The 516,210-nt window shown below is 39.8% G+C and overlaps 13 protein-coding genes and 2 long non-coding RNA genes across 31 annotated transcripts; 6 read left to right on the top strand and 9 right to left on the bottom strand.

Annotated features, from left to right (window-relative positions):
* Nucleotides 1–18,222: 18,222 nt before the first annotated feature.
* On the bottom strand, nucleotides 18,223–47,888 carry LOC108900308 (uncharacterized). Of its 2 annotated transcripts, XR_001963700.2 has the most exons (3): nucleotides 47,679–47,888; nucleotides 18,461–19,435; nucleotides 18,223–18,382 (listed from the first exon to the last, which is right to left on the bottom strand). It is a non-coding gene; the product is annotated as an uncharacterized LOC108900308 (long non-coding RNA). The 2 variants fall into 2 exon arrangements; XR_007815353.1 differs by having other exon boundaries at nucleotides 18,223–19,435.
* LOC127143745 (uncharacterized) lies at nucleotides 38,823–44,807 on the bottom strand. The gene is made up of 2 exons (XR_007815355.1): nucleotides 44,648–44,807; nucleotides 38,823–39,303 (listed from the first exon to the last, which is right to left on the bottom strand). It is a non-coding gene; the product is annotated as an uncharacterized LOC127143745 (long non-coding RNA).
* A 10,074-nt stretch (nucleotides 47,889–57,962) lies between the features above and the next one.
* LOC108900293 (cbp/p300-interacting transactivator 3) lies at nucleotides 57,963–63,205 on the top strand. Of its 2 annotated transcripts, none has more exons than XM_018701282.2 (2): nucleotides 57,963–58,142; nucleotides 60,046–63,205. In XM_018701282.2, the coding sequence occupies exons 1-2, from the start codon at nucleotides 57,978–57,980 to the stop codon at nucleotides 60,757–60,759; spliced, it is 879 nt and encodes a 292-aa protein (XP_018556798.1). In that variant the 5' UTR covers nucleotides 57,963–57,977; the 3' UTR covers nucleotides 60,760–63,205. The 2 variants fall into 2 exon arrangements, with proteins under 2 accessions (XP_018556798.1, XP_018556799.1); XM_018701283.2 differs by having other exon boundaries at nucleotides 58,025–58,174.
* Nucleotides 63,206–147,714: 84,509 nt separating this feature from the next.
* On the top strand, nucleotides 147,715–372,351 carry rpl15 (ribosomal protein L15). Of its 2 annotated transcripts, none has more exons than XM_051078872.1 (4): nucleotides 147,715–147,725; nucleotides 369,977–370,158; nucleotides 370,248–370,384; nucleotides 371,997–372,351. In XM_051078872.1, the coding sequence occupies exons 2-4, from the start codon at nucleotides 369,987–369,989 to the stop codon at nucleotides 372,300–372,302; spliced, it is 615 nt and encodes a 204-aa protein (XP_050934829.1). In that variant the 5' UTR covers nucleotides 147,715–147,725; nucleotides 369,977–369,986; the 3' UTR covers nucleotides 372,303–372,351. The 2 variants fall into 2 exon arrangements, with proteins under 2 accessions (XP_050934829.1, XP_018556764.1); XM_018701248.2 differs by lacking the exon at nucleotides 147,715–147,725 and adding an exon at nucleotides 368,964–369,069.
* On the bottom strand, nucleotides 153,273–195,429 carry foxo6b (forkhead box O6 b). The gene is given in 4 exon segments (XM_018701284.2): nucleotides 153,273–155,956; nucleotides 155,958–157,475; nucleotides 193,384–193,923; nucleotides 194,030–195,429. Coding segments are annotated over 3 exon segments (2,217 nt in total). The 5' UTR covers nucleotides 193,882–193,923; nucleotides 194,030–195,429; the 3' UTR covers nucleotides 153,273–155,755.
* On the bottom strand, nucleotides 211,801–215,453 carry LOC108900292 (replication protein A 32 kDa subunit). 2 transcript variants are annotated; one of them, XM_018701281.2, is made up of 10 exons: nucleotides 215,260–215,453; nucleotides 215,118–215,170; nucleotides 214,918–215,019; nucleotides 213,727–213,840; nucleotides 213,563–213,634; nucleotides 213,350–213,444; nucleotides 213,042–213,057; nucleotides 212,721–212,828; nucleotides 212,462–212,559; nucleotides 211,801–212,170 (listed from the first exon to the last, which is right to left on the bottom strand). In XM_018701281.2, the coding sequence occupies exons 1-10, from the start codon at nucleotides 215,270–215,272 to the stop codon at nucleotides 212,095–212,097; spliced, it is 747 nt and encodes a 248-aa protein (XP_018556797.1). In that variant the 5' UTR covers nucleotides 215,273–215,453; the 3' UTR covers nucleotides 211,801–212,094. The 2 variants fall into 2 exon arrangements, 1 of the variants encoding a protein (XP_018556797.1); XR_001963696.2 differs by lacking the exons at nucleotides 211,801–212,170; nucleotides 213,042–213,057 and having other exon boundaries at nucleotides 213,336–213,444.
* Nucleotides 215,541–233,839, bottom strand: LOC108900291 (serine/threonine-protein kinase pdik1l-like). The gene is given in 5 exon segments (XM_018701280.2): nucleotides 215,541–221,025; nucleotides 221,028–221,472; nucleotides 229,296–229,591; nucleotides 231,951–232,017; nucleotides 233,692–233,839. Coding segments are annotated over 4 exon segments (1,044 nt in total). The 5' UTR covers nucleotides 231,961–232,017; nucleotides 233,692–233,839; the 3' UTR covers nucleotides 215,541–220,732.
* LOC108900260 (protein lin-28 homolog A-like) lies at nucleotides 239,039–250,317 on the bottom strand. Its single transcript, XM_051078875.1, has 4 exons — nucleotides 250,308–250,317; nucleotides 249,003–249,157; nucleotides 244,872–245,050; nucleotides 239,039–239,365 (listed from the first exon to the last, which is right to left on the bottom strand). The coding sequence occupies exons 1-4, from the start codon at nucleotides 250,315–250,317 to the stop codon at nucleotides 239,137–239,139; spliced, it is 573 nt and encodes a 190-aa protein (XP_050934832.1). The 3' UTR covers nucleotides 239,039–239,136.
* On the top strand, nucleotides 256,152–267,094 carry maneal (mannosidase endo-alpha like). Its single transcript, XM_018701295.2, has 5 exons — nucleotides 256,152–256,497; nucleotides 256,930–257,451; nucleotides 257,924–258,033; nucleotides 264,184–264,260; nucleotides 266,053–267,094. The coding sequence occupies exons 1-5, from the start codon at nucleotides 256,440–256,442 to the stop codon at nucleotides 266,687–266,689; spliced, it is 1,404 nt and encodes a 467-aa protein (XP_018556811.1). The 5' UTR covers nucleotides 256,152–256,439; the 3' UTR covers nucleotides 266,690–267,094.
* Nucleotides 275,433–282,197, bottom strand: sf3a3 (splicing factor 3a, subunit 3). The gene is given in 18 exon segments (XM_018701264.2): nucleotides 275,433–275,705; nucleotides 275,802–275,857; nucleotides 275,946–276,036; nucleotides 276,220–276,330; nucleotides 277,397–277,561; nucleotides 277,702–277,771; nucleotides 277,867–277,974; nucleotides 278,620–278,630; nucleotides 278,632–278,688; nucleotides 278,788–278,856; nucleotides 278,973–279,111; nucleotides 279,322–279,404; nucleotides 279,508–279,599; nucleotides 280,571–280,643; nucleotides 280,732–280,837; nucleotides 281,198–281,250; nucleotides 281,804–281,851; nucleotides 281,968–282,197. Coding segments are annotated over 18 exon segments (1,506 nt in total). The 5' UTR covers nucleotides 282,064–282,197; the 3' UTR covers nucleotides 275,433–275,627.
* LOC108900280 (ubiquitin-conjugating enzyme E2 E2) lies at nucleotides 283,834–339,516 on the top strand. The gene is made up of 6 exons (XM_018701263.2): nucleotides 283,834–283,999; nucleotides 286,626–286,823; nucleotides 292,202–292,252; nucleotides 326,901–327,033; nucleotides 333,552–333,699; nucleotides 338,728–339,516. The coding sequence occupies exons 2-6, from the start codon at nucleotides 286,633–286,635 to the stop codon at nucleotides 338,823–338,825; spliced, it is 621 nt and encodes a 206-aa protein (XP_018556779.1). The 5' UTR covers nucleotides 283,834–283,999; nucleotides 286,626–286,632; the 3' UTR covers nucleotides 338,826–339,516.
* ube2e1 (ubiquitin-conjugating enzyme E2E 1) lies at nucleotides 345,498–363,921 on the top strand. Of its 2 annotated transcripts, none has more exons than XM_018701247.2 (6): nucleotides 345,498–345,590; nucleotides 346,779–346,940; nucleotides 347,531–347,581; nucleotides 361,314–361,446; nucleotides 361,977–362,124; nucleotides 363,371–363,921. In XM_018701247.2, exons 2-6 carry the CDS (start codon nucleotides 346,786–346,788, stop codon nucleotides 363,466–363,468), a joined length of 585 nt encoding a protein of 194 aa, XP_018556763.1. In that variant the 5' UTR covers nucleotides 345,498–345,590; nucleotides 346,779–346,785; the 3' UTR covers nucleotides 363,469–363,921. The 2 variants fall into 2 exon arrangements, with proteins under 2 accessions (XP_018556763.1, XP_050934830.1); XM_051078873.1 differs by lacking the exon at nucleotides 345,498–345,590 and adding an exon at nucleotides 345,728–345,892.
* Nucleotides 363,996–384,282, bottom strand: nkiras1 (NFKB inhibitor interacting Ras-like 1). Of its 2 annotated transcripts, XM_018701250.2 has the most exons (5): nucleotides 382,674–384,282; nucleotides 380,174–380,269; nucleotides 368,129–368,229; nucleotides 367,674–367,915; nucleotides 363,996–366,481 (listed from the first exon to the last, which is right to left on the bottom strand). In XM_018701250.2, exons 3-5 carry the CDS (start codon nucleotides 368,220–368,222, stop codon nucleotides 366,239–366,241), a joined length of 579 nt encoding a protein of 192 aa, XP_018556766.1. In that variant the 5' UTR covers nucleotides 368,223–368,229; nucleotides 380,174–380,269; nucleotides 382,674–384,282; the 3' UTR covers nucleotides 363,996–366,238. The 2 variants fall into 2 exon arrangements, with proteins under 2 accessions (XP_018556766.1, XP_018556765.1); XM_018701249.2 differs by lacking the exons at nucleotides 380,174–380,269; nucleotides 382,674–384,282 and adding an exon at nucleotides 368,495–368,632.
* On the top strand, nucleotides 381,868–391,295 carry nr1d2b (nuclear receptor subfamily 1, group D, member 2b). Its single transcript, XM_018701235.2, has 8 exons — nucleotides 381,868–382,419; nucleotides 384,664–384,891; nucleotides 385,818–385,906; nucleotides 386,490–386,634; nucleotides 387,607–388,316; nucleotides 388,845–389,030; nucleotides 389,141–389,351; nucleotides 389,582–391,295. Exons 1-8 carry the CDS (start codon nucleotides 382,401–382,403, stop codon nucleotides 389,776–389,778), a joined length of 1,785 nt encoding a protein of 594 aa, XP_018556751.1. The 5' UTR covers nucleotides 381,868–382,400; the 3' UTR covers nucleotides 389,779–391,295.
* Nucleotides 391,296–396,005: 4,710 nt separating this feature from the next.
* thrb (thyroid hormone receptor beta) lies at nucleotides 396,006–500,966 on the bottom strand. 11 transcript variants are annotated; one of them, XM_018701238.2, is made up of 12 exons: nucleotides 500,569–500,966; nucleotides 482,311–482,385; nucleotides 438,237–438,303; nucleotides 422,704–422,776; nucleotides 419,356–419,406; nucleotides 407,530–407,630; nucleotides 407,285–407,432; nucleotides 406,664–406,869; nucleotides 405,500–405,586; nucleotides 404,898–405,044; nucleotides 404,351–404,609; nucleotides 396,006–403,218 (listed from the first exon to the last, which is right to left on the bottom strand). In XM_018701238.2, the coding sequence occupies exons 4-12, from the start codon at nucleotides 422,708–422,710 to the stop codon at nucleotides 402,977–402,979; spliced, it is 1,248 nt and encodes a 415-aa protein (XP_018556754.1). In that variant the 5' UTR covers nucleotides 422,711–422,776; nucleotides 438,237–438,303; nucleotides 482,311–482,385; nucleotides 500,569–500,966; the 3' UTR covers nucleotides 396,006–402,976. The 11 variants fall into 11 exon arrangements, with proteins under 11 accessions (XP_018556754.1, XP_050934817.1, XP_018556752.1 ...); XM_051078860.1 differs by having other exon boundaries at nucleotides 422,704–422,772; XM_018701236.2 differs by lacking the exon at nucleotides 482,311–482,385.
* Between the last annotated feature and the right edge of the window lie 15,244 nt (nucleotides 500,967–516,210).

Raw genomic sequence — 516,210 nt, 5'->3', positions numbered from 1 at the left:
CAGGTTACTGATTTATGAGTAGTGTCTGCTGGTTTTTCATTTTACTTTTGTTACAGCTGTCATGAGGACCCATTAGGAAATCAATAATGCATTTTTACTGCTATGCATTAATATCAAGTGAGCATGTCAGTACTGAATTGTGTTTTCCACTGGCTCATATGCTGTGAGAAAATGCCACAATAAAGACTAATATGATCCCCATGAATTACAGAATTTGTCATGACTGCCATTCATCTCCTCTGTCACCCTGGCTGAGTCAACACTGAATGACACATACTGTATTTGTACCTGCTGCTTTAGGCTGCTGCACTCTTACCATTGTGAAACTTCAAAGATGTTCTGTCCTCACAACTTACATTCAACCAGTGCAGTAAATTACAAGTAGAGGTTTTCAGTACATGAATGTACTGAATCATCACTGTCGCTAACCAGATTTTTTACTTTGAACCTCCATTCACTAGCAACTGAAAGCACCCTTGTCAGCTCAGCCATAATATACTGCACTGTATGTACACTGTGTTATTCTTAAAAGCTTGCTGAAGGCACTGAAAAGTACAGTACACATAAACAATGCAATAGTCGCAAAGTTACTACTTTCTAAAGAGTGATAATATAGACCATCTATTAATACATGTGGAAACAAAAAATGAGACAAGCAGCCAGACTACAGTCTGATCTACTGATCATCAGCTGGCTTAATGCTAGCCTGGGTCATCACACACAACTTTCAATACTCTCATTACACATCAGACAAAATAAATAAATACATTAATTAAGTGAGAAAAAAAATCAGGGATCACCAAAGTCATTAGCCTACATCATCAGGAAACCATGAATGTTTGTACCAAATTTTGTACCAATACCTCAATGATGTGGAGGTACAGTGTACAACAAAACTGATTAATGTTACTAAAATGTTGAATATGATTACAAATCCTGTCCATTTAATACAGTTCTATTTTTCAATTTTTTTCAATTGTGATCAAGAAGAATAAAGATTAATTTGCAGAAATAGATATGTTTCACAAAAGGCTTATATTAAAGAGATCTGTAACAAAAGATAGTACACCTTTCATTAGTGAGAATCTATGTCCATCTTTATTACAGAAGCCAGATTTGATCCTCCTGAGCTTGGATGATACCAGTCTTGCAAAAATCTGTGGAGAGATGTTCCTCTGTTCTTCACAGATGATTCTTTTCAGCTGCTCTTTGCTGGAGGGGTTTTTGTTGCTCTGCCTTCTGCTTTAAAATACTAAAGAAGGTGTTTTATTGGATTCAAGTCAGGGGTCACTTGGACAGGTCATAGTTTTCACTTTTACTTTTTTTCTTCTTTACAAACTCCTGTGTGATTTTTGCAGTGTGTTTGGTATCATTATCATGCTGGAAAATTCCATTCCTGCCAAGCTTCTTCAGACCTTGAGTCATCTTTTCATTCATTCAAACTCGCATTGATAGTGCCCCCTCAAACCAGCCCCATGTTAGCGCACCCGCCCCCATCCAAATGTTTAATGGTGCAGTCACTGTGGTAGTCCTGGCCAGGCCCAGGCCAAACATGCGGGACCCCATCTGATCCAAACAAATTTATTTTGGTTTCATTCGACCAAAGAATGTGATGCCAACACTCACCAGGCTTCTTTAGATGTTGTTTGGCAAAGTTTAATCCTGCAGTTTTGTGGGGTTGATGTCATAAAAATGAACTCTATTAAAATGTTGATCACTCACAAGTTACAGTTACAGTGAAAGACAATACACGACAGTAAAATATTAGTATTGTGAATAACCTCTCCTAACCACCATACCTGATTACTGGGCTTCTCTGTTCTTGCCTGCTGTAACCACCACTCCCCTCTCTCATCCTAATCTTCCCATCATGCTGCAGGCAACTAAACAGATCCTTTGTTTTGGGTCTTAGAGATACCATAAAAAAGCAGACTTTGTTCTACGCTCTCTCTCTCTCTCTCTCTCTCTCTCTCTTCTCTCTGTCTCTTTCTCTTTCTCTCTGTCATCCACCCCTCCTACCACTCCCTCCCTCATTCCACCCAACAAGCAGATGGTTAATGATTCATGGACTGGGTGCACACGTGCTATTGTGAGTGTAGCATTACTCTACGGACGTGCAGAGAGCAGGGTAACACGCTGTGTGTTGTTTAGAACTCAACTGATAAGGCTCTGTTGAAGACTGACATCACTTGTGGGTTGACAGTAGTTGATCATTTTGTGCCAGTGTTCAGCATCGACTGTGTTTACATTTCCATGACATAAAATGATTATAATCACACAAAACCTGGACACAAGGCTGCCTTAGAATTGGGTACAATATACTGAGTGGGATCAGTTTTTGGACAAATTATGGTCAACAACAACATGATGTGTCAGTGGTGTGTTGTTTCATGCAAGATTTGCATGAGTAAGCATGACATGTGAGTGTGTCTGTGCATGTGTATAAGTATATGTGTGTGTGTGTGTGTGAGAGAGAGAGAGAGTTAAAGCAGTAATCTTTGACTTAGGCCCAACCTTCACAGTCTGACCTCAGTTCTGCTGAGCAGCCCTTCTGTTTTTCTTGTTTCTTGTTGTCATTAGAACTCAATCAGATAATTTCCCCTCACTCTTCCTCAGCTCCGCTATCTCTGCTCACATCTCGCCCTCTCTTTTCACGCTCCGCCTCTCCAGCCCTTGTCCTTCTTTCTAAACTTAACACCCTGGGGATGCGCCTCTCCTCGGGTTACAAATCCCTCCTGCCATCCCTCCATCTACAACCACCACCTCCACAACTACAACCATTCATTCCACACAAAAAAAGAGAGAGAGAAGACACCAGCAGCTGCCTATTAGCCTCTTGAAAGCACCTCTACTCAACAGAAACCCACAAGGTGACAGTTTGTTGAAAGGAAATGCAATCTTTCTCCATCCACTCCTTCCTGCAGCCGGGGACAGACAATGAAGGGAGGTGATTAAACTGGGGTCTGTAGCAGTGGCAAGCTCCATAGCCCCTTTACAACAGTATGATGGATTCTGACAAGAGTAGACGCACACAGTCACATACACTCTCTTTCACATACACACACACACACACACTTCACCCTGCTGTCTTAATCTAAAAACAGTGTAATGTAAAGCACAGGCATTCCGGGGCTCTCATGTGCATTAAGGAACAACAGTAAAACCGGGAAAGGAGGTCACATCCAACAGTCTTTCAGCACTTTCCCTCCTCCCCAGGAGCAGACTACCTACCACCATACACAGCAACTTTTTATCCACAGGCAGCTGACATTACTCTCATTCCATGCATTTGTGAGTAGAACACTCAGTGGGAAGGAAATTCAAAGAATTCACTTTCAACTTGAATGTGGCACCATTTCAGTGTCAGAAATAGTATTTAGAATGTGGTAGAGGAGGAAGGCTGTAATCTTGTAATTCAACCAATGGACCAGTTTATGTTAGCTCAACCAGAGTCAGAATGTACTGTACCAGTATTCTGCTCGACTCAAACATCTGTGATAGAATTTGTTCTGTGTCTCTATCTTTATTTTTTTGACACACTGACAAGACACTAAGCTGAAAGCTTTAAAAGAAGAGTTCATTATTTTGGAAAGTATCTTGGTTTCCTTTCTTTTCCACAGTTAGATGAGAAGAAACTTACATGTCAGAGCTTGATCAGGAGGTGATTAGCCTTACTTAGTGAAAATACAGTAAGCAGAGGGAAACAGGTCGCCCGGATCTCTGCAAAGTTCAAAAACATACCAAAAGCCTAGCCTCATTCGTAATGCACAGACATGAAAGTGACATAGATCTATTCATTTAACTCATGAGAAGGAAGTGAAGAGGGGATTTCCCCAAGTTATTCTTTTAAGTAAAATGCTTCAAATTGTTTGTGGTATGGAACAGTCATGATAGTGCTAAAAAAAACACTGCCAAGCATCAGGCTGAAGATCCTAGTCAACTCATATCATTGACCTGAGGTTAGGCTACATACAGTATATATGACTCAAATGATCATCGTTATACTGCTCAGTGCTGAGATCACATTTATCTCCAATTATTTGTCCATCTTTGGTAAAACAATTTACAGCCCACGCCTTCACTGTTTTGGTTCACTGTCACCAGCTACTTGGTGAACATGGTGGAGCATTTAGCAGCTAAAGAAACAGATATTTTTCTCAGTGGTAGAGACCAACATAGAGCTAAAAGGACAGTGAATATTGCAGAATTATGCTGTTCCATGTCTGCTGGCTGACAAATGTCATAAAGTTGAATTTTTAGCTTGTTTAATAAGTTGCTAAACAAACTCATAAACCAAACACCAAAAAATTAATGCAGCTTTAAATTGACATGAAACAACATTAATTTCACAAACTTGTCTTTTTAATGTTAATACTAATGCTAATATTAACATTATAATGCCACAAAATCATGGAGCCAATCACGTGACACTTGTGTCATGAAATGGTTCTTACATGTAGCTTTAGCTGGGAAGTTTATCATCATCTTTTAAATCATAATTTTATAAAACTGTAACCTATGATTTATCTGATAGACTGGCTGCTGATTGGGAGCATTTGACCTGATGCACAAGGGCAGGCACTGAAAAATGCAAGTGTAAGGGAGTCAGGACCAAGACAACCTCAAAATGAAAAGGTTTGTGCTGATGTGGACAATCTTTATGTGTTTCCAAGTGGCATGAACACAAGAGAGGGTAAATTAAAGGTGCAAACAAGTTTTTATCTAAACACACAGAGCCTGGAATCAGTTTTGTTTTGACTGCACTCTTTGACTTTTTGACCCTGTGGGATGACAGAATGCAAAACTGTATGTAATTGTTGCTCAAAAAGGCCTGGTTCATTTGTAATTTGGCAGTTTAACCCTATGTGAAAATGTATCAAATTAAACAGAAGACCAAAGAGAGGCAACTCTGGTAGAGCTGCCTTGGTTTGTTTTTTATAAAATATACAAAAAATGTTTGGAGGAACGTTACTCGATGTTTGTTCTACTTCACAGTCCACACCAAATACATTTTGGAACCACTTAAGCCAGGGTGTGGCAAATACCGAACCATCCCAGACTGCCATAAACCACAGATGTTTTCTCATTGTAATTTGAGCCCTGCCCAAGAGCTGCTCCCTGCTTACACTACACATCTTGTCTAACAAAGAGTCTGGCATGACTTGGTTTTGCCTATTCAGACTGAATGTGTCATAGTACAGTTATTACTCCTGTAGATTGAAATATAGAATATATCAGCCTGAGCTGTGATCTCAAGTCAGACTTGAATAAAAAAGAAGACCTGAGACTTAACTTAGACGTGTTTTAGATTAGGCTTACTTCAGATTTGACTACCTAAGAGTAACAACCTGATGAGCTCTGACCTGAGAGCAGGCAAGTACTGCTGCACTGTGTAATCTCCTGTGTGTGATGTGTGTGTGAATTCAGAAAACAACTGAACAGGAGGAGCTTTTTTTTTTTTTTTTTTACTGTTAATCATGTTTTGAAGAATGTTTCCTCAGCACTTGCATCACCACAGCAAACTGACTCATTACAGCACATTTACTGTATGTGCTAGTTCACTTTGCAAAACACATACTCCTTCTATGGTGTACCAACAATAATGAAAAATTTAATACTCATAGCCCAGTTCTCAGTGTGAGACAGTTTATATCATAGACCAAGCAGCACTAGTCCATCAGCTCCCTTTCTGTGTTTAATAATTATATCCTACTAGAACTTGAACTCATGACCTACAACATTATCCTGTTGGCTGTGCTTAACCAATGCTGCTGACCTTACAGCTTTATTTTCTCTGGTCAAGATACTATTTATACTAAAACACATGAGTTTACATGTGTTTACTTACTATGATTATAGCTAAGAGTTGGGTTTCCATCCAAATGTAGCATGTGTATTTTGACCAAATTTCCAAAAACGCAACAAAAGAACATACAAATTAATGTGAGTTTCCATTTAATACTATCATATGAATAGTATTAGTTTATATAAACCATTATATCTCCTGTGTGGTGCCATTAAAGCATTGCAGAAGAAGGGAATATACCAAGCTCTAGTCAAGCTTCAAATCAACTAAAACCATGTAGAGAACATGTTCTGTTTCATTTATTAATGTGAGGGAGAGTTACACAGATGTGATATTTTGGTCTATGATTTGTCCCTTCAGTGGAACAGAAGCTGACATTTAAATCACAAGGTCAATGTGTATCATGATTTATTTGCCAAGTCTGTTTTTATTGGCCTTTGTTGTATTAATGACAGCCCTGGCACTTGTTATTAGTAATTTTCTTATAAAGAATTGTAATTGCATCAGTCTTAATGTTCATAATTTCATATAATTCACAGAAAGCCCCTTGTTTGTTCTGACTGTTCACCTACAACTGTTGTCAGAGTTGTATTAAAGGGGTACTTCAGAAGATTAGCGTTAAGTTACTGCTAATGCAAACTGAAAAATCCCCAATGCTGCTGCTTCACATTAAATGTGTTAAGCTGGTGAAACATGGAGTGGTTTTTATTATGAAGCAGCCACAGGAAATGCACTATATTTATGACCACTGTTAGTTACATGTTATTGTTCATTAACTTACAGAGCAAGGAATGAGTACTTTCTGTGCTTTTTGTGGTGATCAGTTTCACATGGTCGTATGTGCACATAATGTATTTTGTCATGACACATCCATGGTCTTTTTACAGTGTCACTAAATCAACCATGAAGGAAAGGATAAATCATTTTGAGAAGATCTGTGGAAACCACAGATACTGTAGAGACTATACAGCACCTATTTGACCATTCAGTATTCTTCACTGGTAAACATTATATTTGGTTGCCCTTGAAAAATGTACTTACTTCGAGCACGGCAGCCAGGATGGCCTTATAAAAACAGAAAATCAACCTCCATAGCAGCCAAGTATGTCTAAATCAATAGTCATTGAGTTATGGAGAGAAAGACTAATGCTCTGCCTGTGCAGTCACAGTTACATTGTCTGAGTTGGCACTGCCAGATAATAGCTCTTGAGTCATGGTTATAAAAATGTAAAAAAAAACGTTGAAGAGATTTTTTGTACACCTTTCTAGCAGTTGATGTTACGCTATCTTAAGTGTCTAATTTATATAACAAATTCTGCCTGAACCTCTACAGCCAGAATTGTTTTTTCTGCTGTCAGAGCATGACTCAGAGGGAAACCTTGAATTTGACTTTTTTTGGTTTTATGCTTGATTGAACTGTGGGAACTAAAAAAACACAGCTTGTGAGTACTGAAACTCAATACCAAATGCAACTTCTCAACTGTAGCTCCCAGTAACTTTGCACCATGTCTGTTAGGTTAGCAGAAGACAAGGGACTTTCTACTGTCAAATTAGATCAACAGCTGTTGACTTTGCAGTGCTGGTACAGGTACAGGCTCCCTGCAATGCACAATTCACTTCATAGAGTTGAGCTGAGAGTCTTGCAAGTCGGGCAGATTCAGAGTTCAGCCAGTCAGAAGTGGATGACTGTCACTATAGACCACCTGCCGCCTCTTTGAGCTGACCTGACGTCTGCCACCGACAGATGATGAGGAAGAGCCTGCGTGGCTGGAGGGCTCTCAGAAAGCATAGAATGACTCCAGAAGAAAGGAAAGACTGTCTGAGGCCACTGGTTTTGACAGGGCTTTCATTCAGCAGCATCTGCTCCGTCACTGCTATTTGTGTCGAGCCAGACTCAATAGGCTGACAGATTCAAGAGACACTCACAGGGAAACAAGCCTTTGCTTTATGATTTAGTCAATGAACTGTTCAAACGGTGCCGACTTGATGTGAGTACATTCAGTTAATAGAGAATGACATGATTACAAGGTTATGGTTTGGGAATAAATGGTGTGTCACGATGTTGGGAAGCCCGGAGAGCATTAAAATGAAGACTTGTGACCAAAGAGTCACCAGTTTGAATCCCTGAATGAAGTGTGCAGGGTGTGTGTCTATACAACTACTCCTGAGGAAGGTGTTTTAAGCCATAAATGCTGTATTTTCAGTATACAGTAAAAGGTTCAGTATGCTTCAAAGTGCTTGTTGACAATTACACCCACAGCAATCGAGTTGTATAGTGGGAGCAACTTTTGGGCACCCGTGTTCTGGAAGTAAAAGTCCCATTAATTTTCCCCATAGATAATGTTATGTGACTCATAGTTGGAGCACTTCTGTGGCTAGGACTTGCACAAAACTCTCTGTTAAATCATCAGTCCGAAATACTGCATTAGAAAATAAATGGTTTTTTTTAAAGTACTTGCAGACCACTTTTATTTTGAGGTTAACCTTGGTAGAATTCAGCACCTCTGTTTTGTGAACAATGACGTGTGTTGTGTGCAATGACGGAGCGTTTTGAATTCTTTCTCACTCTCATACATGACTTGTACAGGTACTGATGACTTTTATCTCTGACTGACTTTTTCTATGGCAATAGCAGCTGAGGTTCATAAGTATTGTCATGTTTGCAGCCAGGCCTTCACGCCTAAATGATGGATAGGACATGATTTCTCAGAAACAGAACTGAAATAAGTGAAACTGATTGTCCTAACGTGAATCTATGATCATTACATTATTCATATGTTTATGTTGTTATTCATGTATTTATCATTTATCACGTTAAGACTACAAAGACAAACAAATGACACAGTGCACTGTGAGGGAGCTCAGGAAGGCAGAGGGTTGCAGTTCGTTTGAAGCATACTGCAGCCTTAACATACTGTGAACGCCCAGTGAGAATATCTAGAGGCTGTAAAGACAAGTGTGTATCTTCAAGCCAGCCTTGCCCAGATCATGAAAAATGCATGTCCTTAACATGATTTTCCTTCTATTTTTTTTACAATATTTTGCCTATTTGCCATAGTAATAGTAATAATATATATATAATAATATTTGTATGACAATGCTGCAAATGTCCAAGTAGTCATTTGTAGCAGAACATATCTACAAATAAACAGCTCCAAAGTTCAAAAATACACCCGCTAGCACTTTTAAATCTCACAAGTTTGCCTGTATATTTGTTTAATCAGTACACAAACAATACTGCAAAAATAACAATTTATGGTTTTAGGGGGTTATTTGCTGATACTTTTTACCCCTTTTAGCTGTTTCCCCCTGCATCCAGTTTTTAGCTAAGCTAAGCTAATTGCTCTAGCTCCATATTTCACACATAAACATGAGAGTGATATGTATCCTCTGATCTAATGGAAATAAAGGAAATGAAATCATAGACTTTTGAAGTGTAAGTTTACATTTTTGATGCTAAATGCTATACTGCTGATGGAGGAGCTTCAAGCCATCAGGGCAGCGCAGAGCACAAAGCAGTGAATGTGTTCTACAGCTGATGGGTGTAGAGGAGATTATGCACCATCCTGGATTTTACATGGGTTGTATTGAGTTTATTAGAGTGCATTATGCAATCTGCTGTGTTCTCATTTTCAAAATTCATCCAACCAGTAACATTATCAACACCAACTGTCTGAAAAGGATGCTTCTCTGAGATCCTTGACCATGACAGGTAGTGTGGCAGTACTTCATCAAGGCTGGACGCAACTTAAAAATCAGACCAACATAAGGATAATTTTGATTCAGTGAGTTCTTCTATTGATATATTTTATTTCTGTGCACATACAGGATCTACTGGCAACAGCTGCTGTGCAGGTGGTGTAGTGTGCTTACCTAACAACAATTTGCTTTTCATGAGCTATATTATTATTGAAGCTGTTATAATCCATTGTACCTTGTCTGGGGCAATTATTGTCTTTGCTGCCAGCTGTAATAAGGCCATGAACCTCGAGCAGGAAAAAGAATGTACTAACAAGTAGGCAAGAATCCCTGCACATTGATTATTTTCAAGCACAGACCTTTTATTGCAGGGGCAGTGGGAAACTGCTTGGCCACAGTCCCTAGAAAATCAATGAGCACAGTCGCTCCACCCCTCTGACCACCTCCCAAGTACCCTCCTCCACTCCCTGTTCACCCCCCACTCTCCACATAGCAGTTACAGACCTGCATCTTCACTCACACATCTATCCACCAGTGGGTTTTACTCCTGCATCCTTAAAATGGACAGAGAAGATGGACATTCAGGACTCTTTGGTGACCTGTGTCTATTTATCAGACTTATTGAATAATATTTTACATCATTTATTTTTGAAAACAGTACATAGTCAATAAATTTGAACTCATCACTCTTGCATTGCAGGGTGGAAGGGAAAAACTGCTTTGCACAAATTAGGATTAAAATTAAGGCCTCAAGTTTATGAAAAGGTGGTCCCTAGTGTTTTCAAACAGCATATGGCCTGGAAGAGTTTTCACAACCAGCAAGTAATTTTGGTTAGTAGCAAAGAAAACATTTCCTTTGACTTTATCTGGATATACTTCAGTATGAAATATAAAATAATATATAAGCCTGGTTTGCAGGTGACATTTCTAACCTCTTTATTTCTGTCTAATCACCAATTTTCTGACAGAACCATAAAGTTCTTTATTCACAGATGGGTGACAAATTAAAAGAAAAACAACATTAAGTGTCTGGTAAGGTGTTGGGACAACACGTGCTGCCAGTACATCTCCAGTGGACCTTGGCATCGATTCTACAATTCTCTGCAACTCTACTGGGGGGATGGAACCACTCTTCCATTCCATTTGGCTCTGATTTGGTGTTTTGATGAAAGTGGTGGGGAGCACTGCCTAACATGTCAGTCCAAAATTCTTTCATAGGTTTTCAATTAGGTTGAGATCTGGGGACTGCAAAGGCCATAACATGATTCACATCAGTTTCATACTCATGAAACCATTCAAGTCCTCATGCCCTATGGATGGAGGCAGTTGGTTGGGTTAAATTTAAATCAACAAGTTGTGTCTAAAGTCACTCTGAACGTATGTATTAAACAAGACAATGATTTTTCACTAACCTTAACTGAGTGCTGTATATGCTTGTTGCCTGATATAATCATTAGTGTCATATTGCTGTAGTCACTACAAGTCAATATTTTACTGTCATGAAAAAAATGGACAATTTCTGTCCATGTAGGCTAAATAAATCAATTCAATACATTAAATGTCATGACTATGTGATGAACTACAAGTTGTGCTAACCCTAACTTTATCAGCAAAGTTGGTGAAAACCTTTCACAGACAGCACTGACATATGTTGTGCATACATAAATCTAACACTCCTGACATAGAGTGTAGGACATCTGCATTTCCAAAAAGCTGTGTGTTTAGGCACACAGGGATGTTTACCACCTTGGATCTTTCATAATGAATATCACAGGATCCTCCACCTTTGCTTATTCTCCCCTCCATCCCTCAGTGTCTCCTTTTGTCCTCTATCTCTCTACCCCAGTCCACCCCCGCCTTCTCCCCCCTTCTTCCATTCCAGGCTATATTTTGACATGTGACCATGGGGAAGGTGACCACACTCAAGGACTATGCGTAGGAGAATTGTTCACATCAGCAGATGTGGAAAAACAGAAGTTTCAACATTAATCTAGACACAGTTAAGACCACACAGGCTGGACACAATGAATTCTCTTCAAGTGAAAATGAAGAATATGAAGTTTATTTTGAGGTCAGGCTTCAAAGTTGCAGAGATGCGGTGCATGCTTTTATGAGCAGGAAGAACATTTTTTATGGTTAACTTTTCAGCATGATGTGCTCAGATCATGGCTGCCCTTTTAAATCAGATCAGAGCAGGGCCTTCATCACTGTGACCTCCAAAAACCCTACAATATTGAGCGGTAGGAGTGTGCATAGAGAGATGGGATGAAGCGGAGATAGAGAGGGAGAGAACAGGGACTGAAAGCCAATGAGCTCCGAGTTATGCCAGCCTGAAATCTTCTTATTGAATTTGATGTCAAGCCCTTTAAGAGTAGAGATCCTGTAAGACAAACAGAGGATTAGATTGGAAACATGGCCTCAAGTCATATGCCTGTCTTACCTCTCCCCCTCCTATCTCTACCCATTTTCTCTTTCTTTCTTTTTTTTTCTATCCATGAATGTGTGTGTGCCAAATGGAGCCTGGTTCATGTATCCAGAGGCTACAAAGAAGAAGGAAATAGTTGGTGCAACGAAACAATGAGGCTGGCTACATGCTTCCATACGTCTGCCTGGGGAGGCTGAAATTGACAAGGCAGACAAATGAGAGGAGAAATGAAGGGAGAAATCAAAGGGAGATAGGAGCAGTCATATCTGCCCCTATCATGTTTGTGGAGCCAAAATAGAGTCCCCAAAGGCTGTTTAGTGGCTGGTGCCCAGAGACAGTGGTTTATGTTTATCTGGATATGGATTGTTTGGACATTTTTTATTGTTTTCATTTGGGAATGATGAGAAATCCACTAATGCTTGCATGAAGTCATGCGTACAGAAGCAACGTGGTAACTGTAAAAATCAAACCTAATGTTGAAGACACTGGTTAGTTTTAAAGATGTCCTGAGGTGATCCTAAGAATTGGTATAAATGGATCAGGCCCAATCTGAGAATATTTGAATGGATTGGGATAAACTAAAATAAAGCCAACAAAATCTAATCCTTTCTTTACTGTATTCTGCTATGTTATATTCACCTCAGCCTGCTGGCTCTCTTTACGCTCTCTAGTTCACTGCATATGAAGGTGAAAATTGAACATTTTAGAGTTACTCTGAATTTAGACACAGCGGTCGGCAAGGTGCATGTACTGACTGAGCGACAGCACTAATTATCATTAGCAAAACTCAGTGTACAAAACATTCAGGTAGCAGCTCCTTTTGTAGGCAGTGCTGACTGTCACGTTCACTGGTTAAAATGACATACATCACCAGTTGCAGGTCATAATCAGCTGCTGCTTACTGACTGCAGTTTCTCTAAATTTCCATTACGGTAATGTCTGTTGTCTGGTGACAGTACTTTCAGTAGCTGGTCTCAGTACTCAGCCATGAATAGCTGGAGAGAAACGACCCTCTTCTCTGTCACATTATACAATTGTGAATGGATGGCGTGTTTCTGTAGGTCCAAAAACTCACACAGTGATTCCTCTTCTCACTTCATGGTCAGTTTCAGGTGGAGCATTCTCTAGTAAATGTTTAGTAATATCATCTTTTTATTCATGTAATATCAATAACTTAAGCTTACAAGCTTAATTTTAGCTCTTGAAAAATAAAGTGCTACAGCTGTCGTGTCAGATACACATTTAATCAAAGTGAATTTGCTGAATTCCTAATAAAATGAAATGTGAGTCAGTGTGTTTATATCAAAAACCTTTATGAAATTAAAAGAGCACGAATACAGTCAATCTTCTGATACAACCCCAAACACACACCAAATGCTGCTTCTCACAAAAGATGGCACTTTTGACACAATGTTATCACCCAATGTCATCATAGATGGGATGGTAATATTATGGTGCACCCTCATTCATTTCACTCTTTATTCTTTAACCTTTTTGGTGTAGTCAGCGCAGCATGACACAAATGCTTTGTCTACAGCAGCAGACACAGAATTATACAGCAATGAATGTGTCTTCTTGACCTGAAGAAAACCACAGTTGAAAAGATCCAAGATGTGGTTATCCTAGTGCTCCTTAACAACCCTGGATGTGTTGCTGAGCATTCACTGCTCTCTGTTAGCATCAGGAAAAAAGGACCACAGTGACAGCATCCAGACTGATTGTCTGCACACCAAATAATAACTGTTGATTTTTCACTGTTGTGTGGAGTTAAGCATTGACTGGGAGGTTGGTTGTTGACTCAAATCTGATATGGCTCTAAACCTGATGTTATGCCTCACAAAGGATAGAAGGATTTAAATTACTCATACACAACAGTCACTGAGAGCTAAATTACTGCTAACAATTTGTTATATGTATTATAAACAGTTATTAGCTATATGCATTATTAAATTTACACAATTAAATTGTGGAAAGTCTGATTTTCCCTTTTTATATTATGCAATAATGAGGTCTTCCACTGAGAAACATTATACTGTGCCACAATATTCCAGAGCAGATTAGAGCATCATCCCGTTTGTCCTTGTACCTGAAGTGGATAAGGGAGCAACAGTCTCCAGGCAACTCAGGGGGAGGAAGGCAGCGACAGCAGCCTCCAGTCACAAGATACGGAGCTGATAAATGGCTGATCAGTCACAGAGACAGGGGCAAAGTCTCTGGGTCAACAGTGGCTGAGTGAAATGCAAAGAGCAGCCGCTCACTGTTTTAAACCACATTCTGAGCATAGTACCAGTCTGTTCTGCAGAGATACTGGCACTACACTATACTATACTACATTGTGCTTTATTATACCTAACAATATTATACTACCCATCCTATGCATACTGGGTATACTACGCTTAACTACACACTATATGTTATACTGTAATATACACATACTATACAATAATTAAGCTACACTATACACTGTGTCTTACTATATATTCTAAATACTATATTACAATATTATTCAGCACATACTAGGTATAGGTATAGGGTATAAGGTATACTACAGCATTCTACATTATGGTATGCTACATTATGGTAAAATACAATATGTCATTCTGTCATATTTTGTATAACACATAATGAATACTATGATATACTACAGTAAACTACATTAAAGTGTACTATGGAATACTATATACTATGGTATATACTGATATGGTGCACTGTGGTATACTAAAGTATTCTACACTATGGTGTAGAAACAGCAGCATGTTAAATTGGAGTATACTAATGATATAGTATACAGAATACTGTACCAGGATATTATATTATGGTATACTTCTGTCTTCAAATGGAAATTGTCAAAATAATGTAAAATTAGCTAAAATGTAAGTTTTTGTTTTCAATTTAACATTTCAACTTTAACTTTGAAATTGCATGATTCAGATATTATTGCAGATACCTGCTGTTAACATAGCCTTTTGCCTATTATTAGCCTGTCAAAAATAATAATCGTTCATCACTTTTTTGTGTCCACTGGAATCACTTCCATTGTCACTTGCAATGTGTGTCAGAAAAGACACCCAACCTATCTACATGAAGATCATATTAAAGAGGAAATAAAGCCAAAGAGAAGTTAAATGTAAGGAACACAGTCCTGAGAAAATCAGGGTTTGTGAATAACAAATAGTGCAACATCTACCAGGGTCATTCAAGATAGCAACAACATTCACACATGTATTGACTATGGTGGCACCATTGGAGTTAGTCACCAAATTATTGTGAAGCACGTAGTGCCTGTCTTCAACCTTCCACCCAGCCTCACAAGCAAGGGCAATCTGTAGAATACGGCTGAACGAAGTGGTTACACCATCATACATCTTACAGGCAGTAGAATTTGACTATAGTGAGAAAGCCTCAAAGGATGATCAGATCTCTCAAAAACATTCTGAGGTTCATGATTGAGATAAAAGTGGGAATTAGACTCAACGGTGATGGACATTATGAGATGCCACTGCCGTTTAAGATAGAAAGGCCCAGCTTGCTAGACAACAAAGTATGTGCAGTTCGTCGTCTCAAGTGCCTGGAGAGGAGACAGTATTGCAAGGACTACACACACTTCATGGCGAACACTATAACCTGTGGAGATGGGAGAGTCCCAGAAGACAGTCCAGTATAGTACACCCCACTCCATGGGGTATGTTACCTCCAAAAGCCTGGCAGAATATGTGTCATTTTTAACAGTTTTGGAAGGTTTCAAGAGACATCCTTCAGCAATCATCTGCTGTCTGTGCCACCAGATAAACTGCAGCCACAGTGAGAATTCTGGCTCTGAGAACTGCAAAGCTTTGCTGCAATAAAAATCTAACAATGCTCCCCACCAATTTGGGAAGTATGAGCTCCATCATCTCTCTGACACTAGTGTTTTAGGCTATGGCGAGTGCTCATGCTCTCAGAAGAATCAGTATGTCTGGAGAATTTCATTGCTCTTTAGATATGGAGAAATCACAGTCACGCCTCCCAAGGTTACAACCACACCAAGACTGGAAGAAGTGGCATACTCAGTAAGGAGCTGGAAATAGAAGGTCTGCAGGGATATCCCTTGACAGACTCAAAAGGTTGTTTCTAGATGGGTTAGGTGTCCTTAGGGTGGGAGGTAATTCAACAAATGCAACTTTGCATCCTCTTGTGAAGTTTCTGTCAATCCTCCCCCACCTGGCCACCTGTCAATGCTATTTATGAAACACTACCATGGGAAAGCGCAGCACCAAGGATGAGGAATGGCTATGAATGTGCCACAATCTAAAGGAATATGGATCCTTGGATGCAGCGAGGTACTCTCTTCCCACATCTACAGGAGCACAAAATGCAGGATATTTAGACAATGTATAAGGGATGGCAGACATCCTGCAGGAACAGTTGCAATCTCTTCCCTTCACATACTGCTGGATGGAATGCTTCAGACTTATTCATGTCTAAGAGTGCTCTCGAGTGCTACTCACATGAATATAATCCAGAACAGTACACATAAACAACCTTACTCTCGGAGGCCATGGTGATAGTGAATAGCAGGCTGCTAACTACAGAACATCAAAACAATCTCTCAGGTTAAGTACATCTCACACAAAATCACATTCACACAGTCAACAATCATCTCACCACCTCCTGAATGGTTTGTCAGCAATCTTTACCTCCAAAGGAGATGGATGATACTGCACCAGGAAACCAGTGGAAATTGGCAGAAGTGACAGAAGTGTATCCTGGAAAAAATGGTCAAGTGAGAGGCCTCAAGTTATTGACCAGTGACTCAGCCCTGAATAAGAGAGGCAAACACATCACCAAGCCCACCCACCTGGACATTCCCTTCCAAAAGATCACTTCACTGAAAGCTAATTGATTAGTTGTTGTTTTTTGACAGATGAACACATGCATTTAAACAGTGAATGACAGTACATGTGCACAGATACTGAATTTATATTTTAGTGTATATTTGTAAGATATATAAGGATATAGATAAAAACTATAACAAAAAGTTACATTTATTTCCTTGGTGTTTATCCATTTTATAGTTTATCATGATTATTGGGCAATCCTGGTGTGGTGAACTTAGGAATAAACTAGTCAAATCAAAGAGCAGTTGTGCTTGTGGTTACTGGAGGGAGCTGCAGGTAACACTGATAAAACACTGGATGTGGAAGATGTTAACTTCTACAGTGACCTGTTAAGAATATTCAGTAATAAGACAATAATCTGTTAATATGCCTTAGTTATGTTTAATTTGTTGATTTGAATGCTGGCAGTATAGTAGTGGGTCAGGTTTCATTCAGAGGGAATATTTTGCTGTTACACAACCTGAATTCTATGCAGCACTGTCTTTAAGTAGGTCTCATTTGTCTTATTTCACTTAGGTTTTTGGATTGAAAGTAGCTACATGTAACATTTCTCTGTTTCACTTACACATGCCCTGTTTGTGTTCAAGTCTACGTCATGAACACTGAAGTTCAGTTTCCTCTCCTGACAGAGTCAGCTGGGAGGCCAGGTGTTGTGTTTGCCGACCTGTGTTCTTGCTGGGCTGACAGGTGACACTGTGGAGGCTGCCTCATTGTAGTGCAGACCAAAAGGTCCAGGAAGGAACATCTTTATAAGTAACTACTTTCTCCTCTCTAGGCGCTTTTCCTCTTCATACACACCTCCTGGGTGTTGCTGCATTTGTATTTGGAAGGACACTTCCTGTCAGACACCCTCTGCCAACAGGAGGGCGTCAGGAGACCAGGACTTACAATAAATTCAGAGACTACTACCTCATAGCCACAGTGCTATCCCCTTGTTAACTCTATGTTTTTGTACCTCTTCCTCTTGTACTGTCACTCAAGTGGTGTCTGCTGTCTTGTCTTGAGGGGGCACACTTTTTTCACAGCTAACAGAGCTGGGATCTCCACACTGGTGTACTGGTTGCAAAATGCATGTTGAAAGATTGTTGTCCAGCAGGCACTGGGATGCATGACCTGAGGCAGGAGACAAACAAGTAAATATCCAATGGCAAAATATGTAATAAATAAGAACAGGCATATAATATTAAATATTTGGTATACCCTTTCTTTTATACATGAGGTCACCATAACATCAGAAGTAGAAGTAGAAGAAGATCATTGACATTACACATCAATAATAATAAACCAAAAATGAATAAATAATCATGGGATTCAATTAAATTAATGTAAATGAATCCAACAATGATCCTGGCCATAATACTTCACACTTAAACGTGTTGTAATTCACAGACAGAAAAGGAGCCAAGATGCAGAACTTGAAATGACAAAGAAGGGTTTATTAAGGACAAAACAGAACTCAGGACAAAAGAGCAGGCAGGCAGGCTTCAAACAAAAGGTGGACTCGGTTGTGAGTCAAAAACTTCAGGAAAAGATCTTCCAAGGCATGGCAGGCGAGCAAAGGTGAGGAACTGGGATCTAGGTGAGGAGGAGAGACAAAGTTAGCCAGTTCAGGGAGAGAGTTTCAAAAAGGCTTGGAGTCATGCACAGGAATACCATGCAGGCAAATGGACGATCTGACGAAGACTGAGTGAAGAGCCCGGGTATAAATACAGCAGTAGGCAGGTGAGGTAATCAGCCAGATTGAAGACAGGAGTGCTTGAGTGAGTGGAGGGAAACTCGGGTAGGAAGGAACAACCGGATGGCCACGCCCTGGAGAACAAACACAGACAGGGGGAGACAAACAGGAAACACAAGGAAGGGAAACACACTGACACAAGAGGGAAGAGAGGCATACTCCCGAATCCTAACAAAATGTTTAGCTATGAGTTTATACCACATGTGCTCAGTGCATGTATGAACAAATATTTACAAACACATCTCTGAACTAAAATGTCTACTGATTCACCATGGTTACAGTCCAATTGTAGCACTAGAGCTCTTTGCTGAATGCTATTGTTAGCTTTGCTGCATAACTTCAATTGGCAGGCTGCTGACCTTTTAACCTTGTGTGCTGTGCTTATATATGCTTATATGGCTGGTTTTGACGTGACTGAAGCAAAACAAACAGGAACAAAGGAAAAGTGAACGGGATGATGATGATAATTGTATATGTATACAGTTGAATATGCACCTGCTGCCATATGGCAGTCAGCTTTGACAGATGAGGACAACAACAATCTTGACTGGCTGGTTTACTTCAGTCGCTCTGATGTTGATGTTGAGATGTTGGCAGCATGTGGGATGGATGAACAAGCACCAGAGCAGAAGTGGAGAATGCCAGAGGAAAATGCGGATGAGTGCTCTCCAGTCATGCTTTCTGGCTTCAGCTGACATTGCAAGTTCTTGAAATTGAGACCAGGATCTGGGTCTGTTGTTAGAAGTGATTTGCTGATGAGATGTCAAGGACAAGACCCTCTATTCTAGATTTGCTGTCAATGTGTAAATAAGCAGGATCTTCCTCAGTCATCACTGCCACATCCACAAAAACACGAATCAGAAGCAACTGAAAAGCTGAGTAGCAGTCGTAGTCTGAAAGACAAATGGGAAGAATTGCAATGAAATTTAAAGAACAACATTAATATTGACTGACTTGAGGAACAAGGGCAGATTAATCATTAGTCAGGTATGGTGATGTCAGAATTGTGAACAGAGGCATTTGACAGTGTGGGAAAGTGGAAGTGACAGACAGAAATGGATCAGGAGTATATATATATATATTTAGTATATATAGAGGAACGAGGCAGAATGTGAGGGAAGAGATCTTCCTTGCTGAAGCTTCATAAAAATGAAACTGTACTTGCAGACATATATAAAACATATACAGTGAATGTTTGTTTTTGTGACCAGCAAGTGACGTTAATGCTCCATTAACTAAGCTTTTAAATGTGTTCTATGTGTTTTATATCATTTCACCAAAAGTGCATTACAGTGTTACAGCCTAAAAGTGTGACTGGTCTTGTAGGTTTAGAGCTTATGTGCTTATATTCTCTACAAGCTGACAAAATCACACGAACCTACTGTATTTCATCTTTGTACTCTAAGAAAAAGGATGATACGTCTCTGACATGTTTTCCTTCCTCTATGAATATACTATGTAATTCTATGGCAAATGAGTTGTGCTCAGATATCATCAGTCATCCTCTGAATGTTTGGTTTATAAAAATTACCCATGAATGTTCCCTGAGCTGAACTTGTATTAGACAGAACTGCTGTCATGGAAGCAAGTGGTTCCTTGGCAGGCCATTTGAGAGCCTATTCCACCAATGCTGACACATACATACATGATTGCTTTTTCAATTTCTGTGAGTTGACTTCCAAATATATATTCTGAATACACACATACACACACAAACAATAAGAGCGGTGGCAGGGCGCCACTCAGCCTTGCATCCCGTTGTGTCACTGCACGCCTCTAAATTATTCAGTGTCACTCAAATATTGATATGGAAATCACAGCTGACTGAACTGACAGAGACCAGAGAGAAAGGCAGCAAAGATCCACTGTCCTCATTCCACTGTCCTTTTATTTTTGTCTCTCTGCTCCATTTGACTGATACCTTTTGATGCCAGCAGCTGCTCATTCTTATTTTATGTCCATTTCACACAGGATACAGTGAATGCTAAAGATGATTGCTGACCATTGAAGCCATTTTAACAGAAGAATGAAAACATCTCCTGTGATTTGAACACTTGATTATGAAGCATGGCCCTGGCAAATAGTCTTAGTGTTAGCAGAGCCATATTCTACTGCAACACGTGTCTCGAACCATATTGATCCGGCATTGTGCGACTCCGAGTCAGCTGTTCCCTTTCCCCACTTTATGACTTAATAAATACAGACACACTCCAGTCATCAACCAATCAGAACATATTCTTTTGAAGATACACCAGTAGAATAAATACTACAGTGAGTAGGATTTGCCTGTTTTCCATTGCCAATAGCGACTATAGAGGCAGGACTGCATTCTCATTCCTATCTGTGCAAACCATGCTTGGTGAGTAGGAGTACAAAGGTTAGAAATGGGAGTGATCCCTTTGTAAGGGCTGGCTGGGAGGAAAAACCTCACATCCTGCTTCTCACTATCTAGGGTTAATGTTCTTCACACAGAGCTTGAGTCAGTCCTAACGCAGCGAAACAATCACTGTGCAGAGTGGGCATGATTGTCAAATTGTCGTTTTCAGAGAGTTCACAGAAAGACATGAGAAAGGTTTTGTACATGCTAATCCTGTTCACTCTGGGCCGTAGGTCCTGCCCCCAAAATAATAAGTGCTCTGGAGCTAGCATTTTCTGATGGCTCTAAGGGACTATGTTTTTAGCTCTGAATGTCTTGAAGATCATTTCCACCATAGGAACCTTTCAAGGAGCCATGGGATTGTAGAATGTTTAGTTCCTTAGTTTAGTTCCTATGGCTTCTTAGCACCTGGACTTATTTGTCCAGTCTGGCCAAAAAGGCGAATACTTTGAAAAAAACACAGTTGCACAAATATGAGCGATAGCACACATTTTGAACCATTGGCAGTAAGTAAAAAACAGCACATGGACTCTGTATTGTCATCTTGTTGAAAAAAAAAAAGTGCATCAAATAAGCCATCCACTGATCTATTCTAGGTTGCTCAGTTCCTGGGGCTCTTTGGAGGCAGAAAAATGCCATATGCGTATACTTACTTGCAAGAAGGCATTCAACATTTCAAGTGTGACTGAGCATTCCCTCCCGCTCATCTAAAGGTGGACATTATGATCTCTGAGTGGGAACCTGCCATTCACTTTCTGCCCACTGCTTGGCTTTCATCCCAGTTTGATCATCTCTGCAAGTGCAGGACTCAGGCTCTCATGAGAAACAGAGCAGCGGGTGGTTTTCTGAATAAAACTTGGTCGATAACACCCACATGGATCATTTGTATACCCATACTGTCACATCTGTGATTATACTGTGAGTTGTCTCTCACCTTACATCAGTGCCAAGTGTATTTGCAGTCAGTGCATGCAGGTATTGTGATGGTACACTGTGTGGCTTTTAGTTACATAAAACTCTTTCAAATATCCAGGTTTCTTTGTGCTGCTTTCAGCTATATACTATGCAAACAAACAGGCACACAGAGGACTGTGCGATCCAGACAGGCTTCGATTGGATAACAGCTTACATAATCAGGCTGCCTGGGAAGAGCACAGCAGAGGGCATGAGGCAAAGACAGCCTGTGTCATCCCAATGAGCTGGTTAGGGAACTAGTATTTCAGGGAGATTCAGCAGGCTACCTGGCTCCTGATATGGTGACAGCTCGTGTTACATCTTGTGTACCAAACACTGTTGTTGCAGGCTATTGTCTCTCTCAAGAACCTGCATCCAATTTCCAGAAATTCACCTTATCAGAGACACTACCCATCAAACATGTGGATTAGATGCTGATATGGCTTGCACCACTGTTGACAACTGGGGTAAATATGCTGTCAACATAAAAGCTGAGAGCTGTACATATTGAAGCTGCTATTGGCTTTGGCTTTGAAATCATGACTTCTGCTGTGAGCTTGGGTTTTAAAGCTGCAGCCACTTCAAACCAACATGTCCCAACATGCAAACTTCCATTTCACACTGAAATTTAAAAAATCAACAAACTGTACTGATTTATCAGTGTGCTTCTATAACACCGTTGGAGTTGATATGGACAGATCAAAGCTGATGCAGCAGCACTGTGGGTTTTATCCCATGCATCCAGAACCTGGTGCCTACATCAAGCACAATGCAACTCAGCTACTTTAGTAGGAGATTTGGGTGTGCTATGCTAGTGGTGACTACTGTAGTGTAGTGGTGTAGTGTCTAGCCTCCAGCAGAGATGATGAGCAGTCTCCGGAGGTTTAGTAATCTCACCTGTCTCTAACTCTAAATTGTTCTAGTTCCTCTTTAAGAGTAGATTAATGCCTCTGACTTGGGGGATATTGTTGACATAATCTGTAGCCCTATTTGGAAGGGATTAATATAAGGAGGTGATGGTTTGTAATAAACAAGGAAATTCTGCAAGGAATCTACATGACCTTCATAACCACTGGGCTTATCAACTTGTTTACTTATAGTTTAGTTTTAAATATATACTTGTACTTTATTATTTACACAGACACCTAGGACTGCACAGTAAGAGAGGACTGGTGTCTGCAGGGTGACATTGTCAAAAGCCTTGAAAACCTGTTTTTTCAATCAGCTTCTTACAATGTGTGAGAGGTTTCTACACACATATGCTATTTTCTGCCAACAGTTTGAACAGTTGTATTATTGTGTTATTTCACATGAAAGATTCCTGTATTTGGCTTTTATCTGGACTTATGCTGGTTTAAAGTGAACAGGTTTGAAAATGGTACTACTCCATGCAGCAATCAGGATTTAGCAACAGTTGATTCAAAACAGTTGTCTGATTGTTACCAGGCCAATGAAACCACATTAAACGCAGTCCTGATGAAACAGATTAGCTGAGTTTTTAACTCTTGATAAGGAGCTATAGATGCCCCGAACACACACACACGCATACAACCAACCCCCCAAACTTTGATTGTTGCTTATTTAGTTAGTGGTATTAAACCTTATAGAGAATTATTTAACACCTAAAAACAAGCTCAGACTTTAAAGTTTTGCTCCTTAAGATCAGTTCTGTTTAATTTGCCCACACCCATAGTTACTATGGTAACAGCAAGTGCAGTTTACAGCAAACACTAATTCAGAAGCTACTTGTCAGAAAAACAACAGAAGAGCAGCTGGTGTATGTGTTTACAGTGCAGCCAAATAAACCCACATTATTTGAAGAAAAAAATGGCTGCTCTTGTGTTTTATAGATGCATTTATGACAAATACTCTGTGTTTCCTCTGATTTCACAACAAAAGCCACTCCACATTTGCCAGTTGAGCGGTTTTAATGTGAAATAGCAGCAGCAGGAAATGTTCTGTTTGCATTGGCAGTAAAGTAATACATGACATGTGTGAGGAGAGTGAACAGTAAACAGTGAAGCTGACATAAAATATTAAAAGCAGCAACACTGGATTAGAGGCAGTCCCCTCTCTGTATGGCAATTTCAATCCAGTGCAGGACTGGTAGACTCTACCATTAACAATAACTTGTAAATACATGTAATATGTATACTGTATATATGTTATTACAGAATGCAAACACGTTAAATGGCTACTGTGGAGAAAATGCCGACCATAAACAGTATTAAAATAGGGTTTGATTTCATAACAAGCTTAAGAATCATAACTTTAAATACATGTAGCTCATAATAAAGGCAAACTATAAAGGACAGAATGACTTATTTGATGAGCTTGCAAAATCTGGCTCTTGTTATGTCTTTTTTTCTTACATTGTACAAGTTGACTGAGTGCTGGTGTTAACTGATGTTTGTTACATTTAGTTACCGAAATCCGCTGCTATTTCAAATGTCATACAAAAAACTAAGCTGATGCACTTAATGAAACATGGCTTTATGTGCAAAAACTCAGAGATACACTTTCAAAATCCAATACTCTCTCTGGATGGGGCGTAAAAGAGGACCAATAAATGTGTGCCAAAACCAGTGGGTAATCAGGGCTGTGATTTTGGGGTAGGGGGTGAGAAATCACACAAAAATGATAAATATTGAAAAGAAAAAAGAAAAAAGTGTTATGTAACAAAATACAATGCTGTCAGAGTGACTCCTGTTAAAGCAGTGTGGTAAAAGATGACAAAGAGATGACAGAGTAACAATAGATTCACAACTTGTTTTAAATGTCTCTTCACTCCACAAAATTCTTTGTGTCAGTGCAGTGAGCCTCTGAAACTGAGGCTGACAGCAATGCTCAGTAATCACATACAGTGTTTGAATGATTCCTTGTCAGTGAATGTGACATGTGTTTGAAGGATTTTATTATATTGGTAGAGCCCTTCTTTCTGGATATGGAAATCTATACTAAGGTGTCACTGATTTATGCAACCTTTCTTTTTATAATATAAATAGATAATAATAAATAAAAAGTATAATAAATCATGTATAATAATAATAATAATCCACATGAATATTTCTTTGAGTTTTGGAAAGGTTTTTAGGATCTTCATGTTTTTCAATTTATTTATCTGTCCAGCACTTTGATTCAGAGCAAGAAAGATATCCCGACAGCTCCTGACACTCACTGAACACTTCTTTTTTTAGAAACACATGCACACCTGCTTATTCATGCAATTATCCAATCAGCCAATCATGTGGCAAGAGTGAAAAGCAAAAAAAATCCTGCAGATACAAGTGAAGAGCTTCAGTTAATGTTCACATCAAACATGAGAATGGGGGAAAAATGTGATCTCGGTGACTTTGCCCATGGCATGATTTTTGATGCCAGATGGGCTGGTTTTGAGGATCTCTGAAAGTGCTGATCCCCTGGGATTTTCACTCACAACATTCTCTGGAGTTTCCTCAGATTGGTACCAAAACCAGCAAACATCCAGTGAGCAGTTAGTGAGGAAAGTCTAATAAAAATGACCAGACAGGTTTGAGTTGGCAGAAAGGCTACAGTAACTAAGATAACCAGTCACACTGATACTTGAGGTGGCCGGACTAGAACAGCAGAAGACCATATTGGTTTCCACTCCTGTCAGCCAAAGAACCAGAATCTGAGGCTGCAGTAGGACACAGACTCGCCAAAACTGGTCAATTAAAGACTTGAAAAATACAGCCTTGATCTGATAAATCTTGATTTCTGTTGAGGCAGCAAATGGTAGCGTCAGTATGGCCCCCTTAATACCAGTCAGTCATTGTTTAAATGTCACAGCCTATTTGAGCACTGTTGCTGACCATGTGTCTTCCTTTATGGCCACAACTTACCATCTTCTGGCTACTTCTAGCATTTAAATGTTTCATGTCGCAAAATAAAAGTAATCTCAGAAGGGGTTTCATGAATATGACAATGAGTTTGGGATGTGGTAGAACAGGAGATTTGTAGCATGAATGTGCAGATGACAAATTAGCAGAAATTATGTGATGCTATCAAGCCAACATATACCAGGACCATTATGTCATGAAGAACTCAAGCTATTTTGAAGGCAAAGGGAGGCCCTACACAGGATTATTATTACCCAGTATTATAGCTTAAGTGGTTCCCAGAACCAGGAAGTGTGATGGGCTCAGCTTCAGCTTGTTTGATGGTCTAAACTGCTATCTTAGTTTTACAACTGATGATCTCTAGACTTTTACTCTGGAACCACCAGCAGGTTGAGATTTACACTTACTCAGTGAAATATCTCAACCTCCTCTTGATGGATTGGCACAAGATTTTGCACAGACCTTCGTGGTTCCCAGAGTGTGTCTTCTACTGGCTTAACTGATCTGACTTTTCCTGTAGCACCATGAGGTTGACATTTTGGGTTTTTACAAACTATCTTAACAACTATTGCATGGATTGACCTCAAATTTGGTATTTCCAGGCTGCCCAATGGATAAATTGTAAAAACTTTGATCCCCTCAGTGTTTATCTGGTGCCGTCATCAGGTCATAATTTAAGACAAACCTCCAAGATAATGTAAAAATAGTAGCAACACATAAAAGCACTGAACACAGGAGTAATTAATGCTGCATAAGGTCAGTCTGCTTTTGGATGAAGATTTGGTCTGTGGTGATTTTTGTAGCAGTTTACTGCTGTCAAACTATAGGCCTTAGTCTATCTTTCAGTATTTTGTAACAAGTATTTTTTTAAACTCTTGTATATATACAGTATATATATATTTTAAGGAATATACGGTCATCAAGGAGAAGTGGAAGTAGTCATTTAGCTCTGGTTCAATACCATTTACTCAATAAAGGCTTTGCCTATTTCAGCAGAGAAAAGCCCTGCTGAGATGTCTGCGAAGGCCCAAACCCATGCTAATGACTGAAACAATCATCTGCAGTCAGATGGTGTTGTCTTTGTCCCCTCACTGACACTTCTCCCTCTGTCCTCCTCCACTCAGCCGCACCCATCATCTCAATTCCTCTTTGTGTTCCTTAACCACTTGGAGTTAGGACTGTGTGTACTGAAGAGACCCTCTGTCTGCTTGATAAAAGAGGGGGCAGAAGGATGCATCAATACAGTGTGACAAATTACAAGGAAATGCAGAAATATGAGGAACACTAACTATAACCAGCTACACTGTCACTGTACACTTGAGCCATGTCTAGTTATGTGACTGCCATAACACATAACACAGGTCCATGCTTCACTCCCATGAAGTGTGTCAGTCTGTCTCCTAAAATAAATAAAAAAGCTCTATCCAAAAATAGTTGGTTAGGTCAGGGATTGCGATTTTGGTTGAGTGATGATGCAGTCTCAGATGATCTCCCCTTAACTTTAACCAAGTGCTTTGAGCAGCCACAATGTGCTTTTGAGAGGATCACAGCTCTTATGAATAAGTTCAAAAGGGCCAAAAACAATACATATGGAGCAGGCAAGGCTCTAAACACAAGTGTTTGAGAAAAAGGAGGAAAGATGTCTGAGCCTATAATGGCCTTTTAAAATGCAATTACTCTTGAGTAATGCAGTTCACAACAGCAGTTTCAAAGAACCACATACCACAGGACGGATATCAGAGATATCATTTCAACATCAACACTGATGCCTTAAAAGATATACTGAAAGAAACCAGGAAATCAAAACAGTGGAAATATGTGTCAGACATCAAAAAGAGAAGTTCCACAGAATGACCAAAAGCTTGGATTAAATAGGAAGTAACTGTGCTGAGCCTCCCTTTCTCCATAGCTCCCAAACATAACCATAAAAGGTTTCATGCTTTAGTTGTCAAGACAGACAAGGAAAACTAGTGTAATATGTAAATAGTACACATTTAGCAGTTACCTTCAGTATGACAGTTTTGCTTTGGCAGTGAACACTTTGTAGATACATTCACTGTAGACATTAAAGACATGTCCCCTGGCTTTGGTGTTAATGCCAACTATGAACAACATGGTCCCAGTTCAAATACAGCTGTGGACCTTTTTCTCTCTCTCACTCTCATTTTCTGTCATGTCTTCACTGTCAATATGTAATAAGGAATGTCCACATTTTTTTTAAATACCTAGATGTTTCCTACTGAGGTTGATGATAAAGAGTATAATCCCTCTGTCTTCTTATTTCCAACAAAATCTATCTCCTAATGCTAATTAGCTGTACATTGGTGAGGTTTTTAGGAGATAGGGCCGGTGTGGCTCTAATAACAAGAGTACATAGCCATGCTAGCAGCTCTGTGAGGCTCTTTTTACAGAGAAAGTCTACTAGAAGTAAACAAATCATGCAGCATTGCCTCTGCCCGCCTCTGCCACTTCGTGCTTGTTGTGGTGGATGTGTCAACACTTGCAAGCTAATGAGTAGGCTGCTCATTAGAAAACATTGTGTAAATAAGCAATTTGCACTTTCTCCCACAATTTATGTCACATAGTACCAAATAGCATTTGCTTTTTGTTTTTGATTAATTTCATCCTCATTTGCAAAAAGCTGAAAATTTCCTCTCCCTTTTTTCACACCACGCTGGTCAGTTTCACGTCACTGGAAATCCCATGATGCCTTAGTGATTTACTAATGTCCCATAGAAAATGAATGGGTAGATTTTACCTCCCATTTGTACTGTTTTCAGTGGGTCTTTACCTTTAGGTGTTCTAAGCTAAAAGCTACTTCTTGCTTGCAAAATGTGTCATGCTGATGTTTAGCAGGTCATTCTTACAATGCTCACCATCTTAGTTTAACTTGTTAGCATGCTAACATTTGCTAATTAGCACTACAAATAAAGTAAAGCTGAGGCTGATGGGAATATTATCTTTGCTAGTAGTTGGTAACAGACATATTGGACAAATGTAAGTTTTGATCTGGTAATGGTGAAATGAAAAGTCGGGGGACACCCAGACTTGTTAGCATAGCAACATGCTATTGAGGTATTTCAGTCTGGGGGTGGAGCAACCACTTGAATGACAGATATTTCCATCCTTAAAAGAGAAATCAATTTCCATTACAAAACCATTCCTCTATTTACTTCTTAATAGGTGAGATAAGCATTTCTTTCAGTCACCCTTTTCCATGTGACATGAGCACAGCATGGTAAGATTGACACAGCCTCTCAAAGTAATCAAGAGTTAACATTGAATTAAGTGAATGTATCAAGTATAGTATTGCTCCTGTGCCCAACCGAGGTAAAGATTTATTAATAGATCGTTTTTTGATCTGACTTTTGACATCAGAATTTGACTCTCAGGCCAAAAACCAACACGTATGATGTCTTCTTTACTGCAGTGAAAAAAACATTGCTGCATATTGTCACCCAAAGCCCCAAATGAGGACACTGAAGCTTATTCTGCCTGAGGCTTACAAGACAGCAGGCAGATAATCACAGAGGTACAGTACACAATGTCCAAAAAGGGGCATAACACCACTACCACCACTACTTTCTTTCTCTGCTCATGCAAGCTGTGAGGATGGGCCAGTGAGTTCAAGTACCAGGGTTTTTGTGTCTGAATGGAGATTCAAATTGTACTTGTGACTACCACATTTGATTCTTCCACATGAATCCACAATTTGTCCCTGTACTCCCCTTGTCCTGCTCTCCATCCCTGTTATCAAATACCCTGGGTCACTTGAGAGACAAGCTGCTTGCTATTTTCCACAGCAAAGTGGGAGCCAGTGGCCACTCATGTCCTGTTATCCGTGACACAGGCCCGTCACAGCGCCCTGACACTGCTTTAGACATGGCCGGTCCTGCTGGTCATGGGAAGACAGCTTGGCTCCTGTCTACACAACAGCGGGCTTTGTACAAAAAACATGGATCAGCTACGAGGAACCTATTGCTGTGAATCAGCTCCTGTGTCCACTACATAAGGGATTGATTCAGTGTGGCTATTCTTTCAACAAAGCCTTTGACAGTGTGGAAGACCCCTGGCTGTGTTGCGGCGGTGGAACACAGCCATACAGATTGAGAGGGGAATACCGCTCCGTTTGTACAGCACAGAGCAGCAGGTCTAAATATATCTGTTTGATTCAGGGCAACTAAAGAGAAGGACTTGTGTTTACTCCCATCTAGCACTGGCTTGAGAGTGATAGGCCCTCTGTCTTTATCATGGCTGACTACTGAGTGTATATTCTACTCCAAAATACGGTGACTGGAAAAAATAATAGATATACCACATTAAAAAGGGCTTTAACTTTGAAGCACGTAAATAAATTACAACTACAAAGGTGCAGCTGCACAAGCCAGTCATATGAAGATAATTAACAGTATGTGTCAGCTTGAAGAGATCTGTCAGTAATTGTTTTCATATGTTCTCAGTATGCTGATTTTAGATTTGGAGGATATAAGTGTGTATACAGCACTGATTTAAATTTCTAAGCATGAAGCAAATTGTCCAATCTAACCAATCCCATACTTCTTTGTGTCATGTCATTCCCAGAAACAGAAAACAGAAACAACATAATGGACATGCCTGGTGACACAACAACAGCTTGTGTCAGTAAATGCAAATTTCTATGTTTCCTTTTAATAATGTCTTGTTATAATGGCAACTACATCATGTAGGACTGAGGAAAACAATACAAAGGATTCATGACACCAGTTACCAGTGTATTAGTGGATGTTAGCTGTAATTAGCTGCATTGCAGTCTTATTGTTGTAGTATTGTCGTATTGTCTGTAGTTTTGATCCCAAAACAGATCCAAAGTAAGACAGAAGAAGTAGAATATACTGACATGACCTAAAGAAGTCATTATGATGAACGATGGTGTGAGCAAACAATTGCCTATTCATACAGCCAGCCAACATGGAGCAACATTGGTATTCCTTTGGTTCAAGTGTTTCTAGTCCTAATTCCTTGGAGCTCTGTTTTTAATCTTTAGATGCTAAATGTACTACTACATTCACCAGCTAGTTGCTAACTTGGTTTGCCAGCTGTTTGATGCAAGGTTCACTGGAGCTTTTTCACTGTAAAAAGCAGAGAGATGAAGTCACATCAGTAATGTTGTGAGCTGTAAAAGAAAGAAAAGAACAAAGCTACCAGAGGCTAAAAAGTTGAAGGAAACTGCTGAGTCAGGTGGTAACTTCTGTGGATCATGTTTGTTTGACTTCTCAGGTACTTCTTATTTGGGTCTATCAAAGCTTTCAGAAACTTTAGGTCTCCCAGATAACTAACAAGTGAATGCAGAGCAAAATAACTGGTTAACCTCAGAAAAATTGTCAATTTCTACATACCGAGCTGTTTGCTGTAGTAATTAAGTGAGATTCGATAATCAAAGTGCATGCAACATACTGAGAATTCACACAGCTGACATTTCTAACTCTGTTTAGAGCTACAATAGTAAGATTCTTGAATATCACCTTTGAAATCATCCAATAAGCACTGCAGCTTGTAAGTCAACATCTTGAAACTCCACTTTATAATATGTGTAACTTGAAGAAAGTCCAACACAAAGTAAAAGCAACTCCTCTTTTCAGGTTTAAAGCACAGTTCAAATGTAACATGCACACCATGCAAAAGTACCATACAACCTCACTTATTTATGGTGATTACACAAACGCTTTAAAATGAACATGGTAATAATGTTTCGGTGTAAATATGCTACATATACTGTAGCACATGAAATGTGTGCGAGCTGAACAGCATGGAGAGTGACAACATATGCCAAACACAATCTGCACACACACTTATCAGCACAGTTGATTAGCTTCTGGATAGTCACATAGTGCCAGATGTTTACATATAGAGCTCACTGTTTCATATTTTTGTCCACCCCCTGAATGTTCACAGTGACAGATCTGGCAGAAATGGTAATATGGCTCCTCTCATGCATCTGTGGTAATGAGATGAGCTGGGATTTGCTACAGTCTGTGGCTTCTGCTGCTGCCATGATCATTTGTGTCACCAGCTAAGCCTCCCATTGATTAAGGCCTTGAACAAGCCCAGCCAAGCTGCTTCACTCGCTCCGGCTGGCATATGTCAATCCTTGTGTGACTATGCATGTAACTGTGTGTTTTTGTTGTTGTCAGCGCTCGATATAGAGACTAATTTTGTAGCAGACATTAACGGCACAGTCCAAATCAAAGCATGTTTTTTAATTAGACAGAGAGACTGTCAGATATAACTTTGTTGCCAAAATACGCTCAACTCAATTCTATGACTGTGTTTTTGTGGTCAGGGTCCTCATTTAAAAAGATATCTTGATTTCAGTTAAACTACCTGATTAAAGGGAGCATGAATAAAACATGAGAGCTGGAGAATGAATGAGTTAAAGAGCTGTCATTCAGTGTTGTCTGTAATCCCTGTGAATCCAACTTTTTTGTTCTCCTGCCCTTCACAGCCCACATTCCTCAGCCAGTCCCAATTTGAAACACAAAAGTCTGACCCCTCCTCCACTTGACACACTCACACACACACACACACACACACACACACACACATTTGCTCATAAACTTGCTCTGACAAATCCACTCATCATGCTCTTTTGCAGGGTTGTGTAAGGATGTTAATGAATATTGATTTCTTCTTTGTCTCTATGTTTAAGCCCATTTTTATGTTCATTTTACTCACTTGGTGACTGTTTTTTTCCTCAAGAAAAGTCCCATGGATGCAAAGCTGTGGCCACATTTAGAGATGCCATGAATGGACTGGTTCATCAAAGTATAAAATAACATTTTTCTTTAGTTAGCTCTGGTGGTATAGATAATTTTAATCAGTGGTGGGCAGTGTTGTAGTACTCATTATGAAGAGCTGCTCCTGTCAATGACATATTATTATATTATTGGATCATTATAAATAGAATTTTAATGTTGTATTCGGTCAACTACTTGCCCAGCATTAAGCAGCATAGATACAGCATAAATACAGTGTTAGTGACGAGCTGGTGAACACAGCAGAGCATTTGGCAACCTAGAAAGAGAAGGTAGAGGCTTCATATCTGAAAATATGGCCATTATTATTAACACTCATGTCAACAGATTATTCTCATGGCTGCCTGACACAGCCAGTCTATTCATGTGGAAACTAATCATATGTGTTATCCAAACATAGTAACTACATGTTAGTGTGTGTCTGATGACCTAAGTGCTCATAATGCCCTCAGTGGGTACATTAAGTGTTTGTCCAATTCATTGAATTAGTTCTCATCTATTGACCTGGCCTGTGAAATTTATACTTCCTTACACATCAGCATTAGACTGATGGCCAAATGCATGAACTGACATTGAGCTGTAAACTGGCTTTTACTTTTCACAGCTGCACAGCTGCCTGGTGTAAAAGGACCATTTAGATTGGAAAAAGATATCCTACACATTGACTAAATCACTAAATCACTCAATTTAATAGATGATGTTTTGGCTAATAGACCCGTTTACCTCCATTTACCCAAATATTATCTAATAACCTCTTGAACCATCAGTTTCCATTGAAATATCACTTAAAGTAGCCTTCCATAATGTATATTGTAAACATACATACTGTATGTCTGATTTGCTTTTTGAAACACTTAACTGAAGCTACAGTATATGATGAACACACTATGAAGTAGTAGTCAGCAGTAAAACACAATTAGCACAATACACAGATACCATTCATGTGTGACAAGCAAATTGTCCCATGAGCCACTGTGAACATGTTGATCACAGCTTTGAAGAATAACCATCATTTAGCATCTAAACTGACCAATGTTGATATTGGCAGCAACGATTTTAAGCTGTTTAATGAGCACACATACACTAGTTGACTAGCAAATTAGCTTAGCCCAACTAGCCTGCAAAATGACATTAAGAGTGCACATTACCCCTAAGGATATTTGTTTGGTAGCTTGTTCAACAAGCCAAGGTAGGACATTAGCTAGACAGCTGACATGGGTCATCATTCAAAGTGTGGCTCTGTTTGTTTATGTAGCAGGCTGCTGTCTGCCTGTGTCACTGTAAGTTAACAACAACCAACTGGACACTGCACACTAAAATACTGCTATGAATGTCTTTGGCTATGTAGATGGAAAACAATATTCTAACTCATTAATGCACAGACAGAGGCTCTGTCATAAAACCAAAAAAATATAAAATATACATTTCACTTACTGATTTTTCTCAAAGGAGGGCATAACGTGTAGTGCAATTAAATTCAAGTTGAATTGAATATATATAACATGATTCTGATACATGACATCGAAACACGACTTGGAAGCAGCCATTTCTCCACAACAACTCCAAATCATATTTTTGTTCACCTACTAGACAGTTTAATTTTTTGATTCTGATCTTTCTCACCCTCACTCTGCCAAACAGTATTCTGTTAACTCCACAGCAACTGTCGCCTCTCTCTGAATCTCCATCTGTTTTAGTCCCTGCAGGCTCAGTACCTGCTGGAACAAATCATTCTGCTTTGATAAAATACTGCCCAACTACACAATGTTACTGTGTGTCATTGTTTGGCTGGCTGAACGGTTTGGAGCAGCATAACTGCTGCCCTACATTGCCTAAGTGTTTTGAAATTGGAGGTAGAAGTGGGTCATAACACAAACAGTGAGCAGGGATGTTGCCTGTGGATAATCAAGACAGTTCATTGCTGTGGAAAGCAATTAATCAAACAGTGTGCATCATCTTAATAATTTGCTACTTAACCCTTGTGGAAGCATGTTCTACCTAACATGCCCCCCCCCCCCCAAACTGTCTGTGTGCATGCATGTGTATCGGAAAACCCAATAACTAGCCTGCTATAAAATGCTATAAATCTTTCCCGTGACGTGTATGCCAGTGAGGGATAGGGTGAGTCACCAGCAGATACAAAGGTTAATCTCCACTGGGGCCAGAGCATGGAACATGTCCTTCTATTTTTCAAAATTAATTTGATATTGTCACATTCTGGTTTTTCATGATTAAGCTCAAGGGTGAGCTGATAAGACTGAACATGCTCAAAACAGAGTTCTTTAAATGGCATGATGTCTGACCAGGCAAAAGTGTTTATAGCTGCTCTGACTGGCCATACATGTTTCATTCCAACAGCCATTTTAGTTGGAGTGTATTGATGCTCTACAGCCATAGTAGCTCTGTGAGGCTGCTGAGGGCTAATGTCAGATTGCTAACATAGGAGGGGGGTCCACCTTTTCAAAGTGAGGTGAAGGCTGTTGGAGCTTTATGCAGCCTGAAAGAAATACCTGCAAAAAGGTAGTGCCAACGTTTTTTGAGTATTGTTTTTTATCCACCATTAAAACTTTTTTAATAATACTCTAAAAAGACACTAGATTTGAACATCTGGCAAAGATACTGTATGGCAGTAAAGCACAGTGCTGATTGTAATCAAGATGAATATTATAGAATTTCCTTTTGATGAGATAACAACAATGCATAATAACATTTTTTCAGGTATTTGGTCATAAATGATATGGTGATTTTGATCTGATGATTGTGCAAGATACCAAAATACTGCAATTCATCCTGACCAACTGACAGACTGGTCATGTGGCTAAAAACTGTCACAGCTGTATCTTTCAGTGACTGAAGTGTTGTGGCTATCTTGGGAAACAATTAATGTAAGAGAAAAGTATTAACTGTCCATCTACAATAGGTTATGCAACAGCCAATCAAAATGCTGATAAAATGTCACCTGACCCTCACTTGGTTACTTCTCCAACCAGCTGGTAAGATCAACTGATACAAAACCAAAGCATTACAAACAGGTTGTGACATGGATCCAGGATGAACGCCTGACAGTATATACCACGTAAAAACATTTTTTAAAGCAAACTTCCAATGAAGACTGTCAAAAGCTCCATAAGCAGTGAGTAAGAGGACCTCGAGTTGAGATTGTTTTGTCAACTGCTGTTCTCAAAATGAAGATGAACTCCAGGTTAATTACCTATACAAAAGAATTCTCTGTTATTTTGATGGTATTTGGAATTTCATGAGTGTAATTTGCATGAATTTCATGCTGCTTTCAGCTTACCAAAACAACCAACTCAGATGTATAGCTTTAGCTTGTAATGTGGGACTTAGAAATGTACACATTCAACTAATCTACCTCGCTGAAATCAGTATGAAACCCTGAGTGTTAACTCCATGCTGCGATGTATGTATTTTGGTTATGTGATACCTGCATGTCTAATGAGAGGTGACTGGTCTGCCTCTGTTGGATGACAACAGTGAGCAGAGTATATTTAGAAGTCAAGTTGATTTTCTCGGGTTTGATTATGTGCAACCAGACCTAGTGTCGGCATCGCTTATGTGAATCTAACATTTTTATGTCCTGCTGCCATGGTACACAGGACGTGGTATTTGTGGAGGTGAATCTTTTAAACATCTGTTGAATGGGCTGTGCCATATAAACTTATTCAAGCGCCCAGTCACACTGGTCAGAGAGTGGGGAATGGGACTGACAGTGTAGAAGTTGTGCATGAATGGCAGTGTCCCTGGTTTGTGCCACTGCTAGCCAGCCACAACAGCCCACCAAAGGCACCAGTTACCTCAGTTATTCCTCTTATGTGAAGCAGGTTATACAAGGGCCTTTATCAGTGGATAACTGATTATCCATTAATATCCATTAATATCCAAGAATTCTGGCCATATAGAAACATCTCCTGGACATGTGTCTGGCTCTTCAAGACTTTGCTTACATTTTTCTAAAACAGAGTCATTTCAGAGCAACTGTGATGCTCAGAAAAACGTATTTACTGTTTTACAGCCATTACCTCTGTAATGGCTTTGTATGGGAAATGTCAGGACAGTGGATGTCATGTGACCTACAATTCCAATTGTGGCCACTATGTTAAAATTGCCTTACAGCCAGTGCTGTTCCTGAGAGCTTGGCTGGCTACAGTTGGATGGGCACTCAAAGGTCATCACTTTGAAGATGGTATGCTAAGGCTTAATTTCATCATAGTCATAAATGCTGGTGTGACTGGGTCACAATCTTGTGAGCATGAACTGTGGAAACTTGAACATGTACAGACCTGGCATCTCGCTGCATACCTTTACATTTCAATGAGGGAAGAAGGTTCTGTCACTCCTTAATGTTTTTAAACTTACAATGCCATGCAATTATTACTATTATTATATATTTATGACTTTCACCCACTAACATTTGCTAAACTGCCTTGTGTTATTATTTCAACTGAATGTGTGAAAATCTGAAATTAAGGTTTTTCACAGATTACCTTCATAGATAAAAGTGAAATGTGCACTCTATACAGAAATAAATGAGCATGTGCTAAATGGGTAGATGCAGAGGGTAGATACCTAAACACTTTTGGGTAATGCTTTTTACTGTATTTAAATGGACTACAAGTGCGCTTCACTGACTGGTTTGAAACTGAAATTGCACATGAGGAGTATGAGGAGCAGTTAACTCACCTAATAGAATGTTATGAGTATGAGTTCAGTAGAGAGTTTCAATTTTCCTAATTTTTTATATTAACATGTCAAATTAAATTAATTAATACAAAATGTCAGCTAGTAGCAGCTTTGTTCCAAAAACATCACTAGCAGCCTTCACAGACACTTCAGTCAAAGCTGTATTGTGTACAGCATCAACCAGGGAGCTGAGGAGCTTTTTGGAAATGATTCTCTGAAAGAGCAAAGTTTGACAATGAGCCAATTGAAGGATGACCACTATGTGCCGGCGAGTCTTGTGTCATCAGCCTCAATAGCTAGTCTGCAGACCTTCAAACATCGCAGCAGGGCAGCTCATGACCTTTCCCTAGGGATCGCCATGGTGACAGTGTGCTGAAGCAGCAGGACAGACTCCCACTACACTGGGATTGCAAAGTTTGTGTGATTATCTCAATAATAAGAAGGTAACAACATAACTGACTCTGAAAATGGAATTTGATAAAATCAGTTGTATAAAATCAGTTATATGTGTAGGTTTGTCAATTTAAATATGCCATATGTTTTTATGATGTTAAAGCATTGCTGTTTACATATATGTGTGTGTTAGTGTTAAGTTATATTGCATATCTATTTGCATTTGTTTCATTTACATGTGAATTTTCATTACTTATCTATAGAGATTGCAGCCAGTCCAGGCGTATCAACATGAATCAAATAACAATTATTGCATGGACCTGCAATGAACCTTTGATCCAACATTCCTGGTTACCACGAAATGAGCCATAATGGTGGCAGTGATTTCCTGTAGTACCCCCATGAGGTTGACATTTTTTGTTATAAGTGAAATATCTTAACAGCTATTAGTTGGATTACTATAAACTTTGGTGCATAAAACAAATTTATCCCACATATCCCAACACAGACAGCAGAGAGATGATAATAACAGGAGATAAGGGAGAGGCAGATGCCAGTTGGACTGGCATTGGTGACTCTGAGTTTCACGACTGGTGTCTAAACCCCTAAACTAAAGTGGTGCCCAGACATTTGTGGTTTTGAGTGAGAGATCTTAACAGCTATTGAGTGTGCTGCCATCAAAACTGGTACAAACATTTATGTTCCATGCTGGATAAACATGAGTGATCCTCTGACTTTTTGTCTAGTGCCATTATCAGGTCACACTTGATTCTTCCTATATTTACGTTTAGGACAAAAATACCTGCAAAACGAATGACATTCCTGCCACCTTCAGCTGTACTTCATATTTAGTGCTACAGTATTTAGCAAATGTTTGCACACTAACAGACTAAATTAAGATAGTTAGCATAATAAACATGACCACTGCTTAAATTAGCATTGTCAGTTTGCAGCACCACTGTATGTAAGTACAGCTTCACACAGCCATTAGCATGGCTGTGGTTACAGAGTCTTGTTGTGATATTTTCTCTTGCCTTTATCTTATACTGCACATTTCAGATTATTTTGCATGCTTTTCTTTCATATTTTTGTTTTTCAAATGTATATTGTATCAGACTTATAGTTATTTTTAATATTACATACATTTATATATCAGCTTCAGATCCTACATTAGATTTTTGGTGACTGATTAGAATCACTTAAATTCAGGTATTTGTATATATGTACTTATACTAAGTATACATATACACATGTCCATATTTATTATCTTATTTCTTATTCAACATATTCTTTTGTATGTATTTTCTTCATATGCCAGGGAAATAACAGTATCATATTGTCTTTAAGTGTATACACTGTATGGATTTATTATACCGTACATTGCCTGGACACACAGATGTGTTCAGAATGACATGTAGTCCTTTTGAGTGTGCAGGCTGATTCACAGTCCGAGTGACTCAGCTCTGGTGCTTCAGCTGGCTTTGAGAAACACTCCACCACGAATCCCTGGTGTGGAGGCTGAATATTGGACTCCTCCTCCGCCTAGACTTGTTTATTTGTCATCCCACAATGCAATGGGAAATAGAAAAAGGGAGGGGGGAGGTGGAGTTGTTTAGAAGAACAACAGCAGGGATCCTTCAGCCAAATGGACATGCGTTTACTTTGGAATGTTTCCTCATCAGTCACTGTAATGAGAACAACATCAAAAAATAGATAGCTTTTTTCACGGGCCTCTGTATATCAAACAATCAAATTCTGTCAGTATAATTTAACAAATATCCAAACTTGTTTATGAACTCAAATGTCTGGGGACACAGTGGTGTGGTGGATGTTGACTGACAAGATATCTATCTAGAAATTATTCAATTTCAGCCACTAGCCACTTTATAAGCAATGGTTCTGACTCCTCCTTGATACGAATGTTAGCTATAACATCTGATTAGATTTCAGCACTATAGATTCTATATGGACTCTACTACAATATATATCTATCTGATACAATTCAAATGACCAATCTTTCAAAATGTCAGATTCTTATAATACCTGGTGATCCCCAACATTATTTACGCTCAGTTGTAACTGACAAACACCAAAGCAACAAAAGTAATTGTGGGCAGCTTGCAAAAACCTCCCAGAGCACTGTCAAGTTCCGTTTTGACTGTGTGAGACTGAGCCCCCAAAGGAAATATGTGTATTAATAACTCCTGTTCCTCATCATTATCACCACGGTGAAAACAAGAGCAGCAATGGCGTCATGAAAATAAACCCTTCAGGATGATTCATTCACACACTAATTGTGGAACAAAGCCAGCAAACAAAGAGGGTGAGGGGTATTTTCTCTGTACTGTTGTTGTGTTTTAGGCAAGGTGCAAAAACAGAGATGTCCAGGAGGACTGTATATAAGCAATGTAGCACCAAAGGCCATGCTCCTTTGGTAAACCCCTTGGTTTTCTAGTGAAACACACTAAAATATTAACAAATATAATATATAACACCTAAAATATTAGCGGTACTAATAAATATTTTTATATTAACAGTCAGTGTAATGTCTTGTAATATGAAATTGGTCACTATACTAGCAATGAATCCATGGACAATTAGCTCCAATGTTTTTACAGCTAACAACTTTACTGTTTTGGTTCACCACTCTCATCTAACTCACATCCAGCTGTACCAGGCAACTTTTTCAGAAAAAGCTCTGATGAACTAAAATAAAATGAGTAATAATGTTATACCATGTCTTCTAGACGTCCTAATAAGCAGCTATTTGCTAACACGCTCATCAACTATATGGTAACAATTTTGACATTGAGTACCACACACAGAAAATCCCGAGGATGAACCAGGGTCCAAACCCAGAACCTTCTTGTTGTGAGGTGACAGTGCTAACCACTGTACCACCGTGCCACCCAAATGAATCAGCTCTTTTATTTATGTGTTTTGTTCTCTAGCATTCCGAATTCCTAAGAATCTACAGTGATCAATATGCTAGCATGCGCTCAACAATAATGCTAGCATATATATATTTTATATATTTAATGGGTAGAATTTTTACCATCGTAGTTTAGTTTATCTTAGCAAAATTCCATGATAATCCAATCCAGTCTAAAATAGCTGTCCAGATATTTCACAACCTGTTGTTGGCAGAGGACTACCACAGTCACTACAATGAATCCTCTAGGGACCTTAAACATCTGTATCAGCTGTAAGTTATTAGGATTCGTACTCTGGGGACCATGAATATCTATACAAAATTTTATGACAATCCATCAGATCAGTGAGATATTTCAGTCTGGACCAATCCCACATAAACAAGCAAATAAACAAATATGTTGACAACTTTTGTATGGGTTCTCATTATCCAATATGGTTGCGATGGCTTATTTCTTTAGGCCATCTTTTGAAATTATGTATATTCCAGATCTCATTATGTATCTGCTCTCTTTTGTGTTCAAACCCCTGGAGGTTGATTGTGCTCCTCAATGAATCTTTAACATGCTGCCTCTTTTTTTTTTTTACAGGAGCCAGTATAATAATTCATAAAATATGAATTTATCTTAATTAATATTCAAATCTGTGTCTGTTTTTTTCTCCATCACTGTAAATGTCTTTTACCACTTTATATTTGCTAATGCTTGTGTGTATTGTCAAGTAATATACTAACTTCTTGATTGGTGATGATACGTGTTGACTGATAAAACACCATAATAATCCTAGTGTTTCCTGTGAACCTCCATGGTAGCATTTTAGTTTACACTATGCTTAGTGATTGTTGGATAATAGCATCATCTTAAAGGAAGTTATTGCACCTGGTCACATAACACACCATAACACCATATTACTTGTTTTTGCACTCCATTTTTTGTAGAGATTAAACAAATAAGATACAACAAGTTAATCAGTGAGCTTTAGTGAACTGCTGGTTGGCTAATTTTGTTACATTTCCCTGCCTGTGGTTTAAAGCTAAGCCAGCCTAACTGTCTGTAGCTGTAGCCTCAGATTTAATAGATACAAGAGGCGCTGATCCTCTTGTCTAACTCTTGGCCAGCAATCAAATTCAAACATTGTAAACTACTATCGTCTGGCTGTTGTTTCACATGGTATGCCTGTAAATGTTCCACAACAAAGGCCCTGTTATGAAATGAAGGATTTCTGTCCACTGAAATGCTAGGTTTTTAATCTGAAACACCTACAGGAAGTGTTGAGTTTGTATTAAGGGCATATGGAGTAGCATGGCAAATGGGAGTGGACCAAAATGAGGCTTCATAGTACAACATAGCCACTTATACTCATCTCTCTCTAATGCAAACCTGTACTTGCACATAACCATACATAAAGATACATACTCTAAAGTGAGGAATGTTTCAGCATACAGGAGCAGCTGGAGGACTCCAGCTTTGCTCCTTTAACCACAATATGTAATCCAATTGTCATATGTAATAGTATATATTTGCCAGTAAGACGCAGATCACACCATTGTGTCCAACTTCGCGTTTGTCGAGGGATCACCTGTGCAGGTGGCTCTCTGCTATAGTTTGCATTTTCCTCTGTGTTTATGTAGGTCTCCTCTAAATGCTCAGATTTCCTCTTACAATCCAAACACATACAGGTCAAGTCAAGTGGAGACTGTAAATTTCCCACAGCCGTGAACAGATAAGGTATTTCCCTGCCTGTCACCCAATGCATGCTGGGATAGGCTCCATGAAATAAAATCCCTGTCCATTTGTTTAAGGAGGAAAGGAAAAAAAAAACATTAAAAGGTAAAATGATTTTTGTTTTGTTCAATTGTACACATCAATACTTGGCACAAAAACCTCACAAAAAGTAGAAAGCACAGCACCATCTGATAGAACAACAAGAATTTAAAAGCCTAGAAAATCCAACCAGGAAGACAGAGTTTAAAGAATGTCACTGCTGGCAGTTGCTGCTGTAATCTTTGGCAAACATACAGACACTTTGCGATATAAAAGTTGGAGCTGTTTCTCATTATTATAAATATTGATTATTATGTACTACTGTATAATCCATGTTTTCAAAGCTAAAATTGTTAGCAATGATATAAATGGTGATGTGTTTTGAATCTGTGAGGATAATGATTGATTTGTCAATCAAACTGAACAACTCACCACCTCATCATGGCTGGAATGAGTAAACTGCCATGCTACGTGCTTTGGCTACGGTGTTTGTCATAAACAGTCGTGCCAATAAAAGTCAGCAGATTGAACTGCGAGTCAGGGAGCGTCTCAGGTCGCTTGGCATGTAGCACCATGCTGAGGCGTGGATACTGGGTGTGGGGGGAGGGGAGAGCTGCTCCAACTATCTCTGCTCTGCTGAAGCACTCAGTGAAAAGAGGAAGCCGGGGGAACACAAACAAAGACGCAGCCCAACGGCTCTCTCACCACACTGCCAGGAAACTGAGTTGGGTATAGATTGGGGGGCGGGAGGAGGAGGAGGAGGAGGAAAGGGAGAAGGAGACCAAAACCCAGCAGGTGTTCTCCGGCAGCATGTAATGTGTCAGCATGGCTCTGTGCCGAACACACTGGAGACTCTGCAGCATGGAAACAGTGCATTTTCAACTAAGTTACAGTGATGTTGATTTATCTTTCACCTTGCTGAGCAGGGCTGTTAATTCACTCACCCTTAAGCTTTGGCAGAGTCCCTGCATCTCATATCATTCACTTCCAAAATTTCTCCACCCACCCATATCAATGATCTAAATTTGTCAGTGTGAGAAATTATTAAACAAAGGTCACACAATATAAGCTTACAGGGGAAATTTGTCCTGAATGCTCCTCTAATATGATTTCTCAGTTCAGGTTTCACTTCATCTTTGTTCTCAGTTGCTCTTGTTAACATGGCTGCAATTTGTAACATTAGTCAGTCAAGATGTCAGTTCTACCCAGAGGACTGAGTATATTTGAGGACTTATGTTAATGTTGAGCTAATGTTGGGACCATGTACAAATGCTAGGTTAGAGAATAAAGTTAAAATTTAAAATAAAATCAACAATATCTCCCACTTGTGAAAAAGAGCTAAAGTCATGCCATAAACTGTTGGCAAAATGGCTGCAAATAAAATTCAATAACACTAACGCAATCATCATACCTACATTTGCTTTTGTGTATTTGATTTCACCTGCTAACAAACTGCTACAAATACACAACACAACAAAAGGAGCTGAGAGATTAGACCATTTATCTGATGTAACTATAAGGTACCTTGGAATGATGCGTGAGCACTCGCATGAGTAAAGCATTAGGCTAACAGTTAGCCCAGTATTACTTGAATATCAGAGCTTTCACACTTTTAAGCTGTGAACAAAACTTGTTGCGATTATCCTGGACAACAAATGTTAGATTGCTACTGCTGAAACCTGAATTCACATCGGTAATCTTAACCCTACGTTGTAGGATAAGCCTAAAAAGCCTGGGGTAATTCTGTTTTTGAGAGAGGTTAAGTTCGGCCCAGGCAGATATCCCACATTCCAAGTTTTGCAAGGGTAAAACAACTATTAATATAAAATAAACCCTCCCACTAGCTAACTGCATCATGCCTCTGCTCTTCCATCTGGCCTGAGGTGTTGTTTTCAATTAAAAAAAAGAACATGAAGCCAATCTAGCAAAAAAAAGCTACAAGATAATTGATGAGGTGTAAAATGTTTGGTGGTGTTTGCAACTGAGATGGAGTTGAATTCTTTAAAATAAAGAATTTATGGGCACATTCCAGTGTTTTTAGTCTGGATATGTTTAAGTTGGACTATGTTACTTTGGACAGAAAGTATTTTACTCCTGTGGAGAAGGCTTTGAAATAACATTTTTAAGCGACTCAGTTTTTTTATGTCCAGGGGGATGCTCTGCAGGTCTTAGACTTAGACCTCAGTATTTCTAAAATCCTGGCTGCAGCTCAGCAGCAGATCAGAGCTGAACCAACCAATCAGTTCATAAACTCTGATGGATGCTCACAACAGAGACTTTGGATAATAATTCTACTGTTCACCTTTATTTTCACGCCCAAATAAGTTTGACTAACCTTTAGGTTTGTTTACAGCCTGTATGCTTGTCTGACTGCTTGGGTCCAGTGCTGTTGTTGCAGAGGTGCCTGTTTTCCCCTTGGACAGCTTCCCTCCCCTCCCCTCTCCCCTCCCTCCCCGTCACTCCACTCCCTCCTCCCCTGTCCACGTGCTCTGGTTCATCTGGATGGGTATGAGCAGGGCTACTTCAAACACGTGCTCTATGCCACCCTGCCCCCTCCTAACACCACCTCTCCTCTCTCTCTCTCTCTCTCTCTCTCTCGCTATCAGCCTATTTTCCTTTGTCCAGCCCATCTTGCTCTGTGCTGTGTGATTTACTCAAGCCTGGGAGACATGTGATCACTCTGCTGGATACCAAGAACTCCAAGCAGCCAGTGTTTTTGGAGGAGGAGGAAGAGAAGGAACAAGGAAAACAATCTGACACAACCAACTATCAGGACATTCTGTACGACCTGAGAACTTGTAGATTCTGCCAGAAGACACTGATTATGCTTAACAGGAATGAGTTTCACATTAGATATTCAAGTACAGTATGTGATTTGCTGGGCCTTGGAAAGGTTCCACTGTTAAGCTGAAGATGCAGCTTGCTTGACAACACACAGTTTAGTCAGCATTTCAATCATGCAGCTGTTATGTGATAAAAGATGAACAATTATAGATGAGTGAAAAATCTGGAAGGTTGTAATTCACACAGGAGCCACAGACTATTATTTTATTTTATGACTTAACTGAAAGTTTTTAGCCATGTGAGTTTAAGGTCAATGTTGTTTGGCTACTGATTCATGATTGTGACTGACTTTTCCTCTACAGTAATGTGGCTCATGGATATTTTTAGTATTTAGAGCCATTTGTCATCCCACGCTGTCTTAAAAACAAAAAAAAAAAGGCATGATTTTCTCAGATACAAAGTTGAACTGGTTATTATGACATCAGCCTATATGAGCATTACATTATCCAGGAGACGACTGTGTACCTATGTCAAGAACTTTACTGACTTAGGTGATCCCTGATTTTTTCTTTGCTGTACCAGCAGGTTTACATTCTGAGTAAAATGTCTCAACAAACTGGATAGGTTGCTGTGAAATTCACGACATTCATGATCATAGGATGAATAATCATTTTGGGGATCTTCTGACTTTCTATTTTGTACCATTAACAAGGCAAAACTTTAATTTCCCTTAAAAACTAATGACATTCCCATCATCCTCAGCTGTACTTGTGTGTAGTGCTAATAAGCATGTTAGCAAGATACATGCTACACAAACAATATTGTCATTCCAGCACAGACTCCTAATATGCATTTTTATGTAGATGACACAGTCTAGTATGTATGTGACCCCCTCTTCAGCTGTAGCTCTTTGAAGATTACAGTCTGCCTGTAATGTTCTTCAGACGTCTCTGAATAGCCCCATGCTTGCACTGAATCTCAAGCTTTCACTGAAAATGTGTTTCATTTTCAAGAGCCTATAATTCCACCTCACATCTCCCTGCTATCCATACACCCAACGCTGCTGAAATTGAAATCCATATTTATAAACACCTGAGAATTTGGTTAGATAGCAGTCTTACTTTCAAACAGCATGTGGAACAACTGGCACAGAAACTAAGACTAAAACTGAGATCTTATATCAGAATAAAACATGTTTGTGTTCTGCAGAGATGAAAAATGACTGTACAGTCACCCATCATATCTGTGCTTGACAATGAAACTATCCTTTATTTTCATGCTGCTCGGTCTGCCTTAAAACAACTTGATGTAGTTTATCATTGTGCTTTATGTTTAAATCACAGGGGATTACTATCATACATATGACTGGGTACTCATCCTTACCAACAAAGAGGAGAATGTTATGCTATTTAAAGGCCAGATCTCAGGCCTGTTTAACTCTATTTTCCCATCAGATATATACCAAACTAGGAAAGGCTGCCTTCTGCTACTTTGCACCTTGTACATGAATGAATTATGGAAGTTTTCAAATTTGAATGTCTCATCACAATGGCCACTTCTAAACTTTTTACTTGATTTTATTTAATGATATATGTGCCTCTGATGTGCTTTTGTTATACGTTGCTATGTTCTCTGTATGTATATGTGCTTCCATTATGTCTGGCTATGATTTGTTTTTCTTTTTTATCTGCTGTACTCAGGTTCCTCTTACAAAAGGGATTGCAATCTCACTGAGATTATCTGATTAAGAAATTATACCATTTTTCCCCTCTTAGGAAATACGTGATTTCACTTACTGCAAACATCATTTTAACAAAGTTTCACAATTTTCCAAAGCCAATCTATCTAAATTCAGTGATTTGAGTGACTTTAGATTCTCAAGAGGGCAACAATAGATAACATGATAATGTTGACATGTAGCTGTTTTAAATAAATTATGTAAGTTTAACTGAAACAGTCTCACATGTCCTTGAAACTGAACTGATCCGAAAAAGGTTGTTGATGAGTATATTTGAATAACACAGAATAAAGAATTTCTCCTCCATCATAAAGAGCTTTAAATGTGAGAGACAACACGTGTCGATTCATACAAAACACAAGTATTTTCTTTTAACCTTTAGCTATCGAGTGAAAGTGAACCTCTCTTCCATAAACATTCTGCTTCATTCATTCAGCTCCACATATTCACACTTCACAGCTGCCCTACATAAACACAGCCTTCTATTGAAGCACAGTGAGGCTAAGTGCCTTGCTTAAGGCCATGTCAAGAGCTCACTCACTGTTTTTCCCACGCACCTTTTCCCAAATTGTGTGTTGGAACACGTAATAACCTGCTCACACGTACTGCTTCACTACTTCTTAAACAAAAGAACAAGTGATTGAGTACACTTGCATTTCCATTTATAATATGCTTCTTCAAAAACCTTCAAAAAACAAACATACATTTTTACAATTTGAGGACTAAATGAGTTCTCTCCTCAACAACAGGACTTATTTGTGAGTTGATGTTTAAAGATAACACAATGCAACACGTGGTTTCCACAATGTCCAGGGAAGTAAGCACTAGGCCACTTGTTATTCACCTTATCATGACTCTTCTTCTCCAGAACAGTCCAACAGCACGTCACAGGCCTCGGGGGCTGGTTGTTATCCTGGCAAAGAGCAGCCAAGCCAAACACAAGTTTCCTAACATGACCAAAGAGAAGAGAGAGCAAACAAAATAACAGGGCGGAGAAACAGCATTCCAAGAGTGCTAAGAATAGCAAACTGGACCCTGTGCTCCCTGCACTAAGTTCACAACTAGTCTTAGGCAACAAACAGCGTGAGGCTGAGCACGTTGCCAAAACTTTGCCAGGTCGATGTGACGTTCCAGACCAAGCTTATTTAAAGATACAAATAAAGTTAGAGCTAGGTCTGAATGACAACTCAAAATTACAGGCCATATCTTCACAGTAATGGCTCATTAATGACCAGAATTGGCTCATTATTAACAATTTCAATAAATGTAATTGCCTATGACATGGAATCCATTTTGCAAAAATTGGACAACTTTTATCAGCAGATTTATCCTCTTCACAGGAAGAGACATTCATCACAGAAAGTGACTACAATGAGCCTGTAAAGAGTACTTCTGGCTTAAGTTGCTGCAGAGATGTATGTGTGTGTGTGAGAGAGAGAGAGAGAGAGATAGAGAGAGTTTCACTGACTTACTACCTGGATCAAAACTGGGCTGAAACAGACATGTTGTGTCACCGTGTTTGTGTTTTATTCATGTAGTCTCATTATAGTCTGAACTCTTCTGAACTCTTCACATTACCAAAATACAACTCACACCAAACCTGTTTGCTTTTGTTAAAGCAAACTGGGCTGGTGTGAAAGGTCAAACTGTGGTACAGATCAACCAGACCAAGGTCACTTGAAAAGGAGGGTCTCGGCCTGCGTCTATAGGCAGATTCTGGTGTGGCTTGTTTTGTAGTGTGAAAGCAAACTGACCTGTCTGTCTGAATAACTTCATGTCCACTCTCCTGGATTCATTGTAAAAAGCTAGTGTGAACAGGAACTGGACCAGAACTGAAATACAACAATGTTTTTTTTTTTTCCCCTTGGTCCAGACCAAAAGAATCAAACTACAGGTTTGGTTTGGCTGATGAGAAATCTGTCCATCCAGCTCTGGTACAGACCAAACAACCAGACCGAGACCAAAAAAGAAAAAATGGTCTCAGTCCACTTCCAAGATGACTCTGGTGCAGATCATTTGTGGTCTGAAAACAAATGGATAGTAGATGGTAGATGTGTAGATGTGATATTATATGTGAAATTTAAAATCTAAATTACTAATAAATCCATCTGTTGTATGTGAACTGCTCAGGAAGCAATCTTAGCAACCTATAATCGATTTCTGTATGTTCTACAGGAAACCTAATAACAGTGCCGATTCCTCCTGTATCTAATGTAGCCGATGGAAAACTATGAAATTTTGTATCACTTTTAACATCTATATAACAGAAGTTTTCATACTTTAAGATAAAACAACGGTTAAAACAACTGAATCCCTATTAAAATGACAACTTTTTTTCTTTTTTTGTAGGAATCACTGATTTATGCAGCATACATTCGTATTTATATAATGTACATGGTCAAACATAATGAACTGGTGAACATAACAGGTTCAGTTCATACAATTAAAATATTATCTAATTTGTGCTGAACATAAACTTCATATGAACATCTCATTCAGACCAACACATGGACAAGGGTTTAACCTGTTGAGTGGTTTCATGTCTGTCTGTGTGAGTCAAACCTCCACTGACCTCAGCCTTTCCATTATCTAAATATTTTTACCAGGTGTGGGAATTTTGATTTAATGTAATCAGTCCTACTATCCATCTTTAAAAGAACAAAAAAAATAGGAAGAGAGCACACAGCAGTGGGCGGCGAGAGAAACAATTTGTGTGGAGAAGACTGAAACTGTTGAAACTGAGTTTGGTATCTATGTAATGTAATTCTGTATAATTCCATGGTTTTGCAGTAGCAGTATGAAACTGCAGTTGTAGACTGGAGTGTCAGTGAACACTGACAACAGCCTATGACAGCGGTGTCACATGAACTGGTCAGACACGAGCTAAGGCATGTGTCATACTTTACGTGTGTCTCCTATACGACGACTACGTCACCTCCCTGTCTTTAAGTTTGTGTTAGTTCTACATTATTTGTGAGTCTCTATTGGAAACAAGTATTTCCACAGCGAGACCATACAGCAGTGACTCATAGGGCATTAACACAACTCGGGATGAACAGACAGTCTCGATGGCTGTGTACAAACAGGCACATTATGCTGCTATTACTCATTACACTGTAAAAAAAAATCATCTGAGCAAGTCATTCATGCTGTTTTCACACAGAAACTGCAAATTCCCCCTTACTGTGTTCCATTTTGTGTTAAGGCCTGGTCACACCAGCATTTAAAATGGCAGATTCTATCATTCCAGTGGAATCACTGTGATTACTGGATTTGCTCGCAGGGCAGAGGTAAATCTGTTTTCAAACTTTGACCTGTAAATCCGTTAGAATTTATTGTCATTCACATATAGAATATTCAGTATACAAGGAGACAATATTGTGTTTCTTCAGTACAGTTTACACAATAAGAAAAAAATTCAATAAAAAAATTACATAACAAATACAAAGACACCAAAATGCAAGTAGTATTAAGATGAGGAAAGTATTGCAGATGTGACTTGTGCATAAGAACTGCAATATGTAAATTAGGTAGGTTAGCAGCATACAAGTAGGTGTGTGTCTGTGTCTTGGCAGTGCTGACAATTAAGAGAACAGAACTGGAAGAGTCCAACATGGAGGAAGGTATTAGCACCAGTCACTTATACTCCACCTCTTGTTATAGCATCAACTGTTCTGCAAAACAGCAGTGGTTTGTAGATATTTATAGGACAGGAGTCAATGGTACAAATAGACGTCTTTTAAATAAATCGTGTGAACATATTAACCATAGCTATTATCTGATCACATGTCAGCTGGTTGAAAAACGTAAAATAAAAGTGTAACATGAATAAATGCATGATTTTAGGGAGGTTTATATGGGTGTGATTTCGCTGAATAAAATGAACAAAATACCATGTGTCAGACCACACAGAATGCATTAATTGTTGGCACCAATATTGCCGTGCGCTGCTAGATTTGTGTCACCACACCGGTCTCTCCTTCCACAGGGATGCACGGTGAGTCACCAAGATACCAAACCAGTGCAGGAAATAACCACAGTGTGCCGCAGGTAAACACCAGTTCACTGATGCGCCACTGAGTTTCACAAAAATGCAGACCAAACCTTCTGACATAACAGATCAACAGACCTGCAGACAACAGTACCAATAATGATAATAAACCTCAGCACCTGGGGGTGGAGGTTGCTGTGGCACCCTCTGCAACTATACTTTTTGGCTCTGGCTGAGTCTCAAGTCTCAGTGTGGAATCTCTCTGGACCAGCTGCTTACATGCAAAGGCGCACCAATCATCAATGGTCATTGAAACTTTCCTCAGTACTCACAATGACTTTTGACACGTGTTGACATCCACCTTGCAGTGGGCACACTAAATGTTAATCAGTCTCTTTTTTTAACTTGAAAATTGATTTTCAGAGGTGGATGATCTCTCCATGGTGATGGGCCTTGGATGCTACCTGCAGTGATCTTTCTAAGGTTTCTCTTACGGCCATTCTGTTCCAATTACTGAAACCACTCCTCTGGTATACATGACGTTTCATCAGGTTTACAACATGTAACATGAGGTCATCTCCTGTTGCTAATTTGACATATTTCATGCACATTTGTCAGACTCATGCATCAGCATACAATAGCCCTCTAGGTTTATTTATCTGCAATTTGTGACATCACCAGTGGTGCATGTAAGGGTGCAAATCACATTTCTAACTGGCTGTAGTGAAAGATAACAGTTACCAACTTGGTTAATTAAGTGCAGGTAAGTATATGAAATGTCTCAGTTTCTCTTGATAGTCCAACTTGCTGTGGACAGTTTTCAGTAGAAATGCTTTCTACAAAAGAAATAGTTCCTATGAAACAGAGACAGAGATATCTCATAATCTGCACAAATTTGTGAAAGTGAAAAAAAGTTTTTGAAATTTGGATGAACCTACCCTTTAAACCATGACAGAATATGGCAGATGGACTCCAAGTATAAGCTAATAAGAGCTCAGGGTGGTTTAGGAAAATCAAAGTTTATTTGTTTTAAGTACCATAAAGTATTATGTAACGGTTTCATCCTCAGTATGTGATGAAATAACTTGAGATGGAGATTTCTCAGCATGTCTCTTACTCTGAAAAGGGAAGTCATTTGAGAGAGTAACCACTATTACACCAGTTTCCTGTTGCAGCTTTGTGATCAGTTGCATTGTGTCATTGCTGGTCACATTTATCAGCTACAAACTCTTCATGTTTATCTGAAGCTTCAGAATGTGAGGAGATAATAAGCAAAGAGCTAACTGGATCTGACCTGATCTTGATTTTCAGAGGTGGATGGACTTGTAAAGGTTTTCTAATGTGGGTTAGAGAGGTTGGGGAGTGAGGGGTGCTGCTGGCCAAATGGAACCGCTGGAGCACAACACAGCTCACACCAAGAGTCCCAGGAATCTGAGAGCTGGACACCCTCCCCCTCCCATGCAAATACTGCCATTAGTGGAGAAACAGCACCTTAAGCACACATGCATGAACGGATGTGCACACACATAAACACAGACTAATAAAACAACATATGCTCCTGTTTCTACTACCTGGAGCAGCAGGTGGGACGCCCCTCCCTTCTGAGAAGTGTATGGGGAGGGAAAGGAAAGAGGAGAGGAGGCCCCTACTATTGTTGGACACACAGCAAGGGTGTATGGTTAACACTGCTGTTAGACAGATATATAAGGCTTATATTGTCATTTTAATCCAGTGCTTATATTTACTTGTATGAAGCAATTCAATCCATCATACAATACACTGACTGTTTAATCAGTTGGAAATACAAGAAGCTCAAGGCCTGACTCATTTCAATACATTTTAATCAGGTAAAATGTATACATTTATTGTAATATTATGGCAGTGGAATCATGTTTTGAGTAGTTTTACTTTTCAGTGATATTCTCAATGTTTCCAGAGCCTTTCTCCAAAAAGAAAATTCAGGGCAATGTATCTTTTTTTTTTAACAGCAATTATTAACAAAAAGAGGACATTTAAAATGCTTTCAAGTGACTTCAGTTAAAATATGTGGGTTGGTTGAGTCACCACTTTGGTCTAAACTGGAGCACAACTATTGGATGGCTTGACATGAAAATCTTGTTGACATTCACAGCACCCTGACTAGCATCTAGCATCACCATGAGGTTGATATTTCTGCTTCACAGTTAAATGTCTCAACACATGCTGGATGGCTTGACAGGTGATTTGTGGTATGTTGTGTTTACTGCTATTAAACACATTAAACGCAGGCTGTGGTTAACATTAAATCTGCTAAACATAAACATGTTAGCAGGTACAGTCTCACAGAGCCACTAACTTGACAACTCTCATGCTGCATTCACACATACAAAGTAGTAAGCAGTCTCTCACCTCTCGTGGATCTGTGTTGCTTTCTTCACAACAACACAGAGAGCGGTTGGTTATCAGAAACAGACCTTTATTGCACGGTCAACTCTTTTTTCTCAGATGCAATTTACACCTTGGTCACACTGCGAGAACTATTTGTGTATGGACATAGTACAAAAATACATCAACAAATTATACAGTACATAGCATCAAAACAAATCCACCCATGATTTATACCACTTATCCTTTAAGGTTCGTGGGGGGTGGGGTGGGGGCTGGAGCCAATCTCCAACTGGCATTGGGCGTGAGGCAGAGTACACCCTGGACACATTGCCAGTCTGTCACAGAGCTGACATATGGAGACAAACAACCATTCTTGCTCACAATGACACCTACGGGCAATTTAGAGTCACCAGTTCATCTGCATGTCTTTGGACTGTTGGAGGAAGCCAGAGTACACACAGGAAACCCATGCAAACATGCTAACAAATGAACATACAAAATGGCACATATTGTGAACCTTGAACAAAGGCATTCTACAAGAAGGCCACTCATGAAAAGAGGTTCTTGAATCTTTGAATTGTCTTTCAGAAGTCTCCTAGCTGTCTGCTTTGGTCTGAGAGGTCAATAATTATGACTTTGAAAGCAATATAGCAGAGCCTTGAGAGAGACATCTGCTCCCCTGGAGAAACCTCACTTCTGATTAGTTCCACTAAATGTGCTACATTCTCAAAAAACACATTATTTCATGACTCATTGTATTTCAGTTGTAACACATGAATTTACTGACATCAACTCACATCAGATTTGAATTATTTATTTAATTATAGCATGAAATTATACAATCAATTATGTCTGTCGTCTTATTTTTTAACGTAGAAAATATTGTTGGGTGTCAATTTTTTCCACATTATTAAAAAAATATACCTTTTCAAAGAGCACCCAAATCTGCAATTCATACTAGGAACTCTAACCTTCAGTTTCCCATTTTCAGTATATTAGCTGAATATCATACACTGTTAGACATTTCAGCTGAACTCAAGTCAACACACCAGCTAATTAGCAGCGAGTGGTTAGTGTCTCACTTTCACGGCTGTGCAGCCTATAGAATAAAATTATAAAATATGTCCTTATAGATGTATTTAAGCAGTAACTGTGGTATAAGCAAATAGGAAAACACCTATAAGCTTTTTATTTACAATACATGTCATAGAGTAGACATAGAGGACACACAGGCACAGGCCACATTTTACAGTACCTAAGAGGCAATTTCTTCCAATGACCTTTTTACAAATCTATTTTGCCGTGTTCTGTCTCTGGATGAGGGCAAGTAGCAGAGCGGGAGCTGCACCTCAAGCAGTGGTCTGTTGTGATTACCACATGTGTGGTTTCTGCCCTTCTGCTGGCAATAATTGCCTTTTGCAAAAACTGCATTAATCATGTTGTGACAATACATAAAGCCTTTACAGGAAAAAGCATACAAAGGAGAGACAGTCAGTGTGAATGGACAGGGATGGGGGATGGGGGAGTGGGGGAGTGGGGGTGCCGTGGGGGCAGAAACAACAGGGAACAAGAAGCAGTGAGTAATATGAAACCTGGACGTATACAGCGCATGGGTGGGGGGGGGGAGAAAACGAGCAGGCTTGAGAGAAAGACAGAGACAAACAGACAGAGAGAAAGTGAATGAGCTCTGTTGTCTTTGTTCCAGCAGTTGCACATAAACAAATGACATCAATCCGTCCTCTTACCTTTGCACAGAAGCTGTGGTCATTATATAATGCAGTGAACAGTCTAAGGCACAATAATATGCACTTGATAGCATTTTTTGGACCAAGGCTGAGACAGATAAGTAAGTTGGACCACTGAGTCATGATATAGATGGAGCGCAGCCTACATGAGCAGTGATCGATAACCGAGAGTAACTGTTTCATTGGTTAACTGTCAGAACACATTTTCTGTCTCACTCGGAGCAGCAAGTAATTCTCAGATAAGCAGATGAGGTCAAATAAGCAGAGTAGTCTGATGGGTTGTCACATGATAACATGCAGTCATGTCTAACAGCAGCTGACAGCATTCAACAAAGTGGTGCAGAAATGAGTGATGTGTTGTCCTATGGTGTCTAGGAAAAGACATTTTATCCTCATATCAAACTCTCACAGACAGGATACAATGGTGTGTCTCCCTTCTATAAAACACTAATTTGCTGTTTTTACATTTCAGTTAACACAGAAATGATACATGCTACTTATGCCATTTTCTCATATGAATTGAAATTGCCCTTTCACGCATTTTTACAATAAAGTATAAAACATTCTTAACTGGATGGTTAACTTACTGCCTGGCAACGTCACAGTTACAACAAGACGCAGAGAAGTCCCTCCACTTGGCAATGAAATAGTATTAACCACTGACCTTAACAGATGCTGGTGAGTGGATTTTTTACCTTTAGACAGAGCAATGCTAACTGTTCACCCCTGTTTCCAGTCTTTACGTTGAGCAAGACTAATCCCCAAAGTTGAGAAATCCACCTTCCAACACCTCTACAGCTCACTAATACACAGTGTATCTTGTCTGTTTAATTTGCACATACAAAGGATATGGACAATTTGTGGTTAGCTAAGTTAACAAGCTGCGGGATGTAGGGTCATGTGAGTGATATCAATCTGCTCATCTAACGCTGTCAATTAGGCAATTATACATATTTCCCAAATGCAGTGAATCAAATTGTATAAACTGACATTACTGAAAACCTGAGCCCTGAAAAATCAAGTCCAACTGTGTTTGGCAGAATACACAGCCTAAGCCTGACTCAAGCAATGCTCTCATCACTGCTGAGAACAACAGTTCCTTATAAATAAATAGAGATTGTGGCTGCAGATCAAAACACACAGCATCCTCCCAAATAAGAGGGAAAAAAACACAATGGTCAAGTGAATCGAGCATTAGAAAGAGGCTGGAAGTCTGGCTGACTTTAGGGGCCCAAAAATAGGACACATTCCTCTGCAGCAGAGGGTGTGTGTGTATGTCAACAGGAATACATACCAAGCTCCTGCTGAGAGGCCTGACTTTCTCCTCACAGGGAGGGAGGGCAAAAACAAAAGGACTGGCTTGCGTGTGTTCACTCTGGAGCTGGATGGAGGTGGTTAGATTTCCATCACGCTGCAAAGAGCAAGGTGTTGTGTATTTAACACATGCTTCAGTGGAGTGCATCACAGCTTCTGCACTTAAAGATAAGCCAAATGTTTTCTTGTAGTTTTGACAAATGCAAATGAGGTCAAAGATAATAAATACATTACTTAATTGCAGGTGGACGCTGAATTGACACCTCTGACGTCAAGTTAGACCAAAAGCCACCTACAGTGCAGTCCTATTGTTCAAGCTGATCTCATGGGTTTTGTGTGAAACTACAGGTGAGAATGTAGCTGAAAATATAGCCATATGAAGCTATGTGTGAAAGGACAACTATTGGCAATGTCCAGAGAATCAGGTCTAGACACTGTTTGGAGTTGCCCCTACACACACATAGCACACAACAGGATTGTCCATGTCAGAGACATACATGGCAACAAGTGTACAAATATCCCCCTCACTTTAGTTGAAGCCTGCACAGGTTTTGGGGTGTGTGTTTCAGCTCCCTCAAGAGTCTTTGTGATCCTATGGTTAGGCATCATACTGTAGACCTGTGGAGAAATTCACAATCTTCCGAGAACTGTAATGAGGCTACAAAAACCCTGCAGAGCTTCAGTCCTTAATATTTTTATATTAACCATGGATCAAATAAAAGATACTAGTCAACTACAGTAGGCTCTTTCTCATGATCCTGGGGCCATTTGTGACCAGTTTTTGCAGTGTGGTTGAAGCATTGTCCTGCTGGGGAGGCCCCTGCCATTGGGGAGTGCTTTTGCCATGGGGGGTGGGGGTACGTGTCAAAGTAACATCGAGATAAATACCAGAACCCAATGTTTCTTAGGAGAACATTGTATTGTAACCTAATAATCAATGATATTCTCTTCACCTGTCAATGGTCATAATGTTATGGCTGATCAGTATACTTACAGATGCATTTGTTTAACACCATGTCCTTTGTACTGACTCTTTAAAATGTCTTTGTAAGTGCTGCTGTTCTACCACTGTTTCTGTCTCCTCACTTTTTTACAGTACCAATAAAATATGTATTTGCTGTTTCAAATTCAATGTGTTTTTTGGAAAGTGTTGACAAAGTAACAGTTCTTTAATACAGAGGCACATAATGTTTTATAATCAGCTATTACTGAATTAATGACAAAATGATCATTTCTAATCTTCAAGATACGTTACATATTACTTATGTACTTCATAAATCTAATATTACACAGACCCATACAGCACCATATGTTCTACACAGATCCATTCCAGAGTAATGCTGTAAAACACCTAGTTCATTTTTTTTTCCTTAGCAGCAGAATTGGTTCTGCTGTGCCTGCAGTCTGAAAGATCCTTCCCCGCTGCTCTTTAAACAGAGAGCTTTCAGTTAAGAGAGTAAGGATCATTACGGATAATAGTGTAAGGGTAATGAAGGCAAGCGGCAGTGAAATCTCTCTCCAGGATACACAGTGCGGCTCGGCTGAGCGGGGCTTTGCTGCTCCGGTGGATCAGTGGAGGTAGTTAGTGAACGTTTCTTTGCACAGTGATTAAGAGGGAGGACCAATGGCAACAAAGGAGACGGAGAGGACGGTAGCTCCTCCTCTCCCTCTCTCTCTCTCTCTCTCTCTCTCTCTCTCTCTCTCTCTCTCTCTCTCTGCTTTATAGATGTATATAATCCCTGAGTTGACCCAGAAAACAAACTCCTCTGAGTGCCGAGACGCCGCAGAGTTTGAATCCACCGCAGAGCTGCATGTAGCCGGAGCATCAGCTGGAGAAACAACCCCGGCACTGATCCAACTTCTCCGCACGGATTCTACATTAACACATCGAGTAGGTGTCGTCTTCTGTTACTCCCAAGTCAGGTAGAGAGGCAGCACTTTCCCTTTGTATACTGTCGCTGACTATTTTCTAATATTCTTTACACGAGAAAATCATGCAGCGAAACCTGTTTTATTTCACCTTGTCACTTTGTTTACTCGCAGCGTTATTGCCTGTGATATTTGTAGAGGTTTTATGGTATCGGAATAATGTCATAGCCCACACGCACAGCCCCCTAAGGTTAAATAATGCTTTCATTGCTTGTGTAATAATGCCAGCAATTATTCTACCCCCTCAGACTATCTATTTACAAAGTGACATTTGGCTGAATAATAATCCAGATCTGTGGAGAAGCTTCATAGATAGGGTATAATTAGGTAACAGAAGAGCAGAATATTGAGGATTTAGGCCATTGAGGAAAGTGTCTTGTTTTATCAGCACTAAAGGGGTTGAATTGCTGCAAGCAGCCAGGGGCACCATCAGAGTTCTTTTTTTTGGGGGGGGGGGGGTCAAAAGCCTGAAATATCTTTATTTCCCATAGACTTTCATTACATGGTTCACTCTGGATGTGTTTTTTTTATCATCCCATTTAATGGAACTTGTAATATAATGTTATCAATTTTAACAAGCCAGTAACCTTGACAGCAATTTACAGCTTGAGCATGAGCACGATCTGTTTGTCATCTGTGGGTAATCTCAATTGAAGATCTTTTGTAATGACTGTGTGAAGACAGAGGCAGTGTGATGAGATGGGGGTGGGGGGGAGGTGTGTGTGGTCTGGAGAAGCATTCCTCTGCGTCCTTTTGGCTGCAAGGGTATTGCTGCCCTCCCTTGTCTGTATGTTATTAAGTGGTAATTCACTGATGGTGTAATTTTGGAGGTTTGAGATTTTTTTTTTTTTTTTGTTTGTTTGTTTGTTTTTAAGGGGACACTTCCGATTTGACTGAAAGCTTTCAATTCAAGAAAGAGAAACTGCGGTGGAGAGAGAAAGAGTAGTTGTTCTCACAATAGTAATAATTGTGTTGTTTTAAAAGGGTACTGAAACAGTTTAGTACAACACTTCCATAAAAGTGGAAGACTCACCAGAAACAGATTAAAGAGAAAATGGTCTGAATCGAAGCAGCTCAGGCTGAGATATCCTGACTTTTAGTCTTTTGTGTGGGTCAAGCTCCAGAAATGCTGCATCCTACATTTCCCATAGTGCAATAGGATAGCATTTCTTCTGTTAAACCCTCCCTGCCACCTAAAATGCTAACATCTTTCAGCCTCAGTCCTGCAGTTTGTAATGCAGGCTTTGTGTAGATTTTTTTTTTTACCCACACATGATCTAAGTCTCAACCTGATCTAACAAATGTATAAAATGTCTAAACCGTAAAATCAAATGATTCAATTATGCACAAATAGCTTACTTTCAGTAGCTGATAGCTGGCTACATTAGCTGTCTTGAGTAACAACAGTCCTGTAGGTGGCGAGCTGATACACTGATTTGCGCTCCTGTTTTGCGTTTGTTGACGAAACCGCAGGAGTTGATGCACTTAGCTGAGGCATGTCATACCCACAGCCCACAGCTGTATGGAAGAACCTGCACTTTGTCAAATATGTGTAACAATGACAGCTGTACTGATGGTGCACGTCTTTATTATTCATGCTCAACTGTCTTGAAGTGAAAATATGTTTTCATCATGTTTTTGTCTTGCTGCACTTTGGAGGAAAAATAAATTATTAAAGCAGTGAATCATCCCCAAGCTGGAAAAAAATAAGGCTTATATATGTTGGCAGTATTGCACATCCCTACAAGGTTAGTCTTAGGGTTAGTAAAATTGGTGGACTACTTCTTTAACTTGCAGGTGTTTTAACCTTTTTTAGTATATGAATATTGGTTGTATAATTCATTGATTTTTATTAACTTTTTTAGAGTGACAGAGCAACCATGGCTGAACACATGATGATGCCTATGACCCACAACTTCAGGATGGGCATGAACGGACCTCCGCAGCACAACGGCCAGCCCGGCCTGCGCAGCCTGCCCAACAGCCAGGTGATGCATTACGGCAGGAACCCTCAGAGCAACATGGAGGCTGCCATGAGACAGAGGCCAGCCATGGTGGGACCCGGAGGGATGGGCGGGCCTGTGAATGGAGCTCCCATGGCCAACCACCACCACCAGATGATGTCTGGGAACATGATGTACAACGGCCAGGGGCCGCAGCAGCAGCAGCAGCACCACCACATGCACCCCCAGCAGCAGCAGCAGCAGGGTGGACACCCGCAGCAGTACCTCCCTGGTAACCTCACCTCCCAGCAACTCATGGCCAGCATGCACCTGCAGAAACTCAACACTCAGTATCATGGACACCCGCTCAGCTCGGCCAACGGACACCACCTGCCCAACGGTGCCCAGTACCGGGTGGGTCCGGCCCAGCTATCAGGCATGCAGCACATTGGCGGCCCTTTGGGGCTGAACGGCATGGACATGGATCTGATCGACGAGGAGGTTCTGACTTCACTGGTGCTGGAGTTTGGGTTGGATCGTGTTCAGGAGCTGCCCGAGCTCTTCCTGGGACAGAACGAGTTTGACTTCATATCAGACTTTGTGTGCAAACAGCAGCCGAGCACGGTGAGCTGTTGAGCAAAGCAGCCAGAAGCTGGTTTGGTTTGTTTGGACTGGACACCCCAAAGAATGACTGAGCTGCCACAGTAGCACAGCGAGAGGAGACAGTCTCTCTGTTCTGTTTGGGTGTATCTGTGTCTGTGTAAATGACAGTGTCTAGCGCGCCTTCACACTGACCTGCCTGCGAGTTGATGAAGAATTGTAATGAGAGAAAATAACAGCGAAAGCACCAGGTTTCTCCTCTTTGAGCTGGTGCCAGTAAGATCTGTTGTATGAGGCGTCCTGATGCAGCAGGCTCTGTCTGTACCCATCTGGCCCTCAGCACTTCTGCCTGCAGTGCAAAGGCTTTGGGATAATTGTAAACTTACCTAACACAAGGGTCGACGACAACCTGGAAAGACTGTCCATCTGGGTCCTGCTAGATTCTGTGGCATCTCTAAATGTATTTTATTTCTGATGACACCTTCAACTAGTAGCAGACGTTTTACAAGTTTATAAAAGTTTGTCCTCTGAATTTGTTTATACAAGGATGAAGGGACTTAGAATCAAGAAGGATTTTGTGCGTGTGTGTGTGCATATTGAAGGCTGGCTCTTCAAAACAAACAAAAAAAAATTATTACACATTTCCTTGAAGAGCAGGAGAGTGAGGTTGTGCGGCATTCCTAAGAGACGTGACGGGGTTTATCTCAGATCGGTTAGGTGAAATGTGCTACATCGATTACTTTAGCTTTCAGTGTCATTTACCTGACTCAGATAAAATCTGCTATCATTAAGTGTATTGCATCTGTTCCTTGCTATTTAATCATTGGCAAAGTAGCACATTGCTTTGAGCGTTAGCGTGAACGAAGCTTTTATTTGTAGAAAATGGCTCAGACATTTAGGTGCTCACTGCAAGCAAATTACTAATGAGTAGAACTGTGAGAAGAGTCAGGAATGGGGAAAAAAAAACTTCTTATTAAATGAGAAACAACAGAACTGTGGCCTGTTGCAAGATTAAAGAAAAACCAAACAAAAAAGCAGCTATCAGAAGCTGCTGGTCAGAGGTCTGAGGAGAGATTTTTTTCTAAAACAAGATTGGTTTAAAAAAAAAGAGAGAGGGAAAAAAAGAGGTGCGTGATTGCAGAATTTGCATTTGTGTGTTATTTGTGCGTGTCTGTGTGTGGTCAGTGCAGTGAGGCATTTAAAACCCATCGAATGGCGTCCCCCTCCCTAAACCATTGCCCAGGACGCTGAAGCTGATTGGAGGCCGCGCGGGGAGAGGGGAGAGATTTCGGTGTGTGGACACAATGTGTGGACACAACACTCCCCGGCAGCACTTAGTTTAATCATTATTTAAAGCTGCCGCTACCTGTGGCATTGATTTCATTAGGCAGAAAGAGCGAGTGAGGAGCACAAAGCGTGCAAAGTTGTTGTTTTTGCCATAGATTAGCTTACTCTGCTGCTTTTCTACTGATTAGATTTAAATTACATGTTCTCACACGCTTGTCTTAATTGAGGTCGACTTGCACATTCTCCAATGACTCAATAATTATAAAATGGACATGTTCTGTGGCGCCTTTTTCCTATTTTTTTTTTTTTTTTTTTAGTAGTTTGTAATTAGGTTTTTGTCAAGGTTGCTGCTTTGCCACTGCAAGCCAGTTGAGGGATAACTTCCTGCACTCATAATACTATTTGTGGAGCTGTCAGAGGGGTCAGGGCTGCGCTGGTGCACTGTGTTAATCTGTTCCAATACAACTGTGCTGCTGTCCCTGTCTCTCTGGAGATCTGCCATCTCCTAGCTCTCGAGTCAAACAATGGGCATTGAAACGCTGTTATAAAGGCAGAAAAGTGCCAGCGAGTTCCCGCTCTGTTTCATTTCCTGCCCAGCGAACTGCAGCCAGACAAACTCACAACCTCACAGTTAAAGTGGAAATATTTCTGGCCTTAGTGAGACAGTGGCCTCTGATTACTGCTATATCAATAAGCGCAGCCTTCTTGTGTATTGTATCTTTGTACTGTAGACTAGAGGTGAAGTTGATCTAGACGCATTTAAGGTACTTTCAAAAACATTGTCAGATGTAAATGTAAATCAGTGGCTGATTTTGATGTGTTGACAAGAGATTATATCCTACATTTTACAGTCGAGTGTGTAGATACAGTATACCAATGTTTTTGGGTGCAGGGGCCTGAAGCTTTAAGACCAAGTAGACTGCATGTTAAAGCAAGCGTGAGGGATGCCACCACTTTCCCACAAAGCAGCTGAGAATGTACAGTACAACGCTTAGTGGGAACTTGTCTTAAGATGGTAGATAAACGTGTGAGATTGTACTCCTTGTTCCAAATTACACATCATTTATTTGGGTAAACCCCCCTTCCCCTCCCTCCCTCCCTTCTCCTTTCCCATCTCCCCAAAGCTTTTGTAATGTTATTGATTCTATTTTAAGAAAATGTATTTATTTTCAAATAAAATATTTATTTAAAGAAATTGCTTTGTGTATCTCAGTGACCTCTATCCACTATTAGCTGTTAAAAACAGCACAATATAACGCATGGACTCTATTTATGGACGATACTGTGCTGCTGTTATATACCCAGCTGTTACTTGTGTTAGTAGTCTAAACCACAGAGACTTTGTCATGCTGTGGATTTGTCCTATTTGGCTGAGTTTTATTCCGTTGTTAGTTTTAGACACTTCTCCGCCCACAAAACATGATCAGCAAACACAAGAGCAAAGTACAAACAACATATCCTGAATAGTAGTGAGTCAGCACTCTGTATAGCTCACTATGTTTTACATAATTGGAAAATTTGAACTTAAATGGCCAAAAACCATAGTAACAAAAGTGTAATGTACATAAAAGTGGCTGTATTCTATTTTAAATTATTTAATGTGATGAAACACACATGAATCTATCGATTGTCTTGCTTTAGGAAACCTGTTTTCAAAACTTGCACATAGATCACAGATGGTGACTGATGCAATTAATCATTTAAAATTACATGTTGGTTTTACTTATATGACCTTATATTGCCACTGTCAGTTCTCCCCCACTTTTAATCCTCCCCTCCGAAGAGCTGAGTGAAGAAGGTTGCAGAGAGGAAAGTAAAAGTCATGTTTTACCATCTTGCTGCCATTACAGGAACATTTCTGGGGAGATTTATGAAAAAAATATAAACTAGTCTCACTAAAATTCTAATTAGCTGTAAAGTCATAGTAGGAGATCTGAAATACATGTGCTGCTCCACATGATGTTACTCATCAAGGGAACATTTTGTCCTTGAACTTTTTAATGGATTTTTCAAAAGAGCAAACCAGCAATAGAACCGGCAGAGCTAGTATCTAATTGTGGCAAATATTGGTCAGAGCAGTCACAGCTTTCAGGTGGTCATTTAGAGGGGTGAGTAACCCTAAAAAAAAAATGCTGTTCACCCTCTACAAAGCTTACAAGAGCTTTCATCTGTGTCCACAGGAAAGCAAAATGCACAAACAGAAAAAAGAAAACGAAAAGAAAAATTGGACACACTGCTTTGTGAAAGTACAGAGGTTATAAAAGTCTTGATTACTGTGGCTGAATAATTAAAAACAAGACTCAGATCAGTCTTCCTTAGGGTCAAACAATCACACTCAAGTCCCACAGGTTTACTTGTTAGATCTGTAACCACTTCATGAATAAGCCTATAAATCAGCCAGGTCAGTATATCAGTCGAATATGAGCCAAATGCCACTCAGTACACAGAATGTGTTGTCATAATTTAAACACACAGGTTTAAGAGTTCTGTATCAAAAATGTGTTTATGTTATGTGTTTATTTCAAACTAAAACATTACTATTGGCAATGATTGATATATCACTATGACATTTTTTAAAACATCCAGGTATTAATATCAGTATCAGCTTTAAAAATCCAACATCACAATGAGCACTGGAAAAGAAAAGAGGAAAATTAACACATTCAAAATACACTGAATCACTTATCAGTAAAGAAAATATGAGTGTATAAGTATTTTTGGTTAATTTATTTACATACTTTTACATTGGTTCCTATACTAACTGTAATTCATTCATATTATATCACACATACAGACAAACAACCATGCACATTCACATTCACACCTATGGGCAATTTACACCAATCAGCCACAACATTAAAACCACTTGCATAATATTGCATAGGGCCCCCTTCTGTAGCTTAAACAGCTCTGACCCATCAGGGCATGGAAACAGGACTCCTGAGGGTGTCCTGTGGTGTCTGGCATTGGGATATTGGCAATCCTTTTGGTCCTGTGGGTTGCAGGGTGGGGCCGTCCAACATCTGGTTTGTTCTGGATCATCCCACAGATGTTCAATCAGATTTGGATCTGGAGGATTTGGACGCCAGGTCAACACCTTGGGCTCTTTGTCATGTTCCTTGAGCTATTCCTGAGCAGTTTTTGTGGTGTGGTGGGAGCACCGTCCTGCTGGGGGAGGCCCCTGCCACTGGGGAGTGTATTTGCCATGGAGAGGTCTACAACAATGTTTTGTAGGCCCCATGGTTTCCCTGCAGAGCATTCGTATTGTAAAGAGATGATTAATGTTATTCACTTCACCTGTCAGTGGTTTTAATGTTGTGGCTGATCAGTGTATAGTCACCAGTTAACCTAACCTGCATGTCTTTGTACTGTGGGACAAATCCAGAGTACCCAGAGAGAACCCACACAGGCACAGGGAGAACATGCAAACTCCACATTGAAAAGCCCTGGGGTTGAGCCTTCTTGCTGTGAGGCAGCAGTGCTAACCACTGCACCACTGTGCTGCCACTAACTGTAATTAAAATCATGATATGTTTAACTGTGTACTGTATCTCACACCTGTTTCCTGCTGTGAATGAAACGCACCATTTTCTGTGTCAACACTTGCAAGTTTAGTGCACCTTGCAATAATGCAACCAACTGGGGTGCAAGATATTGTAGACATAAGCACAACAGCACCTTTCACAAAGGTTAAGGAGAGGGAACAGTAGTAAGGGACTTAGAAAAAAAAGTATAAACAGATAACAGCCAACAGCATGTCACAGCCATCACAGCAAACCAGCTTTCTTCCACTGTGATGTCTCTACCTGGGACATTTCAAGTCTGTGCAGCCCATGTTGAGGATTATCCATACCTGTTTGTTTATGGGACAGAAATTCTGCTTTGTAAACCTATGGTACAACTGCTGCTATATTTTGCTTCACATGCCTAAAGCTTGGATATTTGACTCCATCTTCACTATAATGGGGTTCTCTCACTGAAAATATGAATTTTAAGAGACACATGTTGAGAATATGACAAAATGTTCAGAGGAGACAGACTGTGTGAAAATCAGAGTAGAGGTATCAACAATGGTTAATACAGAACAGCGAGCAAGAAATCATTATCTCTGTGCTGTCAGTGACATGATCAAGTATCTTGCATTAAATCACTTACCTTTCCCTGGGAACAAAGATGTATTTGGAGCAGAAGAATAAGATAAGACAGTTGTGGACTGTTTCTGTCTTTTTTGAAATATACCCTTAGGAAGCATGCAGGGGGAAAAAAAACAGACAAAATGAGAAAAAAGATCACAGTGTTAAGGTAGTTGGGACCCCACTGGATCTAGAGACAACTTGTTGTTGTGCAAGTTGTTGCAGATGACTGTGACTGATAGCAGGTTGATGTACAGACACTTGCCGACGCATTGTTGTCTGCTACAAAGAGTTGGACTTGAACCATCCAAGATAGTCAGGCATGTCAGTAAGATATGAGTGTTCAGGCAGTTCCACAAGACAATGTACAATGTACAATAACATACATCTACTGTTACAGCCATCAGGTGCATCTAGTTGCAGGATAAGCTCACGGTGACATAAGAGAATTATATTCAAGTGTAATTTAAAGCTGAATATCTATATTTTTGTATCAGTACGGCCATATGTATTATGTGAAAGAGCACATCTGCACTTCTCATCAGCTCTATGGAACATTTTAGTGTCTCTCAGATGACAACATTTTGGGTGTATTAAACTTGGCAATGGTACGTTTTACTGAATTACAAACTTTTTGTTTGTTCATTGAAGAATTCTGTAAAATGTATATAGTCCTGCTCTAAATATATAATAAAGTAGACATAGCAAGGCACAGATACCTTACACCAGTATAATCTTGTTCCTGCTCTGGTCTATCAAAGCTGCACAAATCTGTACAAACTTGAGTTTGAGCACTAGCTGAAGAGAAGCTTATCTCCTCTAAATATAAACAGGAAACTGTATCATTGAGCCACTTCCTAAAGCAAGGCGGGAGGTTGATATCCACTCTTTGAATAACCCTTTTAACTGTAAGCATACCAAACACGAGAGCCGGCAGAGTCTCATTTGGTAGCTCGAAGGCCTCCTCAGAGCAACCAATTACAGAAAGCACACAGTCAAGGGTGACTTCTTTTTCCAATTATTAGACTGAGCAATTGAAATATTTCTTTCTAGAACTTCTTTAGAGCACTGATGGAATGGCATTTAATCCTATCCTATTCTTCATTCTAAAGCTTGTCTGATATCTTGCTGCCAGTTTCCTTCTTCTGTGCCTTTTTTTTTTACATGGCTTGAGGAAGTGGCCTATGTGAAGATCAATGAACTGTTCAGGGGTGGTCTTAAAATGTGTACTGTAATGAGTCAAACTGATTCAAACACTGCTAAAGTTCTTAGTAACAGAAAGAAAAGTGATAGTAAGGAGGACTGAAGTTGGTCTGAAACTGACTTACTGTGGGAAAGTAACATATTAGTGAGTTTCTCAGTACAAAGTCCCTGTAGAAGTGTAGATGTGTTCAGATGATAGACAGGAGCAAGGTGATGTTGCAGCATTAAGGCCTGGTCACTCCAAAGACAGGTGCAGTGAAATGTATCTGTATGTGAAAGATTTGGTTCAGGAGTCTTGGTGATGTAATGACTATTCACAAGGCTAGCCCGTGACCTGCTGTAGCTGGTGGCCTAACTGCTAACTCATCAAGAGGCTGGGCTAGTGCTAATTAATCACAATAGCTAGACTCTTCAGTGTACTCATCCTTGGCATTTTCTTCACCACTGTGCACCATTTCTTTTCATAAAAATAGGGAAGAGTGAAAATAACGCAATCTGGCTTTAGCTCAGCTTAGCTTAGCTTGTCCTAAATGGGACATTAAGTTCACATAGTTTTTTCAAAAGATTTATTGGTAGCACGACCCCTGTCTCTTAACTCAGAAGCTGTTACTCTTTTGTGGAGCACTTAATAGTCTGACAGAGGAGATTAAATAAAAGTGAGGGGTGTAACACAGCTGATAAGCTGTGATAGCTTCCTCTATTTTTGACTTTTGGGCTCCCCGTTATCACAGGTCACCATTGTCAAAACAACTTGCTATCAGTCAGTGGCGCAAATTTGTGGATCAAACGTCACCAGAGTCGATGCAAAAAATATTAGTATGACATGACATTTGGGGCAGCTGTGGAGGTCGAGTGGGTCGCCTGCTAACTGGTGGGTGAGTGGTTCAATCCCTGGCTCCTCTGTGTGCATATATGTGTTAGAATAATGAATATATAGATAGATGTGTAAATGAGTGAATGTGCCCTTTACTGTCAAGCAGCAGGTCAAATGATGAGAAAAGTGCTTTATGAACACAGTTCACTCACTATATGACCAGGTTTTTACACTGCAGTTCAAAAGTGTAAAAGCTAATGTTTTTGCTACCTAGTATTCTTGTCGTCTCGGATTTGTTCTGCCTTGTCAGAAATCCAGTAAGATTGGAGTTATATAACTCCAGGAATGCAGAGAAACACGAAATTAGCTTTCCACCATTTTCTCTTCAGTAAAATCTCTGCTGCCATAACTCTCGCATCCCTTTAATATCAGAATCCCATATTACAGGTGTTGTGGAGGTCGGTGCATATGGGGTCAAAATCCTGGTGGAAAATCAGCATTGTACTCACTGCTACAGGTCATTATTTCCAGTGGAGAGAGCCTTACCTAGCTTAAGGCTCTGCACAATGTTGAACTTATGCTTGGGGTGTGAAAACTGTTCGACCAGGCCATTGCACTATGGGAGTACTATAACCTTGTTGTGTTAGTCAAAACCTCCAAACTTCCTCCACAAATCCTAATGTTAGATTGCATGGCACAAAAAATGTGTCTCAGTCAGTTTTAGACATAAGACATTACACAGTGTAATGTGTAGTAAAACCTGAGATATTCATCATCTTACTCCACACATTCTTCTTAATTGTCTTAACCTGGTGCCTACTTTATACACAATGCAACTTAAAAGGCAAAAGTTCAGTTTTCAGAAGTGAAGGAAATTTGGAAGGTTATGCTTGTAGCAGATCATGTAGCTTGGAAGCAGAGATGAGGAGCAGCTACAGAGGTCTGGTAAGATCATTCTTTACAACTCCACACACCCAGATTTGTTTCATTTTCAAACTTGTTGTCCTCAGACCTCCACACAGCTCCCTCTGGAGTGACAGCTTTGTGACAGCGTTTGAATACAATACTATATACAGCCATTCCAGGTCTCTCTCTCTTTACTCTCTCTCTCCCCCTTTCCCTCTTTTCAACCCAACAAGCCCTCTGTTGGAGGTTTCTTTCTGTTAAAAACACGTGCCACCTGAACACATCACATCCACAACCGAGTGAACATGAGGAGCTGAACCTTGGTAATGAGTGACAAAGTGTTCATAGGTTGTGGTGGGATATAACACTGGCAAACATAATGAAGAGCACCAATGTTATTATGGCTCACTACTCAAATCACAACCACTCATCCATGCAGTTACTGCAGCAGCTCCATTAATGGCAATAGGAAAATAAATTGGACCATGATATCGTATAAGGCACATAGTGTCTGTTGTGACAAAAAATAAATACATTTAAATTAATAGGATGAATATAACTGCCATGTGCTGTCTCAGTGAGAATAAATCACTCTGCTGGTTTGTTGCCCTACATAATACAGCAGGTGTACATTTATATATAAAAATACTGCCTCCTGTAGCTGTATTCAAAATCTATAATTGCATTTGCGTGTATTTTAAAATCTATGATTGAATCTTGAGTTTACAATAGCAGTAATTGCATGAATCACTAATACAGTTTGAATAATTTGGCATGATTTACTGTACGATCTTTACTCAGTCAGCCACTGCTCTGGTAAAACTGCTCTGTGGTTGTAGGCTACTAGCCAGCCGTATGGGACTGTTGCTACATAGGCCAGATCCCTGTGAAAAAGAGGCATGGAATCAATTCATTACAGTGGGAAACTCAGCAACCAACTCAACTCAAATCAACCCTTCCACAATGTGAAATAAATACCAAATGCAAAAGAATATGTACATGTTCTCACAAGTGGTACTCCCCCACAGAATACGACAGAGTGAAACAGCAATTCACAAGCTGAGCAGTCGCACCTCACTGTGTACAGTATACACATGAATGTGTCTTATGTTTTGTAATATATCATTCTGTTCCTTCGTCTGCTGACCAAACTGGTTCACTTCAAACAGGCGACAGACTCAACTGCTTTGTACGGGCAACCATCTCTTAGTCTCAATCTCTTTGTTATGTCTGCCAGACAAGTCTAATCTAGGACACAGAGCGGGTCTGGCACTACCAAGTCCACCTGGTGGGACAGCAGGGTGGCTGTGTGTGCCACATGTGCTCTGACATGGTAATACTTTAAAGCACTGCTGACACCAGGGCTTTCAGATCCACAACACATGAAGCTGCTGTAATCACCAGGTATAGCAGAGTCTGTTTTTGTACTCCATTATATGAGAGTAGGTTTGGTGGATATGAAAAGATAGAAGTCGGACTGATCTAAAACAAAGGATAACAACACCTAAATAATTCACATCTCTGTGTCTTAGACAGAAATCAGTTAGGCCTTTTCAGCACCCACAAGCACACTGTTACAAGCCCAGACGTGCCCTGCATTACCTAGTTCTTATTTGGTTGTGTACTCATGAGGAATACACCAACATACAATTGAGTTAGTAAAGTAATAGTACGTTTATGTAATGTACACTTGACTACTTTTAGAAATGTTTAGTGTGAGACCTTTGAAAAAGTAGAACAAAACAACAAAACAAAACAAAACTAGGTCCACTTAATAGTTTTTGGGGGTATAGTTGGAAGCTCTGAAAACAAATGCTCTAAAAAAATAAGAGAAACAAACAATGATACCTGATACGTGATACTTTTGTGAGAGAAATGAGTTTTTAAGCTATGACCGCAGTTTAATTGTATTTTAATTGCAGTGTACTTATGAAGAGTACACCAACTTACAATTGAAGTATTATTGCTAAAGAACACAAGTTTATTTGGTAATAAATGATCAAATTATTTAGAACAATGTGGGGTATGAACAAAATACTTGTTGGGTACCTGCACCAAGACAAATATGTAAGTACAAGAGAAGAAGACAAAGGGTAGGGTATAACAGGTTAACAGTATGGTGTTTAAGAGAGGCACTAAATTGCTCTGTAAGTAGTATATTTACAGAAACAATGGAAAGGTAGTTATAGTGTGATATAAAAATGATGACAAAGTACTGGAGAACAGTGTTGGATCCATCAGTGTTGGGCAGAGTGTAGAGCTGGTCACCCACTAATCAGAAGATCAGTGGTTCGATCCCCAGCTCCACTAGTCCGTGTGCCCAAGTATCCTTGGGCAAGATACTGAACCCGGCATTGCCCCCTAAGGCAAACCATTAGTGAGTGAATGTATGTTCATGTGTTAGAGTGCTCTATATATAAATAGAACAAGTGCTGTATGAATGTGTGTAAATGCAGTCCATTTACTATTATCTCACAATCAAAAGTGATGTTAAAGAATGACTTAGAACGGATGAGTCTTTACGTCCTGTCAAGGCATCATCATGAAAAAACTGGAGCCATATATGATCACTAACAAGCTTTATTAAAGCTCATTAGACAACATACAGTACAAGGAAGACTGTGGCGAGCTATTCATTAAATCAACAAATGTCATGCCATTTTAAAACACTTGTCTTTTCAGCCCAGGTAATAAAAATATAATTAAGATAAAGTATTGTACAAGTGGGAACAAGAAACCTTCTGTACAACAGTGTAAAATAAACTTGTCTCTTGTTCACTTCCTGGATTCTTGTCCAGGTTTTCATAAGTGTGATGTTGATTTTTGTGTCCAGTATTCACTCCACCAGCTCTGTTCTGGGTTTACTTCACCTGTGTTTTTATCTGCTAAACGCTCTACTGTGTTCACCAGCTAGTCTCTAACTGTGTCTGTCTGAGTTTGTGAAGTTGTTGGCTGCAAAACCAAAACAACAAGCTGAAAGATGCTAAAAAGGTCTACAGAGCAGACTGCAGAGTTGAGTGATAATTCCCTATGTGAGTACCCATTTAACATCACCAGCATTACGATGAAAACAGACAACAAAAGTAATAAATAATGAACAGAAAGGAGCTAAAAAGATGGGTTTATATAACACTGTTGGTGTCAGCCCAGTGCCTGCTTTCATTACCACCAGTTAAATACCTGGTTTAGCAGGACTTTAGCTCTTAAATACAGCTTTCAGTAGATTAATGATAGTTCAGTGTAACCTTTTAAAACATCTTGTTCCCCAGTGGTACTGAATGGCTAAAAAAACAGCTAGAAATCCAAGAATTCAGTGTTTGTAAAGAGCAGTGTGATTCAAGACTGCCAGAGCATGAACCACGCCCTTTCCCAAGCCTTGATGTCATCAGCTGCAAGTTTCCCTGTAAACAGTTTTGACAGTCAGGTAAATGACATCCTCACTCCTCACCCTGAAGCAACACTGATGTGTGCAATAGTTCACTTGTAAGGTAATGTTAGCTAACGTCCGTTTTTCACTCCAGTCCTATGGCAGAGTGTCACCGTCTGAGGAAGTCAGCCTCATCATCATTCCCTTGCACTCTTGCTTAGGAGATGACTCACCTCAACAATCTAGTGAAGTGGGTGCTCTGGGGTTGGAGGCAAAAGAAAAGTGATGATGCACAAGTATCCAAGATATGTGCAACAAGGTCACTGAATGTAGTATCAAAGCACATGAGAAGGCGTTACACTTTTGATCTCTGATGTTTTATTACAGTATGCAACTCGAAATGTTGACTTAACGATTCAATACGAATGTGATCCACTGGTAAGACTGTCACTAGCATAGTTGTTCTATTGGTCCATTCAGTAATTTGGTCACAAATATTTATCTTATCTTTATCTTTATCTTATCTTTATCTCTTTAGTATTGTGGTCCATCGTAAACCACATAAGACATTTGAGACATTTCACTCTGAACCAAAATGTCAACTTGATTAATGGCAGAATTTCATGGCAATCCATCCAAAAGTTGGAGTCTAGATCAAAGTGGTAGACCAACTGAAAGACATTACCATAATTTGAAAAATGCTGTTACATAACACATAAAAATATCAAAAGATCGGACGAAAATGTAACTGAGCTGAGTTTAACAGCTCGGACTAGGTACATCTATACTCATTGTGACTGATAGAGAGACATCTGCCCTGTGCCTGAAGCCAGAGTGGTGTGAGTCAGCAGAGAAGGAAGCTTGTGTTTTGCCTGGTTTATATGAGACTACAATTATTTTTTAATAACTCAGTGTCTGTTGAGGTGCAGCCATGACTCAGACACAAACATAATTGCAGGTGTCTATGCACAGTAAAACCGTCAACCAGTCCTTCTTTCTATCCTGAAATGTGCACACGTTTTTAGTTGACTCATCAGAACCGGAAAAGCCATCAGGCCACTGTTGATGATAATCTTTTCTCCCCCATTTACCTGAATGCGTAGTTCTGTAACGTGTCTCTTCATTTTGCTGTTCATTTTGAATGTCATTCATCCATTAAGGGTTGTTTTTATATATGTATCACCAGAGGATGCATGTTTTGTAAAAAAACAGTAAAAAACCAGTGACTTATAATCCTATGTGGGATGTTTATTATATATTTATCTAACTTATTTATACATTTATTCATATATAATATTTCACCCTAAGTCAAAATGAAATTCTATTATTAACGTGTGACTCCTTGTCATATGTTGCCTACAATGTGTATCTCACGCATTCAAAAATGTCAAAGACAGATGTCTGAAAGTCCAAAAAAAAAAGGTCAAAATAAACAGAATATTAAACAAAGTTCTCCTTTGTTTAATATTTTGTGCGGAAGACACTGATGCTTGGATTTCCAGGTAAATACTAAAGCTCTACTGTCCAGTGTGATTCACCATGCAGCAAAGCTCTGATTCTCAGAGTACACCACACTGATCACAGGGTAAGGCCTATGGTATCTTATCTAATCAAGAGTCACTACTCAGACATGTGATGATTCCTCCTAACACAAGTCCTTGAGGCCAGTCTCCCTTTGATGACTTAGTGAAATTTTGGCTTAGCGCAATTTGACTTCCCATTATAGTTAACTTTTTCAGTAGTGGTTGTAGTAGTGATGTCTCCTCTTCTGTGGCCCCTCTGACGTGTGGTGTTCCCCATGGCTCCATCTTTGGCCCCCCTATTGCTCTGTGTGTTTATGCTACAGTTGGAACATGTCATACATAAATACAATATTCAGCAAACATAAAAAGTGTGAATGGGGCCTGATACATTCAGTGTGCCCACATCAGCAGGAACAACTATGCATTTTTTGAGCCACATCTGCAGTTATGATTAAGTTGGGATTAAGATTTCATAGGGTGATTTCATAGGGTATTCTCATGTTCTACACTAAAAGGGCACGTATAGTGACAGTCTACAGGGCTCTTCATCTGATTTACCTGTAACTACAACAGCCATTACAGAACTTTGGTTTATTCTTTCTTTTGTGTGGGCACAGACGGCATTCTGTCATGTTTGCAGTACTGTGAAGGCACCTTAGGGGCAATTTTGCTGTATTTTTTTTTATTGTCTGGTACCAGAGTCCCTCCAAGCTCCAAAGTGTGCCTTTCACAGTGTCAGGCCGGGACTAAAGGCAGGACTCAGACGCAGAGATGACGTAAATAAAATAGACTTTATTAACAACCAAAGTTCTCTCACTAGAGTGACAAAGAAACCGAGGCTATAAAATTTTCCTAGGGCGGATAAGAAAACAAAAACAAAAAGTCACTCTAAAAAAGGAGGGAAAAAAAAAAACAAATGAACGGTGGCTAATAAAGTTAGAACAAATCAAAAATCACTCACAGAGGAGGCAAACAAAAGGCTATGAAAGGATTTAACAAAAAACGCTCCAACAGGAGGAAAACCAGAAAAGCTCTAAATAAAACTCTCTCCTAAAAAAAGGGAGGACCTAAGATAAGCTATGAACATAAACAAGTTAAACAAAATCGCTCCAAAGGGAGGAAAACAAACAACTATGAAAGTACTCTAAGGCTAAGGCAAGAAACTGAGATATCAAAATTACAAACAAAAAAAATCACTCTTACAGAGGAACAATGGCTTACTGGAGGCAACACTGTGGCTGTGGATTCAAGGCTGGAGGTAAGTCAGGTGAATGGACAAAGACACTCTGGCACAAGACAAAGGAGACACAGACTATTTAAACACTCAGAGGTAATGGGAAACAGGTGGAGACAATGAGTAATCAGGACACACAGGTGACACATGAGGAAGGGCAAGTGCTCTGAAACGAGAGGAGAGTAAATCCTTCAAAATAAAACAGGAAATGACAAGACCAAAATCCCAAGACAAGACAAACCTCACCGCCAGTGTGACACACAGTTAGCTGCAGTGTCCACAGTTTGTTCACCCCTGTCTTTCTTCTTAGAATCCTGGGTCCCTGGAACTGAAAAAAGGAAAATCAAACAAATTCCAAACATATTTTTTTAGAGGAGTATAGACACAAACAGTACATATGATTCTGTTGTGTATGTCATGTAACAGGTAGTCCCTACCAAGAGGAATTTAAAAGCATAAAAACTGGAATGTCAAACTTTTAAAGACATTAACAAATCATATCAAATTGCAGATTCAATTTTCAAATAATTAAATTAATATAATAGCAGGACAAGATCAATATGTTTTTGTCACATATACATTCTTATTTCTCCCTTGATTCTCTTTAGTCCCTCAGTTGCTTGAACATCAACATGCAGAGTGGTATCATTTGGACAATGACTGCAGCAACAGGCTGCAATTGTCTTCAATAACAGGTCATCAAAAATAAACCAGGCTAATCTGGTTGAAACAAGACATCGCCTCAGTGTTATAAGATGCCCCACAGCTTGGAGAAATGTGATTTGTGCTTGTTGATGTGATTACATACCAACACAGATCACAGCGTGTTAGTCACACTGCCACAAACTCTGATCTCTCCTGAGGTGATTGTAGGAAGCTGCAGTGATTTAATATTGAAGTGATGTCAGTGTTAAATAAAGTAAATGTCCATTTACTGCTGTCTGTTCTCTGTTGATCTAGCATTGGCTCGACCAATAATCACTTGATGGTAGCTTTTTACATTTGCTGTTTTAAACAATTAGTAGCTGTTTTCTTTCATAAATGAATCTTGAATCACATGTACTTTGAAACTGTGTCTTCTTTGTCTGTTGTCATGTAGAAGCACATTTAAATCATTCTTGTTCAGATACTTTGGCACTGAATTTCAATCATCATCAGCATCATGACAGGTAAACCGCTATGGCTGAACAAACAAAGGACACTACAAACTTAATTAGTAGAAAAAAAGAGGATGTAGCTGTGCAAAAATATCATAGTAAATTTTGACTGGCAGGTCAAAATATCTCTCAGATTTATCATATCTATGAGCAGCTAAAAGTGGAGACTAGTGAGGATCCCTCACTCTGTGTGTGCACTTACAATGGTACTCAGTATTGTATTCAGATTATAGGACTTGCAAGAGACAGATTAATAAACTACAGAGTCCACAGCCATGCCAATCAAAATACAAACCTGATGGATGAAAACTCATGGATTGCCAATGTTATCACAGTGTGTCCTCTGGGGAACATGGATATCTGTATGAAATTTCATGGCAATTTCAGTCTAGAACACCATCTCTATAGAGCGTGGCCCACATGATCAAAACTGAAGCAGCAGAGGCCCAAATCTTCTAACCTTAAGTCCCTATATGAGTTAGGCTCCAAAAACACTGGATCCTACATTTCACGTAATGCATTTTGCTGATAGACCCTTCCCACCATACTGAGGTCTTAATAGTTTCACAACATGACCTAAATGGATAAAACCTTTCATGCTTGAAATATAATATATGCAAGTTCTCAGCTGTAATTTAAATCTATTAGAGACATTTGCAACAAATACAATCTTCATTTTATTGAATAAGTCACATAAATCAGATAAATGCTTTATTAATGAAGGATTATGAATTTATATAAGTAGTATGACACTGATATAAACATAGTGTAATGTGTATTGCAAAAAGGGAATTCAAACAGTAGAGTAACCTGGAGTATATTACGGTAAAGTGGGGGAATTGTTAATGTTTTGTGATCATTTATGGCCTTTGTCCTTTCCTACAGTGTGCAGTTAGTAGCAGTGAAGAAGCTCTGCTCTATGAGATTTGAACTTGGAAAGCATTTTCACATGCATAGTTAAACAAGTCAATATTTGACTTGGTGCAGCTTCTGCAGCCTGGGCTTTAAGGTCTGAATTATCTGAAACCACAGCTGTAACTCAGCAGATAATCTTCGATCAGTATTAAGTCTGATAGAAGTTTCTTAATTATGATCATGCACTCTGGGGTATTATAACTTAAAGACAACTATCAAACCTGCTGCATGTGAATTAGGGTGAGAGAGCCAGTATGACTGTGATTTGACTATCTAAATAATGTTTATGGACTCTTCAGGATGCTCTCTGCTTATGTATCGTTGTTCTGTATTAACCCTTACAGTAGGTGTAATGTGATGCAGTCTAAGAATGGATAGACTATAAACACCCAGCCATAAAATATCTTTGACAGTCTTATAAAGAAGCAGCTCTGACCTTTGTGTTACTACAGGCATCACACTGTATGTCAGCTGTGATATATTTTTATGGGAAAGAAACACATCCAGAGACAAGTTTAGAAACCACACATCAAAAACAAAAGGAAAGCCATGACATTAAGACATTAAGACATCTTTATTGGAAATGCTCATTGATCAGCTGGATGCTGAACTAAAATAACCGTATACTGACATGTTTCAAGCCAGTCATCTTTGTTTGTTTCTTTACTTGGTGAAGCATCTAAGACTGGAGCATTTCTGATCCATCAGTAAATACACATTATCTTGCTTTTTAATGCACCAACACACAAGTCAGCAGTGTAAGAACCTTATCTATATCACTGTTTTTATTGAGATACAGAAGCTAGTGTAACAGAGACCAGCCTGCATATGACTTCATGGCTTTGACACTTCAACATTTTTTGTGTGAAGGATGAAGTTAAAGTAAAAATATTATTAATAGAGAGGAGTCTGATTCTTTTTGTGATAAATGTTGAAAGAGAAAGATAAGTAGAGGCAATGAATTTCTATGCCATACAGATTTCATTCATTCCATGTTTACACCTTCCCATCAGTGTCTGCACTTGAAGCATTCAGCTGCAGACTGATACACAAGAAAATAGCTCATAAGGTTGTTAGGTATGTGGGTGAAACGAGAGCTATTTTGCAGATGGTGTAGGCCATTGGTCCCCAAACTTTATTAAACGATGGCACCCCTTCATAGAGATTTTTTTGTCATGGCGCTGCCAAAAGTTCTTCAGAATGCAATTCAGTCAGAGACACTTCCATCAAGGAAGTGACCGTTCATAGCAAAAATGATATACAGTTAGATTTAGTGGAAAAGACTGTGTGCTCTGAGTGAATCCAAGCAGCGATGGGGATTCTGCTGAGAGAGCGAATTCCCCACACATGAACATGAATCTTAGTTAAACCAATAAGGAGGAGGTTGGAGCGGTGGATGGACCTGCCAGTAGCATACAGTGTTGGCGTTAAATTAAATTGGAGGCATTTAATTGGACAGAGCACAACCCCTTGGCATGTCTCCACTGACAGGCTTTCACTGAACAGTCTGATTTCAGTTCTCTTGGTTGGCTCAGGATCAAATGCTTCAGGATTTTTATAAAAGGCTTTTACAGTGACAAATCTTTCCATCACTGCTCTGACAGTTGTTATTTTTGACTGCTGCACACATGGCAGGACTGAAAGGCTGCAAAGCATCTTGCGTCACTATGACAGCTGGTTGACATGAGGTTGATGTCATTAGCTCTGACATAACAGCATATTTAGCTGGGTTTTCAATACAGTGCTTCTGATATTGCTTATTTTTCCTGTTTCCTTTGATATGTAGAACAACAAAACATAAAATACCATTCATTTAAATGTTGCTTCACTCTGTATGTTTTAATGAAACCTTGAAGAAATCCCGTGGCACCTTTCGCCCACCCTCAAGGCACCCCAAGGAGCCATAGAACCCACTTTGAGAACCATTGATGTAGACAGCTGTACTGATTAGAATTGAGAACTGTTCTGTTGTGACAGGAAACTGTAAAACACTGGAGAAATATGTTCTGTGTGGACAGTCCTTTATCTTCACACAACTAATGTGCTTTTTACACCACATCATGCACACTCTTTATTCAGTCATCTCTCTTCCATATTCAAATGTAACTGAATTTGTGACTGTGAAGTAGAACTAACAGTTCTGCATCAGGTACTTCTGGGTCACTTCTGTCCATGTCTGTCTCACACTGTTTTGGAAACAAAATGCACACACTACTACCCACCTTTTCATTCTACTTTGTATTTTTGTGCTTTAGAAAAAGCCAGGCAGTCTACTGTTATGTGTGTCTAAAGCTCCCTTGTCAAGATGCTGCTCTTCACTTAAGTGGACCACTCTCTGTGAAACAGAGAGGAGCACTGCCAAACAGCAAAAGAAATGCAAACTTGTCGTTTGAGCCTCCTTAGTGCTTCATTTCATCTTTTGCCAGGGATCACCACGGTTCACCAGGCAGACTTTGGACAAGGCCATTTCCTTGGTTTCCTAGATTTGCATGGCTGTCCAGACGTCAGCAACCCCCACCCCACCCTCACCCCTCCACCAGCTCCTAAATGCGTCAGCAGTCCTTCCTCCCATCCCCCTCTCCTCTTCTTATCCATGCTGCCTCCCTGCAACACCTCAGCCAGGCTCCCACAGCACATTGTGTCCTTGAGGACTCACAAACTACAGACACCCCTTCCCCCACTCAGCGCTCTATTTCATTCCTGTTCGATATGTTTAAACCTACACTGATAATTCAGATGTAATCAGATACAACATATTCTGATTATTGTCACTAACCACCTTGATCATGGTTATCTTTGATCAAATAGGACTGAAATCAGAATGAAAATGGATGAAAACATGAGGATTACTGATCAAATTTCTCTGGTATGAACATGTCACATCTGATCTATGATTCTATACACCAACAGCAGAATGGTTAGTAATGAGTGACAATGAGTTAGTGAGTAAATTCATCTGAGTCAAAAACAGTGAACACAGACTGGACAGTGGATTTTTTTGTCTTGTTTATGACATTTAAGATGTATCATCTACGCTAGAACACAGAAATTCAGGTTATTTAGGAAACTGGGTTACTACACACTTTCACATTCTCTTCCATTTATTCAATTTTAATCAATTTATTATTTTTTACTTAAGTAAAAGTGGCAGTGCCACAGTGTAGACAAACTACATTCTGTAAAAGTACAAAAGTATCAGTGGCAAAATGTAGTCCCAATGAAGACTACTGGATTACTGGATCATAATTATTGATGTATTGCTGGGTAGCTAACACTTTAAATGAGATTTTATCTTAACCTATAATAGTAGTAGTGTTCGAGAAAGTCTGTATGAAAATAATAGTTTGATATACAGTGTTATGGCTAAATGTCACAAATCAGTCTAAGAAAACAATGTTAAAATAACTTTTAACTCAGAATCTGCAGCTGAACCTGGGTCAGGTAAGATAAGGTAAAATATACTTTATTCATCCCACTTGTGGGAAATTTACATGTTACAGCAGTAAGAAACAAGAGTGACAAAAATAGAAAAATAAAAAATATAATATAAGAAAGGCACAGAAGGGTAAAAAAAGTTAAAGTTAAAAAGTCTCTGTACTAAACAGAAATGTGCAGTTGTGAAATGTGCAGTCTATAGTATAGGAAAAAATGGTGCTAAATATTCGAGGTAGATGAAATTATGTGCAAATAAAGTGACCAGAAAGTGGAGTCCAGAGTTTCAGGTTTATTGTTTATTGTTTATTACAGATGCTCTCTCTGAGCATCCACTGCTCCAGCAGACCACTGCATACAAGATGGCAGAGGCCACCACTGAATCATGAAAGGTAAGTCCAGTAAGGATCCTGAAGACAATCCTGAAGGCGAAGTAGTCAAAAACATCTGATTTGTTGGACTGTGAAGTGTTTAATTTTGGACTGATACTGAAGCCTGCTCTAATGTGCTGCTTCCAATATGAAACATTATCAAAAATAAATTACTTTAAAAGGATGGAAGAAAAATGTCAGTGTGGTAAGGTTTTTATACACCCACTTAGTCCTGAGAGGAGGTGTAATCACACAATAGAATAACTACTACTATTACCAAAATTTTGAGCATATTTTCTGAGCCATTCATTCAAAATATGGGTCAACATAAAATTATGACCCAGTCTGACAACTAATTGTAGATTTTGCATATTTGATCCTTGACCCACCACATTTACAGTTCAGTGGGTGAATATAACAGAACCATATTAAGGTATCAATGGATATAGATGAGAGACCTTACTCATGGTGCATGTTTTGACTTGTTAAACAAATGTAATTAATAAAATAAATTATGCATTCCATCCAGTTTTTCAGCTCCAGGGGCCAGTGTCAATGTTATTGTTACACATGCTTTTCTCACCATGAAAAGTCAAATATCTGCTGTGAGGCAATCATTTGAGTTCAACTGTGAATTTGTTTAAAACTACTTGCATTACCTGCTTATGGACCTTTTCCACAACTTGTCACAGCAGAAATAACACATTACTCTGACTCCAGTGAAATTTCCCAGGTAGTTCTATCAGTGAGCCAGCATGCACACACAAGGGCCCTGGAAGTGGCTTACCTAAGCAGAATGCAGTCATTAAATATGTTGTTAATTACATCTGCACTGACTAACCATGGATAGTACTGTTCATTTGTCCACAGATCTCTGCAATAAAAAGAAGTCTAAAAAATTGAATACTGTATTAACGCTGCATTCATGCTACATCAACAGAACGGAAAGAACTGGAAAACCTCTTCTTATTCCAACTTAGGAACATTGTTCCACAATACTTACCTGAGTAGTAGCCATGTATTCATATAGCCCATCCATCCATTATCTATACCGCTTATCTGTTAAGGGTTGCGGGACGGCTGGAGCCTATCATTTAGCATGAATGCACCTATCCCAGCTGACACTGAGTGAGAGGCAGGGTACACCCTGTACAGATCACCAGTCCATCACAGGGCCAATACATATAGACAAACCATTCACACTCACAGTCACACCTACAGATAATTTAGATTTACCAATTAGCCTAAGGAGGAAGGGAGGAGTACCCAGAGAGAACCCACACAGGGACAGGGAAGAACATGCGAACTCCACACAGAAAAGCCCCAGGCTCAAACTGGGGCTCAAACACAGAACCTTCTTGCTGTGAGGTGACAGTGCTAACCACTGCACCGCCGTGCCACCCCATATAGCCCATATTATCTGTTTTTATTTTTATCATATTATTTGAGTGAGATGAAATATGAATACATTTAGTTATTAAATTGTTGTTAATTTCTGGGTAAAATAAAACAGTTGTTATTACATGTTACTGGAACACAGCAGTGCTAGCGGTCAAAAGATGTGGAGCCTGCATCTTGATAGTCTACCTGGTCTTTGTGTGGAGCTGCTCAGCAGAGTGGATCCAGATTGTTTTTCTTTGGTCCAATTTCAACAACAAAACTTGGACAAGAATGCTGGCATGTAAGTCACTCCTACAACTGACTTGAGGAAAGCCAGGTTTCTCTCTCCACCATCCCATGTGTGTAGTATGTTATCAGTACTACAAATGATAGTCTTTTATACTATAATATGGAGGAACAATCAAAGAAACAAAAACAGGTTTAACTCTCCAACAGCTCAGTGAGCAGCAGCTCCCCAAACACCTTGGGGATGTGGTTCTTGTAGTTGAGTCAGGCTCTCTTCCCCGCACCCAGTGTGCAAAGAAAGGCCTTTATTGACACTGCTCGAAAAAGACTTGTCAAAAAAGCAAGTGATGTGAAGCAGTCAATCCACCATCCATCCGTCTCTATTCCCTCAGCTGAGGCCTGGTTGTCTCATGAGCTCTGTTCTGTAAACAGGCGTCCCTATAGAGCCAGGCAGCCAGGCGCCCAGCGTTGGGTTGGAGCATAAAAATAAAATAAGATAATGAAAAAAAAACACACAGAAGACAGGAAAAAGAGCATCCCTGTGAGAACGGCCGGCTAAAAATATATCCTCTCTGTGCCTCTCCAAGGTCACTCTGTCATTTTGATTTGATTGGAACACAGCAGTCACAGCCATCTTCCTCCTGAGCCTCACTAACAAGCGTGGCATTACTCTGCCAGCAATTGCTCAAACATCTTCCATATCTGAGGCAGTTATTATCCTCTTGGATTAATTTTGCTTGCTTGCCTGAGCTGTAATGCATGTCATTTGTTGACCAGGTTGACCAGGTACTTCAGAGTTTATCCTCATTTCAGCCTAATATACTGTACATCTGTTTTTACAGTTGGAAGCAAACAACATTCTCAGTCAAGGACAACTGAACTGATGTGATGAATTATTTGCAGAGTACAGCAGACTTTATTCCCTTTTCAGTCTTATGTACATTTGTTTCCTGAGGTTTGCATGAGGACAGAATTAAGGGAACTGTCAAATACTTTTCTGTAGATATCCTTGATGTCTGTTTACACTGGTGGCTGTTTGCCTTCTGGTGATCATCAGCTGGAGGTCATAGTCTACCTAGAGTTTTATTGAACACATCACCTTGTAAATTTATGACCCGTTTGCTCGGCTGAGTCACTGTTGCCACAAGAGGATGTCTCTAATGTTTAAAAGCTATGACACTTCTGTGTAAATATTGGTACAGAACAAAAGCTGCACACACACAAAAATAAGAAAAGGTTTCTGAAACTGTTCTTCAGTCGAAGGAGACTAGTTCTGGGGACATCTGCGTTATCCATGTGATCATAATACAGTAGCGAGTGGCATGTGCTGCTGCACCATGAGTCGGCTTATGGAAGATGGGGGTTTCTCAGATATTTCTCAGAGGCGTGATACACATGTTGACTCAGGCATGTAAATTCACACTGCTGGTGTAAGGGAACAAGCCTGTAGGTTTCATGAAATTTAGGAAAAACTGCCACTTTTTAAAGGCATGTTAAGTTATCCACGTGAAAACTCACGTCAACACTACATAACACTACACACATGATACATGCAGAAATATTCCCCCTGCTTTATGCACATGTGACATGACTCTGACACGTGTACACACACAAACATGCGCGCGCACACACACACAGACAGTGTCACTGCTGTCACAAATGGACTGTGTGTCATCAAGCCTGACATTAACAAAAGCTGCATTTATAGTTTGAGAGGTGAAGTGAGGTACTCATGGAAGGTTGCATGGTTAATCTATTACTGCCAAAATACCCTTGAGCAAGATCCTGTGTATATAATCCTGAGATAAAGGCAGCTCCAAGAAAGACATTTGCTACAGTTGCTGTGAGACAAAGCAAAAGGTAGTTATGTCCCTTTTTGTTTTGTCTGTCCCTGTAAAAGCTCCATTGTAATACCTGTGAGACTATAGACTGTACATTTATGACCCCCCCCACATGACGACACTCTGTCACAAGAGCAACAAAACACAACGTGACGCTCCATGTGTGGGCAGGCTGGGAGGAGGGAAACAAAGTTTCTGCATGGTAAGAAGACTTAGTCAGCCACCCCCGTGAAGCTTAGCTGGCTGATCGACAGTAACTCACAGCTGCTGCTGCTGCTGCTGCTGCTGCGTGCATGGTTACACTTGTGCTAAGTCAACCACACAAATAAAACATGTAAGATAAGAAGAAGAAAAAAACTCTCCACAGATGTTTGTTGCAGGGGCTGACAGAAGGACAGAACCGGATATGTGACATGAAACTCAAATCAGAAAGGGGAAGCAGGCTATGAAATGTGTTAGATAGACTGAAAAAGGGAAACCAGGTTTCTATAGTTCAGTTTTACATTAAAATGTTTGCAAAACAAGCTCTGCACTAATCTGAGCCTAGAGGTTGATTTTTTATAGAACCAAGAACAAAGACCAAGCAGGTTTCAATAATCAAATTGCAAGTCATATCATCAAAAAAATACATATATAAAACCATAAAAACCAGAGCTTTTCTGCTAATTTTTGCCACAGACTACTCAGTTTTAATTTCTTATCATAATTCCTCTATTTGTAACCATATATGGAATTTATTGATTTTAAGGGATTTGGAAGATTTTGGTGGCAAATACCATTTGATGCAAGGACTTTCTTGCATTGACCTCCGCCCTGAATGGACAGTACTTGTGCATGTTCTGAATGGATGTGTGCTGTAGATAAATGGACAGGCAGGGACCCTGGCAGGAGAGCACAGAGCAGGCAGATTCATGACCAGACAGTAGAAATCTGTCAGCCTCCTGGCAACGTGAGAGGACACCTGGAGGTAATGTAAGCAGCCCTCCCCAGCCCACCCTCTCCCCCTCTCTCTGTTGCTTTCTCTCTCTCTCTACTTCTTCTTTCTCTTTATCTCTCTGTCCCATCCCTCTCCCACCCCCTCCTCGTGACTCATCACCAGAACCTTAATCACCAATGAGTGGGCACTGCCTCCCCATCCACAAGGCTAGAAGAGCTGAGCAAAAACTGTGCTGATACACTGTTTCCCCCTGCTGGATGTTGTGCTGCATTGCAATATGTCCCACATGGCCAAGAGATTTGTGCTTGTTATCACAGGAACAAAGAAGCTACAATGGACTTCCTGTTTGTATTTTTGCACTTTAAACGAGCAATCCACCAATTTTACATGTCAAATTCAATTAGCAAGTCACAGGATGTTTTACTTAGCAGTGAAAACAGTTGTATGATGTCCTCTGTGGAAGTCTGAAAAAACAACCTCGATGACGCTAACAGGCATCCAGGCAACGAGGCAAGGAGGATTTAACAAAAGACACCAATGACATGCATCACGGTCTATGTACATAACAGCCAATCAATTTTTATTTTGGAGTGGGAATACAGAAAACAGATGACAAGCCTTTTCCTGTTTTTTGTTTTGGAATAAGAAACTGGAAACAAAAAATTAGGCATTTTCTGATTTTCATTTTGGAACAATGAAATCAGAAAACAAAGAGTGACTAATATATTTTTTGTTTTATATTAACACAGGGTAAATGAGAAATCAGGTACAGGCTTAAAAACGGTCTTTTTCATCATGCATTAATTTATTTTTATTTTGCCCCAGAAGTTGCCAAACAAACAATAGCACAGGATCCCTGTAAGTTAGCACAGTCCTTTTCGGTGCTGTCCAGGTAAGGTAAATAAAACTGGCCTCAGCTAGCTATTTTTGAGCGGCACAGAAAAAGATTGACAACTGAAACACGAAGATGTGGGCTCATAGTATGGTGACTCTTGCTCATCTATTTTCACCTAAGGGGAAGACAGCTAGCTAAGGGTAGTGTCATTTGCCTTATCTGGGCAGCACAGGAACAGACTGCGCTAGCTTACTGTTACTTTAGGTACCTGGCTGGAGTGAGATTTTGATGTCATGCGACTTGACTCAGCAGGTGCTAACACATGTTGGGAGTAGGCCCTTAGGTCTAAAATTTAAGTTTATAGCCTGACTATACCACCCCAGGCAAATTCTCCCAATTTCACAATATTAGACCTACACTGACCCAATAAAGTGGCAACACTGTGGCAACACAGTGGCCATCCTGAACCCCAACCTACATGCCTTTACACTAATTTGTAGCAAATCTACTAACATGGCTGCATAAACAGCACAAAGACAGGGTGACACGATTCATGTCCCTCATTTAATCCCTGCAGTCATCACTTTTATTTAGGTTATTACATAGAAATGAACTTTTCAATGCTACACCACATTTGACCTCCATTAGTTTGGTGGCATAGGCAATATAATATCATCGAAGTGGACGTGCTTCAAAACAGCTGAGGATTATGGGTATTGTTGAGCCCAAAATAAAACTGATATAAATCACAGAAACATAAGATAGAGAACAACAATAGAATCTACAAATGTACACATACATTAAAATGAACATGTAAAAACATGTAAGAAAAAACAAAACTGTTTCCGTGCTCTGGAGTCCTGAGTGACAGAAAAAAAATATGCCATGAGACTGTGTTGGTAACACACACATAAGAGCCTTTGCCAAGGAGTTAGCTGTGGACATCTGGACATCCTGAACAAAGGAGCCTCACAGACAAAGAGTGACAAACTCCTCAGTGAGGAGTATGAATGATGTAGTCCTAAAGCTAATGATCCTTTGCATTATTTTTGGGTCTTGTTTGTTTTACTGGTGGCTGCAGGGAATATGGAAGATATCAACTATCTAACTTTGAGCTAGTTATAACAAGTGTGTTACTGCCTTACTCTAAGTAGTTTGATCCCTCATCTTCAAGCAGAAACACAGAGACACACACACTGAGTGACAGTAAGCAATGTTGGAGGGTGAAGGCCAAGGAGGAAGATGGTCGGTTCGGCCCCATTCAAAAGTGACAGTGGATTACCGGTGAATCGGTAACAAAACATTTGTAAAACTAACCAGAGTGAAACGGTCACTGCAGAGATAGGTGTTGGTGGTGTTCCTCAGTTTTCCCTCAGTGTGAATCCACAGCAATGTTGCCACCAGGCTATTGAGAAATGTAGTTAAACTTGTAGCGACGACACTGCCCAACACTGATTATTATCATTATTAACATCACTGACCACTTGGGGCAACAGTTGCAACAACAGAAGTCCAATATTCAGTCCCTTTTTTTGCTCTGTTTAATTTCCAAAAATCCAGTGCTTCAGCATGCTAAATGCTCTACTGTGTTCATGAGCTAGCTATTAAATAGGCTATTCAGTAAGTCCAATATATACTCACAAGTTATCTCGTCTGGGCTAGCCTCTGTTCCACCAGCTGCTTCATCTTTTTCTCCTGGTGCTGGTTTCCCAACTTTGTAGTTGTGATTTCTGTTGTCTTTTTTCAGTCAATCAGAAATGCTGATTGTTACAGAAGCTTTTGGAACAAAGCTATAGCCCAGCCTCTTTAGCTCCTTCTTCACCAACTTCTCAGAAAATTAAGTGTCACTTTGACTGCTTGATACTTTATCATGTTTGTGTGTTAGTTGCTGTTTGCATTTGGTGCTGGATAGATAGCACACAGTGGGTTTATGAGAGCTTTTTTTCTCTCTCTCTGAAACCAGCTGGCTGCTACAGCTGGAAGCAGGTTTCTGGGCCAGAAAAACAATGAGCTTGAAGAGACAGTTTCATAAAATTGAGGAGAACTTCTCAGATGAATGATAATTCTGTGTGGGTTTTTGGTGATTGAGGTTCTGTGATGAGTCACTAGGAGCAACGCATTTTAAATGACATGGTCATGTGATCCATTTGTCATACAAAAATGACAGTGGAGCTTGAAGTAAAGCTGAAATGAGACTGAGAGAAAAATAACTTTTAGACAGTGACTGGGTTTTGGTGTTATGAGCTGGCCTGACATCTCTAGTTCTCACAGGAGGTCGGGAAGCGCTAGCTCAGAATGTTTGTCTTGATGATGATTTCAGATTCTACTTCACCTTGTCCCTCTGTCTCCTGTGTGGAGCAGTCTTCTTCTTTTGCTCTTGTAACGCTATGGCTTGACGGAGTGGACCAACTGACTGGAGTAGCCCCTGCACCTGACCAGCCAGGAACTGCCTCTCAGACCTCACTTCATGCACACAGTGCTACAGCTCCAGCACCCTACCAATCCATCTCTGGAACACAAACATTGAAAACTGTAGTCTTATTTACATATAAATATGTAGCTGTATAATAGTGAAAGACAATTATGAACAATGATGGGTTTCCTCACCTGTTTGGACCACTCTTGGATAGTAGGGCCATCCAAAGGTCCCTGCTCACTCCCATTCCGCCTCATGTCTTGGAATCAGTACAAATGTAAGTACATCATCTCAGGAACATATTTTGTATTCACTTCATATTCATATCTTGTTTCAATGCAGAATTATAGACCTAGGAATAGTGAGTGTGAACATGTGACACATTGGGCAATCAGTGAATCTAACAGATCCACACTGCCTATGCTCTTATTGTCGACCCACTATGTTGTTACGTACCCTGACCTTTGGCCTTCATTTCCTTGTCTCCCATGAAAGCATATCCAGTAAGTCGATTCTGCCGCACAGTTCCTGCACTGTGGATTTTCAGTTTTTCCAGAATCACTTGGAGATCAATTCCACAAAACCAGTTCTCATTAAAAAAACAGCTTGTATGACGTCTGGGGAGGGATGACACAGGCCCGTTTCAGACTGCCACAGGAGCTTCTGGATGGTGTGACATCTTTGATGCCTAATACACTATTCTCATCCCCTTAGGTTTTGAACCTGTGGGACAACAGTGGGCTTTGCTGTGACTTATAATAGCACCATGACAATGCAGCAAAACTACATTGTAGAAAGTTATGAATCTTACAGGTCAATATGGCAGTTTATTATACATACAGTGAGTTGTACGGAAGCGAGGCTTATTGTGTATGATTCAGCATAAGATACACAATGTGAGATGATAATAAGGGGGCGTCAGTGCACTAAATAGATAAATGAACACGAGGAGGCTTGATAAATCATAAAGTCAAGGCTGATCAAAACAATGATCAATCAAAGCTGTGAGGCATGGCAAGGGAGCAGTGCTGCCACTACGCTGATGATGACAAAGCTTATGAGCGTGTGCAAATATCCAGCAGTGAACAGAGCATCTTACCTTTTCCTGCTGCGCTGGGGAAAGTCAACCTGTTGGGGTTTTGAAAGTGTCTCTCTAGACTGTGGATGAACCCCGAGTTTACTTCAACACTGAGAACCTCAGTATAACATCATTCAAAATGATCAGAAGTCTCCTGAAATGCATCTCAATGAGTAGTCTGAAACTTTTGATTTTAAACTCTGGTATAACGTGACATGCAGAGACATTCGCCTGGTGCTGATCGGGTCAGAACTGTGTACGTTTGTTTGGCAAGGGCTTGAATGTAACAGATGTTACAGCTTTAAAAGACCAGTGTGTAGGCTTAAGTGTGTATTGGCAGCAATGGAAAATAATTTTCATAATGAGGTTTTCATGAGTGTATAATCACCTGAAACTAGGAGTCGTTGTGTTTTCATTGGCTGAGAATGAGCCCTTCATATCTACATAGGGGGTGGCACAGTGGTGCAGTGGTTAGCCTCACAGCAAGAAGGGTCTAGATTTAAGCCCCAGTTCGCCTGGGTCTTTTCTGTGTGGAGCTTGCATGTTCTCCCTGTGCCTGTGTAGGTTCCAAAGACATGCATGTTAGGTTAATTGGTGACGCTAAATTGATCATAGGTGTAAGAGTGAGTGGTGGTTATTGTCTATTTGTGTTGGCCCTGTGATGGACTGGTGATCCATACAGGGTGTACCCCACCTCTCGCCCAATGTCAGCTGGGATAGGCTCCAGCCCCCTGCAACCCTTGACAGATAAGCAGCACAGATAATGGATGAATGAATGAATATCTACATAGGGAGCAGGTCCTCTTCCATGGAGCCCACCATGTTGCACCTCCATGTTTCTATGGTAGTCTAGAAAGGAACAACCAAATACCGGCTCTTGAGACTTTGTGAGTTACCTGAAGGCCACAGTAGGATGTGCTATACGCTTGGAAAGGGAGGGGTTAGAGGAAAGGTATTCAGTTGGTTGCAGTGTGCAACCTCACCTCTAGATGCCACTCAATCCTATACATTGCTTCTTTAATACTGGCAAGTTTTTTATGTTTTTTGAGACAAACCAGATCAGATACAATGACTCCAGCTTCATTTAGGAATTTGAGACACACTGGCTCACACTGACTTCACCTTATGACACAGGACATACAGGCAGTGGACACTTTATTTGGTATATTTTCACATTCCAATTCTCTCCAGTACAACTGTTGTACCATAAAATCTATTTTTGTTTTTTTGACAGTGTCACAGAGGTGTTGGTTCAACAATGTTTTAGCTTTGAGATGATGGTTGTTGATGGCGCTTTATTGTATCATATTGAGATATTGAGAGATATCTAATATTCTACCTCCTTATGTATGTAAAATGCACAGGGCAAAAAACATCAGTATAGTATAACACCACCTTTCACTATATGACCTCAGTAATAAAATATCACAGGTTTAATTAATACATGTATGATAATGTCACCAAAAACTGAAGGTTATATATATATATATTTAACTGAAGGCATTATATAAGTGGATTACAGTTGTAAATGGTAAATGGACTGCACTTACGTGGCACTTCTAGTCATATCAACCACTCAAAGCTCTTTACACTACACTAGATTGTACAGGTTTATTTAGTGAAGAGGCCACTCAGTGTATTTATTTAAGTAATTTAAAAAACTATGATTCTCTGATTACTCACCAAAACCTCACATAGCACTCAGGCAAAGTCCTTTTAAGTGCTTTATTATTTCAGTTGCTACTTCAAATGTGTTTGGATATGTGATTTCCAGGATAGAAGCACTGGTTGGTTTGGTGGGTTCAAGGCAGAACTTACCGTCATTACCATTCTTACTCTGCACCCAGTACATGTACTTGTGTACACAGTGCACATATAGTTAATGGAGGAAAGGTCAGGGCCTTGGTCTCATATCAGCCCCGGGTTAATCTAGCCCTGCACTAAAAGTATTATTAATGGAGAAACAGAGTTTGGCCTCATTTACTAAAGTTAATCTCTTTTTCCATGCCATTTACTGACTAAATAGTGGAATGCACACAAGCACATTTTTACTGACTGAGGAAGTGAAACAGAACACTGAGCACAAACAGTTTACTGTGCAGCTGTCACACTTCACCTGCAGTGGTGCTCATTCAGCATTGTAATGCACCATGAGGGCAGCATGAGCATGTTGTAAGTAAATGATAATTACTATAGTAATAGCATAATATCATGAAAATAATTTGTAAGAGTGTTGAAGCAGTGCTCTAGTCCATTTAATGAGACGTTGCCAAACAGCCACTTGAGGTCAGTGTTGCTCTAAGTTAAGAGCGATGTTTCCCCCCCGGTTGTGTCGATGTCCTGAATCTGAGGTCAACACATGCAAGCCCATCCAGTGACCTCAGTGAGGAGAGGCCATATGCTGCTTCAGCCTCACAGGAGCCAGAGCTGAGATGATGATATGATCCTAAGTGTCAGCAGTGAGAAGCTAATAATGCCTGAAACAAAGGCTCTCTGAGGCATGGAGCAATGTCAAATTTGTATGCAACAGAATACAATGGAAAAAATTGCTTACAGTCAACCAGTAGAAAAGGATTTGAAAAATGGTTTTATGTCTTTTTTTGTGTTCATGTAAATGAGTTTTCATTCCAAGTCTTCCTTATGCAAAATTGGTTTTGCTTGCATAACTGTCAAAAGTGTATGTGATCATGGTGAGAGTAACAGCTCTGATTACGAAATGTTTAAGTCTGTATAAAAATAAAACTATAGGTAAGTTGATCTATTTTTTGTTTGAACCTATTTAATGTAAACTCCTCTTCAGGTCGTTAACCCTCCCACACACACACACTGAGAACATGACCTCTGTGTCCTTTAAGGTAGCTATGACCCTGCCGACTGTGTCAGTTTCTTTGTAACTAAATGTAACTAAAGACAGATGTAGGTATAGGTTTCCAACTTCCTTTCAACTGCAAAAATCCTGTAAATGGGTGCTAATATTCACTTCAGTGACTGCATATTGTGCTAAAAACCTGAGGCTGAAACTGACAAGTCTTAGGGAAAAAGTCAGCAACCTGATCAGTTGATGATCCATGTAGACATGCAAATTAAGGATTTTGTTTAACATGTAACACTACAAACAGCTGTAGTCAGCTAATGATATGCTCCTTGCTTTGGAATTGACAGCAGAGGGGGTCAGGAATGGTCCGTTTATCATTTAGTCTATTAAATGTTAGAAAATAATAAAAAGTGCCCATCGCAGTTTCCCAAAAGCCAAGGTTAATTTTCTGCTGACCAAACGAATTGATTAATTGTCTCAGGGCTACATCTGCTCCAAACAAGAGGAGGTTGTAAGCACAGTATAAGCGAGATGAACGCTGGGTGCACTGATGTAAATAGCTACTTCACGAGGAGCGAGAGGAGTGAGTGTGAGGTCTCCGGACTCGGGGTGGCGAGTTAGCTGAGTTGGCGAGCCCCCGGGGGGAGGAGAGTCATTGACCCGTGGCGAGTCTTCCTACAGCAGCAGCACACCTCGCATATTATCGCCCAAGTGAGTCATCAATGACACATCAACATCACTGAGGTTCTTCGTGCCAATCTTCCTATTGCTTTTTCTAATCCCCCAGCGTGCCTCATTTGAGCGATTGCCCCCCCCACCCCCTTCTTTCTACCCCTTCTTTCTCTCTCACTCTCTTGTGCCCCCCCCACCCCACCCCAACTCCGTCTCCTTTACACACACACACAAACCATCCTCCCCTGTATGCCTCCATCACATTCTGCTGAAAAATGTGGAGGTCTGCCAACAGTGCTACATTGCTGCTGTGCATGAATGTGGCAAGTGTGTGTGTGTGTGTATTTGTAGGCCTGCGTCTGCACAAGCATACACAAGCGAGTGTGTATGTGCAGAGGCAAGATGTGGGTGTGTATGTTCACCACTTTTAAGGACACAGTGTTTTTCACGAACATGTGAATTCAATTGACGACTGAGGGGACGAATCACGAAGGAGAGTGTGTGTGTGTGTGTGTGTGTGTGTGTGCTCTTTGTGTGTGCGTGTGTGTCTGGACAAATGGATGAATGGGCAACTGGGTTCACTGCTTTTAGAGCCATGTTTGTGCATGTGTGTGTGTGTATGTGCGCGTGTATGAGTGAGAGACAATATGTTGAAAAGAGTGAGAGAATGCAAGAAAAAGAGGTATTAGATGGGTGTTGTCTTACAAGCAACAACAGCACATTGCAGAAAGAAGCATTTTCAACCAATTTATTAATCCTTTTAGGCAATGTTCCCTGTTCAGAAATGCAAATTGAATCAATCTGAGTCTGACTTTTAAGACTTTCAAGTGGGATTTAATTAGAAGCCGAGGCGCACAGTTTTAATGAGAGAGGGGGTGGAGAAGAAGGAGAGACAGAGAGGGAGAAAAAGGGGGAGAAGGAGGAAAGGGGAGGTGGTGTTTTAATGCTATTCCTACGGGATCAGGGTGAAGGACACATAAACCCAGCATTGACGGCTTTCTTAAAAGAAGAAATTCCATCGTTCCATCCGGCCATCTGTCCATCCGTCCCTGCTGCCCTTCACCTTCGACTTGGCTGTTTACACCCAGGGAGGGGTTGGTGCTCGGGGTCTGTTTTGTGACATTAAACAACACCCGATCCACTCCAAAACCACACATAGCCCTCAGCAGAAAAATCACCCCACTTCCTCTGCCAGTGGTTCTGCAATCTCCATCTCTGAATCCTTTGTCCTTTTGTGTTGTGTTATTTACTCCAATACCATTTTTCTTTCCTTCTTCTCCTTCTACTTCTATTCCTCACTGAGATTCTCTAACCTTCCTCATCATCCTCCCATCATTTTCCGAGCCCTAAGCTGACTGAGCCTCCCAAAGCCATCAGGTCTGATTGTCTGATCTCGAGGCATCGAGTCCGCCGCCTGAAATGAAAAATGAGGATTCCTCTCAGCCTCTATTTTTATTCTGTTTTCATTCTCTCTTTCATTCGTCTCTCCTCGGTCTCCCTCTTTTTCTTTTCCCACCTCTTTTTCACACTCTCTATCACGCCTCCCCTTCTCTCTCTCACACACACACGCACACCCCTCTCTGCTAGCTCTTTCACTCATGTTTCTTCACCTTTTGTGGCCTTCTGCGAGCCTGCCAATCTCAACCCATCTCTCCTCTTGTTTCCGTTCATTTCTGTCCTCCGTCCTCTGCTGCAGTTGACTGGCAGCTGAACTGGCACTGGGAATATGTGAAGGTAGTTGAGAAAGAGCAGGAGGCCAGATATCACTGAATAATGCTTTAGATTACAGCCTGCAAATTACAGTGTAAATATTTTGTGTCTACAAGGATACCAAAGAAATACACTGAAAAAGGGGTGAGCGATGGAGCACTATTTTGCAGCATGCATACTGTGTAACTGCACTGTAAGAAAAGGGGGTGGACAATAAGTTAGGCAGTATATCTGCAATACTGTGTAATTATACATACACTGTACTATGTGGCTACACTGTAATTACAGTGAGTGTGATGAAAGTGATGAAAAATGGAACACTACATTTTACAGTCTTGTATTTAATCAGCATTTTACAATCATAAACAATAACCAAACATAAACATAACCTAGAAAACTATAAAATACACTCAGCTGGCAGTTTATTAGGCACAACTATCCAAAACTAATCCAGTCTAATGAAACAGTTCTGCAATAAGTCCTATGTACGTGCCGATTGTAATGTTCAGTTTATGTAACTGTTTAAGAGAGATGTTGATTCAACTCAAGTGTTTCTATTATTTTGTCCACCCCATTTCTATCAACAACAAAGACATCTTTCTCTGTATAAGACAAATTAGCTCAACAGCACCACAAACTACATCATTACATCATGAAGGGAGGACTTATTGTAGGACTGTTCTGTTAGACTGCATTAAACTGCCAACTGAGTGTATTTTATACTTACAGCTGCTGTATAAAGGAACACCATTCTTCGTAGGCTGAGGCTAATATTTTGTTCCCAAACAGCAACAAGGAAAAAAAATTATTATTAAAATTATTACTTTTTACATTGCAGTTTGCCAAAGTCACATTTTGTAAATATCATACATTTAAAATAAGTAATAAATGGCAAAAATAAGTAATTTCATTTCAATGTCAGCTCTGTAACCCCACTGTACCTGTGTTGTTACCCACTGCTGTACCCAATAATTATTAAATATGTACTGAATAATTTTGTCACCCTTATTGCTCTACCTATTTGCCTTCTTCTCCTGTACTTGCATATAGGTACCCAAGAAGTGCTTCCTTGATAACCTGTATACACTAAATAAGTACACAACCATTTGTGACCATAATCTAAAGTACTACTAATCCCTATTCTTTATGTACCATTTTATCACAGTGGTCAACGGAGTTCCTTAAAAAGAATATTCTCTAATACCACTACCACCATTAAGCTTATTTTTGTTGATAAGATACTCTGTCTTTCAGTTGACTATGACCTTGCAACTGATAATTACAGCCCCAGGATCGTTATATTGCCCTATGAAATCAGTAATGCTTTATGGTAATGTTATTATTTTCTCAGTAGCAAGTAGTGTGACAAATTTTTTCTTATCTCTTCTAAATATCAATTGAATTATCCCCAAACTAAAACCCAACCTGCTCCTTCAACCTGTTTTCTATTTGTCCTCTCAGATCAAGCTAAATTCCATGAGAAATGGCAGTAAATACAATTCGCTGTGTGTGCTTCTTTTTTTTTTTTTACTGAACAAACAACTGGTGAAGAACAGTGATCAATCAGAGGAGAGACAACTGGCTCATAACTAATTTTGTGAAGGGAACAGAGGATGTGGTGATTAACTGAAAGGCGTCATGGAAAAATATGTGGTGTTATGAGTTACTTGTTCCAAGGAAAAGATGAGTAATGACTTATTAGGACCTTTTTGAGTTTAGAGACTTACTCTAATTGCATTACAAAGGAATTTAAGACAGGATTTCATATCTCAGTTCTTTGAGAACCCCATGGACCAAAACACTGACAAATACCTACCAATATCAGTTTCAACATTTAAAACATATCTGAAAATATTCAAATAAATATCTGTTTGTCTCTATGACTTCTGATATGATTTACATGAAACAGTCTTAAGTCAATTTATTAATTAGTTAAAGGAAAAACAACTTTGATAAAGGATTAATAATTTCATTCCATTTATCAGGCAATCATTCTCTGTCAGCTTCTCAAATGTTAGGATCTGCTGCTCTTTTAACATTATTGTTAACATCTGTAACATCTATTGTTGTATTGGTTCAACAAGCATTTTGAAGACTTGAAAAAGGTTGATTTGCATTTCACCATTTTCAGGCATTTAATAGACTGTAATGTCAATTGATTACATGCAAAATATCTGACTGATTAAACAAAGGGGAAAACAATTGTTATTGTAGCTGTAATTTATTGTTGACTGGATCAATACTAAATGGTTGGCTATGAGAAGCCTTGACCTGACCTTATCATCACAAATAATTTTGATGATATTCCACACAAAAATGCATGAATATCTTATAATTAGGTTTTTTAGATCTAAGGCAGCATAATAATTTTTCAGCCACTTGTGCAGTGCAACAAACTGTGAACACAAGGCAAGGCGAGTTTATTTGTATGGCACATTTCATTTTCAAAGTGCTTTACAAAAAATAATAAAAGGCATCAAGACAAAATGTAAAAATAGTGTAAGTCAATAAAAGTAAGAAATACAAGCTAAACTAGAATAGAAAAAAAAGAAATACAAGAGCAAAGGTTACAGTGTAGTGTAAGAAATGGGTGATTATTTATTATTATTAATTAAAGGCAGTGGCCAACAGAGATGTCCTCAGCCATGATTTAAAGGAACTGAGAGTTTCAGCAGACCTACAGTTCTCTGGGAGTTTGTTCCAGACGTGTGGAGCATAAAAACTGAATACTGCTTCTCCATGTTTAGTTTAGACTATGGGGACAGAAAGCAGACCTGTCCTGAATGACCTGAGGGGTCTAGATGGTTTATGATGTAGCAGCAGATCAGAAAATGTATTTTGCCCAAAACCATTCAGTGCTTTATAAACCAGCAACTGTGGTTAGAAATCAGTTCTTTGGCAGACAGGAAGCCAGTGTAAAGATTTGAGAACTGGAGTGGTCTGAATCAGCTGCAGCTGTCTAATGTTGAGACAGAAGTCCTTTAATCCTTGATATGTTTCAAAGTGATAGTAGGCTGACTTTGTAATTGTCTTAATGTGGGTGTTAAAATTCAGGGAACTGACTACACCAAAATTTCTAGCTTGGTTTATGTTTTTTTTACTTTTTCAACTGAAGCTGAGCACTGACTTTTAATCCCTCTTCCCAGTCTACAAAAACAATCACTTCAGTTTTATTTTTATTTAACTGAAGAAAATTCAGGCACATCCAATAGTTGACTTGCACTTACTTAGAGTTTGTATGGGATTATAGTCCCCTGGTGATATGGTTATGTAAATGTATGTGTTCATTTTCATAATTTTGGTGAGTCATTTTGTTGTTTTTCATAATCTGAGCTAGTGCAAGCATATAGATGCTGAAAAGAAGAGGCCCCAGAATGGAGCCTTGGGGAACTCCAAATACTTATAGCCACAAAGTCATTCCTGACCTTTAAGTAGGACTCACACCAGTTTAATACAACATTAGCACACTTTCTGTTTGATAACATATTAGCACATATTAACACCTTTTTTTTGTATACTTCCAGCTGATATCTGAAATAACTGGCTTTTTGGCTACATACTCCACTATGTTCACCAGCTTGTTGCCAAGTGCAGTGGGTTTATCACTTTTCCAGTGAAATGAGGTTGGTGAGAGAAGAGGCTAAAACGCTAACCAGAGCTGAGGGGAACTGCAGAGGTTGTTGATAATTCCCTGTTGGTTTGTCACTACAAGTAACACCTTTCACATTAAACTTAGTGATTTGATCCATGTTTGTTTTAAAAAGTATTAACTGTCTCATGGTGATCTAAATGCTGATTCAGAGGGCTGTACACTTCAGTAAGAGTATAAGAATCAAAAAGATTATGCACTGATAAAACAAAGTGTCTAATTATCACCTTCTGGTAATTGATCAAGTCTTTGTTACTATGTCTACTACTGATGTCATGAAAGAGACAAAATAGGAGAAACTTCAGGCTGAGAGGTGGCTGACAGCTAAGCCAAAATGTTGTCTAGGGTTCCCAGAAAGCATTGCTCCTGTCCTGGGATGATGGTAAGGTGAGGCAGGGTGAGGCAGGGGTGAGGCTGCCTGGTGTCACTGTGGTAGATGAGCTGGTGGTGTGTAAGGCACAAGGTGATGGAGTGTGTGAGGTCCAGTCTATCGTTGTCATTAATAACCCAGACAGGCTTGGCAGCACCTTGGAGCCCTTCTCCCATACATAAAACTCAGAGCAGCCGCCAGGGACCCTACGCTGGCCCCTGAGGAGGCGCACACACACACACATCCGCAAACTAGTCTGACTACTGATGTTAACCCGATAGAGAAGAGTCATGCATGGTGTGAGGAATAGTGCTACACCTGGAGTGAAAAAGTGTCTCAGCAGAAATACAGGAGGTTATGGTCTCAGATATTTGACGTTCTTACATATTTTTCCTTCCCATCACTGGGCCCATTCACCCGAGACAGACAAAAGAATAAAATACGTGAAGGAACCTGGCAGAAGTGTCTGCTCTTGTCTTTGTCACAGAGCAACTTTCTTTACCCCTGGTGCATTCACAGTGAGAGTAGATCTTTAAAATCAAGATGCACTACGTGCACAACGTCCTATACGTCAATTTGGCATTTGTCTCGCTTCGGTCTCTTGACAGTTAAATCTTATTTCACGCATCTGGTCTTAGCGTCAGAATGTTTGAACACTACTCAGGTCTTGTTGAACTCAAATGACTCAGCCTTTGGAGTTGTAAAACCACTTGTTTATGGGGGAAGTAAAGATATGGCAGAGAATAAGATGGATATCCAGAGGGAAGATGGGATGAAGAGCTTCTTCATGGTTCCGCAGCTCTTATTGATCAGTGAATCTGCCCAGATACACTTACTTTTGCCAGATATTAGCTTTGACCAATGGGCAGCTCCTTTTTCACCTTCTCTGCCTTTGAACATAGTGGAGCGTCCTGTCCGTCAATGTATCAATATGCAGGAGGGAGACAGAAAAAGTGAATGAAAGTGGTGCAGGGATTGGTTGATGGAAAATGCATAGGGGAAAAAAAAGAAAGGACAGTGTAAAAGTGTAGCAAAATAGACAGAAGGGCAACAGAGGAATGGCAATAAGTCCATGTGCTTGTGTGGGAGAAAAGGGTCTGTTCCGATGGAGATGGGGAGATAAAGATAAAGATGGTATAGGAGAGGAGAGAGGAGGAAAGAGGGAGAGGCTGTAATGAATTAATGACTGTTCTCACAACTAGATGCCTCCTCTCTCCAGCTCAGACGCAGCCGATGAAATAATAAATAAACACATGAATAAGTGAAAAGGCCTGGATGAGACGGCACTCCGGAGGGGGAGAAGATGGGATTGGGGTGTGGGGGGGTGTGTGTGTGGAAGGGTAAGGCAGGGGGGTGGGGGTGGGGGGGTTGATGGGTGGTTGAGAGGGGGAGAGAGGGGTGGTAAGGCGGATAGGCACACGGTGAGCCTCTCTGGTGATTTGCTCCAACATCAAGCAGCTGGAGGTTACTGAAAAATTTAGCGATGCGCAGGGAGCCAGTGAATGCTAATAGTACAGACTGACATCTCCCAACCACCTCCCCTTACCCTCCTCCCCCCACCCCTCCTGCACCAACTCACTCTGTTGCACTCCGACCACCTTCAGTCTCCGGTGACCTTGCTCGACGGCGAGATCGAGCGGCCACCAGCATGCTAACGAGATGCTGGCTTTGGGTTTGCCGGGTTGCCAGACGCTGCAGGGCGCTAAAAGGGCAACTAGGGGCACCCAAATGACATGTTAGCATGGCCGGGGCCCGGACAGAGATGGGCAGGGTGCCACTCATCCAGGCCAACAAGGTCTATCAGACAGAGAGAGAAAGAGATCACAGTTCAACAAGAAGGCTGTTAATGAGGAGGAGTTGGACTTGAATACAACTTACAAAAGCATGCAGAACACATGGAGCTGCATGGAGTGACAGGTTAAAATAATCATCTTGTTCTGTTTATTTATTTAAAATGAGGCAAAACAGACAAAACAACAAAAGAAATGATAATTCCTGTTTCAACCAGTGTGGGCCATCATTCCTTTCTCTAATAATAACGGTGTAAAACTGATATGCTCCAAAAATACCAATAAAAGAGACAGAGATTTGGCTACATTTGTAAACAACTACAGATTTGACCTAAATTCCATATGAAACTTAGAGAAAAGTCAGTATGGCTGACTAAAGTGCTGTTGCTTCATTGCAGAATCACATATTTTTTCAAGCCTTCCACAACATTCCAACACAGAGGGAAATGTCAGACTACCACAGGATCTTTACATTGCATCAGCACTCTCCAGAATGATCTGTTGTAAATAACACAACAATACCCATTAGCACTTTTAGCAACATTTAGTGAAAAATTCAACCAGCTAAAAAGTAATTCTGTGAAATACTGTCTGTGTTTACTGCTGTTGGTGTTGCAGAGGATACATTTTCTCAGGGCTTTAGTTATTTTGGTGATTTTTGTCACTAATTAAAAAAGACCTCCTAATCACGACTGACTTTAATCAAATCAGCTTTGAACCTTGGTGTATTATATTATTACAAGTTTACCTGTATCATTTTTGTATCCGGTCATGGATTATTCTTCTACCATCAAATCATCTGACATGAAGACATACATGCCATATGTTATATATCAGAATTTGTTAGGTTGTCTTCCCAAGATATAGCAATTGCTATGGTGAGTCCAAGGTTAAAACAATAAAGATAAATAATGAAATGCTCTTTTTTTGTTGCTTGTTCTTTTGGATTTGACCACATATACAAAGAGACTCTTCGATACCCGATACCAGCACTGAAAACTTTATATTGTTTTATAAAATCAAGCTTTCTCTCATCAGTCCAGAAAACTTTCCACAGCTGTTTTAATATCAATGTCTCTTTGGTAATATTATATTGTGAAAATTTAAGTTAATGTTGAACTTGGCCACCTCCTGCTATTTGACATCCATCAAATGCTTGCTGGGTAATGACTTGTGGCAAATCAGAATCTAAAGCACAGTGGTTCTTAAAAGGGTCTCAGCTAATACTGCATATGAGAATAAGAAGAAAACAGGTCACATTTTTCTTTCTCCCAATCACTGAACTGATCTGCAGTGCTGTGGTGTATTCATTACATAGTTTAGTTTTAACAGCACCAGTATCACCACTTCAGTGTTGAAGTTAAACCTCACAATTACTGTATATTCATATGTAAGATGAAACAGGATTGTTGTTGATTCTGGTTAGAGTATTTGACTGTAGTGACCCAAAGAAATCTTGGGGTTTTTTCCTATAGAGAACATTTCTTAACGCTTCCCAAAGACAGTTATGCAATAGCGGAAACCTGAAGGACCATTTTTTTGGACAAACCCTTTTTGTTACTAGTGTAGGATTATTGAGGGGTAAGCAACCGTTACAAAGCTCTAATGTGTTTGGGCCAGTAAGCCCTCATCAGAGTGAGCAAAATGCTGCTGACCCTTTGTAACAGTTGTGTCCCCTTCAATGAACCCTCTGTGGTGTAAGTAATCTGTCATTTTCACTTTTATTTGTGGGATATGATGCCGTTTACTCCTTTTGATGAAATGAAGGATTGAATTTGAGCAAATGTAGTCTTTTATGACCTGAATAGAGGAGAGAGAGAGGATGGCCAAGGGATTTATTTATTTATTTTTTTGCTTTCATTTGGGATTTCTCTTCATTTGACCCTAATCTGCCCCAGTGCTGAGTCAACTAACACAGATCCTGTTGTTTTGTTGTTGGCCTTCTATTCTCGCATTATGGGAGTATTAGAAAATGCTGCTTTAGCTATGTTTCATGTTTGGAAAAGGGCCAAGGGACAGGAAATGCTTCAACTTATGGGAAACATTAAATCCTAGACAGAGTTATGAGTGATATATTCTATTTTTGAAGGCAGGTGAAGTGTTTCTTTAGGCAACTCTGACCCAAATGTCTTCATCCCCAGCTCTGGTCCTGCTGTCCCTTAGGCCTGGACAGCCCCCTGGTCTCAGTCTTCCAGCCGGGATGCTGACAGACTAGATGGGAGGCTCGGGGCGCCGCCGAGGAGCCCCGATGACATGATTTACGGGCAGAGCCGCTGGGGTTGCTGGGCGACGTCTCACTGCGGTCCCCCGCCACTATAATCGGAGCTCCTCGTCCGGCTCCGAGGAGTCTGCCCAGGCTCACATCACCTCCTCCCCTCCTCTTACTCCTCCTCACCCCCTCCCCTCTTCTGCCGGTCCAACTCGACAACGCGCTCCCTCTTGCCTCCCCTCCTCTCCTCCAGCACCACCACTGAGGCACTGTGAGACAGAGGGAGGGAAGGTGGAGAGGCTCGCAACAATAGTAGCTGTGTGATGAAGGCCGCTCCTTTGAGGTGGAGACACTTAGATGCACATACAAACACACACAAAAGCATGCACTCAGGCACACATGTACACACAGACACAGATATGCATGGAACACTATAAAACAAAGAGCAACACCAACACAATGGCGCTGTGTTGTCTTTCCTTCCACTGTGGTGTGGATTTATTGGCTTCTCTGTGGCGTGCAGATCCATCCCTCTTGTAAAAGCGTATTGTCTGGGCTCCTCAGAGCAGCAGCTCCAGTGTTCTGGCTCTCTGTCTGAGCCTCAACACCTCCACTGCTTTCCTTTCCACCCACTATAATCAGCGAGGAGCGCTGGGAGCGACTTGGAGCCTGGCTGGCTGGCTCGGCTCGCTCTGGAGTGCTGGCTGTGAGCGAGGTCATCTGTCCGGAGCACTGCGAGTCTCCAGGGAGGGAGAGGGAAAGGGATGCAAGGGGCTATTTGAGGAGCAATGGAGGATAAGGACCACCTTGTCTTAAAGTGGAAAAAGGTTTTCCTGTGAAAACATGCTCAATTCACTTTCTCTGAAGTTCATATACTGGCTGTAACCTTGGAATACCTTTCAGTTTAATGCTGTTTTACCACTATGAGATTATGTGACAAGCAATCCTTTCAAGAGGGCGCATAATGTTTCTCACAGGACTGTGATTCAGATAAGTTGTTATCTCTAGATACTATAGAACATTCAGCCTCTACAGCATTAAGAGACGCGTGTTTTGTTTATTTTGTGTATTTTGTTCATTTATTACTTCTTATTGACTTTCTTGAGAGACTTAAATGAGAAGATTGTGTCTATTCTCACGTCTGTATGCTAAGTTAAGCTAAACACCTCCTAAGCCTAAAGACTGGAAGCACTGGGAAACAACTTACCTGTCATTTGAAGCTCACCAATTAATGTATCTCATTTAACAATGATTTCCTGTTCCGTCAGGGATTACTGTCGACATGCTCACATATGATTTTACCCTCGCATTAAGTGGTTTAGATAAACTGGCTAAACTGTTGGCTTGTGTTTCTTGCCTTGTTTGACCTATTTAGGGCAATCTCAGGTGTTCATTTGCAGAACTTATGACTGGTTGCACATTTGCATCCATGAATCCAGCTTGTAGTGTTGTGCTGTAGTTTGTAGTACATTGCCAACAGCTGCAAGAAAAAAGTTTATACTGATAGCTTTGTTTCCAGTAGTTAACTAGACAAGACAAACCCTGAATTGAAACATAACTCATTCAAATTAATTAGAACGCCAACCATCTTGCACAATTTTGCCATCTGCAGTGTAGAACCCAAACTGCCGCACTGCCTCTCAGATTTTTCAGTGTCATGATTATCTGATCAGTTGGCTTTGCTTCGCCAGTGTGCTCCACTCTTTATTTAGTAGCTTAGTTTACTGATAGATGACTCTGAAGAGCTTCCTCTGTAGGACCACAAGGCAAAGTTATTGTTATTCTGAAATGAAGCAGGTTAATACAGATAAAATGTTATTCATTTATTTATTTATTTTTACCACAAAAGCTCTACTGCACACACAAGTGTAAACCCACCTTCACTGTGGTGTAATGATAGTTATGTAATGTTACTATATAACTAAGAGGAAATTACTACAGGTGTGTTAGCATCAGGCAGACCAGCAGATACATCGCAGAGGACATGAATGAAAATATAAGTAAAAGCTTTAAAATTCCAATATCCATAATATATCAGTCTGTGTTTTATATTCAACACTGGTCAACAGTGACTGGCAGTTCCTCCATATTTTAATGAGATCAGGGCCAGTATTGGCTAACCCATATATCGCTCTGACCCCAGTTATGGCATCCATTCATCAGTTCGCCTGCATTTTCTCCAGCTGGGCCTGTGAAGCAGCTAGAGAGGCCGGCACAACTGTGATCTGCCGTGCACAAAAACGTGAGGCGGATAAATGGGAAGGAGAAGGGAGAAGTGAGGAGCTGTGTGAGACTTGTCTGCACTGAGGCCTTCAACACTGTCAACAACACAGAGCCCTGACTGAACCAGGCCGACTAACACTGCTGTTGGCAGAGGTGTATGTGTGTGCACGTGGGCGTGGGTGTGTAAGAAAGCGATGGAAGCTGAGAAAGAGGGTTTTTTTTAGTTTTGATAGAAGGTTTGTCACCATAGAGCCTCTCATCACTTTTCAAAGGAGAACAGACGCTTTTCAGAGAATATAAACCCACTCTCTCTGCATTTTCTAAGCTTTATCACACTAGAAAAAACCCTCAGCTACCCCCTTCACCCTGTTTGTCTTTATCATCAATCATCTTCCCTTTCTGACACAGAGACACACACACACACACACACACACACACACACACACACACACACACACACATACACATACTTAAACTGTGTTGGGAGCCCAAAGTGTTGAGGTAATGACTTACACATGTCCCTATTAAGGATCTGGCACATGGCGGGGAACTTTCCCACCCGTCCATAATTGATATTAATCCCTGCTCTTTGGAGTGGCTCTGGGGGAATGGTCGGAGGAGACGTTAATGCACATACAATGGCACAGTCCTAGACCTTGTTAAGAAAAAAAAAAAAAAAGCCCTTTGAAAAAACACTGGAATAAATGAAATTAAACCCTGCCAGACAATGAGTGGATGAGACAAAGATGACAAAAAGAAAAAAATAATAAAAAGAGAATGGAAAATTCCTTAAATGTGAATGGAAAAGTAGATTATTATTAATTATAATTACATAAAAAAAATCAATTTAGTATCAGATAAGAATACCTTTTGTTACTACACAATACTGTAGAATGTCTCTCTGTATTAATGACTTTTTTTTTTTTACTGAACCCTGGTTTAAAGCAGATTCTAAAAGTTTTAAATAACCCACAGTATAATGTCATTCTTCTTCACAAAGGACCTAAACTAGAAATTTAAGAAAAAAATATTTCCTGGAATAAATGAGACAAGTTTTCAGCTGTGTTGAGAACTAAGGCTAACTAATATCTTTAAACATCTACTTGCATACTTTCTTAATTTTATACTTCTATAGGTGTTTAGCTATGCCAATAATTTGGGTTTTATTTGTCCACAGGATATTTGTCCTTAAGATTTTTGCCTCCACTGATGATCAGACTCCGTTGTTTCACTTTTATTCAGACTGGCATCATGTTTGTGCGATCTCTATTTGGGTGATATTTTGCAGGGCTGTACCTGACACAGAATTTTGTCAGTCAAATTTTGTATTTTTCAATACAAAGATTCTGTTTGTCAGACAGACATAAAGTTGGCATCTTGGTCATAATTCAAGCACACTGCAGTGTCTCTCCTGCCGGGCTGCTGATTGCGCTGTCAGTTGGTTTTAACTTTCCATAACAGCTGTAGTTTCTGCTTTAGATATGTGCATTCCTGCGATGGGCATGCATCTCTCAGCAGGTAGAACTTATCTGACACTGAGAGTATTGGAGTGGCCGACAGGAATGAATCGCACTGCCCTGCCTCACTCAGTCTGGTGTCACTCTGCCCTTCATTTCTGTCACGTCTCTTCTTCCATTACAGTTAGTTTTGTGGTGTGGTCATTTTAAGCCAAGACTCAGCTGTAAAGTTTTCAGCCTGCCACGCTGTTGTTCATGCATTGCTTTATGTGTGTGCCGTTAGGGAGCAAAAAAGAAGTGTAGTAAGTGATTGAATCATATTATATAAGTCAAATAAGCCTTTTCCCAACTAATGCATCAAATCGTCTACTTTTAGGGGACAACTACTATTTTTATTCAATTTGGAGGCTGTGCCATGACATTTTTCATGACACTGTGTTTTTTCTTTTACTTTTGCTGAGTGCAAAGCGTCAGATATCTGCAACATCTGGCAGCTGAAGTTAAGGCTATGTTCGGGGACCAGATTAAGTCACACTGGCAAGGGTGAGAGTATCAGGCTGTACTCAGTCATATTTTGAATCTTTCTGAATGCCACACAAAGTAGTGGGCTTTTTAATGCATCCTGAACCTCATCAGATTGAGGAGGACAGTGTGTCCTTCCTGAATAAATAAAAGTTGTTTTAGATCACTAAAACGGAATGTAGTCAGACAACCAAGAAATGTAAATGAATTGATCCATCAAATGCAAATATGTTCAATCATGTTGCCATGAATATTTGTTTTCACTGCTACTCTTGGTCATCTGTATTGTTTGGCTAGCTATTTTAGTTGGCTGGCTAATCATGTGTTTGGATGATGTGTGTATTTGTCAGTGTTTTTGCATGTGCGAATATGAGCGTCTTTTCCTAATTTCAAGTAAAGTGTAGTCTTCATAATATCTATTTAAATCCTGAAAGTTTAATTCAAATGAACAGAATTCACAATGTAGCATAGATATTAGCCTGCTGTTGTGGGAGCTGAATTCTTCATTGGGGCGCTGGGTGAGTGAATGCTGTGGGCTATCTGCATCTCACCACTAGGTAATCAATGTAAAGCTCAATCTAAATTTTTCTGATGACACTGATCAGCCTCCGATTCAGCCAGTTATATTCCTTGTACAAATACAAGGCACAAATGTTAAATTTGATGAGACTATAAACATGTTTGTGTGTGTGTGTAAAAGAGACAGACACAACACACAAGATCAATCTGGATTGAGACAAAGTTTTAAATAAAAGAAAGAGTTTTGGTCAAAGAACAGACTAAAACACAAAAACAATTCAAAATAAAAATCTATGTCAACAATCAATATGCAATAATTCTGCATCTATTAACAGATACTGCTATGTCAGCCTTACATTGTGGTCGTGCTTGCGAGCGACCAGATGTGTGTTTGTTGGTCTGTTCCACTGAATAGCGTCGAGCAGATCCAGCAGCTGGCGGTGTGCAGTCCCGTTTTTCCTAGCTTGTCAGCTGGGTCAGGCTTTGTGTCTCTGCCCAGGTCCAATGTGTGTGAAGCAATAGAGGGATTCCAGAGAGTCATTACCATTCGGAAATCAAGGGGAATGTATTGTCTTCTGTTTCTTTTTGAGACTGCAGTAAAAATTAACAACAGCTAATTAGAAGATGAACAAGACTGGGTTATATTACAATAAAACCAGGGCCAATAGTAAGAATACATGGTTCCTATGTATATACACACATAGATTATCTCGGCCTAATATCTGCCACATATGACCTCAACAGCAGCTTCCTACAGTTGGACTGTTGGCCATGGAAGTGGAGTGAACATGGCAGCCATTCCATGGTCTGCTGAAAGGAGAGAAAGAACTAATTCTTGTGACAGGGTTCTTTAAAAAAAAAAGGGAAGTATCATCGGCAGTTGTAGAAAAACTTCCCTTCATTCCTTCTGCACCCGTGGCTGACGATGCCAATGCTCCCTGAGGGCTCGGCCTCAGTTCCCAGCTGGGTGTCAAACACACCCTGGGGTCTGCCTGAGTGGACACCCATCTGTCTAACATGGAGGTCAACCAAGCCCTTACAGCGGTAATCCTCAACGAAGGATTAAAAAAAAAAGAAGTCAGATTTACCAATGAAAAACTCCCTTTACTTAATATGAGTTTACCAGTTTCATTAAAGTGAGTGTTACCTCTCCAGTTAGGATTAATATAGTCAGACTTCTGCAGTCAGATGGCATGAATGCTCCAACAGTTAAAGGGTTATAGTCTTCAGCACAACAGAATGACAACTGTTAATGTACTTTGCTGAAGATTATGAGCAAATCCAAACCAAATCCAAACCAACAGAGGTGAAGAACAACATCAGTATGGAGCCTTGCATGCGTTCCTGAGTTACATGTATGCAGTTAGGCTTGTCAGAAGTTGTTGTAATATACAGCCTGTTGTTCAACTTTATCTGACATTTTTCCTTAATGAACAGAATTCTTTTTTTCTACAGACAGACCTACTGTCATGATCAGGATATAAGTTCTAATACTATTATGATAATATTTTTGGAAGCTGTCATTAGTCATTAACAACTAGATCTCCAAATCAGCCACTGAAACAACTTCAGACTGGACAGGTGAGTAGAGTCACTACATCCTGATACATGGGACTGTTAACCTGGAGACAATCATAGCTGTAGACATAACACTTGTTTCTACTGTACTTCCTACCGATTTGTGTTTTACTTAACATTTAAGTTCACATTACCACCTATACTTAAGTAATGGTGGAAACTTTTAAGTTCAACATAAATGCTCAAAATAATGTGCCGACAACCAGTAGTAATGCCAAAAATAATGATCCATAATAAAATAGATAACAACTAGCTGGGATTCTATATTTTATGGACATAAATTACCAACTACTAAGTGTAAATATATGCATGCAGGAAACAGCATCAGCAATATGAATGAGTATGACACATCTCAGTTTGAACCTCAGTTGCATTCATTTTGTTGTTTTTCTTTCCCACTGAGCACATTCATTGTGTTCATTCATTTCTTCACAATGTAAAGGCTTTGGCAGCTTTGTCACAGTTCTCCTAGCAACCACAGCTGGTGCTATCATGGAGGCCCGTTAGAGAATTGACTGCACTCATATAACAGTTAAATATATGACAGGCTGTCAAGAAAGACAGATTTACCTGAAAATGTTACAAACCAAACAGCCGGTTGGGGAAATAGAGAGGAGATGGAGGTGCAGTTGCTAAGTTGCTAATGGTTCAGTGGTTGTATGAAGTTCAGATAAGTTTCCCCTGACATGGGAGGGAGTTGATAATGACCAGATTCTTGTATTACGCTGAACATTTCCTTCAGACTTGGGGTTTTTCATCATTTTGTTCCATTCTATGGCCTGGCCTTGAAGATAGATGCACTGCTGTGAGCCCTGCTGTTTCTCACCATGCTGATTGGACTTTAGCAATGACACCCTGACCGCTCAGTGGCCCACTGGCATTCCAAAACGATGCCTCAAAACCCATACACACGCTACTAACTGATAATACACACACACACACACACACACTTGTTTTCCACCATGCTGATGAGCACAAAAATATCTAAATGGGGGACATGGACTAATGCTCTGAAATGAGTGAAATGTGTTTATGTGGATGTTGGTTCAGGCTGAGGATAAAAAGTTAAAGAATGAATGTGTCAAAGGTTGGTGTTTGTGTAAATATCAAATGTGTGTACATGTGTGTGAAGGACAGAAACTGAGGAAGAGTGGGAGAGAATTACAAATTAAAGCAGAACAACTTTCACAGCTTTAAAAAATTTTGAAAATGAAATCTTGAGGGGAAGTTTGGAATTTTGCTCAGTGATGTAATGGGGGGGGTAAACTCACCTAATCCCAGTTTAGCCACATTTACTGGCTGATGAAAATGTTAATGATGTAAAGTCAGAGAACAACATGTTAAGCAGTGCACCACTGATGTAAGTTACATGTAAATTACATGAAACAGGAAAAACTGAAATAAAAACACCATTTCTATGGACAGCATTTTTCTTTCGTTATACATCATTAGCTTGTTTAACTTGGGTGGAAATAAAAAACAAAATCTGATATAGCAAAATAGTAAACACAGACGCACACACACACACTTGTGTGTGCGAATTGCTGCACACATGGTTTGGAGTTAGTTTTAAGTCAAGAGTCAATAGAACAAATACCTCTTTTGAATAAACAGGATGAACTTATTGTTCCATTAGCAGCCGAGCTAAGCTAATGAGCTATTGAGTTTACCAACTGACCATCGGCTCATTAGCAAGAAGAAATGTTCCCTCTATAGTAACTTCTTCTTTGAACAAAATGGTGTACAGTTATGCACAAATACCACGGTAAAAAAAAAGGAGCTAGCACTAGCTCAGCCAGCGAGCAAATTTGTGGTTAGCTCACAAGCTCCAACAGTTTACTAACTAGCCCTGCAGGTATAGTCACTGTGGGCTTTTCTCTGTCTACATTCTTCTCTGTACTTGTGTTCTTGTGAAACGTCATTGGTCACTTCAGCTGTTCACGAAATTCATTCAAATAGGTTGCAGTTTTCCATGTGAAGCTAACATGTTGTAATAGTTTCCTCTGTTAATTCCTCCCTTGGCAATAACTACAACAGTAGTTGTGTTTCAACAATAGCTGTCCCAGCTACTAAATGCCTTGAGTGGCAATAATTGCTCCTTGTATTCATCATCTATTCATGGGTTTTGGTGGATTCAGGCAGGTGGTCAAAAAATGTATTGTTACAAGATAAAAAGTTTGATTACAAAATGCAAATGTGTGTCAGTATTATTCTAGGATGTGTGGCAGTGCAGTTTGCTCTCTAACTGCAGCCATTTCCTACCTCTACCTTTTCTCTCTCCTCCAGCTGTTACAGGTCTTGATACTCAGGTTGAGATTGACCCAAGCTGTCTGGACCTCCCAAGGTTTGGCCTGTTGGGTCAGGACCACCAATCAGCGACTAACAACTCAGAGGTCTTGGAGAGGCAGAGGAAAGAATCAAAAGCAGACCCTGCACTGAGCTTGGAGCTGCTCTCTTTAGCACCAAATCACTCAATTTTCAGAGTAAGTCTGGGAAAAGAAAAACCACTCTGTACTTCTGGAAGCCTTGAATAGTTGTATAATTAATGATTTCTGTGTTATTGAAAAGTCTCTTTGATTAAAAACAGCTAAAGAGCGAATGACACTCAATTTCAGGGCTGTTATCTGCAAGCTAATGTGTCAGCTTTATAAATGAATCTGACACCAGTTTGTTAGGGTTGGTGTGTTCATGTTCATGAGTTTTATTTTTGCACATTTTATCTTGAATATCTGCTCATCTTATATATCCTTGGAAAGCACATTTAAAAATACGTTTAGGTAAATGGGTTGATATTTAGCAGAGAAGTTTCATTTGCCTAAACGTAAAGTCACAGTGAAGTTTCAGTTTGAGTGTGTTTAGGGTCCGTGCACACAACAGCCAAGTGATTTTCCTATTGGAGTGGGAAATCAAAAAACAGATGACAAGCCTTTTCCCGTTTTTTGGTTTGGAATAAGAAACAGGAAATGAAAAACGAGCCACTTCCGATTTTCCTTTTTTGAAATGAGAAATTGGAAAACCAAGAATGACTAGTATTTTTTATTTTTGTTTTATGTCCACAAGGAGAAAATGAGAATTCAGTTATGGGCTTAAAAACTGTCTAAACATTTTACCCTGTAATCCAAACCTAGCTCTAGAGACAGCAAGCATCCAATCAGGCATGTGATTCATTTTTGTGTAATTTTTTACAGGCCTTGACAAATAACTTGTTTTTTTTAATTTATTATTTTTTTATTTGGGTTGGAGAATTTAAGATTTTGAACCTGCTTTCTGTTCATTTGGTTTTAACTTGTTTTAGTTTGAATGTGTCCCTTGCTTATTACAAACAGCTTTTAGGCAAGAATAAATGTAATTATTTCTTTTCATATCATAAAACAGAACATTAGTTGAAGATGCTCTCTTTGTTGTAATATAGCTTCCAAATGCACCTCTTTTATTTTTATGGCCTTTGTTCTCCATTCTGATAATTAAAACTACTAAGATCAGACTGGCTCTGTGTTTGGAGGAGTTTCATGCCGTTACACATACTGTATATATCTGATAATTGTCCACAGCCTGCTTCCCCTCCTCCCCCTCCCACCTGTAGCATTTTCATCTTGGCACCTTCTCCTCCATAACTATCTTGGCTCATATCTCTGAGTGCTTTTCAGAGCCCGACGCCTGCTCCCTCATTCACTAATCACTAATCAGAGCTCATAGCCCTGCTGATCTACAGTTAACCTCTAGGCACTTGGGAGATGCTCCTCACCTCCTCTGCATATGGCCATTGTAGATCTTGGGTGGCAGCCAGAGTGCCCCTCTCGCCTGCCCGCCTGCCCACCCGCCAAACGTTGGCGCAGTACTGAGGCATAAAGGCATTTGTATGCCAGTCATGTTTTGAAGGGGCCGCTGGCTCTTTAAGACTGTGGGAAAGGGGGCATTTCTACACTGAAACAGCCCCGTTTTCACACATTCCTGAGGAGGGCATATTGAGCTCATTATCATAGCTAACTACAATGGCTCTTTGTGTGGGATATGGGATTTGGTTAAGTGCCAGATATCCTTGGGTGCATGTGTAGATGCACACGTGTGAATCTGTCTTCATATTTTTTTTGCGCACACTGAAACATAACAGATAAATTTAGTTCTACCTGATGTGAATTACGCCCATATCAAAGCACCGTTCTATTGTTCTCAAAGAACAAAAAGGACATTCTATCTACTGCATATCATGCTATTAAAAGCTCCATTTTTTTACACAGTATATTTAATACAATGTGTTGTAAAATGTTAATCATGCAATCACATTGTATTTATAATGTTATATTGTATGATACTGACCAAATAAGTTAACTTCATATCCACTTACAATCTTCTTCTGGAGCTTTCAGTAATATCTAATTTTCTTCATCAGCACACGGTCTATGAAAAAAGTAAAAGAAAAAAAACCTGGTCGACCACCTTCCACTGAATGAAGGCTATTAGATGTGATTGAAAGACCCGGAAAAAGTGAAAAAGCTAGTAAGCATCAAACTACTGTTTCCAACATCAAATTAGGACTTTCATGCTCAATATGTATAATGACCTTAAAATGCATTACACAGTATGAGGCAGACATTGTTTACATTTTTTCAGTATGTCACTCTTTATAAAGGGTTTGTAAATGTTTACCTTGAACATTAACCATTTAACCTTGAAGTAAGAGTTGAGACAAGTTGCATGTAATAACTTTAAGTTAGGGTTAAAGGTTAACCCAGTGTGCATTTCACACCTAGGCCCTCACTGATGTCCCACCTGAATTAACCCACCTTTTAATACCGTCATTATGATGTCAGTGCTATAGAAACCATCAACAATATACAGAAACGCAGTATAACAGAACTTTGCACAGACATGTCATGTAGCCAGAATAAATGCCATCACTGAAACAATGCTACAAAAACCCAGTTAACCCAATTCAACAGGTCTCTAAACACTGCAGCCACAGCTGAGCCACACACAGCATCTCCAGCAGAAGCATCAGTATCAACTAATAAAATAACAAAACGTAAACAATAAAATATAGGTGAAATGCATTTTACTCATGGAAACTGCTGATTATTTGTAGACAAATAAAAAAACTGCTTCTGTGGAGCAGACATTCAACCCCAAAGCGAATTAAAACCTGTGTGAGAAATGCAACTTTACTTTCAGCATTAGCCTCCATAGTGATAGAAAAGGACTTATTGTTGGAACTGAGACTCACAGATAAACCTCTACAACAGAGTCACTGAACTCTTCCTCCTCCTTCAGCCATTGTGGGTTGAAAAAACAGCTATGAATGTATACTAACATGTTTTAGCTTGCGCTAGTAGCTATAGATACGGTTGGCTAGCTCTGACCAGTACACTGACCATCCATTCAAATCACATGAAAATGTCAACGTTATCGTAGTCCTGCTGGGTGGTCCCTGGTCTCGCCAATATGAAATCTGATTGGTTAAAGGATCCGCAAGGCAACGATTTCATCGTCATATATTTTAAATTTCAGGGTCCTGCACTGATTCTGAAGGCTTCAAGGCAGATTTCTGTTACCTTGGTAACACAAGGCTGAAATCTGATTGGATAAAAGCTCTAACATAAACAGACTGTACTGGAAGCAACACAACCAAGAGGAAAGCTATGAGATGAAGAGAACAGACTAGTGGGAACAATATAATACATACAGTATTAATGAAAATCATATAAAAATATATAATTCAGTGATTGTGACAGTGTTTAGGCCAGCCTACAGGTCACAGCTCACCACTGTGTTAACCATTCCTCCTCTTATAATAGATAGAAAATAGTTTTCAGCTATAATATAATTGCTGCAAAGAAATTCCTTTTTAAAGCAATATCAATGTAACTGACAGGTTGTAACTTAGGAAGATATCCAGTTGGTTTGTCTGACTCAAACTGCTGAAGCATTGTTTCATGTCATAACTTTTACTGAACTTTAATTATTTTTGCATTAAATGCACAGTATGTAATGTATGTATGTAATATGTTTAGGTAAATGGGTTGATAGTTTCATTTGTCTAAACGTAAAGTCACAGTGAAGTTTCAGTTTGAGTGTGTTTAGGGTCTGTGCACACAACGGCCAGTTGATTTTCCTTTTGGAATGGGAAATCAGAAAACAGCAACATGACAAGCCTTTTCCCGTTTTTTGTTTTGGAATAAGAAACAGGAAATGAAAAATGAGCCATTTTCTGATTTTGGTTTTGGAAAAATGAAATTGGAAAACCAAGAATGACTAGTATTTTTTTGTTTTTGTTTAATGTCAACAAGGAGAAAATGAGAATTCAATTATGGGCTTTTACTGAACTACAAAGTGTAACTTAAAAATGTTCCTTAAATCTAGATAAAATGTCAATTTTCACTGCACCTGGCAGACAACCACAATATTAATGCACTTATGGATTTCCCTAGATTTGAAAATTGCTGGAAACATTTAGAATGGTAGTACACAATAACATATAGAGTCATTTATAGACATTTTATAAAAGTTGTATACTTCAAATGAAGACTGTAGGAGACTGTAGAAGACTATAGGATCTCTTCACAGCCAGAATGTACAGGAGAAACAGTTACAACATCCAGTATTCAGTATATATATATATATATATATTATATATATATATATATATATATATATGTGAGAGCTGTTTTAAGACAGGCTTGAAAATTTTAAACCTATTCTGTGATGGCTTCTAACCAATCTGTAAAACTTTAAATTAAATTATTAAATTAGTCATTGAACATTAATAAAGCCAGTAGTTACAACTTCTGAACGCCGATTAAGGTTACCTCATTAGACTGTGGTAAACCAGTATTTATTAATTGCCTACAATTTCTTTACAAAGACAGTGGGATGACACTGAAGCAGATAAAGTAAAAACACAGAGCCTTGACCTCTGCAGAGATGCAGAGTATTAGGGACACCTACACTAAACAATTGAGTTGAGTACTAAAAGTACTGTAGTAGTAAAGCCCTTCATATAACATTTGTTAAACTTAAAACAGCTGTACTTTTTAGTAAATGTTACTCAAACAGGACTATTTTCAGCAGTGGATTAAGTATTTTCAGCAGCAGGACGTGTGTGTGTTCATGGTCATGAACAAACTGATTTTTGCACAAACGTTTGTACAAGTAAGAATTCCATGTGAATATTTGGATAAAAATGAATATTGCATACATATACATGTGTAGGTGCATAATGCATTCTATATGTACTTACATATAAAACAAAATGATACAAGCAGATACAACAGCACTATAGTTTGTAATATGATCAGAAATACTGCAGCAGATAATGTCCATAGCAGTCCAGTCTACAACAATACAGCACAATAAAGCTCCTTTTTATAAACGCTAAAAGCCCTTTAGGATCTGCCTTAACTCTATGACTCTGTCTTTCAAAGTGATCTTATGCTGATAAATGATGGAAAATTGCTCTACTTGTATAGAGCAGTTTTCTTCAAAGCATTAGTTCTGGGCTGTGGATGAGACACCTTATTCATTGTCACTTGTCTGGTTTTGTTATAGTGCTTATTCCTAGAAAAGTGTTATTCTGTAGAATAGGCCATTTGCTTGTTTTGGAACTAATATTCCTCAGAAGAGAGTTGAGAAACTACAAACCAACTTTTCCTCCACCCACAGGGAAAAGCATTTTGTCTAAACAGTCGGGGACTAGACACGCAGCTCAGTTCTGAACTATCTGAAGCTTCAGCTGATCCTTCTCAGCTGCACTGGACAAAACCACAGGCTAATAGTGCAGATGTGTCAAAACCAATGCTATACAACCAGCTGTGATGTATTCTAATAGTTTTTGGAAAACAGTGAAACTCTGTGGACCGTAGAAATAAGACATATGTACACACTAAACTTGTTAGTAGGATTCATTGGCTTTATCCTTTAACAGAGCCTCTTAAAGTAAAGTGTTTATCTTTGTATTTGCAAATAATTAGCACTACCTGCGTTCGCAACCCTGGTGTGATTGCATGTGTAATGTGGTAGGTGTGTTTGATTCAGCGAGTGTGTTGTAGTAGTGGTGATAATAGCAGAGGTGGTGGGGAGTGTGTATTGTGTTACACAGGAACACATTAGCAGCCAGCCACTCTGAAAGTGGCGCGCTCGTTTCCTACCAGGATGCTCCCAGCAGCCACACTGATCGAAGTCGACATCAACAGCTTTCCCCCAGCTTCCCTCCCCACAACACACACACAAACACACACACACACACACACACATAGCAGCAGCAGCAACAAAACATTTTCCATGACAAAAATGGCGACAGGAGGAAAATCAATTGGAATCTTCCTTCTCCAGTGTCACCAGTGAAACAGAGCCGAGCAGAAGAAGTTATTGAAACAGATGCAGTGCGAGGCCATCATGTTTCAGTACATATTCCCACTTGCAGACTGAAAATAGAGACCCCCCACCCTGAACATATCACCCTATCATCTAGACCCCCATCTCTGACTCTCCCTCGCTGCATGTGGCCAAACAGAAAGGGAGGGCGATTCTCCGTCTGCTGGGAAAAAGGTTAAAAGGGGCTGTCTTTCATCAGCTCATCATCCTCAACTCTCCCTGCATAATTTATGGGCTTGTTACTGTAATCAAAAATTCTCATTTATTTATTTATTTATTTTTCGTAATGGGGGTGGGTGGTAGATGTGGGGTGGAGGCTGTGTGCTCCCACACAAACAGTTTCCAGCGAGCCCGGGCCTTTTCATGTGAAATGAGTTACTGCTGTGATGTCCCTCGGGTAAGAAGGCACACACAACACATACACAAAGTTTGTGGAGAAAAACTGTGTACTCATGCAGCACAATATCTCAAACTTCCCTCTACTCTGCTCATGAATGTTAATGAGGGCAGAATGTACAGATTCACACACTGTAGACTAATCCAGAGTCTGTGATGGTGGTGGTTTACAGGCGATTGTTGGCCAAATTAATTGATCATGAGATCGTGTTTTTTTTTTTTCTCACTTTGTACCAGCTGCACAGTTGCATCACAAATCACCTAGCAACCAGTTGTTGCACCACATAAAGAGGTAGCTGCAGGAAATTCATTGAAAACTATGTCCAAAAACTGAATATATGCAATAAAATGTTCTCAAAGTATTCATGTTATCAAGTTTGGGAGCAGCAGTAATAAACCCTCTATATCTAAAAGACAGTGGATTTAGAAGAAAAGAGCAGTCTTAACTATTGGGTTTTTATAAGAAATTGGATACCAGTGTGTGAAATGCTTCTTAATTTATAACATTTCACATATAACATTAATTCCACAGTTGAGGCATCACATTAGTCAAGGCAGAGCACTGAGGGTATGTCTGCTATCAGGTGATTATCAGCCAACTCTTGCAATCAGCAATCATGTTCAAACAAATTACCAAGGCAGTGTTTATAAGTTGACAATCTCATACTTGCTCTTATCATTCATGCTGCTCCAGCCCATGCTGCATATTCCAGCCTGCTACATACTACTGTTATAATCATTTTTTCATCACTTATACTTACACTGGCATCTTGCCTTGCCACAGTGTAGTTGCGGGGTATTTGTTCTCTGGATTCTGTTCTTTGTGCAAAGGAAAATACGGTTAGCTTGATTGATTGATTATAGGAAGTCTGGATTTTTCAGCTCGACCAAGCTACAGTATCTTGATAGCTCTCTGGAGCAGTTGTCAGAGTCATCAAGTCCAAAGTGCAGGAAAACACAGGCCTGTTTGACCTTGAATAAACTTTTCCAGGTTTATCTTTAAGCTGTGAATGTTGAGGTATGAATAGCTGCTCCTTCCCCTAGCTGTTACTCTGGCATTTTGTTTGCTGTCCTTCCAGGAGTTTGATTCATGGTTGATATCAGTTTTATCTATGTGCATTCAGTGGAGACCATGGTACTGGTAAATCTGCAGTCTGTAGTTCAGAGATGGTGTCAACCTGCAGCTTCACTGTAAGGTGAGGACATCTAACATGCAGCTGTGTTTAGTCACTGAGGTGAAGCTAGCTGTTGATGGTCAGTATTTCCTTTTTCACCCATTCACACACACATTCACACAGCACTTGTTCTATGCACACAAAGTGCTTCCTAACACATTCATACACATTCACACACCGATGACACATCGGGGGAAATTAGGGTTCAGAATCTTGCCCAAGGATACTTCAGCATGTGGACCGGAGGAACCAGGGATCAAACCACCGACCTTCTGACTGCTCTACTTTCCAAGCCAAATTGGGATACTTTAAGCAAAAAAAGCTTAGGAAAATTTTCTAGCTTCAGATATAAATTTGTAAATACATTATTTATATCTACTTACATCTAATTAATTACAGTTCAAATTAGAATTAATTTAATCAACTGAAGAGATTAGTCACTTTAATGAAGCTGGTCAGACAACTTCATTGATAAGTTTTGGATTAGTCTTAATGTTGTTAATTATTCTTTGTCTTCAGCAGAGTTTCACTTCATTGTTACAATATGTTCAATGCAAAGAAGCTATAAACTCTAAGCACAGTTACAACTTTCCACTCATGTTACTGTTATGTTAAGTGTACTCTTTGATAATTTAGTTTGAGGTCATCAAAAAAATCACCCACCTGAACCATTATTAGCATTATTTAGCTGGATTAGTTAAGGTACTTATATGTACATGCTGCTTTACAGTAATATATTTTGGAAACAAAGCCTTTTCTGCCAAATGCAACTGTTGCTCTTCACATGCATTAATCTTGATATGATGAGTTGCTCCATAACAACTACACTTTTCTAGTTCTCGCTGGGTAGACAGACGGTGTATTTCATCATGTTATATTGCTCTATATGTTGTCTCCAGATTCACACTGTCACTGCAGCTGTGCGATACTGAATTCCTCTCTGCAGTTAACTGTCATGTCTATCCCACTGATGTCCCCTGCAGAGGCAAGGGAAGGGCGGGAACTCTCCATCATTACAGCTGGAATTGTGTGTGTTGCATGTGAACGCGCTGCACGAAAACACGCATGTGGGTTAGGAATGTTGGTACACTGTGTTTATAGTGTGTGTGTGTGTGTGTGTGTGTGTGTGTATGTTTGTGAGAAAGAAAGCAAGAAAAGGAGAGAGAGATGAAGCTGCCTAACGAGTGATGAACACACAGCCATCTCACACTATCGGAATCTTTAACCACAGCCTTAAAATACTGTCCTGACAGTCGCCGCCGAGGGGAAAGAGGAAGTTGTTGGCCACAGAAACCTGCGATTTTACATGATTCAGCCGCGGTTCATCCACCTCATCAAACCCTGGCCCATACCAGGGCTCTTGATAATGCGGCCACCTTCCTATGTGGCTACCGGCGAGCTGACCTGAGAAGCTGGGCGATGAGTCTCAAGTCTGGCCAAACACATTCCTACTCAGCCACTAGACTCTCCACCCTGTGGGCTGAAGGCCTGGAGCCCATTCCTGGGCTCTTCCTCTGTACTTGTACTCTGAGCTATGCATGCATTCAGAAATTAAGGGTGCAACATTTGTTATGCTAAGATAACATGAAAGATCACTGATCCCCATGGTGAAATATGGTCACAACAAATTAGAAATATGATAAATAAGAAGACGTGTCAGTGAACAATGCAGCTGACAGCTGCGATGCTGGTATGTAATGGAGGTAAGAATATTAAAGCATGAAAACATGTAAACAACAGTAAGGACATACTGGAGAGCAGAGTCATTTTTGCCTACATGCATACTATTATTTCTTTTTCTTGTTTTCTCTTATATTCTTAACTTATTTACTGTATCTTTTATTTGTAATATCAGTTCTTTACACTTGTCTTCTGTAAATCAGGATATATTCCTCATAACAGCTACATGTTGTGTGGCTGTTGTTTTATAGTCTTTCCAATTCAAGCGCTGATACAGACGAGGAAAGGTAAAAATTTTTTTTTCTTTTTTGGAAATAAGGTGTGAACACAACTTTAAGTTATGAGATATGGTGAAACTGGTGCTTATTTACACATCTAGCAGTTACAGATGAACATTTACATTCATCTAGTTTTAGCTCTGTATTTGGTCTGTATTTCCCCCTGTATTTCAAGCCTATGGAATACTCACAATTTGGTTAAGTTTAAGTGCAGAAACTACTTTCCTTAAGGTTAGGTGACCTTTGTCATCATGCTTAAGATAATAAACATAATGGTTGTGATAATCTCTCCTTATGGCTAAACCTAACCAACATAATCAATGAAGGCAACAAGTACTAACCTAACAGAGGCCATTGATCTGTCCCACCCTCCTGATAATACCCTCTACATACTACGTCACCTGACTTCCTCCTTTTCTCCTGTAGCTGTAATTACCACAGCCACTAGAGGTTGCCTAACAATAAAATGTAACAATGGGTTGTAATAATCTGCTTGGACAGAGAAGGAGGGCAGTCTTGTTTATTACTACAAGCAACGCCCTATCACACTGTCAGAGTGTTTTTACATTATTATCTGACTCGCTGTGTAAAACATCTGTCACAGCCACTTTAAATGTGCAAAACCTCTGAAATGAATACTGTAAGTATGAGGAGTGTGGGCACCCAAACAAAGTGCAGTTTTTTTATGTTGTAGCATAAAGTTTTCCCCCATGTGGAACCAAGTGACACAACAGAATCCACAAAGAAGCGGGGTGTCCACATACATTTGGCTACAGAGTGTAAGACTTAGAAGAAACATCACATACATGGATGGCTCGTATATGAAATCTGAAAAACAGCTGTAATAACAATTTTACAAATATTTTTATAATTTTATTTAATTTCTAAATTATTTAAAAGTAAAACTGAAAATTATCCAGATATTACATTTGCAATATCACATAATTTGAATTTCATGAAAATCTTGATATAGAGGTCCTTGTGGAGAAAAGATGATTTTGCTGACCAAAAGCTAAAGTTTATGGATGAACACCCCTATGGAGGAGTATTTCTCTCACTGTGGTTCTAACTTTTTTTGCTTGTCCTCCTGAAAACAGGTGCCATCAGCTACGAATGGTAGAAACTTCAGAGGGAAGAGAGACTGAGGGGAGATAAAGAGAGTGAAGAGGCCTTTGAGTAACAGCTCATCTTTTATTTGGCAACACTTCAAATGTAGCCCGTTTACCACGTCTAGACGAGACAGCTTTCAAAGCCAGGGTAGGGTACTGTTTTTTTTTTTTTTTTTACCCTAGTATATAAAAGCTATTTACTGTAACAGCAGAAGACAGACATCTCTTTTAGTTTTCCTACCACAGAAGCACTACTTCTCCTCTTCATTGCAGATGAGTTTGTCAGATGCCTCCGTCCACCTCTCTTTCTCTCCGCCTAACCCTCCTCCTCACTCTTCTAGCAGCGTGTTTGAAGCTGTGAAAGAAGTGAGACAATCTGATCCCGTTTGATGGATAATTTGAAAAACTCAGCGTGCGAGATCAGGGCTGAGACGATGTTCGTCTTCTGGTGGCTGGACTTCAGAAAACAGGTCGTACAAAGGGACTTGTTCTTTCTCTGCGGCCCTTTAAAATCGACAGTCAGCACGTTGAGACTGCTTATGTACTCTAACTACAGCCACAAGCTTTTCATGTGGCTCTTCACGCTGTTTTGTTGAGAAACCTCATATTAAAAGATGTGGAGTGCAGGGAAGGCTTTCTACATCAAATATTTGTGGTTTTATATCAGGTGCATCGAAACAGGCACAAAGACGATCCCAGCATTCTTCTGTTTTCCTGCCTGATTTCTTCAATTCAAATACAACTTCAACAAACACTCTTAAATACTTGACAACAGGAAGTTATTATTTGTCATTGATATGATGGAGTTTTGTTGACTATTTGATTTACCCAGAACTGATTCCACTGAAGCATTTGGTCTGAGGAATGTAGCAGAGGTGGGAGTGTATGTGTTACACACATACACACTCATTTCACCACCTGGAGACCAAGGTGGTGAAAATGCTGTGCTTTAAAAATGTATTCTGTAGTAAAAAGAGAATTAAAAAAAAAAAAAAGTTGTGGTGAGAAAGAGTTTGAATGTGGAGAAAGGAAGTATCTGATCACACTTAAAAAAGCAAGTAGATGTCATGTGTCTATAGTATCTGCATTCCAATAAAAACAGACCATATACGTGTATGGTACAATATTTGTGGAAAATATAATCACCAGCAGCACAGTTTTACAAGACTTATTGAAGTAGAGAGTAAAGTCATTCTGAGGTAGAAACAGGTAGCTATGTGCTATACACAGAGGAAAACAACTAACAGGTTGTATGTTTCCTGTGAAGGATGATGCGGGGGCCGCAAACCACCTGTCGCAAACATGGAGGGTATTATTCTGCTTTTACTGCACCATGGCTTCTCACCAACAAAATGCCATATGTCATAAAATTCAATCATTACTTTACACATACATGCTTTCCTACTTAAAACATCATTCCTGAGCTTGTTATTTGCATTGCTAGACAACACTAAGTTAAACAGGAGGTGAATAATAACTAAATAGTAAATACACTGTAGAACATATTTGAGAGCATGCATATTAAATGTATGTTCTTGAAGTAAGTCTCACTTTATTTTTCTAAAGCCCCAGGTGTAGAATAAGACTAGGTCAGAACGTAGCTGGACTGTGTTGTATTCTGCATTCTGCCCAGTGTCGGCTTTATCTGTTTGCTCTCTCCAACTCTCTGTCCTATATACAATATTTTAATAGAGTCAAATTCCTAATAAAGTTGTTCTCATACATGCTTTCCTGTTCCTGTTGTCACACAACACAGTGAAATACTGACTGAATGAAGCCCAAGACTACATGACTTCAACCAGCAGTCACTTCCAAGAAATTTCCAAACTGCTAAAATCCTGATTTTATAACTATGACATCATCTGGCAAAATCAGCAGACACATAAGTTAAAGACAGCAGCTCAGCTCTGCTGTGATTTCAGTTATATTTTGTAAATTGAGAGACAGTTAGAAGCCCATTCACATCTATGTCAGCTGCCATACGGTCAGCATCAAGTGTCCCTGTGGAGGGAGAGCCTGACCTCAGAAAGCCTTTACTTGATGGGAGGTAACTGAGGTCCAAAAAGTAGCTGGATTTGTCTCTTGGTGCAAAGCCGCTAAAGGGGTCTGAAAAGTCTGTAAATCTAGCGATAAAGACAGTTATCTGGCAACATTTCCCGTAAACGCCCCTCTGACGACGTAACAGAAACCCCTGATGGTAATGGATTTTGAGAGCAGCACCCAATGGGAAAAACAGTCAGCTGGCTGACCAGTGGTGTAATTTCAACAATCAGTCAGACAGACATTTGTGTTTATTTAGGGCTGGCCCTGCTGTCCAGCCAAAAAAGCCATGTAGTGTATACATTTTATTTAATTGCTTTTATTTATTTATTCTTTTAATATTCTAGCTATATACATTCGGATTATTAATCTTGATGTTTGTACTGTTTTAACAATAACTTATTTTCTTATTCTTATTTTTAGTTAATTTTCATTTATTAATGTGAATTTTTAATTTAAACTCCACAGTATTTCACCTTCATCCTCTGGTTGCTCTACAGAATTGCTGCCTCATGACGCAGATTGTATCTACAGTATTTTCTTTAGCTAATATAAAAAATTAAATACTGAAACCTATGGTGTTATTTTGGAATGGAACTACCAGAAGCTTAAATATTTCCCTTTTCCCTCTCTAGCTCTTTAAATGTTACAGTTTTCCTGCCAAAACAGTCAGATATTTTAACTATAAAATACGTTTTATAACACAACCAACTAAACTGCATTTTCTCCATAATGGGACACTGTGTCTCCCTACTGAGAACCTGCATTAAAACAATAACATTTGTCTTTGAATCTGATCAAATGCCTCAATGGAATCTCTTCTGGATAAATAATTAGCAAATTCAAAAAATACTCTTTTATTATTAATTATTAAAAAGGGTTTACTGAAATTGCATTTGAATTGCAGTGATCCAGCAAACATGGATACTTAATAGTCTCCAGGTCCATACATATATATACTAAATGGACAAATAACAGTGAGCTATAGGCTGCTAACCCTCAGTCATGGCTCTGACCTCATGGTACTGAGAGTTATGGGCTGAAAGCAGCACACAGACTGTACCAACTTTGGCCAGATTATTTATTTATTTATTTATTGGGACAAAAAAGAAACAAAAACAAAAAAACAAAAACATATCATCAAACAAAAATATCAAAGATGCTATAATTCATGAAATTTTACACATGTGGGCTTTAAGAAGACTTTTATGTCAAATTAACTGGTGAAGACTGCCTGCTCTCTTTAGGGAGGTAATCCCACATTTTCAGTCCTTGCAGCAAAGACATGGTGGCCTTGACTTTTCAGGTTTGACAGCTGGGTGTTCTGCCTTAGAATCAGAATTCAAATTCTTAAAGTACATTATCATTAAAGGGCACTTCACTGATTTAGTATTGCAGTTCAGTAAAGCTGGGGGACCTGTGAGAGACAGATTTAAATAATAATGGTTAAATTTGATGCATCAGGGACAGAGATATTCCCTATGGATTCAACTCTTTGTCAGACCCTTTTGGTAAAGATCCTGTACATCTACATGAGGGCTTTCTGTTCAAAATGTTCAGTCTTCAGTGCTAAGCTGAGATAACCCTGATGACATCTCGATGACATTATTAGGTTTATTTTCTCAGACTTGAAAAAACATAAATTCATTAATTTTATGTTTGGTTGATAGGTGTTGTTTTGTGTACATGAGCTACTAGCTTCTAGGGGTACGCTGCCTCCAGTAGCAATAACCGCTCGGACTCAGAGCCCAACAGAATTTAATACAGCAGCATCCTGTAATTACCACTCGTGGCTGCAGCTGCTTCTGTTGCCGTTGCTCAAAAGTTACATTGCGTTGCTTTCATAATAATTTGTATGGACTCTTGTATGGCTCAAAAAGCCTAGTTCAAAATTCTTACAATTATTACCAGTCTACTTCCTTCAAAAAAATCAAAGATCTGTGAAAATGTAACTGAATATTTTTCATTGGAAAACTTTGTTGGCCTCTAAACTGGTTGTGATGTTATAAAGCATGCTTCTACATCCACACATTAACCTGATATCTAAGGTCAACAGATACATTCAGAGAGCAGTCATCAAACTCTGCACATACATCACTCTGCACACGGAAGCTCAAACATCCAAGTAAAACAATAAGTAAACAATAAGTAAACAATATGTAAAACACGTTTTTGAGTGGAGGGTGAATTTACCATAGCTGTTGTGATATAAAATAAATTTATTTTGTAATTGGTTTTGGTACATACAAATTATAGCATCCTATCAATATGCATGCGATCAAAAAAGCAGGTATGTTGATCGCCTGCTCACTCACTATGAGGGTAAGAGCGTTAGATAAAATGCTTGAAGACTAAATTTCAAATTGTAAAGAACTGCCACACTGAGTGGTGAAGTAGAACTATGTTTCCAAGCCGCAGGGTGTCCTTCTCCGCCTCGCCGGTGGGATCCTGGGCTTCTCTGATGATGGGGTGCGACTGTGGCTTCTGGGGAGTGTCTGGAATGGGTGCCATCTCCCTGCGGTGCTCCACAGAGGCCTGATGACGGGAAGAGAAGGGACATTTCACCATTTCAAACCGTCCATTGGTTGACATGGGAGGAGGAGGAGGAGGAGGAGGAGGATGGTAGGTGGGTGAAAACGGAGGGTGCATGGGAATGGCTTATTCTCTCCTCCACCACCCAGCAGATCTGGCATATCACCAGCGTTATGGCGGTAATTGATTCTCTCTGTGCCATTAGTCTCTGAGACAAAGATGCGCCAACGAGAGGGGGTGCTGTCACTTAGAGGCTGGCATGGCGCCCAGCCACACACACTCAGCACACAAATAGATACATACGAAGATATACTCATTTTACAGGCGCACACACACGCACTCACACACACATTTAGTCTTTCACACAGATACAAAGTAGAGTCACTATAATGTCAGCTGTCAAGGTCTGTTGAAGCAAGAACATTGCTTATTTGCAAATAGGCTAAACATCGACGCTCTATAGCACAAACATGGTTAATGCACAACTCGACACAGAAAAATCAAAGAGAATACAAATGACTGGTGATCAGATTTGACATTCTTCTCTTATACATGACATTATTCTGTTTGTGTTATGTTTATGAGGTTACTGTGGTCACGGCAGAACAGCATTCCTCCATGAGACACATATGCACACATACACACACACACACACACACACACACTTGAATATAAAAAGAGAACTCCCCAGACAAAGAGCAGGGCATGTCTTTATCTCATTAAAGTTAACGAGAGGCTGCTGTCTTCTGCCTGCAGACCAGCAGTAATCTGATACAGAAGCTGCGCTGCGGACATCAGGCCTCAGCGCCGTCACCACCACCACCACTGTGATGCTCATTGCCATCATAACGCTCGCCGCCGAACCCGTCTCTGCTGAAACTGCTGACACCTTAATGCTCATTGTCGTCATAATGATGATGCTCATCGCCGCTGTAACAGTCGTTACAGAAATATTCACTGTCCCCGCGTCACCATGTCATCTGTACCGTTGACACATGAATGCCAAACACTGTACGCTATCACCATGGCAATTGTCTTTAGTCATCCTCTGCGATGCTGTATCTCGTCACCATGGCCACGGCAGCAGTACCTGCTTCACACAGAGGGAAAGAGGTGGAACAAAAGCAGGTAGCACGCATGCACACACACACACACACACACACACACACACACACACACAAAGGAGTGCATGCACCGAATGCCAATTAAACAAATGAAGGATAAGCTAGCGGAGACAATAGCACCTCAAAGTCAGTTACAAGCTAATTAAAGAACATATAGCATACAATCTGAGATCACTTAGATCAGTTTGCCCTTGGGCACTGCAAGCTGCTTGATAAGCCTTCTTCCACATCTTTAAAGTAAAGACTGATGTAAAAGAAGAGGTATAAACTGGTGGCACCCCTCCATCACACCGGTGGAGTTAAACCAGCCATGTCTGACTTTATTCCTCTCGCCTCTCAAGGCCTGCTACTACTTGGATGCTCATTTGGAGTCTGTAATTAATTGGAGCCTCTATTTTTTCATCTATTTTTGTTTGGCTGTTGACCGACGTGTGGTCCTCTCACGCACTCGTCTTCAGGTCGACGTGGCTCCCTAATTAAGACTCCAGAGGACGGCTAATTGCTGTTGCGTGCCTCTCGGCGGAGCAAGGGAGCCTTCTCCCGGCGCTGCCCGGAAAGAGCGCCCAAGCGCTGAATTAAAGGGGCTTATGTAAGCTTGCGGTGAAACTATTAAACACCAACCAACTTTTCCTTGTGAGGAACTGCCACTTGATTTAATGGGCCTCATTAAAAGTGCACATCACAGAGATCCAAACCACTCTCTCCAGCTTCACACGACAATGGGATAATGGTTCCTCCTCCATGCTGTCAAAGCCTAATCCTAAATATTGAACAGTGCTATTGCTCCCGCAGAACAATCCAAAATGGGCTGCAGCGTTCTTAAAAGGAAGGATTCACATCATTTGTCTTTTTTGACAAGGGGCAGAGAGGAGCAACTGAAGGAATAGATGGCACTGAGCAGCTCTGTGTTGTTTATTGGGAGAGGTAAATGGAGAAATATGGGGCTGAATGAAAAAAGATCCTGTATCGAGCTGAAATATTGTTTTTATTATACCCCTTAAAATTTTAAATAAGCTTCTGCTGATGGGGCGAGATCTAATACATACTGGCACTGTTTATTAGGAGACTGGCATGGCTTAGATATGATTAAATATTGCATCTAATCAATATACATGAATCCATTTTAACACATTTACACTTTACACTTACATACTAAAATTGTAAGGTAGAAATAGACCCAGAGTTTTAGGTTTTTATTCTCTGTCCTTGTTAATTGTTCTGCTGTCTCTTGGTTTGTGAAAAACAGCATTTTTGTGCACTTTCTTATTTACATCTTTCTCCCTTTTCTCTTCCTGTATAAAACAAAAATATTTTTCATGACTCATCCTGCATTCAGAAGAGTATAATCAAATGATTTGGAGCAACTAGCCAACCACTCTCATCCTATTCTACATCATGCATCGTTAACTTGTGGGTCTTAGTAGCTTCCTCTATAACTGAAGGCTTAAGTACTTTGCATTTCAGTAGCTAGCACTAAACACTCCACCAGATCAACACAGATTATAGAATTTTCAACCTAATGTTTGCTACAGTAACATTAGCTAGCATTAGCTAGCTTTGAGACAAATATCAACTTGATGTCATTTAAAATTCCCTCTATTTTAAGCTATTTTAACCTTTAACCTTCCATTGACTTTAATTCAAAAGAACAGCTCCCACAAGTTCTTCCATGAAAACTGAAATGAAAATCTGTAAAAACAGAGACACAAGAACATGGAAAGAAAGTATAGATTCTGTAGGAGAAACCAAATGAGGAAACATAGCAGCAACAATTACTTAAGAGACAATTAAGGCATGAGCACAGTAAAGACCACTACCACGATGGGCGCCTCAGTAGATACCCTTGAAACATTCCTTCACTTCAAACACATAACTTGTGCCTCTCATAGAAAAAAGTCTCAAAGAGAAGAAAGAAGAAAAAAAAACAAAAACAAATCAGGAAGAAGCTGGAAATGAGTCCAACTCATGCATAACTTCAAACACTCTATCTTCAAAGTTGCATAACATTAAAAACCAAGCCCACTCTGAGTTCTCAACATCAAAAACCAGCCAGCATCGAGGGGACACTGCTGAGCCTGCTGAGCCATGCCCTCACTCTGAGGCACAACATGCACCCACCCTCCTCTTCATCTTCATCCTTTGTCAGTCCCTCGCTATCGTCCTTGGGGTATTTGTTACCACAGAGCGATACAGCATTGTGAGTAAGAGAAGGGCCAGGTGGTAACACACATAATGACTTCCCACCCCAAGAGCAAGCAGACACAGAACACAGAAATCCTCTGAATTCTTTCCACCAAATGCCTTTTATATCACATGCATATATATTTCTGTTTGTGTGTGAAAGCCTATGACTACAGTAAAGGGTATAAAGCAGTTGTTGCCAGTCTTTTTTGTCTGACGCTCCCCCTCTTATATGCTTATTTGCATAAATCGTTAAACTATATGTTATTTTATGCTATTGATTATTGAGGGCAATACTTTTTTCATATGACTGAATTTTGTAGTCACACTTCTAACTCATTCATTTCTTTATAGCAGGTCTATATAGCTTCCACTGAACAGCTGCCAATATGGCCACAATGTAACACACCAGTAAATGCATAATATACTGTTACAATAGAGCAAGTAAAGGCAGAAGAAAATTTAACTCAGAGACACTTAAATATCTATCTGATGTTATAGCTAACATTAGCTGGCATTAGCCAGCATAAGCCTCCAGACCAGCTACAGTTGTAACTACTGAATATACTGAATCAAGGTTTTGTTTTACTTTTGTATGAATCAACTTTTAGTTTCTAAGTGATAGACTGTGTTATTCCTTCTATCAAGGCCACAGTCTTGCTTTGACTATTTCAGCCCTCTGTACAAAAACATTTAACATTAATATTTAATATACTACTGTAAGTAGTAGATTTATTCAATTCCTGCTCTGCAGTTATTGAAAAATTCAAACCTCCTCCATATTTACCTGTTGTCATTATAAATTCAGAAGAATGTAAATTTCTTCTTTTTTTTTTTTTAGCCTGTTTTAGTAACTGTTTCAATAACTTATCAGTTTCATTAACCTAGTTCATTAAACTGTAGCTATTTGTTTCAGTTAGTTTTAGCTAACAGTTTCTCTGCTCACTTGCTGATTAGTTTTCACTCTCAGTTATCTGTCTTCAGGTTCAGGTTACAGTTGGCTTAATAGATATATATATTTTTAATCAAACTGTAATTTTTCTCTCTCTCTATATATATACACATATACACACACACACACACACACACACACATTTTCTTTTTTAATTTGCTGAGCTACTCTACAATCTCTCAAAGTATCTCCTGTATCTTATGAGGTACAAGTAGTCCACCATATCAGTAAAATATAGGTGCTGTCATTCACAGCAGACCTGACTTGTTTGTACATTTCTGAAAAAGAAGGAAAAAAAACAGCAGCTTCCTGTTTACACCACTGGGAAGCTATAGGATCAGGAGAGAGGTAAAAACAAGCAGATTGCAATCAGTAAGTACAAAGTGTGATCATGTTGTCATTGAGAGAAGAAAAATGTATAGGAGGCAATATGGATAGAAAGACACTGGTGTCTTTAAGTCTTCACTTGGCTTTTCCCCTTTCAAATACACCTGACAAATTCTACAATATACTGATAAACACATACAAAATCCCGCCCACACATTTAAACAGAGAAAGCTCTTCAGAAACGCACCTTTCCACCCACATATGTTGACATCATGAACAAACTGGTAATGTTCCATCAAAGCTTATAGCCCCCATTAAAACACAGAGACACACATGGAGCCATGCTCGTAGTTAACACCCACACGCTCTTGAATGGCGTGTCTTTCCATCACTGCAATTGCCAGTGACAATCATCTACCCCACTCAATTACACCTGGCTAATTGTTGAGATGCACATTACATTCTCACATAGTGAGACTCACAAAGACATACACTTCTATATAAAGTCCATATACAGTATATAGATATATATATTCTTGAAAAAATATATAGTGTTCCACTTCTACATAAGCATGCAAAACCCTCATGTAATCAGATAATGGATTATTTAAGCATCTGCTGTGTATCTCACTGATGGAGATACAGTAGATTTTGTCTCTCTTTTTTCCTTTCAAACAAACACACAAACATATACTGTGCACAGTACACGGCACACACTTTGCCTGAAGGATTTTAATTTGAGATGCAGACTCCAGTGTCATAGCGAATGATATTAAAAGTCGTATCATGAATAAATCAGGAGACAGAGGACTCACCTCAGCAATGTGACAGATAAGCAAAGAGAAACAGCATACAGGAGGAGACAGAGAGAGGGAGAAGAAAAGGTTCAGGACTGACAGAGGAAAGACCGATAAATAAAGCCTCTTGCATTTTAACAATACAGACAGCAGCACTGTTTGATGTAGGCCATTAGTTTATGGCACCTCCTAACAAGGTTGTAATGACTTTACTGCTAAATCCACATCATGCCTTCATCTGTCATCTGATCACTCAAGAATGCTTTTCTTACCACTATTTCCAAACAGGGAACACGTTCATAATGAAATGCTTCATTTGTCACAAATCACTCAGCCGTAACATCAATAGAAATGGACAATTTGTCAATTTGTCATGTAGTTTCTGAACAAGAGAGGGTGTCACAGCAGGAAAGTGGTGTATCCAAAATTTTCGAAGGGCAAGAATTCATTCAAACCTGTCAACAATCAAATCAAGAGGGACCGTAGATGATGAAGTGATGTGTTGGTTTAGGCGGTGTAAATATGAGAGACCTTGGTAGGAGGCTCTAACTCTTAAAAATCGTGGTTATATTTTTCTATACAACCACTTCTTCCTCTAAAAACTACAATCACACTGGAAGGAACTGCATTCACTTAATTTTTGTGCCATGAAGTTCCTTTGTGCTGTAAAGGAAGATTACTCACCATGTTCCACAAAGTGATTAAACAGTGCAAGCAAAATTATTCTGTCAGATACTAAAGGTGTGTTCATGCTGAACAAATTTTGTCTCATGTTAATCACATAAGAGACAATCAATCGGTCAATGCACTGACTGCACAAACATTAGCTATGCTAGCAGTGTGTAACATTCGTACAGAGTTGGTACCTTTATACAGTTTCGTCTTTCTGTTGAGCGTGGAGGTCGAGTGCAGAATGTTTAACTCTTGTGCAAGAGACTGTAACTCATGTCCTATCACCGACCTGCAATGAGTGTTACTTTTTAAATTAAATGTAACCATGATCTTCCCTCTAGTTTATTGGCCCAAACCACAATTGTTTTCTTTCCTTGTTTGGTTGAAAATGTCAAGCCTGTTTCACTCTGACCACACCCAGCAGCATTGTCATGAGGTACTTTAGTCCACCTGTACATTAATGTAACAAGGTAAGTGAAACCACTGGAGGTCAGCAAAGGCCTGTCAGGGGATGTAAGTTATAGATATTATAGTTATAGATATTACAATGCCACAAAATGGAGAGTGTCAAATAAGAAATTATGATGACATTTTAAAATTGGGTGACTTTATTCAAGTAACTATAATTACATGCCCCCAGTACAGTACTGTGCAGTTACATGGAGAACTGAATCTGGGGACTGAATCATAAAGTTGATCCTTCAATATCCTGTATGTCATCAATCAGTAGGATATTATTGCTCACAACATGCATTAGTAGGTAATATCTATACTGTATGTAATGATGAAAAGGCTGCTTTGGTGTTGTTAGAGGATGTCTCCAGAACAAGGACAGGATGAGTCACTTTCACATCCAAACAAGGTGGAGAAAAGATCTACTGACATCCATTTATAGATAATTGTGGGAGAGGCCAGTAGATTTCTGTATGAACACTGGCTGAAATCTGTGTAACTAGGAACAGTGCTTGCAAAAGTTTTATTCAGAGACTATCAGGGGACACCCCACCCCAAATTATTCAACAGCGGCTCAATCCAATCCAGCTAAACTACCATTTAGCTGTAAACAACCATTGAACTGTATGAGACAGACGGGAGAGTGAGTTTTCTGTGCTTGTCCGGCCACTGAGAGACATGTATGAGCCAACTAAGTGAACCAACCACAGCTGCGGTCTGTGTTGTCACAAGATGTAGTTACAGTTCTAGGGAGGTGCGCCTCAGGGTTCAGCATAGGATATGGCATAGGTTACATAGCTACACAGTACCTATGCTGTAGCTATGGCGTTGATTCAATGCAGAAGCATATTGGTGTTTACGGTGCCAGAGAAGTAAGGAAAGGTGGTGCCAGAGGTAAGTGCAAAAAAATACTTTGGCTCATTCCTCTGTAATGGGATTATTGTATAATGGTAATTTACATTTAGTATTAGATGAATATAGTCATAAACAGGTTTTCAGGGTTTGAGAGGAGTCAGTGAGTTGCCAGGTTCATGATGAGCTTCACATCTTAAAACACTGGAAATGACAAGGGTACATTCTATATTCTTATATATACATTCATTTCTGTTTGCACAATCAAAACCATCAAGAATACGTTAGAATGAACGTTAAAGAATATCTATCTGTGTATCAAGTCTGGAGCAGGGAGGCAATTAGCCTAGCTTAGCATATATACTGGAAGCTGTGCAAAAAAGCTCCCAGGCTTGTCCAATTGAAGCCAGTCTTATGCTAAGCTAGCTAAACACTGCTGACTGCAACCCTATGTTTGCAAACAGACATTAGACTGATATCAGTCATTCTATATAAGTATGAGTATGAGTGATTCCTTGCAGGATATACACTATATGATCTAACAGACCTCTCTACATATGTTTGTGTATTTCTGCTTTGGGGCTGTTTTTCATGGTTCTACCTATGTCTTTAATGCAATAACAGTTAATTACCACCATAGTTACAGTGAAATTGCATTTACATCATCTTCTAAAGATGTTGCCTATTTACACATCCATAAGACACAGAGCAACATTTGGACTGATGTAACAGGCCACTTGAATGAATGAAAGACCACTATTAAAAAATATTCATCTCTTCAGCTTAAAATGCTTCAATACGCTCACCACCTGGCTGCTAACTTTGGCCATGTCCTGATGCTGATCGGGTAGTGTGTAGTGGGGTTATAAGAACTTTAGTTGGGGAAACAGTTGTCTGCTGCATCTGAAACAAGGATCTGATGAGACTGAATCAAAACAGTAAAGTTGAGACCTCAAAACCAACACAATAGGGTTTGGTGATTATTGTTTGTAGGTTATCACTACGAGCAACACCCCTCACATTGCACATAGTCATTTGAAATTTTGTTTATATAAATATATTGATTATTGCAGCTTTAGATTATATTTTAATACATTGTATAACACAGCTTTTGTTTTTTTTAATCTATGGCCAGGTTGGTGAGACTTTCCCCCTGACCACAGCTTCATAAAGGTCTGTAAAAATGCAAGAAAATGTGCCTAACTTTTATTATTCCATTCTATAAATTCTTCCATTTTGTTAAATGTATGAATGAACATAGAGAGAAAATCATCCTGCTCATAACTGTAGACTGCATTTCATCTGTGGCTCTAACTAGCCAAGAGGAGTGTCCGCCATGTCAACTAGTGTCTGGTGTGTGTACGTGCACATACGTGTACATGAATATGCATTTGTATTTTGTGTGTCTGTGCTGTGGTTACCTCTGAGGGGGAGACAGCGGTTCTGTCGGCAGGTTAATCCAGCCCTCAGGCAAAGCATCAAACTTTCAGATCAGAGAATCAATAATTCAGACAGCAGCTTGTCAGGATCTATCACAGAACACAGACTGAGAGGCAGGCAGCGGCACGACAAAGGCACAGAGGTGATTTACAGCCTCATACAACTCGCACACATACAAATAAAGATGGACGCAGACTCCCTGCGTAATTGTGCGCCAATACACTCGCCCAAATCACAGCCACAGTTACACACACACGTAATGCTCAAAAGCAAGGAAACATGCGCATACATAAATTTACTCACACACAAAGAGCCACACCTTGACTTCAGTCCCCAGAGATATTACAATATGTGTTGGAAAGAAACTGATTGATGGTCAGAATCACTTTTGATTCCCAAACCTCAGAATCTAAACTCATTCCTGACTATGGTGCGTCACAGATCTACTGCTGTGCTTAAGATCCACCTGCTAGTCCTTGAAGCATATACCACCCTATTAATATGGCCGTGGCACTGTTGTAAATCCCCTGCAAATCAGAGAAACATAGCAACAAACCATGTCTGTTTAGTGTGCATTGTGGGGGAGTGAGCTGGTAGGGGGTAAGAGAAACTGAGGGATATTTTGGTGTGTGGGTGTATAATGGCTATCAGAGGTGACTTTCAGTGGGATCAACTCAAAGCACTCGCACACAAACACACAAACATGCTTTTTTTTCTTTCCTCGCACAGTCACAGACACAGGACATTAGCTTATACAGATAACCATATCAAATGATCATGCAGCACTGTGGGTGTATGTCTGTATAAGTGTGTGTGTGTGTGTGTGTGTGTGTGTATGTTGTGTCTGCGTGAGGCAGTCATAAAGTGAAACTGCTGACGCTCAGAGACATTTTCTTGGAGCTGAGTGAGCCCCTGCAGGCCTGGTAACCTTGAGTTCCATGCCGTGTATGAACCAGAGGCTGGAAGTCAGCATACAGTACTTGTGTATGTTTGTGTGTGTGTGTGTGTGTGTGTGTGTGTGTGTGTTATATAGTGCCACGAATAACAGCTCACCTTATAACCGCAGGTGGTCTCTAGGTTGTAACACTTTACAATGGACTAAGTAACCCACACTTTTGAGTCTTGGTATTAGCACCAAAGTAATGATGTAACTTCCACATTACTTCAGTTTAATTTACTGAATAAAATCTCACTTAACAATGTCCTCTCACCATCTATCCATCAAAATCCAAAGAGAGCAGTAGTAAGTGCTTTCAGCCCCAAATTTCACCTCTCAGGCTACAACAAGCTGCTACAACAGGCCTCCCTAAACCTCTGACTCCTGTGCTTGTTAGGTCCTGTGCAACTTGATAGGAACATCTGCAGACATTACTCAAGGCTGGACAAAGAACTGCCACAACCTCCATATGTTTACCAGGAGAAAAGAAATCTAGACTTTGATTTACAGGTGACAGTGTGTAATTACAATAGTTAATAGTTAATACCGTATTTTTCGGGCTATAAGGCGCACTGGATTATAAGGCGCAGTATCAATTAACATGTCAATTGCTGTCATTGTCCACACATAAGGCGCATCGGATTATAAGGCGCAATAAGCAAAACAAAACGTGTATCGGATAAGTCGAACTTTATTCAACTAATTTACAATAACTCTTAACGTTGTTCAGTTGTAGGCTAACACAAAAATACAAAACCTTTGTTCAGCTGTAACACAAAAACACAACATACATTAATGTTGAATTCTCTCGCAGCTGCTCTATTCCTGTGTTCAAATGCATGACTTATAGCCTTGAGTTTGAAATCCGCATCGTAAGCATGTCTCTTAACAGGTGGCATTTTGGGGTCCTTATACACGCACACCGCAAAATTACTGGTATGTTGCACAGTAGGCCTATCTGTAGGCCAACGTATCACTCCGCGAGGCTCCTGACTCGCAGAGTAATACCGTTATTAGCCGTTATTAGCTGTAATGTGTACAATATAAAATCAGTTCGAGGTTAGTAAACACAACCCAAGGTCATATATGAGGCGCACTGGATTATAAGGCGCACTGTTGATTTTTGAGAAAATTTAATGATTTTAGATGCGCCTTATAGTCCAAAAAATACGGTAATTCTCTCATATCAGCAATTTGCAGCCTGAGGGTTGGGACCATCACAACAGGTTCTGGGATGATCACTCAGAGAGGAACTAAAAAATCACAAAATAGAACTCAAACACAACAATCTGAGAAGACAAAATGACTCTGATTGAACTACTCATTACTTATGAGCATGCTACCTGTGCTTAATTCTCATCAATTCATAAAAGAATCTCTATTCCAAATTTCTTCAGTAAACAGAAAAGGGGCACTATTTTCAAGCTCTTATTTCTGTGTACTGTGTCAAAACTTTCATTCTCTTTTTAGTCCCTTTTAGAGTTGATCGATAACTGGCCTACCAAACAAACAGAAAAGTGTGTGGTAGCATGTAGGATTTTTATCTGAAAAAGTTAATTTAGTAATTTAGAAAATGTTAGAGTCCTCTGCCTATCATTATGCACGCTGTCTCCCCAGCATTAGAGAACACTCTCTCCACTGCAACACTAGTCATAGGGAAACCCATCATTATCCACAATGCTGTGTGGGTGCAGATTTTTTTAAATGAAACAGGCTCGAGTTTCTCCTCATGATCAGAATTGGCCGGAAGTTTTGTGTAGCTGTGCATTGAGTCTTTGGCTCTTTGGTGCTTCACTTTAGTTGGTCTCTGTGTGATGTTATATTATGTCTCTAACTTTCACCTTGCAATGCTCATTATTACATCAATAAATTTAACAATAGACCCAAATGGTTGTACTGTACAAGCAGTTTCACCTTTTCTGAAAATAGCAGTGTGAAACCATAACATTATGATTTCACAGTCGATTCACAATTGAACAGGAAAAGAATCACAATTCTCATCTGCTTCAGTATTTTCCCACCTACTAACAGGCTCCTTAGTTCTAATTAACTGAAATGCTACAGTGATAACTGAGATTGTTCTTTCAACTTTGTGGCAACAGTTTATCCCTTTCCTGGTTCAGTTGCCCCACATATAAAGACAGCTCCAAAGAACTGGTTTTGCCATTTTGGTGAGGAAGGACCTCACTGGCCTGCACAGAGCCCCAACCCTAACCCCGCATCTAGCACCTTTGGGATGAAGCGGAGCACCAACTGTGGGCCAGATCTCATCACAACAAACTCCCTAATGCTCTTGTGGCTGAATGGGATAAATGCCTGTAAACTGGTTCCAATGTCTAGTAAAACACCTTCCAAGAGTGCATGCTGTTGTAGCAGCAGATTAATAAAAATGGAGTGAAGTTTAGGCTTCCAAACAGTATGTCCATAAATTATTGTCCATATAGTGTAACATTTCCATAGTTACAGTTAATTTGTTGGAAGATTTCATTGTGTCCCTTCACTTTTGATACCTGACCTATCTAGACTCATGATGAGGAGAGTTAGACAGACAGTGAGAAACAAAGTGTGTGTGTGTGTGTGAGAGAGAGAGAGAGAGAGAGAGATAGAGAGACCAATCTGACCTCAAGAGGAGAGGCAGATAAAGAGATAAAAGGATAAAGAGGGATGAGAGACGAGATGGAGGATGCAAGAGAGGAAAGGGAAGGAACAGCCTGCTTGCTTCCTGTGTTCATCCATATTTCACAGCACTTTCAATTAGTACCAGTGTGGCTGCAGAGCGGCCGAGAGAGATAAAGAGAGAGATGGAGAGAGAGAGAGGTTTGCTCCAGGTCACTGTGGCCTGGTAATGGCCTCTCTCTCTCTCTCTCTTTAAAGGTGTTTGCAAACATAAAGTCTGTTTGCTTTGGCCTGGAGCAGGGCACGAGCTCTAGGTTTGTTACATCTACATATTGCTCAGGTTATTTTTAATGTGGCAAAACTTCAAGCATGCTGTAATTTATCAAGAGATGCCACATGGAGGCAGTTTTTTTTATTCAGTCAAAAAAAATGGGAGTAGAACTTTTACTGGAGGGGGCTGCTGTGAGGGGCTCAATTTACAACTTTCTCCTCCAACCTGGTGCATGAGGAGGTCAAGTTCAAAGTACAAACAAACACAAACCTCTCAATATGATATTACGACATGGTAGAAATTCATTTTAAGATAGCTGTGGAAACTGTTGTCAGCTGACAGTTGAAGGACTTTGGTGCATTTACAAGTTTTTGAAATTTGTGTAGAATATTGACATCTGTTCAATAATGAGCTCGGAAAATATTCATTTTTAATTTGACATTTGGGGAAACACACTCTGCCTTTCTTGCCGAGAGTTAGATGAGAATATTGATACTACTCTCATGTCTTTATGTTAAGTGTGAAGCGGGGCCAGGAGGCTATTAGCTTAGCCTGTATTAAGAGAACTGGAAATGGTGCCACTGCTGTCTTATTGCCAATTTGTCCTGTGGACACTCCTGGTATCTAAAAACTGCAACTACAAAGTCCTCTGTGGCTGCAAAAGCTCTGCAAAAGCTCTGTGGCTGCAAAAGCTCTGACCTGTCTGAGGTGGCTCTTACTGCTGGGTCTGAGTCCTCAGCTGGGTACCACCAGGATCCAAGTGTCAGCAGAGCTTGACTGTAACCACTCACACTACAGTCACAGAATCCGCAATCAGCCACAGAGGAGAAAGTCATCACTGAAATAAACTCATGTTGTTTTCATTGGAGTACAACTCTGAGGTGGCCTCAAAGCTAAGGACGTCAAGTTGAAACATTTACTCCTGTGGAGATGGTTCCCTTGGAGAAAACAAACTTGTTAACAACCCAGCACTAGAAAACATCTTTAAAGTTTGAAATGGGCTGCATGCTGAATATTGTGCAATCAATTAAGAAAAAAAAAGTATTTATTTTTTGAGTTGCTTGGATGAAAGGCTTTACTTTTACAATGAATCTTAGGCCAGACAATTTGTCTTTGTACACCAAAGCCTCCTCAGTTCATTTTCATCAAATACTGTTTCATCCAACCGTCATCCTCCGCTTTGAGATTATATTTGGAGCTCATTTAAATTTTTCACTTTTCAAAATAAAATCTGCAAAGTTTCTGTGTTATTAAGCTTTATAAACGGTCAAAGTCTGATTAACTAAAATAAAAACACTAAAGAAACAATGAGATAATAAATTTGTGTGAAAATCTGACTTTAAAATTGCAGCACACAAACTTTTTATCTTTTTGGTTTGGTTTCAACTTTGTTTTTAACTTACGTACACAGGGACTCTCATAATAGTTTATTTGTGACGCTTAATTCAAGGGTTTTCTGAGCTTTCTCCGCCACAAATGACCTGGTCTTGCTGCTGAAAACATCATAACTTCTAAATGTATAATGACTAAATGTATCTGCGCCTTGAGGTAGCTAACTGGTGACAAATGCTAGCTAACTGATGTGGCCATTTAAGATTAGTCCGCCGTTAGCTACGCTGCAATCAAATTCTGCAATCAAATTTCAGAAACTTCAGGGTTACAATGACTTTTTTAGTCATTAGATATGCTCTAACATTAAGTCAAATTCACATTACCTTACCAGTGGACAGTTCTACATCTTTAACAATATCCTATTTGGTCAACATACACGACTCAGCTAAAACATTCCCACTGGAAACAAACACCCTGCACAGATATGTGACATGGTGATATTTTCATAGGATGGTGTAGTACACAAAGACCATGACTGTCTGGACAGTAGAGACATTTAACAACATGGTGGTGGTGATTGTCATTAGGAGTCATTCCTTGAGGACCATAACTGACCATGGCAACACAACTAAAAGTTGCTGAGATATTTCAGTCTGGACCAAAGTGGTGGACCAGCCAAATGACCAACATTGCCACCCCTGGTGCCATGCCACTAGTGTGGCTAACAATACTGAATGATTTTATATTCTCAGCATTTAAAGCCACATGAAAGAACGGGACTAGATGACAACAACAACTGCGGCTTCTGCCATCTTTAAAAGTATCACAACTCCAGAAGTATAAGAACATTTCCATTTTCTAGTTCAGAAATGCTACAATGATGGGATGTTCCTATGAAACTGTGACCATGACCTCATGTGGTCGCACAAGTAACACCAGACATGTGACAGTAGACATGCGAATGAACAAGAGTGTACACTGAGAGTACTCTTTGGCCTCCATGACACCATGTTTAAGATCCACTGGTGTACTCAGTGCACTGGTTAGACTGGGGAAAAGTGGAGTTAAGGGTACATATGAGGATCGACCATTCCTGCTGCATCCAGCAGCTGTTATCTGGCACCACCTGCTTCTCCAGGGAGTCGAGGCCTACAGAGAAGGGATGCCAGCCCCCAGGCGTAACCCCAGGCAATGCATGTCAGCCATATGCGCGGCCTGCTACGGGGACTACTGCAGCAGGAAAAGAATGATTTCAGTGTTGTGGTTGAGACAGAGAGTCACTGTCAGTTAGGGCTGTACTCTGGCTGACAGCTCAGCTGACGCCAGGCCAGGTCAAACCTCGGCCACGGAGGACGAAGGGTTCAGGCTTACCCCTATGGCACCAAGACAGACCATTCTGATGTCGAACATCCCGCCATTTGATAAAAGTAGAGCCACAGGACACAGAGCAGAAGACGTGACTGTGGGGAATGATGAAGAGTGACGCGTCAGGAAATTAATTAATGTGGGGAAAGGAGTGAAGCTCCTGCCTCTGGGCGTACAGAGAAGAGCAGGCATCTGAATCAATGAGGCTATGTTCAGCTCTCTTTGACCAGCCGGCCAACCCGCGGCGTTTAGCAGCATATGAAAGTGTAATGAGATGTCTATCGCCTAGCTTGACGTCACCCCCTCTGTTTCAAGCTTACCAGAGCTGGATGGCAGCACTGTGATATGATAGTACCGCTGACACCTTGGGAATTGCAGAGAATTGCCCCCCTTACAAAAAAATAAGAGAGCTGAGTCTGGAGGCGGACAGTGTTTTGGGGGAGATGATCCCTCTGTGATAGATGCAATCTACCTGCCATCCAATCTAACAATCCTCCTGCTCTCTGCTCCTGCCTCTCAGTCTCAGTCTGATAGTGCAGGTTTCCACACACATCCTCTGAAATGGAGCTTTAATCATGGTTGCATGGAGAAGAATCAACATTCCTCACAGCATTTTTGTGGCAGGTTCATCTTTCGTCTTATGCAAACCTCAGTTTACTTAACACACATGATGTTGCGCATACTGTGAATTATAGCCTTGATAAAAAATCAACTTGATTTGTCTTCATCCTTGATGCTAACTGCTTGTGGTGGTGTTTCTCCACTTCATCTGCCAATCAAAGTGTGTGAGACTCTTGTCTTTTTTATCCTAGCAGATGACCAGCATGTCTCAGTCATGTCTCAGTCATGTTGGGCATCTGCTACAGCCACTTAATTTATTGAATGCAATAAAATACATGACTTGCTATGTTACAACACTACACTACACTGTGCAACATTTTCAGATAGTCTCTCTTGGAAGATGTTGAGACACAAATAGTTAAGTCAAGAATGAAAAGGGGCTCAGTTTAAACCCTGGCTTCCTCTCTGACCTCCACACAGCTGGACAGTGATGGTGTGAAGTGGGTGTGAATGTCAGATTGTTGGTTTTGGAACAGTTACAGAAAATGGTCAGATAAAGCAACGTCAGAAAGATGTGGAGGGAGGGGGGATCCTCATCCTCATCCACGTGTAGGTTTTTTGTGGTGTCAACAACACTGGTGTTTTTTCAGCATTTGGTTTTTAGTTTGTTAGTATTCTGTAACTGGTTTGATATTGTAGTTTTTTGCCTTTCCTGTGCAGCACTGGAAAGGATGAACTGGTGTATTTGCACATTTTATATCATAAAGAAGAAATATTCAGTCAGAATTTCAGTATTCATGAGGAACTCTAACAGTTTTACACATCCGTGTACAGGTGTTGGTAAGTGCTAAAGCTCATGTGAAAAAGTTGTGTAAAGCCTTTTGTGGCTACAGAGGAAGCTGTGTAAAGTCTGATTAATGTCCTCAACTGATGTCAACTGAGTCAGCTGGGGTTGAAAACTACAAATTTGAAAATGAAATCTGAAATCTGGGGGTGTGGAGCTCGGAAGAAATGTGCTTTCCACTCCTCCGTATCTCCTTCCTCATCTGCCTTGCAGCTCCCAGCCACATTAGCCACTAAATGCTAAACACACCCACATCTCTGACCAAGCTGTCAGCTGTCAGAGTTGAACTGGGGGTACTAAACCAAACTATGGGACTTGAATTACTCAATCATATTTAAAGTACCTTTACCACCAGTAATAACAGGTGTCTCCAAATCAAACAGACTAAAATATTACTATTTTACTTTTGGTTATAGGTTAATTTACTGCTTAACACTATCACCGTTCCTTTACACCTGTATTTATTTGGATCATCAAACAGAGAGATCTGAGCTTTATAGCTGCTTTAAAGTTGGATCATGAGTGAACCACCATCAAAATGAGTGCTGTGATGATAGTTTGCAAGAGGTGATGATGTCACTCTTGTTTGCCCAGTTTGATCTTCGCTCCTCTCCACTAACACTCCTTTCTCACAGCTTTTCCATCATCTGATATGGTGTTTCATTGATCTGTTTTCTCTCCTGCTTGTTTTGGCATCTCAACATGGAGTCAACAGGAAAAGGTCCCAGGGGCAACAGAGAGTGGCTAGAAGCAGGATCGTTCAGTTCAGCCAGTGTTGCAGGCAAAGAAATTACATATGCAATAGAGTGTCCAGGTGTCAGTGCCAGATTATTTTATCACATTTTCTACCATATGTCTTGTGCTTGAATGATTGTTTTTATTCTACTGGGGGTTTTTTACATTTCATTTTAATAATTTAGACGGGTTTCTCATTTTTTTGTTTCTGTTTTTTTATTTTTTTCAGTTTTGGACGCCGTATTGGATTTTTTGTCTTAGTCTCAGCAGCTAGCTACTTGGGCACACTGGTGCTTTGAGCTAGATGCAAACATCAGTATGTTAACGTGCTCAAAATGAAAATGATAACATACAGGTTGATTTTTGTATACAATAGTCATGGTTCTTCATTCCTTGTGAGGACAACGTTTGTTAGAGAATATTACTTTTTGCTGTTACTAAACAGCTGTATACTGAACCATCTCCCCACAACCTCACTACTTGAAGCTACATGAATTTTAATAAAAGTTGTCATGTCCTTATGTCATATTTGAAATTGCTCCACCCTGCCCAGGCCTCCACCAATAGCTCTTCCTCTACTGAAAGACATAGACAAATGATCTCAAGTTAGGGTGTTACACAAGGATTTTGACAATTATCACATGCGAGCAAAGATGCAGAGAACAAAGACTGCATACCAATGAGCAGATGTAGACAGCAGGCAGGCCAGAAGGCAATAGCTGGACAAATGGAAATTTTCCCCCAGCAGACTCTTGTCAATAGTATTTAGACAAAGAAATGCCTAATAAATTTCAATAGACAAAAACTGGGACACTGGTTGATTAGCACACCCTTGGCTTTGTTTTTACAGTATGATGTATAATGAACACTTGGCTGTGAGAAATACCAAAGAATTAATGAAAAAAAAATATTAGAAAGAAAAATACTTTTTTCCCCTCCCTGACTTCCAACTAACTCTGAATCTGCTGACTAAGGACATTTTCACTTCTCACAACCTTTATGCCAGTGTTTGTCACTGTTAAAATCTTTTTCTGCTGCTGCCAGCTGTCATGTCATGTGTGTTCAAGTGTTCACATTCCTGAAAATTAGAAGCGGTGGAAAATATCCGATCATGCTAAACTAGCTGATGTTATGAGGCCAACATTATTGGCATAATATTGGCAGATGGAGGTATAATGTGTTATTTTTGTAATAATTATTTGAATTCTCCCTAATTTACATCATTATTCAACAGAATCAGAAGTGTCCAGTCAGATGCTATAACTCTTATCCCATTATTTGTTTTACTCTTCAGTCCACAAGTGACACAAACGGCCGCTATGACCTGTAAGACGAGGGTCATGTGACCAGCTGACACAGCCAAAAGCATCAGGCTAGTTTAGTCAAGAAGCCTGGAAACGGTCCTTGAAAAACTTGTAAATCTCTACAGCAAAGATAAACATGCAGTAATGCTGTTAACCATCCTGCTGCATTTTCTTTATTCTTTCACCTCAATTAAGTTGTGACAAGTTGTGATTCGAAAAGACACAGCAGGCAATATGACATTATCTGTTATGAATGATTGTGCAAACATTAATCTGTGTTATACAGATTTTAAAGAGGGATGAGGGATCCCTTCAAAATTTTCAGTGTCTTACAGTTTTCTGTTGTTATGAAGCGCCTTGGCGCTGAAAAAGGGAGGACTCAAAGATGCGGATTTACCAGGGCGTTTATTGTCCAAAGAAAACAAGGAGCCAAAAGGGCTGGGGAAGAACACAAAGAGGCCACCAAAAGAGCGGTGGGTCTGGCAGGGTCTGGGTCTGTGACCAGAGCGCGGCCCGGGGAATAGCGCAGGTAGAAGGCAGACGAGGGGAACAGCCAGGAACCCAAGGGAGGCACAGCGGTGTGGAAACACGCTAGGGACAAGGAACCGGGGAGCAGCAGGAGGCGTTAGTACAGCCTGGAGCATATGGCATGATCAGTGGTGAACTGCAATGAAGAACTGGCGAGGAAGGGAAACCAGAGGGCAGGTTAAATAGGGAGCGTGATGAGGGGAAAGTGGAGACAGGTGTGGAAGGCTGCGCAGGTGTGCCTGGTCGTCGCTACTCAGAGAACTCAACCTCCGGCTCCGCCTCCCAGCCTGCAGCAAACGAGAAAAGAACACAAAACAGAAAATAATCCCTGAACCCACCCCGATGCGGCCCCAGCTGCCGCATCATGACATCTGTTCTCACAGAATTATGCTTAAACTCTTGGTTCTGTCACTCAGCTAAAGACTTCCAGCAGCTCTATTTAGAATGTATAGAAAAATATCTTCAGTGTGCAATCTTCAATAACAAATTCCTACTGAAACAAGTCCACTGTGATATCCCCCCAAAACACTGTCAAACCCACAGCAGATTAGCTTGCTAATTGTCAGTCACATGACAGCTGGCTAGGTCGTTGCCACAGTCTAAATTACTATCAGCAAGCTAACATTAGTTTTGTCAGATAACCTCAGTTAACTGTCCAAAAGTTACACCCATTACTCGGGACAAATATGTATTGACAACTTATTTCTACGTAACACTAACTTTGTGTGTGGAGACTGTTTTAAGAAAGTGATGTAAAATCTTATTAAATACTTCAATTACAACTTACAAACAGCTAGCTCAATTGGCTCCAGATCTTAAGCTAGCTGTCTCTGTTACCACTAGACTCCATTGGTTCATGGTGTGACCAAGACTCCACACATCTCTTAAACTTTTTCTCTCGTGCACATTAAATCAATTCCACTTTTGATAGCTCATTCAGTCCTTCTTTCAAATAACTGTCTCTGATTTAAATCACTTTAAACTGAGAGCTAGTTGACTGTCTGATGGAATGATGATGTAGAACAGGACAATAAAAATATATATATATATACTCTAACGCTGACAAAAGGCATTTTAATCCCACTTTACCAACATTATGCTAATTTCCTTTGTCTTGATTTTCATGTGGATATGAACACTAACGTTAATAAAATATGAAATATATTCTCATACTGACTAACCCAGACACATTTCTATGCAAGAAAAATCTGTTTTCAAGTCTTCACCCTCCCCCACAGTAGTAACAATAAACTTCCAGATCAATTAGCAGTCAGTATCAGATCTCACACAGTATGTACTAAGCCCGAGCCGCGTATTATTGAAAGGATAATTGTTGCCTTGCGGTGGTTTGAAGTTCCTCACTGACTGACTGACTGACACTGATACATACACATACATGAACAGTAATTACTAACAAGCGCATTAAGACACATAAAGAATGAGTGACACTGATAATTAACACACATGCAACACATGCTCTCGTCTTTCTTGTGCCTTTCAGAGGGGCCTGCGTACACCCCAGTCAGAATAATCCATCTCCATCATGTCGACACAGCGCTCTGTCTCTGGGATTGTCACACTCACTAATTACTCTTTAAGATAATCAGCCTGTGTGGCTGGAGATGCAGCTCCCCTCCATGGCTTCGTCTTCCCAGGGAATGAGAGGTTTAATCTGTGGCAAGATCAGAGCTACTGGGAGCAGGAGGAGGAGGGATGGAGGGGGGGGCGGATGGAGGGAGGTGGGTGGAAATGAGAAGGAATTTGGGCATCTTAACAAACTCTTAATTACGTTCTCTATCCTCTGCTGGTGGCAGGCGTAAATGGCGGTCCCCAGGGAGCCTCTGATCCACTTTCTGATCTGCAGAATTCACAGCCGAGCTGCTGATCAAAAAGATGGAGCGGCCTAGATGCTTCAAACACATGGGACCTTTTTCCAGCGTGGGACTCATAGCTTGTCATTGAGCGGAAGTTTGAATTGTCGAAATTCACGCTCAAGAAAAGCAAAAAAAAAAAAAAAAAAAAAAAAAAAAAAGCTCAGCTCCTTTAAAGACAAGAAAAAACGAGAATTTGAAGAGAAACAGGGAGTGTTCAATGGCTCCATGAATTGATAATGAGCATTCATGCGACGTGCTGAAGGCGTTTGTCCCATATATGAGGCAGAATTCATTGGAGATGACCTCCACCCACATCCTCGCTGTTCTAATATGCCAGGCACAGCTTTGATGTTCACCATCAGCTGAATCCCCGGGGAGAGGCTGTGCTGTAATAAACTACAGCAGCAAGCGCACTGTAACACACTCACCAGCAGGAAGTCCCATCAGCCTGTCCCATTGGGTCAGGAGGCCACTGAGATTGGATCATGACATATTACTGTACAGTATACCTGCTGACCACCCTCTCTGGATGAATAATCAACAGTGAGAATATTGCCACTGTGAACAAATTTAGTGTTCACATGCTACTTGACTCAAATTCTCCAAATCTTTAGAGTCCTTCTTTAGAATCCTTCATGCTGTGGCCATGAGAGAAACTCGTTTCTGATTGGCTGTAAGATGTTTATCAGGATTACATAACGGCAAAAATAAAACGAAGACCTAGAGCATAGTTTGACCACCATTATAAACCAATGCGCAAGTTGCATTAAACTGCAGGTATCCATAGCAACAGTGCTTCTGTTTGATAAGTCTCACTGCATTATGCCTACAGTAACCATCAGTTAAACTTTGAAACACTTTGAAAGTGGCTGAATCCAGCCTGCCTTCTTTTATCTTTCCATGTAGCCATGGCAGAAGCCCAGCAATCCACAAGGATGTGTCCTGATGTAGAAAATAAAATAAGTGTTCTTCGCCTTCACTCACTGATGACAGTCAACAGCCTCTCTTGACCAGGTCAACATTACCCATTGCTCAGTTGATTTGTTAGAAAGTACATCATTCATCTGTGAGCTCAGCAATTCATACCTTACTCCATGTTTGAATCTTTAACACTTTGTGGGCAAAATAACCACTTTGCATAAACATTCATAGGAAAGACATTCACATGAGTACCACTGTTTTCAAGAATGCATGATCAGTAAGACTGTTTTAATTTGAAAGTTGGGTATAGACTCTTATAAAATATCAAATATTCAGCCCATGTGGTACATCGAGTTTCATGCATCAACTTTTAGGGAAGTGTACTGGAGTTATACCAAAAATGTAAGGATACTGACTTTTCATTATACATAGAATATTAATCAGCAAGGGTTATAAAAACTCTTTATAGAAACTTTGAAAGCAGTCTGTGCAGAAATAGTAGCTCACTACACTGTTGACACCTTTGGGATTTTTTAAAATTATACAGTCAGGTAGTGTTGTGTGGTACTCCAACAAAGCTCCAGGAATCAAAGGGTTAGTTTGAGATATTTCTGTAGGTTAGAGATGGTTTCACTTAACCATAGTCTAAACTTGAAAACTGCTGAAACAGTCATTGCTGCTGAGTGGAGAGGATACACAGCCCAGGAGTTAACTCTGCCCTATACCTTTTAGGTGCTGTGTAGTGTGTTTATTCCTCTGCTCTATAGATGAAAAATATAATCAAAAAGCAAGCTAAAGGTTTGATTGCAACAGTGGTTTCAAATTGGATCAGTATATTTTAATATCTGTATATTATATCTGTACATGTCTGATTAAATATTACAAGGACTGGATAAACTTAAAAGGAATTTGGCTGAATTTTCATTTACATATGCAATTACATCAAAGATGTATTGAGCACTGGGAAAATTTGCAGCGACCTGGCCAATGCAAAATGAAACAGGCAAATCAAAGTGAAAACCACACTGGGTTCTGTTTGGTCTGTCTACAGTCTGTCAGAACTGCAGACCATCCACCCTGCCCTCCTGCTTTTAACCTGATGGCATGATGTCTGCCTGTCATCACACATGACTGGTCGCAACGCACGTATTCGTCAACACAAAATTCAGTGAGTTTGTGGAGTGCATGTGGATGAGCAGTGTAGAAAAAGACAGAAAGTGAAGCTAAATGCAGCAAAATTACAGATATGTTCAGGAGCAAAGGACATGGTTTGCTACTAACAGGACCATTCTGAACATGTCATAATGTTACAACTACCCTCTCTGAGTTTATTCTATATTTTAAAAAACTAATAAATGATATGAACACTTGGAAATAATAAAGAGAGTAAAGAGCTGTATACTCTTTTCTGTAATGTGGAAGTAGCTCTAGTTACTCAGAGGTACCAGAGCTTCATTAAGATCAACACACGTCAGAGCTCTGAGGAAATGCCAGGTGTACAACAAACACTCACAAAGTGCACAAACATTTATGAATATTTATGCCTGTAGCTTTAATTATGGAAGTGCAATTGGCTAACTATTGAAACTGAAGACACTAGGCTGTTTTTAACTATTTTCAGATTTTATTGAAGCAATTTTCATGTGTAGTAATAAAACTAAAAGGTTACAGACATAAACAGTAAATAAATAAATAGAATAAATATATCAATAAAATGGTTACAGTATACATGGTGTGCTGTGAATTTGCAGAGACAGGCCTGGCCCCTGTTTAGGGGCAGCAGTTAGTGCTCTGTCCCAAACTGCAGACAATACTGAGGGCCAAAAAACACTGCGAGCTCCTCTTTAATATTGGGGGAATTTATTTTTATTTTTTTAATTTACAGTTGGAAATGTTTATCCTTTCTTTAAAAAAAAACAGCTGTCAAAGAAAAGGCATTAAAAGAAGAGGCTTTTTTTGGTTTGTTTTTTTATCTTTTGAGTAAAGATGCAAATACAACATTAGGTCTTTATGTTTTAGTGTTAGTGCAGTGATGATACAGCTTTTTATACAGGGATTCTTTTGTTTGACTGTAATCATCAAAGAAACCACAGTGGACCAGTTTTATCATAATAACTTATTTGCTATTCATTTACAAAACTACCACTGGATTTCAGTTCCGAAAGAGACTGATTAGTAGTTACAGTCTTGGATTTCAGTGAAGAATCTTAGTGTCTCTAATATTATACACATTATACAGCACTGTACAGTTTATGCAGATACATACACTAGTACAGAGCTCAGATATCAGCCTACAACCTTTGTCAGATCACAAAATTCCATATCCTGTGAAATATGGGGATGTCTCTGAACTAGCTGCAGAGGAACATGGGAGATTAGGGAGGAAAAGTGCATTAAGATGCTCCGGTTGTAAATATATACGAGGAGGGAGAGAGTGAGAGGGAGAGGGAGTGTAGGTTTTTAAGTTGCTGTCACCAGGCTGTCACCATGTCTGTCAGAACAGATCCATCACAGCTCTGACACGTCAGGCTTCACATTTGCATGGAGTGCAGCGGGAGCCCTGTCCTTATTATGCATTCTGTCTCACACTAACCTTCCTCTCTCTACCAGATGAACTAACTAGCATCCGAGAGGCATATTTTATAAAACGGCATGAGCTGCGGATGATGGAGAGCTGTTATTGGCTTCTGACAGTGTGTGTGTGTGTGTGTGTGTGTGTGTGTGTGTGTGTAGCTCTGGGTGCCGCCATCTTCCCAGGTGTACAAGGATCAGCCATCTTGTCAGGTGAGCTGCTGCTAACTAACAATTTATTGCTTTGACTTTCTCTCTGCAGGCTGACACCACACACACAGTAACAGAGGTGAGGGGGCGATGAGGACAGTCTTGTGTGTATGCCTTTGTGGTGTGTGTGTGTGTGTGTGTGTGTGTGTGTGTGTGTGTGTGTGGCACAGTATGGCAGTGCAGATGCAGGCAGTCCCTCAGTGAGGAAGCCTCCACTGGGACAGACACAGCTGTGGCACGGCATCGGGTTGCTAACGAGCCTTATCACACAGGCGCTAGACTAGGAACACACACACACACACACACCAAAACACACACGCACGTACGCATGCAGGCAGTTGTGCAAAAATACACACTCAGACAGGAACAAAACGGAGGTATGGGGTGATATACTGGTGTGTTAAACTCTCAGTAATACACATGTTCCCACAAACACACACAGGCACATATATATACACATACAGTATCCACACACACACTCATACACTCCACAGAACACATGCTCCCTTATGTACACATATTTATGAATATACACACCAATACATTATTAAGTTCTATAAAGATGCGTGTACAATAATGCACATGTAAACACACAGGCCTCACCCACTTTGTCATGTACACACACGTATCCAGATGTATTCACCTGACACATACAGCTAATGATGTGCCACTGTACAACCACTGAGTCACTGATGTCAACTGTCAAATGTATCAGTTTATAATGTATGTATGTAAGTGTTCATGTGAAAACCTCATAACTCTGGTTTTAGTCATTTTCATGTGTGACAGTAAAAAAAAATAATGACGGTTTAATTTCAGTTCATTATAATACTGTTCTTATTTTTGTAGTTCCTGTCATTATTTCAACATGTTTAGTATGAACTGTATGAGATCTAGGAACTACAGGGTCATCTGTCACAGTTTAAACACTGCCCTCTTAGTGAAACTGACCATCATTACTAACTTACTGTACTTTTCATGTGTAAAGTCTCCCTGAGCAATGAGGAATTATTTCTGACATACATTAGGTTCATTCTTTTTCAGTGTTACCTCCAAATAAAGTGGTTTAGATAAAGTGGTTAAACTGCTGGCATATTTAAAACCTCTCTCACTGCCCTGTCATTGCAGCAATGTTGCCATGTTTCTAGAATTTGGCAATGATTCAGCTGAGTGTGTTATCATAACTGTTAAAAATGAGGGCACAAACCACAAAAATATTATCTTAACTGTAATAAACCACACATTAAAACAGACTCCGACTCATATTACTCATGTATGTTTGCTCTTAATGTTTGTCAATATTCTGCCCTCTCTTTATACACAACATCTATTGAACATCTGTCTAAGGATAGAGGATGTCACATGTCGTAAAGGTTGTAAGGCCCTCTGAGGTAACTTTGTAATTCATGATTTTGGATTCTATTAATAGAGGAGATACAGGGTTTTCACCTCACAGCAAGGCACGTGTGATTATGTTTGATTATGAAATAACAGACACACACACAAAAAAAACATCTATGTTCTTATTTGTTTTTATTTTACGGTCACCAGATGAGCAGATACATCATTTTAGAAAAGAAATTGATATTTTCAAAAAAATTATAATACAATTTTCTCAATATAGATTATGTACAGAATGAATGTAGTCAAACTGAAATAGCATTCTGCCTCTTTGTCATCAAGGAGACAAAGCAGTGACGGGTCTGAGCGGTCCTCCATAGACCCATCTCCCTAACCAATAAATATAAACTGTATATATTATGTATGCTGCACTCAGCCAGGCATGGACAATACCAGGGCAAGTTAGTTCTCAACAATATTCCCTTAATCAGTTCTTGTACATCACTGCGCTACACGCACACGTGCACACACGCCCGCACACCCACGAGAAGCTTGACACACAAATGCACACAGGCCAGAGAACAAATTACAGTTGGGTTACAACAATGGGCCATCTTAACTCATGAAAAGGAAAGAAGAAAGCAAAAGAAATGTGTATGGAAATACCCGTCATTGTCCTTGATCAGGAGGGAGAAGTGGCTTTCTGGTCAAAGCTCGCTGGAGCTGGCTGAGTAGCACTTGACATTTGGCCTGATTCAAACAGCCAATTCTACAGAAAGCTACCGAGCTGGAAAATCTCTCCCAGTCTCACAGATACTGCCCACTCATCTAGCTTCCCTCCCATTCAGTCTCTTGCCGTATCTGTCTACCTTTCTTCTCTCTCTTGTTCCTATTCTCTCTGTCTTGAGTGGGACAGGTGCCAGGACAAGGTTTGGCGATTGTCCCCTTTTGCCTGTTTTCCCTCCGGGAACGAAGAAAAATAAAACGCACACGAAAGCTCCTATCCACGTTGTATTGAAACAGGACAGACAACTGCACAATCACGGAACAAGCACAAGAAAAGACAACAGCAAAGTAAAGCTATGGTCAGGATGGGGTGGGGAATGCTTGAAAAGGGGATGCTTGAAGGACACTGTAAGCACACCACTTGCCAGCCGTTTTACCTTGTTGCTGGACACCACCTCTCAAAAATCGCCCTCCTTGAGCTTGGCGGGGGGAAGAATTATGACTTTGTGCCAATGAGCGAATACACACACTTGCATAAATCATCCATCTTGTTTGGCGGTTAATTACTCTTGTTTACCCTCCGAGTAACCTCGGGATGGGGCGGCGCGATAGGAGGGAGCCTGGGAAGAGGAGATAGCACCAAATAGTAATCTGCTGACGTTGTTCATCAGTGTGCAATTTGCAGGAGTAAAAGCACATAGTGGGGCTTGAACCTGGGTGTTAGTGAATTAGACAAGGTTGCCTGGGGTCTGAGGACGGCAGCTCCATCAACATCCTGGCCTGACCACTGCTGCTCACTAAGCTGTTCTGGGGTCAGCCGGTGAAGGAGCCATGCTGAGGCAGCCCAGCACAGGCCAATCAGAGAGCTCCTCAGGATGTACAGCAGGCTCTGATCGTTGCTTATTTCATTATGGGGAAAGCTACATAAATCCACAAAATGGAGAGGAAGAGGCACAGAGGGAATATTTGCATTTCTCCTCTCCTATCATCTCCCCCTCAATGCCCCCCCCCCTCCCCATCACCACCCCTTTCAATCCCTCCCCCATTTAGTGCAGAGTGACTTTAATCATCACTTTCGCCAAAACACATTAAGCTGGTGTGTCCGGAGCTGAAGGGGGGGTTGAAAAAACACAGAGTGGCGCATTAGATTTGCAATAGTGATGCATCACTCTGGCATTACTTTGGAGATTAAAGAAGGGACGTTGCATTTCAATGGAGTGGTGCTGATGGTTGCCTGATGGATGACTGTCCTCCTGCACTGAAACGAACAGGAAACACCACTGTCCACCAGGGAGAGAAGTCACACTGACCCTGGAGTTCCCTTCCTTTCTATCCCTCCATTCCTTTGCTTCTTTACTTCTTCTTCTTAAAACCTCCTTTTCTTTACTTCATCCTCAAAAAGCCTCCCCTGCCTTTTAACCCCCAATCTGAGAGCACCTCTACGCTGAATGATATTTATGCAGCTGTTTGATCATGTTCCCAAAGTCAAAAACAACACCTCCTTTGTAGGAGGAGATAATACTGTAAAAGTGGATTGCATACATTAAACTTAAGCCAACACACAACGTGACTTTGCCTGGTCTTTGTGTTACTGCATCTGTATGAAAGGATGGATGTAAAGTGCTTGAGAGCTTAGGACAGGCAGAACAGAACAAAAAAAACTGAGGGGCAAGAACAACGGGGTCTTTAGCAGTGGGCTCATTGAGGGCAGGTTCAATTTGGAGACAGAAGGCTTTACAGGGGGGAAAGAGAGGAAGAGTAGGATGGGGGTGTAGGGAGTCCCCAGGAAACAAAATGACAATACATATTTTGCTCTACAGTCTCATAGAAACAGAATCACAGTCAGTCAGTCCAAGGTTACAGCCCACCAGCAGCCTGGCCCAGTGGGTGAGCTTTGCGGTCATGTGTCTATCCAAACCCTTGGACTTGGGTTCACCCCGGCACCCAGCTCTGGTTGCTGTGTGCCGGTGGAGGGCAAGCAAATGCCCCTAGGCTCACGCCCATCCCCATGCCCACACCCTGGGACAGAGAGCCATCAAAGTTGAAGTCCATGCTCTCTGTTTCCATAAAGTCATTGAGCAGGATGGAGTCTACATCACAGTCCAGGCTATTAGATATGGTTTCCATTTCCAGACTTCGCAGCCATTCTACTGTGGGAGTTGTGCTGTTGCCCCTGGTAACCAGTGTTTCCCGGCTGGTGGTTGTTGTGGTAGTAGCCGTGCCAGGAGTCGGTCATACCCTGATGGTGAGCTCCTGGGTAAGGCTGGTGACGGGGATGAGGCGCGGACGCCAGGCGACAGGGGTCCTGGGGAACGTCCATGACCCCTGCAGGGTTGGGCGGCAGGGATGGCGATGTTGGGAGGTGGGGGCGGGGCCCATAGTGGTTAGAGGTTTTGAGGCTGTAGGGCTGCAGGATGTCAGTGCTCACCCGTGGGGAGAGGGCCTGTGGGTGAGGCCCGCTGTGCATAGGGTTATGGGGGTTGTGGCTGTGCATGTGACTCTGGCTGGAGCGAGGGTTGTGATCGTGGCTGGGGGTTACTTTGTTACTGTGACCATGCTCGTGACTAGGACCATATTCATGGGAAGGGTGGGGCTTGTGGCTGTGACTGTAGTCGAGGCTGGCTTGGTGTTTGTGACCCTGATTATGGTTCTGATGGTGGGTTGTGTTCTGGTCATGGACTGAGCCGTGGCCATTGTGTAGACTGGGATTGTGGGCATGCTCTTGGCTGTGATTGTGGCTGTGATTGTGGCTGCGATTCTGATTGTGGTTGTGCTGGCTGTGAACGCCATTGGTTCCCTGTGTTATTAGTGTGTGTGTTTCCCGTCCCTGGCCCAGCACTGTGTCTTTGTTGCAGTATGAAGGACCACCGGTAAGCAGGCTCTGCAGGGCGTTGTTCTCTGAGTAGCCCCTCATTGGGCGCTGGAAGCTGACTGGCTTGTTCTCCTGGATGGTCTCCATGGGAGTGTGGTGCCGGAGCATGCCCATGGAAGGCTGTCCATATATGGGCCCACAGTAGGAGCCCTCTGCCTTGGGCCCAGGCACATAGGGATAACCATTGCATTTGATTTGCGGTGGCTGGGGGTAGCCACTCTCATCTAGACTGATTGCCCCAGTCAGGTCAGTCAGCTGGGGCAGTTCCACAGTGGGGCAGTGGCCCCCAGTGCCCAGGGCTGGGGAACGGGTGCTGGTGGGACTGGGGTACAGTCGAGGGGAGGCTGAACAGGACAGTCCGCCCTCCTCTGGTTCGTCAGCCTCCGCCTCAGCCAGAATCGGTGACAAGCAGCCGCTAAGTGTGGAGGCAGAGGAGGAGGTGCGGGAATGGAGATCCGTCCAGGTGTCGTACTCCTCACTCCCCATGCCCACACCTCCTTTCCCTGCTGGACTGCCATGCTCTGGGGAGCCTTGCAATGCAGGTCCACCCCCCTGACCTTGACCCCGTCCAAGGCCTATAGCGCCTGCTCTCTTCCGGCTGATGCGACCCTTGGTTTTCAGGTAGCGAGTACCGTTGTCTATAGAGGCCGCGCGTCGTCGTGGTCCCTTTCCCATCTTCCCACCCTCCGGATTCAGCATCCACCAGGAACTCTTCCCCGTCCCTTCATTTTGCACCCGTATGAAGCGGCTGTGCAGGGACAGATTGTGTCTGATTGAGTTCTGCAACAAGAGAAAGAGGTGGTGGGGGGAGAGGGAGGGAGAGGCAGAAAAGGGAGAGAAAAAAAAGATAAACATTAACACTCAAGGGAACATTTAGGGTTAAATAATCATTTCTTGAGAACACAAAGTCATTTCAAATTATGGCCAAACTATCAAGGCTGCACGGCAAGTGAGAAAAAAGATGGATAAAGAAAGAAAGGGAGATGGAGGGGAGAGCAAAGAGGACAGGGAGAGTGAAGGACCAATCGATACCTCCCCTGACCAACCTCTCCTCTCCACACGCGCTCACTGAGTCATAATATGGACATGGGTGCAGCCTCCACATCAAACCATCACCAAGGTTACAGAAATGAATCACGCGAGGCAACCCAATCACAGACAGCCTGTATCGATTGCAGGGCCTCCAAATATGAGAGCCTGAGATCCAACCAGACACAGGGAGGGAGGGAGTATTGGAGGGAGGGGGGGGTTTGGCAGGAGAAGATCTGGAAGAGCACCAGAATGAAAAAAGAAACATTCATACAGAGGCCTGGGATAAGATAGAGGCAAAGTAAACAGCGGGAGGGAGAAGGGGAGTGACATGCTCATTTAACCTCTTTTAAAATCGTGGCACAATTAACATAACCGTAGGCAATGATGGCAGATATCGTTATGATGAAGTCTTCCTGTGTGTAACTTTGAAGGGGACGGATGTGGCAGTTGTGGGCGATTTTGGGGGGGGGGGGGGATAAGCCTCTCCAGACCCCTGTTTAAGTGTCGGAGAGTGACGGCTGTATGGTTAATCCAAGGCTCCGCAGCGGCATTTGAAGCTAGTGCCAACCTGGAGTGAGTTGATGAGATCTAAGCCTGCCTAAAGGAGAGCTTAGCAGGGATACACATCATCTCAGCTGGCCAAGTTAGTTTAAGTACAGCGTGTTCATCCAAATCTTTCCTGTTTGTGTCATTATTCACACTCTCTCCAGCTTTCCTCCCTTTCCTTTTTCGCCTTCTCTTTCTTTCCCTCTCTTTTGCCTTTTTTGCTCTTTTGGGAGAAACAAACCCCCCTCAAACCCCAACTTCTACTCCATCCGCGCAATCACTCACTTTTCTTCTTCCTCTCTTGAGATATCTATCTATTTCTGCCTTGTTTATTACCTGCACATAGCTCACAATCTCTGTCTCCTGATATCTCGAGCCATTCTCTATCTTCATTCACTCCCCGCCTCCTGTCCAATTTTCCTGCTCTCGGCCCCATTCATCTCCCTCTCTGAGTCCCAGCGTCTCTTGATCACGACATTGCTCATTCTCTCCCTCGCTCCACATCCATCCTCTCATCACCTCATACAACTTCCATCCTCCCCCTTCTCCCCTCTTTCATTCATTCATTCACACTGAAAGAAGAGCAAATACAAAAAAAACAAAAAAAAAACAGCAAGAGATGCAAATCTGTGTTCAACAGGGGGCCAGCTTACATTTCACCCCTCAGTGCAATCCATACAGTCAGCATATGTACTCCACTAACTCTGGCTGCATACAGAGCCGCATGGCTGCAAACTGGACAGCCAGCTGAAAGAGGTGGCATCTCTTTGTTGTTGCGACTTAATATGAAAAGCACAGCATCCAGAACAGCAGGTAATAGGTTTCTGGCAAAATGTTTACAGGGGGAATTTAGCTTTAAGTGGATTTCAGATCACTCTTGTATCTTACTACTATTCTCATTCATGTAGAAAAGACCCCTCCACACACACCCATCCCCTCAGCATGACTCCTAACAGGTAATTTCATCCAATCCGCCATTCAAATCACACTGCTTTGGCTAGACTCTTCACAGACGTGGAAATTGGATAGGAGAGATGTTTTTTTTTTTTTTTCCTGCTGTTCAGAGGGGTCCTCTCCAAAAAACCAGGTCGGCAAAATTACACATGCTCAACGTTTGACGACGAAATACACCGACTTCTCTTCTCAGCTGCGGCACGCTATGGAGCACAGACTTAATCAAAGCCAAATTGAACGATGACGCTGTGTGAAAGAGGCCGCCAGTGGAGGCGACCTGCATCAGGTGATCTGAGAGCGGCACCCTGACAGGTTCCTCCTCAACATGACGGCTCTGGCTGGGCGTAGCCATGGCAACAGAGTAAACCAAAAGAGGGAGAAATGAAGAGAGTGGAGGTGATGGTGGGGAAGAGATGGGGGTGGGTGGGTTGTGAGTGTGTGTGTGTGTGTGGGGGGGGGGGGGTTGATGCTGTTTGATGCTGCAGGCAACTCCAAACAGCCTTTTATCTGAGTCTGTCAGATTCCTGCTTCCAATCCACCAGGGAGGCTCAATCACCAGTAGTCCCAATGCCTTACTACCTGTACCAAGCTGTGATTAGCAGTTGTGTGTGTGTGTGTGTGTGTGTGTGTGTGTGTGAGTGAGAGAGAGAGAGAGAGAGAGAGAGAGCTGCTGTACAACTACAAGAGCAACAATTACACCACAACTGCTGTTCCTTCACCTGCTGATACATAGTATTATAATGTGGCAGCTCTCTGCATTGTCCTCTGTATATAATAAGAGTAAGCTGACATTCTTTAAAGGCTGAGATGGACATTTCTGTACTGAAACTGCAAATCGAAGAAAAAAACGGTGCTGATACTCACCACCTAATGTTTTAATTTTCTGATTGTCCACCCCCTTATATGAACACTGTGGTGCAATAAGGCTCCAATGAATCATCAACAAATTAGCAAAAGACCGACGCTATAAGAGACCTCTAGAGTTTTTTAAACTTCATATACTGCAGTTTAAATAGACAACCAGTATGCAATATATTCTTATATATATAATATATATATATAAGAAAATAAATGTGTATCCAACCAGATTACACCAGAAGCAAACTGCTTTACTTCCCATTTTCTACATTTTCAACAGTCAAAGTTGGTTTCTTTTGCCCAGGACCACAGTTGTTCCCTAACCTTGACTAAGTAGTTATTGTTTTAACCATGCAAACAAATGTTCCAAAACCTTAACAAAGCAGTAATTTTAACCCAAACCAGAATCTTTCCCTAACCTTAATCATTTAGTTTTTGTGCCTAGACCTAACCAAACCTTAACTATAGCGGTGTCAGATCATAGCGGTGTCAGATCATCCTATAGGCCTGCTGGCAGTACAATACTGTACTGCAGCAGGCTATAGGATCATATAATAATATATACTAAAAATGCTGATAAAAAAAATTGTTGGGGAGGGCAGTTCATCGAGTTTGGAACACTTATTGGTGAAACAAGACTGTGGCAACTGTGGCTTCAGCTGAAAAAACACTTAGCCACAGCATCAGCTGGTAAAGATATACTGTTAGAGGAGGGACACATGCAGTGGAAGCAAAACTTAACACACACACAGTCAATTAAAAGTCCCAACCTCATTAGCAAACAGCCAAAAACAACCAACTATTCAGTCAGTCCCAACAACAGACAAACATAGTGGAAATAACTTTGCTGCCCAAAAAGATTAAATACACTACATTTATTCAAGGATGCTGTTATCCTCTATAGTGACTACAACAGTGTTTCATGGCTAAATGTTACAATAAGGACAACGCCACAAGAAAACAAAAGAAAAATCGAAAAACCTCATAAATCACTATGACTCTGTTACAGGACTGCACCATCACATGCAATAGGAAGGTGGAGCGACTCCAGGTTATTATAGCAATCAAAGGCCATATAGCAGGAGATGTCCCTGATTAACACACCGTCTGTCACAGTGGAGGAGCTGATCAGTGAAATCGCTCAGCATAGTCTTTGGCTAGAATGAAATCTGCAGCCTCTCAGCCCTCCATGGCACATAGCTGCCCATCCCTGCTTCAGTGTATATATTAACTTGTCAGAAAGACTGATTCTGAAATGGAGAAGCTTGTTCCCCTTGTTCTCAGCCTTTGCCTTTCTGCTAACGCAGGAGGAGATGGACTGTTGCAGAGAAAACTGTGACTGAATCTGGTCTCACATCCATCCCACTGCACTGTATCCAGCTCCACTACTGTATATTAAACATAAATAGAATTTGATCTTGACACACTGCTGCTTTCACTGAGTCAGAGGGTAGTCAGTCCAATGGTTAGCTAATGGTCCATGGACACACAGATCTGTTGACACACCAAGTTCTTACACTTTTACCTTTTTCAAAATTCCAGGTAACAATGTATGTATGGAGGATTTTAAATGCCTAAATGAATGCCAGCATAGACATAAAGTCAAATACATGTTTTGTTATAACATAATTAAATAGAAAACACATGTTAAATGACAATTAGTTAATAGTAATAAGAATAGAATAATTGTTTTTTCATTGTGATGGGAATTCGCCACATTAAAATCAAACACAGAAAACAACGTGAAGAGTTGTTGTCCAGCAGAGGGCAGCAACACCTGATAAAACTAAAATCAAAGCATGGTCAATAGTTTTCACGACAATTTTTTTTTTTTTTTAGTGGAAATTGCATTATCAATGCCAAAATGCAAAACAATCAACTGTCCAATCACAGCTTTGGTGGCAGAGCCATGGGCAGAGTGGGATGAAAAGTATTGGATACGATAAAGCCACTGTACCACCAATTTGTCCCAGTGGCCACTTTTGGTATTACAATGAAAAAAATCCCCTGCTGAATTATGAAAAACCATTATGAAAGAGGTACCCATGAAACAAATAATTATTCTTTCTATTATGAATTTTCAATCTATGGAGGTTTTACACTCGTAAAAATTTTCCCAGAACCTATAAAAGTGAATTTTGTTTTTATGACGTCATTACAACATAAAGTCTATGGGCCAAGCGGGAACACGCATTTGGTGCCAGTGAGGGAAACACTAATGTGCATGTGCAGTGGGCCGCACAACCAACTTGGAAGCAAACCCGGAAGCTAGAAAACTTTTTGTCCTCCAGCACTAAAGGTCTGAATGTGAGACTACAGGGTGGATGAGCATTGCTGTGCATAACATTACAACTACTGACGAGAGCAGAAAGTCTATAGAAGGCTAACCCCTAGCCACTTAAACAAGAGGAACAAAACAGGAACAAAATGACACACTGAACGTTCTCTCTGAACAGTTTTTTTTTCCCTTTTCCTCAAGTTTAGCACTTTACTGTGCAGTCAGAGCAAAAGTGACAGTTACAGTTTCCTAAAATCATGTCAGGTCAAACATTCTCTCTATATTCTCTCTAAGAGGTTACTGTGAAACATTTGTGGTTGGCTTCTTGTGATATGTCATCACTGCAAATATGCAGAATTGTTCTGTAAAAGTTTTATTTGCCTTTAAAGTAAATGATCAGTTAATCAGCAATTAGATTGTAAGATGTAAACTTATGAAACACATGGATCTGAAATGTTTTGCCTAGTGACACAGTACGTCTCTCATTACCTAATGTTTTGACATGTTATGATTTTCAATGCCACATTTATAATCCTACAGAAGAAAGGAGTTACTAGTGGTTATGGTTTCATACTGTTATCCATACAAATCCTTTGCTTTAGATTGTGTTAAAACTGTGACAAGCTGAGAAATGTTGATTCCCCTCTGTAACTGAACGTTACATTGCACTGGGAGTTGCTATTATTATGTCCACCCCCTGTGCCTACATTTTTATTGAGACCCGGTCTCCAAACAGCTTTTTAAGTGGTCAGAAACTGTGTGTTCTCTTCAGCAGGATGCCGTGTGCCCACGTCCTCCATTTCAGAATAGCAATAACAGAGCAATGGCTAATTTTCTTGATTATTATTATTTTCAACCCCCTTGTCCCTTTTTTATTCTGGGTTAGCTAGCTAACGCTAATTACATCTATTGCAAATTATCCAGTTTGTGTTGCATAGCAACAAGAATGATGTAACCCATTGCACCCTTTTCCCTGTTGCTGTCTCTCTGTTACTAGCAATTCTCTCAACAGAGCTTTGTGTCGGAGTAGAGAAAAGCCTCCATATTAATTCTACAGAACAACGAATATTAAAATATATCTGGACCCTGTCACACCGCAAAGGAAAAAACAGTTTCCAGCCATTTCCACACCTCTTTGTAGACTGTTAAAGATGGAATCAAATCATATCTAAGACTTTTCAGTCATGACAGTATTGTACACATGTGCTACAAATGTAAACAAACGCCACCATATATATTTCACAACTTGACACATGTTCACCTCGATGTGCACGCGCACACAGACTCACACACATCCCCCCACCCACCCCAAACTGGCAATCATACTTAATCCCCCTCCAGCCTGAGTAATCCCCGACAATCCAAGGCTAATCCTGGTTAATTCTGGGCACTCCTCAGCTGGGTTTCACCCTGAAACCACAGAGACAGGGTGGGGATTGGTCGGATCATGGCGACTGAGGGTGGGCGCGGTGTTGATAGACATAATTGGTCAGGCAGTTATTGGGAGCCAAGAAAAACAAGCACAGGTTTTTCAGGGGTCTTCAAAATAAATCTGGATTGACCCCATCGACGTCACATCACAGCCTTACTGTTGTCGCCGCTCCTGGTGGAAAACATGTTTTTCACCACAGTCCTGTGTGTTTGGATGTCCACACTAATACAAGGCTACGTTACTTTGTCAGACTGCTGTGAGAACCTGAGCCGGGAAACAGATGAACCCTTCTGTGTAATTTAAACTAAAATAAAAACACAAGCAGGATATACTGTATGAGCTATTCCTCTGCTGTAAGGGGCTTCTGAGAAGTCATTAGCCTCTATTCAATCAGCTCTACCTACTGAAGCTCCTAGCTCAATTCTTCTTAGCGGCTATTGATCCTGATTCCAAAATGAAGCACTTAAGACGCCTTGATCAAGCTGCTCCTTAATCTAGCGTTAAGGAGATTGAGACCTTTTCACCTCGTGTCTCAGACTTATTACTTTGGCACAGGGGTACAGTGACAGTCAGAGCGTACTTCACTATCACAGCCTCAGTTTGGGTTTTATAGTCTGTTTAAGCCCCTTTGGTGCAGAGCAGGCAGCAGGAACACTTTTACTCTCTGCCATTTTGAAAAAGCTGTCAATATACACAAAGCCAAGAGTGTTAATGAAGCAATATGTCACTGACAGGGGATGGATGGGGATGTTTTGTTAAGAATAAGGAGGCCTCTGGTGATTGTACGCACAACCATGTGCCTGTTCGATTGGGTTTGCACATGGAAACTGCAGGATATGTATGTTTGAACTGTTGGTATACTCACGAGAGCGTGAAAGCAGAAGCAAAAAGGAAACTGATTTACCTTCTGCTGCAGCTCTGTCAGCAGCGAGATGGGAAACAGGTTGTAGAGGAGTTCTGCTCCTGGACATTTTTATAGGCTGCTTTTACCTCTCTATCCACACAGGAGAGAAGTCTCTTAGAGGGGATTCTTTAGAGGATTCAGTAGAACATCATGTAGTAGATTTTCTAGTGCTTTCTGCTTCACATTTTAAGGAGCCCACCTCTAATTTCTGACGCATTCCACAGCGCATTCAAGAGGAGGGTTGTGTTTTAAATTCCATGCAGTGCTCCATTAGATGTGGTCCGGCACAATCCCACCGAGTGTTGTGGGGATTGTTCTACGCCGCCTTGTTGAGAAGTAGTGGGACTAGGCAAAGCTGTTTTCTCCCCTTGCTCAACCATTATTTATTAATCCATTTCACACAGCCAGGAGTCATTATGCACGGTCCTGTCAATGGGTATCTCTCTATGCCGCACATTTATTTGATAATAAGCAGGAGTGGGGGAGAAGATAAAAGCGCTGACTGCGTTCATTGTGGAGCGTTTTCTGCAGGCGGGGAGACTTAAATGAGAGCAGCCAGGCTCTGTGTGGGAATGGGTCTCGTCTGCTAAGCCTGTCTGGAGGCAATCGATGGAAATTAGTCAACGCTAAAGATTCACTTCCTGTGACTGATGTCACGGGCAGCGCTTGTCTCTTTGAAGGGAAATAAAGAAGTGGGAGGCTGAGGGATTAATGGGGTTGGAGAAGGTGTGAGCATGTGGAGTTTGGGTGGGAGCTAAGCTGGGAAAAAATGCTTTTTTGTAGACTGCAGGACAATAATAGGTCAGAGCATCCAGAGGAATACAGTGTTGCTAGGAACTTTGAATGGACACAATAACCTAGTCGCATATAAGGCCTGAAACAGCACAGACCATTCAATCACAATAAAGATGAGTAGTCACATTTTCAACAATAGCTGTGCTGCCGCCCTGAAAATAAGACCAACACAGTGTGGAAAGCTACAAATACTGCAATACTATTAAGTATATAGTCATAACAGTAAGTTTGAAACATGTTATTTAGTGTATTAGATCATTCAACAGTTGCTTACGGATAACTTTAAGATTCTGATTTATACTATTCTGAATGTAAAAAACATTTTGTGACATGAAAAAAAGCATTTTAACAAAAGGCTGAATGCCCTAATTCAGCAGGTTAAAACAAAGAACCCTTTGAAAACAAGAGAGGAACTATATTTTTAAGTATTTTTAAACTGGATCTAGGATTCATTCATGAAGAATTTTTAAAGAATCCTCCTTTTTCAATGTGAAGGATGAATGATAGTGGTTATAGTACTAGCAGCAGTTTCAGTAGTACACTGGCAGTGGCTGTGACAATATGATCAGAGTTAGTGTTTCCAGCAGTTGTACTGAGGCCGCCTCCTGAAAGGTGCACCAGTTAGCTTCTCCTCAAAGTACAGCCGAGGGACTAGAGCCAGCCCTCAGGCGACAGAAGGCCTTTCACTCCTCCTTACTCCCTGTGGAGCTCCACAAGCTCAGGGGGGGCAGAGAAACAAGGCAGACAGGAAGGGAAAAGACGGGTGGAGAGAGGCAGGGAGCGAGGCATCGTCTGGGGCTAACCTGAGAAAGGTAGACGAGAAGAGAGCCTGAGGGGCCAGGGGCGGACAGCAAGCCCAATCCCCAGTGGACAGCCCTCTAATTGGAGCTGCCGGCCTGCCGAGGCAGCCTCTCCCTCTGCGGATGGACATAAGGAGCAAGTGAAGGCGGAGAGCCCAGGGGCGGGAGGAGAGGGCAGATAAAAATAGAGCCGGCAGATTAACGAGCATCTGAAAGCGGGGCAGGGGATCGGAAAATCCTCCCTGCGTGCCAGAGATGCCCGGTCCTCAGGCCACAGTCAGCTCTGTAAAGACTGATGGACCCAGAGTGGACATGAGTGGTGCTTCCTTCCTGTTGTCTTTCCTTACATCACGATCACCAGGGGGAAGGAACACCACTATGTCCTGCTTCAGGACTTTACTTAAATTTTAATGAAGCACTATAGTAGACTGTTTGCTGTGTAAAAACACTGTAAAAATCGTTCTTTTGTTTTATTGAATCAATAAAAATAATTCTTGTGTTTATCTTAAAAAAAAGCATTCTCTTCTGTATCATGGTCATGATATCACAGCTACACAGTGAGCTATTCACTCTTTAATTCTTCTTAGAAAAGGCTTTATAAGTAAAAACAATAAAAGAAATGTTTTCCTTTATTCCTCTTATCTTTTCAATTTTATTAGTGCGAAGCTCGTCCACTTTGTATTTTCAGCCCCCTTTGGTAAAACCTGTAGGCTAACTGCCCAAAGGCCCAGAGAATTAAACAAGGAGCAAAGGTTTCATAAGCTAAAAATGCTTACCCTAAATTGTACTGTTTTTAGCTATCAAGCTACCTGACGATGTAAGAAGCTAGCTAACGAACCAGACAAACAAGCGAGCCTTGTTCGTTTGCTAGCTTCTGTCCTTGTCAACTTTCCAAAAACTAAATAAAAGAAAAGAAAAAGAATTCATTCTTTATCTGAATAGATAACTTGTTGGCTAATTTTAACTAAGCTGGAGCTGCTTAACACCCAACCCTCAACCATTGTGATGCTTATAAGTATTATTACTAAAAAAGAACCCCCAGTTACAGTAAGAAGAGTAAATGTAGTTTGTCACCTCCACCTTTGACTCACACTCATAAAAGGAGTCACCTCCATGGCTCCCTCCTCTGGGAGCTTTCACACACCAGGTGGAGCATTGTGACACCTATGGGAGCCAAAGGAGAAGCTGAGAAACAGGCCTGATCACACCTGCCATCAGGTCTCAGGGGAGCACCACCCACCTCAACACTCAGCTGTCACATCCATCCACACACGGCACCTCCAACAAAACGCACTGATTCACAGTCAAAAGCTGATACAGTGGCAGAAACGATCAGACATTCTGAATGGCACATTAATGGAAAGCAAGAAAGGCTAGATTAACTTGTGGAACTGGATAGATGAGAACATACTCACTAACATCAGACACTGCTACACTGCTTGTTATAAGAATAACAACCATTTCTTATGTTCAAATAATTTAAATAAGTTCAGCCTTTGGCCTTTCATCCATAACTTGAGAATTTCCTAATAGAACACTGTAGCCTTGACTGAATAAAAGAATCCCGAAGAAGAGGTGATCAGCTTTTCTTAAAGTGCCTGTACCTCAGTTATAGGTTACTTTGATTTAATCCAAAGTAGCACTGAAAAGCACTTCATCTTGACCATGAGTATTCAACATTTTCTATTGAATACTCCGAGTTGAAAAGGGAGATATTGTTGAATATTCAAAGCTTGAGTACTTTTGCTCCCAAACTGATGCTTGATAAAAGTATCAAACCACTAACTTGAATTTACTACTTCAAAAATGAATATCACCAGCCTGTTAGTGAGGCAGAATTGCCATTTTGTCTCACTTTATTCATTCAGTGTCACATTGTGTTCATGTTAGATGGATTCTATTTGGCAGAAGGGAATTTTTATTTTGCTTTTGTCTAACCATTACTGACATGTCAGTCCCACCAAAGCCATTTTCAGTACACGTGGAATCTAAGGCAGGGTAGCTGGGAGCAGTTAACTTTTTTCACAATAACTGAGGGAATATACTGATCTAAAAGATACTGTGCATAACATATTACATACCAATAAAGACTTACAGGTCAGTGTTTTCAATCCCTCTGTCCCCAGTAGTTGTGAAGAAATACATTCATTGGGTGACCACTCTACAGGAGCACCTTGTTCAGTCCAAAAATACATATTAAAGTTCAGCAGAAGTTAATGTGAAGATATAACAGTCCCTGTTAGCCATACTAAATGGATATTTTCTATGTGACAGTACCAAATATTTGCTTTCTTGGACAGATGACACACCACCAGAAATAAAACCCACATCAAACTGCCAGAATGAAGCTACTCTTTCACCTCTGCTCCCTGAGATATCGGGTTCAGCTGAAGTTTGGCATGTATATTTGCCCTGAATGAGAACTGTGGATTTTGTCTCCCATCTTTTACAGACTAGTCATTCATCAAAGGTATCCGTTGAGTATGAGGATTCAGCAGTCTGGGCTAGATTAACTGAATGTGTATTTTCCAAAGTTACAGTCCTTAACTACAACATTTTCTTTGCATTTTTTCACAGTGTTTCCTTGGCAAGTGGCAAATGATAGTTGCATGCAAGTTTGTTTAGTTTTAGTTTTGTTTAGTGACATAAAACCAGAAATATACTTACACAAAGATACCCTAAATTTGACCACTGATGCCTTATCCTCACCTGAACATTGGTATGCATTTTTGTATGGAACAAGGACTGGAATTTGTTGCCCATTTCTCAAATTGTAGTCTGTCTACAGAGGTATTGCTTCACAGCCAGTATGGTAAGTGGGGATGATTACAGGGGTTCTGAGCTCTTTCAGTGTATTTTTGTATTATGTATTATATATATTTGCATATAAGTGTTATTTTAAGGACTTGAAAAATTGGGACCTATCCTTTAAAAGTACTAATTTCTGCAAGTCAGTTTACAACATTGTGGATAACTGTGTTAGTTTCATCTATGCTTTAGGTGACAAATTTTCTGTTGCTGTCTATGTTTCTATAGTTGTTCTTAAGGCTCTGGTACAAAAGGATATTTCTTAATTCTGCTAACAAAGTTCTGATTGGTACAGTGGAAACAGCCACCAATCTCTACTATAATTAAAGTTGTGGGCAGTAATTCAGAGACCTGGAACCGAGTTCACATCGCTGTACTGCAAACCTCAACAGGTGACTCATTTCATAAACTGTCACAGTTCAGTAAATCCTCACAATGACCTCTGATAGCAACATTTATTAAAAGAAAAAGCATACACAGATCTGTTTGTATCATATTTCACTGCAACTTGGGTCATGTCTCTGTTTATAATGGATCATCATTAGTTTCATCTTTAATTGCTTCTTGGTAATCTGATACCTGCTTTAGAGCCCACACTCAAATACCAAAGCAAGACAGGAATAGTAATTATAGCCCATTTATGGGAATCATACACACTCATTGGATACAATAAATACTTCAAAGTATTGTTTGATTCAATTAGTCCTTTTCTTATTTGGCCAGCTTTGGAGACAGACTTCAAAAACTCATGGGAATGTGACTTGAGATTGATTTTTTTTTTTTTTTCAAAAGAAAATAATTTTGCCAATTCGCACTCTTCACACTCTTTGAAAACTCAAATTTCTTTTAAGAGAAACACATCTCTCATCAGACGTGCTATTTTGAAGTATGCCAATTCTAAGGGAGTTTTTTAAAAAATCTAACTCCCTTTTGTGTGTGGTGTGTGCTGACTGTCATTATTCCAGGATGAGGCTATACATTTGCATTCAGCAGATGCAATCTGGGAAATTGAAATGAAATTGATGAGGACATGGGGAAAAAGGATACACATATTTACAAGTCATAAATTTAACAGAACCTTTGATCCTGTATTACTAATTGACATCAGAACAGAAGTCAAACCCCTCTCTGACAGTGTGCATATCACCCTGGCAAAGACAAAGCCACACAAGCACACGTACTAAGGCACACACACATGCACACACATCTCGTGCTTCGCTAGCATGGCATGCTGGGCCGGCTCATTACTACAATGCCAAGCTAGTAGTTGCTAAGGAGACCTGAGGGAGAGGGAGGGTTCCTGTTGCCATGGCAGCAAGCCTGCATCCTGCCAACTGTCTTCCCCCATGAGACTTGACCATCGTAGACAGAGAGAGAGAAAGAGATGGGGAGGAAAAGTGAGGGCAGAATGGAGTGAGGAGAGAAATGCTGGAGGGGGTAATGGTTAAGATGTTGAAAGAGAAGGACTTTCCTGCAAGACATCAGGCTTGTTGGAGAACCACAGAGACTGTTGAAATAATGCATGTGGAAAATTGATGGGGTGAGAGCAGGAAAAGAGGGAGATCTTGAAACATTTTTAAAAATCTCCAGTGTAGTTCCCCTGTGGCTCTTATGGTCGCTGCCTGGCCAACCACAACTAGATCCAGGCGTTGACAAAAATGATGCTAAGTACCCCATACCCAAACCCCTTCTTGACTCCCACAATCCCCGCCCCATAATGCCACGCATGTCCCTGAGTGAACCGCCCGCCTCTCAGCTTTTACTACGTGAGCTGAAGATCTGACAGAGCTTTTGGACGAGTGTTCACAGAACCCATCCGTCATGGAAAGAAATCTGCTTTGGTGAGGGTGAGCGGTAATGAACGACAGGATGGGAGGAAGAGCGAAAAGAGAAAAGAGGGAGAGGGAGAGCATCTGGGAGGGATGAGCAGAGAGAGATTAAACTGATTGGGGAGCGCAGAAGAAGGGCGAGGAAGAGGTCGTACAAGGCGAAACAAGAGAGAAGAAGTCCTCAGTCTCAAATTCAAATTAGCCTTATTGGTTTCCAAGGACACTGAATTGTTTCCATCCTCCATCTCTCTCTGTCACTGCCTCATCCCACTTCCCTCCTCCTAATGTCTTGTCTTTTCCTCTGTTTCTTTCTCTCAGATTTCACTGGCTCTTATTAAATCATTCTTTTCATTGCCTAGGACTAGTTCGTCACATTGAGGTGTACATGTGTATCAGGGGAGCTGTAATTGCAGAGCTACAATATATTAACACTTAAAGCTCTTACTTTTCACCACCCTCCACATACACTGGAGTTCTGCTACCTGATCTGAACCCAACAGGTCAAGACACTGTCTTGAGTTTCAGGTCAGGTTAAGGTCAGGGGTCAGGTTAGGTAGCAGAACTCTCTCTCTCTAGATAGTAACCAATGTGTTCCATTAGCCTGGTGAAGAAACAGTTAGGAATGGATGAAATAAATTAAAAACATTACCTTGTTGTCAAAAATACTAAATACCCCACTGGCTTACACTTCTTTGATGCACAATGACTTTGACAGGTCCCATAAAAACATTGGTTCATACCATTTTGTTGCATAAACCTCTGGGCTGGAATTAGGTTCATCAAAAAATGTGTCTCATTCTGTTTGAAATAAAGAAGTATGGCTTTGGGTCCTTGGTCCAGGTCTTATATTTGCAAGTACCAGTTAGGTTTGATTGGGTTTCATCTTTTAAGGCATGGGTACAACCCCAGCTCTCGTAACAGTGTTAGGGCCATGTAGATATGTGCTACACTGTATGTTACGTACACTGTCAATACTGAAATGCCAAAAGAAAGAAAACTAGCAGCCCCTCTATTCCTATTCCACTTTGCTCTGTTCTGGATTAGGATTGTTTGAAGTGCCAAGCACAGCTGGTAAAGACCATCATATAGGCAAAGTTGATCTTTGTACAAACAGATAAAGCAGACAGTTTATTCAATTTCATGCTGTAAAGCGCTATAGTGCTGGTAACTGGTTTGCAAATTTGCATTCTTGCCACTAAACACATAATGCCTCATTGGCTGGTATAATGTACTTGTGTTTTGTGTTGATGCCGGTGCCTAATTTTTGTTAATCTAATATATATTGATGCTGCTCCCTGATTGGTTACACTATATAGCCAAAAGTCTGTGGACTTTCCTGTCCATGTATGGGGCTGTTTCTCAAGCTCCGGGCTAGATGCTTTAGTACAAACTACAGGAAATGATACAGTGATATTTAAGACAATAGTATTCTTCAAACTTTGTGTTAGCGGTTTGTGTTTGGCAACATGACAATGCCCTGTGCACAAAGCTAGATCCACAAAGAAATTTCAAAGTTTGGTGCAGAAGAACTGACTGACATGCACAGAGCCCTGACCTAAACCCCATCCACTACTGGGATGAACTGGTACACCAACTGCGAGCCAGACCTTATTGCCCAACATCACTGCCGGACCTCACTAATGCTCTTTTGGTTTACTGGGAGCAAACACCTGCAACCATGCTCTACCATTTAGCAGGAGATTAAAGGTGTTGGAATAACATCTTCGACTGTAATGTTTGCATGTCTGCATGCTTTTGGCCGTCTTTTTTTATTAGTGAGAAAACAGTTTTGTCAAGCTGAACTCAGTACATCTCGATTGTCTTTGAAAGAATTAATGGCAAAAATATGGTTTGGATTTAAGTCGGGTTTGGGTTCCACATTCAGCAACACCAGCCAGGTTCAGCTGGGTTCAGCCGGGTTCGGGTCTCAGCTTGAGGCCTGTGCTGAACCCCAACACACACACACACACACACACACACACACAAACACACACATGCAGCGCAGAGCATATTCCCACATACTTTTGCTTCCAACCAATTTTGTGCAATGTGCAAACATGCTGTAACTGTCCCAACCAATTCAAAGCACTCCTCTTTCTCATTCTCTGGTTTTGATCACTCGTCCTCTCTCTCTTACTCTTACTCTCTCCCTCTCTCTCTCAGTCTGTTTCTCATTGTGAGGGAATGTGGCGTCTGTCTCATTGTCACAGACGCTGGGAAACAAGAAGCCTCATCACCCTGATCACCCTTATCCTCATCTGATGCTCTCCTCTTCCCTCCCTTTACTCTGTCTCAACCACACACACACACACACACACACACACACACACACACACACACCGCATAGACATGGCTTTATTGACTTATTCATGCATGGGTTTGTTTCGGGGGCAGAGCTCCTGTCTGCCAGTCTGACAGACACCCTGTGAACCCTCGAGACTCCCCTCCCCATCTTTCTCTCTCCACACTCACACAATCACACAAACTCACATTATCCCATCCTCCCCCTCCCGCCCTGAGCCGCCCCCCCCCCCCCGCCTAACCCGAGCATGGCACAGGGAGTACTCATAGAGCAACCGGGGTTCACTCAGGTTTCTCCTCCATCGTTTCCCTCCTCCTCTTCACTTTGTACTTCTCTTTTCTCTCTAAGCTGGGGAGAAGGCGAAGGTATGCCCACATTTCCCAGAACAAAGACAGCCCAATTAAGTCAGTTTGAGTTAAGGTCTGTGTGGCAGAGAAGGATTGGAAGCGAGGAAGCTAAAGAGAGAAAGCGACGGCAGAGGAGCGAATGGTGAAGAGAGGGGAAGAGAGAGACACTCTAACGAACAGGGAAAAGAGGGGGTGAAAAAAGTAGAAGAAGAGGGAAAAAAAAAAGAAGAGCGCAAGTCACTTTGTAGCGGAAGCGGGTCGACTTCGTTTTTAGCTCCTCAATAGGAGACTATGAAATATTAATAACTGCTCCAGCCATATACTTCAGAGGCCTATGGTAAAACTTAAAGTCTAATGAGACGCCGCTCATGAATTGCTAATGGAGATGCTGGAATGTGTGTTTTTTTTGTGTGTTTGAGTGTCTGCACATGTGTGTATGTGTGAGTGAAGGGGAGGGGGGGGTCAAGCTGGTAGCTGGGGGGTGGAGTATAGCAGAACGTTCAGTCTTTCAAAGAGTAGACGAGAAACTTCATTAGCGGCTTGAAGTTCTTCCCGCTGCACATCTAAGCATTGTCGCATTTTCTTGAGCTGAGAAGTAACTTGACTGTTCTCAACGGTCCGACCGCAGCTAACAAAGTTTGAGACTGTCCCGTTAATTGAAACAAAATGGAAATGGATAATTTTTTTTGCGGGTGTGTGTCAATCTTTTGTAGCATTTACATTCTTTTATTTATGGTTAGACTTGAATGTTTGAGGGACAGAAAATGCTACAGGAATTCAGTGTTTCCTTTAGAATTTTACTTCTTCTTACTCATGTGATTTCAACTCTCTTCCTCTGCTCGTACATTTAAGGACGGGTTTCAAGTGTAAATAGTTTCATATGCCTGAGCTGTAAGCAGTTTCACCAAGACTTGAAAACAAGGATTAGAAAACATGACAAAGAATCTACAGTCATGCTAGAGGCGCTGTGAGGCGCTGTGTTGTTTATCAGGTGTAATGTTTACCATGCTCACCGTCTTAGTTTAGCGCATTAGCATGCCAGCATGTGCTAATTACTACTAAACACACAGAACAGCTCAGGCTGATGGGAGTGTCATTAATTTTGCAGATATTTGGTCAAAAGGCAAAGTTTTGAACAAATAAGAATTTTGACCTGATGATGGCAATGAATGCAAGCTAATGGTTGCCAGAGTTATTACAATTCATCTTGGGGGGAACGTGAATGTGTTAACCAAATTTTAATGACATTTCATAGAAAAGTTGCTGCGATATTCCAATCAAAACCATAAACAATCATACCAGCAAAAAAAAATCAGTCAGTCAGTAGACCCTCCTCTGGCAGTTTGATTTGTCATTTTATCTGCAGAGCTTCCGGACCACAATCCATTTCTTAAACCTGGTGTATGGGACTTTTACATACAAAAGAGCATGTGTTACATTCAAGCCCCTGCTAGTAACACTCGAGTATTAAATCTGGTGTCTGTGGTGACATTCCTGTATTGGCGCACTGGTAGCGATGCATTTTTCGTCAACCAGCGATGATATGCCAGAGCTGAAGGGCTAAGGGGTGGCAACTGTAGCTTAGGCTACAGTAACTAGGACTATGGCTGAGCCTATAGTGGAAAAACTTAAGAAATAAAACAATCGACAGTGTCAACATGTTACAGCGTGTTACTGACGAGGCAGGAGAGACCAAAGTTCCAAACTGCTGGTTTAACTATTTATTAACATTTACAACTGCTGAATTTGTGTTTATTACGCTTTATTAATAACTTATTATGATTTATAACTGCAAGCTTCATGGCTTATTAGAAAGTTAATAACTCATGAGTGCTTATTAATGAGTTAATGATAAAAAAAAGACAGAGTTTTCACTACCTGACAACCCAGAACTGTCATTAATGGCTTATAACTGATTTGCAATGTATTAGTAAATGGTTTGTTAATAAAGCCATTACTTACAACCTATAAAGCCTTTCAGTGCCTTACTGAATTAATAAGTGGTACTGGATATTCCGCTAAATAAAAATACTATGTCCTGATAGAAACTTACGATCCCTGCTCCACGTCAGCATGCTCTGTATTCCTCTGTACCTCTAACACTGGTCTCCAGCCCAGATTTTTGGTACAGCAGTGAAGTACCTGGCCGTGTCTCCTGGTCTAATCTGTGCCAGAGTCGGCAGGCCTCACAAAGCCTTGCGTAACTGAGTGTAATGGCAGGGCTGAGGCATCAGCTGGGGGGACTGCGGGCCGTGTGCAGGCTGGGACTGAGGGGAGCCCAGGGGTGTCGCCCTGCACCACAGTGTTGCTTACTGACCTAATTTCTTATTTTCCTGAAAGTCCCCTGGCAGGGCACTGATGTTGAGATGGTGTGGCTAGGACTAAGCCGAGCACACTTAGATAAACTGGTACTTCATCAAAAATCAAATATAACCAAGCCTGTGTCTTCCAGTGATATATAATGGATTGACTACAGATTTATTACAGAGATGATCAATACCACACTGGTTATCTGAGAATAATGATGAGAATAAATTACCCTGAATAGATTCAAATAAGCTATTTTGATCAGATTTCCATATGCATGACTGTTTATTATTAGTAAGGGCCAATTAGTAATTAGGAGCAAGAACAGCAGGAGAATACTGCATTAGTGCTTGAGCACACTAATGAAAGAATAGAAAGATTTCCAGTTATTATTTCATTGAAAAAGTAGGCTACATTCACAAGCTGCAATTTGGAGGTGTTGCTAAATATGTGAAGTGTCGGCGATTTATTTCTGAGCACCACTGGAGTGTTTCCTGCCTCATCTACGATTGACTAATGTGTGTATAAATACATTACATACAGAAAATCTCACCTATCAGCAGGTTTATAACATGGTTTGATCAGCGTTATCAATCAATCCCATATTAATTAAACCAGAAATCAGAAAGAGCTGGTGAACAATGCGGAGTAAAATTTGAAATGATGCAACAAAACGAGGTGTATTAGTTGCTTGTGTGGTTGAAGAAATAGGTTTTCTTTACGTGAAAATATGTGGCTTCAGATAATGTTTGCTACACGTAAAGAAAAGGAGGGAGACGAGACAAGAGACAAGGATATTTAAGGCATAGATATAGTTGAGAAATCATATGCAGAGCACATAGTCAATCCAAGTGGATCCTCTTAGGCATGGCAGATGATGGGAAAAATGATAATCCCTTAGAGTAACTCAAAACCCTTAGTGATGTAACATACTATATATGCTAGGTTTGCAGCCAATGACCTTTTTATATTATTGTCAATTAATTAAACAGTCCTTTTGTGATTAATCTAAATAGTCATTATGTTACATTTATAAGGTGTATATAAACATGTCATTAATGGTTTGTAACAGACTGTAATGCCGTTGTAAGCAGAAGTAAGATTTTATTAATGTATTTATTCACAACTTAAACACAGCTCCTGTGGACACCTGTGAGTGAATGCTGGTGTAAAAACAGGTAATGAATAACAAATGAAATAATATAAAATATGTTTTCATAGGAGAGGTTATAATTCTTTAAAAAAATATATTAATAAACACTAAACAACTTTCTTAAACCTACTTCAAACAACATTATGGTGTATCTGAGAGAGAATCTGAGAGCATCAATCAGCTAATATTTGGTATGTTTGTTTGATAAATGACTTAAATTGATTATCTAAATTGGTGCCCATTAATGCTTTGTCAATCAACTAATTGATTAACTAACGTTTCAGGACTAAAACATACACTTACAGATTCAATAAACGTCTGGAAAGTTGTGAAAAGACATTTTACAGTCATCCCATGTCCTCATCGCTAACTGTTGCACAGCCTGAGGCATTTATCAAGATTATAATGTCAGTCCTGCATCATTGTTCATATAACTAATACATCCCCATCTCTATTTATGACACTATTTCTTTACAAAAAAAAAAGTTTTATGCCGCAAGTAAGCAAAAAACTATTTTCTGACACTGTGGGAATTTCACTGAAATGTGCCACTTTCCAGTCTGTCTGATTCAATACGTTGTCATTTGAATAAAAATGCATGGATGGTAAGTCAGCTGCCCCATTAGCATTCTATTGTATGGAAGAGGAGGAGTGCTATCTATGGATAATGTATACAGTGTGGTCTATTTGTGTGTTTGTCATCTGCTCTACATATATGTCTGTTGACATGTGACTGAACAAATGGGCGTGATTTGTTAATGTGGATCTATCTCACCATGAATGCTTACGCAAGTTGGCGTGCTTGGTGCATGTGTGTCACATATGCATGGTAAATATGTTGTGTTGGGATGTGTAGGAGTTCATTATTCTATATGTGTGTGTGTATGTGTGTGTGTGAATGTGTGTGAAGGGGAGGAGGGGTACAGCCTTTCCGCATGAGTGGGGCTGTCAGTGGGCATCAGTCAGCCAGGCAGCGACAGGCGGAGCAGATCATTAGCAGAGACAGAGAGGGAAAGGGAAAGAGAGGGAAAGGGAGAATGGGGAAGGCGAGGGAGAGAGGGAGTGCAGGGACAGAGCGGAGGGAAGGCCTCAGCGCTGCGTCTTTAATATCTGTCTTGCGAGAATTACACAGAAAGGCCTGCACACTGCACAGTCACGCAAGCACAGGGCTATTTGAGCATCCTGTCCTCCATCCTCCCATCAGCTTCATTATTGTGGGCTTCAGCTGATATCATATCTGTCAATATCTCCAGAGTGAAGCTGCAAATTGTTTTCAATGATATTCAATATTGCTCAATTTTCATGTCAAACAATTTCCAGCCATTCCAAAATAGTATCCTATTAGAGCGAAAACACCTCTGTTACAGCGTTTAGATTATTATGGGACATTAAAGCTGAGCTCCACTGAGATACAATAATTAATATTGTTGCTGATTACATTGATGCTATAATAATATCTGGTCAAAATAATGTATTAGATTCAGATCAGTGTGAGGTTTTCTCATCGATGTGATAGTGCTGATCACATGCTCAGTCAGCTGAACTGCATCCCATTAATCACTGAAGACTCACTCAGACTATTGTAGTGTTGCAAAAGCAGTGTTATTACCACCAGTAGTGGTAGTAGCAAAAAAGTACTCAATTTCAAGTAAGTCCTGCATTCAAAAAGTTGGTATTCCAGTAGTATTGTGTTGCACTTTCATAAGGTTGGATACTTTATTTGGGGAATGGGAGAATGGTCAAAATCCCATGATGCAACCCAATGATGCAATGGTTCATTAGGCCTTGGCTGCCTGGTAAACACATCACTTGCCTAGTTTGTAATGCAGCTTTCCAGTAGAAATTTGTGGTCTCTGTGCCCCAGCTGAAAATAACCCTGATGATGTCATAACGACATCATCAGGGTTATTTTCTCAGTTGACAAACCTCCTCCAGAGTGCCTCTTTATCAAATCAACTTTATCGCTATTGCACAGAATATAACATAAGTAAAATAACAAAAGTTATCTCAAGGCACTTTTTATAAAGAGCAGCTCTAGACTGTACTCTTTATATTATTATATTTACAGAGAGAGACCCAACAATTTCCCATGAGAGGTGACAGTGGCACGGAAAAACTTCCTTTTAAGAGGCAGAAATCTCGAACAGATCTAGACTATGTATTAACATTGGATGTAACACTGGATTTCCATTACTTAAGCACTGACATGTAGTTAAAGCAGTGTTTTAAAGTTGTAACTGGTCGAAGTGGATTGTTGTTTCAACTATGTTACATATAGTTAACCAGTTTCATCTACAACTATGTCTCAGATTTTGTGATTAAACATAAAATCTGCAAATTTAACCCTAACCCTAACAAAAATAAATGTAGCTAAGTAAAAACTACAATATTTCCCTCTGAAGTATGATGAAGTTGAGGTAGAGAATAGAATAAAGAATACCACGATGTGTAAATACTCCATCACACCTAAAAGTCCTGGACAACACTTGATGGCACAGAGTACATGATGAGAGCCTATTATCATCATTGCAGTATATCGGTGTGACCTTCTTCATAACCACAGCCAATTAAACATGGCACAAAGTCCTCACCGGGCCTCATTACAAAAAAACAACCTGCCACAATGTTTGCTGTTTTGGGAAACACCTGGAAAAAAGGTGTATGATATTTAGTCTTGATGTGTTTTAGCAGTCTCAGAGAAATGAAGCATGCTCATGCAATCCTGTAAAATGTCACATGAGAATCAATTATCATGTGTTCTCAATAAATTAGCAGAGATGCAAACTGTGCTAACAAATAAAACATCACCTCAGGCATGTGTTTAGCAACACCTAGCGACCGGCGACAACCCACTGCAAACTCTGACAGCACCGTCTGGAATGTTTTTATTTCACATAATATTCAGTAACTAGCTCAGTCTTGATCTGTCCTCTCTCCTGTACAGTATAGAGGAAGACCTTGTTTAATTCCACCTCTCTCCTCTACATCTCGACTGTTTTGCATTTTGCCCTTTCATCGTTCGCCGGCTGGGCCTATAACTCATCTTTTAGTGCTGCGTCTTGCAGTGACCACCTTCCACTCAACAACACCATTAAACAGGCAGATTAATGCTGCTATTAAATCCACACATCGACTTTGGTGGCACTCATCATAGACAGTATATATGACTTGCGGTATCAAGGATTTGATGAAGTCAGACATTCAGAGGGCCAATAAATCAGTTAGGGAGGCACAATCCAACACTTCACATGGTAGAGGCTGACAAAGAAGGAAGCAGATACTGGACAAATAAGGCTTTGCAGAGAGTCAACATAATAGACATGTTTTGGAGCTGTGCAAACATTTAACTTCATATACCTCAGTAACTGTAACAGTGAATTTTACTTGGCTGGTTGCATATGACTTAAACAGACATGATCATTTTCAGTGCTGTATTCTGTTAGCATAGCTGGATTGACCTGGGGCCCTGAAGCAAAAGTCTGTTGTTCAGTCCCTGCTGACTGCTCCCAGTGCATGTTGCACATTGAGGACCACCCATAGCAGCTCTGTTATAGACCCAGAGACCAAGAGACCAGCCAGTATACCAGGTATTCTGTCAGTTAGTTTCTAGTAATTTGATTGAACATTATTTAGGAACAATATAATAAAAACTATAAAAGTTAAATAATACAGGTAGTATGACTATATTATGACACAGGCCCCCTCTACATGACAAAATTAGCTAACACCGCAGAGCCCACTTTAGTTGATACTGTACTTTAGTGGTACAGATTCACTAACAAATCTACAATAATCAAATCACCAAACATCAGCTGACATGCAGGTGAACCTGGGACTTCGGAAGCCCCTGAGGGCTTGCTTATTCAAAGTTATTTTTTTCATGGCTGATACATGTGATTACCCAACAACTAATAGGTCTATCTGCATTTCACTGCCTTGCTGAAATCAAATTTTCCTCCTTCATTGATGGATCTGTTAACAAGACATTAGAGACACTAAAAAGCCATGCCAGTGGCCCTTTGAGACTGAAATGGTTATTAAAGCCAACAATATCAAAGTACTGGACAGGACCAACAACACTGTTATGATCTGATGAGTCTTAGATTAAGGGTTCAAATACAGTTAACAGTTATGTTTCTCCTGGAGCTGACACTTAAGCTAGGCTACAGAAAAATTAAATACAAACAGGTCCATCATCTTGGGAGCATGAATGTGTTAAATGTGTGTTAAAATTTTTAATAAATTCAATGTGAAATGTTCTCAACACACTTTTCATTCACTGCAGTAGCCAGTGTTATTTTGATTATGTGATATCATATTCAAAAAATAGGTGAAGTGGCACTAAAGCAAAGCCAAGGGATTCATGTTCAGGTTAACATTAATGTGTTCTGTGAATATTCATCTGCCCATTAAATTGTGGTGTTTCATGAGTTCAAAATGTGGCCTAGCAGCAGTGGTGCAGGAAGTCATAGGCTAAATAAAATCATAAAAATGTTAAAGGTAATCTGGGTAGCTCTTGTTGGTATCTTGTAGTGTCGGGTGTTGGGTGCACAGTCTGGTAAACATCTCCATCCTTAGTCTCTGGTAGAGCAAAACCTAGTGTTTGCCAGAAAGCTACAAATGACACATTCACAATTACAGTAGTTGTTTTGCTAAATTAACTGTTGGCTAATAGCCAGCTAAGAGAGCAAAGCACTCTCAGTCAACAAGACAGTGTTTTGAAGGCTATGAAACAACCTTTTTTTGTCTAGGTAATCTAATTGGACACAAATCAACCTTATCAGAAAATTCACTTAACAGAATTGACCTCGCAGCAGTCTTTTCACTTATCTCTTCTTGCTGTTAGCTTTATATTTACCCATTATTTGTGTACAGCCAATTCTCCACATGCCAGAGGTGGTTGCTGTGACTCAATTGCAAAGCCCCATGTAGCTTAACACTGAACTGGCTCATCTGTAAGTGAATTCACCTTAAAGAGAGTCATTTTAAAGGTATGCCAGTCATGAGAGATGAGGGCCTGCTCTGTAGGAGAATAATAAATCAAGCCCTTCTAGTGGTGACCAAACATACTGTGGACCTTATGCTAAGCTAGGTCACTGCTGGCCACGGTTGAATTATTATCCTCATAAAACTTTGCAGCACATCTATTTTCTCTCTCGAATGTGGGACTACAATACTCAAAAGTACATCTAAATCAAATAAATTCTACCAGACGCAGACTATTGTGGATTTAAGTGCAATTTCTGTGGAGGAGCAGACTTAATCTACGGCCACAGATTTGAATTTCTTTACGTGGGCTTGAAGCGACGGAAGCCACAGCAGAGAAACAGAAGACGACAGGACAGAGTTTAGATTACAGAGGAATGGGGAGGGAGGGAGACAGAGAGGGGGAGAAACAAAGAGACAGAAAAAGTCTGGAGTTCATTCGAGGCTAGCTGTCGTCAGACACAGCGTCAGCCATCACATGGACAGAATGCTAAACGGCAAGCTCTGAATCCTGACCTATTTTCATCAGACTGACACAGAAATCCACTGAGGGCCGTCTTACGCAGCTAACCTCTGTCTGCCTCCTAGACTGCCCTCAGCAGGCCATCACACACTCTCTCTCTCTCTAAAACACACACACACACACACACACACACACACACACACACTCAATATGTAATAACTGTACATACTATGATGTACATTTGCATTGCTGTGATTTAAAGCAGTTTAATGATGTTTGATCAATATTCTCCAAAATGATTTTTTTCTACTGAGCACCAGCTTTAAAGGCTTTTATTGTAATTTGTTCAAATATACCATAGGACTGATGAATATTCATCAGTGAAAATACTCTCCCCTGACCCTTCTTTGAGCTGACAATAGACAGTAGGCATGTGGTTCTTTTTCTGTGTATAGGCATGCCTTGACATCGTTAGCAGACACCTTTGTGAGCGTAGCAACTGCTTTAACAGATTTTTTATTTACAAAGACGATGAGCAAATAACTGGTTGAATCACAGTGAATGATCTTGCTCTTAATATACTAATGGCTTTAATTTTCAAGTGGCTTTTATCAACTATGATCAAAGTGCAATTACAGACATCTTTAATGAAAATATATTCAGTTGGCAGAGAATGAATGTGACTGGTGCTGAACATCACCTGAACTACACAGAGAACAATACAGGTGATTGATAGTACGGTAAAATGATGGAGTGTAGTTTTTCACTAATATGCTCTGTTGTAATCATTCATTTCCCTCAAAAAGTGCAACCTTCTCTACTATTCTTCTATTTGATCATCAGCATAATTTACACACCCAAATTGCTACATAAGGCAACCTGTTCTGCTCTGCTTGGTGGCAAGTTACATTCATAGAAATGTCACCTAAGACAAAAAAAAAAAAAGAAAAAAAAAGAAGGTGAATCATGGGATGTAAACATAACAAACTTGGTAGTGTCAGTGTCACCTGAAACAACTGGGAAATATTTCTACAGATGAATCGTCTCAGGGTTTATTGTGACAAAAATAAAGGGTTGGTTTGACATCAAAGAGAGTCTTGCTAAAGAACAGCCATATCATTTTGGACAGAATTGAGATTATTTTAGAATTGAGATGTGTGGCTTTGAGTGACAGGTCTTGACAACTATTGGATGGATTAACGTGTCCCCTCAGGATAGATTGCCTAACCTAGATAGACAATATATAATACCTGCACTAAAAGAACTTGTTTATAGCTAATTAGGAAATGTTAGCAAGAAAACATGCTAAAGTAAAATGGTGAATATAGTATATATATAATATACCATTAAACCTTCCTAACACCCGCACAAGAGCATGTTAGCATGCTTATATTAGCATTTAGCTCAAACCAGCCTTACAGAGCTGCTAGTATGGCTAGAACAAATTTATTCAGACCATTCCTTCATTAAACAAGTGTTTCTTCTCTCTTTGTAGAGAGGTTCAGTTTGTACATGAACATATGAAAGACCTGAACCATTCAAGAATTTTATTCATGTTCGTTTGAACCTTGAGAAAACTGGTGAATGCACCACCGCCTCTAAAATCACTTGTACGAACCTCTTAAAAAAGGGATCCATTTGTACTAGTAGTTCCTGGACAAGGCCTAATGAGTGCATTCTGTACATTTTTCACCATGGAAGCTCTAACCCTGGCAACGTTGGTGCCTTCCTCACCTCAGTGAGTCGCAAGACCACCGAGTTCCTTCAAACAGATTTACAAACACTACATCCAGTGAGCTTTATGTCCACACTTTCATTCTCTTAGTCCAGTAAATTTCTCCAACAGAAAAGCCCTACGCTAAAGCTGTCGGGTGAAAAAGAGATGTCCACCTATCATGACTGCATCAATTTGGCAAGCAAGGATACCATTTCCAAGCAAATATCCGTCTTTGACTTGACAATAGCAGGCTACAGCTAATTACTGTTTCTAAAAGTGCAAGCAGCACAAAAGCTATTATCAGCAGCCTAGTGGATACAATATACAATTTTCATTCACATAAATCTTACCTCAGCATGACCAACAAATTTTGAAGTGCAATAGTTAGACACTGATAAGTTGTGGCAGATTAGTTCATACACCATCTGCAGAGGAGACTGTCCCATACCCACTAACATAGGCAGCGTGAATTTGCTCTGTATGACTGAGTTTAATTCCAGGCTATTATTTAAATGCAGCATGAGAGAGTGATACCCCTTGTTAAGCAGCAGCAGTGCTCTTGTTTTAACATGCCCTCCGCACTTGAACTCCACTGAAAATTTGGGGTTGAAAAGCTACGATCCAGGTCATTCAGCATGGCACTGAGAGCTTCACTCACCAGCAGCATTAATCACAGAGCTGCTGTCCTCAGACTGATTACCTGCCATCAATCTTAGTTTGCCGAGCCCTCCCAACAGGAGAAAACCCTCATGAAGATCTGATTAAAAATGTAAGTGACTCATAATAAGAGCACATGCCTGGCCTCGCAGTCGATACTCTGTGATAGTCATAACGCTCTGAGTGGGATTTATCTACTCATCTCCAAATGTCCATTCACCTGCTCTTGCAAAGATCCAGCCCTGAGCTCAGAGAAGGGACCTGCTGCACTGTGGTGGGGTCTGGAACAGAACCAGTGGAGATCTGTGTGTGTGTGTTTGTGTGTGGTAGTCATTTGCAGCTGTAGACAGGAGGGGGAGTGACTTTGAGAGTGTCTGAGAGGCACATCCTGCCTGCAATTAAGGTGGAATCAGAGAGAGATCTGCGCTGCCTTGATAATGAGCCTCATCTGAATTATTAACTAGAGCTGTACCCCCCGGACCTGGACTCCCATCAGGCCTAGCTACACAACAACAAGAGCAGATGCATGCACACACACACACACACACACACACACAGAATCTTCAGATCCATACAAACCTCTATCAAACCCATTTTAGCGTGTGTAGGAACTCAAAACCTAATCCCATTTGCAGTAAAAAAAAAAAATAAGGGCAACACATTACTTGAAGTGGTGCTCATAAGGCATGGCATCAAAAGCCCATTATAAACACACTGTGAGTGCATGATGATTTATTAAAATTGGTACATAGTATAATGAGAACAATATGCAGAAAGTTAGGAGGTTGAATACTTTATGAAGCAACCGAGTCATTAATCACATTAAAATTTAGTGCAATTTCAGATGCATGATTACATTATAACATTTTTTTCTCTGATACCAGTGGGATTATAATCAGGTTGCTGCTGGTGTGGATTGATGGATTGGGATTGTTAGGATGACTGCATTTCAAAAGTAACTCCTTGTGTGATGTATAACTTTAAATGTTGTCTCAAAGTGTGAAATCAAACATGTTGTGCATGTTTTACATTGCTAGTATCATTTTGTGTAGTTAATCATAGCAGAAATATGAAGAATTCAGTGATATACAATATCCTTCTCATAGCTTTCATTCTATTACTACACCAGTGTGCTTTGTCTCCACCATACCAAATAATGTAAAGTAAACTTAGTTTTGGGTAGCCATTGGTGTCCACTATTTCTGTATATTACAAAAATCAATCAATTACACGTGCTTTACAAGATTTTTTGCAGAACATGCTGTTGTGTTTTAAAAATTTGGATGTACTGTATGGCATCTAACAGTTCAAGCAGCCATTGTTTTCCATTCATTTCTGTAGGATATGAAATCTATCACATTTACTTTCCAAGTAGCCATTCTGCAAACCACTCTTTGTTTTAGAAATTTTGGATGCATGTTGTCTTTGTTCCAGGAAGCCTTTATTTTCCATTTATTTCTGTATGAAAATCAATCAATCAATCACACATACTTTGAATAACAAGTACCATTCTGCAAACCATGCTGTTGTGTTTTAGAAATTTGGATGAATGTTGTCTACTAATCCAGGCAGCAACTGTTTTCCATTTTTACTCAACTGGAGACAAAATCACTCAGCAGACTCATAAAACCTGCTTATTCACATAATCAGTCACAGTGAAGTTCAGCTCTGCATCCCAGTGATATCTTTTATTCAAAAGTATGAATGAATGTACGGTGCACTGTCACTCTGATCTACTTTTGACCTCCTGTGCCAAACTAGGCTATTGTATTCGTTGTTAGCAGAAAATGGAGAGAAGATTTGAGTTGTGCAAGGCAGATAGCTGTAACACAACACCGTCTGAAATGTTACATGTGGAAGCATTTTGGATTTGACACCAAACATTAGCAGTGCAGTAACATCACCACAACATATCTGATGTTACCTGTTAGCTTGCAATGCGAGTGAGGCAGTGGAAACATTGTGAATGCACTGAACAGTTAGTTCAACGTAATTCAGGATTAGGCTATGTCAGTGGTCAGTGTTATACATTAACTTGCATTCAAATTACATTTTTAGAAAGAGTTACAGCCCTGATCTGCATTCATTTTTTTGACACTATTTCATTGTAATTAAGGGGTTATACAATGTATAAGCAATGCTGCTGATCTGAAATATACTACATTGCCTCATAACAGTAATCTCTGGCAAACAAATGCAGGTTTGAGTTCCACTGTGTGGGACTGTATAACTCAAGAAACTTTGTGTGTTTATATATTTATATGTGAATTTCATATCACATCGAAATTAATGAAAACCAGTGGCTGTGTCGAGTAGTAAACAAAATAATTCCTACAGTGTCTCAAACACAGCAGCATGGTTATCAGAGTGATTAGTTGTGATGTAAACCGTGTGTAGTAAATGAGCAAAAATGACTGAGACACCCCTGGTATGGTCCCTTAAGGTCTTGTTTTAACAACATTAGGTTCTGACCTGTTCCTGAGTCACAGTCTGACAGTCAGCTCAGAGGACTGAATGTTTTTCGACTAGTACTCTGCTCATCGTCTCAGCCAGACACCAGAACATTTTGAAGCCCTTAGGTCTGGTAGACAACATGGAGAGAATGTGTGCTGGGCCGACATTTTACGACACACCACCAGGCACAATTCCCAAGATCCGCCTGCCTCACTGACTGTTGTGTGTCTGGACTCGGTTTTCTCTCTGGAATTTCCGTCTGTAGAGTGTTTCTCAACATTTTATTCCAGCTGATTTATTCCAACTGATTGAAGTGTGAGGGCTGAGGGCGAGAATATTATGTTCTATTCTAACCACTATGACTCATTTAAGCAGAGAACACCCCGCCTCCACTGCCGGTGCATCCCTTGTTTACATCCCAGCCCTTCTCCAGATTGAAGTGATATCTATCCCGCGTTCTGTTCAAATGCTTTTTGTAGCTCAGCATCAACTGATGAGGCAGCTGATCCTCTCGGATCAAAATCTGTCCGTCTCCACATGGCCTCCTTTCCATTCAAGACCTCAACGACTCTTCCCAACTGTTTCCTCTCCATTCACAGGACTGATCAGACGAGGTTTACCATAGTCTCAGATTCAACAACCAACCCCCTTCTCTTTCCAAATTCCTCTTCCCATTCCCCACCCCCAGTTAACCCAGCGCCAAGCCCGCCAACTCAAGAGCTGCCTCTCCTTCTGCTGCGCCTTTGTGATAATAACAATAACTGTGTAGCAGTGCAGAGGGCTTTCTGTTGAGCCAGCGCCAGGCCGGCTGGCACAGGGAACCCTCTAAGCCTGTTCCACCATCTCCAACCAATTCCCCTCTGTCTCGGCTGGCGCTGGAGCATCACAGGCATTAAGGCTGCTATCAATGTGCTCAGCAGCAGGGGCCACCGCCACCACTCTCGCACTCACTCTATCTTTTCTCTCTCTGCCTCCATCCCTCTCCCACTCAATTCTGAATCCAATTCAAAAAAGGTTTTTATTGGCAGGACAAATAATACCTTGTTCTTCAAAATGTCTCTTCGCCTTCTCTTTTTCTCTTAGTCTCTCTCTGTGCTGTGCACCTTATTCTTTAAGTCCTGCAAGTGGTATCCCAGCAGGACAAGATGATGACCATCAGCGTGGGCAGTGATACTTTACGTAAAGTGCATTGTGATGCATTACAGGCAGATTAGAAGCATATTAGAGGTAAAGACCCACAGTAATCTGGGATATATAAGAAGGTAAATCAACCTAAAGTCAGGCTATTTTTAGAGCTGACGTAGATTTTGTAGGACAACTTTTTTAGGGATATATATCCTGTTTACTTTATGGAATTGATTTTCAGCACCAAAAAATATTATTTTTGTATTTATTATGTCGTCTTTTGAGAAATTTGTAAAGATATCAAAAACAAGCTCATGCAACCAGTAAGGTTTTGGTGCACTACCTATACACGATTCTCTGTATTATTGGGTGTGATATTGAAAGTTTACCTGGAGACCCTAAAGACCCTGAACACAGGGTTTTAAGTTATGTGCTTTCTGGATGAAATTAAATATTCCTGACCAAATAAGTAGCAAATTTAAAAAAAAAAAATCTTTAGGTATCATTTGACATCACCTATGCCACCCACATCAAACCAGTGAGGAACAGCAAAGACAAAACAGAAAATCTCTGATGTGAAATTACTGTCCTTTAAGTCCTTTAAAATTCATTCTCTTCCTCCTCTCTTAAGTCGTCTGTTTTCTATATTCTCTGACTGCACATATCAAAAACTGTGACCCTGACCTGACTTGTACCTGAAGCTTTCCTTTTTATTACTTGGCTACACTCTGGCTGTGTCTGAAATCACTCCTTTTTTTACTATAAGTGTACTATATTTACTTTCTGCAATTTAATTTGATTGTCCGAGTGTAAACTTTACAGCCTACACAATAACCTCAAAAACATCTCAATGGCACATACAGTACTTTCTGCTAACAACCCCATGATGCCATGAGTTGCATTTTATAGATGCAAAACACTACTTCAACTACGGCCATGCAACTCTACAGCTGTCAGTGAGGATGCAAAACAATGATGATTTACAAATGCCCAAAATCGCAATTTACTGCTCACTATAGAGTTAATTATTGTGTGTTTATTATGCACAGATCTGAGAATAAGTGAAGGAGGGAGTGATTTCAAACACAGTATCAGTCTCGTTCCCTCTTCCTGCTGGGCACTGTGCATCTACTTGCAACATATGCGGATTCTGATGACTGGAAAAGTCTGAGAGACAAAGGGAATAATAAAAACCCACCAAACATCTTAAATCTAACCTGAAAGCTTACAGTTCTGGGTCAGGGGGTCTGGGCCCGCAGCAGAAATCTGCTGTATACAGGTGTACAGGGATACTGTATCATTTTGACAGAAGTCTGTGAGAACATGCAGCTTCAGACTGAATTCAGACACTTCTCATAATGCTGCATTCATGAGCAAGAATCACCTCTTTAATACAAGTGTAGATACTGTAATGCTCGCAAATGCTTGCAGCTGTCTCTCAGCTGTTAGATACCAAAGGAAACTTTGTACTGTAAAATGGATCAAATTCTTATGAGCTACAGACAAAAAACAAACAGGAATTTATGCTTTTCTGAATTTATAATTGATCTTCGTGGATATTGTCTGCCATGTGCTCATTATATCACAGTCTGATTACAACAGTCTTACACCCACAGTGTGCCTTTAACATGCTGCTTTGTGAAGCCTGCAGGTAGAGTCAGTGAGCTCCTACCTGCCTGCTGAATCTGTGTACAGTACAGCCTGCAGACAGGCCACAGCTCAGCACATCCATTCCCACGCAGAGCCACTTGTGAAATGAACATAACAGTGCGTGTGTGTGTTGGTGTGAGAGAGAGTGTGTGTGTGTGTGTGTGTGTGTGTGTGTGTGTGTGTGTGTGTGTATGAGCAAGAGAGAGAAAGAGCGCATACCCCCATCACCACCACCACCACGACCACCTACAGAACTGAACTTACTTCATATGACCAAACACTGCCTCCCACCTTAGATGCAATAACAAACATGGCCAAAACACTTGACCGCAATTACTGAACCACAGTCAGAGAAATCCATACATAGTCATCATGGTAACCCTGCTGCCAGATGCTTAAGCAACACTATGTGCGTTTATGTGTATGTGAGCGTGTGACCACAATCAAAGAAATCCATACGCTACCACTGGAAACAAGAAGTGTGTGAACGTGTGAAAGAAATCCAATCCACCGCTGTAGTCTTAGCACTTGACACTTAAACAAGTGAGAGATGCCTCAATAGAGCGTGTGTGTACAGTATATGTATGTGTGTGGTATTAAGAGGCAGGAGAAGCTGCCGGCCCAGATGAAGACAAAGAGCCCAGCGGCTGAATTGAGCAGCAGCTCTCAGACAGGATTACACAACATCTCTTAAAGACTGCTTTTAATAGCAGGACTCTGACTGGATCTTATTTCCCTCCCACTTATCCCATCCAGCCATCCGTCCATATATAACCCCCACACACCCTTAACCCCCCCGTCCCTCTCCCATGCTGTTCAGTATAAGCAGAAACATACAAGAATGTGTGAGGGTGTATATATATATATATATATATATATATATTGTACAAGTGTGTGTGCTTGAGTAATTCTGTGCCTCCATGCTTCAAGTCTCATTAAAATCGCTGCCAAATGTTACAGTTCAACATGTGCGTGCATGAGTCCCTCCTTTTTTTTGTTGTTGTTGTTGTTGTCGTTGTTGAGGAGCGTTATTACGTTTGAATCAAGTTGTTTTTCGCCTGGACTTGGAGCCTCTCTCCACCAATCAGCTTCCTTGCCAAACCGGCCAATCAAAACCTCCACACACGAGCTGGGATGGAAGCAGGCATCAAGCTGGGCATCTCTGGGCGGCACAAACAAGGCCCCGGGAATTAAACCCCGGCTTTAAATCCAATTTTAAAACCCCCACCATACCATAAAGATTGGACAGGGGTTGTTGCTGATCAGCTCAGACCTAAATCAAATGGTGATTTTATTGAGATTAATCTGTCTTAATACTGCTCAATTGGAGGCTGGTATGGAGCCAAATGAGAAGCCGGGGCAGGGGAAAGTATTGAATAAACCTTGCGTGTGAGGGAGGAAAGGATGGAGACAATGGCACTCATCAATATATCCTGTAAGGATATGGTAACAGTAAAGGAGATAGAAGGAGAAGCAGATAGAGGATCAACTCAACGTCAGACACTCAGAGGGTGTAAAATGCCTGTTAATCCCACTGCAGCTTGTGTTTCCTGTTCTTCTGTATTCTTTCTGTGCGTATCGCCTGGCTGTTTCCAAAGAGTAAAACAAACAGGAAAGAAAAACTACAACTTAAAAAGCATCAAAAGAATTTTAAAAGGGCAGCCCAGCTATTTTGCACGTGAAGCTGAGTTTACTTGCCACATGGAGGATTATGTACTGTAAAAATAAAACATTAAAAAAAAAGTTTGGGCTCCAGATTGAACATTTTTAATAGAATAGAATAGAATAGAATAGTCTTTATTGTCACTGTTCCAAAGGGGAGTCCTGATAATGTTCCATCATGGAAATTGTAGGATCTTGGAACTCGGCCTCTGCTGCTTTAATTTTGACCATTCTTTCTTAATGTGTCTCTTCTGAATCCACCAACTTTATGGAAGCAAAACACAAAATTGCTGCAGTGGCCCTTTAAACATGATTCCTGGCCCATTTTTAAGATTACTGCTACTTTTAATGATGTCTCTCTTTTGAAAACTCCCAGATGGAGGAGTGCCAGTAAATGTTAAAATCTGATGTCAAATTTAACAAGAAGGGAGTTACTGAGGCTTCTCCTGCTCTGTTGAACTTAACAATGTGTATCTGTTGTAGAAATTCAGACTCATTGCAGAACTGACTCTTTGGTTAAGCTCCCACTACAAACAAAATAACATAAAAGACAAGTGGAAGCACAACAACAGTTTCTCCTTTTATTCTTGTCCTGTCCTGAAGAAATACTATTCCAATGTTATTTACCTGTGTATTAAATGAGACTTAGGGCCCAGTTTGGATAGTATTGATTGATGTATTGGATGGGACATTTAATACCAGGATACCAGATGGGGATTTGCCAGATACTGGAACACACTGTACACTCACATAGAACGTCTTGAACTAAAATTCTAAGCAGCAGAGTTTATTCAGAATATTCATCTGCCTTTGAATTTGCTGAAACTTTTAAAAGGAGGACCACGGAAGAAAAACTGGAGAAAAAGTGGAGCTACAGTACAGGACTTGGAAACAAAAGACCATTAATCCTCACACAGAATGGGTGGTAAACTTAAGTAGATTACAGCAACCAATCTATTAGATTAACCTCATATTAATTTGAATTTAAGGGATAATCTGTAGTTACATCTGTTTGCTGTGACACCCCATGTCATCATCTCTTGTTATTGTCCTTTTAAACCCCTCGCCTTGTGCCATGCTTTCGCACAGCCTGTGCGTAATTCAACGTGCGCACAATGGATAGCAGGGGGCGGGGTGGCTCCAAACGCTTTATCCCAAACACCCAACCGGAGGCATGGGTGATGTTCCAGCCGAGGAGGTGCAAATCGGACCGGAGGCACGCTTTGTCCCCTATGTGACCCGATAATGCAGAGAAATATAGGCTTGAAACCAGACACTTTACGAATGCGTCACAACGCGTAATAGTTGCATATCCAAAGGGAACCGTGAAGAGAAGGCGTTTGACTCCGTGTGGTTTTTCCTATATGCACAGGCTGCAATCCCTAAATACGATGAACCCAGTGAACCCTCATCCAACCATGCTCACCGCCCCTTTCCACACACTGTACTGTGGAGTGACACGGGGACACGCCACTGACATAAATTGCTGGAACCAGGGGTCAATTATGTGGCTTACAAATATGCAGAAAAGGAGTTATGCTGCAGACACGGGCTGAGGCTAAATATAGTGTAGCTTCTCCACTAAAACCTTCACCATGTGGTGTTAGAAAATTCTTTCATGTGGCCTACCTTCCATCCGGCTGAACTGTTGCTGTCGCCTTTATCCTTGAAATAAGGAACAAAGCGAACCATCCAGTCATAAATTTGGGACAGGGTGAGTCTCTTTTCCGGGGCGCTCTCGATGGCACGGGTGATGAGGTCTGCATACGACAGGTTTCCCCACGCGTTCCGCCGGGAGGACTTGGCTTTGCGCAGCTGGCCGGCCACGTCGAGCGCAGCCCCGGACATGCAAGCAGGGGCGGCCACGACCGGGGCTGGGGCGCCGGCTGGGTGCTTGATCTCCGCCGGCGCGCCGCCTTTTCTCTCGGCCCGGCATGCGGGCACGTTGTACTGCTCCACTTTGACCGATGCCAGGGCCAGACCCCGGCTCGCCTCTTCTCCCCCGGGGAAATCCTCCGGACACGGCAGCGGCCAGGTGCACGACCGCGACCGACTGTGAGGCTCAAATTCCGAATCGATATCAACCTGATGCGCATCCATACCGCTGTTCTCCATCATCATCAGCATGTTGATCTCCCGCTGAATAGATGTCAAAACCGGGCAAGGTCACTATAACAAAAAGCGTGTCAATTTTGATGTCTGCCAGTGAGTTAAAATGCCCAAACTGCTTCCTTGTACAAAGAAAAAAAGAATAGAATTGTATTGTTTCACACACAGAGATGATCAACCAGTATGAAAAAGCCGGCAGCGGTGTGGGATATTATCATTCTCCTCAGTGCAACAATGTGGCATCACATCAGGACAGATGAAGGTGTATCCGAGGCATCAACAACAGTATCAGTCTCTCTTCCATGTTAATTGCACAACACCGGCTGTGTGGCTGCATACAGGACCAAGTGACGGTCAAACATCCATTATGAAAGCCAGACACACTTGGAGAATGTCTCTGTGCTCGCTCCGGCTGCAGCAACAGTTGATCCTTTTGACAGATGAGGTCCAGTGCAGGTTAAAAAGGAACGCTTATCAAACTCCCCAAATGAATTGACTTTAGAATTTTCCCCAGGCTTTTTTACTACCGTCTCTCTGTTGACTGGTTGGTGACCGGCTTCAGCTGAAACTCACTGCGAGCGCAATTACTCCCATAGAAATAGAAACAGGCTCTAATGAATCATTTATATGAAGTCGTGAATTTCCAGACGAGAAAAAAAGCCCCTCGTGGATTTGATTTGGAGCATCCTCGGAGTCTCCTCTGAGCGCTGCCAGACGCTTCACTTGCTATAGTAGATATTTCTACCTTTGTCTATAGCTTTCTGTCCACATGTCACATGGGTATCGTCTCTCTGCCTATTGCTCTGCCCTTCATACTACGAGCCCGTGTGTCTCTGAAGGCTTCAAGCCACTTAACTGTAGCCTGAAATAAAGTGGAATAAGTGCTGCTTCCATATAATTGGACGCCGCCTGGATCAAGTCACTCCCTCCAGAACAGGTTTCCAGAGGAGGAGGAGGGTGTGTGTGTGTGCGTGTGTGTGTGTGTGTGGTGGGAGTGATACTCCCAACAATACAATACAGTTTCATACAGCATATTCAGAGTCAGCCACATACTTCTACAGATGCTTTTATCCAGTTTTTTTCACGTGACAGTCATCATGAGTCTGAATCCAGATATTTCTAATTACAGATAACTTTTCAGGCTTTATTATTATTATTATTTTATAACCTAATTAGCAGTAGCTTGTGCATCAAATCAATGGCTACAAGTCCTCACTTTCAGTGTTTTAATGCTCAAAATTTTGCCTGAGTTTTTAACTCCAACAGAAAGAAGCGATACTTTTCATCTGTGAATGTATGAGGGCTATACATGGTGTTTCAGTGTAGTTCAGGTTGATGAGGCAGCCTACAGCTTCATAAGAGGCAGCCTTGATTTATAGTTTTTATAATTTACGCTGACCTTTAGTCAACATTTATGTGTTTTCTAATGTAGTAATCAATGAGTAAGACACCTCATACAGCTGCAAATAACTAGGAGTAAATCCATATATAAAAGTAATGAATACTTTCTGCAGAGCCTTGGCTAGGCTTATAGAGATACTGAGGTCGTGAGCGCCCCCCTAAAGTATCCCTTCCACCGAAAAGATGGAAGGGATACTTTGATAAATGATTATTTATTTCTTTTCTCTTTTAAATAAATTTAAAAAAAAATTAAATAAATTAAATTAAGAATTTTGCTGGCTTAAAAGAAAATCTTAACATATCTGGTGAGAAAATACAAAAATTAGATATAAAATACCAGCAATATGTATTGTATGTTTTTTGACAAGAACATCAATATTTTGTTTGTTTTATGCCCAATGGCGGTGTCTTTTTTAATTCTTGCTTTAGACAATATCTGCACATGGCAACAATATGCTTAAGGTTATAGGGAAAGACTGTGGCTATGGGAAATAAACTGTGGTTAAGGTCATGGCTGGGGAACTAAAACCCTTGGTGAAGGTTAGGGAAAGACTGTGGTTATGGTTAATAAAAAGGCGAACATTAATTGCATCCCAACCTCCGCACCCTTATAAAACTCCTTTATTAAAACAATGAAACATACTGAAAACATGTTCTCTTTGTCCTCAATTGCTCCCTTTTGATCAAATGCAGGAAACTAAAAGTACTTTTTCCACACTCTGGCAGTTGTCGGGTCTGGGTTTGACCAATGAGAGATGTTCAGCATTGCAGATTCCACCAGGTACTTCCTTGGTCATTGAAAAGCATTACCCCCAGACACAGCCTTGTTTTTTTTTTTCTTTTTGAATATCAGGCTTAGGATCTTCATTTAGTTCCTCCAGTCAAAACACTTTCCAGCTGAGTTCTGAAATCGTTCCCGTGTGCCTGAAAAAGTTCCTGCAGTAGAAATGGCCTCAATGACTCGCTTTATAGGTTAGTACTGCTTTCATTTGCATATTATTATTTTGCTGGTGCAACAATCGGCGCTTTCTCAACATAATACACTAAACTGTGCATTGTAGTAAAATCAAATGAGACTAATTATCCAATGGGGTGTCCACAAAGCACAGAACATCACAGCCTCATGATTTAAACTCATAGGGTCAAAGAATCAAACTACCAACTCCCCTCGCTGTCTTTGTCACACACCATTGCCTTTGGTGGGTTTGAGTCCATAAAGCGAGCGCCATCAATAGCTGCTCTGTCTGCCGCTCCTCTGGAAACCCCCAACACTGATAGAGGCTGCCACTCTCTGACAGCCGGTTGTCAGTGACAACCATAACCTCAAATGCACCTAAATGGAATGCTTTCATGAGGACTAAATGGGCCTATCAACATGAGAGCAAGAGAGCGGACATTCAGTGTTTGTGTGTGCGTGTGTGTGAGAGAGAGAGAGAGAGAGAGAGAAGAAGTAGAAGAAAAAATAGAGAGAGATGCTGTAAATGGGAACAAACAGAGGGAAAATTCAAAACACATGGCTCTGCGGTTTCGAGGGGAGATTTTTATGCGCCGCAGAGAAGTTGTAACAGGAATGTGGTGTGACTCCTATCATATGGAATGAAAACACTGAAGTCGTTCCAGCAGGGTGGATATAGGGTGTTCAGCTGTGGCTTACAGCAAAGTCCTCGTCATCACGATTAGGTGATGTACCGCCGCAGCATAAACATGAAAAACATGAGTCACACGGCTGGACACGACACGAGGTAGACGGAGAATTACATGGTTTCACACAGGGGGGAGTGGATTTGTCAAAGATACTGTGGCTATTGGTGCAAAATATGAAGTGACTGCAAGAGGAGCCTGAACATTCAGCTCTTCCAAGAAACATGTTTTTACAGCAGTGTTTCATTTCCAGCAGTCATTTGTCAGATTAACTGATTCTGCCAACTGGATTTGTGTGAGATTCATGTTTATCCATTGTCCCTCTATTTTGTCAGCATCAAATATTAATGATATGCATACTGACTGTCACTGCCACCTCCCTCAAGATGCCTCTTCCTGTTGAGCTCTAAGTCCACAGATGCCCAAATGAAGGGATACAATGAACGGTAAATATAACCAATCACACTGAAAATCTGTTTACACATGGTTTAGTATGACATAAATCTGTCACATTTAAAGGAATTGTCCAATATTTGGGGAGATATGCAACAGTCAGGCAAGAGGATTGATGTGAATTACATATTTGTGCAAATAGTGGTCAAGGAAATATTAGCTTAGCTTTGCATAAAGACTGAAAGTAGAGGGAAACTGTTAGCATATAGAGTATCCCAGTTAATAAAATGCCAGCTCTAAAGCTGTCTTGTCATATTTATGTAGGAAGCTGCTCACCAGAGAAAACAATTGCATCAGTTGTTTCTTCGAATGCTTAAAACAACCTATGTTTAAGTTCACTTCTCGTGGTTGCACAAATAATGAGTGACTGTAGCATAGCGTGACATAGTGCCATAAAATCTCTTAGGGAAGCAGTTGGGGTGGATGATTGGATGAACAAAGCATCTTGGCTTTGTTATTGTTTTTTTTGTTTGTTTGTTTGTTTTTTGACAATGACCACAATCTTATCTGAACATTAACCAAGTAGTTTTAGATGCATTAACTTAACCAAATCTTAAAGTTGTCTTAATCTGTGTTTTTATGTATTAACAACACATCACACGACTGTGAGGAACTCATCAAGATTTATCACCCAACTTTTCAGTTCCCATCAGCTTTGCACAGGGTTTCATCATCTGGTAGTACACTGTTTTGGTTTTATGCCCCGCAACTTTCATGTTTTGGTTCAGTCTTACCGCTCTCATGAATCTAATTTCCAGCTGTTTTCAGCAAAAAAGCTCCAAAAAGCCTGCTCAGTAACAGCAAGCAGACAAATGTAGTAAATAGCTATGGACAGGTGACCAGAAACATGATCCCAATGAGTGTTAATGATGCTCCATTTCTGCAGGATTCTTAAATAGGCAAGTCTTGGCAAATATGTTCAACACAATAACATAATAAGGTGATAATATGTCATTGTTGTGTTTATAACCAACTTAATTCAGACCCTGTTTCACTGTCCCCAAGTGGCCATAAAGAAATCAGTGCAGCAGATTGAACTATAAAGGTAGTGGATCAAAAAAAAAAAAAAAAAAAAAAAAAAGCTTACATGGGTTGTTTTGTAAGGCACTGGCATGACCTACTTTGTCGTTTAAGCATGGAGACTTGTGAAATGCATAAACCACAGTGTCTTGTTTTTACATTTCTGTTTCTACATTGCATGAGAAGGGAAGCTTTGGAGCTGTTGGAAGGCATATTTTTATACTTTTGACAGAGCTAGGCTAACTGTTTCCTCCTGCTTCCTGTTTTTGTGCTACAGTTAGGCACACATCCCAGACTATGCTGGTACTGGACACATAGAGATGACATTTTTGAGATGACAAAGAAGTGTATTTTCTAAAAACACTTCTTTGTCATGTTCCTTTAAATTCACAGTATTGTAAGTAGTATCTGGTTTCTTTTTGAATAACATGAAAAGTGGTTCATAAAGGGGAAAAGTTCACTTCTTTCTGGGAAATGAATTGATTTTTCTTTTCTCTTGACAGTTGTTTGCATTAGGCTGATCACCCAGCTGGGGCTCAGGGTTTACTCCCCCTTTTTAACAGTACATCACTAACTATTCCAAGTCCTGTATACCTTAGAGTGAACACTAATTGCTTCTTCTCCACAGGTCTTCCTCCTTCATTTTCATGCCTTATCCAGTGAGCCAGTCAGTCAACCTGCAGGATTATTGATGTGTTTACTGGCGGAGGGGGATGCCACTCCCTGCCTTGGGAAACCCTGAGGCTTTCAACTGTTGAGTAACACTGCCTGCTGCCACCAACGGCTCCAATCAGAAAAGCTAGGATGTGCTCTTCTGTGCATAATGAGGCAAAACAGAAAGAAAGAGATGGTTGCACCCTGAGTTTTTGACTCACCTGTTACACTTCATTTAATCGCTAAGCTGAGTTTCTACCACGGCCCGTAGATGTCTTCAGCCTGACACAAAGGAAATAAATCTGTCAAGGCCTTTCAGCTCCTCCAAGATGCTTGAACCAGGAGTTTTTTAAAGAAACATTTTGCCCTTTATTGTTGGTAATAATAACACACCACACACACCAATTGCTGAGGTCTGGGCACACATCAACACCTCTAAAAAGAAGTCAGATAGGTCAAGAAACACAGTGGCCACAGAATTAGACAGGTTGTAGATAAGCCTCTTGGTTGGTCAAACTTTGTTAGAGGAAATGATTAAAAATAAAAAAAAAGATAATAAATTCCAAATCATTCATAAGTCTTCAGAACACTGCTTTGACCTTTGACCTCCTGTAGCTCCAATTATGTGAGTTTGGTTAAGTCCAGTGGTTTAAATCACCTGTTCACAACCTTCTGACCACTTCTAACAAACTGACATTTGTTGCCATCAGTCCTTTTATTAGTAATGGTGCTGTGTTCCAAAATCTCAGCAGAAATTTTCCTTTAAATCAGTATTTTGGCCTTTCTACACATAGATGAGACATGGCCCAACATAGAGGCATTCAGATTTTAGAAGCAAAGTTCATGTGTCTTTGGCCTCTGAGGCTTTCCTCATATGTTCCTGGAAATACCTGGCTTTTTGCTGCTAATGTTCCGATACATTAACTAGCTAATCATTGACTTTCATCTGTCTAGGCTGTGATGCTGTGCAGGTATACAGTACACAGTGGTTTTAACAGAACTTTTGGCTGAAAACAGCTGCCTGCTGCTGCTGGAAACAAGGTTGATGAGAGCAGTGAGACTAAAGCAAAGCAGGAAAGTTGTGAGCTGTAAAGCCAAAACTCTGAACTAAAAGACACTAAAACTCTACATAGAGCTAAGGGCACCTAAACTGAGTGATAATTCTCTGTAGGTCCATCATTGAATGTAACCCCTCTAACATTACACATAGTCATAACCTACTGTTAATAAAGAAATCCTGATTGGTGTAGCTTTAAGTCTCAAAAATTGATTTTATCCACAAGTGCTAAAGAGCCTTGACAAAGGCTAATACAGCTAAAACATGTTGCTTTTTATTTCAAGAAAAACAACCAATGTCTGAAATCACCTGCTGCAGTGCTTTTTAAAAATGAAACCCCCATACTGTTGCACCTCCATGGCGCCTGGTTGGGAGTCTCTGGGTTAGGCTATAAAGTAGCTTTGGGCAAGTCAATTACTGTACTCAACTTTGTTTCAATGTTCAGCCTTAAACAACCTCCCATCTTTTTTTCTCTCCCTCCATCAGTCCATAATCCCTCCCTCCAGCCCTCCCTCCTTTTTCTTTACAACCAACCCCAGTTACATAAGACTGCTGAAACTGTTGTTTTCCAGCGGGACTCACTGCTGTGTGCGGAAACTGTGGGAGCAGAGGGCCGGGCATCTCAGCCTGTACACTGCCGATGGCCATCCCAGGAATGCATCCTCTCCGTGGGTCTGGGCCACAGCCAAGCATGTGGCCTCCCAATGTCACAGAGGCACTGAGACAAAAAAGAGATGGAGCACTTGCTCTGAGATTTTTTTTTTTTTTTTTTTACCCAAAAAACAAAAGGCTGTATTTTGCTCCCATACTGGCAGTACATGTTGAGGTTGTCTAATACTGCACTCACAGATTCTTTCCTCTGCTTTGTATAGGTAGAAACCACAACGTGGTGTTGCTCCTGCTTCACAGCCCTTTGATGAATACAAATACAGTTTTAGTAATATTTAAAGAATCCCCCTCAAGCAGTGTTCAGTGGTGAAAGGATTCAGGCAGACGCAATGACAGACTTCTCTCTGCCGTACCTGACATAAAGTGGTTTAAGCTAACACTACCCAACACCTACTGTTAATCCTATTTCAAATTGCACTCTCAACCATGAAATCCACTCACAAGAGGAAAAAATACGCAGTGATACAGTGCAGAGGTGTTACAAAGATAATCTTTCCCCTGCCACTTTCCCCCACTGGCTTCAAAACAACAAAAGCAAGCAGGTACAATTAAACATGGGTAGGTCTTCTGAGAGAGAAAAAAAAGGCAAAGGAGGAAGGTTAGGTTTTTGTGAAATTAGGTTATGTGGGAAATAAAAAGGGGAATAGTATCACACTGTGTCAGCAGGCGGTGCCAGACATATGGCAGACATTGGTGGTAACCGCGCTGGAAGGTTTTTTTTTTTTTTTTGCCAAAGCTTGATTTGACCCAGTCCTATAAAGCTTCCTGATGGTGGTTGCAGAAAGTTAATCACATGAACTCTTCCAGGCCTTGTGGTCTGCTGACCCAGCACTGATCCCAGAAGTCAGGCATGGGTCTGGACGGCCGATTTTCAGCGCAGCATGGCCTTTGCGCGACCGTCACGACTGAGAGTTCACAGAGAGGAGCAACACGAACAAGGCCGCCAACCTAGATGACAAATTAGGCTGAGGTTCCATGCTTGTTCTTGACCTTGGATACACAAGTCAAGAAAACAACTTCATTATTTATTAGCTGTTCTGGAGCTTTCGTTCATAGTACATGATCCTCATCAGCAGATAGAGTTTGGACAGTTTTCATGGAATTGTGGCCATTTGTTACTGAGCGCTTTAAGACTTCTTCTCCTTAGACATCAGGAATTTCTTACAGAAAGTTGGGTGTTGAGTTTAAATTATGTTTGCATTATGATAAATTTAGGATCAGTTTTTATGGCGTGACATCTCGGACCCTGCTGCTTCAGTTTTGACTATTATAAGTTTGATCTATATCTCAATTTATGGATGTGTCATACCAAGTACTTGAAGTTCCCCTTTGGTTCAAATTTGGACAACTAAAACTACTCAGTGTTAGAAAATAATTGTAGTCCATGCTTAAAGGAAACCAACATTGACTTTTGGTACAAGTCATAGACTTTAGGATCCCTTTAACATCTAACTATTTATTTCAGTTGTTTACATGACTGAAAGAGTTTGCTTGTCAAGAAAACACAATCACAGATTATTTTAATGTTGTTTTTGACCAAACACATAAACACTGTTAAACTGGGATTTAGATGAAAGATACCAGTTTCTGCTGATAATTATGATCTGGAGCAATTTCAAAAAATCAAGAGATGATAGTTATCAACTTGTGCAGTTGGTTTCCATGCAGACCTTCTAAGTTTCTGACTAGAAGATATCAAAGACTAACTGATATTAACTTGGGATGAGTGTGGATTGCAGCCAGTGAGGGGGCAGTGGGCTGACAGGAGGCAGGAGGGGAAGGCAGTAGACGGCATTGGAGGCCTCCTGTGACAGGGGATGGCAGGGTGGGTGTCACCAGGTACGATTCCCCCTGTCTTGGTGTATCTCAAGAGTTTCGGCTGGCTGATCAGGGACGACAGGACCGCTGCTCCCAACCTTCAGTCAGCTGTCACACGAGGTCACAGCAGAAGACAAAATATGTGAGTCACACACACTGTACAGGACAGACACACATCGGCTACATGCTTCGGCACTTGTGCTGCATGTGAAGTCTGACGCCACCCCGTTGGTTGCAGCCCTGGTGTGCGTGGGCCGACAGGAAATGATGTGGTGCTGAATTTAATTTCTCTATAATTTCTATTATCTTGGCGGTCACGGGTTAACACTGGGGAGTGAAAATGGAGGAATAAAAACACAACAACTTGGATTAGAGAGAAAAAAAATGAGGGAGTTCAGAGGGTCGTATATCATTAAGCAATTGAGAAAGTTAATTAGGCAGCTCTGATAATTATTGCCATGGCAACCTGAGCGCACTCATGCAGATTTGATTAACGAGGTGCCATTTATCTGTACTGGCTAGACAGTGGGGCCTGCACAGAGCTTGAGAGACCCCTAAAGGTGGAAGATATGTAATGTATGCTTTACCCAGCTACAATGTACTCTATGTTTCATTTAATGAATAAAAAATACAGATTGGAGCTTCTAATGTAGAAAAATAATGTATCACAGTTTATCACATTGGAGAGAAATCTGAGGTGAAACAATGCTGTAGTTTTTTATTTGCCCTCATTGTCTCACAGTACCAACAGATAATTTAAAAAGTGAAGCTGCTCAGGATGTTTCACTTTAAGATAGATGACGACTATATGTATATCCAAATCTGTTAACAGTATTGCCAACAAAACTGTAACATAAAGAAAGGATGAGATTTGTATCTAAACCAGAGTGGAGTGAAGAAGAGATAAGGGGTGTTTGTGGATTACAGTACACATGTTGCCCTCTGGTGGAAAAACAACAATATTTAAGCTGCGTGCCTTGCTGCTGAGGGGTGTCTGGAGTCTTGTTTACCAGCAGGCAGCATATTGTCAGGCACAGAGACACTTCATTATGTGGTGGGGACAATTATTAATGGCTGTTAAGAGAGCACAGTACACCAGTAATGTGAAAAATGCAGCAAAAAAGAAGAAGGAAAAAAAACGTACTGCATTCAAAAAGCCGAGCTGAGCCATTTCAAAAGAAATACCTGTCACCAATCAGGAGGCAATTCAAACAGAAAGAACAGATAGGTGCTCAAAATCTTCAGAGAATATCTTCATCAGCATGGGGAGAAAATGACACATTTAGCATGTGCTAGAGACATGCTATCAATATCAGTTTGCAAAAAAAAAATTTAAAAATAAAAATCATTTAATTAGCATTCTCAAGGGTTTTTTGCCATAGATGGCACCCTCGGCAGCATGCAGACAAAAGTGAATACATGAAAGTAAAGTAAGCTCAGTGTGAGATTTCTCCAGGGACTTGCTAATCCTCATCCACATCATTTCACAAAAAGCAAGTGAGAGGTATGGATTATAGTTTATTATACAAATATCAAGCATAGATGAATTCTAATAACCGTCATATCAATTATAGCCCTCTCACTCTGAGGGTTTCATAAATATCTGACAACAGCACTTTCTTAGAGAGCCACATTCTGGTATAAAAATAGAAAAAGAAAGGGGAAAAAAACATTGATTTTACTGTCACAAATACCAGTTTCTTTATTGAGTTCCTTTGAAGTCAGTTTTCACCCACAGTTCATGGCCTTGTCATAGTCTATTACAGCTATGTCTACCACTCCTTTCCTGGTGTGTGACATTTTCTTCCTATTTTTATGAGTAAATCATCAGCTGACCAAATTCACACAAAGAGGTATTCATACAGTCAGTCAGTGATGAATAAAAAACAAGATAACTTACTTTACTATTGCAAATATTTACAACAAATTCCAATAAAAAATATCAGATAGGGTCTCCACGCAATGTTATGTAGGCGATAAGAAAACTGGAAATATACAAATTATGCAATGGCCACATCTTATTGTAAACTAGTATTAGTAACTAGTATAGTAGCCTCCATTGCAGAGGCAGTGGCTAGGAGCCGTGGGCAGAGGGTTATCTGTGTCTGTCCTGCAGCAACCTGAGAACATGTCGGTGGACACTGGTGATTAAATCATCAGGCTGAAGAATGCGACCTTTCGGGCCTGGTTGGCCCAGGGGTCTCCTGAAGCAGCAGACAGGGGGGCCAGGAGGGTGGCAGCTTCTGCAGCCGTGGAAGCCAAAACTCAGGTGTGGGAGGAATTTGGGGAGGCTACAGAGAAGTTCCTTTGGTTGGCCTCAAGGAGGTTCTGGACAAACTGTTTGGAAACTCAGGAGGGGAAAGCTGGGTTTGGCTGACACAGTGTTCAGCCAGGGAGGAGAACTGCTGACCCAGACTGGGGCTGAGGGTTGCTCCCTCGTGGCTGATGGGAGGAACATGGCCTTTCTACGTCTTACACAGACAAAACTTTAGTCAATTTATTTAGTTTTTTATTTTTTACAGTTGTTCATTTTGTCCATAATTACTGAAAACAAATGATAAATATCACCTTAAGCAAAGCAATATGTTGTCAAAAAGGAAAATGTCAAAAAATATGTCCACCACATGGAGATGGAGCTAGCAAACTAACAGAGGGGTTTTTGATTACCCTTATAAAATCCTTAGACCACTAATAGTTCTGTGTGGGTGATAATACCCTAATGACTGAATGATACTGAGTGTCATTAAGCAACAATTAAGAAATTTTGAGAGCAAATGGGCATGAATGTTGCCAGCGATTTAGATCACTACTTACAGCCACTGTGTGTACAATTTTAGCATTTTTGAATTTGTCACCTGTTGTGATAGTATCTATCAATATCAATACAAATATTCACCTTGTATGAATATTTACATACATTTACAAATGCACACAAAAGGGAACCTTAATTTCAGTTCTGGCAAAATGCAATGTAGCTTTTCCTGCAGTGATAGAGAGATTTCTGATTCATTTTTTGAGCCGTGCTCATCAGTATTGTTCATGACTTAACCTATGTTAAATTCGTATGGCTGATTAATACATGGCTGTAATACTACTGATATAACCAAGAGTTTCAAACAATAAAAAACAACAACAAAAATCAGACTTAGGCAGTTTGATAACACAACAAGTGTAATAACGTGTGCAATAACATCTACACTGACCACAAGATAAGATGTATGGAGACAAATAATGGCCATAAAGACTTGATATAAGCAACTGAATAACTAATTGTGAAATTTAATCACTGCTAATATTAAATATTTCATAATGAAAACCTCATCTCAATATATGTGGTTTGAGTTCCCCCTAAAATCATATCATCATTTGTCAGTTTCAAGAAGTTTATTTCCAGTTTATACATTGTATTATATAATATTGTAAATTACAATATATTCAAAATGATATTCAAATTGCTCATATTCAATACTATTATGTTTCTAAAAAGCTAAAAAAAAAAATCTAGTAGCTCAAAATTCAGATGCCACTCAGTACTGACCTGACTTCACACAAGTAGAGCTTTGCAAGTGCAATTTATCTGAGCAATTCTCTAAAGTTTGAGTCTCTAAGTTGTGACATAGACTGGGATTCTTAAAAATGGTGAATCCAGTGGTTGCGTTTGTCATTTAGTCTTTCATTATATATATATGTGTATATATATATATATATATGTGTGTGTGTGTGTGTGTGTGTGTGTGTGTGTGTGTGTGTAGAGAGAGAGAGAGAGAGATTTATCCATTTCATTTCATTTCATTTTTGTCATTACTTGTCTTAAAATGGCAAACATATAGTGAAGATGGTGAAGTGATGAGTTCTATTTGAATGTAGCTTCAGAATGTGCAAGAGTTTACTCACAGTTTACAGTTTAGTTTACTCACACCTGTTACATACATGTGACTTTATGCAATATAAGCAAGAGTTGTTTGACACTTTTCTGTAACAATAGAAAACAAAGGTAGGCTGAATTTGCTGCTCTAAACACACGAGGCAGAGAGCAAACGAACATCTAAGAAAATACATGCACTGTATGGTTCTGTGTTGTTTACTTGGATTGATAACTGAAGGACACATGGCAACACCGCTTCCTACTCTTCAGCCTCTGGATGCCCAGGTTTCCCTCTTCGATGGTACTCTGTATACCCACTGTGACAAGAATCAGAGATAATCATATTCTGAAGATTTTTTTAGAAGAACATATCAGCCACAGAGGCATAAAACAATAAGAATCAGGTTGTCTCAAAAGTCTGGAATCACATTAAGATTTGTAAAACCACATTGTTTATTCTTAGTCGTTAGACTTTGGATGTTGCTTCATGAGGCAATCTCCTTTTGTTTAAAATGAAAGCCAGCCCAAGCCATAAATAATTAATGTCTCTACAGCTGTCAATCTTCAGCTTTGTCAGATCCCAAGAAATGCAGTTTTTCTTTTGCAAATGCATCTGGAGTTTGGAGCTGCTCACATTCAGAGTTTTTGCAAAGAAAAGGGGGATTCCTCTTTGAATCCAGACTTTTTTTTTTAAACACCCTGCTGAGATTCAACAGTGGCAAACAAAGATTGAGTCCGTGCACATCAAGCTCAGTCTCTTCTTCAGACAATCCCAACAGGCTTTTCAGCTCTTCATCCTCCCCTGCCTTCAGCTCCCCTGGTGCAGTGCTGCCTTGGGTCTGGGGATTTTTCCCTAAGAATGCCAAGCCTTCTGCTCCAAATGACATGGTGGTGTCCGATGGAAACTGTGTGGTTCCAGCCGTGTTGGTGCCAGAAAAAGTCCTGTGAGCTGGAAAAGAAACATCACAGCCAAAAACAGGTTTCATTCCTTCAATTCTGGCCGATTCTCAGTGGAGTAGCTATATAGTGACTGTGAGACAGGGAACAGGTGGCAAGAAAAAGCGAGTTTGGAATTATCATTGCATTTTATCGTTTGCATTTATGTATAAATTTGTTTTAAAATATAGGTCAGATCTTCCTCTTAGTTGTAATTATATATTTTTAAAAAAAACATTCCAAAAAATATGATCAAGTAATGTTGATTTGCTTAAAGCTGGAAAGGGTTATAAAGTCATGCCTTAAGAGTATATATTCTATATTCATCAGTCTGCAGTCAGACAAACTGAAGCACGGTGGAGGGACGGTCATGATTTGAGGCTGACATCGTTAAGGGGGAAATGAATTCCCAAGTTAATCTTACAGGATAACGTTAGGGTGGTTGTCCACCAGCTGACACTCAGCAGAAGTTGGGTAATGCAGCAAGAAAATGACCCTAAACACTGAAGTAAATCTACTACAGAATGACTGGAGTAGCCCAATAAGAGCCCAGACATAAACTTAGAATCTGTGGAATGAGCTCAGACACCTGTTCACACCAGAAACCTTAAGAATATGGCTGAGAATTCTTCCTGAATATTGTGCAGGTCTGAACCAGAGCTACTGGAAGCACTTGTTTGAGGTTACTGCTGTCAAAGGTTTGACAAGTTATTAAATCCAAGGGTTCACTTTGGGTGAATATTTGATGGGTGTGTTCAGTAAAGACACAGAAGATTGTACTCGTCATCACTGAAGCTGGGACTTATTCTCCATGGTTTGGGGTGTGAATGATTAATAGGGGAGAAAATTATTTGGATTTGGTGTAGTATTGAGCAAGAATGATGTTCTTATGTTCTGCAAGGTAAAATGACTGTTCTTGTCAGAGAAGTCTGGAAGCGACATATAATGATGTTTTCTGGTTTAACAAAAAGGATCTCACTCTTTAATAAAAAAGGTCTGTCTCAGTAGGATTCATAATGTTGTCAGACACTTATAATATCTGAGCTTGTCAGTGGCAAATGCAAGCATTTAGTGGACTTAATTTGATGTGGACAGTTGCCCATTGGATTATACTGCAGCAGCTATGTGCAACGATTTTGCTCAATGCTGCATCAATTCCAAAAATGTTTGTCCTTATCAATCATTTACACCCAAACACATGGGAAAACTAGGCCCAGGTGCAAATATACAGGAGTTATTCTTCAGGAACATTCTGTTTGTCTATACTTGTGACTTAGATTAATATATATATATAACATATGTAATCAGAATTTCCCCTCAGTGGCATGGAAAAGGGACTACTTGTTCTAAACATGAACAGACAACAACAAAAGTTGGATCTCAGGTCAGCTATCAGCTGCTAAGAATTTTTTATGACTGATCCACGTACTGGAACTGTGTTTATATGTTTCATTGTTTGTTTCATTGCTAAATCCTCACATTCATCCTGTGTCCAACACAGTAATACTGCTTCATATTCAAAATTGGCATTTTTACTCAACAAAGTCATTCTGAAATGATTAACACACAAACTCACACTGACCAAGTGCAAATATGTATCAATGTACTATTTTATGACTGCATAAAACCTGATGAATTAAATTTCTTCTGTTCATAAAGGAATTTATTGATATGTTTATTTGCTCTTGCTTGGCTGTGACTGCAGCACATGAATTGTAGTCCTCAATTTAAGGCCTGGTAAAACTTAAAAGCACAGCCGAGAATGTAATTGTCCATATTTGATTCTCACTGTGCATTTTGTCAAGGAATTTGCTGCTGTTTTTCACAATTACAGGTTAATCAAAGCTTCACTAATATTTTATAATAACTGTCTCTCTTATTGGTGCATCCCCAGCTCGATGGAGGGTTTTATCTTCTTCCACCTCACTGTTTTGTTTTTTACAACCTACAACTTTACTCCTTTAGTTTAGTCTCACTGCTCTCCTCAGCTTTGTTTCCAGCTGCTGATAAACCCACTCTGTGCTACTTGACCAACATCAAACAGCACATTGACAAAGTTGACAAGTTGGTGAATGATAACAGAGCTCAATTAGCCATATTGTTACATGGTAATACAGTGGGTCCCTGCTGCATCTGCAACTGCCACCAAGTTGCCATAAAATCAATCAAACAGTGTCGTATTTACACATTTAGCAAACATGCAGTAACATTTTAATTCATTTTAAATCGTGTTTGTGTCCACCTGAGAAATCTAGGCCTAATACTCTGTTTTGTTGTCCATCAACAAAGAAAAATGTCTGTATGGGTTCTAGGCAAGTTGAGCAGAGTGGGTTTATCAAAGCTAAAAACAGCTGTCTGGTACTGCTGGAAACAGGGTTGATAAGAGCGGAGCTTGGGCTTGAAAACCAAAGTAATTAAACATACAGGCTTAAAAGCTCTGTGGAGCTATGTGAAACTAACTGCACAATTAGCCATTATTCTCTGTGGGTTCATCACAATGAACGACAACTTTCACATTCCACACAGTCATTTGATCTTTGAGAATATAAAAAGTTTTAATTTTGGGCAACATATCCTCACCAAATATGTGAATATGCACAGTTGAATGGATTATATAATCTTACTATACACTTCATATAAGGTCTTAATAGACATTTCCTGTTCATATGCACCCTCATATCTCAATCACTATTATCTTTACATACATGAAGAGGTTGATTCCTGTGATGCCAGACTGAAATAACATGAGCAGGCGTTGTTGTTAAGTTCCCTCAGGGGTGATCGTTATTACCAATCTCCACATTGATGGTGTTGGCAGATAACAGCAGTCAGTAGTGTGGTGTATGTAGACTTGTATAGTGAATTACAGGTCTGTTATTGTGGCCAGCAAGTCACTGAATCTTTGCTAATTACTTCCCTGCTCACATGCCGTACTGATTAAATAAACAAGATATGACTTTGAGTATGGATTTTAAAGATTTGACTTCCTGCCTTTGAGGCCTATGATGAAGACATCGAGGTATTTGTGGTAAACCACAGCACAGTTGTTCCGTGCGCAGGCTTGGTGGTCTGTTATGAAGTCACACACATCCAGATTCCTCCCAAACAGGTAATACTTTAACTCTCGTCTCACACAGCATGTAAGAAAGTTAGAAATGTTGAGCCTTATAGTGTGTTACAATGAGAAGGTTACAGTTTGTGTAAAAATGTTTATATAGAAAATGTGAGCATAGTCACATACTGATATTTTGCATCAACATATTTTAATATTTGAGATTCAAATTTAGTGAGCCAGTTTAAACTTTAAGATATACATATAAGAAAGCTTTAAAAAACTTTCAGCCATGTACAGCAACTGCTGTGTTACATGAGAGGATGGTTATTGATACATTTCAGGAGAAAAAAAAAAGATAGCAGTGGATTTTTTGGATAGTCTTAATAGGTTCTGTCTTCTACCTTAGGTTTCTTCAGTTAGTCCTCATCTTTGAAGTCTTATGTCTTTGTTGAACCTAAACATACAGTTTGAATATGCTTCAGTTTAAGCATGAAGCTCATCTGTGTACAGCTTGTCTCACCAAGCTTTCAAGTGCAGCATCTTCTTAGCTTCATTATGGTGTGCCCTTGAGGCTGGAAGGGGGACTGCAACTATGTACAGTAGTTTCTTGTTTCTACTACTTTCTTTTTTTTTTTTTTTTTTTTAAACACATTGGCCACAAGGGGCAACAATGAGCCTATTGCAGTTGCACTAACTTTAGATTTTTTCAGAAGTAATAGTAAGTAACCCACTGTCTGTAAAAATAGAGAATGCATTGATTCTTGTGAAGAAAAGGCCTCCAGGCACTCTTACAGGAGGTTACCTGGTGCCCAGACTTGATCAGCACAGGCAGTCAGGCTGTCTGCTGAACATGTCTGGGCTTACAACAGAGAGGTGTGATAGTTTCACTAGAATAATATCACAGTAACAACAGACCACACCCATTTACACACTGCTCCAAGTGGGAGTTCTTGGTGAGGAGTCAAGTGTCCTCAGAGTAAAAAGTAGCTTTGCTTAACTCATTTAAATAACTAGGTTCAGAGATACTTCCATAAGGCATTACCTGAACTGAAACTATTTGGCACATCCATCTGTCCACGCGCAATAGAATGTAACTTACCTGAGCTAACACAGTTAGCATTAGACATGTATTTCACATTAAGCTAACAACTATTCTTAAGGTAATATCTATGTTTAAAAACATGATAAGACGACAGTTTAAAGTGGGCGTGTATGCTTGGTTTCAACCTTGAATTCTGGGAAATTGAGGACTTAACAGTGACCGCCATGTTGAGACTGCAGTTCTTCATCAAATGTGATACAAATGAGAGTACGCAGGATTTGATTTAAATATCGTTCTTTGCATACAGAAACTAGGACATACTCTTTGGATACCCACAAAATCAGCAAATAAAATAAACTAGAAACACAAAATAATAATATGGTGATAATTAAGGCTGAGTAATCAGTCAGTAATTCTTTACAGGCAACAAATGATACACTACATGCTATATAAGCAGGACAGACAAAGCCATTAGCTGCAGTACATCATAAATAAATTGCTAAATTTAACCAAAACAATGATGTCACCCAAAAATGTGTGTAGCCTGTACACTCTGATCAGCTGTAGTCCAGGACTGTGACATTTTGTGGTTTCACTGGTCTCCAGGTAGACTACTGAGGTTATGCTGACTTAAAATGATGCTCATCGATAGTAGAGAAGATATGGCCTTCATTTAAAAGGACAGCCAAAGAAGATCTGTACAAGCAAAGGAGCAGATGAAAAAAAAAAAGTATTCTGGTTTTCAGAATGGCTTCACATAGCTTTCATGTATCCTCTAAATAGGTCCTGGTTCTTCTGGCAATTAAGTATGCAGGATGATGAGCAACAAGAGGCTGCATAAAACCCTATACAGTATAAAACAGGCAACACACAAATTATATGTTAAAATATATGCTAAAATGTTAGCATGGACTGGACTTATAGCACACATCCTAAGATTCATACATGTAAAGTATATACAGAACAAAAAGGATGATAAGCTGGTACCTGATGTCTCTCATACTGAGGTAGTCCAGCTGTGTCTTCAGGTCATGGAAACTGATCCCATTATCACAGTCTGAGGACTTCCTGATTGCATGCAACACCTTGGAGAGGAATCAAATAAATTACTTTCCAAGCAGTGCTGTGTGATGAGTGAATTGAAATGTGCACATTAAAAAAAAAGCCCATCACATATTCAGTGTGTGGTCCGAAGTGGAATATATGTTTTGCGATTTGAGTGAATTGACCCGTTAAACACACTAACCTGATCCTGGATGGTGGACAAACAATTTGGTAAAGGGTCTTCAGGTTGTCCACCACTGCAGCTTCTAGACAGTGAGGCCAGAGTAGTATTCATGTTCACATCGAACACCTGGATTAAGAAACAGAACAAAAAAAACAAAACAGCTGGGGCTGGTAATCCGGTGACTTGGTGACTACTTGCAGAATTCCCTGAGCTTAACTTGATCACAGACGGGAAAATACTCTTTTTACTCAATAGAGGTATTTGCACCACAGAGTCTGGTCTCACAGCTGTCTGCAAACCATTGATCTCTTGTGCTTGAATAAAAGTGCATGGTGCAACACACCTTGAGCATATCCTGTGATTGGGGGAACTCCATCAAAATTATTTTACCACAAAATTTCACAATTTTGAATACTGGTGCAACCACGCCCTTAGTGAGTCAAGGCCAATATCAGGTCATCAGAGGTCAAGAACAAAATACTACATGCTTAGTTCTGGGTTTCAGTGAAGATGTTCATATCTCACAATCTGAATCCTGTTTAAACATTGAATATTTCCACAGTTCCTACAAACAAAAGATTTTATGAACATTTGAATTTTTGTCACAAGTCAAATTCTTCCATAAGCTCTTACCTTTGCCAAAAAACTGCATATGAGCTTGTACTACCTCCAACATGTGGGATGTGATCTCATTCAGGTCCTTGATGCAACGGATATTCAGTGCCAGCAATGACCTTTGACCCTTATGTAAAAATAGAAACTGAATTTGTCATATAGGGTCACAAAACAAGAAGAACTTTGATGCTCATTTCCTTTTAAAGCCCATCCACATCCACATCATCATCATTTTTACAACTCACACTGAAACTGTGTAGAGTTCCTGTAACCTTCACATACGTTCCAGGAGAAGCAAAGGTCATAAGTGCACAGTCCTGGGAGGAATTTGAAACCGATTATTTATTACTATTGTGAAGTTTGCAGTTTCTATTTGTAGATCTCAACAGTGCAAGCTGATGCCACTGACCTCTGCATTAACCCACTGCTTCACATTTAAAGGTGGACCAGTCATGTCGTCCACAGAGTACTGGATGTTGGTCACAAAGGGAGAATATCCTCTGATGATGCCAACAACAGACACCTGCAGCAACAGAGGTACACGCAAATAAATCGCAATGAATTTTATAGTGCACTCAAGAACACATGATTCCATTTTACAAAATGCATAATTCTCAAATGTCTTTTAAGTTTTTATGTTACTTTTAAAATGCATGTTCATATCAGCAGGATTAAGAGGATACACAGCTACAGAACCTTCTTACACATGCATCACTACATTATGTTAGCCTTGTTTTCCTCATCAAAACTTTTAATGATCAGGTTCTTCACTCATCAAAAGTCTCAAGTCTTGACTACTAAGTCCTGAGTCACAACCCAAACCCAAAATACCAAGTCCAGGTCCTAAACTTTGTGTTTCAAGTCCTAATCCTGTCAATCCAGTTTCAAAGTACATTCAGATGGCACAGCAGATGGCAAAACCTCAAGATCCATTTAGTATATGTTCTGGATAGAATTTGCTCAGTGTCGTGTAAGTGTATTTCCCTTTTGTCTCAACATTTCCCAATCATATTATTTTACAAGTAAGTCATGTGTCTTCTGGTGTGCACTACCAAATGCACATTTCCTTCCTGCTTGCACAACACGATTGTCTGCAGTCAGATTGATTTAGATTTAGAATGTATCTTGACAGGAAGATGAAGACTTTTCACACCATATTTCCACAACAGCATGGCTCTGCGCATGGCAGTATTTCAACTATTAGATGGAATGACTTGATATTCTCCATACACATCATTTACAGTTCTTTGAGGATGAATCCTGCCATATTTGGTGATTCTCTGACTATTTCTTAAGAGCCAATATTATTAGTATTTGATAGTTTGCTATGATAACATTTCTAATAACTTAAGGATTCCTTTACCATCATTTTATCAGATATATTTTATAAGAGTGTTCATGATTTTCCATAATAACTTTGGTGATACCTGACTTTTCTTCTAGTGCCACCATTAGGGTGACTTTTTTGGTTTTAAGTGAGTCTAAGTGATGTGACTTGAGTCCACACCTCAGCCCTGCCCTGTGCACAACTAAACAGGTGACATAAACACATGTGGACTTAAGTTCTTCGATTCTAAATATTTGGGATTTCTCCTCATACCTGGTTGAGTTTCCAGTCACAGATTTCAAAGTCATTGTTGCTGACTTGAGAAGCTGACAGAAGCTGAGACACTGTGCAGGGCAACATCTGCAGAGTTGCTTTCTGTGGCAAAATCAGAGTGAAGGAATTAATTAATCTGATCTCAACATGTAAACACATCATCTTAGGTATTTTACTACTGATAGAAGACAGACACAGACCTTTGACATCACTGCGTTGTGGCTAGTGATCCCACCAGTGGACTGACTGTGACCTGTGTCAAAGCAAAATGTTCAGAAGGAAACTAATTAGCAAAAATTATTAGAAATTACAAAGGGACTAATTAAAGGAAGTTAAACTTACCTTGGTTCCACATGACAAAATATCTTCAATTGAACTGTAACAGGGGTAGCTGACTTGACACTTTAGGATCATCAGAAGCCTGTAGGTAAACAACAGTCAGGCTCGAAGCACAAGGTGAGAACAGCTAACTTTGCTTGCAGCTCCTTTATGTCCAGGCCCATCAGGTGAATTGAATTACAGAAATTACCCATGGTGCAGTGCAGGGCAAAAGAAAATGGCCTGAGGAATAAATCATCAGTTGTAATGGTGTCCACAAGCTCCACTTCCTTAAAGCAATTCAATTATTTTTCTCCATTTCATTTTATTAAAAATCCATCAATTCAACAGTGATTGACAGGTGTTCACGCCACTTTTGATAAACTTCATTTAATCTCTTCAAAATATCTTACAATGACATTGGAGCAAAAATTGTTCATACAAAAGTGTGAGAGCTGAAGTTTGCCTGGCTGTGAGTTCATATCAGATCGAGTGTGTTCTTCATCTGACACAGGACACTGTAACGCAGCTCTGATCCAGGACTCATTATGCATTATGGCATTGCATTGCAATCTCACCAACTCAGTCTTTTCAGTCAATGAGCAGCTCTTATAGGAATAATACTGAAAGATCCTAACAGATAGTAGGCAGCCAATAAGGTGGGGAGAGTGCTATTAAAAACATGATTTACTGCACACCAAGAGAGATCTGATGGCTAAGATGTCTTTTGTTTAGCACCTGGAGTGTTCACTACTGCCACTAGTGGCCAGAAGCTGAATTAAAATAATACTACTGAATAAAATGAAATACTGTGTCCCAGTTCAATACTGTGCAGACCTACCAATTGAGCACAGTACATACTATATACTTATCACATATACTGTAGTTAGTATATAAGGGGATTTGGTATTTGAATTGTGTCCTAAATCCATACTCACACTTAAATTCTGAGAAGGTTTGGAGTGTTCACACTGGAAAAAGTGAACAAATAAAGTCTACTCAAAACAGTCAGTATGCATACTGAAAAAACTTCTGTTTGTAGTATTATTTTACAGTGTGTGAGTGATGCACTCTATTCTCCCATAATGCAGCGCACAAAGCAAACTGAAGAGCTGCTCACAACTGCAAGAATCTAATTATGGATAGTGGGGAAACAACACATCAGAGAAAAAGAATGATATTTTTGGAAAAGCATTTTGCTGCCTCTCTGTGGAGTGTGACTGGCAGCGGTTTTCTAAAGCTGCAGTTTGATTGCCTCTCTATTAGGAAATCATTTTGTGCTACAGGAAATTATGTATTTCTTGTACGCTAAGTGCAAAAACAGTCTATGAAAGTTAGTACACACTCCACACAATCAGTATGTAGTATATAACTGGGACACAGCTAATGTGTGTATATCTGAACATTCATCAAACTGCTACTGCGACCAAACAACGCAAAATGTCTTTCTAAGGACTTAACACTTATCAAGTCTTTGTAGTTGTTTTTTCCTATGCAGTGAGCAGCTCCTCCATTTCCCCATGTGATGTGAATTTCACAGTAGTATATCGTATGGAAATAAGACACAACTACTTTTCTATATATAGTTTCAGGCCACTGGTGGCAGCACTGAGCACACTACTGCTGAGCAGCACTCCAGCGAGTGCACGAAAAAGAAACCTGTATCATCCTGCATCTACGGGTTTATATGGTGGTACTGAATGTAATGGAAGAGACCTTTCACGTCCCAGAAGATAGCAAAGCTCTACCATGGTACATTGTATGCTGGTCCTGGATCAGATCTTCGCAAAGTGGTGAATTTGACTGAAGATGTTCCAGAATTCCAAAGGAGACTGTTCTATTTTCAAATAGTCCAGAACCAGACAGAAAAGAAGTTGACCCAAGTTGTATACCAGCTTTGCTTACACAAAATCACAAACAATAGGCCAATGTAAAACATACAATTATCACTAGCACACCAACAGTATTAACCTGTAAATATATCACATCTTTTCAATGATTGAAATAAACTGAAGCTGAATTAAGAGCTGAAGAAAAATTGAATCCATCACAGCAATTTACAAAGAAGTCAGGCTCTTGAAAACAGAGCACATCCAGTCAAATGTACATCAACCTTGTTCATCCCCTGTTGATCCTATACAGTATTTACACATGTGCAAAGGAATTGAATACAATAAATCAAAGGGTGAAATCTCTTGATACCACAGACCTAGCATTTGTTTGGCAAACCTCACAGGAAACCTAGTGTCTTCCTCCTCCCCCCTCGTCTAGAAGTAAAAGGAAGATATCTAGCCGGAAATGACTCTACCCATCATTCTCTGCTCTGCTATGAGCTCTGAGGATATGGGTGACCTACTTTGTGTCCAAACTTTGCTGCTCATTTACAGAGAGCCACAAATACCACATTCTTGAAGCAAAGCAACATTGTCTGAAGCAGCATACATGTCCTGTAGTACAGACAGGCATTTTAATACTGATTTGTGGTATTGCTATTCATACCAAAGCACCTCGCTGAGAGTCAGTAAAACATGGTGCATCTCAAGCACAACTTCTGCCAATTTTGTGTTCGAGTGCAATAACAATGAGGCCACTCTAGTGTCAGAAAAAAAAAATCAGTGAATTTCTGAAATAAGGCAAATCTCAATCGCATCATGACAGGAGAATAAAACTATTACAGCTACGGGGAGAATTTAAGGCCAGGTCAGATAAATGTTAGCAACAAGGGAAATTTGATTTTCCGCCAGTTTGAAAGCAACGAAGAAGCCAAGATTGTTTGGTTTTACAGTTTTTTTGTTTGTTTGTTTGTTTTTTTTAAATTAGCAAAAGTGCACAAATTATGTATGACCTGAAAGGCAAAAGGTGTCCCAAGCATGATCCTCTGCCAAGTGGTGCAACAACTTAATAGGCTTAGAATTAGCCTGTCGGAAGCATGAAGAAAGGGATTACTGTAAGATCCAGAGCCCAAGGAAACGAGGAGCAGTGACACAGTGAAAGGAGATCAAGTTTAACACAACAGTATTATGTGTCAAAGGAAAGAAAAAAAAACAGGGAAAAAAGCAGAGATCCTCTGGCTCATGGAGGATTGTGTGAGCTGGTGTCTTCTCTCACTTCTTCCCTGAAGGTGAGAGGCACTGCATGCATAAGTAGACTGTTGGCTGACATTGTGTTCGCCTGATAAACAAATACCAACAGAGTTATCACACTCAATCCAGCCTCACAGAGCTCCTCCATATAATGCAGTAGGTAGTTATTAGGAATAAATATAAACCACAAAATAAAAGTGCTTTCATTAAATTCCTCACCCTTTTGCTCATCCAGGTCTCCTGTCTAAATGGACTCAAATGTGAATATTCATGTAACTGCTCTTTTTATTCAAGCAGTTCACACTTCAGATAATTTAATATGTTTAGGCAACATAGGGAGTTCTGTCAAGAGTAGATTTGTTTTCCATGTGTAGGGGATTCACTCCACAATGTCTTTTCAATTACTTTAGTGTAGTGTGCTCTGTTCTTCTGAATTTGATTGGATAATTCTGGTTTACTACAACTTGGGTTTTATTTTCATAGTTTTGGACATTATTTCTATTGGCTATGGAAACACTGTATTCAAAAACTGGCAACATGGCATCACTGCTGCAATTACAGTCCAACAGTGAGGCACAATCAGACAGGCTGTAAACAGCTAAACCAGACAGATAATCTAAACTATTTGGAGGTGAAACTGTAAGTGAGTTTACCCAAAATATTGGTAATAATATCTTCTTACACAGGGAGAGATACAGTGTGCACAGTGACTGAAAGCTGGACCAGGAATTTAGTCTGTTAACTGTGATGGATGTTTACAACAGAGAGTGTGGGTGACGCCTTTGTTTTCTCTTCCACCTACTTTAGAGTACTGCAGTAGGGTGGCAGTAGTATGTCAGCTCTAAGGCCATGAGTTAGCATATAATCATCTGTTTTTTAAAAATGAATGTTTATTCTTACTTTTGGGACAAGTATATAGCATGGATCAATGTCACATACCACAGCATTTAGAGCCTAAGCTTTTTTTTCTAGTGTGAAAGTGAAACATTGCTTAAATGCTTACATTAAAGCATAAATTCAACCTTTGTGTTGCTTGTCCAAGTTTAATATGTTACTATTATAAACATCTTAGGCACATTATGCATGTTTTACAACTAATAATTATTTTCATTACAGACCACTCTTTTGATTACTCTCCATGAATCAATAACTGCTGGGTCCATAACATTACAGGAAATGCAGATCATTTTCCTATAAATGTGCAATTTGATTAAATGACTAATTGTCTGAATAACTTAAGTGGGCAGGGCAAAGTGCGAGTCAATTAACTTGACGAGTACAATATTATTATTATCAGCGGGGATAATGGCCAAAACTGTGAAAACAGTGCAAAGCCTGAAAATAAGCCTGTCCAAGTTGTAACAAACCAGACTCATCCTCTGGGCCCTCACCAGCTGTGTGAAGCGCTTTGTCATTTAAATGAAGTGTTTTGTGTTTAAGGCTCAATATAAATAAAGGTGACCTTGATCATTATACATTCTAGTATAACTGGTTAGGGGTGTGTCTGGAATCAGTCCACTTATCTTGCGGTTTGCGATGGCAGTAAGAGGAAAAACACCAACCACAAACACCTGCAGGCTGGACACTTACTGATAAAATGTCCTCCACCCAAACAACCAACGAAAAAAAAAAAAAAACGTTATCTTCCAGCACCAAAGTTTGGTATTTTTACCCTCTAAGGCTACTGACCAAAACTGACCTTGTAAGTAGAGGTTTATCTACAAATACCATCATGCTGTATGTTTTTATTACCTGAGCATTCAGGGCATATCTGCATCTGATGCCAAAACAGAATCAAATCTGGATGCACGTATTAATGCTGGTGGTAATGACCAGGCAGAAATCAGTTTGTAAGTCAGTTTCTGTCAAAGCTACAAACAGCTTCAAAACATTCTACACATTGAGGTGACTATGTTTTAATATTGGCCCTTTAGATAGATGTACACTGTATAAATCACAGGATAATGTCTCATATTGCATTTGGTAACAATTAGCACCTAGTCCAAGATGGTATTTGTAGACAAACTGTTCGACTCTAACTTTGACTTTGGCTTCGAATTGAATCCAAGAATTTTGGGGTCATTCTGCTCTTCCATCATGCTCGACTGATGCTGTAAGGAGGAAGTGGAAGCTGTGATGTGATTAGCCTGAGACTAAGCTGCAGTTATGAGTAGCAGCAGTGGTGGGAGTCACACCTCTCCTCTTCATTATAAAGACAAAGCTAGTAGAGGACTGTATGTGCTTGGAAAGTGGATGAAGTTTAAGCCATGGTACAAACAATGACAGTTCTAGTTATTGTTCCCTAGTTAAAAAAAACAACAATCCCCCATTATGTGACCATCTAGATTAACAGTAGCTGATGAGATGTGTACATGTGCTTAATCGGCTGAGTCTGTGGTGCCTTTGCCCGTCCATCACGTGTCCCAGTCCAGCTCTCTGCAGGCAATACGGACCAGTCTGAGCTCCAGTTCGAAGGCGTCGGGCCGTTCCTGAGGGTTGGCCGACAGCATCTCCCTGATCAGCTGCTTCATGTGGCTGTTCATGCTCTTTTTCCTGGCGGGGATCAGCAGCTCCATCTTTGGGTTCTCTAACAGGGCCTCCCCTAAGGGTACAATCTCTGAGCCCTGCTGCACATAGCTCCCCAGCAGCTCCTTCTGAGTCTCCACATCCACAAAGGTAATGCGCTCCACCATGGCCCAAATAATCACCCCAAGGCAAAGATATCCGCCTTGGCTGTGTAGTGGCCCTCCCAGACCTCCGGGGCCATGTAGAAGTCTGTTCCACAAGCTGTGGACAGGAAGCACTTGTTGACGCTGGCTGGCTCCTCTGGGTTGAGCCCGGAGGTGGAGCAGACCTTACTCAGGCCGAAGTCGGCCACTTTGAGGGTGGGCTCAGACGATCCGGCCGGCGTGCAGGCCTGCGAGATGAGGATGTTGTCCGGTTTGAGGTCACGGTGTATGATCTGGTTGCGGTGCAGGAAGGCCAGGGCGCTGCCCAGCTGCAGCATGAAGCTGGTGTTGGTCTTGCGACTGGGCTTGCGGGATAGCAGGTAGGCGTTCATGTCACCCCCATCGCAGAAGTCCATGACGAACCACAAGTAGTAGGCACAGCACGGGTCAAATGTGATCTCGCCTTTAAGAGACGTCTCCACCAGCTGCAGGAGGAACACAGAAAAAGAGAAATAAGTCAGCATGAGACCACTGGTGACGGCTGAAGCTGGAATGTGCTGGTACCAGATCTGCTCGCTAGAATCCAAAAACATCATGGTAACACAGTAGTATTGTCACATTTGTCAAGCTTTCCTAAAATCCTACTGCTGCTGAGATATAGTAAATTTACTTGACACCATGCTTGTCTTGGATTTTAACTAAACCTGATCCATGTACTGCAGCTTTACATTAAATTCACTTAAAAGGAAGTTGTGTGTTTGTATGCCTTCAACAATGAGTCAAGTTGTAGTTTACATCCATGTCTGTACAGACTCACATAAATATATGACTTTGAAGGAATTTAATAGACATGTATTACATGTATTTTATCATACTTAAGCACATGAACTCTTGAGTTATAGCCAAGTGAGATCCTTTGTGAGAACCTTGACTACGGAAGTCAGTTCATCCTCAGGTCAAAGTGAACATTTACACCACATTTAATGAAATTCCTTCCAGATCTTTCTGATGTATCACATTCACAAGAGCGGATCAGACATAACGTCACAGTGACCTTTTGACCTTCAAAAACTAACTTTTAAACGTAAACTTTGGCTACAGGTAGAACACAAACTGCAGGAATGTAACGTGCGTGATCTTGAGATTGATCAGCCTGTGTAAGCTAATGTTAGCATTGCATGCTATGCCCATAGTGGCCAGACCAAGAAAGACAAGGTGCATGTTCGCCCTTTTGTGTATCTGCTCTGCCTCCATTTGATGAGTAGTAAGGCAAAAGAAAATAAATAAATACTACAATTGCTAATAAGGACAGTAGTAGCAGCATCATGGTAACAGAAATTTAACTCTATGCACAAGTTCTAGCAAAGATAAAAGCTAAAGTGATCCTGCTAAACATGAGAGAAAATAACCTACACAGTCACAGTAAGCTACTAAAGCTGTATGACAGCTGCATTTACAGGGAAACAAAGCAAAGCATTATTTCAACCCCCGACAGACAAAGACAACAAGCAGAACCAAAATGATTATATCACTGAAGTCTGGACTAACTTGTTGTTTAAAACAAGTTACATGTTTACTGATACAGTGAGAAGCTCTGCAGTGTGAGGAGAAAATGTCACTCATACCTTAAGAAGCCAGGTTGTGCTGGCTTTGTATTCATAAGGCGTTGTCTACCACCTTCCTTTGTGGGCCATTTTTTTAAGTCAAAGCTGCCTGAGAGGCCTCTCATCTTTTATCACTGCTGCAGGAAGTGAGTTCACTTAATCTCCCTCTTTGAAAGCGGACCACAAACCTGCGAGGTTTCATCCATCTCACATTAAATTAAGATTAAATGGGGATGTCTTAGTGTTTGGGGTTTTTTTGTGCACATGCGCCAAGTGTGCATGCAGTCAGTTGCTCTTGCTCATTTTTGTATTTTTCGAAATTTGTAGCTTTTTTCATTTGTCGTTTACGATTAAGTTATTTAAGGTGAGCCCATCACTACCACTGACAGCTCTCACATGGTTCAGATGGACAGGAATAATCCAAGAGTGTAAGGAAAAGAGGCTGTGTGCCTGCCGCTTCTATTAACAACAGATGGTGCCACCCTGGTCACGCTGATGTAAAGGAAAGTTTCTGCAGTCCACATATTGAACTGTTAGCAACTGTTAAGAATTCTCACACACCATTCTGGTTCTTGTTTAGCCCATCCCCCGGGAAAACGCACGTGATGCCACCCACTCTGGTGCTGCGATTTCCCAGACTGCACCCCAGTGCTCCTCCATAACCTGGGATGCATGCGGACGGCAGCACCAGCAAACTTAACAGATGATGAAATTTCATGCAAACTCTGCAACTGTGAATTGGCCTAAAGAGAGATGAAGGATGACACGTGACCACTGAAAACAGCCTAAATGTCAGTTGAAGAACAAGGACTTGGTTTTACTAGACTACATGTCAACATGTTCATGGTTGTTCAGCACTAGAAGGCAGAGTGAAAAGATGGCTGTCACTGAGAGGGGAAACACAATAATGTTTAAATATGGGGATAATAGCACACATGGTCTCTACTGGAAGACATCCATAGTGTTATACTCAATCACTCACCTGCTACAAGCCGTGGTTGTTTACAAATGAGAAAGAAAGAAAAGGCATTTTCACATATGAGCCCTGGAGAATAAGGGCCAGACATTCTCCAGTGTTCCCCTTTCACACATGCAGCACACAGTCAGACCATGTCCATGTGAGACGTGTCCTCACCTACTGGAAATGTCCTGTTTGGTTTAGGGAAGGGGTGGAGCCTGAAGAAGAAGAGTGCTGCAGGACAACCTCATCAACACACGCGCTCGCTCACTCGCTGTGAATTTTCTGGACAATTACCTGCTCTATTCACACATCAGCTCACTCTGACATTAAACAGACTTTACACTAGGATAAGGTGATTCATCCAGCTGATTCTCACACACACAGCTCCACCGCATTATGTCTAGAAAATTTCATGTTTACAGTGCATGTGTGAGAGCAGCTATAGAGAGAAGCCCAATCCTTGTCTTCTTTTACACCTCTGCACAATCACATAATCATATAATGGCCTCTTAAGAAATGAATACAGCTGAACGGAGTTGACTTGTAACCACTGAAAGCAATTTAATTGTCAGTCAGTCAAGAGTAATAGTCAGTTTTGTCAAGGAGTAAGATATGAATACAATAGGAATTTAAGCAGAAGACAAAGTGCCGGAGAAATCTTAAGTGCACGCCTTGTAAAGTTGCAGTGCCAGTTAGTATGTGACAGCAGTCAAAATAACACTTGAAGAGAAAACAGTTAAGTGTTGATTGAGGCTGGTTAAACCACATTTAAATGTATTTGATGTAAACTGCTTTACAGGCAAAACAAATGCTCTAGATATGTGCAGTAGGCAATTCCTTGTGGAAACAATGCTGTAAACAAATGCCTGCAGATTGTTTGATAAACCACTAGCCAAGGAATCCACTACCCAGAAAGAATAGATGCAAATTATCCCACAGTTGGTGCGGTCAGATAATTCTGCCCTATTATCATTTGTTCTTCTGTAAGCATGTACTGGAACATTACAGAGCAATAAAAAAAAGAGCTGGAATAAAGGGATTCTGGGAAAGTGTCCAATGCTAGTGCTGCAGAAAACTGAATGAATGGTTTGACAATAGCCCTGCGTGTCGCTGAGAGACTATGATCGAGCACCAGCAGAATGCCTGTGAGGCTGCAGACAGGTTGACGGGGAGGGGAGTCCCCCCCTAACTGCACCCCCCCACCTCCAACTCAGACCTGACAGCACATTCATGTGACCGTGGGGACATTGAGGCTATAGACAACACTCACCCAACCAGAAACTTCTCGCTCTTCAGCTAATACACATCAGCAGCAGTCATGCATATACAGTCCATTCAGATACAAATATTCAGACCCCTTCACTTTTTGTTTTGCCGAAATTGTGTAAATGATTTTTTCCCCCTGATTAAGCTATTCTCAATATCACAAAAGACAAAAACTTTTAATTTTTTTTTCCAAATTTATTAAAAAGGGGGAAAAAAAATCACATCACATTGTCATAAGTATTCAGATCCTTTGTTTTGTAATTTGAAATTTAGCTCAGATGTCCCCCATTTCTCTTGATAATCTTAGAGATGTTTCTACACCTTGTGGAGTCCACCTGTGGTAACTTTCATTTACTGGACATAATTTGGAAAGGCACACACCTGTCTATATACAGCTAATCAGAGCAAAAAAAAAAAAAAACAAGCCATGAGGTCAAAGGAACTGTCTGCAGAGCTCAGAGACAGGATTGTGTCAAAGTGCACAGTGGCCTCCATAATTTTTACATGAAAGAAGTCTGGAATAACAAGGTATTCCTAGAGCTGGCCACCCAGCCAAACAGAGTAGTCAGGTCATTTTGGCTGAGATCCAGAGATCCTATGTGGAGACTGGATTGTCTTCCAAAAGAACAACCATCACTGCAAAACTCCACTGATCTGGGCTTTATGGCCAGAAGTCTCTGCTCAGTAAAAGACACAGGGAAGTTGCTTGGAGTGTGAAAAACAAGATTCTCTGGTCTAATGAAACCAAAACTGAACTGCTTGGCCTAAATAATAAGCATGATATTTGGATGAAACCAGGCACCACTCGTCACCTGCCCAATACCACCCCAACAATGAAGCATGGTGGTGGCAGCATCATGCTGTGGGGGTGAATTTAAGCAGCAGGGACGGGGACACTGATCAGGGCTGAGGGGAAGTTGAAAAGACTAGGGCTGGGTATTGAACTTTGGTTCTTTTATGGCACTGACCAAAATGCTTAGATACTACCCGGTATCGAAAGATGCCTTGTTTTTTGGTGCCAAGTTTCAATACTAGAGTTAATCACGTGATCAAGATCTGATAAACCTGCCAGTGATTGGCTATAACATTACACGCAGTAGAAGCATGCAGGAAAAACTTATGTGGTTACGCCCACAGACGGGGATCATGTGAATCTGTGTTGTGAACTACAGCGTGTGTGTCAAAGTGGCTTAAAAAAATGCGACCGAGAAGTATGTCTCCATTTTAGCAAGATTGATGCCATAAGTGTGCGATGCAATATTTGCAAAAAGGGCATTGTTGCTACGGCTGGACACCCGACCAATTTAATGAAGCATTTCAAGGAGCACGAATCAGTTTACAAGAAAGTTACTCATGTTCAACTGCACAAAGATTTAAAGTCTTAGTATGAGCAATGAGTATTAGACACTGACTTGTCACTTGTTTTTTTGCACTGAAAATTATTTGTTGTATATTTTTTTATGTTAGGAAACTGCTTTGAGTGGTAAAAATGGCAAAGCTGAAAAATAAAACTGTAAAAAATGTAATTTTTTTGTTGAATTGATTTGATGAAATTGGTATTGAAAAAAGTATAGTTCAGGAACCAGTATCGAAGTCAAGGTATCAGTATCAAAAATCTCTGAATGATATCCAGCCCTAGAACAGACCAAAGTACAGATATAATGCACAGAGATATCCTTAATGAAAACCTGGTCCAGAGTGCTAAGAACCCCAGACTGGGCTGAAGGTTCTTTTTCCAATAGGACAATGACACACAACCAAGACAACACACGACTGTGATTGTCCCTGAGAGGCCCAGCCAGAGCCTTGACTTGAATCATCAAAAATCTCTGAGGAGCCTGAAAATGGCTGTCCACACCCAACCTGACTTGAGAGGATCTGCAGAGAAAAACAGCAGAAAGTCCCCAAATCCAGGTGCACAAACTCAAGAAAACTACAGGCTATAATCACTGCAAAAAGTGCTTCACTTTACAAAGTAAAGGGTCTGAATACTTATGTCCATGTGATATTTTGTTTTGTCATTGTGAGGTATTGAGTGTAAACTGAAAAAAAAATAAAGATTTTAGTATAAGGCTGCAACATGACAAAATGTGAAAAAAGTAAAAGGCATCTGAATCCTTTCTGAATACACTGTAAATCATTTTCTATTCCAAGTGCCATTATCTGTGCTGACATCGAACATCTCCAGAACTGTAATCTATGACATTAATAACTATAAAATGAGCTTAAGGAATAAACTAACTCTGCTACTGATAAGTCACTCCATTACTGGAAAAGATCACTGACCTTTATAATGTCTACACTGTTAAAGAAATCTCTGTCAAGTCATCTGTGCCGGCAGCAATGTGACAATAATATTTCAGCAGTGATCAGCAGTAGATGGATAAAATAAACGTTCCTCTTATAATCTAGGCTATGTCACAGGATATCATGATACACTTTGTAAATCAAGACAGGCTTCCAATTCCATCACAGAAGTTACAGTGTTAGGCTATTTTAAGACATGGCAGCGTGTGGCCAACCAACAAGTGCTGTTCAAACGTGTTCGAAAATGTCACTGGATTCCTCTCCTAGCCGTTGTCTCCTTCCCCTGAAATCTCTGTAACTTGTGGACAGGAATGTACAGCCCAGCTTTATGCCAGCAAAGATTTATTCTACAGATGTTGACAAGATCTGGCTTTGGGAGGCCTGTAATGAAAACAATGCCTTATAAATAAATAAATAAATAAATAACATCAGGCTATGTGATGTACGCTGTCAGGCTTTAAAATCAGTGTTTATGGTTATGGTTATATTTGGACCACCAGCCCAGCAGCAGATTAAGGGTCAAGGTTTATTGTCATTCATTGTGAACATGGTTCTTCTTGTTAATGAACAGTAGCCTATTCAAAAATCATTTTTAATGCTGAGAGCCACAGTTATTCTGTCTGTGATGCAGCACATGTTAATGGAGGGTTACACACTTATCTGGCATCAAAGCCATTTTTCCAGTACTTGACAGTCCGGTTGTTTCTCCCAGGCTAACACAGAGCCACACCTGTTCTTTTTTAATGTGTTATATGTTTTCGATTCTTTTTAAAAAGGAATGAAAACCTGCAGGACACAGACCTAGTAAGTCTGGCAGTGTGCCCAACGATACATTTATCAGATAAAGAAATAACTTCTGTATACTTGTACAGCCAGCCGACGGTGCAGTGGCTGGTTAGCACTACTGACTTACAAGACAAGTGGACTGAGCAAATTAAATATCAATCGATAATAGCTCATATCTTCATTTGTAAAATGTGTTTAATATAAACTTGAATTGAAGTACAATATGAAACTACATGGTAACTGATGAATATGTGCTCTCTCTCTCTCTCTCTCTCTCTCTCTCTCTACACACACACATTGATATAAAGGTGTAAACTAATCAAATGAATGAACTGTGATTCATTATGACTCATCTTAAAATTTGAAACAAAAACTATTTTTAACAACGAGTAGGCCAACTGATCAAATCATCTTGATAACTTGACATACAACAGACAATAGGTCCACTGGCTGGATAGTAACAAATATGTGGAAGGAAATGCAACTAACAATCTGTTAGGCCCACCGCTAACTCATTGATTCCATGGCAGTCTAAAGCCACTCCCTGTTCATACCTCCCTGAAGTCCCCAGATTATGGGAATTGTAGTTCCAAAACTTAGCTAATTATGCCCCAAATCCAATTAGGACAAAGAATATAATGTCACACTATCAATATCTTTATAAGGCTCAGAATATCCTTTCAAAAATGCTGATACTCTCCTCTATCCATTAGATGAGTGAGGGTGAGGATGTGCTATTGTTCCAATGTTTTCAACTGATACTAGCACTCAAGTTCTGAGTCAACCAAAGAGAAAGATAAGATAGACTTCATTTCCAAATCCATTTAGAGGTAATCTAATCAGTTTAACATCCATTTACAGATAAGTGTCTGTGAATGGATGTTAAATGGAAGCCTATGCAAAAAAGCAGCACTGACAGCAGCAGCAGCAGCATCCACACACTTCCCCATCACCTGAAATGGGGGCTGGTGTGCAGCAGCCATGGTATGACTGAAGGTTTCTTTATCAAGTGCTTACAACGAACCCTTCACCTCTGAAGAACAGCTAACCAAAACACTGCAACAATTTGTAACATTCAAAATGAAAAACTGCCCCCAATAACACTTCTTGCACCCACTTCATAGTAAAAGTCATAATCAGTTCTCTTCCCTGGAGGACTTTTACCCTGAAACAGCTGCAGTAAGTGCCGAGTATGCACTGCACACTACGTCCTCATTTGACCTCATAAATCATGTAATCAGCATCAACTTATATGCTGAAAGCTGAGCCGTGATAACAGTATTTTCAAGTCTGTGTCTACCATCCTTACCGTATGAGTACAGAATTAGTGTTAAACTACAGTGTACTGCCACCAGCCCTGCTCCTGTGAATTCTTTGTCCTCACCTCCAGGTAGAGCGGCGAGCTGGATCCATGGTTCATCCTCTGGGCCAGCTGGTCCCGCTGCAGGATACACTCCTCCAGGTGGATGACGTTTGGGTGCTGGCTTTGGATGCTGCTGAGCGCCCAGAACTCCCGCAGGGCCAGCTCCACATTCTCTGGAGAGTGGCAGCGGATCTTCTTCACCGCCACCCGGGCCCCTGTGCGCTTCACTGCTGCCTCATAGACCACGCCGTAACTGCCACGCCCCACCTCCTGGATCAGCTCGTATTTCGGCTGGCTGCTTACCATCCTAGTCCGCACTATGGAGAAACAACACACGTGGTAGATTTTGTATTGTTACTACTTCTGCTTAGTTGACTTTGACTTCTCTAAAGCCACACCAGCAGCTCTGTGAGACTAATACTATTCAGACACCTGAAACCTAATTTTTGGACAGATGAAATAAGAAGATACAACTTTTATTATTGCTAGATTCTTATCAACGTTTGTGTATAATGTTGCTATGGCTACAACTTGAGCCCTGTTTTTTAAGCCCATAGTTGTTACTATTCCGTCACTATTAATAGTATGAAGAATTAGCTGTTAGCAGTTCATGTTTGCTACATATCCATGATAACTATAGAGGATTGTTGTGACACTGAAGAAAACTTTAAAGCATGGTGGTTGTCGGGTAAGTCCTAGAGTTATTATTTCTAAGCAGTTTTATGGACATTTATTTGCAATAGTCATCTGTTACTGGAAAGTAGAGGTCAGATTGAATCTAAAAATGCATGCATCATGACAGTGGGTTCAGATTTCTCAGAGTTAAGACTCTGAATAGGAGTGCAAATTTTGACGCAAATTTTGGCAAATGGCTGCTAAACATTGAGTTGTGTCACTGCTGTTGCTGCAACTGCTGACCGTGTTTGTTGACGGGCCAAATCAGCAGCCAAACTACAATAACCAACTTCCTGTTGTTTTCGGTGCACCAGATCCACAGTATCTTGGCCCCATGTCTCTCCCTCTACACTGCTAGAGGTGTGAAAACCTCTGGTCTAAGCTGTCAGCTTAGATCAGAGGTTTTTGAGCTTTATCAGGCTCAGCTGATCGCCATCTACCAGCTTTTGCTACCTGTCATCACTGTCAGCTGTTTGAACTATGTCTGCCTTTTTTTCCTGCGGTTTTCTATTATATCTTTTACTACCACTGCTGGGCAACAAAGGTGAAAAATTTTAAATTCTACACATTATTGTAAGTCCTATTTGTTTTCAGGTATATCTTAATACAATACTAGTTCTTGGTCTTCTAGTTGCACAGCAAACTGTCTAACCCTTTTTTCCTACATTCTCTTTTACACTGTGGATTTTTAAATGTGACACTTCCTAGCATACACACGTATCCATGCAAGTATAGCAGAAATACACATACCAACGTGTCTGCACGACACTGTACGACAATATACACTCACTGATGTGCAACATACAGAAGCATGGTCCAGCTTCAGCCCAGACAAAAACATTCTGAGGTTCAGTCAAAGCTAATATCAGATCTAAGCACTCTGAGTTAGCCTGATGAAGTGGATGTCTTCTAAAGTTTCAGTCATTTTAGTACAAATTAACCTCTTTGTGTTCCTGTGGACACGGTTTCCTTGTTGAACCACGGTGCAGGGATACGCACTAGTTGCACATACGTTTGATGCCAAGACAAATCAACAGCAATAAACCAACAAGCGACTGCCAGGATGAAGATCCCTGCTCAATTCTGCCAAAGCCTCACACTAGGTTCAGCCAAAATTTAGAATTAATGTGGAATTTGTCTGCCATCTCTTCCAGTGCAGATGCATTAGGAGGGTAATGTTTCACAGCCAGGATGTAAGTCAAGTGGGAATTTGATACTGCATTAAGACAGACTTTAAAACTTCAGACATATCCTGTTAGATACACAAATCTTCTCACTATTGTTTACAGCCAACTCTAATCATACATCATATGAGTCACACTGCTGTTATTTGAACCCTTTCACTAACCACAAAATTCATAGTTTTTTTTCTTCTGAGCCACAAACTTTCTTTCTGCACTTCTACACGTTTCCTGACATGCTAACCAACTCCTCAGTAAACCAAAATATTTTCCCTACAGTTTAAATATTGGTGATACTGGACCAAACTGATCACATCATTTTGCTCAAATAAACAGCATTCCTTCCTGTTTCTCTTGTTATTAGTCCAATGATGGCAGAGAATATCATGTAAGAACAGAAACAATGGGAATCTCTCTTTCACTTGAACAACAAAATGAGAGAAGCCACATACCACCGTGCAAACACGACCACCAACCTTTACAGTCCTGTATGTCTGAGGTGACCATTACACATAATAGCACCATATACTGAAGTCATGGAATTGGCTACAAATTGAGATCAAGTTTCACAAACAGGTATCTGTTACAGGGTTATCATGTTACCTTGTTAAGGCATGCATGTCCCTGCATATGCATGGGTAAGACCTTGCTATGCCACTAAAAGCACGCACTGGCTGAGTCCATTGCTGGTTGTTTTGTTTGTTTGTTTTTGGTTTTCTGGGTGCGTGGGGTATTTTAGTCATTTTATTTTCGCTAAATTAGAGGTATAGTAAGTAAAAATGTACAGGCTTATACAAAAGTAATCTCTATCGCCACTGACCTCTCTTCATTCACTCTATAGCTCACTCACTCTGCTCTCGCTCTGTGCTGTCCAACTGATCCTGGTCCTGAAAAGCGACATCAATTCATAAATCATATCTGAGAGCTACACCAAACCTTGATCATTTATTAGCATATGCTATCCCTACCTGTTTGTTCATCTGGAAGCTGCAGGCGGACGCTTCCTTCATCTGACTCATTCAGTGTCAGACAGCCGCTCAGCCCGTCTTTACAGCTTATTGCTTATCAAAGATCTCAGGGTGATTGTTGTATAATTGAAAAAGAGCAGGCAAAAGCCTGCAATGTTTCTGTAAAATTAGATTTTCACATCAAAGTCCACGAATAACAGAGGATAGGGTGAAGGCACGTGTTTTCAAACAGCAGCAGCACACACACCTGCACAGATATCCCGGCAAACGCTGGCTGTTGGACTGACAGTAGCCGGATGGAAAATTTTAACATATTGCCCAACCCTATCATGTAGTCACATAACCCTGTTCCACCTGCCTGATCAAGAATAGCGCTAAGGCTGCAACTTGCGATCTTTTTGGAAACCACGTATTTTAGAGAGTTTTCTCATATTTAGTGATCAAACAGGAATGTGTTTACCTCTTGTAAAGATTAAAGAAGTTAAGTATCTGCAACTTGGGCTGCAACTGATGACTATATAAGCATTAATCTGCTTATTATTTTTATGAGTAATCATAAGTGACGTCAGTGACGTCTTTAAATTATTCATTTTGTGCAACCAACAATCCACATTGGTGATATAGAATTATTTAAAGCAGCAAGTTTTCATATTTGAAAAGCTGGGAGAATGACTGACATTTTGCTTAATAAATAACTGGGATGATTTATTTTTTTGTCAAAATTGTTGTTGTTGTTCTTTTCTATGAATTAATTAATTAAAGGACAATTGTTCAGGCTACAACAGATGTATTAGTTTCCTTTAACAAAAACATACAGCTGTGTATTTATTATCATGTGTTTACAATTGCAAGAAATACTTATAACAATAATAACAACAGAGTTCAGAGTAAAACACGAGTTAGCACTGCAACAGAACTGCCAGTCAAAATCAAAATGACTGGACGACTGACACTGACAGTGTTAAATACCTGTACCTGTGCAGAGACATTCAGTGGACTAATAATAAAACTTCATTTTAATGTGAGGACACTACACACAGATTTGGGAAAGATAAACGTCTCCAAAAAGTCGGGAGTAAGAAGCTGTCTCCTGGACAGAAAGAATGATAGCCAACATGCTAACGGGATAATTAGACATCCACTTGGCTGATTGGCTAACAGGCTAACAGCTAAGTGGCCTGGCCACCGACAGCTAACGATGTTGTTGGTTAGCTAACGTTAGCTAATCACGTTAACACCAGCTAACAAAGAGTCCAGCTCTCGCCAGCACAATCGACATGCTACATCAAGCTTATATAATTCAACCCTAAAACAAGTTCACCGCTCCTTAATTATACTAACGTTAGAGCATGGAAGAAGCATGCATGATAAGCACTAGGTACTGACAGTTTATTGTCCTGTGTGTGTGTGTGTATGTGTGTGTGTGCGCGCGCGCGTGTATGTGTGTGTGCCATCAACAAATCCAACCAGATTCCTCAAAACATACACACCTGCAAGCCAAGTGGACGAGTAGCCACAGCTGCCAAGACAATAGTCTAAATGTATAAGAGACTGCAGTTCTTATGCTGAAAGTTGACATCTTTTCAGTCTCACCTTTGAATCGTTTCTCAGGGGTTCATTTGTTGTCTTCCTCACTCTCCCTGGCAGCCATTACCGCCGCACACGTTCTGCTCGCACAGTCAAACCGGGGAGGTTTTGTCAAACACTGGACGTGGGAGCGTGCAGCTGCTGTGCAGCGCAGCGCAGCGGTGGACAGAATGAGATGACTTCCGGTTACACATTTCAAAATAAACTCCTTTTTTTTTTTCAAAGAACAGTAAAACATTATGTAAACCGCTACAGAAGACACATACATATAATAATATTTTCTGGGTGTGTCAAGATTCAATATATTTGCATGTACTATAAATAATTTAACATTCCAGTGCTTTTAAATATAAAAACATCCTTTGCATTTAGATCATCAATGTGTACTCGGACTCAGTAAAGTTTAAAGTAATAAAGGACTATTTTATTAATAAATCATTCCCAAAAATATTCTTATGTGTTAAACAGTAAACACGGGCAAATTATTTGATCATTTATGTCTTATCTATGTCACTTTCAGTGACTATATAACCTGTATAAATGGAATCCTATTTATTATATTATGCATAAATGACAGGCCCTTTTGAATGGCAGTTTCCACTGACGCTCAACATCTCTTCACACGTGCTTGTTTTTACACTTACAGATTTATAAATGAACAAGTTCACTACCAACTTCTCCTTGGTGACAAATTCATTAACTATATTTTGAAAGAAAATTACAAAACTTCCGGCCATGCCCTATGCTAAGTTTGGCTAGCTTTACAACGTTCCCCGCATTTTTTTTCAACAGACAGACAGTACAGTCAGTCCACCTCCCTCCATCAAACCGAGCTGTCACTTACAGGGAGTGGACATAATAACATGAACACCTGCAGAAATCTTTGCAATGTAAAGGCCCTGCAGTTATTTCAGAAATTATTTCTTTTTCCTTTTTTTTCTATGTTTTTCCTTTGATAATTAAATGTGTATAAACTTGTCTATGAGTGATAGGCCCATTCAAATGGTTAAATGTCTATAAATCTGTTGTGGCATGATTTTCATTGTCTAGTATTTTTCAAGATCAAAACGAGGTGGCAGTAACTTCAGGCTGGGAAGTTTAAATATAGATATTATTATAGATATAAGTATAAAAGATGTGTTTTTCCTCCTACTGACGAGCAAAGCTTAAACATGTTTTTGTTTATTTGATAGGATCTTCTATAATGATTCTTTGTAAGCAACATATCCATTAATAATATAACATTTTGGAGTTTGCATGCCTGGGATTCGTCCTAGTAATGCAGCCCCCCCACTGTCCAAAGACATGCAAGTTAACTGGTGACTCTAAATTGTCTGCAAGTGTGAATGGTTGTTTGTCTCTATATGTCAGTCCTGTGATGGACTGGTGATCTGTACAGGGTGTACCCCACCTCTCACTCAGTGTCAGCTGAGATTGGCTCCAGCCCTCAAAAGATAGTGGCCTACATAATGGATGGACGGATGGATGAATGGATGGAAAGTAAGATTTTGCTGTTGTTCTAATGTAAGTAAAATTAGTTTAATCCAAAGTATTTCTTGAATGATGCAAAGCACAATATCTCAACGTCACCATCCCCAAATTAAATAGATGATTAGACTGAGCATGGAAGTTCATGAGTGGTTTCACTAAAAACTTAATAAATAAAATGAACTCAAGGTCCATTGACAAGCCTTTTCCCAGAGCTGTCAGCCATTTGAAGAAGATGGCAAAATGTGGATGAAAACTTTGCAAGTGCACCTTGAGTTTAGGTTTCATGGTAATCTTTTCTTAAACATCTGAGTCATCCATTTCTAAGTTGGATAGCTCAGAAGTTTAGTTGATGACAGATTTTGTCAAAGAAATCAATGCAGATTAATTCAATACTACACTAATCCTGAGTTTTTAATTATTTCCAAAATGTTTGCTAATTATGTTAACACTGAAAATTACGTCTGCAATTATTGCCAGGAATAAGATTCAAAATGTGAAATTGGCATCCTAGAGAAGGTTTGACAACCATCAGTATAAAGTAAATACAAAAAACAAACAAACACAAATCTTTAAAACTTTTGATCTTTAATTTGCCAATATTTTGCAGCACAATTTATTTCAGTTGCTGGCTGAAAAGAAAATCAGCAAAAAAAAAATCAAGTGAGGCAATGATCCATATGCAATCACAAATGTATTTACTGGGTTAAATAAGGCTACAGTATGAATTCAGCACAACCCACAGAGTAATGATTCAACTTAATTCAACTTAAACCCAGAAAGTCAACAAGAACAAGTTTAGTCCAGACGCTCTTTGCCTGCAGTTAACATCTCCAGAAGGACAAAAATTGTGGGTGTGTCTGCTCTGTCAAGACATGGGTGTTTGTTTGAAAGCAGAAAATTTCCTAGTTGTGTATTTGTCCATTATTTTGTATTTCTCTTTCTCCTGGAGAGAAGTCCAGGCTTCATTCAAAAGCATCACTTTGGTCTAAAGTATAATATCTATCATTATATTGGCAGCAACAATAAGCATAACAATTCAAAAGTTTTTTGAGGTGGCACATATCACACTGAAAATGAACTGTATGAACAAAGTAATAAATATTTGAAGAGACAACTAAATAAATAAAAAATGTACAATACTTACAAAACTGGTTTTTGGACATGCTGTTCTCAAGCTGTCTGAAACCAAATCACACATGAGGTAGACTGGTATAGGTTTTTGACCAGACAATTTCTGTCTTGGTCACACATACAACGAAACAACAAGAAACAAGACAAATCACTGGGACTTTGCTTAGATTAGACTATTATAAATGGTAGATTAGACTCCATTGTACTGCAGCATAGTGAGCATTATGGTGAACCCAAGTACATAATAGAAACTTAATGATCCTTAATGATGATCAATACTGATCCTTTGTGCTCTGCTATCAGTAGTCTCAATTATCAGTCCCTTAATGAAAAAACTAATCTATTATTCTACTCATTATCATGCAGACTCATCATGAACATTATATTAATACTGTGAAAAAGACACTGAATATGTACAGTAAAACATCATCATGGTGACCTTTTAAATATAGTGCCAAGCTTCTTTTGACTTAAGGGAAATGTTAATGGTTAGCTGCAGTGTCATCTCTGACTGACCAGTTTTGGTCCATCAGAGCAGGACAGTGAAAAGTAAATATGTCAGTGCAAATGATTAAGAAATTTTCATTTGGATGACTTAAGTCTTTCCTATAGAATTTCATTGTACTCTTGGTTGTTTGTACACTTGTATGTATATAGTCAATATGATATTCAGTGCATTCTGGGGATTATTTTGTGATGAAACATTTGAACTGACTTTTCTAGTGAGCTAAAGTTTCCTCAGCAGATTTCAAATATTACCTACATTTCCTTGAATGTCTTCCAGCAACAATACAACCTGAAAAAAGGAATATACTTATAACATATAACATATTTTTCTTAGTTTGTGTACATATTAAATACACAAGGAAACCCCTATCATTAATGAGTTGTTGAGGAGTTCAGAGGTATGTTTTTCCCAGTTTGGACAGAGCCAGGCTAGCGAAACTCTAGCATTAGCATTAGGTTGTCTCCTGCTCTGTAACTCACTGAGATTTACATTAATGTTATTCTCACTTCTGGGGAAATAAGCAAACTTAAAAATTAGGTGGACCCAGAAATGTTAAGCTATTCCTTCAGTCCTCTAGATAAATGAAGAGACTATCTTTTTAAGTATACACACTGAGGTATGGATTCCCAAAACTGAAACAATGCTGTAGCCTAGGTTTATCTAGCTAGATAGCTCTGTGGCTAAAGCTAATCAGTTGCCATGATGTAGGCTAGGTGGCTACATGTTTAGGCTACATTATGGCAACTTATCCACTTATGCACACATGAAATTTCAACAAGAAAATACAATCTCTACCAAGAAATGCAATGCATATCATGCTGAAAGATACATAGTGTTGTGAATGGGTGGTTCCTTTAAGTCATATAAGGTTGCCAAAGCACTTGCTGTTGTATTTGGTCTATCAGATAAAAACATACAGATAGTGCATGAATCATTTGGCAATCAGTGCCTGGGTCTTGTAGCAACCCAAGACAGTTAATAACTTAAGCATTTAGACACATCCTACAAGAAACTATGTAAGAAAAGTTCTCCCTGAGTTCACAATGAAGATGCTAACTATAAGGTTGATATCACTGTGAAAGCAAGTTTACATATACAGTTATAAAGAAAAGTAATATATTTCACATTCAAATGTTGTGGGGTGTTTTTTGTTTTGTTTTGTTTTGTTTTGTTTTGTTTTGTTTTGTTTTGTTTTGTTTTGTTTTGTGTGCAGTGACAATACACTAAAGTTGTAGATTAATTACACTGTCTTTAAACAATTACACAGTAATAGAACTGTCAGAATTAGTCAAAAACATTAGGACATACTGCACAACATGTGTGCAAAAAAAGCCAAAGCTTACTTTACATGTATTGGTATTGAGATATTTCAAAGATATTTCTGAATCACAGCACAGATTGTAACAACTAAAGCTCTGAGATTTTTGTCTGCTCTTCAGGGAGGGGGAGCAATTCTGAATAAATAGTCAATGTAAAAAAGATATCTATATACATCTAGCCTTCAGCAAAACTAGTAAAGGCAGAGGCCAAGAACAAAAACAAGAAACTACTATGTCTCAGCTCCTTCTTTCCACTTCACCTGCAGCTTTCAAGTACAATAACACAGAAAGTACTGTTTATGTGAAAAATCCCTGATATATCTGTGTAACATTCCATTTGGATGAATACTGTTTTGCAGACAATGCCTGCCATACAATCAATACTAGTCTTGCATATAAGTTTAAATTCTGAAATAGCAACTTGGTATTAAGACATACATTTCACCACTAGAGGAATTATTCTCATTGGTATGTGTGTGGTGGGATAACATTGTTTCTAATGGAATATGGCATTTGAAAGCAGCTCTTATCAACCCCACTGGAAAGTGGAGGTTATGGCACTTGTGTTGTGACATTCATTTTTTACCATAAAACCTGAAAATATTTTTCCCACTTTCATTTAAGTATTTGGCAGCTCAGTATATGTTTTCCCTCTTAACATTCACATATTGGATTGTGTACCTTGGTTAGCTATTAGAAAGAACCCACTGTGGTGCTCATCAGTTGACAGAGGCATACATCGTGTCAGATCAGTCCAAACAGGGACTTGATATCTGTGGCTACTACATGGCTGAGTCAGCAGTAAGTCTGATTGTTTCATTCCAAAGCTAAGACACTTACCTAAGTCAGAAAATAACACAAAAAGAAAAATAACCAGTCATATCACATCAGTATTACAGCGATGTCTCTCTTTGCTATAAATAAAACCTGAGGTAGCTCTTCCTATAAGCAGTGTTCCAGTGAAAAATCTCACATATTCCCTGAATGATTCACTCTGAGTTTTCAGAGGGCAGCCTGGCTGAGCTCCTCTTCCTCATCCCTCGGTGAGGTAGCTGTTCCCTGAGAGCCTGGAGAGGAATGCTGCTGCTGCTGCTGCTGCTGCTGCTGCTGTGCTTTGACTGGACAGTTGGCCACCATGTGGGACACACTCTGGCAAAAATGACACTTTTTGGGCTGAGGGGGCAGCTGGCATTCTTTGGCATGGTGGCCAGGTCCTCCACAGTTGTAGCATCTAAATTGACAAGTGAAGAGGAAATGATCTCATTGTGGCAGTAGTATTAAGCATAATGGATTCAATACTTTCAGGAAAATGAAAAGAACATTCACTGTACAACACTGTACTGACATGAACAACTTTAACATTTGCGTGTTATCAGTCTTGCTAGGATATCTAAATGAATTCAAACCCACTCCTCTATTCAGAGTCCCGACATCAGGGTTTGACTGATAGGCCTATGGGTTTTTGAGAGCCAGTACCAATATATTTAGTTAAATGCTGTAGCCTCTTGGTTTTGATATTTTTCAGACTTTCCCCAGACTTTCATTTATAATGAGAGGAAAAGTGGAAAAAAGTAGTATAACTTGGCTACATTCAGAAGATGTGACTTTGTTGAGTTTTGCCTGGTGTGCTTTAGAGATGTTTGTTTGTGCATGACATACTTTATATTTCATAGTTGTTTCTTTTGATGAAAAAAATAATAAGTATTTCAAAAAATTAAATTGAACTATTATCTAGCTAATTAGTAATTAACCTAACTGGTTAGCTAAGTGGATGAAGACATTTGGATGTGATGGCTACCAGGAAATATATATACTAGACAAGCCAACAATCCCTGCTACATTCCTTCATGTATTATGTTTACCAGTATCTTTGGTTACTTGATAAACTGTAAATTGTAGATTTTATTATTATTATTATCATTGTAAATATTCAAGTGTATTTTATAGATTTTACAAATGGTTGATTTTATTTATTTATTTTTTTTTTATTATTTATTTTATTTTTTTTATTTATTTATTTTTTTACTTTTATTTATTTTACTTTTCTGAAATTAGAATTTTCTCAATAAATCCCATGTGCAGTGAAGTAATTTCTACCACCAGACACCAGAGGGCAGCATACTCTCAGCTTTGAGTGGAGTCACTTAACCTATCTGTCACCATGCATCTACGTTAACTGTCCAAGTGTTTGGCAGCTGTGAGGGGATTTAACCATGAGATTATGTAATTTCTTGTTATGCATTATGCTGAATTGACAACACCCTCCTTAAAACATGCTCCTCTTCCATACCAATCACGATTAAAAGGTGGAGTTTAATCAGTTCCCTCTTTATTCTTCCTTCACTTGGATGTTACTGTGACTGTGTCACTGTGCAGAATAATGTTTATGCAGGTTTAAAAAAAAAATAAATTAGAAATCATATCACTAATTTCTATTCAAAGCAGAGTATTAGAGCTCTCTTTACATTTGGACCTTTTATTTTTGTGTGTAGTGTTCAAAAAAGCCAGCTCTATAGACTAAATTGCTTTTGCCACTCCAAACACCATGAGAGAACAGTCACTGACCAGTGGATATTTTTATCCAGAGAGAAGAGAGGAGATAGAAATATCACCTAGCTCTCTTTAAATTTAAGTCAGAATCACTGGAAACAAAACAGAACAGTCAGGTATTTGTACCATTACCCACACTGCCTGGGATCATATCAACATACAGCATAACCCTAGGCAGACTCTCACCCATGAAAGATGAAAACTACCCGCAGCACAATACATTTATCAAGATTTCCAGTCAGAGTCATTATCATATAATACAAAGAGTGTTGTTTATTTGCAGAGGTGTATGCTGGAAAGGCCGACCAACACACAGAGAATTAGCGAACATAACAGTGGATGGATTTCCTTGCTATTTCTTCCCTCAGATTGCAGGAGATTCAGAATGTTAAGCTGCACAGACAAGATGTGGATGAAAAGTGAGGGAGAGTCAGAGAGAAATGTTTTAGAATCTTTAGAATTTTTGTCCTTGAACAAGGCGTTTGAGTTGGGTGTTATATTCAAATTTCACAAATTTGTCTTCTTAAACATCGTTTTGTTGTGATGCATACCTATGGTTTTAATATGCAATTGCCTTAAAAGTGTGTTTCCCTTTTCTCAGTGTCATATATTGTATTCTTTGTCCATTTTTGTTGTCCACACGTTTTACATTGAGGCTAATTACTTTAATATATTGATGTATGCTCCTGAGTTTACTTGCATTCTGTTTGCTTTGCAGGAAATGGAAAGCAAACAGAATGCAAATGAAAATGTATGTACAATCAGATGTAAAATTATTGCAACACAAAGAAGTGTGTTCCATTGTTTCACATTGGCTTTCTTCACAAAACACACTGACATGTCATAGCAGGAAAAACACAGGTGTGTTTAACACCATTGCTGAAGCCTGTTCCAGGGTTCTGACATTGTTTGAATGTTTTCTCACTGATATGGTTTATGGAGACACTTCAATACAGCTCCATGTATTAAAACTGATTGCCTCTTCTCATTTGAACAGCAGTTTGCTCAGAATATGTTACTTTAACAGACCAGTTTAAGACACTTTAAAACAGCCTTCTACTGAAAGTCACTATGATCCACTTTCATTACATTACATCATAATCCAGCCCTAATTTTACAATGCACAGGTTAAAGCATAAATAACAAACCTCACAGAACATGATGATTAAAACACTACACCTCTGCTACTGTTTGTTGATCTTGTAGGTAAACGGGTGTTTCATCAGTAAATCTATGCTGAGAAAGCTAATGATCAGTGGCTAAGTGAAATCCTGTTGGTGAATTCATTAGGGCAGGATAATTAAGGCGAGTGAGGCTCAAGCATCGTGTAGTGTGACATAAAGGGACCGTGGCTACTTAAACAGTGAGGCCAAAAGTATTGATTTGTTGTAAACGGACAATCTGGTTTTCTGCTGGTTCCTTTTGCTCTCCATCTGTGGTTGAACGAGTAAATGAACGGAGAGAGGAGCAGTAAAATCAACATTGCCTGTCACACTTTTTAAGACTTCTGAAGTACTATGATTACACTTTGATACTAAGACATGCAACAAAACTAAATCTACCATAATATAATTATAATAATTTGCATGTTTTGATTTTAATTGAAAGTTTATGGAGATCTGAATCCGACTGAGCCTGTTTTCACAGGCAAATAATCAACTTTTAAAAATAACGTTTGACTTGGCTGCACTGATTTATAAAAGGACTGAGTGAAGGCCCTCACTTGTTTAGATGCTCACTAAAGTCTGATCCACAAAAATCCAGTATAAGTCAAGTTCTGATGCTTGCTGTGATAGATTATTTATCTAAAGCAAGATTCATGTTTCTTCCTATTTCTTAATCAGCTGTACATGAACAGATGTGAGTTTATCTGGTCAACAAATCACACTGAAGACGTAATCTTTAAAACCACCTCACAGTTATATAGTTTCATTTTCATAAAAGACGTGTGTACCCCACCTCTCGCCCAGTGTCAGCTGGATAGACCCCACCCACAACCCTCAAAGTCAGTATAGCTAATGGATGGATGGATGGCTCCACAAATTTTTTTTTTTTTTTTCGTGGGGTAATATAAATGTGAGGCTCTCATGAATATCTATGACAGCAAAACCTATAATACAATACATACAATACATACACTGGCACTTTATTCCCACACATCTTTACTATGGGTGTATTTCTATTTCTAGTCCTATACACACACACACACACACACATATATGTGTGTGTGTGTATATTCTACTGACTGTGTTTGATGATGCAACATAATTTCATACTGCAGTGCATCTTCAGTGTAATGTCTGAATGACAATAAAGAAATCTGAATCTGAATAGTGCATGTGGGATTAAATAAAAATAACCCACAGTATGTGTGTCCATGGTAGTGAAGGAACATGGCAGCCAGTCAATGTTGTAGCTCACTGATGTGTTTTTGGACAGTGCAGCTCTATGTTGTAGAATGTTATGATATATCTGGAAATACATTTCAGCAGGATTCATTCACTGTTTATTTTTCATTTGTTCAAAGGAAGAAAAATAAAGACTGTCACCATCTTTATTCTGCACAGCAGCAGAATGCCTCCTGTGAGATACAGAATGATGAAACCCAGGCTCTGCCCTGGATCGTCTCACAGCTAACCACCACTTCCTTCCTCTCCTCTTCCTCCTCCCAGCCCCCTCCTCCCATCAGTGTTCAGTATTGATCAGCTCAGCCACGAGGGTGGCAGAAGGAGCTCCTTTGTTTCAGTACGCCTGTAACCTTTGAACCCTGACCCCCGCTCCCTCTCACTGCCCTTCCTCCCACCCTTCCCTCCACCTCATTTGCACCACACCACATCCCATTGTTGCACCCACATCTGCTATCAATTAAACGGATAGGATCCTTTCCTCTTCTGAGCACAACATTTATGTTTAAGGGAAGAGAACATGTGAATGCAATCAAACCTGCAGTGGGTATTTAAGGGCAGGAAGCTGTCAGATTATTTTTATCACTGCCCAATAGCCGCCATGATTAATGAAGCTGAACTTAATAAAACCCTGTCACAATAATAAGTCAGTCAGATCTCAGTGGTGTACAACCTACAAATCATACTCTGTTATTCTCCTGACATTCATGTTTGCGAAGAAGAAGAAAGAAGAAAGTCTGAACATCTGAACACAATCAAATCCAGACAGGAGGATGTGGAATTCATTTTATCACTGCCATCCATGATTAATATGGTCAGATCTCTCAAATTAGCAATCAAATTAATAGCCTCACTGGATCTGAATTTGCCTAAACAAGCTTCAAAGGCAAATAGAGCAATTGCAAATAAATTGCAGTTTCTTGTAGTTGCATGCATTTACAGATTTATTCATTGCTGGTTTTGTTTTGGAATAAAGTGACAAACAGATGAAGCTGCACTGTGGTCAGCACAGAAACCAAAAAAATGGAGCTCTGGGGGTTGGAGAGGCCTGAAGAGATCAAACAGTCTATTGATCCAGCACTTCAAGTGCATTTGTGTATTTCCTCAAACAATGGAAAAATCTGTTAAACTTGTTTATGAGTCAAATCAACTTGTTTTAAATATTTTCTAAACTTTTCTAAATTTTTAGAAATAAGATTATTTGCTTTCTCTGTGAGGGTGAGATGAGAGGCTTAACACCACTCTTCTTCTCTGTTAGCCTGCGTCCTTCCAAAGTGGAAACACTGTCTGTAACTCCTAAGTCTGGCCAGTAACATTTCCACCAACTAAAGCTAAACCTGTGCACATCACTGATTTGTTAAGCCACACTGTAGCAGGACACTCAGAAGTGTCAGGTGGATGAAAAAACTGTTGTTTGTCAAGAAACAGTTTGAGCACACAGCTCACCCTAAAACCATAAAATGATCATTTTGACATTTCTGTTTACATACAGACTAAACAAACAGTGTACAGCATGTTAATTAGTGAGCATTAGAACTGCTGGCAGCTGTATTTTTAAAATCAGGACAGAGATGCTTCACAGAAGTGCTTATGCCCACAGATGTACTGCTGTTTACACAGAAACAGTTCCATATCTGTTTGAGTAGGTGTCTAACAAACACGACCAAATGTATAAATTAGTGAACTTAAAGAGAGTCGTCAGGTGCATTTTTTCACTGTGGTCAGAGTCATGCTGGTTGTTTTCCCCTGTCTCCATGCTAAACTGGTCTAACCTGGACTCACCTGTCCCCCTTGGAGCGTCGTTTCTGGGCACTCTTTGGTCTTCTCTCACTTCCCAGACATGGAGCCCCATTGGGCCCAGTCACCCTGACAGACTCCAGTCCTTTAGATGATTTCTTAAAGGTGAACTCCACAGCTTCGCCTTCTCTGAGGCTGCGGAAGCCCTCCATGTGCAGTTTACTCTGTGAATTAAAAAGAGAAAAAAGGCCATTGTTATTATATCATTATATTATTATTGGTTATTAAGCAGTTACCACAGAATGCCAGGATGGTGATATCAGAGACAAACTGTACAGTACACTGTCATTAACCAGCACAGGGCAGATTGAGTTGAGTCCAGTTGTCATGAAATTATAGTCGCTCAAATGAAACATTTTTTCTGAGCAGTCAAAAACCTCTCATCTGCTGATGAAGATCATGATATGATCAAAAGCTCATTTATACTGGGTGTCATAGATTAGACTGAAAAAAGGTTGACCTCACTCAGCAGTGTTTTGACCACACTGTGTCTTTTTCAAGGTGAGTTTAACATCTTGCCTCAAATAACGGGTTCAGCCACAACGTCAGAGATACAACAAAATCAGCAGAAAAGTGAAAAAGGAAAGTATGAACTAATGTTTCCATCCAGTGAACAGTAGAAGGCAGGAGCTTCCAGATAAACACTAATTCTCCATTCAGCTGCCATGAACACACTTGAAGGAAGGAAGTGGAAGAGCACACAACAAGGTGACATACCTGAAGGCACTCCAGTCAAATCTTAAACAATGTAAAACAACGTGGAAAATGTGCTGGAACTGTCATTTCTGTTTGTGTCATGTATTGCTGTGAGGAAGGTTACAGTCTCCTCATGTTCCTGTCTGCCTCTTTTTTGTTTCTCCAGGGGAAGCTTCACTTAAATAGTCAACTCACACGATTAGTGTAGGTTGTGATTTCTTCTTTAAGTCTTTTTTCATTGCACTTTGTTGTATTTTGTTTTTATTGATACACCAACTTTTCCACCTCAACCAAACATAAAAACTCAATTTTTTTGTCAGTTTTTTCAAACTGTATAGTTTGTGTTTTACCTCAGTTATTTTCAGAAACTCTGGAGTTTGAAAATCATGAGTGGACATTAAGAAGTGACAGAGAGGACAGTTAATCAGCTGTTGTCCGTCCTCAGAATTACATCATCAAGCATACACATTATATCAAAAGAAAAAGCAGCAAAATGGTGAATATATTTCTCTGACATCATCAAAACTCAAATGAACTGTATCATCAGAATTTCAGTCATTATGAGCGCAGAGCCAGAGTGAAGCCAGAGACAGACTTTAATGAACATGCTCTATAGACCCAGAAAGGCTGAAAACTGCAGATGACCAGACTTGGGCATTTTTGTAGCAAATGATAGCCCATCACAGCTTCTTTCTGTTAGCTGTTTCACTGTCTTTGACATCTTACAGCAAGTCAAGTTGTGGATAAGAGTGTCTGACAACATAAATGCAATTATTTTGGGACAAAAGATGAAGAAACATGTAACCACTGTGTCAGGGAGCCCTCAGCACTGATGTTAAAACTTCAGTGCTTTTGTACACCCCTCCTCCACTTGCGCCCCACACCCCCCATCCCTGATACATCAGCACCACCATCAAGATGCAGCCACAGAATCTATCAGTCACTGTCAATCAGTCTATCTGGTCAAGTCTCAAGCTGACCACTGCACTGGAGGATGCTGGGAAATGACAGAGGGGAAAAGGAGGGGATTCCTGGCAAACAGAAGTTACATTTCATACAACTAAACTGCAGCAGCAAATATGTTTTGTAGGAAGCATAATCACTGGCTGGATTATATCCGGAGGAAACGTATTCTTTGGATGAATGAAGCACTAGATTTTTTAAGGGGCAGCAGAGTTGATGGGAGGTGGTTTGGGTGGATGGTGGTCATATAAAGTGCATTTTTAGGACATAGCATTCTTCCTGAAATAGCTAAGATGTGGCAAGAATGTATGGATCCTGAGAAACTGTACAGTTCTATTGATCTGTCAGTTAAAGCTTTCTGACTGATGGAAGTACAGGGAGGGATTTTGGCTGCACCAAAATCAGCTGTGCTTTGTACATTGATTTCACCTTTTTTTTTCCCTTGAAATATCCAAAGTATATAAAACTCTGGTAGAAGTTGTTATCCCTTTAAGCTCCATGAAACACGCATGCCATGTTTTCAGCTACAAATAATACTAAATAAAATGAAGTGAAAAGTTTGATTTTAGTTTTCTGATGTGGTGTTTCTGTAAACAGCAGCAGTAGAATGGTTCTCTCAAAAAACAGAATAGAAAACCCAGAAACAATTCAATTAAAAAAAAAAACATCTTAACAAATCTGACTGCACATACCAGCGTCATGGAGACACACTCAGTTGATTTTCTTTCAGCGTCATTGCCACTTTATGCAGTGATAGCATACCAGGGGCTGTATTCATAAAACATCTTAAGAGTAGCTCCTTTAAATAATTAGATTAATATTAGAAAAATAAATAATAAAATGAACTTTTACCATAACATTAAAGACATCTATCATGCATGGAAAATGACTGACTGGCCAAACAGAGGACACTCAAAACAAGCAGTCTGCCTGATGTGATGTTATTTGGTCACATTTGCTTCTAAATCAATTTCTAACACTACTGAATTGGTCATTAACAATACAGAACACAGCCTCTTTTATCAGCCTTCTGCATACCCATCTGACACCTGTGTCTCCCTAAAGCCCAAAACAAGCCATGTAAAGAGCCTTTATTCTCTCTCTTTCATCAGGTGATTTACAGCAGCACCAGGGCAGAGAAACCTGAGAAGAGGTCTTCACCAAAAGGTTCCACATGGGAGGCAGGACTGGAGCCCAGGGCTGGGTGGGCTCCCTGATGCTTTAATGACTTTATAACAGGAAGCATGGCTGGATGGGGAGAGGAGTGAGCCTTGTTATCTCTGCTTTAGCCTTTAACCCCTTTTAAAAAGAAATGTTTGAGCCCTTAACCCCCCCCCCCCATACACACACATTTAAAGTTCCACAGCAAATATCAGTGTGTGTGGTGAAGTGAGTGGGAGAGTGACAGCACTGGCTGGAGCACGGTTAACTTAAAGATGTGTTAATCTACAGGTAATTTTACAGACACACATACACACCAAAAAAAAAAAAAACACATCAACTGTCCTACATTCCTCCAACGAGCTGCCTTACAAGCTAACCCTAACCCTAACCCTAACAAACAGGAGCAGCTTACTGTCACATCTTTCTAAACAGCTTTTGGTCAGTTCTTAAGAGACTAACCTGGAAACCTCAGTATAATGCAGCCTAATGCAGAGATCCCATTCTGATCTCAGCTGAAAAGGAAATGTTGTGATGGTAAAAGACCAAACGCATGGTCGAAACCCAGGAAATGAATGCGCTTGCAGAAAAAGCTCAATTCAGGTTTCTAGACATATGCATGGAAATATATGTTTTTTGGGTTTTTTTTTCACATTTCACAAGTTTGAATAGAAATGTTATATTAACATACAGTGTGAACAGACATAACATGTCTGTATTTGTTCAGTGTGTAAAAACATCATATGTAAAATGAGAATTAATTCATGTCAAGTCATTCTAATATGTAACGTTTCCCATTTAAAAAATGTAATAAATAGATGTTGAATAATTCTAAAACATTTCGAGCTTTAAACCTTGTCAGGGTTTGGATGATGAACATTTTTCTTTCGTGTGTCTACTGCATCAGTTAAACAGTGACAGCCACAAATTCACACGATTGTGTGTTAACTGCAGCATTAGCAGAATGAATGTATCGTGTTAAGCCTAACATTGCTCTGCAAAACAAATGTCTGCCTGCATATTAGTGAAGATGAGGTAAAGTTGTATGTATGTGACTGATTTGATTCAGCTAATATGGAAGAAAGTCTTCAGTGTGAAAGAAACCATCTTGGGAAGATTTGCAGGAAATATTAAGACAACACTTAGTAATCAGTAATCAGTAATCATGTTTAATCATCTGCTGCATGTCAGAGTTTCCACATCTATGTTCCTGATTTAAAATCAAACTGCGACGTTTAAGGTCTGATTTTCAGCCTAAAGGATGTTTGACAGGGTCGCATCATTGAAAAGCCTCACCTGATGGACGAACACGTCCAGCGGCTGCTCCAGAGAAGCTCCGTCCCTGCTGCTCATGGACAGGAAGCCGAAGCCCATCCGAACGTTGAACCACTTGCAGACCCCGCTGCCCCGGGACAGACCAGCTTCCTCCTCCTCGCTCTGAGCACAGCCTCCTGCACGAGACACAGGGATGTGAAGGGCCCAGTTTTTTTTTTTTTTTTTTTTTTCTGTTGGGCGCGTCTGACACAATGCGATGAAAATAATAACAATAATAAAAGCACAGGCCTGCACTGGAATACTGTTCATATCTGACTAAATATTATCAGATACTCAGCCTGGGAAACACAGATCATACAGTCGATAAAGGGCTGCAGCTGCGATTTTCTAACGCACTCATCTTTAAATGATTTTCTCCATTAACTGTGACAACGCCCGTTGCAACTTCCCGGAACACAAACTGACTTATTAAATGTCTTGTTTTGTCTGATCATCAGACAAACCCCAAAACATTCAGTCCGATACCATACAAAACTAAGAAAACAGCAAATATTGACTCTTGAGGAGCGTGAACAAGTCAGTTTCTGTCTCTTTTTTTTCCCTTAAAAAATGACTTCATTGACTATTTTCATTCGAGATTTTGGCCATTATTTACTGCGGGTACTTTCTCTGTCAGAAGAATAATGCCCACTGTCAGAACATGATGACATCCACTCATTAAGGAGCCTAATAGTTTCAGCCATAAACGATCACAGTGATAAATCCACGTTGTTCACTATGTATGATGCTGCTTTCATTAAATCGAATGCTCTCATTGAACTGGATAAATGGATTAATTCATATGTTATTAATGCATATACACTGACATAACAAATGAAGTAAATTGTGTATACAGCCTATACTTCCACTACCAGCAGGCCTTCCAAATAAAATGAGAGTCTTATCTGATGACAACATTTAGACTCAAAACAAAAGTGTGATTTCTCAGTAAATGGTCGCTTCTGTTCTACCTGTGACAGTCTGATTGGAAGCAGAGCCCATCCCGCCGCTCTCTGCAGCGATCCCCCGGCTTTAAAGCGCCCTGAGCCGCTGTCCTCCTCTACACCTCCACTCTACAGTCACATCAACACAACCATCCCTTCTCCCTGACACCAAGTCATGGCAGCACCTCTGCGGTTTTTTTTTTTTTTTTCTGAATAGACAACCCCACAAAAGGAAGAAGAAGACAATGCAGGAGAAAGAAGAGCCAGGCCTCTTTTTTTTCTCTTCCTCTCTATTGAACCAGTTCCTTTCAGAGCATCTTCAAAGAGGCTCTTCTTCTCATACCTTCTGCCATGGTGAGAGCTTTCCACAGCCTCCCACAGCAACAGCTCCAGCCCACAAAATATTAGATGAGATGTTTTAACTGCATCCTGGAAATCCGTGCACGTTCCCCCTGTGTGTGTGTGTGTGTGTGTAGTAGTAGTAGTAGTAGTCCACCAGGAGAAAATGTGTTTCCTTGTTCTCTTCTTGCACAATATGCAGAAGCCCCCTGACCCTCCTACCTCTAGTAATCCCCACCACACACACTCATACACACACACACACACACACACACACACACACACACGCACACAAAGGCCTCCACCTTTTCGGTCAAGTCCACGTGACTTCCAATCGCAGATAAATCAAACATGTCCAATAAGATAGGAAGCCAAAAGAGTTGACCATCTGACCAATCAGGACTTTGCACCCAAGGGCCCAGCGGTATATCACCCCGCCCACTATCACCCTCCTCCACACACACACACACACACAACAAAAACCCAAGTGCAAGGCATTTAGCTCCTGTTCAAATGAAAGACTTTCCATGCCATTATTTCCCCGAATCTAATCTAGCTCCATCTCGAAGCAATATTTCAAATCACGTGTCATTATTGTGTTAACATTTTGTCAGATCTGTACATTCTGCTCATTTTAACTTTTCATTTTAACAAGTAAAATAAATCAATTTGCTCAAAAGCACAAGGACATTTAGAGGTTGAAGTTGGTTCTGGACATTTGGACTAAAAAAAGTCACCCTTTCATTAAACAGATACAATTCATTAAAATGTATTGTGGTAAATGTAAAATGATTTAACAGAATCAAGTGTCAGCTTAACAGGCATTTTTACCATTCAGAGATATAGAGTCAAAATGAATAAATAAATAAACACTGAGGTAACTACAAGAGTTTGACCACAGAGGTCAAATTCATTTGAAACATGTTACTTTGTTTTAAAGTTAGATATAAGTTCTATTTAAAAGATTACATAGAAGAGAATTATTATGCTGTTAAACTTGAGCTGTGGTCTTTGAATATAATATCACTATTAAACTGAAAGTGAAACTCCTCATTTTATACCTTAAAATGACACTATTCACTCATTAAAAATGACTTAATTGTTGTGTTTTAATGGGACTTTAAGTGGATTATTTATTGATACATTTTAATGGATATCTGCATGTTTTAAGGACTTTACAGACTTAATGGGTAAAAAATAACAATAATAACATAGATGCCATCCCTTACTTTATACCATAAAATTCCTTTAATTTCATTCTATTTCATAACCTCCTTAACCAACAACTCCAAATCTGTAGTACACAAATTAAGGGAATACTCATGAAGTCAGTAAATGAGAGCTTTTGAAATTAAGAGTTTTTTATAAAATGGGGATTCAGTTTTGGACAAATCAAGGCTAATATACTAAACACCTTGATTTGAATTAAGGTGTTTGATTAAATGGATATCTGATCATCTGATATCATTATATATAGTACATTTTTAAACATAGCTTTGTCACCAACCTGTCATCTCAGTGGAAACACTAGACATAAGTTTGGTCTAAAAGGATCTGTGTCGAATTGTTTGTGATTGTTATACAAGCGAAAAGGTGAAATTTAAACTCTTCTTTTAGCCGTGGGTGGGTGACACTAATCTGTTTGCTTCACATTCACCTGTTACAAACTGTAAAAAGTCAGTTCATTCAGTCGGCTCATTAATAGGCAATTAGTCACTTTGAAGCTGCTGTATGGGACCGGACCCACTCTCGTTACAGCTGAGTCATGGAGCTTCCTGTAATAACACACACACACACACACACACACACACACACACAGGCATCACATACATGCAGAGACAGTGAGCTAAGGCCAGCATTTTTCCCAACCTCCTCTGAGCGATTATAGTTTGATATCTCTACACATTTAGCGTGAGTATATATATATGTGTGTGTGTGTGTGTGTGTGTGTAAGTGTGTGGTGTTGCCTGATTAAAACCAAATGACCTCCTTCATTCATGCAACAGCCGAGCCAGAGGCCCTAAAATCACAATGAAAATAGAAGGGCCACCCTGTGGTGACCCGGATCACTCAGAGGAGCTTGTGGGAACAAAGCCTTGGCACGTGCTCATTCAGCATCACTGAATCCACACACACACACGCTGGTCTTTCACAGTGATGTCTCAGAAAAAGACAGAGAGAGTGAGTTCTAGTACATTTTAAACTTCCACCAAGACTCTACAGTATTTATGTTGTGTGTGTGTGTGTGTGTAATGATATGTGGTTTAAAACACACTCTGGGAATGCCTCAGCCCTTTTCCTTAACAGAGGGGGAAAATAAACAGCAGTTGAATGGGAAGCCTGTCAGCTCACCTTTCACCCTTCCTCCAGAGGGATATCAATCAATAAACCTGATCAATAACAAATCTATAACCCACTGCCATGTTGTGACAGATATCCCTCTCACAACAGGCCTCTAGGTAGCACAGCCTGCAGGCAACAATGACAGCCTTCACTGTTAAAGGAATATAACAAGATTTTTTGGAGACTGGTTGACTTCACTGTTGAGTGAAACAGAAAACAGAGTCATTTTCACTAGATGTCAGCATGGTGGACACTGTTGTTTTTTTAAAGCTACAGTGTGTGAGAATTAAAATTGTTCTGATGACGTACAGTCGAACAATTCTGACAAAAGCTGGTGCAGTCTTTTTTTTTCTTCTTTTTTTTTTGGTTCAAGCTCACTCACCTGGTCAGATCTGTAGGAGCCTGCACTACTGTCCACCACAGGGTCATTTTTGATACTTCCACTAGACAATGCCAGTGAAGAAAAGAGCTGTAAAGTATATGGTTAAAAGGTTGTTCTTAAAATGACATGAATCAAAGGGCCTTGATGCCTAATTAGCACAGATACAATAGACCAGAGGTGTTTAGAAACTGGTGAAAAGGGTGGAAGACTGTTTCAGCACCAGGAACAGCTCCTTTAACAAAGCAAAGGCTTCCCTCTGTAACAGGCCATCAGTTCCATGTCCAACAATAAAATATTTACAGTCGCAAAGTTCCTCTAAAAGATTTGGTGATCCACGAATAGTATGTTAAGTAATCTTATTGAGTACCTTGAAATCACCCAGTATCATCACATCCCCAGGCTGACATTTTCAATCAGTCAGTTCATCTCATATTTAGAAAAACCTGCAACAGAAATGACATATTTGTACTGTATAGAAATTATATGAAATATAGATTTATTAAAGCATGGAGTCTACTAATTGGAAAAGAGTGTTGGGTAATATTTCCTTTACATCATACAGCTAAAGTCACCAACTATTACGGTAAAAATTAATATTTTCATATGTTACCAGGGTTCTCATACAGTGTTTATCAAGCACTGAACTGTTGACTGTTCAGTGCACGTCAAGACATCAAAAGAACATCCATCAAGCATGACTACATCTGCTCTCACACCCTCAGACCTTCACACTGTGTCTGTATTAATGATTAATCCAATATGCAAATAAATATACTTATATTTTAATATGCAAATAAATATACTTATATTTATTTGCATATATATATATATATATAAATTGAAAATGATCCTTTTGCCAAGAGATATTTCTTTGGTTAAAAACATCCAGAACAAAACAGAATGTGACAGTGGTGTCTGCCTTCAGTGTCTTTTGTCATTTATTCTATTCCAGATACACAGACACCATCTTCAGGTGAGATGAGGACATGCAGTCCATTCAGGGATAATACTCTTAAAAACTGCTGGATGACCAGGGGATGCACAGGGACTAGCAGCCACATCCACAAGCATGCAGATGATAAATGTACTATTTTCTCACTCCCACTAGATGTCACCTTATGCTTGCATTCTCTGAGACCAGTAACATCAACAAACAAATCCAAAGGCATGCATCATGTAATGTAACAAATGTTGGTATAATCACCATACAAACAGCACTGTCAGTTAAAACAAGCTATTATTCATTTCTTTATTATGTGAATGGTTGTTGAAACTCACCAGCAGAAACTCAGATACATTAAAGATTTAGCTCTTACTAAGAGCATTCAAGCTGAAAATATTTCCAATCATGTATTTTATGCTTTAAAATATTATCTGTGGGCTTTTGTTCATATTTTACCATGAATCCCATTGGATCAGATCCAATGGGATTCATGGTAAAGGAAAGTTTGCAGCTTAGCAATAACAGATATCAAGCTCTAATTTCTTTAATGTGCAACAGAAAAGTATATAATTCGTGACTGTCTGCAGGGGCAATCCTTTCCTTTATAATTAATGACATTTTCTGAGTTAATGAAACATAACCTGGAAGAAGTCAATGGCTTTAGGGGTCGTTCAGTTTACCAGTTTAACTAAAATACACCAGAGCAACTGTCAGGAATTACATTTTTAAAAGGAATAAGAAGAAGAAACAACATGTATGAGAGGTGATCAATGCCACTGTAGCTTGTGTGTGTATCTCCAAGCAGCTGGACAATTGAACTGTTTCAGCTGGAAAATCTAATCAGCAACTACTCTGCATTAGCAAAACACCCTTCAGGGCAACATGATGCTACCTCAATCCAATTTCTCTTCAACATGTCAGACAGAATATCAATATTGTACACATATCTGGTTTAGTTTAGGTAAAGACTTTATATTTTATGCTGATCTGCTTTCTTTCTAAGAGCTGAGAAGATCAATATCAACCTTATGTCAGTGTGTTGAATGTGGAGTTGGAATTGAGACAGTGTTAGCTTAGCTTAGCATAAAGACCGGAAGCAAGGGGAGACCAGTAGTTTGGATCTATCCAAAGTGGAGGAAAAACAAGGAGGAGGAGTAAACTGTCATCATCCAGCATATAACTCCCCTAAAGCTACACAATGTTGCTTTTTACATTTCTGTTTCTGTAGAGCAGAGGCTACATTGTAAACACTGTTTACATTTTCTGTCATAACTCACACACTATTATGTATGTTTCTTAAAGAGACATACAGTATAAAGAGTGAACTAATTAATAATACAATTAATGTATTTCTACTCATGAGGCAAAGACATTAATGTTAAATCTAAGTCAGTGTCACAAAATGTGTGCATCGTATGCAGTCAAAGCAAAAGCATTCTATTTTTATGAGGAATAGGCAACTATTCTAGTGGTAACTAGATTTAAATTGTTTGAATTCAGTTCAATCATCTAAACTTTAGACAGCAGAGGAAAAATACTGTACATCCAAAAAGGTGAGGTAATCCTGTTTTTTTTACCCCCACAGGCAGAGAGAGAATCCTACTGAGCATGTGCGCAGTGGGTGTCATCAGTCTAGCTTGTTTCTGATTGGAGGAATGGAGTGTGTTACAATTGCCCCTTAGTGTGTGCTTGTGTGTGTGTGTGTGCATGTGAATTCATGCACATGAGTGGCATTTGACACACATCACATTTGCAGCATCTCAGGCTTGTTTTGTTGTCTGTAGGGGCACAGAGCTCACAGCGTTTCCTCTTCTGCCCCTGTCCTTGTTGGGGGAGAGCGGCCAGGGCAGCGGCTGGGGTTTGCACACTCCTAACCAGACTGGCAGAGGATGGTGCGATATCATAAGGCCTTGAGGCGATCAGATGTAAAACCTAATATTTATGAGTGTTTTTAAGTTGTCGGTCAGATTTGACCCAAACACGACAGGAAGGTTAAAGCTTTGCTGCTCTACATGAACATCACCCTGCTCCCTGCACTGGCACTGAATGTTACCGGTAACGCTGCTGTAAATAATACATGTTTTATTTGGTCATTTCAGTTAGCACAGTTTACATTTTCTACTGACAGAAATATTTCTTCATGATCATAATAATCACAATATTAGCTGAATTCCCACAGACAGGCGAAGACGCAGGCTCCACCTCCTGCTTCTCTGTGGCTTTAATCACCTCTCATACATCTCTTTCCGGTCCGGGTTAATCCCACCTCCCTCCTGCTCTCACCACAGAAACAAATGTTTCATTCTTTCGTCTGGTGTGAAAATGCAATTTATAAAAGCAGTGTCTTCTCTCTAACCCAGGACTGGATCTAGCGAACAGAACAGAAACCGCTCTCAAAGAAACACATGTGATCCCGTGCGATGAAGATGGGATGACAGGAGGAGGAGAGGAGCCGCCGCAACAGCTCGATGGAGACGCAGAGAAGCAGAGGGACAGTGCGAACATGCGATTGGACGGAACACAAAGGTAACCAGACTTGGTTTGTTAGAGCTTAGACTGGCTTCTGTTTTCATTGGAGACATGAAGGAACTGTTGAGTGAAATCGAAGGATAGAGAGGAAATAAAAATAATTATAATAAAAAACCCCGACGTGATCGTCATGGCCTTGCAAAGGAACAGGAGGCGATTTATTGCAGTGTTATGGAGCAGGATGCCCTCAGGTCGTGATTATGGAAGTGAAATGAGATCGCTTTAGTTACCGTGCGTTTTTACAGACTCCATTATGCACCAGTCGCTGCAGTGACTGAACGCTTTTTTTTTTTTTTTTGTCTTTTTACCTGCTCGATGCCAGTTCATGCTGAAAGACGGTATAACTGCATTCATGGGCTGTAGTTGGCATTGAGACGAAGCCGTATCACTCCCCTGCTGGCTTCTGTACTGGCTGCTCTCTCTCTGCAGCACCGCGGACAGCGACGATGACTCGGCTCCGCAGGAAAGCTCTCGTCGCACTTTTCCTCTTCACGCTCTTCATTTTCGGGACCATGATGGGGCTCAGGACGCTGAAGCCCAGCGACGGCTTCTCGGACATGGCCCCCGGGATGGACTTCACCGGGGAGAGGTCGGACAGGCGGCGGCTGGATGTGAAAGACGTGGCCGTGTCGCCGGGCCAGTTCCACATGGGCAGCAGCGACACGAAGGTGGTCTTCACCAAATCTGACCGAGATTACAGCATATTCTACGACGTTCACATATTCTACTACCTGTGGTACGGCTCTCCCAGCATGGACAACAAGTATATTCACTGGGATCATGTGCTGGTGCCGCACTGGGACCCTAAGATCGCAGCCAGTCACGCTCAAGGAAAACACACACCTCCGGAAGACATTGCCTCAAGTTTTTACCCTGAGCTGGGACCCTACAGCTCCAAGGACCCAAAGGTGCTGGAGTCACACATGGCCCAGATAGAAGCAGCTGCAGCAGGTAAACATTCTTGCAACACTGGTTCACGTGTCCACGTGTGTGGCTTGTTATGGTAAAGTGTTGACACCCTCCCAGGACCATAAGGACATAAGAAGTCCTGGGGTCATGACCCAGACATCAAAGATAAAGTCAAACTTTAAAAAGAGTAATGAGAACAGAGACACAGTTATTTACAACCCACATAACTCACTGTTAATGTAATGTGAAGAGCAAATTGTAATTGCACTCATTAACAAACATTAGGGTAGTGAGTAGGAGAAACAACAATAAAAGAAGGGAACTCAATTAACTGTTGTGCCTTCTGCAAATGGCTACACCCACATTCCATGGATTCATTTATGTCAGATTTATTTTTCCCCCTGTCGTTGTGTTATTCAAAGTAAGACGAGTTGAGAAATGTACCTCAATCATCCAGCAAAACGAGGCTTTAACTTCCAGCATCACATTCAGACTCCACGCTGTGGTGTTGCAGGGGTGCTGGTCTTGTCCTGGTATCCTCCTGGGGTGGCAGACGACCACGGAGAGCCCACGGAGGACCTGGTTCCTGCTGTCATGGACGCTGCCCACAGGCACAGCATCAAGGTAACTGGTGAGACAACCGGTATGTTTTTTCCTTTCTGATGATTTACTGAATGAGTGAATGACAGTGACAGTGACAGTGAGCTGTGTGGTGCTGTAAGCTGAAAATGTTCATATATCCAGCATGAAAGTAAGAAAGCTGAAGTGAGACAATTCATTCATGTTGTTGGTACAAAAATCATATTCTGACACATGTCATTTTTAGGTTACATGTCCATTTTGAACACTAGAAACAGAATGCTGAAACTATCAATGTTCACTGGGCAAAAAGTTTAACTGTCATACTTTTAACCTAATAGTTTGAACAGCATGAGTGTTACTCTGTGGAGACACTACACTTCAGTCGATCCAGCTGTAACATTGCCAATTACATTTTTCTTTCTCTCTCACGTTCTATTTTTTTTTACAGTATGTAGAGCATCATTTCATATCGGACATATGAAATATTGGATATGTGAACATAATATTGGAAAGAAAAGCTGTTAAGAAGTCACTTATGACCAAAACTGTATAATGAACCAGTTTTATTTATTGACCCTCTGCATTATAACACACAATACTGAAGATTTTTAATCAAAACATCTTTGTATATTTGTGCTAATTGCATTGTAGCCAATATAAAGGGCTAGTCCATTCTCAGACACATGGGTGGTGACAGCAATAGCAATAGCATTAAGGCCTGGTTACAGCAGATAGAGGCACAATTGATTTGCTAATTCTAGTGAAACATTTGGTGCTAGTTCAGTGATGAAGTAAATGCTGTTTAAGGTGGTTTTTATCTTGTGGCTCTTCATACCTCTTTTATGAGGTATTGCTTTTGTCAATAGACCAACGCGATATTACATATTTAAGATTTGTTTGAACTCTCAGCATCTCCACTCAGGTTGTGCACATTAAAACGAGTGGATCTCGACCGCTGGCACTGGCCATTCCCTCAAAGGTCAGGCATGTCAAGACGGCTTGCTAGTGGTCAAGGGCACAAATTTAACTGTCAAAGTTCACCGAAGTTGAACTTGACACAGACTGACAGTACTTTAATTGCTTTTAAATACTGGTGTGAGCAGGCCTTTAAGACTAACTACATTTAATCCAGTTGAGAAAAAGGATGGCGTGCCCTTTATTCAAAACCCAGGATGTCTTGCAGCTGCATTGCCTTCTGGTCCACTGAGACCACTGATAATGGAGAAATTTGAACCTCCACATGGCTGTTTTGATGGTCTCACCTCCAAACCTGACATTTAAAGTAATATGGACGTTGCAGAGATTTTAAAATGTTCTGCTATCAGACTCATTTTAGCTGAGCCACTACCAGGTTTAAAAGACTTGAGTGCTTTAGGGTAGGTTTTCCCTTTCAGTGCACAACTCCATCTAACAAAGTCACATCTACTTTAGCGCTGAAGGGTTTCAGATACCATAAGGCCATATGATGCTGAAGGTGCTTGAGACAGCAGCAGCAAAACAAGCTGTGCACAGACTGTAGATTCAGCAGTAACAGGACAGAAAAGCTTTCTGTCAGTCTACTTTCATGCTCCTTATATGGAAGTCTTAAACTGAGAACTGGGTCTCTCTGTGTGTCTCAGTCAGACTTACACAACAGTGTGTGTCTCACAGCTGACCCGAGGGCTAATGCTCCAGTGTTTCAATGCGCCAGAGCCGCCACTGACAAAATACAGGCTGAAGTCTGTGTGTGTGAGCAGTCATGTGTGTGTGTCTGGGTTTCCTCTGCAAATGTCATACATGTGCACCTCTGGACATCACATCATGCCATGTAGTGATTTTGACTCTGTCAATATTCAGAAGTGGGATGAAGTGTAAAGATTGATCGTCCCTCTAAATTTCATCCAAAGCAGACCACCGCTGTCACAGAAACAGTTAGCAAATCACATACAGTATGACAGACAAGAGGACACAGGCTGATCTATAATCCCCTCCAGTCCTCCATCCTCACTAATTAAGCATAGATTGACCCTGTTTGCTCAGTGAAATGTTGAAGTCAGGATGTTGGCTGCAAACAAGACAGAAAAGTATTATGTTCTAATGACAGAATCCCCCATAATGACAGGTTTCTTGTTTTAATGATACTGTTTCTCTCTTAATAAGCTGTCAGAACACTGATGAGATTTCAACATATGAATCAACTGATCGCACTTTTCTTCCTTTTATTGTCATCACACAACTACATGTGATTTTGCTAAGAGTATATATATATATGCGATTGCCATTGACATCAAGTCTTGAAGTGACACATTAAAGCTGCACTAATCAAAAATTTTATGTGAACAGTGGGTGAAATGACTACGTGCAATGTGAGAGGTGTATTTTGAAGTGTCAAACCCACAGAGAATTATCACTCTACAGTTCCCCTCAGCTCTGCAGAGCTTTTTAACTGCTTTTTGTTCATTGGTTTTACAGCCTGCAACCTTACTGTTTGGTTCAGTCTCAACACACACATCAACCTTGTCTCCAGGAACAACCAGCAGCTTTTTTTTAGCACAAAAGCTCTTATAAACCCACTGTATACTGTCTGCACAGCACCAAACAACAGACAGACAAAGTTAGCGACTAGCTGATGAACACAGCAGAACATTTAGCTGTTGAAGAGCTAGATATTTCTCTCAGGTGTTGGTGGAGCCCAAAACAGAGCTAAAGGGAGAGTGAATATTGGACTTACAGTCATGAGGTGATCAGAAACACAAATGTCAGCTCTTGTATTAATCAGTTCTTTTGTTCTCTCTCATATACATTGTCTATGAAGAATTCATATGCATTCATATTACATTGGATTAAATTTAACTTTAATCTGTTCACATGCCTCACACAGTCTCATATGACAACTATCTTGAGTTGTCCCACTGCTGTCTATCTCTACCATCAATCCTACATTACCTGGACATGGCAGTGACCCCAAAATGTCTGTGCTCCAAATGGCAGTCCATGACACTCTCCATAATTTTAGTGAGCCAACTGAGAATGCTACTCAGCTAGCCTAGCCTCCCCCTCACACCCCCACTACAGTTGATATTTAAAAGTGTGTAGGAGGCTGAAAGGCAGCGTATGATAACTCTGGATGTTATGAGAAACTGCCACATTATAGTGAACACACTGTCCCACTGACATTTTCTAGTAATCAGAAATCTTTCACAGAATAAAAGATAGACAGAAATATTCTTTTTCTTTTGTAGCATCTGTGCTATAGAAATGCAGAGACGCTACACAAGGAAAGCATAATCCTGCACCTGATTTTGCTAACATTACACTTTGTGTCTGTGTTGATTCTTTGGCTTCTTTTGATCTAAAAATCACAGACTAGATGGAAATTAAATATGGATGTGTAGTGTGCAAGTAACTCAGGTCACACTGTAGGATTTCCAGTGATTTCAGGTTAATATTATTTTAGTCCTCAAGAAGCAAAGCTGCATTATTTTGTGATGGTATTTTGCATCTGCACTTTTGAATTTATCATCTCAGTTTACATAATTAGCTGAATTAATGTAGCATACACCAATGTGATGATATAACATGGCTTCAGGTTAGTGTTTTTCATCATCTGAAGAGAAGCCAAACATTGGTTAAAATTGTTCAGGAGGCTTGTTTGTTGTGGCAGCATCTATACACCTGAGGCCCGGAATGTAAATATGAGAGTCTGTCGGCATCACACAACATGGGGGGAATCTGAGCAAACAAAAGCACTTTTCATCCGCATCCATCTCTGGCTTACTCAGCCAAACAGGAACAGATTGAACAGCATCTTACCTTACTGGCCTTTCATGATTTCCAACCAGTCGAGACGGCTGACAAGCCTGAGCACAGGCACCAAACACTGCCACGTTGCCATGGAAACTGTTTATGAAGACCTTGCAGCCTCCTTTGAAAGATGGAGTGGGCGTCGAGCATTCAGTGTTTGTGGCTCGACAGCTCTGTCAATGCTTCACTGTTTGCCACTGTGCTGCAGTAGACCTTTTTCCCCTTTGTCACTGAAGTAAACAAGCATTCTATAGTTTTTCCTGGATGGCAGGAGGCATCCATCACTCAAGTCTCAGCAGCTGCTATAGAACAGAAGATGCTGTTCTCTGTGATATTTTTTTCATACCTCTAGTGTTAATAATTTTCATGTTTTAATTAGATTCCACTAAAAACTCTCTCATGCATATAAACTACAATTCCCTCTGGATCACATAAATCTAAAAAAGTCTCTGCAGATATTCTTTTAATTTTTTATTACTACTGAGAGGCAGCTAAAAAGGGATTTCTGAGACACTCTGGGTCAGTGGAATAGATGCCATCCCATGTCATCTGAATGTGTTGACAGATGAGGTAACAATATGAGACATGCCTGTGGGGATGGTGATTATCTGCTTCGCTTGTTCCCTGCTCTTCCTCCTCCTCTCTCTCACCTCCGTTCTCCAGAAATCCTCCGAATCCTGCAGGCTAAACTTAGGCTCTGTCTGCTCCTCTGTCTCTTTCTATCTTTATACCAGAGGAAAAGGACACAGCCTGTTTGTGCCTGAGTGTCCATGCAAGAATCTGGGCACACTCAGTCCAAAATTTAAAATAATATGGCACTTGCAAAATGTGATTATTTTTTTGCAAACTTAAAGGGACTCTGTGGAGTTCTGACCATTAGCAGTGCTGTAGAGCAATGATAGAACAACTCTAGCATGAGGACATGTGTACAAGCATGGGGTACCAACTACAAAGGGTAGCAAAAGAAAACTGCACAGTGAACAGTGAAGGCTTCTAAAGACTAAAAAGGCTTTTGGAGAGATGTTTTCTGAGATGGAAATGATAGAAATTGATTCAATGTTTGTTAAATGTCTTGAAAAACTTCTCATTTATGCAACTGTCAACATGGATATGAGTTGATAGATTTTTGTTCAGCTCTTGTAAAAAATAAGTATCAACACAATAGTAATAGTAGTGATACAGACAGGAACTACAGGGAGAAAGAGAGAGAGAGAAATAAAACATGCAACAAAAGCCAACATTCCAGTCATATGGTATGTATCTTAACCACCAGCCCAGCAGACATCCTAAGAAAACAGTTAAATCTGAAGTCATGCTCTGCAGTGTTTCATCATATTGACATAGGTTCTAATGGTTGAAACGCAGCCATAATCATGTATTAGCACAGATCTATTAAAAGAAGCAGCAGTTTCTAATAAAGGGCCAAATGAGTCAGTCCTGGTGTATTCACCACTGAAAAGCAAGAAAAATGTGTTCCACTTTTCATTGTAGGTACTCTGTTAGTAATTTGCATAGAATACCACTGCAGCGGTGTTGTACAATGTGAGTCAAACATTTCATCTGTCAGTCATCAAGAGGTGCATGTATTTCCAGTAAAATCTTTGCAGGTGCAGAGCAACAATTATCCTCACAAAAGAATACATAAGTACCTGCACATTGCTATCTATCTAGATCCCAATTGTTCCTTTATTGTATATATGGACATGATTAACATTTCACCCATAAATTCCACTTGTAGTTAGAACATTGTTCGTCTTCTGTCTTTGTCATGACCATCAAAATGCTGTCAGGCCTATTGCTTTTTTCAGTGACACCACATTACAAGACAGTCTATGCATAGAATCTCTAAACAAGCCATGGTCACAAACCAAACTTAGACTACCATTAAGAATTATGCATAATTTAAGGTGTCAGCTGATGGACACCTTGAATTGTTCTAGAGAGTCATTTTAAAGGTAGCTCTTGGAAAAACCTCAATGGTCCATGGAGTGGGTACATAAGAAAACACTGAATAAAAAGTTCCTCATTAAAACCTAAAACAGTAGACTTGCTTGGGTTGGTACTTAACATTAAAATGGTGCTGTCACAATGTAGAGCAGTTTGATATTTGAGTATTCACACAAAAGCATGCTCCCACTGTGGAATAACTACCTCTAGAGTAGGCACAAAATGACACTTGAATCACCACTGATTCACAGACAGAGTGGCTGAATAATTAGCAAGGTTCACAGACCACTAATTAAATGTTGCTTTCATACTGGCTGTCCATCAAAACAAATCGCACACTAATGAGTGTTGAATGTTCAGTGTGAAATCCAATGCATAACCTCTTATTTTGTGTAGGCCTGTTCATGTTGTACTTTTATAGTCTTTTAGTTAATATCCATGTTCAAATGTATTTTTGCACAGGTGGCTTTTCACATACAGCCATACAAAGGACGGACGGACCAGAGCATGCATGACAACATCAAATACATTACTGACAAGTAAGCTGTTTTCCTGCGCATCCATTTTCCTCTTTGTGTATTTATTTCCTTTCATTCAAGGGTCAAGCTCTGCCTTCCATATCAGTGACATTAGAAGTGTAGTGGTGTGGTGAAACATGAAGCCTGATAATGGAAGATGAGGAGCAGGTAGTTAAATATAGATGTCTCTCTTGTGATCTTGCTGTAATGGATCAGTGGGTTGCTTTTGCCCTGATTTCAACCAGCCTGAAAGTGTGTCAAAGGGAACCTGTCTCTTTGTCTATCTCATAAAATTTGATGATATCCAGTTTTCCCTGCAACTCAAGTGATGTATAAAATATGTTAGCTTTATAAGAGAGAGACGGAGAAAGGCTATAAGGTTAATCATACAACATTTCATCTAAGAGGATATTCAGTAGTGGTGTGAAAAAACACAATGTGACTAGGAACAGGAATAAAGTGATGCCATGTTTGTAATGATACTGGACAGGGGTAAAATCAAAGACCAGGCTAGCGTGCCTTGAGTTCTGATTTCTGGGCTTTACATTGCCGCCAGTATTTTCAGAAACCCACTGTGCTCACCATTTATAAAATGAAACAAAAATTGGAGAGACATAAAAGGATATAATAGTTTAAGTAAAGCATGAACAAAATACTTTCTGAATGTCTGACACCAACTCAACCTGTGAAATAGAAAATAGTTAGAAGGTACAAACCATTAATTAAGACCACTGATAAGATTGGTAGTCTCTATAGATCTCTAGCCTGGCTGATGCTGCCATCACTATGCCTACTATACTATTGTATTGCAGTTATTATCTGTTCAAAGTGCATCAGACTTAAAGCTGCTCTAATCAATATGTTAATATGAACAATGATTCATATGTCTGTCTAATGTGAAAGATGTGGCTCGAAGTGGCAAACTCACAGATAATTATCACTCATCTTTGTAGTTCCCCTCAGCTCTACAGTGTTGTAGCATATTTATTGTTTCATTCCTCCAACCCATTAAACCTTGATTCCAGCTGTGCATGTACCACTGTACGTGCACAGAACTGAACAGTATGCAAAGAAAGTTGATGGAGACCAAAACAGAGCTAAAACAAATAGTGAATATATTTGTCATGTTATCAGAAACACAAATCCAAATGAATGCTAATGCTGCTCTGTGTCCACTCCATGTCTATGAAGGCAACATGTGATGTTATGTGATGTTCAGTAAAGAAAAAGAGGAGAAATGCAGCTTTAAGGCAATGCCCTATGCTGATAGGATATTCTCATTTTTAACTAATCACATTTCTAACAGCCTATTTATTTATCACTACCTCACACTGTCGTACTGTTTATCCGTTCATGACAACACTGTTCCTACTTCTGTAGTATGTGAAAAATCAATTGATGTGTTAAACTATGAAACAATTTTTACCTAGGATAATTTTTATTTGCACCTTCAAATTAGTCATCGGTTCTGTCTCTTCAGTTACCTGATCACAGTTCCCCCTCCTTTGAGCCCCTTAGGATTTGAACAATTTGAAACTGACTTTGGCAACTCCTAGTGCTACTGGAAAAGTAAAAGAGCTCTGTAGCAGCAAACAAGAAAGCAAAGCAAGCCACCAATCATTGTTGTAACCAAATCTTAGTCTGACAATTGTAGATTAAAGCCCCTATATGTAAAATTTGATGGTAATGTAAAAAGAAGACAGTGTGCCATGCAGCAATGCACACTGTAACCTATATAAAATAGCTTTAAAATGCTTTTTCTAGCATATTATAACGACTTGAAATTCTCTGCTTTTTCTCTTATTTTTCTCAGGTATGGCAAACACGGCGCCTTCTACAGATTCAGATCCAGCACAGGGCGAGTCCTGCCTCTTTTTTATGTCTACGATTCCTACCTGACACCACCTGAGTCGTGGGCAGAGCTCCTGACAGCCAAAGGCTCCCATAGCATCAGAGGCACGCCTTACGATGGCATTTTCGTCGCCCTCATCGTAGAAGAGCGCCACAAACATGACATCCTAGCCAGCGGCTTTGATGGCATGTACACCTACTTCGCCTCCAACGGCTTCTCCTTTGGCTCGTCCCACCAGAACTGGAAAGCCATCAAGGCCTTCTGTGACGCAAACAATCTGCTGTTCATCCCCAGCGTCGGCCCAGGGTACGTAGACACAGCCGTTCGACCGTGGAACAACCACAACACCAGGAACCGGGTGAATGGACGTTACTATGAGACATCCCTGCAGGCAGCTCTGTCTGTCAGACCGGAAATTGTCACCGTTACTTCCTTTAATCAGTGGCACGAAGGAACGCAGATAGAGAAGGCTGTACCCAAGAAAACAGTGACCCGTTTGTACCTAGACTACCAACCCAACCAGCCTGACCACTACTTGGAGCTCACACGTCAGTGGGCCGAGAACTTCAACAAGGAGAAGGACAAATGGCTGATGTAAACGCGGTTTATTTCTCTGGTAGATGCTGAGCCTGACCACAAATGACAATATGTCAGCTCTCACTGTAGAAAGACCACAACTTTGTTCTTAACTGTTTTTCTCCATTTTAGCACTGCTGATGAGCTTTTCCCCAAATGTTCACTCTGCCCTCACAGTTTTTAATCACTAACATTTTTGTACAGATCAATAATGTCACTGCTTTGTTGAAGTTACGAGGTCACAGTGATAGATTGCCATTGTTTCCTGATAACAAACCAGTTCAGTATCTGTTTGTGACACGAAGAAAGTTCGGCAATGTACAGTAACTCTGCTCTGTTTCTTATTTTCTTATAGAACACTGTTCCTGTTTTAAGACTGTTCCTTCTTGTATTTCCTTGAGGACGAATTAAAATGTGTGTATGTTTACTGTTGGAGAATCAGTGTTTGATGTGAAGTGGCAGAGGTGGCAAATGTGACTTTCAAAAAAGCTTAGAGAAATCATCAGAGATCGGCCTATATCTGATTATAACAGTAGGAATCTGGTGCTTTAGTCAATTCCTTCAAACAGTCATGGTGAAATAATCATTGCAGTCAACCTTAAAAGGAAATGTGCAGTATTTAAAAGATGGGACAGAGGTAGAAGCTTCTAAAAGTTGCTCTCACTGTGATAAATTATAGTGTGCATTGAGGCTGGGAATAACATTGCATTTGTTTCCTTTGTTATACTTTTGTATTTGGTTTATTTTTAGTCACACAGCCCCCGTTATAGACCAATAAAGTTTTGAAAACAAAACATACATAGACTCTCAAGTAGTTTATTTATTGACCACAGTTTGGGTAGATAGGCTGGGGGTGTCAGCAGCAGGGGAAATCAGTCTGCACCTAAAGGATAATTCTCCTTTATTATTATAATCTCTGTCATCTATCATTTGAACTAAACCCCTTTATTTGGAGATTTTGGTGCACCTAAAATGCCCTTAGGGCAGTGGTGCAGTGGTTAGCACTGTAGCCTCACAGCAAGAGGGTTCTGGGTTGAAGCCCTGGATCACCTGGGGATTTTCTGTGTGGAGTTTGCATGTTCTCCCTGTGCCTGTGTGGGTTTTCTCCATGTTCTCCTGCTTCCTCCCACTGTCCAAAGACATGCAGGTTAGTTGGTGACTAAATTATCTGTAGGTGTGAATGTGAGTGTGAATGGTTTGTCTATATGTCAGCCCTGTGATGGACTGGTGATCTGTACAGGGTGTACCCTGCCTCTCACCCAGTGTCAGCTGGGATAGGCTCCAGCACCCCTGTGACCCTTAACGGATAATCGGTATATATAATGGATGGATGGAAATACCCATAATAATCTCTTAATGACTGTGCATGTATAGGCCAACTATGGTACTAAGTATGGTTGGTGAAGGTTGGAAGCCAACCTGTCAACTGAGAGAGTTTGCAATCTGCCAAGTTCAGCTAACCATGGGTTTGTTGAAACCTGTCTGAATTCCTTATCCCACCTGACTGCTTTTTAGTGTTGCTGCCACATTCACAGGTCCCAGCAAGTTTTAATAAACTTGAATCATTAACTTATTCACTAACAAAGACGTATGCAAGTTAGTTAAGAAGAATGACAAGTAAAGTTGAGGGGTTGATGATGGTTGGGATGGGGGTGGGATGAAATGGGGGTTGAGCATGAAGGGACAGATGAAAGGTCAAATGGGGATTAATGATGAGCCAGGTGGGACAGATGGTGTCCCTCCAAAAAACCCAGGGGCTGAGACTCAGGCTGGGGGCAAACTTTAATGAGGCTTCACACAGATTTATCATTCTTCAGTAGGTCCTCTAATGAGAGAGAGTGAGGACCAGAGACAGAAAGGGGGTTTTGCAGGGAGACAGAGAAAAGGGTTAGACACACCTTTATTGGTAGGCACAGAAAATAAGGTTCGAGACTCTAAACTATAATAATCTCATTATAAACTAAACACACAATAAAAAAGTATCTAAAAAAGTATCTGAATATCAATTTCAGACCGGTTTGTTGTTTCTTGGTTTTGTTAGCTAGTCTGTCCAACTAACCTTGTTACCAATAAAGCCTTGTACTTTGGGATTGTTTCCAAAAGTTAATTTGGATTATGTTCTGAGACCTGCATTAGCAAGAAATCTCTTATAAGAGGATGGTGAGGTGTACTTTGAAGCCTCTCATTCAAATAGTTCACTGTAGTGAAGAAAATGAGAAGGAGAGGTTCAAGAGATCAAATAAACTTTTCATGCTTGGTGGGTAACACTCCCATACCAACAACCAGCTCTCACCCAAACTTGTCTTTCTAAATTCATTCATCAAACCTACGGAGCAGCTTTCAGTGAGCAGACTTGACTTTAGTTATCTTATGTGGGCCAACATGGTCCTGTGTAATTTACCAGTGAAGCCTGAGTAAGTACCTCCATGTAGGCAGTTGGAAGTGGAACACATCAGACGTAGTGATCCAACCAATGTCAAAGTGGCCTGGCTCTGGCCCTCATGTGAATGAGAAATCACTGGAGCAAAGCAGATCCCTCAGGACACTCTAATACCACGCTTTGCTGGCTCTGCCCCCATAAAGCCTGTGCCCATGGAAATCATGTTAGTACCAGGCTGGCGACAGCCCTTTTACAAATGTCAGGCCTCTGAGCAGCTAATCATTGCTAATCTGGAGTTTGGGGTTTTAAATCTAAGTACAAACTGTTTTCTCTCAGAATGTTTCCCCCGGTGCCTCTACAATAGAATTTAGACTCTTCTCTGAAACCCAGGATAATAAAACTTCAACTACTACTACTACTACTATTACTACTACTACTACTACTATACAGCTGCCCAGTGCTGGGCTGTAATCTATTGTTTTGCCCTCTGGGTGGAAGTGCTGGTCGGTCAGACCACATATTTGGTCTAGACTATCTCATCAACTGCTTGATGGATTTCTATGAAATTCGGTACAGACAGACCACATGAAAATTACAACTATAAAGAGTCAACAAAATTGTGCAATGGACAACATAAGCTGAGCCATATTTTTTTATTTTGTCAAAATGGACATATTTTAAAGGTCAAATATTAGCTTTGCTGCAGCATTACCTAAGAGAAAACTGTTCAGAGTGTTGTGCGCTGCACAGTGGAGGAAATGCTGCAGCAGCACAATCACCATCTGTGAACAAGTTATTAGTGACAGATGAGGAGAGGTATTATTATCAGAGAGTAATGTGGAAGCAAAATAATGACCAATACCTTTATGTCATCACAACTTCAGGAGAGTAATGAGAGATTAATAATGCATTATTTACCCTATTATCCCCCTATTGCCCTGCTTTCTTTATTCTGGCATCACCTTCAAGCCAAGGTAATGATTGCATACAAAAATAACTACAAAGCAGATTGTTGTGTTGTGACAGCATTGTGTTGGGTTTTTTTTCTATGTGTGTTAATGTATTTCCATCCCAGGGAACTAACAATATCAAAGGTCAATAGTAAAATATAACTATTAATAGTAAGAACTGTATGTTTGTTCTTCAAAGCCAGGGTTTTATTTAATATCAGTAACAAGTAACTAGATGTTTGTTTCTCTGTCTGCCACTGAAATAGCTTTTCTTATATGGCACCATTCTATGTGGGTACTTACTCTTACTCTAACACCAATAAAACATCTGCTCCATGTATGAGTGGTGTGTGTGTGTGTTTCCACTTTTGTTGGTTGGATTTCACACTAAAGTGGGGACAGAAGCCATGTCTTATAATTTTTACTAATGTTACTAATAATTTTTACAAAGAATCTTTCTACTAATACCTAAAACTGAACTTCAATACATGTATTTAGTCACTTTCCATCATTCCATTGATACACTGATGCTCCTCTATATTCTTTTTGGATAACCTCACATTACATAGCAGAATTGTGCACTGCAGAGTCTCTAGTACTAAGAATGTACAATCCATCCTATGAGTTTCTACCAGAAAATGATGGTAAAGCAGCACCATCTGCAGGCTTTGATTAGCTGTGAAGAACTAAGAATTGTTATTGATGATTAAACTGGAGCTGTTGAAAAGACTGCAGGTTTTAAATAATGACTGTATGAGAGCACAGGACTAAACTTCTGCAGGTTTTTGAAGACCAAAGGTGGAAAATCCTCCCACACAGTTGATGGAGAACCAGTTTAATTGACTGACTTGCTTAAATAAACATACCATGCTAAACTAAAATGGTGAACAACAGACCTGCTAAACATCAGTATCATTGTGAGCATGTTAGCTGATGTGAGTATTTAGCTCAAAGCACCACTGTGCCTAGATGCAGCCTCACAGAGGCATGGCTGTGTGTTGTGGTTGTGTTAACTGAAATACAGACAGACAGATGAGGCCAGTATGACACAAGTAATTTGGCTGAGAACTTACCACATCGTCAATAGTGTTTAAGGTCAGATGACCCATTGTACAGAGTCTACTGCACTTACATAATCTGCATGCTACAAGAATAAAAGCTGAATGATACAACACAGTATCACAAATAAGGTGGTAAGTAAGTTAGTAAGAAGTAGTACAACCATAATGCGTGCAAATGTTTTTTTTAAATTAGGAGCTCTGCCATAAATTCTCATTTAATTCTAAATCTTAAATCAAAAAAAAAAAAAAAAAAAAAAAAAAAAAAAAGAATATGAGCCTGTTAACGCCAAATACTCTTGGATACAAGAGCTCCACCTGGTGGATGCCCCTTTCAGGCCCCTTGGAAAAACATTTCACTCACTGCCACGCCTGTGTTAAACAGTTGCATGCTGAGTGAAAGGCACTTCATTTAGGCATCCACTACATGTTTCCACATAGAGACTGAGCCTATCACACAGTGCAGTAAAAAGTCATATTAATGGATGTAATGGTGGGAGTTAACTGTAATCCCTTGATGTAACAATTCATCACCCTCTTAAAATAATTCCCTAAATCATTTTTTTCAGATTTTTCAGGAAACAAAAAAAACTGAACCACTTGTTTAATATATGATATTTACTAACAATTTTAATCAAAACAGTTATAACACCAGATGCCTATTGACATACAAACCAGAAGGTCAGTCAAACATGGAACATGAGAGAATTAAATAACTTAAGCAAATTAGAACTAAAAAAGTCACATTCTTGACATAGGCAATTATACTAAAGGGGTAGAATGGCACGATCTGTTTAACTGAGGATGTAGGCAATTTTACCAGAGGTGGCCAGCATCATGAGGAGATGATTTAGGAAAAAAAAAAATTTTTTTTTTTGTAAAAAAATGGCTTAGGCAATTATTTTAAGAGGGTGACGAATTGTAAGAAATAGTACGCTAGGAGGGTGTGCATGTGTTTTCCACCTTGAAAATGTTATAATATGCCTTTGACCAAGTAATATAACGATATGAATTTAAAGATGAAAAGGTGGTTGGTAAACTCTTCCATTTAAAAAGTTGCTTTTCAATACATCAGCTCCTCTATGTTAATAATCAATACAGATTACCAAACATTAGGATAATAGTATAAAAACCTGTCAAACTAAAAGCTTGTCTCTTGAAGTGGCATGGAATATCACCACAGGTGAGTAAGTAAATATTGTACCTTTCTATAACAAAACACCTTTTCAAAAACCTGTTTAGTGAAGCCGAACACCTCTCATATAACCATGGCATCAGGCCTTGTAATGATCGTATTGCTACACACTGTTGGCACATGCTGAAACAGAATCTTTGCCTGTTGAGAACCAAAGCAGGAAAGCACATGTTTCAGCCTGTTGTTGACTAAATGTAGAATTGGTTTTTGATGTGCAGACATTATCAAAGCATGTCTTCAAACAGAATCTATACTTTACATCTGATGACTGAGATTGTTTTCAGGGGTGAATGCAAAGGTTTAGAATGAACAGCGGAAATCAGGCCTGTGCCCAGATTCCTCTGGTATCTGAATGATGAGGCAGACAGATATGATTTAATGCTGGTGAACACACTGCACAGGTTGGGACTGGCTGATAGTTTCATGAACACAGACATGAACATACATGGTAACCTAATGAAGGGATATTATTAAAGGAAAGGTTGATATTTTTGGAAAGTATGCTTATTTGCTCTCTCACCAGGAGTTACATAAGCACTTTTGTGTCTTATGAAATTGGAGCCAAGAGACAATTAGCTTTGTTTAGCATACATAAACAACCAACACAAAATGTAGAATTCTACTCCTTCATTTTAAGCTCTATGCCAAAAATAAAAAATAAAAAAAAGATTCTGTGGAATAAGCAAGTCACATACTACTGTTGAGTGTGACTGGCTGAGATACCTCTCACTACCTAATAAAATTCTCTTCAGTGTAAGAGTAATCTTCTAAATCAGGACACAGTGATTTACAGCCTTTTTGGCTTAATTTAATTCTTTAAAATGAATCAACGTTCACTTGTGAACAGTTTGACCAAAGAACAATTTGTAAATATTATTTCTTTTACTAATGTTAGGGGCCAGGACAGGACACCCTACAAGAGACAGCTAATTCTATAGATATCATAAGCTAACATTAGCTTCCTATGATATGACCTGTTTAGAACATCTAAAACTGTCATTTTTGGAAGTTATGTTATTCATGCTAGTTTATACTGGTTATGTAATGATTGCTCTTGACTGGACAGTGCTACAGACATTTTCTAGTCTTTAGTTTCTACTCATTTTTCATCTTTTAGATTTCTTTTATTTTCATAACTGTAATCTTCAGCCTCAACCAACACTGACTCAAGTGACATCACTATTTCAGACAGCTCCATCGGAAGACACAGAAGGTTTTTTTTCCCACATATGAAGTAGTACACATATAAAAATTCTGAGTCCCCCTTCAATGTCTCAGGCAGGCATAGAAACTCAGCCTCAATCCCTGCCTGTAGTGCCTCTAACTTGAGCACAGCTAGCAGTGTTTGCTGTGGGAAAGCCAGTGAGGGATCTCCTTGCTATCAAGGACATCCTGGTGGTCCATACTATGTTAAAAAAAGATGCTAAATTGAGAAATGAAGCCAACAATTAAGAGCATCTGAAATATTGTCCAGACAGTACTTAGGCACAGGCTCTAACACCCAGCCGCGGTCGCAGTCCAGCTCAGTAACCTTACATGTTTATGGTACATTCTGTCAGTAAAGATGAATTCTTTACACAACTTCATCTGTGAACCTGAACTAACATGTCTGCTGTATGATGTCTTCCTCAAGGTCTGAGGATGTAACGTCAAGCAGTTACTGTCGGTTCAGTGTTTAGCAAATACATAGATTACAGGTTACAGTGGTGATTTACTGTATGACCCTTAGTCAAGTCACAGCATAGTTGAAAACCAAAAATAAAGAGCATGTAGTCATCTTCCTGCTGCTACTGAGGACCAGCCTGCTTTCTTTATAGTACACAGTGAAAATGAGATTAATATTTACCTCCTGTGATGAAGTGCAGGGCATACTGGTAAACTGCATCCAGCTGTTAAGGTGGGATGAGCAGCATGAGAGCACAGGACATCTCCATAGTCAAACACAGACGTGATGGGTGCTGGTTAAATTGACAGTGGCTTCCCTGTCATCAACAGAAAAACATGCTTTATTCCCATAAAATAAAATGACATAGTGTTTATTGATCCATTCAGCTGATCATCCGAGATTCACATTCTCAGAATCCCCAGAGATCTGAATTTGAATTACTCCAACAAGATGGAGCTGTCTTGGAATAGTCTAGTACATCCTGGCAGTTTTTGAACAACACTAAGTAGCGCCTGAGAGCCACATAAATAAATAAATAGAACTTGGTCCAGATACAGTACAAACCGCTGCCAGAGTGTACAGTATGTGGTCCACTGGAACAGGCATCCTGATGAGAAAAGACAAAGCATGTGTGGAAGATGAACACCAGCCAAAGGGACTTTACATATAGTCAAGTGCAAGGTTGTGCCTATTAACTGCTTATAACTGATCTATAAAGCATCAATATATTCTTTATAAAGCATTAATAAATCAATTAGTTAAACTTTACTACAAATATACTCATCATCATTTATATAAAGGTCCCTTATTGGAAAGTTGAGTGACTGTTTTTCCTTTCAGTGATATTAATCATCCCACACAGCTGTGCAGAGATAATACACATCAGTCTCTGAGACATCAAAATGTTGTCATCTAACTGAATGTATGCTTTGACAGCTAACATGTAATTACAGTCATTATTTTTGACTGCATGCACCAAGTCTTACCAAGCAGAAAGATTGCTCCTCATCCAAGGATGAAAAGCTCATTTGTTCCTGCTTTGAAATTAGAAATTAAACCAATCAATCGTGCCACTGCTAATCTGAAACTAGCCAACTCAGACAATCAGAATACCTCATAGATTTCTGTGTAATTGCATTATTCAACTGTGCACAACCCAGGTGGCTGTGGGAGAAGGTAATGATCTAGTTACCACCACTGCACTGCATTGTGATTAACAGTGATGATGTGTTTGATATTCCTATATGAAGAAGGTCTCAGAAGCTCTTTCCCACTACACCTCCCACACTTCCCCACCCCTCCCCCCTCACTGCACATCGTTTTATATCAAGACAAAAGTCAAGAAAAAAAATGTCAGCACACCCAAAACCAGCCAGGGTGGTGAAGATATATCAAGCACACTTACAGAGGTCTGTCCCTGCACAGCCACCGGCTAAGTATGAGCAACACTTACAATAAAACCCTGGTTCACTAGTGAAGCAGTGACAAATATGTGATAAAGACAAGCAGCACTGTGTCAAACGTACTGAGTTTATTATAATCGTCAATGGCTGCACATTACAAAGTTATCAAAGGGAGGAATGGGGGGGGGGCAGTCTGTAAAACAACATTACTACTTACAAATAAAAAGAAACAGTGACATCAGTGATAAAAAAGTATGGTAAATTTTAGAAGACGCTCCTTAGAAGTTACATCTTTTCATTCATTCAACCTACAGCAAGCCCTGTCTCTTCAGATCCTCGTAGGTCTTCTTGTTGACAACATTTCCACTCGAGTCCTCATACTCTTCCTGAAAAACACACAAGTCATGGTATAAGAATGTACATTGCCACTGGGAGGAATTATTTCTCCATCAGTTGTGCTGATTCCATCAGTGTGGACTCACCTCTGTGTCTGGCTGCCACCGCTCTGATGCCTTCTGGGACTTCAGTTTTCCCCACACTGGCACAAGAAACAAACACAAACTGCTTATTAAAACAAACTTCCAACATTCCTCAAAATCTAGATGTTGGTGATTTGTCAGACTTACAGGAGACGGCGTCCTCGATTTGAGTGACGTTGGCGAAGTGAGCGGTGTTGGGGATTCCAAGACAGCGCATACCATGAGCATGCCTCCATTCCTGGAAACAAAGCACACAACACACTTCAGTTTCAGTCTTTAACATTTGATGTCACGGGCACTGAACTATGCCTCCCATTTCCTTTTGCTGTTAACAGTGCAAAATCTGTTAGAAGACCTGAGGTTGTTTCCTGAATCAAATAACATTCTTTAACAGCGAGTCCTTGATAAAACAACAACATACTGCAAAGTGTCTCTGGAAGGCTTTGGGTCCTCTGTAGGTGTAGTTTCCACAGATCTCACAGTTGTAGTTGATGTTCAGCCCGTGGAGTTTATAGAGCCAGTATGGAATTGGCTGGAAGGAATAAAAAGCAGTCAGTGAACACACAGCCAATGTTGAGACATGTAGGTAAAAAATGAGCAGCACATACTGTATCAGCAGAGCAGTGGAACATTAAGGTTCTGCAGGACCAAACTTCTAAATAAAGTTTAGACCAATTCAACACAGAGAGATAAAGCAAGGTTTTAAAGACATCTGAAACTGTGCCAAAGTACTAAATTATTAAACTTTCAGATAGTCAGTGAACTCAACAGATTTAAACAAGAACGAGAGGAATGCTGAGAACTGACTGAGCAGAGGCTGTGATATCCTGACCTTAGGTACCTTAACTACCAAAAACACTGGATCCTACACTCCTAATAATTAAACTACCTGCATCTATTTGTTAGAGCCTCATTGCATGATGAGTGTATATGCATTTCAACCTCCTCACCTTAGCCTGTATTGCTGCCCCAAAGCCCAAGCAGAGATGAGCCTAATGACAGCTTACTCTGTCTTGACAAAGCCTCAGCTGACTCATAAAAGACCTGTCAGCTGTTGTCTCAGACCTTTTATGTATGAAACCTGTGTGAAGTGCCCCTTTAAAAAATCACATCTTCATGGACTGGTCATAAGAAAACAAGGTAAGATTTAACTGTTAACACAGTTTGGTTGTTATCTTCATCACCATCTGAGCACTACCTATCACATCTACCACAAAATGAGCAGTTCTTTAATGGATGACACTTTCTCAACAGTTTGTGTCATTTTCTTTTCAATAAGTCAGCACTGACTTTTCTACAGAGCTCACTTGGCTAATACATTTTTCTTAGTCCTTCAAAGTTTATTAATATTAACATTTCTAGTTCAATTGTTTCAAATCCACCAGGAAACACAAATTGAGCCAGAAAGCTCCACTAACTATAAGAGACACAAGAATGTAGGTTAAATTCCTACAGTCCCCTGGCACCAGTCCAATGGCTTCATGCATCTTCAATGTCATTTCTGAATACAGGAGGACTGATAAGAATTAAGATAAGATAATCCTTTATTAGTCCCACAATGGGGAAATTTACACATTTGCACACAGACGTAGCCTCACCTTGCCGTCCCAGCCCAGCGGTAGATTCTTGGGGTTGTAGATGATTTCGTTGTCTTCGTCTTCGCTCTCGCTCTCACTGAGCTGTTCTTCCTCCTCTTCCTCGCGCTCCTCTCCGGTCCTGGCCTGCTTCCTCTGTACGTTCTCATGAGTCAGCTGCCTCTGCTCCTGTAATCACAGACAATATCTGTCATCAAAACTGACTGAGTCCATGCTGACCACAACCAGCTGGGTAACACTTTCCTCAAAATGTTGGCTGGAACCCTTGAACTCAACGGCACGGTTAACCTGAGGATATATTCACTCACCCCGAGGATCTCCACATATTCATATACTTGAGCCTCCAGGAAGGCAATTTCCTTGTTACGCTCTGTGTCTCTGCGGGAGTGATGGATGGAAATTGTTATGAATTAAGAACGAACACCCATCATAAGTCAGTGTCAGCACTACATTGAGTTTTTACACCCACTTACTTTTTAGGGCCTTTGGCTTTGGGATTCTTGGCAAACAGTGAAGGGTCCAGTGATTCCAGGGATTTGCCTTTAGTGCTGAAGAGTCTCTGAGCTCTCTCCTCCAGAGTCCTGTGTAACACATACACACAGACACACACATCAGACAAGTTTCACTGTCCTAAGTGAATGACATGTCCTCTGTACGGCCTAAACTTGTTTCCAGTGACAGTGATGTGCACTGGTAGCGGTGTTATGAATATTTATTGACAGGTACTATGGTTCAAAAATGAAGTCCAGTCTCAAAGAATGCTGTACAAATGCTAAAGCTATTGAGAGGTCCATTGTCCAGTGAGTGATGCTCAGTACTGTTAACTCCACACAATAGCTGCTGGGCTAACAGAACATGAGCAGGGGCTTTTAGGGCACAGAAACTACAGCCTAGGAACTAAAAGAGTATTTCCGGTCCAAAATCAATATAAACTGGGTAATTCAACTAAACTGCATTATGTTTAAGTGCATATTTTAAGTGCATAATCAAGAGAAAATTAATTGCCAGTAATTTTGATAATCAATCAGTATCCATATATCATGCTGGTTTCAGCTGCTCACATATGAGAATTGGCTGTTTCTAGTTTACCTCACAGTGCACATTGTGAGCCTTCTTTCATAACCTATCTCATTTTGGAGTAGAGGTCAGAAATAGGGGGCATTTGCAAAGTTTACTTTCCATGGAATAATTTACGTCATCACTGCTTTCATGTTATTTCTTCTTACCCTCCGCACTTTCAGTCCCAAAGCCATGAGAGCAGACTTCAATCTGTCCAGACCCAAGGAGGCCAACTCCTGTGTGAAAGAATGAGAGAAAACACGTGAGCAGAGGCATGAATGAGCAATCCTGGGAATAATATTTCATCATAGTTTCATTTCATTTCACTTTTTTACCTCCCAAGAAGAGAAGGCAGAAAGATCCAGATGAGCTCCGGCATGTGTCAAAGCACTACTTGTCTCTTTCTAAAGTCAAAAGAAGCAGATTATGATTTTTAAAAAATAACAATCAGGTCAGATGGGGTGAATAACTACAACCTGACCCATTATCACATTATGAAGACCCTGTCAGGAGAACTTACAGGCCAGCCTGGAAAGGTCCCGTTCTCCCACTTTTTCTCAAAGTCTGTCAGCACTTTGCCGTAGAGCTCGTTCTGGTCCAGCAGAGGTTTGACCCTGTCTGTGTAGTCCTGCAGGTACTCCAGCAGCATCTCCAAATACCTGCGCAGACAGACACCACATCACATGTTAGTCTTACAGAACTGTTATCCTAAACTACACATTGACACACATCATCCATTTACTACTGAGCAGGTCAGTTACACTCCACAGCTATGATCAGTTAATTTTACTGTCTCAACAGCTGGGTATACTTTCCTACTTCCAGGTGTCAGCATTCAGCTGTGATGAGAATAAGCATGATGGACCTACTTTTTGTATTCAGCATTTTTCCTGTCCTTGGGGATGTCAAACAGCTGGTCGAATGAAGACAGGTAAGTGATATACTCAAGTTTCTGCGGAAAGAGAAAGCATAGATATTTGTTGAAAAAAAAAAAAAAAAACAAAGGTTCCGTTTGGAGGTGAAAAATGAATGAAGCAGACTTAAAGGATCATAACCTCAGCTCCCTTCAAGTTGATGTACTTCAGGTAGCAGTCGTGGAGATCAAGGTAACGACCATATCCTTCCTCATCAGTGAATTCCACCATGTCTGTGGAAGATACAGAGGTTTCACTCCATCATCCTTTACAGCTTTGGAACCTGTCTCACAGACCCATAACACCAGTCATTGAAGTTTACTTTTAATGTGGGAACACACTGATGGTGCTCAGCTAATCTGCTACACAGTAAACTAATATTAGAAAGCCAACGTATTTGAAGCCTCCTCAGCCTCGTCAAATATAGAGTCAGTGCTCCTACAGGACACTGACATGGACCAAATACTGCTCACATGTGACAGTCACAAATAATACTGAGAATGAACAGGTAGGACAGGTGGAAGGAAGACTAGGTCTGAGTATAGACATTAAAATTTTATCATACTTCATTTGCCACTTATATAGAAAGTTTCAATCTCATTAAATGATTCTATATCAATAATTTCACTATGTGACAGGGTTTACATAACAAACAAATTAGCTATTTGTGATACACAAATTTATTGCAAGTAATTAATTACTCTGAATTCCTTCAAAGCTTCCCTGGCTGTTGTGGCTTTAGTGCAGTCTTATTCAATCACTGCAGCTTTGGACTGACTTTGTGAATATCCATCCATTATCTATATCACTTATCCGTTAAGGGTCATGGGGAGCAGGGAGGCTCCCAGCTGACACTGGGTGAGAGGTGGGGTACACCCTGTACAGATCGCCAGTCCATCACAGGACCAACACATAGAGACAAACAATCATTCACACTCACATTCACACCTACGGGCAATTTAGAGTCACCAATTAACCTGCATGTCTCTACACTGTTACAGTCCTCTCTGATTTCATGTGAACTTTTACTGCTGGATTAGCAGTAAAAGCAGTAAAATCTTGGTTTTAACAGAGCCAGCTGATAAACACCTTGGTCATGACTAGTTGTCTGAAGTACTAATGTCAGATTTGTTCTGCCAGGGCATGACACAGATAGAATAACTGGGACCTACTAAAATGAAGTTTACAGTGGATTTAGGCTTACTCTGAGCCTCCTCGCTGGGATTGTCTCTGGCCTTCATCAGCTCTTCAAACTCTGCAGACATGGGAATGGAAATCTACAAGAAATACAAACAGCAATAACATTTATATTCATTTTTTAAAAGTTTACATAGCATAATTTGATAATTTGCAGAAATGAATTACCTCATTAGGATGCTTCCTGTGAAACTCCTTTATTTGTTTGAGTCTGTTATAGAACTCTGCAAACTCATTTGGTCCTGAGATGGCAGCAAGTTCATCCTTCCTCATTCTGTCAGTGAGAAAAACAATTCCTTGTTTAATGTTTCAGGTTAATTGGCTATGCATAATATAATAATCCACAATAAACATTAACACTAAATAGTTAAGCTATTCTAACTACAGTTCCTGTGTCAGAGTTGAAAAAGGAACATAAAAAGTAAATAAAGAAGATGAAATGTAAAATATTACTCTAAAAAACATGTTTGTGAAAAAGTTAAGACAACAGTTATTATGTTTAACAATTCATAGATACAAAGTACCATGATCCTTCAATAACATCTGTGATTTGGATCTGATTTGGATGTGAATACATGTTAGATCAGGTATAACCACTTGAACTGAAGCAGGATAATCATGCATAAATGCTTACCCATCCTTGTCTTCATATGAGTCTCTGAGATTTGCACTCACTTCCATATACCTCTGTCAAAAGATGAAAACACTGTCACACTCTCTTAGTTTTCAGGTTTCACAAATAACTTTCTGAAATCAGACCTGCATTCATCACGTTAATGAAGAATATATCCCAAACTTTTCTGACCACTGTTTCTTCACCCTCCAACATCTAACCTGTGTTAACTTCAGAGCACCTCTGCAGTGTTAGGGGTTCTCTACAAACTGCAGTCCACAAAGCGCTAAGTTCTTATTTGAAATGTTAACGTTTGGTTGCGTTTTTTGAGGTCACTTAGTAGATTTTTCCAATAGGTATAACACTCTAAATAAAGTGAATGCAAGCAAGTTAAGTAAGTAAAGTTAAGTTCCATAATAAAAGTACATTTAACTGATATATCATAGTGGAATTTCTTTATGACATCCCTACTAGTTACGCCTTTTCTCTCTAGAAAAGTAGTTTCACAAATGATATGAATACATTCACATAATAAGTGTATCCAAAGGAAAATGTTGCCTCTGTAACGTATAGCCAGTGCTAGCATTAGCAACCCAGTGTTTATAACAAATCAAAACTCTTGCTTACATCCAACATTGCTCTTGTTCGATGGTCAGAGTTAATCTGTTCCCGCAGCTACAAGAAAGAAACACAAGATGCATTTCAAAACATTGGTTAAGTCGCGGGTGTTTGTCATGTTACAGTGTTTGGTTAGCAACAGTGCTAAAGCTACCGTAGAGCGGTCGCCTTACCGTGGACTTCTTGTGTAACATTTCTTTCGTTTTAGCATCCATTAGTCTCTCCTTCTCTTCGTGATAGCGACGCTGTTGCTCCAATATAGTCTCCATTGTTTCAAAAAATGTGGCGGACGTTGACTTAAGCCAAGATAGGGACCCTAACTAGCCAGTAAGTAATGAAAGAAAGTGGTCCCCGCCGTTTGGGCTACGTTTAATTTCAATGGCGCATGTTGAGAAGCTAACGTCCGTCACTGTATTCGACGTAAAGAAACAGAGACCGTCATGTATTAGTTCCGCAATGGGGACTTGGTCGATGCAGACAAGGCAACAGTGTTCTTAAAATGTCAGATAAATCGTTCACGTCAGAAATGTGCTACAGACAATCAAAAGGACACAGTTTGTAATGGTTTCATTCATGTTTAATTTAAATCATTATTAGATATTGTCATTTATACTATTTAGGGATCCTCTGATGTGTGTATGGTTCATTTTAAGTATGTTACCACGCCCAGTGTTTTAGATTAACTGAATAATGGGGCCAACATCTGGCCCTTTGCTCCTGAGAGTAGCAGGTCACCAAAACACAGACATCATTAACAACTCCAGTGCTGTTAGGGATCCGTGTATTTGAGTGCCAAGACTAAATCATTAAAATGTAAGACATGGCCTCTGAAATCTTAATGCACACTTTTCAAACAAGATGAATTAGCAGCCCACATGATACTCCTCTCTTCTCCACTTCCTTTGTAGTCTACACTATCATCAAAGCCTGCCATAATGCTTCAGACACCACACAGTTTGCGCGCACTCGCGTTGGAGCGTGCACGGAGGCGGTCAAGTTTCAGCAAAACGGAAAAGACCGGAAATGTGAATTCTCTGCTTAAAAATAAAATACTTATTAGATTTTTGATTTTAGCAAATTGTCACTACCAGGGTGAATGATAATGTGGTGTTTTGGTTGGGAAAAATAAATTCGTTTGCGTATTCACTGGTACAGATTTCCACTTGAAAGTGAGTTATTTTTAATTTTGTGAGCATCCAATTTGTGAGGGTGTCACTGCTGAGTCCAAATTTTGTGCTTCAGCGATTTTCGCCACAAAAGCAAAGACAGCAAAAAGCAACAAACAATGGGGAAGAGCAGCGTAAACTATTTTGACACCTATCCGTTGAAGATGTCAAAATAGTAGTTTGTCATTCAACAGACTTTGCTTCATTTAGTTTCAACGCAGCCAATATATTAGCCATAATTTTAAGTTTGCAGATTCAAGATTCAAGATCAGATTTATTTATCCCGAGTGAAATTGCTGTTCAACAGTTGCATACAAGGTGGAAAAGTAATACAGTGTGACAGAGAGTAGAAATAAGCTATCATAAAATAAGTAAAATAAAGGCTAACATAAAATAAAATAAATAGCAGCATAAGTTACATATGGAAAAATATAAGTACTAACTAAATAAATATGATGATATTATGCTATTTGGTGTGCTGGCTCCACATACAAAAAACAGTGTATCCCTCACGACAGGATAAGATGAATGATCATGTTACAACAAAACCAAAATGCAACACAATAAGAATAATAAGTATACAAACTCTAATTTGTACTCAAAAGCTATATACATTATATATATTACAGTAAGCAGACATAGGTAATAGATGAATAGACATTAAAACCACAACGTATGATGTTTGTATTGCGCAAATAGACAGTATGTATAGAAGTAATAAGGCTGTCCATGTAAATGTGAGAAACTTCTATAAAAAACAATGCTCTGTAGCTCTCTTCTTATTATGCAGTCTGACTTTGCAATGCGTCACTCGTTTGCGGCCAAACGTGCTCATTCGGGCTTTTATTTTACCAGATAAAAGCGGAAGCGATGCTTATAATAACGTCTACCCTGACAGTCGCGGTTTGGCACATTCTCCAGCAGTCAGTCAAAGCAACGAACGGAAAGCAGCGGACAGCCAGTGTAACGGATTACGGAATATATAGTGGACATTGTAACACATTTCTCCTGCCGCTGTGCGTCCAGTCTGCTTGGAAAGGTGAGTCAGCCGTGTTCTTCTCTAAAATTCAAGTCTACCAACAGAATAAAGGTTTATTACGTTATCTTCTGGAGGGAGGGGGCGGTGGTGGTGGTTGGGGAAGAGAGGGGGGCATCCATTCTGTCTTTTGTGCTGGAGCAGATTTCGCAGTGGTCAGTAAGAGCTCCGATAGTGGATAGGTTAGGTATCAGATAAGTGTGCTGTCCAGCTTTATCTTGTTCTACCTATAAGGATGTCTAATACCGAGGCTGTCTCGCTGTTAACTCTTCATAGATAGCCAGTAAGACCGGGGCGATAAGTGCTCGGGGGCTCCTCAACATTAGCCCGATGCCGTGCCTCCTCTGTTTGACACCGAAGAGAGAGAACGTCTCCCCGACCTCAGTCCAAAAATATCAAGATTCTTAAACCTACCCCCGTTTGAACATATATATGTACATGACAGCAATACCGTATAAGACCACTTAAAACCATTAACAGCCACCATTTAATTCGATGTACACCCATTGCACCAAACTGCACTTAAGTCCAATAAGATTTAAACTTCCGTCAGAGCTCGCCAGGTAGTCTCACTGCCTTTTCCATTGAAATACGAGCTTAGCGAACCAAATGTAAAAGTTCAATTTTGTTTTTTAAGAGCGGATTTGTTTACAAAATACTTAGAGAATTCAGAAAGTAGGTTTAAGTCAAATAAATAATACGTCATCTTTGCCGAAAAGCAAGGGAGCATCCAGCTAGCTGCCCAAAGTTTGAAGGGAATCTGACATGTTTGTGTGCTCATACAAGTGCACGGAATGTGTGAGGACTGTGGCTTCTCCCTGGGGTGTGAGTTTCTGGAAGGCCTGCTCAGTAACACACAATTTGGACTGCTTTACCGAGGTTGGTAGTTACGGTTGAGGTGTTATGACAGTTTCACAGCTAAAGGGAAAAACACATCTGCCCAATCTCTGGTGGCAAGAACCCACGGTGATTCCACTCCTGTCTGCTACTTTTACTTTCAGTGTGTTTGTCCTCACCTGACAACTGAAAACACATCATTTTCCTCATAATAATAACAGCTTACCCTGAGAGGATTCCATTCACCAGAGCATGTAGATGTCATAACCTCTGAAATGATGCCCCTGTGTGTTATCCTAACCCATATAATCCCCTAATTATCCCCCATATCAGCTCACTACCAAATGCAGTTAATTGCATCAGATAGAGTGTGTGCAGTGGCTGTTTGTCAAATGTCAAAAGCCGAGTCAGCTTGCCAAAGCTGCTGTCATGTTTATTGAACAATCTGTCCTTACTCCTGCCCGATCTAATATTCATTTCAGCTCAACAGCACACAGTGAAAATGCCCTCACACGTGTTCATTTGTATCATACATTTTTCATACCAGACCCGGGAATGTAAATAAAGGCTTTCACCTTGAGGATCTTACACACACACACACACACACAGAGAGAGAGAGAGAGAGAAAGAGGAAGAGAGAGAAAGGGGGAGGGAGAGAGAGAGTGTGATGGGGGAATTGATGACCTTGTAGGTGTCTTTTATTATTGAGACTCAAGGCTTATGACCAGCAGCTCAACTTGGCTGATTCTGAAGATGAGTGGTAAACGATCTGTGGTCTGCACTTAAGGCTTTAAATATACCTCTGTCAGGGCATTTAGGAGCACCCTCGCAGAGGAAGAATAACATCGGGGTGAGGCAACTAATGACTGTTTCCATCACTGATTCATCTACAGATTATTTTCTACATTTATGAGTAAGTTCCCAGGGATGTTTTTAAATGTTTTGTCCAAGTAGCTGCCAAAAACTCAAAGATACTCACTTCATTGTCTTTGTAAATTCTGAAAACCAGTTAAGTTTCAAATTTTCTCTGAATTACAGGTCAGCAAATCTTTTTTTTTTTCTTTCAGATCAAATGTAGACAGGAGTAGAGATAATCCTGGAAATGTTGTCTCGTCTGTACACTGTGTGTACAGCTGCCTTCCCCAAAGGACAAAAAGCATGAATGATTTCCATACAGTTTTAATGTGTGATTTTCCAAGAATTCTATATAAGGGATCCATAAAATGGTAAAGCTCTTGTCTTGCTATGTCATATCAATGGGCCCCTTGATTTATTCGGTAAAAATTCCAAATATTCTCTGGTACAGCTTCTCCAACATTAAGATTTCCTGCCTTTCTCATTGCAAATTGAATATCTTTCAGATTTGCACTATTGATTGAACAAAATGTCGCACAAAACGATTCAAGAATTAAGCATGACATTTATCCTTGGCTTTGGAAGTAGTAGTTTGTTGAACTATCAAAACTCAAGGTCCACCTAATAGCTTTTGCCTGATCTTTCATTTGTATCACACAGTCTTCATAAGTCGATGTTGGCATGCACACTCAATATCTGTTGCAGTTTCATCCATCTGATTTCACAGAACTTGTAGGACTTTCATCCCTGTTGGCTTAAAAGTCACTCATAGATAAACAGATTATAAATGGATGTTTAAAATAGTCATTAGTTGTGCCGCTAGTTGAAATCATGTCAAGCAGTTAACATCATCTTTCTTTATAACAGTGGATTTGGGTGAAAAATATCTGTTCTGCAACAATAGCAGCCTTCACTGTTTGTGCCTGTGTGTCTGCAGTGTCAGCATGTCCAGTGAGGTGCAGCCGAGGCCGGACGACAGCCCCAACACCAGTGGGGGAAGCTCGGACGCTGAGCAGAGGGAGGCGGCTCCTCCAGAGCAATCCGGCCCTGAGCAGCGGGACCAGACCCAGCCCAAAAAGAAGGAGGCCAAAATCTCCAGCAAGACTGCTGCCAAGCTCTCTACCAGCGCCAAGAGGTAGATTTGCTGCACTGATTGTCTTTTACTTTGTGTTCTCTGCTGCCTGACTGCTTTGTTTAGCTGCTCAAGTGGTCATCTGCCACTTAGTTGTTCTTTTGTTTGTCTTTGGTGCTCAGTACTCGCTGCTGTGTTGCTTTTTGACTTTTCCTGAAGTCATCTCTCAATCAAAAGAGTGAGTGTCTAACTTGTGATTTCCTGTGAAAAATAATCAACAGTTCTAGTAGTTAATCATTTAATTCATTTATCAATGAATAATACCAAACATTCACTCTGGCCTACTCCAATGTGATGACCTGCTGCTTTTCTACTTTCTATCATTGTAATCTGAATACTTTTGAGTTTGGGATAGTTGGTCAGAAAAAAAACATTTGCGGATGTCAGCTGGAGAAATTACATTGGACATACCAATTTAAGTTAATCAATTAATTGAAAAGGTGATAAAGAGATAAATCAATAATGAAAATAATCATTAGTTATCAGGATAATGAGGTCATCTTGTGTGTGTGTGTGTGTGTGTGTGGGGATATTCTTTGCTTTGTCCACTCAGTCACTGACTATTCTTCCAAAGCAGGTACTGGACATAAAAGCATGGCTTCCTGTACAATTACAGCATTTTCCTGAGACCTATCAGAGACCTATGACAGTGACAAGAAATTGTTGTATTTATTAATTATTTTGTTGTCAAGTCTTAATACTTACTTGATACTACAGCAGTGAATTATCACAGTTGTATGTGTCATCTTTGAGCTGTTGCAAGAGAACAAAGAGAAGACTAACAGTGAAAATTGAAAACTGCAAAAATGTGCTTCTTGATATGTTGATAGCTGCTTGAGAAGTCAGCTGTATTTACTTGAGTAGAGACCTGTGAAAAGGCACGTTGTTATTCTCTGCACTGTGCCACTTGACAGCTGCAATCCCAATAGGTGGTAGATGAACAGGCTAGCGCATGCTATTAACCCGACAGTAAGTTAAGTTGAACAGTATGTTAAAGCTTCATGCAGATGTACTTTGCAACTGATTCTATTGAAATAAATTAAGTTGGGTTAAAAATTTTGCTATTAAAAATACAGGTGTAACTGGACCCTAAAGGGCAGAGTATGTTGAAACGTGTACAATATTTTGTCCAAATTTATATGAAAGCAAAAGCGTATATAAGTGTTCCACATGGTCACAAACAAGAATTAGTTTCTGTTATTCTACCATGTGAGCAATCAGATGTGTCTATAGCTGTTCTGACTGGTCATGCTTGATGGCAGGTTGAAAAACCTGCTGTCATAGAGTGAGGGAAGAAATAACAATTGTTCAAATGGAGTTAACTGTGTACACTTTCTGACAGTCTTTCCCATCAGGTATTCTTAGTGTTCATATACATACGATAACTACCAAGTAGTGGTTTATGGATTGAAAAAGGAGAGTTTGAGGGAAAAGGTCAACCCCTGCATACTTTCCCACACCTGTGTGAAGTAAGCGTGATTGTCACATTGTCGGCTTTGAAAGTTACAATAATCGGTGGACACAGATTTCAATTCTAGCAGTTTTTCAAGCCCTGTTTGACCATGCAGCAAGCACTGCGACTGAAGTATTCACACAACATAGAGCTTATGCAGTAAGGGAAAGAAAGAAAAACAAGTTATTTTGATAGTAGTGCAAAACTAAATCTAAACTGTCTACTCACAGTGCCAATCATATAGCTAGGTTTGGCAGCTACTGCCGTTCTGTGTCACAACTCCAACTTGCTCCTGTAAGCATTCTCCAGGTATTTCCCAGGTAAAAATCCTCTGGCACAAAAGATATGATGCACTCTGCGCTTAGAACTTCAGCCACATCTGACTGTTTATCACAGAGATGACTTGTTATCACCAGAGATGGCTACAACATAAAAAATAAGGACCTCTAGGGTTACCATTTTATAGGAGGGCTGACAGGCATAGTTGTTATTTAGTTGCTTTCAGTGCTAGTTCATGTTATAAATCATCCTCTGCTACACACAAGCCAGAGCTAGTGCTTTCCATTATAAAAGCTGTGCTCAGATGATATTGACTTATTTGTCGAGGCATGCAGAATGTAATAGTTTGGTGCTTGCACTGTCTCAAGGGATTATCAAATGCAATGAGCTGTGGAACATTAGAGAAAGCAAGTGTTTGGTTAAAGAGGCCATGCAGGAGCATGAGGAACCCACAGTATAATCACTGCTTTTCCCCTTGGATTCCCCTGGTCTCGTTCATTGCGATACTCTCCTTAACAGGTCCCCAGCTTCAGCTGTCAAAATGTGCCACCTCAGGAAATACTGCAGATAAAATTACACAGCAAGCACTCAAGCTGAGAATGACTCCATAACTGTGGAGATTGTATTACAGGCTCCTTTGCAAATATGTCTTTTTTTCCCCCTCTTTCCCCAAGTGAGTCATGTGCAGTCATTGCCCCACTGAGGAGAGTTTGAAGGAAAATCCCCCCTTGGATACTCTTACCCTTTATGTATCATCAACCTATGATGTACACTCCACCCAGGAGTTCTTTTAACATGAAGTTTAGTAATTGACTTTTTGTATCTTCATTCCTTTAGCAGATATTCTAATTCTTATTATTATTCTTATTGTTCTTCAGTTAGTGTTTTTACATTTCCCAGAATGTAGACAAACCTCTCACAAGGGAGTAGCAGCAGTTTGTACTCATTTTGTTTGTCTTTATTTTGTACACAAGACAACATAGTGTAAAATTCAAACATTGTATGCCTGGTTAACCATGAAGAGCCAGGGAAGCAGGCTTTATACTGCATGAAGCAAGCTTTATACTCCATTCATACTGCTTGTTGGATGGTCAGTTAGCTTAACAAAGCAATAGAGTTTCGATACACAAATTTACTCTGTTGACCAGATTCAGATTGTCTTGACAGCACTGACATTTGGCACAGATCTGTTTCCAGTAACAGCTAAGGTGCCAGTATATTCTATCAGAAGTTAATGTAGGATGGCCAAATAGCCTTGGAAACCCGCCCCTCCTCGCACACACGTTTTCTTTTTATGATGCCCGGCTTTTCACTTCACCTTCAAGTGTTGCCTTCCAATGTGGTGCGAACTTGTTCTGACCCTCCAGCTAATGACCAGGGTTGGGTACCGAACTTGAGCAGAGCAAAGACAGGTTGCCTGAAACCTCTGAAGTCAGGCTAAAATATCAGTTTTTTTTAAACGCATGCAGTCTCGCAAAAGTGCAGAGGATGCTAGTAGCTTTGCTGGCCTGCTGTAACAGCTGCACCCCCTGACAAGCACAGGACAGGCTTTGACCCATCTCTCCGTACTCCCCCTGGCTCTTCAAGACCAATATTGGTAATGTTAGGAGCAAAAGTAAATAAAAATGTACACTTAATTCAATCGCATTCAACATTGTAGTACTCAGACCATGATTAAAGTCAAGGCAGCAGTCAAGTATAATAAAAACATATATGATAACTGGAAAATGCTCACTGCCAGTTGGCATAAACTGAGAACAAATGGGAATACTCAGTCGATTCTCTGGAGAAATCTACAGTTGTACTTGTAATGTAACCGTTGTACATGTTATGTCTTGATAGCTGCAGTTGATTGACAGAAATAAGAATCTATTTTCCACACAAACAAATGGTAAGCCATGCATGTACCTGATACTATCCATAATCCCCAATGACTCACCCATCCTTCAGATACATAGTGTGTTGTCTCTAAAGTGTACAGTAGCATTTTAGCACATTTGGCACCTTTCTCAAGCAGTCTAGTAGCAGTTTAGTCTAATGTTAATAAACATCACTTTACTTCGTAGTGTGACTATTGCACATCCTTTCATTGCTACATCACGTCAGCATCGACTGCTTGTCTTTCTTCTGCCACTCTCTTGCAATAGTAAATTGTCCCAGCTATCAAACAGCTGAGTGAACAGACTGCATGATCAGTAACACTAGTCAGTTATTTAGGTTTTTTGTTATTATGGCGTCCTTGATCATTCTGAGTTATAGCAGGGAAATGTTAGAACAAGATGCAAGGGGAATAGAAAAGGATAAAAAAATGGAGATAAAATGGAAAAATAAAATAAAATCTCTTAATTTAGAATATGTCATGTTTGAATTTTTGTCCTTGTGAGTTTGAACTTGGCAAGTTGAATTCAGGAGTCCAGACTTGCAAGAGTGTGAAGATACACAACACTTGCATTTGTAATTTGTACAACATCATTCTTTCTGACACCACCAGCTCAGCCAGACTCTGGATCTGAATCATGCTTCAGTATAACTGCTCACCATCCCCAGACGAACCAGCAACAAACATTAGACTTCAACTCCAATATCTTTCAAAATGAATTCTAACTTATTTTTTAAAATAATATAAAGACATCAGTGCCCAGACTGTTCTCTACTACCTATTACTTGGATTTCCATGGATGCTGACTTGCCAGCAACCTTGTGAACTGGTCTGCCTCTGAAGTGACCAGCCATTTCTGCTAGTGGTCTCATATCTCTGAAACACTGGAGCAGCATATATTGACAAATAACACGTATTTGACATCCAGACATTTATTTCATTTAGGCTCAGAGTTCATTCTTTGGATCTGAGAAACAGCAGGTGAGGAAAACTCATGCTGTTTAGTTCCTGTTCCATTTAGTACCTTATGATCTGCATCAGCAGATAGGAGTTTGCCTAGTTGCAAATTTGAAATTTGAACATCCACAACACCACGATAATCTGCCTGTCGCTCCATTTTCCCCTCACCCGTCAACAAGAGCCCTAGATAGTTCAACTGACTCCCTTTTGCTCAAACATGAAATGAGGCAGAGGTGTGCACGGGAGAGAACAGCAACTGCATTTAAAGCTTATTGGGTGACAGTGATAGTAAACTATAACACCTGGCTACTAGATCTTTAAAGCCAAAACTCTGGCATAGTAATGTAATGAATACTTAACCAGGGAGAAATTTGACCCCTTGACAGTCTATTCATTAAACCTTTTTTTTATGCTCAGTGCGGAAAAGCCCCAGCAGCTTCCAGCAAGCATGGGGGCTGAGACAGGACCATGATCAGCAGCAAAATTAATTTACCTAGATTTACCTCCGATACGATTTCTTTATCCAGCATGGCCTTTTGACATCAATATCAATTTACATTCACGCGATTAGAAAATGGCAAATATTCAGCTCTGCATCTCCATGTTGATCTTGTGTGACAGGACTTATTCTCGTGTTCAATCACAGTGCTGCGGAGCTCATCAGAAAATCAATGAGGTATTCAGTGTGTACACTTACAGATTGATTTTACAGTCAGGATTTATACAACTCTGTGTCTGTGTTTTTTTTTTTGTGTGTGTGTGTGTGTGTTTGAGAGTGTGATTATAACGCAGATCTTCATCTCGTTTCAGAATCCAGAAGGAGCTAGCAGAGATAACCTTGGACCCACCACCAAATTGCAGGTAGGAGCCTGTTGATTGTGTGTTTTTTAAAAGAGCTGTTTACTCTGACACCTGAGGCACTTTTGTGTGTGCGCCAGTATGTGTGAGCCTGTGTGAATGGATTGTGCCGGCTCAGTGAGTCACATGAATAGCATAGGTAGATTATTGTGCTGTATTTCCACCGCTGTTTGCTCTGGCTGAAGCATAATGAATGGACCTTGTAAGCAGTCTGAGGCATGAATAAGAGAAAATGAAATAAATAAATATTCATGCGATTGACCTGATTGGCAGTGTTTACCATTAGGATCACTGTAGCAACAGTGTTGTGTTAGCTCACACTCCCTAAGGGTGGGAAAGGCACTCTGCTGTGGCTTGACTGGTTTGCATGGTTTATTTTCCTCCCGAGTCAGAGCGTGGTGAAAGGCAGAGGTGCTCCTGCCAATCAAGATGTGAGTAAGAGCTTTCATTGTGTGGGGCTGCTGTTGAGTCAGTGTTAGTTGTTCTTCTCAAACTGATGACTTTTGGGAGCAATGTCAGAGGGCAAGGAGAGGGTGGTGGTGTGACCGTGCAGCTTTCATACTCTGGACAAAGCCAAACAGTAAGTCACTGAAGTGCAGACATTTCCTGTAGGGCTGAGGAAGCAGGGAAGCTCAGCCTCGATGCCTGGATGCTCTCAGACTTGTTGGCAAAGCAGCTGGGTGTAGTCACTCCAGATAGTTTTCCACAACCCAAAAAAGTAGGGATTCACCAATCCAGGATTTTCTCTTCCAATCAGTGTACTTATGTACTGTGGAGACATCATTCTTGTTAGGTTCGTGCAGATTTTATATTGTTTTAGACAGATTGTGTTGTTATAATAAATCAACCTCAGTTCTATTTGTATCATATACTGACCTGAGGGCAGGTTCAGCCTGTCTAATATATGCAACATGCAGCACCTACCCAGGCTGGTGTTATATACAGCTCTTACAAGCAGCAGTGAGCTGCTGTGATGAATCGTGATGCATGCAGATGCTGCACTCATTGTCCTCTATGTATCCACAGGACAGCTTATTTTAGCTTCGTCACACACTTCTGTAGCGCTTCACCTTATTCGTCACCTTCACCTAACCTTATACCTAAATTAGCATGGATACTGTGATTCCTCTATAGGGTTTTAATGAGTCATCTTCATCAACAGTTTCTCTTAGCAGTATTATGATACCTGAACTCATACCACATATCCAGACCCAGCAGCAACTTCACACAGACCTGAACCAACCCTAAAGAATCTACACTACCTGCATTTTTGTTGCTGTGGTTGTTGCTGTTTTTTTCTTTTCTGATGACCAGTCAAGGCCCCCACTTTAACTGTGAGCGTTCTGGTTTCACTGTGAACACTGATGGACAGCTGCAGCATGCAGGTGAAATAAATTCTCATGGAACAATTTTTCCATTTCTGATATTAGCCAGACTGGTAAAGGTCACATCTGTGGCCTCTCAGTGCTACAGTCATCTCTGTCTTCATATTAGCTCAGATGAAAATGACCCCAATGAGTTTAATGCAATGAATTTCCAGATTTTAAATTTCAGGGGAAAAAAGTGAGCACAGGCATTGGATTGGTACTCACTATCAGCAGATACCTAGAGTTGATGTAACAGATGTCAGGAAAAAAGTTGTCAGATTGATATCTCTAAATTTAGTTTACTCTACCTAATCAAATCTCTGGTCTCCCTCACGTCTGTATTAATGTGATTTCATAGCATGAACAATAACTCCACCTAACATTGTAAAATGGACCAGATGATGATTGCAGCCAGAGCTTGTTTTGAATTACTCTAAGAATAATAAAAATAACAGCTGCATCCATTGTTTGCATTGATTATAAACTTTTTCATCTCGGTCTATGTTAACTCATCAAATGAATCTAACATTTGGGGAAAGGCATTAAAAATAGCCATTTCACCTTTGAAAACTTTGCATCTGCAGACAGCTATATAAATGGAGGTAATCTCTCTCACCTTTCAGAATAAAACAATTCATTTGCTAGTGTTGCCTACAGTGTTAATAAACAGCCACTGTTTTTCAGTAGGTGAGAAACCTGTTTTTATGAGGAGACTATCTGTCAGAGTCTGTGAGATCTCCCTGGCACCTGCCGGCTGTTTGTCAGCCCTCCAATCTCAAAGACAAGGCTAATCTGGTTGAAGCAAGCCATTATGTTTCCTGACAAAGGGCCAAACAGCAGAGGGGGAAAAAGAAATTTCATGGGCAGACACTTGTATAGAAAATGACATTTTTGTGTTCTTCCTTGAAGAATGTCCACGCTGAAAGGAGCCCTTGTGACGAATGGATTGAGCTCGGGTGTAGTCGGGAATCCTCAGTCATAAGTGAAAAATTAGGCTCAGGCTGCCGGAGCATTTTTCAGGGGGGGAGTCAGACATCCAAGCCACCGGAGGCGCGGTGCTACTTGAAATGTAGATTTCTGTATTCATATGCCCCTTGGGGTATTTGCCTCACTCTTAACAGCTCCCGATTCCCCCACAAGGCTGTCACGTCCTCTGTGTTTGATTTCATCTACACGTCTCACCACAATAATTCTGATTCTGCCTGTTCCTTTGTGCGAAAAGCAGAGCACAATTGCTCATTGTGAACATTAAAAACCTTCTGCTGAGATAAATTCCCTTAAACAGTACTGTACCTCCTCACACGGTGTCTGTTTGAACAAAAGGCTCCACATCTCCCCAGCCCTTTCTTCACCTACTAATTGATCTGACAGTGTTAAATAGGCTGTGTTCGCCGAAAGACATCAGATGTGAGGGGTTATGAACGGACGCTGTGATGCAGCTCATTACCCCACAGGCTTCAGCTCTTTTTTCCTCCCGCCAGAATAAAGCACAGCTCATGATCACAGCAGCTCCAGCAAACATCCTCTCTGGCTCATTTTGTACATTCCCTTCCTCAATAGAAGGAATGGTACTGTAATCCCTCTTGGGAATGAAAAAAAAACACCTTTAACTTTTACTAAGACAGCATGCCTTGTTTTCATTTGGCTTCATTTTAAAAGGACTTAGTGGATTTTTTGGAGCCTGTATGAGGAAATATTTTTCACCATTCTTTTTAATCATCTTTGTCACACTGCCAGAGAGTAATTAATTGAATGTGACAAGCATTCTGGAAGGGTATGTAAATAGCCCCCACACCAGACACATTATATTAGCCCAGTGCTTGGTCGTCTTCCTGGCTCTGTGTGTGTGTGTGTTTTCCATAATTACCATATCCTTTCATGATAGTCCTGGCAGCATTTTGATAAGAATCCCCCATCGGCTGAGGGGAAACAATGTGTGGATTCCAAGGGGGAATTGGCCATGCTCTCTCGCTCTCTCTCACTATCATTCATGCTCGCTCGCTCTCTCTTTCTCCTTCTTAATCCCAGTAAGACTTTGTGTGCTTCAGAGGAATAACTTCCCAGTGAATATCAGTATCATCTGAGGAATGAAAGTAGTAGAGAAGAAGAGAGTATCAGTGCAGAATGGGTTGAATAAGAGAGATGTAAATTCACCTGTTACAATCAGGCTTTAGATATGATTGACTCAAACACAACTCAGTTTACCATATTACCATGAACCACACTAATGCATTCAGGGGACATCGGTTTCTTACTAAATAACTGATCTCAGCCCAGCAATGTCACTCATTTGATGCAGGTTCTGCTTCAACACTAACATAAAACTAGTCTAAAAACCTGAAGTAGACTTGTCTTCCTCTCATGTATTATTTGGTCATTCAAAAGCAGTGATGTTTCCCACTGTGGCAGCCCACTGTGTAGGTGTAGTATAGGGTTCTTACAGAGTCACCAGCGCTCCAAGAATTGCATTATTCTGCTATTCAGTGAAGTCTTTGTAAAAAGATGGTTTAAATGCTGTTTCAGAGATGAGCATAACAGTAACATTAAAATACAATTAAACATGTTAAAATAGGGCTGCACCTAATGATTATTTTCATTACAGATTAGTCATCCAGTTATTTTCTCTATTATTTGAGTAGTCATTTGGTCTATACAACGTTAGGAAAAAAGAATAATACCCACCACAATTCCCTAGAGTCTAAGTTGATGTCTTCATTTGTCTTGCTTTGTCCCACTGACAGTTCAGAACCTCAGCTTTTCATTTTGCTGGAAAATGAGACCAGGGAATGCAGTCAATTCGTACATTTGTGAAGCTAAAACAATCAGATGTTGATGGCATTTTTGCTTGAAAAAATACTTATCTGATTTATTGATTATTATATAAATTAAACATTTGTCAATTTATTTTCTGCCATTTAGTTTTTCATCAGCATCAAAATGATTCAGGCTATCTATGCAGGTTCCTTATTGTTTTGCTGGATCAACAACAATTCTGTGTGCAAAACGAAGAACCCTGCCTCAGCCCATCTTGCCTGTCTTGTCACTTTCCGATAGCGACTCACTGTAGCATCTAGATTGCCGTGAAGAAGTAGTGCTGCACAGAGGACGTATTACAACCTCTTTTAATGTAAACGCAAAACAGTGCCACTTAGCAAGTGACCATCACAACCACCTTCTCCTGGCAAGAAACCACTTAGGCCCAGGGCCCCCTCACAGGTTAATGAAGCCCTGCGTGCAAAAAAACAACACCCCATAGTATTATCTGTGACCAACTGACAAATGTTGTCAGCATGAATGTGAAGTGATGCAAGACAAGACTAGTTTAATTTTAGGATTTTTTCATTATTTCATTTCACCTTCCTGCAGCCATTACATGAACAATAGTCACTTAAAAATGAGCAATCACACTCCAGTGAGCAATGGAGATGAGGAGAGAGGTTTTTCCCAGGTTAGGCAATCATAACTTTACATGGTTATCAAAAACAGGGGTCTTTTCTATTGTGTGAGGATGAACATTTTCAGAAGCATGAATTATGCAGACTGTTATTAGGTGGGCAGCATCATGTGGAAAACTAAATAATTGTAAACCTAAGCTCCCGATAGCTGGCATTTTGTGTCAGTGTATTTACAATTAACTCTCTTTATGCAAACAAAATAAAATGTATTAGTCGTTTTTGTTCATAAGTCACATCTGTTGAGTGCAGCACATGGGAATGTACTGCAGGTCTCTGTTTTCCTGGTCCTGATCTGGCCATCTGGACAGTGGAAACTAGTTAAGCTCTGAGTCATGGTGTCTGCATAGCTGCTTTTTTCCAAAAATGAAGACCATACAAGGTTTGTGTCAGTGTGTCAGGAAGAAGGTTTTTTTTATTGGCATTGGTGAAGCATACAGTGTTCTTAGTAGTGACTTCTCTCTTACATCTTTCTCATAACTCTGTGTTTTGTGAGAACCATCAGTCTCTCAGTAGCTGTTAATGTGAGGACTGTAATACATCAAAGTCAAACAGGAGTGCTGTATTGGTATCATCAAAAGTTTCTAGTCTGCTGTAGTGTCTTATACTGCCACAAGACAAAATGTAAAGATGTCAGTAAAATGTACAGTATGAATTATATTCCTCACACTTTGCCCATAGTAGTCTCACAGTGATTGACAGGGGAGAATAAGTGGTGGATGTTATTGACTACAAAGCTATGCTGCCTGTCAGCTCTTTTCCAGCCATAATAAACCAGTATAAATGGAGCTTTTACTACAGAGATGATAAATCCAAATGCCAACAAAGTGCTGAACAGTGTCACGCTGTAAAAGCTGCAACTGATATTTAAACAGAAGTAAAAGGACTCCTGATAACTTAGACTCTTAATCTGTGATTTATCACATACACAGAAAGTTTGATTACTGGTATTTGTTGGATATGTATGTATATGTAGTTATGTAGAAACATTGATATGTTATTTGCATATGCTATACTTACCAGCATATATTGCAGCAAGGTTAAAATTCTCCAGATTTCCTCCAGAGACATCATGGAAGCTGTTCTGTGTCTTTTTGTACTTGTGTCTCCAAGGTCTCAGAAGGTCTTCTCTCTGGTCACCACAAAAATGACGCAAACCACGATGAAGGTACATAATTTAGACACATCCTGCAACCTTGTGTAAGGCACTTGAGTCACGTGGGAGAATTTGATGAACAATGGCTCTAGGCTTATTATGACTGCTAGCCATACAGCAAAATAGTAATGTATTGACTGCATCCACTTGCACCATTAAAGATAAGTAGAACCCTGAGAGACATGCAGGCTGAGAGAATATTCAAGAATGAGAGACGCTTTAGTTCTTTCTTGATTAGCCTCCAATATTTAATAAGTAAATTAGTAAATCCAGAGTCTGTCTTTATAAGGTACATAATAACAGAAAGCAGCCTCGCAAAACAAACATAAGATTTTTTAGATAGTAGAACAAAGATACATTTAATCTTTTGCGTCTGGAAACAGAGGAAAAGAGCCAAGTTTTTTTCAAGCAGATGCTTTGTCCAATACTTGAGCGACCTGCAGCTTCTTTCCTGTGGTTCGGTCCCTTTCCTCTGTCATGTTGGAGTGAGGTTGAGGTACACGTGTGAAGTGGTCTGGCCTGTAGTGCAGGTCTGCAGTCCAGCCCTGCAGCATCCCAGCAAGCTACTGTAGCTGTAGTTTTGTCCTGTCAGATAAATGGAGGGAGGTCCAGTTTGTTATTAGGGAACATCCTGCAGTGAAACAGCTGCCTAGTGGGCACACCTGCTGTTCAGCCAGCAACTCACTGCTCAAAATAAGAGTTGCATCTGCTCATATGAGGACAGTGAAAGGAAGGATGGTGTAGCCTAAACACGATCAACAACAACAAATAGGATATGTGTAAACCGATTAAATCTAACCAGTGTACGTCAGGTATGATGCAACATGCTGTGGCATTTGTGATGACTGAGTTTTTGGTTCATAGGGAACAATGCTGAGTCTGTGGTTTGCTGCTGAGAAATACCACAAATGCAGTTACAGTGCGAGTTCACTGGTGATGGGGGTGGATTATAATAACAACAAGCTGTTTCATCATAACAATGCAGGTCTGAAATGATGAAATAAGATTGCTGTGTTACTCTGCTTTGTTGCCACAGATCTTTATCAGTTTATAATTCACATGTCAGACTTACAATAGCAGAGCTATCTCTGTCTTGCCTCGGTGTTATCAGATGTGACTTGCTCATTTAAGCTCAAGGTTACGGCTCTGGAGACGTCTTCATTGTTACTGTCAAGGACACTCAACCGGCCTGACTGTGTTGGAAAGCAGTCACGCTGTGGTTAGTAGTTACTGTTTACTTTGAACCACACAGTTGACTTAGTGTGTTTCATGTGATAGCTGCTGCCTGTTATTAAAATATTTGACTGTAGATCATAATATTTAATACATAGTTCCCAAGGAAAACTGTGAGATCTTAGTCATGTCATTTCAAATTAACTGAAATGCTTCTATAACTTAAACATATATAGACACTTTTTATACTGTGATTCCAACTCGATTGCAGTAGTTTGGATTTAGTCTATTCCTGTTTCGACTTGATAGTACCCATGAGCATAAAGCCAGCTCAGTACAGAAGTCCCGACCCAACCCCTTCCACCACCTTTTGATGAACTGGAATGCAGACTGTGAGCCAGGTCTTATCACCCAACATCAGTGTTGGACCTCACTAATGCTCTTGTGGCTGACCAGGTTCCAACATCTGGTGGAAAGACTGAACCCGAAGAGCAGAGGAGGAGGAGAGGAGATTAATACCCACAGTTTTCAAATGGCATATTAATAAACACATATGGGTGTTGACATACTTTTTGTTCATATAGTGTCAGACTATTTTATGTATAAACATAGGTATGCAAGGAAAAAAGACATCTGATACAGCCTATTCTTTTCTGTTCTGAAGATCTGATAAAAATATATCCTCCATTTACACCCGGTAATGAACTTATTATTCGATGTCCAGTTGTATAGCCAAGGAAATTTGCAAATTGATTTTTAATGAATGTGTTCATTTCAATGAATGCCAACTGGCTAACTCTATGTTAAAATATGAGTAGGGCTGGAGTTCAGTCGCATTTTATCAAATCCAAATCCAAGTCCAGCGTCAGATAATAACTATAATTGTTTCTAATGGTACCTCAATTAATGGCACCAAGTTGTAGCTGCAACCGTAAAATGAGATTAGCAGGTGTAGGTGTAGCCTTCTTCCTTTGCTCCGCTTATTTTTCTTGAGCCAGTTGCTCCACATTTTAGAGGGTTAGAGGAGAAAGATCATTTCCCCAGAGAAGAGTCACCACTCACACACAGAAGTGCTCATGAATGTAGAGGGGTGTTAGGGAGTGGTGTTTCTTTCTTCTCACAAATAATTCTGATACCAGCTTGGACAGAACAAAAGAAAATACCACAGGGGTTCAGTACAAATACTCAAAATATTACAGCGTGTATACTAGTTAACTGCAGCTGATATCATCTGCAGTCTGCCATTTTAACTGTCAAAAGGGATGGTCAGTCCTTGCCAAAAACTAGGAGCCTGCTACCTGTATGTTTTCCTACATTTCTGTTTTGCCAGTAAATAAAAAAAATATTGAATTTCAATAAAACATTTGTTACTGTTGGAACTTTATGAATCTGGGTATTTTGCCAACCTGGAACTGGTTCCAAAATGGAACTGACGATTGGAAGCTATCCCCTAAATCTCAGTAACAAGCTAATAGGAAAGCATCCAGGGCTGTCTAACCACCAAAAAAATGGACTGAGCAAGTCACAGTTCAATATAAAGTCATTCATTCACTGGTGCTGTGTGCATCATATTTAGCTCAGGTAGTGATACACAGAGGTGATGGTTTGGGCTCTAGGAAACATGACCGTTAGACAATCAATATCAGAATTTGGAAAATATCGCACTTCAACAGGGAGAAAGTTAAATGTGCTGGACTTGGGGAACAGACTTAATTCTCATGACCCCTTTTTTGGCCACAAAATGGTTTTGTAAAACAGAGCATGTGGTTTTACTCTAAACATCCAGGAAGGCTTCAAGATAGAGTGCAGCTTTAACTGTTTGAAACTGAGAAAGGCTTTACTAAAGCTATCTGGATTGTAGTTATAGGTCAGAATTAAATTCAGACTGCAGATCTGCATCCACAAGTGGGCGATTCATTCCAGTGACTCTAACAGGGATTATGTGGTTGTCTGTCTAATGGAACATTTACTACAGTAAGTGGCTGCTTAGGGCCAATTTTTTCTCCTGTAAAAGATTTGAACAAGCTGTAGAAATTGTATCTGTCACATCAGTTCAGTTTTGTGCAGTGATGTCTGCAACATGGGAGGAATCCCAGGGGGACTTGGGCAACGAAAAGAATTTTGAAAAATCCTTTTCCTTCAAATTCACGGGTTGAGAAAGCTTCTTTTCTGCTTTCTTTTTTATTTTGTACTTGTGCATTTGAACAGCTCTCACTTGCTTCTCGTGGCTGTTCTCCTGGCCATCGTTTTTCTCATTAAATTCATATTTTCATGTATGCTGCGTTTCCCCATTCTTTGTATTTCTGTGCATTCATCTCAAGTTTCCATCGTCAAAGTGCAGCTGATTGTCAGTCATTTATCTGTGCAATGAGGCAGACCTGTGTGCCAGTGCAATGTGTCAAGTTGTATCTCAAAGTTGATTAAAAAAAATATCAAATCTAGTCTTTGCATGTGTATCGGTTTTCAAAACAGAGTGTATTTCAATGGCCATAACATTATATTATATATATATATAATTGCAAGTTAACTCTATAAATGCAGCGCCATGTCCTTTACAAATAAACATTAAATAAATATAGATACACTTAAAAGTGAAGAATTGTCTTTCCTGCACATCAGTATCTTGTTGTTGCTGACTGGGCTGTTTGTTTCTACTTTTATCACTTTGTAAAAATTCCCATGGTTTTCTGTCAACAGTGTGATCTATTGCTCTGATTAGTTACTGCAAAGTGAACATCCAGTGTGATCCATCTGTCACCTACAGAGCTAAATCAGAGAGATCCTGACACATTTCATGTTATCAAAAGAGTTAGATGATTTAAACAGTGATCAGTAAACCTTCTGTTAGGTGATAATAAACTGAACATCTCTGGTGCTGTGTATGTGAGAAAGTGAGGCAAAGACTATCAGTTTAAAAAGCTTTCACAGTATATATGCATCTTGTCCACCAAGACGCTCTAATATTAAACAATTTATTTAATCCATGAGGCTATTGAGTGGATGTAATAGCTTTAATGGTGTAAAGCTCTCCTTTCTGATCGTGTGTGCTGCTATAACTGATTCTACAGCTCTTTTTCCTCGCCTGTTCCTGCTCCTCCATCCTCATTCATTTAATCCCTTCTCTTGTCTGCAGTTTGCTACAGCTGACTAAGCCTGTCTCTGCAGTGGTGTGTGTGTGTGTGTATGTGTGAATGAGGTCATCAGTTTGTATATCAGCTATGCACATCGTGTCTCTGTGTTAGATGAGTGATTAGCCTCTCATTAGATATGCTGTCCTGTTCTGTAGAGGAAGGACTGCAGTATCCTCCTACAGTGCCACTCAGTCTCTTACAGAAAGGCATACAGGCAGTTACATATTCTCTCTTACTACACATGTGCATGGATACTATTCAGAGAGAAACACAATTGCGCTTACATATAATTGTACCACTTCCTCTCTTGCGCTTCAGGAAACTTCATTCATGTCAGATACACAGAGGCACACTTTCACTTCCTGAGCATTACCCATTAGGACTAGACTGATATATCCAGCAATAATTGGCCTTTATTAAACCTTTTATTAAAGGCTGTCTTGCAGACATGCCGTCCACCCCTGATGTGATGGCTTCTCCCTGGCTCCAGCTACCTGCATTTAATTGTTAAGAGTGAAAGTCAGTCTGGGTTTAAGTGGATAGCTGTGTTGTCTCAGGTTGGATGAAATGTTAATAATGTTAATAGCAAAGTTCAGACGAAGCGTGTGACTTTTTGAGGCTCGCTGCTCTGACAATGTTCTACTTAAAAATGATCATTCGTGGCATAAAAATATAAAGCATCAGTATCAGCCTATAAAAACCCACACAGGTTTAACCCAGGCATCATCAGGGGCACCTACACACTGCTACACACTATCTCTGCTATTTTTGACAGTATTACATGTTTGCTCTCTGTAGCTCAGTGTCATGCTATTTATTTATTTGACATATTTACTTTTTAAAGGAAAGTTGTGATATTGTATATTTTTGTTAATGTTTTATATTGTTTTTTTTATGTTTTATATAATGTTTTATATTTTTGTTAATGTCCAAAACCCCTTGAAAAGACAAAAACTGGCAATGTGTTGGTCCATCTGTCAGTACTTTCTGACCTCTCCATCCTGTCTGCAGCATTCATCTCTAAGCTCATTGGTTCAGGCTGAAGACTTAAATCTTTTACTTTACCAGCTCACAAACAATAGAGTTTCATATTAAAAAATGCTCAGTGAATTCCTAAAGCAGCCAGGGATCGTAGTTTTTTGCAAACATTCCTCAAACAAGAGGAAACAGTGCATTTGTCAGGGACTATTTTCAGCAGCTCATTAATACTTACTCTGAGTATTTCTTCCAGAAAAAAATGGTTCTCTATCTCTGATTAGAGAAAATCTAATCTCTGATTAGAGAAACACAATTTCTCAGGTTTCTTGGGCATACAGCAGTCAACAAAATATATTGAGAAATATTGAGATTTCTTATAACCCCTGTACTGTCCCATCTCCACCTGAGCCATCATGCTACAAACTTTAATGTGAGCAGTTGAATATCAGGTCCTCCGGTCTGTGGAGGAGCAGCAGAGTAGTGTATGAACCGGCTGGTTAGTAGCCAGACTCCCCCTGTCATCACAGAGATAAAACAGACAGCAAACAGACAGAAACAGTCTGGGGCGTCTCTTTATCTGCCTGCGTTGTTACAGCTTAACTCAACCAGCCAGTTGTGAGAGAGGGAAGATAAGGTGAAGCTGTGCTGGTCTGACAACAGTCATCATGCATACCTGAGGCTGATACCACCACAGAAATGTGTGGCCTCAGGAAAGCCTGGCAGAAACACTGCACAGTCTGTAGTGTTGTTTACCAGTCTGTTTTTTCTTTCTTCTCAGGCCATAGAAAGAAAAACATGCACTGCTTTTCAGGTTCCACTGGTATTTTATTGTCACTGATTCAGTATTTGTCTTAGTAAATCATGTCAGTTTCTTATATTTATACTTCTTTGAATCACATACTATCTTTTTTTTTTTTTTAGCTCTTATCATGTCATCAGATATTTAGCTTTAGATAGTGACAGATTGTCTTTACTGACTGAACTAGAGTCATGTAACTGTAACACATTCTACTGGGTGTCACGTTATTTATTTATATATGTAATTTTCAGTAAGATCTGTTGGTGTTGATGATGTGTCAGTCAAGTTGTGTTTCTGTTTTGGAGAGAGATTTAAGTTTAGCAGTTAAACCTTTTTCTGGACACAAAGATTCATAACTATAAAGCCTCAGTACCATGGCATCACCACATCAAATAACCAATATCCATCAATATCCACTGGGCGATATGCAACTGTCACAGACCAAAATGCCTCTGGGCACAATTAGATAGACTTACAACCAATCAGAGTAATGACATTGTGTGACTTAGAACTGAGTGACAAAACATTGCAACTCATCAAAGTAAGTGTAGTTGTTGTTTCTTCCACTTTGTCTTTTTGTTAGTCTCTTCTTCCCATAATGCAATTCAGTAGTGTCTATGGTTACACCCTACCTGCCAGGTAAATACCAGATTCAGACTCCCACCACTAGTTTGGAACACAGGCTTAACACAGCCTTATCATATCCTAAACTGAGATTACTCAACTGATGTAACTTGTTTTCCCCAGAGCCACAGAAGACATTATGCAGCTGTCATGCAAAAAGAAATGCATGCAGAGAAATCTAAAACAACCCAAACAGAAATCTTTTAGACTTTTTTCCATTTTCTGATGGATGTCCTGTCAGCTGTTGTTTTCTGTTTGGTTTTGAATTTAGTTAAACCGAATGAATGAGCCAGAGAAATGTGCCACGATTGATTTTCAAATGTGAAACAGTTACCGTTAGATAGATTAAAAACTGTTGAGTTTTTATTGTGAGAGTTTAGAATGTTGCTTTTGGATTTATACTAAATGTTTCTTTAAAATCTGAAGCCGTGGGTAGGTTTTGGACTATTACCATGAATCTGTATTCTTAACTGGTTCTGGGTCTGTTGGTCTGCTCCCATGGAGCTCCCACAGATCCCACTTGGTTTTCTCTGTTTATTTTCCATTTCTCATACCCAGCCACTGCTTCTCTAAACTGCAGTGTTGCTGAATCAATAGTGCAGTGAGAGCCAGGCTGCACCCACACACTCCACTGTAGCATACACTTCACAGCCGCCTTAAAATCAGACCATAATGTGTTTCAGTCAGCAGACAACGCCACGGCAGGCGTGGGAATGATGTATTTTTTCTCTATCGCTCATGGATTATGTTCCAAATCATCCCTTCTCTTTGCCTCTCAGGCAGCTCTGATCCCTCTCCACTGCATATCTGAAAGATATCTGTAGCTCAGATCATCAACTACCAAAGAATATTTTCATTCACTCTGACGCCTCAACTGTCCTCACTGCGCACACGTCTGTCCTTGATAAGATTAATTAACAGCTCAGTACAAAGTTGGAGTTTCAAGGTAGTTGTACTGCATCTCGCTGACTATAGGTCACCTGCATGCCAGATGCAGCACTATGGAGCCCGTGGGGGCCATTCACGTTCCCATTCTGGTACCAGTCGCTGCACTGGCAAAGCCCTGAGCAACCATTAATCAGAGAGTGTGTCTCACAGGAGGCCACAGGGGGGAAGAGGCAAATTCCCCGTACCTCGCAGGATCATCCTCCACACAGTAAATCTCTGGTTAATTGTCTCCATGCATGCCTCAGTTGGTTTTCCAGCTGATGTGGCTGGGCTGGCTGTTGAATTCTTAATGTGCCCTTTTGTGGTCTGCTTTCAACAGCTATCACCTTCAAGCCTTGGTCCTTAATGGGGGGGTGTCTCCCATTTTATTTTCAAAGCAGTTCAGCTGGGAAAAAAGCATTAATGCTGTTTTAAAAAAGACCTAATGGATCAGCGTAAATCATCGCTGGATAGATTCTTCATTCTTTTCCCGAGTCTCAGCAGTGCTGTGAGGGTAAGTAACCCTCCTCCTGCAGGGGTGATGGGTTAGCTCATACCCGAGGGCTCATATGTGGGTAAACAGTGAAATCTTGGCACCGGGACAAATAGTTCCAATGCAGAGCAAAGCTACGGTGAGATTCCATTACTGTTTTGGCAGGGAGCTTTGCACAGACAGTCAGGCTGAGTTCCTGGCCTCAGTAGCCACCACACACACTAAGGATCAGCTTCCTGCCAGAGTCTTTGATTTCATTCAGGTGACAAATCCCCAGCAGCTGGCACCTGCTGCTGAAGACTGTCTTCCCGTCAAATACAAAATGAGATGTTGATGCCGTGTTTTAACACATATGCTCATTTTGATATTGCTTTGATAGCAAACTTAATATACTGTAAGTCAGACAGACCTATCACAAGTATTGTTAGTCCCTTTCACACTGCACAAAAAACCCACTAACACCCACTAACATCTGGCTTTAGTCTTAAGTGGGAAAGGGTACAGCTGGCATTCATTCCCAGGTCAAATGACTCCTCTGTAGTCATGGGTATTTATCAGCTCCTGCTCCGATCTGCAGCAATGGAAACATGACACCCAAGTGGACATGCTAATTTTCCCCCCTTTTCCAGTGCAGTGCTGTGGCACACGTCAAGGTTCTAGATGTTGACGTGTAAACAGCCAGAAGCATGAATTGTTTTTTTAGTGGTTATTGGAGCAATGTGCAACACTGGCAAGACAGAGAGTTCAGAGAGCTTGTGCTGATTCAAGTGGAAGAGGAGTCACTGGCTTCCACACTGCTTTCTACTGTTTGCTAACGCTGTTGTCTGATGTGTTTGTGACACTCCAGATAAAGAAAATAAAATAGAAGGGCAATCGCCTTTTTTTTGTGGGTTTAACGTCATTTAAAAAACCTGCATATACACACTAGTTTTGGTGTAAAAAAGGGTATTAGAGACCACCAAGGACTGGTAAGAAGCAAAGGCTATTGTCTCTCATGCTCGCAATGGCAGTTAATTAAGAGTCCTGCAAAATAAGTTTTGAACAGCCTCATAGATACAGCCTGTGAGAGAACCAAGAGCACTGATGCTCCCTCTTGCATGTCAGCTGCAAAATATTGTGCTAGCATTGAGGCTCTTCCTGTAGCGGTCCTGTCTTAGAGGACATTCACATAAGTGAATTATAGGAAGACTAAATGTTTCTGGGTGTGAGTGATTGCAGTCTATAGGCGCGCATCTCTATAGGAAGAATGACGTTTAATCAATGTTCAAGTGCAGGCTAATCAATGTTGCCATGATGACTATGGGGAGGTGACTGAGAGACTGTTTCATTTGGCTACTGGAGAGGTCGCCCTGTGTTTTCTTTGAAAGGCTTTTCAAAATAACCTTGTGGTGCATTTTATAATACTAATGTTGATAGTGCTGTGGTTTAGACAGCACTGTGTTTGCTCACCCAGACTATTCAATGTGCTTCTTTTCACAGTAACTTGGCAATTTTCCTCAGTCATTTAATTTTGTCCCTGCAGAGAGTGTGTTAATTTCTCTGAGAGTGGCCTGCCATCAGCTCTGCATATGATGAGAGAACGCCTAACAAGTAGCTCACAGCATTTGCTCACAATAGTGAGCTGAGTCGGCAGGTCTCTGTGACCTTGGTGAGAGTGTGTGTGCCTCTTGAGGACGATGTAATGGCAGAGCCAGGTCTTGTAGAGAGACCAGAGGGAGGCACCCTGATATATTATTGAAACGTTATTTGACTTCATCTTGTGTAGATAATAATAGCCACACTTTACTTAAAGTGGTGCTTACAAGGCATCGAAAGTATCTTACAGTATGAGCAAGTAGCAAGTGTGTGGTGATTAATGAAATCAGAGGACGGTATAAAGTTCAGATTCTGACAAAAGTAGAGGTAGGGTAGGGGAGTCAACGTACTTTGCAAAGTATCTTAGGTCACTTTCACACCTAATAGTTTCATAAGTTGCTTTCACACATGCACTGCAGCCCTGAAGTTTTCTAGATATTACCCAGAGGAGCTGTGTGTGAGAACACAAATGTTCGAATCAGCTGAATTGGATATTCTAGAGGCTTTACCCTGCCAGCTCCTTAGTGTAAAGTCAGTGTAATGTCCAGTTGAGCCATTTCGTGAATAGAGCCGGACATTGTCCAGAGAATTCACAGTGAGTGGCAGCCATGTCGATGCATGTGTCTATCCTCTGTCCACTCACTCTCCACTCAGGCACCACCCTGGCCTAAACCAAAGTTTTTCCACTAAGTGACAATGCATCTGACACACAATCTTGTGTTGTGTGTGGCATATGTGAAAGTGCAACTCATATGTGAAAGTTCATATTTGAGAACAGTTATAGTGTCTTAGGTCACTTTCACACCGAGCAGTTTCATAGTTTTTATAGTTTCACAGTTTTCATACTGTCATGGTTCAGCTCATCAAGTTTTCTCAAAAAATACAACTCTAAACTCACTCAACTCACATTTTAACTGCTACACAGTGTTCATGTTTAAACTGTGTACAAAACACACACCTCAACTGTCTTCAGTGAATTAAAAGGAAATTTCAACAATTTTTACCACTTCAGACAGACATCACTGTCATTTCAGCTGTACTCATATCTCTCTTCAGCTTGCACTTTAACTACTTTCAGAGCTTAAACTTGAAATTTCAAGTGTTTCCATTGCTTACACTTGAACTGACAACTGTTTTCACTAGCTACATGTTAACTGTCATTGGAGTCTTCAACTGACAGTTCAACTGCTTTCAAATTTCACACTACAACAGACATTTTACCTGCTGTCAGTACTGAATATCAACACACCATTCTGACATTTCAACTGCTTATAGTGCACTCACTTCAACTGTCCCCAGGTCCTCTTCTTCAGGACCATTTGTGTCTCATCACCTTACTCATTAACCAACACTTTCATGTGTTACACTTCAGCTGACATTTCACCTATAGTCTAGAAGGAGAAGGCACAACGCACCTTTTAAAACCCAGCATGGTTAACATGGTTACCAAATGGCCTTAGATAATGATATGATTTCCATTTATATATCACTTTCGATACAGTTCTTACAACTGATACATGAATACTGTCAATGTAATAGTAGTTTGGCTTTTAAATTAATGAGTAAAATTATATGTCGATCATCACTCAGTCCTGTGGATGGTTCACACTACCTTAGTCCAAGACCCTCATGTCATGTCATGCTTGTCTCAGTGCATTTGTTTGTTCAGGGTTTTTTTTTTTTTTTTTTTTTTTTTGCTCCCTCTCTGTTTTAAGGGAGTCAGCATTTTGACTGGCTGGCTGTCTATCCTAGATGCACTAGTTGTCAACTTGATATGCTGTCACAGGTAGATTGTGTCACCACGTCAGATGTTTCAGGTAGCATTTTTAACAACCTTGTGAGACAAACAAGTTCATATTTTACATCATGAACTCACTGGGTGGTCCATTATTACAAATGCATGCTGTCCAGCCAAACCCTCAGAACATTATTTGTGTCATATGTCTGGTTGATTGAAAGGGTAATTAGTTTAAAATGCACAAGACAAACTATTTGGAACATCAAGGTAATGTTCTCCAATTTGAAAGGGTGTCTGCTGAGGGAAGTGTTTCCCATACATTGATTTATTTGTGTTGGCCACAAATTCCACATATTTATTTTCTATTTTTTTCACTATTTCAAATGGGTAAGATCTTTTATTATGTTAGAGCTGATTGCTGTTGTGTGGAACATAGCCATATGTTGGCTTCTCCCTGCAGAGAAGATGGGGAATACAGCTGGGTTGTCAGGGTTGTTCATAGCTGCTGGTCAGTATCGACTGCTCATGCAAGTGGATGATGTTATTGTTAATTTTTTTTTAACTCTAATCCTAAATATTTGCTCCCTTAATCCAGAGAAGTATAATTCAGGCTTAATTTGACTTTGAGTGGAGATTGTTTCATCAACAGTACTGTCATTGTAGCTTCAAAGAAATGTAAAAACAAGCAGACTCAGTTAAATTGTCCAACAGTGTGGACTGTAACATTACTTCCAGGGAAATGTGAGGGAAATTCCAAGTTCAAGAGGTTAGTGTAGCATCAGGCTCATGTGGAGCCTGACCTAATGAGGTTACAAAGCCCACCCTGTTCTTGATTTTAATTGGTCGCACTGTTTGTTTGCTTTCACTATTTGTTTGGAATGTTTAAAAAGGGTCACTGTTCCATTTTTTTTTTTTTTGGAAGCGAATTACTAGTCGTAGTCTGGTCTGGATTTAGATTACTGAATGTGTATTCCAGTATTTGCAATAATGGAAAACAGAAAACAAGAAACTTTGTCTTTCTGATGTTTTTTTTGATAGAGTTGACTATTCTTTGGTTACTGCTTACCAGTAGTGTCTGTAATTTTTGTTGTGAAGGCACATGGTTGTCTGATAATGATAACCCTTTTCAGCTGTAAAATGAGTGTCACAGCTTCTTTATGTAATAAACACATGTCTTTTAGTATAATTTAACATTGAGAAGAAGACTGTAAATCCTAAATCCTGCTGTTCCCCATGAAAAACAGCAGATCTGAATCACGCACTTGGAACTGTTCAAAGCTTCATGAGCCACCATCATCCACTACAGTGCATCCGGAAAGTATTCAGACAGATTTTTTAGATTTTTTCATGTTTTGTAATGTTGCAACCTTACGCAATAAAATAAAAAAATTCCCTCTTTCATCAACACTCAGAACTCATAAAGACAGTAAGACAATGTGAAAACACAACTGTAGAATTCTTTTAATAAATCTATTAAAAAGGAAAAATTGTAAGTATTCAGACCCTGTGCTATGACACTTGAAATTTAGGTCTCATACCTCCCATTTCTCTTGATCATCTTTGACTTGTTTCTACACCTTGATTGGAGTCCAGCTGTGGTAAATTCAGTTGATTAGAAATGACTGAATGAATGATTGACCCCTTGCTATAACAAGCTGTGGGCCTCTGAGTCAATTTTTTCACACAGATCCTACATTATGGACTACTGGGATGGAGTTTGAAAGATGTGGGCATTTACCAGGTGCAGCTGCATTATGGGAAGTGTATGATTTTTTGATATGCTTGACTAAAAGTCAGCATATCACAGCCTCTGCAACTTTGATTTTGGACCTAAATTTGTCTCTTATAGGTCCTCCAACTTTAGGGAAGTGCAATACTAACTGGACTATCACTGTAATACACTGGGCACTTGAAGAGCAATGTGCTTTGTGAGCCAAAAATCTGTTTAATAGCATGATATTAAACTAAATGGCATATTTTAGTATTATATGGTAAGAAAAGAGTCTTTTTATTGGCCCCATGTGGGTGATCAAGCTTGAAACCATGGTTTGAATAGGGTCATACAGTGGACAGAAGTAGCCGTGGCATTGACTTAATGTATCAGGTCATCCTCTGGCACAAAATACACTTCAGTGTCAGATATAATTTTAAAGAACACGCTGGATTTGTGAGGAGTGAGTTTCCTGTCACTCCTCGACTTCTCCAGGATTATTTAAAGTGCAGGAGCTCTCACCTCCAGTGCTGCCTCACCATTTTCAGTTTAAGTGTTTATTGCTTGTAGCATGAGGCTTGAAAGGTGGAGGTAGCACTGGAGGCAGTGACGAATTAATTCTAAACAGAAACTTCACTTCTCCACTGAGCTCATCGGTGTGATGCCACTGGTAGATTTTGTTACCTTTCAACAAGATGAGACACTGCTGGCACACACACACCAGCAGCAAATCTCCATCCTCTCGCTAGTGTGGAATTTTATGGCGTTTTTTCCCTCCATTTTTCTTTCTTTCTTTCTTTCTTTTTAAGAGGATGAAAGAACTTTTACTTAAGACATTTTACAAAAGATGAAAGAGGTCTTTTAGATAAAGGAATGTTTTTCTGGGAAAGGAACATCACGCTGGCACTGGTCTGATTTTCTGAAGACCACAACTGAGGCCATGAGAAATGACCTGAAATTCTCTCAGGACTGACTTTCTTTCATAACTTGCTACATCAGAAGATTTCATTAGAATCAGCTTCAGTAAAAGTTTACAAAGGGCAAAGGGTTCTGCAGCATATCATCAGAATCCAGAAGTCGTATTGCTTTGCTCTTCACAAATCAAAGCCAATAAGTGGAGCCTTGTATAACAGTACCGGTCCAGTTTTCCATCACTCTACAGCAAGTCCCCTGAGTTGTTGTAGTTGTTAGATCCTAAGTAGTTCAGAATGCCGTGAGACACAGACAGAGTTTCTCATCTTAGTTTCAGACCAGTTTATTAATGTTACAACTGAATCAGTCGACACCAGTAGCTCATACTGGACGTGACATTCAGACAGAAGCACTAGTCAGTGTACAGGACCCAGGATATGCTGATGGAGGGAGTGAATGAGTCTAAAAAAATATATGCTTTTCTGGACACTTGACATGAAAGAAATGGAACAGTGGTTGTGACAGTGTTGCTTCAGGGACAGTCTGTCTTTTTATTATCCCAAACATGGATAAAAGTCTCACCATGTACTTAGAAAATAAACAAGGGAGAGAAGAAAGAAAGGAGAGAGGGAGAGAGAGTGCAAGAGAGAGAGAGGGGGGATACCACAAAAGCGAAGCTGTTTTTCAGGCTAGTGCCTCTAAAAAAGGACTTGTTACTGGCTAGAAGAAGACTGGTCTCCTGCAGCAGTTTGACATGAAACGAGGGAGAGAGAGATGCAACAAAGGTTCTCAAGACAGACATGAAATATGGTTGGTGTCCTGATTCTCTAAATGAAGGCAGTGCCCCAGCTACACCCCCCGGTTAACCCATGTGCCTACAGGTGGGATAAACGTCTTCTATACTGTCATGGTCATGGGAATTACTCCACAGCCTCATAATGATCTGGACACATCTCTAAAATATTATGGCTGTTCCATCTGTAATTTGAAATAATAAAGTGATTTGCAGCTTGTTTTTCTTTGATTTCACCAAAACGAGGAAAAGTAATGAATTAGCACATTGTCTGAGGTACTGTAAGGAGACTGTCCTTTAAAAAAAGCAGTCCATAGGTTAGTGTTCAGATACAGCCTCTCTTCATTCCTCGCCACAGTGACTCAATGTGTGTACACTGTCAGAGACATGACTACTCGCTCTGAGAAAAAGATTCAGTCCGACTGTTTCAGATGTGGTTTATAAATCAGGATTCACTCTGAGCCAAAGGTCATTAGTCAAGATTAACGCAGAGTAGTATAATCCAATTAAATCTCTTTCATTAAGTTTTCACAGTTTTGTTAAAGGGAATCCTAAATATATGATGATCAGTGATTTAACAGTGGAATTCACTTGTGCTGATTCATGACTTTTGTGTGAGTTTTCTCCTTAAGCTTTGGGTCAACATCAAACCTAACTCTGTTCTCTTTTTATTGTTTTCCCCTTCCTCTGTTCTCTATGATCTTATTTTAGCTCTCTGTGCTATCTATGTTTTATTGGCCGCAGTTTCTCACAGCTAGTGGAGGATGGCTATTGGGTTAATGAATTACCATTTCTGCTCCATAATGGCAGCCATTAACAGCTACAGCAACAGTAAAGGTTATCATAAACACATTTGCCTCCCTGCAGTGGCTGAATGTGTGAGAGGATGAAGGAGAAATGATTCATATCCAACCTTATCATTTGCTTAAATTATCACTTTGGATTCAGTTTAATAGGCTACACAGTAGACATATGCCAACTAGTTATTGAGAAAGCATCAGGAAGTCATTCACAGAAAGTCTGCAGGCAGATGTCTATTTCTTTAAAGCACAATATATAATGTATTGTGAAGTTTTATTGTAAACTATGTTTACATCTCCATGTGTTTCCTTCCTCATTAATGGTATGAAATACATATATTGATAATTATCAATGTTGATCAGTTAAAACAAAATGTTGCAGTAATATTTTTGCTCATATCACCCAGCCCTACTACTTTTTTCAATTCAGTGTGTTTCCAAAAAGAACTGGAGTTTGATACACATCCCGTATGCGTGGTGTACTGTTTACCAAATTAAAAATAAAAATGAGGACTATATTCTTTTTTTCCCCCATTTCCAACTGATTTATTGGAAGAGGAAAAACCCATCTGAGTGTCTGCAGACAAATGTGTTAGAGCAAAGCCAGATACACATATAGGCTGAGAGCAGTGGCAGCAGGTTTGGTGATAAACAAAATACTCAAGTAACCTAAGCAAAACGACTACTGGAGAATGAAGACACAGACCTGGAGATTCCTTCTCCTTCCTCAAAGTCAGCAGTATGGCGGCACTTTGTTTTTTTTCTGTGTACTGTAATGAAAATAATATTTCTGTCATTGAAAAACAATTAGAGTATCTGGTCTGGTTTCTATTTTCTAGTTTCCAGTTGCAGTAGATTATCCCACTTGTATTATGACTTACTTGCCAGCAGTCAAATTATTTAACATGTATTCATTAAATCAACTGTTTTCATTTTACTGGAATCAGTAGTTGAGCAAAACATTTTTTACTCAGGGTCTACTTACTAGCTTTTTCAGGGCCTTTTAACCACATCTTATGGTCTTCGTGACTGTCTTCTTCATTGGACCCAGTCTGAGCAAACTCCATCCAGTTTTCCAGTGAATGGAATTTACTCAGGTCTAAGCAGTACCATAAGCTGCAGTTGAAAGGTCCATTTAAAGCTAGTAAGTGAACCTTCAGTTAAGATTTTGTTATCTAACTAGTGTTAGTTAATATTTTGCAATGAGACACTCTCATGAAAACTATGTGCTGCTATTTGTTAAACATGGAACAACTGTTCTAGTAAGAGAAGCCATGGCCTTCCTTCTCTTAGTATTATGTAAGGACAGTGATGAGACTGCTGTGTCACCTCCATTCATTGTTTCAGAACTGTGCGTTTTTTCAATAACTTAAAATATAATCATATTTTCTACAAAACCCTTTATTAAACAAAAGAAGCCAACCTTCTAAATAGTAAATGTTGTCTAAACAGAAGTGGTTATATAAGAACTTAAAGAAGAAACAGGCTTAAAATTATTTAAAATGGGGAATTATCAGATTAAAGTATAAAGACAATATTACAGATCTGACCAAACATTTGATATCAACTTTCTGAACGTCATAGTTTTCAGCCTATTCAGTCTATTCTTTACTTTAATCTCCATAACTATCTAGTTAAGTGTTGTGCCGTACCATGTAAGCACTAATCAGACTGTATCCTGTGTGAAAGAGCCATCAGGCTGTCAGTATGTTTCATAAAGATAAGACATGAGGTAACTGAGTTGGGAATGATGAGCTTTTCCCTTGACTGCACTGTCAGTTCTCACCATCAAAGCAAATCATGCACAAAGCCTGAATGGCCTAATTCATTTCCAACTGCTCTATATTGATGCAAATCTCACTTCTTATTTGAGGCATCATTAGAATGAGCACACAGCGAGTATATTAGATGTGATGCTTGCCCATGAGCTGTCACTAACATTTAGGAAGTAATCTGTGTCTTGATTTCTTTTCATATGATCTTGTCGGCTAATTTAATAACTTGATGCCTGTTGATTCGTCCCTGAAGGACCTATTTGAAGATTATGAGCCATAAACAAAGATGATGAAATGTGTGAGATCATTCATTTGTCTATTGGCCTCATCAGCCAAAGAATTTTCAGGTGAGTCAAGCTGCGCTGTTGTGTCTGCTTGTACCACTGTTGTTGTTTCCATGGAAATTCCTCTTGCAGCACAAAATGCACACACACATGCACACAGTCACTGCAGGGATGTAATGTTGCTAGGCAACATGTTCAAGACAATGGGGAAGTGCAGTTGGTTTAGTGTTGATTCAAAGGTTAGAGGGTTTTGGAGTCACACCCTCTAACCTTGGAGGAAGGCTTGACCTTCCCCCAATCAGCTCTTCTGTCGCCTGCTCTTGTCACCTCTGTTCTCAGTGAACTTGTGCATTGTCAATATACAGCTGAACCAAGTGAAGAGGGACAAAGGCCTGCACAAGTCAACACTCCATCCTTGTATCTAAAGTAACAAATGATTCAAAAGAGCTTTTATCCCAAGAAAGCATTTCACCTCTCTGTGGAGATTTTTTAAGTGGACTATTCCCCCAAGACCTTGAGCCCACCAGACTTTAAAAGAACAGATGCTAGTTAGTGTTCACGAACAAGGCTTTGAAATCTTACTAAACAGCATGGAACAGCCTTTAGATATTTATACTTTAACGATGTCTTCTATAGCTGTTGGTTGTCAGTCTATACTTGCAACCTTCTGATTTTTTTCTTGCTTAGATGTTTTCTTTGGAGCCTTTAGTGAAGTGTAGTTGTAATGAATAAGAGCATCTGAATAGAATATTTTTATTGTCATTGTCACATGTACAACAAAATTAAAAATGCCATCCAGTTGATGCATCATTCCTAAAATAGAATATTCTTAAAATGAATAAAAACAAGCACAAACACACACACACACACACCATATATTCTGTTCTCATTGCACAATACCCTATCGCACCTCTGTTAAGATATACCTGTATTACACTGTCCGATCAAGTGCCGAACGTAGGTTGGGGGAATACTGAAATGACAGTTCCCTAACCTTAACCACAGTTAGGCAGCAGAAATTTTAAAACCTTAACCATCACACTTCAAAATCCAAAAAATTCTTTATTTATTATTTTTAAAGATTTATTTTCTAACTTATTTAGAGAGGTTTTGGAAGGCAGAGACAAATGATTTGCTCTTGCTGATAGTAGTGTCAGTTCTAGAGAGCATCTACAAAGTTGGAGTTTTATTTGGAAGACTGTCAGCTGTCATATCATTGTTTGGGCTTTAAAAGGTCATTGGCAAACAAGGTAAAAACTGAAATAAATTAGATTTGGAGCACAGTAGTGAGACATGATATTCAAGTGCTGAGCAGTGCCTTCAGGTAACATTTCTGCGAGGCTCTGCACCAGTGGCTCACCTCTGACTTACTAGCTAGAAGCATTTAATGTCCATGCATCCTCTGAATCTACAGATATCCACAAGCTGTTGAGATTAGAAGTTCGTTCTTGACCTTGAAAACAGAATTTGACAAAACAGTTTCTCAAGTGAAGTGGTGGTGGAAGCTGTGGATAAGACATCCTTTAAGCCTTCTGAAAAACATGGAGTTGAACTTCTACAATCCTGTGACAATTGGGCAAACTCCATCTGCTGAGGAAGATTGTAATACAATTGAATTTTTATTGTTTCAAATAAAATGCAATTTGCAGCCACCAAATGCCCTTAAAGTGTGAAGTGGGAATGTATTTGAGTCAGTGCAGTTCTGTATCATCCGTCATCAGGTTTTAATCCAGTTAGTTTGTAATCTGGAATGGGAGGGAGGATTAGCCATCCAGCCATCCAGCCATCCAGCCTGGAATGTAAGTAGATGGTAATGCTGCCAGTCAGGTCTCATCCTCCGCTGTCCTCTCCTCTTTGGTCCTGTCTTTCACTGCAGCAAACAGAAGCTGGAGCTAACAACATCCCTGCTGGCTCGTCTTTTTGTATCTCATCGTATGTGGATATCCATCTGCCTTTATGAATCACCTCTGCCCTGCTTCTCAGAGGGTACAATGTGATCACAATCTAATCAGCCCAATGTTGGAGGGTAAAACTGTTTATCTGGAAGGGGATACTGAGCGGAGGGGCAAGGGCTTCATTTAATCTCACTGGGATTATTGAGGAAAATTTCCTTAGCAGCAAATGATGATTTTTAAGACAAAGACAATTTCCTCCCCTTCTTTTTACAGCTGAAACTATTTTTGTATTTGGTTTATTTAAACTGACACTTAGAGGTAGTCATAGTTTATTTATACTAAGAAACACTTGGAATAGGATCAAAACCTGTGTTGAGTGAATTTACAGTTCAAATACAATTGTTCACACATGGTCAAACACAATACAAATACAGGACTGTAGTAACTTGCCCTCATTCCTTTCAGTGACAGTGTTTTCTCCCAACTGGTTTTCTGTCTGTGAACTATATTTCTTTATTTACCTGTTTGTAATAGATTTGTGTGCTGTAGCCTCTCTGTACAATCCCTGGTGAGTCACTGACATTTGCGCAGTGCCCTTGAGCGTAGAAACATAGCTTAGGTGCTTGTACAATAATAACAGTCTGTTGGTGGGCTAGATGCTGAGGTGTCAAAGGAGTCAAACACACTGTAAGCAAACATACTGAGAGCCCTGTTAGATTTGTTTCACACTCAAAAGAACAAATATTCTTTAGAAGTTCTAGTTTAGACACTTGACAATGGAACAACTCTAAGAAATGTATACTGTAGGACTTGGTTGTACAACATCATAAAACTGACTGTGGTGTACTTTTCCTCCTTGTTCTTCTGGGTGCATAGATGATAAAAGGTGTTGTATGCTAGACTGTAAAACCCTTTCTGGCAAATGTGTGATTTTGAGCGACTTAAAGTCAATCAAACATTTACAGTAAATGGAAAGGGCCTTAAGGTGGTTCTTGAACTTAAACTAAATCATGAGACCCTGTCTTATATATTTAATATCTTAAATATCATCATATTATTATTATATTATTATCATCATTCTACTTCTCTATATCTATCTTTGTTTACTATCACTGTTCTTTAGCACCGATATACCAAGACAAATTCCCTGTATGTGCAAACTTACTTGGCAATAAAATCAGATTCTGATTCTGATTCTGATTCTTAAACCTGCATTAATTGATTTTTTTTTGAAGACTGCAAACGCAACATTTAAATATTATCACCTTATAGAACTGATATGACAGAGGTGTTAGCAAACAGTTGCTTATTTACACTTTCATTAACATTTACATTAACATTCATTTGGATCTGTGTTTCTGGCCACCTGATGAATATAGGTCCAACACTCACTCTCTTTTAGCCCTATTTAGTTGCTAACTTTGTCTGCCTGCCATTGAGTGCCAGGCATGTAATGTACAGTTTATCAGAGCATTTTGATGAAAACAACTGCCTGCTGCAGGACATATGTTAAAAGTGCAAAGTGCATTTGGTCAGGGTAGTAGTGCAGTATTACACAGTAGAAACACTGATTGGTTTCTGGGTCAGTTTCTGACATGTATTTCCCTTTCCATAACAACGAAAGAGCAAAAGAAAAGGCTTGATGGAACTCTTCAGGCAGCGAGCAAAAGAAGCTTTGCAGTCGTCTCAAGACTTTATCTCCAGTGCAAATGGGGAAAAAAGACAGAGTAAAGTGAGAGCTGAAGCAATGTCATCTCACAGCCCCCCACTAACTAGAACAATGAAAAATCATCTTAAGTAAAGGGAAAAGATTGTGCAGATGTGTCTTTGCAAAACCATTCCCAAATAGCTCTCCTAAATCTCTCCCAAACCCCTGTGTTTAAAACTGTTAATGTATGTGACTTGACAGAGATGGAGAGTCAGGGTTCTTCTCTGTCACTCAGCCTCATTAGCTAAATTGATTAGCTAACGCAATTATTGATACACCCACAGGGTAAAATGATAGATGATGCCACTTTGAGCACAGAAGTCACTGAGCCACGACTGCTCTAAGCTAAAAGCAGTGTAACTGTTGAAACCACAGCTGTTTTATCAGAGGTTTGATATGGTGAGTTGTTAAGCTTTATAGAGGTAGGAGTTTTGAAGCAACAGTTTGTATCTCACAAGTTTACCAATTTCAAGCCACATTTTGCATCTAGTGTGTCATGATTGTTTCTAATTTCAAGAGTTTTGATATTTAAGGAATTTCCTTAATACTCAGACGTTCTTGTACCACTTTTTCAGTGAAGACATCTGTTTGTTTTTTTACCTGTAATTCAAGTTCATTTGTACAGTAAAAAAAAAAAAAACACAAACTGAGACAAACCAGTTTTCTTATACAAACACTCAGAATTTGATATGTATTAGATAAAATTAAATGCCATTTAAAAAAAGTGAATGAGATTCTGAGATTCTTTCGGAATTGTTTGAATGCACCACAGGGTGTCTAATCGAAAACTACAGTGAAGCTTTGATATGGTTCCATTCATTCGTTCAGGCTAACAGGTGACTAGACAAATTTGCCTTCATGGTAATGTTACCACAGGCTGTTGTGTTTCTAACTGGCATTATGCAGATTTTTGCGTCCATGGCGTCCATGTAAATGTATCCACACATTACTTCTGAAATGGCTCGGTGTTGTGATTATCTGTTCAGCGAGGTTTGCTGGTGTTTTAATCTATTTAGTGTAAATAAAGAGAACAGCAGTTGTGTAGTTCAGTTAGACAGGGTATGGTATAGATCACTTCATTTAAAAATGACCTCTCCTGGAGCACAAAACACTGATACTCCTGACTGGTACATTTAATAACTGATTGTGCTGAATCACAGACTAAAGGTGAAGATCAGAAGAAAGCACAGTGTGTCCATACAGAAATGTTTGAAGAGGTTGAGAGATGGATGCTCTGTTTTATATGTACAATTAAGTCCTGGCTCATAGGCCTGTTGTCTGATTGTCGGCCCAGCAAGCATGAATATAATGAGGACAACTGATGAAGCTGGTTACACTCGCTCACCACCATGTCCTTTAGCTCCTTTGTTTAAACCGCAAACTGCTTGTTAGTGCTACCCCACTCCTCACTGTAAGCATCACTGTATGTATTTCTCTCTCTCTCTCTCTCTTTCTCTCTCTGCGTGTGTGTGTGTGTGTGCATGGGTGTGGCTGTGGAATGTGGCTCTGCTGGTCTCAACATGGCACGGAGATTTTTATTATTGTGGCTTCGCAGACCTGTCCCTAAGCAGGACAAGGCTGTTTTGACTCTTTTTTTTTCCATCCCTCTTTTTGTGATTGTGTCCAACTGTCAGTGTCATTTTTGAAATACCACAAAATAAATGAGCATTTTCATATTGGAAACAAATAAAAACTGTTTCTAAATGTTGGAGAAAAAACTCACTCAGTGATAAAACTGAGAGGTTTCTCAGCAGCTGAGGCAATTGACACATTGCTACTGTATTTGACACACAGCAAATGTTGACCATTCTTCATGCTGTGCTGAAATTTGTAACTGAATTGATGGATGTTGATTCAATGCTGAGGTTTTTCTATGAGGTCATGGCAGAAGAATGATTTTTCAGAAGGGATGGCAATGTTTGACTGTCAATCAGTCCACCATTGTTTGAAATATTGAACAACTGTTGGATGGATTGCCATGAACTTGTCATGGTCCCCAGAGGATGAATACTACTGACTTTGGTGATTGCCTTAATACACCTGAGTGAACACCTGCTATGTGTCTTGCAGCTGGATTGACACAAGATTTTGTATAAACATTTTTGGTCCCTAAAAGTTGAATCCAAGTGACTTTCCCTTCCCCTAATCCCCTTACTTTTCATCACCAGCTAGTTAAAACTTTTTTTATGGTGAGCTTTCAGTTTATTATTCAGACGTCCGGCCCACAACTTCTGGCCTGCTCCCATAATGTGGTTTTTGCTGTTTTCTGTTCATCTGCAGTCTTTAAGAAAGTAGACATCTCTTAAACATATGAGGTTTTGTATTATTATCATATAGTTGTTAATCATGAATCAGCAGTAGCCTTGAGGTTAAAGAAGTGGAGAGTCAACATTTCAAATCCCCAAACATTTAATCAAATCACTGGAGAAGTGTGTGTGAAGAGAAGTGAATGAGTTACACTCTCTGCTTCTTAAACAACCACTATCTAGGTACCCTTGAGTGGGACATTGAGCCCCCAGCTGCTGCTGCAGCAGTACAAGGCTGTGGTTGTACTGCACTGCTGCTTGTGTGAATATGTCTGTTTGTATGTGCCTGAATGTGCAGCTGAGAGTTGCTGGAAAAGAGCACAAAGAGCATTAGAGTTTTCCTTTTTAAATTAAGGTTTTAAAAGGTAATCTGACATATTCACAGCCCTGGGTGACTTAGTATTCTGCTGTTTCAGTGTGATGTCCTAACAAGCTGTCACAGGAGATTATGGCTACTATCTCAGCCACAATTGACAAACACCCACTCAGTTCAAACATTAGTCACAATCAGCATTTCTGTTCTGAAGCAAGACTCCAGAGCTGCTCTGAGTTTCTCTGTTAGCTGAGCTCTACTCTATGGCCCTGGGCAAGGAAACACAGCAGTATCAAACATTTGTAGCCACCAGTGTTTTGTGCAGGAGCTTGTTATGTGTGTGTGTGAGTGTGTTTGCCTTTGTGTGCCTTACTTGAGTAAAAATAGTTTTCAAGAGAGGGTTAAAGATAGTCTGAGAAGGTGGGCTCAGGCGACCCAAGCAGTGTTATAAAGGTGTTGGATGGCATAGCAGTCAATAGTGAGAGTAAGATAATATTGAATTTCAGTGGTTGTACATATTATCTAAGTTCCTGGAAGGGCTGTCAGAAAAAAATATGCAGCCATAAGCAGTTAATGTACAGATTCCTCCAAGGAAGTGATACAGATTCCCTCAGGCCATGACATCCCTGCAGACTGAATGGAAAAAAAAAACTACATGGTTCAGTAGTTCTTCATATGCCTGTGAATGTTGAATGTTGAATTCTGCTGAACATAGTTTGGGGTTTTAATACCTGAATCAAAACTTGATGAATTAATTATCCTCCATCAAGTCCTGATTGTTTTTAAATGTTCAGTTAGATTGGTATTTTATAGAACACTGCGCCGCAAAGAGGAAGTTGAATGTTAAGGATTCCATCACCATACAGGTGCCAGTTAAATGTTCCTTCTACAGGAGTCAGATGTTTTCTTCCACAAGATTTTCAGTTATTGCAGAAAATAAGAAATTGACAGTGGCACTCTTTTCTATTGAGATCAGTTAAGCCCGTTAAAATCTCTAGTTAGTTAGTTAGTTAAATTAGTGTGGTCACTAACTGGGGAATACCTTTCTACAGTTTATTTAAGACACATATTTGTACCATCCGCTTCTGTTTAATAACTGTCTGTTTATTTTGTGGAACAATATATGCAGGGGAGTTAAAATAAAAGTGGATGGTGCAACACAGCTAAACAGGGTGTGATAGTTTGTTCGGTTTCGGACTCTCTGACTCCCTGTTTTGTCAAAAGTAAGCACTGTCAGGATAGCTTTTTACTGGTCACTGGTGCAAGTCTGAATGTCAACGTTGAACTCCAAAAGATTTGCACAGATTTACAGTGCCACTCAAGTCAACCATGCAATTTCATTGAACAGATTTTGGCATTTTAAATGCTGGTGTGACCAGGCATTTAGACACCTGTAGACTAATAGGATGCCTTCAATTTGATATAAAAGAAGAAATACACTGTTCCTGAGTGGGACCTTTGACAGTTGAAAAATATACTTTGACAAACTAAACCAAAGCAGAGTTCAGTAGAAGTTCACAGCATGCTTCTGGCTGTCAAGGAAATGTTCAGTCTTCCTCAGTGGTGTTTTAAAATGAATATTGCTGAACTGGCAATTCATTTTGTGTTGTTGTTGTGGTTATTTGTGGACTCATGTTTTTTTTGTTTTTTTTTCCCCAGTGGTCAGTTTAAGAGTGTATAAAGAATTCACTGTTGAAAAGAAGATAAAGATGCAGAAACAGCCTCATCTTAATTATAGTGCTCCTCTAGTGGGGCACTTTTAGTGCTCCAGGCTCATTACTAATGACTTACAGTGTGGAAACCGTGGGAAATAGCCGGGTCCATCATCATCATTCAGCCACCATTATTAAAAGCACTCTTTTTTTGCTTCAGCATGAGTTTTGAAGTTTTGAAGTACATCACAGATTCTAAGAGATAACGCCCCAGCAACTGTAAATAAGGACAGCCAGCTTACCTGGGATAAATAAGAGAGCATACCCTGAGGTGAATCTCTGAGGTCTGTGTCCTCCATCATTCTGACAGGCCTAGGCAGGTGGTAAAAACATAGAACCTTCTCTACCCGCTGTTAGTGTGGGTTGTACCAGGCTACGGGAACAGAAAAAGGAGGAAGAGCCCTGAACATTTCCAGATGCTGCAGACTTCACTGTGGGAAGTCAGTGGAGAGAAAAATCAGTGGTTGGCCAACCTTAAGAGGCCTAGAGGATGATCTGAAATGTCTACCTTGCAGTATGATTTGACTAATAATGGGTTTCTCAAAGCCAACACTAGTAGTTTGTGGCTTGAGTGTAGCAAGAGTTGCTCTTTTGTGCTCGTATTCATTAAAATTAACCAGACTCATGTAACAAAGTTGACATGGTGGGTTGGTCACATAAGGCACATTAAGCATAATAGAGGAAATTATGAAAGCAGTAATCATTGAAATAAAAATCTGTGTTTTTAAGTAGTTTTTTTTCTATGTGGAAAGGCCTGTAAAGTAGCAGTCAAACAATTATGAAACACTTCATACTCACCACTGAAAACATTAATAATGACAACCTTTATTCATACAATTAATTAGGATAGGCACAAAATATGAGGGATGCAATAAATACAATTTATGAACAAAAAGACCGAACTATTCATGTAAAACCAAACAAGATTTTGAAGTATTAATATCAGCCAACCATTCTAACATGATATCATAAGATGTTCTAAAGTTTAGAGGCCATGTCTTTTGATTTGATTTTAGTTGATGAGTAATAAGGGCATTGCTTACCACAAACACCATGAAGGATACTATGGTATCAACATGTAAGCATCATACTCTAAGGCTTTCCTAAAATAACCACTGTAATGCTAAAATCAGAGTAGCAGTGCAGCTTGGAGATCAGAATGAACTCAGCAGGGCAAACACTGCTTTTTTTTTTTTTTTTTTTTTTTTTTTGAGGCTGACAGTTACATTACTCTTAAACTATTTAGACAATATGAGCAGTTATTGATATATTAGCTTTATCAACACAACTGCAAGAGGTTTGGGGCCACAGTCATAGAGAAATTATAGTCTTCTTAAATTGTCAGGATTACAAGTAAAATATAACTGGGTATCATCTGTATAGTAGGACATGTTGATTTTACTTGAGAGAAACTTACAAATGGAGAACACTATAGGACCAAGGATGGAACCTTGGTGCACACCACACTGGTTGAACAGAAGAGAAATTGTTTCCACTTGAGAGAAAAATTCTGGATACAGTTTTGAGAGCAGAACCACTGACACCAGCATTGCCTCAGTCTGTCAGTAAGTATGTTATGGTCATCAGTGTCAGAGCAAAGCAGTCCCAGTGCTGTGATAATAGCAGAAGCCAGATTACATCTTTTCACATGCATTGTTTGACAGTAAGATTTCCATTAGCTGTTTTAGACACATTTGGCAGTTTAGGTTTTGTAGTTATTTTAAAGCTGTGGGTCCAGATTTGGTTTCCTTAAACATGTTTGAAATATTCAGGCTACAGTGTCAGAGTGAGAAGAGCTGATAATAGTGGTAGTAGTAATAAAAGACAAATATCTGCACCATATTGTGGTTCAACCAAATCTGACAGTGCTCTACAGCCACTGGCATTGAAAAGCTGTTTGACACACAAACATAGATTTCTCCACCGAGTCGCATTAGGCACTGCCTCACACCAAGCAGAGGGATTTATTGGCTCTGTTGTCCCCTGTCAGCCCCGGCACACTATCACTCTCCGAGCTATTTTTATCCATCCAGGAGAACATGTTGGCATCCTTTCCCCGGCCCGCTCCCATAATTCCTCTCTGTGTCCAAACACACACTGACAAGAAATAGGTCTGCAGTGGCCCGGTGCTTAACAACAGGCTGCTGTTTCACATGAACAACTCCACTCACACTCTCATCTTACATTCATGTGCCTCACACATGCTCTCACTTACTCTCCTACTCTCTTTCTCTCTCTGTCCCTCTCTCCCTTCCTCCCTCTCTCTCTCTCTCTCTCTCGCCCTCTCCCTCTCTTTCTGTGTCTGTCTCTGTCTGTCTTGCTTTCTCTGTGTGTGTAAATGATGAAAGTAAAAGTAATACAAGAAACCGACGGGGGCATCTGGCCTAATTCCAATAGAAAATGGAATTGGATTAGTGCCTCTCTTCCCGCAGCTGTGTGTGTGTGTTTGTGTGTGAAAGAGAGAGTTTTCCTTTTTTTTTCCTCCATTTTTTTTTTTGTGTGTGTGTGTGTGTGTGTGTGTGTGTGTGTGTTTGTGTATGTGGCGAGAATCAAGGCAACAATGGAGCTCGGCAGCAGCCAGCTGCCCAACAGTGAAGCACTGATGAACAGTGAGGAAACAGAGACGCTGCTGCTGCTCAACACCTTCCTGTGTGTGTGTGTGTGTGGTGTGTGTGTGTGTGGTGTGTGTGTTTTGGTCGGTTGGTGTGTGTTTCATGCTTGCATACACATCTCAGACAGTTCAGTCAGCTACATGATATTGATCATACTCATCATTTCTCCTGGTTTACAGATGTGGTCTTTGTTGCACTATAGCAGTGTGGCCTAATCTTCTAATGGATAACGGCTTTAAATGGCAGCTTTGTGCCGCAGATTTAACAGCTGATAATCACACACTTTATTTATCCACTCCCTTGCTGCTGCACAGAGAATTGAGTTACACAATTACAGCATCTTTTCCTCTCTAAATGCCTGCTTGTAAACTCAATTTCTCCTCTTCTTCCTTGTGTTCTTTATTTTCATAACTACAGTGCCGGACCTAAAGGAGACAACATCTATGAGTGGAGGTCGACCATCCTGGGCCCTCCAGGCTCCGTGTACGAGGGAGGAGTGTTTTTCCTGGACATCGCCTTCACACCAGACTACCCCTTCAAACCACCCAAGGTGAGTGCTACCCTGCAGCTATGCAGCACCCCCCCCCCACTCCTTCACCCAGAGCTTTGAACAATGCCACCATTGTTCCAGCAGCCTGTCAGCTTTTCACCCTGCTGTCTGACAACAATGACCCGCTTAAAGCTTGTTCACCTACAGCACGTTTACAAAATAACGGGTGACAGCAGCACAGAGAATTGAATTAGACCTGAGGATAAATGATGGTCCTATTATATACTACTACTGAAGGATAAGACTAGTGTTATTCTGTATGTTTTTTATTGTCCCATGAAAAGACCAAAACCAGCCCAACATTTTGCTAGTCTGCCTTTCGCTGCTCTCTAACTTTCCCTCCCTGTCTGTGACAAAAGCCCTTTGGTTCCTACAGGAACTGTTAATTTAGAAACTGACCCACAAATTAAATTTATCCACAGTCCCATTAAACTTTACACAAGGAACAGCAACCAAACAGCTTCAAGACAGTTAATGAAAACATGCAGGCTAGCACATTAACATTAACATAGCATTAGCAAGGAATGCTGTGAATGTAAGATTAATGCAACATTAAGATTACAGGTTCTGTAGACTATTGAAAGTTCACCGAGGATTATCACTGTGTTCATGCTGTCAGCATTGTAGCTGCCCGCCTCAATCCAGACACTGAAAAGTAGTAAGGAATAAACGAGCCAATCATCATTTCCTCTGCTGTGGAGAGCAGAGGTAGCCACTATAATACCAAGAAAAAGAGATGACAGTGATGAATGAAATTGAGATTAAAAAAAAAAAAAAAAATCAGAAGTAAGATGAAAATATCTCACGTTTTTGTGTGAACTTAAAAGGAAATCACCTTTAAAAACAAATATATACATTCATTTTTTAGTACGTATTCATTGTTGGTTTTGATCTTTTGACAGTACGAGAAATGTAGAATATCACCAGCCTTTAACCTTTATCTGTTTCTTGTTGTGTCCCCTCCTGATATGCATGCTGCTAGCATTCAGCAGCATTTGGCTTCCCTCCAGTGAGGCTGTGGGTTTGCGGGTATGTGTATGTGTGCTCTCCTGATGCAAGTGTGCGTCAGAATTTACACAGTAGACTGGCTGACAGCGGTTGCCACCTCCCTCAGTTGTAGTTGTACTTCTGATTTTGACCTGGGTTTTGGTTTCAAGTCTAGAAATACTGTCTGGCTAACCTCTATCCGCTATTTAGAGACACAAGTTGTCTCTAAAAGGAAAAACTAGAAAAATATTTTAGGATATCTGTCATTCGCCCTGTTTTTAAATGGAACATTCAGTAAGGAGAGGCTCTTGACTTGTTTTGGATTATAGGTGAGAAGTGAAAGAAGGTTGCTGAGGAGACAGCAGCAAGAGTGCAGAATTTGCCTACGATACTTTGTATGCAAAGCTTGTCCTGAGGATGGTGCTGTCAGATGGTCACCACAAATATTAGGATTCAACCTCTGGGGGACCAAGAATATTCACAGTACTTTAACAAAAATCAGTCATCAGTTTTTAAGATACTCTGGTAAAGGGAGAATTGTGATGTGACTTTTGTTCAAAAAATCTGAAAGATCTGTCCAGTAGTTCTGGTTTCTGGATTTTTGCCGTGTTGCAGTTTTATGTGTTTATCAGTTGTACTTCCAGGAAGTGCTTCATGCAGAATGCACATAAAACTGATACTTGTACATCAACATCGCAACAGAAACCATTTTTTTTTTCTGTAACTACCTTCTGTTAAGGAACAGTTGTATCCCTACATTCACCACCTCACGTAATAACAGGCACCACATGTCACATAAACTGCTGAGAATCGTGTCATGCCCGTCTGTTTTTATTTTCTGAACAGTGCATTCCTCCTGACTTGGTGTAATACCTCCAGATTTCCTGGGTACTGACCAATCCTTAGTCTTATTTAACTTACTTCATATTTCTGTTTCCTCATCATGATTTTGGTAGTTTTTGACCATTTTAACATCTTATACAGCTGCTGTGTGTTAATACAAAACGAAACACAGATGTACTCAGAAGTTTTGTGAAATTAAAAAAGCTAATATAAAGTTTATATTTGTCAATGTAAGTTATTGAAAAATGTGTTACTTTGATATGGGTTCTGAGACAACATTAGAACACTAGGCCCATATTTAAAAATGTTTAATACTGTTGCCAGTGTGATACCTGTGTTACTATCAAAATTACACTTCATTAGGGATAAAAGTTCATTTTTCACTTTGGAAACTGTAATATGACAAAACAAGCTTTACTCAAGATCCACTACTAGATTCCTCTGGAAAAAAAGCCAGGACGGTTTTTTTCTTTCTTTTCTTTTTAATCAGGAACTATCTGATCAGAGATTAATAATAAAATAATAATAAAATGATAGAAAAGTAGAATCTTGGGCTGCGTAGAAAATCTCAAAAACCCCTGCCTTCTACTGTACGTCTCTCATACAGACGGTTACTCTGCATCCACGGTGGTAATCTAAGCAAATGATAAGGTTGGATGTGAGTCATTTCTCCCTCATCTTCAAACATTCAGCCACTTAAGGGAGACAAATGTGTTTATGATAACACTGACACACTGAGTGAGTGAGTCATTTTGTTACACAGTGAATATTTCACAGTGTAAGGTATAGAGGAGTAATGGTAATCACTGTCAGAACTGGAATTCAGGCATTGTATTGGCACCCCATCCCTGACTAAGAGAATGTAAACCAGAGACTCAGTACAAATAAAAGCTACAATTCCACAGTTTGAATGAAAAATAAGTCACTTACTGCACCTTCTTAACTTTGACTGGATTCCTCATTTGGCATGTACCTGGAAAACATGGAATATCTTTACAACAAACATGAATTTATTGGGAACTTTGTTACAGCCTTGGGTATTTGATCTGCAATCTGGTGTGAAACATGACTCCCAAAGAGAAACAATCTTCTCCTCATTCTCTCTTGACTGGCTAAAACTGCCTACTTCCTGCCAGTCTGTGCTGAGGGGGAAACAGAGCTCGTCTAAACTCTTGGCCTCCCGCTGCCTTGTTTTTCCAGTCTGGCTGTGAGGTGTGCCATCCAGCAGCTCACCGGTTCACAGCCAACCAATCTGACAGCTGCAGCTGCTCACTACACTGGCTCACTCACTAATGTTAGGATGATAAAGCCTGTTAAGGCTGACACTGATACTCTTAGATAGAGGTTGAGCGTGGCAAGGACATTCAGTGTTTGTATTGTGGTCCAACATTAGTCCATTCGAGGACCTGTTCCTGTAGAGCCACACAGTGACAGGCTGAGAGATTAGACACTAACTAACATTATCCCGCTCCATCTACCCTAATTTCCTCATGGCTTTGAACTGAATTCTGCTCCACACTTTATCTTGTGCTGCATGTTATCATTCTCAGCTGGTGAAATATGCTGTGTAACATGCCTTGACGAGTCATAACGTCAAGCTTAGGCTTAGGCTCCTTTAAACCTCTCCATTCTGTCAGCACTTTAAATAAGTCCTAAACTATGATTCAGTTCAATTCCATGTGATTCCATTCGCACAAACTGACCGATGTGGACACTGGATATGAACAGAACTGAGGTAAAAATAACATGCTCTGTCACAGTTGAGCCAAATGTTGCCTTTTTGCATGTAGAGGGAACCATGCAGCCTGCAGAACAGTTAAAAGGCCTCTCTGATTTTAGGGTACCAGAATATTCCGTGAAAAGCTTTATTATTGTCTATAGTTGTTAGTTGTTAGAGGCAAAATATATGTATTTTAAGATTATTTCATTAATACTGAAGCTGTTGCAAATTGTGAACCAACTGCACTTCCTTAAGGCCTTAAGATCCCCAGCAATACACCTGCCAAGTATGAAGTCAACAAGATGAACGGTTTTCGAGATATGTGATGGACAGACACACACACACACACACACACACACACACACACACACACACCCTGACAGACAGAGATTCTTGCTTTATACTTGGATCAGGATAGTCAGACATATTCTGCCTGCAGTCCCAGTTTCTGCTCCTGTTAACCCATATTAGTGTCTGTATTTCTTAGAATTATCCATTGTTTGCTTAGTGGTGAGTAAGTAATCCATCTGATAAAAAAGAAGCTGTCCACTGTGAAGCTCTGCTCATATGTTAGAGAATGGAGTTAATATATTCCTCATTAATGGTGTATTACTTCACCACCCGCAACCCATCCACTATTAATCAGTGTTAATTTTTATGACCCGACCAGCCCAGTCTGCGGATATAAATATAATCAGTGTTTAAAGACTTAGATGATAATAAAAAAAGACAACAATGATATACTAGCATTGTCTAAATGTATGCTTTAGCTAATGCACTTACATACAAAGCAGGGCTTGTAAAGTTAGAAAGCAAGTAATGTTAGCAAGCAGCTGGTGACTGTTTCCATTTAAATTTGTCCTTCAGTTAGCTCAGGCTCAGGGTTTGTAGGCCTGCTCTGATTCAGTGAAGCTGATGCAGCTCCCTCTCGGTAGTCGCTCTGTATTTTGTTTAACCAGTACGACATATTTGGGATGTCCTGCCTGTGAGCCAAGACTGATCGAACAGGTGGACCTGTGTAATTCCAGGTTTTGCGGTGGGACACTTGATTGTACCTATAGCAACAGCATGTGAATACATGCTCCATTGTGGTCACTACTCAGTTCAAAGGGTGGCCAGAAAAGCCAATCCAAATGAATGCCAAGGTTGATTTGTGCGATGAGATGTTGGTCTGTCCATCAGATATGAGAAAAACTACCGGTTAGATTGCCATGAAATGTTTGAATGGTACAGAGAGATGATTCCTCATGACTTTAATGATACATTTATCTTTGCCATAATCAGACCTGAGACACTCTGACACTTGCTTCAAACCAGTTTGAACAAAAGTAGGTCAAAGCAAAATAAAACTACTGAAAACTAATGGCTGGATTGCCCTAAAGTTTTCTGTAAATACACATCTTGAGGTATAAAAGCTGGATTTACTTTAGAAATATACATAAAATGATAAATCAGAATGAGAGTTGTTGGGACACTGTTGCATTGGGATACAGAGGGTGTGTTTAGAGGCTGTAGGATGAAACTATACAGAGGGGATGTAGGATTAGACTCGTAGCTTTTGTTATACGGAGGCAGCATCATAATCTATTAGCATCAGCCATGATGGGATTACAGCCTGTTAATGAGACCACACAAGCCAGCCAGGGATCTGTTTCAGGGCTGCTGGGCTGGTAGCATTAGCATGCCAACGCTAACCCATCTCAGTGAGGGTATAAGAGCAGAAGAGAACTGACTCAGACACAAGACCTGCCCTCAACCAGTCACCATCAATCACCTCTCCTCCTGCCTGCTTGCCTTTTCATGTCACATCTCTGGAAGTCCTTTCATGTAATGGGAAGCATCCTGTTTATTGCTTTGTCTATCACGAGTCAGCCGCCATAACCTCAGTAATACCAGCATGGAATGTGAGGAGGGAGGCCTCTGCTCGCATGCTAGGGTTGTTTGTTTCTCATAAGGAGTTGTAATGGGAGGAATGGAGAGTTAATGAGAGGATAAAAGACGGAGGAAGAGGAGGGAATAAATGAGGGCAGGCTGCAGCCACAAAGCAGAAAAGGGAGGCAGAGAGCGAGCACGCCTGGACTGCCAGTCCTGGTCAGCATCATCGATTTTAAGGAAACAGAGGGGTCAAAGGTCACCTCTTAATGATGCTGTGCTCCTTGTGCTGATGTTCAGCTCTGCTGAGTACTGAGGACTGTCTTCACTTCACTGTTGACTAAGTTAGATCCACAGGGACTGACAGGATCACCTTCATATAGACAGAGGATGAAGTGTATGTCATTGACTTGGTGAGAGCAGCAGCTGTAGTTCATCTCACTCAGCAGTCAGTGAGAATCAAAAATCAGACAAAGAAACAGGAGCTGAAAACAGCTTCCTTGTACAGAGGTAATGGGTGAAGTTAGTATCTGGAACATAGTGTGTGAAGGTAAAATGCTGTAACGTTTGCACACTGTTCTATACCTCAATTGTCAGGATTTAAAAAACTCAAAATGATTAGTCTACTCACTGTTCTACAGGCTGGAATGCTGTTTCCAAATATTTTCATTTTATACTCATGCTTGTTGATGTACAACAATCTACAGTACACTTAAACTAAGTATATCTCTGGTGTGATACAGTAGTTTGAGCACATGTGGATTTGATCAATGTCTTATGTATCTCTGAGGGGATATTACACTAAATTCACTATGACATCTCAGTCAGGTTCTGCATGTGCAATTCATGTTATTGCTATTGTGGATTTTGATGGAGAGTTTAGTGTCTGTTGATGTCGTCTCAGAGATTGTTCACCCTGACAGCAGTTATATTTCTGTGACAAACACTAACTGTTAAGGACTTTTTGTTGTTGAAGTAGACTTGTGTTACACTACTCTCAGATGTCAGGATAAAATATTGGCTTATTGCAACTTAAAAGTGAATTGTGTCTTTCAAAACCCAGATTTGCTCTAACCCTCACGCTGTGTAATCCCAGGTGACGTTCCGTACGAGGATCTACCACTGTAACATCAACAGTCAGGGGGTGATCTGTCTGGACATCCTGAAGGACAACTGGAGTCCTGCTCTCACCATCTCCAAGGTCCTACTGTCCATCTGCTCCCTGCTCACTGACTGTAACCCTGGTGAGAACTGCAGCACACACACTCTCACACACACACACACATCACACACCCATGCTTCTCCTTGTCATATCTCTCCTCAATTTTAGCTGTGGCAGGTTGACTGACACACTGTCCATTCTGTGTGGATAATGTGTATAGAAGTTGAGTCGTGCTCTTTGTAGCACAACAGCTGGAATATTTCAGCTGCAGTGCATGGGGCAGTGAAAGCTCAGGCTGGCTTAAAATTCACAGGGAATTATTTGTGTCCAGTTCCACAGAGGTCACATGAAGAACCTTATTTCAGAGCACCTGAGTTCAGGCCTCAGTCTGCTTCAAACTAATGAGGTTGTTCCAATTTTTCATCTGAGGCAAAAGAGTCTTGTGTGTTGTTGTAGTCTTAATGCAATGAATTGGTCTCTTTTTTTGCAAAGCATTCATGGTGTCACACTCTGGTGTGTAAGCAGTTGTGTGAAAGCGGAAAAAAAAAAAAAAAAAAAAGGTGTTGAGAAAGAGGATTCCAGATGGTGTTAGACAGCCCGACAACAACTTTGTTTGAAGAATACTGACGTCGCCATCTCTTCAATAACCACTACTACTCTTAGTGTGAATGTGGCAGCGGTAGGAATGAGAAGCACTGTAGCATGTTCATACCATTTGTGTTCATCTTCTTAAAATATCGTGTTGCAAACTGTGAGTCTGGGCTGTCCCGCTGCCTTCCATTCAGTCCAATCAATATTTATCCAGGAATGGCTGGCTAAACACAATCCTGTAAACAGCTGACACAGTTCACCAAGACGTCGACATTTTTAAAGCTAATTAGGTCCATTACGGCTAAGTTTACCAGCAGAGCAAAGACCAGCACCGGAGGAACAGGGGAAATTCAATCTGTCTTTTATGGACCAGTTAAACCTAGGTCCACTGGTCCTCAGCTACCAATACAGTTAATGTGTCTCGGTGTAAAGTATTACACTGAGCGAGCAGTGGCGATAAAAGCAGACGTTGTGAAAATCTGCCCAATACCAATATGAGGTTCAGACAGAAAGAAGTGGGAGGAATGTGTCAGAGCGAGAAAGGTAGGAGAGAAAGGAGCAGGAGAATGACAGGTGATTTCAGATGTCAATAGTGGAGAATGAGCAGGGGGAATTGTGCTGATTGTGAGGACCTCTGATGATGGCTTGTGTCCTCTCTGTGGGGATTGCTCTTTGATAAATGCAGCAGCAGAGATTCTCCCTCCGTGGGCGAAAATGACAATAGCTTTTCCTCCTCTTCCTCCTCCTCTTCAACATTTCAGATGTTGCTGAAATGATCAGAGCTGATTCCTTTAAAGTATGATACAAAAAAAGATTTGATCAGCACCCCATCCTTGGCCAAAAAAAAAAAGAAAGAAATTCCCCGTTACCCCTCCTCCTTGTTACCCACACACTCTCTATCCCTCTTTCTGCCTCTTGCCTCATCAAAATCAGTCAGCTCGCAACACTTCTCACCACTTGGTTTTTTTTAAACCCAGCCTCAAATACTGAATGTGGTCCCCAGATCTGAACTATCCTAAAAATATCTCTCCTTCCCTCTCCACCACCGCCTGAAGATTGTCTTTCCCATGCAGGCGGAGATCATTGGCATGTAGCTCATTAAAGTGGGGGGGTGGAATGACAGTTAATCAACCCTCCCAGAGCAGTCCCTGTCGACATGCCACGCTGAGCCCTGCATCACGGTTGCACGAGCAGATTTCTACCTGGGGCGTCCTGGTGGCTCGTCGGGGCTAAGCCACATACCATGTCAGAAGCGTATCTAGGGCTCAAACCCGTCCCGAGGCCTCGGTCGCGTGTCTTGCCTTTTTCTCCCTGTCTTTTCCTGTCTAAACCTCTGTGGAAGACCTCAGTGATTTCACCCTAACCCTCGCCTCAGTAGCTTCAGGGGTGTCACTTTGTCAAACCTGTAATAACACCTGCCTCACCCTGCCTTTAAAGAAAGGCTTCACTATCTGGATTGATATCAGAGTATGTGAGATAAAAACAGTTTAGGTATGTATGCCCTCAGCTAGAGCAGCTCCGTCCCTCTGTACAACAACAGAAAATATAATAGAAAATATGTAGTTATGAGTTACAAAAAGGGCTGAAATGTCCATAAAATGACTGAACAGTACACACAGTGTAATATCTGGTCTTACATTAGTCCAGTAGTTGCAATATTTGCCTTATTATCATCTGTATTTTCCTAACATACACATCTCTAAAGCCCTCTGAAAGAGGACTCTGCCTTTGTGGAATCTTGTCCTGTTGGAAGTCATTTATATAACGTGTTGTATGTTCAAGAGGTCGAAAGTAACTTTTTGGGTGAATGTTGCAGTACAGATAGGGTTGACAGTTGCCAGCATTTTTATCAAATCCAAATCTAGTATAGAATCTTAAATCAAATCTAATAGAGAGCCAAAGTCATGAGGTAACGCACTGTGCTTCCATTTCACCAGAGAATCAAAACAAGCCTGGTTGGTGGTCTCCAGGATGTTACATCAAGACATTTGCATGACGTTGAGCCTTTCTCAGCTTCCTTATGTTGTACAATAAGGTGACTTTTGAGACTTAATAGGGGTGATTAATATGTTTAAGGTAGAAGAAGAAGAGTTAAACAGCCTTCGTTACATGTGCACTTCAACTCTTTGAGTGATTATGCAGAGAATTAGTAAGTTTTGTGGTATTTCTGTTTTGGAAATGGAACATTGCAAGTTGGCACTGTTAGACAGTGTTAAACACCCACTAAAAAAAAGTATCATCCAGCTCCCTCTAAAGTCAAAAGTGTACACACTTGACAGTGGTTTGAAAAGCTTTGCAATCTACCTTTTTATGTACATTTTCAATTTGTGCGTAACAAAGTGAGTAGAAATGGTGGAATATCCCAAAAACGAAAGGAAAGGATCTGAGATCATTCAGAAGTTTCCACCAAGAAATAATTCCTTCAGGTCTTTGGCTCAAACTGTCATTGTGTATTTGGAAAAATCAGGAGAAGCACACAGACCTCTTAACTGTGTTGTAATAAGAAGTCAGATGCTTCTAGCGTCAGGCCAAGGATCCATCATCAAATGTGGATATGTGCCTGTAAAAACCCCCCATCATTGAAACCCTAGCTGGGACTAGTGTGGCGGGGGTGTTTGTGCTGCTTGCTCAGCCAAGCTCATCACACTGCTCCGTCAGCAGGCCAAACCCCACAGGAGACAGACTGAAGCCAAGCAGAGTGTATGAGAGGCTCGGGGAATTTGTTTCTCTCTCTGTCACCTCACTGAGAAATTGACCAGCGGCACAACGAACTGAGCAGCAGCACGATCAATAGAGGAGCCAGTGGGAATTCATAATGGTGGCTGTTGACTGACTGAACGTGTGCAGTGTATCAACAGATGTGATGGCACAAGACTGCTGCTGGAGCCCACCATGATCACCTCTGATTTACAGCAGCACGCACGTTTTACTGTGCTGTCGATAAAAGTGTCGGCCGTACTGTACGTCACGCGATACAAGCTTCGCTTCAGACCGCAGGAATGATAGAGCCCCATTTGTTTGACGTATGGCTCTTCTGTGGTTTTCATTGGTTGTAATAAAATCCCCATGCATACCGATGAGCCAAGGTGGTCGGCTGCAGGTTTCCCCACCTTTTTAGGCCTTTTCAGGTAATTGGATGTCAAACAGCGCCACAAGGCTGTTTGTGTAAACATGCTGTGTGTCCTAATAAATAGAATATCACTCACACTGATGTGGAGTTTTCTGAAGGCTGTTGCTGATATCACACTCTCCTCAGGAAATGTGTTCGTGAAGGTGCGAGAGGTTTACATTATAGTGTGACCATTCCAAGGCACAGTACATCGGAAACTGCAGGGCAGATTTCTTTGGAATTTGCTATGGATATTTGCTATTATGATTCATCCTCTGTGGAGCAAGAATCATAATGTTTTTGGTGAACTCCTAACCTTTCTCTTGCGCCACCATCAGGCCAAAATTGCCATGACGTTTGTCAGAGCACATTCATGCTCTATATATGTAGCAGCTGAAAAGCAGTTTTACAGTGGCATGGAAATACATTAATCAGAATCAGACTTTATTGCCAAGTAAGTTTGCACATACAAGGAATTTGTCTTGGTATATTGGTGCTAAAGGACAGTTATAGTAAAAGAAAAGAGCGAAGAGCAAGAACTATATTTACAAGGAACATAAATATACATAATTAAAAAGTAAAGTGTAAAGTATAAAGTGGGGGGTGGGGGGATTATAGTCTGTGACAGTCTGTGTGTGTGTGTGTTGGGGGGGGGCTAGATCTTGTTGAGGAGCCCAGTTGCAGATGGGAAGAAACTGTTCTTGTGGTGTGAGGTCTTGGTTTTGGGGAACTGCAACCTCCTGCCAGAAGGGAGTGTCCTGAAGAGAAAATAAAATAAAAAAAAATAAGACATTGAGAAAACCTGAAAAAAATGCATTTAAAAGACAAAGAAACAGCTAGGACAAGCAAATGTAATGACCCAATGGACTTTACTTTAGTGTCACCCTGAGGTCAAACTTAATATTTTCGCCCTGCTACTGTTAAAAGCACAAAGTATTTGTTTTACTTTCATGCTTTTGGTGGAGGACTGTTACATTTCTTGGTGCATTACCACCACCGTCTGCGAAGTAGCATGGAAACATGAGCGAGACTGTGTATCACTGCGTGCACTATGTGCAGGCACATGCTTGTGCTCATAAAAACATTGCTCCCCTGTGCTACTAATGGTCAGATATTCTACATGGTGCCTACATTGTAAGTCAACGCTTAAATGTTATTGGGTCTAATGATGATTTAACATTTCATGATTTCAACTAACTCACTTGTAGACCCACAAAAAGCTGCAAGTTTACATGATTACAATAATGATTTAATTGAGTATTTAGATTGTACCTGCCACCTGAAATTCTCTTCTCATAATACATGAGAAAATACACAGCCCAGACCTGATCTAAAACTAAATGTTTAACACTACAATACGTTCACACTCTTGTCTGTCGTCTCACTGAGTTCATTCCTCTTGTGTTACAGCCGACCCTCTGGTTGGAAGCATCGCCACACAGTACCTGACCAACAGAGCTGAGCACGACAGGATAGCCAAACAGTGGACCAAACGCTACGCCACATAGATCCAGATCAACTCCTCCAGGAACCCCCCACCCCTGCCCCACCCCACCCAACCCCACCACACCACATACACATACACACACACACACACACACTCTTCTGACACCTTCCCTCCTCCAAAATCTATGGAAGCACACCCGCCCCCGTCATCCACCCTGCCCCCATCCCTGAGAAACGAACTGTTATTTGTTCCATGCTGACTTGAAAAGCTTCTTTTTTATACAAAGAGTCTATTGGGATTGTATTTTCCAATACACTGAATGTTGATATGGTCATGAAAAGCTTTAATACTGTTATTGTTCTTGTTGATGTTGTTGTTCTTATTGTTCTTGCATTGTGTATAACATTGTCGCCACCCTCATCTTCTTTATCTAAAAGAGTGCGTGTATTATTCCCATTTCATGTGATGGTTTCATGTACAAATGATCATACTGAGCGAGTGCATTTAGTTTGTTTTTGTTTTTTTTTTCTTCCAGTGGTTTTACAGCTCATGGTCAATATTAGTGCATGGCATCAGGAAATGTGTTCCTTCAGTGGACATGTAGTCATGGTATTATTTCTGTCCTGACAAGAGTTCTGGCATGGAGTGAGCCCATCACTGTGTATGATGATAGTGGTAGTTTGCTGTACATTTAATGCCTTGTGAGAATACATACTCATTGAATACTCAATTAAACACTGGCTGTAATGTGACAGAGCCTGTCTCAATCTGTTGCTTTGATATATGTGTGCGTGTGTGTGCATGTGATTACAGTGTGTGTGCATACAGGCTTGTCTCCCTGACCACTTCCTGTTAGAAATGAGTCGTCATAGGCTCACCACAGAGAGCAGAATGATTAGATGATGAAAGGTTACTCATGTCTTCTAGGTCAAAAACAGTTTTTAAAAAAATGTGTTATTGTGAAACATATAGTGAGGAAGTCTTATATACTTCTTTAAATCAATAAGTCGACACTGATTTGTACACTTACTGAGCAGTGTATTGTGCCTCCTCCGTATACATTCAGACCAAACTCAGTTCTGGATTAGCAGAGACAAAGGGGCTGTGTCTCCATGTTGAAATGAATCGGGGGGGGGGGTTGTTTTTACACAGACTAGTGCTCTGGTCTGTGAACATGACCTTAGGTCTTTAGGCAAGGATTCTACAAAACTATGACTGTAACAAAAATACAGGCTACATTTTTTTTAATTCGACAAAAACATGCAGAGGAGGTGGAGGTATTTTTTCAGCCCTGAATAGTATCTGCAGGCGTTTACTTACAAGCTACATTTGGTACCAACTACCTCCACCAATAAGGCTGCTGGAAACGGCTGTTTCCAGGTAAACAACACGGATCTTATTCACGGATAAAAATGGCTGCCCCTGTAGGAATCATATCAGTGATGGTGTCAGACACTTGCACCATTGACTGCATTGCAGCAGCTGTTGAGCGGTTCCAGGGACCAACAGTGGACTGATTGCAAAGATTTTTGTCCCTAACAATTATTTCCATCCAAAGACATGAGAAAATAAGGCCCAGGTTCCCCCTGAGTTAGTTATTAGTGTGTCAACTCTTCTCTTTCCTCATCTGGACTAAAGTGGCTGAAAAGACAGAGGACAATGTTTAGAGAGATTTTAAGAAGAAAATGAAACAGTGAAAGTATTGGGAGACAGAGTAGGATTGCGAAGGGGTTATGCTGAGGGGACATGTCCCCGTCCCAGTGAAAAATACACCGCTGTGCGTCAGGGCTACAGAAACTACCAGGATAATACATGGGGACAGGTAGAACTGTGATCACCACCATGTCTTTTTTTTAAAATGTTTTCTGCTTTTAGTATTAAATAAAACACACTTTCTCAGAGTGTGTTCACACCAACAGTGGCGTTGTGTGAAAAAGCGCATTCTGCCTGTTTCATTTCAATGAGACCACTTTGTCGGCACGGCAGGGGTCCCAGCAGAGAGCTGTGGTACAAATACACAGGGTCCTCTGTAACTGTTGGACTACCTTCTGCTGTAACTCAGTGCAACATCCTTGGACAGATACATAGTCAAATACACACATTTCTGCCATAGATTACTTGATGCCATTACCCCTGTGTTTGCAAGATGCTAGAACCACTACCCTATATGCCAATGAACAGGCCATATTCAAAGTCACCAAGGTCACTTTGTTTGCCCATTCCAACACCCAGCTGAACACTAACTGCCGCTGGGACCACAGGTTTACCTCATTTATACCACACACTGCTGTCATGTGACACTATAATTACCATACATTGCAAACACAGGTTGTAAAAACATCCACACAAAAACAGGTTCATATTAGAAGAATAGTTTCAGAGATACTACACGTATTTTGTTGTTGGAAATGCCATCAGCTGTCAGACTCTGCTGTTTCTTGCCACTAATAATCATTCGAACAGCAATGTTGCAGTGTTAACAGTTTGTAGAGAGCATACCAAATGTTATAGTCAAATATTTAGTCAAATCAACACAAGCCAAGTCTGCAACACAGAATACATTGAACATTTAGAAAGTGTAGGAACCCTGCTATATCACATAACGATACAGAAATTCAACTGAAACTGTTTACAGAATTGAAGTAAGATGTTACAGTAAGTGTGCTGTGAAGCATCATTTAAATGTGTTTGATCAGAGGACATAAACCTGGCTTTAATTACTTAGATTATCACCAGAGAGTTCAGAACAAAGTGTTCAGTGTAAACTCAAACAGTATCAAACCCCATATCTGCATTTTTATTATATTCCCCTCTAATATAATCCTCATAGACTCAGAATGTGTTTGTAATGGATTTAGAAAGCCTCAAGAGAATAACTATCCTGATTGGTAGCTCATAAATTCAGTTATAAAATCACATTTCCTACATCTGCAGCCATGAGCTAAAACACTGACAGGCACTACATTTCAAACTCCACTTAATCGCCTCCCCTGCGAAGCAGCACAGACATCATTTCAAACGCACCTCATGTGGACAAACAGTTAAGCTTTAATGTGCTGCAGATTTTCATGAAAGCACTTAAAGCAGTACCTAGACTGTTAACTGGGGACATGAAAGCATGAATGGGGCTCACACAGCCAGAGTGAAGACAATTATCCTCCTGCTGTAAGTGGAATAATCTTAGAGTTCTGTGTTTTGATGTTTGACAGTGTGGAGCATGATGGAGGTTCCTCTTTGTCACTAATTATGTCTGTTCAACAGGTCTTAGTATGTACTTGGTAATTTATGCTGCTATGATACTTAACTTTTTACAGAGTCCTCAAAGTCCAGAAACATGATTTTTTTTTATCTTGTTCAACATGATATAACCTAATATCTTGTTCACAAAAGATAAATAATTATCTTGAATATCTTATTTCTCGAGTCTGTGGTTATCTTGTGTGGACAAAGCATCAGATATTTTTTAACACAAGTTTGCTCAAGTTATTATCTAGAAGAAACAAGATATCTGATAGTATCTAATGCACGTAAGTTCATACAGATACAAGTTTGAATGCGTGATTATCATGCACAAACAAGACATAAGCTAATATTTAGTGCTCACAAGTAAAAACAAGTTCACACAAGTTTGCACATGGAACTATCTTGCACAAGCAAGATATTAAATATTTTTTTTCCATAAAAGATAATACTTTGTATGCACTAGTTATTATCTTGTTACCACAGAGTAATTTGTCCCCACATGTTATTATATGTTGTGCAAACAAGATATGGATCTTGTGCACTTAATACCAATTAGCGTGCATTACAAAATAGATTTTTACTTAATAATTTATAAGGCTTTGGGAATTCCCTTATTTTCCCGAGCTTCTGTCTTCTCATTTGATACTAAATGTGTGATTCCTACATTTCCCAGGATGCCTTTTGACAGCCAGGAGAGAGGGAGAATAAACGAGTTAGAAGAAACGGAACAAGCAGAATAACAAATAGGTGAATAGTGGGATGTGTCAGTATTTGCAGTCATACTAAGTGTGCTGGAAAAAGAATAGACCACAGAACAAACGACCACTTGTTGATGGGCCTCTTCACAGCAGCTGTGTCTTCTGCCTTCTTCTGCGCAGGGGAGGATGCTTTGTTGTGGTTTCAGTCTCTGATTGTGTTGCAAAACCAGCAAAGTGGAGCAACAGAGGCAGAGTTAATTATGGTTGACGCATCGGGATGGGGGAGGTGAGGGTGGGGATGGTGGGCAGGGGAGGGAAGGGAGGGGAAGGGGGGAGTAGTGATGCTCCATCCTCCTCCCTTCCTCCTTCACATACTGCCAGAGGAAGAGCCTGATGCATATATAATAATGTAATATTTGCATTGAGAGGATAGGAGTGAAAAGGCCAAAGTTGGTCTGTGAGTGGACAAGCGGCTGGTCTGCATGATAATGTATATCATGCAGGTATAATGTGTTGGACTGAAGACAGTCCTCTCTTGCAGTCAGGACAGACATGCTGTTATCACTGATGGTAAAATGCCAAGCAGGTTATTATTACATCAAACAACATAAAGGGTTTATTTCAAACAGCATGTGGCTGATGGCATTTTTTTATGTTCACATTTTGACTTTTATATTTTTTTATATTTTGTGTGAGTAGTGTGAGTTTTCCGTGTCCACAGACACCTATGTTTGGCTTTAGACGGGAGCACAGACACACTGAGGTTAAGAGCTAACAAACCAAAGACCTTCAGGGGTGCAGGGGCTCCAGGTTCACTGTGTGGTGTTGGTCATAAGTTGTACTGTATGTACCACAAAAAAACACTGTATGAATACAAATTACTGGTGCCTTGAGATGATGCTAGCATTATTACATAATCTTATAAATCTATTTTTAAAGCCTGTATCATTTCAGTTTATATGTCGTGTCATCAACCTACCACAAATTAGTTACACAAAGCACAGACAGTAGAATATCTGTTTAATTGTTTGTGTTGCTGACTTAAACTTAAGCTTAGACTTAGACAGACTTTACTGATCCCTTTGGGATGAGTCCCTCAGGGAAATTAAATAAGTAGTAGTCAAAATGTAAATATATTAGGTGTTAAAAAAAAACCACTGCAATCAGTTTTTAAAATACTCACCATGTGTTGTGAAAAGTTTCTAACTGTAGCATGTAAACTCCATTCATGTTGCTATCCCCTGAATTTACAGCAGAAATACAGAGTGTGGCCTCAGTGTCCTCAGTGGCAGCCATGACCTCAGCCTGAAGGACCTATGAAGGCAAAAACCATGTGTAAGGACTGAAACATGTAAACGGCTCATAGATGATGTTGAAGTTTTCAGTAAAATTACAGATTAATTCCCATGTGCTCTGAAGACATGAAAAGAAACTGAGCAACTTCTCATTTCACTGTCAGTTCTCCAGGAATGTCTGTGGAAGCTTCACTCAACCCCAGGAGAGTTAGCTACGCGCTATGAAAATTCAGTAAAAGTACCACTTAATAACTGCACACCTTTCAAGGCAGCCACTTTGTTTAATGTTTATTTAACCACAACACATTCCATATGCTAGGCCATTTTATCAAGCGACATAATGGCCTTTTAAAACTGTCACTCTGTTTTAGTGTCGAGTAGTAACTCAGGCTAATGGCTAACAGTAGCCTCATTTTATTACTTCCCAGCAATGAGTAGGCCTCGTAATTTTATGCTTCTCACTTAAGGGAAGTTATTTACCATCCCTGTGTATTTTATATTCAATTTCCCAAACAAACACAGTTGACAGCAGATATATATTCTTCTTTGGTTTGAGCAAAATGATGAAAGGCATTTAAAACAATGTTTCTGTATAGGAGTCCTAGCCAAACAGGAATGTAGAAGCTAACCATCCATTTTCAACATAAACAATATCAGTGACTGACACCCGCTGCAGGGCTGTGAAAAGTAACGTGTAAAGTTAGATAAAGGTAGAGGCAGGGATATTACCTGAAAAATCTCTGAGTGATTTAATAACTCTCTTTTTGAGAAGGCTAATGGTCTTGAACAGTTGTGTCTGGCTTCATGTTTCCATTGCTTGAACACAATGTAGCTCGTTTTGTTTATGACACGAGTATCTCTATATGCCATCGTTCTTTGACAGAGACGCGGTGATAGGAATCGAACTGATGAGTCTAGATGACAATGTCAAGACGTCTGTCTGCTGCTGGACCAACACTTCCGGCGAGAAAAGGCACGCGTCCAGCGGTAACGTGAAGTTCTTGTTAATTGTTTACCATAATCCCGGAAAGTTAACGATCGAACCCTACAAAATAAAAGCGCCAAATATTAACTCACGACTCCAGCTGTTGACCCCATCATACACCAACATACACCCCACTGTACTCTTGACATGGGGGTTCTCAAGCCGGTGGCGGAAATTTTAGACTGAATAAATATATTAATTTTACAAATTTGAATAAAATTATTCTACACATATCTCTCCCATCCGCAAGACATTAAGTTTTGTAACTTTATTGTTGCCACTTATTTAGAAATAAATAAATGAATAGGATTTTATCTATGTGTATATGGTATCTTTTATTTTTGTTTTTCATTCGCTTTTTGTGAAATAGATGTTTCTGATGCATCCATTAAAATTTTCATGGTTACTTAGCCTATATATACTGCTGTAACAGTTCAGTATTCCTGCATATGGCCAATATTATATTATTGCCTTCGTTTGCCTGTGCTTTTATTCTTAAAATAATGACCGGAAGCGTCGTTTCTCTCTACTGTAGGTGTTTTCACACTGGTGCGTCCAGGCGGCGGAGGCACACACACATAAGCTGTGCACACACACAAAGAAAGGTATCAGTTACTAAATGTTTGTATTACAGCGCGTTCTATTTGAACAATTATGCAATTTGTCTCCTTTAGAGGGTATCGGGAGTTGAAATGTATCCGTGTTACCGTCAGAGGACAATTTAGGAGTCGGTCCATCCTGTGACTGGCTGCACTGAGATCAGCTGCATGTCGACGGATATTGCTTTAAAAATGCGAGGAAAGCCTTTAAATGAACGGCGTGTTGTACTTGTTTTGAATGGCGTAATTCGGGTTTAACGCGTTGGGGACAGTTTGACAGCGCTGTAACACCTCTCTGACTTCTTTAGGTGAAAGTTTCATTCGCATGGAAATTGTTGAGGTGTAGTGTCGGGGTTCCCTGCAACTGCGACATCGCCCCGTCGATGTATTTCTGCTTTTCCGTTTCGAACTATTCGACTCATTCGAGGAGCACGGGTCTGGTGTGTGGTCCTGTATCGCTCCGTGGTGTCAGGCAGAACTAGGCCTTTAGCCGAATTATTTCACTAGATGATTTCCTTTGTCGCAGCCCGACAAGGCTAAAAATAACGCCCGACTGCAAACATTAGCAGAGGTCAGAATTCAGCGTTATGAAAGAGGAAAATGTTCCGCCGATAAGCACCATGAGGTCCTCTGTAACATCCATAGAGCGGCGATTTAAACTGATGAAGCCAGTTAACCCGGGTCAACATCTAGTACAGGCCTGGTAGTTAAAACGACGGAAGTGTTTATGGAGTCTCTGAATGCACCGTGGGATTCACGGTTGCTGTCTATAGTCTCGATAAACACCGTTGACGTACAGAGAAAACGGAATGCGTGATTTCATTTAAAATCCTTAAGTTTATGTGCAACAGTTTCTACTGAATAAAACATGAACGTAACGATGTGGAGGACCTGCATCTTCTATAAACGGTGGACAGGCACCACAGACATCATGTACATGTCAATAAAACTTCTTCATCTTCAGTTGCTTCATACAAGTCACAGCCGCCCACGGTTATTTCTAGTGGAAAAGAGTATGAGTAACTGCAGTAGAATTGAAGTATTTGGCATGCAGAATGTAGGTGTGCAGCCTGGAGATTTTTTGCACATCTTTTAGCTATCTGTCATAAACTTATTTAGATTTGAAACAAAGATATATTAGAGCAAAAGGTAATGTGGACCTCTCTAAATCTTGTGTCCCTGTTTGTTCCCCAGGCTCGGTATGTCGGATGAAGATTCCCGTGCCAGCACCAGCTCTTCCTCCTCTTCATCCTCAACCCATCATCATCAGCAGCAGGAGACAACCACCCCAAAGAAACGAGAAAGCAAAGCCAGCATGAGCAAGACCTCCAAACTCCTCTCTACTAGCGCTAAAAGGTGAGCGCACTGGTGGCTGGGACGAGGAATTTGGTGCAGCTGGAAGTCGCTCTTTGACAGCTGGATAAAGATCAGCCAACCTTTCAATATAATACAAGTTTCAAAGACCTATATTACATTCATACTGCTCTGTATTTTTATTCCACACTGCCTGCAGTGAGTGGTTCAAGGGCTTGCAGCCACATTTTAAGCTTTTAAATGCTGCATGTTATTCCCAGGCCTGATGTTCAGTGTCTTCAGGGAGTGTTTGTCTCCTTCAGCAGCAGCTGAAAACAAAGTCAGGAGTTGCTGTCTGAATTCTAGGTTAATGATGCACAGTTTAGAAAAGACAGACACCAGAGGCCCTTAAGAGCATCACTCCAAAATAAGACCAGTCTCACACTAACACTAAAAGAGAGTTGTCCTGCTCAACATGTAAGATTTCCTCAACTGACATCTCTGTTTAAAAAAGGTGTTTCTTTTTGACAAATTTGTTGCACAGTAGTGTTTATCTGATTTTTTTTCAGGCCTCTGTGTGGCCTTTGAGTATGGATTTACAGGATCTGATCAGAGCTTTATTTTTAATGCATGCCTTTTATTTGTCTTTGCAGAATTCAGAAGGAACTGGCTGATATTACATTGGATCCACCACCAAACTGCAGGTGAGTGTGTGTCAATGTGCACCATCACTTCAAAGAGAATTTGTGTCATTAGAAACATCTGGATCATTGAGGTGTGTGTTTCAGTGGCAGTGTGTGGTTGTGTTCTTTAAATGAGGATGTTTAGTGTGTTAAGAGGAATTATTGCAATTATTGTCAGTCAAAAGAGAAAAGTAGAAAGACAGCAAGAGCGGCCTCTGTTCGCTGAGTACAGTCTTTTGAGTACATGATATATGGAATACACAGGCTACCATTCACCACTTACTCACAAAACCAGAGTTAAAGTATTCTCTTTGTTTTATAGCATTTTCACATTCCAGTGCATTATAATTAGAGTGGAGTATTCAACCTGATTCCTGCTTTGGTATTGATTTGAAATTGGATCATAGCAGCGAGTGTTGAAAACTGCTCTGGCATCCAATGTCTGGTCAGGTTCATATTCTGTTCCTGAGTTCAATCAAAATTGTTAAAAAAAAAAAAAAAAAAAAAAAGTTGACTATTTTATTAAGGCAAAGTGTCTAGTAGAGCTGTTTCTAATAAGAAAACATTTCAAATTTGAGAGATTTGATTTGATTTTTTTGGTTAAATGAAGAAGCAAGATATGAAAAATCCAGGCTGTGGCAGTTTGTCAACAAGCTGTAGGAGGTGAAGGGTTTAGATGAGAGCAAATCTACTCAACTGTAGCTAATTAACGTTAATTCTTGGAGTTGGTCAAATTGTCTGTCTGGTTGATGTGTGCTCTGTATTACAGTGTCTGGGCTGTTAAAAAGGTGGTTTTGTCTCTGAAACTCTGAAACTTTTTGAAATGACCGGAAATGACAGACACAGCAGCTGAACATTCATCAACACAGCTCTCAGTCTTCTTACTTCTGAGCACATCATATCATGATTTTAAAAGTCATCATCAGTCAGTCATCTGAATTTCAGAGATGTAGAACCAGTCTGTTCTGCCAGTGGGTCGAGCAAAAGTTAATGTTAGCTTAACATTAACATTAGCTTAAACTGGTAAAGTGCAGGGCTGCCAGCTGCTGCTGGATTAGTGCCACTTTAAAATTATATTTGAATGTTATTGAAGAATGTTAATTGATTCAGTAAAGTCTTTTTTCTAAAGAAAAGCAAACTGTAGAAGTTTACTTTAGAGTTGACTTTTCTTTGACTTGTTTGGAAAAGAAGAGATAAAAGATAGCCAGAGTAGGAAAGCACAGGTGTAAATAATAAAAAGAGTGATGGCTGAATTCCATTTAGTTGCATCAGTTTCAGGGTCCTGATATTGTTCATGCTGGCTCACTTTCACACTGCTGTAACTTACTGAGACACTAGAACTGAACAGCACCATCGTTAATGTCATTAGTCACACCTGTGCTTTTCCTGCTGTGACAGGTCACAATATCTGCTGTGAAAGGCTTATCGCAATACTGATGAATAGAATTATAATTAGATATTTTCCTCTACACCTTTAACCCTTGCTCTTACTTGTCATTGCTAACGATAGTACTAAGTCCAGTCAGGTTCAGGCAGCTTTTTGTTAGCCAAATTTAGTCTGTATGACCGGTCTTAGAAACTAGCCAGGCAGGTTTAGACAGGAGTCATGAAAATGAATTATTACCATGTGTTACACGTGTTGGGGCTCCTACAAGTTTCCTGCTATTACTTAATATGCTGTATGCCACAGAGATGTTTGCACAATACACACGAGACACAGATGTGATTGTGGTGAGCACTGATGTATGTTACGCACATCAGGGTGAATGAAATTGTACCGTGTCACTGAGGGAAATCTGTTGCAGTCCTGTATTGGCACACCCGTGCTACAGTAAGGGCGCAGAGCAGAGCAGAGCAGAGCCAGGGCCTGGGGGGAGGTGTAACATGTCCAGAGGAAGGAAGTAAGGTTCAGGAGGACTTGACGTCCCTTTACAAACCTTTTGTAACATTTTAGGTTTCATGTGGTGATGAGAGGTCTGTTGTTGATTGTTGGCAGTAAAGTGGGCGAGGTGTGTGTCTGAACTGTAGGTCATAATGTCTAGACTATAAAGGTGAGCTGATTGCATGGCAGGGAGCTCAGAACCACGAGTTACCACAGCAAAGACCCAAAACAAGCATTTAGATGATGAGCTCTGGCCACAGAGGAGCTTTAGGTTTCACCAGGAGCTGTTTCATTCAACACTACTTGGTCTGTGTGTGTGTGTATGTGTGAGTGAGAGAGGGAGAGAGAGAGAGAGAGAGAGAATCATAATTCTCAGCTTTAAGAAAATGTGCACTGTAGCTGCTGTAGCAGAAGGCTGCTGGAGGCTGTGACAGCTTAGTGAAAATGATCTCAACTCGACGTCCAATTACTATCACACTGAACATTTTTGCTTTCAAGTCTCAAGTCAAGGCCCCTATAAACTGTGATTCTGAGCTTTTCCTAATGCAAGTTGACTATTGTGAGAGAAACTTAGCGGATCCTTGGGTTGTCACGTCAAAATGGTGGTCCCAGATCACACTATGAGACATGTTAATCACTGATTTAAAGCTTTGGGAACAAAAGAAGACCTGCATCAAAATTGTGACAGTCAGAAATTTAGGACAGAATTTTTCCAATGTGACTGCTGCACCACTGTTTATATAAGTGCTGTGTGAATGTGTGTGTGAATGGGTGAATGTGACCTGGAGTGTGAAGCGCTTTGAGTGGTTGATATGACTAGAAAAGTGCTATATAAGTGCATTTACCTTCCACTAGAAATTAATCAGATTTGAACATGGCCTGAAATGATGCAAAATACACTGTACAGTGCACCATGGTACGCAACATTTCTGAGTAAAATTTTAGGAACTGAGAACATTTTCCCTCATTACAGTGAACACACACTGTAATGTACTTTCACTCAGTGCCACAGTGGAACCGGCAGTTGAGTGAAAATACTCAATAGAGAGTCAGATATGTATTAATCCACTACTGAAAATAGTCCCCAACTGATACTCCAGCTCCCCCTTTTTGAGTCACGATTGCTAAAAACTTTTGTGGCCAGTTTTTAGGAAATGACTTAAGTCTTTTCAAAATGAAACTGTGTATTTGTGAGCCTTTCGATGTTTGTCTTAATTAGGAATGACTTGACCACACACTGTAATGTAGAGAAGTCAAAGGGTATTGAGAGAGACAGTATCACATTGCTGGTTTTTGTCTTTTCACTTAATTTGTTGGCAAGAAGAAAAATGTCTCACTGCAGTCAAGTCTTGTCCTTATTTAGTGTTTTTAAGTCTACATGTGTGAGAATGCTGTCCTATGGTTGACAGTTTCATTATCTCACAGGAAAACAGGCTTAAATAAAGAGAATAATCTTGAATGACCAGATTTCTGCATTGGCTAGTAGATGTCAGCATCCATGTTTGGATTGTTTTCTAATGTGTCACAGTGGCAGTCATTCTGACCGAGCCATGCTTCATTTCACCTGTAAAATCATGGAATCTGCATTTACATTTTCCATTGCTTGGTAGTTGAGATAAAGTGTGTGGTGCGACTGTACCCTGAGTGATTTATCTGCCTATCTCACCAGCAGTGTGAAGAAAGGCCTCATCTTTTCATTTTGTTTAGTTCCTCGCTGTAGAAAATTCTCCATTCAACACCACGTGCAGTAAGGGGATTTTTAATGGATTTTGGTTCTTTCTGCTTCATTTAGCACAGAATCTGCTCATTAGGGTATGAATGGAGCTGGCCAGCTTCGCCTTGCAGATGCTGTTTAATGGATTACACGTCGATGAGTCAGTTGGTTGTTGTCTCATTTCTATCAAGGTTGTTTCGGGCCTCCTCGCTCTTAAAATGGACACTGACTAATGAAGAAAAGACTTACCCCTGACTAATTTCCATTATCATCAGCACCTCTCTGGTGGCAAACTTTGTCTTATTAACGCTGAGTCTTTCATCTGTCATTTATCAGAATGGAATTATCCTCCACACAGGGAATGCCGTGTAGGCCCTCTTTCACTTTTCTAGAGCCTCGTTGCCACTAAAGTGTGAACTGCAGACATCACAGGCTTGCTTCACCCCCTCCCTCCCACCCTGTCTCTCTTTCATTATGCATTATTCCTTTTTCCTCTCAACCAGCTATTTAATTTATTGCTAACTTCCTCACACTCACACTTCATTCCCTCTGTCTTTCGTTCTGCCTTGTGTCCTCTTGCGACCGTTCACTGGATCTCGGGTCCTGGTCCTCGGGTGTCAGAGATTCCCGACATTCCAGAGCAGTGGCTTATGACAGCTAAGGAAAGTTAGAGGCTGTGTACAGTAGGCTGATTAGTACTAAATACGGTTGGACAGATCTGTTTTTTAAAGGCTCTCCTGATCATACAGCTAAGCTAAGAGTTGTTGAGTGAGAATCTGCCAGGCCTGGTGGGAGCAATCAGTGCTGCATGTGATCCCTCTGTTTAGCTGCTGATGTGAGCAGCGGTCTCTCCACACACACACACACACACACACACGCACACACACACACACACCTCTGCAGTGTGTTACCGGCTTGCGTGTTTGAGACTACTGAGGTTTTTTCAACAGCTTCTTCATATCTATAAAAAGCCTCCTCCCTGGAGAGGAAGTGGCTGGCCTGTACACTGCTGTTACTACGGAAAGCCCTGAAAGCAGCACTGAGCTCTGATCTGCTGCTGCTGCGGCTGCACAGATGGAAGTTTGAAGAAGTTTCCCTTCTGCATGGCAGACTTTAGTTGGGCAGCAAGGGGAAATAGATGTTCCATTTTATCAGCTACAGGTAGGGCTGAGTATTGAACCTTGTTACTTTTTTCTGCCAGCTGTGTTGTAGAACTGACAGTATCCAATACTGTCGAGTCCTGAAAATAGGCATCAGATGTCTGGTTAGATTCCTAATCTTGTTAATTTATTCTCTTATCAGATAGTTCTTGGTTTAAATCCATTCAAGTTGGTTGTTTTATTTTGGAAAGTTCTTGTGTGTCAGCTTCTGTTGAGGGAACATTTGTTTTGACTTGTTTCTTTTGTTCAGTGAACATATACTTTGGGTTTTATAGGTATGAAAATGAAAGAGCTGTGTAATTTGGCAACAGTTATAAGTAAAACAGAGTCAGTTTTCAGTCTTATGGTCAGTGCACAGCAGGTCAGCTGAACATGCAAACCCTGGCAGTTGTGTGTGTGTGTGTGTGTGTGTGTGTACAAACTATTCAATTAAATATGAAGAATGAAGTCTCTAAAAAGGAATAGGTATGAATAGATATTTTCATTTAAGAAAGAACCAGATTTTTTTTGCAGCTTGTTCCTTTGACCTGGATGTTTGAGCTTCACTGTGCAGAATTATTTATATATGAAGGTAGGTGATGACACGTGGTAGACTCTGCATTTCTTAACACGGTGCACAGTGTGTCTCTGTGGGTCCATTGTGCACATCTGCTCAGGTGAACAAAAGGCTTAAGATTTCATCAAAACAGGGAATGGATGCTTGAATTTATCTGTGGTCTGTGGTCTTCAGTTCAGACCCATAAAAACAGCTGTTACAACACTGTTAAAAATATCAAAGTCAGTATGTTTTTTGTTCCATCTGTTCTTTTTGTGTGGTGTAATCAATCCTGCCAGCTTTTAATGGCCATATGTGGAGCTTTAACATTTAATCTTCCTCACAGCGCCCAGTCACTGCTAAATAAGCAGTAAAAGTAGTACATGAACATAATAACTCAGTGCTATCATTTCTAGACATTCAGTAGAATCATATTATAACCATTTTTGTCTTACTGCAGTTTATAATAGTTGAACACATTTAACTCCACTGACCATATATTATTTTATTTACTCACACAAAATTATATTTCGTGTTAACAACATGATATTGGTTACCAAACATTTTTCCCAGCTCCAGTAATAAGACAAATTATCAGTGTGCATTCTGACTCTTTGTTTCAGTGGAGGAATATGAATGCTACCATGTGATATTCATCCTGCACTGTCCTCATGAAGCACTGAGAGAACATTTACAGGCTGATTGCTATTGTATTAAATTTGCGGGGAGGGAGGGGTTGGGTGTGGGGTGCTGTTGCGCAAAATCTCCTTGGCACTCAAGTGAAGTGGAGTCATTATATTGTCTCAGTTAGGCAGCTTATTACAGTGTTTCTCCTTGTCATCACAATACTGTTGCAAGCAGATAGTGGTGATTGAAAATGAAGCCCAGTGCTGATGGCAGTGTGTATATTGAGGACTGGCACAGCAGTGGTTTGAGAGTATAAAAAGCACTGTGAAACAATACAAAGTGTTGATTTAGAAAAATAGATTCATTTAAAGATGAGGAATGATAACAAGAACTTGCTCAGTACAGAGAGAAGAATAGTCAAAGAAAGAACAGATGTATTTTGAGCTTTTGTGGTCAGTTGTGAAGCTTTCACACTGGAAGTCAAATTGAAATTTAAATCAGTTTTAACCAAGAAATCAAATTACAGTGATATGTCCTCACTCAGTGTTTTGTTTTTGTATGTATTAGGTCAAAATAGTAATTACTAAAAAGAAAAAAAAATCTCTGCAGTGACAACAGAGGTCATGTTCTTCACTGGTTGTAAATGACAATATCATACTATAATTTAATTGGTACAGTATCTGTGTGGACAGGTATTAAAAACGAATGTTACATCATTCCAATTCCGGACAGCTTCAGTCATATTAGAAGAACAGGTGCATTACTCCAACATGGTCATGCACTGGTCGCCTCTCTCATAAATTAGTCTCATAAATTAGCTTCTTAAGTTGTCGTACATATTTGCAGCAGTTTGTTCACAAGTGAAAACTAGACAGATACAGACCAGATACTTTAATGTAGTTGAATGTTTGAATTCCTGTGAGGTTAACATTGGATTTTATCTTACTGCAGCAACGGTTGCTTTGCATTTGTGTTGCCAGTGGTTTGTTGTCACTAGTTTTTTTTTTGGGGCTTGTGGGAGATGCTGTCAAAAGTTCCCTTTATCTTCAACTCAGAACTACAAGCCACAGGCAGACATGAATGGGTTTTTTTCCCTCTCTGCTGCTCACAGTTACAGTCTGAATAATATGATGTGATTGTGGCGTAACAGACATTTATTCCATGTTGTGATTTGAATCTCACAACTACACGCTATCAGCTTTAGTCACAGGGTTTCAGTCCCAGGGTGTTGAAATAACATGCATGAAAAATAACAATAATGTGATGGTTTGCCAAATATTTAGGCATGTTAAGGTACAGATAGCTTAAATCACCAGTGGTTGATGGGTAATGTTATGTGTAAAAGCCTAATAACAACATTTGTGGTATGTGTAACTCAGTGGTGTGTGGTGACTTTTACAGATGGGCCACAAACCATCAATGTGCAATCAGCTGTTTACTACACCAACAAGACATCGCTCATTTACCTGCTACTGCTACTGCTACACCTTAATGCTCAGGAAGAGAGAATAAGAATAAGGATGTTGTGCAATATCATAAGTGATCTTAGAACAGTGGCAGCCAAGTCAAAGTCAGTGTGACAAGCACAGTTGTGTGTAGCTAGCTATAGCTTAGCCTGCTGTGGCCAAAAGAGTGCAGTAAATGACAGGATTAATGCAAACAAGTGAAATCAGATCCTTTATGGGACAGAGTGCAGTTCTGCGGTATCGTTCTAATTCATGTCTATTTTTTAGCTTTAACCCGTCCGCACCGCTGGCCTTGCTCGTCCTGATGGGATGCCACTGATAGATCTTGTGTTGTTCTTCACTCAGCAGCGCACCACAGAAATTGGCACTGCACTTTGTGGCAATGCCTGCTCTGCTGTCTCAACCACTGCCATGGGAAATGACTACTCAGAGTCTGGAGGCTTTGACATTGTTTCCAAATATTTACCCACACAAAAAGGGAGTAGAATTTAAAATTTCAGGCTGCTTTGTTATTGTTTTTTTTAAAAATCTGTTATTAGACAATGGACAGTGAAGAGGCAGACAGGAAACGGGGGAGAGGAGGGTATGGGATGCAACAAAAGTCCCTGGCTGGAATCAATCCAGGGACATTGTCATTAAATGCACTGTAACCATTTGGCTCCTAGAGTTCTCCTCAGTAGTCTGCTTCTGTCAAACTCTCTTTTGTTAAGTATGAATGTATTTATGTGTGTATTTATATGTATAAATTCAAGCAGTCTTTTGTTTCATCTAGTGCTATATGTTTGTATCACAGAGAACAAAACCGCATATCAATATCTGCGTATTGGAGCTCATTGTGTCTGCAGCAGATGAATTGTGTAGACTAACTGAACATATTCAGCTACTGTTCTCCTCAGCTGTGCTGCAGGAGTGAGTTTTGGGAAAACCGCTGTGTGCCTTTTTGAAAGGTTAAAGGCTTAGAAAAAATGAAACGGCTGAAATGTCAGCAGTCTCCTTGCAGTGCATGTGTACACAGAGGACGCAGAAGAGCCCCCCCGATATTGAAGTGAATGACCACAGTGATAGCATGCCATATTACTGGCTCACACAAAGCACTGGGTGGCCTTTGTGTGTGTCGGGGGCAGGCGGGGAGGAAGCCCAGGCTCTCTTTGTGGCTTGTCTGTGAATGTTAAACGCCTCTGTTGTCAGGCGAAAGAAACCTCAGTCTGGTTGATTCAGTGGCAAATGATACAATATCTGTTCCTGACATAGCAGTGGGGCTGCCCAGTAACATTTATATTAGCAGTCCCATCTCAGGTCAGGGTTCCCCTGCAGGAATGCTAGTAACACGGTGTTAATGAAGTGCATTCCTCAAAGAGACTCAAATGTGGTCTTTTTATATGACAGGGACACGCTGTCTCCTCTGTTATTTTCACATCTGGGTAGCACTCTATGGCTGTCACACTAAATCTGAAAACATGGTTTTGTTGTTAATGTTTAGGGCATTCTTGGCCTCATGCCAGCACTTGTGTACACACTGCAATATGTCAAGTGCGATGGTGACTTTTTAATGTTTTGTATTATATGACCTAAAAATTCATTCAATTACCACATGAATTATATTCATACATTTCAGGGGGTTCCCAAACTGGGGGTCAGGAGCCCAGATGGGTCACAGCAGAAAGTGGATACAATGGTAAAATATTTCTATGATACAGGAATATTTTTTCTGTGTTAAAGAAAAGGTGTGTTAAAGTGTTCAAAGTGGAGCAGTACTGTTTAAAAACAAATGCAACCTGTAACAAAAGGTAACAAGTAGACATGTATTGCTTTATTGTATATGAAGGGTTGCAAGCCAAAACTGGGAACCAGTGCTATCTTTGATGCTGCCAGGTTTATCTCTGGAACAGTTTCAGCTGACTGAGGGTGACTGACCATTAGTGTTGGGAGTAACATGTTAAAAAGTAATATCATAATCTGCAACACTACTACTTTTGGCAGTAACTAGTGGTGTAACGCAATTACAGGTACTGACATTTAAACAGTCTTTAAACAGTTACTTTTAGCTTCCGTGAAATGGAGACAAATGCAGCCATCACTCGACTTTAGGATGTCGCAGTTGAGTGAATCAGTCAGTCAGCATTAGCCCACACAATGGTAGACAGTGCGAGTAATGAAAGCTTTTTCTCCTGGAAAATGACAAGCTTCTACAAAACTAATTGCAAAGACCCCAGAGCCAGCACCGCTGACCAAGGCGACTGTAACTCAGGCAGAAGTAGACAGACAGATTGCCAGGCGACTGAGTAGAAAAACACAGGTGACCAATAAATCTACAGTAAATTGGTCTATCAAAACATGTCAGTTTTGTGTTATTGTTTCCCTTCTTACGTCATCATTGTGATAATGGATACAGGAGAGAGCACATTTGACAGTCTTCTTGTCCCACACTGTCACAGGCTCAGCAGCACTACATAGTTTTCTGTTCTAATTCGCCAACAAAACAGTTCACTTGATGTAAAACGAGATGTAACATTTAGGACCAGCTGAAACACTTACATACAGTGTCTTCCTGTAGCCGCAGGTAAAAACCTTCCACAGGCGACTCCTTCCATCAGAGTCCTGACAGCCTAGGTTTGATTCCCAACTGAGCAAAAGGTGCAACTGCCACCAGGATCCACAGGCTCCATGTTCACTGTGTGGCAAATAGTTTGTGGTCATTTGAATAATTGCAAATGGCTTTGGTAAAGTGGATTTTAAATGTGAAGTGAAAAGAAATCCAACGCAGCCATAAAGTGAAATACAGTACACATTGTTATTTGTATTTGCTTTTTATGTTTGTATTCACTGTCATAATTAAATGAAAAACATAGGGTAAATGACAATTATTTAGTTTTTTGTTTTTAATAACTGAGTGAATTGTTTTTCATTGTGACATGAATTTGCCAAAATAAAAAAACAAAACAAGGTGTATTGCATTTCAGTGTTGTCCATTAGAGGGCAGCACAGAGGTGAGAGACATGTTTCTATTATTTAGCCTTCTGTCACTGATATGAATGGGGTGGACATAATAATAGAAACACCCATAGCATTGTCACCGCTTGCCGCTCTTTGACAGTCCAGTGATACACCCAAAGTTCATTTCCACTTTTTTTTCATGTAGCAAAAGAATCCACAGTACAGTGTGTGGCCTGGGGTATATCGCTGTACTTTTTAAAATGTACCTGTTAGAGAAGTCATCTTTGTAACAATCTTTTAACGTGGAAATGCCAAACTAATTCCCTGGTACCAGCTTCTCAAATGTAGAGTTTTGGTGCTTTGTCACACATAATTGCAAAGTTAGGGTTTTGGATATTTGGACAAATAAAACAAGTTATATTGTCAGTTGTATTGTAAAAAACTTATAATGGGCATTTGCCACTATTTTCTTGTTTTTTCTTCATTCTATAATAATAGAATCATCTGTTGAAGCCCTAGATTTTTTTAGGCCAATAAAGATATCTATATTTGGGATAAAAAAATAAATAAATAAAAAATCTGAAAACCAAACACTGACTGATACTGAGATCCCAGGAGTTTCCTCTGTAATGAATACACACTGACTGGGGCTGTTTACACTGTCAAAATTAACTTGTTAGTGCTCTCTAGTGGACAGATTATGCCCTCATTCAGACTGACACACTGACAGGACAGACCGAAATGGTGTGTGTGTGTGTGTGTGTGTGTGTGTGTGTGTGTGTGTGTGTGTGTGCAGTGTGTGAGAGTGGGAGTGTGCTGAGAGTACAGACAGAGAGGTGAAGTTTTTATCTGGTTCAGTATAATTCAGTGTGGTTCTCAGGTCTGTCAGTGAAGTGTTTGAAATCACAGTGCAGACTGGAGTCACTGCTGACAGTCGCCTCTCTTAAATGGACATCCCACTATATTGTCATGAAGAAGTTCCTGCAGTATGCCATCTGAACCAAACAAAGCCATGGTAATGTCGTCCCTCTGTATGATGTTAGATTGCATGTCAGCATTCTGGAATCAGAGGTGTGACGTGTACCACAAACGCATCAGCATCTCTCCCTTCAAAGCTTCATTTATACTCCTTTATAGGATCCATTCAGAGCCTACGCTGTAACCTATGCAAGTGGCATAAACCATTGTAAGCATTGATACTTGTGCCTGGTGTGTCTGTGTTGCTCTGCAGTTACACCAGTAAAAGGCAGGCCCAAGGCGCCTGGTAGGTTAATCTGGTCCTGGACTGTGGAAATCTCCGTCACATTTGTTGAATTCTACACATGTACATTTTCTGGCTTTCATTTTACAGCCATAGACAGATACCATGTAGGAGAGTAGAAGCTGCCCGCTTTATGAATCTGTTCTGATCTCTTGGCCCCTCATCAGAATCTACTACTGAACTTCATATGACAGAACAATAATACATTTTGCAGACCTATTGGAGACATAGAAATGATTAAGTTGTCTGTCCTGTTGGTGATTCTTGCTTGTCAAAGTGTGAGATGTTCTGGTAGTCAGCAGTGTCAATACAAGTTCAGATGCTCAAAAAAGTGGTATTTCTTATGTGGCTGTGTCTCTGTATTCTCATGACAAAGTGTGAGCAGAGTGGAGCATCTCCTTCAGAAAATAGGATTACTGTTTACCTCTCCTGTCATTACTCTGGACAGGCAGCATACAGGAGCTACTTATTACACAAGCAGTGCGGAGAGTAAGTGTTTGAATAATGGATTATATTGTTTGTTTAAATATTCAAATTATTTCTGTCTAAATATATTTCTGTGCACTGCATTTTGCATGTACCATTTCCCACTGAAACAAGTCTTTCATTTTTATCCCACAAACATGCTTGAAGAGCTCTACTTATTAAAATGAAATGGCAAACTGCAAAGGGTATTTTAGGTGCTTCACCAGGCAGTCAATTATGTGAAAACATTGCCACCGTTAAAACACTAACAGAAGCTGCTGTTGAATCAAGGCTCTTGTGAAGCAGCTGTAGCTGTCAGCTCTGTTACTCCTCAGTTTTATCTCCACAGGCAAATGAAATTGTGTTGATCTTTTTCTTTTTATCACTTCCCACTCTGTTGGCATAATGACTCACACAGGCCATTGCACTTTATTGTTTTAAAGAATTACCAATAAGATATTAAGGAATAGATGTTTGGAAGGATTTTTGGCAGCAGAACATCTGAAAGATGGTAATTATAGACGTTTTAGTCATTCAGCAGATGTTGCATGACTTACAGAATGAGTCTCAGTAGAAGACAGAGAAGAAGATAAAGAGCGAGAGAAAAAATAAATACAGAAGTTTAAGGTCCAGGTCAAAGGCAGGGACTGTGATAATCACTGTCAATTTGAAATTTGGCTCAGAGTCTTGTATTTTTGTACACTGTCAACTGTAAAGACTTTTAATCCTAAAATAACACAATGGAAGATACATTGTATTATAGCATTTACCATATTTAAATGTATGGGTTAGATTATAGGCCATCTTCTGTGGCACATCAAAGCAGTTTCAGTTTATATTCTGGCACTGGAAAGTGGTTTCAGATACACTTCCACAGCAGTGTTCACTGTGTGTCTGTTAGCCTGGATATAGAGCTGCTGTGATGGGACGAGTTAAGGTGCCATAGCAGTGACCTGGCAGAGAGGTTGGACTTTGATCCTGGCTTGATGTCAGGAGAGGAATCTCTCTCTTCTGCCAAAGGTCTTGGTGTAGCAGTTTACTGGAATGTTGTCTTTACTGTGGTTGTCAGGCAACCATTGACATGTTGTTGTTGTTTTTTTGTTTTTTTTAATGAATTAAACAAATGAGAACATATGTATTGGTTGGGGTATTGTAACCTTTGGAGAGACCCAAGCTAGCTGTATTCCTATTTCCAGTCTTTATGCTAAGCTAAGCTATCAGCTGTGGTGGGTCATTCAGCAGCAGTGGTCTGACAGACTGGAGGATGCATTTTCCAAATATTTCAGCAGCCAGTGGATGCTGTGCTGGATGATTTGGCTCTTGTGAGGATGAAGATGAGAGTGAAATGTAAATGTCTCAGTATTTGAGAGCGCACAGGGAGCAGCAGACATGCAGAGGAGAGGATGATGAAAGCTTGATCAGGGAGCTGGGTTAGGGTAAAGGCTGGTGTGTTCAGGCTCGGAGGGAAGTGCGTCAATCCTGAAGGAAGATAAATGACACTTGAGCAGAAAGCTCAGTCGAGTAGCCTGCAGAAGAAAGAGGTTTTTATGGGACAATTACTTAAGACATTGTACCTTATGAATGAGTCACAGTCACATATAATTGAAGTTTTGTGGTAAAGTTGGGTTCTATAACTTGTTTTTGGCTGTGAAAGACACATGTAGCATCCAGGTGTTAATCCAGAATAAATGTTTCCTGTGTGCCAACAGTGCTGGACCTAAAGGAGACAACATCTATGAGTGGAGGTCGACCATCCTGGGCCCTCCAGGCTCCGTGTACGAGGGAGGAGTGTTTTTCCTGGACATCGCCTTCACACCAGACTACCCCTTCAAACCACCCAAGGTGAAACTGGTATTTTAAATAGACGTTAACATCCAGCACACCCTGTTTTGTTTATCATGCACTGATGCAACTCTTGTCAGAGAGGTGTCGTTTTCATATTTTTCACTAGGGGGCACAAAACCAAGTGAAATCAGCAGCTCATAGTAATCGTAATTCCTACAAACTCACAGATATTTGGGATCTCTCAACTCTGGATGTGACAACACCTCCTAAAGGGAGACAATTTCAAGTATCAAACTGCAAAGATTTACTATGACCTCACGTTTCTAGTCCATTCACACTTTAAATTTTAAATTATGACATGAGGGCTTTACTGAATTATTAAGCACTGCTCTTCATTTTAGCATGAATGTAACCCACTGGGCAGATAAGGTTAGGTGTGATACTTAACAACACAGTTAGATGACAGTCTGATAAGATGCATCACAAAAGAGGTGTTTTTTTTCCCATTGTGTTTGGCATCCAAAAGAGAACAAAATGTATTAAATGTGCGGATAGAGTCATTGTTTCTGTTTTGTGTGTGTGTCCAGGTGACGTTCCGTACGAGGATCTACCACTGTAACATCAACAGTCAGGGGGTGATCTGTCTGGACATCCTGAAGGACAACTGGAGTCCTGCTCTCACCATCTCCAAGGTCCTACTGTCCATCTGCTCCCTGCTCACTGACTGTAACCCTGGTGAGAACTGCAGCACACACACTCACACAAGCCTGGTTAGACCAGCTAAATCTGCTGAGAGCTGATATTTGTATCCGTATTGAATATGTTTATGCTTTCCTATTTAAAATGTATTTGTTCCCAAGACATGTCAAGTTTCAAAGAGTGTATAATTTTGAGATGGAGAAGTTTCTCATTTCTGCCTTTCTTATTAACTGCAGTAACAGAATATTCCTCCTTAAAACACAGTTCATTTGAGAGAGCAGACATCAGCAGTAACTCCCCTTAGATTAGTTAGAGGTCATGAAACACACAGTTACACACTTAGATGATTTACAGGACTTTAACTAAAGGATTTTACAGTTTAATTTATTACCACTAAAACTACTTTGTGACTCATCTCATATTAAAGAGGCTCATATCACTAGGTTAAGCCTGTCTGACTGTTTCAAAGTCTAGATTTTGTAAATTAATTTACTCTTTCATTATTCATTATTATTTGTAAGCAGTTTTCTATGGTTTGGGATATATATATATATATATATATACACTATATACACATACATACACACATACACACACACACACACACACACACACACACACTCATACATGAATACACTGTGTGGATATCTGACCAATGCCATTTGTGCAGGTTATCCCATTCTGAAATATTCTCTGACAAAGAACCAGTTTAAATATGAAAATACATCAAATGAAATGTATCCTGTATTTCAAGGTATCTGGATTTTTGACAATGGAACTACAACATGTAAGAAACAGATGTAACGATACAGTACCATACAGTCTGCAGGTGGTATTGTTGTGAACCAAACTAAAACCAACACAAACATTTTCTGTTGTGTCCTCCTTTGGAAGTTAAAATATTCTATGCCTTTTGCAGCACATAAACTTTGGGAAGGTGTTACAAAAGTAGAATTTTATTGATTATCAACATCATCAAGAACATGAATCATTAGTTTCTTTTTCTACACTGTAGGCAAAATAATAGAAACAACTGTGAGTGCAACACAGTACAGTTCAATAGCACCATAAACTGCAGCCTCAAAAGTGCCCATACAGTTGAATGGGAGGATTAATAGCAGGAGAGTTGTACTAGACTGCATTAGTTTTGCACAGAATATACTGCGCTAACCTTTGTGTTGCTAGTATCGGAGCGCTTTAGCTTAAAACCTTGGAGCAGTTGTCTGATTGAAAGAAACAAATGCAGAAATATTCATGTCATGTTTTGTTTATCTGTTCACAGCCGACCCTCTGGTTGGAAGCATCGCCACACAGTACACAACAAACAGACCTGAACATGACAGGATAGCCAAACAGTGGACCAAACGCTACGCCACATAATCACCAGAGCAGCTGCTGGTGTGATGAGTCGGGGATGTCGGGGCGTGAACTGGGGGAGGGGGGTGATTTTTATCTCAGAATTGAAGTCTTAACTCCTGACATTTTGTTGTTTATTGTATTTTTTAAGTTATCACCAGCCCAACTATAATCAAATTTGGCAATAATGCATTTTGTCTTTTTTAGCTTGTGCTTGAAGATGGACATTAATACTAAACTGCTAAATGAAATGTGTCACAGCATGATTCTCAGTCAGTTATGTCAGTGTAAATTCTCACATGCATCAAAAGTTCCAGTTGGTGTTTGCTTCCCCCTCTAAACTCCTGGTCTTTGAGTGTTTTACACATGTAGACATGTTTAGATATGGATGGATATTGGTTGTTACTTGTGTTCTGTACTGATGACAAACTGTTACGTTTCTCCCTTAAAGACTTAAACATGACCAACTGAAGCATCCATCTTTGTTTGATCCTTTCAGTCAACTTATTGAATATATTCACTTCATCAGTTAAAATAAAGTTTTAAGAGGATTTAATATGAGGAGACTATATTTTATTCAGCGCATCTTAATACAGATTACAGAGCACAGGATCATTTAGAGTTGGCATGATTACAGAGTGCAAGTCTTAATCTCACTACCTCTGTTCTACTAGCAGCACACAAAGTGTTATTACTCTGAAACATTAAGGACACAGACAACAGCGCAGATCATCCATCACATCATCTCACCATTTTCAAAAGTCAAGGAATGTGGCTCATTAAAGTGACAAAAATAAATTAGTTAAAAAATAAATATTTTCTCTCAACACTGATTTCTACTGTTAAAAAGGCACACACACACACACACACACACACAGCTTTAACTAGTAGCCCTATTGGATTACACAGGCTGGACAATACAAAGGAGTGCAACTACCGTCAGACAGACATTATGAAATCATCACAGGTAAAGGTAGTACCATGAATATTATTGCTACCAAGCCGCATTTAATATAGGAAATGGACTGGACAAAGGCTAGCTGAGTCCTGCCAGAGGACAATTAATGCTGCATTCACATCAGATGGGAAATTAACATCCTAGAACTCAGAGAGTCTCAACAGTTTCAGATTTCTCAAGTGTGTTTTAATACAATAATCACATGTCCACCTGTATGTTTGTAGAATTAAACGTAGCTGTAATCGTTCAATCATTCCTCTTCAAATGTATACGTGTGGGCACATGAGTATTGATATTAACATGAGATAGACTTGAAAAGAAAAACTGAACTTATTCGTTAACTTGGAGTGACTTGGAGCATAGCGTATAATTTCACTGCCACAACTCAAATGTGTACATCTACAAGATCTGTATTTGGGTTATCTCAAATCTTTGGTACTAAAGTGCTTGCTCATGCTAAGCTTTGTTTTTTCCCTTGAAAAAAGGACTGACTGCACACCAAACCGTTAAGCATACTGTATGGAAAAGCTTTCATTCGCTGGTTAGAGATATTCCAGATGTGAACTTGGTTTGTTGTAAAAGATGAACTACAACATGCATCCTCATACTGAAAAGATCTACATTTCTGCAAATGCACTTACTTAGCTTAGTGAGTGAGATGATTAGATCAATAACACTTATGTCTGTGTGGTAAGTATGGAGCTGGTGTCAGGACTTGTTAAGCCTGGCTTGGCATAAAGAGTGGAGGGAAACGCCTAGCTTTGTTCACGTTGAAAGTTCAAAAATCCACCCACCAACACCTCTACAGCTCTCTAATAAACATACATCATGTTTGGTTGGCCTGCACATAAACAGAAATGTAAGGGGGAAAAAATAGTGGTTTTAGGGGAAGTTATACTCTGTGTCCACTTTGTTAGGTACAGCTATACAGTCTAATGCAATATACCTGCTCAGCCTATGAGGATGCCTAGAACATTAATGTTGTTAAAACTGGACATTATAAACTTTGTAAAGGCAGAGTTTATAGCATTGAATTACAATAGATTATACAGGTGTACCTAATAAAGTGTCCACTAAGTGTACGCTTACAACAACAGTTCTCTGTCTTATCTATGTGCCAGGACTTCTGTGCAGTTCCTCAGCTACAGCCTGAGTTGCCAGATATGGTTGGTGAGCAGAGGTTTCAGTATCTGTGTGGGCACTGTGCCCACACTTGGCAACTGCATTGTGATGACAAGATTCCAGAAAGCAATTGCCGACATTTGCAGGTTGTCAATAAATAGCTACAACATAAAACTCCTCCTAAAACCACAACTTTTTATCTCTCCTTTGTTTTTTGTTTTTATCAGTTTCTCCCAAGGCTTGTCATCAGATTGATGTTGCCAGGTTTCATATATCCGTTATCTACCAGACATGCTGTACATAAGTGTTGGGCGCCATGGCAAAATTCCAGCATGTAATTATGTGTGAAAATTAGAAAAGCATACTTTTTCATTGTTGACAGTAGCTAGCCCTCTGCTTCCACTCTTCATGCTAGGATAAACATTCTGACTCCAGCTCTCTATATAACACACAGACACAATATTAGTATAGTACTTTCAAAATGAAAGCCAATAACTGAACTTCCCAAAATGCTAAGCTGTTCCTTCACAATTATGTTAACATTGCATAAAAGTGAATGAATGTGTGTAAAATGGTCAAATGTATACAGTAGCAATTAAAGTCATGTTACTAAGCTAAAGGTTTATCCATGTTGTCCTGCTGGTTGTTTCCATATGAGGTGAATGCAGCCTTTCATTAACAGGAGCAGAGAGGAATGAAGGAGTCTTCAGCGTTTCAGATGTCGTTAGACGGGGTGCCCTTGCTTTTGCGTCCTGGCAGGGGAAAGGAAGATTTGCTCTGAGGCTGGGTGAGGCGGCTGGTCAGCTGTGTGAAGGGTTCAATCAGTGAGTTGCGTTCAGTGACGCTCACCTCCCACAGCTTTACCTTCTCACCTCGTGCCCACTGCTGCGCCACCTCATGGTCCACCTGACGACGTTCCCGCAGGTCTGTCTTATTCCCCAGGACTATGACTGTCACCTGAGAACACAACAGACACTCCTGAAGCAAATCCAAGTCTTTTTTTAAAGATTCAAGATGGTACATTATGCACCTTCCTATATGGAGAAAACATAACTCAATAATACATTAATTATTTAGTTGCAGCATTGCCTTGCTTTTCAGTCAGTGCAGCTGTTAAATCAGTGTATCTACATATTTGGTGAAATTAATATTTTCACATAAATTGAAGAAACTGTTCCAAAAGCTAAACAAAATAAATCCAACTTCTTAGCATCTACCATTTTAAAAGCCACTGGATAATGTAAACCTTATTACTCTCTGTTGGTTTTGTGTTTATAGCTGTTTAATGACTAGTGCAAAGGTTTATCGGGCTCAAATGCAAAAAAATAATAACAATAAAAAATTAATCAAACAGGTGAGCAGAGTCTCTTTTCATGGTCTGGTTTGGTTGATACATAAATATACGTACTAATCAATGTTCCCCCTAATTTTTCATGTGTCTGAGCATGCACACAAACTCCCTGAGACTTCCTTGGACCACTGTGAGCAACATCAGATGTGCACACTGTCGCACACTGTAATTATATGTGCTACATAGTTTTGCTGTGCACAGAGAAAGCAGGAGCAGCTTAGAGGGAACTTTGTTACTAATACTTACAGATTTAATACAAATGCACAAATTTCCCTTTAAATTATTTGACTAGGTTTCCAGTAAATTGCTTTATGTCTAAATACTGACCATGGCCATAAGTATATCAGCCATTATGACATTGTGGCTACAAGTTTTCAGCACCCCTGCTACTTGCACATTCTCAGGTTGACTGTAAACAGGATTACTATTTATAGGGACTACATGCCAAGACAATTCACCCACATTAATGCAAGTGAATTATAACTTCCCAAACTAATAACCTTGGTCCTGACATATCTTTATTTAGCATCTCAATTCCCAATTTCAGTCTGAATTCTGTTCTGTTTACACCATTCACTGCCACAGAGGGAAGACTGTGCAGCTTTGGAAATGTAGGGAGAAGGGAGTAGGTATTTGTAAATGTTTCATATGTCTTAAATGATGGTAAGGTATGGACATTTGAAAATATAATACACAGCAATACATTTTGAGCTGGAGCAGGAGTGAAACTTTCTCTGCAAGGATGTTAACAGCACATATTAGGAATGGTTACTAAAGAGGACTTTGAACTGGTTGCACCTCTTTTTTATCTCTCGATTTCTCTATTTCCTTCTTCAGAACATCCACCCTCTTGAAAGACTCTAAGCTGTCGACGCTGTAGACGAGTACAAAACCGTCTGCCACTGAGTAGTAGTGCTTGGGGAGGTCTTGTCCCTCGTGGAGGCCCTTGGTGTCATAGAGCCTCAACTGTTCCTTCACACCACGGTCAGTTTCCACTGAGGCCACATACACATCCTCCTGCGTCTCACTGGACTCAGAGCCTGGACAGACAACACAACAAATTCAGTAAACAGACTTTCAACCAAACATAATCACAGGAATAGAATAGCATTGCAGCTGAATTATTCTCTGAAACAGCAATAAAATCATCATGGAAAGCTCTGAACAGCATAACAGCCCCAGGTAAATCTCCCTCATTTACATATTTATATACATATACTATTTTCTCGAGTCGCTCCAGGTGCATTTCTTACCTACAGCGTGATTTCCATACAGCAGCTGCTCCAAAATGGCAGTTTTTCCAACTGCTGCCTGTCCACACACCACAACTTTACAACCTTTTCCCATTTCGAGCCTACAGTCCACAAAGACAAAACGTTACTTTGTTTATAGTCCCACCTGACATATATCAGACATGCAGTAATATTTTAACACTAACAAAGAGTACCCGAAAACAACTCTGACTGTATCTGTAGCACTGACTGGCTATGTCAGCATTTTGTTGTTAGCCTAGCTAGCTAACAGGTTAACCGTAGCATCGTCGTAAAAACACGAAGTAACAGTCCAGCTGCGAACACACTCCTTGTTCTGTACCGGTACATTCAGATAAGGTTCCTTACTTGAATCAGGAGTATAACTGTCTGCTTATCAAGTATGTAGCATCACAACCAGAGCATCCATTCTGTCCTGCTAGCACTTTGACAAGACTTATGCTGTTACTGCGCATGTGTGATTGGCGGTATTCATTATAATAATACTACAATTCTTTTGTTTTAATTCGTAATAATATTGTGCTATACAATATGTTTTGTAAGTATAGTATCAATCAGTCGTGACATAATATTTACATGCACATAGTATTAATTCTCTTGATTTTATAAAACTGTATTTGCGATTTTTTCACGTACAAACAATAGCGATTGAACTTATTTTTTCTCTAAACTCTATTGTGTCACTATATGTTATTGAATTATTTTTCTTCTTTCTAAATTTGAAAGAGAACGCGCGTTTGATTCTCGAAATTACTAATTACCAGCAAAGCAATGTCGAAAGTGCGGAAAATAAAAAACAAAACACAAAACACACAGGCTAAGAATACATTTCCCATGAGCACAACAGCGGAAATGCGTCACTGCCGTTTTCATAAGGCATGCTGGGAACCTATGCTCTCTCTTTCCGGCTGGTACGCCATCATGTAAGCGAGTATTTCTATGCCTTTATACAAAATGCAATCCATTAAAATCTTCTTTTGTAGTACTTCATCTGTCTGTTTGAAACGGGATATTGTTAAGCGACATATTAGTTAGCCATACGCCTTGATTATTTATTGACAAATATAATAGAAAACGCAGATTATAGCTCTGTTTTAACGGTGCTGAGATGCAGTTGGTCCGGTCCGACTCTGCTGGCCGTAGCGGAAAGCTAACGTGTTGTTGCCATGATGGCCTCGCGGTTAAGTAAAATAAAGGGTTTTCGCGATTCAACCCAATTAAAATTGGTACATGTAGTTTGTTGTTAATGTGGTAAATGTCACAACATTCCGGAGAAGTGAGGAGTAACGGGCTATGCGGCTAACATTAGCATGCTGGGTGAACTGATAGTCGGCTTTCTAATGCACATGGACTACTGTACTTCTACACTTTGTGTGTTTGCAGCGTAATCTTAAATATTGGACATTTGCGCCGCCATACAATGTGTTAGACGCGTATTAAGTCCTCAGTGTGGTGAAGTGTAATCACGGTTGTCTGGAAACAGTTGAACGGAATGGCTTCAACCCTCCAGACTTAAGGTTACAAGTTTTAATTTGACTTAAATCTACTAGTCAGCAAACTGACTTTAAACCTGGAGCTAGTGTTTTGTTGAGAGAACTTGTAAGCCATCAAATGGTACATGGCTGAAATAGACTTGAGTAAAATTTCTGTAAATATTGTTGAGGTTGGCAGTGTCATCTTATTAAGTTGGGGCTGTAGATGCAGGCTGCATGTTGTCCAGTGTTAATCCTGTGTAGTGATTCTCTTGATTGCATAGTATTATTAGACATTAAAGAGCTGGGTATTATCATCAAAGACGTGTTAACTTATAAGACTCTCTCTTTTCCACAGATAAGTCAACATGGGAGCATATAGGTATATGCAGGAGTTATGGCGCAAGAAGCAGTCTGATGTGATGCGCTTCCTGCTCCGTGTCCGCTGCTGGCAGTACCGTCAGCTGTCCAACCTCCACCGTGCTCCTAGACCCACCAGACCTGACAAGGCCCGTAGGCTGGGTTACAAGGCTAAGCAGGGTGAGTGCTGAGTCCAGAGATTGTCCCACTTACACTTTGCACATGTGTGATCTGATCTCATCTTATCCTGTTTTGTTTGATTGAAACAGGCTATGTAATTTACCGCATCCGTGTACGCCGTGGAGGCCGTAAACGCCCTGTGCCCAAGGGTGCTACCTATGGCAAGCCAGTCCACCATGGTGTCAACCAGATCAAGTTTGCCCGCAGTTTGCAGTCCACTGCTGAGGTATGTACATCTTCACTAATTAGATTGTGGTGTTAAAGCCAGAAGTAGGTTATGTTTTTGCCAAAGTTTGACAGTGCTACAGATGAACTCTGGATACTCGATGCCATTGTGGAGAGCATTGCAAATGTTGGAATCCAAGAGGAAGCATCACTTTAACAACTGTAAATGGTGGCTCATTTGTCATGATTAATTAAATAATTCTGTGTGTGGGAAAGGGGCAGTCAGTTTTGATTGGTGCTCTGACTCTCACTCTGTAAACCTTAGATACATTTGCTCATGTTAGAGCACCTGCCTCCTGTACCTTCTGTTAATCCAAACTGCTGTGTACAGCACACACATTGGCCAGAGGGTCATATCATGCTTAGTTTTGTATGTAGCAGCATATGCAGTATTTACATTAAATGCAGCATACCTGTTTGGATTTGTAAATGCCCAGAAGTGAAAATTGGACGTTTTGGTTTGATTTGTTATGGACTGCAAACACCAAAACTGAGATGTTTGCTCGTAGGACTGCAGCTGATGATTTAGTTGACAGAAAATTGGATTATTTTTTGAAGTGGATTCAGGGCTTTCAACACATGTGTAGCTAAATATGTAGTTAATGTATAGTATTTAGTTGAACCAGTTGAAAATTGATACTGTACATGTTTTCTCACTGACAGGAATTACTGAGGAAACTTAATTGGGAATAAATCCTTGTTAATGTTACACCCATTTCTTGCTATAAGACAATACCTACCACCAAAAGGCTGAAATTGGTGGACATTATCTATTTTTTGCCATTTTTTTATGCATACAGACTGTATGAGAGTGGTATTGTCACATACATGTGGCTGCAGTGGTCCTCTGTCAGAAAGATGCATCCCCCATCTTACTGTTCAGGCTACTTGGGAAGACTTAACAAGTGCAGCACAATAGTCCATACATTTTTATAAAATGTTTGAGAGATAGCTCTTAGACTTTAGAGGACAGTTGGGTTGTTTGCACAGTTTTTGATGAGAGTTGAAGTTAGGACTTGAAAATTTTAGCTTCCCTGATGCCATTAGACCAAAGTCTACAACATTTGTTGTTGTTTGGACTGGCCCTTACTTGTGATATTGTATTTAAAAATAAATGAGCAGCCTCTACAAATTGACCATGGAATCAACCCCAGTAAAAAGCCTGGTTCTGATCCTGAACCAGAACGATGCATCCTGTAAGGATGGAACAGCTGAGGGTTTTCAAGCCAGACATTTTCAGCTTTCCATGATGAGATTAGACACTGAAGAAGAATGTCATCAGTTTAGTTCACATAAGCAATATCAAAAAGTGCCTGGTCACCACTGAACATACTTGCTTGAATTAATACATTGAAATTCAAGGTGGAGTTTAAGGTTTCTCCTTCTCAGTAGTAAACATCACAGACCCACAGTGTTGGTAAATGAGTGCCTGCAGTGGTGTCACCTTCATAGGATTTCTGGGTGTTGAAATTCAAATTTCTTGCTGCCACTGGGAGCCGCCAAAGTACAAAGTAGCTTTTGAAGCTTAAAGACACATAAGCTATACTACCTCATTTGTGTCTATTTTTGTAATTATTACACAGGGTTGATTTTAAAATATTTTTATATCGTAGGAGCGTGCTGGCCGTCACTGCGGAGCCCTGCGAGTGCTGAACTCCTACTGGGTGGGCGAGGACTCGACCTACAAGTTCTTCGAAGTGATTCTGATCGACCCCTTCCACAAGGCCATCAGACGCAACCCAGACACCCAATGGATCACAAAGGCTGTGCACAAGCACAGAGAGATGCGTGGCCTGACTTCTGCAGGAAAGAAGAGCCGTGGCCTGGGCAAGGGCCACAAGTTCCACCTGACCATCGGAGGCTCTCGTCGCGCTGCCTGGAAGAGGCGCAACACCCTGCAGCTGCACCGCTATCGCTAGAGCACGACTGTACATTTAAACAAATAAACAGCCCTTTTTATGGTGTTAATTCTGTCTGGTGTCTGTTTCATTCATTAGAATATTCATCCCTAACTGAAAACACTTCTGTGGGTGTGTAAGTAAGTCGGTAAGTCAAATGAAGTGGCAAATGAATAACAGCACAGAATCATTCATCTTTCCCCATAAATATGATTAAAGCTGTCCTTCTCCAATAATTTAAATAGGTGAGAACATAACCTAGTAATCAGACTGGGACAAACAAATGCAAGATGAAAAAGACACAACTGCAAGTCTACAAGTAACTACTCATTGTACATTTATCTTACCTTCCCATCATGTATGTAAACTTTACTCAATGCTAAGTCATAAAACTGACATTAGATGTAAAATGCAAGTCAGCATGCTGTAATCAAGTGTATTTTAACTTTATTGATATGCAGTGCTCCACTGCATATTCTTGGCATTATGTTTAATTAAACTACTTCAGTTATCTAGCCATGCATTACAGCCAGTACAGTTAATGTCCATGACGTATAGCAGTCTATGTAAGTATTTGGACAGTTGATATCTTTTGTTCTTCAGGCTCTGTTCAGCACATTCAATTTGAAATGAAATAGGTGGATATTTCAAGTGCCAAGTCTCAGCTTCAATTTGAGTAGTTAAATTCCAGTATAGAAAACTCTATAATCCAGCCTTTTCACAATAATGCATGTGTTCAAAGGAAATGGACACTACTAACTGCTTCTTAGCAGCTGTCATTTCTAGGTTAGTTCATTCACAAGAGTTTATACAAAGCTCAGGTTTGATACAGAGCTGAGAGTTTAAATTCAAATAAATTGAGATGGAGTTGTTGATTAAGTACACCTGATCGCTCCTTATTTCAAGACTGCACTCCCTCACACTCATTCACTTGCTATCACACCGGGCGGCAGTTCTAGTAGGAGGATTTTATCTCTCTCTTTAGTTCTTATCCTATATCCATATAAGTTTATCTAAGAACTTTCTCATTTCTTTAAGATGGACATGTGAGACTGATTTGACTTATTGTAATCTTATATTTGTTTTCTTTCAGATTCAACAGCCCATATGTTTTGTTCTCCCTTTCAATAACCTTTGTTCAGAGATTGTCATGGATCTAATTTAGTGCATTCTGATCAATGCTCACAATGACAGTCGTCTTCTCATCTGAACATTTTAATCTGCAGTGATGACTTTGTTTGACATCATGTGGATTTTGTCCAGTTACTTTTGAAACCTAAACTTTGGCACTCTGTGTTAAAGAGCTCTATCTCCCACACAGTTCTTTCAATATTGATGTATACCTGCTCAAATTAAATCTGAGACTCGGCACTTAAATGCAGTGTCTATTATGCTATCTCAAATTGACTGTGCAGAAGCCTGAAGAACAACAACAAGGTTTTCTCAAACATCATAAGACAGTAACTCACCCAAGCCAAATAAATGGAAAATCATTGTGGTCAGCAAATATAATAATCATTGTGGTCTGATGATTGTAGTTGGTCCCCAGTGAATGACTTTAGCAAGTTTTGCCTTTTGGGTTTTGCTTTCCAAAGTTCTGTACACATGTGACAACAATAATGGTCAGAAATTATGTTAAGTTGCACATTTTTGACTGAAAATCCCTCCTCCATCTACAAAGGGAATCCACTAAAAATAAATATGTAACTGTCCAAAATCCATACAGACTGGACTGTATACTGTGCAAAAGTTTTAGACACTAAGTTTAGTTTTTATTTATCCACTAACTTCATACCAAAGTGCAGTTAACAAAAACCTAAATTAGTATTTGGTAATACCAAGGTACTTTGCAGGTAGGTTGCTCTAAGCATCTTGAAAAGATGATTTAGTTATTTCTGACTCTGGCTGTACGTTTGGGAACATTGTCATGCTGCAGAATGAATTTGGGACCCATCAAACGCTCTCTTGATGGTGCTACATGATGGATAAGAATTTAGAGGTCTGAAGTGCTGAAACTTTAGCACAGTACTGTATACTGTCAAAGCTCTTTGTTTCTGATAGATAACGTATTTTATTTTCAACCACTACTTCCATGGTAACAAATGACCTGTCATTCTTAAATGTATGTGAGGCTAAGACACAGATAGAGTTATTTGTGGACTCTGAACTGCAGTCAGCCACCCCCCTTATGATTATGATAACAATACTGTATCTACAGTAATTTGTTCATCTACCATCTGTGAATGGTGGAAATTTGTATCTAAAAACATGACCACAGAAGCACTCCAAACTCAAGTGGTTTTCACTACTGAGCGTATATTGTTTTAACTAAAATGTCAGAGGTGACCATAAAATTCATCATTATAACAGTTTCCAGTAGTTCCAATTATATAACCGAATAACCGATGAGAGAATTTTAACAATAACTCCTCTCTGTCCCAGTGAGTACATTCAGTTCATTAAGTCAATGCCAAACAAATGAACTTCAGTGGATCTACACTTCACTACACGGTAACTCTATGTTTATACATAATTGCACCAAATTTTCAGAACTGGAGATAGTTATCTAAATCTAAGTCCAACTATGCCCCTGAAGTCTCACCTCATACATGTGATGTTCAAAAGAAAAAAAAAAACTAGGGCATCAAACTCCAAATCTACCCTGCTGTCTGTGACCTGCCATACTGAGCTGCTTCCAACCAATTACACAGAGAGGAATATCGTTCGCATGAAAACCTCATTGTGTGTACTTGAAATGATCCCCGTCTCACTGCCTGGGACACTGGGCACTAAAATCACATTTATTGGCACTAACTCCTGCTGATTCCCCTCCAGGCGTTAGCATGCCGTAGCACTACCACTTAAGGAAACTCAATCTGGACCCTTTTGTTCTTTAGAACTACTGACCCATTTCTAAAACCTAAGTCATTTTTAAGGTGTTACAAAGGCAGTGTAGGACACAGTGATGTATAACAGCATCAAGACATGCACAGCACTGAGACTTTTCTTTTCAAACTGCCATGCTTCACACAATGGTGACTGCCTTATATTAAATATAATGACCTGCCCTGTGCTGTGGAACAAGTTGCCTAAATATTATTATTAAGCTTTTGAAAAGAAAGGAATCTTTGTGTTTTCCATTGATTCAACCATTAGGAAGCAGTGCACTCATACACCACTGTTTCTCATACTAGTGTAGGTGGTCCAAGCTGTTTGGGGGGAGGATGTGAGGGCATGTGTAGTCTGGGAAAGTTGTAATCTTAGAGGTGTTTGGTTGTGAGGTTTTTAAGACTGTTGTGTAACAAGGGCTATTACCAGCTCAGTAAACTAAAAGACAAGGCTGGTTGTTTTCTAGTTTTCTCGTTGTCAGCAAATCTGTGAAAAGACCAAAACCAACATTGTGCCTCTACTCTGTTTGAGGCACATCACAACCACTGGTCCTCAGCACCAAAACCACCTGTGTTTTTCACAGCAGACGTTACATTCATCCAGGGTGAGCTCTGTGTCGGTCTGAATGAGAATCTTCTGTGTATACAATAATCCAAGACAGCCACACAAAGAGTGAAATGTTCAGGTACAACCGGGCAGACATACTATATATATTCACATTCACACCTATGGGCAATTTAGAGTCACTAATTAACCTGCATGTCTTTGGACTGTGAGGAAGCTGGAGAACCCAGAGACATGCAGACTCCACACAGAAAATCCCCAGGTGAACTGGGGCTCGAACTGCTGTGAGGGGACAGTGCTAAATTACATATTTTGTAGATTACTTAAGTGAAAAGAATTAAATACATCCGTGCAGCAAACACAAAACTGCCCATCTCCTTGGCAGATAGGCAAAGCAAGGCTTGGCTGACACAGGTGTGGCGGTGCATTGTGTAGTGTTGCTTGCACAAACCCAGTGTATAAAAAGTCAGTTGTAGGAAACCTTATATATATATATATATATATTTTTTTATTTTTATTTATGTAAGAAACTCTATTATTATTTATATAATAAATATTATTCTATTAAAAAAAAAGCATATAAGAAAAAAATCAGCCCCATCAGATTTGTGTTGATGCTGGCAGCCTTGGAACTCTTGATTATTTGGAGGAGGAGGACCACACACAGACTTGCTCTTTTCCTTTTCTGTATTTAAACAACATAATGTTGAATCAAAGCCAACATTTTTGGCTTATGCCCTCATCAGGGTCCAAAGAGGAATAATAAGCAGAAAACAACTTTATCTGTATTCTCAAGCATCCTATAGACTAATTACACCATTCAGCAGTCATTACATCATTGGTTATTGAATGAGGTTGGCCTCTACAACAAGACAATGATCCAAAGCAGACGTCAAAATCTACCATTCAACCTCAAATCTGCCCTTGAAGTCCCCTGACTTGAACATCATTGAAAATCTGTGGGTAGGTTAAGGTTCAACGGTTAAGGGGAAAGTTAAAGGAAACTTAACTTACAGTGGACTGGACTGGATTATCCCAGGGAGGCAAGAGACACAGTCTCAGATATGTGAACCTTTTGTGAAAATGCAAAAAAGGGATTGTTGAACTCGGCTGAGAAATGTAAACATTATAGTGATTTTTATCTAAAAAAAAAAAACTGCACATCCAGTTTTACTTGTATTACTTTACAGGCCAGTCTTGACTGGTGCAATATGGCAGATACAATGATGTATTGCAGCAATGGGCCAAAGAAATCAATGCAGTGTCTATGTACAGTATATGCCAATGGGCAACCTTCATTATTGCACTGGGCCAGCTCCTCAGCAGGAATGTTCTCCTCTGTATGAAGCCCCCCTCCTGTCCTTGTCATTTCTTTTTTTCTACTGTTGGCTGCAAGCAATTTCAGTGCGCTTTTATATAAATGGTAAAAGGACTGTACTTATATAACGCTTTTCTTGTCTTTTCGACCACTCAAAGCGCTTCACACTACAGGTAACATTTACCCATTCACACAGCACTTGATCTACACAAAATGCTTTCTAATTCACATTCACACACCAGAGGCAATTTGGGGTTTAGTATCTTGCCCAAGGATACTTCGGCATGAGGACTGGAGGAGCCAGGAATCAAACCACCAACCTTATGACTGGTGGGCAACTGCTCTACCTCCTGAGCCACAGCCGCCCCATACTGATATTATCCTACAACAGACACTGATTGAAGCACTAAAGTCTTGCACTTGCTGCTTAAAAGACATGAGAGTAAGCCTAGTTAAAAATGTTTATATTTACCTTTTGAGGCTAAAATTGTCATAACTAAGCAATATATTAATTTAATGCAATACACATATGTAATTATAGTTAGATCTACTTATGACCTAATGATGGGGCAATGATATTATAATCCTTAATTTAGACATTCACACAATCAGCCCTTTTTGCTAGCTGTTAGCTGCATTTGGCAGCTTCTGCAGTGTTACTTTTAGCTTGGAGATGTGTTTAATGTCTTCATATTTGTCGCACTTGCTCATTCAGGCCAACAGATCTGTCCTTTGGGATTGGTCATATGCTACAAACAGCACCACCACATCATTTCCCTCATACTCTCATAGTCTTTTAAATGCTGTTTGTCAAACTCCAAGTGGGCTGTCATTGGCTTTTTACTCAACATGGCTTCCATCTAACCACTCTACCTGCAGGTTCTCCCATCTCTGCAGAGGACTGCTCTCTCACAGTGACTATGTTAGAGTGACAAAGGCCCTTCTTGTCTGGTTGGTCATTTTGACTGGACAGCCAACTCTAGGAAGAGTTGTGGTGGTTTTAAACATTTCATTATTGGTGAGGTTTATTACCCTTGATCTATACCACACCACACGTTTATCACTGAGGTCTACAGAGAGGGTGTTTGTGGCTTTGATTTTGTTTGGACATGTAGTGTGAATTGAGGGACCTACGCAGGTGTGTGCCTTTCTAAACTATGTCCAATCAATTCTATTCCTTATGTTACAGGTAGACTCCAATCAGATTCTCAGAGCTCCACAACAAAGGCTCTGATCACTTTTATAAAGAGATTTCAGTTTTTGATTTTTCATACATTTATAAAATTTCCTAAAAACATGTTTTCACTTGGTTTCTTGGTTGTTCATGGTTGTTGACTGTAGATTGACGCAAAAATGCAGTTTTATCCATTTAAAATAAAACTACAAAACAAACATGTGCAAAATGTGAAGAGTCTGAATACTTTCTGAAGCACTGTAACCATACAACAATGATATTTTGAACATTTTCTTTCTTATAATTAGAAAGAATTCATTTTTATGTGTAACAATTTTTAGTTGTTTAGTGTCATCATAAATATCACACTTTATGTTAACTACTGTTAAATTAATTAAATGGGTCATAGTGACAACATATTTCTGTCCTTAGTTAAAATAGCATTTTCCCTGAGCTAGAGTGTTCGGGTCAAAGGAGAACATAGGAAGGGTGGAGTGAAAACAATGGCCATCTCTCACATTACTCCCAGTCCATTGTCTGTCCGTACATTAGTCCATGGGGAAGCAGTAATTCCTGACCTGCTCTGTAAAAATCCCAAAGAGAGAAAGCGGAGAATGTGGGATTGCTTACTTCTGAAAGGTTTCATTGTTGTGATGAAACATTATCTGGGATTGAGAGTGCTATGGGAAATGTCTGGTGGGCCATCTTTGTGTGGAGCCTTTGGCCAACTCCTGCTTGCTGTTTGGACAGAGAGAGGAGGGAAGCATTTTTGTGTCATGTTAACCCAGTAAGAATTTAGTGTGGGGGGAGAGTGACATGACATGAAAGTCTTAGAACTGGATCCACTAGTCTGCTATGTATCATTCAAACAGTATCCACTGTCAAACACTGGTTTGCAAAATTATCTCACATGATCCATATAATAATACCAACTACTGAACACATATTACTGTGCACCGCTCAGTGAATGCTTTCATTAGGTTAAAGGAAAGAACTGTTATTGATTAGGTTTCAAAGCAATATTTTGGTGAATATTTTACTGGGGTTTATTGATGCACTACACAATGTTTGAAATGCTCTGTAACCCTGCCGAGCATAACATTTGAATTTCAGATATTTAAAGCTGCTCTAATTAGTTGCTAGATATAATGAGAAGATGACATGGGTTCAAAGAAGAGCGATTTTAAACAAAGAAGGAAAATATCTATTAAAGGTATAGTAATGACAGCTAAGAAGACAGCTAAGCCCTAAACAGCTCTCTTCAGAAAAGTCTGACATTTTATCTAAGCTCACTGCTAATGATGTGGAAGTCTACACAGTTCACACCTCAGCTTTAGTACATCTCCAACGTTAGGGATATCAAGACACTATAGCAAATATGCAATATAAATGGAGTCTGAAAAGGCTGGAAAAAATAGCTGCTTGTTTAATCTAATCATGCCAAAATAGTTTATTCAATACCAGCATTACAACATGTCACTACTTGCAGAGGACAGCCAATTCTCCTACTGAAGCCGTAATAAATCAAATTATAGTGCTCAAGCATAGACACACTCAGGTGTAATCTAATGTTTTGTACAATGTATTATTGTCTTTATTTCTGGTATCTTAAAAATTCATACCATCCACGCTCATATCTTTTTTTATAGAGAAACTTCTCATTTAAATGTTTTCTTCACAAGCGGAAACATTATGTATGAATGCACTTCTGGATTCACTACTGTTATCCAGGTCAGTCATTTTACTCGCTGAAAGTGTCTTTATAATGTTTGCACTTATGTTAAAAACATGACTTTTGAATTTCTTGTATTTGTGATCATAAATGACACAAAACAATATTCGAAGCCTGTTTTCTGTAGTAGGAAGGTAAGTCAAGTGAAGAGATGAATCTTCAGGAGAACACAGGTATAAAGAAGCCTGGTGCTTTGAGTCATAATGTTTACTGACCTGTACAGCCTAATCTGACTCTGGTCTTCATTAAAGATTTTTCATAGACGGACCTCAGAGATCTCTTTAGCAGCAGCAGTGATCAGCATTTGAATACTGGAAAATAAACAAAGAAATTTAAATATTGTCTTAATTTGCAGTTCCAGTTAAAATTAAAAATTAACACCACTTAACAGAATGGAAAACATATTATTTTGTCATTGAGGCAAATTCAAGCAAATGGCTAATCTAGAATGATAATCTGCATAAACAGAGAGATTCAATCCATAATGTTGTATTTCAGTTATGTATCTGTGTGTGGGGTTATTAATCTTCTTTTTAGTGTGCTTTAATATGTTGTGCTTCGAATTTAGGTCACAGGAGAAAAAAAACATTCCCCTGGCTTGGTGTGCTCCTCTGGGAACAAACAAGAAGTCATGTTTTGACAAACTGGTTACACTTTAAAATGTACCAAGAGAACTGTTTACATTGTTTCATGAGCAGACCAGAATTGTTGGCAGAGCTGCAGAGTTCACAACGTGGACTTGAAACTAAGTGAAACTAAAGTTACAAATAATTTAAAGTTAAATTCTGTCTCAGTTTTGATAGCATCAGGCAGCTATTGCACCATATTTTGTTGACCCATGCAATGAGGAGGTGTTTTGAATTCTCTAATCTTCAAATTCATGTCTATTACTGGCCTCTCTTCCAAAACAACAGACCCGAGGCTCACAGGTACTGGAGTATAGCATAAAGGGTTTAAGATGATGTGGCCAAACATTTAATATCTTACACGAACATGAACTTTTGCAATGAGTGCCACCAGTATGGACATTATAACTGAAATTAGCAGTTACCAAATGTATGTCTCGTGTACAAAATATTTTAGCCACTCTTTATCTTTGAAAAAAAAAAAAAAAAAAGCATATGACCAGACATTATGGATGATAAAAGTGTGCTTGTGAACACTGGGCAACAATTAACTTTATACAGTACTTACTGCAGGTCTGCTTTGTGTTACCATGGAGAATACAGGAGTAACAATATAGGCTAAGGACAGTATTCTTTGCTTAAGACAATGAACAATCCATAAACACCAATAAGATCAACACATATTGTGTTTCTCGACTCTGACATTAACTATCTGTGATGACAAATGACACCTTTGCTGAGAGTAGCTCGATCCGATGCAACTGGATCTTCTTGTTATGGTGAATCAAAATGGACGGCAGCAGTCTAAAAATAGGGTACCACGGTAGTAGTAGTAGTAGTAGTTGTTGTAGTAATAGTAATAATAATAGTTTTCATACAGTCCCCATACCCTGCTGTGTAGAAAAAATGCTCTGAACAGCATTCTACTGCAGGAAATCATATTGTAAAATGTAATGTTAAATTCAACAGCTACCTGTTGACCTTTGAAAAAGGTTTAAAACTGAAATATTAGTTTAAAATGGAGCAAATATCTCAGTATTTTATGTTGGCAAAAATGTATCTGGCATATAAATGCCAAATACTACAATACTACTGTTTTAACCTTTGCCCTCCTTTCATAAAAAAGCACATGAACAAATCTGGATCCACACCAAAATATGATAAGTACCGTAATTACAATGTTGCAACACGCACTTTTTGGACACAGTATGTGCTAGCCAAGTGTCTTTGTTCACTTTGACTGGTGAAAGTATGTCAGTGGGTTACATTGACACCAGTGCAGGGACTGTAGGGAAGGAGGAGCCGATGAACTGGGTCACATGGTTGCACACTGATCGCTACTCGAAACAGTCACTGCAAAGCCAGTCCTCCATATCATTAGAACTGCGCCCTCAACGCATCACCTTTGAATGGAATACGGCATATTTCTTGATGTAACCTAGTTACACTGAAAACAGAACGAGCTGCGGCTTTTTTCGTCGGAGGAAGCGAGCACCGCCTCCAAGGCCGAGAAAACTGCCCTTTCGGTGTCGTTTAAACCAGCCTCTGAAAACTTGCTGCTTCGGTTTGACATGTGAGATTTTTTTTCCTGTGAAACTGTGTCTTTCGCTAGTCTGACTGACACTGACAACAACCGACCGTGGCTTTTACGGTCTTTATCAGGTCTAAGTGACGCTCATTTAAATGTTGTAGCTTTTACAGCCAGTTTCTCAACCGGGAACATTCAGCGACTTTTCAGTTGCTGAACACTAAAACAGAAAAACGGCTTCTGCACTGAGGTAGCAGAGGAGGAGGAAAACCCCCAAACTCATAGGATATGGACTCGACCAAAGCTGGTAAGTGTGCTTTAAACTCTATTTAAATGACTTCGAGGTGCAGCCGTATGCAGTGGGCTTGATATTGTGGTCACATCCTGCCATTAGGTCAGTTAAACTAGGTTTAGTCGAGGTGGCACGACTAGCATAATCAGGGCACTTCCTGTTTTAGCATTTTAAGTCGTTATGTTCTAAAGAAGCACTTTAAAATGCTAAAGGTCCTGGTGTGTTAACATTAAACTGGGTTAGGAGTGCCAGTGTGCTGTTGTTATTACCCAAGTAGTTGGCTTCAGCGGCACTGCAGTCGTCTCTCCTCACATGTACCCGTCATCCTAGCCATGTGCACCTGTGTTTACGCTCCTCGTGCGTCGGCGCCTATTGGCCGAGTGGCGCAGTGACGTAGCCATTGCATAATTCCTCCCAGCAAGATGGTGTGGGGTCCCAACGCGGATACACGTGAGGCATCTCACAGCAGCTTGCGGTGACCCAGTTTTCCCGGGGAAAGAACATGCTTGCTCCACGTGGGGGCGTGTTGAAAAAACGTCGAAAGTTATAGTGCATTCAACACCCATGTAATACACACACTACCCTTTTGCTGAAAAGTATTTATAGAAATTACGTCGAATTTAATTGTAATGTGTTGACACGTAATGGAAACTCTGGTTTTGATGTCGACTTTATTCATTTGGTGAAATATTACTCCGCCAAAGTGGTACATTACCTCAGCGAAAAACTAAACACTATTTAATATACAGTTTCATAACCGCAGCTCCGAGAATCTGATATCTGGACATTATTTGGTCTTAACTACATCAACAGGTTTCACGTTGACCTGCAAATGTTGAAGAGTCGACATTTCCCATAAGACTTGAACGCAGCCCCCCCCCGCTTGGCCAATTTAGGATAGAATAAATCCGATCAAGACATTTTGGCGACTTTATCTTAAAAGTAAAATCTCATAATTTGTCACTTAAATAAAAAAAATGCTATTATTGTTACATACTAAGCAGGACTGATAAATGTTGAATGAAGAGGAGACAGTTTTGTTGAAATGATTCTACACTGAAATTTTCATGGTAATCGACAAATGTTTAATTCTGAAAAATATGTCTGGGCCTTTTGCTATATTGTTTTGTCTCGCTTGACACTTGAATGTTATTCAAATGCTATATGTTAAAACATATTTTCAAACTGACTGTCCTTAGTTATATTCTTGAAATGTTGGGTATGGTGTTTATTGCAAAATACCATGTCAGTGAGTTGGTGGAGCTGGGCTTAAAACTGGATCAGAACTGATGTCTGAGGTCCCCTTAATTGCTTTGAAAAATATGTATATACAGTCAGGCAAATTTTCTCAGCCCATTGGTGTCAGTGCTACTATGTAATAGGTAATACTTATTAAAAGAAAAATAACATAAATGTAAGGATGGAGTATGGATATAAGTATGTTATGGAACCAGTGTATGTGAATGGCTGCAGGGATAGGCCAGACTACCTACTACACACACCCTTGTGAAGCTGACATTATGTAATGGCTGTTACCTAATCACTGAGAATGGCAGAGAAGACATCAGGTCAGCCTATGTTGAGGGGAAAAAATGGCTCAGCAGCAGCAGCAGCAGCCTGTCTGCTCGATTCTTACTGGCTGAGGAAGCTGTTGTCGTATTATGATCTGCCCTCTTTATGTTAAGCTTGTTGGCTCCACAGAGAAACTGTCTGGAGCTGGTGATAGTTACATTTCATTTGAAGGAGAGAAAACGGTAAGGCCTTAGCATGAGCATTTGTAGCTGCTACAGCAGACAGAGGACTAAGATGTCGCCTTCTGTAACCTGTTGGCAGCCCTCAGCCCCAAACCCAATAGTTTCTACTGATTTCTTTCAAATTTATAGTTTCTTTTGTAAAAATAAATAAATAAATAAAATAAAAAAGGCTTAACAGTTTTTCTAAATCAGCTGATCACAGTAGTTTTTTTTACACTCAAACAGTAGGAAATGGTGCATTTGTTGGGGACTATTTTCAGGTGATTAATCTGTATTTGGTGCTCTAGTAGTATTTGATAATAATGGAGCTGTATGGCACAGAGGAATAATCAGGCTTCAGATACACGTTTAATGCATGTTAGTATGACCGTAACAAAAATATAGAATATCACCAGCCTTATCTTTTAAGGAAAAGAACAGACACATCACAATCCCTGCACAGTGTGGAGTTGTTGCTGCAGTCCCTGTCATCATGGCCCATTTTGTCTCTGTCTTTTTACACCAGGAGGTGTAATAACCTACATCAGCTCATCTAGCTCTGCCTCCAGTCCAGAGTCCTGCCACAGCGACTCCTCCAATGGCAGCTACCAGTTGGCCTCCCCGCCTCACGGCTCCTCACCCAGCCACCGCCAGCTGGGTCAACCAGCTGACCCCACACTCCCTGCCAGTGGCCAAAACCTTCCAGGGGCTCAGAAGACCGGACGCTCCTCCTCTGCAAAATGTGGCATCACAAGTAAGACAGCCACTCTTTTTATTCATTAATCTTGTCAGCACACTTGATTGGGAAAACACTTTCACTAATTGCTGCTTGCATTGGAAAAGAAAAAAAGTTACATTTTACAGGAATTAAGAAACTCAAATTTAACATGACATTCCATATAATTTATATATATTGATCACTTGTCTAAGCTAACCAGGATTCCATTACTGGTTTCAGCTAATTTCAGTGTACAATGAAAATCAATCCCCTATATTTTCAGAACTATTAATACTGTTTCGACTCACTATAAATCTTACAAGTTCCTCCAGTGTGATGTTATGAAGTCATTAGCCCAGGTCCCTGCAATGCAGCCACCCAATACACTTTTGTTAATTATTTGGCATGATCATTTCTGTATTCATTTACTTGAAAGCCTTCTCTCTCTCACACTGCCAAGAATTTTAAAATTAACAAAACAAATAACAAAAAATAATTTACTTATTAATTTTGGCCTAAATGCAGTTAAATTTCCCCTTCAATATTAACACATTAAAAAAAAAAAAAAAAAAATTATACTCTGGAAATGTTCCATAAACAGTGGAGGCCTATATTAATTCAATACAAAATTCTCTGTATCTGAATTATGGGATAATTCATATTCATCTATGTGAATATGTGAAATAGCTGTTTTCTTATGTGATGTCTTACATTTAAAGTGTGTTTTAAATGATATAATAAATTCACATGAGCTTTTTGTGTTGGTAAATATACAGTATCAAGTTAAAATAGTCTATAAAATAGAGTTTTTGAGAATTATAGAATGTAACTTCCCCATATTAACAATGAAGAGGACATTACCTGAGGCTGCAGTGTAGGAAATTAATCTAAATAAATTAACAGTGTGGTTATTGTGTTTCTTTTTCAGATGAACTGTAATCTTGTGTTTTTGTATCAATCAGAAATCAATGGCCTGGTGCTGCTGTGTAAGGTCTGTGGCGATGTGGCCTCTGGTTTCCATTACGGTGTCCACGCCTGCGAGGGCTGCAAGGTGAGGGCAGCTCTCTGAAACAACACCACCCACACACTCACACACACACACACACACACACACACACACACACACACACACACACACACACACACAGACACAGCAAGCATGCTGCAGACACTGAATCAGAAACATTTTCACTGCGACACAGCAATGTGACTTTGGACTGGAGTTGAAGTGGGTCACTGCAGACACAGCCATCTGTACAGCTACAGCCAGAGACTGTGAAACTAGTACACTCCCCCCCATATTTATATCAGCCGCCCCTCATACTTCACGTTGCTGTGTGGCCTAGTTAACTGTGGGGAGCAGTGTACAGTAACAAACACACCACAGTGTGCCTTAGAGGAGGAACACACACACACACACACACACACACACACAGACAGACACATGTTTTAGACTGACCTGTTGCTTAGCCGGTATTATGCTGTTTTACCAAACTCACAACTGCAAGAACCACAAATACGACGCTACTGATTCTAGACTGATCTGTTCTCACACATGGTTATCCCCCTCCTCTCTCAATGATGTGTGTGATCTTAGTCATCACACTGTGCTGTTTGTCTTTGTGAACACACAGGGCTTCTTCAGGAGGAGCATTCAACAAAACATCCAGTATAAGAAGTGCCTTAAGAACGAGAGCTGCCCCATCATGAGGATCAACAGGAACCGCTGCCAGCAGTGCCGCTTCAAGAAATGCCTGATGGTGGGGATGTCCAGAGACTGTGAGTATCTGCTGTAATTACTGTCAGGCTCATTAGAGTTCCACTCATTAATCCAGTCTCTCAAGAGCTGCGATCGCGTAGATGTCTCGCTTGACTGCTTTGTGAATTAACAGATCATTTATACTGGTTGATGTAATTTTTTTCTCAGTTAAATTGACATAACGAGGCTAGTTTCAATCAGGGAAAATGTACATTAATATATATTTGTTCATGTAACACATAGCATTACCTGTGCTGTAGATACTAATAAGCTTTGGTAAATTACAACATAATCAGCCAACAGTAGATTAACCCACAGCTTGATACCTTGTCATTAAGAATACAGCTGATATGTTACATCAAGTATACAATTACAAATAATTAGCAAATTGTTTATTATTGTACAATTACCACACAGTTTAAACACTCTGTTTAAATGATTACTCCAGTGGTTTGGGGATATGGATATTGTTCAAAATGAATTCAATAAATAAGACATATTGAATAAATACGCACAAAATATTTTAATGAAACATGAAAAAAACGGTGAAAAAATCCTACACATTTTTCAAATTCAAATCAATATTACTAAACATATTTTTTTTTTACTTTTGTGGAAATAGGCAGGGTGAGAGAATATGCCGTAACAATGAACATAATCATTTTCTGTTTTTTAAAATGAATTTGTTTGCATGTATCAATGCATATTATTATTATTAATACAGCCATAACTAAGATGTTTTCACAGGCCATAGAGATAAAAATGATGGAATGTCCCCTCAGTAGTGTGTAACTGATGCTTGTCATGTCTTAAGTGCATCACTTGAAACAAACTAACCCAGCTCAGTGTGAGAGAATAAGTGGGTAGGATTTCTAACAGCATTCCACTGTATCTAAATTAGTCACACTGCTCATTACTGTCTAACTTGTAATACAACCCTGAAAAATAACGCAAGGGAACTTTTCTGAAATGATCCTCTTTTTACTGTTCAGCTGTGCGTTTTGGCCGAATCCCTAAACGGGAGAAACAGCGCATGCTGCTGGAGATGCAGAGTGCCATGAACAACATGATGAACAACAGCCAGCTGCACAGCCAGCTGCACAGCAGCCAGGCGCTACCTATCGCCAAACCGCTGCCAGCCAGCGCCACAGAACCTACCTCAGAGGACGCCGGCTCCGCCCCCTCCTGCTCTCCATCCTCATCACCGTGCTCCAGCCAATCAGACTCCAGCTCGGACCCTGAGCCCTCCGTGGCAATGGACACCAGCCCCAGCTCGGCCTCACCAAGTGCGTCTGACAGCGGAGAGGAAGAGGTGATTGGCTCAGTGACCAGGGCCCACCAGGAGACCTTCATGTACAACCAGGAGCAGAGCAGCCTGACACCTGAGACCCCAACCACCACAGGCCCCCTGAACAATGGCTCTGATCAAAACACCCCAAACTGTTGGAAAGAAGAGCGGCAGGACGCCTGGAACCACCGCAATAACATGGTCACCATGGCAGCTCAGGACCCCTCCTCCAGCCTGGGTCCTCAGGGTCCAGATGACATCACCCCCAGCCACTGCCCTTTCAGACTGTCCAGGAGCACTGCCAGCCACTGTCCAGCCTACACACATGGAGCTTTCAGAGCCCCAGCTTCAGAGGACTCCATCAATGGAGCCTACAATGGGCACCAGTGGAGAGAAGGCAAAAGGATGCATCTGGTAAGATAAAAAGAAGTGAGAGGCACTTATATAGCACTAAACACAAAGCTAATTCACTTTAATGAGGGGAAAAAATAAATCAGTAAATAAAATGCCATTTAAAGTCAATGAAAAAGGACAGATAAAATGAATTAAAATACAGTTAGATGAATAAGAATGATGATGGTCACCATGGCAGATCAGGCAGACTGACAACACTACATGTTTGCCCCCAAACAGTTGGCTATTTACACATTCAGCAGACATGGACTATATGGATGTATTTGGACTTTTGTTTCTGGCCACCTTGGTCTCTACCTTGTCCTTTATTCTTTGCATTAAAACACTCTAATAGACTGGAATTTTTATTGGGGCAATTTAGACTGAATTTAAGTTTTACAAACTTTGATCTTTGGACCAGAGATACTGTCCAAATACAGTACGATTTTTAATGATAGTGACGCAAACAGATTTATTGTAGGTTATATGCAGTCTGTTCTATGTTTTTCCAGCCAGACACAGTACTATATTCCTGTTCCCTGTCCTCAGGTTTGTCCGATGAACACGTCTCCCCATGTGGATCCTCAGAAATCTGGCCACGAGGTGTGGGAGGAGTTCTCCCACAGCTTCACCCCCGCTGTCAGGGAGGTGGTGGAGTTTGCCAAGAAGATCCCAGGCTTCAGAGATCTGTCCCAGCACGACCAGGTCAGCCTGCTGAAGGCTGGCACCTTTGAGGTACGCCATATTTGTCTAGCTCATGTGCCATGAGGATATTTCTCAGTTTTTACAGAATCTAGTAGCAGTTGTTGTACCCAGACTGACAGAGCAGTGTTTGTGTTCTGCAGGTGTTGGTAGTTCGTTTTGCTTCTCTTTTCGACGTGAAGGACCGCACTGTAACCTTTCTGGGTGGGAAGAAGTACAGTGTGGATACTCTGAGAGCCATGGGGGCCAGCGACCTCCTCAACTCCATGTTTGACTTTAGTGAGAAGCTCATCAACCTGGGCCTCAGTGAGGAGGAGATGAGTCTCTTCACTGCTGTGGTTCTGGTCTCTGCAGGTGGGTTTTCATATCTTGTCATTCCTTTTTAAGAATTAGATTAAGATTAAGAATTTTGAAGGCTACCACCAGTGCACTAGGGTTCTAACCCTCATGTTGGCAACAACAGAGTTAGTTAACTGATACATCAGTGGAACCCCATTTCTAGCATTTTTTGTGCTTTTTCATTCACAGTCTCCACAGTATTCTGTCACCAGCCTAACACTAACCTTTGCTGTCCATTCTTCCAGATCGTTCTGGCATTGAGAACGTGAACTCAGTGGAGGCCCTGCAGGAAACCCTGATCCGCGCCCTGCGAAGCCTCATCACCAAGAACCACCCCAACGAGTCGGCCATCTTCACCAAGCTGCTGCTCAAACTGCCTGACCTGCGCTCGCTCAACAATATGCACTCTGAGCAGCTGCTGGCTTTCAAGGTCCATTCCTGAACTTTCCTCTAGTACTTGATACCACCCCTCCCCCCTCTGCAACACAGACTAGAATGGCCCGTGACCGAACCTGGAGGCCACCAGCTGGGTACCACCAGCTCCGCAACACCTCCCACCCAACCACACCTGCACCTCCATGCTTCTCCCATGAGGCTTTGGGTTTTGTTCCTTCTGTCTATAAATTGAACTAAAGCTCAAACCTGACATTTAAAGGGGGAGGAAGACCATAAAATGTTATTGTACTGTACTGTAGGGCGTATTGCCTGTGTGATGGTATTGCATACATACAGACACACTGATTGATGTACATGTTTCCTGTGTTTGTGTGTAGCATACTGTATGTTTGCAACTGTACAAACGTTAGAAGCACTTTTCTGTATAGTGTAGACTGGTATTTTTGCATTCATAGTGCAATATGTGACTGCTTTTTGATTTGAGCTGTATAGTGGGGAGTCATAAAACCTGTGTACATTGTTTCAGTGGCACACATTAATTTGAATAGGTGCCGTGCTCATGTGATAAGGGGGGAGTGGTAAACCTATGACCCCCAGACACTGAATAACTAACGAGGTAGAATCCTCTTTAAAAAAACCAAAAAAAACAAAAACAAAAGCAGCATGTAAAGCTGCTAAAAAAAAAGGTCCCAGGTTTCTAGTTTGGTCCCCAGAGAAATTTGAGAATGTTGTTTAATTTGAATGACTTTTGGGAAGCAAAAAACAACGATGTCTTAGTTTAAGCTTTTCCATGCAGTTGTGTATGTACTATGCTGTGTTTCTGTCAAGTGCAGGTTATTTTTCTTAATTATTTGGGCATTGTGACAAATCAGATGTATCAGTGTCACTCGATTGCTTTGCGATATGAGATTTCAGTGGAAACACTGGAGAAACACTGAACCAGTGAAATCAAATTCTGGACTTTGAGCATTTTGAAGATACCTTTTCTCTTATCTTACATATATATACATATATATTTTCCTTAAAGAAAAAAGTTTATTTCTGAGATTCCAGTGTCTGCTGTCCTTCTTGTCTTGGGTCATGTTAAATTTCCTAATCTGACACTTGATGCTGTCGGACACTGGACGGCAGAGAGAACTGTCTCGCTGTCACCAGCAACTCCCACTTGCTTGAATAAACTTAATTTCTGTTTTACAAAGCTGTACAGACTTTAGTTGAGTGTAATTAAACTGAATAGGTAGGACTATTCTAGATAAAATATGACTGTAATATCACTGAAGTGATTGTAGTTTAAAGAAATAAGCTGAGTCAAGGTGACATGTGAGTTGCTGGTCTTCAGATATTTTTGCAATGCCATCTTTATGTCCCGATGTCGAATTCAGAATGTCTGGCCTTTGATATCCAGAGCTTCTGTCATTGTGTTAACATTGCTAAAATGTGGTTCTGTTCTCCTCTGTGAAAGGATTGCAGTATGCATAGATTTCTACATAATTATATACATACTATCATACATACATAACTGTATAGATGAATATATCTATATAAATAAATTTTATAAATGCAGTTCATGTTGTGAACTGGTTATGTGTCTTCTTGTCTTTGAATTACATCCAATTGTATTCTACAGTTGTTACTACAATATCAAACAATATTTAATTACATCTGCTATAATAACAAAGCATTACATTTACAGCTGCCCTAATGCTTTACTGTTCATTGTGCTCATTATCCATTTTTTTGGTGTTGTATTTATTCATCTTAAAAGAGCACTTTCATAAAGATCTCTCAAGCTGCAGGACATTTAACTATTCAGCAGATTTCAGTTAGTATAGTAGTCGGTGGAATTGAAGGCCAAGGATCAAGTGATTTTGAGTGATTGTAAGAATGCAATAGCGCCACCATATGGCCATTTAAACACTATTACACTATTAACTGTGTCCCAGTTCAATTCCACTGTACATACTGCACTATTTGTGTGAATGCACAATATATATGTACCTTATGCACACAAATATTTGTAATACAAATTAATAAACCATGTTAGACTAAAAGGAAATGATACAGTACGTTCACTGTAAGACAATCCAACACACACACACCAAATTAGATGATTACTAAACCAAGTCTTGTATGTATGACATTGAGAGGACTGGTCAGCATTGTTTGAGGCATTCTGTGATAGACTGGCAACCTGTCCAGGGTGTACCCTGCCTCAAAAAGGATACGCAGTATAGCTATTGAATGGATGAATGCTTGAGGTATGCACAGGTTACAGTTTGACATGGCCTGGAAATAAATATTATTGCAAACCTTAATAAAAAATTGCATAGACCGCCTGCTATGTTATGTCAATTGACAGTTCTGAAAATTTTATGAAAAAGTGTATCACAACACACCATTAAAGATAAGACATTAAATATCTGCTATTAGGGGTTGTATGAAAAAAAAACTAAAACGAAAAGTCTCAGTTAATTTAGGATGAAGTTTATAAAAAGGTTGATGTGCAGTGTATTGGTCCATCTTCAGCTGCAAGTAGAAAAAGCTCATCAACAGCTTGACTGTGGTAGTGTCACTACCTATCAACAGATGGCAACAACGCAGCTTCCTCTCTGCCTGTCCACTCACTGCCACTCCCTACAGCCTGGGACTCAAACACCATCTGCAGTCTGCTTATATTCACTCTGGAAAGCCAATCAGAATGTTAATTCTTTGTAAACAATGCATACCACACACTGATGTAAGAATCATCAGGTCCTAAAATTAATATTTTTGTTTTTTTTAAACACAATTATGACCATTCAACCCAAGATTAATATTAGACCTCCAATATCAAACAGAGATAAAAATGAGCACACGTATATCAAGATGCATCAAGATCATATTTTGAATAACTTTAGTCAATTATAATTCTCTATCTGGGTCTCTCTCTTTCCCACACACTGGGAACACACTTTTAGACAATGCTGATAATCTGATTTGTGCTAGGGTTTGGGAGAAGACCATGATGTCGAAAGATTTGAATACTTAAAAGCTCCAATATTATGGGAATTTGAACTTTCCGGAAATTACAAATCATAAATAGACAAAGATGTTAAATGAAGGCAATATAAAATTTTGATTCAAAGGCATACACTGCTTCAGAGAGTATTCAGACCCATTCACTTTTACATTTTATTGAGTTGTAGGTTTAAATTTAAAGATTTTTTTCCCCATCAATCTACACTCTACACAATCTACACTCAATAACCCATGATGACAAAGTCAAAACATTCAGAAGTTTGTAGAAGCCCCTTTGGTGACAGTTCACGAGACATACTGCTTTAAGTTCTGCTCAAAGGGTTCAGTTTTTATCTCATCGGACTAGAGAATCTTTTTCCTCATGCTCTCAGAGTCCTTTAAATTCAGATTCTGTTTTTCCGAGCAAACTGGCTTCTGTCGTGCCACTCTACTATAAAGTACTGCTTGTCCTTCCTGCAGGATCCACCATTTCTGCTCTTCTCTACTTCTGAAGCTCTCCTTGGGTTCTTGGGTACCACCCTGACCAAGGCCCTTTTTGCTTAGATACTTAATTTGGCTGGATGGCCAAACTAGAAGAGTCCTGTTTTTTTCAAAGTTCTTCCATTTCACAATTACTGAGGCCACTATAGTCCTGGGAACACTCAAAACTTTTGAAATGGTTTTATACTGATGTCTATGTCTACAGACAGTTCCTAGGACATCACGGCTTGGTTTTTGCCTGACATACACTGTGGATTACAGGATCTTATATACACAGGTGTGTGATTCTAAACTTTTTCAGTTTTTGATTTCAATAAATATGCAAAAATATGCCAAAAAGAGTTTTCATCTGGCCATTATAGGGCAAAAGGTAGTTTTTAATCTACACCACAATGTGTGTAAAAAGTCAAGGGGTCTGAACATTTTAAGCTTTTACATGTGTTCTGAATGGCCACACTCATCATTCTTTGGAGAGTCTCTCAAGGCATTGATTCATTTGGTTGTTCAAGAATTAAGAGAGAGAGCTTGAGAGAGAAGTTCAAACCCAACCTTCTTCCACACCCCCACATACCTGGCCAATTACTTAATGAAGTCCCCAACTGATTTGGTCATTGGTAATGGGGTTTCAGACTCCATTACTCAATCCATCAACCACTTTGTTTGAGCACACTGAGGCCTTTAAATTTACCATATTTAAATCAGTAGAGCTCCTGTATCAAAGGATTACAAAGTGGACAATTATTCTTAGACCTTTCAGAGGCTCAGAAGTACTGCAAAATATAAACCTCCATTCTTTTGAAAAGTACTGGATAGAGTTGTGTCTCAGCAGCTTTCAACACACATATCTAACAGCAATCTTTTTTTTTTTTTTATATCTTTTTCTAACCATTTTAAACTGCTTTCAGATCCAGTGATTTGTTTAGAATGGATTTGTCATTCACCTCTGTGTTTCTTTTAATGGATCTCAGTGTATCCTTTGAGACTACATGGCTGAGGTCCCACTTACCTAAAAGAACAGTGTGTTAGTGTTACTACATCCAAATTTTCTGATGTGAAATATGGAGAACCTCAGTGTCATGTTCGATAGCCCTTTTTCTCACCATATATTTCACCTCTTTGCCAAATTATCCACAATCATGAAATCAACTTCCATCTCTATACTGATGATGCACAGCTCTAAGTGCCTATAAAGGCAGATGACTATTTTCAAATAATTAAATTGTCTGCCATGAAAAGCTGGATTCCACATAATTTCCTGGTCCTAAATTCTAAATAAAACTGGACATACTGGTCATTGGCCCAGCTCAACACAGACACTACTGTAAAAAAGTAACTCTGGACAACTGTGTGATTTCTCAGTGTCTGAAAGCCAAGAATCTTGATGTTACATTTGATCCTACCTTTTAATCAGCACATTAAAGACTGCTTCTACACCACATAACATAGCAACAATGACCCCGACTCACACTTATGCTTCATCCAAACTTGATTTCTGTAATGTTCTGTAAAAACTCCTCAAGTGGTTCAGAATGCTGCAGAAAATTTTACCTTATTACTCCAATTTCGGCTTGCTTCACTGGCTTTCTATCCCTGTAAGATCAGTCTTTAAGGTGTCTCTAATGACATATAAAATCATAAATGGGCTTGCCCCTTCATACCTGACCTCTGAAAACTTATATTGCCATCATGTGCTCTGCGTTCTCAGAATACAACACTCCTGCCAGTCCCCAGAGATGAAAAGAGTCAGCGGGCTGTTCCCACTGTCTGAAATAACCTCACTGCTAACATCAGACAGTTTACTGAGCTGAGGCTGTTAAATGCAAACCTGAAACTCATAATTTCACCTTAACTTTCAGTTAATCAATAGTCTTAAATTACTCCTGGCCTGTTATCATTCTCCCTCTGGAACAGTAGAGTTCATGTTGTCCTGCTGGTTACATTTAGTGTGAACATTTTGAAAACCACTGCATCTCCCAGATTGTTGTTGTTCAAACACACCACTGTCAAAACTATGAGTCTATCTCACTCTGTCTCCCTAGTGCTTCTCCTTGTCCTTTCATTTCACTCAGGCTTCTGTGCTGGACCATTGGCGGTCCTGGGACCTAATTTTTCTCTGGCTCTTGCTTCATCCTCCAGGAGATTCAGGTTTACAGTCTACAGTGTTATCCTGATTGTTCATACTGTAAATCTACTATATTACTCTATAAACAACATAAATGGTAAATGGACAGCATTTATACAGCACTTTTCTACTCACATCAGCCACTCAAAGCACTTAACACCACAGGTCACATTCACCCATTCACAAACACACTCATACAGCACTTGTTTTATTTATATACAGGGCACTCTAACACATGTGCACACATTCACGCAGAATTCAGTATCTTGGCCAAGGATACTTGAGCACGCAAATGAAAAAGAGCTAGGGATCCCACCTGATTAGTGGGTGAGCCACAGCCTATTCATCTATTGAATATCTTGTCTGATCTGAAAGGAGTCCCTCCTCTGTTACTCTTGGGTGGGGAGTTGGGGTTTCCTTATCCAATCTGACAGTTGAGGGTGGTTATATACTGCACACATTCTAAAGTTCCCTGAGACAAATTTTTAATTTGTGATACTGGGCTGTATTATTGAACACGAGGCCATTATCATCCTGAGACAAAAGCAAAGTCGTGCAGATAAATAACATTGTAGTGCAGAAGACAGCTGAGGATAAAAAAATCTGGTTAAAAATATATAAAATATTTTAATTAATGACACTCACAAGCAAACTGCAAAGTAAGAAAATTCACTTTATATTAAACTGCAACCGAAGCAAAAGCACAAAACCAAATTCTCTCAAAACCATCTTTATTCTCAAGAGCCAATTCACATTAGCTGCAATCATCGTTAACCATGAGCAAATCATTTCCTCTTTAAGTCTTCTATGCTCATGTCAAAGCACTGCCCAGCTGTGGACAGCTACTGGACAATAATTCCAGTAAAATGCAGAGTGCAAGACAGCAAACAGAACTTTCTGCATCTTCTGGTTTGCTGCCACAGATTCACTCTTACACCTACACACACTTTATCTCACTCCCTTCCTCTCCATGATGGTTTTCCAGTACGTGTTGAACAGATGAGTTGAACAAGAAGACACTCAAACACATAAGGAGAGAAGTCTGTGTTGATGGTGGATGACGTTTTCTCTGATGCTGGTTACACTTTGACCAAGAAGTTATCCTTAACTGTGTTCATGTGTAGCTGTGCTTTTTGTACTGACAGTGAAGTTCAGCTACAGTAATAATTGATTTTTTAAATTGTAGAACTAATGCTGTACTAATTTTTTAAGTGTTTTTAATGATTTTTAACATCTTGCTCATAGTTCTTTTGCAGAGATGTGGAAATGGGTTTGAGAGCAAGATACTGTTTTTTTTTTTTACGCTATGCAAAACAGTATATTCATATTATGCTAACAACATCTGTAAAAAAAAAAAAAAAAAAAATCTGCAGTCTGAAAATATACATCCTTTTTCCTTTGTACTGTAAAATAGCTTTTCTATGGTGCAACTCTTGTTATTGGTTTATAACTGAGTAACATTAAGAGTAACAATTCGTGGGAGAGATAACAGCGTACTGGCACCTCTTTAGGAACAGTAAACATTTTCTGAACCAGCAGTCAGCACTGACTATGTTTACATGCACCAACAGCTCTGTAAATATAATTCAGGTAATTCTGGTTATATGTGTGATGTGTACATTTCAAACATTTTCCTTGGACCATCCATGCCACACATTGTACACATTGTACAAAAACACACACATTTCACTTGTCTACACATTCATGTAGACAGAATGTTAAGGTCTGCAATGCTTACTCCAATTTCTGTATTTATATGTGAACAATGAGTCAAATGACTCAGCTCCCATCAACGTTACAGAGCATTTTAGGATATTTCAGCTCCCTGTTTTGGTTTTATGGCCCACATCTGTACTGTTTTGGATCTCTCTTAGCTTTCTCATCAACTTAGGCAGGCAGCTGATATCAGCAAAAAGCTCAGATTAGCACTACCTGCCCAGCATCACACGGCAGACAGATACATTTATCCACAAGCTGGTAAAGATAACGGAGGTGTTACAGTAGCAGCTAAAACGCCAGATATTTCTCTCAGAGGTTGTCGAAGATCAAAACAGGAACATTCATCAGGTCACCAGAAACACAACTCCACAAATGAGTGCTAATGTAGCTCCATGTCTGCTAGGTGTGTAAGTCAGCAATAGTTAGAATACCTGTAGCCAAATCAACTTTAAAAGGACATCATTTGTTACACGAGTGATTTTCAGCTTGTTGTGGAGGTCTACAACCAAATGGCTGACTAAAACTAATTAATACAACTTTGAGGTTAGTGTTAGTAATTTTAAGCTGAGATTTTGGTGGCTTACTTTGCCATAAAAAACCTGCCCTGGTTGAGCTAACAGTCATTCATTTCATATATTAAAAAAGCTGTAATGTCTGGCTTGGTTCGGAAGTTGCATTTTTGTACGTTTATTTTTAAAACTTTATTTTTTGGTTCTCCTTTGCACAAGGTGAATTCTTCAGTGCACAGTAAGGGAACCTGGGGCTGGCTGCACAGACAGACTTTGGATATAACTTTGATCTGACTAAAAGTCACACTCTAGACCAATATTAAAGTTCTTCAGTTCCACAAAACGAATCTAAACTTGTCTATCTTTAAACAAAGATTCAGATTTTGTTGACGTCTTTCTCAATTTTATACTCACAATCCTATAAGCAGGAAGGGAGAGTAATTGGTCACAGTAACCCTCTTGTCCATGCTAACCCTGCAGTGTTATTTGATCAATGGAAGTCCGCTGAAAGACATGATGAAAATATTCTACTGATCTTGATTTGGGAAAAGCTAAAGAAAAGACAGAACACTGGAAAGATATCAAAGAAATGGCACTAAATATATATATAATGGAGAAGGACACTCAGTTGGTTTCAACACTGAAATTGCTCTGACTGTTCCCATGAAAAGCTCTGAGATGCAGTAGCTTTAGGCTTTAAAGTCTACTAATCAACCATTTCCAGGTTTCCGATAAACCCACTGTGTGCTATCTATCGCTCAAGCAGCTAAAAAGTCTGATATTTCCCTCAGGAATTGGTGCACACCAAACTACAACAATGAGAACGAATATTTGACTTACATTCATCAGGTGGCCACAAACACGACTTCAAGTGAATGTTAATGCTGCTCTGTTTCTGCATGGATGTGCAAATATGTAACTGTTTGCTAACACATTAGCAACAACATTTAAAGTGAAACTGCCAAGACTGTGTGTACATCAGCTTGTTGTGGACTTCTACCCCCTAATGGCGAAAAAAAAAAAAAAAAAAAAAATCAATGCAGCTTTAAAATGACTCACTTTTTATTTTGTGCAAGTATCTTAACTCTCATTGTGGCCTTTTACTTGTGCAGGAATCCAGAAACATTTACAGAAACTCAGGAACTTGACTTGCATTTTGACTGCAGGAACTTAGTTCCAGTTTTGGTTCCCAGGCCACAGTTTGCGCCCTCCAAAAAGTCCCTGCTCCTGAGGTAGTATGTGGCATTAACAGTACTGTATGTCAGTGACTGGTCAAACACAAGCATACAAACTGCTACAGCACGTGTACAACGTTCATTCAGACTGCAAGCATGCTATAGTTGTTGCTAGCATATTGGGGCTTAGCATGGGATTTTTTTATATTGTTGATGTTTAAAGAAAGTTATGCAGCCGAATTCCTGAGACTAGTCTAAAAGTTTAAAAAAGAGGTAAGAGAGAGCAAGCTAACTATTGACTCAATGTTGTTACATACTGAAGTAGAACATTAAACAGTCATGCAATAGTAAATTACAAAAGACAACCAGATGACAGTTTTGTCATCCCATTGCATTAAAAAGATCAAGTCTCAAACAAAGTTGTCACTTTTAATCCTCTTTAGGTCTAATTTGCTAATGCAATTTGCTAGTCTAATCTTTACAGTTCTTCAGATGCAATTGAAACGCAACACAAATGCACCAAAGGGACGTTTAGGTCCTTATTTAGTTCCTGAGTTTAGCTTCTGGGACTATTTGGTGGATAAAGGCCATTATACTAATCTAAGAACAAAATTAAGACTGATCTAAAGCTATAGATCAGTCTAACATCTGTTATGTTTGTGCAACCAGCTCCTGGTTGTAATAACCGACCAAATTTCTTTGACATTTTTTCACTTTTGTTTATCTTGTCGCTGCCTGTGGCCTCTGACATTCACGCATCATGTTAGGTCACAGGGCAGGCTCAGTCACAGGGTATCAAAGGCTCCTGCAAACAACATGAAGATGAATTCAACAGGACTGTGGACGTCAGGGGTGCATGGAAACGTAGCCAATGTTACTTTTCCAAATGGCTCTGGCTCAGCAAGGCCCGGCCCTACATACCATACGGGACCGTCTGAGCCTGGGTGCCTGTTCCCCCATTCAACTCTCTCCCTCTGATTGTCTGTGCATTTATTTTGAATCTGTACAGTTTGCGAGGTGTGTGTGTGAGGTCCGGGTCATTCAAACACTGCAGCAAGTCTATTGCTTTGATAAAAGGCATCACTTCACAGAAAAGAGAAAAAAAAAAAAAAAAAAAAAAAAACACAAGCGGCTTTGAGGAGTAGTGTGAAGCTTGAAAAAGCGAGATATACAAAGCAAATGTTTGTCACATTGCAAACAACAATATCATAGAGAAGCTTTTAGAACAACAACAAAAAAGAACATATCAGCTAAAATAAAAGAAAGGACAGAGCGCTACGTTTTCACAATCTCACCAGCTCTCTCAGTGTACCTTGCTGATGATGAATCATACTGTTTTTGGGCCAGCCAACGTTCACTTGGCCTCCAAATCCCACTGGTTGGTCACAGTGGTGGGGTCTGACCCATATTTTATTTAGGCACATGCATATATGTGCATGTGTACAGTATGTGGAAAGGTATACTGTATGTACTGTATATGTGCATGTTTGTGTGTTAGTGTATATGCATGCCATCATAAGAGGGTGGTTGGCTGTTATACAAACAGATAATGTTCATTTCTGCATGTAGACAAGACAGTTCAATCAGCCATTTCCCCAACCCACCATAGCACCATGACGTCACTGTTTTAACATACAGTCTCCCATTGGCAGGGAGTTGTAAAAAACAAAAACAAAAACAAAATGGTTGAAATCATTGTATGTGTGACTAGTGAGGCAACATGGCCCGAGATGAAACACTTAAAACTCATACCGGTTCTATAGTCAAAGCTGCTAACGTGGACTAACACACCAGTCAGAGGAATGACTCTGTGAGCGGCATGCACTAACTAGCATCACCATGAAAGCCCAGCAGGGATTCAATAAAGAGGGCATCATTCACTTGGTTTTGGCACAGCATGTGGCATCCTTACACAAAAATGAGTTCTATATGATTGTCTTTTCCTGACATCAGTGTCACTGTGTGCTTTAGTTAGACCTGACCAGTTTCTGGCAATGATGAACAGGCTCATTTTAATGCTACTACTGCAATCCTTTCAATGTCGGAAGTCTGAATCAACAGCAAGTGCATTCGGAATTATAACCTTTCTGTGTTTCCACGGTCCACTTTGGAAAAATAAAGGCAATAAACACAAACACTTGCACAATTTTCTCCACCCAGACACAGCTACCATAGAGAATTAGGGCCATTAGTGCCCTGCAATACTTCAACCCTGCCAGTTGCAGGCTCATATATGATGCAGTTGTTTATATACACTGCAACTACTAACTATTTTCATCATTGGTTAATCTGCTGTTTAAATTCCTTGATCAATCAGTTAATAATGTGGTATACAAAATGCTGAACAAGGTATTGAAAAATTCAAAACCAAATTGCTTATTTTGCTCAACCAGTCAAACCAAAATCCAAAGATTTCACATGTGAAATCACATAAGACAAAAAAAAGTTGAACCACATGAGAAGCTGGAAGAAGGGATTTTTTTTTTTTTTTTGCTTGAAATGACTAAAACTATTGATTACATATCCAAAAATGTGGCAGATTATTTATCTGTTGATCAACTAATCAATTAAATTGACTAAAGAGACCTCTGCATTTCTTATATAAAAAGCCCCTGACGATCAGTTTCAGTAGATGTAGGGTAAGACCTTGAGTAAGCACATAAACACCACCTAGAAAATAATTTATGTCCTTTGTCTCATTCCATTAACATCCACTCCTCAGTTCAGCATAGTTAATATCCATTAGGCAGCCCTTTGAAACCCAGGAATTGGTTTGCGTGCTATTCCCTATACTGTCCCTTACTTTCTTCAGTATACAGTGTGACACATACAGTGTGACACCCGTTTATTCTTAATGTAGAGTTGTTTTTAAGCTATTACGTAGACCTGATCATCTCAGAACTTGAACATATGCTATGGAAATAAGTTGTTATTAAATAACTAGATTTCTGAATAGAGTCTGTTTTGACATTCTCTACATGTGAGAACATACAGTATTTTAAAGGCAAAGTAAAACTGTTTAATTCAATACATTTTTTTCTTGCATATTTCTGACTTGGTTGTCATATAAACACACTTTCATTTGGTAGACTCTTTTGTCCAAAACCACGTAAAGCTCGTGTGTTTCCAAAATAAATCTCTGACATTTATGCCCTTTCATACTAGGGATAAAATGCATGCTTTTTTTGTTTTTTTTTCACCTGCCATGTCCCTATTATGCTGTCATATTGCAGAATCTAATGTTCTCCATGAGATTTGACAAATTTAGCATTGCACATTAGCATTAGCAAATTTTATGCTCAGATTTTACTTGACGCTATGTGTCTTTTGAAAATGACAAATTGAGCAGTATTGTTGTGTAGTGTGTCACTATGTGTATGTGACATCAAATAACAGTGGCACAGAAAAGTTTCAAGTTTCTGACTTTGAGGTTTGTCTTAAGTTGCTGTTCTGTTGCAAAAATTCAGATTTTTCCGACATCTCTGGAACGCAGCACACATGAGCGTTGTGATGAGTGGCTACACACAGACTTACAAAGGCCTGTGAGCTGTTGTCCATTACAGTGAGGGTTGCTATAAATGGGTCAGGTCACAGTATGATGGTGAGGCACTGAGCAGTTCAGACACTCACCAGATGGATGACAGACTATATGACAGTTAACATATTAACCAACAAATGGGTCCAATAAAGTCAAGCAGGTGGGGAAAGGCTAACAAATGTCTAACAATGTCTTATTTTGTGTGTCAGGTGAGCAGCCATTTTGAGTTTTTAAACATTAAGGAAGGAAAATACAACATTTGCATGGTTTCTAATGAATAAACAGGTGTTGATAAAATCACCATTATGCCAACTGTACAATCATCAACACATATCCGAGGTGAGAGGTTATATCCACAACAATAACAACAACAAAACAAACAAACAAAATAATAAAACAAAGAAAAAAAAAAAACAAAGAAAAAAAAAGAGGACAAAATGCTATTCACATGTACCCGCACTGTAAGGAATGGTTCCATCCAAAACTAGACCAGAGAGCTACTCCTAATGTATGGAATGAAGTGACACTCAGTAGTGCTAATAGAAAGTTTGTTGTGACGGGCCTTCTGCTGGTTCCACCCCTGAGACCACCAGGGTGCCCAGGCGCTGACGGATGCACACACACACATACACACACACACACATACATGCACGCACGCACACACATACACTAAAATCCATTGGTCAGTCCTCGAAGACCTCCAGGAAGAGGGGAGGGAATAGCTCGGTGGGACACTCCACTTTCATGTGAAGGAATCGGCTGGCGTGGCAGGCACCGATCATCCGCAGGTCCGTCACCTTCATTAGCAGCTTGGGCCAGAAATGCGCCACTTTGTGTTTGCGGTAGTTGATGTAATGTTCAAAGGCCAGCAGGAACTCCTCTTGGCAGCGTTCGATTCGCTCCACACTACTCAGGCCTGGCCGATCTGAAGACAATAAGACATAAACAATGTTATTAGTTAGAGTACTGCAGGGATTTAAGATAGAACATTCTACAGTGTTTTCTGATTCATATTCATAATGGGAATAATAATACAATGTACAGTGTAATCATAACCAGAACTGATTGCCAGACAAATATAAAACAGTTACGCTACCTACAGCCCCACTTTGCTTAAGAGCCGTTCACTGCAGCAAAGTAGGTGGGTCACTGAAGGTGCAGTATCCAATTACTAATAATTACACTTCAAGAGATTATGAAACAGGATCACGTAGATGCTGCAACTTTGTTTTCTCACCTAGTGAACTAGCTATAATTATGTAACTGTACTAGCTTAATAGCTAGATTGTTAAATATCACTGTTGACTTGAATATGGTGCCAGCTGTACTTCTGCTATAAATGCCAATTAGATTAATTAAAAAAAAAAAATTTTGCACCAAACAGTGTCACATGTAAAGATAGTGATTATAGCGTATAGTATCATCTTCCCATGCAGAAATACTGGCTTTAGACTTTAAACCTTGAAAATGGTATTGATTAAACCTTAGAGGCTACTGTAAGTGTGTCAGAGGACAAAACAGATGGGCAGGTTAACCCCATGTCATGTGTGCATGTACAACACACAGCAGAACAGTATTGATCTTCAATGAGATGCACACAGAAAAAATGCTTGTGGAGTCACAACCAAGCTAGCTGGACAAAGCTCCTCAGAACAATTACGGTGATTAACCGAATGAACTGTAGTGTGGTATGGATTTCATGTCAAAACCAAGTATTCACACAAACTGTGCATGAGACAACAAAGCAGTACTTAAAATAAGATCACATTTTTGTGGTCTTTATAAATATGTACAATTTCATAATAAATGACTGCTTTACTTTACTGTAATATTTCCACTGTTTCTCTAAAGGAATATATTCTTCTCTGTTAGAAAGTTGACTTTAAGTCAGTGCAACCATTAAGTGTAAGGTATGGCCTCCTGGAAGGAAAATAGATAAATGGAGGTGTCTGGAAACTAATGGCATTACTTGAAAAATTGTAATATAACATAAAAGACATGACAAAAAAGAGCTCATATATGCATGCATAAAGAGGGTCCAGACACCAGGTGCTTACCGGATGAAAGCAGGATGACAGCTTGGAGGAGAGCCACCTCAGAGTCATCCAGGTTGAACGAGGACAGCGACACACCGAGGTCGAAGATGGCATCCGAGACAACACCCAGGCCTCCGTTCTTAAGCTGACCCCGCGTGACCGCCATCTCCCCATTGAGCGTGAGAGTCTCACTCTCCGGATCATAGCGAACAGCAGCTCGCAGTGACATGATTTCCATGCAACAGCCTTTCAACAGAATAATCTGGTCTTCACAAGGCAGCTGATTATAAGAAGACACAGATATGCAGCATTAGTAGAAGAATATGGCTGGTGATAGCACGTACAGACTTATTTTTTGGCATTGATCTATCTGATAAATTAATAGTGGCAAAGCATATGGGTGGCTTTACTGTAAATCCACTGTAATGTGACAGCAGCATTAGAGACTCGGACAGGTGCCAACAGCCTGACCGACAGTGCAGCCACCAGAGGGAGCTTTAAGAACTCTCTCTTGTCTGTTCTCCATCTACATTTTATGAAGCTTCGTCAAATAAACAGTTACACTTACCTCACAAAACATAGGCAGTTTTTTGGCAAAGTCCACCACTCGGGTTATGGCAGGGGTGATAATTTTTGTAAACTGACTGAAGGCTTCTATGTCCACTTTGTTTCCCTCAGATGCATTAGCCATGGACGCTTGACCAATATCCTCAGGCTGAAAAGACAAGGAGGCAAAGTCAATGTCTGAACAGTCTCCAAGTCTGAATTTGAAAATGAAACTGCATGTAGAAACATTTTATTATTATTTATTGAGAATAATATTGAACCTAGCACTGTGTATGAAACTAGTTCAAGGATAAGATGAGGAGTGTAAAGCATTCATGGTCGAGTAAGAAAATGGAGGGATACATAAAAGCTGAAAGACGTGGTTTACTTTTGATTTCGCTGACATAATTTCGACTGGGTAATGTGATGTAAAGATGTAAAATGGGGACGTGTCACCAAAGACTAGGTCTCATGTATGTATTACACTTAATCAAATGAGTTGTGCATGTAAATGACTGTAAATTAATATCATCATGACACTGGAGATGAGACTACACACTGTATCAGGCACCATTTGAGGCAGTTCATCAGTTTCAATGTAAATGTTTGACTGCTGTGTCTTACCTTAGTTTCCTTCACCCCCGCTGCACTCTGGTCAGAAGTATAGAATAAATTACATGTTATTTCATTAAGAAGCATAGCTTCCTCGACCTGTTGGATAATCAACAGGAATTGTGAAGTTTCAATGAAGAACCCGTGTCAAGCCAACTAAAAAGAAAACAAGTTAAAACTGAGGACAGATGAAAGAGTGTGCAGATAGGAAACAGGTGAGGACAGAAATCCATGATGGGTTTCTATGGTGAGATTCAGGCTGACGACCACAATTTCAAACAGGTCCTCAGAAACACTCGAACGACGATCGAACGCTGGAATTTTCAATATTATTTACATGTTATTTTACAACTTCTGCTACTTCGATCAACCAAAACATCAATTCAGCAAATTTTTCAATGTTTTTCTAAAGTGGAGAACGCGAATTCCCAGTACGACTATATAATGAGATTCAAGTGCGGAAGTAGCGGAAAAAAATTCTGCTCCGTTTGTATGTTTGTATAATCTCCCCAGTCTTCTCAAAGTTTCCGAAAATTTTAGCAAATTCCACGATGAATCTTGAAAAAAAAAAAACTATCCCCGTCTTAACTGCTTCTCTACAACGCCAAAAAGATATATATAAATTCAGTTTAATGCGTTAATAAGTGTTTCCTCTGATCGTGCCATAGAAACCCAAAATTAAGTCAACAGCTGACAGACTTTCAATCTGGACAGAGCGATTAAACTTCACAGAAAAGAAACAAAATTAGTCAAAAGAGGCTGAGGTGTGAAACTCAAAAGCTACAAACAGAAAGAAAGGAAAATGAAACAGCACGAAAAAAGCAAGTTATTAGTATTAGCGATTAACGATCATTGCATGGTAAGACATATAAAAAGACAAGAATAAGATGTTCCATTATAAATTAGTGCAGCTGCGTTGAGGAACACACTTTTCTCCATCGTCCAGCTAATTCTCCCCACTCTACAAGGAGATACAAAAAAACACATGGACATATTAACACAGGGAACAGTGGCACAGTGGTTGTGGTGGAGGTGGAGGAGACAGGGGCATGACTTGGAAGGGGTCTGGGACAGGTGGGAGGGGAAGGTAGGGGAGGGGAGGTGGATTGAATGAGGCAGGGTAATCAATACAATGAAGGCTGAGGTCAGAAGGGAGGGAGGAGGAGGATGTCTCACCAGGAATTTCCGCTTCTGCTTCCAGTGGTTGCCCTGGGCATTCGTGGCCATATGGGCCTCAGTCACCATACGGATGAGGTCCCACTCCTCCTGGGTGGGCTCCAGTCGGTCCCACACCGTCTTCTGCAGTTCCTCCCTCCGACGGCGCTCCCGGTTCTCCTCGATTAGCTTCCGCTTGGCTAGCCTCTTGCTGTCGTCCAACACCACTGGGGTGGAAGGAGGGGTGAAGCAGAGGAAGAAAAAGAGAGACAATGAGAGTGGACAGGAATGAGGAGGAGGAGGAGGAGGGAAAAGAATGACACGACGAACTGGTGATATACTTGAAAACACAGGTCATTGCTGCTGAAAAGGCAGAAATTATGGCTTTATAATCAGTGAATGACACAGTGGACACAATATTCAGAAGTATCCTTGAGGTTCTTGCTCAGTGACTTTGAATACCATTGCAAGAGGCTTGAGATTCAGGGTAAATGCATTTCTCACTATATTATTTTTTTTTTGCTTTTTTGGCCATATATAGCTGATGTTCCACATTAAAAAAACAAGACAAAAAAGCAGTCAAAACAATATTCATTTATCTTAAGTATCACTTCACTGAGGCCATCTGGGCCTAAAACTTACGATCGGTTGCCATTCCAACCGCAATGCACTTCTTGAAGCGACATTCCTGGCACTGATTCCTGGTCACTTTGTCGATGACACATTTCCCTTCATACTTGCAAGCATAGGTTGGGTTAAGATTCTTCTGGATCGTCCGCCTGAAGAAACCCTGGAGAGCAGATGGTCAGACGCTCAGGAGTGTTTCCAAATTATGATGAGTGAATGAAGTTGCTGCTACGATTCGTTCAAAGGCTCGTTTGTGTTACCTTGCAACCTTCACAGGTAATGCAGCGATAGTGATAGCCTGTGGCTTTGTCCCCGCACACTACACATAGCTCATCCTTGTCCAGGTAACTTGGTATGTACCCTAGAGAGAAGAGCAGATTGTTAATGTGAGTTTTGAAAAAAAGAAAAAAAAAAGATCACTGGGTTTGTAAATGGTTGTTGTGTATTTTAGTTAATGTTGTTTTAACTTTAACTGGTGAATTAAAAGGCAATTTTAATAATAATATAACATTTCATGTTGTTTTATAATTTTAGATTTTAGTCCAAATGCAGTAGGTTTTTTTTGTTTAAATGTTATTTCTGTATTTTGTTTGCTGTTGCAAAGTCACATAGGTACGCTGACTCTTGAATGTCCAATTGTATAACACCTAATATTTGATTAACGCAGACTTCCGCAGAGAACACTGTTGCTTCCAGTTAACTCACTGGCCCATTTTTGGGGATTCAGCTTAATGAGATCAGCAGTTTGACCTCTGAAACCGGAGGTTAAGAAACTGATCAATACTTTTTTGGGGGGTTGTGAAGAAAGCAATAATTCATCTTGCATCGGCCTTCTGTTGCCTCAACATCAATCAATAAGGAACCCCCCACCCGCCTCAAAAACTCGGACCATCAGATGCACCAAGTCCAGCTCACAGACTTGCCGCCGCATGATGCCTTAAGTCTTGGATTTACGCTTATCAGACCTAATTTAAAAATCCCAGACATCATTGATTCATTGATTTAGGAGTCATCACTAATTACCAACTATTTTAAAAAAAGAAACATGGAACACACAATCCAGATAGACAACCATAAAACAATGGAGACCATTTCTCAATACTTGAGTGTCCTTGCAGCCAATTCTGCCCAAATAAAAATCTCCTTTTCATCGAGAAGACGTGAACAGTCACAATCTAGACGTCATACCTTTTTTGTGCACCCCCTGCATCCACTGAAGGTGTGAGAACTGGGGTTTGATCTCAGGGAAATACTCAGGTTGATGGTGGCAATGACTGAGAGGAATCTCCATGCTGCAATATTCGTTCTTAAAAACAGGAGGGCCACCAGCATATGAGCACGAGTAGTGCTGGCTGGGCAGCCAAGCCTGCTCCATGCAGGGCGGGTGGTGCAGGGGCTGGGGTTCACAGTGTCCATACCCTGGCCCCTCACCTGGGTACATACAGGGTTCCCCGCTGCCCTGCATTGTGTAGCCTCCAACTCCAACATGAGGCATCTCATACATGTCTGGTATGCAGTAGTTCATCATGAAGAGCCACAGATGAGCACCAGAAAAAATTCTGGCTAAACTCTGTTCTCAAAAAAGAACAATCTTAATAGGTCTTTAAAAAAAATCTGGTCCAACACAAAGCCTCAAGCCACGTCAACGCGACAATTAGAAGTTTAAAAAAAAACTTAACAGAGGTTGACCCTACGTAGACACATAAACATTTTATCTGCCAAATCCACAGACCACGGACTACTCTTAGTAACTGTCCCACCCGCCACCACCCGGCTGAATTGGGAAGCAGAAGGTTATGACGACGTAGAGCTCTAATCTTATACTCCACAAATCCTCGATGTGCCACAGACAGTGGTGATGTCACAGATTAAGACCTTGCGTGTCGCACCTACAGTAAGTACCATCTGATAACCTACACCGAGTGGAAAACAATTCTAAAGAAAGCAAAGACAAGTTCCAAAAACACTTGAGGTGAGAAAGTTAAAAATCTGTTTGACCAGGGTTCCCATCTAAATATCAGTGGTTCTCTTAACCCGGATACCTTTCCTACCCTTTAACCTTTAACCTTTGTGTATTTACCCCCTTGCTTATCCTGTGGGTATTTCAAACAGAATCCGCAACAGAGGTTGCTTAGGTCAGTGCCGGACAATTATTCCTGCCAACTATTTAGCAAATGTTATGACACTAAGAAGACTTTAAGAAGGGGTTTGAGTTTTACACATATAACCCTGACGTTTTACCAGTAAGACTGTGATATGTATTTAACCTCTACTGCACAGGAAGCAAAGAGCACTTTAACAATATTTGAACATACCTGAGAATCAAAACTTTATAAAAATTCAAGTAAAAATTCAAGTAAAAACTAACTTCACTAAGATTACTGAACAAATAATATATATATATATATATATATATATGTATGTATCTGCATTGTTTGTACACTGCATATGATAACATGGATATGCATCCAAATGTACACCCCAACACTATAATTAATTCAATTACTTTTTATTTTTAATTTTAAAAAACTAACAACAAAAAACAAGGTAGCAAACAATACAAAGACAACAAAGTCTTTTCTATTATTAAAATATATCAAAGAATATACAGATTTTTTTCATTAATCACATTCTGCATTATTTAAATTTAAATCTTACAAAATAAATACATTTGTAAATAGTTTGATGATGACACTTTTTTAGCCTAAAATAAGAATGGTTGTAATTTGCAATATCAATATTGTTTCCTCAAAATGTAACACAAATGGACACACCAGCAACACACTGAGCGACACATTGCATGATCTGTTTCAGATAATACACCTATTGTCCTAGACACCGACTACAAACTCAGCCATATTGATTAGGCCTCCTGTTTTATAAAGATGGGATAAGCCTTATGGCGAGGATGTGTATCTGTTGGGATTCATAATGCCTTCTTCAATAATATAGCAGCGTTTCCTCATACTTGGTTCTAACAGGTTGTTCTATAAAGTAGTTCTTAGAAATGCTGTTATTAATGTAAACACACACACACACACACACACACACACACACACACACACACACAGGAAACCTTCCAGAATCCAAAAAGGAGCCTCTGATTGTTGGGTCTGTAATTTCTGGTTATGGATGCTGCAAGGAACCAGTTAGCACTGAACTAACAACACATTTATCAGTCATGTTAAATGTGATGATTTTATGAATTCACATGTTTACTTTCACTTTCCATGTATACTAGTACTTTCTCTGATATTCTGAATATGTACTGTTTTGTTAAATTTAGAGCCATTTCATAATATCTGCAACATAATCTGCTATTACTGCTACATAGTATTGCTATATATAGACACTCTATATAGAAAGATTAAGTCAAATAAGAAAATAAAGACATTAAAACATGCCTTTGCTTTGTATAGAGTAAAGAAATACACATATTCTCATTCACAATTAACTATTAAGCCAGTGTTTCTCAAACATTTCCAGCCTGGGAACTCACTTTAGTTTCCAATATTCTCATGAACCCAGCAATTACAGGCTTATTACGTTGTCATGTAAATCTGAGTATAGTATAATTTAGCTTTCTATTTTGAGGCACATGAAAAGAGATCCAAATTCATTACGGAAGAGCAAAGAAATGATGGTCTCTGTTCATTTCTAGCAGCAGTCTGCAGTGATCCTGTCTGCTCATCAAGATGAATTAGCCAAGCAGACCAAAATTTATGGGAAAAAAGAATATTACCATCTGTTTTTTTAAAATGTATTTTTCTTTTTCTGTCTCTACAATCTTTCAAAAAGCTTTAAAGACAGTCAGGGTAAGCTCTAATCACACATATAAATGCCTTTTATCTTCTTACCAAATTATCATACTACTAAATACTACAGCAGTGAACATCTTGTTGGTTAATGGATCATAGTGTTGGGCCAGAAACATGGAGACATGTGAATGTGTGAACACATGGTGAAGTCTGAGTAAAGATGCGTGCAGTTTTGGCTTTAAAATCCCTGCTGCTTGCACTTATCTGAACTCTCTGAATCGCAGCCAGTCTGCACGCTTGCCCTTGTGTCTTTCAAAAAAAAAGACAATCAATACTCTTGGTGAACAGGATTATGAAGAAATACAGATAATCAGGGATCCTTTGCATGTGTGACTCCAACTGTTACATTATTTTTCTTAAAAAGCAAGCCCCAAGTGACTGAATATGAATGTCACGAATCTTTTCATGTGTTCAGTACCATGTTCCAAATGTCACTGTTTACAGTGTCATTTACTTTTAATTTCCACGATGTAAACAAGATTTTAATTAGAGTATTTAAAATGTATTTTGTATCTAATTTCTATTCTTCATCGCCAACAGCAGGTCATTTGCAGTGTAGCAGATATTTTTATTTATCAAGCTATTGAACAGTTTTAGTTATTTTGGAGAAATCTTGGTTAATAAAAACTTCATCTAATTCCCCCAAATTATACATTCAGAATACAAGAGAGTTGTATTTGCACATGTTCTTAAGAATGTGAAATCAGCATCAGGTACAGTAAATTACACTGTGTTAGACTAAAAACAACAGGGGTACGAGTAAAATGACATACCCGGTGATTCATGGAAGAGCCTGTTTTGTACACACTTTTATACTTGTACAGTGACCTGACAATATTCTCTTCTGCTTTTTGTGAGACTGTTATGACTATGAATAATAAAATATATCAGGGTTCCCTCAAGCCAAGACAAATTTTTTCCTGTGGGACCCTGACCTTAACCTCTGTTGCACAGAATCTGTATTCTTTGCACAATTATATACAGTATCTTTTACTGCCAGTTCAGGTCATATCCAGCATGGGTGCTAATCATCCTGTGATACATGTGGAAACCCTGAGACTAAAAGCCTGACAGAGGGATTATGCGTCCAGATATAATATGACACTTAAAGCAACTTAAACATGTCATCCGGCTCATGTTGAGGTGACAATTCTGACTGTAGAGCAGTGGCTTTTTAATCTCATTAGTTGTGGAAAACACCTGAAGCACATTAGAGCGATGCAGGTCAGGCTGTAAAACATGTTTAGATTACAAAATAGAATGAGATGGTCCTGACACTTCTGTTAAATGAAGGACTACTGATGGAAAAATGTCAAATCTGCTTCAAGTTGTTCAGGTTTTGCTCAGTACTTAGCCTTTCACTTATTAAAAGCTTGCCACATTCAGACTGGACAGTGTTAGGTCTTTGAATTGTTGCTTGAGCTAATTTCTTGGGATGTCTATATTCAAGGTATTTTTACAAGAGTAAAACCAACTGCAACACGTATAACTTTCTTAATGAACTATTAGCTTAATGAACTATAGATCCAATGCCATCTTTTGTTTGTTTGTTCAGATGTGTAATTTCTACAGTAAGCAGTTCATATATAAGTATCTAAGTATATACGAGAACTTGAAAATAAACATTTACAGATATATTTTGAATTACAATTGAAGAGGGTCAGCTTTATTTGTCTTCATTAGAATTCAGTTGCCAGAAACTTCAGTTACTGATATGACTAATTTTGCTACACAGGCAAAAATGCCTTACTAATAGAAACTAATTCAAAAAATTAAGAATGATTAGTCATCATTGAATTTGTATATAAAATTAAATCCAAACTTGTTTCCCTTTCTCATTTCAAGAATTGCATAATAAATTCTGAACTGTCTGTAAAAATCTTCTATTTCCATAATACAACTGTGAGTCAACATAATGTAACTGTGGTAGATTTATGGGTAACCACACATACCTATAACAACCATTGCAAATAGTTACAAATAAATTAAATATTATTCAGTCTTTATATGTAGACTGAATAATATAATATCCTCACATATCCTCAAAATAAAAGTGTGTGTGTTGGTGTATAATTACGTTTTATATTACACTAACACAGAATCTATCTACATAGAAACTTTTTCTCTCTTTCTTTCTTCGTGATTTCTCTGTAAGATAAACCTTGAGTCCTCGGGCCGTTAACAGCTTGTCTCTGTTCTCTGAGATGATCACTGAGAGTCTTGTTCCACGAAAGACCTTAAGTCTGTTATTGTTGTTTATTTAGACCTATTCTTTGGCAAGCTCTCGCCCTTAATTAGTACTTCATTAAAGACAGGTACAATGGAAAGGTCAACCACTTAAGCCTCTATCTGTTAAACACAGATAGATGAATAAAGATAGATAAATAAAAAACATCATGTAATTTAACTAGCCCTGTATCAAGAATGATTTAACAAGTGATACACTGAATTGTTTCACTTGTTTAACTGGTTTTTCCCTTAAACTTGCAGCAATAATGACTGAATTATGGACATCAAGATTTAACCTTTTTACACTTATATTTCCTACACACATCTAATCAAAATCTGGGATCACTACTTCCCACTGTAGCAACTGACTTTTAAATGAACAAAGTCAAATTTTTTTTTTTTGTCTATTTGTATTTATTCTAAAATAGAAATCAATCTCAATCTTGAGAATGAATGAATGATCAATGTTTACTTAAAATCTGTCTGGATGAGGAGTTATAGAAGCTTACCATGGGATTACTGACTCCATTAATGTAATAAGTGTGAGTGTGTGACAAGTTGATGTGATCAACATGCAACAGCTGGTAAGAGGCAGGCCCTATGAGGCAAATCTGCTTGCAAAGAGGGCTTGATACCAGTTTAACTTTTTGATGAGGTGATGTCCTTGCCTTGGACTAATCTTGTTTGGAGTTTCTTAAATGACTGTTAACTGTTAAGCGTTCATCAGACAGAGTCTAACGCCTCTCAATACTGAAACAATCTGTTGTCTGCGTGGACAGAATTTACACCTATGCTTTTTCCTTGTGAGATTTTATGCTTGTTTTTTTATCATTATCTTGGTAGGTTCTCCCTCCTTTTTTGTGTTTTTATCACATATTTCAATTAAAATAAATGTAATTTTTTTTTAGCTTAGCCTTTGTTATACAATTAAAAATCTGTGGTTTTGTAAAGACGCATGTACAATACAAAAATATTAATAATACAATAATATATTTTTATAATTATTTAAGATCCTATGAAGCTTTTGCAAAATTGACATGGTAAATATAAAAATAGTATGTTCTCATAGTACATGCTTCAACAAGGTAATCAATTAAAAAATTAAATGTTAGAATTACAATCACAAAACACAAAATCAAGTGGAGCTTGATTTACTTCACTTCTTTCAATTCAATATTTACACATAAAAAACATCATATACATTTTAGTTTGTAAATAGCTCAAACAAATGGTCTAAAACAATTCTTAGGCAATTTAAATATTTTTCTACTTACCCCTTTTTTTATCAGTTGTATCTTTTTCCTTAACCTGGCTCTAATAAAAACATGCTGGCATAGTATATCCAGAGGAATATTTCACATTTCCTGGGTGAAATAATGCTGCGTACCCCTGAAATGCTCCAGCAGCTAACTCCAGGCATTCTTGACAGCTAAGGTGAACAACCGGACCCTTCTATTTTAAATAACGACAGTTTTCTCCCCTCGCAGCACTACTTTACAATAATCTACCCATACGAACAGGAACATAGCTTCTCCATCGATGGCATCTCACCGCAGTGCCCCGGCGGCGGGCTTTGCACAGATATATTCCCTCCCTGATTGATTACTTTAGGCCTTGAGAGTTCAAAGCTGGTCATGAACAATTTCTGGATGTGAGGAATCTCTTTTACCCCAGGCCCTCAATTGACATGATGCCTTGAGCCAGATGTCCCCGGCTACTCTGTGTTACCTGAGGAGGGCACATTAGTTGGTGAACCTTTACCCTTAAAGTTCAGGGTAAGCTCTGGGGAACAACAGAAGGCTCCCATCCGTAAAGGTTAAAGTTTGAGAGGATTATCTTGCACTTTAGAATGGAGTGCAGGAATCTGTTTTAGATACTGTTGTTCATTTTTATGGGATTCATTCTAAATACTGTCAGAGCCTCCCCTAAAAAGATCAGAGAGGATGGACCTGCCCTGCATATAGCTGGAACTGTGTACATCCACCGAGGGCTTGTCAAAAACATTCAATTTCAATTATTGTTAAAAAAATCCATACTGTAAAGGGGTGAGGTGCTGAGTGAGGTACCTACCCAGACCTACTGGGGGGATTTAGCTGGTCAAGGTCAAATAAAGCAAGGTTCAAGTGCAGCTCAAGGCCAGTCCCTGTAGAGGAGTATGAGCCCCATATCTGGAAACCTTTGTCTAACTGACATCACGCCACACAAAAAAGCGTAAGACAACAAAAATATTATAATTCTAACAAATGGGCTTTAAAACTGAGGGTTAATGAACATAAGTCAGCTATAAGGACTCGTACAGTACAGTACACTGTATGGTAAGGATTATGCTGTAGCCTATGACTTTTTGAACATTTATGGATTTTGGATTCAACATCATGACTGTACACCTGGCAGTACCACACTACCGCAGGTCCCCTGTGTCACACCTGTGATCTGTTCTTCAACTTGACAAACAAGCCTCTGCTTATGGAAAATGTTTTTATGTTGGTCCAGAGTTGAGTTTTTGGTGTGTGGAAAGCCCCTCTTTATATTTTAGAGATATTGAGATATTTAGTCAGAATGAAGGAATAGATTTAAAACAAGGTTTCATGTAATTCTTGCTCTGATATGCATTGAAATAGCTACAGACTTACACTTCCTCAAGTAACCGGGCCATTGTCATTGTCACTGTCATGAACAATTCATCAGAACTGCTTTTCTTCACTTCACTGACTTCATTAAGAATTCTGGAAATGAGCTGCTGCTGAGATAGAGATGTAATAAGCGAATCATCACGCAGTGGTTTCTGGAGGCCAAACATTATTGAATGAGATCTCTCCTGAGACGCATAGAACTGAACCTCAATTAAACTTATACACCACAACAAAGCTGACAAAGCCAGACTATATTTCTATTTGAACAGAGATAAGACTTAACTTATGAAACTTTAAATTCAGGACAGAGAAGGACAACCAAATTAAACTCTGGGCATAATAAACATTGCACAGCTGAGTTTGAACAAGTATCTCCCTTAGCTGAGCAGCTGAGAGACAGACTGAGATGATGATGTCACCTAGAGACAAATACCAGCTGCTTCATAGACGCACAGAGGCAAACAAGCAAGAAAACTGGATTTATACAGCACAGTCCATTCCCACAAAGGTACAACGTGCTTCAACACTATAACACTGAGGTCATTACTTCAATGATAACAGACCACCTCCAAAGAGAGTCACCTGGTGACAATTTTAAAAGCTGCTAAATAATTTTCAACAAAAAATCCAGAATATTCCAAGCTATGTCATTAAGTACGAGGACATTTCAACACTACATAAAAAGTGAGTTCTCTCAGCAGACATCATTAGTCATCAAATAACCTTACTACTACTACTCCTTCTGGTAGTGATGAGACATTATGAATCATCCTCAGCTCTGCCTTATTAACAGTGTGAGCTAATGAAGATGTGACACTGAAACGCCTGTTGGATGTTTGATTAAGACTTCTTTACTGGTTTACAGTGATTCAAACTAAGGCAGTTGACTGAAATCCTCTGTTTTGCTGAATAATCTTATCATTAATTTATTAAAGCTTTTGCATCTATTTTTCAGGTGCAGACGTGTTGCATTCTGACACAAATAGATCATGTATCTGTGAATCAATATAATCTGTTTAAAAATAAAAGATTATGTATTTTGCCAGATTTACTCTGGTTACATTATATATAAACATTGTTTTGTGAAGAAAACAGGTGTAACAGTTACCCGAGCCACAAACAAGGTGAGGAGGACTGTAAATAAAAGCTGCCGAATAACTCAAAACAGAGCAACTGTGTGCAAGGCATTGTGTTTTCTGTTGATTTAACCTGAACTTGAATTTGACCATCAATGTGTGAAATCACTACAGGCTACAGGTGCACTCTTCTTTGTTTTGGCTGTACAATTACAGTGAGTCTTTGGCTGTCTTTACCACTGATATCAGCCATATTGGCACCATCTCCACCTCCACTACTGAACACTGAGCTGCTGGACCTGCTGCCCATGTACCTGAGCCATCTTAGTAAATTTGGCTCTCGTTGCCTGGTCGCTCTCTCCTAGAGAAACATGTGAATGATGCTCGCTTAGCAAGAGCAGCAATACGAAATTTGGCTGAACTAACAAAAAGATGAACAACACCTCCAGTAATGTAATCAACAGAACATCCTATCCTGTCTGACTGACAGGTATTCTTTGTGAGGGACAGACTAAAATCGCTGTAAGAATGTAGAAAACCACTGGCTCACTTACAGACACACTTACATAAATCTTCAGTGTTAACTAATCTAATGCAAGGACAATGCAATGCAGTGTGGAAGGACGTGGAAAGTGCTATTATAAAAGATAGTCATTTATATAGATAACTTTAGATAACACTTTAGACTGTACTGAGGCCATTTCTAAAGTCATCCTTTTATATCGACAGTCAACAGAAAGCACCAGAAATTAGCAGCCCAGGCCTCTGTGAAAAGGTCAGTTAAAGCTGTGACAGCACTGACTGAGGGGTCCTTGAAGGCACCAGTGATCAGTGGAGAATATAAAACAGCTGCCAGGCATGAGGGAAACTTTGTCTGAAAGACTGTGCATGCTGCTTCCATTTAAAATTTCTCTATAATGAATAGCTTTTGAAATTGGCCTTATTGTGCTACAGTCATATGAAAAGCTCTGCAGGAACTTTAAGTGAATGGTGGTAAGAGTGAGATAAACAGAGACAGAGAGAGAAGTGGAAAGTATCCAATGCATGATTACAGACCCGTGAGTAATCACTTAGCTGATTAACTGAGGAGTCAAACATGTGGAAAAGCAAATGAGTTAGTTAATAGTAGTCCATAATTGAAGGAAAGTGACTTCAGGCTATTCTGCGATGCTTTTTCAACCAGGTTGTCTCAATAAAAGTTTTAACCTTTAGCCCAAGACTCAGATGCAGGACTAGGGCAGTAACTAATGTCTGTTTTCATTACTGATTCATCAGAAAGTTATTTTCTTGATTTGTCAACTGGTGTATAAAATATCAAAAACAGTAAAAAGTCATCAAAATATCCTGGAAACTGAGATGACATCACTGTATGTCTTGTTTTGTCCAACAAACAATCCAAAAGCCCCATTCCCCAAATATTCCATCTGCTACAATCTAATAGTCAGAGAAGCTGGGAATTCTCACAAAACTTATCATTGCAGCTCTCTGTCCTTTGAGTTCTTGTTTCATGTGTCCTAAAAAAATAATACATGTTATAACCTTCTAACATTCAGTCTGTGTTAACAGCATGTCACAACCAGGCTAGTACAGCTACAAACACAAGTGACACATTACATGTTTGTCATTAAAATACATTTGTAACTAAATATTTTTAAATCAGACCTGTCACTCCAACACACACGTTTCTATTCATGCACCATTTGGTTAAATGTTTGCTGCCTCTTTGATTTTGTTCATTTCTGATGCTACATGCAGCTGACGTGCCCTTATTTGGGTCTCATTAGGCTAATTTGCTCTTGTACCTGAATACCAAAGCAAAGTAGATATGTTTGTGTCATTTGCACCTAAGTCTGAGGTTAATTACAGCTATGTGATTAAGAGAGATTTGAACACTTTCAGATGGGTCCCTTAATTTACTAATCTTAGCTCTTACAACTTTAGGTAAAATGAATACAATAGCTACAGCAGCTACCTACAATAGAGCTATACAAAAATGGTATTCAAATTAGATTTCAGTAAAACATTCCTTAAAAGCCTGATGAATGGTTTGGGTGTTGGACTATGACTTTTGTTGGAGAAAGAAAGCCCTGAAATATGAAGAAAAATTAGATTTCACCAAATGACTAATTACCCAAGTTATATGATCTAAACACAATCATCATGTCATTCATGTCGTTTAAAGGTGTAAAGCAAAAGCTGAAGGAGGTTAAAATCAGAAGCAGCTCCACAGTTTTTAGTGAAAAGCTCTACATTTTTCATGAGTACGCCAGAGCTCACCCAGACTGACAGAGAGGAGGAAAAGCAGTGCTGAGAGGGAGGATAAATATTACCATTTTGAATGGCCTCATCTTTCCAGCGGGGGGAGCATTTTTCTGCTGGCTCTAAAATAGATGGGAGAGGCACTTTAAAAGAAAGCTACTTGCTCAGTGAAACAGGTGACAGAAGCAGACTTGCACCTCTCTGCTTTTCACATCAAATCAAAAGCATTCAACAGCTAGGCTAATAAAACAGCAGGTCAGCGTGAATCCTAAAACAACAGCATCAGAAACATCACATTTTTACAGTACGTTGTGGTTGCTCTAATGGTTTTAGAGTGAGTGAGGGGATTGGGTTCATTTCCTCATGTGATGCACGTAAGCTTGTGTCTGCTCACTATGCTGAGATCAATAACATATGTGTCGGGTCGGTGAGGTCACTGTGGGACTGGTTAAATCTACATGTGACGACCGGTCTCTGAGTAAACAAATTCTCAGAGTGGCTGAAGCAGTCTGGTCAATGTATGGGGCAGCCTGTCTCTAGACAGTAATATGTGTCTCGTACATTATGAGCCTGGTCAACATGTCAACATGTCCTTAAACTGCTTTTTAAGTGCAAAAGTAAACATAACTTTCCATATGTGCACTGAATGAACTGTAATAAATGGTTATGGGTGTAGAAAATGAAGGTAATTTGGTGCACAGTGGCTTTTTAAAACTCTATAATCATTAGGCAAATGAGATATTAAGCATTTAATTGCTGTTCAGTAAAAAGCTGTGTTGACTACAACTTATTTTATTTTATATATTTGTTCATTTATTTATTTTTACCAATTTTGGCAAATGTTTTTGTGTAAAACAATTTAAACCATTGTACACCACATTTTATGTTCACATCAAAAATGTTCTGTGTCCTGCAGACAGCTCATCATCAACCAGTGAAACTACTGAATACAAATGGTAGTCTGGTGTTATGATGATGGTAAAGTATTGTAAGGGCATCCTACATGATCTGCTGTATGAAATTTATGTATTACAAGGTGGGGTACAGAGCACAGTACTCAAGTGTGGATTTCTCTGACCAAGCATCATTTATTACTATCTACCAATAACTAATGTGGTCTAACCACTGTCTTTCTACAGAGTTGAGAGGTTATTTTGGGTGCTCCTGGTTCCAGAAGTTTAAGACCTAATTTTTTCTCCACAGACAATGTCATGTGACTCACAGTTGGAGCTTTTCGAAAGGTTTGGATGGACACCAACGTCTCCCACTTAAATTATCAGTACAAAAGATTAACAGTTGTGTTAGAAAATATTTGGTTCTTTGATAAAAAGTTGCGGGTACAAGCCTGTGGACATAACAATCCAAGGTGGTAGGTTTACTTACTGTATTTTGATAGGAGACATTTAATCACGCAGTTTAATATTCTGCTACATGTGCTGTTTATAATGGACAGAAACTACAAGATTAATGTGTAATACAGACACACACTGTTAAATATATTTTCTTTCAGATTTAGGATCATTTTTGGATTAATTCACCAACTATATCTTTTGCTCACAAATCAAATGACAAAGCAAACCCATGACTGGCTTTGTCTCTGTCAGTGCCCGATCCGTACCCGGAAACACGATCCGTTCCGCACATGCGCAGAACTACGTAAGCGAAACGCAACTTATTTCTGCCCCATTTGTATCACACGTATAACAAAACCCTTAATAGCAGCACTGAGCCCTGTTTTGCACATAAATACATGTGTATGTGGCCTCTGTAAAGACTTTAGACCCATTATATCTATAAATATGGGTGTCGCTATATCTCTGCCAATAGCGAAAAATAACAGGAATGCATAGCTAACTCTAAGCTAATGCCAATTTCACAAGATGAGCAGAAGCTAACCATAGCTAGATGTACCGATCGGTAACATAATCATACACCTACACAGTGCTAGATGATATATCTTTACTGACAGACTAATTAAACCATATTCCATCATTATATGAGCCAGACATTGCAATCCAGACTTTATCTTTGGAATCTGTGCGTTATTGATCAAGAACAGTGTACCCGGCAATCACTACCAGACTCCATTGACAAAAACCGTAATTTTACTAGGCAGAACACAGGAGCTGTTGGAGTACCACTGCCTCCATCTGTTGGTTTGTCAGTGTTACTGTGTGATTGACAGTGGTGGAAGAAGTATTCAGATCATTTACATGAGTAAAAGTACCAGAGTAACTTAACTAACGAACGAGGGAGCAGCTTTGTAGTGTGTTCTCGTCAGTTAAATTACTGTTTTAACCAGTGGAGTCTGGTTGAGATGAAAAGCAATGTTTCTGGTTAATAAGAAGGTCTGTCTCTGTATGGATCCTATTCATAATGTTGTCAGATAATTATAATAACATTCTGAGCCTCTCAGTGACTAAACCAACCACTTTAGTAGATGTGCCTGTGTGGCCTGTGTGATGTGGACGTGTGCAGCGTTTGTTTACATTGCAGCAGCTGTTCGCAGTGTCCGAGTACACCGTTCTTGATTCCAAAGAATTTTGTCCCTATCAGTTATTTACAACCAAAACTACCATCCTGGTTCAAAACTAACAGAGTTATCCCTATTAACATAAATATATATGTTATGCTAAAATTTGGTTTTACCTCCCGCTGTTTCATTCATTTCATTTCATTTAGCACGACTCCGACATGTCGCATGACTCAGACATCTTTCAAAGAGTTCAGTCGTTCTGACTACTTTAAATAAATAACATTTATTAGATCACAACGTTTGTGGTTTATTGTGCTTTAGATGTAGGCTATCATATAATTTAAAACATATGTCTGCACATGCCCGGAATGGATCGAGCAGTGTCGTAAAACAGGTAAAACTTTGTGCATGCGTCCATCGGATCGTGCTACCGGGTATGGATCGGGCACTGATGGTCTCCATGACTACATGCCTCCGTAACTGCAGCCAAAGGTCATGGATTTGATAGTATATAGAACTATTTGTCATACATAATGGGGCAAACACTTCCAGAACCAGCGCCTCCAACCACTTCACAACTCTATAGCCTTCATGCCAAGATAGTGGAACGATTTTAAGGTTTTCACAATGTCCTTCTGTCACTGATCATGTGTAGAAAGCATAACTATATATTGAAATATTTTTAATATTCAAAATGTATTCAGACAGCTTTTATTTTGCCTTAGAGAAATGATAAACTAAGTTGTTTGTATTTCAGTGATGCGTTTTAGTGTCTGATGATGTTCTTAATGCTGTTTCTGCTTGTTTTTCTACCTGAAACATGGAGTGCTTGCTGTTTTTGGCATTTGGAGTTTGAATATCATCATACCACTTGTATCAGTTGCACTCTATAAATCATTTTTGGAATAAACCTTAGGGGTATACGACCACGAGTGAGTCTTACCTGACATACTGGTGGGGTTCAAGGCCAAGACGTCATCCTCAGAGCCTCTTCAGACATCTGGGTGCGTACCTAGCTGAAAACAAATCCAAGAAACAATCAGTCAGGAAGTCAGCTCTTATTCTGAATATATAACAGCTCACAGTAGTAGCACTTGAATCCACATCTCAGAGTTCACAGCACGGCTATCCCTGCTGTGCTACTTAATGTAACAACTAAAATCATGTGTGAAGAGGAAAAACTGCCACTAATTGGAGGTAATCAGCCTCTTCAGTTTGATGAAACTGTTTGAAAGACTGTTTCTGCATCTCAGGAGACATCCAAGGCCATAGCTATTATTGAACACATCTATCTTGAACACAGGCTGTTCAGGTGTTATGGCTCTCTCAACGGGTTGTTTTGCCTCTGAGTAGCCTGACATCTAGTGGTCAAACGTAAAAACAATTCACACCACCGTACACCAGAGAGTAGAACAGGCATAACCTAGACTCTTTTACAAAATTTTCTATACCTACACAGTGTAATAATAAAGGAACAAATACTGTACCTGTAAAGAAAAAATACTGTATTAATAGCAGAATATATTCCTCTTAATCAGATAGTTGAGTTGAAGCAAAGCAGCGATACATGATCTGCTGTAGTCTTCACACACACACAATGCTGTACACGCATGCATGCAAATGCAGAGTCAACATTGCTACTGTTTATAGTTTTAGTTTAAAAAAAAAGTGCAATGGGAAACAGTGCACAGTGCGTTTGCATGGACTAATAGGTCAAGTTTGAATCTTGACTTTCATCATACTCAGGGACATTCACAGTAGATCTAACATGAGAGAGCTAGTTGTTCATACCCTTACAGGATAGGTTCACAAATTTTCAAGTCTGCCTTATACAATACACATGCCAACATTTACGCTGAATCAGGTTTTGTTTGCTGTCATTGTTCCTCCTGTCCATACTGGACATTAAGAGGCTCCGTCATAATGTGCTTACCATTCAAGGACTTATTAGCTTCTGATAAACCTTGCACAAAACGAGAGCTGTGGATTGGATTTTTGTTCTTCGTCACTTGGAAGTGTGTTCAATTTTTAATGACCGGTATTACCAGAAAAAATGATGACAGCGAGCACATTCCAGTGCTCATGTGTGCATGTGAATATTCTATTAAGACTTGAAAAACTGTGAAGCTATCCTTTAAATACAATGCTCTGGATTTTAGATCAATCAAGCCACAACCAACTCTAAACATTTGTACAACTGTTTAACATTTGCATCACTGTTTTGCATTATAAGACACACCCTGTGCACTCTGCTGCCAGAAGTGTTCACTTTGATCTGCAGACACTTCACCCATTACCCAGTTTCACTCCCTCGAGGGCAAACCTTGTAATTTGATTTCTGTTGCAACTTCTTTGTCTGACTTTATTTTATTTTTGTCTCAACATACTGTATGGTTACTCAAACTGAAATTTTTAAATCCCAAGTCACATACTTACGCATTTATTGTTTAATGTCTGATGTTGTGATATCTCAGTTTCTTTCATAGAATAAATAAAGTTTATTATTCTAATGCTATCCAGGATATCTTGGAATTTTTAACCTAAAACCTGTCTCTGTCAGTTGTTGTATAAACCAGGTTTATTTTCTTGATTGTCTGGATTGCATTTACTACAAAACTGGATTTGGCTTCTCCATTAACAGAAGACAAGAGCATGATACAATGTACATTTTACATTAATGTTGTCAGACTTGCACTTGTTTTGGTGTGTAAATAATACTTTCTTACATTCTGTATCATCATACTTTTTACATAGAGATACCACTCTCTTTCAATTACTGTTTCAAAGGTCAGTAATGGACTTTGAAGCTCAACCTTTAAGCCAGCATGGATGAGAAGTCCTTAGGAACAAAAGGAAATTGAAACATCTGCATTTCCATGACAACTGGGAAAACTCCATATGCTGTTTAAGATCATGTGATATCATCAACATCTCCAGACCACCTGCTAAATGGCTCTTGTGCTGTGTTGCAATGTGAGCCATTTTGTCACCTGCTACATCCGACGGTTAGCATGAGATGATATTTCTTTGTTTTGACTATCTACAATATAAATCTATAAAATGTTTATAATCATCTTTTCAAATTCCATGACCAGCTGCAGCCCTGTCATCATCAATACTGGATGTACTGCCTTGTATGCAAGCTTTTCCTGAATCAACAATGCTGTCAGTGCAGCAGTCAGCAGAATAACTAATAATAAATAATGAATAAACAGCGGTAGGGCAACCAAGGCCACAGCAGCGGATACACGGTCCATTTACCAGCTTCTATCACAGGATGGAGCACACAGAGCCCTGCTACAGCATCTCTTCCTCCGTCTGACTGTTACTGTATATGACACAGCAGCAGCAGCGCTCGTCTCCACCGAGAGTCACACTGTGCATCTGTCTGTACTATAACTGGCTGGTGGTAAGCTGAGAAACCAGGAAGCTAAATGTCCTTGACTGGCTGTCCTCATGAGTCCGCCTCCATATACGCTCCTCTACTTTCCTGTAGCTGAAACCACAACAAGAGGACTCCATCTGATTGTGATGATAAGCTGGAGGAAGTGGGGGCTGGGCATCAGTTCACAGAGGTATGTATCCTCTCACTGTGCTCTAATCAAGCCCCAGGTTCAAATTACTTTCTTATCTGTGCTGTTGCTTCTTTAAAGCTACCTGCAGCACAGACGCCCCCCCACCAGGCACCAGTATGGAACATTTTTCAAGACTAACAAAGCTAAACTAAACTTAAACTTTAAAGAGGCAGGATGCTCTTTTAGCCATACCCACAATCATTTGTGATTTGTGTAATTAATTTCTTGACCTTTTAAAAATGTAGCCTGCAGACACTATAACCATAAACACAGGGAGCCTGTGGGTTTCACTATGTCATGAGAAAGATTTGTGCCTGAAAGAAAGAAAACACAATAAAAAAGAGGAAATGAAACTAAACTATTTGACATGTCATAGTTGTCAATGACCCATTGACAACTTTAAATATGAACCTACCATAGAACTATCATTCTGTTAAACCTGGTGTCAGATGGCAACAATGCACATTATTCTGTATGTATAAATCTGTATAATCTTACTACTTGTGTTCTGGAAGAACAATGCTTGCCTAGTTTACATTTCTATACAGTTACTGTATATGCTAACTACAGTCATGTGAAACAAAATAATCTGGTCTTAGCAGGTTTTAAATTAGGTAAATACAACCTCAGATGAACGGCAACACATGACAGAAAATCGAGGCCAAAATGCAGAAGCAGTGTGTGAAAACAGCTGCCAATCTTTTCAGGAGTGGATGTACCAGCAAATTCCCTCAGTTAGCATGTTAAATGTTACAGTTCATGGCAGTACAATGAGAAAAAGACTGAACAAGTATGGCTTGTTTAGAAAGGTTGCCAGAAGAAAGACTCTTCTTTCTAAAAAGAACATGGCAGTATGGCTCAGGTTTGCAAAGCTGCAACTGAACAAACCACGAGACATCTGGAACAATGTCCTTTGGACAGATGAGACCAAAGTGGAGATTTTTGGCCATGATGCACTGCATCAAGTTTGGCCAAAAACCAAACACAGCATGTCACCTCATACCTCCTCATACCAACACCTCATACCAACTGTCAAGCACGGTGGTGGGGGGGCTGATGATTTGGGCTTGTTTTGCAGCCACAGGATCTGGGCATCTTGTAGTCATTGAGTCGACCATGAACTCCTCTGTATACCAAAGTATTCTAGAATCAAATGTGAGGCCATCTGTCTGACAGCTAAAGCTTGGCTGAATGCAACTTGGTCATGCAACAGGACAATGATCCTAAGCACACCAGCAAATCTACATCAGAATGGCTGATGGAAAATGGCTTTTTATTATGTACTGATATGTAAAACCATAGAATTCAAAGTGGGTATACTCTCTTTTTCACATGACCATATATATGCTTCGAGTATTTGTGTTGGGCTAACATATGCGATCTTCACACACTGTTTTCAAAAGTATTTTCATGCTCCCACAGATGTATGCTATCTGCTCAGAATGATAAAATGTTTGCCTAAGGTTGAAACCAATGTTTAAATCCAATATTTCCACAGACCTATGATATAGTACATTTTAGCGAGGAAGTAGAGCAGAGCAAAGTGGTATAGTGGACTTCATCTTGCCACAGGCAAACAATTTGTCATTCAGGACAGAAAGAAGACCTTTGTGAGACAGTTTTACCTTGACTGACGTAGTTACATGTTAGAGTTATGAAGTTACATTCAATGTTACATACAGGGTAACCTTGGGGTGTTGAGGTCACAAATGAGGTTAGTCCCAGACCTCTCTCTTTACTGGATGTGCAGAAAGAAGACTGATACCAATGCTCTAATATGACCCTAAATAAATCAAACATATTTCCCATAATGCTGGACTTCCTTTAAGAACACATTCTTATTCTAAAATATTCTAGGTCACAGCACACAAGGCTTATAGTTCAGATAACATAATTTAAGAAACTCAGAATCTCTTTAGGCTAGCCCCAAGGCTTTTCCTTGAATACTGCAGCTGCCATTATGAACCAGCATGTTTCATCCTGTTGAATCTAGTTACAATGGGCACAAGAATCACTTCAATGACTGAGAAAAACAAAAACAAACCCAATGAAAACTGTCTTACATTTAGGTTAGATTTCAGGAATTTCTGGGATAATTTCTGACAGGAACATTTTAAGATCGTTTTATCTTGTTAGCATTTAAACCTTTGTATAATAATCTTTAACTAACAAACAAGGTCTGCAGGCGACATAATCATTCAATCAAACCTTTTCAGATAAGAAATGCATATCGTAGCTGCACAGAGAAACGAATAAATGTGCTCTGGACCTCTTTTTCAATCCCAAGACACAAACCAATCATCCTTAAATAACCTGTATCTACCCTGAGGGGTCAGGTGAACAACATTTTATACAGAATAACATGTCCTCAGATGACTGAGCCTCTAACCATGAAACAAATTAAGTGTGATGCTAAGAAAAACCTGTGATTAAAACCCCCGATATATCGAACTATTAAAACAACCAACCACTAAGATGTCCATTTTGTAACTCAGCCTACAGACAAAAACTCACTGTCAGCAAACTCTGAAAAAAAAAAGAAACCACAAAAAGTATTACAGCTTTCATAATTCCTTTGCACTGGAACAACAGCTGGCTTGAAAAGCATTATGGGAAACTGTGCTTCGGTTTACTGCTTTTTACCCTAGAGAGCATTTAATATCCAGACAACAGCTGGCGAAAGCCTGAAAGCTGGTTCATCCATACAACAGGTTTTTTCAGCTCTAATGAGGACACAGACAGATAGATGCCAGAACAAATATGAAGATAGATGGAAGGGACAGGAAAACAGGCAATGTATGGGCTGTTGTGTACATACATATATTGAAAAGATAAATGATTGCAGGTCACAGCAGGATGCTGAGATAACGAGACACAACAGACACTCAGCAAAGTGAAACTCCTCCTGGGAACATTTTTATAAATAACCAGCTACTGGATTTCTATATCATAGACAGCGGTGGAGTCTATGGACTGAGCAAGCAGACTGGAGGAAAACAGTTGGCTCAAACTTACACCAGATGTTGAGGCAAAGTGTGTATGCCCAATTATTGGGTTCTCAAAACTGCACTCTGGATCCAGTTTCAAATTGGTAAAAATTTGTTAGGCCGGGACACTAACATAACTCTAATTAAATTCCCTCATTAATACTTATAAATACAATCTCTTTGTTTTTTAATTGAGTTGCTACATGACACATCTCTGCCAAATTCTGCCAAATTCCTTTTGATAGCCTCAACTCCTTGATAACTCAGGGTTTGTTTTATTGCCCTCAGTTTCAATTACTTCAAAACCATTTCAGAGAGATCCTGAATTTTTATTTATTTATTTATTTTTTTTTGGTTTGGCGTGATGCAACCCAATTGTCAGGCAACAGCACAGATATTGGATGATTCCCCATCTATATTGCTTATCCTTAAGGGCCATGGGGGGGTGGGGGGGCTGAAGCCAATCCCAGCTGACACTGGATGAGAGGCAGGGTACACCCTGAACAGATTGTTGGATGATTCTGTAAAAACCATATTACATCTAATGCCAACATTCCTATTTTCTACAGTACCTGCACATGGGAATTACAGTTATAAACGTTATGGTTAGGTAACTCAAAACACATGGTTATGGTTAACAGAAGATTGTAATTATAATAAATAGTAAGGTAAATATTAATTGCAGGTCTAGGACAGGATGAAAACATAAAAGTCAGGAGCTTAACACTTTGTTAAAGTGAAGCTGTATTTATGGTCCTTGCATAAGGAGATAGCTACAGTGTAGGTTTTTGCTGTATGGTTCTGAGTCTGATTTCACATGTTGATTGCATCACCACAGACTAGACCACTGTGTTATATGCTTTACTTAGACTCTCCACAGTTACAGTCATTCATTTGCCTTGCCATATGAGCGATGGTGGGAAGGTCCACCATATTTCATTACTGAGTACTGAGTTGCTGTTCATGTTCCTTCATTCACTGATAAAGAGGAACAGATGCAGTGAGCAGATGGTTTGCAGTGGCTATGGCAGGTATGTGTTTCTAAATAGGAAAAGAAAATGAAATGATGTAGGTAATTGCTGTAGGTGTAGCACCACACAAAGATGAAACACTATTTCTGAAGGAGATAGTTAGCCCACTACCCCAACCCTCACATCCTTGTCAACTTAATATGTAAGGGGCATACTATTTCTGACTTTGGTATGGAACACTGGCACTGGACATAAATCTGAGACGTGGAATCATCCGATATTAATGTAGCTCCCATGACACAGGCCTGTATACCCTTGAACCTCAGCTGCCACTGCTGTGGAGAGGGAGCCTGTCACAGGTGGGAGTCTGAGCTGAGGCACACTCCCAACGCTTGATTGTTGACACTGGGTGCAAACCATGGCAACATTACTGCCAAATTGCCACTTGCAGTTAGCAGCGCACACAAGTGATGTTTAATTCCATGTGATTGAATATTTCTTATTAGACAGCTGCACGGGAGTGATAGTTGATCTCTCTCCTTACATTTGTATGTACAAAGGTTTGTATCATTGCTCTAAGATGATGATTCAGCCAGGAGTGTTTCATCCAAGCCTTGTAAGCACTCCAACTGCCATTCACCTCGTGGTGACTACAAAAGAAAATAACAGGACTTTAACTTTCCGAACCCTGGAGGCCTGACACAACATCTCACACAGACTTTACAAGTATTTTCTAAATGTAAAACTTGATGTTTGATGTTTTGCCTCTGGAGAAACATATTATCTGGGCTAAAATATGATATGATCTAGGATAACCTGATTCCATCACATAGGAGGTCCACAGATGGCAATTTATTTTGGAAAGGGGAAAAAAATCATACAGCTGAGTGCTTTTTGTGGCTCTCTAATTGCCATTTCTACACATTAGTGTCCCAAATAAACAAAAGTGACAATAATGGACTTCTACCCCAGGCGTAAATTAGCTGCAGTGGCAGAGAGCAGGGTTGCCCCAGTCCACCCTTTCCCTTTTTATTGAGCTTTGGCTTTTCTACTTTCCTGCTTGTGCTATCTGATTTTTTTGATACTTTAAAGACAGAGAAAACTAGGTTGAACTCTGTGTGGCTTTGACTGGATAGCTAGAGTATTCTGTTGTTTGAATCCTAAAGTTGTTCTACCTTTGTGCCAGTGTCTATACAGTTGATATGGACTGGCCAAAAGTAACCAGTTATGCTAATAAACAGTGATGGTGCCTCCAGAAGTTTCTTCTAATCCCTACATTAATCAGGGACTGGTGTAACGTGAGACATAGGTAAACTCTCTACTTATATATGTGAGTCTTTGCAAACGCAGGCATGGTGTTACAGTGTGTCTTCCATTTTCTCTGCTTGTACTGTATGTGCATGTATTGATTTCTACACTTTACTTTCCTGGAACAGCTAGTCCAAATGGCATCCTGAAAGAATCTGCATTCTTCCCTGATGAGAGAGTGCCGAGCAATTTAATCTGCAGACTAGAGTTTACTCTGCGACTGTGGTGTTGAGTATATGCATGTATGTGCATGAGCTACCGTGCTGCAGCCTTCCTGCTGACCTTGCTTGCCACCTGGCTTGAATCACACTAGTACTCTTATAACCATTATCAGCAGTGTAAGTTACTTGTAACAGCTTCAGCTACAGCACATACAAGCTACAGAATCACAGTTAAATCTAATGTACCACAGCTGGAAAAAAAATCAATTAAAGACTGTCTTGAATTGTAATAGACTTACTTCATATTGTACATTGATTATTTCAGATAATCAGTGTGTTAATGTGAGATGCTAGCAGTGCAAAGCAGCACATTGGAGGTGACTGCTGGTTGTAGTCATGTAGTCTTAATGGCCACGTCTGAGTCACTATCTCAGAAGAACATGTGCCTTGAGAGCTGTGTTATTGAGAGACCACCTCAGCTTGCTATACTGCAGAGCTACTCTCCTTTAGCACAGCTGGGATTTACAGTGCATCATTTTTGGTCATATGCCAGTGAAAATTAGGTGTGATAATGTATTTGTGCTCACTAGTGAGTGACTGAGTTCTGCCTGGATTGTCTGGATTGACAATACACAGATTCACTAACTCCCTCTTTCCCTTTAGAAACACCTGGGGTAAAAAATATTCAGGTTGCAGCTCCTAATTTTAATGAATGTTAATTCAATGAGTAACTTGATGACAGACCAAAATGAACTTGTTCTCAGGCTTTGTGGTCTTTGTACTCAATCAAAGGTCTTTTATGAGGGAAAACCTCTACTCTGTAATACTGCTATATAACTGTGAGTGCACTGACTGTTTCTGTAGTTCTAACAGAATGACACGCCTCCTCTCTAGCTGATTGTGTCACGTCAATTTCAGGGGTAGCATTTTCTAGTCAAACTGAAATTCAATAATCTACAATTTTCAATAGTCTACAGCTGTCATTTGACTGTGTCAGATACATAGAGTATTTCAACGTTCTTGGATTTGGACTCACCCAGCACATACCCCATATTAGAAGACTTGGGTCAAGATCAGGTCCAAAAAACTTGATCAGGACATCCCCAAGTACAGCAGTTAGCCACTGAGGAGACTGGCAGCAAGGCTATGTGCCATCCATGGTACCAAGAAAAAGGACACAGACATACACTGACTGACTTACAGTATGAGTGGCTGTTACTTGAGTTAGATGTGATTTGCTGTTGCACTCTCAAAGTCAGTAAAGGGGTGCTCCCCAAATGATCGCCTGTCTAAATGTATTAACTTACCAAAAATACCAACAAGACGGTGGTCAGCCTTAAGTACTTAAGTCACTGGTCTTACAATTAATATTGAAAACTAGCTCGTTTTATATTTGGGATTAAATAATTCCTCTTGTTTCCAGTGCAGTGTTTCTGTGTGAGCGTTTGCGTCTGAGCACTTGATTCAAACATTCTAAAACAGGCTGATTCTCTGAAAACTGGACACAGTGAAATATGAAATACTCTAATTCACTGGCAGATTTTTCCAGTTGTTTAGGAAACTGATGATTTCATTAAGTTTATTTTCACGGCTAATTCAAAGCACTGATTATTTGACTTGACTTGGCTGAGCATGGTCAGAGTGAATGCTTGGAAGCTAGCAATGCCAAAGCTTGAGGAAAAGCCAAAGACTGTAAATGGAATTGTCTGAAGAAGTTAGTGACTCAGTTTGGCGTGGATTGTCCTCAACACTAATGATCTAAAACACTTCCACTTAGGTGACTCAGGGGGTCGCCAAAGTCATCAAGTTGCAGACTCTTGTGGGTGTGTTTTATGCCTCTAGTAGAAGACACACACTCACTCTGAAGGCTGTGGGTGAGCACTTCCTCCTCTACACTGGGAAACATAACTTCTCCACCACAACAGCTACCACATCCTGCAAGGCAAGAGGTGCAAGAACGCTATGTACTGTCCATTACTTTAACACACAACAATGAACGTGACGGTATCAGAAAGAAATGCAAACTCACAACCACACCCTGATAAAATGTATTACATTGCATACTCTTGAAACCACTTGAAAACATTGTGCAACTTCGGTTAATGCTCTGTAGTATTTGCTGAATATCATATATGGTAACAGAGGTATATATAGGATGCTGATGTTATGAAACTGCAGTGACAGTTGTTGGGCTATAAGAGTACCCACTAGTGTGTAAAATGCCTATAGGATACAGATTTCTGCAGCTTTGACCCTCACTCCCACATTTCATGACAACATTTTAAACAATTTTACCTAACCCTGATGCTAAGATTTTGGAAAGGAAAAAATAAACCGGGTGATGTCATCAGGTTTATTTTTCAAAGCTGACCATGTGTAATATGAAATGGGGTCACTAACAGTGATCAGTCAACAGAGACTTATTGTTTGTGACTAGCTGGTGCCAAGAGCCCAAATAAATGCTAACGCTGCAGCTTGTTCTGTCTCTGGGATGTCTAAATAAGTAACTGTTAGCTAACACGTTAGCACTGATAACTTAAAAGTGGCAAAGAGGTGTCACTGCTGAGTTGAATTGGCCAAAAGACAAATGCAGCTTTAATGGAGAGTCTGCCTGACAGAGTGGGTTGAAGGGTATCAAAATGTTCATCAGGCAGGGGAATCAGATGAAAGTACACTGTTGATAGCATAATGGGAAGTGTGGTATTCATTAAAGCCTTGAAGAACATGTAATTATGAAACTAAAAACATTTGGCAGCTACGTATTTCAACAGAAAGGCAAATATTTTTCTTACAATATTGTTTAACTAATGAGTGGACTTTTTAATCGTAAATTACATTCTCAGACACACTCTTGTGTGTTATTGAGTGATTAAGTGTTGTAATACCCATTTTTGATCAGCCTGTGTACATCAACCTTTTTTTAAGATTCTCTTGGTTTCCAAGAATTATTTTCAATTTGGCAGCTGCACGTGTGGGTGGTGAGATGATAACAAGTAAAAGCAACTGTCTGCTTTGCGGCTGATGTTAAGATTGATCAAACATCCTCTGCTGCCAAAATTCAGCCTTCACGAGATTATATATTAACATGAACACTTCTTCATCACGTTTCTAAATGAAGGAGGAACTATAGTTACAAGTTTGATGAAACAACACAGAGAGACGATAGCTAATAGAGAGTTGACATTGTGAAATAACTCACAAGTGTACACTCACAACAAGCCTGGGGTAAGGCAGGAAACAGGAAATAGGCCCCTAATGGGGCACATGCTGCACTTTTCCTCATTCCTAACATCCAAAGAACAGATTAACTGATTATTGGTAACCAGTTCATAACACCAAAAGGAAAATTAGACTAGCTCTAACCAACAGAGTCTTAACATTTTTAGATAGTTTAGCATTTTCTTCAAAGAAAACTATGATTGATCAGAAGTGAAAGACAAGGATGTCTTAAACCATCCTGCTGTGTTGGCATTCCACTTATGTACTACAACAGTGTATAAATACACAGATGAGGTCCTTCATCTTACCCGTAGCTCTGCATTTTCTATTATGTATGCCTGTTATCAGTTAGTTTTATACGCTCTTCAAATGTCAACACTACCCTGTAAAACCTTTTGTCAGCATGAGCAAGGGCAACAGATCTCTGAGAGGACAATCACAACAGTACAATGAGGCATCAAAATGGGGCAGAGGCTTGAGGAATAAAAGAAGTCAACATTCTTTGAGTCTGACATAAAGTTAATGAAAAACACATATGCTTTGAATCAACATCCTCCACTTAGAAACCAGAGGAGCATTTTTTCTGACTGTAATGTATTGTGCTATCACTGGAGAGCATCCTGTAAACCAGCGACTGTCAGACTGAGAAAGAGAAGGCATGTGAATGACTGGATCAAAGGTTTCACCCTCACCATGTTCATGCTCCCACATCTTCAAACAGTTTCTCAATAGACACATTTCTTGTAAATGCTCTACTCTGGCAATGTGAAGTTCAGTTATGGCGGGAACACAAAATCATTCAGTGCATATACGGAGTTTCCCACACTTAAGAGAGTGACTCATCACCTGGCAGTGGTGGGGGAGGATTTGTGAATTTGAGGATGCTGTGTCACTAAATGAGCTCTGTGTTCACATTTCAAGTATGTGGTTGAAATTATTACAAAAATTATGCCTATTTGATCATTTGCTCTGATGTTGGCAGGTTGACTGGGTCAATGTCCGTCGTAATCCTTGGAAGACTGGTCATATTTCAAAAAGTCCTTTGAAATATTCATCATTGGCTCTAGCATCTGTTCAGTGAACCTTTAAGTTCAGTATATTTAGTCACAGAACAGCCTGAGCCGGTGATGTCAGCAAGAACGCTGCTGTCCCAGTTGCAAAATGAGAGTACTGCATCTCATGTGGAGTTTGGACTCCCGAAGTCCAAATTTAGAGCACTCTGTATAACTCACCAACGTTTTCCAGATGTTGGGGATGCAGACAGAGATGCTGTCTAGCTTATGCTGCTAGCTTATCAACACAGTCAGCTGTTGGAGGCAATTAAGGTACCTGAAAGACCTTGTCGCCCCCAGTTGCTGCAATTAGTTAATTACCCTTTGTTGGAGTCCTAAATTGGTCAATTCTGAAGACACAAGACACACATATTTTTAGATTCATTGTGGTTTACACTTTCTGAGGATTATTCTAGATGTCTATTGCAGAAAAGTCATAGATCTGCTTAGAAAGCATAAAAAAGATGATCCTTACGAGAGTCTGAGGATTTCTTGGCACACTTTGTGCCTTTAATACCAATCCATCATCATATGAATGTCACAGTCTATCTGAGTATCATTCCTGACTATGTGCGTCCCTTCACGGCCACAATTTACCATCTTCTAATGGCTACTTCCAGCGTGATATTGAACAATGCAGCTTTGGGATGTGGTAGAACGGGAGATTTGCAGCATGAACATGCAGCTGAAATTCTGTGATACAATCGTGTCAAGACGGACCAGAACCTCAAAAGATGGTTTCCAGCATCTTGTGGAATCCATGTTAGGGTTTTCGCTGGAATTTTTGCATTTCATTGCCAATAAAGCACGCTCTCTGAGTATGATTTGTAGGCCAGGCTATCTCTGTAACAACACAGTGTTTCATTAATAATGGTATGTTGTGACACATTTACCTTCATCAAACTCCTGTGATTTAGACACTATTTCGATTAACTGTTCAGCCCTACTCCATGCTAAACTCCGCTGCTAAACAGCAGTGCAATAAGGCGGTAAATGCTGCCTTCACATGTAATAAAAATGATGGCTATAGTTGTTTTGAAAACTGCACAAAGGGCTTCAGGACTTTATCTAAATTTAAATGTCAGCCCTCCTGTCCTCAGTGGTAATCTCACTCTGCCTTCATCATGAATCAACACTGACAAGCAGCAGTAAACAATTGTCACAGCCTTGACCAATATTCATCTTATTTGGGGTGGCATTCAGATAAGAGTCACTCTGGATCTGCCAACCATTATGCCTGGAGCCTTCTAATACTTAATTTATGAAGCTACATCGCACTATGCAAAGCAATACAGACTCATCATCATGGAAACAAAAAGGACAGCAGATGGTGTTTTCATTAAAGACTTCAAGCTGATAGAAGAATCAACCCAAATGACTTTGTTTGGGAGTCTCCAGTGCACTTATCATATTACATGAAGTTCTCGAACTGCCGGGAAAAAACACAAGGGCCAATGTCATGAAGGCTCACTGATACACAGGGGCTATCCGGTGTGTTTTGGAAATGCTACAGTGTTCCTGTTACACTGTACACAGTCATGAGAATGATCCCTCACTGGAGACTGGAGAGCTGAGCAAATAATACATCGGGGGTATTATGACCAATAATCCATGCACTGCTATAACAACCAGCAGTGAGAACACAGACATGGAGCATGACAAATGGCTGGCAGCTGGCACCAACAATCACCTGCAGACCCATGAATGATGTTCAGCGCCTAACTTATGATCATTACAGTTTAGCTAACACATTTTAGTTCACACATGTGTGCAGATGGAAGCTTTTTATTCTCCTCCAGACATCTCCTCTGAGCAACACACTCAGTCTGTTATACTTCTTTTTTAATAAGCTGTCACACACTGTATATTTCCCTCCTTGCAGTACAGGGTACACAATGCTGGTTTTGACACAGTTGAAGTTTTAGGATTACACAAGCTTGCACAGTGGAATATATGGAGCAGCTACTTTAATGGAACAAAACAACTTCAGTTTTTTTTTTTACATTTTGTTTCTTTTTCATCAGCTGACATTCAATCTGCCACAGTGAGGTTTTGATGTTGCTCGAGAAGGTAACAGCCAATGCTGAGTGCAGCAGGATTTTCACTGCCTTTAATGAGAAGCTAAATGTACCAATAGGGGTAGTAGTTTGCATTCTGTGCCTTTAATAGCCATCATTCTGCTCTGATGCACCCATGTGACAGCCACAGTTAGCTAGACAGTGCTTTGATTGGGGTGTGTGAGAACAAAACATCCGTTGTTTTTAAAGCCTAATAATAGCTGTGGTTAAAAAAAACTTTTTTTTTTTGCTGCTTCTTGTAAGTAGTATGGGTTTAGAAAAGTATAACAATGTGCTATTTAAAGTCATGATCTGCTAATCATACCACAAACGATAATACAATGACATCAAATGGATTAGAGAAACATGATTTCACAGGCTCTTAGAGAAATCTGATCTCTTGGTGATATGTACACAGGCTCCAGATGCAAGGTGGTCCAACAGGAGATAAAATCACATGTAGCAAAACATTCACAGATTCAAAATGATTAAAGTCCAGACTGAAGCAGCCTCTAGAAGTCTAAGAGGTTGGTTTTCACCTATGATCATTTCACTGTGTGTAGTAAAACCTGTCTCACATCTGAAATGTACAGAGAGTTCAACTGATCAGCTTCCTGATAATAATCTAAAGAGCACCTGTTTAAGAAGAACCCACAGTACACTGCCTGCTCATCATCAATCTGACTGACACAGTTAGCAGCTAGCTGGTGAACACAGTGAAGCATTGCACAGCTGAGGAACCAGTTACTTCCTTTACTTTCACAACTCAATAGTCAACAGTCAATATTGATATTTTGTATGTGATGTTGCATACATGTGCTGCATTACATGAATTTGCAATCTGCTATTTTTATTAAGCATACTCTTATTAATCCCATATGAATTTTAATGTGAAGCATAAAGCACCCATAAGACAAGAAACAGCCTGGATTGTAAACAGAATTTGAACTTGATTACATTTACATCACAACTTGCGATTTCTAGAGATGATATCCATGTGTCTGTGTGTGTGTGTGTGTGTCTGTGCGCGCGGTGTGTGTATCCTGGCCACAGCAGGGAGGTCTAGTGGAAAGAAATGCTGTGTATTGGCATTCTGCAAGTTGCAAGACTCTGGCTGTGTGGAATTGAGCAACATGAGAGTCTTACCAGAGGAAGTGGTGAAGTCTGACTCCAGGCAGCGGTGAGGAGCTGCTGAGCTCCCCGAGAGAAACACCTACAAAAACACACAGACATGTATACCTCAGTCAGACTAACAAGCAAGCAAGATGAAAATTACACTCAAGCCACAATACCAGTAGGTCCTCAAGACGGGTAGAAACGATTACAAACACGTTGCCATCATATTAAAAATGTACCCAAACACCTGAGTTGGTTTTAAAGTTTAAAAGCTTCATACTGTTGAGGCCAAAGACATTAAAAACACCTACAGTCCAGGTTTCTGCCTATGCTGTCATCTCTTCCTCGAAATCAAATGTCACTAGAGAAAAAAATTGAAGGAATCAAATACGTCACATCGAAGCGACAACAGTGAAACACCAATTACGCTGAGTCTGAGACAGGATGTAGTCAGAGAGCTACATCTGGCTAAGATGACCTATATGCAACGTTTCCCTCAACAAAGCAACTCCCACAGCGGCTTTAAAATGTGCTTAACCACTGGTGGTTGCCACATGTGGTTACGACCACAAATACTTCCCCCACACTGCAGTAAGGGTGGAGAAATCCCTTTTGGACCAGCAGCCCTGAAATGAGTCGATATATCTTTTTGTGCGTGTCAGCTCCTGAAGGAAGGAACGGCATTTATAGAGGAAAATGGCCATAAATAAAACAACTGTGACAAAACGTCATGTGCAGGAAAGCAGAAACAAAGGCTCAGGTTTGACTCAAAGTCTGGTTTTACCCAAAAAATAAATAAAAAAGTCACTGGTACTCATGTTCATGGTGAACATCTCAAGGGACAAAGGGGAAAAAACAGGAGGTGGTTTGATAATGATGAGATTGAGAAAGGAAAGCATTTGTTTGTGTCATTAATTCAGTGGCAGGACAGGACTGGTCATCTCCCTCCGACAGACGGTAATCACTTGTAATCAGACTTAATGGGCACTCTAATGGGAATGCTTTTCCTCCCTCCATGCTCTGTCTGTAGCACTCTTTTAACACACTTGTCCACACACAAACAAGCGTGCACATGCATGCGTGTGCGCATATTTACAACTCGTCTGGGGAATTTAACGCTGCACTTCCTGTCTGAAAGGGAATAATTGTTTGAATAACACTGTCTATCCATAACAATACAACATAAGCAAGTCCTAATTGTATGTAATGCTCATTTACATATTTTCTTGCTTCATATTCTCCTCAGGTCTAATTTGCAGGCATTCAATCATTTGCAGAAGCTGGTTACTCTGCCAAGTCTCGCCCGGTTGAACCTCACTTGTACCGAATCTCCTCCTGCGATTCATCATATTAAGTTACAACGCAGCCAAACACACAGTTCATGTTGCCCAGTGAAGGATAATTCTGGTTTATCACAACTTGGTTCTTATTTTCGTAGCTCTGACCATTATTTCTATTGCTCACGATGACACTGTACTCACCAAACTGAGTATAGATGGGCAAATGTGAGCCTGAAACCCACGCAGTCGGACAGTCAGAGGGGTGTAAACAACCCAACAGTTTAGTCACATTATCTAAACCACTTCAGGTCCTATTTTCCTGCCAGTGCAAAGCCAGTGGTAGCACAAATGCTGTTGCAATGCAGATTTTCTCTTGCTATCTCTTTTTGCACTTGTACTGATATTGTTTGATATTTTACTGACCCCAAGGGCTTGTGCCAGTATTTGTGGCATTACTGCGCATGTAAGCTTATATATATACACTCTCTATTCACTTCAATAAGCAACAACAATAACAAAGCACATTGCATATGCTAACAGTTATTGCACCTGTCATTAAGCATGTATAGAACACAAAATGATTAAACTGATTAAAATAATTATCAATTAATAGTTACAACAATCAGTCTGGATAATAATGAAATGTCATGCTTACAGATTACAGCAGTCATAGCCAACTTTCCCGTAAGATATTAAAATATTTTAAAACTAGAATCATCCTTGTATACCAGGTGGCATTAAATTACCATGATGGTGCAAAGTTACTCACAAAATAAACATGAAAGAAAGCTGAAAGAAAGACAGGCTTATAGCCAGATGGAAATTAATTGGACAGTAATTGTAGCTAGCTTAGCTAGTGTTGGCTGTATCTCTGTCATGTGTTCACTTGTGGTGATGACAAATAAGCAGACTGTCAAAACTTACAACAAAACTGAAGAACTGTAAGTATCACAGATTAATTGTGGCTACGCAAAACAAACACCAAACAGATACAAACTAATTTCTTTCTGGTTCTGCTCGAGCTTTCTGCCTCTTAGAAGGATGTTTTTCCCTGTCACAGTCACCTAGTGCTGCTCATGGTGGGATGTGTTGGGTCTCTCTCTGTAATTATAATAATCTAAAGAGTACGGTCTAGACCTGCTCTGTAGGAAAATTGCCTTGAGATAACTTCTGTTGTGATTCAGCGCCATATAAATAACATTGAACTGAACTGAACTGAAAGTTTTATTCCCATTTTAGTTCAACCTTATCACTGTGCTTTAACAGGACGCTTAAGAGACATGAAATAACTAACAACTACACTCCACCATGAGACCATGGTCATGATCATTTTTAAATGTAGTGTGGTTTGAAGATGCTCAGTTTTGGGAATGAAAACCACTCAGCTGAAGGGGAAAACATGCTACCACATTTAATTCATTTTAAGTAGCCTGAGTCGCAAAAAATGCTAAATTATGAATGATGCCACACTCATATTTTCTTCCTAAAAAGAGGTATCATTAGTACACAGCCATTCTAAATCACTGTTTTCAAGTGAAAATCTCCTTCACTCTAATGTTATCTATTGATCCATATGTGTCAGCAGATTGATGTTGACCTATTCTCTCTTCAGCCTTCTGCAATCCATTATCCTGTATTCAGCCAGATGATGATGTTAATTGACAGAAATGACTTTAACATACTGCAATATAACTAGCTATTTTTATCTTGTTAAATAAATGCATGTATGCATTTTGGTGGAGAAAGACACAAGGAAAAGGTTTATAAAAGAAAGAAAGTGTGTTTGTCTAGGACAGAGGCAGAGATTTGTGAAAAAAAGCACCCACTGATAGACTATGTTACTCAGTTTCCATGGTGATTTGAGTTATATTTGACAATGTGACGCACATTTTCAGTATCCACTTTTGCTGTTAGTCATCTTCATCTTTTCCAGTGCAGTGAGCTAAAAGTATGAATGGTTTACACTAAAGAAAAGTGAGATAAAATGTATTCAAGCCTGTGTCTGAGCCTGGGGAAAATCTAGAAAAGACGTTGCAGTGAGTGTTGACAAGCTAGACTGTAATGGTTGTAAATGGCAGAGTAGAGGCTAGGTAGGGAGGAGCTCCTCTTTAGTACTTTCCTCCAGGGGTGTGTCAAGTGGTCTGTGGGAAATGACTACAAGGCTTTCTTGTGCCTGCGATCCCAGCTTGCAAGTCCCCACTTCATGTTTCCAGTGTGATTAGTACTGTGTACTTAGCCTCCAATTACTCCACTATTGACTCCAAGAAATTAGTAATCATTATGAAACTTGCAGTGCACATACAAACTGATGTGAGCTCTAGAGTACATCTTTTAATTATATATTCAAAATTGTCACGACCATTAATGCGAGTTCTGATATTGTTGGCTTTTAAAGATCACATCATGAAGTGACAACATATAATGTGACATGACAACAAGCCAATAACAACATAGTTTTTTTTTTCATGCTGTTGTGTTTCTGTTCAGTCTGTTCATATTAGCTACAGTAGCTTCAGGGATGATTCCCCTATCACCTCTTCTGCTGCCAGAGGCGCCTTTACCCAGTGGTCTACAACAGCACAACCGCTGTTGTTGCTGGGTTGCAGGCACCTGATGTGCCTTTGTGTGTGTGTGGTGTGTTTTTTTTTTTTTTTTTTTGGAGGACTGGCTTAAACAGCACTGCAGGTTACAAAATGTTCAACTGTCCTAGATCACAGTGGCATTTTCTCTTTGGTCCAATCAGGCAAAAACTTTCACAGGAAGTACCTCTGTTGTGCACCATAAACAAGTGAAATGGAAGAATGTTGATTGTGAAACAAAGGAGAATATAATGGTGAAAACAGAGAGCATCGGGCTTGGGTTGTGACGTTATTAATTAGTTAGGTTAAGTGACTGGCAGGAGCTGACCATAACAGTGCTTGCCTTTAATCACTAAAAATCTAACATGTAACTCTGCTTTGCGTCACAATCTAAAGCCCAGTGCAGTCCAGTGCTATGGACTTTTTAAGTCTAACCATTGGTGTAGCTACCACACAGGTGCAAAACTTTGACCACAGGCTGCTCGTTTTCTTAGTTTGTCTCTGTAAATGAAAGTGAAATCTGCAGCCAAAGTGAACATGAACATGGGAAAAAAGAAAAGTGAGCAAGCTTTGAAGTAATAAATATGGTATTTATGTAGGACTGCATAGTGTACATAAATATGTAGGACAACAACATCTCCCCCAAGGTTTGTTTTGACTCACATTAATGAGTAGTCAGGGCAAACAGCTGCAATGAAAAATATCAAGGTACAGAAACAAAACTGACTTTAATCTGCTGCAGTGTAGATTGTTGTAGTGCCACTGTTATTTCACAACTAAAAACACTGTTCACTGTTTAAGACGATCTGAAAACTTTTTATTTAGTTTAGCTGAAGACTGGGGCAGATATGAAGTCAGTCAGTGAGCGCTCAGTTTCCATGGCAACTAGCACGGTTCAGAATGTTTAGAATCTCCAGGCTGTCCTTGTTGGTAAGTTACGATTACAGTGGCTAGTAGGTTGCTTGTTATTTATTCAAGTAATGATAAAACAATGAGAAATGAATGTGATGTCTGAAGCAGGGCAGTGATAAAATCCAAACAATCTTGATAATATCAGAATTAATATGTATCATTTCAGAGACCATAGATTATGAGTGTAAAATTATTATTGAAGTGGCTTAACATTTCAATTTAATAACCTGTATGCTGAACTTACTCTACATATTTGTATTTACTGTAATATATGCAGCTCACATTTGGCTTCATTATTTATTTTACTAAAGCACATGAAGTAGAGTAGAGTAGAGAGAAGGAAAAGCACCTTTTAATGTCAGTCATCTTAGACGGAAAGATGCAGAGACAGAGGATGACAATACAGAGAGAAGAGAGTCAGACAGATGAAGTGTGCATTCACAAATGGATGGAAGCCACTACTATCATCTGCAGGAAACTGCAAAAAAAAAAAAAAAAAAAAAAAAAGCCCCTCTCCACTGCCCCTGCGGCTGCCGCTGGACCTCAGTTAAGAATTTGCCCTGGTTACGATCGTGAGTCTGTTTATTTTTGGATTTTATTTTTACCAGTTTCATATCCTCCTCTGATTCTCAATGGGAAAAAAGACCAAAAAGATCCTGGGTTCTGATGGAGTAAAAATGGAACACTATTCTGCTGCCAGGTGTAAGGCTGGTGCATCAGTTAAGGTCAGTGATCTGGTGTGGGAAGAAAGTGGAGCACTTAAGGAAACAATGTGACCATGGGGAGAACCATCACTACCTCCCATATGTAAACCACAACACTATCTGGCTGTTAAGTAAGAGGCCTAAAAACCCGGGGGCATAATGGTTTGATCTTTGGTTCTGGGGTCAGAAAAAGAGAGTATTTCTTTATTTCTTTTATGTCAGCACTATGCAGTCACTGGGTTGTCACTCTTGCATGAGAAGGTTAGGTGTTGTAGATTTAATTGTGAATGGATAAAATTCCAGAGCATCACAAAAACACAAGACCACCTGTCAGGGGACCTTTACCTTCAAATGAGTGGAGCTAAAACACAGCACACAGGTTAAGATAACTCATATAACTACTTCAAGTCAAGGACCACTCTGAGCTGTCGGCACATGAGGATAAAGCTGCAACCACAATATGTCAAAGCTACAGTCAGTGCTAATTCTGCAAAGTGCTGAATACACCATGTGAATACAGCACATTACATAATCACAGTGAAGTTATCACACTTTACTATATTAAAAACTGAAGTATCCAACCACATTTTGACAAAAGGGGTCAAAGGTCATAGTTTTCAATTGGCAACCAATGCACTGTTTCATACGAGCTTTCTACCACACAATACACACTCCTGAAAAATGACCTGCAGAAGGCACGGCTGAAAGCTCTGTGGATTCCATTCATGTATCATTTCTGTGTTAAATTAAACTCAACTCGTGCTCAATTCATTCAATTCATGTGTCATTTGTGTATTCAAACTGTGTACCTTTTGCTGGAGATTCAATTCAGTGGATCATCTTCCAAAACAGCGTTTAAAAGTGTCCAACATTTGTGTATCAATTGTATGTCAAAAGAATCCCAACTCAAGGTCCCCTGATTTCAGAGTATCAGCGCATTCAACCCTATCACATGCTCCATTATCTGATAAAAGCCATGTGGTAGGGTTGAAAGCTCTGGAAAGTCAGTTAGTGGACTTTGAGTTGGGATGTTTAAAGATTCATGATTATTATAATATGATTTAGAGCAGTAATGGAGAGTAAACAATAAAACTGATTTTAAGGTTAAAAGAAACTATTATTTTTATTTGTAATAAAACTGTTGAATTTTTTTAATTATTATTTATAAATTAATCATTTAGGGCTCTATTTTCCTTAAATAGGAAAACACAAATGGGCTTGACCAGCGATTTGTTTTGCAAGTTTGATGACCACATGCACTGGTGCAAACCAGGCACAACCAGGTGCAGCACTGCACAAAGACAGGCTAAATATATTATTTGTAGGAGGAATACAGAATTAGCAGGTGGAATGAGGGCAAGCTTCAGTAATGACCAAATACATGAGCAAAATTAACATATATCACCCCAAATATGCTGTCAATGCTAAAATGAACAGACATGATACATGTTGGTGCAGCAGCTGCTGGAATATCAGCAAGGCTGGTTTCGGGTTGTGCAAACAATTAGCTTACAGGCTAAATCATTTAAATTCTGGGGTTCTTCTGCTGCTCTGCATATTTCTGAATAAAAACTGTGGCACTGACACGTCCCCTGCAGGAAACCAGAGCCTGGTAAAAAAAAAAACAAAAAAACTAAAATTTTCAATTTGATGTTGAAACAAAGTCAATTACAATCGAACACCAACTTTGTTAATTCCAATTTCTAAAATATGAAAATTTAGTCTTTTTCTCACTGTGTCATTGTAGACTGAATACTGCTTTTAGACAGTTGGTTGGATCAATCAGCACACTCCTTCATGTTTGGAGGGACTGCTCTGGGATAAAACCTCTAAGGGGAAAACACACAACAAATACTGAACTATATGGAAGACAGTCTGGAGATTTGTATTCAAAAGTAGCTGTGGTACCCCTGATGATTATTATTTCTCTGATGTACCTGGTTTTCCTGTATAAGCAAATGTATTATGTATGGGTCTTATGTCAGTGATCAGGTTGGTCCTTAGAGAATGGAAATGCTCCATAATTTAAAAATGATTTGAACTAATTCAATTTAATAATCGTTAATTATGTTTGTGTTGGCCTTCAGATTCAATGTATTATATAGTAGATCTGGACTAATGAGTATTAGTGTGGGTTAATAAATTATAATCATGAATTATGGAAAAACTGAAAAGCATGGCCATAATAACATTATATCAAATATCATTTTTAAGAGCAAGCAAAAAGAAAAGCTGTTACATAATTCTCAGCAATAAACTGTGTGTACATTGTCATTGTGTGTTTATATAATTGGTTTGTTTGCCTAACTTTATATAGGCGTAATTAAATGTAATTGTTATCTATGGTCTTGCTTTTGTATTTAAATAAATAATTGTGTAAATGTTGTCTTAATCAACAATGGAAATAATCATTGGTTGCAACTCTAGGACAGATTACAAGCATGGAGCAAATTATGTGTGTTATTATGCATGTGTGAGTGTGTGTGTTTCTGTAGAGCATAGTGGGAGATGTACAGGTTAGTACTGTGTGCATGTAAAGTAATGCGTCAGTGGGATGCTGTGGATAAGATTAGAAAAATGTCAACATTTCATGCATCTTTTGCCCTACTAACATCACTACCTTTCACAGCACACACACATACAAGCACACGCACACACCACACACACCACACACACACACACACCTCCCTCTCAGGCTGACAGTTGCAGCTTTTGCCTCTATGAGTGAGTGTGGGTCACATCAGGACAATGCACCGGCTCACAGACTCCGTTTGTGAGTTTTTTTTCCTCCTTTTTTTTCAGCCTCATGGACACTATTTCAGGGCCAGAATGAAAAAAAAAAAAAAAAAAAGGAGGGGGTGGGGCGGGATGGTTTGAAAAAAAAGAAGCCCTTTTCAAATTGATGACAGCAGTGGGCGCTGAGGGAAACCAGTGAAAGGAGTATATAAAGCAGCATCATAGCGTCTGCCTGTCTTCCCCCCCCTCCTCTCTCCCAACATCAAAAGCGTGTGCCCATCCTGAGCCGACAGAGCTCCAGATCGCTGCGGTGCATGCTGGGTAAGAGAGGACAACTCAGGACACATGCAGGGACTTTAAGGATACTGCAGTAAGCTGTTCACAATGAAAAAAAAGAGGGAAAAGATGCAGAGGGAAGGAGGACGGGAGGGGCGGTGAGGGGAGGGAAATGAGACAAAAATACTGGCAAGATCAGTGAAGGATGGAGGAATTCAACTTACATTTCATTTTGACAAATATGAAAATGTTTGATGCAGCTTTTCTCTATTTTAACTCTTCCTGTCATTACATGTGCATCAGTACACCGATAGGAAAATGCTATTATGTAAGGAGTCTAAAGGATTTGAAATGTATCATAAATAGTCTCATTTATTCTGAGGGGTGTGTTTAAAATTCTAAATGACCTAAAAATATATAATTATAAGGGCTGCAAATAGCAATTATCTTAATTATAAATGGACTTCTTAATTTGAAATGTTTTTTTCATATAGAGGGTTTAGATTTTTTTGATAAATTGTTAAATTAGAAAAGCAGGAGCCCTTTTTTGTGCTATCACAAAAAGAATTAGCGTTTTACAAATCTGAAACTGATTTAAACAGTGTTTAGTAGATCTGGTCCAGATCAGACAGATTCAGTTGGTTATTGATCTAGACTTGGTCTGATGCTGTTTACATGGGAAAAATTATCACTAGTTGCTAGATCTCTTATTTATACCTTTTTTTTGTTATAACCAACAACTGAATATATTTCATTATAATGATAAAATAAGAGTAATATAATTAAAATAGTAATAAATAAATCAAATCAAATGTTGAAAGAAAAATTACTTAAATGATTAATGATTATCTAAATTGTTGTCTTTTTACTCATTATTTCACAGAGATACACCTCATTAATAAACACTCTCGCTGGACAGATGTCACACTGTCAGCCTCAAAAAAAAAATAAATAAATAAATAAAATATGAAGGCAAATTTTATCAATATACTAATTTTGTAAAAGGTATTGTGTGTGTACAGCTGTGTGGATTTCATTGTTTTAGTCAATAACATCACAGAAGAATTGAACTGTAATCAACATCTGCAAAGATGCAAAATGTTGAAACATATCTGCAAAACATTCACTGACAATGTATTTCATTTGTTTTTCTACAGTCTTCACGGACATGGTTAACGTTTTTATTCTTACAATCAGGTAGCTCACTTGGTTAAGGTTAGGGAAAGTACAGCAATCATGTTTCCTCAAAAACAATTTGGCAAATCCATTTATTAAACTGAATTTTAAGGAGGCAATGGTTGACTCTACTCTGCTCTATAAAGCCATAGGGATTAATTAAAGGGACCTGCTATACTTGACCTTATTTTCTGTCATATATAATGTTACAATGTCAGACTTTCATAATAAACCTGGACAAAGTTTCAAATAAGGTGGTAGCCATATGTAAAAGGAATCCCTGTGAGATAAAAGCTCAGGTGATAAGCTGAGGTCAGCTCATCACAGATTTCTTTGTACAGTCTTTGTACAGTCATCCACTCCAAGCAGCAGCAGCTCCAGGCACACCCAAACAGTCTACTTTAGTAGCATTCTAAACATTTGATGCACTCCAGCATACAAATCATTGCCGGTGCAGGTTGGTGAAAGCAGAATAACATTTTACTAACGATGTTAGCTTTGGTATTTCCTGATAACAGATGTTTTCCACTTCAGTCGGCAATATACAAGGGTGTATATATATATTATATATATATATTATATATGGATTGTGATTGAAAGACTAAACCCACTGTTATGTCACACAATAAACAGGTAATGGGTGTAATATTAACTTAACATGTATGTTACTTGGTTTTAGTTGCAGGTATCTTAGTTTCACAGTTTGCTTTCAGAACTTTCAAATTAATTAGAGGATGAGGTGGAGCTCTCAAGCACTGGACTGCTCCCTCAGCCTCCGGAAGCTCAGCCAATTAGAAGAAAGTAGGGTTTTAATGAGGCCTCTTTAAAAATATAGAGCTGGAAATAAGTATAATAAGTCCCACTTAAGGTAGAGGTGGTGAGGACGGGTGACAGCAGGGGGGATGACGGGAGGCGTGTGTACACATATATATATCCATATCTATATCTATCTATCTATCTTTGTCTATATATATATATATGTGTGTCTGTGTGTGTGTGTGTGTGTGTAAACACTGTTAACAAAGCAGGACATAAATTACACATGCATTTAAAAAACAACCAACAAACATATAAGCACATTGTGCAGATGGTACAAGATAACTGAAAGTCATGCAAATGTGGTGGTTAAATTAAAAACATCTTTTGATGGTGGACTAAACATTTCACTACTAAAAATTACACAAAGAAAAGCAGTAAACAGTAAAGAACATGCAGAATGAACTTAGTGTGCTAATACTGATCTGAAAAAGAAGACATTAAGGAAAAAAGGAAAAGTGGATTTAAATCATTTTGGTATCTCTTTTATATCTTCCATTTGGCCTTGCTTACACAGCCTCTGTGCATTCCATCTAACCTGGGTCACACAGTTGTACCCTGGCAGTGTCATTAACACTGACCTTGCACGTTGTGCCAAATCTCCCTCCCCCAGCTTTCCTGCTGATATTAAACCGTCCAGCACCGCTATGAACACCACAGCTCTGACATAGAGGCATCTGCTGGATGGGACTATATGAAACCCTGACCCCTACACAACCTCTGTGTGTGTACAGCTGTATCTGAGGTGTGTTAGTGTGTGAATTAGTTTCACCAGAATTGCTGAGAGTGTATGCCTGAAGCAGACAAGGAGTGCTACAGAGAATACATGTTCACATAGAGTGTGTCAGCACTGATCAGCTGCCGCTGCTTCCCGCCAGATGTGACAGCGAGGCTGCCAGTGCCCAGACTGAGGCCAGGCCAGAGGGAGTCCCCCCTGCAGCCGGCCCACTGGATGGCACGTACCTGCTCTACACCCCACTCATCACAATCACACTATTAAAGGTGTTTCTAAACATAATCATATCAATGTCACATTAATTCTGAGACACTACTATCATTACTGAAAACAACTGAGGGTGAGATTAAGCCAACTGATGGCTTCTATCTCATACCACTGGATATGGATGGTGGACAAAATAACTATAGTACTACATCTAGCACGGCTTCTGTGGCTGCAACTGATGATTGTTTTCCAAATTGTTTAAACTGGTGATTAATTTGTTGATGTAGACTATTGAGTCTACATTTTGAAAACTGTCAAACAAAGCTATTTGTCATATTAAAGCTGGAACTAGAAAATGCTGTAGTCAGGAGTCATTTTTTGTTGATTGACTGATTCATTTATCAAACATTTGTTTCAGCACATTTGTTTGCACACTTAATTTCAGTTCATTAACTAGAGGTGAAGTGTGCATTTATTATTAGTAACTATTTGATAATCAATAAATTGTTAAAGACTTTTTAAAAGTGGCAAAATTCAATGGTTGCACCTCAAATGTCAGCATTTGCTGGTTTTCTCAGTTTACTGAGTAAACACTCAGTAAACTGAGAAAAGCTGGATAAAACAGGTTATTTCAAGACTTCAGCATGAATTCTGAAAAAATCTTTTCTGTAATGTAACAGCCCAAATGAGTGATTAAGAAAATAATCGACAGATTAATCAATAATGAACAGTAACAGTGCTTATACTTTTCATGTATATCAGCCCATCTGACTTGCTAAAGATAACCAACTGTTTCAGACTTGCACTGAAATACACTGATGCATTTTAAGACAATTATGAAAACATTAGAGACATACTGTGCTTCTTAATACAATGAATCAACCAAGATATTTGCTCATTGTCATCATGATCATTGATAATTGTAAATATGAAGTGGTAAACCGCATTAATGATGCCTTACAAAACCTAATAAGACCCACCTTAAAAGCTAACAACAACTAACAGTGAGTAAGATCTATCTATCCAAGGTAATCATGTGGTGACACTTGCTGCCAAGTCAAATATTTGTGCACCTCAACCACCCACAAATGTTGGAGTCCGAACTGTCTCTGTTGACTCTTTAGTGGTCAAATAACAATGAAGTGGTGCATTAAAAAAATCTTAATCTCATTTTTCTACTCTCAGAAAGCCTGTTAGTTCACTTCAACTCTGCTGATGAAAACACTTAGATTTGCATTTGCATGCTTAGCCTTTAACTGACATGCAAATGTTAACCTATAACAAATTCAGCCAAGACTGCTTAGATGCACTGTATTCATCTGTACATTGACATCTTTTGATATGAGAGGTCTCAGTATGTTTCAAGTGAAAAAGTTTTGTGACTAAACACATCGAAAGCCAAAGTGTTTATTTAGGTTGTGTGTGTGTGTTGGGGGGTGGGGGTGGGGGTGGGGGGTGTCATAAAGGTGGATTTATTTAAGATTTATTCATACAAATAGGCATAACAATACACACTGTCATTCTCCTCTCAAAGGCATTCATGGAATTGCACTCAGTTATTCACATGAAGAGTGACAGAAGTAGTTGTGTGAGGAATGAAAAGAGAGCTTTCAGAGCAAACTACAACTCCTGCCTGCTTTCACACCTCCACACACCTGACTAATCAGTGTAGGAAATGTGTGTGATTGTTGGATTGTAGATTTTCAAAAGTTACAAAAATTGCCAGATGCAGTCCTCCATTTCTGACCTAGGAGGGTTGTGGGTCTCAGATGCTGTCTGGAAAATACTACATACTACATAATATGCCGGGGCATCTGTGTGTCATCACACAGTATACCTTGCAGTGATGTGGATATTGCACTTGGCCATAATGCGATTTCAATAATATTTCGATTAATTGCTCAGCCCTTGCACAGACACACTGAGTGACTGCACAGAGCGCTTGTATAAAGGATTACTGTACGCCTGAACTGCATATGAAGATTTTTCAAACTGCTTATCCTAGACAAGACCTTCAGCAAAGCCTTATCTATTATTCAGAGCAATATGTAAACACAGTCCATGAAGGCACAATGTGCATTACACACTATCCCAGCAATAACACTGTGTATTCTGGCAATAACATGGCACTGCCCTGAAAATGAGACTGGAAACCTATCTTGTAATTCGCTACCATTATGTGGCTGTTTGTGTGCAGCCTCTGACTTTGAAAGAACAAACTGCTTGATGGCAGCTTTGCATGAGGGAGGGATTTGCTGGCTTGACACAACAACAGTACTGATTTGCAGGAGGTGACCTTTGCACCATTTACATTTAAAGTCCAGGGACTGTAAATGCTAAAGTGTAATTGTAAGACCTAATTTAATCTATTCATCTAAGCCATAATTGTTGTTATACCGAGGGCAATAAAACTACACATAGACACATTAAAACTGCTGTGATGGTCTCAACATGTACCAAAGCCTATTCATAGAACACACCGCACTGTAAAAGCTCGTCTTTGCTAGAAAGTCTTTTACATAGTTTTAGAACAACTTTTATCCTCATTAGTTGGTAATTCAACTCTTCCAGCAATATTCCAGGTCCCACCATAAAGATAATATATAGCATAGGAAGTGAGCTACACACTCTGGATCTAAATTCAGACAGCTATAAACCAGTAAAGGCTGGGTCTGGGTGGCTTTCCCTCCCACTGGCTTTGCAGCACTGCCCAGTTCCCTACAGTAAACACTAGGTTTTCCCAGACAGACAGGCAGGGAGGCAGCCAGGCCTGGGAAGGGAAGGATGAAGGCGAGATGAGTGCCAGGCTGCTAGTACCATGGCAAGGTATTGGATGAACAAGATGTTTCTTGGCAGATATGCAGGAAGCTGTTTGCTGAAGCATTCCAGGCAGTAAAATCCAAAAGACGTACAAGAAAACAAAGAGAAAGAGGAAAAAACAAGTCAAATTGAAACGAGAAACTCATGTGGAGAACATCTTGCTAAGAAAGAAAACAAGAGCTTCTAAATGTAACTCAATAAGGGAAAGTAATGTGCACTAACTTGATCCAACGCAATGTGTCTTCCTAATAAGGCTGCTCTGACAGTGAAATGGTTTGCAATGGGTGTAAAGGACTGCCTAACTGCAAATAGGTCAGTAATGGGCACCCTAGGATTTTCTCCAAAACTATTCCTCTGATTTGTCGGTTTCCACGTCCCTGGGGCAGAAACCTGGATACCACACTGGCGCGCGCTCTAGCTAGGAATCCTGCCAGGTTTTAGGAGGAACACACACACACACACACACACACACACACACACAAACACAAACACACACACATGCACACAGTAAGTTTAAACGCTAACATTACACAACATTATATGCATGTGGAACACAGTGGATGGCTAAATGCGTGGGGCATTTACATCCAGACAGACCCCCAGCATCCAGGCATTCGCAGCATATATACAAGCCTATAAACATGCTGCTGTCACACTGGGCTAAACCAGAGGCTGAATTCTTTGGATTCTGGATCCATAAAGATTCAGCAGGTGGTCAGCTTTTTCTGTATACACTCAGCTCATCTCCACCCAACAGCTGGGACCACAAGGCCCCGTAAGATTGATTTCTCTGACCCTAAACAGCATACAGCTTTTCCCAACAGCTGGATAGGGAACATCCACAACTCTGAATAGTTAAAGCAGTTCATCCACTGATATAACACACTCCTGTTCTCTAGTGAAAAATTATTAAAGGATAATTCCAGTGTATTACAAATCTATATGGTAGTTCTGACCATAATTTCTACCAGTAATAACAGGATTGTGCACATCAAGGTAAAAGAGATCTGGAAACATGGTAACATCACTAAGAAGTAGTTCAACAAGGGTTAGCCAAACTTATTTGGAAGAAAAATCCAGCCTGCAAATCCATCCCCATTCACAGCTGCCACCAAGCGCTGTTGTTTACTCGCAGTCAACGACTGCACACAAATTATAACTCAAACTGTCTGTTGCAAATACATAATTTTCAGAATGACCTTGTACAACTTTGACCAACTGTACACACAGATGTACAATGAATGATTAACAGTGACATGTCTGATGTACTAAAGAACTGTTTTTACCGGCATTTTTAATAGTAACATTTTGTGATAGGTGGATCCACACACACAGGGTGGAATATTTTGTGTCAAATTCAACTCTGGCCACTTTATCATGCAGATCTGCACTGCTGACCAATAGCAAACTGTCCTGACTGTGCTGACCTCTACAGGAACAGAGGCCAAAGCAAAGGAAGCTATCGCTGCATATTAGCTGTGTTGCTTCATCCACTCTGACAGAACTGCTCCACAAAATAGGCACAATTACAGTTATGAGACTTGACTCAAACAGACAAATGTGTCTCTTAAATAAATTATTAGCCTGTTGTCCAGAGAGTGACTGGGCTGGCTTGTGTGTTAGTGGTTAGCTTGACCAGCTAGTTCAGGAACTACACCTGACCAAGCTTCCAGCAACACCTATTTTACCACTTTCTGTTATGGCCTGGCCCTCATTGCCAAATTAAGTGGTTAAATTGCTGGTTTGTTTATAACCTGTCTCATTATCTGACTGCTTTTTAGTGCCACCATTTACATGTTGTGATATTAGCAACAACCGCAGTACATTTGGTGAGTACATTATCATTACATTAGGAATAATGGACCAGAGCTACAACAATAAAACCACTGTACTTTAAAGACAAATAAATTAAGGACAGTGGATATCTATTTTTAGTGTGTAGGGAAGTATTATGACAGTATCAGCTTCTAGCAAATTATATGGTGGATTACATCTGTGGTGTTATTCATCTGCCTCAGTCTATTTCTGTCCTGGCCATTGTCCTCTTTAGATTACCTCTAGGTGTTCACATGCAATGAAGCTGTGACAAACAAAACGAGCAAAACACACCTGGTAACTTAGATAGAAATGGGATGTGTTCCAAGACTAACATTCCAGTTCTACATGACAATAATCAAGACCTGTTGTCTTGATTATTACATCAATCTACTAATCTTTCTCATGTATCAGGGTCTACAGCACAATAAACTCATAGTCATAGCGTAAGCTGAGTGAACACTGAGTCTGTGATTTAAAGGTCAATGGACATCTTGACATCCCATGCTTGATGAACATTGTTGAAACAATATTTGCAAGTACCCTAGATAATGTAAAAGTCTGACTTTTTAAATCAAATATAATCTAATCTTAACCCAGATACCTAAATGCCTTTTGACCTGCCAGTCATTAAATCAGTGCTTATTTGGAAAGTGATAAGTGGGACGGTCTTGAATAAATAAAAAAAGTACTGACGACTGAAGTAGATGCTGTCAATCCAAAAACACACCGCTCTGGAGTCAAGGACAAGCTTCTCTCTTTTTGCATACTTATCAAAATATCAAAGTGATGTAGAGGAGTTGGATCTTTTTCAAAACAAAGATAAGTGTGTGACTGACAGGTGCATGAGTAAATGTGTCTTTGTGTCATTGTTTTGGACCGTGCTAAATGAAAGGCAAGTGAAGCAAAGCAAAGTTTGCAAATACAAGCAAGTCGAATTTAAGGGTTCCTCTCCAACATACAGACAACTATGCAATCCAGGCCTACAGGATTTACTTAGAATTACTGCCTGTTGAGGGTTTGACCACTCCTGCCTTCAACAGTGTTTTCCATTGAAAATCTGCCCTCCAATCCTGCAGAGAAATTAAGAATTTAAAACCACCAGTAAATCAGTGAACTGAAAATAAACTCTATTGAATGTCTTTAAAACAAACAAACAAACAAACAAAAAAAGAAACTAGAATTACAGCCTTGTGGTTGTATGCCCACGCCAAGCAGTAAGATTACAGTTAAGTAGTGTGTGGATTCTTGAGTTATGGCCAAAAACCTGTTTTGTGCGGTCACAGTTACGTTGACCTTTGACCACTAAAATCTTTATCATTTCATGTTTGAGTCCAAGTGCACATTTCTGTGCAAAAAAATGCAAGGCAATTCCCTCAAGGCGGTCTTGAGTCCAAGTGAACATTTATACCAAATTTGAAGAAATTCCCTCCTTCCATGTTCATTTCTGGTGTGGAGGCATAAAAAGCAGAGACAGTGGGAGGTGAAATCTCTTTCTAGTGTCAGACGTTTTCATGTTTCACAACTGTCACAACAGCAGAAGACCTGGATTATAAACCATTCATTGCTGCAATTTACCGCACAGAGTAAAGCATCCTGGATAAAGACTTGATATTCAAACTCATTGTGTGTCAAAGAACCACACCCGTCCCCTGAGTTCTCCTTCTTCTCCACCCCCCATAAACGCAGACTCGCATCACCATGGAAACTGACACCAACAACTGGCTGAGGAGGAAAATGGCGGAATAGAGTGCGTCTGATAAATGTAACATAAAACATCCATCCAGTCCATCAAATTTTGAATGAAAAAAATAATAATTTTCAGAGCTGTTAAGCTCTGTAAGCTGCAAGCAGCTAAAAAGCCTATTGCCATGGAAACAAAGTGCACATCACACAAATGGCTTTCTGCTATCAACTTAAAATATAAAGTTTGCATGCTAAAGTTTACACTTATTTGAAAAAATGCCGTGAATAGTTACAACATATTTTATAGGAAAAGGAAGGAACAGCAGGTTTTATCAGAGCAGCAGCTTCAGCCCATACTGTCAGCTAAGGACAGGCACAGCACTTCTGTCAACACACAGTATTCAGTCTCCCACAGGTAAAATATAATTTGGTTCCCATGCAGATTGTCCACTGCATCACCCCGAAAATGGAGAAATGAAGTTGGAAAAAGTTGCATGAGAACATAATGTGAATGACCAGAAAAAGAAGACAACAGATCAAAACTAGAAAAGAAGAAAATAATTCTCTGTTCTCTTTGTTCTTAGTTGTCATGTTGTTTCTTGAGATGGATGACCACCCTCAAACCAAAGCTGCATACCGGAGAAAAGTAATTTAATTGATTTTGTCCGAGTAAAATACTGGTGAAGTATTAATAGTACTCTATGGATGTTTCTTTGCACTTTTTTCCAATTCAGCCTGGGTGCAAGGGAGCAACACTGAATCCAGCTCTATTAATACATCGTATTACCACCAACAACTGTTGACTTCTTAACAGATGTGAATACAAACTGACCATCAACTAAACCCATTCTGAACAGCAACTGTCCGATGACAGCTAAGCAATCGTACAGGCTTTGGATTTCTCCACATCCTGAATACATGTGTATGGAGATGTGCTCACACCAGCAGCTCTGTCCTGCTCTACTGGATTTGTGGAATTTCCCACTCAAGATAGTGATATATCTTTAATGCTCATTCTCAAAAATATTTCAGTGTCTTCTACATGTTTTTTAGTATGAAATCATGTATGTACCCATCAAATGCATATTTGAAACCACTCTTACAAGGTGCTCATTCTAAAACGAGTGAGTTGGTAATGTTAAAATACCAGCTGGAGGCACCATTTTTAATCAGTTGATGGAGCTGATATTAGCTAAATTATGTAGCTATGTGCAGCTAATAAAATCAGCCAGTGACAATTTTAATTTCAGCTGGCAAAATCAATGATCAATGAGAAGCTGCTTTTGTATACAGTAAATCTGTCTGAAATCAAGGATGCAAAAATTTCTATGAATTTCAATGGTAAATCTGCAGCTATGATCAGTGTAAGCTGTATATGCGCCATCTGAGTGTGGAAAACCTGACAGGATTAACAACACGAACTAAGAGGGCAGAGCTTAGCAAATGCATGCATGTGCTGGTGTTATAATTACATTGACAAACGCATCAAATATTGTTTAGCATTGTCACTAATGGCCAGAAACTGTGTCCCTCTGATTCTATCAAGAGTTAAATGAAAGCAGAGAAGACACACACTGTGATTTGGCACTGTTGCTGCATGACTGTGGAAACATATTAGGAACACAGTGGTGGTATTTAATGAGCTATACACACCTCCATTCCCAACAACAAATGTGTATGTGTATTATGACATGTGCAAGCAACTTACAAAAGGTGAAGTACTAAGATGAGATCACAGTTTGAGCCACATCTGGCAACAACATCTGTGCAACTCCTGAGCATTTGACCTCCGGCAAAGTACAGAAATAGACCACGATACACAGTCTACCCCTATCTGTGTCAGTGTTACCAACTTATTCATTCTCACCACCTTGGAGCCTTTAGCCATCATTCACAGAGACAAAAAAGAACATATCATGGAACAATAACGGAAAAAAAAAAAAAACGCAGAGATGTGATATCAGATAACAACTCAGAGATCTGGTTGAAAAACTACAAATGGTTTGTGTCCCTCTTTGTATCTCCAGTGCTTTACTTGAAGACAGACAAACATGTCCTATTGGCACTGTAGCAGGTCAAACTGAAATGTGCACCATATGGCTGCACACATATGACTGGGGGAAAAAAGCTTCAGTCCTGGATACAATAACAGGCTAAGGGAAGGTTACTGTGTAAAATGTCATCATCCAGTCAGGGCAGCTGCCTCGCTGGGGGAAAAAAAGCAGCACAGTAACTGGATGACTAATGTTGGTCCCATCACTGCAGTGCATTTCCACAACTGCTAGAAAGTGGATCTGGTTCTTCGCATATTTAAAAGCTGTCATCACCAATATCTTCATCTCTGGTTAATGAATATATGTAAACACACATATAAGATGTGGGTTTTCAAAAGCACATTAAGTGGAGATTGTTTTGGGCGGTTTCTCTACATTCATATAACCAGCATATCGAAATCAATAGAATTGGATTCTGAGAAAATATTTTTTTGAGAAAACTGCCAATGCAACAACAAAACAATGCTTTTTTTCTCAAATGCTAAACCCTGTCCAAACACAAGTAGCCATACAGGCTTTATCTTTGGACCTATGCTGTACTTTGGTATTCTGTTACTAGGTACTTTTTGTCTCTTTGAACAGTTTTTGATGCTTGCAGCTACCCCCACACCCAGCCAGGGAAATGATTTAACAATAAACTGGCAGTAATGGATGGGCCTACACGTGACCATGTCACCGGCCACATGTTTGAATCCTCCTTGTAATATAAGAATGCAGAGTCATATAATCTGTACAACAATCTTAAAACAAGATCGAATAAATAAAAAAAAAAACTGGTAATATCGTAATCTTCTGTTAATTTTCTGTCATATCTCATGAAAAGAAGACTGTCATGGGCGGTTATAGAAGAAAGGTGAGCAAAAACGCCTGATGACTGACTCACTTAATTGTATTGATTTAAATTAACCTTAGCCTGTTGGCATGCTAACAGCTGCTAAGTAGCACTGACAACAAAGTACAGCTGAGGCTGATGGGAATGGCATTAATTTTGCAGGTATTTGGTCATAAACGAAAGTACTGGAATATAAAAAGTTTGACCAGTTATTACGACTGAAGGGAGCATCAATGTGTGCCAAATTTGATCACAACCTATCCAATAGCTTTCAAGACACTTCACTCAAAACCACAAATGTAAACCTCAAAGTGATGCATGACAAAAAAAATCATGGGATCACCAAGGTTTTTCACTCTTTGGAAGCCATGAATGCTTGTAGTCACGCTCACTGGGCACTTTATTGGAAGCGGCACACTAATAGTGGGTAGGTCCACCCTTTGCTCTCAAAACAGCCTCAGTTCTTCATGGCATGGATTCTACGATGTTCTAAGATGTTGGAGACACACCTCTGAAATTCAGGTCCACATTGAAATGATTACACCACGTAACATCTGCAAACTTGTCAGTTGCACATTCATCCCACATCCCAAAAGTTGCGATGATTTGGATCTGATGACTGGGGAAGCCACTGAAGTATAATGAACTTGTTGTCTCGTTCATGACACCAGTTTGAGAACTTTTGCTTTGTGAGATGGTTCATTATTGTGCTGGAAATAGCCTTAGAAGATGGTAAAGTGTGAGCACAAAGGAATGGACGGCAACAATACTCAGATTGGTATTAAAGGGCCCAAACTGCCAAGAAAAAAAAAAAACAATGCCACATCATTACACCACCAGCAGCAGACTGGACTGTTAATACACGGCAGGTTGGGTCCATGGGTTCATGCAGTTGATGCCAAACTCTGACCTTAGCATCTGTGTGGCTTAGCAGAAATCCAGATTCATCAGACTGATCAGAGTGGAACCTGATGTTGTAGCCCATCCACCTCAAGACTTAATGTGTTATGCATTCTGGGATTATTTTCTGGTCCCCACAGAGTTACCATAGCCTTTCTGTCAGTTCCAACCAGTCTGCCCATTTTCCTCTGACCTCTCTCATTAACAAGGCATTTCCATATGCAAAACTGCCGCTCACTGGATGTTTTTTGTCATCAACAATCATGCCACGGTCAAAGACACTGAGATTACATTCATACATCATAGTTTATATATATATATATATATGTATAACACGGTGGAGCTCATTTTTATATGTATGCTATGCTGAGCCTGAGAAACAATCACCTCACATTTATACATTTATGATCCGTTCACTTACCACTCACATACCAAATGTGAAAAAAGGAGAGGGTGTACACTCGGCCCCAAATTAAAACCATGAAAACACAATAGGAAAAGACACACGTTGAAATCAATGAGCTCCACCGTGTTATTAGAAAGCTTCCTCTCCCTCTTTGCCCACGGCTTAATTTAAAGGGAATGACAACACTTCTTTCCCCCTCTCGCCTGCCTACAGGCCTACACAACATGTGCATACTTGGTTTGATTGTGACGCCAGAGACTCTGGGATCGAAGCATTTGGAAAATAGTTCACAATATGTCTCTCTGCCTTATTCATCCTTTCTTTCCCTCTTTCCCTCGGCCTCGCTATCTCCTCCTTTCCCCCTTCTTTCCCTGCTTTCCCAGCTTTCAAATCTTGAAAGCAATCCAGCTTTCAAGCAGCACATATTTTGGCAGGCGCCTTGCTTTTCCCCCCAAGTACTGTATCCACATTCTGCTTTTTTTGTGCTGCTTTTGTTTTTGAGAGAACCCTTGGCATTAATAGACAGACTGGGGGAAGTGAGGGGTGACTGAGGCTTTTGTGCAGTTATTTCGCTTAAATGTAAATCTGTAACTATTCCAGGCAACTTTGCCTCAAAACAGACTAAAGCAGACAAATACTGCAGAGCTGGACTGACACGGAGGAGAGACATCTGACTGAGATGAAGAGGGACAGGTCTCAAATCTGATTCTTCCTCTCACATGTGACACAGACCTCTCTTTTCTGATTGGAGTGTCTGGCAAAAAGCACTATCCATCTGGGCCACATATTTGAGAAATCTGGTACAAAATAAGCTCAATATACATGTAGACTACAAGTGACTTTTACTTACTCTCATAGTACTGTTGGAACACTGCCACGGTACTAAATAAATCTTACATCATACATTTAAAATACTGACACCAGAGTAGTTTGGCTGAGCCAGCACTCACTACAAAGTAACACGAAAAATTGGCATGAAAGCCTAATTGTAGCTTTACTGAAGCTGCCAATCATAGGACACCCTTAATTAAACCAAAATGGGAGCTCACATGCTGAAGTATAACCACAATTCTTGGAATTGTTAAAGTGCTTTGCACATTGCTCATGTAACCTTTTATCCATGCTGTGTACCAAGTGTGTTCAAAGAAACGCACCCACAGTTGAATAGCATTCAACTCAAAGCACAAGAATGCTCTGCATCATTACAGCCTGTTCTCTCCTTTCCAGTCAGAGGAAAAAAGAAGGCCTGTCTTTCATTAGTTCTCTTGTAAACAAGGAAAGGGGAGAAAAACTGATATTGGTTGTTCTTGCACATCCTATTTCTCCATTAGATTATATCAATAAACAGTATCAGGACGACGCTATGGATGTTGAGCTTTTTCTTCTTTGATTAGCTAACAAAATTAGCTTAGGTCATCAATAGTAAAGTGACTGACAGCAGCTGACTTTATAGAAGAACAAAAAGATCCTGATTACTCTGGACAAAGTGTGTTCAGTATATGGCCCTTAATAGTGCAGGCTCAGGATATGAAAGTGGAACTGGTCTGGAAAAAGGCCAAATCAGTTGGCAAACTTGCTGAGTAATTTATTTGATGATTAGCAGTGTTGAAATTTGAATTTAAACTGGGTGCTCTAACTGATTTGTGATTCCAAAGGGTTAAGGATTATCCAGTTTTCTTCACAGTAATTTGTTTTGTCATTGTTGAAGACCTAAATCAAAGTAAAATGCCATCAAAGACTGGCCAGACCAAAATGAGGGAGGTAAAATTTGTGGGCTGTCTTTGCAAGGCTAAGCATGTGGTGAGAAAATCTCTAATCTGTGCCAAAACGTAAGAATTTGGCCCAAAAACTGCTCCAAAAAAGGGAAGACTCAAGCAAGATGGAAATGCAAATAGATCTTGGTGAAACAGCTGGGCTGTAAAGGGGTTTCTAAGAAAAGCATCAGATTGCTGACTTATGATATGTTTTTCTTTATACAAATCTTTCATACTTTAACAAGGATTAATTCTACACTTGCAGTTACTTATTCTTTGGAATTAGTGCAGTACTCAGCAAGAATGTTGTACCTGGGGATCGCTAACAGACACTGAAATCCCCCCCCCCCAGTAATTTTACCAAGCAGAACACTGAAGTTGATGGAATACCACTGCCTCAATTGGGTAGTTTGGTTTTGCTGTTTTCTCAATGAGAGATTCATTAAGTGTTTGGTCATGTGCCTAGGCTTGACCCTGCAAAGCAGATCGATGAGTCGTGCTGACTACTTTAGATAAAATTTGTTGAATCATAAGATTTGTGTTATATCGCTGTTTAACTGTAGGATATTATATTGCTGTTTTATGTGTCTATATGGCCAGGATTCTGGATCTTTCCTCAAAGGCGGTCACTGTGTTGCACTTGCTTGTAAATAGTGACAAAGGAAGCATTTCTGTTAAGAATGTCCAGATGTTCCACCTTTAAATCAGGGTCAGATTATTGAAGTTTAAACACAGCTGGATCACAGTTTAGACAGTGACCACTCGTTTCTCACTGCCAGATCTATGCCCCTCACCAAGAATATTGTGACTCCACATGAGAATATTGTAGGTTATCAGGTTTGGTGTTGAACTTTATCCCTGTTTTTCTAAGCACATGCTCATGATTATGAAATTATCATAATGACATTAGAGAACAGTGGAAATACTTTCACATCAACACCAACACCAATATCCTCCAAGTTCTTGGGGCTACATGGGTTTCCTCTGGGCTCTGGAACAAGTTAGCACCAGCCAAACAAATATGATATTATATTTTAAGCCAATCCTATTTTTTTCCTCTACCCACATCCCCCTGAAGTGACTGCAGATGGCTAAACCCAGTGCAATCACTCAGGAAAGATGTAACTGATGATGCAAATCCTTGAGTGCTGACAGAACCACACATACTTTGACTGAGTAGCCTCTGTGTACAAAGAGCTACTTTTAGCTCCAGCACCCAGTTTGGGGAATCTGGGCCACATCACAACAAGGAACAATACAATATGCAACAAACAAGACAGACTGGGGTCTCTTTCATTTGGTCAGTGTAGACACTTGTGTTCTAATACCACACATTGTTTTGCCTTCCATGTCCAGTGTACCCTGAGTGCTCTGTCTCACTCTTTGAGCTCCCAGTGTTGACTGTGTTTGTAGGTGAATGCGTCTGAGTGTGTGTGTTTGTGTGTGTACGCGAGTGTGTGTGTATCTGTCAATATGCAGCCAAACTAGGGCAGGGAGTCCAGCTGAAGCCACATGCACAGCTGTGAGTCTAGAAGAGGCCATTGTGTGGAGACACATTCATGCGTCCTGAGGGAATATAAAATTTTAAGTCAGTACTTGAGAAAGGCCATGGTATAGTTAGGAGTCATAAATGCATTTTGGATGTCTTTGGGTAAGTACAAAGCTCTTCCTGCTGCCGTCTTTCAAAAATATTCCTGTTGCCGTTAGCCTCTTGATTATCTCATTCTGCATCCATTAGTGCTGGGTCACATTTCTGCATCCAGTAATTCACCATTTTCCCCTGACTCTCAGCCAGGGGAATTGCTCACACTCACACCATCAACATCAATTGGAGTCCATTAATTTCCAATAAAAGTGCAGCTAAGCAGCCAAGGGAAGTCAACCAACATGTGGACACTAAGCAAATCTGTTGGTGCAGAAGTTGACTGTGACTGATTTTTTGCACTAATTAGCTGTCAACAGTAACTCATGCTTGCATTCCTTTGGGCTAGCCAGTGTTACCAGTGTTTTCATCTGCTTTTATGGAAATTTGCATTTGCATTTAAAAAGACAGAATCAAAACACCAGAGATTCCTCAGTTTGAAATAAGAGAAAAAAAGATTTCACTGCTGATGTGGAAAAACTGTTAAGTAAAGCCAAGACGCGATAAAGATCTGGAAACAGTAGCACCTTTTCCAGAGATTTCAAATGCACCTTGCAATCTTTGGATGGCGCTGGCTCAGTTGTAATGGAAGACTGTGAGGGGAAGACCACAAGACACAGGCCGTGAGATGCAGATGAACAAAGCTACTGAGTGGACCTTGGGTCCAATATATATATATATATATTTATTTTAATTTGAAAGCAATTTCCAAGGTCAACAAAGAACTTTCTCCCTCAAGTCAAGGAAATGAATTTCTCAAAAAATGGGGGCCTCCTTTCACTTCTTATTGTCTTATAGCAGTGCATTTTTTCCTTGACAATGATAATTCATATCAATTAACAGTGATGCAAATATGCCAGACAATGGTTATTTTAAATGCCTGTACTCTGCTAGAAAAAAGAAAGCAAAAGAGCATGTGTTGAATGGCCACACTCAGAGGTGGGGTGAAAAGCCTGCTGTCATAGAGAAAGGTGAGACACAATGAATCATACAAATGGAGAATGGCTCTGACTTAGTTGTACACATTAAGAAGAAGTACAGTACGTTTGTGAGGAATGTAAAAGAGAGCTTGAGAGACAAGTTAAATCCTGTCTACTCTCACATCCCCACACACCTAGTGAATTATTCGGTAAGGGCATGACCATCATATTACCTACCTACCTACTATAACAAAATGGCTGGATACATGCCCAGCCAACTACTGCGCTGGAATGTGGGTTTCAGACACTGATCAACCATCAGCCAGACAAGAATGTCAACACAAGCCAATCTGGAAAAACCTTGAACTGCATTAAATATTGTTTTCTACGATAGTGGCGCATGGCAACTACGTCATGGTAAAGGTTGGGTTTGCTTATTAAACATATCCTACAGTCCACAGCTAAAAGCATACTACTTCAGGCATTAAACATAAATTTTGAAGTGCAAATTCATCCAACATGGTTCTTGACTGCACTATTGTACAATCTGACAGGTGGATTGTTTAAAGCTGGCTGAGGTCTTTAATCTTTTATTCATTTATTATTATTTATATATGTATGCCATAGTGTATTACAGCCTCTGACATTCTTTTGATTCTCAGATTTTGTTGTTCCTTCTGTAAAATATTCACACAAAACTAGCTGAATTAGATAGGTACTCAGCTTAGTGATGTAATGACAAAGCAGCAGAGATACTCATTTACCAACCAGTAGCTCAGGTGCAATCAGAGCCTCAGGCACCACCCATAGTCAGTTTAGACTGGAGAACATATGGTAAGATCTGCCCAGCTTCTACAGCAGGTGGTCTATTTGCTGCTCAAAAACAGGCATATTGAGCAAATCTCCATATAACTGCTCTGAACTGTGACTGTGAACTGACAAAATCTGAAAAGAATTTTGACCACACATAGTGCACACATATAATTGCAGAGTCTGATGTTTCTGTTCATCCACCTACTTAGTATTACTAAACCGGTTTTGAAAAAATGACTTAGCGCCCGCACAGGCTAGAGTTGGCAGTAAGAGCTGCTGTTCTTAAATTATTTTCAGTATGTCTTTGCACATCCTCCTGTGTGCCTCACGTTTCATACACCTGGTATACTTCATATTTTTGGAGAAATGCACTGAGCAGACAGAAAAATATTCAGTAGTGAATGGAAAAGCCTAACTTACAGTACACCACTGCAGCTTTTCATTACTGTTTAGATATAAACAGAGCCTGCACTTCTTTCTATTGCAGTCTTTAAGTTGGGGGGTTGTTTGTTTAAACCTTGATTTAAAAAGAACAAAATCGTGAACAGCACTACACCTGGACTGATAAGAGTGATTTCCCAGCTAGATAAGGAAATGATCTATTGCTATTAGCTACACCAGTTAACTGACTTACAGCAGCTGAACTTGTCTGTGCTTATCTTTATGAGCTCAAATTAAGACTAAACAAGATGCTGAGTTATAGTGATGTCCGAACAGGCTCCTCTGCAACCCAGGTGGGTTTAATCATATTTGATAATTCTGTAGAAAAAAATGGCAAACATTTAATGAGCTCTGTATATATGCAAACCCAAATGGGTCTTGGAGAAGCCTGCACTGCCATCCATTATGAAAATCTACTACACCTTTCAGGACCTGCAGAAGAGATGAAGATAAATGGAGCCACCACCCCTCTGATTGCACTCTACTTTGTGATTGGACTGTCCTTGTCAAATTAGTTTATGGTGTAAAGAGAGGGTCAAAATTTGTACTCATAACTTCAGCGTCACACAGACTGTGGGAATTATGAGCGCTGTGTTTTTCACACAGTTTTCTGCTTTTTATCTTTATGCATATGTTCACAAAGGCTTTACCACAAATACAAAACTTTTCAGCAGACTTTTTTTTTTTTTTTTAACAGGTTTACAAACGTTGATGCACCACTACAAATTTTGGAATTATTTGTAAATATCACTTTACAAGCTCAGAATCTTTTTGACCCTAATTTGAGCCTGTATATCCTGAACAGGTTCCCAGTTTTTTGCACTTTTGCCCCTGAATCAAAAGAACAACCTGCCTGGCCCTCAAAATATGTCCTCTGCAAAAAACAAAAAAACAAAGATTAAATCTCAACAGTCCTCCACACACACACACACACACACAGACACAAATGCATAAATTGTGAGGGCACACCCTAGGACCTCCAAAAACCTGCTTACTTTAGGCACAGCTGGCACAGTGTGGACATATACATTAATTATTTAAATCTTTCAAGACAACACAAGGTTTTAATGGTAACTGACTTTGGTTGCTTTTCAACATACTACCTAGCAAACCTCAAAACCTCATTATGTTCCTGTCTGTGCTGCCCCCCCCCCGCCCCTTCTGTTGTGTTAAATTTGGGATGATACAGACTTGTGTCTATTGGATAATTATGTCTTTTGGACATTTCTACTCATAGTTTAAAGCATTTGATCAAGTAGTCAGTTCTGTTGTTATTCATTGAGGGGACAGTCTCCTGTATAACTACTACTTCAACATTTTTCTGTGCATTTTTTATCTTTTTAATTCAGCTAGTAGAATCTGTTTTTAGAATACATCAGCTCTGCAGTCACTGTGAAACCACTGTGACAGAGAAGCTGGAATCTATTTAACAAGCACTATATTCATTACTACTTTATTCACTTAAATTAAGTCCCTCAGCAATTTCCTCTCTAAATTAAGCAAAAAATACAAAGTATTTTTTTTATTTTTTTTCTATAATTTCACACAGCTTCTTCAGAAGCACTAACACCAACATCCATATAAGCTTATTTGAAGTTTAGACCAGAGGTTTTCGTTGAAGTGGCAGGTCCCCTCCTAAAATAAAACTGAGACACCCAAGAATATAAGAACCATGTTTATAGAACATTGTGAGTGTTTGTTCATCCAAAAACAACACTGATAATATTGGATTTCGTCAGTCCTTCCATGTGCCCCATTCTTTTAACCAATATTTGCAATGCTGTTTCCTAGAGAAGCTTCTATACTGCTAAACCACAACTTCAAATACAGTGTGCTTCTTACCAACATAATGAGGATATGCTATGCTATACAGGTACACCCTGCAGTACAACCACTTGTATTAACTACAGTGTTATTACACTTGTTGTATTTAGACACTCACAACACTTAAGGTTGGAGAAAGACTGTTGTCTGGTTTATTACAGAAAAAAATTCACAGTGACTTCAGCCATAGCATGTTGATATACAATTGACCAAATCTATGATCTTTCCATAACCTTCTCCAAAGCACATTTGTTGCCCAAGCCAGTGGGTGGGGCTGTGGATGCGAGCCCTGGTCTCTAGTGTGACAGTTGTGCACTTTGTACACCTGCCATCTACCCTAACCACCTCGTGGTGACTCTGGTTCGAATGTAGTGCTTCATTCATCCAAAGCATATGTTGCAGATTTATGGTCTATTCCTGATCAGAGATAAACTCAGAAAGGTTAAGTGACTGAATTTAAAAATATGTGCATCATGTCTGTGAGTTAATACTGAAGATTCCAAGAGGGAGTGTTATTTTTGAATCAAACTGGATATCTTAATTGCCTCCGTGATCTCCTTGTCACGGCTGCATCTCCAACTAGTGACTCAGTGGGCCAGACCACAATAACTAACTTCCTGTTATTGTTTGAACACCTGCGCGCACCTCTCCATCTCACTTCACGTAGTATCTTATCCTTGTGTCTCTCCCTCTGCTTGAGAAACCCTCTTGCTTAGACAAACTCTTATCAGTTGAACTGTATTCCTTGTGCTCTTTCCATGTCATTTATTGTACATTTGCTTCCTAAACGATCAAACACATTTATGCCTGTAACGCATACTTACAATCATCATTTTTGTGCTGTGCCTGTATTCTTTTAGAATGCCCTATGACCACCTCTAAAAGTAATTTCAACAAGAATGTTTTATATGTCAGTTTACAAACAGTCGGTGTGAAGATGACAGCTGATAACATCTAGCTTCATAATTTTATGTGACAAATAACAACCAGCTCTCCTTTCTTCTAAGCCAATGATGTATTTTAGCACAAACAAAAATAAAAAAAACAGTGGGAGGAGGTCATCCTAAGCTTATCTTTATTCACAGCTTCTTGTTAGGCACAGTCTCAGCGGAGTGGGAATCACAGAGGAGAATCGGATATAAAAACAAAATGGTGCAATAAGACCATACCAGAGAGAGTCAGCTATTTCAGTGCATTATAATTTCAGTGAGCAGAGTGAGTCAGCAAAAGAAGAGAGAGCGAACGAGGAAAAAGACAGAGGGGTTTAAAAAAGGGAGACTATCAGGGAGGATGACAGATGGTTGGTGTAAAGGAGAGAGAAAGGAGAAAATGAATTAGGCGAAGTACAGAGCAGCATTAAACAATAACCAGAGTCCAAAGGGCCCTTTGAAACAGCAGGGTGATGAAACCTCCTGTGCTTGTTGGCAGTGGGACAGCGCAGGGGCCACGCAGCTCTGAGTGCAACAGCCAAAACCTTACATAACAGGCCACAGCACTGAACGCTCCCATTCCAGCACCCCTTAAAGGTGAAGGCACACTAGCCACAAGCCAGGAGGAGGACTCTAGACAAAAAGCTTAAAGCCTCTCTAGCTGCCTATAGAAGACAAAATGTTCATTATACCCAAACATATGAAATTACTGGATGGAACTGTGGAAAGCAACTAAAACATTCTGAGCTTGTTAAATTTTGTTTAGAAATCATCTGTGGTTGTATACCACCTTTTAAGGACCTGTGATAAAAAACATAAAAATGTCAGTCCATGTAAATGTGTGAACATGTAAATGAAGGATTTTACACATTTACAAACTCGAAAATGCGAAAGTGAAAGTGAACAAACGGTTGTGTAGGAAAGATTTGTAGCTGTGGGAACACTTTGTGGGGAATACTGGAGATAAGGTGAACACTATTGCAATAAAATCTTAACAGCTGAATTCAGTTAGCTTTTACTATCCAATCAGTATCAGAGTTTAACCAGAGAAAGCCAAATTATCCAGTCTTTGATGAGCTGAGTCTCTGTGCAAGATTTTACAAGCTCCAAATCTTGAATGCCTTTTTCTGATCCCACTTAAAACAAAAACCTATTAATGATTTGGCTTCAGACGTGTGGTTAAAACTCCACTTTCGTTCCTCTTTTTTTTTCTTTTTTTCCCCTTTTTGTGGCATTTTATAAAATATAAATACTTAGAGAGTTACCACACTGCAACTCTCTTACAAGTTTTTATTCTGTTTTAGCAGATTGATTTTTGGTTTTTAAAACTTTTTTTTTTTTTTTTTACTGCTGTGCCCCTCCCAGTGTCTTTGCGGTTGTCCTGGCCAACCTGAGCAACTGGTTGACATGGGAGCAGCTGATGTTGTTCACCTATGCCTTCCAGACTATGAAGGCTGGCACATGTGCTCACATTCAACACCTCCACAACACACTTGCCATTCATCCACACACTGTTTCCATGGCTGAACTTCATGATTTCTACACCCCATTGTTTGTGTTTCCTTTGGTTGTGATTAATTGCTTGTTTTTAGTCTAACCTTTACATGGACTCCCTTCCTATCACATTTCCTCAGCCAGTCTGCATACCATTTTTTAAAGTTAACAACTTACATTCATCAGGTGGACAATACACGAATGCTACTAATGCTCTGTATCTGTTTTATATGCAAAAAGGCAGATCTTTCCTCACATTAGCAATAACAGCTCTATAGGGCAATAGAACTTGACCTGAGGCACTCAAATCTGTCTGATGGGAACGTAATGTATTCTTATTGTATTTATTTTTATCCAGATTCCTCACACACAAGGACACATGCAGCACCACACAAATGATACTTACACTCAGTAAGTATCGTAGCATTATCTACAGTTCAGAAGGATATTTGCCTAATTCGCCAAACTTACTCCATTGTCTTAATGTCAAACATACTTTTAACTCCTTGTGAGCATTCAACTGCTTAGTAAACGCCATGGCAATCAGCCGTCTATCTTTCCTATGGATCTCAGAGATAATGCATCTTGAGTGTAATTTCAACGTTTTGGTCTAAACGCTCATTGGAAAAGGACGAACTTTCATTTTCATCCCATGGGACCGTAAAGATCCACAGGAAATTTCAAAACCTTTACCTAATGGTGGTGCTACTGGAGCACTCCAGTTTTCATTTTTTACCTGTATTTTTTCTTTCTTAGCATATCCACTTTCCTTCAAACTGCATAATCTACTTCTTCAGTAAGTGTATACCTAGTTTACAAAAACCCATAGAGAATGGGCAGAAACTTATTTTTATTCAGTGGGTATGTGGACTTCAGAGGACTGGTAACCAACTACTTAATAAAGACTGGGGTGTGTCTGTAATTGCAGAACACAGTTTGCAGCTGCATTTCACTCATGTTTCCTGTGGTTACTGTTAGTGGATAAATTGGTTTCTCTGACTCTTACCATAGATCTCTCCCATCAATGACTGGTGAACATGGAAACAAATGGGGTTTTATTAAGAAGCTTTTGATATGGTATTTTAATATTAAATTTGGATTTTCTAAATGATGATGTATATTGTTTATATGTATAGATATGAAGATTATGGACACAAATGTTTGTCATGTGATCTGCAGTTGACCAACAGCTATCAGGGGACCCAAGAATCTTAAAAAGCAACACACCTGCTGCTGATTATGCAACAAGCAAGCCTAAGAGAACTGTAAGGATTTGTAATCATGCACCACTATTAATAAATGAACATGGTCTAGACATTACTTGTGTGCCCTGGAGTTTCAACAGTGCGAACACCTCAAACTGACTTAATGTCACCTACAGTATGTTTGGCCTGCTATCCACAGAAACAACACCAACCAAACATCAAATTATTAAATCATAATTAACCCAAAAATGTATGGTCAGCCAGCAACATTTAGTGGTTCTCAAAATCAACATCATATTTTCTATCTATCAACTTTGCCTCTAATTACAAACCAGAATTACCACCAGTTCATTAGTATGTGAATTCTTAAGTTACAGCCAAAAAATTTGACCTTTAACCAAAAAAAATATAATCAGTTCATTTCTCAGTCCAAGTGCAGCACAAATGTTACCTGAAATACAGCCTTACATGTTTGTATGTCTACATCAAAAGGAGTAGTTCATGTATTTTGTGTTTTGTGAGGTATGTAATCAAAAATACGCTACGTGAAATATCACTTTTATCATCAACTGTTGATGAGAATTCCAGTTCTCTGCCACTTTGATGGTAAAACTGGTAGATGGTAATCCCCAGTCCCTGTCATGATTACCAGTTTGTTCCTAATGTCCAGTTGCTGTTTTCCGATGTGATGACAAAACAAATCCAACAAAAGTTGAAACTCATGCCAAGGTTTAAAGTGTCTACTCATAGCTCCTTGATCTACTAGATCTCTAAACACCAAAATGTCAAACAGACTTTCTTGTCATCTTACATTATGTAACGCATGGTTCCGACCATTCTTACTAAAGAATAAGGCTGGCAGTTTTCTATGTTTTTCTCATTGTTAACAAATTCCAGGAGAAGACTAAAAACAATTGCATTAGTTGATTTCTCAATACTTTGTTTCCATACCCTCTCTGGGGAACTGAAGCACATCTGATCTCACTAAACATTTATATCTTTAAAATATGGGTCACAAATATTTAGATAAATGTTCTTTTTTAAGTCTTTAGCAGACGTTACTCAAACAGGAGGAAACAGTGCTTTTGTTGGGGATGATTTTCAGTGGCGGACTATTATGCATTTGGTGTTGTGGTGCGTATTCAAGGCAGGAGAAAACTTGCTAGCAGGTCAATTTCTCTTCTCTTAACTTCTCAGTGCTACAGTTAGCACTACACAGCCTGTTAGCACTACATAGTTACAAGTTTTCCTCATTTTACAACTTGCTGACATCTGTGACAGCTTCACTGTATACTGTGTGAGAATGTCAACACGACTACCGGCATTATGGATGAACCAAAACACAAAACAGATGTTTAGATATGGATCAGTGACACCCCAAAAATTTGTGGTCTGGATGGGATCTTAAAGGAAAAGGCTACTGGCGTACAGCAGCAGCAGAGCCCCCCCCCCCAGCTAGTCAGTGTAGTATCAATACTCTACGTGGATAATCACGTGCCTTCTTACCCCAGCTCACCCCATCACTCCACTAAGCAGCACAGCCAGGGGCAGAAAAGTGAAGATGAAGGCTTTTACAGCTCCTCTCCCTCTATCTCCATGAATAATTCAACCCCATCCAAGCCTAAGAGCATTTTTCAACTTTCCCTGAAGCATGAAAACACAGCACAGCTCCACACTGACTGCCAGGAGGGTCATAAGCTCCTCATACCTAACATAAATCCACCTACGATTATAATAGGATCACATTAGGCCACACAACTAGAGGTTTTGCTGAAGGCACAGGCGCAGATAGTGTGTCAACCTGCACAGGGCCCTGTGTTATCCGTTTTGTATAAATCATGCACTAAATCAAGGAATCTGGAAAACTAAATCTGAAATAAATGCAGGAAACCAGAGGTAACATGCGGTTTCTACAAATTTGCTGAGAAAACAGTTGACGTCACAAAGTTGGAAACAACTGACTTCAATAACTGCAACATGTAAATGAGAGCAGAGCTGCATGTTTGGTCTATAGATGGAAGATAATGCAAATCATTTCAGATTGGGAGACAGTAACTACATGTTTTACAAAGCACTCAAAGGAGCTGGGACACACAGGTCTGTAACCACATCTAATCAGTTCTGAGCCTTGCAACCTTTCTATATGTGTGTGTCATTATTAATCTGCCTTGCACTGTTTTAGATTCAGAACTGTTTTATGAAAGATATGTGTAAAAATGTAAAAATTGAGTATCTTTTGAGAATTTTTAATACTAGTGCTGATATGATACATTAATTTCAAATACTTTTTTTCAAAGGTGGGACAAAGTCTGTTTTGCAAGACTTAAGACTTGGCTATTAGTCCATTGTCAAAACCAAAGACAAGCAAGTAAGTAGAGACAGCAGCAACCTTAGTCATATTTTACTGCTGTTACTATGTATTAAATAATAGATAACTAACATTAGACTCCGCGTATTGAATTTCAAAGGTAACATTTAGGCAGACACAGTGCAACATTAGCAGTCATTTTAGAATAATTTCTGTCCACTTGATGAATGGAAGTCCAATATTCACTCTTCTTTCGGCTCTGTTTTGGTCTCCACCAGCTCCACCAGGAGAAAAATGTCTGCCGAATTCTCCACTATCTTCACTAGCAAGTCAATTACTTTGTCTGTTTGCTGTTGGGTGCTGGACAGTGTACAGTTGATTTATCTGAACATTTTCCCTGTAAACAGCTCCCTGTTTCCATTGAGGAAAAGGTTAGTCAAAGCCATGAGGCTGGTGGTGAAACCAAAACAGTGAGCTAAGCAGGCTAAAAAGCTCTGTGAAGCTGAGAGGAACTGCAGATTTGAATGTTAATTCTTAATACAAGCAACTTAGTTTGATGAGCAAAGCTTTAACCACCTAATGATAGCTAATATTTCCTTGAACTATAGCTGGCCACAGAATTTTAATGTTACTTACTATTCTCTGTGCAGCCTTAAATGCCATGTTTAGTTGACCCCAACATATTTTTATGTGCAAATGTAACAAGCCAAGGTTATCTGTTGTCTGTCTGCCTGTCTGGACCACCTTCGTAAGCAGGAGGCACTTTTCCCTCCTGCTTGCACAATGTGATTGGCTGCTGTCGCACTGATTAGAAGTACAGCAATTTTACTTTTTCAACTTTTTTATGACATAATTTTGAAGTTTTGTTGTTGGGGAGCTGGGGAGATTAGATTTGCCTTAATGAAATAGTCTAAGCTGGCAAAATTTTCATTAAAATCAGAAGAATGAAGAAGATTACAAATCTGAAAGAACATTCCACGCCAGCTTCATAAGGCAGTTTTTACCCACTCTCTGTGTTATGGAAATAGAAAAATATATAAAAGAAGGAAAAAGAAACTTGATCAAAGTTCAGAGGATTCCCACACAGGCATACAGTTCATATTGAATAAAGAATAAAAGGAGATGGCAACTTACCTGTAGTGATGTAGTGATGTTAGTGGTTGGTTATCATGATCCAGTAACATAGAAGTAAAAAAAAAAAAACAATAAAAGAGAGCAAACATTAGTTTATTGCACTGTAGATCACTGTAGAGTTAATTCAGTCAATCAGTTTGTGTCACATGTATAATCCCTCTCATGGTGTTCTACATGAAAACTTTGGAGACTCAAGTTATTTATTTCTGAGGATGGTAAACTGGTAAACAAGGCCAGGCTGCACAGCGTGATCCAGTTTGAGTGGTTTTACTTTAAGCCTCTCTTTGCTTCTAACTCTGTGCAGCTGCATTTAAATAATTTTTAAAAGACAACCACACATTAAATAGATTATATATCTGAGTTGAAATGTTGCTGGCAATGACCTACTCGGTGAAGTACAGTGAAGGACGTGTGTGTGACCATACAGATAGCACAGAAAATGATCTGATATTAGCATCTAAATACAAGTTTGTAGCACCTGTAACTTATTTCTGTTCTACAGTAAAAGACAGTTCAGCACTACTGCTTGTGGGGCTGCACAGAACATGGTCTCAAAGAGTCAACAACATAAACTTCTTTATGCATCCAAAAGCTTTTGCTAAGGATATTGAAATAATAGAAACACAATGACATAGGCACCCAGAGAATCCATTGGGAACCATCTCATTACTATCATAGAGCGGGCCTTACGAGTAAACTTAGGTTCATCAAGAACCTAAGGTGCACAAGATTCAAACACATGTGGTTCCATTTCATTCCAGTTATCTTTGATATGATGGGGAAGCTAAATGACATTAGCTGCCAAGAGCAACAACAGTAATCTGTGTAATCATTCGTTCATTCATTTTTCAAAATAAAACCAAAACTAAAAAAAACAAAATAATGACTTGTTTTTTCAATATTTGTTTCCAGAACCAAAATGAAAAGAGGGAAAATGACTTGTTTTTCCAATTTTGTGCACAAATGGAAAATGGAAAAAACAGATAATGGGCGTTCTATCGAATTTTGATATTTTTGATTTGACGCAAGGCGTGTGACCCGGAAGTGAACTCTGACCTTACACGCAGGAAGAGACGAGCAAGACAAGCTGCAAAAAAATGAACATCTTTGTGCTGTTTAGGGAACATGGTCGCCTTCATCCTGTGAGTAAGGTCAAAGTTCACTTCCGGGTCACACGCCTTGCATCAAATCCATAGACTATATAAATATAAGATCTTTATAAAGATCTTTATATACAGTCTATGATCAAATCAAAATATTCAAATTCGATAGAACGGCTGTTATCCGTTTTTTACATTTTCCATTTGTGCATAAAATCAGAAACTGGACAAGTCATTAGTTTGTTTTTTTAGTTTTGGTTTTATTTTGAAAAATGAATGAACAAATGACAGATTTTTTTTTTTTTTGTTTTTAGAACATTTTGCTGATGAGCTCCTTTTTTTTTTATTAAGCAATTGAAAAAATGATACATGGATTAACAATGTTGAGAGAGTCACTTAAGCTCTGTTTGTCCTGATGTCCAGTGATTAACTGCAGTGAGTGTTTGTGAGTCTAAACACAAAAAAAATCCCTTCTTTCACACAGCTATTAGAGGATGGGGTCCTCCTGTGATTTGTAATAACTTCAAAGGTCACTCTTGATTCTCTGCCAATATGCTCCCCCCAAAAATTGCTTGTACTTTTGGCTGCAGGGCCCATATCTGATAAAAACACTGATAGCACTTTAGATGCAAATGTAGCAAGTGCATGTAGGCTCAGCTTGAGACTAGATTAGATTAAAAAATGACACAGATGGTAAATTGTAAGATTTGTTGAATTAATAGTTTAACATTTTTAGAACTAAACAACGTGCGGTTTAGGGAGTTACGTGGTGTGGAACTATTTCATGAACAACAGTGACTTCCCATCTTATCGCCAGTGTTGCTGTAACAATGAAGCTGTAAGGCAACTGCTGCTATAGACACAAGAAGAAGAAAGATGGAGAGAGGATTCAAAAAAAAAAAAAAAAGATACAGGAATTAACACACCCTCTTCAAACCAATATATGGCTTTAACAAATGAGAGACTCTTAATCAGTTGATTTTTCAGATGTTGATAGGTGTTTTTTTTTTTTTACTTTTGAAGAAAGCCAGATTAGCTTCCAGTATTTATTAGGAATAGCATTTCAAGTAAAAACACTATTCAATAATCACAGGGAACTATTTAACAGTTCTTTGAATATCCAACATTGTTGTTTAATGGCGGTTTCCAAACATCTTTTAGGTGCATTATTGCAACCTTCTGGCAGTACTAACAATTTACTTACTAACAGGCACCAGTAAAAACAAGGTGAAAAAGTATTTGGTTCCCTCCATAACTACTGGAACAGCAATGCCAATTCCTTTGCACACTGGACGTGAGTTTGAGATCACAATAACAGTGTTCCTGCTATATCAATACTAAAGAATTTCAACTTTTATTTGCTGGCATTTCAACTTCACAGATGTGTGACAATGTAAGGCCACACTACAGCAGAATATAGCTTGTAGTGACAGCAATCGCCTTCAGCATAATACTGCTGTTTTAAATCAATATTTGCTACCAGCTATTCAGTCACTGAAACAGCAATACAGCAAGAGCTGATACATCACTCTTTTCAGCACAGCATTCGGTAACATTGTTAATCTGTATAACTATTGTGGATAGTATCTCAGCATTTCTTGTAGGTGCTTCACTATGAATGCATAAATCCATCCATGGAAAAAAAAAAAAAACTAACCTTGAACTGTGACAGATAATGCTCTTAAAAGCTGATAAGACTTTTTGCCTATAAGACAGTTTGAAACATTGGCCAAAGCATAAACAATGAGAGCAGCTCATTGAACACAGACTAATGTTTGACATTGAACGTCTGTAGGAGCTGAGTTGGGCTTTAAAATGCACTTTGGACTAAGCTTCTAATCAAGGCTGCAGTTCTCCAAAGTCTGGGTGCCCTTATATATGCTACTCCTCTGGATTTTGAATTGGAAATGTTAGTCAGTGTTTTTGGTTGCAGGGTTTAGTGGAAAGATTGCTGATGTAGCTGAAGCTAAGCCCAGTATAAGCCTAAAGAGTCTCAACCTTTTACCACCCACCCTTGATAGATGTACATATTTGTGATTTCAGCAAAGTAGGCTTTGAGGATATCACTGGACCAACACAGGGGCCAGTATCTGCTATAGAAAGCCCATTTCTGTTCTGATCATTTGAGCACTGAAATCTATTGGGTAAACTAGCTGTCAGAGATACCCCATTGCCCTTTAATGAAACACTAATTGACAGCCTTTAAAAGTGAGTGAACTATAGAGCACCAAAAAAAAAACCACCGCTACAACTCATTGTATATCATTATTAGTATGACATAAGACTGCACAGAGCAACTGGTTCAGAGCCACTGGATACATGGACGACCTATATGGTGCATTTGGAAAGTATTCACATCCCACCACTTATTTCACATTTCGTAATGTTGCAGCTGTATGTTAAAATAAAGAAGTATTCAGACCCTTTGTTTTGACACATGAATTTTTGCTCAGGTTCTCCTCAGAGAAATAAACAAGCCCTGAAGCCAAAGGAACTGTTTCAAGGCACAGATCTGCGGAAGGCTACAAGAAACACTGTGCTGCACTGAAGGTCGGCCTCCATCATTCTTATATAGAGGAACTAGGACTCTTCCTAAAAACTGGTCGCCCAGCCAAACTAAGCGATTGGGGGAGAAGGGCTTGATAACTGAGGTGATCAAGAGCCTGACAGTCACTCTGGCTGAGCTCCAGAGATCTTGTGTGGAGATGGGAGAAACACTGAGGGACCGTGGCATCTGTGGCAAACTGAACTGACTGGAAAAAGGCACACATCGGTTTATATGAGGTCCAGCAGTTCACACTGCATGTCAGAGGCATAGATCAGGGCAAGGGTATAAAACCATTTCTAAGGCTTGGGGCATTCCCAAACACCATTTCTGGTGAACACCAGTAGCTGCTCATCACCTTGATAATACCGTGTCTACAGTGAAAAATCACGCTATTGGAGGGGGCACGGGCAGGGAGAAAACCTACTCCAGAGTGCACATGACTTGAGCCTGGATCAACATTTTGTCTTTCAGCATGACAATGACCCAAAGCATATGTCCAAGATAACACTAGAAGGGTTTCAGGACAAGTCTCTGCTTGTCCTAGCGGAGACCAGCCAAAGCCCAGATGATTTAAACCTTATGGAACCTCTGTGGAGAAGTCTGAAGATGGAAGTTCATTGGTGCTTTCCATCCAATCTAACAAGCTTCAGAGGATCTGCCATGAGGAATGGGATAAACAGCCCAAATCCAGGTGTGCAAAGCTTGTAGAGACTTGCCCAAGAAGACTGTAAATGCTGTCAAAGATGCTTCTACAAAGTACTTAATTAAGGATTTGAATACATATCATACTTTTTAAAACATCTTTACACTTTGTCAACATGGGGTATTCAGTGTAGACAGCTAGAAAAAATGTCAGTTTTATCCATTTAAAATTAAATCTACAACACAATTAAGTGTGTAAAATGTGATCATTTCTGGAGCCATTGTATGTACACAGATGGAGAAGTACTGTAGAGCATACATGTACCCTAAAAAATACTTAAAAAAAACTAGCTCAGACTGCTTAAAATAGATCAACATCAAATTGATCACGTTTGTGTTCCTTCATTGAGAGCAAACTACTGTAAGAATGACAGTGAAAAATAACAGTGTTCCTGCTACCAAGGCTAGAAGAGGATTAGACTACTAAAGGAAGATTAGATATAGTGTAGGCTACTTAGTGCCTAATGAAATAAGCTTATCACTGCCCAGTCATCAGGGCATACTGGGCATACTTTCCACTGATACACTACTATTGTTTTCACATTGTTGCATCAGCCTGCATAAAAGATATTCTCTTTATTTAGTTGGTTTTATGTTTTCCACCACTGTAGTTATGGAATACTATTCAATTGCAACAGCCTGCATCAAACTAATAAGTGAAGTTTTTCCTTTGTATTTAAGTTTTTTTAAAGGTTTTGGTTTAACAAATTCTGGTTTGGTTTTGCACAACAAAGCGTCTGTAGATAATGCCTACTGGCTTAAGTGCTCAGGTCAAGGTGTCATCCAGAATAAAACAGTCATGTACAAGACAAGAAGGACAAATAACACACTGTAAAAATAAAAAGTTTTAAGACAAAAGCTTTTACTTAAAAAATCTTTGCGCCAACACCCTGCCTGTTTTATATTGAAAAAAAAAACACTAATTCTGGCTCCCACACTTTGTGTATATGCTTTCCTGGGAACTGCTGCACAGTTTGCTCTCCTCAATGAACTTTCAATTTGTATGCTGCACAGTAACTTCTGTGATCAACAGCAGTGTTTTCCAGTCCACAGGGGTTCCTCTTAAAGAAATGTCAAAGAACTTTTTCTTTTCAACCAAAATACAACACTTATTAGTCCCAGGCTGTTTTTACTGAAATGCCAATTAAAAATGGTCAAAGTCAGAGGCTAAGAAGGTTTAGAGTGCACTGCTGAACTTTCAGATACTTTGAATCTTTGTCAGTGGTTCATTTATTTACATTACTGATGCGTCACTCTTTTGCAGTATGAAGCCCGAGAGTGCTCAATATTAAATAAATAAATTGACAGTTCAATTAATTTTTACAAAATGTCATGGAACAACTGTGGTAAAAAAACAAAAACAAAAAAACAACGTGCATCAGTTTGATAGGGGGGATGAACAGCAGTCTCCCATGTTAAGTCCAATGATCTGTCGACCCAGTCATCCACTCAGATCTCCCTATGTGGACTTTATTGCTCTATAACATCACCTGACTTAATCCATAGCTCAAGTCATAAATACCACTGCTGCTACATGTCCTTTTTCGCCAGTTTCTGAAACCACTGACACTGCTACTAGTCATCACTAAGAGCAATTCATAAAACCTTTTTCTTCAGCAATGTGTCCCCTTGCATGGACCACGAAAACCAGGTCACATTCCTGGAGCCAGATCTGGGAGGCCAGTTTGCCAGCGAACGTCTGGTGGCATTACATTACAAACATTATATTACACACCCCCAGCAGGGATAGAAAGGGTGGTAGGCAAGGAAGGGGACCTCACATCATAGACTGGTTCTAGGGACATGGGATGTCACCTCTCTTGACAGTCAGAGTTAGTGCAGGAGGTGTAGCAGTACCAACTAGATGGACTCACCTCCACACAGAGCACTGGCTCTGGAACCAGACTCCTGGCTCCAGGCAGGTGTGCGCATACTCACGAGCCCCGGCTTTGTTGGAGTTCTCCCCAGAGAATGACGGGGTCACCTCTATGCAAATTCAGGCTACTGCAAGAAAGGCTTAGACTGTCTGACTTTGGGGACTTCACTGCTTATGTGGGCAATGATGGAGAAATGTGGAGGAGGGTTATTAGGAGGAACGGCCTGCCTGATTTGGACCCATGTGGTATTTTGTTACTGGATTTCTGTGTTCATCAAGGACTGATAATAACAAACACCATGTTACAGCACAGCAGTGTTTCCTCTACAGTGACTATTATGGGGTTAATAATTACTAATAATCAACATTAACTGTAGAAGAGGGCTAGCTTCCAAAAACACTGATATTTTTGCCTAACTTTCAGACATTTGGGGTCAGTGCTTGTCCATTTATGATTTTACAAAGCTTTGTAACGCTTGTAGGAGTTTTCCTTGCACTGAACATAACAGGTCGTCAACTTATCTTCTCCGCTCAATGATCTGAAATGAATGCACATAAATTAGGCAAATAACAAATAAAATATTTCGTTTATAATACTAGTGTTACAGATTGGTGTTGTTACAAAAGCATCCTGTGCATTGCACTGCAGTAATACTGCATGCATTGCTTATTTCATGTGATTTCATCTGCATCAAAGCTGCAACCAAATACCTCATCTATCTGATCCATTTCTCTCTCAATGCATTTGAGCATTTGCCAGTACACCCAGAACACAAAGGCATTAATGGGCTTTGATACATCCAGTACATACTGTATTATGCTTTGTCATGGCCTTTTTAAAACCACTAGCACTTGAACGTAAAGCCAATCACACCAAAATGCAAACAAGCCCTGGTTCAAAGCTTCAGGCTTTTCTAACAGAAAACCAATAAATCTTTGTTCCAAATGTTTCTTTCTTAAAATCAAAACAGATCTGACACAAATCTGCAATACACAGGATTAACTGACGGTTAAGGTACGAGAGAAAATCTACTTAGTTCTCAATCCAACATTAAGAGCAGCTGAAGGCTGCAGCAAAAGCACCAAAACCTTGTGTTTACTTCTCAGCCACTTCCTCCAAATCAGGCTGAATCATCTAATTACCTAGATGTCCTGAAATCTAATTAGCCTAATGTGTCTTCTCTGAAAATCCTACTGTGAAGACACAAATGTGGGATTTTTCTCTGAAAACCTCTCACTATCTGAGTCCACATGCCCAACCCATCACACACAAACATGTTGGCTTTTTAATCGGTTTTCAAGGTTTCATTGCAAGTACAACTTAAAATGCATGCTTCCTCTGTGCAAAGGCAATTGCTTCATCATTTTGTTTTCATTTAAGCTAATATAAAATACATATCTATAAGTCATTAATAAAACGAATTATGCTACAGCATCTATTTGACAAGTAAATATTAAGTCTGAAAAACAACCACTCACTCAGAATTCAGAGAATCTGCAATATTCTTCTCTTTCTGCTCCATATAGTTCCAACAGACACTCATGTTCTACAGCCTGAAACAATATATAAGGAACAAGAAAGGAGAAAAAAAAGAAGTGACACAGGAAGAGAAAGCAGAATGAGTCAAGTACACCTCATGGCAAAAAACAGAGAATGCAAGGACGTTTGGCCAAACTGTGTTCTTCTGCACACATGCATAGATGTCCACTGAGAGTCTAGTCTACACAACGCCAAACAAAAAAGAAACAAGACAGTAAGTTTGACAGCGTATGTAGCACCCAGGGCACAGTCTGACAGGTTCCTTCCTGCCAAGCCATCATGTTTTACTTCCTTCTGTCTAACTGGGTGTCTCTCTTCTACGCTGAGAAGATGAGAGGTGAGAGTGTGACTGAAAACAACATGACTACACATAGAGGCTTCTCAAAGTAGAATGATCCCTTTTTATCTTTTTGTTTGTTTGTTTGGTGTTGATTACATTTATGTTTTAGCCATTTATGCTGCCTCATCATGGGAAACAAAACCATTTCTCCAGATATATTATAAATATATACTCAAGGAATTCTTATGGGAAGAATAATTCAAGTAATCATTTCTACGGTTACTTTTTCAAACAAACAAAAAGTTTGAATTAGGACTGGCTTTCATTTATTTTAATTAATTAGAACACAACCCACATCACGTAATCCTAAATTGCACTGATGAATTTCCACTCAGTTCATATCAGCAACCAGCTAATGTTGAGACAGCTGTATTTTACAGCCTCACCTTTATCCATGATCCATCCTGACATTACTTCACATATGGTTTGCAGCCATGATTTTGTGTTTCACTGGGTTCACAGGTTTCAGCACAATTTACTGATAGGGTCTAAGTCGGAACATCCAGCGTTACATAAGGTCCAAGTTCATCAATTTTGTTTTATTTGTTTTGTTTTCTTTTATTCTGCCACCCATAATGCCAGAACCCCCCTCATGCTAGCATGACCAAAAAACACTAAGCAATAGGTCGTCTGTGCAATTACTATTATGTCCCATAATTAAGTTTCATTGCTAGGTGACCTCTAGTTGCTGCTGTGATAATATCAGGAACAAATGAGGAAGTTAGGTGACGTAGTCTACAGACTGACACAGTCTGCATTAAGAAGAGGGTTGGGGTGAGTGCACCGGTCAACATGGCACTTTTACACAGGAAACAATGGTCAACATCATATTGGTTTTTGTGTTTGTTTTTTTTAATCCATGACCTTTCCTCTACCTTAACTGTGTGTTTATTATTGTCATTATGAAAACAATGGTCCTCTTCCTCCTTAAAGGAAGTACTTATTTGAACCCAAACCATCATCTTTCCCTAAACCAAACCCATGCTGTTTTTGTGCTGAAACCTAACCAAACTGTGACTGTTCTACAAACTTAACCACACGTCCATTACTGTAACAGGACAACGAAGGTCCTGCTGCATTAGTGGTGATATTTCAGGAGATGCTCCTATGGGTCGTATCAGAGGGTAGGAACAAACGACATATGTGGTTGTTTAGGTTGTTGGCCAGAACAACAGTGATTCAACACCAGTCATTAAACATTTATTGTCTCTGAACCCAAAATACTTCCACACACACACTTGTCCTCTCAGTATGGCTCTGCTCACTACGGTCCTCCATCTTCATAACAAAACAACGTTACATTATCATTATTTAGTTTACTGATAAGTCATTAGAGCGTGCAATAGGTCAAGCTGATGGAACACCATCTGCTGAATTGCAAGGCAAACATCTTCAAATGGTCTGATGCCCTTGCAGAGACTACAGCCTACATTTCAAATCAGGTCATTACAGCTTGAATATGAACTTCTTTACCCCATGTACAACAAATGTTGAAATAAAAACAAAAAACAAAAACTGACAGCCCCAGTGTGTGTGTGTGTGTGTGTGTGTGTGCATCTACCTAGAGATAGAGTGACAGTGAAAAGGGAAAAGTGGAAGGTGGACTAGTAATCACAGCCAATTGCACACAATGTTTTTTATTTTATTTTAAACTTAGGTCAGTACACTGCTTTGTCACTTTTTGACCAGACCTTCACAAACCTGTGACATTTTCTCCACCTGTTATGGATCGACCTGCACATAACTACAGCAGCTGATAAAAACAACTTAGGAGAAAGAAATGAGGCAATATTTGGGCCCACTTTCATTACAGTGAGACTAAGAAAAAAACAAAAGTTGACTAAAAACAACAGAATGAAATTGACTTAGTATGATAAAAACTAAGAAGGACATTTGACACAGGACTAAGAATAAATAATAAAATGGCCAACAGAATTAACACTAACTCTGAAGCCCTCCCACTAGTGTGAGGTGGTTTCACAGAAATGTTCTAAGGACACTCTGAACACTGTAGCCTCTTTCATCATCAAACATACATCGACAACTGCAATGAGGCTCAATTTATGTACATTTGAAAATACCCACCAGCATTGAGAAATACTGGCATGAGCTTTGAAATTGAGCTTGCCTAAACCTAAAAAAGACACAAGTGAATACTCTTTAAGATTTCCTTCATTGCATCATGTTGTTGCTCAAGCATGACTGCTAGGAGTTAAGGGATATTGTCAGCAGCTTGGCTCCTTTATAAGGCCAACTGTTGTATGATGCAGATGTTTTCAACAGCAGAGAAGTCCCCCTTTAGCCTTGATCCAGCTTCAGAAAGCTTTGTTTTCACCCATTAAACTCACAATCAAATTCTATCCTTCAGTTATTCAAGTCTCACAGACACAGAATGTGCACACACACACACACACACACACACACACACACACACACACACACACTGTATGAGTATCAAAGATATTTGTTCAGTGTGAGTTGACCTTTTGCCTTCAGCCAGACACCAGAAACCTTGGCATCTTAGACCTTTCGACTACTAACCACAGTGACTACAGCACAGTGCTGTAACATGACAAGAACATACACTAGTCTGTTTCCTGTTACCATAATCATATATGTTTACTTTTTACTTACCTACATACTGTGTATGTCAACAACAAAGTATTTCAGTGGCACATCCTGCCACTGCGGTGTTGAAAACTGCGATGGTGACGATGAGGAAGAACTCTTGACAAGCAGTGGCGGGTGGTGTGATGTTTGGCTGGCTGTACATACTGTACTCTGCAGCTGTCAGAAACAACTGCTCACATGTCATTCAGATAAGAGTTGTGTTATGGGACTTTTTAAATCATGAAAACAACTACCTTGTATGTATTCCTCCTCAGCAATTAATGCATCAAATGTGACAAAAATAATTCACTTTTAAAAGCACTATTTGTGCTCGAGTGGACCTTATGCTGCAGATTCACTAAAGGCTTTGTACACAGTGTTTTAGATGCACGATAAAACTATGTATTCACTGGCCACATGTCACTTATTCTTTCCCTTTCTTTCTCTCATAGGTGTTTCGGTCAATATCAGTTTCTGCCCACATGTGCTCAGAAGTAATGGGTCTTTGGCTGAGTAAGCTCATTAAGCAAACACAAAACAGCATCATAAAAACTCTCTAATACTCCATGTACTTGTGGGTTTGTGGTCAAAAAGGCAAGCACCTTGAAATTGCATGGTTTAAGCTGTGAAGAAATTGTGTTAAAACTGGCAGAGATTTTCATACAACTGCCCTTTAGAAACTTTATCGTCTTGGCTTTCAAATAGTCATTCTACATAGTCAATTTGTTATTGTCTTTTTAAATTGTTAAATAGTAAAATAGTAGTAATAGCAGTATGGTTTGACCTTTCTAGGATAATGATACATACCTAATAAATACGGCTCTTGTGTCTCTAGTGCTGATCAAATTTTCTTGAATTTGAGTCTTAAGGCCTGGACCCACTGGGGTTTAAAAAGTAAACCATTCTTCTCCTAACCATTTCTATTTCAATTCTGTCAGAATAAAACTGTTCCACGAAAGAGGAATGGTTTGCTGACAGTTATAACACAGGAATTTTGAATAAGCTGTGTAAACTTATTCACCCATTAGTGACCAAGCAAAGCTAACAAACTAACAGGCTTGCTATCATGCTATGAAGCCAAACAATAAATACACAATAGAAAGTAAAGAAAATAAATAAACTACAAAGCTAAAAAACTACATAGAATTAGGGGTGCACGATTAATCTTATTAAAATCACGATCTCGATTCAGAGCTGTATGCGATCTCATTTCTAAATGCTGATGATTCTGCTGTTTTCATCAGGGACACCCACTGCATCAAAACGAGTGCTCCTATCTCCCTCAGCCAATCACAATGTGTCATTAGACCATGTGATTCAGAGCAGCAGAAACTCAAATAAACCCGGCGAGAGCGAGTGAGTGACAGCGGCTAATGACAGTGTGAGGCCAGATATTGTGTTAGGACAAAGAAAAATGACTAAATGAATCCAGAAGAAAACCCCACTGATGGCACTGTGCTCATGACGAAAAAAGATTAGCTAGTTAATTCTACCATTTTCTCTTTTTCAGTTCTTTCTCTCCCTCCCTCTTGGCTCAACCAGGTATTCTGCAGCTTTATAATATTTCAGCAGCGGCAGTAATATTCCTGGGGTGGGCTGCCGCTACAAAATGTATAAAGCGAAAACACTGCAGACACTGTCAGCTGGTTTTTAACTCGTCTTATCACTGGTAGTTTCCGCTTTAGATGTGTGGTTTCTCATGGCGAGCATGCAGCTGCCAGCAGGCAGGTACAACTCACCTGACACTGGAGCGAATCAGAGCGAGTCACACTGCCTGCGTCGCACTGTCGTTCTGTCCTCCATTTTCATCAAGTATCTAACTCTAATGTTAGTTTTGTGGTTTGGTCATTTTAAGACAAGATGTGGTTGTAACAGCCTGTCGCTCTGTTGCTCCTGCAGTGCTCTATGTGTGAACTGTGAGGTAGCTAAAAAAAGCATAACAACTCGTCCACTGACATTCTGTGAGTCAGTTCAGGGTACTCCTGACTAATGTATCCAACAGTCGACATTTAGGGGGCAGCCTTATACAGTTTATTACTATACCTGACGAGCTCCCATAGACACAAGCATTCAGTTCAATTCAATGTTATTTATATAGCGCTGAATCACAACAGAAGTTATCTCAAGGCACTTTTCATATAGAGCAGGTCAAGACCATACTCTTTAAGATATAAGCTATACATCTTTCATTTGATGCCTTTTTTTAATATTATCTGACCTTCATCTCAAAATGGACTGTGTCAAAGTCAACTGGGTCACTCATTGCTCATTGCTCAGAGCTGTTGTCATGACTTAATGAATAGAAAACAAACTGTAAGGTTCTATTTTCACTGAAAGCACAGTGACAAAGAAGTGCTGTTGAATATCTTCAATGACATTTACTTTATCTTTAATTTTGGGAACACATGTCAGAGAAGTCAACCAGAAGTACAGTATCCTGTCCTTTCCTTTCTTTTAACCAAAGCTTTCATGCTGTACCCCTGCAACAATTGGTGTGAATCCTGCTGCTGTGTCCTTGAGCCAGTCACTGAACCATTCTGCTATGATAAGGGCCTCAGTTAAATGCCAGAAATGACTAAGCTTCCTTTAGGTTTTACAACCTGTCATTTTTTCCACTTAGTCGGTCAGTTAAATTAAAATTGATAAGACAACACTTCTGAGCCATAAAGACCCTGAAAGACCTGAATGAGAGAGCAGGTTTAGAATTATAGTAACATACAGTACAGTAGATATTTCATGAGCTTCAAGCTTAAAGTCATCTTGACTCTGCCTTTGCAAGAGTTGTATACTTTGATCTAAGCACATTCTTCCCTACAGATCACCTACGGTTTTGTCAGACTTGAGGAAGCTTGTTGGTTCATCGTGAATTTTGGGTCTCTGTATGGTTTGTTTTTTTAGAGTTCAAGTTCAAACTTTGGTCAGATCATTCAAGGACACTCAAATTTGAAGCTTCTCCAGCTTTGCCTTGGCTTGGTGCCTCGGCCACTTGTGCTCTTCCTGTCTGAGGCTGCGCGCACTCTGCAGCAGGGTTCTTCTGCAATCTCTCTGTATCTGGCTCCAAACAGTGCCCTCAGTACTGACTTGCTCTCCCTGCTGGTAAAACCCATCCCCACAAAATGATACTACCATCACCATGCTCCTCAGTAAGAAAGGTGTTAACCAGATGTTGAGTGGTTCTTGTTGCTTCCCAGGTGTAGTGGTTGGTATTCAGGCCAAAAGGTATTGTGTAATCAGACCAATAATTTTTTTTTGCACATGCTGAGTCATTTAAAAGATGTGTCCACTTGCTGGAGATGGGGTGGACACCATTGCTGTTATCTTTTTTTAAAGTAAACAATTAATCAAATGACTATGAATTGATGGTGCTCATGGTGATGACCCCTTAGAAAGTGAATTCTAATTATTAGGCTGCATAAAAAGCATTAAGCTAATGCTAATATTAATCCAAGCATCAATAGTTTAAGATAGGAGATAGCTATAGGTAGTTAAAGCTGCACTAATAAATATTTTTGTATTTACAATGGATCAAATGACTGTGTTATGTGCCACTCTTAGAGACCAACCCACAGAGGATTATCACACAACTTCCCTTCCTGTCTATGGAGGGTTTCAGTTTAGTTTGGAAAAAAAAAAAAAAATCAATGATGGTGTTATGACCCTGGGTCATAATCTGTCTTATTAGTAGTATTGATTTCTGTCTGTTTTTGTTGCTTTTCATCGGTTCCTGTGATTTTTCTTTAAGGAAGCTGAGTTGTGATGGGGGCAGTTTATAGGACGATAGGCTGATGGTGCCGATTTTTAAAATGCTTCCTGGAGATGATGGATGTTTCGCCTTTTTCCTGACTCCCAACTGGTCCATGCCTTGTTCTTTCGTCGACTGATCTAAGTGTGTGTGGAAATGTAAATAGTGTAAATCATTGCCTAAAAGCAGTCCAGGTAACTGAACTAGCTAGCTAACTTTTTGTTGTAAACCAAATTTTCTCCTGTTTATGTTAGGGAGTTAGGTACGATCGCTGTATTTTATTTTGTTTTCTTTCATTGTCCAGGTAAAGTGGTGGACCCTTTAATAGATTCTTTTGTTTGTTATTTTGGCCGTGCTCACCCCGACATCAATTTTTACCTGAGTTAACAAATAAATCAGCCACAGTCACTTGGGACACTGGTCACCCATGGAAGTGTGGAGAGGGGACGTCACTATTAATGCTATGGCTATTAATCGCTATTAATGCTAAGGCATAACAGATGCTTATTGAAGGAAGATGTCGCAACACATAGTGTATTGCATCCTACTGCATATGGGGCTGGATAGCCACAGATCGGTCAGAGTGCCCATGCTGGTCATAATGTTTTAGCTCATCTGTATACATTTTTCATACATCACAGAACAATCTGCTGAAGAACCTTAAGAATTGTAGCTAAGATTCTAGGAGAAAAAACACCCTCTGGCTCATGAAAATAATCCAAAAAATAAGTGAGTATCTTGGTTAAGTCCCCTTTTGCGTTTGTCATTATAACAGAACTCTTAAGGTGTTACCTAAAACCATCTCTACTTTTTGATTCTGTTTTTACTATTTTGTATTTATTTGTGTGTGTATCTTTTCATCCTAATGATTAACTAAAGGTCACAGCATTAAAAATTAAGCAATGTCTTTTCTAGTAAAGATCTTAGTAATGTATAAATCAGTTTCTAGGAAACACTTGTAACAACATATAATCAAAAGGCATCAGCTATATATACAAGATGCAGTACATCGTAACTGCTGAAGATAAGGGCATCCTGCTCATATATCATGTAACCTGATCACAAAATTCTTTTTCGATTTCAGCTCCTCTCCCACTCTCTCTCCCTCATCATTTCTTGTCTGAAACTCTGACCTACAGCAAAATGCCCCCAAAATAATCTTAATAATAACTTGCAAAATAACAATTTAAGGGGCAAATCAATATATATATTAAACCTAACTGCCAATACTATCTAAATATAGCTACAGTATTACTTTGTTTACCATATATGTTTTATATTCATATATGCATATGTGCCTCAGAATTCGTAACATACACTTAAGAATGAGAAGGAAGTATCCAGTTACACAACCTAACTGCCATTAACTGACAATATCTACATAACAAAAGGCATATTATGTAATCTGAAATATACTGTGTAATTTTTTCCAGTAATTTAATCTGTATTATTAAACAAGATTCATGTCAAATATAACAGCCATACCTCACATAACCTATTTTATCATTTAATATCCATGCATAGATTTTAGTTGTTTCAGTTCTTCACAGCAATTACTGGGTTTAATCTTTTAGAAACAACTAGTTTCTAAAAACATGGTTACATGTAGCAACCTGTTTTAATGTAGTGATGGGTAAATCTCCACATGATAAAAACTTGAGTTATAACCAGGCCAAGTTTGAACTTGCAAACAGCTGGTCTAACAGACCAGTTGTATCCAAGCATTCTGGCCAGAGTGGTGGCAACACCAAAAGCACACATAATCACAGCTGTTTGGAGACAAACTGTTGCATTGGTCAAACTTCTAGTAACTGCAGAGGATGTGGCAGCAGGGTAAGAAAGTTGGCATGAGCATCAAACTGAAACTAACAGGACAAAGAATGCATAATAACTGTGAAATCCAAACAACAACAATGCCATAGTATAACCCAATCCATACCAAGTTATCAGCTGAATGTGAGTTCGGAGAGATAAGGTTTCAGAGTGTTTTAAAGATTAGATGTGTAAATTATACATCCTCAGGCTGTAAAGTTGAGCTCAAAGTTTAGTCTTTAATGTAGACATTACACAGCAGAGGTCTGTACTTTAAATTAAAAAGACTATGTATTGTGAGGTAGCCTGCATTTCAAACAGAATATATATATCTAAATCACAATGACAGAGATCCCCTAGCTATAGACATGACTGGGTGTGTGTCAGGTGTAACAAAGACAGCACAATGTTTAGGACTTGAAGGAGGGTTGTTACTGTGCTACTGAAATAACTGCACATCACATCATATTTACAATATATCTTCCTGTTTATGAAAGTCCCTTGGTTAGGCCTATATACTGCTTAATAAGTACTCCAGATTACTGCTACCAGTAATATTTACAGTCCAGTTGCTTAGCCAGTTTTCAGTGATGCCAGCTGACGAAAAGGTCAAAAGGAGAGGCATCACTTATCTGTCGATAATACCTTATTATAGCTATATTATTAATATTTTATCAGTGTGTATGTCTTCTTTCACTAACTGACCTTTACAGCCTTGTTGGGTTTATAGTCGCATTCTTGCAAACTATTGTTAACTTTCTAAAAAGAAAGGTTTTCGTTGAAGAGGTTAGCATGCTCAATTAAATTACAGACTAGAAGCTTAGTGGTGGTGATGCTGAAGTCATGTGACCATAATGTCATTTATAGCCAAACATTAGCTTTTTACTTTTGATGATTATATTTTTAAAAAGTGGTGTTCCTTTGTGAAGATTATCTTGATGAACAAAACCTTAAAGTATCATAAGCTTGTGGTAGCTACAGGGGCTATTTCCTGCAGTAATCCAAAACCCAATTAAAAATATGGCTGAGGACCAGGGTGATGCTATCTTCTTGGCTGGCCTATAAAAATTAGTCATCTTTGCACCACTCTATAATAGTAGTATAACAAAAAGGCGGGGAAAGTGTAAATCTCACTGGATGTTTAATGCACTAAAATTGTGTTTTGTTTCCTTGACAAAGACTGATCTCCCTATCTTAGTTTGTTTATTATACTTTCGGAAATTTTCTTTGTGTCTGTGGCAAAAACAAAAACCACCACCACTGCAATAACATTGCATCAACAGACACCCAAGTGTTCCACAACAACATCACCCGCAATCAGGAATTTAGTACAACAGTGCAGGCTAATGTCTTCAAGATTTGTTTAACAAAGCTATACTCTAAGATACAAAAGATCTCTGGGCCTATATCTCTATCCCTATATCTACATCCTGATCTTTACAACAAAGCACCCTGCTCTTTATTGCCTTAGTTTTTACTGAGGTTCAATTCCAGCATGTTTTTAGGAGATTATTAACTGTAACTAAAAGTACAAACTAAATATATCTTTTAAATCAGAAAACAGAACAGGGGATGAATATTTCTGTCAGCCCCGAGCGGTGCCTGCAGGTCCCCAACTCAGTCTCTACAAAGCATGGTGGCCTGTACCATGCATCAGGTTGAAGACCTCTCCTTTCTACTTAGTGCTGCTTCTCTAGCTGGAGCTAGAAGCTGATTAGTCTAACCAAGCAATAAGCCTGGAAGCTAGGGAAACAGCTAGTCTCACTGGAAGCATCTCCCTCCCACTAATTTTTACATTTTGCTTGTGTGCATTTTAAACAAACAAGCTACAACATATTAATTGATGAGCTATAGCAGGATTGACAGGAATAGTTTTTCACTTTGTGTAGTCAAGCTAGCTGTTTCCCCCTGCTTTCAGTGTTTAAGCTAAGCTAGACTGAAACTGAAACAGGCGTATTTCATAAAACATTAAACCAATCCTTTAAAAAATGTAATATATTACCTAAAGTTTTTTAAAACTCTCAAAATATCTATATCACTATTGTACTGCAAAATCTAGTATTAATTTGATATAACTGATGCAACTGAGGCCAAAGTATCCTTAATATATTAGTGTCACACTAAAACACTGGAGCCCACATTCCCATAATGCAACTTGATAACACCTTTTATTAGACCCACTCTTCCAGGAGTTTCAAACTCTAAACTCCATCCAAAGTTTGTAACACACATTTTCTGTTAAAATGTGTAAGTCTCAATATCTAAGCTCTAAACAAAAGCATCTCCAGAGTCACACAAGACATAACAGCTGTTTTCACAGGCTCAGCAGTGCTCTTTATCACTAGTAAACTGATCTCCATGTGTGAAATCGTCAGATTTCCCTTTTAAGTTGCCTTAATGTTCAAACTTTGCCTTCCTGATTACCTGTTGGCTTTCCTGTCTGTCTGCATGTTTATCTGAGAACAGTTTGTTTGATTCAGTTCACCAGTTGCCAACTGTAATACTGCCTCAATAGCAATGTGAACTGCCTTTAAACGCAGTCTACTGTGTGTGGGTGTGAGTGTTCGGGTCCCCTTACCTGCACCCTGTCACTCGAACCCTAACAACTGACTCAGCTTGATTTCACAAACAATAGTTCAGCCTAACACGTGCAAAATGCATGAGAGGTTGATTGCAGCCATTCTAAGTCTTTATCTGAACAACTGGATTTCCTAAGCAACATCTCTTTCCTTGTAAGACCCACTGCTGGTAGCTTAAAAATTATTTCACAACCATTATTGAATATTGCAAAGTGCAAGATAAATTAATGTGATTGCTGCTGTTAGCAGTATAAGTACTTTGTGGGGGATTTGTAGGGTTAATTATAGATGATCTCAATTATATAATCATGAATGTCACTTTACTGTAATAGTCCATGTTTAAGTCACAACTAAATACTTCCACATGTGGCAGGGAAGTGATTGTGGTTCACTGATGAGTCACAGTGAGTTGATGAAATATGTGGTAGATATGCTGGGAGCTTTGGATGTAATTGAAGGAGCAGGAACAACTGTATAATATGACCAAGACTTTATACAGAGCCCCTTACTGAACCCATTAATAAATCAGACAAGTTAGTTCAATAATTCATATGGAAATAAAAATTTGTTTCCTGTAACCATCAATTGGTTGGGGAAAAAAATGGAACTAAATTCATACAGTTTTGTGTTTTACTAGCTCATTCATTTTTTTAATCAATCGAATTTTCTTTTCTGCTCCTTAGAACAGAGACAGAAAAGCAGGCACATGAGAACAGCTTTACTGGGAATCCCACTGTATTAAAGTACTGTATATGTGAGCACAGAGAGTAGGAGAGTATCAGCTGACACTGGGCAGAATGCAAATACGACGTAATGGCATCATGAATATGTTTATTAGCGATTTGAGCGTTGAAAGTTGTCGTTTACAGCAGCTCCACAACAACTCACAAGTTCTCAGTTTCACACACTGACCATACACGGTCCAGCCATGTAGTAGGTTTTTGACCTAGTCTTGTTTTGGTCTTGGCACACTTCTAAACATTTAGCTATTCCCCACTTTCCTCAAATAACATTAAGAATTTTAATTCACTCAACTTGAAAATAACATAGGAAACTATCCATCCAGCACCACTGTGACTAGACAGATCAGACAGTGACTAGCTATCGACTTTAATATTGGACTTTAATACAATGAATATTGGAAAGTTATTTTACAGAGAAGAACACAGGAATTGGTGGAATAGTGCTGCCTTAGTCAGTTAGTTTGTTGGCAATACAACAGATGTAAGTTGCTTTTCTTCTTGCTAATGTCTATAAAAACTGTATTGATAATGGTCCAAAAATAATGTGAAAATTGGTATTTTCACAACGGCCAAACATCCCAACCAATCCCCAGATAGATGGTGTAACACATGTAATTTGCTAAAAGCTAAAGCTACAAAGTGTATTTAGTTTTAAGTAACTCTTTAAGATAACTTTTTCCCTAGAACTACACCAGCAAGTGCAGGAGATGTTGGGTATCCATATATTGTGTACTACTTAAACATCACTGTATACAACTTTTCTTTAATAGAAGTTAAAGCATTTTATCCTGGAAGGTAATACAAACAAAAGTAGCTGGCTAGAACTCACTGAGAATGTACAGACATCCCATACTGACTGACCATGAATAATTAATATTTCCTTTAATTAGCTGTACTGTACCTGTATTATTTATCCATCCATCCTTCCATTATCTATACCCTTTATTCTTGAGGGTTGGTTGGGGGCAGGGGGGTTCTGGCCCTGTTAGGCGAGAGGCAGGGTACACCCTGGACATATCGCCAGTCAATCTGGGCTGACATATACAGACAAACAACTATTCACACTCACATTCACACCTATGGTCAATTTAGAGTCACCAATCAACCTAACCTGCGTGTCTTTGAACTGTGGGAAGAAGCCGGAGTACCTGGAGTTGGCAAGTGTGTTGACAGGCACAAGCACACTCCACATAGGTTCCAAGGGTTTGAACCCACAACCTTCTTGTTGTGAGGTGACAGTGCTAACCACAGTGCTAACTGCATCACTGTACTTTTTATTGATATATTAAGTAATGACTTATCTTTACTTATCTGATAACCTTATACCGCCTTTGGTCAGTTTTGAAGCTCCACATCATACTGTGATTGCTGTAGCATAAAGCACTCGTACATAGAGGTGTGCAATTCTGTATTTGGTAATACTTCAGATATTACCACAATGTGATGCTATACAATTTTCTCAGCACAGTACAATATAATTAATTCCTATATCAATTCAGCATTAATGGTAAGATCTAGATTTCCTACTACTAATTAATTGATAATTATTTCAGGCCTTTTTCAAGCAAAAATGCCAAAATGTGACAAATAGCTTGTTTTTCTGTCATATATGACTATAATTGAATATCTTAATGTTTGACAGTGTTATCTGAAAACATTAGCGTGGCCTCAGTGAAATTGTGAATGTTGTTTTGTAAACAATTGGCATAATAACTGAAATAATCGATAGCTGTAGCCCTACTGTAATGAAGCAATACTATCAACACCTCTATGTTACCATGTCTTACACATGACTGACCACCTTAAACCATAAAGCCAACAACAGCATTCAAGATTTGATTTAGTCATTTCACAATATGGATTATAATATGTAGGTGATACTGATGTCATGGCAGCTTTATACCTTAACAAATGATGTACTGAACCAAACTGATGTATGCTGAATTCTGCTAATTCTGTTTGACAAGATAAATTCATACCACACATCACTTCCTTCAGAAGATTCTCTAGTAATAGCAATAGGTGAGCCCTGTGCAGCTATGAGCAGGTCCGCCTGTGCTGGCAAGTAAACACACACTTGCCAAATTACATAGCCAACAGCCTCTCACAGTATCGCCTGGCTTTGGCAGTGCTTATACAGTCCCCCCCCCCCCCAAAAAAAAATCCTACTATTGCAATATCCCAATACGTTAACACATTCAGATGACAACCCCCTAAACATTTTATGCATGTGCTGCCATGAATCGTCCAGTTCCAGTGAAAATAGTGAAAAAATATATATAATCAAAATATTCTAGAGCACAAGGTAACATCTCAGAACGTCTTGTTTTGATCAACCAACAGTCCAAAAGCAGAAAATTCTCACATTTACAAACCTGGAACCATAAAATCTTATCATTTTGCTTGAAAAGTGCTGACTTACTGTTGTCAGAGTACTTGCCATTAAATTTTATTTCAGTCAGCTATCCATTAAATTGACTCATTGTTGACGCTCTGCATTAGACAGTGTACACTTGAAGTAAGGTAGGCCTACATAACAATTAATGACCCATTGTAGATACCATATATGAAAGATATACAGCTTTACATTAAGAAAATATAACTAGCTTTGATGGTTTCCTTCAGTATTTTCTATAGCATCTGTGGAGATGCCACAGTGCAGCTGCAGCAGATAGAGTCATGAGGCTTGGGACAGGTCTATGAATAATGCTATGTTAAGTGTAGAATACCAACAGTATGTACAATATACGGTTGGAGGACAACCTGCTACAGCCCTTTATGCTGAATCAGCCCTACCTTTGCAGGGTTTAATTAGTTTTAAAAATTCACTTCCTATGGATAAACACTGAAGCCCTGTATATCCACACATGGGCTTTCTCTTATTTAGATTTCTGGTCATTTTTAACTATATATTTTAACAAAATGAAGTATTTAAGTCATCAGACATCTGGATCTTAAGTTATTAGAGATACAAGCTGAGCAAACATTAATGGCAGCTCGGCTCACAGCTTCCTTCTGTGTTTTTACCTGTTTTAATCACTTGTCTGTTTGGCCTGTTTGTTTTGAGAGACGACGACATCAGCTGATAATTTGGCTCCTGGTAAAAACCTATTGAACAATATGACACTGAAGGAATCCTAACTGGGAGAAGCTGACTGTAATGATAGCAATGGTGGTGAAGACAACAGCTCCCATGATCCCACACACCAAACTCCACCTTTTGTTACTGTTTTTATTGAAAGACTGCTAACAGCAGAAAATTGCATATTGTGCATTTAACAAGTGCAATAAGGCAGAAAAGTGAGGTCGATGTCAATCAAGCTGTGTCTGCACACGCCCACAGTTTCCTTAGAAAGGTCTTATCAGACTAAATAAGTGAAAACAACTGTGTGGGTTTATTATGAGTGTGTAGGGGCTTTAATATTTACTACCCTCAATCTACAGGCCCACGTGTTAAAACTTGTACAGCTGACAATAGTAGTGTAATGATTCATTTGTTGCATCCATGCATGAACTATAAATTATACCAAATGAAAAGATCATGCTCTAAATCTAATGATCTTCTGGCCATATAGTCAATGAGAATACACCCATCCATCCATTATATATACCGCTTATCCGTCAAGGATCACCGGGGTGCTGGAGCTATCCAGCTGACACTGAGTGAGAGCAGGGTACACCCTGTACAGATCACCAGTCCATCACAGGGCCAACACATATAGACAAACCATTCACACTCACATTCACACCTACAGATAATTTAGTCACCAACTAACCTGCATGTCTTTGGACTGTGGGAGGAAGCCGGAGCACCCGGAGAGAACCCACACAGGCACAGGGAGAACATGCAAACTCCACACAGGGGTTCACCCGGGGCTCCAACCCGGAACCTCCTTGCTATGAGGTGACAGTGCTAACCACTGCACCGCCATACCGTCCTGAGAATACATTGTTGGTAAATTGTACTGGAATTATGAGTCAAATCTTAGTTTTTGTAAATGAATGGAAAAGCAAAATATGTGCTTTTAAATCAAAGAACAAACTTAAGGAACTGATCTGCATCAGTTACTAATACATAAATTGATTAATGATCATTTATGATCATATATGAAATAGTAAAACAGTCTCTTATAAGCCTGGCTGCAAATAAAATGCCACAAGTTTAATTTGCACAATACCCATAGAGCTAAGATATGTCACTCACTATCCATCTCACTGCATGTGTTCTGATGCTGCTGGTTTCCCCTAATAGTTGACAAGACTTGTTATGTAGAATTGACAACTGTCATCATAGGGGTGGGGCGTCCACCTAGACTTGAAAGTAGTCAGACAAGTTTCAACAAACACATCAAAAAACAACTGAACAGCGAAAGCATTCAATATTAATGCTTTAGGCTATTTGCAAAATGTCTACTGCATGTAGACCAGTGACATTACTTTATAAACCTGCTGTATGCAACTTGCAGTAATCTATATTCTGCAGGCTGCAACACCACAAACATGAGCCTGCTCTGTGAGTTGGTGCTGTCCACACAAGCTCCCACAATTCAGTGGCAAATAGGCTGATGGAATGACCTTAAATACCCTCAGCTGAGAACTGATGCTGCCTTCAGTAGCTCCTTGGAAACTCCCTGTTTGCGTGATGTAAATATGACTTGTTATGTACAGTATTGCTTCTGGTTTGTAAAAAAAAAAATAAATAAAAAAAAAAAAAAAAGGAAAAGAAAAAAAGCCACTATCTATGTATCAAATGTACTTTTTTATGTATGTATGCATGCATAGTTTTTTAAACAACAAAAAACTAAAGACAAATAAACAATGCATGCATATAAAAATGTTGAATGAAAAAAGTTAAACGCATTTTTTCTTGAAATTAAAAATTGATATGATACTTGTGTGACAGGTTGTATTTTTTATCACCTCCTAATGAAATCAGAACAGATGATGGCCAAAGTCTACTGCTGTGATTCATCAGTACGTTTTTGAAATTCTTGACATTTCTGGTCATGTGTCTTTTTTTGGCACTGCCGTGAACATTACGATTTTTTTGAATCCCGTAAACATTACTTGTAACGCCAGCTAGCGTCACAGTTTCGATGCTACCCGCCCCATAAACCTCATATCTCGACATCCAGACAAAAAAAAAGAGTCTCCCACTAACACAGACTGCTGGGTCGTTCATGCGCAAGTACACTTGTATTTTCTGACAGCCTTTGAAGGCATCATTTTATGCTCATACGGTAACCATGTATGTATTATCCATGACGGTAACATGCCACCTATCATACTACAAACTACGGAAGGGCAAAAAGTACAGTTTATAAACGTGTTAATACGCCTCGCTAACTTTACAGTCACAATCAAACCTTTCCCAGACCGAGAGCTAATGTCAGATGAAGCTTAAGCTAACGACTCAGAATTGTGTTGCAATGTCAGAACTGTGATGTTCACAAATCCAACCTCTCGGGTTACTAATGCACTGCTTATTTTACATGCTAGATGTTGATCAAGCGCAGTGAAGTTCATGTTGCCAAAGCGAAAGCAGTGGTTACATCAGAAACTGTGAGATGAAATATGTATTTGACATGTCGTCGAGGCCACAGAAGTAAAAGTGATCCAGACCCTGCCAGACGAGTATTATCATCAAGCTGGTAGTATGCCTTAGGGCCCAAGGCTATGGGGGAAACGATAACTTGGGCCCATAAAACTCCCTCAAGTCCTCATAAAAGCTAGCCCGGGTACATGCTGGTCTCTTGTACTTGACAAAACCTCCACCAAAATATATGTCAATTTAAACTGCTCGCGCTTTTTGTTAAGATTAAAAATCCACAACAACAACTTGGAAAGTAAGTTTCCGTATTGTTACGAGCCAGTGTTCAATTCGGCGTGAATAAAACACACCAGTAATAAGATAATATTCAAACTTTTTTGATAAATTCACCCTTTTTCCTGCCATCTCATACTGACAAATACACCATCGTGGGCGTACGGGAGAAGCGTTGACCAATTATAAAGTTCATATATTCTGGTAATAAAGTACTGTTTGACAGATAAATTCTACCCCCGAATTGTCAAAAAGACTCAATCAATTCTGGAAAGGTCTAAGTCATGTTCACCCGTGGGTGAACCGTCTGCCGATTAGCAAGGCAGCACTGAATTGCTGAAATTTTGAATGCAGTTCAGCAAACGCGACTCCCTCCGTAGGACATGAAACACACATTACTGGCTAAAAGCGTGAACATTAATATGAACATTTAGCTTAGGAAGCGCAATGTACGCCCACCTAGCTGCTATACTGTCAAGCACCCAGTTTGCGAAGACGCTGTCACTGGCTAGACTGTTGTCAAAAATACCCAGAAAATGAAACATACCGCATATGCAAGACGAAGCTCGTATCCAAAAATTATTTGGAGTCCCAGTGTCTGTGCATTCCTCCTCAGCTGGAACCAGTGTTGATCTCCGTCGGCTAAACTGACCGGGACACAGCGCCAGGGTTTAACCTGAAATGACCCGCGCTAGTGCAAATCAGGCGAGGGCTATGCGTGTGTGTCTGCGTGTGTACTGTATCCGTGTGTACGTATGGGCTAACAGTGTATGCGGCTGTGAGAGTCTGTGCTCTGGACGCAAAAAAACTTCAACATGGAGCCCAAAACAACCCTTAAAAACGGCACACTAACTTGCAGCGCTCCGACTGATCGCTACGGGGAATCAGAGAGCCGAATCTCGGGCAGGAACCGAACAAAATAAGCCTCGCCCTAATTACAAACTCCCAAGTTTTTTTTTTTTTTTTTTTTTTTCGATGGCGGTTGGCTGTTTTTACAGTAGGCCTGGTACATGCCGACAGGGCAGGAAACATACTGCTCCAACTTACTGTGTGTTTGCGTGTGCTCAAGGAAAGCAGAGGGGATTTAGATGAATTAATAATAATAATAATAATAATGCTGATGTATTGTTTATTATAACACTATGTAATCATTGTATTTCCTTATCCATTTAAATCACATAGCCCAATTTATTTTATTGTATTTTTTCAGATTTTGTGATCCACACGTGCCTGTGCTCATTCACGTATGTTCAAGTCCTGACAAAAATAATTTAGGTCATCAAATTGTTAGTCTAATGGGAATGCTGAATGCACTAAAATTCAACTGTCCTTTTGAATAGCTGGGTCTGCAATGATAATGTTATATAGTATGTTTTTTGTTTGTTTGTTTTTTAAACCTGCACAGTCTGTCCCACCAGTCTCTCATTTCCTTGCCCAGTTTCTTACAGCAGTCTCTGCTAAATTGGCTCTGAACTCGTGGCAGAATTACAGCTTGCAGGTAAATTATTAGTGGAAGGTTTCAAAGTCTTCTGGCAGCAATTTGTAAATGTTCCTGTCATGCGTACAGTACCTTGGATGGCGCTGATCACTTGGTGCGGGCCTGTTCACTTACCTTATATCACCTTTGCTTTTGTGTACTGTATGTTTAACTTGGATGTTTTCCAAATGTGTTAAAGGGCAGTAGTTTGGCTGCTTTTGTGTAGGAGTGGATGTCTGCGTCTCAAGCACCAAATTGTGTCTGATACTAACATTACAAAGAGGCCTACTGTAGATTATCTACAGCTCTGAGAAATTTCAGATCCAACAAATGTATGACATGAAAACTTGTCTGTAGTTTGGTTAAAAGCAGTTTAAACCAGAAGGCTGCAATCTGATAATAATCTTGCATTGTGTTTTAAATTCAGAGAATTCCAGGTGATTGTGATAAAATCTTGTTGATTTTTTTAACAGCTCGTACGGAATGTGCAAGACCAGTTTGTATTCAAATAGAGGTGATTCACAAACCACAATAACATTAGTAAGAGAAAAGTAAGAGTGTAGAATAACGTCACAATGTGCCATGTCTTCATGTTTAAATCACATACATATGCTGTTGAGGTTAGTGTTAGTGGGAAGTAACTGTTTCTCTGCCTTGCCTCTTTTACCATGTATTTCTCCCTGTCGATGCAAAACTGAGTCTCTGAAGAAACCCTTGCTCTTTGATTCTCAGGGACTGACACCAAAGCCTGAGTTTGGTTGGAGTGTTGATGTTTTTAGTAGTTGACACATTTTCTGCTGTCAAACTACATCACAGATGAACTGGAAAATATCTCAACATTATGTCATATTGCCTATGATAGACTGATGGAATAAGAACAGCACACAACACAAACATAATGGTAAAAGCAAGATGCAGTCGAGCAACAACTGCTGTTTTTCAAAATTTCATATGAATATTGTTATATTGAGGTGGATTTTTGAGAGATATTTAAGCAACCTGAAAATTGAAGGTATACCACACACACATGCACACACATCTTTATAATATAATTTGTGAGGGAGAAGACAGGCAGGAAGATATCGCTGTGACATGCCAAACCAAGGCTGCATAAATCACATGACCTGTTGTATGCAGGAAAAATGTAGAACCTGTTTGCATAAAGTGTACTTACTCCTTAAAAGTACATTGTGTACTGATCCAGTGATCATAGCACTTTCAAGGTCATATGAATGTAACAGGGCAAATTAGTTCTTATTCCATGATCTGCATGTCATGTCGAGTTTTCCTACAGTACCACCTTCCTTGTTGGCAACTTTGCAAATGTTATTGAAGCCACATCAATACATATTTTTATATCAACATTGGATCAAGCGAGTAACAACAAACTCTCCAACTTGAAGGTTTCAACCTCTTTCAGTCTGTTTTGGTTGTATAGCACATTTGCTGTTTGGCTTAGTCTCACAACTGTCAATACCCAGGTTCTATCAGCAGCAACCTGGTTGTGATAAAGAAAAAAGAAATCTAAACCTAATCCTACCTGCTGAGCACCAAACAGACAGACAAAGTTGGTGGTTAGCTGATGAAGAAAGTCAAACATTTAGCAACTACATATTTTTCTGAGGAGTTAGTGGAGAGAAAAAGTGAGTTAAATATGTAAATGTGTGGGCTATTTGTCAGGAGATCAGAAGCATAACTACAATGGAATGTTAATTTTGCACTGTGTTGGCACTGACAACGTAAGCTGACAAGTAATGCTTTCTTCTTCTAATTACTCATTTATATGACAGAGACAAGATGCCTTCCCTTGTGTCTCCTCTCCTTTGTCTTCTCTGTGTGTGTGTGTGTGTGTATGTATTGGAGGTTTGGTGCAGCCCTGGGCTCCTTGCAGTATATCTACCCTGGCTCTTCATCCACCCTTCACCAGATTGTTCTGCCTTATAAGTGGTATTTAGATCTCAGTCGGTCAGTATCTCCTGAGTTATATTCTCTACTGTTTCTACAGTGTGTGTTCTAAACTCCTTGCTAGTCAGCCTCCAGCATCCCTCTCCTATTTCCCCCTTACAAGTCTCTCAACATTCTCATCTACATCTGGTCTCTGTGGTTCCAGCCCTCCTGGGGATTCCTACATCCCCAAACCTCATGGACGGTTGTGCACATAGTTTTTCAGCAACAACCTAACACCTCCCAGATAGATAAATCTCTCATTGTTTTTGCTACAACACTGTGGGAGCAAGACTCCCATTTTTTGTCACTCTTGTCAGAGTTGTTTATCTCAGAAATAAGAAAGGTTTTTGATCACCCTGTGAGAGGAAGAGAGGCTGCTAACTGGCTACCCTCACTCCACCAGGGCAATAGGCCCGTGGTGGAGTACACTGTACAACTTAGGATCCTGGCAGCTGAAAGCAGCTGGGATGAAACATCTCTCTAAGGGGTGTTTGTTCATGGTGTCACTGAAAATTTTAAAAAATCGCCAGCAGCTTGAGATGAACCAGCTAATTTAGACTTCCCCAATTCATCATCTTGGCCAAGATGTGAGCTGTGACTGAGAGGCCTGACCCCTGTAACAGGAAACAGCTCCAGCACTTTCAGGGATTCTCTATTTTTTAGATCTGTAACAAGAGTAAGGTTGCATCTCCTCTAATAAAACTCACTTCTCCCACTATTCCCTCCACCTGGTCATCAGAGGCAGACGACCATAACTCCAACACCAATTCAGCGACAGGTATGTCACCACCTATGATAAATCTGGGCTTCGCTCTGTGGCTAGGATCAGCACCTGACTGACCACCACTGTTCCCCTGCTCCCTCCTACACCCCTGCTCAGAAGGTGTGGCTCGAATGCCATAAGTTGGCCCCCCCACTACACCGGACTTTGAGGTTGAAAAAATGATCAACCCCGCCTCTGTTAAAATGACCTGCCTCCTTCAAGGTGCACCCCTGCCTGCCTCCAACAATTCCTTGTGCCTTCTAGCCCAACCCCTTCCTCAACCACGGATCATCGATGACCGCCCTGCCTGCACAGTCCATTGGATTCTGTTATGTTTGCAGTGTCAGCTCATTGCACAGATATTTGATATTTCTGTCATTGCAAACTGTTCCTGGTCACTCTTTAAGTTATTATGCTATCCATGATGTTTGTTGGTTATGTGGTGAAACATTGTCAGCCAAATCCTCTTTTAATGTCTCAGTTATTTAATATCAATTTAATAGTTTCTCAAAAGAACATTGCCAAGATTGTCAGTGCTCAGTACTATGGACACACTGTTGTCATTGTGCCATTTCTGTTGATAATTTTTAAAGAATCAATAGGTTATGTTTTAGAGAAACATTTAGAAACGTAACCTGTCTATAAGTTGAATCAAAGCTGTAATAGCCTTTATGAAAATATTGGTGACATTAGTGTTTCTCACATCTCCTACAGATTTTTCACAATGACTTTGATATTACTAGTGGGATATGTTCTAAAACACGTTAACTGTCTGATATGAGGTCCTCTGAGAGCTGATTCTGTAGATCTTGAGACTAACACTGAAGGACTCTCCACATTTACATCCAGGCTGGCATTTGTATATCATTCCTGCTCAATACAACTTACTCCTACTAGAGACTCCTTGAAACATGGTGAGGACCATTTAGTTGACTCTCAGTGCATTTAAACCAATCATTTGTGCTCAGGGAGAAGCTCAGAGGAGTGCAGGTTGAGAGTACCTGCAGATTATGAATCACCGGCAGACTGGAGTTACACAAACATCCCTCAGAGCTCTTTTCAGAGTCTGTCTTTTCAGAGCTCCAAAGTCTCAAACAAAAAAATCCAGATATCTCACCATCACAAAGTTTTTGATGTTTGATGAATAACTTCAGTTTTATATCATCATCAAGGTTATTTTCCCTGATGCCCTTGACTATAGGTTTTGTCAGTGAGAGTAATCAAGTGGAGTAAAAGAATGTGAGAGTCTCATTAGATAGTCCATGAGGAACCAACTTGGAATAGCAAAAATAAGGGGGTGAGAACTGTTTTTTTGGCTGGTACCTGCTGTCATCCAAGGAGAGGATGTTCAGATGATTCACTGTTGATGATGTATCAGAACAAGACTTTGTACCTGAAACTGACTAATTATGACTGACAGGGATGGTGGCCAGATTTAAATGAGGTACGGTTTTTACTTGTTATAGGCGCAGTCTCAGAACTTTTACCTAGTGTAGTCTCACCAATCTAAGGATTTACCAATTTATACTTGAATTTTTTCTGCTCAAATCATATTGGCTGTATGGTTTATGATTTAGATTGTAATATATATATATATATATATATATATATATATATATATATATATGTGTATATATTATATATATGTAAAGTTGTTATTGTTCCTCTTCCTATAATATAGCCCTGCTCTACAGTGCATAAGCCAGTGAAAGTGAAATATTAATTGGGTGCAGCAGTGAGTGAACAAACCCTGAGGTTGGAGAGCTACAGAGGCTCCGATGTTAATCATCATTAGCAAAGCAGTGCTGAAAACATTCAGCTGCAGCTTCTCATTTTAGCCAGTGAGTGTCGCTCTCAGTAGTTAAAATGAGTGGTGCGTGTTATCAGCTGTTACTAATTAATGTTAACTCCATCAGTAGCTTGATGACAAGTCTAAATTAAACTTGGCTGTTTTCGGTTTGTCAGCTCTTAACATGCTGTTGTCAGTACTCATCAAAGATAGTTTGTGAGGGAAGAGCCTCCTACTCTATAACACCACTGTAAAACCACAACTGAGTGTTTCTTTAGTTCCAACAGTCTAACAGAGCCTTCTTTCTAGTGGGCTGTGTCATGTCACTGTCAGGGGTAGCATCTCCCAACTCAACTTTCATATATTTTTGAACCATCACCTTGAGTGTATGTGCCACAAAGCTCATAAAAATGAGGTATGTGAGATGCAGCTTAACCCCTAAGTTAGTTAAATTGAGTATCATCGGTCATCATATCTGCAGATATTGAAGGACTCGGATTGGGATGGGGGTTGAAAAAACTTTTACTTGGACATCCTTAATTGTTTTAATCATTAATTAAAATCGCAGAGTTTGCTTTTAATCATTTATGAGACTGATTCTGTCAGACTGATTTTTATGAGACTGGTCTGTGTACCCTAATTGTACCTGCACAACAGAGGACATCTGCTCATCACCCAGCCATGTCCCACCTGTGAGGAAAAAACACTTATATGAGGATGCTATTCATTGAGCCCAGCCTTCAACACAATCATCCCACAACACCAAACACCAGATTGTGAGGGTTCACCAGCTAGGCCTCAACAGCTCCCACTGCAACTGGGTCCTGGACCTCTCCACTGGTGGGCCAGTCAGTCCAGATCAGCAGCTGCACCTCCACCACCAAAACACTGAGCACACTCCTGACATAAGACTGAACTGCATCATCCCGCACCAATCACATTATGAAGTTTACTGGTGAGGCAACAGTGGTGGGCCTCATCAACAACAATGATGAAACAGCCTACAGAGGAGAGGTGGACTTACTAGCAGTGTGGTGTGAGACCAGCAACCATTCCTTAAACATGCTGGAAGACAACTTCAGAAAGATGGATACTGACCACACAGTGATGGCACAGCTGAGGAGAGGGTCATAAACACAAAGTTCCTGAGAGTATAGATCACAGAGGACCTCCCCTGGACCTCACACAAGACAGTATTCTCCAAGAAAACACTAAATCATCTCCACTTCCTTTCCTCCACCTGCCCTCACCAAGTTCTACAGAAGCACTTTTGAGAAAATCCTTACCACCTGCATCACTGTCTGGAAAAGATCATCAGTAATTCACTCTGATGGTGCACCAGCAGAGTGAATTACAGTATGGCAGGAGAGAATGGAGCACTGGGGCCTCCTCTACCAGGCTCTATGACAGCCTCTTCCCTCAAGCTGTGTGGATCCTCAACAGCTTACACACCCAGACCTACATTCCCAGTCCCCACCCATGAACTATAACACCCAGGCTAACTCAACCCTCACCACAGATAATACCATGGTCATACACCCACTACATAAACATTAATGACAACACATATCAACTTAACCCCCCGTCTATTTACAATCCATTGCACTGTACAGAACAAGATAGCAGTTATTTGTTTACAGAAATGTTTGCAACAACCATTTTGCTGCACTTTTTTTTTTAACAGAGGAGCCAGCTGCTAATGAGCCAAGCTGTAGCTGCTAAAAAAGTGTGTAGTGTTTGTATCTGTTATGTTAATTTTGAGTTTACAGTTTTTAATTTCAGTCTACAATTATTTTGTCTCTTGCACTTATTAATACTTTGCACACATACTTAATATTTCTTTCTGCACTATGTGTGGAAATGACAATAAAGCTGAACTTAAACCAGGGAGTACATTAAAACTTCACCTTTGCACTAGATCAATACTGAGGCCTGTTCACTGGACCAAGACTTTGACACCCGTGCACTTGACAAGTACTTTGAGACTCTTTGCACTAGACATGACCCCTGCACTAGACCAAGACTATGAAACTTTCAAATCACTGTGCAGCTTTGAATAGTGCCATAAACAGCCTATCTGTCAAACTGAATCCCTTTATCCATAGATAAAGAGGAAGACCAGATTAAGTTAATTAATTAATTCAATACTCAGTTTCTGCTTTAGTAGGCTGCCTGGTTATTATAGTCTCTACACATTTGAGTACATATGTTTTTCCGTCTGTGTGACGATCAACAGCTGGTGGTGAGGCACATCTGCACATCCGCTCTTTAACTGTAATCCAGACAGCCAAAGATGCTTATTCATATGCTGTGCATATAGTCTTCCAGCTATAGTTATATAAAATGCAAACATTCATCAGTTTGGTAAAATTGTTGCAGTGAACAAAGAGGAGCTCTTTATTAAAAAGATGTGAGACATTGTATCTTTATTCATTTAGTGACAGTTAAACTCAGTGTGTTCGTCTTTATAATTGTTTTATCATCTCTTCTCTCCCTTTTCTATTCTTCTATTTCTTCTTTTGCCTGCTGCAGTGACCCAGTTTCACCCATGCATCATTAAAGTTTCATCTCATCTAATCTAATGTAAACTGATCTAATATTACTCCATCTTCGGCTTTGATGTCTGTATGGCCTATATTGGCTGTTTTCAGTTGATTTTAACAGGGTTTGAGCTGTGGGAGATTTTAGTTTAGTTTTACTTAATGACTTTCTGAGTAGTATTTTCTTTAAGGAAATTCTTATTGTGGAATGGTCTGAGTGAGTTCTCTATCAGGTCCAAAAGTTTAGACCTTAGCAGTAAGGCAGTCAGTGGGACTGGTGAGAAATCCCTCTATAAACTTGTTAATATCCTTATCTACTGTAAATAAAAAAAAAAAAAAATACCAGCTGACATTTGGCAAGAGGCGGGGTACACCCTGTATGGATCGCCAGCCCATCGCTGGGCCAACATATATAGACAAACAACCATTCACACTCACATTCACACCTACAGGCAATTTAGTCCACCAACTAACCTGCATGTCTTTGGACTGTGGGAGGAAGCCAGAGTACCCAGAGAGAACCCACACAGGCACAGGGAGAACATGCAAACTCCACACAGAATGGAGGCCAAACCAGGGGCTTGAACCTGGAACCTTCTTGCTGTGAGGTGACAGTACTGAACACTGCACCACCATGCCACCAGAAGAGTTTCATTTATTCTAAAACAATGGTGTTAAATGGGATTTGAACTAATCATTTCATGAATATCATGTCAAAACTATTCTAAAAAAGTAACTTGCCAAAGACCTAATTCTGTCATCATCTGTATATTCCCTCATTTGGTGTGATCGTTTTTATACTCATCAAACCATTCAGTGACCCCTCGTACCCTGTGGCTTGGGGAATTGTCATCCCAGAAGAGCCCATCCCCATCAGGATAGAAATGTTTCATCACAGAATAAAGGTCTGCACTCAGAATAACCTTGTATTCATTCGCAGTGACCTTTCCTTCTAAGGAGAACCACCAGATTCCCTCACTGCAGGGGTCAAGCATTCAGACCTCATCTGACCTTATCACTTTTTTCCACATCTGTGTAGATCAGTCCCCATGGTTTCTCCATGGTTTCCCCATGGTCACCTGAGGAAGAGTTGCAAAGATGCACTGGAGCACAAGCATCACGGTCATCAATTTCCGACCCTGTTTACTGATGTCTTTCCTATAGATCTAAATGCAGATGTCACATTAGTCACCATTCCCACTGAAGCATTAGCTGGTTGAGCAGTCTTTGTGACTGAGGCTCTTACCACCTCTGAACTCAATGAACCCTTTGTCAGAGTCACTTAGATCTTTTTACTCTTGCCATCTTGATACAAAATCAGAATCAACTGGGCCTGTTCAGCATTTTTCATTATGTGTCTACTCTCATTTGTTCAGGGTTTTTTTTTTTTGTCACTCATCTGTACTGTACTCATTTCACATACCTAAGCTCCTAGCCTCACAGCTTTCAGCCACATTTTACCATTGTCAGTCTGGAGTCATAACCTTAACTTGGTCATTTGATTACATGATAAGAGGTGGTTTTATACAGGGAACAGATCATGTCCCTAATCTCAGTTTAAGACTGGCCACTGGGATCAGATGACCTCCTTGCAGGAAAGTGGATGGTTGGAGGACAATCAAAGAGATAAGAGAGTTTTGCTAGTACTTTACACTTTACCCAACAATCACGCTAGCTTGTACACTAACCAGTAATAGTATGAAATCCTATGACATCCAACAAATTTGACCTGCTTCTTGTACTTCTAGGGAATGAAAGCTGTAGATTATATGTGGATATACTCATTCAGATACTTCTCCCTGTAAATCTGACTAGGATTTCTCAGATTTCTTATTATCTCCTACGTCTGCCAAGACTCTGGGGCGCCATGAGGGGGAAAGCCCTGGATGGTGGGACAGAGCTGGACAGGGAGCCTGAAACATATCGGGTGTTTTGTTGTTGTTGTTGTTTGTTTTTTTTTTCATTTTCAGAGCTTTTGTTGACATTATCAGTATCACTAGGACCAAAAGATTTCTAAAGGCACCTCTGCCAAGACTCAACAAACAGTATCATATGACATATCGTGTTAAGTAATCTCAGCAGACCTGTAATAATTTTTGTCTGCTTAACTGACACCATTCACTTATTTATTGCAATGACTGCTCTGTTTCTCCTTCAAAGATTGGAACCTCTTCCATGTTGAACTTGATATTCCAGACCATTCACACGTCAACATGCCTTTGCGGGACTTCATATGTAAAAGAAGTACTTGAATAAAAATTGCATTAATCTGCTCCATATACACCACGTGCCTGCTCAAAGGACATTCTTCTCATTTTTGTGGTTTGTCTGAAGTGCCATCCAGCAATGCAAAAAACAAACAGTGATGTGTTGGCAGCTGACCTTGTGAACCTGTCCTCTCTCTGATCTTCTCCACCTATAAATAAAGTATCTGTGTACAGTTGAGTGCCCACTCCCTCTGGCAACTGGGGCATTTTGTTCTGGGAGCTGTCAAGTAGTGTTATGATCAACATCAACACAGAGCTCTCCAGACCAATTCACATACACAGACACACACACGCAGACAGACAGATACACACAAACACACACACACACACACACACACACACACACACACACACACACACACACAAATATCTCATAACCAGTTGTTTCACAGGTCACTATGCAGGTGAACTGAAGTTAACCAAAGAGTGAAACCAGCTCCAGGCAAGTCCCCCTGTAGCCCCCCCCCCATTGCAAGGAGAAGATATCTTATGGATTAATGCTCCAAGAAAATGCTGTATTATACATGAAGTCATGCATTAAATGTATTATGTGGCCCAACAGATGACTAATTTGGGAGTCAGTGAAATATCAGCCCTCTAATGCTTAATGGGAAAACACTTAACTATATTTCTAAGGTGATGTGCCTAAACCATAATGATGGAGTTTCATATTACGTACGTTTTTCTAGTTTGGTTTGTGGTCATGGTGCAGTGGTTAGCGCTGTCGCCTCACAACAACAAGGTTCTGGGTTTGATCCCTGGTTCGCCCGGGGCTTCTCTGTGTGGAGTTTGCATGTTCTCCCTGTGCCTGTGTGGGTTCTCTCTGGGTTCTCCAGCTTCCTCCCACAGTCCAAAGACATGCAGGTTAACTGGTGACTCTTAAATTATCTGTAGGTGTGACTGTGAGTGTGAATGATTGTTTGTCTCTATATGTCAGCCCTGTGATGGACTGGTGATTCGTACAGGGTGTACCCTGCCTCTCGCCTAGTGTCAGCTGAGATTGGACAGACCCTCCATGACCCTTAAGGATACACAGTATAGATAATGGATGGATGGATGATTTATGTTCTGGATCAACCACTTCAAAACACTATACTAAATAACAATGATACATCATTTGTTACTGAGCCAGTTTGCTGACATTTTGACACTTACTTACTTGTGCTACTGTTAAGGCAGCCTAATTTTTAGTGGCTCAAGCATTGCTATTTTTTTCCTATTTGGTGAGAAGCAATCTTTTTTGCAAGATGTAACTTGTAACAAAATGGCTATAGTGACAGAAGGAGGTGTCTTCCAACTAAACACAACCCATGTTTTTAAGAAATGGTGTGAGCTTTTTCTCCTTATACTAATTAAAACAGTAGTCTTAGGGTGACCTGACAGATGACAGGTTAAGGTGCAAACCATGACATCCAACTTCCTCGGCTGGCTAGGGACTTTTGTTGTGTGTCATTCCCCATCTGTCTCTCCCCCCATGTCCTGTCATGTCTCTACAGCTGACTCACTAAAAATAAAGGTATACACAGGTGTGATTAATGTGGTGTAATGCTCCTGATCTGTGGGGGATAGTTTAATGGTTACAGGTTCACTGAGATGACTTCACAATTTCCACAGCAATGTATGAACAAAAAGTCTGCTGTACAACAGGTTTGCATCTTGAAACACAGAAGAAATGAGGAGAAGAAGCTCTCAAACTAGGTGAGAGAAGGAAAACAAATCTGATATGCTTATCTTTTGTCAGGATATAAGGCTTCCCAGATGCAAAGCTCTTAGTCCTCCATCATGATGCACTATGGAAAAATACTTTGATGTGTGAAAGTTCCACTCTAAGACCAAATCTGACATTTGTACTTAGATAGAATACTTTAGGAAATGTACTTAGTTACTTTTCAATCCAGACTGTATGGCATCAAACAAGCAATCATCAACTGCTAGCACTTGTTTTTGTTCCTGATGTAAAGCATCTGTCATAATGGGCCATTATCAGGACATTGTATATGATTTTAGCATCATAATCAAAAAATTATGATCAAGAACTGATCAAAAAGAGTCCTGGGATTGTAACTCCACCTTAATGACTGAAGAATAATGAAAAATTACTGATAGTCTCCAAACATTTTTTTTACACGTCTGATAAGTTCAAAGAACTGTCTTTAAACACACCCCGAAACACAGAACAGTACATTATTGCACAGTGTCTTTTAGTAGCGGTTGAATAACAGGCAGTGAATGATGTTGAGTTCACTTCAGGTCACAGACTCAGTGACAGTGAGTAGAGGATCTGTACTGTTAGAAACAGACAAACTCCCACTGCTCAGCTCTCCAAGTGTGTAATCCCAACAGCTGGTTAGACGGTTTAAACACACACGGTAAACTCAGTCTCTCACTGTGTCTTAGTGAAGCCCTCCCCAGCTGCCAAATCCAAATATTTCACTGCATCCTGGCAGTTCTCCCATAATACTGATAAATGTGGCTTTGATATGAGCCTTTTACTGCACTGTCTTTCCTAACTGAACGCGTTAACATGTACAAACCAGGAATTAATTACATATTTGTTGTAGATATGTGGCAGTTTTATGGTTTTATCTGATTGGTAGAGAACATTTTGGTAACGTGCCAAATTATGTAACATGCAAACCACAGTCGGTTGCTGCCATCAAGTGGATATATTTTGAACTGCACTTCTGCCAAAGTCAAACTGGAGAATTTAGACATGTTGGAGTTATTGGATGTTTCTTTGTGCCTGTGTGATGCTTCTTTTCTTTTTTGAAGAACTTTTTGTAGCAAAATCTTTGATGCTCAGTATGTCAGAACTGAGCTTCACTTAGTATAAGTAGTATTATAATATATCTTCTGATCCAATAATGGTGGGAAAAAAACATAATGTCTCTGAGTAAAGGAAACAGGCAAAATGACCTAACTGCAGTAAAATATCAAATATCTAACTTTGCAACATTACATTTTAACTCAATGATCTATATCAATTGTAGCTTATGCTGACTGTGTGTTTGGACTCATTGTCCTGCTGCAGAATTAGTGCCTAGACTTGCACAGTACTGTTTATAGGCCAGGAGTAGCTTGTAAGCATCCTCACTACTGTCATCAGATTAAAACACTGTTTTGTTTGGCCTGATTTTCAGACGTTTGGGGTCAACGTCTGTCGATCTTTGGTTTTAGAGAGCCCTCAACCTCCTGCAGGAGCTTTTATTGTGCTCAGCGTAATGAGGTGTCAGTTCACCTGACAGTCTCATACTCCATTTTACTGTTTTACAAGATCCTGAGATACTTGAAAATTGCTTCAGTCAGCAACTCGCTGGGAGGGAAGGGAGCAAGCCAAGATGTTGCCTCTCATCTCACCTGCTTCACACTTACCTGCAAACCATCCCAGTGGATATGCCAGCCAGTAGAACCATGTCATCTGGATACACCAGGTGATAAAGTCCCCAAACCAGACACACTCCTCCGGATACATCCAGATCCAGTCCGTGGAAATCACAAACAAGGGCCAAACCTGGCAGAGGCCAGCACCAACTGGACACTTGACTTCCTGCTGAGGATACGAACACAACTCTCAGTCTAGTTCTATGATGACTGGATGGCTCATAAGAACAGCCCTGATATCCTGTACTCCTGCAGTGCCTCCCACTAGACCCCCTGAGGGACATGGACGTAAGCCTTCTCCAGGTCCACAAAACACATGTAGACTGGGTGAACAAACTCCCACAACCCCTCCAGTGATCTTGCAAAGGTAAACAGTTGGCCCACTGTTACACCCAGGTTGGGATCTGTATTGCTTCTCCTGGATATGAGGTTTGACAGTCAGTCAAAGCCTCATTCCAGCACCCTAGCATAAGGTTTTGTGAGGATGCTGAGCGATGTGATACCATGACAACTGGAGCACACACTACCAACAGTCCGTGAAAAGTTGTGTCAGCCAAGACAACCCTATGATGTCCAGAGCTTTCAACATCTCAGGGCGATTCTCATTCACTTGCTGCTGGGGAGCTTTTTGACTACCTCAGTGATCTCTGTCAGATATATGACTGAGGCTTCAACAGCCAACATGCCCTCTGAGGAAGGGCATGTTGGCCTCCTCTGTTTAACACAGCTTGAATTGTGCCCTGCTTTCTCTTCTGCTTGTGTACCAGTTGGTTCTGAGGTTGCTGCCATGACAGGCGCCTGTAACAAAATATAATATTTTTTAAGTTCATCATATATTCTTAAAATAATTTAAAAATAAAACTGAATTATAACTAGTAATTATAGCTTACTAAAATGTCTTATAAATGCAGTGAAGTAAAAATGTGCAATATTTTGTCCACTAAAGTTAATGGAGTAGAAGAATAACATATTGAAATAAAAAGTACAAGTACCTCTAAACTGTACAGAAAAAAAGTCTTTCAGAAAATGTAAATAGTTACTTTCCACCAGCACAATTTATATTGATGCATTCTTACAGAGCAATCTTCTCAACACTATATAAAGTGATTTGCAGCTTTATTAAATATAATAAACATTAGAATATGGTATACATAAAATTAATTACATTAACAATATAAAGGGGTTATTCTGCATGAGACTTCTGTACTTTTACTTGAGTAAAATTGTGCATGAAGTATTTTTTTTACATTGTAGTATTTACTTGACTAAAGGGATGTGAACACTTGTGCAGTTATCTCATCCTCAGTCATGCTCAGGTGGAACATGACATTGTTAAAAATATCCAGACCACATGTGTTTCCTCACTAGGGGGAGTACTTGTTTTTCATATCACTGTCATTCATTCCCCGACATATGATATCCTTGATGATAAGGCAGCCATTTTCAGGCGACTGTATTGTATTGTGTCATTATCTGCTTTGTGTTATTGTTTCCTGTACTGCCCTCAGTTTGACCCCTTTCAATAGTTCCCCTGAGCTGTGCTGCAAACTCAAACAGATAGTCCTCTGAAGCCTGGTGAGCTTACTCCACTGCCTGCTGACAGAGATAAGAAATCATACACCACAGCGTGAGCACGGTCCACCATCCATATGAAATGAGAAGTGTTGTCCTCAGCAAAAAGCTTTGAACAATATCATTTAACTACAGCATCAGCGCTGTGCTGGAATGTCTGAGGAGCTCAGGAGAATCCAAAAGGTGCTCAGGAATAAACAGGAAGGATGAACTTACATGGTGTCTGAAGCTGAGAGTGAATGATGAATGCACAGTGTTTTGAAAAAATCTCTCATTGTTTCTGTGATGATCTGATGCTCTTCAGAGGATCAAATTACACCGGTTACACCTTGATGAAACCATGGCACCAAGTCATCCATCACATCCACATATTACACATTGTTTTCCTCACTCATATCTGATGTGATTAAGCCTGTGTGATCCAGAAAGAGCAGGAGCCTCAGGGAGTTAACA

This window comes from Lates calcarifer, linkage group LG3, assembly GCF_001640805.2.
Source record: "Lates calcarifer isolate ASB-BC8 linkage group LG3, TLL_Latcal_v3, whole genome shotgun sequence".
NCBI lineage: Eukaryota > Metazoa > Chordata > Actinopteri > Centropomidae > Lates > Lates calcarifer.
The sequence above is the reverse complement of the archived record's forward strand: the minus strand, read 5'-3'. Positions and strand labels throughout refer to the sequence as shown.

What these genes read in the sequence shown, in the direction of transcription:
- LOC108900293 (XM_018701282.2), top strand. Translation starts at nt 57,978, where the DNA reads ATGTATATAATCCCTGAGTTGACCCAGAAAACAAACTCCTCTGAGTGC. An exon ending in ATTCTACATTAACACATCGA is followed by an intron (nt 58,143 to 60,045) that starts GTAGGTGTCGTC and finishes TAACTTTTTTAG; the next exon opens with AGTGACAGAGCAACCATGGC.
- LOC108900292 (XM_018701281.2), bottom strand. An exon ending in AGCAGTGGGTTAATGCAGAG is followed by an intron (nt 213,635 to 213,726) that starts GTCAGTGGCATC and finishes AATTCCTCCCAG; the next exon opens with GACTGTGCACTTATGACCTT. An exon ending in CTCAGTATGAGAGACATCAG is followed by an intron (nt 212,171 to 212,461) that starts GTACCAGCTTAT and finishes TTGCTTGTACAG; the next exon opens with ATCTTCTTTGGCTGTCCTTT.
- LOC108900260 (XM_051078875.1), bottom strand. An exon ending in TGGACGTGTTCGTCCATCAG is followed by an intron (nt 245,051 to 249,002) that starts GTGAGGCTTTTC and finishes TTTAATTCACAG; the next exon opens with AGTAAACTGCACATGGAGGG. An exon ending in CGACGCTCCAAGGGGGACAG is followed by an intron (nt 239,366 to 244,871) that starts GTGAGTCCAGGT and finishes TTGTCAATTTAG; the next exon opens with ATGCTACAACTGTGGAGGAC.
- maneal (XM_018701295.2), top strand. Translation starts at nt 256,440, where the DNA reads ATGGAGACGCAGAGAAGCAGAGGGACAGTGCGAACATGCGATTGGACG. An exon ending in GATAGAAGCAGCTGCAGCAG is followed by an intron (nt 257,452 to 257,923) that starts GTAAACATTCTT and finishes GTGGTGTTGCAG; the next exon opens with GGGTGCTGGTCTTGTCCTGG. An exon ending in ATCAAATACATTACTGACAA is followed by an intron (nt 264,261 to 266,052) that starts GTAAGCTGTTTT and finishes TATTTTTCTCAG; the next exon opens with GTATGGCAAACACGGCGCCT.
- LOC108900280 (XM_018701263.2), top strand. Translation starts at nt 286,633, where the DNA reads ATGTCCAGTGAGGTGCAGCCGAGGCCGGACGACAGCCCCAACACCAGT. An exon ending in CTCTCTACCAGCGCCAAGAG is followed by an intron (nt 286,824 to 292,201) that starts GTAGATTTGCTG and finishes ATCTCGTTTCAG; the next exon opens with AATCCAGAAGGAGCTAGCAG. An exon ending in GCTCACTGACTGTAACCCTG is followed by an intron (nt 333,700 to 338,727) that starts GTGAGAACTGCA and finishes CTTGTGTTACAG; the next exon opens with CCGACCCTCTGGTTGGAAGC.
- ube2e1 (XM_018701247.2), top strand. Translation starts at nt 346,786, where the DNA reads ATGTCGGATGAAGATTCCCGTGCCAGCACCAGCTCTTCCTCCTCTTCA. An exon ending in CTCTCTACTAGCGCTAAAAG is followed by an intron (nt 346,941 to 347,530) that starts GTGAGCGCACTG and finishes TTGTCTTTGCAG; the next exon opens with AATTCAGAAGGAACTGGCTG. An exon ending in ACCCCTTCAAACCACCCAAG is followed by an intron (nt 361,447 to 361,976) that starts GTGAAACTGGTA and finishes GTGTGTGTCCAG; the next exon opens with GTGACGTTCCGTACGAGGAT.
- nkiras1 (XM_018701250.2), bottom strand. Translation starts at nt 368,222, where the DNA reads ATGGGAAAAGGTTGTAAAGTTGTGGTGTGTGGACAGGCAGCAGTTGGA. An exon ending in GTATGGAAATCACGCTGTAG is followed by an intron (nt 367,916 to 368,128) that starts GTAAGAAATGCA and finishes TTGTCTGTCCAG; the next exon opens with GCTCTGAGTCCAGTGAGACG. An exon ending in AATCGAGAGATAAAAAAGAG is followed by an intron (nt 366,482 to 367,673) that starts GTGCAACCAGTT and finishes TTGTGTTCTCAG; the next exon opens with GTGACAGTCATAGTCCTGGG.
- rpl15 (XM_051078872.1), top strand. Translation starts at nt 369,987, where the DNA reads ATGGGAGCATATAGGTATATGCAGGAGTTATGGCGCAAGAAGCAGTCT. An exon ending in GGGTTACAAGGCTAAGCAGG is followed by an intron (nt 370,159 to 370,247) that starts GTGAGTGCTGAG and finishes TGATTGAAACAG; the next exon opens with GCTATGTAATTTACCGCATC. An exon ending in GTTTGCAGTCCACTGCTGAG is followed by an intron (nt 370,385 to 371,996) that starts GTATGTACATCT and finishes TTTATATCGTAG; the next exon opens with GAGCGTGCTGGCCGTCACTG.
- nr1d2b (XM_018701235.2), top strand. An exon ending in ACGCCTGCGAGGGCTGCAAG is followed by an intron (nt 385,907 to 386,489) that starts GTGAGGGCAGCT and finishes GTGAACACACAG; the next exon opens with GGCTTCTTCAGGAGGAGCAT. An exon ending in AAGGCAAAAGGATGCATCTG is followed by an intron (nt 388,317 to 388,844) that starts GTAAGATAAAAA and finishes CCCTGTCCTCAG; the next exon opens with GTTTGTCCGATGAACACGTC.
- thrb (XM_018701244.2), bottom strand. Translation starts at nt 408,797, where the DNA reads ATGATGAACTACTGCATACCAGACATGTATGAGATGCCTCATGTTGGA. An exon ending in GCAGGGGGTGCACAAAAAAG is followed by an intron (nt 407,631 to 408,457) that starts GTATGACGTCTA and finishes TCTTCTCTCTAG; the next exon opens with GGTACATACCAAGTTACCTG. An exon ending in AGCAGAAGCGGAAATTCCTG is followed by an intron (nt 405,587 to 406,663) that starts GTGAGACATCCT and finishes ATTATCCAACAG; the next exon opens with GTCGAGGAAGCTATGCTTCT.